Source organism: Ambystoma mexicanum, chromosome 3q, assembly GCF_040938575.1.
Source record: "Ambystoma mexicanum isolate Mex_15411 chromosome 3q, UKY_AmexF1_1, whole genome shotgun sequence".
NCBI lineage: Eukaryota > Metazoa > Chordata > Amphibia > Caudata > Ambystomatidae > Ambystoma > Ambystoma mexicanum.
In genome coordinates, this window is record NC_090926.1 from 296,314,881 (window position 1) to 296,802,467 (window position 487,587).

General features: G+C 46.2%; 1 protein-coding gene across 13 annotated transcripts; it reads left to right on the forward strand.

Moving 5' to 3' along the window:
- Window positions 1-36,056: 36,056 nt before the first annotated feature.
- LOC138582484 (uncharacterized) lies at window positions 36,057-487,285 on the forward strand. Of its 13 annotated transcripts, XM_069653811.1 has the most exons (33): window positions 36,057-36,751; window positions 69,468-69,528; window positions 69,675-69,770; window positions 77,398-77,559; window positions 83,259-83,372; window positions 89,146-89,366; window positions 90,080-90,129; window positions 132,044-132,097; window positions 182,477-182,548; window positions 189,801-189,872; window positions 211,385-211,447; window positions 219,547-219,618; window positions 241,509-241,592; window positions 244,426-244,470; window positions 267,274-267,345; window positions 273,496-273,567; window positions 287,823-287,885; window positions 295,981-296,052; window positions 316,449-316,493; window positions 331,207-331,269; window positions 352,423-352,482; window positions 367,249-367,320; window positions 380,835-380,885; window positions 385,591-385,662; window positions 400,288-400,338; window positions 414,627-414,698; window positions 436,009-436,059; window positions 442,419-442,469; window positions 444,523-444,573; window positions 444,958-444,996; window positions 466,751-466,822; window positions 479,385-479,440; window positions 484,387-487,285. In XM_069653811.1, exons 1-33 carry the CDS (start codon window positions 36,219-36,221, stop codon window positions 484,405-484,407), a joined length of 2,805 nt encoding a protein of 934 aa, XP_069509912.1. In that variant the 5' UTR covers window positions 36,057-36,218; the 3' UTR covers window positions 484,408-487,285. The 13 variants fall into 13 exon arrangements, with proteins under 13 accessions (XP_069509912.1, XP_069509916.1, XP_069509920.1 ...); XM_069653815.1 differs by lacking the exon at window positions 295,981-296,052 and having other exon boundaries at window positions 36,061-36,751; XM_069653812.1 differs by lacking the exon at window positions 380,835-380,885 and having other exon boundaries at window positions 36,079-36,751; window positions 484,387-484,542.
- Window positions 487,286-487,587: the final 302 nt, after the last annotated feature.

Sequence of the window (487,587 nt, forward strand, 5' to 3'; positions counted from 1 at the left end):
GGGGACAAATGTAAAGAGAAGGAATTGTAAAATCAAAGTGGTCCTGCAACTGGTCAAGCTAAATCCTGTGCACATTCGAAAGTCTTTGATACTTGATTGAAATTGGTCCGAGCCTGGCTGAGGGAGACTAATTGTGTTTAAAAGGGGATCTGAGCCCAGCTGAGGGGGATCCGGGGTGAACCATGAGTCACCCGAAAGAATATCCTGCGAACATTGTGCTAAAGAGATCTGAGCCCGACTGAGGGGGATCAAAAGGGAACAAACATTGTACTAAAGAGATCTGAGCATGACTGAGGGGGATCAAAAGGGAACGAACATTGTACTAAAGAGATCTGAGCATGACTGAGGGGGATCAAAAGGGAACGAACATTGTACTAAAGATACCTGAGCCTGACTGAGGGGGATCTGGGTGAATAATGAATCACCTAAAGGGAATACTTGTAGAAATCCAAAGAGGGCAATAACTAATCGTTTTTGTTTGGTTGCATCAGTCCCTCTAAATTAAGAGACTTTATGGAGTAAAGACACTTACATACAGAAGGTCCCGATGTTATGATTGAACTGTATCCTTGTGCTAAAGATGCAAGGGACTATGCTACGCTCGAGTGAACCGCCTTGTCCAGTGCTAAAAATGTGGGGAAGGGAGGCCAACGCCCTGAACATCCTGACATATCGTTTTGAACACATATTTCTTTTTGTGACATTATCTCCCATGCTGTTTGTATTTAGCGGTAAGGATAGGCAATACTTTCTTTTTAGTATAGGCCCTTTTATTTTTATAAGACACCACTAGGACTGTGTTATTATTATTTGATGGTCGTAGCTTGCTCCGTTCTGTAGATTTAGTATTAGATAGGCGGTTATCATACACTTGTTGAAGTTCAATAAGCACCGTTGAACTGTGGTCACTTGTGTTTGTCTTACTGTTGATACCATGCCTTTCTTACAATGAACAAAGAATAGCTATTGGCCAGAGATTGAGGATGTCACAGCTACTGACGGGTGCAACTCAGCGAGGATAAGCAATGTATGTAGGACATATCTGTCTTAGATTACGTAAATGGGCAAATATTTGTGAATGCCAAGTATTGATGATTAAAGATACAGAAAAGCATGTGTGAGACGGAACAACCAAGTCTCCAGAGGCCGAAGAAGGTAATGAGACCCAGGATAATTGAATCAAATAGCACTAAATAAATGGAGAAATGAACACAATCATGGTCGCTTCACAGGTGGTGCAAGACCAGAAAACAAGGCCTATACATGAACTTCAGATGAAGATAACAATGTACCTTAACTCACCTTAGCGTTCCAGAGAAGAGAACATCCACCAAGGTCAGGTAAAAAGGAGAAGCCTTGTCGGAAGGCTTGGCCGATGAGAGATGGTAGACTAATTGGGCATGTGGGCAGAAGTCTGATGTTGTTCTCTGCCCATGGGTTTCAATTTGCTTAGGTGCTGCTAACGAGTCGAGTGTCCAAGGTTGGGAGAGCATACCAGCATATCAAAGGGCCTATGCAATAGTGAGCATACATTTTTGCAAAATCCAATTTGATGCTGTTATGCTGCAATCATTTGTATTATACGTACTTAGAGGGAGGTATGATGCTTGCCTGCCAGATATGGGGCAGCCAATAATGTTACTGACATCTAAATAAGCTATAGGTACATATGTTCCCCTAACAAATCCCTCCTGCTGATAGGTTTTATTATTTGCCACATAGTGTGACATCATAGCTGACACACATCATAGCTGAAACACTTTGAAGTAGAAAGCCTTTCTATAACCAAATTATTGGTGTGAGTGTATGGACTTGTCACGACCCTTAACCAAAACCCCCACTAGCATGTCCACATGCCAGGTACGGTCAGGGTTCGGGGTTCCATTAGGGCCTCAGAGGCCTTGCACCATCTTCCAAGACTCTCTTGGAGTCAGTCCTTGCGCCTTTGGCGCCAGGCTCATTTTCAGTATGAGGAACATCTTTGAAGGGGACTACTTTTCCTGGGGCCTGCAGTCAACATGGAGGCACTCACACAGTCTCGTTCCCTAGAACTAGACTATGCGGTATAGTGTTTTGGGTGTGGTAGCCTGGGATTACTTTACCTTGACTACTTTGCTGGGAGGCTAGTTAATCCACACCCAAGCACCAGTACATGCTTCACGTTTTTCTGCAGCCTGCAGTGTAACGCTCAACCTGTCCAGTCCAGTGTCCTTGATACCGGCAATCATCGAAGCAACGAGCCTGCAGAGGAGAAAAAGAACATCATTAATAGACTCTTACCTGTGAATTCCATCCTGTGTCCGCCCGACGCTCGTCCATGATTCAGCTTACTCGCGGTTGCCCATCCAGCGCTCTACATCTTCTGGACACCCCATCCCCATCGGAATTAAATAACCTGAAAGGAGAGGGAGAAAGACAACGTTAGAAAAGGTTACTTACGGCGCACACCTCAAACATCACGATAACCTCACCTGGCTGGCCACCTCTTAGCCGGCATCGTTCCGGAATACCACACTCATCGGAAAAGACCAAGGAACGAAGAAACACAGGTTAGCAAGTACAAGGCATAGCAGCGCCGCGCATAGCGTGTTACTTACCGAATCATAGTGTGCTTCTTGCACCATTCATTACTGGCAGGTGCTCAATCCAACCAGCACGACTTGCCGAATCTCCCGCTCACCTAGGGGGAAAAGAAAAGACATTAGCCACAAAGAAAGGAAGGCAAGAACAGTAACATACAAAGACTGCTGCAATAAGACCTACCTTAAAGAGACTTGAATGGGCTCGCACGAGTGAAGTAACTAGGTCGCCCAAGCCCACTAAAGATTACGCACCCCTTCACAGAAGGCAGGACGGAGAGCATGCCAAACATTACAATAAGGTGAGGAGAGGGCCTAAGGGGCGAACCCAGGGGAGGTGGGAGAAGACGTTCCGTGGTCTTGAATCCAGTCCTCCTGTGCTTTCAGGCCCAACTTCCATCAAAGGCACCACCAGGGATCGGGAAGGGGGCTCCAGGCGCAAATCGATCAACCAGGGCTGAGTGGCGTCCCCGTGGATACCAGGCGAGCGTAACAGGACTATGAATCATTGTTCATCAGATTGCCCTACTTTATTGAACTGATAATAAAGTATTACTTTGCCATATTCTTTGACTCTGTCGGGGTATTTGGGTCCAAGATTATTTGTTATGGTAATTACCTTCTGTGCATAGGCACACCCAAAAAGTGCTACTGCACAAAGGTCTCGGCCCAACCAGGTTTTATTATTGAAGTGTTAGATATCCTCACTGCTTTCACATTGCTGGTGGAGGCTGGCCCATCCTGGAAACTATTTATCCACAGGGCTGACATGCTAGCCCCAGTGTCTGCTAGACACATTATTGATATTTCCTCTACACAGCATTGTACATATGGGCGGCCTTGGTCAATCTGGATTAATGGGCACATTGGAAACTCACCATCCCGATGGAGTCAGACCGGTCGCTCTGGGGGATGAGAGGAGGTCCGGGGGAAAATATCCAGAGCATTTAGATTCAGGAAGGGAGTTGGGTCTCCCTGGTTTTCATCAGGAAATTGGGCAGACTTCTCTGTGGGGGCTGAACATTATTCTACCCCTGACAGCTCGGGAAATGTGGTCTCTGAGGTCTAACGTGCACTACTTCTTCCAGTGCCCCACCTGTTTACAGTAATTAAAAACAAACCTGTTTGCCGGTGATCCCTAGGGTGCTTAAGGTCCCTGTGGACCCCATTGACCATGTGGTCCCTGTGGACCCCATTGTCTCTGCTGTCCTTATTTCCCATTGTTTAGCCTAGCCCTGCTGGCATGGGTAGCCTCTGCTTGCCCTCTTAATCCTGTTTGTCCTGGGGGCAGACCTCCTCTGCCACTATTCTGTGGTCTGCCTCCTCTCTGGGCAGTGTTCTATGAATTTTGTATCGATCCATGCACCTGTCCCTGCAGGTTTTGCACCTAGCTGGTCATTAAAGGTCTGTTTTTTTCTGTTCTTGACATGCTACACAGTGATTCTCAACTACAACTGGCTCCACTCTGGGTTTAGCTTGCCCCCCAATGCACATGTTCTTTAGCTCTGCTTGCACCTTGGGCTGTAGTCTGGCTACAAAGGAGTTTGCTATAGCCTCCTGTGAGCTTGCATCAGGATTGATAATACCTGAATACTGGGCAAACACTACTTTTAGCTGGTCTAAATAGTCTAAATAGTCTGCTGGTGATTCACCTGCGTTCTGCTTGCAGTTTCCTGTCTTGGCCCAATCAGTCTTTTGCGGCAGATCTCAGGGATGGCGGTAATGTCTGTCCTTAGCCTGGACAAGGGCAACCCTGTACCAATATTGGTATGTAGCCAGGTGGCCCACTAAATAAGTCGATGTCTCACTTCGGCTGGCATTATCACCCCCATGAGCTGCTTCAAGTCTGCCCAAGTTAGATTATAGCACTGAAAGACAGTTCGTAGTTCCTCTATGAATCGCTGCAGCTCCTCCCTAATATTTTGGAATTCTTAAGCCAGGCTCAACGGGTCGCACAGTGTCCATGGAACATCTACTATAACGAGGTTGGACTGTTGCTTTCCCCATCCTCATTCCCTGCCAGCATTTATTTTTGAGGTTCCTGGAGGTGATGCAAGTCCAACCCATATAATAGCTAAGAGGGAGGTGCATCAGGGAACAGTGGCCGACCCTCTCAGATTGATAGGTTCAGGCAGCACAGGTGTGGAGGGTTTAGTGTGTTTAGGTTGTAGCCAGCCCTACAGATAAGGTGTGTTTTACCCGCACAGCTTCATGGATATGTTAGAACCAGTAATGCATGTAGTACCACAGGAAGAAACTACTATTTTAACTGCCTGATTGGAAGAAAGAAACATGTATCTTTTAATGTGCATGAATAACTAGGTGCAAATAAATAAATATTAAAAAAACATTTCAATTAAAATATTTTACTCACTTAGAAAATACTCTGATTGGGAATTGGACTTACATTTTTACTCTCTAAAAAATCATTTAACTCACAACTTAAAAACATAGGGAGTAAAATACTCTCCCTTCCAAATCTTATCTAGAGCACTGGTTGTAGCGCCACGTCAGGCTGGAGAGCTCCAGGTACCTGCACTCATGGCCTTGCTTTTTGCTGGTCTGCTCTCACTGTAGTGTGCAGACTTGTAAAAAAAATGTTATGATCTCAGGCGGTCTGACTGTCCTGGTCATCCTGTTCGAAGTACGTCTTTCCCTTCACTATCTTAGGCCACTGGTTTGTTGATTTCTCTGATGGCTCCCAGGCCCTTTCGAAATTGTACCTGTCTTCACAACCTGTCATTAACCTCTCACAGTCCCCTAATGCTGCTGTCACTCGCTGTCACTTCTTCTAACCAAGTAGCAAACACCCACCACTGTTTGGGTGTTATCTTACTCTTTTTGTCTTTTTTTAATGCTCGTGTGAACGCTCCTAACTTGTCCAAATTAAAAGTCCCATCTGCAGAGAACTGAGTGTGTTTGTTAAGTCTTATCAGGTAATGCCAAGAGTCTAATAAATCACAAGTAGTACTGTTAAAGTTAGTAGACATGAAGGAGCTCATTGTATAAGTCCCATCAGTGTAAATGGAGGCGCTAACTACAGGCATAATTCACGCTACGGGGGATTTTCATTGTCTTTTTTTAAGGGAAAGGGCAGGGGGCAGAGCAGGAGTTACGTTTTCACCTCCCGTTTGCCCTACACCTTCAAAAACAACTTGGTTCCACGCCAGATTGAGATTTTCATGCTGGCATTAAACCAATTATTTCCTATGAAAACAGTGTGCTTTCTGCACCAACAAAATGCTAAATTCTGGGCCTCCCACACACATCACTCTTCGACTCTTCTCCATCACCATCAAATGAAGTGATTGATTCATATTCTTCCAGCTCACAGCCATTTTGTATATCCTACTTCCATTCCTTCCCTTCCAGATTTTTAAAACAAGAGGAGTTTCTGGCCCCATGGTGATCTACATTTTCCGCTGTCAGCATGGAGTTTTTCTTCTGGATGACTACCATAGAGTCAGCATCAAAATGCTGTTGTGAAAATGTGGAATGCGACCAATACTGTATCACCCACCTCTATGACTGACTCCTTCACATTCCTTCTAGCATCTCACTTCATTTTGTCTTTTTCTGTTCCATCTTTCTTTCTCATGCCCTCGTCTTCAGTGTAGATCTCCTTGGGCTTCATTACGTAGGGTATTAGGGTTTTTATGTTTTGTACGAACATCACTTCTGACAGACATTTCCCTTTGGTGCTATGGGGTGTGTTCCGGTAATCTCGCAGAAGTTGATATAATACCTGCCAAGTGGCTTGCTTGCAAGATGTTCAATTTGAAGCACTCTTTTTAAGTTACCTACGAACCTCTCCAGTCGTTCAATTTGCTTGCGTCCAAAGTGGTGTAACTTGGCAGTGCTTGAAACCCATGTATTCAGCAAAATCCATGAAGACTTGGCGGGTAAATGTGGGCCCTTTGTGTGACTTGACTGTTTGTCGGATGTGATTGGCTGATGTGGGCACCACTATCTTTACTTCTGGGAACCTTGAGTATTCATCCATGGCCACTAATAGATAAAAAACACCTTCCATCGGTCCAAAGAAGTCAACAGCCACCTCTTCCTAAATTCTAGCTGGTATTTGAGTCATCTGAAGAGACTCTTGGCGTGTTTGCGGTTTTATGATACATCAGGTGGGACCCTGTTTGAGAGTTTCTTCTAGCTATGCATCAAGTTGCGAAAACCAGACTTCCTGACTTTGTAATCATTTTGTTAACAGAATGCCCCAATGTTCTTTGTGTGCCACGTCCACCACCTGATGTCTCAGGACTACATGCACGACCAGCTTATTGCCTTTGAGTAATAGTCCATCTTTGGATAGGGCTAATTCTTTCTTGACCAATAGTAGGTTCTTGATGTCATTTTAAGTTGTTAGTGACTCTGCATCACCCAGTTTCTTGTCATGTTTCCAACTTCCTGTCTTAAGTTAGTGAATGTTGATGCAAAATCCCAGATCTTGTTCAACCTCATGCTGGACTAGTAACATGTCCACTCCTTTTGGTGTCCCCTGATGCAAATACGTAACTGATATTTCAGTCTGCAACGGATGTCTCAGGGTTTGCTTATTCCAGGGGATGTCTTGACAAAAAGTCAGCCAGATTCTCTACATTTCGGGGGTGATGGATTATGTTGAAGGCATGGACTTGTAGCCTTAGGCCCCACCTAGCCCTGGCTATTCTCTGAGGCATTCTTGCTTGTGGGTTCTCGTAGATGAGTAATGGCTGATGGTCCATTACAAGGGTGAAATGTTTTCCGTACAGAAAGAGGTGTAAGTGTTCGCATGCGCACACACCAACCACTAACACTTTATTTTCGGCTTGTGAATATGCTTGCTCCGTTGGGGATAGGCTCCTGCGGTGTACGATACTATGTGAGGCCTTTGTCGTGAGTTTGGGATAACTTGCTCAAAAATAGCTCCAAGAACTACTGGACTGGCGTCCACCGTCAGTTCCGTGCGAGATCAGCATCAAAATATGCCATGTTTTCTGGTGATGAGACTCTCTCACAGATGAGTGCAAATGCAGTCTGACATTCCTTGGACGACAGGAAAGTGACATGTTTTTTTCGTGAGAGCCCTCAAAGGAACACTGACCGTCACAAAATCTCTTATGTATCTATTGAAATAACTGGCAAGGCCTAGGAAAGATCATAGCTTTGAGACATTTGTGGGCTGAGGGGTCTTGTTCAGGGCAGCCACTTTATCCAGGTCGACAGTCGTTCTTTGGGTGGAAATAAATGTGAGCGAAGAACCTGAGTGTGAAATTCACATTTCTCTTGATTGAGCGTTACGTTGGCCGCTTCTAGAGCCATGCAGATTCTTGCTAATGTTGATGTGTTGTTCGGTATCAGTGCCCAACACCAGAATGTCATTACTGTAGTTCCAGCAGTTTGGTATGTGCTTGATGACATTGTGGATTTCTGTTTGAAAAATCTCAGCCGCAGGCGACGCCCCAGAGCTGAGACATTTGCATTGGTATAAGCCCAACTGTGTTACATAGGAAGGTGGTGATCGGCTGGGACCAGCTCCAGCTGATGATAGCCTTTGGCAGTGGTGTTTTGGTCCCATAAGGATATATATTTTTTTATTATTATTAAGTTGTTTTAATCAAGAAACTTGATTTTTCAACACATATCATAAATAATACTTTTAAAACAATTAGCAAAATACAAAATATTAAGATGAAGGAATAATTGAGAAATTGTAACAATAACTTACAAGAATTTCAGAATATTCACAAGGATATTAATAACAATAGGAAATGCAATAGTTGATGACATTTTTAGGAAGACATCATATCAGTAAGGATATATGTCAACCTCTGATGGTTGTAGAGAGGGAGCTTTTGGGATGCTCTTGTAAATCTCTTCACTGATCACATTGACTGTGGTCCCCATGTCTACCAGGAATTCTGCTTGTTAGTTGTTGACTTGCAGTAACAATTTTGGACTGTGATATATTGCTTGTTGATTCCCTAAAGCATGCAAGTAGCCCTTGCATCTCTGATCTTCCGGGAGGAGCTTGATTCGTTCACTGATGGTGATCACTCCTCCAAGTATCGGACATGTCTCCTCACCCTCCTGGATTGTCTTGTGTGGGATGGGTGTGACAGCCTCCATTTCAGTGGTTGTTGGTCCTCCAGGGACTTCTCTTCCTTCCTATAGCTATCTGCATGGCGTTCTCCCGCAGGCGAGAAGTAGAAGATGCTGTCGATCTCACTTTGATCCTCATGGGAGGTGGGCCTGGCATAGCTGCTTTCTGCAAGTTCCAGGCTGTGCAACACACTGCTTTAAAATGGTCCACATCTCCCCCTCACAGGCCGAGCACATTTGGCCAAGGGCAAGGCATGTCCCCTCCTGCGGGAACTTGTATCCGAATCTGAAGCAGAATTGCTCTGACTGGGCCTGTGAGGGTGGAAACGACCAAGATATCATTTACTGTGGCTGGGAGTGACGGGTGCATTTTTAGCTTGTTCATGGATTCCATTTGATGTTCGACCACCATTTCTGAGAGAACTACCATCAAGATTTCCTCAAGCGAACATGGTTTTTGCAATAACTTCTTCCTGGAGTTTGTTGATTCGCACCCTGCTATGGTTTGAGAGAGAAGGGCCTCCTCATTGGAGTAGTTTTGTTTCAGTCGTGCCTTTACGTGCATCACAAGTCTTGCCATTGTCTCACCTTTGTTTTGCGTCGTGGTGTGAAAGATGTGCCTTTCATAGTCAACATTCCTGTGGGGCATTAAGTAACCTGTGAGGGTTAGCTTTTGGCCCCTGAATGTGTTGACAGTGTGTTCGGGTAGGTCGTATGAAATGTCTTGCGTGGCTGATCCCACTGACAGGCTCAGAAGACATTTCTTTCTATGGTAAATGATAGGACCCAGCGTGTCAATGTAAACCTCAAAATCGTTTATCCACCTGGCCCATCTGGTTTCTGCCAGATCTAATGCTCCCGGGAGTTGTAAAGATAGTGGCTCTTGGATCCTCGCCCTGATTGTATTTGGTGGTGTCACTGCAACAGTGGCTGGTATGTCCTCAACTGACATGATGCGACCTGAGTGTGTTGGCCTAATTTAGATGGCCCTTTCTGCATCGTCGGCAGAAGGTGGTGTCACACGTACATCTTTTGGGCATCACTGCATGCTCCTTGCATAACCCATGCATCCGTCCATTTTGGACCCATCACATAACAATCACTCATTCCCCTTTTCCCCCCAGAAACGTGTAGAATGAGTCTTACTTAGTTTTTTGGCATAAAAAGGTTGCAGATTTATTTTCCACAATAGCATAAAAACCATACTGCACACATTAGTGGAAATAACTCAGAAGATAAGATGCAGCGACTGCTCCGTGTCCAAATAACCTGCTTCCCCCTTCTCTCGTAAAGAGTCCAGCATAGGCCCAACTCTCCCAACCCTTTGCGTCTGAGCCTCTCCTTCCCCTGAAGGTGTTCATCGGTGGGGAGAGTGCCGTTTCCTTGGGGGAAGCTGAACCCTTGTTATTCCACCAGATTCCCCTGCCGTTTAGGCTTCCAAGGGGCGCTGATCTGAGAAGAGAGAAGACCCTTCCAGCTTTCTCCTGGCTCATCCGGAGTCTGTCTCTTGTGTTTGGTTGCCCAAACACCGCCACACCTCCTGTCATCCTGCGACGTTGGCGACCAGGCCTCTTTGATTGTCCTGCTTGTAGGGTGGGTGGGTGGGAAAACCAAGTCCTCTTCTTGGATGGCAGGCAGACGTCCCACTGCCAAGGTTGGATGCTGCCGTCAGTGCGAAACCCGCCCGTTATAAAGGGGTAGCCCCTCCCCTTTCCATTGTTTCCTTTCACGGGCTTTCCTGACCTTTTGCCGCGCTTCCTTGCGGCCGCCTCCCTTCACCCGAAGAGGGGGAGGACAGGAGGAGGACACCGCCCGGGTTATCGGGGTGCCTCCTCCATTTTGTGGTTTGTCGTCATCACTGTCATAACCCGTGCATCCGTCCATTTTGGACCCATCACATAACAATCACTCATTCCCCTTTTCTCCTCAGAAATTTGTAGAATGTGCCTTGCTTTGTTTTTTGGCATAGAAAGGTTACAGATTTATTTTCCACAATATCATAAAAACCATACTGCACACATTAGTGGAAATAACTCAGAAGATAAGATGCGGCGACTGCTCCGTGTCCGAATAACCTGCTTCCCCCTTCTCTCGTAAAGAGTCCAGCATAGGCCCAACTCTCCCAACCCTTTGCGTCTGAGCATCTCCTGCCCCTGTGGGTATTCGTGGGTGGGGAGAGTGCCGTTTCCTTGGGGGAAGCTGAGCCCTTGTTGTTCCCCCCAGACGCCCCTGCCCTTTAGGCTCCCAAGAGGCGCTGGTCTGAGAAGAGCGAAGACCCTTCCAGCTTTCTCTCGGCTCATCCGGAGTCTGTCTCTTGTGTTTGATTGCCCAAACACCACCACGCCACAGGCGGGTTACTGCCCGCCGTGGCTCCCCCTTGCTTCCTTCCTTATATTTCTAGGATTTTTGAACAGAGATTCCAATAAAATATCTCCATCCCCTTCGGTGACAAATGTACCCCATCTTTGCGAAAATAATCTGGTGATTTTAAATTAACCAGGCCGTGCCTGATCTGGCCAAAGCCCCTGCAGAATTTTGCCATTGCACCATTTAGCTTTCGTCTGGACCTCTCCACGGCTGCGTGATTATCCGCGCCTTGGGATTATCTCTGACCATATGATTTCCATTTCTCCCAATTGACTTGCTAGCTCCTGTAATGAGCACATCATTTCCCGCATTAGAGCCCCCCTTCCCAGGCTTGTCAGGTCGTTACCTCCCAAGTGTATGACCAATACATCCGGCTTCTGCTGTTTCCCTAGCAATCTGCGTACCTGCCCCTGCAGCTGTGCCCACTTCATCCCTGGCACCCCGTGCCACCCAATTTGGAATTTGCCGTCTGTCAATTCCTCCTGTTCCGCTGTCCAGCTTGCCCCAGCACTCGACACAAATGAGTGTCCTACTACCCAGACCGATCTCTTTCTCCTCCGGGCTGCAGCTGGTGGGGAGAAAAGGTGGCATGTTAACTTTATACTTTTGCAGGCCTGGTATACCTCTTAAAACACCCAGACCTCCATCTACCAATCTGCTTGAGCATGGCTGCTGTTGACGTGGCTGCCCCAATCCGGAATGAGTGTGTCCTGAACACTCCCCTCGTCTCCCCAATTTTCTCTAGAGCCATTTCCATAACCCTTCTGAATTGGAAGCGGCTCAGTGCCGATCCATCGTGGTGGATGAGCAGCGGAGCCCTCCCTACTGATGGAGGTCTTAGCCTGAGGAAGCCTGACACGGCCCTGACCGGGCAGACTATGCTTCCCGTGATGGGTTGAAGGGCCACTGTGCACCCTTTGCCTTCTTGGTCCGTCTTCAATCTTTTTAACCACAATGCCACCTGTTCACCTGAACAATGCACATCTTGCAACTGTAAAAACCTTGTACCCTTGGCCCCCTTGTTCTCTGGTATAAGTTCACTCATCCTGAATGCCCCAAAGAATGGTAAAGTGAAAGCTGCCTTGAACAATGCTATTTCAAAACCCCTGTGGCAAACTTCCTCCAGGCATCCTACCAGCTTTTGAAGCTTGACTATGTCCATGGGCCTTCTCACGTCGCTCTTAGGTGTTCCTTGCTTAGCCCAGCCCTTCATGGCCATTACAATGTAGTGTTCCTTTGTAGGTTCACCATTCCCCTCTAGTTTGGAATAATGATCGATAGCGGCCAAGTGGTAGGCCCTCCATGACCTGGTTTTCCCCTCACGCCAACCCCAACCCACAAAAGCCCTCACCGGTAGTTCCTGCTGGCCCTCCTCCAGCACATCCTGCTTGAAAGGCAAGTATCGCTCCCAGCAAGCCTTGTACCTTGTAGATTTGGCAATGCCTGCCACGTGGCCCCTGGGCACCCCTTTGCTAATCATGTTATCCCCTGGGTCAACCGTCACTATACCATGTTACCCAGGCCACCACTCCCCAGCCCTAGTCACACCATTAATACCTTCTCTATTGACCTTGGCCCGCTGAAAGGCTGCGCCTACCTTGCTGACTTGCTTGATCAAACCCACTCCGGAAGCCAACCTCGAGCTCCCAAATGTCTTCCTTGCCACCCAATTTCAGTAAATGAGGCCCTTCTAGTACGGGTCTCGGACCGCAGTCGCTAGGTTTTGCAAGCCTGACACTTCACCACTGCACTATATAACCTGATGAAAATTACAAATAAGTGAAGATGAAATGTCCCATTTCGATACTGCGAGTTTCAGGGAAAACAATTGTATTGGTTCCTGGAGGTTACCAATGCACACCTTTTAATGTTTTCAAAAACACCATTAGCCGAAAATATCCTCTCTTGGTTCTGTGTGTGTGTGGATTTTATGAAGGCAAATGCCATTCGTCCCATTTAATTTGGGTGTTTATGTAAAGCCCATAAATGAAATGTACATATTCCACCTTGACATGCTACTTTCTGGCGATGTCCCATCCCATTGTCTTTGTTGACGAGTCCCCCCACTTTCATTATTGGAGCTCGACCCCGGCTGCAAATTGAACTGCTGTGTGCCCAGACTGGGCACAGCCACATCACCTTCACCACTGCTGTCTGCCCCCCTATTTTATGGAACGGAGCCGTTATACTTCAACTGGTTGTGATTCCACCCCTTCCGTGTAAGAGCGCCCCCACCATGGTTTTACCACTATGCTATCACCCCAACTCCCCCTAAAAACCAATGCCTCAAGGGGCCGTACTTGCATGTTCGACGGACCACATATTCAACATAGACCACGCCCCCTGCTGCTCTACTAGCCTTGTAGTGGCGCTGTTAAACTGAAACCCATAAGGAGTCCTTAATGCAGAGCCTGCCCCTGCGTCAAAACATAACCAGGGCCATGTCATGAACATATTGTGCTTCCGTCATTGCCAGGGACACTTCATCAAGTGGCAGCCCTGTACCACGCAAATCTAAAATCTTTGCACTGCACACAAGAAATTGACACCCATAAAAACACACAACCAACCAATCACTAAACCAGCCAAAACGAAAATTATGGATCCATGCGCTCTACCACTGAGCTCCAACCCCTGATCAACGGCCCGCCGGCATTCTCTGTTCCCGTACAGGCCCCATACATACAAAGTCTGTGACCATTAAACCCATTTCTTCCCAGTTGTAGGGGAAACTCTTTATATTCCCATCCTCAACCTCCTTTTCTTACCCAACAGTAAAATCAGGCCAACCCATCTCTTCCCAGGAGACCCGTTTCCAAGACGGGCACATTGTCATTCTGTCATACTACCCCATCATATCCAGGAACCCTGTTTGTCATTATTGGCACCTTGCAATGCAGCCCTGGCACAAAGGGTTCACACAAAACGGTTACCGTAACCTGTCCCAATCTTGACAAAACCTGGCGTTTCGGACGTGCTTGCGGTGCGAAACCGCATTCCCCTTCGGAAAGCCTAAAAAGTTGAACTTCGTGCTCTTTGCGCTTACACCCTTACCTTGCCGCTGGCGGGATACTTGCTAAATACTTCCTTGTGTCCCCAGTACAGAGCACATCTTTACATACCATATCACCCGTATTTACTCCGCAGATATATTTTCCGACAATTACCAAGACGAAAAGGGGACTAAACAAAGAATTGCCAAATACCTGTCAGGAAAGTACATGCTTGCTGCGGAGCGCTAAGAGTGCTTTGCTTTAACAAAGGAGTAGCCGATTTAATGGTAGCCTGCGTAGTAAACCCACTACACAGGTTTTTCGACCATGAGGGGCTGACAGACCTATTTTAGGCACAATGCCATCTCCAATACCAGGAGCACTCTTTCATGCTAATTGCTACCCTTAAATGAAACCTGCATAGTTCTTTTGCTGACAATTATCCGAAGACATATCTTCAATGTCACAGTGCTTGAAGGCTATGGCATTTAGCGCTATGTAAATAAATAAAATAAACAAAATCAACGTATTAACCCGCGTAGTAATGCCACTAAAGGGGTTTATTGACCATGACGGGCTGACCGAGACCTACCTGAATGAAATCAGCAACCGCAAATTGACCCTCCTTTGAGGGATGCAATTAGCTCAAAGAGCTATTTTCTGGCTGTACTGCTATAAGCCAAGCTATACCCTCTGCTCCATTGCTATGGAACTTGGTAATCAGCAAGTAATTCCTCGTTTGTTGACACAGCCCACCCTACCCTATTCTGCTGTGTTATTGTATGATTGTTGCCCTTAACATCGCTAAATTCCATCATCATTTGACTTCCATAACTAACATAACCACCTGTCTCCCAAACTTACATATTCATCTGTCTTCCAAAAATTACATATTCCATAAATTGAATACTACTCCATTGCACCACTAAAACTTAGAAAATGCAAGCCAAAAAAACACCTGAACTCCTTGCTCTCCCCGCACCTTAAAGCCCTTAGACTCGAGAAACACAAAAAGGAACAAGCCTGGAGACAATCTCCCACAGACAACAACAAGCTAATCCTCAATAAAATAACATCCACTTACAAAAAAGAAATTATAGCCGCCAAACAAGAATCCTACAACCAGAGAATAGCACAAGCCAATTCAAGTACCAAAGAATTATTCACTATCATTAAAGAATTGGAAACACCTGTTTTAATCACAGATACATGCGTAAAAAACAAACATGGTGCACGAGTGTCCAAAATGCCTTGTCTAACAAAGTAGCAGGCCTCCAAATCAGAATTAACAAAAAGAAGGAATCCATAACTAAATTGACAAACTCCTCGAACGCTGCCCAGTTGCCCACACCCCAACACCCCATGCCCAACCCACCTACCCGCTTCAGCTTTTCCAAAGTCTCCACCCTAGAAGTGGAAAAAATCATTCTCAGCCTCAAACCATCAAACTGCAAGGGTGATCCCTGCCCTTCACAAATCATTAAAGATGCGGCAAGAGACCTCTCACCATTCATTACAAAACTCATTAACGCTTCCTTTTCCTCAGGCACCATCCCCAGCAACCTGAAAGAGTCATGGGTCCTCCCTCTTCTCAAAAAACCCTCTCTTGACCCTTCAATATCCACCAACTACAGGCCTATTACCACCGTGCCTTTCCTGCTCAAAATATTAGACAAGACAGCATACCAACAAATACAGAAATACCTTGAACAAAACCATCTCTTGGGTATTCGGCAATCAGGCTTTAAACCCCCAACACGGGACAGAAACGGCACTTATCGATCTAAAGGCGCAAATTGACACCCTGAGAGATAATGGGAAGACTGCTCTACTGCTCCACTTAAACCTCTTTGCAGCATTTGATCTAGTAGATCACAAAATTCTATGCAACCACTTGGACTCAGCTGCCCACTTCTCCCAAGAGGCCATTGGTTGGATTGAGTCATTCCTAAGTAACAGATCTATGCGCGTCTTCTCCACCTCAGCCGCCGCCGACCCCATCCCAATCACCTGTGGTGTCCCTCAGGGATCTTGTGTCTCCCCCACACTGTACAAAGTGTTCACGAAGCCCCTGTTTGACGATCTCGACGGCCTGGGTATCACCTACACTAACTATGCCGATGATACCCAGATCCACATCCCGTTGACGGGAGATTACAACCATGATTTGGCCTTGGTGAACAGGGTGTACCTCATCATCCAGGCATGGATGGCGGCTTATACTCTATGCCTGAATGATGACAAGACCAAACTCATCATCCTCGGTTCCACCCCCAACGTCACCAAACTGTATCACAAATACACCAGTTTAATCATTGACGGGAACCCGATCAAGGTAGCCAAAGAAGTGAAAACATTATGAATATACATTGGCCCTCATTACGACCCTGGCGGAAATCGAAAAACGATGGCGGAAATGCAATACCGCCATCGAATAGCGCTCGGTGCGACTATGACCCGTCACCGCAAAGTACGAAGCCACTAGCGACACCGTAGCGAACGCCAACGCTAACTGCACCAAGCACGCGCGCGCGCGCCATGCCAAACCGCAAACACCACCATGGTGCAACGGTACGCCAATTCCGACCCTAGCGGACATGTACCTAACGCCATCAGGCATGGCGGAATGTACCATTCCGCCATGGCGAGAAGTACGGCATCGCGAATCAACCGTAAACGGCCCCACTGAGTGCCTGTACACCGCTCCCTGCCCACAAAGTACAACTCCCGGTAGGTGCAATGAAGTCACAACGCAACCATTGTAATGCACAAAGCACCCATGCATGCCAACGAACAAAAGCAACACAAGAGGGGCCAATGGGAGCTGCAGGTCACAGATGGCACGAATACAGAAGCCATCCCAATGGACATGACCACAGTCCCCCACCAAGAAACGCACGCAAACACAGGCACCTGTGACCAGCAACATTCCGAAAATCACATCATTCCACCAGTCCACCTGGCTGACCGGCATCTGTTACACAAAACCCAATCCCCCGCCCCTGAGCATGACAACATTCAAACTGTCATATAGGCAGCCCCCATCCCTGACCTCACGGGCTTAGCAGGCAAACGCGCCCAGTACAGTACCACGCAACTAAACCCCGAAGCTGGAACCCAATGCAGATCCCCTCACAATACATCGCCCCCCAAATAGGCATATGCCACATCACTTGCAAAGAAAAACGCTACACGGGCCAAATCAGAATAGCAATTTATGCACATCAAAGACACCAAGCCCATACAGCCATCAGGCCATGAACTCCAAAACACTAATCACCATTGTGGGCTGCATCCGCAAGAAATGACCAGCCACTACTTGTGTGTCGCCCTGTACCCCCATGGTACACAGAGCCACATTCACGTACGAAAAGGCAACATGGAAGCGCACAGAACCGCAGGGCTGTCCCAATGGGGAGGCACTAGTCCAGCTGAAAGGCCGAAATGTTGCTCCGAGACACCAGTACTGCGTAAGGGCATGTGGGCCATTGGCGATCGTCCCATAAGATCGTAATGCTGCTCCACCGATTAACACGAAGCAGCAGGTGTCGGGAGTAAAATCCATCTGCAGGAGTGGCATACAGATGGCAGTGGCAAAAGGGGAGGAGATACCTGTCAACCAAAAGAAAAGAAAAAGAACAGAATGGCCATCAGAACTACATTCGAACAACTCACTTCAATGATCACACGAAACCCACAGCCATATGCATGCTAGCCCACTCAAAAGGATCATCACCACCCCAAAACCACTTGCGACTCATAAACATCTATATCGAGGTGCAAACACCATCACAAACGAGTGTACCTGTGCATGCGTCTGTCAAAACAGAATCCATCAGATGGGAATGTCAACGTGCATGGACACAAGTGTCTGAGGGCGCCTCGAGACAGGGAGGGCTCAACAAGGCCAGATAGACGATGGTCCCACTATGGCAGGCCTGCATCACATAGCGTAGGGGAGGCGGATATATCCCAAGAAGCCCTGTACATGGCAAACTCTGTATCAAATCACCTGCCCATGCATCCATTCATCATTCCCTCATCCCGGGATCAAAACGCCTGAATAATTACTCACATGACATTAGAAACATCCATTGAGTCTGTGCGTTATGCAGCCTGCAATATCCACAGTGCCCCAGCCCGTAATTCCAGTGTTGTGAAGTAACATGTATTTGGGAACGTCCGGCCTCATCGCCCACGTCGCTAATGCGCATCCCAAACTATTCATATCAATCATTGCACCCTCGCCATGGGCCCTGTCTCAAGGACATTGAACAATAGAACGTTATATTTGCAGTCAGACCTGTGGGCATCTCCTCGCCGCCAGCTGATAACCGAAAGCGCCGCCCTTCGAATTCCTCATTTGCAACATCACGTCGAAAAGGCATCTGTGGCCGTTTGAAATCACTAATTATTCCATCGAGTCCGACTGTGTGTGAAAATGGCAACTGCCTTCACCCACGAATGGGACGCCCCGCCCGTCGTTGCAACTCGGTACAGTGATGCATGAGGGCCCACCGTTACTCGAGTACTACGTTCCACTGACCCTTCACAAGTCTGTTCGCGACTGCACAGATAGAATGGGAAACAATGGGACCATAGCCGAATGAACATAACAACCAATCCAACACGCCCATCGGGTACAAATACATGATAGCAATAGCAAGATACCATTCCCCGAATTGCAGCGTTGTGCGCGTGACGTGCTCGGCCAAAGGGGAGGGCAGTTTGCACAGGTGGAATGAATCACCACAGGTGGAGGCCATACAGCCTGAAAACACATGAATTGCACAGCCAGTCTCCTCCCACGACCACACCGAAATGCTACCGGCAGGACTCGCGATGTTGGCCCTGGGGGACCTGATAGCACTGCAAGTGCTCCAACTCCAAGAGGAAGACGAACACCAACTACAACCGGCCGCACGGAGGAGACGCAGGAGGAGGAGGAGGGCAAGGCAGGGCCAGCAAGGCCCACCAGCACAGCCACTACCACCACGCAGGCAGGCCGCAATCCCACGCCTCCGAGCACATCCGTTCAACCTCACTGCTGAGCAGATCCACACCCTCTACCGTTTGGACCGGGACACCATAGCCGCCATTGTGGACATGACACAGGCTGACCTTGTCAGCATGATAGATAGCCCAACCGCCATCCCACCCCTACTGAAGGTGGTGTTTGTACTACACTTCCTGGCCACAGGCACCTACCAGCACACAGTCGGACAGTTGCATGGCATTTCTCAGCCACTGTTCTCACGGACACTATTGCAAGTGCTCGATGCCCTCCTGCAGCACGCAGACGACTACATCTCCCTACCACGCTCGGAGCAGGAAATTACAAACACGAAAGTGGGATTCCATGCACTTGGCGGCATACCGGGTTGCATTGGTGCCATCGACTGCACCCATGTGGAGTTGGTCGTCCCACATGCCATGGAGGCCCAGTACCGCAACCGAAAACAATTTCATTCTCTGAATGTACAAATGGTGTGTGACTCCAACAGGATCATTACACATTGTTGTGCCCGATTCCCTGGATCAACCCATGATTCTATGGTCTTGAGGAACTCTACAATACCACGCTACATGGAGCGACACGCAGGGAACAGATCCTGGCTACTCGGTGAGTCTCATTACATGCATGATGATGTGGGGTATGTGAATTGGCAATGACCTGGCAGGAAGGGGGGGGGGTGTGCGTACGTATCAATGGCATTCCACATCATACGTTTCTCGTCCACATACAGGTGATGCTGGATATCCACTGAAGAGATGGCTCCTCACACCAGTCCGGAACCCACGGGACCAGCATGAGGAGGACTACAACCATGCCCACTCACGTACCCGTGTAGTCATAGAACAGGCATTCGGCCTACTGAAGGGCCGTTTCCGCTGCCTCAGCAGGTCTGGCGGGGCACTCCTGTACCGCCATGAGAAGGTTGCAAAGATGGTGATGGCATGTGTCATGCTCCACAACATGTGCGTACGTAGAAATGTGCCCATGCCCCCTGACGCAGAACTGCAAGCACCTGATGATGGTCATGATGAGGGTGGGGATGTGGCAGCACCTCATGGAGTCTGCGAGGCACCGGAGGCCCGTGACATTCGTCAGCATCTCATTGATGTATGCTTCTAGCACTCACGCCTGGTGGCTGATACATGGACACGGGACTCGTGGCACTGCGTGTGTCTGGGACATGCACAATATGGACTGTACGCCTATGATGGCCTAGTACACAAAGATCAATGTCCACACATCTAATTGGTTGATCGTGCACTTTTTATGGCATATGTGATGTCATGTTGAACACCCTATCGACCCGCCACCCAAGTGAGCCCAACACACCCCCTCCACCCCCCTACCTCCCCCCCGAACACCAGTGTCCAAAGATGCTCATTGTCAGTGGGCTGTCGCTATTGCAAGCCCCCTCTGCGGGTATCAGGGGCACCCCTGCCTGTGGAGCGCAGGTTCCTTCCAGATCTACGTTGGGGGCTGCCCTGGACGGAGCTTGCAACGGATGATGTGTCTGCCTGCTCACGTCCATGCATGTCCCTAAGGGTTTGCGAGAGCTCAGTGAGCACACGGCGCACTGCGGCAAGTTCGGCACATACGTCCTTGGCCGTCGCATGCAGTTCCCCCCTGAGGCTCTCGGTGCTTCTCTCCATTTGGACTCTCAGGCTCTCGGTGCTACTCTCGATTTGTGCCCTAAGTGTCTCAGTTGATGTTTCTATGTCTGCCTTAGTGCCCCCACATTCATCAGCATGGTCCTTGAGGAGCGTGGCCAGTTGCTGCTGTTGTTCGATCAACTGGTCGAGGGACTGTTGCCTCTGCTGGGCCAAGGCCATTTGCGGGGGTGTCACAGAGGGGCTGTTGACCTCATGTTGCCTTGCCACAGGGCTTGTGGGGGATGGCCAGTCGTCGTCTTGTGGGTGCCCCTGCGTGGTATCCTCATGTTGTACGGGATGGGACAGACAGGGGGATTGGGACAGGTCATGGATGGATCTGACTTCGGCATCCCCGTTTTCTGTGTCGGAGCATGCTGCCATCAATGGGGTGTCACCTATGGTGCTGCTGCCACCGGAGGCAGTGCCTTCTGTGGCATCCATTGGGGGGACCTGTGGTGGTGGTGTTGTGGGCATGCTGGCTGCTGGGGTGCCTGTTGATGTTCCCTCCTCTGTGCTGCCACCTGATTTGTGCTGCTGCCGTGTCTTGATGCGTGCAGCTGAGGTGGAGGGTCTCTGGCCGTTGTTCTTGGCCCTCTTTGCAGGTGTGCTGGTAGGGGTGTCCTGATGCTCGTCGTTTGGATCGGACCCTGTGGTGGAGTAAAGGAGGGCGAGGGTTATTAATGGGTCTGTGGGAATTGGAATGGCATTGTATCACATGCATTGGGGTGGTACCTGAGGGTGATTTGGGTCGGGGCCTTGGAGGTGCTTTGATTTGTGTGTGGAGTGAGGGTGCAGTTGTTTGGCAGCCTGCAGTTAGGGTGTGCCTGCTGCACGTGTAGTGCGTGTATTAGGGGTTTTTAATTATTTATGTATTTATTGTGGGTTTTAACGTGCGCTATCAGGCCGATGTGTGTGGACGTTCTCCTGGACATGTGTTTCTGTTGCACTATGTGGACGCATGGTACTTCACATGGATGGACTGTGTGGATTTGGCATTGTTTTTCCTGGCCCACCTACCTGTATCTTCGGATGTCTGCACTCCTTTCTCCATCCCTCCGACTCCCTCTATGCTCTCCATTCCGATGGTGGAGGCACAGATTTCTTCCCAGGGGGTCAACTTGATGGGTGATTCAGGACCTCCCCCGGTGGCTGTGGCAATGTTACGGTTGGCAGAGAGTATGCTGCGGACGCGTATCCGCAGGTCGTCCCATCGCTTGCGGCATTGCTGTGGGGTGCGGGGTGCGGTCCCCACCGCACTTACCCGCTGTGCCACCAGAGCCCATATGGCCTTCTTGTTTGCAAGTGCCGTCCTGGTCATTTGCGTGCAGAAGACGACGGCAGCATTCTCCTGGAGGGTCTCTGTTAGCACGGTGAGTTCCTCACGGGAGAAGTGGACCTGCCGCTTGCGGTCGCACGCTTTCTTCGCTGCTTTTCCCATTATTCTTGGTTTCGCTAGGGTGGTTGACGGGTTGGGGTGTGTTTCAGGGTAGTGATTTTAGTGGTTGTGTGGTTTTAGTGTATTTATAGGTGTACGCCGGGATGTTTCCCGTTCCGGCCCCATGTTTTAACTTCCGTTTCCGTATATTTCCGGCCACCGTACTTTCCGGTAGGCGCACACTGCGGTGACCGCTAAGAGGGGTGGCGGTATTGCACCTGGGGCGCCGTACGGCGGCGGTGTGGGCCGTTTTGGGGTCATTTCCGCCATCGCGGACTTTGCACTTCCGCCATGCCGTGGTGCTCGTGCCCGATGGGTCGGAATGGGCCGCACTTTGCTCCTTCGTGCAATGGCGGAAACGCTATTTACGCTGTGGCGCTCCGGTCAGTCGCTTTCCGCCAGGGTCGTAATGAGGGCCATTGACTCCTCGCTCTCCTTCCACAAACAGGTCAGCTCCATGGCATCATCCACAGGATACACATGTAAGCTTATAAGAGCAGCCAAACCCTACCTATCCTCACATAGCTGCAGCACTCTAGCCAGAGCCCTTGTATTATCAAAATTGGACTACTGCAATGCCCTTTACGTGGGAGCCAACAAACAGGTTACCAACAAAATCCAGTCGCTGCAAAATAATGCTCTCAGAGCAGCGCTCAGCATCCCTAAGAGAGAACATATCTCCAATATCAGGAGAGATCATAACTGGCTTACCATCTCAGACAAAATCATGTTAAAAGTATCCTCCCTAACCCATAAATGCCTCAACAATGCTGCCCCCCGCTACCTAGTCGACAGAATAAACAGATATACCCCTAACAGACCTACCAGGACCTCAAATGCTAATCTGCTCACAGTTCCAGGTTCAAACGAAACCAAAACAGGCGGCAACAGCTTTCAGGTGAAAGCAGCCCAACATTGGAACTCCCTACCGCCCCCCTAAGGACTCCTCAATCCTACACCCACTTTAGACATAACTACATCCAGCGGATAAAACATAATGACTGCTAATTTACTTCCCATAATCTACCATGCCACTGCAAACCTTGTAAATATGTATATATCTAAATTGTATATCTCTGCCTCTATTGTAAATGTTCTAACCAATGTACTTACTGTAACCACTGTACATCACTGTAACTAAGCTGAGAATAATCTTGTGTGCTCCTGCGCCCTCTTACCCTCGGGTCCAGCGTGCAATACAAATTAATAAACTAAACTAAACTAAACTACGCAGTAATACTGTTTTAGCCCCCCAGCGTCATAATGTCACACTCACCCCGCCACAGGGCATGCAGCTCAGTAAGCTATACCTATTCAGCAATCTGTAGTTCTACATTATCTCCCCACTAACAAACACACACCCCCATCGCTCCCTGGAACACATTTGGGGCAAGTTGGCCGCCTCTCAACACATGGCGCTCTTTCCGACCTCGACTATGAATACCTAGCGTTTACCGCAGTAGGCACAGGAGAATGCAGTTGGGCAAACGATAAGTTAAAATCATACGTCCAGGCAGCCTGTACCCACGTACATTACGCCATTTGCAAACTCCTTTCAAAACCGTTAGACGCCAATGCGGGTGTTAACCCAGCTGCCTCCATACTGCGGCCGTTCAATAGTTACATTGTGTGCTGCTTCCATCAACCCAGGGCTTTCTTTACATTCTGCTGCCCCAAATCTCAACGCCCGTTCCCTATCGCACCTTATACCAACATCCTACGTGCATAACTCAGGGCGAACCGCCCTCATTCATGCCGCTGTACAAACCCCACTTACCACTCTGAGGCTTGGTGTGCTCCCACAGCCCCCCATGCCTTGGTCGGCTTTTGCATTTTTCGCGCACCTTTAACTGTGACCCCCGACCTTACACAGTATTTAAACTGAAGAACCTTGAGCCAATCCCCCCAAAAGGAGACCAGTGTACAGCCTGTGCGCAAAATCAACCTTGACAGTGAAACGATATTCCGTACTAATGCTAACTAAGCCATGTGCCCTTGATCATCAGCAAGCAGCAAGGCGGCCGCACTCTCCGCTGGATGTTCTGGCCGCCGAAACTGCCCATCATGGCAAATACGTTCCGACCTCAATGCACTATTGCATGCGTATGCTTTACAACAAATTCCAGCACGTTATTATTTGCCCCCGCATGCCGTTCCGGCCAACTGCAAACCCATGACTACCCTTGTGACCCAACAATTTACTGCACGTTACTATTTGCCCCCACCTGCCTGCCGTCCTGGGAAATGACAAACCATGCGTACCCCTGTCGCCCAACCATTCCTGATATGTCAATATTCAGCCCGACATGTCGTCCTGACCAGCAGCAACAAACCCATGGCTACCTTTCTTTCGCCCCACCATTTTCAGCACGTAATTATTCGGCCCCACAGGCCGTCTTGACAAGCGACAAACACATTCCACCCTTCGTCGCCACAACAATTTCCAGCATGTTACTATTCGAGGGACAGTCACGTATCTAACCTTAATGTACCCCCTGTTAATACTCGGCCCAAAACACGTGTGTACCCTTCCCGTACCCCACGTTAATACTAGCCTCCACAGGCCGAATTACCCACCCCTCTCACTAGCGGGGTCAGGTATGCAGTACCGCTTTATCTAGCAAGGCACCCTCCGCCAAACTCTCCTACTGCTGGCTGCCAGCGGGAAACACTGAAAATACCTGCTCACAAATGCTGCTCACCGGCCCGCTTAACCTCCGTAGCATTACCCCGCTCCTTACCCGACACCCCCTCCTTGCTGCCACATATCCCTGCTTCGCTAGAACACCAGTGCACCGGAACCCTTCCTCACTGGCTGGAACACTCTCTTCCTCCGGTTCTGGAACCGCAACACGGACGAACCACCAACAAAACGAAGTCCTCTTCTTGGATGGCAGGCGGGCGTCCCACTGCCAAAGCTGGATGCTGCCTTCAGTGCGAAACCCGCCCGTTATAAAGGGGTAGCCCCTCCCCTTTCCATGGTTTCCTTTTGCAGGCTTTCCTGACCTTTTTGCCGCGCTTCCTTGCGGCCGCCTCCCCTTCCCCCGATGAGGGGAGGACAAGAGGAGGACACCGCCTGGGTTATCGGGGTGCCTCCTCCATTTTGTGGTTTGTCGTTGTCACTGTCACATCCAGCTGCTCCGTCTACATCACTGCCATTCGTGGCGGAAGACTGTGAGGGCCAATCACCAATCTTAAATCCTCAGCAGGACCTCTGCTAAGCAAGCTTCCTGCACGGCGCCTTCACATAAAAGAATACGCGGACACAAGATGGGCAGGAACACGTCTTTATTCCTGCGTGTTGTCCCCGTACTAACTTCCCTTCCCACTCCCACTCCCTGCGTCACAGCCTGTTTCTCCCTTCCTTGACCACTATCTAAACTATGGCGCACTTCCCTTATCAGAAGCCATGCAACTAGCTTTGAGTTCCTATCGAGACGTGGACACTCTGACAGACGGTCTATCAACTCGCTGTGTTTGAGTTCACAACACGACGCTTGCATTGAAACACACGCACAGCGGCGACGGGGAAGGGAAGGCAATTCGAGGACGTGCAGCCACAGATGCCACTTCCCCAGACTACAGCATCAGATACTTGATTTGGCTACATGCTGCATTTGGTGTACTACACTTTGGAAACATACAGCCAGTCAGCACTACAGTGCTACCTCGTTTGGCTTTGGGCTGAGATACCAACATTTGGCCCTATTCACAATCCTAATGCAGGGGCTTATTTCTTGCATATCTGACCTTCGGTCCTGAGGAAGGCGTGTTCTGTTTTAGTTCCATACGCCGAAACGTATCTGACCACGCCTGGTTGACATTTTCAGCACCAAGGAGTGGCCCTTGTGCCTATATCTGGAAGGCCAGGACGCATACGTAGACCCCAGCAGAATTGTAAGAAACAATGGGCTAGTGCTTATACATGGATTAATTTACACAAGCAATCTACCTCCAATCTCCACAAAGAATAACAATTGAACACCTCTCTGGCACAGTTGGAGATTATATATGGTTTGGACTTTCATAATTTGAAGTTGAGTGTAAACTGAGCCATTTAACAACACCCCCCAATGGAGGAGAGTAATTGAACTCTTGTGATACTTGGTGAAATTGTTATGCATTGGGAAGTCTTTTTCTCTTCCCTTATTTATTCATCATTACTTTTGCTTTTTCTGATTTCACAGATTTTCCTGTTTTGTTTGTTGACATCCAATCGTTATATTGATTTATGATTTATGATTTATTCAAATGTTGGTAGTTTTTTGTGATATGCAATATACTTGAAGTTGAGCCTACTTTAAAAGAATATTGTTAATTGCCCTGTAAGGTGCTGTTGAGGCTCATGTACAAAAGACTATTTTATGTTTTATATTAAATGAAGAAATGTATTTTTGAAGTCTCTAGTTATAATTTATGTTCAGTTGAGTGAAAAAACTGAATGATATGTTCTTGTTAATGGCATCGAGTGTGCCACCATTTACATACAAAATGTTATTTTGAACACATAAAAAAAAATTCTGGACACCACCTGGAATTACGAATTAGCCCACCCAGAAAGTAGTGATCCTTCACTTTGGCATTCTCCTTGGTTTAATATCATGTGGTTGTTCATTTATTTGCTTTTTTGTGCAGTGAAAAGGTAATTTAAATACCCTATCAAACCTGTGGGGACATTTTTTGTTGGCTTTTGCGTTTCTCCCCGAAGGCCTGCCTTTTCTATAACGATGTGAATGACCTCACACCATTACGCTGTGAGTACTCTGCTTGGCACCCTAGTTTTGCATTATCCATCTCCATTATGGGAATGGCTGATAAAGCTCTCTCTGTCTCTCTGGCCTGGGATTGTTGAAGTGCACTGGAACTCTAAACGCCCCCTGAAAAGGAAGCTTCGTTTTTCAGCTCCCTCGTTGGCAGTCGTCTCGTGATTAGTCCATCTGTGTCACAAGGAGCTAATGTAGAGAAAAAAGATACCACAGAGACAAGAGGTGACCCCCCAAGGGCTGCAACAAAGGCAGCTTGTAATGTGCGCGTTGCAAAGCACACTTTTAAAGTCCTGAATGAAAGCTGTGACATACAACTTCTGCTGACGGCCAACATTGGGGCATATGTTGCCCCCCAACCCCCAGAGGTCTGAAGCCCCTTTAAGCTGAAATGATTGAAAGGCTCTGAAACCGTCCCGATAGCACTCCACAGTGGATTTGTCATGCTTCTAAGCGCTGAAATTACAGGTGTGATCAATTTAATGTGAATCAATCTATCAACCATGGAAGAAGGAATGAATCGGACCTGCCAGGACTTGAACTTGTTAAGTAGAGGCTGTCACGGGTGAAAGATAAGCACTTAACTTGCTGAGCTATCTTCACGGAATACAGAATGACGTTTGATCCAACATGCTGTGAGGAAGTGACAATGCTTATGGTGCCTACCCTTAACCCTCACCTGTCCCCTTGAGGCCGTTATCAACAAAAAACAATCATAAATATTAATTTCATGTCTTTTTTATTAAGTGGTCCTCGCAGTATTCCTAATACTCCTAAACACTGTGATAATGGGTATTTTATAAATAAGAAATTCAACTCCGGAGATCCAGGCGTTATAAAAGTCTGTGGGTTTGCACATTATTAAGGAGACCTGCTTACATTTTAGCAGCAATAATTCAGAGCAAAGGCTCAGACGAATGGCAAAGTCTTAAATGAGTGCCTCTTTAAGTGTAACTGCTGTGACTCTTAGTCAACTTCTGACATGCCTGTATACACATGGTATCCCAATCAGTCTGTTTGCTTCCTGGAGCTATGCGCAAGCTTGGTTTTTATTTTGGCATGTTATGATCATACAGGAGACTGGGTGGCAGTAGCAGGGAGAAAGCTGCATGTCTACTTGATGGGATTGCACACTGTACTTTTTGCTGTTTTTTTGGACTTTATTTTTCCTCCCTGTCGGATTTAATCTGAAGCCCAGTTGAGAACATGGCTGTGTTTTTATATGCTCTGTTTTAAGAGTCCTTATGACTGCTAAGGCCGGGGTACCCCAAAGCTATCCCATAGTGTCCCAGAGAGGACAGACTCTCTCTGTTAGTCATGTGACTAGGTTGGTGGTAGCCATTTTGCTTTTGTAAAATGGCTTCACTAGGTGGAAACCATTTTATCTCGCTGTGTCCTTTTTGGCCACCCCCCTCCATTTCACAAAAATGCAAACTGTCTTTGTTTGCCCTGAAGACCAGAGGGGTGGGGGCGGTCACATGACTATCCCTTTTCTGGGGGCTGTAATTAGCTTGAAACCAGTTCGGGCTGGTATATGCACAGCCATTTCTGGGATAATGTCGATTCCCTTCCTTAATGTAGGAGAGCACCTCCTGAGTGCTTGGGTCTGCTTGATCTGGACCACCCGTCTGTTTGAATAATGCTTGGTGTGTGATTGAGTGCTGTGTGCCCTCACTGCCCCCCAAAGGGGATAAAAGGCGACCCCCTTTATCTACTCACCTTGCCTACTGCTGGAATTCTGTTCCTGCACTCAGGGAAGGGCCCAAGCTCTGCACCAACATCCTTTAATGCCTCACTGAAGCTGAGGCAAAGCTCTGCCTTTCCAGGAAGGCCGGTGGTGCTGGGCTGGAAGATGGCGTGTGTCCCGGAAACGACCACTGCATTGTGAGCAGTATCTCCCATCATCACCTTTAACCTTATTTCCACCCAGACGGATCATAAAAGTCACGTACAAAAATGTACAACAAATAATTATCATTTTAGATGAATACAGAGTAACACAAGGAGGGTTAAAAACAGACTCACATTTAAAAAATGTAAAATACGGGGTTACGAGTTCGGAGCCAGTGAACCTTTCACCGCTGAGGTTAAGAATTTAGATCTCTTTTTCCAGGCCTGCAGCAAAAAATTCCCCATGCAATGAAGTGCCAATTCACAATCTCCCGCCAAACAGAGGCGCAGGGCCACTTTAACCGTTCTGACATAACATTCCACTAATAGCAGTATCTCCTGATATAACCGTATGCTGGACAAAACTAAATAAAGTGCGCAGTCCTTTCTTCTTCGTTAGGACAGACGGGACAAACTGCAGGATTACTCGCGTTCCAGTTGTGCTTTACGCTGGCTAAAGATCAGATACCAAAGCGCAACTTCATAAATAGAACCTACATTAACTTTCCCTGCATTCCATCTAGATAACATTCAAAGCCAGGGGCAACTTTCCTAGGAAGCTGGGGGACTACACTGGCTGAGCACACAAGTGTCGCTCGAGATTCTGGCTCCCCCCTACCTGCGCATATCTTGCAAGCAGCCTGCAGCATTTCATCCAGGGGGTGGAGGGTCTTTTAGGAATCATGTTCCAACAAGGTTTTATTATTTATTTACTCACATTTGCAGAGCGCGCAACAGCCCAAAGGCATTGTGACGCTTGTTCCAGACATAATGCATAGTTACATGTACGATACATTTTATGCATCATAGGAAAACAAGAATGAGGTGCAATGGAAGGTTGAACTAATGAGGGAGTGGGAGGGGGGCAAGTAAGGGAGAGAGGGGAGGAGATTAGTGGGAGAATGTTAGTTAAAGAGAGAAGTTTTTAGCAGTTTCCGGAATGCGGGGAGGGAGGTCTCAGCTCTGAGAGCTGTAGGTAGCTATGTATGGGAATCCAATCCCGCCTGCTTTGGCCCTGTTGATGTGGGGAATGTAAAGTTGGTTGGGGTAGCAGGTTCTTACGGGGCGAGTAGAGGTGGATCTTGTGATAGTCTCCAATAGATATGAGGGAGCTGTGAGATTTAAGAATTTGTGAGTGACTGTGAGAATTTTAAAGGTAATGCGGTCCCTAACGGGTAGCCAATGTGCTGCCTGCCTGGCTTGGGTAATGTGGTCCCTTTTAGGAATGCTCAATGCTGCTCTTACAACACTATTTTGTGTGATTTGGAGTCTATTTAAGTTTTTCTCTGATATTCCGGCTAGAAGGGCGTTGCAGTAGTCAAGTTGGGCCCCAATATTGGCTCTGGCTATTGACAGTTTGGCTTGGAGGTTTGACAGCATGGAGGAGCTTGGTGGTATGAGCGGAGGCCGAGGTGATGGCGCTAACCTGCCTCGTCATGGACAGTGTAGAGTCTATATATGCCCCTAAGGTCTTTACTGAGGAAGATACGTGAATGATGGAGTTGTCAATGCTGAAATTAGAGTATTGTTTGTCAAGTCTGGCTAGCCTAGCTTTTTGACCACTTGCATAAAACATGGAACATGCATTTTACAATAATGCTGCCGTTGTCCACAGTGATAGAACCAACTTTGAAAACGCGGGAACCAAGCCAGTCCGCGATAACTGCTTCAAGTTTTGCGCAAACGTCTGTTACCTTGTGTGACATCTGGTCCTAGCTTTGCAAGCAGGGCAATGCATGTCCGCGTTGGGTGTTGGAAGAGTTCTGTGGTAAGCTGGAGGACCCATGATTGCAGCTTTTCGTCAGCACGTGGCATCATGGCTCAGCAAAGTAGGCCATTCAGTGTAGCACCCACGTGCTTAGCCTCGTTGAATCAGTTAGTGCAACAGTCAATGGGCATGCCTCCAAGCATAGGCTCCAACAGAATTATTTGCCAATACATGCAATACGCACACAAGCTGGCCCTGCCACTCTGCACGCATTTCAATGGAAGCTTGGAAGGAGCGTGCGGAAATAAGAGACTCAACAACACTCCAAGCTGTCCCCCAAATGCTTATCCCCAAAAGTGGGCGTACGTTTAGACAATTTTCTATTGGTTTCGCAAACTTCGCCCACCCCTAGTCTCTTCCAGCATGGTACCTCTTCGTCTCCCCGGCCATCAGCCATCACAAAAACGGTATCCAGTCGTTTAACTGGAATTCTGCCAAAGTACTTTACTCCGACAGAATTCTGCTGAAAAAAATGCATCGCATTATATAGGGGCGGGTTTAAGGGGTTAAAACGAGTAGGGTGCCTGTAGTAGGGGGAATAGTTTAGGGAAAGGGGGAATTTTAGGGGGCCCCTCCAAATATATATCTTTTTTAATAGGTATGTTTTACCGGCAGAATTCAGGTGAAGTAAAGTACTTCGGCAGAATTCCTGTTGAAAAAGTAACCTTGAGGCCCCTTGCGCAGCAAATGCAGCTGCTTGTCGTGACGTCGACTGCTTTCTCACCTGCTTTGCACAGGCTTCGTACTTGCTCGGGCGCACTTCTTTTCCGTGGAGGCCGTCTTGCACACAGAGCATTGTGGGTATTTGCTGGGATGGGCAATCGCTTGCACCAGGACATTCCCTTTATCAATTAGCCCCATAAAGTGCCCAAATGAGCGGACTGACTGCTTCGTGACTCTTGCAAAGCTTCCTCTACCCCAGAGAGGGCTCCCCCCCGCAACACCAGCCCCTTCACCTCTGCACAGATGAATAACCAGGTACTAGTTCAATGGAGGTCATGTGAAGTAATGTCCCCTGCGTAATAAGGCAGAACTTCCCGCAACCATCTTAACTTCCAGAGTCATATCATACTTTGCTAGTGTGGTTTGTACTGTGCCCCATTGCCCTTTGCATGGGCTCCAGCGGTTCTGGCTGATTTGTAGAGAGCTGGAAGGGTTAGCTTAGTGTGGAGGGAGGGCAAACTCAAGATGCTTTGCTGCTGAGCCGGTGAGCCGGTGCGTGCAGGCCGGAAGTACTCAGGTACCGTGTGTAGTCTGGGAGTGGTCCATGCCAAGGGCATCAAGGCATTTACTTTACTTTAGTTTCCTTTAAAAATGTATACTGCGCAACCTACGGACCCGTAGGCTTATGCGTGCAACACACATAAAATATAACCTATGAGATACAGGGGCGAAAGATACCCCCGGACTAAACAATACTTTGTGACTAATGTGCATCCAGATGGGAGCCTCGTATGCCTATGGTGCTAAAGTGCATTGGCCGAGCCAGTGGTATGTACCTTGGTTGCGGAGGTGTCGAGTTCTGCCGTGGGATGTCTGCAGGGAGGGATTTTTAGTTGCTGAGTGGAAGTGGCTTTGATGGTCTGTGTATGATTGTTTTGGTGTGAAGATCATAAAACAGACAGCTTGAAGTCAAGGTCTGAGACTACTCCGAGGACCAGCCGATTTGCTTCTGCCCTTTCTTGATTTTGACTGATTTGCTTTTGAGTCTTTATATCATCCTCGTAACGGACTAAACCATATACCGGTGCAGCTGGAAATTGGAAGTTAACCAAGCAGACTGTAGCGAGAAACAAATTTGAAGCAGGAATTATCATCACATGATGAGATTCAGTTATATAAACAGGAACGTTTTTAGTGCCCTACGGAATTGATGAAGGGTCTTCAAGTCCGTGATCTCTCTAGGAATATTATTCCACAGTTTTGGGACAAAACCAGCCAATCTTCCACATCCCTTCACACGAAGCAGCTGGTCTTTTGATCGTAAACACCTTGGAGGTTGGTAGCGGCTAATCACACCTTGGAGGTTGGTAGCGGCTAATCTTATGCCTCAGGTAGACTGGTGCCGATCCCTTTAAACATTTGAAGATGAGACATGCCACTTTGAACTTGATACGCTCTTCCACTGCCAGCCCATGAAGTGCTCTGAGGGATGGAGATATGTGAGCTGATTTACTGAGCCTGCAGACCAATCTAACAGCCGCATTGTGGACCTTTTGAAGTCAATAAAGTTGTTTAGGCTGGAATGCCCATCAGCAGGGTAGCAATAGTCCAGATGGGATTTAGTTAGGACCCCCACCACTATTGCATGTTGTTCATCTAGAATATATGGCAAAACCTGTCGTAGTAGTCTTAATAAGTAGAAAATTGCCTGTACCTTGGCTCCTAACTGGCCTTTGCTACCCAGATTGTCTTGCCAAATACATCCCAGATTATTTACCTCAGAGACAAAGCCTAACTTTACACCCAAATGATTGGGAACTGATAGTTCTTTGAAGGCTGTGAGTAGATGTCTAGGTCCGAACAGGACAAACTCTGTTTAAACGCATTCAATTGAAGCTGGTTAGTAGGCATCCACTCACTGACCTCTTCCAGGCAATGTTTGACCCTAATAAAGGTTTCCTCAAAGTCACCAATTTTGATGAAGATCTGGGTATCGTCAGCATAGGAATGATAACTCATCCCATGACGCCTCAAGATCTGCATCAACAGTTGAAGATATACATTAAAGAGTAGTGGCGGCAGTGAGGACCCCACATCCTACAGTAGTAGGATCTGAGATAAAACCACCAAGTTTAACAAGATGTTGACGATTCGACAGGAATGATTGAAACCATTTAATGGCATGCTCTGAGACTCTGCCAACCATCTTCAGCCGATCAAGTAAGATGGTGTGGTTGACCGTGTCGAAGGTGGTGGACAGGTCTAACATTACTAACAGCGTCTTGGTGGCACAAGCCTTGGAAATTGCAATGATCCCGAATGCCATCACTTGTCCTGGTGACCCTTGTACTTTGTAAATACTGGTAGACCATGCTAAAGAACTAGTCCGTTTTGTAAGAGTTCTGTGGAATACCGAATGCAGTATTTACCACCATATTATGGAGCCCAATACCTCTTATTTTAGCACCCAGATACATCACCACTCAAAAGGGGAAAATAAGCATTTTAAAAAGTTTCCAGAAGTGTTGTTAAACTTTTTTTTACTGTACCTCGGGGAAGCACAAGCATTCCATTTTGCTGCAGTAAAATGTTTTTGCATGAGGAAAATCTAGGGGTTTCAAAAGTGGGCTTCGGTGATGCCCATCTTCTCACCACCTTTGCCACGTAATGCACAAAAGGACCAGAAGTGACCATTGTGTGCATTTCAAATAATTGGACAGTAGCAGTATGCACCGGAGCTGGAGAAAATCCATTATCCATCCTCAAAAATGAGGGTGCAAATGGATGAAAATACGGAAACCGATGCATGCATATTTCCAGGAATACTGAATGCGCTATTTCTGGAAATCCACCTCTGTTCGCACCAATGTGGCGGATTTTTCTGAATTCGGTGTATTTCTAGAATGATAATGCTGTGTTTTTTATATAGTGCTTTCTCCAAAGCACTTTACAGAGAACATTATTTACATACAATATCACCCAACCGAAGTTGGTACTTATTTATCAATCTCGGAAGGATGAACAGATGAGGTGGCCTTGCCAGGATTCAAACCTGCAACCTGCAGATTACACACAGATTGCAGCTGCAAGCGCTCAACACACTGAACTATCTTTCTGCACCGTTTTAGATAGACCAAATGTGGTAATTGTAATTACCGCATGCAGTATTTCCATTCAGGAACCCACTACACTTATTGTGAGGGCCCTAGAGTCATCTTTGACTGCACCTAGTCTATGAAGGCCATGATTAGCTTTGCAAACGCCTATTGCATGCCACGGTGCCAAGAAATGATGCCACCATTTCGGGCGCCATCATTGGGGCTAAAATAGGTTATTGTGATTGACTTCAATTAAGTGCATCCCAACAAGTCCTCCAGCTTTTTTTAAGCCGCTCTCAATGCTGCCGCCATTGTGGCCACCTACACATCGAGATATACGAACGGAACTCTTCGGAGTACAATGGTTGCCTAAATCGAGGAGGTAGCTTTTAAAGCACCTCTGCTGGCTTGCAAGTTCCTTTGTATTTGCAACAGAAGACCAAGGGTACAGGACCACCAGGGTCACCAGATCCATGCGCTCTATCCTGAGGTAAAACGTGCTAAAGCAATGGGACGACTTCCGGCCTTCCCAGAATCAGGTTATGGAACTCCCTTCCGGCTCATCTTCTCTTACGCGCTTGGCTTTCAGAACATGCTGCCCTCTTTTGCTGCCTGTTGGGCTCCCATCACTTATGCAAATAAATGTGCACTGCACAGGGAAACATGAAGGCAGAAGTGTGAGAACACACTCACTTGTCTAGGCCTCCATTCCAGAGCACTGCTGCTCACGATCAGGAGTGTTGCCAGGTCTGGAAAAGATCCGAGGCTACGCTAATTTCCTGACTGCCGGGCGGGACTCGGGTTTAGCTAGCATTTCGGTTTTAGCCCCTGAGCTTCTATACGGGGCAACAACCAAGCTCCCAGCCTCCCCTAGCAGCGCCTCTGCTCACCCCTCTAGGCCAAAGCTCTGCGGCTGCCTCTGCCACCCTAGTGCAGTGCCATCGCTGCAAACCCAACCATCGCCACGCCCCAGTGGTCTGTTGCAGGCCTCTCCAAAGCTGCTGGGCTCCCGAGCCCTTCCTCTCATTGCAGGACCAGTGCTCCCTTCATCCCAGTACACTGCTGCCTTCTCCGATCCCAACCTCCCAGTACACTGCTGCCTTCTCCGATCCCAACCTCCCAGTACACTGCTGCCTTCTCCGATCCCAACCTCCCAGTACACTGCTGCCTTCTCCGATTCCAACCTCCCAGTACACTGCCGCCTTCTCCGATCCCAACCTCCCAGTACTCTGCTGCTTCTCTCTCCAGCCCAGTGCACTTCTGATTCACTCTCTGCTTCTACCTTGTCCCTCCCTCTGTCTCTGCATCGCTGCTAACCTTCCATTTCTCTTCGTCAAGGCCCTGCGGCCGCCATGTTATGCTATCTTGTACCATGACACAGTTGTGCTTGCACGTCCATTTTGGGCTATGTCACTGACGGTGATCACGGTGCCTGCCTTCCTATAGAGATATTCTCATCACCTTTCCACCAGCCGTGTGCTTAGCCGCACATAGCATATTGATGAGTACTAGGTATACCCCCTAGAACTCTGCTGGGTGGGTCTGCCTTAGGCAAAAGGAACAAGGATGCTGATACGAAAGAAAAGGGTTCACTGCCTGAGGCGCTGGGTGGAGTGCCTGCCTCCCCCGTCATGCGCGAGGTAGGGCTAGGAAAACATGTGTCATGTTTTTTTTTTTTCTCGTGTCTGCACGAAGCTGAACGCCAGACTGTATAAAGATGCAGCTTTCTCTAAAGAGAAGCTGACACTTCTCATTCTCGCGCGACACACTGTTATCCTACTCTAATAAGCAAAGCTGCCTGGGCCATAAACATCCTGTCTCTGAGTATCTCCTTGTATTGCAACTGGTTGGAGGAGTCGACGCTCCTTGTCATTTGACAGCCCTGAGACTTGACCCCCAAAGTAATATGTCCTATCATCAGTCGGTCTCTTCGTCCCTTCGGTCAAGTTCGCTGCCCTCTCAGCACGTGATTGGACCTGCCATCACCAGTAGCACCATGAGCCACATTGTGAGTCGTAGACCCTCGGCCCGCTCCTTCTACGAAAACTTTGGGTCATCCTGGAAGCTTCCGGAAAGCATGTCACAGATCAATTTCTCCTCTGCGTCAACCGGCTCAACCAATGCTTCCACATCACTGTTGTCGTCCTACGAAGATGTGGACGTCGCCGGCGAGAACTGGAAGTTCCTAACCAGGCGCTCCAACGAGAAGGTTGAGCTGCAGAAGCTCAATGATCGTTTTGCCAGCTTCATTGATAAAATGCGCTGCCTGGAGCAGCACAACGCCAAGCTCAAGATGGAGCTCATTCAGATGAATTCCACCATGTCTCAGGGGGTCGTCAACTTATACCAACAGGAGATCCAAAAGCTGCGGGAAAGTCTGGACGAGCTGACCAAGGACCACAACTCCATGCTAGTGGAGAGAGACCACCTGCAGACGAGGTGAGTGAATGGGAAATCATGGTGTGCAAGGGATATCGAGCTTGTCAGAGGAGAGTCGAGGGGAAGGGGAGCTGACCAGGGGACCAAGAATGTGAGACCCCATGAGCTGAGTAAGCAACCCTCTAGAGGATCTCCGTCTCCTCTGAGAGTACCAGCATTGTCAGGGAATCTGGAGGGGTGGGAGACATGTGATCCAAGGGTGACAAGAAGAGCAACATCCTTAGGCCAGAGGGGACCCAGAGATGAGAGGAGGCAGACCTAGGCAGGATGGCAGGAGGCTCCGCAGAGGCCAGACAGGGAAACCTCCTACCAGGAAGACCTGGACATTCTCTAGAAGTGATGGGCGTCAAGATGGGATGAGGGAGCAAGAAGGTATCCTACAAAATGCTAGATGGTGTCCGATATCATTAGAACGAGCGGCTCAAGTAAAAACATGCTTTGATAAGAAGGCAGAAAGAACCAGTAGAGGAGCACAAGCTGGAGAAGAACAGGGCTCTGGATGCTCTTACCTCCAACAGAAAGATTGGTTTCAATTGTGCTGTAATTGCTCGAGAAAGGGGCCTATATGGCCTTCCAAGTTAGTAACCAAAAAAGAGTGAGAATGGTAAAAGTATCAGCTCTTTCCTCATACTTGCCCCATTCTTAATCAGAGCCACCAGGATATTGGAGCAATTTTTATTTTATTTTTATTTTATTAAGCATTTGTAAGGCGCTTCATACAGCAGAATTGTGTTTCAAAGAGCCACAAGGCTAAATGGGAAGGGAACTGGGGAAATAAAAACAATGGCAAACAGTAATATACAGTTGTTGTCCTACTAGGCCTTGTGGCATTCGGCTGTGCAAGTGCATTGAGGAGAAGTGCTGGGGAAGTGGGTGGAACTGGGAACAGAGGAGTGGAAAAGTGCTGGAAGAGGGCCCAGAAGAGAAGTGCCAAGGGGAGCCGAGAAGTAGAAGCTCAGGCTAAGTGCTGGTGCAGGTGACTCTCAAGGTGGGATGTGGCGCCACCAAGAGGGGCCCTCCAGGCAGTGCAGTGGGGGAAGGGGTGCTGGTATTGACTGGGAGGAAGGGTCTGGGATCCTGGAAGATCATAAGGATCCGGCCACCAGTGGCAGTGGCAGTGGGGTGATTAGCGGGGAAGGGAAAGAGGGAAAGAGGTAGAGAAGAGCAGAGTTTTGATTAGTTTCTGGAACTTATGGAGGTCCGGCTCAAGAGAGAGAATTGATTTCAACATTTTGTGGCAAAAAATTGAAATAATGCTGCATGCATTTTGTTGCATTTTGTAGCTAGAAAACATACAGAATTGTATTTCTATTGTCCTTACTCCACCTCTGGATTGAAAACAATTTCCTTCATATAAATGCTGTATGAAGCTTTGTCCACTGGTGCTCTAGGCACTGGATATAAGAAACTTATGGGGATTTGTCAACTAATTACAAAAAGTGATGATGGGTGGTATACTATAATTTGCAGCTTTCTATATGCATTAAACACACATTTCGTGGCAAATTTTAAAATACATTTTGCGCATTTTTTGTTGCAATCGCAAAATCTCTATAAGCTTCATGGTCTACTTACAAGTGATTATTTGGCTACTGCGCATGTTCAGAGACTGTTCAGCCGATCGGTACAGAGGCAAGTGTACCTCCCACAGGACATTGGCATTGCAGTAAGAAAAGTGACCCTCCCTGCGGGACTGAGGCAAGTGCACCTTAAACAGGATAGGATGTCGCTCCTGCGATAATGAAAGCTGAACATCACTGCATGAGTGAAGCAAATGCACTCCCACTGGGAAGGGCAGGGCACTACTTCTGCAATACTGAAGGGTGACCCCCAACAGAAGCGTAGACAGGATAGGGCCTGAGCAGGCAATGCCCACCCAAAATCTATAAATGTCCACTCAGAAGCGCTGTGTGGGCATTTACAGATGCTAATGCCACTGCGGTGGGCACAACTACATTAGCTTCAGGCCCCACTTGTTAGACAATCCTGGCTACGCCTCTGCCTCAGTATGGACAGAGGCAAGGGTAATACTCACAGGACATTGGAATTGCATTAAGAAAAGTGACCCTCCATGTGAGGCTGAGATAAGTGCATCTTACATAGGATAGGATGTCGCTACTGCGATAATGAAAGCTGCACTTCACTGCATGAGTGAAGCAAATGCACTCCCACTGGGAAGGGCACTACTACTGCAATACTGAAGGGTGACCCCTGTGTGGGACAGAGGCAAGTGTACCACCTACAGGACATTGGCATTGCAGTAAGAAAAGTGACCTTCACTGCAGAACTGACGCCAAGTGCATCTTACACGTGATAGAATCATGTCGCTACTGTGAAAATGAAAGCCACAGAACATTGGCACTGCATTAAGAAAAGTGACCCTTACTACGGTACTGAAACCCGGATGCCAAAGCTGCCTCACTGAAAGGATAACCTCACTGCAGGATTGATATAAGAGAGCACCTTGCCAAGGACAGGGAAACGACACTGGGAAATTGAAAGGGGCTCTTACTGTAGGACTGACATATTTTATTTTTATTTTATTGTTTGCTTGTTAGGCACTTATACAGCAAGTAAAATACTGTTTCAAAGCACCCGCACAGGGCAAGGGGAGGGAACACGGGAATTAAATAAATTACAAAACACAAAATCTAATAAGAGCAGTGGAGGGAAAAAGGACTATGCCTTGTGAGTATTCAGAATGTGCAAGTGCAGCAAGGAAGAGGGCAGAGGGGGTACGTGCTAGGGAGTCTGAGATCAAGGGTGAGCCACAGATGAAATGCTTGGGTGGATGAGTGCTACACGGCCTGTAGCCACGTTAGGTGTACCTACGAACCTCTAGGGCAGAGGGTGTGCCAAGGCAAGTGCTGAGGGTAGGCAGGAGATGGGCCGATTGGGTGTGGAAGGTCAGGGGCCCGAGGATGCATAAGGGCCCCAGACACCAATCACAGCAACTGTGGGCTTAGCAGAGGAGAGAAGAAGAGTAGCAGGAGGTAAAGAGGAATGTCTTGAGGTGCTTCCGGAATTTAAGAAGGTCCTGCTCAAGGCACATATGGGGGGGAGGCTGTTCCATAGGAGGGAGCCATCTGAGGAAAGGGATCAACCACCAGTGGTCGAAGTGGGTGGGAGCGCTTGGGAGAGGTGCCCCTCTACTTTTTTAAATTAGGTTTCCCAGTTCCTATACTTTTATTTTAAAAAAGAAACCATTCCGGAATGGTTTCATTTTAAAATAAAAGTGTAGGAAGCAGTTGAAACCTGCAATTCATTGCACTGCACTGAACATCCCTTAAACAGCTGGCCTGTGTGTTTGGGGGTTTGTATTGCGCTATGGAGGGTGTGCGGCTATGGGGTTTGTGGGGAGTGGGGCAGGGCGGCAAGGAACATAGCTCCACTACTTCTTTTCATGCACTTCGACCACTGTCGACCACCTACCCTCTGTTTTGCGAAACGCTTTACACACAAAGGCCCTTATTACAACCCCGGCATTAACCAATGGTGCTATTAGCGCCATAGTTAACGCTGGTAACTTACCAATTCCGCCATGGTGAAATGGGGAATTACCACCCCATTCCAAGGTTGGCGGGGCGGTAATTCCCCATTTACCATTGGCCCTTCCCCATTTCCATTTTTGCCCCATAGGGCTCAATGGGAAAGGGGAAGGCGGTAATTAGGGTACCGCAAATTGCGGTACCGTAATTACGTTCAAGGACCCTTTGCGGGTCCCTACCTTAACGGCTGGTCCAGACCAGCCGTTAAAGTCGGGAGCCGCAAAGGGACCTCGTAGTAAGGCATTAAGGGGTTAACGGCGCCGCAACATTTTACGGCGCCGTTAACCCCTTAACGCCTGGGTCGTAATGATCCCCAAAGAGTTGGTGTCCGAGGAACATAGTGGTCTAGAGGGAGAGTATTTAGTGTGATAAAGTTGAAAATAGTGTGGTCCCTGGGTCCAGACAGCCTTGTGGATGATGCAGAGGGATTTGAATTTAATCCGTGTAGCAACCGGGAGCCAGTGAAGACTTTTTAGGGCAGGAGAGATGCGGTCCCTGGGCTTGAGGCCAAGGATAAGTCTCGCTGCCCGATTTTGGATTAGCTGGAGGGGTTCGCAGAGTGGAAGAAGATAGATTCACGAGGAGGCTATTGCAATAGTGAAGCCTAGAGGGAACCAGAGCTCGGGTAACATTGAGCCTCTGGAGGAAAGTGAGAAAAGGGAGAATTCCGTTGAGAAGGAAGAGCTGAAAGTGGGACTTCTTGGCAATGTCCTGAGTGTGAGGGAGGAAGGAGAGAGAGGAGTCAAAGATTTCTGACTTCAGAAGAAGGATCAGGGGGAGAACCCAATGAGGAAGGCCAGAGTGAAGGGAAGAAGGAGGGAGCAGGGGGCCCAATGGGAAGGATCTCGGTTTTACAGGCATTGAGGCAGAGATCATTGGAGGTGCACCAGGACTGGATGGCAGAAAGGCAGTCAGGGATGATGGAGGGTGCAAGAGGGTCAGCAGGAAATTTGAAAAAGAGCTGTGTGTCCTCTGCGTAACCCTGGGAGTTGGAGGAGAAGGAGGAGATGAGGCGTGGAGCTGGGCAAGGTAGATGTTAAAGAGCCAAGGGGAGAGGATAGAATCCTGGGGGACACCACAGATATGGAGAAGGAAGTAGGAGAGAAGAAGGTGCCCATGATGACTTGGGAAGAGCGGTCAGTTAGGAAGGATGTCAGCCAGTGCAGTGCACGTTCCGAGATACCATGGGTATCATAGAGCCTTTATATAAGGATGGAATGGTTGACTGTATCAAAGGCAGAAGAGAGATTGAGAAGGATGAGGAGAGTTGGGCAGTTGAAGTCCAAGGATGCAAGCAGTTCTTCACAGGTGTTCAGGAGAGCAGTTTCCGTGCCTCTGGATGCTCGGAGTCCAGATTGATGGTTGTGGAGACCACCAACAAGTTCAGTGTGTGAGTCAAGTTGGGGCAATGCCAGATTCTCCAGCAGCTTCCACAGGAAAGGGGTGATGGAGAAAGGGCGGTATGGCAGGGGAGCTAGGGCCTGCTGAAGGTTTTTTCAGGAGTGGGCACACAAGGGAGTGCTTAAGGGAGGAGGGGAAAGAACCAGTGACAAAAGAGTGATTGCAGAAATCAGCGAGTGCAGGGGCAAGATAGCCAATGTTATGATTGATGGTCCTGGATGAGCAAGGGGAAACCTGTTTAGAAGAGACCTTCAAGGAGCTGACAACTCTGGTAACTTCTTCAGGTGTGACAGGGGAGAAGGAGGCGAAGGAGGAAGGGAGGAGGAGGGGCCAAGGGAGCAAAGGGGGTGTCGGATGGGTTGGGAGGGTGGGTAACCAGGGTGTTCAGGATGTCCTGAGATTTGGTGTTGAAGTGTGTGGCCAGTGTGTTACAGAGGGCATGGGAAGGAGAAGGGGAGGCGGGGACTGCAGAAGGGTTGGCTAGTTCCCTGCAGATCTTGAAAAGTTCAGCCATGTTGTTGGATTTACCGGAAACCCGTGCCTGTATATGGGCTCTTTTTTTGGCATGGATGGAGAGTCTCTATTGCCTTTGGAGCAGACAGCAGGCCAGTTTGTCAGAGGATGAGCATGAGGTTTGCCACTTCCGTTCTGCCACTCTGCACTTTCGTTGAGCTTAAGCTGAGCTCATGTTCTGTAGGCAATCTATCCTTCAATACTGAAAGGAGACACTGCAGTGCTGGTGCACATGTACCCCAGACAGGACAACACCACTGCATCACCAAAAGCAGATTCTTAGCACATGACAGACACACGTGCACCGTGCAAAGGACAGCATGACTGCAGTGTTTAAAGGCGAACCTTGCTCCAGGTCTCCAGCGAGCAGACATCACATTGCTGAAAGCGGAGCCTCACTGCAGGGCCGAAACAAGTGCACTTCCCACAGGACAGGACGCCAATACGAGAGGGCATCCTCACTTTAGGGCTGAAATATTTTCACCCTCACCGAAGGACTAAAACAAGTGCACCTTAGCCGGACACCTTCATTGCTCTGTCAGTGAATATATGTTTTTTGCCAGCCTCCAGTCCCTCAAGCACCCTTGAGCCTCATATGTACATGTGCACGAGCCACTGGTATATTTCTACAATGCGCACCAGATATGAGGTGGTTCGAGAACCCGTTAACTATGAACAATGCTTGCCACATGTCTGTTTATTACACTTTTTACCCTCTGTTTGTCAGAGTGAGTGCCTTTGGCAGAGCACTTTGCTTCTCCGGGGTACAGGCCTTGCTTCCATCCCAGAACTGTTCATCTTTATGAAATGCCTGTGTGTGAAAGCATATTAAAGTACCTGTGCCGGGGATGTCAATAGCGGACAGCAGGTGTGAATCCCTGGACAAACAATGGCAATTCCTTGAAAGTGGGGGCTGGGCCTGTGCATTTGGTGCCCCCACCTGACCAATGAAGTAACTCGGGTAAGTGGTAGTGTTAATAGCCTGCAGAGTATCTTAACCGCTCGCATATGAGGTCAGTATCAGGCATATGCTGTGAATAGTGGGGCTCTTGCTGGCAATTCCTGCAAAATCGTGCCAGTACCTTGGCAAATGATGGCAATATCTGGTAAATCATGTGAGTACTCGGGTATTTGCTGGCAATACCTATGAAATGGTGTGAGGACCTTGTCAAATGATGTCAGTGGGCCTCATTATGAGGTGGGCGATAACGGTTAACGGGCACTGGTAAGGAGACCGGTGCCGGTAAACGCTTACCACCCTATTCTGAGGTCCCTTTGCTGGTCCCGCTATGGGCGCCTGGTTTTAGCAGGCGCCCTTAGCGGGAACCGCTAAGGGACCAGGGAGCTAATAACGGGCCCGCTATTAGCCGGCCCGTTATTAGCTCCATCCCCATTCCCATTGAGCCCTTTGGGGGCTCGAATGGGAATGGGGAATGGTTCTCGGAATGGGGATTTACCGGGTCCTCCAAGGTTGGAATGACCCGGTAAGTCCCTATTTTGACAACCCGGACCCGGAATGCGCTAAGGGGGTAGCCATGGTGCTAATAGCGCCATGGCTACCGCCTACCTCGTAATGAGGCCCAGTATCTGGGATATGGTGTGACTAGTTGGACATTTGCTAGCAATAAATGGGAAATGGCATGAGTACTTTGGAATATGATGGCAATATCAGGTAAATGATGTGAGTACCTTGGCAAATGATGGCAATAGCTGGTAAATCATGTGAGTACTTGGGCATGAATTGTGAAATCTGCCATGTGGATGAGTCGTTGGGATTATGTTGGCAAAACCTGCCATGTGATGTGAGTAGCTACACATTTAACAGCAGAACATGGCCTATGGTGTCAGTTTCTAGGCATATGAATGCAACGCCTTATCATATGATCAACCAGCATATGATATTGGTGCCTGTCAAATCCGAAGGGGATGTAATGGCAACACCTGGCATAATATGTCAGTGCCAAGCCTAGGAAACGGTGGGAATACCCTTTATGTCACCAGCATGTTTTAAGTGCACGTTCACCCACATGGGTACCTCGGTGACAAACCCAGTTGCCGAATGACAGGGACCAGGATTGAAAATGTCTGTGGAACCTCGGATGGTGGCAATGCCAAGCATGCCTGCTAGTCGCGCAGCACCGTCTTGCTCGCGATCCTTCAGGCTTAAGAAGAGTCAAAGCTTGCAGCTGGCTGGAGCACATGTGATGAGCGGGAACATCATTGATGAACAATAAAAAAAAAGGAAGCTCGGGCCAAAGCCATAGATTGCTCCTTGATCCGGGTCCAGTGCTTCACACTGGACCCGTTTGGCCACAGGCATTCAGAGCCACGCCCACAATACTGATGCGATATGGCCATGACGCTTCATGCTACCAAGCAGCCGAGCACCAACATTCGGGACAGGGAGATTTCATCGACGTCTTTTTAGATCCATGTTTTAATATCCCCGCAAAAATGTTGCCATGCAAAAATGGCGCCATTTTTTTCCCAGCGATATTAACATATGTAACCTGCGCGGGACACCCCTGCAAACCACATCTTTTTTTTAAGGGAGTGGGTTACACCCCGCAACCCCTGCTCCCATTTACCCCATAAATTATCCCCATAAATGATGTCGCCGATGCCATTTCCTGGCAACTATAGGTATGGCGACATTATGTATGGGGATAATATTACCTGATACCGTCTTTTGAATGTATTTTCACCAAAATATATGTGGGGGGTGGGTTTAGGAGAATAACTAATGTAAGGGAATTAAGGGGGTGGGGCTCTAGAAGGATTTCTCCCGCATATATTTGCAGCAAAATCTAGGAGTAAAAAAAGATGAAATGTTTCCGAGCAGATCACATAGAAGTGCAGCATTCCTTAACCCCCTGAGGTTTCATCGTGCCTGCTCTAGGTAGGCCGAGCCGAACACCATCGCCGGAGTCCACCTGGAAGCGACAACGTTTGTTGCGTGGGAAAGAAAGAGATAAGAAACGTCTCCGCTTCTGTGATCTGCATCTGCAAGTCCACCTAGATTTCATCCTTGCTTCACCAAATCTGGATGCAGGAAAAGCGTGCCAGCCATAGGATTAGGCAGGGTTCCATCCATGTCTGTTGTGGCCCTTCCAAGCCCCTGGAGACATCCTGCAATTGGTGAATCTTCTTGCTAAATACTCCAAACGCCCATCCATCCAGAAGATCTGAGGGCATTCCACATACATGAAAAAGAGCACGCCAGACAGATGAATTATGCTGGCCGGAGAGCTCATGCACACATTAGAGATAACACTGACAGGGCAGAGCACTAAACTACTCCCGAAAGGTAATGATAATGATTTGTTATTCATATAGCGCTTTCACCAAAGCGCTATACATAGCACATATTTACATACATTTATTTCCCAACCAAAGTTGGTACACATTTATCGACCTTTGATGTATGAATAGCTCAGTTGGCCTTGCCTGGAATTAGAAACTGTGACCTGCAGATTACACACAGAGCACAGCAGCAAGCACTCAACCCGCTGAGCTTTCTTACTGACAAGTGGTAATCCATAAAAAATCGAATGTCGACTAATTGGTTATGCCTTAATGCTAGTATAACTAAGCTCATGGTATACGGGTCCAAGCATTCCCGAGAGAGTTTAGGACAGGAATTTCCGAGTTTCTATATTGATGAAGGTCCTGTTCCGGTAGCCGGAAAGGTTAAAACTCTCAGCATCTTTATTGAGGTCACGCTTAACACGGATGCCCATGTGGACTACATAGGAACTCTAATTACTATCTTACAGTCCTGGGATTGCTTGGCCCTATGACCACGAGGGATAATCGTGCTAAACTGGTACGAGATATTATCTTACTGCCGCTCGATTATTGCAACTCCCTGTTAGGGGGAGCCAGTAAGGATTATATTCATAAACCGCAGAAACTACAAAATGAAGCAGTACACATAATCTATAACATTGCACGTAGAGAGTCTGTAACAGCGTCCGTAGAGAGCTTCATTGGTTTCCTGTTGCAGCCAGAATTCTCTTTAAATTGTTGGCATTGGGACACAAGTGTCTCTTTGGGTCCGCGCCTCAATACCTAAAAGAGAAACTGGAGATTTACAGACCCAGTACAACCCTACGGTCAACAGAGGCCTGTACCCTAAAGGTCAACCGATTCAAAAGAGTATGGGGGAATGGCCGCTCCTTCCCTGTTCGGATGGCGCAGGCCTGGAATGAGCTCCCTGAATCACTCAGGAAGGAAGAAAATCATTACACTTTCAGGAAACCCCTCAAGACCAGGCTGTTCGCCTAAGACGGATCCCAGAGTGTTTCTTTTGCAGACAGACAGACAGACGGACAGACAGATAGACAGAATACCCAGCCTGGACATCCTCTAGCTTACCAGCATTCTCCAGGGAGGCCGGGATCTGTTCTGTCGCTGCCTTCTCTAGAGCCTTCCCTTGCCATGGACGCTGCAAGATGGGGCAATAGTTTCCAGGGTACGGCACATCGAACTTCCGATTTTATAATAGGGGGAGGAATGTCGTTGTTTGAAGTCCTCCGGTACCAATACAGATTCTAATGAAGAAATAAATGGCAATCATTTCTGGAATGGAAATGTGAGAGGGCTTTTACCATACGGGGTGGACAAGAGCCTCTAGGAAAACCCAGGGGTCTGTGTTTTGACAACGCTTCTTCAGGTCGTTCTTGGTTCAGAGGTTTGAAGGATTCTAACAAAATATGGGAAGCGAATCTGCAAAGTTGGAGTGTGCCAAAAGGACAGTCTTGCCTAATGCAGGTGAGACAGCGGCTACGCTAGACCCAATTGGGCCAACCTCACCATAAACAAGTTATAAGTAGGTCATTGCACAGTTGTTCTGAATCATGGCGCTAGGTGGGTCAAATTCTCATGCACAGCTGTAATCGGATCAGAGTGAAGTCTTTCGAAAAGAAAGAGATGCTTGATCTGGAAATTCCTGCTTTTATAATGTCTCGTCTATGAAGAAGCTTGGCATGCGAAGAGTGATATAGACGCTACTTGCGTGCCAACTGGCAAAATGTCTTATTAAGAGATCTCAGACCTGAGGTAAACCTTTTCTGGGATAGCGTGTTGAGGGAAAAATCATTTTACTTTTCAGCAGGTCCACTTGTTGGATTGCTAAGGATAGTATATATTAATAAATCTCCTTCAATTCCATGGACACTCACACATAGCTCCCACTACCCAGACTCTTTGCCCAGCACCTACGACACTAGAATGCAGCTATCCCCCAGGATAAATTCAGCATAGCTGCATGGATGATTATATACCACCTGCACTCCGCTACAACCTTTCGAATGCAGCTATCCCCCAAGATAAATTCAGCATAGCTGCATGGATAATTATATACCACCTGCACTCTGCAACAACCTTTAGAATGCAGCTATCCCCCAGGATAAATTCAGCATAGCTGCATGGATGATTATATACCACCTGCACTCCGCTACAACCTTTCGAATGCAGCTATCCCCCAAGATAAATTTGGCCTAGCTGCATGGATAATTATATACCACCTGCACTCTGCAACAACCTTTAGAATGCAGCTATCCCCCAAGATAACTTTGGCCTAGCTGCATGGATAATTATATACCACCTGCACTCTGCAACAACCTTTAGAATGCAGCTATCCCCTAAGATAACTTTGGCCTAGCTGCATGGATAATTATATACCACCTGCACTCTGCAACAACCTTTAGAATGCAGCTATCCCCTAAGATAACTTTGGCCTAGCTGCATGGATAATTATATACCACCTGCACTCTGCAACAACCTTTAGAATGCAGCTATCCCCCAAGATAACTTTGGCCTAGCTGCATGGATAATTATATACCACCTGCACTCTGCAACAACCTTTAGAATGCAGCTACCCCCCATGATTAATTCAGCCTAGCTGCACACATAATCACACATACCTCCAACACACGGCACAGCACCACCTCCAATGGAATGCAGCTGTCCCCAACGGAAGATTCGGTCTAGCTGTACACAGAGAGTGTGCACACACTCACTATTTACTTCTCGGACTATCTCCACTCACCAGGACTGCGGTCCCCGAGGGCCTTCAACCTACAGCGCGTTGAGACCATACCAATGGTGAAAGCTCTATACAACTGTCCATTAACATAATATAACATAACATAATGAATGAATGCATTGGAAATAGGGCTGGGTGCGATGATGAAAGGTGGAACATGGTGGCATTTCTTGGGCGTATGATGGCAATTCTTAGTAAATGGTGGCAATGCCTGGTTATTATTACAGTATTCATTGAGTGCAGACCTAACTTCCAGGATCAACGATGTCAAGTCATAGGGCAGGGGGAGTGCAAAGTGGGGGAAGCAGATCACAAGAGATTAGTGCAAGGGAGCCAGCAGCTAATACCAGGGAAAGGTGGACAATTTGGCAGCAAGGGATCTACAGGGCAATCGCCCAGTCTCAGGTTTGGTGGGGCGAGGAGGTGGTGTGGACCTGCTCCTATTATGCCAATCACTGAAAGATGGCATGAGAAGCAAAGCCTACGAAAGCAACACCTGGCAAGTGGTACAAGTACCCAGGAATATAATACCAATACCTGGACCAACATGCGGTTACCTGGATAAACGATGACAATAAGAGGAAAGTGGCATACATGCCAGGGCATAGGATGTCAAGCCTGGCAAATCGTGAGTGCACCTGACGTTGCATGTGATGTTCACAATGGCGGATGCTATGAGCACATGTTTCCATGATGCCTAAACCTGGCAAATGACGAATGTACCGGGGCACGTGATAGCAAGACCGACTCAAAGGTTATTGGCGGCCTGACAGGTAATGGACCCCTTGCCATGACCACCACTCAACTACGCTCAGATATATGCCATGACTGGGATTCAGTGGTCACCCAAGTTCGTCAGCGCTGCAAGTCCCATGCAACATACCATGCAACATACCACATACACAATGTTTGCGGATAAAGCCCTTATACCTGGGTTATTGCAAGTACAAATCGGTGAAAAATCTACACATTAGCACAACTAGCTAACAGAAGATCCACCCCAAAGATACGCGAATTCTAAGTACATCAGAAAGCAACACTGAAACTTCTTAAAACAATATTTAAAAAAACAAAACATGTAAAAATATAAACATTGGCATCACTGGCCCAATTAGAAAATGTGCCTCTAAAACAGACCTCAAACGATTAACATTGAATTAAATATGAAGGGAAATAAAAGCTGCAGAGATAACGATTAGAATATTAGGTGTTTATATCGAATTTTTTTAAATAGAATGAACATTTATTGAATATTTTATATTAAAACATTTTATAGTGAATGCATTTAGGGTGGGGTAAAGGGTAAATATTTTTTGGAAACGGGATGGGTCTTTAGGGGTGTGTGTGAAACGGGGGTTTTGGTGGGGGTGACAAAAAGTACAAAAAAAGTGCATTCACTATACAATGTTTCAATATAAAATATTCTCTATATGTGCATTTTTTATAAATTGCTTCGGTATAAAGACAAGTAACGTATTTAAAGGCCAACAAAAAGCCATTCGTTGTACACTTGGTAAAGAAAAGGTCAAGGATGCAATGCAAGTGAGGTTAACGAGTGTCAGAAGTCAAGTTACTTGAAGGAACTTTCCCATGAGCGTCCCCACAGGTTTTCTTCAATGCATCATTCCATGTGGAAAAAACAGAAGATAGTCTGCTTACCCCACTTTGCCTAATATTTCAAGCAAAAAATTGCGACAAACAAAATATTGCATTGGGAAAGCCCAAAATGGCCAATTTCGCTCTGGGATGAAATGGAGAAGCTGGCGAATTTGCACAGAATTCAGCAATTTCTCTGCTGAGCATATTTCGGCCATTTCGCCGGCCCACCCATAGTTATAGGCTCCATTCGCACTGGTACAATTCTAGTAAAATGATTAAGGAGATTAATGTGTCTGCTGCATAAAGCCATGTTGTTACTGCAAGTTGCAATCCTTACAAAATACATAAGGGCCGATTCATGGAGTTATTTCCGCAGAAAATAGGGAACTTTCATGCCAAACTGCGTGTGTTATACCTTATGTCGATCCATGGAATCGAATGCGCAGGATTTTCCTTGGACTTGTGTGGGTTTCGCGGCAGCCTGGCATGCCCCTGCGAGCGGCCAAATGCATTGTGCGAGACATCACGCAGAGCGTAGGTGTAGCTTGAGCAGAGGGCGGGGAAGGAGGCGGAATACCAAAAATGGGGAAGAACATGCGAAAAAGTGAGTGTTACGAGGCATGGCCGGCAGGCAGACCATAGCATGCCCACTATTGCGCAAAACAATACTTATTCAGGGATCCGACCGCGCAACATCCCGGCAGGGAAATGGCCAAGCAAGCCCTCATACTATCTGCCGGGCGAACAGACACTTGCGCATAGGAATCATCCCGCAAGGTAAGACTGGGTTTCAGATTTAGGGGTGTGTGCACACAGCTGGGGTTCTTATCTAACTTAGGGGTGCAGTGCAGCGGGATACAGGAACGGTACGGGGGTTTGCATGCAGATTTGTCTGAGTTTTACGCATGTGGTTGGGGCGCTGGTAACAGATACAGGGGACACTGTGCAGGGTCCCCGAGATGCAGGCCTGCTTGCGGGGGACCCCACACACTGTTCTGAGGATGCATGTATTCGCCCCCATGGAGCATGCAAAGGTGGCTGTTTCTGGCTGTTTTTGATTTGCGTGGGGCGCATTGTGGCTGTTCCGGACGCGACTTGTGTGTATGGTTACTTTGCACAAACAATTCCATGAATATGCAGAGCACCCAGAAAAACATCTGCACGCCTGCTCATGCAGTGACGTAATCAGCGCATGGGTGTTGCAGGATTTCTGCGCACTTTTCCATGAATCGGGCTCATAGGCTGTAATAGGCCTACAGCAGAGCTCTGTAAGGCAACATTTCCAACCGAGTAACACAGCATAAGGGGACAGAGCACCTGATGCAGAGAGGTGCATCCACCTGATAAAGGTTCCAATGCATGCAAGCCCTCCTCAAACTTTCTCCCTTTTTATGTTCACCAAATGGCTAGCGTAAGCATTTAAAAAAAACAAGTGTTATCATTACATTTCATTAAAATACCCTGCCAACAGCAGATAAGGGCATCCCCACAAATTAGATAGTGAAGAAGAGGGACATTTGGGAAGTAAAGACCAGAAGTTTCCAGTTAACTATTTAAATGCATTGGTGTGAATGGAGTTAGCAGTTTCATATGCGTATCAGACGTCTGAAAATCAGGACAGTCGCTCCCCAAAAGGAGGCCCTGAGAAGTAAAAACAAAATACACGATGGGTGGTATAACTACTTCCTTCCGTTCTTCCGCCCGCCCTACCAATAAGGCCTAAGGGTCTCGCGCATTAAGAGCTTGGCGAAAATTCCATTGGAATCCACACCAAACCAATTAAATCTTTCCACCCCTCGGCCCTGAGAATTTACTGCAGGGTTACGCGTGGCTGTAAGGTGGTGCTAATCCTCATATATGGACTCTGGAGAGCTCCATGGGGATGTCGGTTCACCGTCACAGTCTGAATTCAGCGGCACAGGGATATTGGCAGCCTCCCCTCTCCCAATCACTGGGGAAAAACATAATGTGTGTGTGTGTGAGAGAGACCCTCTAACTAGCTATTCAAAAAATCATACAATATAGTAAAAGGCCAGATGTATGTTTGTCCAATGCAGTCATGCGCAGTAGAGACTGCCCACTTTGCCTGTTGTCTCCTCTAGAGGGAGCTGTTGCCTCAGAAATGACATAACACTCTGACCTGTTTACATAGACTTTCACACTATTAAAGAAATAAAATCCCCTTCCCAGCTCAGTACCACAGGTAGGGAGACAGCAGTATTTTAGCATCACAAAAGACTGTATTCAGTAGCACTTAAGCAGACACTCGAGTGCAAATTTCTGTCATCAAAACCGGTATGTTTTAGGGCCCTGCAGCAGTCAGATGTCAAAATATGGGGAGGGCCAAAAGGAACATTGGAAAATATGAACAGGGGTGTCTCTAGTCTGACAGGAGTGGAGTGTTAGTGGTATAACTATGGAAAAAGTCTTCAATGGAAGAACCTTCAAGATTCATGAAGGTTCTTCCACTACTGACATTTTTAAAACCGGGGTTGAAATTGTGCATTTTGCAGCACAAAATGCTGAAGTATTGGTTAAAAAGCCATAATAATAAAAAGTCTTCAATGGAAGGACCTTCAAGATTCATGAAGGTTCTTCCACTACTGACATTTTTAAAACCGGGGTTGAAATTGTGCATTTTGCAGCACAAAATGCTGAAGTATTGGTTAAAAAGCCATAATAATTACATTCACCGGTATAGGTGAATTATTAATTATAATTGTTTTTTTTTACAACACGCTCAAAACCGAGAGTGGTTTCTAAGCACGGAATCAGGATTCAAACCTGTGTTGAGCTGGGTTGTTTTGCTTCCAAGACAAACGGTTTGCCCCGATCTAACCTTCCTCCTCGATGCCTCGTTTCCTCCATTAGATGGCAGGTCACCAACAATTCACAAGATTATTTTGCAAACGGTTTTGATGTATGCTGCGCCCCAAAATAAGTCATGGCTCAATGATATGATATATGCCAGCATTTCCCTGAGTCCAAGCTATTTTTGCCCATTATTACGCCTATCAACACAGTATGCCAGCACTGCCACCCCTTTCATTCTGGATGTGCTCAAAGAAAGTTGTGAGGCTTGCCTCAACAGTATATGCCTGCATAGCAACGTATGCCAGCATAGCAACTGCAAAAGGGCATCTTCATGTTGCTTGTGCCCAGGGAAGTTCCTGGGGCCTGTCAACACAACAGATCCCATCACAAAAGCCCATCGGCTAGCAGTGCATTCATAAAGGCGTCATTCATACTGAGAAATGGCATAATGTCACAACACTGTATGTAGCCCGCTCAATTGATAAAGGTTCTCCGGAGCTCTGCTTCGCATTGTAGCATTCAGGAATTCACGAGCATCTGTACCGGCAGGCACAAGGAGGCATGTCATGCAGAGTGCCCCGATGCCAGGTTTACTGATGGAGAAACCTCTACATGGCAAACTGTGGCATGTGCATAGTGGAGGGGCACCACTCCAAATCCATTCAGGAACAGAGTCTGCCACTGGTCTAGAGGATACAGGGTGCAGTGCTGGAAATGGACATGATCTGTGGGATCCCACCAGCATGTGTGGCTTTAGGTGAGGGGTCGGATTAATTATTAACACCTGCAAAATTACCCTACAGAAGAGGAGTGTTTCCTATAATGTTGCAAGCAAAGTATAAAAGGTGCACACCTTTTAAATCTACAAAGCTGTACTCCAATAGTTTCATGCAGGATATAATCCTAACAGGCATACTCCCAGATATCCTGACCAGGTGTTCACATTGTTTTGTGTTTAAGTCTCTCAACCTTGGTCTTGTTAACATGAGTTTGAATCCCAGCCTCCCGCATAAAAGCAGATTAAACACATGAAAACCCTTGAAGGGTGTGGATTACCCGGATCCGAGAACCGTGGAGAATTTTTTTGCCGGAAGCCAGCTATGGGAAAATTAGACTGAATGACCAGCGCTGACTGGGTGCAAATGAGTAAATCTCACTGCAAAACAGTGATTGCTACTGGCTTCACGGCATTGTAAGTAACTGATGTTAGTATTAGCCCATTAAATGGTACTCATTTTATCAACAGAATAAGGATGAAAGGCAGAACAGCCCTATCAGAATCCTAACACGTGCATACGGGTTGCACAAAGGCTTTGGTTGAGTACCACACATATATCCACATATATATGTACCTGTCCCCTTAGGAGGAACCTTCTTAATTGATAGATGTATATGTTTTCACCAATGAACATACAAAGTAACAATTCAATCTTATCATAAAAAAACCTAATCTAACAATGCAGACAAACCACTGCACACCTTTCTCACCTAACATCATTAGTTCCGCCACATTCTGGTACCTTAAAAATATTTGGAAACAGAGCAGACATCATTTTCTGTAAATCCTGCTGTTTTTAGTCCATGCCGTTTTGCATTCCTGTGCGCATGCACTCTAAATTACGAGTACCAGAATGCACTATGACAGGAGCCTTAGAACCACACAATGGTTGACTCCTTCAGCCCCTCCAAGGGGCATTGTGAGATCTCTGGAAACTGTCCTATAGGTCTTACTAAGTGTCATTTTTTAGTTCTCCTCTGAAAAGACTTTGGGGCTCATTATGGTAATATCACAGAGAAACCCCCAAACAGTATTACTGTTACCGCCACTTGGTCCGGTGGTATTACCACTAGCAGTATTACCTCTGATGGTAATACTGCCAGATTACAATGGTGGTTTGGTGGTGTAAATCCCCATTTAATCGAGTCCATAGGATTCCATTGGGGATTTCTGGTGAAATTAGCCCCAGTGGAATTACTGGGCAGTAATACAACCGGTTTTTGGAGCTAAAGTGGAGGATCTACGTCCAGCATGAAGATGGACTTTCGGAGGCAAAGTTGAGGATCTCCTCCGGCATTACCACCCGGTAATTCCATCGTTGGTAATAATGGAATTACCTCCACTTTTTTGCTGCACCGCCAAACTCGTAATGAGGCCTTTGTGTCTTTAGATGTTATTTGACAAAGACATGCCTCTTGGTGTTATGCATAATTTTCACAACATTGGCAAATTAAACAGTCATGAAAAACAGATAACGGGAGTGGCGCTGTTGTATAGCCTGCAAGATGGCTGCATTTTAACTAAGCTCTGTGTCTTGGTGCGCCACCAGCGACATCACAGGCGTAATAGGAGCAATAACCGAGTCCTTATAATAAGGGGAGCGCCAGCTGTGGCGAACAACAGGATTGCTGTGCCGGGGAACGGCACCATACATCAGACTCCTGAAAAGCACATCGCCTGGGGGTGGCCCTGTGGTGCTGGACAGCGACTTGAGCCTTGATGGTGCTGTGCAGGGGAGTTGCTAGGTCAGGAAAAGACCCGGGGCTAAGCTGATGTCGGAACTGTTGGGACTGGGGGCTAGCTAATCTTTTGGCTGTAGCTCCTGAGATTCTATCCGGGGCTACAGCCAAAAGATCAGGGGCTATAGCCCCCTTAGCCCCCCCCTAGCAACGCCCCTGGTGCTGTGTAATCGAGGGCGGCCGCCGTGTCCCTCCTCCTCCAGGTGCGATGTGCACTGTACCGCTGTCTCTCGGGGTGGCCGTTGCAGTTGGGCTACTGCTGGGTCGGCACCTGTGCCAAGACGGGGCAGATGTCTGCTCCAGGTCCCTATTGACGGCCCCCATCGCAGGCTGATTGGCACCATCTTGGATAAGGCTGTGTGTTCTAGGGCCCCTCACTACACCGAATCACATATCGGTGCTATAAAGCATACTCTCAATAAGGGGGGGCGTTGCCACCATACACTCCAGTCCTTTGGTGCTCTTTGAGTCGTGACACATAAATACCACCATTACCAATCTCCACCTTCCCCTGATGACTAAAGACAACCATAATAGCAATAACTGTTGCACCCATATGCATGCATTGTATTGGCCGACCCCATACCCTCACCCAGAATAATTTGGCTCACACAATGTTTGTCAAGTGTTGGCAATAAAAGGCCGTAGATTTTTATTGTACAGATATGGTTATGGAGATAACAATATTCACATATCATAATATTAACATACTTTTGGGCACCGAGCTCTGAGGTTACCCCCTCTGGCCCGTGCCACCTTCTCATGTCCCACGACTTGTTGTGGGCACCGTACAGTGCCCTGTACTTCTTTCCCTTTGTTCTTCTCCCTTATTTTGTAGGGTGGGAGGTTTCTGTGGTAAAGAAGCAAAGATTGGAAGACACTGAGTAAACAGTGAACCTCCTGTTTGTTTGGGTCCCCGTTCAGGGTCCACAAACAGATTGTGTTTTCTCAGAGTATGCAGCTCTTATTTATAAAACCCAGGGAGCCCTGGGTCTTTGATGTGTATGTAGTAGTGGGGGCTGGGTTTCAGACCCCGGCCGGATATCCGACTGTCTGGCCCCCTGGGGGGGGAGGTCTTTAAACCTGGGCCCTGCCTGACTGTTGGTTTCCTTGGTGCTTAGCACCTTGCTGTTTGGAGGAAGGGTGGGGTGATTGTTCACACCTCACCCTTCCTCAGCTTTGTGTGGCAGAGACTGCGTGTCTCTGCAGTTAGAGGGAGGAGAGGAGCAGACGGGGGGTTGGGCTGCCCCTCTCCTGGCCTGCTGATGGTAACACCAGTTACCCTGCCTCGCCTTGGGCGGCCCTGCGGCATTGCCCATAACTGTTGCACCCATATGCATGCATTGTATTGGCCTACCCCTTACCCTCACCCAGAATAATTTGGCTCACACAATGTTTGTCAAGTGTTGGCATAAGGCTGTAGGTTTTTATTGTACAGATATGTTTATGGAGATAACAATAATCACATATCATAATAGTAACATACTTTTGGGCACCGGGTCCTGAGGTTACCCCCTCTGTCCCGTGCCACCCCACGCGGGCAGGTTGACGGCTGGCTGCATTCCCCGAAAGTATCTCCTAGTGACAACCCCTGGAGGCTAGGGTTGCAGTGATTTCTCGAAAGAAATGTTCCATGCCCTGATTTGATAAATGAGTGCCGTCTTTGAGAAAAAGGTCCGGGTCACCCAGTGTAATGGCCGGGTGCTTTATGAAGCCCAGTCCTCTTGTTGTACAGAATTTCTCTAGCCCCCTGTTCAGTTTTCTTCTAGAGATGTCTACTGATTTGCAGCAGTTGGCCCCTTGCCATTTCTTTCTGGGAAGGATGGCCGAGAAATATATTTCTGTTCCCCTCCAGTTGTGAGAAATGCCTGCTAGGGAGGAGCAAATGTCCTCGAATAAGGTTCTCCTTCCAATGGAAACCAGGTCATTGCCCCCAGGTGTATAATCAGAAATTCTGGCGGGTCTCTCTATGCGACCAGTTCTGCTAGTGTTTCGTGGATATCGGCCCATTTTAGGCCTCTGTATCCCCACCATGATGCAATGGTGTTTCTGAAGGGTGGCCTTTCTTTGGTCTCTTTAGCCCATCGGCCCGTCCTGAAGATAAATGAGTGGCTGACTATCCATGCTGATCGGAGTGGGGTCCTCCCTTCGCCTGTCGTTTCTGCAGGGTGGGGGGGGAGAAAAAGAGAAAAAATGAGGGATGGTGGCTATATTAGCTGAGGTCTGATGTATCTTTTGTAGCAATCTGACTTCCATCCCCCTATATTTTTTAGCTGTTGAGGAGCTAAGCCTTCTTGCCATGCTGAGGTGGCAGCACCTATCCTGAAGGAGTGGGTGCCAAAACCCTTTGAGACCCACCCTGCTTTGCTGATTGCTTTCATCAGCACCCCTTTAAATTGGTAGCGGCTTAGTGCCGAGGCGTCCTTGTGTATTAGGAACCCCCCCCCCCCACTGTGGGCCTTTGTGCCTAATAAAGATTGGTGATACATACTGGGCAGTTTGTTGTCTCATCAATATAACAAATATTGATGGTTCTTTTGGCCCCAGTTTTTGACTGTTGGATTTCTATGCTGACACTCTCCTGTCTGACCATGACCTCCATGACACCCAATCCGTTAGTGGCCTTGGTGCTGGAGGCGATGAGTTCTCCTACCCGGAAAGCACCGAAATATGCCAGAAAAAAGGCTGTTTTGAATAATATGATCTCGTATGGATGCCAGCATATGGCTTCCAGCTGGCTTGCCATTTGAACCAGCTTGTTGAAGTCAAGAGGGCGGCGGGTGTCCACCTGGGGGCCCTCTATTCTGCTCCATCCTTTCATTGCGTGGGCAATGAGGGAGTTCTGGGTGGGGTCTGAATCGCCCCGTATTTTTGAGAAATATGAGATTGCAAATAGGTGTCTTTTTGCCCAGTCCCTCTTAAAGCCCTGTTCATGCACCCATTTTAAAAATATTTCTATGTCTTTAATAGTTATTACCTCTACATGGTTTGAACCTGTGACTCTAAATACTGTTTGTAGGCACTTACTGTACTGTGCTGCGGTGGTGCTTGCCAGCGCTTTTTCTGCCATCTCTGTTAGGAAACCTGGGTTGTTGGCACCCGTTTCTGAGGTGCCTGGTTCTTGTTGGGCATCCAAGCCTGGGCTCTCTAGCACTGGCGTTGATGCCGTTATATTGTTGGCACCCGTTTTTGAGATGCCTGGTTCATGTTGGGCATCCCGGCCTGGGCTCTTTGGCGCTGGCGTTGATGCCGTTATTTTTGATTTCCCATTATTGCCCAGCATTCCCCTGGTATTGGCGTCATCTGCTCCTGGGCGTGTGGTGCTAGCTCCCAGAATCTTGGCCACTGAAAGCAAGATAAAGCATCTGCAATGTTATTATCTGCCCCCGAGATGTGCTTTGCTTTGACTACAATGTTTTCTTGTAGTCTGACTGCTGTGATGGCTCGCAGAACTTTCAGTACTAGAGAGCATTTGGTAGACCTTCTGTTTAAAGAGCCCACTACAGCCAAGTTGTCGCACTAGACCAAAAGTTCAGTGTTAGCTAGTTGCCTGCCCCAGATGTGTAAGGTAAGCCAAATGAGAAATATTTCTAAGAGGGTGATATTTTTGGTCCACCCTGCCAGTTGCCATGGGTTGGGCCAGTGTCCTGCCACCCATTCTGAGTCTAGTATGGCTCCAAACCCCTTGTTCCTGGCTGCATCGGTGTAAAGGACCCTTTTTGTCCATGTGTTCAATGGCGTTCGCCAAAGTGAGGTCCCGTTGAAGTTTTTAAGGAAATTCCTCCGAATTTCCAGATCTTGCTTCACCTCTATGCCTAAGCGGATGTGTAGGTGGGGTTTGGTGTGTGATTTGATTTTCAGCTCCAGACTTCTGGAAAATTCCCTCCCCTGATGAATTATTCTGGCTGCGATGTTGAGGCTGCCTGCTAATAACTGAATTTCTTTTACTGTGCCCTTGTCTTTTGATGTCAGGGTTTGTATTTCGATACCCAGGAAAATTATGTTGGTGGCCGGTTTGGCTGTTTTTCCCTTTGCTAGGGGTATGCCCCACTGTGAGGCCATTACTTCTAGGGTCGCCAGGGCCCTGCTGCATTCATCAGAATTTGCTGGTCCCATTACCATGAAATCATCGAGGTAATGTAGTATTTTGGTCCTTGGTGTCTCTGTTTTTGGCAAGCCCATTGAAAAAAGGAGCTGAATTGCTCAAACAGGGTGCAGGACACTGCGCACCCCATGGGGAGGCATCTGCCCACATAGAATTTGTTATTAAAAGTAAAGCCTAGCCATTGCTGGGAATCTCGGTGGACTGGAAATAGTCTGAAAGCAGATTTGATGTCTAGTTTGTCCATCAGGGTGTTCCTGCCACATTCCTGTATGACTCTTACCGCCTCTTGGAAGTGTGTGTAGGATACCGCGGATTCCGTGTGTGGAATGCCGTTGTTTAGTGATTAGCCTTTGGCATAGGATAGATGATGGATTAACCTCATTTTCCCGGGTTCCTTTTTGGGGACTAGACCTAGCGAGTGATATTAAGTAGTCTTTGAGGGGCATGTGGTCCCAGGGTCCTGCAATCCTGCCTAGTAGTAGTTCCTTCTTGATTTTGCTCTCCACCATCAGGGGGTTGTCCTTGGCTGATTTCAGGTTCATCAGGACGTTCTGTGACCCTGTGCCCTTGAAGGAGATGATGAAACCTTTGGTGAAACCCTGCCATATTGTTTCGCTGATTTCCCTGTCCAGATAATTTCTGAGTGCTTCTCTAAATTTGTTCAGGTTGATGGGAGTTTTGCCTGGTACTAACAAAGTGGTTGGTGGGGAGGGGGGGGATGTTAATCTTTTATATTTTTGGCTGGTAGTCTGGTGCAGTTATTTGCTGCGTGGTCACTGTTGCAGTTTGTGCACGTGTGTTTGTACCAGCATTCCTTCCCGCAAGTGCACTGGTTTTTCCCAAAATTCCTGCATGGAATGTTGGCTTTGGAGAGTGGTTTTTGTTCTGCTTGTAGGCATTAGACTTAGCTGCCCATGGCTGGTTTTTCCAAAAGGGCTGTTCCCCTTTTTTGTGTTTTTCGTTGTCATTATTTCTGGGACCCTGTGCATTTTTGTTATTTTTGGAGTTTGTTTGTGTGGCCTCTTCCACTGATGGAGGCTCAGCGTTTAGCATGTATATGTATAAGTCATTCTGGACCTCGTCCCATTCTATGGCTGGCCTCTCTGACATGCTTCTCCTAAATCTAATATCATAAACTAGCCAGGTTTTCCCTTTCTGGGCAATTTTTACTTCTCTTATTTTATCCATGTATGCCCATAGTTTTCTGCCATCATTCGGGAATTTTTCCTCATATATCGTCGCCAATATGGCAAAGGCCTGCAACCAGTTGTCCCAGTTCTGTTCTACCTGGGCGTTTCTGCCTATGGCTTTCTCTTCTATCTTTTTGGGATCCCTAAATGCATCTTTTCCTTTGCTTCTATAAGTGAGAAGATTTCAATGAACTCTTTGGCCCATATGGCCTCTTTGATTGTGGTGTCAATGTTCCATGCTAGGCATCTTTTGTATCTATTCAGTATTTCCATCTGGAAGGATTTCAATTTTAAATCTAGCTGGGCATTGCAGATCACTGCTATGTCTGTTGCGTTGTTGTTGCTTGCCCCTGTCTGCCCCAGAGTGTCTGTAATGGGGTTTGCCCATGCTTTTAAAGCACCTGTTGGGTCTGTTGTTGCTGCTGCTGGCGCAATTGTGCTGGCTGCTGTTGGTGTTGGTGGCACCTGTGGCAGTGGTATTAATGGGGCTGTTGTTGTTATGATTGTTGCTGGTGGGGGGGGTGACCGTTATGGCGCATTCTAGAGGAATGCTGGGTTTATGGGCCCAGTGACCTCTGCTTGGGGTAGTTGTTTTTCCCTGATTTCGAGCAATAATTGTTGCAACTCAGACATGTTTTCACATAATTTTGCCAGTTTTTTGTTACCTTTTCTTGCACCTTCTGTTACCTTCCTTCTCTTTGATGGTGTTGTGTTGTCATCTTGGCTGGGTGGTGTGGGTGTCCCCTCCCTTGGTAGGCCATACATGTTTTCTCTGACCCATGCCCATCCATAGTGTTATGCCGCCTCGATGACTGCTAGGAGATGAGGTGATTTGGGCTTTTGGGCCGGTGTTGGGGGTTCCTGCATTTTTCATTTGGGACCCATGTTTCCCTAGAACCTGTTTGTCATAAAAGGAGAAAATGTTACTTAAATGACTGTAGGAGCATGAAGGTTGTTGTATTTGTGATACTTGTGGGTTTGATTATGTTGTTGCCCGTTTTGGTTAACTGGGAAATGTTGCCCAGACAAATAAATTGCTTATGCTTAATCAAATGCCTTCACCCCTTAGCGCTGGCCTGATTCCAAGCCTCTGTGTTGTTGCCCCTGCTGCCGCCCAGGTTTGTTGTCATCAGGATATTGTTGACTCGATCACCTTTTTCTGTGCCTGGGTTCCAAATCAGGGTACTAAGATATGCTCTGGTGTTCTTTGTTCCTTAGTTGCATATAAAATTATCAGAATCACAGTTTAGGTGTCTGAGCGCTGCTTAGTATTGCTTAAAACTTAATAAGAAAGAGGGGAGGAGTGCCTCAATTTGTAAGTTTGCACATACAAAAGATACGCAAATTGATAATTATGCCAGTTGTTGGCCTGGCACTAGAATTGTATTTGCATAATGCTGTAATGATAAATTACTGTGTGCCGCTTATTATTGCCTAGGTTTATAAAGAAAAGCTTCCCAACGCCTAGGATTCAACCTGCAACATTCTTTCTGTAATTGACGCAAAGCGTGTGGTTTATAAAGCAAAGTTTTTCCCAGCGGCCTGCGATTCAGCCTTGCAACATTCTTTTCTGTAATTGACCAAAAGAGCATGGATTTTCGGTCCCCCAGTGGATCTGCCTTTTGTCGGCTCCCCACGGATGTATATTATTGCACGCGTTGAAACAGTAGCAGTTATTTTTCTTTCACAATCCTGGCATGGCGGCTCACCTGAAAGCGACAGCTGCAATTGACACCGTCTGCGCCGCGCTGCTCTTTTGCCATCTTCTTCCTTCATTCGTGCTGGGCTGGGTTCCTGCTTCCACATGGCATGTCCCTGGGGACTTTCTTCTGTTTCTCCAGTGCTCGCTGATCACTTCCCCAGCTCAGATGATCTGAACAGTAACAATGTTCAAAGGGGAAAAAAGACGCTGCGAGTAAAGCCACTGAGTAAACAGTGAACCTCCTGTTTGTTTGGGTCCCCATTCAGGGTCCACAAACAGATTGTGTTTTCTCAGAGCATGCTGCTCTTATTTATAAGACCCAGGGGATCCCTGGGTCTTTGATGTGTATATAGTAGTGGGGGCTGGGTTTCAGCCCCCGGCCGGATAGACGACTGTCTGGCCCCGTGGTGGGGGGCAGGTCTTTGAACCTGGGCCCTGCCTGACTGTTGGTTTCCTTGGTGCTTAGCACCTTGCTGTTTGGAGGAAGGGTGGGGTGATTGTTCACACCTCACCCTTCCTCAGCTTTGCGTGGCAGAGACTGTGTGTCTCTGCAGTTAGAGGGAGGAGAGGAGCAGACAGGGGGGGTTGGGCTGCCCCTCTCCTGGCCTGCTGATGGTAACACCAGTTACCCTGCCTCGCCTTGGGTAGCTCTGCGGCATTGCCCAAAAGTATGGGAAAATGGGCGCTTTCACGAGACAGGCCCCTAAAGCCAAACCGCAGACTGCCATATTGCTGATGACGTGGAGCAATGGACAGAGAAGGAAATAATTAATGTGCAAGTCCTGTTGAACAGTATGCAAACCGCTTTGCTTCTGTGAAAAACAAACCGGATGATATCCCTCCGAGCATCCAAACTGGATAAAGAAGCAACGAGAATCACTGAGGCGGAGGGCAGAATCAGCACGGCGGAAGACGACTTGACCACTACAAAGGCAGGACTTACCACAATATTCACTGAACTAAAGCACACAACGGCGAAATGCAATATCTTGGAATACCGGCCCAACCGCAACAACATCCGCATAATTGGCGTCCCCGAAAATACTGTAAATTGCAAATGGAGAACTTTGTCGAAAAGCTGAAACTGGAATTACTGGGAGACGCAACCCTCTCACCGCATTTTGAGGTTGAACAAGAACCTAGAGCCCTTGCAAGCAAACAAAAGCGCAGCTTGCTGCTGTGACCAATAGTGGAGTGAATCTTAAACTACAGGGACTGCGACAAGATATTGCAACACGCCAGGGAGAAAGGCAAAGTGAGGTACGAATCCAGCAGGTTCTACATTTATCTGGACTTCTTAGCATCTGTACAGGACAAACGGAAAATGTTTGTTGGTGTCAACAAGCTCCTGCATGACATCGCTATCACATATAGGAGGCTCTTTTCGGCAAAATAAAGATTTCAACATAAAGGAAAAACCTTTATCTTCACAATCCCGGAAGAAGCAACTAACATCATTGAATCTAACATCCGCCTGCCTAGAAGTGGTGACCACGGCTGTGTCAGCATGAATACTGACACTATTGAACAAGGATGAATGGCGACTAGACTCGATCACACTCATAAATGACCCACTTTCGTTTCACGACTCTTGTGCCTTAGAACTGCACCCCTCATGGTCAATTCTGGGGATCAGAAAGCTGTAACACCAACAAAAAGTCATAGGCGGTAACACCAGGCCCAAGCAACCAAAGCTACCCGCATGCAAGATTGCCGGTGTGCTTATAGTTTGTTATTGTTGTTGGGTATGTTCTGGGCAGACGCTACTGAGTTTGGGTTGCTGGTGAGGGTGAGTTGGATGGTGGCACTACAGAAGGTAACTTTTAACATTACTTGGCGGTTTAGTACAACATTGCTTATTCCAAGGGATAGGTCCTTATGATGATGTTATGTTATTAGTACTTATACAGCACACGTACGCCCAAGGGCATCTTGGTGCTAAACCGGCAAACAGAACTGATTCAGGACCTAGAACAGACTGGTTTTGAGGGAACGACGAAAAGCCAAGTGATCAGAGGTAGCTTGCATGGAAAGGGGAAGAGCATTCCACGCCTTTGCAGCCGAGACTGAAAAGGCACACCAACCTACACGAGACAGACGAAATCGAGGAACAGAAATCATAAAGGCAGACTGAGAGCAGAGAGAATGAGCTGGAACATACAAAGGAAGTTTATCCTGAAGGTATTCTGCCCCAACTTTATAGAAATCACGATGAACGATGCAAAGGGATTTAAAAAGAACACGCTTCTCGACTGAGAGCCAGTGAAGCTGTTGAAGCAAAAGGGTCATATGGGCCCCCAAAGGAGGATGGAGACTAGATCTGGCTGCAGCAATCTGATGAAGATGAAGTCGGTTCATCAAATAGCGCGGTTGACCCAGATAGAGCGAATTGCAGTAGTCAACCGCACTGAGCACAAGAGCAGCTACAACTGGCGCGGCTGAAATTTTGCTGGAATAAACAGAAGTACTTTTCCCAAGATTTTAAGCATAAAAGTGGCCAGCACTACAGACAGCTGCAACCTGATTCTCCATAGACAGAGATGCAGAGATTTTTACCCCTAGATTTCTTATTAAGGAAGGGGGCCCAGGAAACTAGACCAGAATTTGGCCGTGCAGAAAGAAAGAAGATCGGAGGTCCCAACCGCCAGAACCTCTGTCTCCATTCAGTTTAAGCAAGTTCTCTGCCATCCAGGAACCTAGGTCATCAAGGCAACCCGTAAGCCAAGCTGCAGTATCATGCCGAGAGAGATCAAGATGGACCAGAATCTGCGTATCGTCGGCGTAGGAGTAAAACTTGAAGCCATGGGACTGAATAAGGTGGATATGTGGCCTAATATAGATGTTGAATAGAATTGCCGACAGCACAGAGCCCTGTTGTACACCACAGAATAGCATGACAGGTTCGGAACAAAAAGGGGAAGAGACACTGACTGGGAGCTGCTGGTTAGAAAGGCAGAGAACCAGGCCAAAACCTGGCCAGATAGACCAGCTGTCGATAGCCGGATGACCATGGTGGGATTGGTTAACACTTGTTTATATTGGCATAATCAAGGAAGAAAACATTTCTGAACACACAGTGATGCACCCTGATGTAGTAGTGTTAAGGTGAAATATAGAAGGCTTAAGTAACCCGATAAAGGCCAGTAAGGTCCTTGCGCACATAGAACGCCACAGCGGAAATATTATTTTTTTGCAAGAAACGCATGCAGGGACACCAAGTAATCAACCCCTTTGCTAACTTATGGGGGTGCTACACTTCTTTACTTCATATTTGACACAATTGAGGGGCTTCCTGACCATTATCCACAAATACATGCATTTCGCCCTGATTGACTCCAAAGTAGACCCGATGGGCTGCTGCGTGATACTACATGCAATGTCCTTAAACAGGTAGATGCTATTGATAAACTCGTATAGCCCCGACATCAATGATCCTGACTGTCTCAGAGACATCATCAGCATATGCCATGCACACCCAGATGGGTCAAATATTTGGGCCAGCGACATGAACACAATCCTAGACCTAGAACTGGACGGCACAAGGGTAATACAGCTAGAGTGATAACTAAGGCAGACAGCGCTATAATAGCCGATAGAGCTCACTGACATATGCAGAGCATTACACCCAGCAACTCACGCCTACTCATACTACTCGACTGTACATAGCATGTTATTAAAAATGACCCACAGGTAGTCTCAGTCGCGATTCCTCTATAAAGTATTGTCGATAGACATCCCACTCCCTGATGATCCTTAAAATGGCCCTTGCGGTGAGGGATCCTTCACACCGTTGCTTGATATTTAAGCCTCTTACATTGCAGGACCTGATATTCCACTCCTCTCTGCGTGATCGTGTGCAGTTATAGTCAATGAGTTAATGAGTTGTCTGTTGAGGGAGCCTGCGCTGACCTTGCACATGCTGTACATGTTCCAGGCTATGAGAGAATCTTGCACCGATACTGTAATGTAAATGTACCAATTTGAGTGAATTTTGCACAGGCCTTTGTATTCAGTTGCTCTGCCAATGCAGTACTTGTGCATATTTGTGAGGGTGCTTACACTGGCCCTGGAATGCTTTGCCAGCACCTGTTTGCACGGGACATACACTGATCCTACCCATGTTGCATCTGTTTTTAAGGGACGCTTGCCTGGCTCTATTCTTGAAGACCATGTACCCACTTGTGAGGCAAACATGCACTGGCCTATCCACTCTATACCTGTATTTTTAGTGAGGGACGCTTGCATTGACTTTTTTTGTGAGTCAACTTCCACTTGACCATGTCAAGCCCTTGGTTGTACATATAAATGCTGTATCTGTTTGAGATGCAATCTTGCACTAGTCCAATACATGCTGCATGAATACTGGTTTGTTAGTGAAGCTTGGAATGCCCCTATGAATGCTTTACCTGTATGGTCGCCTTGCCCATGCAGTTCCTGATGTATTATGAGGACAGCTTGCATGGTGTATGTTGCACCTGCTTGTTCTGTTTGTGAGGGAATCCTGTGTTGCTTTTACGCACATAGCAACTGTATATGTTGTGTTTGTGAGGAAAGTTTGTATCTCTGGAAACTTTGCAGCACTGCCTCTGGCTAATGGGTGCAGGTAAGGGAATTTGGACCTGTTGCCTCCTATGCTGTACCTGTTTGTTGGGTGATGATAGCTTGCAGTGTTGCTGGTCATGATGTATCTGCCCACAGATTTGAGCTTTCAATGCTGCCCCTGTGTGGTTCCTCTTCTTTGTGTGAGGGGAACTTGCTCTGATACCCATATTGTACCTTTGCTGTATGTCAGTGTTGTTTCCACTTCTGCTGCTTGTGTTGTCTTGTCTTTTCTGTGTGTGAATAAAGTGTGCACTGTTTGTGCCAGTACTGTACCTGTTTAGTGAGTTAAGGAAGCTGTGTGGCACACATTCATAAAACAAAATTAATATCTTTACACCGCGAACAGAGTACTACCGGGAGAGGGGGGCTTTTCTGTCAGTGTTTGAGAAATGGGACACTTCAAAAAAGATTGGGCAAGTAAAATTGATTAAAACTCACAGCTGCACAATAAAGACCCAAAATTGAAAATCTCCACTCATTTTGTGGCGGCCTGGAGGACTGGAGGCAGAGTCGCTGCCCCATTTTCATATGTGACCTTACTGGCAGCCCATTGGCGCTAATCAGCGTTGTCAACAGATTTTTACCAGGTGAATTCCCTACAGCATCAGATTGTGCTTTGGATCGTGTATCAGGGTGGGGATAGGGCTGGCAGGGGCTGCACCACTCCTGGGACTCCCAGGACCCCCCTTGTTAATTTGCATATTCAAGTAACTTTGGGTCTCACCCTAAGTTACTAGGGGAATCCAGACATGGACCCCTTGCTCACTACTCTTAGAGAGGCAAAGCTCCTCCCTACTGATGAGGTCCAACCAGACCGAAACACATGTCTGGGGATGCTGTTGGTACTCTTCTTCAGAGGAGAATTGCCTAGCATTTCGGTGCTGGACTGCCCCAGGGCAGGACAAAGACTGATATGTTTGGGATATTTCTTCTCTGTGAAAGATAGTGAGCTAAAGACTCTGGGCAAGTCTCTCGTAACCAGGACTAATGTCTGGCAGAGGGACTCCCAGGACCCCCCTTGTTAATTAGCATATTCAAGTAACTTTGGGTCTCACCCTAAGTTACTAGGGGAATCCAGGTGTGGTCCCCTTGCTCACTACTCTTAGAGAGGCACAGCTCCTCCCTACTGATGAGGTCCAACCAGACCGAAACACGTGTCTGGGGATGCTGTTGGTACTCTTGTTCAGAGGAGAATTGCCTAGCATTTCGGTGCTGCACTGCCCCAGGGCAGGACAAAGACTGATATGTTTGGGATATTTCTTCTCTGTGAAAGATAGTGAGCTAAAGACTTTGGGCAAGTCTCTCGTAACCAGGACTAATGTCTGGCAGAGGGACTCCCAGGACCCCCCTTGTTAAACTGCCTCAGTGAGGGCAGAGGGTAGGGTGGAGTAAGGGTCTGTTTGTCAGATATTATTATGAACTAGCTGTCTCCGGCCACGTGTTGTTGTGGCTCAGTTTGGTTAAATGGAAAAGAAAGAAAAGAGGAAGCGCGTGTTTCTAATATGTTTCATTTCACAATGTGTGTGGGTAGTTTTTAAGGGCTCTGGCGGTTCTCCAAGTTGAGGCAGTTTAATTTTCCCAGTGGCTCAACACATTCCTTTAGTCTCTCCATTAAATTTCAGAGCCTTGCAATAAGGACACACTTCAGTGATGGTGCCGATGAGAACATGCCGGCTCAAACTATAATCATCAGCTGGGTTGTACTGGAATGCAAGGCGATTGTAATTGCGTGATTGCTAAACATGGAGTCGTGTTTGATGCTGACCTGCTGTTTCTCATTGACATCTTTCAGCCACTCTGAGTCTGTTGCGTTCGAAGCAGATCTGAAGCTGCACAATGCGATCGCCGGACTCGCAACCATGCTGCATGTCGCTTTGCTGCTTCCTCAGCACGTATTTGAGCCAGTGTGTGTTGCTTTTACATCCAACAGATGCCGCTGTTTTTCAGAAAAAGCATGTTTTTACCTGTCACAGGTGTGACATCTATGTATTGTTGGTATATAAAAACATGCGCTTATTCGAATGCAACGCTGTGTCCAAATTTCAAAGCAATCAATGAAGAACTTTCGCAGATTTAAGATTCTGAACAAACGAACATGTACATTTTTATTTATATAGATTCTATTGATATCATAGATCTTCATGATTCTGCCTATTTGGATTGCTAATCCTTCCTGATCTGGTCATAGTTTCCAATCCAGTCTGTATATTCGATATTGTGGGTGTAAGCGAAAGTGATTTACTTTTACATTGTTATGAAAAGGTCTAAAACATGATGGAGAACCTGCAGCTTTTGAACGTGGCGGGCAAAACATGCATGTTAAGTGGTAGGGACACATCTAGGATGAAAGCATTATATGGTCAGGACACAAGGGGTTGTTAGTGGGGGGAAGCAAAACTATTCTTTGCTTGGGGTGTCAACAATCCTTGCACCAGCACCGTGTGCATGCAGAAAGCCACTAGTGCAAAGAAGTGGGTCCGATGCACTAAGAGTGCAAAGTCACTGTGCACACTCACTCCCGTAGCTAACATACTTCTTGTCCCAAAAGCCCATCTTCCACCGGTGACGGTTTGGTGGTTGTGGAAGAAAACAGATCCCATTTATGTCGGGACAGTACGTGCACCTGATGTGACCAAGGATAATGTCTGCGCTTTTGTCCTCTCTCTATCTTGCCAGGTTGGAGAAGGAAATTTACAAGCAGAAGGAAGCCAAAAACTGTTTTGTCATGTTGCAGAAGGTGAGCCCCCCAATCCAGGAACGCCTTCCTTGAGCTCTGTGTCTCTCCACCAGTTTCCCTCTCTCTTCTGCCCTTCTCCATCTCCTCTTGGTACCTTGGTAACATGTCTCTCTTCTTGTTCTCTTTTTCTCCCTACATCAATGCAGGACTTGGACAGTAAGAACCTGTACTGCCTGGAGCTGGAGTGGAAGGTTGACTCTCTCAAACAAGAGATAGACACCATGAACAAATTGCACAAGCAGGTATGGGTGCTACACATTAGGACTCCCGTGTGCTGTTTGGCGCCACCCTGCCAAGTGTGTCCAGGTGATCCCATGTCCCAGGGCCTGAACATTTCCAGTCCTGGGTCTTCACTTCATTTATAAATGCACTTAATTTATAAAAGAAATTCAGGATGTTGAAGCCATATTTAACTTCAGATTCACACTTGATGCAAATGATTTGTAAAAGAAAAGGCCAGAATTGAAAAGTGGCATGGTTCATGTGATCATCCTGCCTCTTCTTCCACCCACTACCCCACTCCACTGTCTTTCACCAGCAGCTCAGGTGCCATGCACAGGGCAAGGCATTGCTAAAACCATGGAAGGTCCATCGCCACACTGTGCCGCACTTGCACACACTCTCAACAAACCCTGGTTCTTTGGGATGTCTTCCTGGTCTAGCGTCTCGTGGATGGTCTTGCATTGTCAGTGACCTTCGCCATGGTTTTCCTCAGGGGTGCCACTGCACATACATCTTCACAGTCGCTACTTTCTGTGCCATGGTACAAATGATGCAGGGGGCATGCCTGAAACACCATGCACTCTATTATTTGGCCTGTATTGGGTTGAGCATGTACTTTGCTCAGTGTATCATACTGTGCACACTGGAGTATCTGACTGTGATGATGGACATGCTTGCGTGCCTGTCTATGATATCAATGTAACGCAGTGGGAATGTCTAGTGCTCCTGCATCCGCTTCCCCTTCATGAAGACTCCTTCTCTGCACTGCAGGGAGGGAGGTGGGGGCTTTTTTGCACACTGCAATATGATTACTTTATTACTTTAAAAAGTAAGTTTGGGTACACGAACAGCACCATGCCCACACTCCACTCACATGTCCCTTTCCTCCACTCAAGGAGAATGAACGCTTTGGGTAAAGTCACACAGGTACTGCTGATGAAAATCTTTTGTTTCAACACACCCTGGGTTTCCTCTTGTGCGTCAGAGTACCAGCTATAAGAGATTCCAGAGGACCATGTTTACAAGTTGCCAGATGACCAGCTTCAGGATTTGCCAGATGATCAGCTTTGCGAGTTGCCAGATAATCAGCTTGAAGAGATGATAGGCCTAAAGCAGCCAGCTTCACAATGCTTATCCGCCCAATCAACTCTTTCAGTGACTTTGAGCTCTACTTTCCTGTCCTGATTTTGCACCTTGCAATTCTCTTTTCAGTGAAGGTGTTGATGATGAGGTTTTTTCCAATGTACTGATGTTTTCAGTGCTATCGTCCTCAGACTTTCTGTGGCTTTGTTGAGTGGAAGCAGGAGGGTGAGAGACCCTGTTTAGGCCAACTTCTTGGTCCCTGAAAAGCCTTTCTAATCAAAGTTGTACACACAGAGTCAAGAGATGTCTAATTCCGACTCCTACTGTACTGCATGTACATGTCTAGTACTGGAGCATGCCCATAGGTTACAAATAAGGCATAACACTACAGTCCTTTCTGAGGTGCCCTCATAACTATACACCAGGAGTTCACTCAAGGTGTCCCACTTATGAACTCAGTGGTCCAGCCCCCAGTGCGCCCAAAGCTTAAGTCCACAGTTGGTTATGGTTCTGAAAATGTGTGACATCAGTGTAAGCCACACAGAATTCACAAGGCCGAGCCATTTGGAGCAGAAGTTCCCAAGAACTGGTACCAAAGTTCCAGACATCTCACAGATGTGTACCATGGATTCTGCACGATTGAGTCCAATCATCTAAGCACCAAGTCTATATCAGAGCTTTTTAATTGATCAGATTGTGGACCTGTCAATTATCCAATCACGCAAGGTTTGGAAACTAGATTCTGTGAAGGCATCATGAAGCAAGAAAGAGACAACAGACTTAAAGTTCAAACAAAGGATATTTATTAAATTAAATGGTGCATTGGTTGTAGGCCCAACTTGCCCTATGCTAAGGTGGGATTTCCCTATCTGAATGGAACTAAGGAAAGTCTTGAGTCAAAGAGTTCAACTTAACAGTCCGTCTGTGTCCAAAACCTATTCTTGCTCTCACAACTTGAACAAACAAATGTGTAGCAACATCAAAGTCAAAATAAACAGTGTTCGCCCTAAAGTTCTGAGCTTCCTCCAGTTCACAGCTTTCTCTCAGCCCCTCTTCCCCAAGCACAAGTAAGTTTAATGAAAAAGAGTCTTGAAGTATACCTTTCTCTAGTTCAAAATAAATGTAATTCAAAGTTACTGCTGGGGTTTCCTTCCCCAAGTTTCAAACACAACAATCCAAACAACAGATGGGTCTTATAATCTCAATCCCAAGACAACAACAATATGATTCAGAGTCACTCCTGGGTTTCCGTTCTCCAAGGTTCAAACATAACAATCCAAAGACAAGAAGGAGGCTTGAGATTCTAATCCCAAGACAACATAGATAAACTTGCCAGGCCTCAGGATTCCCTTCCCCAAGGATTCAATGTCTCACACAGGTTCATTGACACTTAGTCCTCTGTGTAAAATTACTTCCCTTTGCCTCCCTTTATTGTTTCTGGGGTAAGTGTGTGCTCTTTGAGCTTTTCCGGTTTCTCTTTAGCTGCCCTGTGGCTCTGTCAACATGTGTCATACACCCCTTTCCAAATGGCAGAATATTCAGTTGCAGTTCATATTTTTAATGCAGTCTTTTAATGTATTTTTATGCTGCTTAGTTCTATTCAGTTTCAAGATTTTGGATCTGTTCTTTTTGCAACACACATTGAGCATTTGTCGCTGCACTTGTTTGTTTCACAGTTAAATTTCATTTTTCAGTACAATATTCAATTATGATTTCACTTCTTAGTTTCATATGTAACAGGCATTCAGCCTTCAGCGTCTTACTGTTGTTTTTAATCCTAAAGTTCTTTTTGAATTCGGTATTCAATAGGCAATCAATTCCTTCATATTTCCTTCTAGTTCGGTATTCAATAGGCGTTGGTTTCTGCACTTTTATTCTATTGCTGAACACTTTTGAAAGCGTTCCTGCAAGGCTTGCAACCACTTCAGCAAACTTTAATTGATTCACAAAGGAAGAATTCACAACGTTCTGAGGCTTTAAAATACGTGCTTGTTCCTTTAACAGGGCACGCGATCACTCTGCTACATTCTATCAGTTTCAGCTTCATAGACAATAGCACTTCCTTTGCGTTTACAGTACCACCGGGTTTCTCGTTCTGAAAAACTCACCAGCTCTATTTGAAGTCTTCTTTTGCATTGTTTAGGCCACAAACTGGACGGCTTCAGCACGGGGGATTCACTGTGCCCGTCAGACACTACGGTGCTTTTGCAGCACCACGGGAAAACGAGCAGAGTCCTTCTTGGAACGAAGGACGACCCCATATCTGGTCTTCTTCCCTTTCCTCACCTCTGCGCCACGGAGCTCCTGCTCCCACTTCACATTCACCCAGACTTTCAGCTGCTCCAGTCCTCAGGATGTTTCTACGACTGCAGCACGGCTTCCATCTACTCCCATCAACGTCTCTCTTTCCTCTCCTGCACACACCCCTTTTATACACCTGAGCTTTGTAAAGGGATTGCAGGTGTGTGTTCTTTTTATTAATTGCCTTTTTATTAATTGCCTGACCATAGCTTGTTAGCAAGACATGCCTGATCTTTACAATGGTACTCTTCTGAGGCCTTCTTCCTCTTCTTAGTACCAAAGTGGTGCGTGTTGGTGTGCATAGCTCCTAGCTGCCTCTTCCTCGTCCCAGTACTGTCAAAAATCATATGTGGCAAAATGTGAGGGGCTGATTTAGAATAGGCCATAAAGGTCAGGTGAGGGTTGGATTTAGGAACTATGGGAAAAGGGGAATACCATGTCTTGCCCAAGGGGTCCCCAGTCCCAATCCTCAAGGACCCTCCACCCAAGTGATCCTCCCTCGCTTCTCCGCCCCCACGTCAGGATCCAAAAGCGATTGCCTTTCCCTGGTCACCTGCACATAGGATCCAGGGGAAGAAAGATACCCTTGGGTTTCTCAAAATTCCCTGTCTTGGGGTAAGACATAACACTCTCATCAATTTTTGAAGATAAATGATCCTGTAGTTCGCCGTTCATATTTGCTTATCGCTTGATGAGCTTTGCACCCTGAAATCAACTGCACTGAGAATGGGTGTGTGTGGCTGGCTAACATACCCCGCAACAGACATTGGGAGGAGGCGAGAGTTGGTGTGCAGCTGCATACTGGGACCTTCAGTTCTCTCCTCCCACCTGTCGCCTCACCCTGGCATGGTGCAGTTCATTGTGGTGTTTCTTGGAAACTGTGCAGCCTAGGGCCTTGAAACATGGTTTTCGATAGGGACCTCGAGTTTTGTTCCTCATGTCGAGACCAGTCATTCTACGACCACATTGATGTTTTGCCGATTTCAGCCAACCGTCTTGTGTGTCAAGGTGCTGAAATCCGGAGAAAGGGCTGGGGTGTCCAAATGTCATGTAGCCAGTAATGCCCTCGTGTTCCTAATAGGTAACTATGCAAAATGTGGTGCCGGTTGGTGAAACGGTGTGGAATTGTATAAGGAACAATGCTTTGCCAAGCCACAAACCCACAAATTTTTACTTGCACTGAAATCTGGGGAAAGGGTGGAGAAGTCCAAATGTCATGTAGCCAGTAATGTTGTGAGGGTCCTAACAGGTAACTATGCAATATTTATCACAGACAGGTAAAATGGTGTGCAATTGTATAAGGAACAATGCTTCACCAAGCCACAAACAAATTTTGACTTGTGTTGAAATCTGGGGAGCATGGTGGGGTGTCCAAATGTCATGTAGCCAGTATTGTCCAAAGGGTTTTAAAAGGTAACTCCTTTCTGCCTTCGAATGGCGCCCATACTAACAAATGGATCTCAGACTATAGCACACAGAAGTTCCCTAATGAGGGTGAAAAGGGTATGTGCTTCTGTCATCATCCGTGAGAGCTGTCTGTCTTGGGTTAATAAAGTTACGTGTAAAATAGCATAGGTGTGGGAGCCCTATACTGAGAACGAACATTGGTTAAATACCCTGTTCTATGGAATTTATTCTACTCAGGAAGGTCTAAAACCACGTTTTAGATTACTGCACCCTTCATGGAGGAGAAATATCTGTTTGCATATCTGTCTGGTCCCACCCACAAGAGCAGTCCAGCACCCAAATCCCATAGATCATCTAAGAAAAAAAGTCTGATGGTGCGACTGGTTTGTGCAACGCCACTGAATAACGTCGGCGACTTGGGCGAATGCCAACAATATTCCTGATTTTGTTGCTAGTAGACAGTACCTAGGGTGGTTATTTCAGGACATCATTCGGGTTCTAGAATTCCAGGAATGATGAATATCAGGGGGGATATTCTCGTCTTTGCACATTCCACTCAGTGGTCAAGAAGTAGTAGAACTATATTCCCTGCTGGCCTGCCCCATGCTCCCCACAAACCTCACAGCCACGCCCCTCCCACGCACAATACAAACCCACAAGTAAATGCATCTGCTGTTTAAGGGAACGTTCAGTGCAGTGAACTGAAGTGCAAGTTTCAATTGCTTCCTACACGGTTTCTTTTTCAAATAAAAGTATAGGAACAGTAAAACTTAATTTAAAAAAGTAGAGGAGCAGCGTTCCCAACCACTCCCGCCCACTTTGACCACTGGTTCAACCTCAATACACCACGCGCACCTGCCATGAATATTCAGGTGATTACAAGTACAAAGCCTCACTGAACCTGAAGAAGAGTGTATTTTACAAGAAGCAGTTCATGTTTTTTCAAGGCACTCCACAGAGCCGTGTATCCAACATAAATTCTGCTACTCTGCTGCACAATCAAGCCACAGGGGCCTCCTCGGCCACCCATCCTCCACATTTGTCGTCTTGGTGGCTGGGTTATGGCACAGCAACATCTTCCTTAAATCGGGACATTACACGTGCGCTGTGCAGAGCGCAAGTTACAGGCTGTCGTCGCTCGTAGGGGCATTCAGTCATCTCAGCCTTTTCCAATGGTCAGAAACAGTCTTTTCAATTTGTTGCCTTTTTTACAAAAAGCAGGTGGATTCCATAGGAAATCATTGTAAACTCTGCCTGCCATGCGTTCATGGCAGGCAGCGTTTACTCTATTTGCCCTGCAGAGTGCAAAAAAGAGGTGTAGAGAGACTTCTGGTTTCTCTTTACACTTTACATTTGCGCTCCGAAGTGTAAATGATGAAAAATGCCCAGATGGGACATGTTTACATGCAAACATCATAAGTAGTCCCCTCGTGTTTCAGCTCTTCCGTAGCTGCCTGTCCCACCTTAGACTATTTGTCCCTGCTGCAGTCAGCCGGGCCCCCCAAACATGTTGAAATGGGCCCTGACATATCTTCAGCAGGCCCTGCCCTAGCTGCATTGTTCTTGGCTGCAGCAGTCCGCATTTCCTCCCTCGTGGCAAGCCGCCATCACAGCCTGCAACAGGGACAGGAAACTGGTGTGCGGTGAAAGGCGCAAGCAGCACCGTGCCCGCAGCCATCTCCGCACTCCTCAAGCTCCACTGTCCTCCTTCCAGCATCTCAAGCAGCACAACATATATATTGCCTCAATCCGCCAAAGCACATATAGGTGATTTAGTTTGCATTTTGTACCACGAAAAAACCTACTAAGTCCCACCCCCTTAAAAGGGAAAGCTATTTTCTTTAAGACCTTTGCCAGTGTAAAAAATATTTGTATTTTGTATTGTATTTGGGATTTATATAGCGCCTTAAGCCAAAGAGCTGTACATAGAATCATAAAAACAGTACAATAAAATGAGAAGTGCAAGTAACAATATAAGAGCAACCAGCACGGTGTGTCAGATTGGAGAAAATAGCTCTTCAATGAAACATAAAATGCAGAATATGAAGAAATAGAGCGGAGAGAAAGTGGGAGAGTATTCCAATGCAAAGGCGCCACCAAGGTAAAAGCGCAAAAACGAGACAGAGCACAAGTTGGATGAGGAACTGAAAGAAGAACTTGACAATGGGTGCGGCGAGATCGAGAGGTAGTATAGAACGATACAAGAGAAGAAAGATAGACAGGCGCAAGGCCGTAAAGAGCTTTAAAGACAAGACAGAGGACATTACATTTAAGTGGAGAATGAAATGAGAGCCAGCCAAGGGCAGAGAGAGAGAGGAAGTGATAGAAGATAGAGAAGTCGAATGGAGGCATGGAAAACAGACTTCAACGGTGCGCGCCAATAAACAGGAAGGCCAAACAAAGAAACAGAGCAATAAACGAGCTGTGAAAAGATGAATGAAGACATTAATTACTATTGCTTAGAAAACTTTATGCAGTGTCCGTGCTACTGCAAGAGTGCATGTGTATATTAATGCATGATAGTATATTTATCGACTTTCTGGTTTGCAAATTGCCCATCGCGTATTGTACCTACAGACATGCATGTCAGTGCTTTGCATTTGTTGACTTCCACATTGCTGCTGGTGAGAATTCTGGTGTACCAGTCTGTGATGTGTATACTTGCTGGTTCACACATCGCTGATTGTGCGTTGGTGTTGGCTATGTGTGTCTCTGGAAATGTACTTCCGGATGTTTATATTTCTGATTGTGTTTTTCCTTCAATCACTTTGCATCCTATTTTTGCCATGACGGGATCTGCATTGGTATATATGATCTATTATCTGGTCTCTCCCTTCTCCCACCACCGATGCGCAGGAGCTGTATGATGTGCAGATGTCCATTTGCAGCCAGCGGTTTGATTCTAATGTTGGGTCTACAGCACAGCTGGATCTGGCTTCCTCACTTCGGGAGATCCGCAGTCAGTTTGAGCTCATCGGGGAGAAGATCCAACAGGAAACCAAAGAGTGGCACACTAAGGTACCGGCTGGCCCGAGCGAGGGCGGGGGGAGTGGGGCGCAGAAGTGGCTAGAGGCCTGGAGTGGAGGGTGCTGCTCAGAGAAGCACTGATGTGCTTGGGTGGAGAGTCAGGAACGGGAAGGGCTGAGGGGACTATGGCTACTAGGTGAGGCACTGGTGGGGTTCTGTGACATAAACACCTGATCCGTGGAGACACATGCCAAAGATGGTATCATTCACCCAGAGGGGGAGTCGGATAGTGTCAGCATTATCCATCAGTATTGGCTGAAGCAGGTGTTTATTAGATTTCTGAAGCACAGAAGGTGCAATATAAGGGCTCATATTTGCCGAATTGATGATCAATACTAAACACCATCAATCATGTTGGTGACCTAGACCGAACAACTCGTGCACAAAATAGTGCTCGTGAGCGGTGTTCCATGGATGGTCAACTGTAGGCAAAGGCCCAGGCATGAAATCCCTGGAACTATCCTTCTTCTTCCATGTATCACACTCACACCTTACCAATGACTGGAAAGCGTGTCCAACATAGTGGAAAAAGCCTAAATCCATCACCCCTTCTACTGAGTGTAGCCTTGATACTCAACATTAGCAAGCATTTTATAGAAGAAGAGGTTCCCTTAGGTCCGTTGATGCTGGCAAGATAGTGAACATCCCCAAAACCTGCAGGACCTACTTCAAGAAGTGTGGCAAGCACAAGACACATGGATGCGTTGTATGCACTCGGAAAGAGACAATATGATCGTGAGCAGGCAGACCAAACCAATTCTTCGACATCTTTTATTGTGAGCTGCAATAAAATAGTTAAACAAAAACCAACTTAAAACAAATTAGCAAGCTTTTTATAGAAGAAGAAGTCCTCTTAGGTCTGATGATGCTGGCAAAATGGTGAACGTCCCCAAAACTCGCAGGACCTCCCACAGGAACTGTGGCAAGCACCAGACACACAAAGTAACTCAGCACAAGAAGGAAAGGATTATTTGTATGCACAGGAAAAGAGATGATATGATCTTTTTTCAATTTGTTTTTATTTTCACAACAGCAAATAATAACAAAATATGGTATTAATCGTTAAATCATGCTCCTACTCAATCAACGTCAAAACATACTAAGCAGTTAATCATAAACTACCACTAAATACCCTATACAAGAGAAAGAATAGAAGTGTAAGAAGGGGAGAGAAGAAGAAGAAGAAAAGGAGGAAAGGAAAAAGAAAGAAAACATCGAAGCCAGAGACAGAAAAATCACAAATGTTATAACCATGCAGCAGATACGATCGTAAGCAGAGTGGTTATGGCGGCTAGACTACACAAATTGTTCACAAGAGGGTGAAGACCACAAAAAAGATTGTGCTAAAATTAGAGTGTGTCAAGTCAAACCTCAGGTCCAAGAGGATGTTGGCAAACAAAAGATGCAAACAATTTGAATTGGGAGGAGATATGAAGAGAAAGGGCTGGGTCAACCATTTCTAAGTCATCTTTTATTGTGAGCTCCAGTAAAATAGTTAAACAAAATAAAAATATACAAAAATTAGCAAGCAATGACACAGAATAAAGTCATGGTTTGAATAATCATTGTGTCCAGGCACTGCAATCAGTTGATAGGAATGTCAACGTTATGCTCCACTACTCACATTATAGAGCAGCTGCTGCTCTCGGAAATCAGATATTGCCATTGAAAGCCTTTGGCCATTGCCCAGTACTGCAATCAAACCACTGCAGACTCACAGCTCGAACACCATTGCCAGTACTGCCATAATCTGCCCAGGTACTTACATGATTGGCCAGATCACTGCCATCCAGTGCCCAGGTGCTCACATGATTGGCCAGGTACTACCATCAAAGGCACCAGCATTCACTCCATGCCATTGCCATACCATGGCCATTCCGAATGTATGTGCTCCGCCATAATGGGGTCACAAGAAGAGTGTGGGGCGTGGATAATAGATGGAAAAGGGGAAACACATCGTGCATTTGCAATCTAACTTCAAAGGAGGTTGTTGACATCCAGCACCATGCACAGCCTGAAATAAAAAATAAATCAGTGTGAGAAGTCTCTTTGAAAAATTGTACATGTTAACGCACGTTTGGCAGAACAATATAGGAATTAAATAACACGTTACGCAGGGATTTGGGGAATGTTTTTGACATGTATTGATTGACAAATGGTGCATTTTAAAGCACACTGAGCCAATATTATAGCTACAACTAAATAGAATTGAAACAACTTTGCAATAAGTATGCAGTGTTTTAACTGAATGGGCAACTTATTCTTCTTTCAATAATGTCATTTGGGATGGGCGGGGGCGCAGTGATTTGCATTATATTGCCCTGACCTGTATAACAGTGGTAATTATTAAAACCACACTGCAGAACTGAAAATCCCTGACGCACTTAGGTAATTTGTCATTAAATAGTAAATGGCAGCTGTGGGATGAAACTGTACGGGGTAGGGGCTTAATGATGATGCATGGAAGGGTGGACAATGAAAGCACCAATAAGAGAGAGAGCAGAATAGCATTGTATTGGCTCAGTGGAAGTCAATCAAGAAAGCAACTGCATTATCTGGACACAGAAGAAGGGCAGGCTAAGGGGTCATTGAATTACCAATGTAAGTTTTGCATTTGTTAAAATTGGGTTATCAGAGCGACTTCATTTTCAATGTTGATTATTTAATGGACTGGTGGGCCCAGAAGAAACCTTACGCTATTGAGCCTGGTGCAGTAAGCAACCTCACAATCTATAAATGATTCTTTTACCATGTTATAAATATAACAAGAAATTAGCACAATGTTATAGGTAATGGATAAAAAAACATTGAGCAAAGGCCACAAGTGGCCAATGGATATAAACGTAAAGTTTTCTTTCAGCAAAAGATATGAGGATATTTTGGTTAAAGATTTCAAATATTTCATCTACACATTCAATCAGACGGTAGAGGAGAAAAGTATTGAATCAAATTTCCAAAATGTAAATCTAAATGTCAAATTGGAGAATAAACAGAAAATGGCAGCCCTGGGAGGGGTCCTTTGATTATTAAGGTTGTCCTGAATACAGTGAAAGCATGAGGTGATTCCCGAGCGTCGGGCTAGCGAACACCCTTCTGAAATCTAGTCCCACGGAATAGGGTCATATATTAATTACACTATTTGGTGGGGAGATCAGAATCGCGAGAAGGCTACCCACAATTTGGTCAAGTGCTATCCTTATACCAATCTCAAAAACGGGATATTTATGACCCCCGTAATTATCGCATCATTGCTCTCCTTGATGTAACTAGTAAAATATTTGTGACATCTATTCTAAGAGAGTTATAGCTCTGGACAGTGAATAAGGAAATTCAGAAAAGGGCAAGGTACTTTAAATAAAGGCCTGATTATAACACATCTAAAAAAAAATGCCATTCAAGGAAATGAGCCCCCACTGTGTGCAGAATTGAATGATGTTAGTGCTGCATTCAGCACAGTGGATATGACTAAACTGTGGTTTCAATTAGGGTTGCGGTGGATCAACCAGGCTTAATTCATTTAATTATCCTATTCTATACAAACACAAGGGTTAGAATTTTATTAGATGGGCAGGGACGTCTTTCGGAACAGGTTTCAACAAACTGCAGACTCAAACAGGGATGTGTCCCAGCGCCCTGCCTGTTTAAAGTAATTTATATATTGCAGACATGGGACTTGTACTTGATTCAGGTTGGAACGTAAGACCAAAGATACATAACACCCATAGCAAATGGTTAGCTTTTGATGATGGCTTTGTCCTCCTGGATCAATCGCAAGTGGATCTTCAGAAAAGCTTAACAGCAGTAGAAGGCTAAGTGAAGGCTAAACATTTGTTTATAAACAATAATAAAACTAAAAAAATGACCTTTACATGGACAAAAATATTAAATACATATAGCAATTAAGGAGGAAGTGAAAGAATATCCAGACTTAGGGTTTACCCCCACGAAGTCAAGTGCAGAAAAGCCTCTAAATGAAATGGTAAACTAGTGTATAATGACCCCAGGTGTTCCTAGTTTAAGAGGTTTCGACCGAAAACATGGTAGCCATTCAAAGGTTCCTCTCAGGCTGGCCCACCAGCAAAAGCTGTGCCCTGTTATATTATATGGCATATAATTATAACATTTACCAATTAAATCTGTGCTGGAACTAAGTAAAGTAGTTAATTTAATAAAGTAAAATTTGGAACACTTTTGAAAATTGTCCTCCTTCTTTTCCATCATGGTTTTATTGGCTAAGTGAACCTTAGATGCTTTGGGCCTGAGTCACAGAAGCTTTTTATACTGGCGCAATTCCATAGGAAAATGTTCTGGGAATCAGGCCCTTGATGTTTTATGGCCTTGATCAGAAAGGCAGTATCACATTTTCAAATGCTGCAGGCAGATCCTGGTAAGATATTATACATACTACGAAAAGAGATAAAGGGCACCAGAGAGGTTTATTTTATTACTAAATTTGCTGAAGGGTATGGACAGTTCTATGTAGATATTAACTCAAAGGGACTACTTGCAAATCACTAGCTATGCAACTAGAGAGCTTAAAAAACGTCTTCCTTTTGGAAAGATGTGTTCTTTTGATAACTTAAAAACAAAGAAGACGGTTGCATATAGTGAGATCTGGCTCACTTATAGTACTACCCCAGCATACATAAGGATTTCCGTAACAGATCATTAAGTCGATTTTGTATGCGCCTTCATTTTATTCATCTCAAAACACAAAAGAGAAATGGATCACAGCTGGAGAAAAGAGGAAGAAAGAATGTGTTGTTTATGTGGAAATGTGGGGATCACTGGAAACATGGAACACTTGTTTATCAATTGTACTGTTTTATGTAACTTAAGAACAGATAATTTAAATGTTATGTAAACGCTCCTGATGATCTAGTGGGTCATTTTTGTTTCAAACATGTATGTTTATGTTCATGGAACTAAACTACGAAGGACGATTGTACTGTGTATATTCATTTTGTGAAATTGTGTCTTGTATTGAATAATGGGTAGCGGTTAGTTGAAAAATAATACACTAAAATAAGAACTTTTACACTGGGTTCTCCTGCAGGTTTCTTTGGGGGTCTATAGTGGACAATGGGCCTTTCTAATGCGAATACCAACCACAGGCTGTGTGCCCCCTCTCAGTGACCAGCTCCCTCCTACCATCACTTCCGATTGCAATCGTTTTGGCTTATCAGCAGCACTTGTAGTGCCACCAAATTGTGAAAACTAAAAATATGGCAGCCATACTGCGTAGAGCTCTCCCCGTGAATGTATATTCGCTCTGTCAAGAAGCATCTGTAGCTGCGTACACTTCCTGGCAGTGAGCATTATACCTTCTTAGGATACTAAATGGGGTGTTGAGACATTACCATTCAAGCACTTACTGGGGTTACCTTCAGGTTCAGAACCCCCAGGGACGCGTTCACACTCACTCTTTAACGACTATACATGCAGTGCATGTTAATGCTGCAAATGCAGCCACTTTTGACTATCAGGAAAAGAGCGAGACCTTGAATGGCTCAAGGTTTATTTTATGTGACCTACATGAAAGTGAAGGAGCGGCAGTACCGGGTATATGAGCAGAGACGTGGCGGGTGCCTGAGGAGCTACTTCCTGTTGAGAATGGGGCACGTTAGCGCGCGGCCCTTCTGTGGTTTCCTGGTCTCGCTGCAGTTGCTTCTCTTCCTTTTGTTTTGCAGTACGCCGCTGCAGAGCCCAACCGGGAGGCCCTCCTGCAGATCATGCAGGACAACAACGAGAAGCAGCGCCAAATCCAGAGCTTGACTCGAGAGATTGACACGTTGGTGGCAACGGTAAGTGCAAGGCCCAGACCAGGCAAACTACCAATCACAAGACTCACGTACACGCTGCATTCTCTCTTGGTGCTTTAAGAATGTCCCAGGGTGCTTTTCCACAACAGCCTCTTGATCAAAATTGTATTCTGTGAAGTGGTGATGTACTTTCAAGCCGTAAGAAATGATCGGATCCACCTTTGATTCATAAAACAAAACTATTGGTTTAATAGAAAATGTGCCAAAGCGAAGATGTAGACCTTTCATTTGGCACAGCATATGTTTAGTTTTGGTAATAACATGATCAGTCAGAAACGGTATCTGGACTTTCCATCGAAAATGTATGAACATTTTTTTTTTACATTTATGAATACATATCCATTGAAACTTGCCCATTCCTATATTTGATGGATATGTACCTTTAATGTGAAAGATACAATTTCGATGCATTTATTTTCGATGCATTTCAATCGATGGATTGTCTTTTCGATGCATTATTTGCAATGAAACAACCATAAACCATCAGAGACGATTTCCCCTTTACTCTACGGATATTAAATGCCAAATATTTTACATCTCGGACCTCATACATTGTTTGGGAACCCCTTGTCTAACTCATACAGACTTTCCTGCGGTCAGCATGAAACACCATCATTTTTGATTTTGTGGTGTTAAAGATCAAAGCACTGTTCATTACATAATGGCCAAAAGCCTTCAAGAGGCGTTGGATGGCGACCTTGGAATGATCCAAAAGCAGGATCTCATCCGCATAAGTGAGCCAAAATAATTTTCACCCAAACACGGAGGGAGAAAATAACACTGCATCAGCAAGTTCCACTCAAATATCCAACATGTAGATGTTAAATAATAAAGGCGCCAGGACACAGCCCTGGGGCAACCCATTAGAAGTTCGAATGACTGTAGATAAGTTACCCCTTTGACTCAGTTTCACTCTGTCGTGTCTGAGTGCAATTCAATCAAGATCCCCAAGAGGTTATTGGGAATACCCCATTTCCTTAGTTTAGACGAAATCACGTCAAATGCAATTGACAGATCGATGGAAGCAACGTGGATCTGTGAAAGGTGCTTTTGCCAAACTTCCTGCTGCAAGTGATTGATGATGAAGCCCTCAGTGGTAGTCTCAACCCCCTATCGGAAACCGATTTGGGTAGATTTAAGGATGCCCGCATGTACTGCTCACGAGGATAGCTCAGCCAAACATTTTAGAGTCAATGGGCCTCATTAGAAGTTTGGCGGTAGCCTTGCTGGTAAAACCAGCAGGGTGCCGCCAAACTTCCAAAAATATCCAGCACCCGCCAATGGGCAAAGAACCGCAGTATTCCAGCCCCGCCAGACCCGGTAATTGCCCTTTCGCAGGTGCCAGAATCTGGTGTTCCCCATTCCCATTTGAGCCCCATAGGGCTCAAATGGGAATGGGGATGCCTGTAGCACCGGCACGGTTCATTACTGTTCCGGTGCTACAGGCATGCTGTGCTCGCGGGTGCCTTTCATTCCACCAGGTCGGACCTGGCAGAATGAAAGGCACCCGAGAGCACAACTCAGAGTCTGCCGGAAGGATACAACGGTACCGGCAAGCTTACCGGTACAGTTGTATCCGGACCGGCAGGCTTGTAATGACCCCCAATGTCTAAGAGAGCTATTGGCCTGTAGTTAAGGGGGCTATATTTACCCCTTTTTTAACATAAGGACGATTATGGCAATATGCTAGGAATCTGGGAACCTTTGATGAAAAAGAACAGATTTGCAGAGTAGGGAGGCCCAGAATGTGGGGTCTGTCTTTAAGACCCCTTTACTTAGTGTCCGTTGGGACCCGGAGCTCTAGAGTGACTAAGGTTCTGGATCAATAATTCAAAAGAACCATGAACCCAGCCCACAGACAGGTGAGCAGGTAGGGAATCCTGATTGATACATGCCAGTAAAGTAAGCAACCCATGCTTCTTCCAAAACGGGCCTTTTCTGGAGTCTTATTTGGGGTATTTCATTTATGATGTGCCAGAAGGGCTTGTCCCATTTCTTCCTAAACACAATACTCTCCTCCCTTCGCAGGCTTTCAGTGTATTGCTGTGCTTCTCTGGCATTATTATAAATGAGGCAAACACATGCCCTAATCACCAAGGATACCATTCTGGCATCAACACAAACAACATGCACCACCGGGAATACCATTACATCCTCAGCCGTGTAGACATTATGTGGCATGCCGTGGGCATGAGGAACATCCTCTTTGCCCACCGTGGTTCATGTAACCCAAGACGGGGAGTTCAGAGCCTAACTGCCTACACTGTGCTGTACTGCAGCGGTGTGTCACAATGCCCGCAATTTCAAGGTCACGCATGTATGCCGCGGGCATACCTGTGCGCCGCTGCTGTCACCAATAGGCCAGGCAGTACTTCACTGCTCATCGATCAGCCAATAAATCCCCTCAACTTGTTGAAGGGGGCATCTGTTGGCTCATACGTTCGCATGGGTCCTGCATCTGAGAACCTTGTGAGCTCCAGTTGGAGAGCGGCCATTCTACCGTTAACGGCTTCTGCTACAGGCGTACCTCATGGCTGTCTGCCCACTCCTCATATAATTTATAAGCTCATAAATGTAATAAGAGTAACGACTTACTTTGCTTCACACTCGCACTTTATTTAACACAACAGCATCTGACCTGGAAAGTCACTAGCTAGCCCTCAAACTTTACCCTACCTCTGCTTTTATGGCAAGTTCACAAGCTACCAAGTGTTGGATACGCAGGGCTTTACCTTTGATAGCAGGACAGCCGGCGCAATGTTACAAGGCACGCAGTGTACATGGGCCCCCCTTGATCGTGTAGGCATCCCTGGGGGGTAGCACTTCCAATGGGGAGGTGGGCAGTGGGTCCCTTCTTGCGCTCCCATGTCTGTCTTCTGACCCCTGCCTGGGCCACTTGTTGCCAAACTGTAGTATGCAGGTGCACAGGATTCAAGTAGGTAAATCTTCAAGGTAAGATCCTTTTACTTATGTTTAAGTAACAGGTACACTATAAGTACGCCTTGAGAAAGACCCTAGGTCAAAACACGTGTTGGCAGTTCTTGACATGCAATTGGCATAACCAATATGCAACTGTATGCAAGTTTGTCTGCCGAAACTGGGCAGTCACTGTGACCTTACCAACACAACATTGAAATTCGATCATTCTTAACATCCAACTGTGTCCAGCAGTTTTTGGATAGTCAAACAAGGGTACTACTAAACCTTTGGGAACAGCCATATCCAGCGCCATCGTAACAGAGGTTCCAAACCCAACTCTCAAATCTCCCTGTAACTTGGTTGAATATCTTCTGCCACATTTCACCAGCACAAGAACTCTTCCTACATCAGCCCCTTTTCCTAAGAAGAAGGCTTGTGACTTTTGGGCACAAGGCCCCAGACATGTTAGGGATTGGATCTATAAAGTTAGGGCATCATTCTTGTGAACTGGCTTAATTCTACTACATCACTGCTTACCTTCTATTAGTTGTCTAAGTTATTGGATGCATTTCCAGAACCAAAGGTGACTGTACATATGTTTGATAATTGAGCACTGTGTGATATTATCACCTGCTTGTTTAATTTCCTAGTGTGTGTTTTTGGGCCTAGAATACATTTAGCATTTTTGTACTTACCTGTCTAAATTGAATTATTGTGTGCTTCACTGTGTGGACTGACTGTGGACCCCTGACATCACTCGCACTCTCCTGAGAATAGGCTTAGCCACTCTCCATGCTTACCTTGATTGGGTTTGGGTAACCTCAGAGTTCCTGTTCACTGCAACTAGGGTGGCCTCCTAAAGTCTGTTTTCCAGGCCAGATTCCTGAATTCTATTTTAACAGCGAGGCAGTGCACTGCTGCATATTTGTTTGGGTCCCGAGCCCTAGAGCCCATTAAGCTTTTGTATCATTTGTATCAGATGTCACATGCATTGCTATTCAGCTTTGCACAGTGGAGACAGCTTTGGAACTGTCAGTGGAAGGCTGGGGCCTACTTCGGCATATCCTCAAACTGGAGGACTAAGGAAGTGCTTCTCCCCCGTCCAGACTCTCATTTTCACCCTGTGTATGCCTCTGATCGTGGTGTAAGTGATTATTGTTGAACAGAATAGTGCAAGTGAGGGAATGGATGTGTACAGCGAATCAGAATATCAGGGGCGGGGGCTGGGGGGGCTCTCCATAATATGTTAACGACTTTGACGCGGAAGAGCAGTACGTGTAATCTTCCTATTTCCCCAGGCAGTTGGCATCCCCCCGGCCCCCTCTCTTCTATGTTCATTTCATGGTCGGGTCATGCATCGCTGTGAAGGGATTGCCCGTGAGCAATGGAGTGCCTGTAGTTAATATGCAGCTGCAACTTCCCCAAATGCTCCTTTTGTCCTGTCATGTGCAGTAATATGTGGGGGATTCAGTTTGTCAGATTCAGCAGAAAGAAGGACTGGGCATGGCCTGGTCCAGGCTCCAGTCCTCGGTGCACGCAGGGGTAGAGGAACTGTAGGGGCCAGGAGACCCAGCATACCATTATTCAGACAGTGGCGTCTCTTCCAGAATAAAACTCAGTCTCCATTCAAATAATTCTTGTAGTGTTGGGTTACTTGGGGAAAAGGTGTTGTCTAGTGGCTATGCTGCTCACCGTTGGATATGCTGGCTAAGGCTGATGGGATTTGTAGTCCAAAACTTCTGGCGAGCAAAAGTTTGCAGATCCCTTTTCTAGAGGTTTGAGTCCTAGCGTTGGCACATAACCATACAGATTGTGTGATTCTGGCCAAATCACGTTATCTCTGTGTGCTAAATGATGAGTATGGATAATATCAATCTTAAAAGCAACTGTACAGTGTGTTCTTCATAACAACCCCAATTAAATTTTTGCACCCCCAGCCCATATCATATCCTGATTTCAGTAATCTGTTCTCTCTCCATTCCTGTTTGCTGTTTACAGCTCCTTTGCCACCCTTTCTGGTTTAAAGCACCGAGGCGTGAGACTGCTCCAGCCATTAATATGCCCTTTGTAAATTGCTTCTTATCAAAACACTTTTTATTTTAAATATATGATATGATATGGCATTTATAACGCGCCTATACACAAGTGTTTCAAGGCGTGATGAGGCAAGGGAGGGGGAACAGAGGGAAGACAGAGACAACGATCCTACTAGGCCACGTGCCACTCAGATCACGCAAGTGCATGGAGAGAGGGAAGGCAGAAAGTGTGGTGGGGGGACATTGCAGTACATGGGATAAAAGAATAAATAACAGTAAGTACAAGTACAGCCAGCTGGTGGCAAGTGCAAGGGTAAGTGCAGATGTCAGGTTTCAAGTGCTGGTAGTGGGACTGTAGGGATACAGAAACAGTCCTCAACAAATATGCAAATTGACCCTACTACAAAATAAAGTGTCTGTATGGTGCTTGAGGGCTTCTTATAACTAAAAATTCAGATGGGAATATGCACATACATTCACTAACTTTATATTTGCCAACACAAAAGAGCTGTGCACTAGCATAACAGTCATAGAAAGAGAAGATGTACTTGGTTGGTCTTAAGAAGAGGTATGATAGATGCAGGGTGGAGTCCTAGACGCACAGCTGGCAGTAGCAGCAGAGGACATAAATACTGCTTTGGGAGCCTTATGAAGCAGCGGGAGGGCTCTATGAACACATTCTTTCTAAGTGTGTGAAGAAGAGAGGGAGCGCTTCTAAGATGGGCGTGACTCCTGTCCGGGACACCTGTGCGATACTTACAAGTTACCTGGCCTTATTCTTGCTACCCCCCTTTTTCCAGAATGAGCTGCTCCGGCGCCAGAATAAGCAGATAGAAGATGAGAGCTGTGCCAAGTACAAGACCTACCAGGAAACCATTGACCGCCAGGAGCTAGAGGTTCGGCTCTTGAAAGAGGAAATGGCTTTGCGCCTCCACAAGTACCAGGAACTGCTCAACCTCAAGCTGGCTCTGGACATTGAAATTGCAACCTACCGCAAACTTCTAGAAGATGGCGAGATCAGGTTTGTAGCTGTGGGGACCCTTAGGGAGGGTGGCAGGAGAATGAATGTTGGTGCTCGATCAACGGGGCAATCAGTTGAGTCATGCGGTGTCATGGCAGAGTGCTGACTTCTAGTCAACAGGGTGACCCAGCTTTTGCTTAATCCAGCTGATTATAAGAACACCTACATTGTACTACTCCACACATGCACTTTTTTCCTTCATGATTTTTAATTTAAAAGAAAAAGGAACAGAACACAGCAACACTGGACATTAGAACTCCTCATAGTTCACAAGGTGTACCCCCACAAATATGCACTGCAAAACTTCAGAATAAATAGGGCGGGGTGTCCCAGCAGATGATATTGGCCACATGTAACCGTTGGCAGTTGGGTTCATAGATTTTAATACTGTGCCAAATCACCACTGCAGACGTTTCAGAGCACTTAGACTTGTCCGTTGAGAGTGTGCTGTGGCACCGCTGGTGGTATCAAGATCTTAGTCGGTTATGAGTCCAAGGTCAGATGGCAGCAGGTTGTGAAAAAGTGGCTGTGAGTGTGAGACCAGTTGGGTGTCAGTGGCTGAAGAGATGTAATTGATGAGTGGGTAAAAGGCTGCAGTAAAGGAGTATGAGGTGAAGTGAGTTCCGATTTCCTCCACTCTTCATTGAGTGTGCTGTATACATATTTTCCCTCAATTGCCCTCTCACTAAATGCCTGCACATTCTTCCCTGCAGATTTTTCAACTCTATCCCGTCCTCTGGCTCCATTGACATCAAGTTCACGGGTGAGTCTGCCCTCTGAGAAATACAATATATGTTTTACTAGCTGGGGTACCCAGGGTTGCCAGTGTCCTGATTGAGTGGTGTATCATGTGCCCTGGAGGATGTTGCTCGTGTCCTCATGTCAGCAAGTCTTGCTTCAGTTTGCTCTGGCATCTCATTTGCCCTGGAGAAAGTTGCTCTTGTCCTCTGGTTGGCAAGTCATGCTGCTGTTTGTTGTTGTGTTTCAGAAGCTCTTGATATTGATTTTCAGTATTGCATCAGATGGAGCTTTTCCAAGTGATGTTCGTTTTTTGTGTGGCATGTTTGCCACTTAATGGCTTCAGCACATTTGACAAAATAATGTCCAAGAAAGACTGATTGATTGTGCTCTCTTGTTGTGAATGAACTTAAGTAAACAGCAACCTTGCCATTTCCCATATTTGGAGTGGCGTGATGTTTTAATTCCCTTTAAAAATGCTTTAATAAACACGTTTGAACTGTATACAGTAGTAATACATTCCAAAGGAATAACCAACACATCGAACATTTTGCTTCAGACACTTTTCCAAATTTTGCCTCCTTCTAGTACCTACTGTAATGAATCGGGGTGAGCATCAGTAAATTATTATATCTATGGAGTGAATTTATTGCATCCAAATATAAACTACAATCTTGCCCCAGACAAATGAGGAATCCATGCAACATTTGGTTGCAGTGGGTACAGCGGTGTGGATTTGCATAGCCGGACAAACATACACACATACATAAATACATTCAGCTTAATATATGAAGATTTGCTCTTTCAGAATTATGGATTGTCACTGGCCTACAGCGAGACAGGGCCACTTTTGCATAGCATAATTGATAGGCAATTGGAAGCCTAGGTACATGTGCCACTTTCTACAAGCCCAGGACCAGCCCCATATCGAGGATGGCTCGATTCCTTAGGGCAGTTCTCGGAGTGACAAGTTAGGGCGCGATTCTTACATAGATAGTTGAAGGCTCTGCTCATGCTTTTTTCCTGTGGCCTCTGCGGGAAGTTTGCTTGAGGGATGTTTCACTCTTCAGAGAGATCCTTTGGGGGCTCCCTCTGGGGCCAAGCAACAACAACTTTTAAGGAATATTGGATACACCCCTAGAAGCTTATTGTCGAATTATGCTTGGAGCGCGTGCGGCCTAACCACGCCATTGACACATGTCTGAGTTATGACTATGTATGTCCACCCGGTCTCTCAAACATATGCCGTGCCTGTAGTGGTCTGATACTTTTGGTAACGATCGAAGACTTCATTGTGAAGAAGAAGCCCTTCTAGGCATGAATCCGTCCTTCGCGGGATGTGTGTTATCACATCTTCCTGCACAATCCTCTGCCATATCCTCTGTTCTAAGGCAAGAGGCAGCAATCCCTCCGCGTTGTCTTCACCCCTTTCAACAAATAAGGAAAGTGCGTGTCCTCCGTTTGTAAGAGGCATGCAAAAACATTTTCCTTAGGGAGCAACGACATTTCAAAGAACATAAGGAAAACAATTCAGAAAGTCTGCTCATGCAATTTTATTGGGGCATGGGGGCTGGCAAATAGTGGGGGTTGTGTTAGGGTGCAGGACAGTGGTACCATAAATGGACTAGGTAGGCTTTTTGCCAAATCTTCCATATTGAGTTATTTTGGTCAAATGCATTATTCGGTCCAGCCCACTTTTGCCGACCTACACTTTCGCCGAATGCATTTTTGATGATTTTTCCCCTTTTATTTTGATTTCAGCTATTGGCGTATGTTACTTATTCAAAAGCTACATAAAAACATGCTCTCTTCAAGCCCGTTATCTCAGTAAAGAATGCTCTCTGGGTGTGATTTTAACATGTGGAGGGGAAGGACTAAAAGAATATGTGGCAAGTGTTGGCCAGCCTAGGCAGACCTCCATGTTAAGGCATTGCTTTGACCTTGTTGAAATGGACATGGTGTCAGTAGGGAGGACCTTGGGAGTGTCGGGCTTCTGAGGCCCAAGAGAAAGTAAGTGTGCTTTCCTTCAATACTCAGGTCATTTCACTGCAAAGCTAGGCTGCTGAAGCAAATTCTATATCTATTGCTTGGTAAGCCTGTACATCAAAACAATAAGGATCACAAATTCCCCCCGGGTCCTGTGCATGGGTGTAATTTTAGGGGGGGACAGGGGTATTTGTCCCCCCCAACTTTCATGGCACACCATTTTGTCTGCATTAATTTGGCTGGGGCACCTTTCCAAATGTCATGCCACCCCCCCCCCAACATTTTCAGCAAAGTTACCCCACTGGTCCTGTGGCTTCACAGATCACCAGGCATAGCAAGTGAGGTCCATGAAAGGCCAGAATGGGGTTTATTTTGCCTTGTGATCCTTCGTAGGATCTGAAGGAAATGCTGGCGAGATCGAATGAGACGTGTTTGGCGGGCAATACCAAGACTGCGCATACACTAGTAACAGCTTACTGGTCCTTAAGGCCATCGTCACTATTCCCAAAGCCATACCATTGACCACAGCAGCTCGTCTGCAGTACTATGTTACCTTCTGACTGCGTTCGCTTATCAAATCAAATTCTACCCAACTGCCTAAAGGCTAATGCAGATGCTGTAGCCGGGTGGTTGACCACAACATTTCAGCAGCTAATGGTCCACATCGATCAGTTTCTGCCTACGCCAAGTCACTATACCTCACTGTTTAGCACACTAGCTTTCTCGAACTAGCCTGTAGAGCAATAGGCCCACGGCAGAACCAAAAACATGAAATGCTGGTGTGGGCCAGTTTCTTTGGTCAAAGTGGGCCACGCTTTAGGCCAATGTGGGCCAGTTTGAGGAGTTAATTCACTCTGCGGCTAGTAGGTTTGACCAGTGTTGCTGAATAAATAATCTTCATAATGCACAATTAGCACCACACGTTATCAATAAACTCCACCTTAGTTACTATTCAAACAGTGTCACAAAAGGAATGAGTAGCCATTTGCAACTGTGGGGCACTTTTTCGTTGGTGCCCGAGATAATTTGAAGGCCCAGTCTGACCCTACACACTAGAGCTTCACAAATGGCAGTCTCGAAAATAGCCCAGGTGCATATCGGTTTACTTTTTCCATTGGGTCTGATGAGATCATCATCCAACTTCAACCCTTTTGGAACTTCCTCAGGAGTTCGCACTCAGCAACTAGTCCTTCCTGGGGTCACACAGGAGCTTTGGCAGCAGGCCCTGACGGTGCAGCATGCAGCCATGATGCAGGAGTCTTCTTCAAAACACATGTCAGAGAGGACATGCATCAGCCAGGAATTCTTATGGACATTGAATCTTTCATGTTATAATGGCTCCACGTGTGAATATCGTGACAGGCATTACAGGAAAGCACCGCTGCATCCTTGCACCTGGGCAACAGGTCCTGGGAATGCTGCTATGTTGTATGTACACTGCCAGCTGAGGGCCATATTTATCTGATGGTAGTTGCCCCCCTCAAAAGTGGCGCAAGTTCTGCATGAGGCAGAGAACTCCTGTGGGAAAACCTTGGATCTTAGAGGATCATGTATTCTTTCTTCTTTGGATTGCAAGTAACTGCAACTGTTTCTTTTCAAATTGTTTTTTAAAATGTTTTTTTCTTTATATTTATTTATTTATTTTTAATCCCCGAGAACTGTGTTGGCTCTGGTAGAACAATAGCAAGGATTTCAGAATGTCAATCACTGAAACAATCGAAATAGAATCTCCCCAAGAATAAGGGAACATGTCACAGACACATGGCAAGGCAGTGTACATCAACGGAAAAGGAGGACAAGAGAGGAGACCAAAAACACACACAAAAAATCACGCATTGGTGTACGTCTTCCAGCCCTGTCGGGTCCTTACACTGCTACCTTCTGGCACGTTTCCTCCTCCTCCCATCACCTCCTCCCATCACCAGCCCATGTCAGACTGCTTCTCCAGTGAACGGGGAAGGAAGCTAGAGTCTTCTTTTCTGTGTGTGCTTCAGGATTAGCGGTGTCCTTCTACAGAAAGGCCGGCCACTCCTCCAGGAAAGAAGACATTCGTTACCGTGCCTGTCTATGTCAATTTCGCTAACATGTAGGTGTTGCATACTTTCTGCAGCTGATCTCACGTTTCCACTTTTGAACGAATGCCTTCCAGAGGGAAACACCAACCAAAGAGGACTAAAAGATGGCCCAACAGTAAGCTCTCCCTCGAGATATCTTTGGTGCACCTCAAGACTTCAGTCCATCTCAGGATGTCCAGGCACCCCAAACATATATGAAAATAGTCTCCCACTTGCAAACACCCGCCAGTGTATTTATTCAACACTGCAACATGCATTTGAAAAAAAGTTTTGCTTTGGAATCCATGTGTCCTCTTCCAGAGTTTTTCTGGAATTTGCCTATATAGATCCCTTTCCCAGTCCCTGTTGCATTTCTCCTCCCACTGGCCGTCGAGACCTTATCAAGCTTGGAGAACATCCATTTTGTGGTGGTAGTTAAGTTGAACACAGTGTCTAATGGTGTGACGTTTCCAGTCACCTTTCATAGATGATCTTGCATCGTTCCCTTCATTCCAAGGCAGATAAAGACGTCCAGAGCTTTCCCCCTAGTAGACACGGGTACAACTGAGATACCTTGCATTGCACCCCACTGATCCATCGACCCACTCTCATTACACCCATCTCGACCGCCTCGGAGACGCCTAACTTCCCCAGGCCACAAGGGGGATTTCCTGATCGAAAAGCCCTAGTTTGCCTTATGCCTACCCCAGATCTGTAGAACCTCCAGGTTGCTCTGTGGCCGAGAGCTGCACAACCATCAGAAATGAGGTCTCTGATTTCACACAATCTGTGCAGTAGATCACTATGTTCTAAAACCCTGCATCATGTGTGGCACGGGAACTCTTAGATGGACTGCTTCACGCTTGTTAAAATAGTTTAAGGGGCTAACAGTCCCTTCTCCAGGCAAGTGCAGGGATCACTTATCAGTCCCCTGCCTGCCTTCTCTTACACATATGAAGTTGATAATGTCATGATTAATCCCCCAAAAGAAGGAATCTGGAATGGGGCGCTCAATGGAAGTATTATGACCAAGAAAAGGAGCCAGAGCAACACATTGATGTTGATCTCTGGCTGCAGCGAAACATTCACCTCTGGCTTTGACAGCATAGCCCTGGACAATACAAGTTTGAGATCCAAACTGAACATCTGCAGGAAAGGGAGGCAATGAAATTCATGCAGCTTGCTCAGGTCAGCAGAGGGTGTGGACTCCCAGCTATTCCATGGTTGACTTTTCTAAACTCATTAAAATCATCCCATGAGTAGTTTCTACCTATTGTAAGCAGGACATACCTAGTGTGCTTAACCAGCCAGGGAGCTGAACAGATCAGACTCATCATGGTCTCATCCAGAGAGGTAGAGAAGTCTGTATGGTGTAAAGGATGCCAACAGCACAAAATGACGCCTTAAATTCAGCTTCTCCACATCTGATTCCCTTGGATGTTGTGGGTGTTCCTTCTGGCAGAGGCCAGAGATTCCACTGTAAACGATAAAGGAGATAAGAGCAGCAGAGGATAACAGTTATACCAGTCACACTAGACAGGGCAGGAAATGCTCCCTGGAGACCTTTTGGACCTTTCATCGCCACCAGAAATACGGTATGGAAGATCCCTCAGATCCCTTGCCCCCAAAACCCCTCTTTCGTCCCACAGAATAGAACATAAAGAAATGTCTGCTGTAAAAATCCCAGCTTCTTACTACCTGCTCATGGGACTATACAAACCAGGTATTTTCTGGAACAGTGAGACAATACTAGTGGAAAATAGAGCTGCAAACTCAGTTTGCTGAACATAACGCAAAAGGGTCTTGTGTGTATGTATGAAGGTATGCAGTGATAAAATCGTGGCAAAAAGGAGTACCCCATTACACCATTTAAGGAGAGCAGGGTTTGTGGGGGTGTCCCCTGCACCCCTTAAATGGTATAATGGGTCCGGGGGTTGCAGCGATATTTTGTGTCCACTGCTATTTTTGCTGCGATTTTAACACATGTAACCTGTATGAATGGGACTCATAAAGCACGAACCTATATAGTAAGCAACGGAGCGCTGTACAAATGGGATGCACCCCGGAGTCTTGTGTTGGTAATGGGGAGTTTGCAGTCCATGAAGGGAACACACATACAGTGAGGTCCAACAGCAATGCCTACCAGCAGCGCCATCATGGAGTCTGGTGGCCACCGAGATAGCAATGCCTGACTTCAAGATGGCAGACCACTCTTTTAAGCTCGCAGGCCAAACAGCCACCTGTGGTCCAAATAATTGCACCTGAAGAATTTGTGATCCAGTTTGGGACATCCCATTCACAAGGCCTGATTCTAATTGCTGAAAAGTGCCACTGATTGATCTTCCCTGCAAGACCCCAATTTCAGTCCGTGTGAGATAAATGGGGGCATGAGTGAGGAAGTAAGGAGGTAAACTGTGAACATGGAGAGAGGTGAGATGAGAGAAAATCAAAGGAAAGAGGAGGAAGAGGACGGAGTGGTGTTAAGAAGAGAAAGAGGAGAGGAGGAAGAACATTGAGAGAGAGAGAGAGAGAGAGAGAGAGAGAGAGAGAAAGAAAGAGAGAGGGTGAGAGAGCGGAGAAGAGGAGGACAGGCAAGAGGAGGAAGGGGAGCGCAAGATGGAGGAAAGGAGGAAAGTAAACACCAGGGGTAATTGAGGGAGAAAAGGTTTGTGGAAGGGCTGGGCTGGAAAGGTGCACTGATGCTGGTGGCTGTGGAGGCAGTCCTAGGGCCAAATGGAGGAGAGCCTAGAAGACTAGTGAGGCCCACCCATAGCCGAGCCCAAGTCTAGGCAGAGACCAAAACACCCAGGAGGGGAAGGATGGAGTAACTTGGGGTCCAAATGTTCCTTGAAGAGTCGAACCAAAGCGTCATCCCGATGAATCCAGTATCAACTAAGAAAGACCGCAAGCTAAGAAAGAAGTGTTTGGGAGCACTACAATAACCCCGAGACCATGAGTGACTCTTTGATTTACACAGGATGACAACCATGACCAGAATGATAGCGGAACACTCAACACTCTGGCCCTAAAGAGAGAGGGCTAAGTCAAAACCTGTGCCACTTGTAATAGTGATTCAAAACCAGCCACAGTGTTAGTGATCTTTAACCAATGGATAAAAGAATAAAGAACTCTCAGAACTGTGAACTCGTTCTGAGTCCTCTGTTGATCCCTCTGCCATTACACACACACACACACACATAAGGTAGCAGTGAGCGTGAGGTGTGAGCCAGTCTGCAGCATCAGTCCACATCGTTGTGTGGAAGCGCCAGGAAGTGCCTATTTTTGCTGTGAGACACCGTGGAGCGGTGAGCGGAGCTGTGAGCCTGAGGTGTGAGCCAGTCTGCAGCAGTCCGCTGCAGACGCGAAGCCAAAGCCGAATGGAGCCAGAGGTACGTCCCCCGAAAGCTTTGAAAAGTCCTAAAACTTTCCCTAAAACATCACACTCGGGAGGGAAACCAAGCCCGGGAAAAAGGAGGAGTAAGTCCGACTCGGCTCCCAGACTGAGGACCACCCTGATGGCGTCCCCCTCTATCCTAGAGTTGTTACAAACGGCTCAGTTATCCCCCAAATAGGCCACAAGCTTGGCTGCGACAAATATTCAAGCACTGGGGGAGGAGCCTCCGACGAACATCAAACCAGGAAACGCTAACGTACCTGACTCGTGAGGGAAAGCGGAGGAGCCCGGAGAGGCGGCGGCAGCCCAGTCGGCGTCGCTGTCGGGGAAGACCGGGGCAGAAAAAGCGGAGGAGCAGCTCCTGAAAGCGCAAGTGCCCGAGCCGGCACCTGGGTCCGTCCCCGTTTGGAGGCGATCGGACCGCGGCGGTGAGAAAGGCATGGAACCCGACATGGAACCAGAACCCGAACAACCCGATCGGGATCGCCTTGGAGAGTTCTCCCCACCCATACGAGACCCTGTTACAGAGGAGACGCAGACAGAAGCCAGAAGTCCCACTGCTGGCCACATAGATGCAAGTGGAAGTGGGGGAACGGTGACAGGGTTTGAAGAACTTACAACGGACAAACCCAAAAAAAAAGAAACCCAAACAAAGCGAAATACTTCTGAGGGGGAGAGAAAAGCCCCCATAGTGGAAGGAAAAAGGGCGGCCAATCTGCTAGCTGGAACAGTAAGAACCGACCCCATGCCTAATGCGATATCCATTCAAGCTATGATGCACGAGACGGATCGTGACAGCGAGAAAACCGCGCAAGGCTGGGGTAACAATAGGGCAAGGTTACCCAACCTTGCTAGAGAAGTCAGAGACACTGTGATAATCGTCGATCCAGATAAAGACATAGATTCGGTTGAAGAGGACTCGGACAGTGAAAAACAAACGGAGGGTGAAACAGAAGATTCTAATAAAGAAACGGACAGTGAACAACTGAAAACCGGAGCTGGTCCTAAAAGAAAAAAAAGAGGTACATCGAATACCCCAGCAACAACCAGACCGCAATCAGGAAAAAAAAAACGGCAAATACAAGATTGCCAAAAAACACCATGCTGGGGGATCAAAAATTAAGAAAACTTAACAAAAAAGGACTGCCAAATCCTCTGCTATCACGCCCATTAAAAGCTTTATTTACACAGCAACATAAAAGAAAACAAAGCATTGATACGGAAGTATCAGACGCAGAGATGCTGGAAACAGCAATGCAATCCCAGCCCGCCCAAAAACAGAGGAAAACTGATCCTTCCAAAGTGGCGATAGACAAACAAGCCCGGTCAAACGGTTTTCAGCAGGAAAAAGCCACAATACCCATAAATGATCCACATACTGACAGTGGAAAAGCAAAGGGACCAGAGACTCCGAAACCGGTCCCCTCGAGCACAATTGACAACCAGAGAGGGAGGAGCGGAACTCCCCAAACTCAAAATGCCCTTAATCCCCAAACTATAGAGGAGATCCTTGTCTCGGATGATGACCAGGAAGAAGAGGACTCAAAGGGGGCACAATCCGATGGGGGATTCAAGCGTACGGACCGGGCCCAACAAGACAGAGAGGATCGTTTGGCCTGGACAAAGCCACATCTGTCCAGGAGGTTATCCTCGGTATCACCCCTGTCATCGATGAAATTTGGATCAACAAGATACCCCACAAACACTGATAGAAATCCAAGATTCACAGGGGAAGGTCCGAACATAAACTCATCAGTAAATCTGAAAAAAACGGATAACACCCAAGTCTCACCGAAAAAGAGACGACTTAGTGAAATTGCAGTGGCTCTACAAAATGAATCGCCAAATAAGAAACCAGAAATGATTGCCATCATGTAGGCCATGACCATTGTTCTAGCTCCCTTCTGCAAGCTGTACGAAACAATTAAAGAAAATGTGCAAGACAATACAGCAATTCTTTCCAACATAATGGCAAAATTAGCCCAGATGGATTCCCGCCTACCAACAAACGCTGAAAATCCATTCAATCAGAAACCTCACTGGGAAAGGAAAATTGCAGCGCTTGAGAAAAAGATGGAGAACATGGAAAACCCGATCGGATTTAACCCAGTAAGACCGATAGAGGGACCACAGATTTTGCCAAATCGGAAAACAATGTGGGAAACCAAAATTGAAGCGCTTGAAAAAAAGATCGAGAGCTTGGAACTCTTGAATAAAAGGTCCTTAACAAGCCCATTGGCCTCCGAAGACGGGGGAGATGAGCCTGTGACACAGACAAATGAAAAAAAGAAAACTGTGCTGATATTGACTCAAGAAAAAACAGAAGGGAGGCCACTGGCCAAAGCACAAAAAACGCAGCCACCGAAAAGTGATTTGATTGTAAAGAAAGTAAATCCAAAAAAGGATGTCAGCACGTCGGTCAAAGAAGACCTGAGGGTGCAGGGTTTTGGCGAATCCCTAGCGTGTAAAAATCGACAAGATTCGAGATCTAACGCAGAGGAGACCGGCCCCACGAGATCTCCAAGAACAATAGAGGAATTTCTAGGTTGTACCGACCTAATGAACATCTCTACTCACTCAGAAAAGGAGCTACTCGAACAAAAGGAATCCACCACAGTAGTGGGGGTGAAAAACCCCTCAGATCGATCAGAAGGTCACACAATCAAGCCCAAAAGGGACAGGGAGCGACCAAGCCAGAGGGAAAAGAGCGTACCAAGCCTGCCAGCTTCACAAGGAGCAGGCAATCAAGCAACTCCGGAAAACGAGAAGCTTCAGACCTACGCGCCAAGAATAAGAAGAAGCTCTCCTCAGTCGAGAGATCACCGTGAAAGAGTGGATACTCAAAGAAGCCCGCGTAAGTATCGACCAGAAAAAAATGAATTGGAAAGTAGAAAGGAATCCAAAGAAGAGATAAGAGTTTTTAAGCTGGAACAAAAGGGAGTGGAGAAAAACTTCTGCATTCTAAATAGACCAACAATACTTCAAATAACAAAGAGAAGGAGAACCTTGAAAAAGATCAGAACGGAGGACCTCCTGCTTGTTGAACCCTATCATAGGGAAAAGAAGGTGAAAGCATATCTACATTTAAAAGCAGCTGCCATCAAACATATCGACGAGTCAGTCTACGAAGAATTCGACCAACTGGGCTATTCCCTGATGGAACATAAAAGCAATACGGACAGTCAAGCCCCTCAAGAGGGAAAGACGGAAAAGCCTAAACGCCAATACCACTATATATCTAAAACAGAGGACCTATACCAGCAAATCTGAGGGTTTAAACCTCAGGAAAGGCAGGAGACGTATTGACGTCCATACCATCAAAGCAGAAACATAAAAGGGCCCAGGGACCGGACGGAGAGAGATCACACAAATCAAAGGCATTACCAACGCACTAAAGATCAGTCCAACTGTACGGGGAATTCGACAAGCTACAACAAAGAAGAACAGAGACACGTCGGAGCCCACACCAGGTCAGAGCGTGACCGTTCAGAAGACACGACAAATAGAGAGGTCCCGCATCAGGAAAAAATGGCAGAAGAAAGACATCCGAAAGGCCCATGGAAGTGGCTAATGACAAACTGGTTGAAAAAGGACGGTAAATAGCAACGACCAGGGTTAGCTTGCCTCAGCGACTCGAGTGAAAATTTCTGTGATAAAAGCAGCGAGAAACCCGTAAAGGAATCCTATATTTTGGGCTCATGGAACACAAGAGGATGCATCTCACGACACCCGGAGACGTCGATCTGGGTTCTTACGACATCCTGTGCCTACAAGAAACCTGGCTCGTCTACCAACCAATTCTCGATGGGTTCTCGGTGATGATCTCCCCCGCAGCCAAAGGCCTTTTAGGTAGACCGTCATCGGGTCTTCTAACTGCCATAAAAACAGGTACGGGACTGAGCGAACCAAAAAAGTGGAAACAGTCCTACGAAATGCTAGTCATCTTGACCTCGCAAATCCAGGCAAAAGCCAAAAGGGAAAATGGCTTTCAGAAGACAGTGGCCATAATAAACTGTTACTGGAATCCCCAGAGAATGTCAACCAAAACTTTCTGCGATAACATCTCTGAAACGATAGACCAGCTCTACGCAGAATTCGACTGAATAGAGCTCATCACATGCGGAGATCTGAACGCTGAATGTACTGAGGCTCTGGGTGACAAACAATGCGCTGCCGCGCAGCGGGGATGTCTCGATCCAACCATTGAAAGAGGCAAAGCCTGGAATGAAGCAATCAGCCAAAGAAATGTGCAAAATGTTGCCGCTTTGTTCCCCAATCAAACGAACAGTCCGACATGGGAACGCAACGGATCCAAAGCAACGTTGGATTACATCTTCATTTCCAATGGCCTCATTCACGGGCTGATTAACAAGGGGGGTCCTGGGAGTCCCTCTGCCAGACATTAGTCCTGGTTGCGAGAGACTTACCCAGAGTCTTTAGCTCACTATCTTTCACAGAGAAGAAATATCCTAAACATATCAGTCTTTGTCCTGCCCTGGGGCAGTCCAGCACCGAAATGCTAGGCAATTCTCCTCTGAACAAGAGTACCAACAGCATCCCCAGACACGTGTTTCGGTCTGGTTGAACCTCATCAGTAGGGAGGAGCTGTGTCTCTCTAAGAATAGTAAGCAAGGGGTCCACGTCTGGATTCCCCTAGTAATTTAGGGTGAGACCCAAAGTTACTTGCATATGCAGATTAACAAGGGGGGTCCTGGGAGTCCCTCTGCCAGACATTAGTCCTGGTTGCGAGAGACTTACCCAGAGTCTTTAGCTCACTATCTTTCACAGAGAAGAAATATCCTAAACATATCAGTCTTTGTCCTGCCCTGGGGCAGTCCAGCACCGAAATGCTAGGCAATTCTCCTCTGAACAAGAGTACCAACAGCATCCCCAGACACGTGTTTCGGTCTGGTTGAACCTCATCAGTAGGGAGGAGCTGTGTCTCTCTAAGAATAGTAAGCAAGGGGTCCACGTCTGGATTCCCCTAGTAACTTAGGGTGAGACCCAAAGTTACTTGCATATGCAGATTAACAAGGGGGGTCCTGGGAGTCCCTCTGCCAGACATTAGTCCTGGTTGCGAGAGACTTACCCAGAGTCTTTAGCTCACTATCTTTCACAGAGAAGAAATATCCTAAACATATCAGTCTTTGTCCTGCCCTGGGGCAGTCCAGCACCGAAATGCTAGGCAATTCTCCTCTGAACAAGAGTACCAACAGCATCCCCAGACACGTGTTTCGGTCTGGTTGAACCTCATCAGTAGGGAGGAGCTGTGTCTCTCTAAGAATAGTAAGCAAGGGGTCCACGTCTGGATTCCCCTAGTAACTTAGGGTGAGACCCAAAGTTACTTGCATATGCAGATTAACAAGGGGGGTCCTGGGAGTCCCTCTGCCAGACATTAGTCCTGGTTGCGAGAGACTTACCCAGAGTCTTTAGCTCACTATCTTTCACAGAGAAGAAATATCCTAAACATATCAGTCTTTGTCCTGCCCTGGGGCAGTCCAGCACCGAAATGCTAGGCAATTCTCCTCTGAACAAGAGTACCAACAGCATCCCCAGACACGTGTTTCGGTCTGGTTGAACCTCATCAGTAGGGAGGAGCTGTGTCTCTCTAAGAATAGTAAGCAAGGGGTCCACGCTGACAGGCTTCAAGGTCCAAAAGACCATCCATAGTGACCACAATGTACTCCACTGTAGCTGGCATACTACAATCATGAGATTGAAAATGTATGACTGGCCGATCGAGACAAACCTGCAACAGACCCGCCTTTGTCTAACGGAACAAGACATTGGGAAAATCAATCAGAGCTGGGAGAAGAGAGTCAGCGATCATGCCCGGAATGACAGGAAAGAAAGACCGAACTACTTACCCTTACTTCTTTCCTTCCAGGTGAAAGGCTCAAAGAAATCGAAAAATCGCCTAGACAACAAACATACATATGAAAAAGCCTTAGTGGAAAAAAGAAAGGTCGGCCGTCGACTGCTAAGAATAGCAAAGAAATCTAACGCTGAGTGTGATTGGAAGAATTGGCGCATGGAAAACAAAAGCTATAATAACTGGCGTAAACAACACAGAGCCATACAATATCAAAACGACGCCGAAGCAATGATACAGAAATTACAAACCAAAAAATCGAGTGAATTCTGGAGGTTGATAAAAGAGATGGACAAAACCCAGTCCGCCTCTATGTCTAACGCATTAGCAGAAGAAAATTGGATCCAATACTTTACTGCGGAATTTGAAGGTCCGACCACCGACACACTAACGACACAGCAGAACTCGGAGACATCGTGGGTCGACTTGTCAAATATTGAAGACATAGAGGCATCGATACGGAAGTTGAAAACATCTAGAGCCCCGGGTCCGGATGGACTAATGAATATGGACTTAAAAATGTTTCCAGAAAAATGGGCGGAAATGATCAGCAAAATCTTCTCGGAATGTGGCAGAACGAACATGGTGCCAGAATCATGGCAAAAAGCGGTGATAGTCCCGATTTATAAAAAGGGTCCGAGACAAGAACCGACGAGTTATAGACCTATCGCCCTCCTGGACATTCTAGGCAAACTTTACGCTACCCGCCTCCTTGTTCATTTTCGAACATGGGAAAAAGATAGTCAGGCTACAGATCGACTCCAAACAGGCTTTCAAAAGAATGGTTGCACCTCCATCAATCTCATGCAACTCAGCATCATGAAAGCAAAAGTCAAAGAGGGAGCGCCCAAGGTATACCTAGCTTTCGTGGACCTCTCTAAGGCGTTTGACAAGATTGACAGACAAACTCTTTGGGCTAAGCTTCAAGGTTGGAACTGTCCTGCAAGTATACTGGACCCCATAAAAGCCCTCCATTCGAACACGAAAATAAGAGTCAAACTAAACCAACAGGGCGCGCTCTCAGAGGAGATAAATGTGAACCGAGGAGTTAAGCAGGGGTGCCTTCTGGCGCCGGCTCTGTTTACGGCATTCTTAGGCGATTACCAACTCTCCGAAGAAGAAATTAGATCTTTTCCCCCTAAAATCGGGAAAACTGAGATCCCTCGGCTGCTTTACACAGATGATATTATTGTGATCGATCAGACGAAAGTGGACCTTCAAAGAAAACTTTCCAATCTGGAGTCCTATATTGTGGAAAACAACCCTGAACTCAACAAAGCGAAGACTAAAGTTATGGTGTTTGAGAAAGTCCCCAGAAAAAATACGAAGAATCTAAAGATCTACATGGATAAGACCAAAATTGAAATTGTAACGAGTTTCAAATACTTGGGGATACAAATGGACAGCTCCGGAGTAGAAAAGAGCCTCTTAAACCAACTATGGGAAAAAGCGAAAAGGTTAACGACCCAAATAAGAGCAGTGGACCGCAAATACGGAAAATTTTCCTTGATTCCGGCCATAACATTCTATAACGCAAAAGTGGTCCCAGCGTTGACGTACGGAACAGAGGCGGCCTTATACCTCCGGTGGAATACTTGGAACAAATTAGAAGGCGACCTGTGGAAAGCGCTCTTAGGTCTACCTAAATCCACTGCTATGCCGACGATAAGGAGGGACTTGGGCCTCATATCATTAGTGTCAATGGTCGATCAAAGCGCTATGCGCTTGTACAGACGAATAATCATGTCAGACACATTACCGATATACAACATCATTCGAGAAGAAACTGAATTAGGTAAATGTGAGGCCCTGAACAAATGGGTGAATGCCAGAAAGAATGACCTGGATAAAATCGAATGTACGGGGGAAGATCTGAAAGAAAATCCGGACCGAATTAAAAGAAAAATTGAAAACATGGACTGGATTTTGACAACAGAGAAAGCGGTGGGGAATAAACTTTTAAAACATCTACCCCCGACTTTCAACAAGGGAAAAAAACCCTTGCAATACTGTGCAAAGTTCCCAAACAAGAAGCTGAGAAACTCGATTATGCGAGCCAGACTTAATCTCCTACCTACGAGAGAGATTATAACAATCAGAGGAGATGGTGTCGAGAAGCGCTGTCGATTATGTAAAGACGATTTAGTCATCGAGACTTTGAAGCACCTGGTGATAGAGTGCCACAGCACGACAGAAAGTAGAAAGCTATACCTCCCCTCATTGGCTGAAAACCTGTGGATTTTTCAAACAGATGAACTATGGAACAGACTAATCTCTGGTGAGAACACAAGATGGAGCCAAGCCCTGGCCAAACTGATCGAACTCGTGTTTGATCAGATAAACAGTCTACAGCCTGACGGTGGCTCGGTCTTGTATTCTGATCCAGCGGAAAGATGACCTAACTCCGCCATGTCAGCGGTTGCTCTCCTGGAACTGAGGCCTGGCCAGCCCCCCCTGGGGAGGTTTTTGCATGACCCTCCTTTTCTTGTTGCTACTAGCGGAACCAAGAAGGTTTTGACAAAACTTAGTGATAACTGAGTAAAGTTCAAATAAATAAAAAAAATAATAATAATTTAAAAAAAATAAGGTAGCACCTACCAAAAAAACACATACACACACACCACCAACAACTATTGATGACAGGACATGTAGACACCACACAAACCACGATGGATGGAAGCACACACACACACACACACAGAAAAAACAACCACCAATGGCAGCATACACACCACAGAAACAACGGTTGGCAGCACACACAAACACAATGCACATACAGACACACAGAGGATGGCAGCACACGCACAACTGATGACTTCACACACACACCAGAGGGCAGCTTATATAAATGCCACCAATACAAGAATGGATAACAGCATGCCCACAACATGACAATGCATGACAGCACACACACACCACAGCGGATAGCAGCACACACAAAAACAGAAATGGATGGCAGCACACATACAAAAAAAACCAACAACATAGCATAGCAGCACACGTGTACAATAGCAAAGAATGGCAGCACACCCACAGCAATGATGCATAGAAGCACACACACACACATATTTACCACAACAACAATGGATTTCTGCACACTTAAGTCATGAGAATCGAGACCAGCACACATTCACCCACCACAATAGCAATGGATGGCAGAGCACCTACCCACACACCTATATATACCCACACACAGATGTGTGGCCCGGTGGTTGAGGGAGTGGTGAAGGAAAGTTCCAGGTTGCCCTGTGGCATAACCAGGGTGACGAGTGTAAAGGCGGGTAAGTCCCAGGCTGCTCCGTCAGGAAGCCCAGGTGAAGAAAAGTCCCAGGATACTGTTTTTGAGCAGCCCAAGTGAAGCCGGGAGCTCTGGCATGCTGGCCACAGCTAACTGAAGATCTGTGGCCTGCCCCCTGCAGCACTGCAACGTAATGCAGAAGGAGCAGGTTTGACGCGGCGCTGCGAGCGCGACAGTGAGGATGGCAGCCTCCACATGGAAAAGGGGTACATCAACTGAAGTTAAAGATGCTGCCAGGGTACAGCAGTTTTCCTGGGCAGGCCCCCCACAGCATGGTGTCGCCCAGAAGATAATAACAACGCTGCAGGTGCCGAGGTGATATTGGGCAGTACCCGGAAAAGGTGGCCGCCGCAAAGCACAAGAAGTGCTGCAGGCAGGGATTTAACTGGGCCAGGGCCTGCCAGGGCTGGGCCCCGGCAGGCTCCGAAATCTCGTTTTGAGGCGGGGCCCTGCCGGGGCCCACTAATCTCCCCTGGCAGCCCCGGCCACTACACGAAAAGGCATTTTTTTCTACAGCCTGAAGCTCATGCTCGTGTGCGAGAGCTTCAGGCTTCGGAAAAAAATGACTTTCAGCCATAATGGTGGCACCGCACCTGCGAGGCATCCTTTTAAGCAAGAGATGCCTTTTCAGCCTTAATGGTGACGCTGCCCCTCCCCAGCTGGCGAGGGGCAGCGCCACCATTAAGGCTGAATAGGCGAGGTGCTTTCCCCTGCCAGGCAAGCCTATACAAAATAAATGCAGAGATCAGCACCCTCTCCTCAAAGGGGGGAGGGTGCTGATCTCTGCAAAAGGCTGCCTGGCAGGGGTGCCAGTAGCCCATTGAGCCGGGGCTCGTCGGTGGGCGTGGCCTACTGGGCCAGCAGGACCCCCGGCTCATTTTGTAGTGCCACTTAAGGCACTGGCTGCAGGTCACGGCGGTGATCACGGTAGAGCTCCCACCTGAGCATGCAGCCACCTATGGACATATTTGAAGTGCAGGGGACACGTGGTGAGCTTGAGCGGATTCATGTGGAGTACGGGGCCACCCTGAAGAATGCAAAATCTGTGGGAACAAGACCCTAATTTCATCCAGGGGCAGATCCCATATCCATCCACCAGGGCAGCCCCCAATAAGGTGACTGCAGCAGCCAACCCTATGCTATATAATGTACATGTCTGATGGGGTGTCTGCCACAAATAACCACTCGAGGTGTAAGTCCAAGGGTGCTTATTGACCTTTAATAGAGAGACTGGATGCCTAATTTGTGTATTCTCTGGGGTTTGGGTGCTTGGGATTTTCCCTCTCAGGCTCGACTTCTCCGGCCTCTGCATCTTCCCTAGCCCAGAAGCCTGTATCAGGGATGTTAGCTCTATTGGTTGGTAACACCTGTCTGCATGGTCTTCTGACTGGGACTAATTACATTTCCCTATTATAATGGCTACCTGCCTCCCTAGGGGGCTTCTAGGCTTTCCCTCCCCTAGGCCGCTTAGTATGCTCAGGGAGTTAGGGATGGTGTCTCCTTCCCCCCGTACCACCTGTTCACCAAGCATGCACATGCTAACTTGTTCTTCTCCTGCATCCCAATGTTATTCTCCACCCACCCATCTGCTGTCCCTCGGCTCTCACACTCCGCCCTCCTACCTTCACCCTTTGATCGTACTCCTCTTCTTTCTCCTTTAATTCCTCCAGTCACTACTATCACTAGCGCCTACTCTCTCCAGTGTTGCATCTCCTCCATTTGTTCTCTCCAACACCTCCTTGCACTTACTACTACTTCGCTTCTACTACCACCTTCCTATTTCCACTCCAATAATACTTTCCACCACTACCACCTCTCTACCACCAATGCTACCTCCTTTCCTACTACTACTCCCCATCTCCTCTCACTACCACTCTCTACTACTACCACCACCTACCCCTACCACCTCTAATTCTGTTCTCTAATCTACTCCTACTCGACTCACTAATTTCTTCCACGCACAATTGCTCTACGGACCCCTCTCTCCAGTAGATTCAGCACTCCAGTCGCACTCTCCTCCTCTGTTTGCTCGGATGTCCTCCTCTGCCTCCTGTCCTTGCCCAACTAACCCATACTGAACAATATTCACTCACTGGCGTAACAGGGGCCCCCGCAGCCCCCACGGTGCGGGGGGCCCCGCCAGCACATGTCCTAGGAGGGGGCCCCACTGGAGAAAAAAAATAATAATATTTTCAACAAAAAAAAAATGTTTTTCTTTTTGAATTCAGTCTTCATTCATAAAGAAATAATTTCTGTAACAGAAATAATTTCTTTATGAAGGCAGAGTGACTACAAAAAGAAATGTTCTTTTTGAAGTCCGAGGGCTCTGCCCTCCCCATGGCATGGAAGACGCTAGGCTCGAGGCCTCCATGTCATGGGGTGGAGGCAGCCCTATGGCTTCAAAAATAAATAGTTTCTTTTTGAAGTCAGTCTGTATTCCTATTGGACTCTATGGTAATGGGGACCATGGAAGCACTGGCACTGTTAATAACGGTGCCAGTGCTTCCATGAAAACTCTGTGGGTGGGTACCATTCTGCCTGGCAGGTCTGACCTGCTGGGTGGGACGTCAACCGCCGGCAGAGCTGTAATATGCCGGTCCGGAAACAACAGTGCCGGTAAGCTTAACAGCACCGTTGTTTCGAGACTGGCATATTTGTAATGAGGCCCAATTTCATTTTGAAGTATTAGGGCTCCCCTTAACCCCATGATATTTGCGTGTGTGAGTGTATGGTGAACGGGTGCACACTTAAAAGTATAGGTAGCTGCTTGTGTGAGTGTATGGTGAAAGGGTGCACACTTAAGTGTATGGGTGGGTGCCTGGGTGTGTGTGCCTGTATGGTGAAAGGGTGCACACTTAAATGTATGGGTGGCTGCCTGGGTGTGAATGTATGGTGAAAGGGTGCACACTTAAATGTATGGATGGCTGCCTGGGTGTGCCTGTATGGTGAAAGAATTCACACTTAAATGTATGGATGGCTGGGTGTGCGTGTGTGTATATGGTGATTGGTGTGTGTGCTTGCGTTCAGGGGCGCAACAAAACCTACATTTCGGGGGCTAACCCTTCAAATGTTGGGAGAGGCGCTAACTTCATTGGCGGTGGGGGAGGGGCAAACTTATTTGTTTGGGGGGATCTAATTTCTTTACTCATTTTAATGAGACTATTCTAGTGTAGCTTCAATGTTACAAGCAGTTAACTCTCTCCTTTAAGGTTGAAAGCACCCACTTATGGACTGCTGTGCGAATGAGGGGTCTCCTATTCCCTCTCTACCCTTCCAATCACTCCCCTGACATGCAAGTATTAAACCCACATCGCGATTTCAATTGCATAAAACATTTGGCATTTGAAACCAGGTACTAACAGTGAAATGCTTCATGTTAGTATTAGCTGGGCTCTTGTTAACAGCAAAACCCAGGTGCCATTTAACATCTCTGCCCTGTTCTGTCTGGCAACTGCTCTAAAGGTCAGCCAGGTCGAATCAACAAACATAGCCCAAAGTTTCAGGTGGCGTGCTGAATCCCAGTCAACTCAATGGTGTTGCACCAATACTTGTGTTTAATGCCTTGATTGCCATTACTCCTAGCCCTATTCTTCCTTGTCCCAGTGTGTATGAGAAAGTACTTGTGTATAAGGCACTCTGCCTCAGACACAAGTACTGGGATGAGGTAGAGGTACATGGAGGTAATGCCTGACTTAGCTACCTGTACTCTTCATTACTCCTAGTCCCACTCTTCCTCATCCCAGTACTTACCTATGAGGCAAAGAGCCTCATACGTTAGCTCTGGGACAAGGAAGAGTTACATGGAGGTAATTCTGGGCCAAGGAGCTGATTTTGGAGGTTGGGGTAGGGGTGGTAGAGAGAGTGGATGTGTGGGGGTGGGGGACAGGATTGTGCAACAAATCATAATGCTGTCCATGTCCGGGTTAAGCAGGCATGATATGTAGTATTAGTGGCTAGAGAGGCATTTTGGTGCAGCCAGTCTAGTCATTCCTCAGTTTGATATGACTTTTTTTTAACTGGGCATGTCTGATAAAGCAGTCCTGCTAAGTGAATTACCTGGCTAGACTGCCATTTGGGTGCTGCCAGTCTAGCCGTTTCTTACTGCGGCATTGTATATTTTTCTGGGCATCTGTGATCAAATGATATGATATAAGTCATTTACGCGACAGTACACAAATGTTTCTAGGCGCGACAAGAAAAGGGAGGGAAGATAGAGGGAGGACAAGACAAATGATCTTACTAAGCCTTGTGTCATTCAGATCATGCAAGTGCGAGAACGAGAAGTGCGAAGGGAAAGTGAGGGGGGAAGCGCAAGGGAGAGGGGAGGGAAAAACAGGGCAGCAATGCTTGGATTAAGTACAGCCAGGGCAGCGTGGCTCTGGGTATTGCAAGGCGAACAAGGGACTGTAGGGTTACAGTTACAGCCCTTAAGTGCTTGGTAGGCCCAGAGGCAGTGCAAGGGTGACTGATCAAGAAAGAGTCTGGACTCAGTGAGACTCTGAGGGTAGCCAAGCAACCAGTCAGTACAGTGAACAGGTAGGTCTGGTAGGTCAGGTAGGCCAGCAGGGGAGGGAGAGAGAGAAAGCAGAGGAGAAGAGGAAGGTTTTGAGCTGCTTCTGGAACTTCAGGTGGTCCAGCTCAAGTTTGAGAGGGAAGGGAGGCTATTCCAGAGGGAGGCACCTGAAGAGGAGAGAGATCTACCCCCACTCTCTGCCTGGAGAAGTGGTCTAACCCTTAGAGAGTTGTAGGTAGCTGAGCGAAGGGCTTGAGAAGGAAGATATGTTGGAAGAGAACGTTGGATGTAGTGTGGGCCCCAGGCCCAGAAAGCCTTGTGGACAATGCAAAGGGTGTTGAACTTGATCCTTGCAGCAACTGTGAGCCAGTGGAGAGATTTCAGGGCTGGAGAGATAAGATCCCTGGGCTTGAGGCCAAGGATAAGTCTTGAAGTCCTGTTCTGGATTAGTTGCAGAGGGTGGAGAGTAGAGAAAGGCAGATTGAGAAAGAGGCTGTTGCAGTAGTCCAGCCTAGAGAGAACCAGGGCTCTGGAGGCCATGAGCTTCTGGGAGAAAGTGAGAAAGGGAAGAGTTCCTTTTAGGAGGAGCAGCTGGTAGTGTGACTTCTTGGCGACGTCCGAGATTTGACGAGAGAAAGAGAAAGAGAGAGTGGATTCAAAGATGACACCAAGGTTGTTTGCCTCACAGGAATGGCCCACGGCAGGCAGCCAGAGTGAGAGAGGGAAATCAGGGGCAGGAGTCCAAATGAGAAGGATCGCCATTTTACTGACATTAAGGCAGAGATAGTTGGAGGCACACCAATCCTGAATCGCGGATAGACAGTCAGGAATGAGCGAGAGAGTAGAGGAGTGTGAGGGGAGGCTGAAGGAAGCAGAGTGTCAGCCACATAACACTGAAAGTTAGAGGAGAAGGTAGAGTTCAGGTGGGCCAAAGGTGCCAAGTAGAGGTTGAAAAAGCATGGTAAGAGGATGGAGCGGATAGAAAGGGACCAAGTTGGTCCTGGGAGGGGCTGTCCAAGAGGAAGGAGGTCAGCCACTCAAGGGCCTGATCCGTGATACCCAGGTTCTCATGGAGTCGATTGATCAGGATTGATCAGGATGGCGTGGTTGACCGCGTCGAAAGCAGAGGAAATATCAAGGAGGATGAGGACAGGAGGAATGCTGGAATCAAAGTTAGAGAGCAAATCTTTACAGGTGTTCAGGAGAGCAGTTTCCGCGCCTCTGGCAGCTTTGAAGCCAGACTGAAGGTCATGGAGACAACCAACAGATTATGTGTAGAGAGTAAGCTGGGAGATGGCCAGCTTTTCCAACAGTTTGCCCAGGAAAGGGGTGATGGAGATTGGGCGATAGTTTGCTGGCCAGGCAGGATTGGCAGATGGCTTCTTGAGGAGTGGGTGCATAAGGGTGTGGTTAAGGGGAGAGGGGAACATTCCAGTGGCAAAAGAGTGATTACAGAAATCGGCCGAGGCTAGAGCAAGGGTGTCAATATGGTCCTTGATGGTTTTGGAGGAGCAAGGGAGCACCTGTTTGGATGACACTTTCATAGATCGGACTTATCTAGAAACCTTGTCAGGTGTTTCAGAGAGAAAGAGGAGAAAGGAGGAAGAGAGGTAGAGATGGCCAAAGTGGGCGGGGGGCGAGAGAGGAAGAGGGAGAGGAAGAAGAGATGAAGGACGGGAGTTTTAGCAGAGAAGTGAGATGACCATACAGAGGGCCTGGGAAGGAACAGGAGAGGTAAAGACCGCAACAGGATTGACCAGTTCCTTGCAGATTTTGAAGAGTTTGGCCGTGTTGTTAGAGGCCACAGGCTTGAATGTGTGTTCTTTTCTTGATGAGTGTTAATGCTTCCACTGACATTTTGGCACAACCAGTCTAGGTATGTCTAAATGTGGCCTTGCATGCTTTACTGTAACAATATTACATGTCTACACTGGTCTACATTGTGTAGCCAGTTGGACATGTTTTCATTGTGGCATGGCATTTTTAGTAGCAAAGTATTAATGTTCCTGTGCTCTGTTGGTGACTTGTATCTATTGGATTGGTGTTACCCAACAAAACAATTGCAAACAATCTGGCTTTTTAGGCATTTTTTCTCAGAATGTGTGCTGTATATTGCATTAAAACACATATGTATATCTTTCTCCTAGTGCAGTGTGTGGCATATCCCTGCAGCAGCACGTGCATGCGTATTTCGCAAGCGTGATAATCTATGCCGGCCCAGAGTTTGGCGCGACCAGTGATTTGTTGCCGAGTTGGGGGGGCCCCCTCAGCATTGCTCGCAGGGGGGCCCCCACATTTTGTGTTACGCCACTGCTCCTAGTGTGTGTTGCCCCGCAGCCAGGAACTTTCTGATAACATCTATGATACCAAAGGAAGAAAGGGATTGCGCTTTTCCTGCCCCTGCCAGCGGCAGTCATCATGGGAACCCACTACCCCTAACCCCAGGTCAGCTGGATAGGGAGGGGCACTGAACCTGCAAAATAAAATCGCTGTTAACAAGAGATGGGCTACACCCTGAGTTCTTACCTTATACATTGGTAGGATACAGACACTCTATCTATCTAATCCCCCCTCTAATGTCCCCTGACGTGAGTTCATTCTAAAGGGATCTGCCCCGTTAGGCCACCCTTCCTCAGTAGGGTCACAGGGAGTCCCATTGTGTGGCACTGATGAAGCAGACTCCTGTCCAACACCTGGCATCGCACACGGTAACGAGGGCCAGGGAATGGCAATTCTGGGTGGTTCCACCGCCCCCATGCGACCTTTGGCAGGCCACCCTTTCTTCCGCTACCTCACACCAGGTTTCACAGCCCCTTTCCTTCTACTTAGCACTACAAACATTTCCCTTAATTATTCTCCCTAATTAATATTTCCCTTACTTACCTGTTAACATACACTTAAATATACATTTATATGAATACACAACAAACAACAACATAAAAAGCATATGAGACAAGGCCTGCCGACAGGCTTTGTTGGGGGAGGGTCGGAGCGCCACCCTAACCAGTGCTGGAGTGAGTGTGGGACCAGCTCCCTGCCCTATCTTACCTGGAATTGCTAGCTATAGGGCCTCTGCAGTTCACGCCGCAACCATAAAAACAATGGTGCCGCCGGCCAGTCCACCCAGTGTTACGGAAGATCAAGATCAGAGGACACCGGGCCGCTTCAGCCGACCCAGCACAGAAACCTCCTGCAGGATGCAGCGGGATGCGGCGGCTGGCACTACACCGGCCAAGGGGTGGAGCTAGCTTTGCGGTAAATCTGCAAAAGCAGCTAGGGGCAATGCAGACCCCCAGCAGACACCATCTGCTGGAGCCTGCACTCCAATAGTAACATCACCACTAGCCCGCCAAAGGCCTGCAGGAAGACCAATATATCTAAGTACCACTAACCCACCAGAGGCTATATTATTATTTAAGGAAGGCCTACAGGAGGGACAGTAGTCCCGTGGGAATAGATAGGCTCTACTTGCCCGAATTGCAAATAGCCACCTAGTAAGAAGGGGCGGGGCTCCCCAGCCCTTGTGAAGCCTCATTCCAGCCCTACCACTGTCACACCCCCTGGAGACAGGTAAGCTATTGGATATGGTAAGTGGACCAGTCCTGGGAGGGGTGGGGTGTTTAAGTGAGTGAGCTAGCACCCCATTGAAGATCCTTGCCAGTTTAGGCCCTAAAATACCTCTTTAGTTTCTGTAATATTTCATCTGGGTCTGTTTGGCCCTTGCAACTACCATATCTCCCCAGGCAAGATGTTTTATGTACACAACTGTTTTTTTCCTGTCTATCTTCTTGCTCTTTGTGAAATGCCAGGCTATCAAGCACATTGCTCAGATAGTCTCCAATCTCTTCCAAGCCTCTACGGATGAGTAGAGAATTCCTGAGCGTTTCCATTCTGTTTCCTAACCATCCCTCCTTCGCAAGTCAGGAGTTTATGCATCTTTGTGTCTCGCTGCGCATTCTCCCCACCTCACAATACCTCTGATTGGTGATGTACATCTTTCTTTCCACATCCTTTATCAAGAGTACCTTGGGTTCCAGGCAGGCCTGATTCATGTATCCCCCACCCCCAAATTCCCTGCTTATCTTTTCACTCTCCATCTTTCTTTCCAGAGATTCCAATTTGCGTATTGGCCTCTATTTCATCAATCCTCGTTCCCCGTTCCTCCCGGTTCTTTGTCATCAGCCTGCTTCTCATTGCTTCACAAGCCTTCCATATTCTCCGAAGTCTCTGATGTCTCTTTATTGCCATTTGGCTCAAAATAGTTTATCAGCTCCTCCCTTCATTAGTTCTGCTTTCCCACTGTTGTTTTTGAATGGGGCATCAATAGAAAGCAACTTCATCTTTCATGGTTCGGCCACTACTAATTTTGCCTACTTGGGTCCAGGGAGTAGGACTTAACCAACAAGTATTTGTCCCTGGCTGGTGTATGAATCCGTCTGCAAATCAAATACTGGTTGCTATGTTTTGAACCTCTCAAATCTTTACATTTTGGGGGTCATCACGAGTTGGGCAGAGCAGGAAAATCTGGCGGTAATGCTATTACTGCCACATTTACCGCTGCCCAATGCCGTGTTCCGGGCATTCACCTCCAGCTTTCAGCTGGAGGTGAAAGCGCCAGCTTTAAGGCCATTTTTGGTGCTATTACTGCCGGTGGTAATAGGGCCCCTCAACCACATTGGGTCGAATAGGCCCAATGGGAATGTGAACCTGAGCCGCCCCTCCCCCTGCAACTCATGATCCGGTGCAAATTGTGCGGGACCGAGTTGAGGTAATGCTAATTGCATTGGGCGGTATCCTGGTGCAATAAGTGCTGGGATACCACCCAACTCATGATAGAGCCCTTAGACACTTAAGCATCTGCCACCACAATGTGCGTGACGTCATACATCACATGATCAAGGCCTTGTCACAACCATTTGCATTGCTTCCTCAGTCTTGCCCAAAGGACAACCTCTTTCCTCCATGTGTGACCTTAGTGGGGTGCTGCCTTCATCTCTCAGTATAAGCTCTTCCGAAGTTGCCCTTTGATAACAAGGAAGGGACACAAGCTCCAACTCGCACACCTTTCTACTCTGCTGAATGGTCCAGCGCGAGGGATGGCTTCTGACTCATCCAGCCCATGCGTGCCCTGAATTTCACCATTAACTCCTCAAAGCAGGCCCACTCAAAAAGTCTGTGTTGGGGGCACTGGCAGGGGTTAATGTTCTCCCTTCTCGCTCATTCTATATAGACAAATATTCAACAGCCCAGCACCCTCATTAAGACAGGGAGGGATCCTATTAATTCACCACACTGTTTCCATTCTGCCGAGGTTCCGCCCAAAGCGTTGCGCGGCCCCCGCTCTCCGCTCTGCTTCTGGCTATCCGGAAAGCTGTGGCCGTCTTCGGTTCTTTCTCGGCACCAGACTAATCTGAGTGCCCTCTCAGGTCGGTGGCAACACCTTGCTCTGCATCATCTTTCTGAAATTATAAAGGAGATCAGGCTGAGAAGCTGCACATCCCGGAAATGACGTTCATGAGCCGCTGCTGCCCTTCCATCGAGTGTAATCTTGGAATGTGGACCATGGTTTGCCCACTCTGTCTTGCGAGTCAGCCTCCATTGTGCTTCCCTGTCTGATTTCTAAATTGGAAATAGATTGACGATATTTGCTGAAAGCGTTTCCCCCGAGATTCGTCTTACTACTAATTTTAGAGAACCGTTATTATCATAGCAGAAGAGTGATACTCAGTAATAGCCTCTTTCATTCATGTTTTTTTCCTTGTTAATTAAATGTAAAACAGGTGTTAGCTCCGAGCCTGGCCGCTGGTTGTGTGCTCATGGTTTGATTGCCGTAGCAGGCGTGTTTCTCTCTCAGGAACATTGTCCTTTAATGGCGCACCTGTAGAAAGGGCACATCATACAATGAGCCCTGTACAGCAATACCGCACTGACGTCAGCATTCAATCATTTTAGCTATGCTGAACAGTCTGCCATCCAGGATAACGCCCCCTGCGGCCACCACTTGAACAGCAAGCATCCAGTGAGTTCCCTTCGGTCAGTCCGTGTGTAGATTTCAGGAGAATCATGTTTCTAGCTGTTGATGGTTTCCTTGTTGGTTCCAGTTAAGTTATATCCTAAGAAGACTTTGTTAGTCTCTTCTGCAAGTTGTGATTCTGTTTTTCGCTGAATGCATCCATTAAATAATGTGTATAGTTTTCTTTCACGACATGTATTTCCTTCATAATTGCATATCACCTCTGTTATGGGTATCCAGTGATAAAGTCGTCGTGAGAATGGCCGGCAGGTGGCGATATTTTCTTAAAAATGCACCCTCCAGACAACCCAACGTTTTCTCTAAGTATTCTAGGATTGGAAGTAATACTATATAATGATAGCTCTCCTACAATATTGGGGGAAAGAATTTTGGAGGGCGGAAAATCAAGTCGCCTAACTTGCAACTTTTTCATGGCAACATAATCACACCCTGTTATGACTATATTACATAAGCATAGCCACTGAACAGGTTACAAATATTTGCCACAAGTGCAAACCTTCAACAAAATAACATGTAGCAGCAAAATCATTCTTTAGGGGATTAGCTTTTCACTGAATAAACTCTTTGGATTATTCATATTCGAGCCTTTACTCCGGCTAAGGTCCCATGACCTAACACAAGACTCAATAGGCGCGTGAGAGGACACACACACACCACGTGGTCTGCTGGGTGTTTACCGCCCTCTGGGTGACAGTCATGAAGGGGCTCGATTGCTGCCTGACCCTGACTGCAGAATTCACAATATATTCCTGCCTTGCACTGTACCCCTGGCAGGGCTGTCATATCCGTTTGCATCTATAATCAGCGCGCAGTGGCAGTCACACTTTCCATTTCGAAAGCCATCGCGCGCAGCATTTGACAGTTGGAGATGTTTATACGATTCCTGGTTCCTCAGCCTTCATGATTGTTGGGGTCTTTTGGGTCTTTAAACGGTGTGTGGCCTCTTTATAACAACATTTTAAGTGGCGACGAGGCGGGAGAGGACCCAGAAGACCCGAACACACAGCAGCCCCCCGGGGAGGGAGGATATTTTTCTATACGTTTCTATAGTCTTGGCGGAGAGCGGAGGAGCCGTTCTAGGCTGTGTGGGGGCTGAGGTCGGGAAGTGCATGTCTGTCCGGCCGGGACAGCATCAGTGAGTGGCCTGGGCCTGGGGGGTTGTCTTCACCCCTGTCCCCTATCAGGGCCTGTCTCAGGGCTCGGGAGGCAGGTCGGGATCTCACTGCTGCCACCTTACAGCACTGGGCACACTGTGAAGGCAGGCTGCTAGGAGGCTAAACTCTCGGCGGGAGCCCGCTGATCCTCCCTGTGGACGGATGTGGGAGGAATATGTATCTTGCTGGTGGAAACTGCAACGTTAAGAGAAGTGCACTGTGAGAAAGGTGGGACATTTCGTTTATCACAAACATTTTCTGGTATTTGGTGAAGATGTGGCACCATCTCCTGGCCAAAGTTGGAAGTGATCCTTATTGAAGAAAGTTTTTGTTTTTATTTCTTCATCGAGGATATTGGCTGTGGTACTGGGAGATAGTGGGGGGCTTTGGAGGACATTCCTGCACCCCATGTCTGTTGTGGTTATCAGAGTTTCCTGACTACAATTTTACACAAAGATAAATAAGGACATGTAAGCGTGGTGGTCGTGGGAGGTCGCTCCTAACTTCATTCTAAGTACTGCACAAGAGTCTAGGCTGGGGAAGTGTGGGGGTAGTGGGAGGTCGCTCCTATCCTCACTAGTGACTGCAGTACTTTGGCATTTATAGTTTGTTTTACCCATCTCATTTTATTTTCATTTCTTGGTAGAATTGCTTTGTTTATTTATTATAATGCTATTCATTTTATTAATATTATATATGGACCCTCCCCCAAAATGTTTGGCAACACCAGAAGATCCACCCATTCCATGGGAGGACCGGAAAGACCTGTTCAAATGTTATTTTGTTGCATTAGCCTTTGAAAGATTTTCCGATGAACAGAGGTTTTCAACTCTGATGTGTTGCCTTGTGCCTGAGGCAGTCAGAATAATAAAAAAATTGCCTGATGCGCAAGGTGTTGATGGGGAAGCGGGTGGTGGTGGGCATGGTGATGGGTTATATTGCAACACCTTGAGGAAATTGGAAGCTTAATATGGCAAACAGGTAAATGTGGTTTTGGAAAGATTCAGATGTTTTCTCAAGGAAGCACGGCGTTGGGGAGAAAGTGGACTCATTTGTTGCGGATCTAAGAGGTTCAATTGCATCATGCAAATGTACAGAGAGGGAGGAGGAATACATAAGGGATCAGCTTATGATGCATACATATAATTGCAAAATACAGGAAATACTATGTCAAGGAAAACACCCTCCTTTACAGGATGCTTTAGCAATAGCCAGGAGCATGGAATTAACCTGCAAGTATTTGTTGGAGGTGAATGTTAATAATGTGAAGGTCAAAATTCAAGCCGCGAAAGAGAGGGGTGATGAAGGGGAAGTGGATAAGCATGCACCCAAGATTAGTGCCGTGAAAAGATTTAACAAACCAAGTTGGAGCAATTTGAAACCCCAACAGGGTGTAGGCAAGGGCCATTGTCCAATATGTCGGTTTGAAAAACGTGCTCTTAATCCCACCGAATGTCCGGCAATGAGAGGTAAATGCAGGAAATGTGAGATTATGGGCCATTTTGCCAGATTTAGCAAAACCAATGCTAGCGCATCAGCGGGGGAGGTGGGTGTCAAATGCGTTGTGGAAGAGAAACAGGAGTGGTAAGCTCATTCATATTGTTGGGGAGGATGATGATGATGATGATGGGGAGTACAATCCGTCTGAAGTGGAGTATGTCATGGCTGGGTGTGCCATTTTTTTTTTTATTTTTTTTATTATTGAATATAGTTGAAATTACATCAACTTTTTCAATTTATAAGAAATAGCAAAATCCATAAACATCAAATCCAAGTAGCAAAAAGATTCATAAAAGTTTACAAAATGCTAAAATATCATCATACACATTTTTCAGAAAGAGATAAAAAAAGAACTCTTAATTTCATTCCATATTCAAGGCTTTTAAAAAATTGATGGTTGCGATTCTTATGCTCATGCATTCGGTGGCTGCCATGGCAATCCATCTATTTCTAGGATCAATTTGTGCAAAATACGCAAAGTGGTTAACAAAGTGCAATTTTCTTAAAGTGGATAGTGCAGGACAGTTCAATAATAAGTGTTGTAAAGTTTCGACAATCGTTATATTTTTGCAGAACCTACACCAGTTAAGGTCAGAGGGGATTTGCTTTCTTCTTGTTTTAACCTCACGGGTGGGCCAGATGTTAAACCGCAACCGAAGAATGGCCGTTCTTATAGCAGCAGATGGTGCCAAACGTAAATAAGCAGCTGTGTCTTTATAACGCTTGGGTCCAAAGATTGTAGAGTCAAAGTCTTTGTAGGTTAAACACTGAGTTCTAGTGTCAATCCAGTACATCATATGCACCTTCTTTTTGGCTTGCTCCGGATGAAGTACAAGAAGCTCAAGTGATATGTCAGCGTTCACCATAATTGATAAGATTTTTGAAGACCAATGTCTCGGAAATTTTTCTGCAGAGCTAAGCAAATAGCTAGAGATGGAAGCCAGTGTGGAATCATCACATGAGGATAACAAGCATTTGCGAAATAGGGCACATAGACGCCACTTGTATAAGGCAGTTAGAGAGGTTAATCCCAATTCATAGCGTATCAGCACACCAGGAATACACTGTGGAAGATGTAAAGTTACACGCCAAAACTTAGCTTCTAATAAATTGAGAAAACCTGGGGGAACAATTAACGTTTCTAAACCATAAAGGATAGTTGCTACAACATTCTGGTTCCAATATGTGATGGCAGCTTTGATAGAGAATTTGCCATATTTAGAAACAATTACTCGAGTTTGACAGATTGCCGTGACTAGCTTATGTTTGATTTTGTTCAGGTGCGAGTCTAGCGTTGGACAACCATCGAAAATTAGGCCCAAGTAAACGTAATTTGGTACCATCTTTATGGGTATTCCCTCAATTTGCCATTCTAACAAGTGTTTACGTAAACCTTTCGGAACATACGTGACAATTTGTGTTTTCCCAGTGTTTACTACTAGTTCATTTTCTTTAAAATAGGAGCATAGTGCTGACAAAAGATTACGTAAACCACTGGGAGTTTTAGACACTAAAACAAGATCATCCGCATACCACAAGGCACACATTTTTACACCGTTCAGTTTGGGAGCATCAGTTGTTATTTTGCTAAAGATCCAGCGTACATCATTAATAAAAAAATTGAACAGGGCGGATGCTAAAATGCACCCCTGTTTCAACCCTCTAAATGTTGGAACTGGGGATGAGAGAAGACCCTCAGAATTCAATCTCACATAGACCTTAGTGTGTGAATGGAGGGCAGAAATAATATCAATAAGGGTGTGCCATTAAAGCTCTTGCAGATTCGGGTTCTCCATATACCATTATACCTGAGGAGAAATACAGAGAAATTTGGGGTGACAAAAAACACACGTTGCATAACACGGATATGCGACCCAAGGCATATGGTGAGAGTAGGATTGATATATATGTGATGCAATGTTGATTATGGTGAAAGAAATATACATGCCAAAGTTTACGCAGCTGCCAAAGGAGATTGCTTATTGGGTTGGAAACATCAGGGTAAACTAGGGATGGAATTACATCCCGGGAAGGACTTACAAGTGCGTTCAGTGGGAAAAGACAAATCTGAGGGGTTTGCTGAGGAAGTAGGCAAAGGTTTCTGTAAGGTGTTTCACAAAGGTATTGGTAGATTACGGGGATACATTCATAAAATTCACTTGATTGAAGATGCCAAATCCAAAGTGCATAAGGTGAGAAATCTACCATTGCGTATTAGAGAAAAGGTAAGAATAGAATTGTGCAATCTTTGTGATCAGGGTGTCATTGAACCAGTTGAAAGCAGTGCATGGCTTTCCCCTATTGAGGTCAGGCTACGTCCTGAATGGAGGATCAGGTTGTGTGTAGATTTGTGTGATCTAAACAGGAACATTTTAGTAAATGGACAAATCCAATTCCCATGGCTAACAAGATGCTCAGAAATAATGAAGAGGCGATGTGCTATTCCACTTTGGACTTATTATCTGCTTACCACCAGGTGGATCTCCATCCATCATCTAGAGTGCTCCCAGCATTTGTTACACCCATGGGGTATATCAACTTAAAAGATGACAATTTGGCGTAGAATCTGCATCCTCAGTGTTTCAGAAGATCATGCAGGATTTATTAAAGGATATTCCGGGTGTTTGCTGCCTTCAGGATGACATCCTGGTGGCAGCTAAGCAGGAAGGAGAGCATGACAAAAGGGTGAAGGAAGTCTTACGAAGGTTGGAGGCGGCAGGTTTAACTGTAAAGAGGGAGAAGTGTCGATTCAAAGTTCACCAAGTGTCTTTTTTGGGACATAGACTAACGGGTAATGCAGTGGAGACACACTCGAGATGGTGGATGCCATCCTCATTATCAAATCTCCTTCTAACAGGGATGAGTTGAGATCATTTTTGGGTATGGTAGATTTTTATGCTAAGTTTGTCGAGAATTTCGCAGCTAACTGTGCTGTTTTCTGAGATCTTTTGTAGGGAAGAGTAGAATTTATGTGGAGTCAACGGAAGAGGAAGTCTTCAGAAAGATAAAGCAAGAGTTAGCTAATGCTCCCACTCTGCATAAGTTTGATCCGTGTGAAGTGACCATTATTACTGTTGGTGCTTGCTCTAGGGGTGTAGGTGCAGTTTTGTCCCAATGCAAGAATGCTCTAGAGGTTGCAGTGGCATTCACGTCATGTTCTTTGTCTTCTTCGAAGTCAAGGTATTCCACCATCGAGAGGGAGAGTTTGGCATGCTACTGGACTTCAAATGCCTTTAAGACAAATGCTTGTGGAATACCTTATGTTATTAGAAGTGACCACAAATCCTTGGCACATTTATTCACCACCAGGGGTTTGAACCTGGCGACTCCTAGAATTGCCAGATCTTTAGCAGCATTACAAAGTTTAATTTTTGTTGTGGAATTTTTGCCGGGGTGCTGCAACCCTGTTCTTGACTGTTTATTGAGATCCCCTTGGAAAATGGATGTTGAGGAGGAAGGGATTTGTGATGAGTGGATTATCCACATTGGGAATACTGTACAGGCAGCATTTCCCAAAGATATTTGGTTGGCAGTGATTGAGGAGGACATGGACTTGAAGGAGGCTATCACCAGAACAGAAAAGGGATGGTGTTTGGGGGAAGATATGAGCTCACCATTTTACAAAGTTAAAGATGAATTAAGTAGTTCTGTGTGGGGTTTGAATAGAGGGGGAAGGTTAGTCCCTCCGATGTCTCTTCATAGGGAGTTCATCAAGCAGGCACATGAGGTCCACCTGGGTAAGAGTTAAACAAAACTCAAATTAAGGTCTACATTTTGGTGGCCTGTCTGTCATGGACAGTATGGTAGATGAAGAGATGGGATATTGTATTCCATGCAATGCTAGTGACAAGTGTTTGAAGACCCAGAGGAGTGAGATGGGTAGTGTGGAAATCCCAGAGAAAGCATGGGAGAAAGTAGCAATTGACTTTATAGGGCCTATAAGCATTTTGGGCCCAGATCATAGATTTACTATAGTCCTGGTATATTATGCCTCAAGATGGTTTGACATGGAGTTTGTAGCATCCATATACACTAAATGGGCCATTCATTTAATGGAAAGACTGTTTTCGATAGAGGGTTATCCCAAAATGATTATCTCAGACAATGGGGTGCAGCTAGTGTCAGCGGAAATGTGTGAGTACATGTAAGCTCACTTTATAGAAAGTCATTGTACAGCACTTTACAACCCCAAGGCCAACGGGTTGGTTGAGCGTATGAATGGAATTATTAAAGAGACACTATAGTTACCGTTTGCCAGTGGCCTTGATTGGAGAGATTCCATTCATGGGATGGGAAAGGCTTATAGGGCCACCTCATATGTGCTTACGGGCATGTCATCTTTTGAGAAAATGAGGGGCAGGAAAATGTGTTCACAACTTTTTCCCTAATGGTTGGAGATTGACAAGAGGTATGCCTGTGAGATGAGCCCTGCTTCTGTTGTGGTTTGGAGATGTTGTCAGGAATAAAAAAACATTCTGAGTAGCAAAGGGATGTTCACGTTGTTTTGATCCATTCAAAGTGGTGAAAGTAGGAAAGAAACACGTGGTGACCAGCGACGGTAGGTGTTATAGTATGGACCGTGTTGCCATTATACCGTATCCAGGAGTTATTAATGATGAGAATCTGGGGAGTGATCATGTAGGCAAGAAGGGAGTGGTTGAATGGTATACTGGGCATCATAATGTGGCTGTACATGTATCTCCTGAGGGGACAGAAAGTCTCAGTTTGCAGGAAAAAATTACAGAAGGTGCTGTGGGTGGTAATGATGTCATTAAAGGGAACATTGAGAGTGGTGAGAATAGATGTTCAAGCTCATTATTTGGTAGAACATGAAAACCACCTGTAAAATTCTGTGATTATGAAATGTCATATGTACATTAAGGTTAGTTACAGTCAGTAGTGCTAAAGTGTAAGAGGAAGCATATGTCATATCCATTTACATGTATTAGCGCACACTGGCATTCACACTTTCCATTTCGAATGCCATTGCACGCAGCATTTGACATTTATTGTATTAGCCCACAATGGAATTCACATGTTCCATTTTCGAATGCCATTGCACGCAACATTTGACAGTTGGAGATGTTGTCATATGATTACTAGTTCCTCAGCCTACATGAATATTGGGGTCTTTCTGGCCCATAAACCTCTTTATTTATTAATGCAAAGGTGTGCAGCCTCTTTATTACAACAAGTGTTTATGGCAATCTTTGTATGATGGGTATGTGTCCCGTTTAGGCAGGTTTATGCCACTGGAAACTGCTAGAGAGGCTCCAGTCAAGCTTAGGCTCCAAGAGCGCCACAGGCAAGCACCAGTGTTGGCATTGCTGGCACCTCTGGGTGAACTATAGTAAAACAAAAGGGGTGATGGCTGGATGGTTTCGAATTGATCCTAACCTCTGGGCGTTGCTCTGGGCAACCCTCCAGACCATCGTTCTTCACTTGTCAAGCCATTCTAAAAGGGAAAAGACCATATGCAAATCAGGAGTGCCCCCCACACCTCACCAAAAGGGGCAGTCCAGCCCTAACTGCTTGGTCACATCCCTTCTGCATGAGGCCAAAAGCATCCCCAAACATGTTTCGCCTCATTAGTGAGGGGTAGTTTGGGTCTCTAGGCCCAGCAGTCACGGGACCCACATCTGGGCATACCCGTCCTACTCAGAGTGACTATAGAAGAACAAAAGAGGTGAGGGCTGGAAGGTTTGGAATTAATCTTAACCTCATGGTGAACTCCAGTGCTCAGGGGCATCATCAACGTGCAGCACGCCCGGTATGTTGTGAGGGTGGGAGTATGCTGTTTCTTCAAATTGGAGTCAACGTAAAAGAGCAAAAAACTCCTGCAAATCAAAAAAATGAATTACTACATGTGTCAGGGGGAAGGCTTAGTGGGTCAGAATGGAATGAGATCTACAGAAGGTTATTGAGAGCGCAATGCCCCCCTTGATAAAAACAAGTGATGAGGTAGGTAGAGGAAGACGCAGATTCAAAACTGGAGTGGTAGATGAAACCCTAATTCAAAGAAGAAGCATATATCTGTTAGTATGGTACCACAAGGAATTCCTGATGTTCATTATAGTTGCTGCAGGAGATTTCTGTTATATTTAGATGCACCTTTGAGTATAGCCTCTGTGATATACTCAGCTGCATTTCTGAGTACATCCACTGGGTCATATTTCGCTGCATTGTTCAGTTTAGCCACTGTGTTATACTTAGCTGCATTTTTTAGTATATCCACTGGGTTATATTTAGCTGCATTCCTGAGTATAGGCACAGAGTTTCATTCAGCCGCAGTTTGAATATAGCCATTGTTTAGAATGTAGCATGCGCTTTGAATTTGTCCCCTTCTAAAGTCAGTTGCATATACGAAACCAAGAAAGCAGCCAGGGCACACAGGTACGTATCACACTCTATGCTTATGGAAGCTTGCCGAAGGCACGGTAACCCTCCCACGTGCATCTGCTATCATATACTATCCTACACTACCCTAACACACATTGCACAACACCTCTGCCTTAAAATTGCAGCTATCCCCCACGAAAAAAATCCAGTCCAGCTGTACACATAATGATTCTCCTGCTCTTGCATACTCGCCAGACTATCTCACAGCACCCATCCACATGCCAGCTTGACATGAGTAGCTAGCTGGGCCTTGGCTACCCCTTCCTATCTTCCTATTGGCAAAAATGCACACATGCATTCTAAACTCCTCTGCTGAATTTCCCATATATGGTCCTCCGAGGGTGTTCACCTTCAGCGCTTTGAGATCATACAAATGGGAAAAGGCGCTATACAAATGACAATTACATTACATCGCATTGCATAGATGCTGCCTGAGATGTTCCCCGCTGTAGTGTTTACCAATGCAGAACACTCTGTCAGAGAATCCTTTCCTTGATGAATAGGTCTATCCAGGCTTAGGCAAATATGTGTCTTGTGACAAATTGTCAATATCCCCAGAAAATAAAATGGTAAATTATCTAGAAACTGGTGGTTCATCAACATTCTCAGCTCAGTTGTGTGACTTCCACAAAAAAAGACACACCTGGTTATATCACCTGTCCATCCCCTGTCACGTGACGGGTGCCAGAAAGGATAGAATGATGGGAAAAGAGACCGAGCTAAACCGGCGGATCCAATGAAATTCAAAGGATATGAGAGGGAAACTCCCTTCCTAGCAGGGCTCAGGAGAGGAGGTGTATAATAAGAGCAGGATTGCTGGAAGGCAGTCTGCCGTCATCTGGAACTGGAAGAGGACGCATTGAGGAGATGGAGACACCCTCTGAATGCCAGTAAATGGGTGCTAGGTGGAGGAGCTGTTGCTTGAAGAACCTTCTGAGACCCTAAAAGTGCTTTACATTTGAGCAGTTCTTAGGAACCTAAAAAGGCACTTGAGACCTCACCTCATGCGCATTGAAAACTCTGTAGAGCACCTTGAACCTGAGCTGTGTTGATACCCCTAAAAAGTGGCTAGAAGCTGAAAGCAGTCTTGTAGATTTAGAACATCCATAGCGGTTGAGAGGGGCTCTGATATGCCAGACATAACACCTAGAACCTCACATGGGTGCTGAGACTTCTCTAAAAGACTCCAAGGATTGAGAGAGGTGTTGAGAAGTCGCAGCAAAGTGCCTTAAACCAGAGAGCAGCGCTACATATTCTGAAAGAGGTCTGAAACCTAGGAAGGACACTATGAAGTCTGAAAGATGCCTAGCACTTACGAGGGGCATTTTGAAGCTTTAGAAAGCACCTAGGACCAGAAAGTGGCACTGGGAATTTTGAACAGTGCCTTGCGCCAGAGCAGAGCATTGAGAAGCTTTGGAAGACTCCTAGAGCCTCAGGTCTTGGTCATCGTTAAGTCTTCTTTACCCTCCTGTAAGAGGTGTCCCGGGTAGCTTAGAAAGTGCCCAGCGCTTGAGCATGGTGATAAGTCTGGCAGTTGCCCAGAACCAGAGAGGGGTGTCGAGAATTATTAGAAAGGGACTAAAACCTGAAAGGGGTGGTAGGATACTGGAAAAGCTCTTAAAACATAGAGGAGGTGAGAAGTTTTGAAAGTGCCTAGAGCCTGAGAGGGGCACTAAAACCCCTGGAAGATATTCAGAACCCCAAGAGAAGTGTTGAGAAATGTTCACAGGTGTCTAGAGAATGAGAGTGCTGCCTTGAGGTGTGTAAGACACCTTTCACCTGAGAGAGGCATTCAGAAATGAAAGAAGAGCCTGAGAGAAGAGCTAGGGAATCTGAGGATCGACGCAGAAATTGTCGTAAACTTGTGAAGAAGTTGAGTAACCAAGTAGAGGCCGGCGATCTCGAGAAATGTGTACAGCGTGTTGTATCTGAATAAAGGGATGCAACCCCTTTAAGAGACACACACACACACCAGGGCAGGAAGAGGGCGGAAGGGGAGGGACAAAGGGAGGGGGAGGCAGTTGAGTTATGTAAGGTATTAAAGAAGGTTGGAATGATCAATGGCTCCGAGTGTTATTAATGAGGACTTGAATGATTGAGCGAGGGATCTTACCCCCAACACAGCGGTGGAAAATCTGACTCTTGGAGTCATTCTCAGAGATTGAGGAGAAACGTAACTATCTACGAACAGCTTGGACTTACATAATGACAAAGAATGACATTTTGAGACTAAGGCCTGATTCATGGAAGCGTTTTATAATGGGGCACTCCCATTGAAAAACTCTATGGGCCTCATTCTGAGTATGGAGGTAATCATGGCGCTATTAGCGCCATGACTACCTCCAATACCGGTACCGAGTTCGCCCTCGCTCAATGGGGACTTACCGGTCTATTCCGACCTCTGCGGGACGGATAACTCCCCATTGAAAAAGCAATTTCCCATTCCCATTTGAGCCCCCACAGAGCTCAATGGGAAGGCGTTAATAATGGTACCGCAAATTGCGGTACCGTTATTAGCTCTAAAGTCCCTTGACGGGTCCCATCCTTAACGCCTGATAAAACCAGGCGTTAAGGAAGGGACCCACTAAGGGAACTCAGAATAGGGCGCAAAGGGATCCCTTTGCGCCCAACTCGTAATGAGGCCCTATGTGAATCAGGCCCTAAGCACCTTTTGGAAATAGGAATTTATTTTCCAGTTACGTATCTGGAGAAATTGCTGAAACAGCAAAATAAGAGAAAACTTTAGAAAAGTGACAAAGCAACTGCACTTTTTTGTCCCCATCTTATTTTACAGGAACGTAAATGAAGAACGTAAGCAAATAGGATAGAGCGCTTTACTTGTTTTCAATTCACTTTCTTATGAAAATAGAATGGGGGAAAAATGCAGATAAACCTTTGCAGTTGATTTCTCGGATCTGCGTGATTTTTCCTTCACAGAAAAGTCAGTGACGGAAAGGTTTGAATGAGAATTGTACACACCTCAAAAGGTTCGTACATTTCCCATGCGAACATACACTGCAAACCCCTACATACCCACACCCCCACCCACACCCACAACACACCCACGACACCCCCCACCCACACCCTCAACACACCCCCACCCACACCCCCAACATAACCAAACCCTATTTACCTTTTCTTCACGTTGTGTCCCTGCGGCGGCAGTTCCTTTTCACTTCCGTGATTGGGGACCGGCGCCGCAGGGTCTTTTTCTTTTTTTTTTACGGGCAGCTGCAGGGGTTTCCCCCGCAATCCCCACTTACTATACTTTCAAGTATAGTGAGCGGGATGTAGCAGGGGACACCCCTGCAGCCCTTGTTTTTTTTTTAATCTGGTGTGCTGTGGGGGTGTCCCCTGCAGCACCCTGCTCACTATACTTCACAGTATAGTGAGCGGGGTGTTGCTGGGGACACCCCGCAGCCATCGTTTTTTGTTTTTTTCCCTTTGTTGGGTGTGCAGCGGGGGTGTGCCCCCCTAACCCCCGCTCACTATACTGTATAGTATGGTGAGCAGGGTGTTGCGGGGGTCACCCCCGCAGCCGCCCTAGTCTTTTTTTACTTACCTTAAATGCATGCGACCAAAGGTTTGTACTTTTGGTGTTCGAACCTTTGGTTGTATGCATTTTTCGGACTTTTTGTAGAGTCAGACCTTCTGAGCAAATCTCCAGCAACAATATCATTGCTGACTTTTCTTCAACAATTTTCTGGTTTTTGATAACTAGAAAATCTATTTCCAAGCACTTTATTTACTGTAAAACTTTTAATTAGTAATACATTTTTACAAATTGCGTGTACAAGTTCCTCAAAAGCAAATTGCAGTATTTTGCACATCCTTATTATTGACACCCTTGAGGGTGATTATTCCTGTACGTGTTTTGCATGTTTCTATAAAGATTTCATATATATTGCCAGGTTATTTGTGATGTGGTTCAGCACTTTAGATGTCATGTCTCTGTAATCCACTGTACTAGTTTAGCTGTTCAATGCGAACTATGAAGACAACATTGCACGTTGGATGTAAAACTAAAGATGGGGCTGGCTATGATGGGGTTTACTGGTTACATTGTAAAATGGCGAACCAGGAAAGCAGACCTCAAACCCCAGCTTGCACACATGGCCCTATCATTTGTGCCTGGGTAAATCACGTCTTCTCGCTGTGCCTTAATGTCCTTTGCTGCCACGATCCTATTCTCTATTCTGTGATTCGATTGAGATTGTTCAATATAAAGACGGTCACTCACACCTGAGGTTTTAATGGACCGCAGTCTTGCGGTTCTATGTCATATCATTGACAGTCGTACTTTCGAAAAAAATGTGCCGAAAATAGTCATCAACATTTTACACTTTTTATATTGGGGGTCCTGCCCTCCAAACTCTCCTCAACTCCCCCCCCACCGACCCCACCTATTTTTTTACTGTTCTCGACCCCCAACCCTTTATCTGCCCTTTCCCACTACCCCCACAAATTTCGAGGAGTTTTTTCCACAAAGTGTTTTCATAAAAACACCCGTCGAAAAAACGACTGTCGAAACAACATCGTACCGGCCGTGCTGCGTGTGTAGGGCCCTGAAGACACCTCTGGCATATGTTGCACTTTAGGAACGGGTCGAAGAAACCATAGTAACAAAAGGAATCCTTTATATAGGGCACGCTACCATCATAATGGCCTTTTATCCCACTCATGGCAATGGCAATTGTGAGCCACGATTTTCTCTTCACAGAAAAAACAAATAAAGAATATGTTTTGCCTAAAGGTGCAAGCATTGTAAGTCTGTGTTCACGTATCAATACTCCACACTTCGGCAGTAGTGCTCCACAGCTGTGTTTGTGTGCTTCATCGCACCCTAACAATGGGGTCAGGGTATTTCAACCCCCAAACCCCCACACCCGCCCAAATCTGAAAGTGTGATCTTGGAGGTGAAATGTGACATTTTATGTTTTTGCAAGATTGTTTCAACTCCTTGCTGAAATGTAATTCATTTAATAATGAAAAGAAACAGACGGCTCACTCAGCCAGTCACGTCGTTACTCACCAGTGCATGCCATATCAAGTAAGTCGCTGCTGTTTTAATAGTCCTGGGTCAGCTGGCCAATAATTAGGAACCCTGAATCCTATCTATATGTGTTATTTGCAGGGCTGATGGCGCAGCTATATATAGTTACATTTTCAAAAAAGACTGGGTTGAATCCAAGGGGGTAGAATGCCTAACACTCGATTTTAATAGCAGTTAAAAAAGGCAAACAGACTGAAGGATTTTATTCGAAAATGAACAAGTATTGCATTCAAGACCATCCCAATCTCTGCCCATTCAAAGTCGCGCCCACTCTCTTGCCTAACCCCCGCCCTCCTTTACATCCTGCCCAGCTGGGTCCCTTGCCTTGTGGCCCTTTGCCTTGAATCGCCACTGCCTGCGCCACAAGCGGGGCCCTAGGGGTGAGTGTGAACAACCAGTCAGGCAGGAGAGAAGTAGTCAAAGGCAATGGTGGCCCCAGTATTAATGGTTCCAATGAAGGAAAGTGCCTAGCACCCAGGGAAGCTGTGGTGTGTGTTCCCAGGGTGTGTTGGGAAGTGGGCCTGCATCTGGGAATCTAAAGCTGCTTTCCTGTTTGCCCGTTCCCTCCCCATCCTGGCACAGTACCAAAGTACCTCTTTTCTCTCAAGGTAAGTGGTCGGAAATAGGGATATAGCCACTTCACTAACATGCTTTCCTTTCGTTTTCATTCTTTTTATTACAGATGAGACCATTGACATCTCCACAAATGAAGCTAAGGACAACAAGGCTGGAGCAGGTGTGTGTTTGTGTACTTCCACTACCTCTGAGCAATTTTGTCGACATATATGTTATGTTATGTTATGTTATGTTATGTTATGTTATGTTATGTTATCAGAACTTGTAAATTTCAGCGGCCACCCAAAGGCATCATGGCGCTAGGAACCAAGGGAACAAACAGAAGCAGCAAACACATAAGAGGTAATACAGGATGGTCTTCAGGGCATGACGGAAGGACAGATGATTCTGTGTAACCCGCAGGGCGAGAGGACGGGAATTCCAAGCCTTTGCCACAGCCACCGATAAAGCATGCCCGCCAACTTGATTACATTATACCTACAATCAGGGTGCCATATTTCCTATTTTATTGTTTATAGCGCGAACCTGGCCCGTAGGCAGCAGAGCGCTTTACAGAGTTCGGGAGAAATGTGAGAAACCTGAAGGTGTCTCACCCGCTTCGTCCCTGGGGATCTGTCATCTAGGTGGCCAGGACACGGCCATCGCTTTTTGATCCAGTTCCTGGGGGTGGACTAGTGCGGGAGGATCACCTGGTGAGGGGTCTTTGGGGAGTGGAAGTAGGACATCAGATGGCCAGATGTGGTATCCCCTTCCCTGTAACACCTTTATCCCATTCTACCAAGTAGGATACTTAGGAACTGAATCCCCTCTTCCTACTTTCCCAACACAAACATTTTCTCACGGACAGCTCTCTACAAGAGAAAATGGACTAACAATCGAGCCGAATACCTGACATATCCCAATACAGTGGTCTGGCAATTACTGCTGATTATTACACAGACCTGACTTGCATTGCACCTCCCCACATGGATAAAAGGCAGCGCACAAAAGCACACTCTGAGCAAGGCAAAGCTGACGAGGAAGCAGCAGTTCCAAGATGACAGTTTAATACAAGCCGAAAGAGGCAAAACCGAAGAGGATTGCAAGGAGGGAAGTGCCCTTGACCTTTTCAACAAAAGACCGTTACCTTCATGAACCTTCGAGAATAGGAAATGTAAGACCAGGAATCAAGGCTGAAGAATCCTTCATTGTGTGTCGGAGGTACCTGGGCCTCTCCCTCATCGATAGTCAAGGTGGGGAGAATCGTTTACTGCCATGGTACTGTCCTTGTCTCCTACAACAAAGCAGTGCCAGTGAAGTCAGCACAGCCGGTGAGTTGGAGAGACTGATACAAGAGAACGGTGTATGAAGCATATGTGGCAAGCAACGCGAACACAATTAAACAGCAGATGAGTGATTGAAATTTGAAGCCAAGATACAATACCGTAGACAGACTGGTCTGACACCACATGGGTGCTCATTCGAAAGTCGCTGTTAGGTATCCAGCTGAAAGGTGACAAATGTGAAGAGTGATAAAGAATTGTGAAAACAAAGTGGTCCTGCAACAGGTCAAGCAAAACCCTGTGCACATTCGAAAGTCTTCGATAGTTGATGAAAAAGTATATGAAGTTGGTCCCAGCCCAGCGGAGGGAGATCAGCTAAAAGCTTTTGGTTAAAGCAAGTTTGTGTAAAGTTATATTGGAAATAATCCAAGCCCGGCGGAGGGAGACTAATTGAACATTGTGTTAAAAGGGATCTGAGCCCGATTGAGGGGGATCCAAAATCTGTGCCGACTAAGGTGGATCCGAGATCTGAGCACGACTAAGGGGGATCCGGGGTGAACTGTAAGTCACCCGAGAAAGAATATCCTATGAGAAATTGGATGCATGAATAATTTACAAACATTGTGTTGAGAGGATCTGAGCCCGGCTGAGGGAGATCCGAGGTGAATAGTGAATCGCTTAGGAAATGGAGTACTTGTGAAAATCTGAAAGAGGAAAGAACTTATCGTTTGTTTGTCGCATCAGACCCTCTGAATGAAGAGACTTTCAAAACGTGGGGAAGGGAGGCCAACAGCCTGAACATCCTGACATATCATTTTGTGAACACTTTCTTTTTTGTAACATTGTTTGCCATACTATTTGTATTTAGAGGTAAGGATTGGCAATAGGTTTATTAGTATAGGCCCTTTTATTTTGACAAGACACTACTAGGACTGTATTATTATTATTTGATGGTCGTAGCTTGCTCTCATCTGTAGATTTAGGATTAGACAGGCATTTTTCAAACCCTTTTTTAAAGTTTAATAAACACCCTTGAACTGTTGTCACTTGTGTCTGTCTTACTGTTGATACCATGACTTCCTTACAGAACCCAGAGGTTAGCGTTGCGCTAGCATTTTTAACTGTAATGTAGTATTGTGGGGGAATGTCAGGGTTTCAGTCCTAGGGGAGGACTCAAAAGAGCCATGTCTTCACGATTTTGTGGAGCTGCCTGATGGAAGGGGCAGTATGAGCTTCAGGGGGAGTGAGTTCCAGATGGATGTGGCATAGCAGAAGAAGGACTGCTTTCTGGTCCTTTTCTTACGGGAAATCGTGACTCTAAGATTTTGATGACTGAGCTAAAGGAGGTGCAGGAACCTCCTGAGATACAGAGTTTGGCTGCCAGGTAAAATGGGTTTCCCTTGGAGACTGTGTTGTATGTGATGCATGCGGTTTTAAAGAGAATCCTTGCAGCCAGGGGGAGCCAGTGGAGATCACGTAGGATGGGAGTGATGTGGTCTAATCTACAGACACCCACAATAAGACATGCTGCACCGTGGTGGGTAGCTTTGAGGGGAGCCAGGTACATGTTTGGTAGCCTGGTGAGGAGGGCGTTACCCCGTCAACGTGTGAGATGACCAGTTCCTAAACTACTGTATGGAAGTTAGCGGGTGGGATGAAGGGTTTGATTTCCTAAGTGTGGAGATTTGAAGCCAGGCAGTGTGGGTTTTCTTGGCCACATGCCTTTGGAGGGAGAGACTGCTATCGACAATGAATCCTAGGGGGTGAATCCATCTAGGTTCATGTGTAGAACTAGTTTATGGTGATCTGTTGTTTGAGAGGGCCTATAAGGACAAACTCAGGTTTAGTGGGGTTGAGTTTTAGGTAGGCAGATGACATCCAGGTCTGGATGGTGTCCAAGCAGCGGTTGAGATGAGAGGGCCAGTAACCTTAAGGCATAGCTGCGTGTCATCAGTGTACTGGTGGATGGAGATGCTGGGGTCGTTTAAGAAGTTTCCCAGGGGCTCCATATAAAGTTTGAAGATTACGTGTGAGAGAATGGAGCCCTGCGGCACGCTGCAAGATACTGGTAGGCGTTTGGACCTGAACTGCCCCATTTTGACAGCTTGGAATCTGTTGGCGAGGTATGAGAAGAACCAGTCAAGGATTTTTCCTGTGAGGCCCATTCTGGTTGTGAGGAGCGAGATGAGCGTGGGGTTGAGGAGGACGAGGAGGCAAGAGTCACCTCTGTCTGAAAGATGTAGTGCGTAGTCTTTCACCTGAATTGTGGCAGTTTCTGTGCTACATTTGGGGCAGAACCCTTATTGGAACTTGCTGTGAAGGCTGAGTTGATCGATTTTGGACAGCAATTGATTGGCTATGGCTTTTCAATGAGTTTCCCTATGAAAGGGAGGCTTGTGACGGGTCTGTAGTTTGCTAGGTCATCAGGATCGAGTGAGGGATTTTTCAAGAGGGGGCGAATTAGCTCTGTTTTTGGAGAGTCTGGGAAAGAGCCTTTAGCGAGCGAGGCAAAGACGATATTAAGGAGTGTGTTGAGGGTGCAGCCTTGGAGCTGTTTGATGATGGAGGATGGGAGGAGATCGTCTCAGTAGGCTTTGGGTTTGAGGGATGTAAGGGTGTCAAAGAGATCTTTAATGGAGAGAGGGGTGAAGTCTGACCAACGGGGGAGTTCCCGGTACAGGGTGGGGGCTGGCTCCTTGGAGGCCTTTGCAGAGTCGACAGAGTCCTTGATTTTGGCAATATTATCAAGGAAGAAGCTGTTAATGCTATTGCATTTCTCCTGCGAAGCTGAGACCTCAGTGTCCGGAGTGTCTGACAATGTCAAAGAGGCTTCTGTTCCTGTTAGGAGAACCCTCAATTGCGATGGCCTAATATGCTGATTTGGCATCAGTAATCAGCTTTTTACGTAAGATTTGCAGGGTTTTGCGTGAGGAAAGATCCTCCGGGTGGCAGTGTTTACGCCACCCTTTTTCCACCAGTCTGATTGCCCTTTTGTTGGCCCGAGGTCAGGAGTGTACCAGGGGGCAGATGGTCTGGACTTGATCTGTGTAGTTTTTATCGGGTGTGGGTCAGTGGCGTTAAAAGAGAAGACTTTGAGGAGGTCCTGTGGAGGGGACAGTGGCCAGAGCTAGCTCAAGGTGGTCCACAGGGAAGAGTTTGAAGGAGTAGCAGATGATTTCAGGGCATGCAGCCTGTCCCTTATGGGGATGTTCATGGTGTTGTAGGGTCAGAGGGATTGCCAGGTGGTCAGATCAGTCCGAGGGGATGGGGTTGGCACAGGAAAGGAGTGCAGAAGGTGTGTAGATGAGGTTGAGATTGTGCCCTCCTGTGTGCGTTGGAGAGAAGATGATTTGGTGGAGGTTGCACGAATTGGCTAGTGCATAGAGTGGGTCACATAGGTGTTCAGAGGGTGGGGTCTCTGGGGTGTTGAAGTCCCTGAGGAGGATGTTGCTGGAGTGTGTGATTGATGCTGATGAGATGAGGTTGGTGAGGTCCTCTATGAACAACCCGTTCCCTTGGGGGGTTATATGAGATGGATTGTGATTGGGTCCTTGTGGGACAGGGGGAATCAACATGACAGGGATTCAAATGAGGGTGAGGGTGCGGATAGCAGGACTGTGCAGGCTAAGTCTGTATGTACTAGGAGGAGGGGGTGAACCATGTTTCTGTGTTGAAGACAGCGTCAACAGTACTCTCGGTGATTAGATCAGCAATGTAAACAGCGTGGGCTATGGCCAGCCAGGCGTTTACCAGCATAATGGGCCGGGAGCACATAATGTAAGGGTGTTGTTGTGGGTAGCACGGTACGGTGATAAGGTTGGATATGATAGCCATTCATGGCAGCCTAGGGAGCACTGGTGCGTGGCCCTTGGAGATTGTGGGGTTAGGCTGTGGATGGATGAGACACATGGTGATGTCTAGATGTCTATTGGAGGATTTGAGGGGAGGCGTGGTTGACCCTGGACCCTGCCATGAACTAACAGGCAAAAACAGGGAGTGTCCTTGTCCTCGTACGTCCTTATCCGAGGACGGCCTGCGCCGAGTTTCTGTGATGAAGATCGCGTCAACAGTACTCTCAGTGATTAGATCAGCAATGTCGACAGCGTGGGCTATGGCCGGCCAGGCGTTTACCAGCATAATGGGCCGGGAGCACATAATGTAAGGGTGTTGTTGTGGGTAGCGGGGTACAGTCATAAGGTTGGATATGATAGCCATTCGTGGCAGCCTAGGGAGCACTGGTGCGTGGCCCTTGGAGATTTTGGGGTTAGGCTGTGGATGGATGAGACACATGGTAATGTCTAGATGTCTATTGGAGGATTTGAGGGGAGGCGTGGTTGACCCTGGACCCTGCCATGCACTAACAGGCAAAAAAAGGGAGTGTCCTTGTCCTCGTACGTCCTTATCCGAGGACGCCATGCGCCGAGGACACCTAGGTGAAATCGAGGCTTAAGTAAAAAAGCTGGAAAAAGAGCGGCAAAACCAGAAGCTTACCAGTGATTGACAGGTGGGAGGCCATACATGCCTAACTTCTGCAGACCACTAAAACAGCCATTTTGGTGTCATATTTCCATGTTCCAAATACCATGATTATTTTTGTTAAAAAAAAAAAATAAGAAAAGTCCTAATTTATTTACTCCCTACCACTGTTTACTTAGCTCAGTTTATTATGTGATACAACATTGTAGAGAAACCTGATCCTACAAATAATGGAGCCCTCCAAGGTCCTTCTCTCACCAGAATTCTTTAAAATCTATTTGTGCCTGCATAGATAATCCGAAGCTGGACTTCACATCTGTGCTGATTGTTTTCAACTCGTTGTGTGTGTATGTGTGTGTATGTGTGTGTGTAGTTGTAACATTCACAATTCTTCCAGCAATATCACCTTGGAAATGTTTGCCAATAGTCCATCCAGCAGACCATGATTCCACCACAAAATGTACTAATTTAAGGCTTTCCTTGAACCTAGCACCAACACTAGCACCTGGTGAAGCCCCTCCTCTTCCTGTGGGGTTAAAAGATTAAGAACCATATCACAGTAAACCTGATGGCTCAATACTGGTTACCCCTCCAGGTGCACATTATCTACAAGACCTGTTGATTCACACGTAATGTAGCGATGCCAATGTCAACACGTTACCTGGCAGACAGGCTCAACGCCTCAGGAAGGCACAGCATGGCAGGGCCAAGCTTCAAATTCATAGCGGCAAAAAAGAGAAGGCTACAAGATACGCCTTCTTTTGCTATGCCCTAGATCGAAACAATATGCAGTCAGACACCTAGTTGTCGACCAGAAAGAACAACTTGTTCCCCATTAGCCATTGCCACATCTCTCCCAACCCCTGATAAAACCCTTGTTTTGTATATCAGCTGGAATTGCTCCCTCAGATGTCCCTTCCCACGAACTAGCTCATTATCCTATGATCCAGCCTGAAAAATGCTCAATTTCCCCCCAGCTAGGATCATGGATACCATATGCCAAATACACATTTTTGTCGACCCATCAGCATCCATGGATTGTTCTTCATGGCTCTGTGTCTGCATTAGGACCTAGCAGTCTCTGCATCCTTGGACTGGTCACCTTGCAGGGATACCTCAGTGTTCATTCATTATCTCCTAGTTGCCTGAACAAACACCTGCTTGCAAGTGGCCCTCTCCATGTAGCTGCACAGCTGTTGTGAACTATTTCCTCCATCCACACCCTGCATACATACACACTCTGCCTCATTGCCATCTGGGCGAGCCCCTGCATCCACGTGTTGCTTTGCTTGTGGGGCGATAATCGTGTTCACCTGAACGAACTATGCTCCTATTGATCATAAATTAGTTTCCATAAAAGTCGCATCATCCATTGATTCATAGCTCCTTTTAGGGACAGCTCTGGTCACAAACTAGTGCTTTCCTCTCTCTACAGACAATGGCTGGGGTGGGGCAAAGTGGAGCACACTTACCCGATACCCTGCTGCATGTGGTGGCTATGGACCCATCATGCGCTTATGAGGCAGTCACACCAGTACTCCAAACCTTGTCTTGCAGCCACAATCCTTGACACCAGCCCCAGCTGGGTCCTAAACACATGTGGTGAGAGTGAACCATGGTACGAGAAAGCAAGGCCTGTGCCACCCATCCTCATTGCAAAAACATATTAAGCACCACTGTTCACCATGCTAAGGATGAGCCGCCTGCATGCTACAACTAGCAAGGGTTACCCCAAAAGGATGTAAAATAATGCTGTCCAAGCTGATGTCGCATGAAGTGCAGCAATATCTAGGAGAGCATGGGATAAAGAATTGTAGAGCAGCATTGAACAATCCGAGAGCTAATGGGTTGGTAGAACGAGTAAACTAAATCATTAAAGAGTGCATACAGTTAGCACATGCAAATGAGATGAGTGGAGGAGGACGTGTGTGAAATGATGATAGCATGCAGAGATACCCCACATGTGGCAACAGAGTTGAGAGAATGAGAGGGCGACCAAGGAGATGCAAAGTGTACCTGCACTGGATGCATGAACAAAAATATGGTGTGAAGAATAAGAGAACTATCAGAGAAAGTATCAAACTATACCAGAGCAAATATGAGAGAGGAGGCAACCAAGAAAAGGTTAAGAGGGGCAGAGCAGTACGTGTGGGTGACATTGTGATGGTGAGGAAACCATACAGAGACCAAAAAGGATACTCAAAATATTATGAACCCAATGTCTTCATGACACTAACATCTCCTATTTCCAATCCTGTCCTGTAAAATAAGGGTTGAGATGTGTCGTTGCAAACTAAAACATTTCTTTCATTAGGAGCTGTTGAGCTTGTCAGAGAAACCCCAAAAGGCCAGAATTTATTCTTTATTTAATAGCCCTCAAGTAATGAGTGGAAATAGTCTTGATCTCTCAGATCTATGCTAAGTTCACTAAATTGAGGCACTTTAAATGGTTTACTGCTGCTAGATTTATGTCTTTTGAAACTGGGGGACTATATGTTCTACTGATGTTCAGGATGATTCCATGTAAATCAGGATCACGGGACGTACCTAAGACTTACGTTTTATTTTTAATTGCAAACCAGCCACAAAGGTGTGAGAGCACTATGCAGATATCATGTCAACATAAAGAGCAGAATTACAAAAAGTGATAGTGTTCATTCTTTCAAAACACATCAACATAAATGGCCTGATTCATGGAATTATTTGTGCAGAAAATAGAGAACTTGCATGACAAACTGCGTGTGTAATCCTGTTTGTCGATCCAAGTCATCGAATGCACAGGATTTGCCTTGGATTTGCATGGATTTCGCGGCAGCCCGGCACGCCCCTGTGAACAGACAAGTGCCTGGCACGAGACACCATGCAGAGTGTGGGCGTGGCATGCGCAGAGGGCAGTAAAGGGGGCGGAACACAGCAAATGGGGAAGAACATACAAAAAAGTGGGCATTACAAGGGACGGCCCGCAGGTACTCCATTGCACACACACTATTTTGCAGAACAATACGTATTCAGGGATCTGACCGTGCAACCTCCCTGCAGGGAAATGGCCACGCAAAGCCCTCATACTATCCCCCACCGAAAGCAGGCATACAGACACTTGCGCATAGGAATCACCATGCAGAGGTAAGATCAGGTCGGATTTAGGGGTGCTTGCATGCAGCCGGGGTTCCGATCTAACTTAGGGGTGCTCGTACATAGTGTAGCAGGTGCAGGAACGGTTTACTGGGGTTCATATGCAGATTTTCAGAATTTTACCAGAGTTACAATAAATTGTACCCATGTTGTCGGGGCGCAGGGTCCCTGAGATGCAGGCCTGCTCACTGTTCTGACGGTGAATGTATTCACTCCCGGGGAGCATGCAAAGGTGGCTGTTTCTGGCTTTTTCTGATTAGCGAGGGGGCATGTTGGACGCATTTCAGCCCCGACTTGCATATATTGTTACTTTGCGCAAACAACTCCATGAAAATGCAGAGCATGCAGAAAAGCTTCTGCGTGCAGGTTCGCGCAGTGACGTTCTCGGCACGCAGGCATTGCAGGACTTCTGTGCACTTTTCCATGAATTGGGCCATAAACCTATAAAAAGAACTGGTACAATAAGAGAACAGATTGGTCCATTGTTCATTTGAGGAAAACAAAGGGTTCCTGTGAAAAAGTGTCCAGGATCTGTAAACATGTATACATTGATGGATGCAACATGGAAGAAGTGTGAGTAGCACTGACCTAAAGAACATGTATCCAAATTAAATGAGGGTGGAGAGAAAACTATGCCATTCAAGCATTGCTTAAATGAAATCTGTACAACATAGTATGGGGATAAAGAAACTCAGTGTCCAAAGCTGCATGGTGCAGAAGTACGTAAAAGGAATTGGTATGGTTAATGGCAGTGGGCTCAGTGAGGGTCTGCAATGACCTTGATGGAGGGTTTTGCTATAGATAAGCTTGGATGATGTTGATGTTGATATTAAAGGTATTTGTACCACGCACTGTCACCAATGACAGTTGGTCCCCAGGCGCTCAGGCGGATCTGCAAGTGAGAAGGAGGGGTGGGTTACTTGGGTGAAGAGGGAGTAGGATAGTGAGAGAAGTGGTGTTCTGTTGGCAGCTTCATTTCGGTTTTCACTGTGCGCTAAGCGTGGGTGTGAGTATCAGATCGATGTCAGTCCTGGTGTGCTGTTGGGGCGGCTTATGTATTTTTTGTTTGGTGTTGTGGTGTGGTGAAGTGTGTGCAGTTTGCTGTGCGGGAGGTGGTTGTTTGGGTTTTTGTGTGAGTTAAGTATGCATAATTTTGAGCTTTTAGGTTAGTGGGTTATATGTCTCTCAACTAACATTCACAATTTGGCTCAATACCTAGATTTGAGAGTCCTGTATAGTGGGAGAGAGGCATAGTTTTCACAATACAGTAGGTTTTCATAATGTAATACAGTAGGTTTCTGTAATATAGCAGACATAGATGGTTTGTTACACCTAGATTTGAGAGTACTATAAAGTGGGAGGTTGTTAAAATTGACAATTCCCTAAGGGAGCGATGCAGTTTAACATTCAAGGTTTTATCTTAATAATCACAGTTCCATCCCAATGTGGCACTATCTAGATGTGGCACAAGGTAAATGAACAGTTCCCCAAGAGTGTGAGGCAGGCTAGTGTTCACGGCACTGTCCTAGTGTAGCTTGGTTAATAATTCAACAATCTTCACCCATTGTGGAGCTTGTTAGTAATAGAAGCCTATCCAATCCAGCCTATTCTGAGGTAAGGTACAGTGGTCGGGCTTTCTGGAGTAGAGTGATTGCCCAACTCCCCACCCATGCCACACTTACCTTGGTAGTTGCTTCTGGTTGATGGCTGGCCACTGGCTTCCCCTGCTGACACCTGCAGACACAATCTGGAGCCGCCTCTGTAGGAGCCGCCCTTTGCCTTGAGGCCCTTAGCCGTAGGGGCTGCGCCAATCAGGTTGCAGGGGAGGTCTGGGAGGCGGGATATGACCGGAGGTGGAAGCGGCCTGAGGCTATTAACCCTGCCACGCTCCACATGCTTTTCCCAATTTAAAGGCTCACAAAAATCATGTGATAGAGAAGAAGCAAGGGAGGAGCAAGAATGGCTGCTTATTAGTGTTTGCCTGCCAGGCAATATCCTGAAAATGAATGTTTTCAATTCATAATGGTATGTCATTATGTATGGAGTAGGAGGGGAAGGGTTTCGAATTCTAGGCACACTTCCCCAAACAGCTTTCTTCAATGTTTGGCTTTTCATGAAGTTTGGGATTTCCGTAGGTAATTCCAGTTTGCTGGGTAGTACTTGGGAACCTCCTGAAAATGTATAATTTGCCCACCAGGTATTTTGTGGAGTATAAGATCTTGAATTAAGATATGGATTCTATTGGGGGTCTGGGGTCAGCAGGGAAGTAAGACTAGGGCCCTGGTGATATGATTCTATCACTGCGTCCCTGAGAGGGATATTGCGGCAGCCTAGAAAGCCATGATGATATTTTTAGGAAGGCCTAGTAACAGAGTATTGATGTCATATTAAGTTTTAGCCTGTCATTTGATGATGAATTCCGGACTACAATCTTCTTCATGGGGGGGCTGGGAGGGGTGTCCCTTCCAGCGACTTTCTCCTCAAAATATCTATCAACCGATTTTCGGGAGCATTTTTGGAGAGTCATCGCCATGGCTTATAAACTCACAAGATATTGCACATCAATCTCCTAGAACTGAAGGTATTTTTTTCCAGAGCTCAAATCCTTTCGATTCACCAGGAAAGATTGTTAGGTCCCCACAGACACAACGTGAATGTTTAACATCTAAAAAGAGGACAACACTCTCCCCTCAACTCTTTGCTGGCTGCCAAGGGAAACATGCGTAGGCGCCGTAACGCAAAGCGTTTTCTGATGGATTCCTTGCAAGAGTTTGGGAGGCCGCCACCCCCAGTATGCTGCTCCTCACAAGGCTGAACTCTCCTCGCGCACTCTGCTTGCATGGATATTCCTTGTGGGCCCACCCCAGACTCGGCAGCTTCTCTCTCAGCAGAAGGCATTCACTTGCTGCCTCTCGCGGATTTCCCAAGGCTGGAATATTTGGCGAGCGGTTGACGGATGGATTCTCCCTTTGACTTTTCTGAACAAAATATTAGGATTAGGCATGCGCCCAGGAAAGACACTAGTGATGAACAGTATAAAAGCAAGTGGTTGAAATATTGCTGCTGAGCGTTCAAACGAAGACCAACGCCTGCCCTTCACATCTTGCCGGAAGTGACCTGAAACCGGATTCTTGGAATCAATATTTATCAGCCAACGATGAACGCAACTTGCTGCAGAAGGCTCGATCCCATATTTAAAGTAAAGGAAAGACATCGGGTCTCATTACAAGTTTGCCGGTCCAGTAACAATGGTACCGGTAAGCTTGCTGGTACTGCTCTTACCGGACCGGCAAACTACGAGTTCTGCTCGCGGGTGCCTTTTCTCCCACCAGTGCTGACCTGAGAGGCGGACCGGCACCTGCGAACAGACCATGTCGGATGCACCGGCACCATTCGTGAATGGTGCCGGTGCATCTGGCCTCCCCATTCCCATTCGAGCCCTATGGGGCTATAGGGCTATGGGGCTCGAATGGGAATGGGGAGCATTTTCTTCCGTTACACAGGAATGGGCAATTACCGGGTCCGGCGGGGCCGTAATGACCCAGTAATTGCCCATTCCCGGGCGCCGGAAAAAAAATTATACCAGCGGCAGCCGTGCAGGTTTTACCGGCAAAGCTACCTCCATTCTCATAATGAGGCCCAATTTGACGGAGTATTGCATTTATACTTTCGCATAAGGACTCCACCTGCTAAATGCACTCAAACATGGTTCTGGAGTGCATCCTTTTCTTTTGCGTTGTCATATTTGGAACTGTAATCAGTATTTGTATGTCATTGAATTTATACAGAGCTTTCGCCAAACCATTTAACAAATAGAATCAACAGCATAAATTAATAAAAGAAAATGACAAGTCATGAACCAGACAAGAGACATCTGATCGGCAACCCCTAACTTTCTTTTTGGACTCTTTTCTACCGGACTTGGTTTGTCTTATCTGTAACAAGCACCTGGATGCCTGTGGGTTTAGTGCGCTTAATAAATGAATAAAATTATAGTAAATAAATACATTAAGCATTATAGAGACGAGGAGAGACGAGGCAGGATTCTGGAAGACACGAAGGGGAGTAGTAGTGCTTATATGAAGTAGCAAGGGGTTCGTTCCAGGCTTTAGGGGCCAGTAAAGTACAAGATAAAAATGGGAAGCAGCAAAAGGGGTTTTAGGGACAGAGAGAAGATAGAGGGATTGGGAGTGAAGGGAACAGGGAAGGGAGTAAAAGGAGACTAGAGAAGAGAGATAGGGAGGAGCAAGGCCATGAAGACAATCAAAAACAATGCAAGGAAAGTGAAAAAAAAGGTAGAAATCAAAAGAAAGTAAAAAAGCAGAGAGAAGAGAAGGAGTGATAGAGGACCGGGGGAGTTCAAAGAGATAACACATAGCAGATTCAAAGACAGAATGCAGAGGGGCCAGACCAGTCAAAGGGAAACCAAGCAATAAGGCAGAGCAACAGTTAAGACGAGGAAAGATAGGAGAGACGATGAGAAGCTTATTAGCATGGATTGAGAGAAAAGGACGCCCCTGGCGAAGATGATGGAAGTGAAAACAGGCAATGAGGACAGTGTTTACGATGAGAGATAAAAAGAACAGAACACAGTTAACAGTGTCACGAAGATTGCAAGTGGAAGAATAAAAAGAAAGAAAAGTGGATGGAAGCAAAGACAAGTAGGAGAGCAGGAAGGCGAAAGAGATGAAGAAGGGAACTAAAGAACTTCTTTTTTGTTTTTGTTTAAGATGGGATAAGCGAGAGGCCATCCAGGACTGGATTGCTGAGAGACAGGATGAAAAAGAGGAGTGGAGAGAGATAGAGAAGGTGGCAAAGGAGAAAAAGAGTTGGTTGTCATCAGCGTGAAAGTGGCAGAAGAGATTGAAGGAACGTATGAGATCGGAAAGTGGAATAGTGTAGAGAGGGGACAGTAAAGCACCAAGAACCTAAGATTGGGGGGACACCCTGAAGCAGGGGACAAGAGGAATAAAGTTTATCGGCCCATGAAATAAAATACAGTTGATTGGAGAGATAAGACTGAACACCAGAACCAGAGAAACCTTTTAAGATACCATTGGTAGAAGCGATTACATCTTGCTATGAAGAAGTGAGCTTCACTCTTCCTTCTAAAGAGCCATTGACTGGTTTCCATAACGATGAGATGATGCTTTGCACTGTGCCCTCCTTCATTCCTAGGGTCATATTTGACTTTTTAAATTAATCATTCACTTTCTAAACTGGGGAGCTCAGCTGCAGCTACTTCTAAATTAGGCACATCCTCTTAAACTCAAGAAGAAATATCAATGTCCATCTTCAAAGGACAAAATCCTTTGGAGCATCCAAACCTATTTGATACCCATGACAGTGCTTCGGTGGCAGAGCTTGCATACCTATTATTGCATAAAGGATGGTTTCCTGCACTTGTCGATGCCTAGAAATTCATATAATCCAAATCTGGCTCATTCCACCACCTGCTAGACATCATTAGTGGCCTTCCAGAGCTAAGCTTTGCCATTTGCAGGGCAGTAAGGTGGGCTTCCTGCAATTTTCAGACATTACCCCCTGATTGCTTCCTCCAGGCATGATGCTTCATTATGCGAGGAAGTCATTCACAATCTTTTTACTCTTAGATCCTTGATCCCTGTAGGTTGTTTCAACCTCACATGTATTTCTCTATGAAAATGGCCTCAACCAAGTTGGGAAAGGGACAAATCAGATTCTAGAATATGGCTTTCACCCCCACTGTGGGGGACGGAGATGGCCTTTAAAGCCTGCCAGCCCGAGACCAGGTAGGCCAGAGCAAAACCACAGTCCCTTTTCCATTTCTATGGCGGTGGCAGGGAGACTGGAGGAGCACCAGTGCCGGAACACAAAGCTACGGACCAGCAGGTAAGTGGGGAGAGAGGAAGGGTGTGGGGAAGGGGTAGGGATTTTTGGGGGAGGGGTGGGGAGGCAACAGGGAGACAGTTCAAGGAGAGCGTCCTCTGGGGACACTGCCTCTTTGTCTCTGGGTTTGTGAAGCCATCTATTGAAGTCACTCACCAACATGGTAGAGCAGTTCGGACCGGGAGTGGTTTTTAAGGTCTGTAGCAAGTCCTCATTAAAGATCCCCATTTCATGTGACCGACGGTACACCACGATACGAATGAAACTGGTACGGGGGTCTCATCCTGGATAAGTCCCTAATGCAGGGCCTGCTTTGTGAATGAGGTACTAGTCGCCAGCTTCCAGAGATATCTGATTTCCTGTCCTAACCTGGATAGGTTCATATATCAGGGCCTGCTGTGAGAATGAGGTACTAGTTTCCAGCTTCCACAGATATCTGAACCCCTCTCCTATCCTGGATAAGTCCCTATATCAGGGCCTGCTGCGTGATTGAGTTACTAGTCTCCATCTTCCAGAGATATCTGATTAGGTGTCCTATCCTGAATAAGTCCCTATATTAGGGTCTGATGTGTGCATGAGGTACTAGTTGCCAGCTTCCAGAGATATCTTGTTTCCTGTCCTATCCTGGATAGGCTCATACATCAAGGCCTGCTGTGTGAATGAGGTACTAGTCACCAGCTTCCAGAGATATCTGATTTCCTGTCCTAACCTGGATAGGTTCATATATCAGGGCCTGCTGTGTGAAGGAGGTACTAGTTGCCAGCTCCCAGGGATATCTGCCCTATTCTGGATATGTCCCTATATCAGGGCCTGCTGTGTGAAGGAGGTACTAGTTGCCTGCTCCCAGGGATATCTGCCCTATTCTGGGTAAGTCCCTATATAAGGGCCTGCTGTGTGAAGGAGGTACTAGTTGCCAGCTCCCAGGGATATCTGCCCTATTCTGGATAAGTCCCTATATCAGGGCCTGCTGTGTGAAGGAGGTACGAGTTGCCAGCTTCCATTGTCTTCATCTTCTCTTCATTATTTGTCTTCATCTTCTCTTCTTTCTGCTTTTTCTTCAGAATCCAAATCTTTGTGACCCCCCCAGGTGACCTGCATTCTTTATATGTTCATCCACACTCCAGGTAACGTGACAGCACTCTCCAGATAGTGGACAGAATATCCAACATTCTACATATCTTTTATGATCCTTGTGATTATATAACGGACGTGCAAGGGGACTTTTCTTTATATTTTCTAAGGTACTTCCCTCATGCTGCATCTGCTCATCAGTTTCAGAGTCTATATCAATCATGATCATCATCCGAATAGCTTTTTTGGCTGTCTTAGGGCATTGTCCCTAGATGACCCTTATGAGACAGAATCCTAGCAACACCAACACTAGTATTGCTCCAAGTATTTTAAAAGCATTTACCAGCCAGGTTGGAATCCACGACAATAAGGATGAAAACCAATCATCTCCTGCTGTCTCATCAGCTCCATCCTCCATTTTCATATGCAGAGTCATCAGCATAGTTATTGCCTCTGTCAGGGTTTCATGTCCTCAATCATGAGATGGTGTGAACGTACAGCAAGATGGCCCAATCTTGGCGCACACGCCTCCTTCCATTGCTGTAATCAGGTCTAGGACATATCTGTTCTGGAGGGTCATCAGTCTGATGGCTCTCAATTCTTCTCTGATAGTAGTACATCATTTTATTGTTGCATTGATCATTTGCAGTAGCTCCCATCTTGTAATCTGCACCCAATTAGCATTTACTGCAGCTTGAAGTCCTGGCAAAAACATAGCTATAATTATCATTACCATCTTGCTGAACAGTTTATGCTCATCTGGAATATTTTCATAGGCCTCCATTTTTTTGCTGAGAACTAATTCTCTCTCTTCAGCCAGCGGAGTTTGGATGATCTCTTTTTCCTCTGGTGTTCATACATTTTTGGAAATTCATCAATATGGACGTCACTTTGGGGAATCACCAATGCTGGAACCTGTAGCATTAGTATAGAACATAGTGCTCCCGAATTCTTAGGCAACTGCATGTAAGACCTGGATCCACAGGCCCAATATCCATTAACACTACAGTTCCTCAATTCATTCCTGGGACTTCAATTATCTGTCTATATCCTTTGTAGTTCAGGTTCAGGCCATCATTCTTGAAGCATGTTGGGGCATTCCTTAGTGGTATAATGGATACTGGGCCTGCTTCGTTGTCGACCTATGTAAGTAACTTCGAGTGCTTAGCCCATGATTCCAGGCATTTGTGACCTACTATTTGCACTATGCTTGCAGATTCTTACTTCAATAAGTGTACAGAGCAAGCCAATAGTCCTTCTTTCCATCCAGTACTAGTGAAAACACGTCCATATATCACTAGCTCAGGTCTCTCTCCGCATCTTGGCTCTCCTGGTTTTTCAGTTATGTCTGACCAATTCATCTTCTCCATCTGGACAACTTGTATTTGTTCTCCAATCTGGGATAGATACATGCATTTCTTGCTTGTCCATCCTAGACCATTTTCCATCCTTCTCGTTTTCACATTGGTGTCTTCAGATGGGAATGCTAATTTTGATGGGTATCGTAACATAGCCCATTTTCCTTGAAATTGTCCTCTGGTTGTTCATGCTGCTGGATGACTGAGGCATTTTATATCATGTGCAGACATTTCTCTTGCAATAAATGTTCTTGTCCCATTCATGTCATGCAGTATCAGGGAACAAACATAACAGCTTAAGTCTGATGTTCTTTCTCCCACCTCTTTCATATGCTGATACCATAGATTATTCTTTAAATGAACTGAATTGTCATGATACTTATTTATATCTTCATGGTTGTCCCCAACACCCCTTTTAAATCAAAATAGACACCTAGTCATATTGTAAAACAGGCTCTCTGTACCTTTAGTGGGGATAATAATAGATGTTTCATGAACATCCTCCATATATGTATCACTTTTTTTTATAACACATTGAAATGTCATAATAACAAAGAGAAAAACACATATCATAATACCAAATGATATCACCATCTATATTCCATGAAAACTATTGACTTTCTGGATGGTAGTGAATCTCTGAAATTTCGAAACCTCTTCTCCATTTTGTGTTACTTTCGTATGAACATTTGCTATCTCCTTTTGAATCACTTGTATATCAGAAACTGTAATATAATTGGAATTATCTCTCTCCAAACTATACAAATATTCTTGGGAACTCTGAAAAACATAGTGATGTTTACTCCTCTTCATATCAGTGCTGGATAAAACTGTAATATGTAGGAACAAATATCATACAAGAGTGTGTGTATTTTCACTATGATAGGTAGCATACACGATGAGCAATACTCTTTTTTTTCTCTTCAAACTCTGGATTCTTCTCTCATTGTCTCTTTTATCTTATCTAAAAAGGTTCCAGGATAGCTGCAGGTCTATTTTCTCCTTATCGAATTTGGAATACATTAATCCCTAATCTAAAGAACTGATATGCTCGTTATTCTCTTTATCCTTGCTGCTGGCCATTGTATGAGTCAGCATGCGCGGAACTCCTTCTCTTGCTTCACTGCAGGCAGCTGCAGGAGTTGCCAGTGTTTCACCTTTATAGGGTTTGATATCGTGTAGATGCAGTCACACTCTTTGTCCCCTTAAATTCACAGCTGTGGGGATAACTTCTTCCACTTCATGTAGCCCCTCAAAGCGGGGCGTACTCCAGGTGCATACGAATTTGCGCACTAGCACCTGGTCACCTATACACAAACATGGGGGCTTTAGCAATTTTTCTGTTTCAACAGGTTGATTATCTTTATCACTTCTTTTTGATCCCTCCTTTCAGTTCTTGATCTATTGAGACATGAAAGAAATGCCTGCAGTCGTTGTTAGATAATCATGCATCTCATCACCTAATGCCCTTGCTACACTGTGGGCATCAGTTCTTACCCTAGTTGGAGGAATAAGTGGGGTTCTCATACAACATCCAGCCACCAACTCATGAGTAGTTAGATGGTGATATGAGCCAGGCTGATTTCTCAGGGCATATAGGACAAGTGGCAGGCAATGTAGTCATCCCTTTTTAAAAGTTATTTTGTGCTTCACTATCCGTTCCTTTAATAATCAATGTTTTCCCTCACAGACACCATTTGCCTGTGGGTGATAAGCAGAAGAAAATCTATGTTTTATTCTGAATAGGGGAACTATCTGTTCAAAGTGTAGAGGAGGAGCCAAGTATAACTACTCCAACCGGGCCGCTCATATTACCTGTCTGTTGGAAACCAGAGTATGAAACATATATGGAGCAGTTGAACAGACAAATAGCTGAGTATGGACTCTGTGCAGTACCAGTGAAAGTACCAATACCTAAGAACATTTGGGAGGCAAGGTACCCATTGAGAAAGCTGTACCTGCATACAAGAAAATATGATGGCCATTTCAATGAGATTTCTGAAGAAGCAGGGCAGATAAATGGCAAAGATGAATGGTGACGTCACACAGAATCGAGCTGACGTCTGTAGAAGAGATGCAGAGACCAGAGAATGGACATATTCTATAAGGCATCAAGAAAGTATCCAGGATAAGTGACATCTTGGGATCAAGGTGAAGAAGCTTATGCCATAGAAACAGATGAAGATATTAAGCTAGCATAAACGTGAACAGATGCAAGAGAAACGCAAGCAGATGAAGTAATCTTGAGGCTGGCTTTATAGTGAATAGATTGCAGCAACCACCAATATATATATACTCATATGGACTTGTAAAGGATGGATGTTTCCACTACGCATTATGAGCAATGCTGGACATTAGCAAGAAGGCCTCATTTCAGTGTGTCACAGTTAAAAAGCAAATTGAATTACAAAATGAATCCCAGCAGAAGTAGTTGGATGAGTCAAAGAAGCCCAGGTCTTATCAAACTGAAATGAACTGCCATTGGATACAATTCGTGTGAAAGAACAGAAACTCTTGTTCAGAAGGCTTGATCAAAACAAAGGACGTCAGAGGACTATTAGAAAATAATATTAAATACACGAAAAGGCTTGATTCCATGGTCTCCAGTCACGTGGAAGGAAGAAGTTGGAAGAACGAGGTGGCCACACCTACGCACTAGGGCAGCATGTGCCCACACTCCTTAAAATTTCTCAGAGCACAGTATAAACTCAATGCCAGGCTTCAAAGCACTAATTGACACTAGACCATTGAGGTGATGATGGATTGATTTGCTAATTGGTGGGAAGCTAATGTTAAGATGGTTCCACGTGTTAAAATTGCGGCAAAAATGGACGCTTACACAAACAATCGCAGCAAAAAGGCAGTGGTTTTGCCACCGCAATCCATGTAAAGGATGCGGGGGACACCCCTGCAACCCACAGACCCATTATACTATTTAAGGGGAGTGGGGGTGACACCCCCGCAACCCCTGCTCCCCTTAAATGGTATAATGGGGTACACCTTTACCGGGTCAAACCACAGCATTTTTGCCGTGATTATTTGTATAGGCGACAAATGTACCGTGATTTTATTACTGCATACCATTAAGATGAGCTCACCCGCACCTGGATGTTCAGTCTGCAAGCTGCTAGATGTAGGTGGAAAAGTACTGACTGGGGTTAGAAGCCAACCAATTGTAGAAGACCGCGTAATCAAGGGTCCTATAGTTTGTGCAGCCAATGGGATGTTGTGTATGTAGTGACGTTCATAGTGGCCATTTTAAGGGGAGGGCTTAGTTGCCCCACCTGATGTTCAGTACCCTATCACTTTCCTTCACTGTTCTATACTGATATGGAACTTATACTTAGATATTCACTTAGAGCCTATCACTTCCCTCAATAGGTTTTTATAGTTTGCCATGTAGGATGAAGTTGGTAGTGACGCCTGTCAACACGTCACTCATGACGATTTTGCTTAATAAAACATTAGTTTTTTGTATGATTCGTTGAGTAAGAGGATCGAGCGAGTGCTGATGTTCGTTACACTCCCTGTTTTAGATACTTGACATTAATACAGATTTCCTTTTGCCAAATTACCTGAGTCATTTTTATTATTGATGTATGAATAAAATCTGCATCCCCATGCATCTCAAGGGTAATTGCTACTCATCAAAGGGGCTGGGATATCCAGTTCAAAACAACTCATTCACAAAATGAGTTCCATTGTCAGACTGCAAAACCTTGCACACCTCACACCTGGGGAACACCTCGCGTACAAGGAACTTGGTGGCACATAATGCATCAGGGTGCATGCATGGATCTGCCTCAATCCCTCTAGAAAAAGGACATACTACGAACAGCAAATATCTGTAGCCATTGCATGTCTGTAACATATTCACCTAATCTATATGTAGATGCTGAAATGGGCCATTGGGTCTTGGAATTACTCCCCTCACTGATCACAAATTGTGCCCTGCAGTACATTTCTGTAACACAATGCAATTTATAATGAACTGTACCACATGCTCTAATAGATTGGGCGAGAACCATTCTTCTGCAATTTTACCAGCAAGACTCTATCGAGTCATGTGTGCTGTGTAGTGAAGCTGCTCCAGCGCTACTCTCAATAATGCTAGAGGCATAACTGGCTTTCCAGTGCTATGCTGTCTCCACATTGCCTCATTGGGGGATAAAGAACCCCCTTGCTTTCTCCATAAATCCTGTTCTTCTTGTGGGGATCAACCTTGCATCTCAATTAATGGGCTGCATGTTGCACTGGAGTGCCGTCTGCACGGAGGAAGCCCCTCCTTTTCCACCATGACAAACCTTCATGTACAGTTGATGTCACATAGCAGCGTCAGAGTACACCGTCACTTCCTCATCCTCAAATCTCTGCAGTGCTTCAATGGGCGCCAGTCATTTTACAGCCTGTGCTGAATAATTTGAAGACAATCTCATACTTGTCACTACCTCAAATTCACCTTCTCGATTCAGCTTTATTACCACTGATCCAGTATTTCTCTCCCCAGTTTTCTGGTCAATTCTTGAAGAACCATCAATAAAAACAACTTCCCCCACCCAGTGGCATTTTCGCTAGCTTGGGGAATATCATTATAACATTCAGTATACGTTGTGCAATCATGGACATAATCATCCATTTCTACTAGTTCTGCTATGGATGTTGCAGTATTTACTGTCTCACATCTAACAATTTTGATTGCAGGGTTGGAAATAATCTACTCATACCTAGATGCTCTTTTTGTGGTCAATGTACTTTTGGGCTTCTCTGAAATCACCAATAATGCATGTTATACAAATAACATTATTTGGGCACCCCATTGTTGTGCTTGAAGCCTTTTCAATTACGAATGCAGCAGCAGCTAAAGATTGCTCACAGGGATAATGTCCCTTCATAATTGGATCAGAAATCCCTCTATAATAGGCCAATGGTTTGTAGCCATGTCCTAATGTCGTCTTCTGTGTGAAGACTGTGGTCATAACTTCTCCATTTGAATAGGAAAACAAATACAATTCTTCATTATAATCTGGGATCCCCAACACAGGGGTTGTACTGATTGCCTTTTTTAATTCTTCAAATCCTTCAGTCATCTCATGTGTCCATGTTATTGGGCTTTTGTCCACCTGTGCTTCTTTAAGTCCTTTTTAAAAGTGGTTGAATATATATGTACTGTAATTGAAAACCCAGGACCTGCAATAGTTACATAAGCCTAGAAACTGTTGCATTTCCCTCACTGTTTTAGGTGCTACGGTTTTCGTGATTGCTTCTGCTCTTTCAGGTGTCACTTTTCTTCCTTCATGAGAGATCAACTGTCCCATGTACAAGACCTCTTCCTGACAGTATTGTAACTTATCTTTATTTACCTTGTATCCTTTCTCTGAGAGTATAGTCATGAGTTTAAGCAAGTCGTCTCTTCATCTTTCTTCTGTCCCACTGCACACCAAAATGTCATCCACGTACTGGATTATTGCACTTTTAAATTGGACATTACCCAGGTCAATCTGGAGTACTCTGTTAAATATTGAAGAGGACTCACATAGTACTCCTTGGACAAACAAGTATGTTTCAGATGGGTATTTCTATAGGAAAAGCAAATCAAATCGTTTGAGTCTTCATGAAGTGGAATCAAAAAGAATGCATTTTCAGATCTATAACTGTGAAATATTTAGCCTTAGATGGCATGTTACACAATATTGTTGCAACTCAGCTTCGACTATATTTTTTAGGGGGCGATGGTCCTGTATAAATCTCCATGACCGGGGGCGCTGTTACGCACAGAGCGGATGGCTGCCTGAAGTAGAGAGCTCGACCCCAACAACATCCTTGCTGATATAAATCCCTCCAGGGGTCACCCTACCACCAGAAACATCGTGGAGCTGATGCCGGAAGGTTTATAGATAAGAAATCTAAAAAAGCGGTGGAAATCTGTTGAGTATTTGCTGAGATATCCAGCCCAACCTTATCAGCGGGAGCGCATTGTGGAGGGAGCCGCGCGGGAGCTCTGCATGAAAACTACATCGGAGCGGAGGCAGAGCCTGGTGGAAGGCCAAGTGCGGGAAGGGCTGTGACAGTGCCATACCACCATCGTGCAAAATATATCGTGGCTGTAACTGTTGCGGACATATTGCCATATATCCTTTGAGGGGACGGTGAGCATTGGTCCCCACGGACGAGCCAACCTACCCTACGCAACACCGTTGGGTAATTGGAACTAAGGGCGAAAGCTTTGCACCAGCCTCCGGTGGGCCGACAACACTGCGGATCCATGAGCAGGTCTGAGGTACTCTCCTGATAACACACGAAGACCCCTGTTTCTTGGTCAACCGAAGGCGGGCTTAGACCCAGAGGTGAGCGGGAGCCCGAGGACACATATGGGGTACTGAAGGCAAGTGCGATCAGTACGCCGGTGAGGGTGTGGACCACCGCAGGGTTGGGGACATCATTGCCGCCTCGCCCCCTCCCTGTGCCATCCACGGGGCGCAGTGCGCCGGAGCGAGGAGCTGCTGCGGGTCGCTGCGGTTCGGTTGGAGCCGTTCACGTTGTACATCACGGGACAGCTGCACTGAAGGCTACCTCTGCCTGGGGGAATGCCGGGCAGAGACGCACGGCTGCATCTGGCCAGCGTATGAACATTCCAGTTTGACCTCCTCGCAAACAGTGGGAGGGTGATCTGAGGACGGGGACACAATAAACAGAGCAGGAACCGTCCTCACACACGCATCCCCCTTCTGGTGGCTGCCCACACTCGGTGGGATCACGAGGACACCCCGGGGGCCTCCTACACTCCAATCACCGACCACACTGGTGGAGCGGAAGCTTCAACACGGGCCAATCAGTTATAGGAGAGGCTGACAACGGTGTGACTATACACAGTATAGAGAATCGCTCTCGCTCTCATTAACATTGCCCTCATGAGGAAGGTTGGGCCTTTGCCAGGTTATACACGCAAGGCCACTGCAAATGTATTACACCTTGCAGGCCTTACAACAGTAAATACTCCTATAGAAGGACGAAACCTCAGGTCTACAGCGACTGGGAATATATGCAAGAAGTGAAAACATGGTCGAGAAGACGCCATTGCCCGGACAATAAGCTGGGAACAAGTGGTGTAAATCATACAACTGCTACATACTCATTCAATCTGTACATAGACAACATCAGGCTGTGCTTTGCAATATTTGAAACCTCAGCATCGACTGAAGCTGCGGGACCCCCAAACCTACCACTGCCCTACGTTAACCTTCCCATGTGGGAATGCCAGAAATGTGGGAATCTGTTAGCCGACTCATTTCATATGTACTGGAGTTGTCCACTCATCCTTGAATTTTGGAGGGAGGTGGCCGAGATAATAGAGGAGATAACTCAGATACCAGTTTGGGGATATAGGGAAAACAGCAGAAGTAACCAGAAGACTGTTCTATGTGACCTGTGTTGTGGCTAAAAAGTGTGTACTACAGTACCGGAAAAGCCTGTACGCACCACGCATAGCCCACTTCCCCAAAGAACTTACGTATGTTAACGAATGTGAGGAACAATACGTGATGACATTACCTAGAATGAATCGTCCCAAAGATATATGGACTCCATTTAGGATATATCTATGCAATATGGTTTCAGATGAGGAACGCCCCTCGAGGCCCTGATACATGTTTGATGCTGTAAAATGTATGATGTACCATATGATTAAGATACTCATCTCTGTTGAACTTGATTGCATTTTTGTTTTAAAGTGTCGCTGCAATGTCGTGAACCACAATTAATAAATAAAGTTTAAAAAAAAAATCTCCATGACCCCCCCCTTTAATTTCCACACGGAGTACACAGACGTGCTACATTATGAATTTGATGGCACTAATATGCCTTGCTTCATTAAAGTGAAAATGGTCTCAAATATACCTTCATTTGCCTCTCTCGACATGGAATATTGCTTCACTCATGGTAAAAGGGCTCTGGGTTTTAGTTTAATTTTAACTGCACCTATCCCTCTTAATAGACCCACATCATATGGGCTTGGAGTCCATAACATCTTTGGCACTTTCTCTTCCCGAAAGAATGATGGTCTTCTTTTTATCAACGCCATTCTCTGCGGTATTTCTATATTGACTACTTTAATCCGATAAGTGAGACTTATAAAAAACACAAATTCATCGCCAGAGTAGTCATCTCCAAACAGTTGTTCATCTGTCAAATCTGTCAGCCTGTTTCCTTCACCGAGGGCTATCACTGTTCTCCATCGTCTTCCTTCATCATCTGTCCCATGAAGCATCACCCTTTATTCTCTGATCAATGCTGCTTCTAACTCTAAGGGGATAATCTTCCCTTCCTCTTCGTCCATGGGGATCTCTGGTCTAAACAAGAATTCATTAGGTATTCTCAATATGTTATCTACCAATCTGAGTAACCATGATAATAAGATAGTCACTTCATATAAAAATACCTCTAGAAATAAAATAACTCTTCGTAATGCCTTCTGGCCTGTAAAGGCTAATATAAACTCTTCCACATTCATATAGTGTATCCCTGGAGTAGAACACACTATTCCTTTGTTTGTAAAAGGTATCATTATGTTAAGCTTTGCCATCAGGTCACGCCCTAATATGTTAACTGGCATCTGTAGAATATAATAATGACATTGACATATCGTGTTCTCCTATAGAGATTGGCAATTCATCTATGAAAGGAACTAAACTCACCACTCCAGAGAATCCCTGAGCATTCATGGCTGTACCTGACATTGGGTATTTTCCCTAATGGACACAGGAACAAGTGGCTCCAGTGTCTACGAGAAATGAAAATGTCTTGCCTCCTATCGTTACCCTGACATTTGGTTCCTCTTGGGGGGTCTGGTGTCACCAATAGTACTGAACACATCAGGTTGCTCTGTGGGCTGTCCTATTGTGGTTACAAATGCATTCCTGTACCTGTGAAAGGATTTCCTACTATCACAGTCACACCTGTTGCGATGCTCGTTGAGCTCCTTAGGTCATGTTCCATTGTGGTACCATATCCTGCTGTGTCTGTACTTGTTGCGGTTGTACCTGTTGGGCTTGCATGGGTACTTGCATTTGCAGTGGTACAGGCTGCATTTGTTGGGGTTGCGGCGCATATGTCCGACCATGCGTGTGATCTAGGACATAATGTTCCTGTGGTTCTATATTATATTGTGGAGCATAACCCATCCCCTCTCTTGTAACTTGACAATTCTGTTGCATGCCTCCTCTGCTTCTGCATGTCCCAGCTATGTGCACTATTCTTCCACAATTCCAGCATTGTTGTGCCTGTCTGCCATTAAATCCTCCTCTTCCTTCAGGGTTTTGAAATCCACCTCTTTCTTCTCCTCTAGGCCCATTCCATCTTCCCTTTGGCCAAAAGTTGCACCCACTGTGGTCTGTGGGATATCCAGTGTTATTTTGCTGCCCTGACTGCATCTCCTGTGTCACCCTTTCTTCGTTACTCATCAATGCTGCTCACTCTATGGCTATTTTTGATAACCTCTTCTGGAGTAACTTTGCTTCCTCCTTCTTTTTATTCTCAGCTTTCTTTTTACTATTCACCTTCATTGATCATCAGTGATGCACGATTGTTAATTGTATTTCTGGCCATTGCTTCGCTTCCATTCCCACCTGTTTCTTCAATTGCCATTGCACTCGCTTGGGCTGCCCCTAACACAAAATGTGATAAAATAATGCTACCATTATAGCCCATGGTTCACGAGTCTCCTGACACCATCTATCTTGAATATACGCAACAGGATCTTCATCTGCCCTAATTTTCCTAGTCATAATCATACCCATTTCTGATGCACTATCCTACATAATAATTAGGCATTTATATAGCGCTACGAACCCTCAGGTATCTGAGCGCTGCTTATTATTACCCACGGTGTGTGGTGCTCATTTATCGACCTCGGAAGGATGAAAGGCTGAGTTTGGCCCTACATATACCTTTGTCGATGCTATCCCCGCCGCCCCCCCCCCCGCTGGGCCCTATTCTGCCTGCCTCCTGCTAAACCATAGAGTGTACACCTGTACCTACCAAACAAACATACAGCCTCGTATGGGACACTGCAACTGGGCCCCATCCCTCCAGCCTCACATCTTCTACCAACCGCCCTGCGGTCTGCAAGGCCCATGACACATGGCCCACTGTCCCCTACAACATCATGGGCCCCCCAGCCAAACCATTTCTCCCCACACTATTCAAGCTGCTTCTTACCAGAAATTAAACATACTTTCCCCCGCAATTAAAGAATGCCCATTTGGCTATTGACGTACAGGCATCCAATGCCTCCATCATCACTATGGCGCACCATGCGGCAAGCCGGCTCCCTAGTACTTCTCAAAACCTGGCCCTTTGGACATCAGCTCCTCCTCCCACCACCTATGCTAGGAGAGTCAGTAGCTCTCTGCCCAAACAGCCCTCGCAGAGCTCACTAAAGCTACTTGTGCCAAAAGTGGCCAAAAGTCTAGCAAAAGTATCTTACACCTTGATAGATCAGACTACCCGCCTGGCTACATGGTCCACTGCCCCCCTTTTGGTGCTTTGTCACCATTTTAGAGGACACGAAACACCAATCTCCTATGCAGCACCAGCCCTGGCCATGCACCATCCCAGGATGCATGTCCCACCGACCCCAACACACCGCCTTGTAACGCCCCACCTGGAAAGCCTCTGCTGCCCCCAAACAACCACTTACCTCTCCCTTCCAGTGCACCCTCCTGAACACCAGATTCATGACATCCCATCCCAACGAGATCCTTGTCCTCATCACAGCTGAAAATCTTGATCTCCTTGCTCTAACAGAAACCTGGCTAACTGCTGCATCCGGACCACTCCTATCTATAGCCATCCCAGCCAGCTACACCATGATACTCTGTGACAGATTACCCCAAAAATGCAGGGGAGTAGCCCCTTACCTATAACAACTCACTCCCACTGCACGTCATCAAATATCCCCCACCAAACTGTGAACTACTCTCAGCTAAACTGAAATGCTCTTACAGCACCACAACCACTATCCACCTCATTTACCAGCCACCAGGCCCCAATCACACCTTTGAGGATGACCTTATCCAACTCATCTCATCAAACCTCAAACCAACTACACAACTCCTACTCTTAGGTGACCTCAATCTGGGTTTCAGCGACCCTACCGAATCAGAGGGCATCACCCTATCCAACTCACTGGAAGCCTTGGGCTGCACCCAACTCATCACCCAACCCACGCACTCCCATGGTCGCATCCTAGACTGGCTTGTCGACCACAATAGTGACATTTCTATCCTTTTCAACCACCCATGCCCTTGGTCTGACCACCATACTATCTCCTTCTCCATACCCATAATTCCTACCAAGCCTGTGGTCAGCTCTGCCTCCATCATGGCCCACAGCTCACAGAACTTAACAAGTGATCGGATGATCCCTCTCCTCAACCTACCCATCCCCCCTATGTTGGTCACTACCTCTCTAGTGGAGCATTGCAACACCTTGCTACTTACAACTATTGATCGCCTAGCCCCCCAAAAAGCTAAGAAAACCAAAAACACAACACACCTCAACTTTTGGTTTACCCCTAGCCTTTGGTCCATTAGAGCAGGAGAAGCCACCTGGTTTAAAGAGCCCAGCACTGCCAATTAAGCTATCCTATCTAACACCTCCCTCCAATAAAAGCAATCCATTCTGGCTGTAAAAACGGTCATCTACAATGAGAACATTTCCAAAGCTGCCTCCAGCTTCCCAGAACTCTTCTGCACCATCAAGAAATCTTCTGTTTCCTGCCCATCAGCCCATGCTGATCTCGGCCTTCCTAGCAGCTCCCTATGGGGCTGTTGTGACCCTCTCTCTTCCTCCAATCGTTCTTGTGCATCAATTGGCAATATGCTCCTATGACATAAATATTGTATCTCATCATCTTTTAGTCCCCTACTCCTGTTCATTTCTTCTTCTCTTCTGCTCTCCTCATCTCCCTCAATTCATCTTCCTCTCACCTTCTTTGCAACCTATGTACTTTCATTCTTTGGGCTTCTATCTTCTTGTTTCTTCTCTTCTAATCTCTCATTTTCTTTTCTTGCCTCATATCTTCTTTGTTCTCCCCTTTGCTTGCAATCCTTATCCCCTTCTTATTTGTATGCTCTTTCCTCTTCCTTTTCTTTCTTTTCCCGCTCTTCTCTTTCCTCTCTTTCTCAAACTCCCTCAATGCCCTTATCGTCTAGCTTAAGTAATATTTGTTCTCCCACCCATTCCTTCTGCACTATCATTATTCTCTTCACTTCATCCTTTATTTCTTTGTTTCTTTGCGTCTTCCTCTATCTCCATGTTTCTGTCTTGCCTGTCCTTTCTCTCATCACACTGTGTACTTTCATTGCGTGTTGATATATCTTTGTGTTTTCTGCTTTTGCTCTCTTGCACATTATCCTCGCTGCTCTAAGTGGGGGTGCATACGTTGAGTTACCATACCGCACTGCTGCTTTTAATTCCTTTAAATGGGAAAAACCCTTCTCCTCTGTATTTATGCTCATATATTCATGTTGGGTAAGGGGAGCCAAAGGCGTTTTATCCTCCCCTTTATGCGATTGAGCATCCACTCCCTCTTTGTCGGATATTCTTTCTCACTCTGATACATCTTCCATAATTCGAAAATGTCAGCCTTTTCTGCAACTTGTTTCCCTTATATGTGGCATGTAAATAAGTTGTCATATGCGGCAATATGATTTTTGACAGCAAACCCTCCTGAGGCCACGGCAGAAGTGTCTTATTAGTCATTCCTCTGAGCCCTTCCAAATAATATTTCCTTATCTTCATTGTGGATCACAGCGCTGTCCTACAAAGATGTAAAAGAGGCATGTCCCCCATGATGATGAGTCAGATTCGATCGTCAATACCTACCCGTTCTTTTATCCAATTCTTTATTTCATTAAATATACCACACCGATCAATTAGTGCAGGCATCATCAATCACTGTTTATATGTCACAAGTCTCTCCCCTTCACACCTGTCTTTCCTGTTTGCTTGCAACCTTCTTTTGTGACTTCCTCCGCACGGTCCGGGATTTGTATAAGCCCGCGCGTGGGTCTTCGGATTCCAGCGTGCTTCGTTCAGATTGTCCAGGACAGAACCAGGAAGGAACAATGTCGGTAAGTTTGAGGGATGAAAGGAAAGGAGGAATCAAGGAACCGGGAATAGAGAGAGATCAGGAAAATAGCCCCGAGCGAACTCCAGCAGCACACATCCAGCTACGGCGAGCAGTAGCGTTGAGCCGCGCAGAGCTGCGGGAGCATGTCTGTTTTGTAGAACGTAGAGCGTGTAGCGCAGAGACTGGCAAGCAGCGTTCCGCATCAAGTGGCCATGTTGGAAGGATTACTGAGTTCAATCCCCTATGTGTCAGGGACCACGAAGTCCAGAAGGGACGCAGACGGCGGTTCATGACAGTATGCCTCCTCTGAAGCCCAGCTCCTCTGGGTTTGCCCGGATGTATAAGATGGTATCTTCGAATCAGCCTGGGAGCATTCATGTTTGACACAGGTTCCCAAGTGCGCTCACTGGGAGGGTATCCTTTCCATTCGACCAAATATTCTAGTTGACCACGTCGGTATCTAGAGTCACAGATGCTGGAAACCTCATATTCGAGTTGGTCATTGATAATCACTTGGTTAGATTTTGGAGCAGTTCGAGAGGGCTGAACATATGGTTTCAACAGAGAAGTGTGGAAACTGGATCCTTTTCCATGAATCTGGTAGCCGAAGTCGAAAGGCCACTGGATTGTCGATTTCTTTTATAGAAAAGGGCCCGCAATACCTGGGAGCCAGTTTATTTGGTCGCAGACGTCGAGGAAGGAGTTTTGAGGATAACCAGACTTTATCACCTCCTGAGTAAGAAGCCCAGGTCTTCTTTTAGAGTCGGCATGATGTTTAACGTCTTTTCGGGCCTTTTCTAAGTGTTCCTTTGCTTCTTTGTGTACATTAATAAGGGTTTCAATCCAGGAATCAACCCTAGGAACTGGGGTAGGGTGTGGGAGAGTGGAAGGTAAAACTGAAGGATGAAATCCTTGACTGCAGAAGAAAGGACTGGTGTTAATAGCTGAATGATCCGAATTGTTGAAAGCGAATTCGGCCACAGGTATTAAGAGTGACCAATCATCCTGGACCTTGGTGGCAAAGCAACGAAGATACTGTTCCAGAGTTTGGTTTACACATTCAGTGGCTCCATTGATCTGTGGGTGATAACCTGAGGACAAGGCATGTTGGATTCCCAGTATTCTACATAATTGTTTCCAGAACTGGGATATGTATTGGGGTCCTCGGGCAGAAATGATCTTGGAGGGTAGCCCATGAAGTCGGAATATGTGTTCCAGGAAGATTCCGGCAAGTTCAGATGAGGATGGCAGTTTGTATAAAGGTGTAAAATGAGCCATATGAGTGAACAAATCTATGGTAACCATGATTGTTGTGTATCCCCTGGAAGATGGTAGTTCCACGATAAAATCCATGGTGATGAATTCCCAGGGTCTTGTTGGTATTGCTGGTTGAAGCAGTAGACCTGCCGGTTTCTTATTATCATGTTTGTTCTAATTGCAGACTGCACATGCCTGGATATGGATCCGGACATCCTCTTTCATCCTCGGCCACCAAAATTGTCTTTGTATTAAACAAAGGGTGTTGGTGATGCCACAGTGTCCTGAATGAAAGGTATCATGACATAGGCTTGTGATCTTTTGCCGCAGTCCAGGAGTGGGGATGACCAAGCGTTTGTCCTTGAACAGATATCTGTCCCTTGTCTTGAGTTTCCATCGATTGTTTCTCTTAAACTCCTTCCAGGTTTCAGAGGACTGAGTTGGAATTCGAATATCCTCCAGGAGGATGATTGCTTGGGCAACAAATATTGTGTGGGGAAACATCTTAGGAAAAGTCCGATCTTCAAGGGTTTCTTAATCAGGACGTCTGGATAAGGCATCGGCTATTATGTTGTGTGTTCCAGGGACATGATGGATTTGAAACTGATATTGAGCAAAAAAGAAGGCCCAACAGGCTTGACAAATGTTTCCACATTCTAGGGATTGCCGGACTTGAAGACTCAGATGGTTTGTGCGGACCTGTACCGGCTGTTTGGCTCCCAGGAGAAGATGACGCCAATCAGTGAAGGCTTGGCGGATGGCTAGCAGTTCCTTTTCCAGGACGGAATAATGAGTTTCACTGGGAGTCAAGGTGCAAGAAAGATAGGCGATGGGGTGTTCTAACTTATCATCAAGTTCCTGTTTTAGGACTGCCCCGATGGCATAGTTGGAGGCATCAGTTTCCACAAGAAAAGGGCGATCAATGTCGGGTTGAGCTAGGATGGGAGCTTGTGTAAACTCCGACTTCAACAGTTGGAAAGCCGTATCTTGGCCTGAGGTCCACTGAAAGGGGGTATCCTTCTTTAGTAATGTAACAATAGGATGTACAATCTCCGAAAAGGCTGGTATAAATTTCCGATAGAAGTTAGCAAGCCCAGGAAGGATTGGATTTGTTTTACAGTAGTTGGAACGGGCCATGATAGAATGGAATCTACCTTTGAGGGGTCCATTCCAATCCCCTTAGGGCTAAGAACGAATCTGAGATAGTGAACAGATGATACATGGAAAAGACACTTCTCGGGTTTAGCCAGGAGCTTATGTTCACATAGACGTTGTAAAACTGCCTTTACGTGTTCTTCATGTTTCAGATGGTCCTTGTAGCATATCAGTATGTCATCCAGATATACAATGATGAAGAGGAACAGCATGTCAGAAAACACCTGCTCCATAAAACGTTGGAAGACCGCTGGGGCATTAGCAAGTCCGAAGGGCATTACCAGGTATTCAAAATGGCCAAAAAGTGTTCTAAAGGCTGTTTTCCATTCATCACCTTCCTTTATACGGATTAGATGGTAGGCACCCCTGAGATCTACTTCTGTGAATACTACTGCACCTCTTACTGCTTCCAGGATATCCAAGATGAGAGGCAATGGGTAGTGGTCCTTGAGAGTACAATGGTTAAGGCCACTGTAATCTAGACATGGTCTAAGCTCCTTGGTATCTTTCTTGGGAATGAAAAATAATGAAGCGCCCGCCGGGGACTTGTATGGTCGTATGGTGCCATTTTCAAAGTTAGTATCCAGGTGTTCCCGGAGGGCCCTCTTTTCAGGTTGTGATAAAATAAACATTCTCCCAAAATGGATCACTGCTGAAGGTTCAGTATCAATGGCACAATCCTCAGGTCTGTGAGGAGGAAGAGCTTGAACTATGGCAGTCAAAAATACATCTGTGTAATCCTGATAGGCCCTGGGAATTCGGATGATGTTAGAGACAGTGACTGGATTTTGTTGGATTTCTTGCGGGTTTTCAGAGGACTTTGGTAAGGAATCTAGGAATAAGCAGTGGGACATACAGTGTTCAGAACCAAGAAACAAGGAGCCTGCTGCCCAATTGATGTAGGGGTTATGCTTCTATAACCAGGGCATGCCTAGGACCATTGGATAGTGGGCAGATCTTATGATGTCAAATTTGATCCTCTCTTGATGGTGATTTATAGCGAGTAGGATCTCTTTAGTTTGAAGGGTTATAGGTCCTGAAGATAGGGGTCTTCCATCAATTGCCTCTACAGGTTGCATCGTCTCTCGAGTTTCATGTGGAATGTTGTGAGTAGTGACCCAATCATGATCTATGAATATACCCATGGCTCCGCAATCCACTAATGCTAGAATGGGGTAAGATTCTTTCTTGGAAGGTGATAGAAAGGCCTGAAGAATCACAAGCGTATTTGGTCCAGGAGAGTTCAAGGAAAGAATTGATGTGGAGCAGACATCATTCTCCCGAAACTGTGCCCCATATAGGATCCGGAGCTGGCATTTCCCGAACGCCATGGAGGAGCAATAGGGCACTCTCTGACAAGATGTTTATCGGAGGCGCAATACATGCAAAGACCAGTGTGAATACGGCGCATCCTTTCTTGTGGGGTAATGGGTCCACGGAATGCCCCCAGTTGCATGGGTTCTGGATCTGAGGTCAGAGAAACTGCAGGTTCTGGGCTAGAAGGGTGGTCTATGACAGCCTTTTGGAAGGATGATTTCGACTTCTTTTTCTCCGCTTTTCTTTGCTGGATTCGAAAATCAATTTGCAAGGAAAGGTCCAAGAGGGCCTGGAAGCAATTAGGGCGAGCTACCCTGGCTAGCTCGTCCTTTATTTCTTCATTCAAGCCTCTGCGAAAGAGAGTGAAGCTAGCCTCTTGGGACCAACCAGCTTCCTTCATAAGTTGTTTGAAACGGGTGACATAGGTAAGCATATCCTGGGATCCTTGTCAGAAATCAAGTTGAGCGCTGTAAACCTGCTCAGGACGATCAAACATGGCCTTTAGGACTTCCACGAATCCATTGTAATCATCCAGGGGGGCGTCGCCCGAATTGACTAGGGGAGTTGCCCAGGTTAATGCGTTGCCAGTGAGGTGTGATATCATAAACCCCACCTTTGCTCTAGGGGTGGAAAAGTAGTAGGGCTTGAAGGTGAAATGCACCAAGCATGAATCAAGGAAGGCATGAAGGGTCTTTGGAGAGCCATCATATTTGTGCACCACTCCTCCCAATAACACACTTTCCTTGGTAGCAGAATCACGAGACAATACCAGCTGCTTTAAGGCAGCGTTCTCAGCTTTAAGGTTTTGAACTTCTGTGGTGAGTTCCTGCATGCCTCTCATGAGGTCTTGAACCGCAGCTTCCATCCCTGTATCCGTATCGATTTTTAGGCTTCTCAATCTGTCACAAGTCTCTCCCCTTCTCACCTGTCTTCCCTGTTTGCTTGCGACCTTCTTTTGTGACTTCCTCTGCATGGTCTGGGATTTTTATAAGCCCACGCGTAGGTCTTCAGATTCCAGCGTGCTTCGTTCAGATTGTCCAGGACGGAACCAGGAAGGAACAAAGTCTGCGTGCGGAGGCATGGAAACCGTGACCCGAGCGCGGGCAAAAATCCAGGAAAGTTCAGTAAGTTTGAGGGATGAAAGGAAAGGAGGAATCAAGGAACCGGGAATAGAGAGATCAGGAAAATAGCCCTGAGCGAACTCCGGTAGCACACGTCCAGCTACGGCGAGCAGTAGCGCTGAGACGCGCAGAGCCGCGGGGCATGTCTGTTTTGTACAACGTAGAGTGTGTAGCACAGAGACTGGCAAGCAGCGTTCCGCATCAAGCGGCCATGTTGGAAGGATTACTGAATTCAATCCCCTATGTGTCAGGGACCACGAAGTCCAGAAGGGACGCAGACGGCAGTTTTTTATTTAAATCTATGCAACGATATTCTGTTTACTCCTTCATTTACACTTTCTATCAAGTTTTATCTCGTTCTTCTATTATTAGTATTTTAAGAGTCTCTTCTTTATTTATATATTCATTTCCTTTCATTTTTACCCTCCTGATTGACGTCAATCTCTTGGTCAAAACGTTTATTAATCTCCTTAATTTTTTACTATTGTTTTATATTTATTAGTCTAAACACAACAAAAACTTTATATTGACATTTTCATAACCCCACACGTGCACTTTTTTAATTTTACTGCGTACGCCTTTCTTTACTATTTTAGTGAATGTATCTCTTCACTCCATTTTGGAGTTTGATACACACTCTTCTGCGGGCCTTGCCTTAGGAATCCTTAACACCCCTATTTGGAGTTTTTACTTAGTGCATAACCATCTGCTCCCCCTTGGAATCAGGAATCGAGATATCTACTTCTTCTCTTTATAATTTCCACCAAAAATCCTGTTACTTTTTATACGTATTATTTACAACACAAACCCTCCCCCTATTTTTGCCACCTTCGTTGTTCTACATACACCCGTAACTCAGCTCGAGTCCTTCGGCATCGACTCTCCCTCAACCGACCAGTTCGCCTTCTGTCCACAGGGCACCTGCAGGGACCAGACAGGAATTTCATCAAAGGGGCACCTGCGACTGAATCTTCTTACATGTCACTCTGCGCGCTGATCTCTGCAGAAAGCTCTGCGGTCTTTTGGTAAATGGCGGGATCAGCCAAGCGTCCGGGGGTCTGGATCTGGCCTAGGTTGATTAGACTGTAACCATCCGCACCCCTACGAAAATGTGCTCTAGCACCTTGAAACGTCTTTTGTGCTAGATGGAATTACAAATAATGATCATAGACCAAATAATCGGACAGGCTCAAGGAATATGGCAAAGTGCTAATTTAATCTCATTTAATAAAGCAGGGAGAAATGACAGGCATCGGACTGATCCATGCACACTCACACATTTTCTTGATTACATATAGGTCTTATACCCCAATAAGTATCATCTATGACATCATTGTACGTGGCAAATTATAAAACCTATCGTATGAAGGGATTGATTAAGGGAACATATCTGTGTATAGAACATATACGAATGACTACTTCATTGGCTGCCCCTTGTCTGTAGGACACGCCTTGAACTACCTCTACGTATAGACTGATTATAGCAGACAAAATAGCAGTGGATTGGTCTGTGCAACATTGTATGTTAGGTTACCCCTTATACCCACTGATTAGTTGGCATGCTATCCCAACTTTGGACTTTCGGCTTTTCAGCAGCACATATGTGAAGCGAAACTTAGGTGTTTGAATCCCGTTAGACTACTCCCTGTTTTCCCAATTAGTCCATCATCTCTTATCAGTCGGTTATAAGTCGGTCTTCTGTCTGTAGTTGACAGCCTGCGCAATGTCCTAGAACATTCGAGGGAGTGTGAGCATGCCAATATCTTCGTCTGAGGCTGTAATGAATAGCCCTTGTCTTCAACTTCTGAGTCACATGTGAAGAGACCACGAATTTGTCAATATTGACCTTCTATTTACTGCTATTTGATTCATTTATGCAGGGTGCTGTTACTCCTCTTGGCTTCTAAAGACTTGCTCACTCTATCTTGCATAGACTTCATGCACATTTAATTGTCCAATACTTTGGCCGTTGCAGATGTTTTCTTCTTCTTTAATCTAAGAGAAATGTGCACTTCATTCATAGCTTATCCTGGTTAACCCCCTTGTGCCTTTCTTGATGCTGTATAGGGACAAGACATGGTGTCCCACATATAGCCCTTCTCCTGCTGTTTCCAGTATGACAGCGGCGAGAGGGCGGGAGCTAGGGCAAATGCATCCACCTGCTCCTCTACAAGCTTGCTGATGGGACCACAGCAAGTTCTGTTTGCAGCATCCTGTGTATAGCTTTTATGCACAGGATTATACAAGGCTGTAAGTTGCATCTGTGACTTCAGAAGATGCATTCAGGAATCACTGGAAGGGTTTGTGGATACTCAAAGCTTTCATTTGCTTCTCTCCTGCTCCTCAACTATATCCTTGATCATGCTATGAGTATATTTAATGTTTAATATGAAAGGGCATTGCGATTGTAGTTACACAAAATGAGTTCTTGTAGATTGCATTGTTTGGGACTAATGCAGCTCTTGTCAACGGAAAAGCCTGTTCTAAACAATCTTTGTCCAAGTAGATCAAAACAGGGATTGAGCTACGTCACCAAAAAGCATATGGATAATTTCTCTTCCAACAAGGCTTGAAGAGGGTACCGTAACATTCGTGGGGATAATGCACTTGCTGAGATTACTAAAGCTGTTACAGGGGAATCAGTGGATACTTTGTGTCAACATCACAGCCCTAATTCATATGCCATATCTGACACATGGGGTGGGAAAGGTGGTCTTTCAAGAATTCTCCTTACATAAATGTGCCCCTAAACATCGTCCACATTTTGTGTAACTGCTTTATACTCTGTCCTGAAACATACCACTCTGCAGCGCAACACTTACAGGATATTTGAGGCTTCATTATCTATAATGTTACCTGTCTAGTATAGGTATCCTTCACAGATTCACATACTACTCACCAAGCCGCTGCGGTGGTGACACAGTTGGCGCATTGTAACCCACGGCGATCCAAGATCAGAACAATAGTAGTTAGGTGCTATATAAATGTCACATACTCCTACTTCTTGGGAGTTGCAAGGCTCTCTTAAAGAGTCAGAGACAATCTTCCACATTAGGATGCATTTCTATGTATGTAATGTCAATAGTTTTAATACTGTGATAGTCAAAAGAGCATCAAGGCCTGGCTTGGGAGCAATCTGTTTTTCGGCACCAGCCATGCCCAGACCCTGATCAATGAGAGAGCAGAAAAGAGCAGCAGAGGAGGAGTAAAGCAGAAAGGGGAGAAGTGTTAAATGCACATGAAAGAAAAGGAATTCCTTTAAGAAAAGGAATGAGGGGAAGGAATGGAGCCTGTGATAGTTTGCCTGCCTTCAGCATCAAAGTAGAAAGATCAAAGGATATTGCCGATCAGGACAATGCAAATGGTTAATGCTTCTGCAAACAAGTACATAGCTGATAGTTATAGGGAAATATAGAAATTATTCTTTGAGTGTTTACATGATGGGCTTGAGGTATGCTCAAGCATTCCCTTGAAGAGTAGAGGACTGAATGTTTGTCCATTAGTTAGGGGTGGCTCGTCCATAATGGGCGAGGAGTGTTGGCCCACCGGAACTTGTTCTCCTCTCACCCATTATGGAGGAGCCAGCCCAGTAAAATACGAACACTACCTCAGCTGTTTGTGAGCATAAATGTGATTTTTCAGAAGTTGGCCATCGTGTGCTGTTGTGCTAGGCTATGTGTGGTTTGTTTTGTTGTTGTAGTGTTGCCACCCAACTTTACCACTCCCCCCACCCCAGGAATCGCTCCAGGTGAGTCCACCCAGTTTTTTCTTTGTGTATTGTTTGGTTTATAGGCGGATGTCGTTGCAGGATCTCAGGGTTCTGGTTGGTTTGTAGACGTAGAGTTTCTTTTTATATGAATTCCACTCCCTGGCGGCTTATTTATCTGTGCGATATACACATTGTTTTGAAAATGATTATTTTTTTGACTGGGAGCCAATGTAACATCCTAAGAGCTGGTGTGATGTGATCTCTTCTGTTGAGTTTAAGGAGAAGTCTGGCTGCCACATTTTGTATTTGTTGCAGTTTCCTTAGTAGTTAGTCTGGCATTCCAAGGTACATGCTGTTAGGATAATCTATCCTGGACACGATGAGGGATATGATGGCCAGTGTTTTGTGTGTGAATGAGAGGAATGGTAGGATGTTTGTAATTGTCTGGTGGTGTAAACAGCAATTCTTGGATTACCGTATGTTTTGGGGTTCTAGTGTTAACACTTCGTCCATGATTTTTTTCTTTGATTTCTTTTAATTATTTATCTGTATATGGTGCCGAAAGCCCACAGGCATCAGGGTGCCAGGTAACATTAACACAAAAAAACATCAAAAGACAAGACTATCAGCAGGGAAGTTAAGTCAGATCACGGATAACATTACTTGAAAAGAAAGGTTTTTAGCTCTCGTCAGAATCGTGTGGACTTTTGTTCTTCTCTCAGGGCCCAGGGAAGAGAGTTCCAAAGTTTGACTCAAAGGACTGGGAAAGATGTTCCCATTGTGTTAGCTCGCTTGAACCTTGAGTAATTAATCAATGCTAGAGTAGATGAGCGAAGAGTATAGAAGTACAGCTGGGATTAGAAAGGAAGGGACAGATTTTTTCAACAGTCGGAGGTAGTAGGTGCAGTTTTTAACCATTTGGTTGACGTGGGTTTCAGAACTAACTGAACACTCGAGGTGAATGCCTAATGTTTTCACCTTCTCGGATACCAGGATGTCACAGTTTTGGATTGAAAAAGATAGGTATCTGGGTTCAAGTTTAAGCCTCGCCTGAGATGACCCAAAAATCAACAGTTCGATCTTGTTCCAGTTTAGACACATCCAGTTCAAATTCATCCAGGTTTCAATATGGGAGTAGGTGTGTTCCAAGTTCCTGGTGTCGAGTTCATAATTCATAGAGAGTTGCAGGACTAACTGGGTGTCATCCGCGTAGTGGGTAAAAATAAACACCATTCCCATGCACAGAGGCTACACAGAGTTCTGATGTACAAATTAAAGAGAAATGGGGACAAACATGCTGCCTGAGGAATGGTACAATTAATAGGGGCTGGGATTGATGATTCCAAGGTTTTCTTACAGCTGCAGATGGTATTGGTGGGTTTCCCAGTTCTATGGGCCATGAGATCCGCTGATTGTTTCCTCTGTCTTCAGGTGTAATCATGATTTCAGTTTTGTATGGGTTAATCTTGAGGTTGCTGACATTCATGCATTGGTAGACCTCCTTGAAACACTCTATTAGGGGTGCATTCTCTTCTTGTATGTCACTGTATTTGAAGATTATTTGTGTAGCATGTTAGTTTGTGTTTTTTGATGAGGTTGATTAGCGGTGTCATGTAAATGTTGAAGCGTAGCGGTGATAATGATGAGCCTTGGGGTACTCTGCAAGTGGTGTCTTGTGGTCGGATTTGAAAGGTTTTACCCAAACTGTTTCTGTTCTTTCTGAGAGGAAAGATTTGATCCAGAGCAGCGCTGTGTCGGTGAGCCCTATTTCTTCCAGTCTTTTTATTAGGATGTTGTGGTTGACTGTGTCAAAGGCAGCTGAGGGATCCAGTAATATCAGTTATGATTTGGTGTCGGAGTCCGCGTTCATCTTTAGATTGTCCCACATTGAGACAAGTGCTGTCCACATTCTTCTCAAGGGTCTGAAGCCTACTTGTGCCTGGTCCAGTAGATGGTTATTTTCAATGTTCTCCAGTAGTTATTCATAGATGTAGGTTTCTAATAGCTTTGGATATGGGATATGTGAGATTGGTCTGTAGTTTGAAAGGTCTTCCACATCGCCCGTTTTGTCCTTGAAAAGAGGTTTGATGCAGGCCGTTTTGAATTCTCTTGGTACTCTACCTGTTGTAAGTGATAGATTGAAGAGGTTTAGGTATTATTCCAATGGTGTATCCCTGCTACTCCCATCCTTTCTTTCCCTTCCCCTGTATCCCTGCTACTCCCATCCTTTCTTTCCCTTCCCCTGTATCCCTGCTACTCCCATCCTGTCTTTCCCTTCCCCTGTATCCCTGCTACTCCTTCCTTTCTTTCCCTTCCCCTGTATCCCTACCACTCCCATCCTTTCTTTCCCTTCCCCTGTATCCTTGCTACTCCCATCCTTTCTTTCCCTTCCCCTGTATCCCTGCTACTCCATCCTTTCTTTCCCTTCCCCTGTATCCCTGCCACTCCCATCCTTTCTTTCCCTTCCACTGTATCCCTGCTACTCCCATCCTGTCTTTCCCTTCCCCTGTATCCCTGCTACTCCCATCCTTTCTTTCCCTTCCCCTGTATCCCTGCTACTCCCATCCTTTCTTTCCCTTCCCCTGTATCCCTGCTACTCCCATCCTTCCTTTCCCTTCCCCTTCAGCTTGTTAAACTGGTCGGCCTCAGGACACTTGAACAGTTTGACAAACTCACCTTAGCAGTGCAAATTGATCTCCCAATTGATTTCCTTAAAGGCAGAAAATAGCATCTTGAAATTAAAAAGTAAACATCTGCTGCTTGGTTGGGGGCAAATGTGGCATTTGGGATGTGTGCGTGGGTGCGTGGGCTGGATTGGGGAAAGGAAGGAGGACATTCAAACCACTGTCTTTCTCCTTCCACCAAATACACAGAAAACTGCACCCCCGGCTTTCTATGGAAACACTTACTTTAACGACAACGGACCCTAACCTCAGTAAAGGCTGGGGAGCAAGGCAGGACAGTGTGGTGATGTGGGGAAGAGGCTGATGATGCCATAATGTGGACAGGTCGCCAGAATCCAGTGATCTGGGAGTAGTGGCACCCCCAAAGTTGAAAAGAAGGATCCAGCAGTATGATGGGTGGCAAGGGCCGACTCTCCATGCAGACCTGGATTCACACCACTTGGGACCTGTGTGTCGGGGGACCATGGCAGGGCGTCCTAGTGGAAAGGTGCAGAGGCACCAGCCGTCTGCGGTGCAATGAAACTAGAAAAGAAGAGGGCTGTCTGACTGTTATCCTGGCCCAGTCTGCATTGGGAGGATGCTCCAGTGATCAGGGAGAGGCAGCTGAACAGCAAGGTAACAGTGCAGGGATCTGGAGAGCTTTGGACGTATGCAGTCTGAGACATACTCTGGTGACGCTGGGCAGATGTCAAGGTTTTGGGATCTTCTTAAAACACTCCACTCTTGACCTTATGCAGATTTATTCATGCGGCCCCGCCGCCATGCTGTGCCCTCTTTCTCCACATAGGCCAAACTTTCATAGCACCGCTCAATTATCGCCGATCACTCCTTAAGCCCCCCCCTTGCAGCGCAATGTCCACCGCGCTTTACTGCATCTAACTCAACCCACTGCTGGGAAGCAACTCCCCTCTTTCCCTTTGTGCAGTACCCTGATTAAGTGCTGCATGGGTGACACACCTGTGACCCCCCCACATTTGACCTCTATGTTCTGCACCGGGGTCCCCCTAGGGGTCCTGTTTAGTCTTATATTGTTCCCATTTATTTCCCTATTCTGCCTTGGCCCTCTGCCCCACTTGTATCTCTGGTAACCTGGTCAGTGAGACAGTTCCTTACGGCTTCACCCACTCCCAGATGTGAAAGCCAAGGAATGTAGTAGCACCGCAGCCTCCGAAGTACATGGCGGCCTCTAGCACTCTGGTGGCCCTTAGATCAAGATGTGATTTCTTCCAATTGACCAGCAGGCCTAGGTCCCCCAACAAGGTAGACACCACCCGTAGCTACTCTTTCAGCAACTGATGCCTGCAAAGCCCTCAGGAGCCAATCTTGTAATGAGGTGGTTTTCCGCTGGCACTGACCTATAGCGATCACTCAGTCTGGGCTGGGGAGCTACTGTGGGAAAAATGCAGGTTCAGGGCAGGTGGGCAGCTCAGGAGACCAACAAATCACCCCACTGGAGGGAGCTTCAGATAGTATCAAGAACCCTACATTGGTTCTTGCCTTATGTCCAGAACTGGCAGGTCCAAGTTAAAATGCACAACAGTATGGCGGTGGCATACATAAATAGCCAGGGCGGGGCTCGGTCAACATCCCTAAACTGCTTGGCAGAGGAGATCATGTTATGGGCAGAGAACAATCTTGGTTACCTTCGGGCAACCCACATCAGGATGTGGACAATGTCGGGGTGGAGAAACTTAGCCAAGTCTTTCCATCGGATTCTTGGGAGCTGGACCGAAGAGTTTTCAAAGGGACTTGTTGCCAGTTCAGGACCCTGGGCAGATATGTTTGTCCCCCCAAAAAATGCCAAACTTCAACAGTTCTTCTCAAGAGGTCTGATGCAGGGATCAGCGGGGGGTGAATGCAACGATAGCTTTCACTGGTCGGAGGGGTTAGTCTATGCCTAACTTCCCTTGGCCCTGTTACTCAAGTTCCTGTTCAAGATCAGTGACTCAGGGACGCAGGTGGTTTTGGTGGTGCCGGTATGGCGGAGGAGATGTTGGTTTCCACTTCTGTTGGAACTGGCGATGGAACTGATGTTTCCCTTGCAGGAGAAAATGGATCAGGTGGTGATGGGTGCGTCCCTTAGGACAGATGTTCACATACGATGGGGTGCCTGTAGGTTAAAAGGAAAGAATGCCGGAGAAAAGGGCTAACCTCTCCACTGGCTGCAGCATTGCAGTATGCCAGGAGGCCTGTGCCGCGGAGAGCTTTTGCTAGAAGATTGCCCTTCCCTTCCTGATTGGTGTTTTTGGCATGATTCTGATCTTCTGCAATGTCGAGTTATCTTACATTTTCTAAAAGAAGGCTTTGATTTGGGGTTGACAGTATCCTCACGCAGAGCACAGTGGGCAGCCGTTATTGTAGTGAGGGAGCTGTAGTGTCAGGAAGTGGAAGATGAAGGCCTGGTTCAAAACATGTTTAAAGGCCTCTCTCAGACACAGCCTATGGCTCAGGCAGGAGTCCCATCCTGGGACTTGCGTCTGGAGTTGAGAGCACTGCAGGAGTCATTGCCTCTGGAGTTGAGAGCACTGCAGGAGTCATCCTGGGACTTGCCTCTGGAGTTGAGAGCACTGCAGGAGTCTGTCTCCCTTCGAGTCCCTGGATTCTGAGGATAGTCAATGTTTGCCCTTGAAGGATGTTTTCTTAGTGCCATGCCACGGCGAGTCGAGATCTTTGCAGTATACTGCTTTCTTAAGGGTCATGCCAGGGGCGTTGATTTTGCCATGTGACCCTCGGTTCATTCCTACATTCACTTCGAAGTTTTATCAGGCACCAGAGGTGGTTTTACTGGTGTTTTGTCCTCTCCCTTCCTCTCCAGAAGAGAAAGGTTGGCACCTGCTGGACGTGAAAAGGGCAGTGTTGTTGTATTTGGACAGACCACAGGGAATTGCTTGTCAGGCACCTTGTTCATAACCTTTAGGGGTCAGGAGAGCCTCAGTGGCCTTGATCATCTGATGGATTAAGCACAGCATGGAGGAAGCTTACAAGGCCCAAGGGGTTCCCTTGCTTGGGAAACTGCAGGGATGGTGCTCCCGACGGATCGCAGCTTCCTGGGCTGAGATCAGGGGGCTCCTCATCCAGGACATTTGTCAGGGATCAACGTGAGGTGACCCTCACATACATTTTAGAAATGGCCATCTAAATATTCCCTCACATGTTGCCACAGTTGTTGGTACTGCTGTGCTGGAGGCAGTTGCTAAGCACCGAATGCAGTCATTAAATAAAGGTGATGGGGCTGCAACTTTGTGGGACGTCCTTTGCGGGTCACCACCGCACCTGCAACCCCCGATATCTTCCTTGCTACCCCTGTGGTCTCCCTTGCTACCCCATAAAAGAAAAACTAAAACAAAACGTGTTTTTAAAAAAATGTTAAATGGAAGCTTTTGGGCTGTGGTCAGTGCAACGTGGCTCTTTGTTTCTGGAGTGGTTGGCTTTCTTTTTCAGTCCTCTTAAAAAACAGGGGGTTCCACAAGTGTGACACTTTGAGCAGCGACCCTAAATAAGAAAGAATAGGAATAAAAAATAATTTGTCTTTCTGGTCTGTACAAATATTGCTAGACTCATTAAAGGTTTATTTCAGGCTCACTTCAGAGGGTGAGACACTGATTTAGTCTGTTCTCAAACACCTTTAAGTCACAATGCAGACAAAAACCTCCAAAAGGCATTTAGAGTAGAATAAGCATCCATTTCGTACTGTGTATTTTGTTTTTCGCAAGTTGCAGTTATAGCATGTTTTTTGCTGCCGTTGTCTCTGTTACGATCATCACAAGACATTCCATCTCGGTGTCCTCCGTCACTTGACAAAATCCTTGTGCCTAAAAGCTTTTGTACAGTGTAGAAATGCTTGACCATAGCACAGAAAGTGGCCCTTGATTTCATTGTGCCACAATGAATGCCTTGTTGTAATATCATTCCTATCTCCATAGCATGCTGTTCAGGATGTTTGCATGTATGGTGTAACGAGCGCCCAAAGTACGGGATGCTGTGTGTGTGTGCGATGTTTTCCCTGCGCTGCTCTGAATTCTTTAATGCACAGTTATGAACCCTCCCAATGGTATGTATTTTGCCAACCTCTGAAGCCTGAAAAGTAGATCCACGCAGGCTTGACATGCGGCCAACTTTGCACCAGACCTGCAGATGAACTGGCCTGCTGTTAAATCTCAGTTACCAGTTTAATGCTATCCACTACAGAGTGTAATTTGCTTTCTGACTTTGAGAACATTCAGACATTTAATTGCTCATTTTACACTAGCCAGTAAGACAGCTATAGCTGTAAGATAGGTCAGTGGGTTGAGCACTCACTGCTGCAATGTGTGCGTGATCGAGTTGCAGATTTGAATCCCCCCAAGGCCAACTCAGTCTTTCATCCTTCTGAGGTTGATAAATGAGTACCAACAGAGGTTGGGTGATAGTGTGCGCATATTTGTTCTATATAGAGTGCTTAAGCCTAAGTGCTATATAATAACACATCATTTGGCCTTGGACGTCTGCTTGCATCCACAGTAATTTGGTAATATGGGACTATACACACTTATATGAACAATACATATGGTGATCCATTCTTGTATGAATTGTATATCACATTACAGTGAAATTGTAACCATATTTTTCGTAGTGTACTCAGAAACAATGCTATGTGTTGCCACTTCCTGTTTTGTCAAGGGGTGAAAGGTCATGTTGTATAGCTTCCCGTGATGTCACTTCAGGGTGCGGTAAAATGACACCACTTCCTATGATGTCATCAGATGGTCGCGTGATGTCCCTGCTGCTACCGCTGGCATTTTGCTGCAACTTGCGGTCTGAGTGGTTATTGGCCCAGACATCTTTTTGCGTAGGCATGCCTCAGCAAGTAAGGGGACAAGGAAGACGGACTGTGAGGTAATTTGGGAATTAATTGCCAATAGTCTTCATTACTCCTAGTCCTGTTATTTCTTATCACATTACTTTCAACCAACCTCCACGATATGATATAATATGGCATTTTTAATGCGCCTGTCCACAAGTGTTTCAACATGCCAAACCTCCTGATTTAGGAGTCAGACTCCTGATTTGGGAACGTTCAACTCTCCCACTTTTGGTGACAAAATCTCCCTCCCCGGTGCTGCAAAATGCTGGCATGTATGCACCACACCCACTCTAACGTGGCTATCTAGGTCCATAACTGACTTGGCATGGACCTGGAGGGGCAGGGCCAAGTAGGGTGTTATACCCTATGTAGTAAAAGGAGTGGGGTGTGAGAGAAATGGAAATAAAAATGGGCCCTGAACGGAGGTGAGAGGCATCAAAAGAAAGTAATGGGACAGGGAAGGACAGGACTAGGAGTAATGAAGATTACTGGTAAGCAATCCCCACATTCCCCACCATTTGGCTTCATCAACCGCTCATTCCCCACTCACCTGTGCGCGGCCCTCAACAATCCCATGTTGGCTGGTCTTTAGGGAAATAGAAATAGTTAAAGGACACTATCCTGTTACAATTCCTCCCATCCGTCACTTGGTTTCTTTTTTTGTCTAATGGCAATCTGACGCACGCGATACGAGTGAAACGTGTCTTCTAAAAACAATTTGAAAAATACAGTATATTAGCTGCCTGGACAAAATCGCAGGGTACAAGTAGCGTTAATTGCGGCTTTGGTGGGCGGGGTGGCTCATTATTGGCTCTGAGCCATCGCCAAGGCCCTCACCCTGCTTGGGCCTTCTAGTACTCTGTCTGGCAAGCGGTTAATGGCTAAGCCCACCTCCAAAGCAGTAATTAACACTGCGGGACCACTACCTCTTCAATCCTTCCAGGTTCATATGCCAGGCACCAGCTTCCACCAAGGTGAGTCTCTTATGGCAGTGCACTCTGATACCCCTGATTCTCTGATGCTTCAAAGGCTCTGTTCTCAAGCGAAAAACAGTGGCCATTCGGCACACACAATCTATGTCTAAGCAGTGGCGTGTCCAGACTCTTTTGATTGGGGTGGCCCAAGTGGGGCACTGACTTATGCAGGGGTGGCATGAAGTACGAGTGTCCGCGTGCACGTACACACACTGGGGCGACAACTGGGGCTACCAATCAGATTCCAGGGGTAGCACATGCCCCCACAGGCCACTCCTGGGCATGCCTATGATGTAGGCCTTGAATGGCATTTCTTTTATGTCTGTCCAATTTTCCCGATCTATTGTTCCTTTTTATTACCCTTTCATCAGCAGGTGCTCCTTACTCATTCTTCCACTGAATCCTGCAAAGCCACCATAGACAAGGACTGCCTCCACCTTCTGTAATGTTTCAGTGTGCACGTCATCTATGGTCGAAATTACATGCTTACTTTCAATACATTGAAATGCACATTTCTAATTGTGTAAGAAGTTAACCACAAATGGGCTCAATAAATGGCCCCTCCCTGATCTCCACAGTAAGCAGAATTCTAAAAAGGTGGGACTCCTGGACTCTTGGGCCACTGATCAGAGGGTGTTGCCAGAGATGTCTTTATGGGAGGGCAAAAGGGGCACAGGCCCTGGGCCCTAACCCTGGAGGGGGGCTCCACATGGCTGCCTGATTGAAATCAGTCAGGGCCCATTTGTTCTACAAAACTAAAATATCACATACCATATTTGATTGTGCGTTGCTGAGGTACCACTGCAGCCAGGCTGTTGCTGACCAGTGCATTTGGCTTGGATCAATCAATTCTATAATGCTTTTTGTATTCACTGTAGTACACACAGTTTATTCAGTCATGATTGCACAACTCCTGAAGTATTCTCACACGTCTGCGGGTTATATATAGATCGTGCGCCATACCGAAAATGAAATGCATATTGATACATTTGAGTGCCATGTTTGCTTAGAAGATAGCTCAGTTTGTTAGGTACTGGTTACAGTGATTTGTGTTCATATTCCAAATTGCAGTACTGAGTTCCTTACGGGTGGCGTTGTTTAGCCTAGTGCTTGATATTTCTTTTCATGTAGGTCATTTAAGTGGAAGGGGTTCTAGGCAGAAGAGAGCCAACCAAATGTCACAGACCTCTGACAACCATATTTTCTAGTCTGCTCATTTGGCAAAAAATAGTCTGCTTTATTATACAATTTGAAAGGTACTTCTGCACATACTAAACAACAGTCCCTAATTTTGTCTTTCGAGTGTATGTAAAGCTTTAAAATACAATTGAAAATCCCAGATGAAGACATTAAAGCTCACATCAATTAATAATGTGGTGCTAGTATACTTGCCTTGGTGAAAATTAAGCTAGAATAATTGTCCTTTTGCAAAAAATACTTCTATATAATTTTGTTTTTTAATGTTATATTGGATTATTATGTGAATTGTGTGCATTCCAAGTCAGTTCTTAAAACAATAAGGCATTATTTTAGTTCAAGAAAATGAAATAATCACAGATAATTGCACCTTGCTCTATGATAAGAACTCGGAAACAATGTGGTCATGTGCAGAAATTGTAAATTGGTCTCAAATCTCAGCTTCACCTCTTAACCAAAATGTGTGATCTTGGGCAATTTATTTAATCTTGCTTTGCCTAACATGTCCACATTTCCAGTCTGTAAAGGTTTGAAAATTCTCAGGGCTCGATTTTGTTCAAGGTGCAGTGAGCGTGGTAAACACTATGCTTCATTGTGCCTTGTCTTAATGCCCAGATAGTCTCCTCATTCTCAGGGGGTCCTAGGCGTTGATGCAGAGGACGATACTGCTGTGTCACAAACTGCCTGCATTTTGCCTATTTAATAGGTGGATTCCAAGTTTTTGGCAGCAGTTTCGTATGGTTGCACACCATTTGCAATTTAACAAACGCGCTGCCAAAACACCCTTTTTGAATTCCATTTATTTCTAAGCTTTCTGCTGCACTGTGGAACAGTCCTCACAAGCCCTCCCTCCAACACCCCACAAGACAATAATCAGGTCATTAATGCAGAGTTAATTTCAATTATGTGCAATATATCTACATAAACCAACACAATTATGATCCGGCGTACTTGTGAGATTTCTTTTTTTTGTTGAGAAGCAGTAAATCTGTCAATGTTCTCTTAGTGCAAAGGCACGTGTCCTTGCCTCGGTTCTCTGGTCACGCTGCGCCACAATAGTGAAAGTGCAATAAGCGGACCACCACCAAAAGAGGTAGTGTATGTATCAGACAGACATTTTTAGACTGTTACTACTGTGGAGCAGTGACACCAGAATCCACATGCAAACGACCCTGTTACGGAACTGGTGATTGCCAGGTTGGTTTCCAGTCAATGGTGGCAACAGGCGCACAGGTTGCTGAACTGGCGCATTTTGTGCATCCAAGACCATCAGAATAGGTGTTAATTTCCGAACATGTTGGTAAACTATAATCCAAAATTATTTCAGCAATTTACACCTAGTCGACAATCAGCCCCTCTGTCTCTAAGAATCATTTAATTCTAAAGGTATACTCTTCAAAAAAAGTCTCACTATTGGTTTTACTGATTACAGTGTTGAATTGTATATAATAATCATGATCATTGATATATTGCACGCCACCAAGCCATTTGTGACTAATGGCAAAACCACTTGAAAACCATAGCTTCTAATTTATATCCACAATCCACGCAATCGTTGTTTATTAGTCCAATTCCATCTAGTCTGCAGAGGGTAAGGAGGACTGGTAGGGAGTAGCATGCATATTTTCATTACTGCAGGACAAAATATTAAGCTGTGGGTTGTGATCGGGATGTGGGGGTGGCGACTAGGGATTTTGTATCCCGTAATTTCTTTGATACATGGGGGCCCAAAGGAGTCCCTGCCCTGGGCCCCAAGATTCCTTCAGATGCCCCTGGGTGTTGCCCAACTCCCATGGGAAGGAAAGATTGTACGTTTGTAGGTAGCCATTCTTTTCGGCTGCTTGATTCGTTTTCTTACAAGTATGTTTTAAGTACAGAATGTGTTTCCTGCTCTGTCTTCCACTGATGACTCTGCATGCTATCATATGTGTTCTGTGCATTGATGAGATTAACATATGTTCACCATCTTTATTCCTTTGAGCAAAGATGATAGATGTGAAGTACTCGGCACTGAAGTAATAGAGGAAATTTGTGACCTGACACTCGAGGATGCACAGGGTGTGTCCTTCTTTACTCTTAGCCCCTCTTATAATGATACTTAGATTTGTAGTACCTTGCATGCAAAGTTGGTTGCACAAGTAAAATTGGTCTCCCCGCAGTTCAGCCGAGTAGACCAATAATGCAGACAGTTTAGCAATACATGATCTCAAATCTACCTGCTGAAGCAACATCTCTGCAGCCCTGCAATACACGATCTCAGGTATCCTAGACAATTCTACCTGCTGAAGCAGCATCTCTGCAGCCCTGCAATATATGATCTCAGGTATACTCGACAAATCTACCTGTCGAAGCAACATCTCTGCAGCCCTGCAATACATGATCGAAGGTATCCTGGACAATTCTACCTGACGAAGCAACATCTCTGCAGCCCTGCAATACATGATCGGAGGTATCCTGGACAATTCTACCTGACGAAGCAACATCTCTGCAGCCCTGCAATACATGATCTCAGGTATCCTTGACACATCTACCTGCTGAAGCAACATCTCTGCAGCCCTGCAATACAGGATCTCAGGTAGCCTTGACAACTCAACCTGCTGAAGCAACATCTCTGCAGCCCTGCACTACATGATCCCAGGTATCCTTGACAATTCTACCTGCTGAAGCAACATCTCTGCAGCCCTGCAATAAATGATCTCAGGTGCAGCCCTGCAATACATGATCTCAGGTATCTTTGGCAAATTTAACTGCTGAAGCAACATCTCTGCAGCCCTGCACTACATGATCCCAGGTATCCTTGACAATTCTACCTGCTGAAGCAACATCTCTGCAGCCCTGCAATACATGATCTCAGGTGCAGCCCTGCAATACATGATCTCAGGGATCCTTGACAATTCTACTTGCTGAAGCAACATCTCTGCAGCCCTGCAATACATGATCTCAGGTATCTTTGGCAAATTTACCTGCTGAAGCAACATCTCTGCAGCCCTGCAATACATTATCTCAGGTGCAGCCCTGCAATACATGATCTCAGGTATCTTTGGCAAATTTACCTGCTGAAGCAACATCTCTGCAGCCCTGCACTACATGATCCCAGGTATACTTGACAATTCTACTTGCTGAAGCAACATCTCTGCAGCCCTGCAATACATGATCTCAGGTGCATCCCTGCAATACATGATCTCAGGTATCCTTGACAAATCTATCTGCTGAAGCGACATCTCTGTAGCCAAATAATAAATAATCTCAGAAATGCTTGCCCAATCGACCCGCTTGCAAGCAAAGATTATCTTTTTGCTGCTTTACTCCCATATACATTCTTTCTTTTTGCATTGTTTGGATTCCAGACCTGACTTTTTTTGGAGGTAAGTAAACCCTTCTGCTTTACTTCCATTGCTTTGTCCTAATTTTTATAGGTAAACTGATCTGTCCATAAGACTACCAGTACTGAGAGACAATGTCTCTCTTCATGGATGTATTGTATTTTTAAAGCTGCACACATCACCTTACAGTAAAGTGTGGTTAGATTAGTTTGTATTGTTGTAACGTTTTCTTTTGTAACTTTGTGGTTATAAATATGATGTGTCTAGGATGGGCTAGTGACAGTGACTATTCTTTCCACCATGTTTTGAACTTTTTACTTGTGCACTTGTGCAATTATCACAAATGGCTACTAAGAGTGGTTAGCACTGCAAAATGGATGTGCTACGAGATTTTCACCTCTCCTTTCGCCATATCATTCTTTGGCCTCCTTCCTGCCATCTTGTGTCTGGAGTTGCCATATTTGGGAAGCCATTTCCCAATGAAATCTTCTACTTTCTCAGGCAAAGTTGCAGTGTGTTTGTTACCCTGAATGTGGGTGTGGCACTGTCTGGTGCCAGTCCACATCCAGGTGCCCGAATGTCTTTTGTTGGGCAGAGTGTGTGGCCGGTGGCTATCCATGATTGGAGGGCAACTCCCAGTTTGAATGGTGCAGATCCTTACCATTGATGGACCTGGTCAAGATTCCAGTCTAAAACTTGGAGAAAAGATGGATTCCTGCAACCATTTAATTGATCATCTTTGGAGCCACTATGAAGACGTGCAGCCTGCTGTTGACCCGAGGATGACGGTTGCAACAGACCAGCATTGCCTTCAACTAAGCCCAAGTCCTGCTGATGCCATGCTCCTCTGACCTGATCTCAAGAAGAGCCTCATCGGTGCTTGGGCAACTGGACAGGTGGGGACAGCCAGTCCCAATGCCCTGCTTGAGGATAAATTCCTGCTGAGCCTTTGGAAGTGCCCCTGGATCAACTGGTAGACTGCCCGGCTCTCTTCTGGGCAATCTCAGTGCAGCCATTGCATCCTTGGAACTTGGAGGATCTTCAGCTCGTTCTACAGGACGCCTGCTCATGCATTTTCATAAACACAAAAGGAAGGTTATCCCTACTCAAACAGGAACTGGGCAATAGATCAAGTACAACAAGGGTTCTTCCTGGTGGAAACATATGGTTATGGTCTTAGTTATTAAGCTTCCAAATGAATCCAGAAGACACTCTAAACTGGGTATCAAAGTGCAAATAGTGGTTTATTGCACTCTTATATAATGTGCTTTATACAGTATTTTACATTGTTTAGAAAGACAAAAATTAATTTACATCAGTTTGGAAGATTTTTCTTCAAGCATTGTATCATGGCAATAAGTCTATTGACATCATTATGTGCACAGAAAGAGGGAGTATCCAGTGTCTCCCACTGTTTAGAGAAGAGAGGTCGGGTAATTGTGCAGAAAAGGTGTTTTAGGTGCGATAAATTATAGCAGCCTAAAAAAGTCATTAAGGCTCAAAAAGCCATACATAAACAACCAGGGTCGATGCTAAAAAAGTGAAGAACAACTTGAAGCACATATGGGGTAGATATACTTCAACAGAGCATTTCAGTGAAGTAGGAGGATCACCTTCATCAGGACCAAAATTATGCTGTGCCATAAATGGATGCAGTATATAATACAGTGAGGCTCCCAGCAGCTTTACCAATGGAGTTTGAATTCCAGGGTTTGGAGGCTTATTAAAAAATCTTAGTAGAGAGTTCAGTAAATCATGGTGGATGAATCATGATGGTGGATTACGAGGGGTCTCAGTCTTGAAAAAGCATAAATCCGCTGTGCCGGAAAAGTCTGTCAGAGTTTAGCAGAGTGCGAACATCATGTGCACCTATGCATAGTAATGAAAAGGGCTGAGAGATCAGGGGCTTCCCGCTGCTAGCAGCGGCTTGCATCGGACCTGGGAAGCTCCAGATCTTTCAGCCCCTTCCCTTACTACGCATAGGTGCAGATGACGTTCGCACTCAGCCAAATCCTTTGAGCAACTCCCTAAGCCACATACCATAGCAGCATATATGGGATTATCTGCTGCGAAGACTAATGCGACCTTCGCATAATTGGCTGAAAGCAATGCTTACATAAATCAGTAGGAAAAAGTGAAAAGAAGATGTCTCTTTATGAAGAGAAATGTACTTAACTGAGACGAGTGGAGTACTATAGAGCAGGAGAGAGTATCGTACACAGGGGGAGCCCCCTGACTTGATCATGTCTGCTAGAGGTGGATCTGCTACGAGCCATGGTGTCGCCAACTTTCGAGAAGGTATAGACACCAGTCCAATACGTTGGAGTCCCGGCGCAATCAGCAATGGAGAAACCGTTTTGTAGCAGGTGGTGGCAGAACCATGTCCATATCGTGTTGGGAAGCACACTCAATGAACCATGCTGAGACCATCAGAGAAGGGAGTGTGAATCGCTTCCTAACGCCAGCACCTGTATACGGCAGCAGTCACAAGGGAAGGCAGGAATCGGAGATTGGCAACCGAGAAGACAAATCCCAAAGAGGAACAACCAAGTGAATGACAGGCTCTGCAATGTTCCCCTTCATACATAGAGGTAACAGGGAGAACGAGAGTAGCGGGAGGCTGCCGGGGCAACAATAATGGAGAGAGAATATGGTCCCAGTAATAATAACGAGATACTAAATATAAAACTGTTTAACAGGAACTGTGCAAAGCAGGTGAAGAGAACAAAGACTAACCCTGTGTTGGAAGTAAAGACTGAGAACAAAGACCAGTGAAAGAAGGGAAAATACCCTATGAATATAAAGGTGAAGAGTGGAGAAGGTATGTCATAACTCCTATAATAAAGAGTGAAGAAAAGACTATCATGTGAACAAGATATTTAAAGAGAGAGAACCCAGGAGAGGGGAGATACCAAATTGGATGAAACCACATCCAAGCTGAGAAAGCCTGGATTAACATACTGTGTTAGGGCTACACATCCAGACACAAGTGTGACAAAGTATCACAAGAAAAGGTGTCAGAGGCACATCACTAAAGATAGTAGAACAGCCAAGAATGTTGTAGAAGTGCTACAAGAATTAATCAAGGAGATATCCAGAGACTATTATAGAATACTGTGTAGGAAACAAACACAAGAAAGAGAGACATTGAGACAAAGAGACTATAAAAAGATGACAGAATACCAGGGGAATTAGGCCATTCTCCAGAGCTCATTTAAGGTGCTTGTATTAGTGGTAGGGTCAGGTAGAATTAGGTTTGGATGGAGGACATTCTTTCTTTGGGACTTCCAGACCACAAGCACCTTTATTTCCTTTAGATAGGCAGGGAAACCTCTCTAGCAGTAAAGAAAGATAGGCCTTCTTTTAAGCTTATGAAAAGCAAGTCAGAAGGTCCTTAATGTGTCTGACTCCTCCTTCCGACCCGCCACAGATTACACTTAGTTACTTAATAGCAATTTCTCAGAAAAGTAGGTCCTTTCTTCGAAAGCCAAGGTGGAGAGAAAGGTGCAGAATGTTGAGTCTGGGGAATCTTAAGGCAGTTTAGATCGCTGTAGGCATTCTATAACTGCCTTTCATTGTTTGGAGATCAAAAGGCAGGTCCTTTCTTCGTTGGCATCGGGTTTCTGGGCCTAGTCACCGGTAATAAAGCAGTACACTTTCAGAATTGATCTCTGAAGCTCCATGGGACAATTTCTGGAGCGCAGCATTTCATACACAAACATGAGCGAGTCTTTTCAGAAGTTCACTGGTACACATTTCTTTTCAAAACACATTTTCCCCGCTGTGTACTCAGTCATCATCCTTCTGAAGAGCAGTGGGCCATCCACAGAGCAATGGTCCTAATCATTAGTCTTTCCCTCAGGACAAAGCAGTGGTAGTCTCACAGAATTGATCTTATTGGGCTAGTGATTTCACTGCATCACAGACCAGTTCCTTAGTATCCAGAATTTATTTTCATCCAATCAGCCAGTCCTGCACTGAGCAGTTCTGTTTTTCAATGAAAGGAGTCATCATATGGGACTCTCTATAAAAGATAAAAATGAATTCTCTTTAAGACTATTCAAGTTTTAAAACTTAGAATTATAATTCAGAGTGATTTGTTCTCCAAATACGTACCGTGGGTTGGACTTTTAGGCACTGTGTATATAATCCACTAGCAAATGAATTATGTATTCAATGCATCAAGGTTGTCTGGCTAGGAGTGCAGGGTGGTAGCAGGGATAGTTAGGGACCGCTTATTTAGAGCAGAGTGTTTTGGGCCTGAGCAAGGTTTTAGGTAGAAGTGATGCTAGGAACGATTGTGCATTTAGATAGGCAATATATGTATGCAGTTCAGCAATTTTGGAAATCCTCTGTTCCTCCTCTCTTCAAGTTAAAGTATCACTGAAGGAGGTGACTATAGGAAATTCCAGCAACAGGTTTCCAAGTTCAAAGGTTCATCTATGTAAGAACACATTTGGGTATTAAATGAGAAGAAATTACGAATTTATGGTCTTGGGCATTCGGAAGACTAAGACTGAGGTACAAGCTAGAAATAGCTTGCGGCCTCATTACGAGTTCATCTGCAACCGGCCGGTGCTACCGGTGGGTTGCAGCCGAACTCCTAACGCCGTTTCTACCGCCTGATATCCCGGTGCCACCGGCAAGTCCCGGCAGCCCGGGATATCAGCCGGCAGAAAGTATAAGTCCCCATTCCCATGGAGTCCTATAGGACTCCATGGGAATGAGGACACGGAAGCACCTGCACTGTTGCTAATGGTGCCGGTGCTTCCGTGACAGCTCCGCCTACCAGGGCTGTTGCACCCATCTGGTCACACCTGCGGGGCGCAATGGCCCAGGAAGGCTGAGTTGGAGTGTGGCGGTCCATAAAGGATGCCGTTACAGTGCAACTGACACCCTTATTTCCAGACTGCCACACTCAGAATTGTCTTTTCTTTTCCTTTGTATGTAGAACTCGGACAATGATGAAAGGAGAATTGTTTTTAATGCTATCAGCAGAGCCTGCAGAATTCAGCCAGTGAGGGCATGCCAAAATGACATCAACTCTATTTCCTCATTGATGTGAAAGGCCGTCACGACCTAAGGAGCAAAGGAACGATGTTTCTTAAGCACAACTTTGTCTCAGTGGAACACTGTGTAGGGTGTCCTAGAAGCACTAGTAACCTGGTGATATGTCCTACTGAGTTATGATCCACCAAAAAAAAAAGTTTTCCATGTCAGTAGCATCATATCAGCAGTGGCCATGAACTCATGAATGTTACGTGACAAAGCAGAGAGCGCAGCATTCAAATCTCAAGTGGGATGAGACCTCCTAACAGGAGGAAACAATTGCAGAACCCGCTGGAGATGCTTCTTAACTTGATTGTTTAAGGGACAACATTTGCCAAATGACTTTCTAAATGTCTTGATCGCTCACAGATAAGTCCTGCAGGACTTCACACAAACATCCAAACAGGTCAGGTATGAAATGAAAGAAAAGTGATCCAGTGAGCTCTGTCTTGGATCCACCTTCTCCTGCAGTGTCTCCAGTGACAGGAACATACCTTGTTCTTATGTGGGCATCTCATGAACCACCTCTCAGGCCATGTAAATGATGTCAAGATTTAGAGAGACTCAGATGGCGCAGGGTTGCTTCCTCAGGAACTAGACGGTGAAACTTATTGATTGAGGGGAGGTATGGAGATAATTACCCCCACTCTTCTTTGCAGGCTCGGGAGATATGTATTCCCGGGTGACCTGAACCTTACCCGCTTTGACAGCTCCAGCAGGTCAAGAACCATACCTGATGGGGCCAGAGTGACACAACCAGAATCATAGAGCATGTTAGTGTCTGTATGAGCTACAAGTAAATCTAAAACGCTAATATGATATCTGTCAATTTGCTTCACTTTAAAAGCAGGGTTACTCAATGATTAAGTTAGGTTATATATAAATAAGTAATATCCAGATAGACTTTTTCACTATTGTGATGTATCTTCTTTTCAAAGGTGAAAGGACAGATGGCTACAACATTGAGCTATCGCAGAGCAATTCCGAGGTGATTATCACAGAAGTTGTCGGTACGTTATTTTGTACTTTTATTGATCCTGTAATGTTTTACAGTAATTGATGTTGACCACAATATATTTTTTTCTAATACTAAATATTTTGCTTGTGCAAGCCTTCATCAATCGCAGCCGATTGGCTCTCCATTCCACAAACTCAGGAGCTTTGGAACAGGCTCAAAGTTCTTTGAACAGAAAAAGTCAAAAAGATCAAAGAGGTTATTGACCACTCCCACAATTCCTGCATACTACAATATAACCCTCTTTCCATCCTATACTGGCCCCACTTCCTTCTTCTTCAGTCTGACATAGGTGAATTCATTTCCCCTTTTTGAAAGCAGTAAAAACAGATAAGCTGTGAGGGGACACCTGTCACTAGTACTTTATATGAAGAGATTCTGGCGGGACCTGTGATAGCTCAAGCCATTGCCAAGATGAGTCTTTTGAAATATTGCATGAGTGAAAGCTGTCTTACATCATAGTCTCTTGGCTTCAGTAACCTGTGAACTGGTGCTGCTGAGCCACTGTCTCTTACTCTTGGTACTAAGTCAACTGTAGATGCTCTTAGGACCGTGGGTACGACTGGATTACATTAGTGGAGTGCCCGGGCCACAAGTCACAACATACATGTCCTATTGTAGCTTAATAGCCTTTAACAGTGCTCTTGCACCAAACTGGGAAAGTGTTTGAATCTCAACTCTCAGTAAAGTTCTCTATTGTACTCGACTTCTTTTGTCCACACGCCTGGGCTATATTGCTGGAGCAGTTAGATTTCCACTTCCCCTAGGCTGTACTTCTCTGATCAACTGGAATTTAGTAGTGCATCTGCGTTTCAGCAGGCGATCTACACTGCAACACCCAAAAGGCAATTCTTCTCTACTTTGTTTGACTTTAATAGTACTTGTGTACTTGGTTCACTTTCGTTTTCTAAGAGCATCACTCAGCTTTCTTTGATCTTCTTTACATGGTCCTCTTATGTGTTATCGCTCTTATACGTCACTCATTTTGCTTTGTAAGCTCTTGGCTACTTGGCCCACTTGATTCTTATTAGTGCTCCTGCACTTGATTTACTTGGCTTGCTTGACTTGTCTAAATTTGGTTCACTTCTGTATGTTAGGGCCTCCATGCCTATTGGAGCAATTGAACCACAGTTGCCATAATATGGCCCTTACTTGGTTTGCCTGCGCCACTGCACATTTCAGAGTGTTTCAACCAGAACTTCCATAGAGCAATTTTCCCTGGTTCACTTGGTTTGGTAGCACCACAGGGCTCCTTGAATTGACTGAACCACAGCTCCCACAAAGCATTTCTTCACCGGTTTCCTTCATTACTCAGTGCCACCGCACGCCTTGGAGGGTTTGAGCCAAACTCACATAACACATCTCTTCCTCTTCGTGTCATCTATGGGTTACTTGTATTCTCTGTGTGGATTGTGACCTACATTGGCCATATATCCCACCTCCTTAGCCCCGCTTGAGACTGACTTAGTTTCTATGTTCTTTCTAGACATCTATCGCCGGTGGGGTATTTAGGGCTTCCTCCAGCACGTGCTCCCTCCGTATTGAAGCTATTCAGACCCTGACTACTCTACTTTGCTCCCCTCTCTTCGCTTTTACCCCCGCATGAGCTTGTTTGTGAGCTCATGCTGGTCTCTCTGCTGCTCCTGGTTTGTCTTGCTTCTCAGGACAGCTATGTGGACTTGCTTTCTTACTTTTCTTGGTGCTCAGCTGTGCCTCTGTGGCATGCCATTCACTTGATGCCCTTGACAATGCCACACAGCTACTGCCTCTCCACCAGCACCCTCCAACGGCTTTTAGAATTGTTCTGTCCTTTGTGCGTTCTTGACCTACTGTAACCGCCTCCTCCCCAGTCTCTGGCCTGCTCGTTCTCTTCCTCCTCACTCTGACTCTCTTAAATTCTGTTATGTGCCCTTTAATTCTTTGAACAGTAGCTACTCTCGCGTGGTGAGGTGTTGACCAACATAAGAGGAAGCCTCTTCTCTTCCTGTTCTCCTTGCGACAAACAGGGGAACCTCATCACCCTCGATTATGATTTAGTTTGAACTTGATATGCCACATGTAGAATTGGCTCTCTACACACCAATGTGGCAGTGATGCACGATGCAGAAACTTTGTCAATTAATAACCTCATATAGTCAGGAAATGACTGCTTGCAAGAACACTATCTTTGAAACTGTGGGGTCTGCATGTTGGTTGTGGTGCTCAGCCCTTGCTGGTCTCTTATGCCAGGTATAAGTTATCTGTTTGAATTCAGTATTGTTTGCAGGCCACTTCTAATAAGGGCTTCTCTTCTGTAAGGGGGAGGAAGTAAGACTCTGACACGGAGGGGTCATTGTGATTGATAATGACGTTTATTCAAGTGGAGACATTAAAAGAAAGCCCTGACCTGCCCTATCTCTAAGAGGGGATTCCCTGCCTCAACGGAAATACTAATGTCACAGTCAGGATGTCAAAAGCAAAGGTCCACATTCTTGTGTCAGAATACTATCTCTGTCCCTCACATTTGATGCTAACCTAAATCAAATCGATATCTCCCTGGTCTAGAGGAATGGCTGCCTTCGCCTGGACAACAGACAGTTCTTGGTTTGAAAGTTCTCAAAGTTCAGTTTCCACTGGTGGGGGAATGTCTCGCTTGCCCAGCCTTCCTCAGGCTTATTACACAGTTCACCAATTGATGGGGCAATGTCTCCTTCCGCAACCTTCGTAGGTTTCCCTTCTGTCTTTGTGGGTCCCAGACCCGAGTGGCAAACCTGGTTCCTTTTGCTACCAGGTCAGGTACTCCAATGAGGAAGAATGGTTTTGATGCTCCTCCAGACTGTGGTGGGTCCCTGCCACCTGTTGGCAGACCTGGCTCTCTTCTCAACCAGGCACTGCGATAAGGAAGAGTGCTTTGGATGATTCTCCAAACCGTGGTGGGTGTCTGACCTTGGTTGGCAGACCTGGTTCTCTTCTCTGCCAGGCATTGCAAATATGTCTCAGGAGGATAGCTCAGGGGCAACATGCTCGCCTTGGAAGCAAGGCGACACAGAGCACCACAGGTTCGATCCCAGATTTTGCGCTTAGAAACCTCTGGGTATTAAGCGCATTATAAATAACATATCATATCATAATGAAGAAGAGTGGGTTGGATGCTTCTCCAAACCGTGGTGGGTCCTGACCCTGTTTGGCAGACCTCGTTCACCTCTCTTCCAGGCACTCCGACAAAGAAGAGTAGTATGGTTGCTTCTCCAAACTGTGGCAGGTGCCTGCCCTTAGTTGGCAGACCTGTTTCTCTACATTTCCAGGCACTGCAATGAAGAAGAGTAGTTTGCATGCTTCTCCAAACTGTGATGGGTCCATGACCCTGGTTGGCACACCTGGTTCTCTTCTCTGCCAGGCACGGCGACAAAGAAGAGTAGTTTGGATGCTTCTCCAAACTGTGGTGGGTCCCTGACTCTGTTTGGAAGACCTAGTTCTCTTCTCTGTCAGGCACTGCAACAAAGAAGAGTAGTTTGGATGCTTCTCCAAACTGTGGGGGGTCCCTGCCCTAGTTGGCAGAACTGGTTCTCTACTTTTCCAGGAACTGTGACGAAGAAGAGTAGTTTTCATGCTTCTCCAAACTGTGGCAGGTCCCTGCCCCTAGATGGTAGACCAGGTTCTCTACTTTTCCAGGCACTGCGATGAAGAAGAGTAGTTCGTATCCTTCTCCAAACTGTGGTGGGTCCATGACCCTGGTTAGATAACCTAGTTCTCTTCTCTGCCAGGCACAGCGACAAAGAAGAGTAGTTTGGATGTTTCTCCAAACTGTGGTGGGTCCTTGACCCTGGTTGTCAGACCTGGTTCTCTTCTTTGCTAGGTACTGTGATGAATAAGAGTAGTTTGGATAGTTCTCCAAACTGTGGTGGGTCCCTGACTCTGTTCTGCAGATCTGGTACACTTCTCAGCCAGGCACTGCGATGATGAAAAATGGTTTGGATGCTTCTGGATACTGTGGTGGGTCCCTGGCCCTGGTTGGCAGACCTGATTCTCTTCTCTGCCAGGCACGCCACGTCTCGTAGGGGTTATCCTCCTTCCCCCCACTTTACATGCACTGTTGTCTTTAGGGTTCCTTGTACCCTCTAGGGACCCTCTAACCATAGGCTCAGCCACCCGAATACCTATAGGGTCTTGGCTGCAGCTTTCCGGTCAGTCGTGGGCTTCCCTGTGTCTCTCTCTGGCTCACCTGCACTCTGGGGCTCTTTCCAGCTTGCTGCAGCGGCTTCACAGCTTCCGATGCTTTTCAGCATGTCTCCCTCTGTCAGACCACATGGTCCTGTAGTGCTGCGCTGCTGGCACTCTCCCCAGCCTGCCTATCAGTTCTCCATCTTTTCACGTGTCCCCTGGACACTTGCTTCTTGCCTTCCGGCATTCCAGTATCCACCTGTGAGTCTGCGGTGAAAGTCAGCCATGTTCTCGGTTCCTCCAGGGAACATCTGCCTGCCGGGCAAGTCCGTTGTCAGATTTTATGTGGGTATCCAGTAAGGTCTGTGTTTGGAAACTAGACAGTTCATGCAAGTTCCTTTGATTGATCCCTCTGGTACTGAATTGATTGAATTGAATTGAATTGATTGTTTATTTGTATAGCGCCTATACACAATGTGTTTCAAAGCGCGTCAAGGAGGGAGGGAACATGGGAGAATACAATTACATTCTTACAAGTCCTTGAAACAAATGTGAGAAATAACTATCATAATTTGCCAGGCAACATTGCAGATAGTGCAAGTGCAAGGAACAATCAGGGAGAAGAAGGGAAGGGAAAATGAGACAAACCAGCAGTAACATTACTATGTTTGACGACAATTGATGTAGTGCATGAGTATACCAGAGAAGGGGGATGGGGTGGTGGGTTTTGGGTGGAGTGAGGGAGAAGCAGAGGAACAAAAAAAAGCAACTATAATGATAGGTCAGAATGACGTTTCAGAGTAGTGCTGGAGGGGTGAGTGGGAGGAAGACAGGAGGGAAGGGGGAGACAGACAAGCTTCTATCAAGGGTCACAGGACAAATGATAGGAGTAAGTGCTGAAGACATAAAAGGGGAGGTGGAGATGGAGAGGCCGGGTGGAAAGGAAGACAGGCGGCTACGATTACTATGCCTGATGAAAATTGGGTTTGTGCTAGTCTTAACAGGGAAGAGGAGGGGTTAGGGGTGGGGAGAGGGAAGCACCTCTGCACCTCTTCCTCGTCACAGTTTCGTGGCTTGGATCTTCATGATAACTACCTTCATTCTTCCTCGGCTCAGTCCTTTCTACTTCTTGCATTTTATAGAAGTATATATAGGATAGAAGGGTAGGAGTGGAGAGAGTGGCGGTGAAGGAGAGGTCTAGGTGTTAGGCGGATACCGTTAACCCCACTTGGTCCAGTGGGTTTACCACAGGATTACAAGTGCTGGTAGAGCAGTGTTAGTCCCCATTTATGGATTCTGTAGGAGTCCATTGAGGATGTTCAGCAAAGAATTCCCATGAGCGGAATTATCGAGTCATATTTCCGTTGATTTGTGGAGGAAAAGTGGACAATTTACTTCCAGCATTTTGCTCGATAGTTCCGCAGGAGTAAATTCCGCCAGAATTTGTAATTTGGTAATGCAGTAAAAAATTGAGGTCATTCCGATACTGCAAAAAAAGTGGTGGTTACCACCACTTTTTTCACGCACCGCCAAACTCGGAATTAGGTCATTTGTGTCCTTATCTGTCATCTTCCATCCTATTACTCTCCATGCTTATAGTGTAAGATTATACTGGGATATAAGAAACTTTTTTCATTATAGTTAATATTCCCTACAGGGCACTTCATATGTATGTTTTATGCAGAGGGATTTAGCATGCTACTTCGGAGAACAGTACCGCTTGTCGCGGATGGTTCAAAGAATACGCCAATGCTCTGACACTGTTCAAAGGTTTTTATTGAGATTTCAATGGGCTGTTTTGCCGTCCTCACTCTCATGTTTCGAAAAAGTACATGCTCTCTAACCCAGGTGCCCCTAACCCATGGTTGGTAGATACTGAATGTTTACCCCTACTTTCTAGGTTCTGACTTGTGCTGGAAGTGAAGACCTAAAGACAGAATGCCTTCTCTATCTAACCTCCGTGAGGTACTTCCCAAACTATCCCTACTCTATCCAGTTGTTAGTAATCTGAAGGGGTATGGGATATTGCCTTACAGACACTCGGCCCAACTCAGTCGTCTTTTTCTCACTCCCACAGATTCCTTTCCCACTCATTGTGTAGTGGCCTCATCTCACTACCCTCCTTCTTCAACTCCGCCCACCTCAGCTTTATCTAACCTCCTCTGTCTCTTCGATGTCTCTCTGTCCTGCTAAGCCTCGCCTCAACCCTTCAATTTTCCTACTTTTTCCACAACCTTGGGAAACCCTCTTGGGGCAAAAAACCCACTAGGCAGAGAAGTGGCTGGAAAGACAGCCGAGGATTCTGGAACAATTTCAGTAAGGTTCAGCACGAAGTCCAGGTGCCAGGGAATAGGATCTGATGGAGGCACCGTAGACTGCAACAGTAGTCAAGGGTATCCAAATGGTGATTGCAACTTAGTGGAGAAGAATTGGGTCGAGGCCAAGGAAGAGAGAATGATTGGCCAGCCGCAATTAGGAGGAATCTCAGCGGTTCCCGACAGAGGTGGAATCGCCGTAGGAAAGGAAGGTAAGAACAATAGGCAAGCTGCAGGAGAAGGCACGGCTAAAGGCACCGGGACCCTTGGAGCCGAGCCCCGTGAAAGAAACAAGGCCACCACGGGGAGGAGCTGGGCAGCAGCTGACAGGGAGAGGCAGCCATGGAGGGGAAGGCACGGCAGCGGAGGGGAGGACTGGGCTGCTACGGACAAGAAGGAGAGGCGGTCGCTGAAGGAAAAGTAAGGTGCCGACCGCTAAAAGCGAAAGGAAAACAGGTGAGAAACAAAGGCTGTGGATAAATAGAATTAGGAAAAAAGGAATGAAAGAATAAAAAGGAACAGGGAAACAATAGCAAAAGGAACGGAGGAAAGGCAAGGAACACCGGAATAAAGCAGAACTAAGAAGGGCAAAAACTGCAAACACAGAGGAAGGCAGGTAACGCAATGCTAAGCCAGTAATGGGCGGTGTTGCAACGCAGTTACCTGTTCTCCTCCGATGCAATTATAGGAGTGAAAGGAACAGAGGAGCCAGGCTCTGCCACCTTGGAAAGAAGACTAGACCTATTGCCACAGTTCTCTGTGAGGAAACCAAGTAGCCGCCATCTTGGTTTACACTTGGTATAGTGTGGGTGATGTAACTTCCACTGCTTCCAGAAGGACCGGAAGGTTCTTCTAACACCCTCCTTCACACGACTACTCCCTCCTCCGCACTACACTACTACCTCCTCCACTCTACTACTACCACTCCGCCCCACCTCTTACTCAGATATCCTCCTTTCACTCACACAACCATTTCACATTCACTTCCTACACTTCCTCTCCAAGCCATGCACATTCGCTCTCACACACACTCACAACAAAGTACGACTTGCACTCACTAATCCATACCTCATCGGCTCCAGAAATTGTCTCCACGAGCATCAGGGGACACTGCAGGGTTAATCTCAATCAGCCAATTCTGGTCTCCGGTGTCTTAACTCGTGTGAGCCAGAGAAACGGGTTGGAACTGTCTGGTCCCACTCCACAGTCCCAGCCCACATTCTCTGGTGTCCAAAAGTCTGTTGCAGGGTCGATGTGATGATAAGTCGACGTCCCCTGAGCTGTTTCAATGTTTCAGAAACATCCATACCATTGGTGGGCTTGGGCCAGCTCCCAGCCTGAATCTTGGAGAAAAGGAGGGCTCCTGCAGCTATTCAACAGATCATTGTTGGAACCAAGAAGAGCAGCCTGCTGACGACTCAAGGATGACTCCCGAAGATGACCAGCATTAACTCCAGTAATTGGCCTGGTGATGCCCTGCTCCTCTGCCTGATCTCAAAAGACCCCTCTGGGTGCTTCGACCCTTAGGCCAGTGGGAAGTACCGACCCCTGCTCGAGGATCTGTGACTTCAAAGCCTTCATAAGTGTCCTTGGACCACCCGGTGAACTGTCCAGCTCCCTTTTTGGGCTACTTCACTGCAGCCTTTGTCATTCTGAGCCTTGGGACTCATCACATCTTCAGCTTATGCCACAAGTCGCCTGTCCTCGCAATTTCATCTATTTCACCACAAGAGAAAATGTGCTGTGGCTCCTTCTGTGTTCACCAATAGATGATTGCCTGTCGTCACCGGACTGCAGTGATCTTCACTGGAACAATCTTTCGGCACTCCTGTGAGGTGTTCTGAAGGGTATGCACTGCCAAATTCTTCACCTTTTATTTATTTGGGTGTCTTTGTTTTAAAGCTGACTGGAACTGTCTGGTGAGAACTGCAACCATCTCCCAACCCAAAAAGTGACCTCTGCACCCACGCCCCTTGGGCTTCCCTCACCCGAACCAAAGACAGAAGATTGGGCCTCATTACAAGTTTGGTGGTATCTATGCGGTAAATCCACTAAAATAGCACCAAATGGAGTTACTGTTACCGCCACTTGATCCAGCAGAATTACCGCCAGATTACAAGTAGCGGTATGGCGGTGTTAGTGCCCATTGATGGAGTCCCCATAGAGTCCATAGGACTCCATGGGGATTTTGGCAGAATTACTGCTGGCGGTAAATTCGCTGGTGGTAATTCTGCTCAAATGGCCTTTTTTTGGCTTGAATGTGGCAGAATTATCTCCAGCATTTTGCTGGATGTTTTTCCTCCAGCAAGCAATGTGGCAGTACTGCTAAATTACCACCGTTTTGACCCACTCCGCTCAACTCATAATGAGGCCTTATTGCCGCAGCAAATTCCAGAAGACCTGCAGTGTCACCTGGAAGAATTGGAGTCAGGGGGTAAGTTAACATGCCTGTTTCTTTCCCACCTGTCCTCCATAGGGTAAGATTGGCTGTAAAGATCTAGTCCCTAACTCCCTCTTTCCTGGCCGCTGAGTGTCAAACCTGGGCTAAGGATCCTTTCGTAGGGCTAACCTTGGGAACAGGATAGAGTGGATACTTACCTGTTTGGGGTAAATACTTACCTTATTTCAAAGACCTTTCGAAAGCACCACCACAGCCTACTGGGTCATTTCTGAAATACCTTCCCTGGAAAATACATAGTTTGAAACTTGTGACTTTTGGGCACAAGGTCCCGTATATTTAAGAGCTGAACGTCATAAAATAGAGGGAACTGGGTCTGTGCTTAGTCTGACTATTCAATTCAATTTGTCTTGCATGTGACTACTCACCTGTTGAACACTTATTTACATTCATATACTTCTTTATTCTCTTAAGTGGTGAATGTGTATATTTGTCATATTACTCATCTGGAAATCCTAGCAGCACTTATGTACCTTCGCCATAACACAGTTGATTCATTGCCTTCCTCCACCAGGTATACACTACGCTAAGAGGCCAAGATATTCATCTGCAATTATCTGGACCGACTGTGCTAGACTCGTAACCCAAGCACTATTAGCACTTACGTACCAATGCGATGGCTGAGCTTGATCATTACTCCCTCCAGACATGCACTAGGCTATCAGTCCATCAGTCCAGGAGATACCCATCCATGCAGATCTTACTCATCTGGGAAGCCTTGAGCAAAACGTCATACTGAGGGCCTACTAGACCTTATATCTGTGCTAATCCTACCTATCTGGAAATGCAACCAGCAGAACTACCAACCAAGGGTCTCTCCAGCACCTATATTGAACTATTTGGGCCATATCTGGCTGTCATCATCCAACAGACAACGCTAATAAGCAATTTCAGACCCAAATAGACACAGGGAGGACCAAGTCTATTAGCCGATCCCAAAGGAAGATACCATCCCCTCAACAAGTACTGCAAACTCATCAGGAACAGGGTTGCCCTCAAATCCACACAAACACTCAAACACAACAATATGTTAACTCTTCCCTCTGCACCAACAAACGATAGAATCCAGCTTTACTCCTCGATTAATTTGGCCCAGCTGCATGCATACTTGTACACTTCCATGATCACCTCAACAATTTTAGAATGCAGCTATACCCCATGAAAATAGGCATGGCTTCATACAAAATCCCATTCACAAATGCCACAGCTGCCAGAATGCAGGTATTCAAGTCCAACCGGCCTTGCTGCAGACATCCTACTGATCTCACACAACCACTGCCCTACGCCTAGCACTAGAATGCAGCTAAACCACTTAATCCACCCTGGCCGCACACCGAGCAAGTGTACCCAAGGACTTAACTACACTACTCTCTCCACTGACCTGGACTACGGTTCCTGAGGGCATTCAGCCCACAACCCTTTGGAATCGTACCAAAGGTAAAAGGTGCTATACAAATACCCAATAACATAACATATATGGATTTTCATTTACATTACTTGGTTCATAGTAATAATTTCGACAACAAAAATGTCGAAAGTGAAAATTTCGAAAAAAAAAGTCGAAAAAAAAAATGTCGACTTTTTTTTTCAATGCATTTTTTTTTCGAAATGGGGGGGATCCCCCCCCAAACCCCCTTTTTACATTTTTTTTTTAATTTTTCCCTTTTTTTTACTCCCGAACCCCTAAAATAAATATACAATTAAAAAAAACGAAAGTCGACATTTTTTTTTTCGACATTGTTTTGTCGACATTTTTGTCTGTCGACATTTTTTTTTCGAAATTATGACTGCCCACCACATTACTTACCTGTGGTTTTTATATGCTTGGTGGGTTCCTAAATGACTAGTAAATAATTGTATTTTAATATGCTCACTGACTTACTTGAATTATTGGTGTTGTTCTGTGTGGACTCATTGTAGCCCTTAGCCACTATCACACTTTTCTTGAGACACCTTGACTGCTCACTCACCTACTTGATTGGGCTTTGACTAACCTCTCAGTGTCTTTCCTGTCCACCATAAATAGGTTGGCCTCCCAAAATACTTCCACAAAAGGCAGATTTTTTAAATATATCTTTGTCTGAATGCCAGCAAGACGGAGATCCTCCTCCTCGGCTCACCTTCACCATCCTTTCTCCCCACTCACTGGCCGGCCTTCCTTGGCCCTCCTCCTACCCCCACCTGCTAGGGTAAGAACCTCTGGGTCATCTGTGACTCCACACTTTCATTCTCTGCCCACATCTCCGATGTCTCCAAAAAGTCAAACTTCTTACTTTACATCCTCAGAGGTACTCTCCCTTTCCTCTCCTTCCCCCAGAAGCTCACTGTCTCCCAAGCTCTGGATCTCTCTAGGTTGGATTACTGTAACAGCCTCTTTCTAAATCTACCTGCCCCGACTCTCCGCCCTCTGCAACTAATCCAGAACAGGACTGTAAGACTTGTCCTTGGCCTCAAGACCTGGGATCGTATCTCTCCTGCTCTGAAATGACTCCATTGGCTCTCAGTGGATGCAAGGATTAAATTCAAAACCCTTTGTATTGTTCACAAGGCTTTCTGGGGCCTGGGTCCAAAATATCTTCAGCTATCCCTCCGCAAATACCTCCCCTCCCGTGCTCTTAGCTCCTCCACCTCTAACTCCTCGGGATTAGTCATTTTTCAAAGAAACAAGCTGGTGGTAGATTCCGATCCTCGGCTGGGGCCTCCCTCTGGAACAGCCTCCCTGCCACTCTAAAACTTGAGAAGAACCATCTCCGGTTCCAGAAGCACCTTAAGACCTTTCTCTTTGCTTCTGCCTTCTTCACCCCTCTCCCCTGCTAATGTGTTCTCTCTTGGCACCTTGCACCTGGCCACGCTCTGTCCTCCTGGCCCAGGTACCTGTTCACCATGCCACTCTTCTGCACTGTCTCCGGGACACCCCTTGCACTGGGTTCTGGATCTGTACCCATACAGTCCCTCCCTTCCTCCCTGCACTTATCAGACCTACCGTGTCTGCTGCCTTAAACACAGCACTTGCCACTTGCTAGCTGCACCACCACTATTATTTATTTATTATTATTTTTATTTTATTATTTTTTTATTTTCTCTTTTGCACTCTCTACTTCCCCCTTCCATGCACTTTTCCCCTCTCCCTCTCCTATGCACTTGCGTGTTCTCAATGTCACTGGGCCGAGTAAGATCGTTGCTATTGTTTCTCCCCTGTTCCCCTCCCTTTCCTTGTCACACTCAATTGTGTATGAGCGCGATAGAAATAAAATATCAGATCATATCATATCATAACAACAGTCAAGTCATTTCAGTGCATGGGATGCATTGAAGATGCACTCATCTGTTCCCAAACTGCATAATTATAAGAAATCACCATCCAGTTGCCAGTTATAATTTTAAAATCTAAGTCATCCCTTAGTTGAGGTATTGTGGCTGGTATTTCTCATAATTATTAAAGCCTCGTCAAATTAGTGTCGTACCTGTGTCAGCTTTGTGAGCCCATCACAGCCATGAACAGGCTATGTGTATTCTTCCTAGAGTGTCTGTCTTGCTGCCTCCAGCAAGACAGGAGCCAGTGGGGACTGCCTCTTGTTTTGATTCTTTGTGAAGTCGTGTAACACCTTTCTCCAGCAAGACAGCTCCTCAGCAGGAGCAGTCCTGGGAAACTGCAATCAAGGGGCACAGCCTCTAAAAAGGGGCTAACCTCAAAATAGGGTGCTGCATTCCAAAGGGACTTTGATGCTATGGGTCTGAGAAGGGGGTGGGTTGGTGTAGCCAGAGAGAGCTCAGTACAAGTGGGGAAGGGCTGGACCATCTTATTTCTCTCTGTACCTCTCCTTCCTTCCTGTCTCCTACACTTCCTTTAGCACAAAGCACTTGGGTTTGATGCAAGCAGGCAAAAGCTACATCTCAGAAGAACATATATTGGACCCTTTTAACCAGGTTTGCTTGTAGCCAATCACCTGTGGACCTTTGCCTATAAAAGAGGGGTGTCTCTCACTCCTTCTCGGGTTCACTTTCGGACCAGTCTGGACATAAGGAAGAATTAATTTGGACCTCTTTTGGGAGAGATGACATTTCCAACGTCCCTGCCATTGAGGTGAAGAAGGAGGATTTGAAGGCATAGAAAAGCTCTGCTCCCTACCCACCTTCATGGCACATTGGGGGTGACTCTTGCTGAGGATCAAGATTTGCTACTCTGCACCCAACCTCCCTCGTCTGGGAGAGCAGAATCAGAAAGGACTCACCCTGTCCTAGAGCCCATGGAGTGGAACGCACAGCATTTGGAGGGTCAGATCAGCAAGGATTCCTGTTCTATCAGGTCAAAATGCATTTGAATTGGGTTTACCGTACTGGAACCAGAGGGACCCGCTGGTGCTCCTTTTAGCAGTTCACCAAACCTTCGAATGGCTATTGCTTTGCATCAACCAAACCAGTTCCGCACTGCATAATGCCAAGAGGAACACATCACCTGTGCGGCTCGAACAACCGACTGTGGACCAACTGTTATGGCTGCCTCTTTGAACCCTGCACCGGTTCATCAAGGTCACTGTGTCGAACCAACGGACCTTGACTCAATCCGCTGGGGCATCACGTCACATGCCGACCTGAACCAGGTGTTACCAATGTCCCAAATCAATTTGACTCTCAATCCTGGAGAACCATCTGAATTGTATGACCTAAATGCCGCACTCAAACCGCATCCAGCTCCAGATTCAAACCGACTAGGCACCAACTCACTGCTTGCCCAAGCATGACTCACTGCACGCAAACCTGGTTCAACCCACACCATAGTACTGTTCAAAGCATGGTTTGATTCTATCGAACTGCCTAACAACAGCAGAAAGGTACTATTGACACAGATCTGCCCCCTGTGGGCCCTAAAGACTGGTGATGTCACTTATCCACCATTTTTCACTGAAATACATATCCTTTTAAGGTCACTGTGGTTGGCCACTTGTACCCCAGTTTCAATCCACAGAGTGCTACTTCTTTCTATCTTTTGCATATAGGGTGTTCTCTTTACAGGTGTGGGATATTAGTGTTTTGAATAGTTATTTGCACAGTAGTGTGTTTAATTAACATGTATATATTTTTATAGAACCCTGATTGAACATTCCTGTTATTTTTGAACTGTTGTACTTTGCTGTTTGGGTTGCTACTGAAACACATTCACACCCCCTTTGAGAGGTGGTCCTTCCCTCGGCCCACGTTACCACAAAGGAGATATATCTCATAGCTGTGCCTGTTTTACCTTTATGATTGGGACCATTGCTGTTTTAGTAGCAGTGTGAGGTTGAGTCTGTGTTTTAGACATTACTCATACTTATACTCCTGCCGAGCAGAAGTCATTTTGTCACAGGTCTTTTCATAAACAGTGCTTTCCCTCTTCCAGGACTCCTAATGCACAGGCCACTACAAGATGGAGTTCGACCCTCTCCACTCCTGTTACCTTCATTAACTGCATTCAAATACTGTTTTGTAATTAAAACTCTCAAGAGAAGATACTCTCATCAATTGTTGAGTGAAGAGCACGTTGTGTGTTTTGTCCCACTGTCTTCCAACCTGGTTACCTTTGTGCAGTCTGAGGTTTATTTACTTATTTATTTTCCCATTTATAAAGAGCACTAAACCTGAGGGCATCATTGCACTGTTACAAAACAGCTTGATGTGTCAATAGCAGTTAAGTACGATCTAGCTGCAACTCTGCCAAAACCTTTTTCTGAACATACAAAGAATGTAATCTGTATATATAAAAGTCAGAAATTGTTTGTGGGTTTGTGACTTGGAGAAGCGTTGGCATATGGGAGGCAAAGGCATTAAAGAGGTGAAAGGGTGAAGGCGTATGGGAGGCAAATGCGTGGCAAATGGACCTGAGAGGTGAAGGTGAAGGCAGGTAGCATTCCAGAAAATTCAAAATTGTTGCTATATAAAGAGGCGTGACAGGCATTTCTATTGCTCATTATTCTCTTACAAATAGTGCTAGCTGCCCAATATAATTGAAGAGACAGTGTTGACCGGGAAGGTAAAAGGAAAAGATGTATTCATCCTCCACATTCCATTCATTCCGACAGACATGCTGTTCAGTTTCAAGCACCTGCAGTTTCTGGTCAGGCCAGCATTCAATATCACGATCGACAAGGCACAGGGCCAGTCAATCAAGTGAACTGTTGTCAACTTGCAATCTCCATGTTTCTCCCATGGGCAGTTATATGTTGCATCAATTTATTATCTCAGATTGTGTAATTAATACAAACCTGTGGGTGAAAACACTTGGCGTCTGACATATTAAGTCTGCGTAAGCATATACCACCAAACATATAAAACAGCTTAAGCCATATTTGTCTGATACGAATGTTGCTGCCCTGGCCACAGCTGTTGTTAATTAGAAAATTGACTATTGCAACAGCCTTTTGGCAGGTACTTCTAAAACTAATGTTAGGACATACCAGGTTGCTCAAAATAATGCAGTCCGGGCTGTATGCAGACTTGCGAGAACAGAACATATAACTCAGGCCTGCAGATCCTTGGATTGGCTACCAGTTAAACATTGTATCACACATGACATTTGATCTCTAACCTATAAATGTCTGTCTAATCAAGCCCCCTGTTATATGATGAGGAGAATTACGGTGGCTCTGTTTACTAGAGCCCTACGCTCTAATGGCCTTGACAAACTTTCACAGCTATGCTTTAAATTACAGAATTTTGGTGGTTCCATTTTTGATGCTCATCCCCCTCTTGTCTGGAAGTCAATTTCACTAGACCTTAAAAATACCCCTGACCTTGGCCACTTTAAGAAAGCTATCAAACTTTTATTTTTAATTCTAAGAACTATTCTTATTAGTTTCTCTTAAGTATATATCTCGGTTTGACCTTTAATTTCTCCCGTGATGAACCTTATTTTTTCCGCGCACTGAGGCCTTTGGCGCGTTGCACCTTACAAAAAATTCATAATAATAATAATGTTCTAGAGTGGGTCCCCCGAATCAGTTGTATATCTTTGCTCCAACTGGAAAAGCAAAACATGTTGTTTATTAACATGCCTTACAATGAACATGTACTTTGGTAATATTAAACTTTAGGTCCATAGCTCTTGGCACCGTCGGCATCATGTCACCCATCATGCTGCTCAGGAATCTCCATGTTGTTCTCACGTACAGTTATACGTTTCAGAATGAGTTTTTAAGAAGAACAAAAAATTGTGTTGTGTATTCTTTATAGAATACGAATATGAAATAATCGAAAAATGGAGTGAATTCCTCTGTTCACCTTTCTTATGGAGCCTTTCCGAAAAGCATAAAGCTACCTTAAGGTATTTCTAATAAATAGTAGCTATGAGAAAATGAAATCCCGGGCAACGCTGGGTATATAAGCTAGTTATTAATCAATATAATTAATGGTTATGCTAATGAGTCCCAATATTGTGTTAGTATCCATCACGCTATTCGTAATACTCAAAATAGCAATTATTTCAAATGAATAAAACATTTATTTTCAAATCATAGGCTAAACCAAATTGTCTAAAACAGAATACAATCATTTACATTGCAATTAATGACTGGCAAATGGTGTAGAGCTGTCAATGCTTCTTTCTTTTTCTTGAGTAGGGCCACAAAACACCTATCCCCAACGTCCACATGTTTTCACACAAAAAAATGGTGGGTTACCCTTTAGAGGAGTGTCACTTCAATTGACATTATTCAATTATCAACCTACCAAAATGATTGCTTCTCTTTTCGTACACTGAATTAATTTGTGACTGACGCCAGTGTCTTTTATATAAAATCTGCGATTTAGCAAATAGTACATTCTTTTAATTCGATGCTCTTCCAACCTTAATTATAAATATGTCTGTGATGGGTCAGCCCATTCTGCACAAGATAAAGGGTGCTCCTGAGCTTGCAGAATCTTTTGTTGTAGTGTGCTTTACAAGAGTAGAAGAACACAAATCTGCAGAGAACCACTCTGGACATCATTCTCAGTGGGGAAGATCTGGAATAAAAATCCTTTGACACCCCCCACCGTTTCTGGCCCATTCACATTATGGTTTCCCTGAATAGTGTCTAGAAGAGGAAATGTTGGCCCTGATGATGTTCATAAGTGGTTATATGTAGGTGTTGAAGAGTAAGGTCATATGCAAGTACCCATGTGGGGCACCACCAGTGACTGCATTGGGGGAGCCAGGCAGCTTAGCAGAATGCTCTAGTCTTTTGTGTCCAATGCTGGTTGGTTCATCCATAGGATGTGCATGAGGGGTCTGCCATGGTCAGCAAATTCTAGCAGATTGGCCCATACTTTGTCTAGGTCCGTTTCCATTCTGATGCAGTAATGGAGGTGGAGTGGTGAGGGCTAAGGGAAAACCACATGAGAATTATTCAAGCTTGAAGTTGTTTAGTCCCTTCCTTTCCATAACTGTGAACACTTAGACCATAGCGATTGGGCCGCAGTTGGTCAGGTCTTGAAAGGGGACCTTTTGGAAAGGTGGGATGACCTGGTACTCCTGGGGCTTATGACCAGTACCCGGGCAGAGAACGCTGGAGAAAAGATCTGTCACCGGGCTGGCCAGGAAAATGTTGTCTGCAAAAGGGATGTTCTGAGTGCTGTCAGTACAGGGTGGATGAAGGACTCATCGGAGAGTGTAGTTGAGGGTCAAATGTGTATTGCTGAGGTCATGAAGAAGTGGGGAGCGGTTCGGGGAATTTCCAGTCATCTTTTTGAGCTTTTCAACCTTCTGTGCAATGAAAGCTAAAATACTGGAGGACAGTTCCTGAATTTGTTGAATGGATGAAGTAGTGCAGGTGGGTGGACAAATCTCTGAGCTATCTGGAATAGATGTTAGGCCTGGTTGTGTGTCTCAGCCACTATGGATGAGTACGTTATGTTCATTTTTAGTTCAGAGAAATAGCTTATTTTATTTATTTTTGTTTTGTAAGGCTTCTTTGCTGGTGGGGTCACTAGCCTTGTGCCTGGCAGATTCCATTTTGTTGCCTTCTTTTTTGTGAGCATTAGGTAGTCGGTAAACAGATTTTTTATGGCTTGGTCTTAGTTTCATTTTGGGTCATGGCTGTTAACGGCGCAATTGGTAGTGGTGAGTGTTGGGGAAGTACTAGAATGATGGTTTGAAAGCCTGTGATGGGCTGTTCCTTAAAGTCAGAGGAGAAGAGTTTTATTTATCAGCGGAGAAATAAGTGGTGGGTGAAGAGGAGGAAAGGGGCTTTGAGATGAGTGTTAAGTGTATTGGGATCGGTGGTGGATTAACTAGATTAATCGGATTAAGGATTTCTCTGAGTAGTTACTATAGAAGGGACCTTGATGTCAAATCTGCCCCACTGGGATAGGAATTATCTAGTGAATTGGATGCTACTGACCACAAGGTAGAAGTTGAAGTCTCTGGCCAATTACAGTGGTTGGAGCTCGGCTGTGTGCATAGCATGGAGAAATCCTGTGTAATGTTTTTTGTGTAGACCTTGAGTGTGGCAGGAACATATTTAAGTAATATCACTGTAATGTCACGAAAGGCTTTGGTACTTACCACTTCTTTTCTTCAAAAACAGTTAAGCCTCCCTTCTCAATCTTCCTCTAGAAAGCAGAATCCTAACACAGATGAATTCCCATGTTTTAGAACTAAACACCATGGAACCTTGCATTCTGCTGGCAGTCTTAATCTAACGTTGGCCTTTACTTGTGTTTCTCTTAGATGTTCAATTAATTTTACTTATTGCTGGTCTGCACCAGTTCTCCCACTTTCCTGGCCCAATGCCACCTCCCTTGCGGGAGCCCTGAGGTTTACTCCTATCTATGAAAGGAAATCCAACGATGAAATAGTTCATTCAGCACCTGCCTGACACAATAACCAGTACTCTTTACTTCCATGATTTGGGCCTTGGCCCTTGGGCAGATTGAACTGACTCCATTGCACTCCCAGCAACATCATGGGTGAGGTGCTACCAGCTCTGTAGACTACACTTTTACATTTATTGAAAGCGTGCAGACTGATTCCTAATGTCAGGGTGAGGGACACAGAATCTAGTAACATAACTTTCTGAACATATGCGTTATGAGATCAGTTCATTGTGGTTTACAGATGTTGTGTTGCACTTCCAGAGTAAACGTGGACCGCAGCAGTGTATTCAACATGGCTCCTTCCTCACCTACCTTGATTGGGCGTTGACTAACCTCTCTGTGTCTTTCCTGTCCACCATAAATAGGTTGGCCTCCCAAAATCTTTCCACAAAAGGCAGATTTTTTAAATCCATCCATCGATCTTTGTCTGAATGCCAGCAAGACGGAGATCCTCCTCATCAGCTCACCTTCACCATCCTTTCACCTCACTCTCTGGCTGGCCTTCCTTTGCCCTCCTCCTACCCCCACCTGCTAGGGTAAGAAACTCTGGGTCATCTTAAGATAGAAATAAGTGATTTAGCCATGATGAGTTGCGGCTGAGGGGAAACTAGCAATATCGATTTGCTTCCTTGAAAAGAAGGAAACACATAGACAAAAATCTTCCAACTGATTATCGTCTAATCAGAACTCTCAAACAACGGCATTCTTCTATAACTGGATGCCTGCTTCCACCTGGTGCTCGTAGATCACTCAAACATGATCATAGAACAAATGTAAGGATCCAAAATGTTCTGTGCGGATCCCAGCCTTCTAATGAAACCTAAAAGTATTCTTAAAAATTGCCAACATTGGAGTTAATGTTCTTGCACTTGAATGGATCTGTAGTGAAGTAGGTTGAGCGTTGGTTGTCTCAGTGCAGAAATTATGTCTTCACCACAGCAACCTTTGTTTGTGACACTAAGCGAACACATGTTTTGCAACACTGTTTTTGCATGCCTTGGGCAATTTATAATTTTATATTTGGTTATTTATAATGCGCTTAATCCCCAGAGGTTTCTTAGCAGGACACGGGGATCGAACCTGTGTTGTTTGGCATCATCTTTCTTCCAAGGTGAGCGCGTTGCCCCTGAGCTATCCTCCCGAGTTAATACTTTTTGTTATGAAAATCTCTAAACTTGCAGTATTGCTACTTGTCTCTTTAGCTATAGGTGCATAGCATAGACTGCCAGACTTTTAAATGTCAGCCAATTTCACAGTCAACTGAATTCCAATAAATATTTTCCGCAAGTTAGACGCGCCATTAACCAGACCAATGGCATTCTTGTCCGCTCACTATCCTCATCACATCCATATGCACCTTGATGTGACTTGTTGTATCTCTCTGGCTGTAATTATCACTGAAACGAAATCAGCAAGATATTTACGATTTATGCACCAAAATATTTTGTATCCGAACGACAGAGGTATCTAGGCTCTTGGGGCCATAACTTAAACGAGGGGGTGACCCGTATTTAGAGATTATATACACATTGCATTTCATACACATTTGAAAAATGATGCAAGGCAAAGGTAGCATCCAGACCCTCTGGAATCTTTATGCAATTAGTTAACTAAGTTGTAAAACAAATGTGTACACTTTGTACACTTCATAAATCGACTATGGTAGCGCCCTCTACCTTGGAACCAGCCAAGAGAATCTGAACAAATTACAAATCGTCCAGAACAACGCCATCAGAGCGGCTCTAAACATCCCGCGAAACCACCACATCTCGGAATCCAGATCAAATCTACACTGGCTACCTGTCAAACAAAGAATATCACTGAAAGCCTTAGGCCTTACCCACAAATGCCTAGCCAACCAAGCCCCCCTGTATCTCTGCAGCCGGCTATCGCCCCACGCACCTACCCGCCCTCAAAGAACCGCCCAGACCCACTGCTTAGCTATCCCTAGGTTCAAATTACAAAAAGCGGGTGGATCAAGCTTCCAAGTCCTAGCCTCCAAGCTTTGGAATGCACTCCCCCTCACCATTAGATCAGAAGAATGTTTTAGTGCCTTCAAGGCCAAAACGAAAGCCTGGCTCTTCAATCAGCCTTGAAACTCAGATCGCTTATGTACCTGGTAGCCCTACCCTAGTAAAGCATCAGATCTAATTTCTACTTTGTAAATGATGTATATTGCTGTATGCTCTGAATATTTTGCACTGTATCTATAGTTTGAATTTATGTATGCCCTTATGTAACCATGTATAAGTTGCGCCCTGATGCCTCCAGGCCGGACGGTGCGTGTTACAAATAAAACAAATACAAATACAAAAATAAGCCGTACTGTATTTGGCATTGAGCAGTTTGTGAAGAGTTAACTGTTGTGGAGGCATGTTTTATCCAATAATATGGTAAATTATATGTGTCCAATGCTGTCCAGTTAAAGCATCCAATGAAAAAGGATTGAATGCAAAAGGATTGACACAATAGGGCCGAAAACAAAAGGATTGAATGTTTTTATTTGTTGGTTTTCGTATAGGTAAAAAAAAATGTTTTTTACCATAAAAACAGGGTTTGGGGGGGTATCCCCCCAAAAAAAAAGAAAAATGTTAAATACATTTTTTTTTCAATCCTTTTGTTTTCGGTACTTTTGAGTCGATCCTTTGACCATTCGACCCTTTTTTTTCCATCCTTTAACCTATAACCGTGTGCAATAATATAAGAGAATGTTGACATTTGGCTATAATTTCTTACACCAATTTTGTTGGAAATCCAAAATAGGTGCCAGCTCAGATCTGGAGGTGGGAGGCGGCGCTTCTGGGTCCATCGTCCTAGTGGTAGAAGGTACATTTTCCTTTTATTACAGTGCCTGTCTTTTGGAATCTTCCTTAAATTTGTGGTAGTGTCCATGTACAATGGATACCTAATCTGAGGAGGAGCCTTCTGCTCTACTGCGGTAATTTGGGCATTAAATAACGCGAGATATCCATGGGAAATATGCCCTGCAAACGTCTCGTACAGTCTCTACCACCCAACTATGGCAGCCATTCTCCTGTAAGTGAAATATATGATGTGGCTTTGCTGTGAATACTGTGAATACTGTGAATACTGTGAACACTGTGAATACTGTGAACACTGTGCCCAGGCTCATGTACTTCTTTACTTGTTCTACATCAATACTTTGCTCAATGACTCCTTATTGGGGGGTTTCTTTTCAAAACTCAGGATGTGATAAATTAATCCATTCGAAAATAGGTTCTATTCCACAGTGATGTTGTTAGTAATTGTGTATCTCTATTGTTAATGCTCAAAGTCCCCAATGCACTATACATAGTCCTTCATTCCAACATTCCTTTGTCATAAGCAGAGCCCGCAGCAATCTTCCTAAACTCTGCTTTTTACAGATAGACTCGGTGGGCTGCTTGGATGTATTTCTGAAAGAATAACAGGCAATTCTGGGAATTTGGCTGCAATGGTAAAAACAGGTGGTATCTGGAATGCCGCTTGTTTTGACAGACTTCCTGATCATGAGTTGAATGTCCCATGCAGAATAAGAGAAAATCTGCATGTAGTGTCTGATGGATCATGCATAGGTTAAATACTGAATGCGGAATTCTTGCAAACAAAATATGTTGTATTTGATGCCAGATTAATAGTATGGGAAATGCATGAAAAATTCCCCAAATACATCCAAAATGTGCCTTGGACAAAAAGTGGAGGCAATGACTGGCCAGTGGGCTCCAAAGACACGGGTGTAACCAACCACCTGCAAAGGATTACACATGGGTCATACATCATTTAGCTGAGATTGGAGATACATGTCAGCTGTTGGCAAATTCTGTCTGCATGTCAATATGCTGACGATGGAGTAGGAGAGAGAACTTCTGCTCTGGAGATAGGAGGAGCGGAGCCGGAGGAGGACCGGGTCTTTGCACCATTGGTCATCTCCCGGTCTGCTCTGCACTGGCCAGCCCCTCCCCCTGTACAGGCTGGAAAGGCAGATTCTCGCCTCCACCCTCTAGCTCTTACAGAGGGGAGTGTGAGAGCAGCATCCAAAACTAGAACCGCTCTACAAGGTGTTGAGAGTGTTGCATTATTATGCCTCTGGCAGCTTGCAGCATAGCCCATGGAATATTACAACCAACATTCTTAGTTGCCCTCACAGTGTTTGTGTATGCCCGCTTGACTCCTACCCATCAATAAATGTTCCTCCCGAACAACCAGCAGCCAATCAATGATGCTTTTCTGCAATTGCTTTCTGGCTCTACTTTCTGGGGGATTTGAACTGTATTCACGGTGCACACTGCTCCCCAACTCCCTCCAGGCAAGGGAGCAGGTGTTTCATAACAAGAAGCAGCACACTCGCAATGTCCAGGTGATGTGTGATGCCATCCTGTGCATCACACACTGGTGTTCTTAATGTCCGGCCTGACTTCATGATCACGTGGAGCAACGCCCTGACGCAATACATGTAGTCACTCCACACAACTCCAAGCCGGCTGCTAGGTGTGTAGCAGGAGCACACTCCCTCACCTCCTGTTTCCTTGCATACTAAATCGCTGACCCGTGGCGTGAAGTAGTCACACAGTATGGCACTAGTGCATAGGAAGGAAGGATGAACGCAAGGGAGTATCCACAGTCGCGGCATGTACAAAGTACTTGTCACCATGTACCACATTACAATAATATAGAGTGGATTTTGTCAGGTAACCCAGCATATCCACTTTCTCCATGGCTCCTTACACTAACCTGGAAACAATCTGGAGTTAGGTTCACGTGTCTGATATGGAGCACGAGAAACCTGATCGTGACCTGGAAGCAGAAGAAGTAGCAGCAGGGTCGTCATGAAGCGCTACTTTCTGCTACAAGGCGATGGACTTTTTTTAAAACATTTTTTAGGACAAGTTGGGCAATGTCCAGACCTAAATAGACGCCCTGTTTCACATACTTCAGTACAATCAATGGACACCAGCATTTTCGTGTGCCCAAACATACTTATTGCCCTGCCATAATTATATATCTCAACGCCCCAATGTCAACAAGACACCTGCACACTTCCCGGCGATGAAGGCACATCGTAACCCCTCCTTTACTATGATAGTACTCCAGCACACATCCCAATCATGCAAGCACATCCTCTCCCCTCACCAGAACCAAGCGGATCTGAGCATACCCTATCCATGAAGGCCTGTCATGCCTCCTTAGTTACCTCAACATGTCTGCAGCATACATCCTGGGCCTGAGGGTACATCCTACCTTCTCCCTAAACCCAAGATGCCAACAACCCACCAAACCATGACCCTACAGCTCCCTGTATGTTCTGAGGCCATGCGTGTCATGCCCTGGTGTAGTGGGTGGGCGAGGCAGCCGTCTGTCCAGACTCTGCAGTGGGATTCATCTGTAGGTTGTCAAAGGTTGAGGAACTGGTTGGGTTCAGCGGTCACCATCCCTCCCTGTTCCATTGACATTGTGGCCCTTGCTTAAAGTCCAAAGCTTTGGGGCATAGCTTACCTGCCCTCTTCTATCATTTGCACCCAGCTGGAACCTGCAATTGCCCCCTGCACACAGCATCCCTGGCACGGTTTGCTACGGTTTGCTGTGTTTCGCCGAGGACAGTGGCGTAGTAATTCTCTGACCCTCTTTGGGCCCTGGATGCACACGCTACGTTGACTTACCGATCGAGCGAGTCTGAGTTACTACTGCCCCCTGACCACGGGCATACTCATTCACGGTTATTGTTTTGGCCTTGCCCTCAAACCTTTTTTACGTGGGTACAGCTTTCACTGCTGACCTTACACCTTTACCCTCCATCTGGCAATCACTGTCCCACTTATAGTTTAACCCCTTTGTCAGCAACATTCTCCTTCTCACTGACCTCTGGGCAAAATTTGAAATAAACACAGTGTAACAATCCATGATGTAGGTTATGTTGTTATTGATTTTATAAAACGCAACATTCATCCAAGGGCATCTTGGCGCTGCGAACAACCGGACAGGACAACCCAGGGCGAAGGATCTAGAAAAGAAACGTTTTTTTAATGCCCTATGAAATAGCAAATGATTATCAATGACTCGTAGAGTTAGGGGGCGAGAATTCCACAATTTCACTGCGGCCACAGAAAAAGCACGTCCTCCCACCCGGGAAAGCTTACAAGTGCGTACCTGGATGAGAGCGGCTTTTTGCGGACGCAGGGGTTGGGCTGAAACATAAGGACGAAATATATGTTGTAGATATTCTGCACCAACGCCTTAAACACTTGAGGCACAATACATAAAGAATTAAACTGGGCCAGTTAGCCAGTGTATAGACCGCAGGACTGGAGAAATATGAGCCATAAAGGAAGAACCTATAGCAAGTCGGCCCATGAGTTCTGCAAGATTTGTAAGGCGGCTGATCAGAAAACCAGGCTGGGCTGGGTACAGAAAATTACAATAATCCACAATACCAAGCACCAGCGCAGCCACCACTGGAGCCCATAGATGCAATGGAAGAAAACAAATTACCTTCCGCAAAATCATCAACTGAAAGTGGCCAGACCGGCAGACTGCACTCACTTGGGGGTCCAGAGGACAAAGATGAAGATAGCTTCACACCCAAGTCCTTGACCACGGAAACAGGGGCAGACAAGAGGTTGATAGCAGAAGGTCAAAGACCATAGGGCAGATGCAGATGGAGGGCCGACAGCCATCACCTCTGTCTTATCCCCATTCAGCTTGAGCCAATTGACGCCCATCAAGCCACCCACCGCTTTCGGGCAACCCCTTGGCTGAGGCACAGTATCCTGATTAGCAAGATTGACTTGGACAATCATTTGTGTGTCATCAGCATAGGAGTAGCAACAAAAGCTGTGGGAGTGAATAAGGGTGACAAGTGGCAGAATATAGATGTTAAATAGAACAGGGGTTAGAGCCGACCCCTGAGGAACTCCGCAGGTCAAGGGGACAGATCCTGAATGAAAAGGCACCAAAGAGAGAAACTGAGTGAGATCAGTGCGAAAAGACCAAAACCAGGACAAAACGGACCCGCCAAGACCATCTGCTGAGAGAGGGTCATGCAGGGTGGTGTGGTCGATCATATCAAATGCCACTGGTAGATCTAACAAAATCAGCGCACCCACACTACGCTGACCGGAGAGACGAACCAGTGAACAAGCACACTCTCTGTCGCCCGCCCAGGACAAAAGCCATACTGAAAGGGGTCGAAGAAATGAATCTCTTCTAGAAATGCTAAGCAGAGGAGAAACCAATGACTCAAGGAGCTTCATCAGGAAGGGAAGGAGGGATATGGGATGAAAATTAGCAAGAGCAGAGGAGTTGAGTGACGCTTTCTTCAAAAGGGGGATAGCAAGAGCGTGTTTCAAACTAGGGGGAAACGTCACCCGTAGAGCAGGAGTGATTTACAGCATGGGCCACTTCAGTGGCAATAGCTGGCATGATCTCCTTAAAGATTGCCAAGGTAATGGTGTCAATAAGGATAAGCTGACTTCATTTTGTTGGTAGCAGCCTGTATTTACGTAGCTGAGAATGTGGGAAAACAGGCCCAAGAATAGTTAGAAAAGGGAGTAGTGATATCTATCACATACTTACTGGTTTTCAGACCTGACTGTGAGAGCTTGTCCCTAATAGCAATTTTTTGGATAAAGAAATTTGCCAAAGATTCACATAACATCTGAGATGGAGGTACAGATTTTTGTTGAGCAGACTTAAAGGACAATACAGTGATTCAGGCTGATTCAGTGCCATTTCAATATGATGTGACTAAAAAGTGTGTTTAGCCTCGGAAATGTCTTTATGATAAGACCCTGTGGCTTGGAGCAATAACCCCTTATCAGACATGCAATAGGACATGCGACATTTACACTCCACCTGACAGCTTTTGAGCTGCAGTGACCTTGGATCTTCACTGTAACAGGACTCGGAAGGTCTACCCCAAACATTACAGGCTTCAACGGGGCACTAGTATCAGACTTAGATGTAACTATTTTAGATGGAGCAGCAAGATCAAGAGTGTGCAATGAACAACAAGATAGAATAAGCAATTGCTGACGACTCAGTAGAATGCCTAATCCGCTTGATAACATTATGGCTATGTATTTTGGGTTGATCACAAACACAAGTCATGTTAAGTGGAACGACAAAGAGATCAGACCAGGTTATCTGGAATGCAGGAAAAATAGACCTAATAGTATCCTGAGAGAAAATTAAGTCCAAAGTATTACCAAATTGGTGCGTAGAATCAATCAACAGCTGGAGAAGATTCAAATCCATCATAGCGGAAGTACATTGGGGAGCTACCCGATCTTCCATGATCCCAAACAAAGATCTTACCTAAGCATCGCTCGTAGGCGCTGATATTCTAAGCACAATGGGACTCATCACGAGTCTGGCAGTAACCCTTAAATGCGGCGTTAGCGCTATTACCACCACATTTAAGGGTCCGCCAGACCATGGGCTTGGCAGATTTGCCCCAGCTCTGAGCTGGGGGTAAACCTGCCGAGATTTTGCCGATTTTTGGCGCTATTACTGCCGGCGCTAATACCGCTGGCGGTAATAGTGCGAAAATTCCCCATTGGGCCCAATGGCGAATGGGGAATTCCCGAATGGGCCTAATGGGGAATGGGAACCAACCGTTCTGCCAAACTCGTGATCCAGCACTAATAGCACCAGGGCGTTTGGCAGTAGGGCTAATAGCCCCAGCAAAATAATATTGTTTTTCCAATACGCAGCCGTGAGGAGACCTCAGCTCCAGATAGTACCAGGCACAGGTATTATCCCAATAATGAACGATTGTACAGGAATATATATATGGCAACCTCTAAGATTCTTTATCTTGACAACACTTGGGTTAATGTCCGGGTTTGAAAAAGGCCAGGGGCCGAAACATGTGTAACCAAAGGACATACCAATGAATAAAACAACTTTATCTAGTGCAATCTGCGTGGTGGCAATTTATTTTGTCGCAATTTACAAGAGAGTAGTGCATCTACTCTAACCCTGCACACAATGGGACAGGTATTTCGATTATGAACATAGGTACAGAATAACCAACTGATTCCAAGTCACAGAGAGATCCGCCTGATCTAAACCCACACCAGTTTGAGCAAAAACAGGGTTAGGCATCTTACCAAAGAACACTCATCACCTTGTTGAAACTCAAATGAAGATAAAGACACAGAAAGGAGTGTTTATTCGAAAGAGGACGCCTCACCTCACCCGACCAAGTCCAGGCCTAAACTGGTTCCTGAAAGTGAGTGCACAAGACATTGCAGAATATACAGCATTCAAAAGATGCAGGCAGGAAAGCTGGAATAATGTCGAGCCATTGTGAACAGTGGGCCAGCAGAGGGCCTTAACCACGGTTGCTTGATGTGTCTTCCCTACCATTCCGCCTCAGTTCTCTGTGTCTGCCCTCGCCAACATCCCACTAGTGCAATGCTCACTCGCGGCAAGGTTCCCAGCAGCTCCTCCAACGCTTTTCCTATCTGTTTTTAACCTGTTTTATGAGTTATCCATATTATAACGTCATTACATCCCTGGAGGAGAGAGATGTTCCAGCATTTATCATACTGGATCCTTAATGTGTGCCCTCGGCTTCAATCTCGGGTCTACAATTCTGGTGTGGGACGAGGACACCAGCTACAGGCCACTTGCTAGACTAAAATGCCTCAATACATTATACTTTCCAAATGGGGATGCGATTCATAAGGCCCCACCTGGTGAAACAGGGAGTGCAATGTATTCTGAACCCTCATTTTATTCAGGAATCGCCAGGTTCTCTTTCAATCAAGGCGCAGTGCCCATTTTGCACTTGCAAATGTGTTTTTTTTAAATTCATGTAAACAGTTATTGGGCATAAATATACCCTCTGCGAACGCCCCCTCCTTCCCAGCAACCCCCCTCCACGCAGTATCTGTGGCATATGCATAGAAATGTATCTGGGTAATTGAACAACTGGTGGAATGAGACTTCACCTCTTTGAAATAGTATTTCTGTACTCCTTAGTTTTAGTAAAAGTGCATTCTATTTTATTGGGATCTTAAAAGTGAAAAATGAAGGCAGATTCTATAGAAGGACATATGCATATACTACCAAATATACGCTTTGCCCTGTGCAAGCAATTGCACTGCTTCCTGTATCTGAATCCACTCGAGGCTTAGCAATTAGATGTGCTTGTGGCCAGTGCACTAACCACCTTGAAGTGGCCAGTGGTTTGGGGACAGTTCAAGGTTCCAGATGTGTTTGACTATGATTCCAGAAATCTTTTCCAGATGAAGTGGAAGGAGTCTTCCTGGTTTTAAATGTAGGGGTCTAGAATCTGTGGCACTCCAGACGTTTTGGATCACATCCCCCATGATAGCACACTTTTGATTGTGCTGGCTAAGCCTGCTGGGTATTGTAGTCTAACATTGTAAGCGCCAAACGTTGCAGAACCCTGTAGTATGCTAGTCTGTTCAGACTTGCTAAGTTTGGCATTTCTGCCAGCCATGATGGGAATTGCAAGCATGATTCATCCTTCAATGTTGCAACGCTTTTTTCTTTGTGATCAGTATGCTTTTATTGGTCCATCATTTCATTTGTTTGCCCTGACCTCTGTGTTTTGACATGATATTCACCAATATGATTTCCTTAGTAAGTATCATTGCTGGGCGTTGCTGATTTCTGTACCATGGCTCTGTGTTTTTTACAATACATTCTTTAAGTAAAGATTGTGTTGTGTCCAACTTTGTCGTTCAGCGCATGAGACCCTGTGCATATTATATCTGATGTTTACATTGGATACAATTCGGGTGTTTGTTGTTGGTGAAAACGTGCTCTATATTTAGAATATGCTGCACTATAATATGTTATCCTTGATCAAGAAAGAATTTAGATAGTTAGAAACCAGTAACCCCATCTCCTGGTTCTCCCCCCTGATTGCCGTTCCCTTTATTCTTTTCTCACAGGTGAAAGAGACAGCGGCTACAACACTGAGGTCACGGAGACCAGTTCTGAGCTGATTGTCACAGAGTCAGTGGGTATGTAATGCCTTACTTCCAGTACCTCTTATAATATTGTGTGAATTTAAAACATGCCACATGCAAAGCTGGCTCCACATACTGCCGGCCCTTTAGAGAAGTACAGCAGAGACGCTGGCCATTCCTAATCAGAGGTCATATTTGTGCCTATATCAGCCATAGTAAAAATAAAAGCAACTTCACCGTGCCCATTACAAAAGGTTTCAATGAAGCAAATAAGCTAATGACCAACGTTTCGCTGGCCCCTGCATGCTTGACAAACATGAAGGAAGGATTTACATCAAAAGTGTCAGTGCAAGGAAATAAAAGTACATTACCCACAAGTTAGACCACAAATGTGTAGTTTTACCAAACAAACCGAGGAAAGGGCACAGATTAATATAACTATATATATATATATATATATATATATATATATATATATACATATATATATATATATAATTTCAATGAAAACACTTAGTTAAGGGGACGTTATGGTTAAGTTGCACCAATAAAAACCCATGAAATTCAATGGAAAAACATTGTTACAGGAACGTTATGGTTACAGGTATAACCGTAAAACCCCTGAAATTCACCAGTTATGGTAAGCTAAGGAACCATAACTCGCGCCACTAACGTGCACTGCTAAGACTAACACCTAGGTCCTCAAAGATGACATCACAAATGTCATTGATGGCATCACTGATGACATCACATGTGAAATTAATTTTGATGAAAAGTCCCTACAAGAGGTTGTGTTTATAATGTTGATAACAAGATGTCAGGGGTGATTGTGGAATGTTAAACATGTAATAACTAGCTAACAATTCAGGACTTGCTACACACTTGTGCTAGTACAAACAATACATATGAAGACCCACAATGCATACAAATCAGAGGCACATACAGGGAAACTAAAGTAAGGAAGAAAGAAACAGCATCCTCAGTAAATGTTAATATTATTAAAGTTTATCTTGATGTATACAAATGAATTATGTGTTTGAGGCCTGCTATTGCCCGTTGTATATGCACCATGAGCTGAGACCAAACACTAAGTAAAGTACTCTAAGAACATATGACAAGGTTAATGTCTAGATATACAGCACCTTTTGAATTTTAATATTCTGAATGTCAGTGAACAAAACCACCTGACCTACATATTTCAGTGAACAAAAATAAGTGAGCCAGATATGTGATGTCATCAGTGATGAGTAGGACGATTTTGTCCGGGCACTTGCCATGTTATTTTGTCTCGAGCGATTTATCCCCAAGACTCTGCATTATCTAAGACTAGGTTGTCCTTAATACTATGGATAAGCACAACATCTAACTGTGGACATTTTGGAAATTATTGTGATCTGATCACTGAATACTTCGTTTGGATCATACTAGGGATTCAGACAACAGTGGACAATGTCAGTTCTTTGGAACAGTGCATTTACACAATATTACTGGATTTGAGACTGATTTACCACACTAAAGGAATTTCCTGTTCATCGAGATAAGGAGCTCTTGCCTTATCCACATTTGCCTTGAAAACAACCAGGTGGTCAAAAAATGTGTCGGCTGTACATCGACAAAAAATCTATTTTGATTTCACATTGTTTTCCTTGTCATAGTGATATATATTAACAATCTCATTCAATTCTATATATATCAGTGGTTGGAGCGCGAGTGGAAAGACCACAAAATGAGGCTTACTACAAAGAAATGGAAATAGCCAGTCACAAGGTCAACATCAGTATTTATTACAGTCCAGACTGGGGTCTCAGCGCCCCACGATGAATGCGTACAGACACCGTGGCGGGAGAGAGCCCCGAACAGACAAAGTGTCAGGCATATATACATTCAGGAATAACATATGATGCACTCATGTAATAGGGTGCATAGGGTTCATGACCTTTCCACGTAGGTGATATTACTGAGACAATGTTTGAGCATTCTTCCCCGTCCTCCTATTGACAATTTACTGTCTGGGAGCAGGGCAAAGTTCTGCGTGGGGGCATATCGTGTTCCCTGGTACAAGGTAACATTTGCTGTACAGTTTATCTATGTTGCTCTTGAAGCATGAGGTTAGTCTGCACAAAAGCTTGGAAAACAGAACTTTCTCCAGAGGAGCACGTTGCAGCTGCATATTTATTACAATTAATGGTTCAATGGAGAAACATGGTCGAGACAGGTGGGCACCTAATTTACAGATTAGCCATGCTACGGCAAGGACTTCAAGGTTCTACATTGTAGGACAAACAACATGCTCAGCAGAATGTGCATTCCTGTCTTGTAAATAACAGAAAGTTCATGCTGCGGTCTTCTACCGCATTTAGAGTGAGAAAGGCAAAATGAGCAAGGAACTGTACTGAACATTACATCCAAGATGGTGAATAAAACAAAATGGCAGCGTGACTACCATTATTGTGGCAATATGTTTGTAGCGTGGTGCAAATGTGCTTACGCCAATATGCATAACTATAGGACGCTAAATTAAATATATTTTCACAAACTCTCCTTTTGGCCTAAGGCAAGAGCATCACCCAAACATGGCATCCTCAGATGACCAGGCTGCAGAGTCATCACCAGAACACCCTGAGTTATCAGTATCATAAACCCTGATGGCCATAAACTCTTTAATAGCAACATCTTGCATGACCAGTGCATTGGTGACGTGTACAGGAAAGTGTGGGTTTGGGTTCAATTTGACTAATGATCGTGCACAACAATCCCTTATCATGGAACCTAGGACAGGTAAACATTGGATGCAGCAGCAACAACATAAAACTATACCAAGGATTATAGCCAGAACAGAAAATATCTTCCAACCCCAAGTCCATAGTAGACTCCCAAACCATATACTAAGATCCCAATCACCTCGGGGAACGTGTACTTCTGAACCCAGAATGTGTAGCCTTTTTATTGCTTGGAAAATGGTGGGGGCGGAGTCAGGTACGTAAACGCAACACACGGTCCCAACCAATTTGCATAGACCAACACACTCTGCCAGGATGACGTCTAACACCATCCTGTTCTGAAGAGCCACTAGTCTAATGGCCTTTCGTTACAGTGTCATATTGAACATGATATTGGTAGTTTCATTGATAGTTTTCTCCAGAATCCTAGCTAGTTTCCTAATATCTTGGGAGTCAATTATCTGTCCCCAGAATGGAATCATGGACTTGGCAATGCCCCCCAATACTTAGGGAGTGTCACCTACTATTTCCCTTCTACGGCAGTTTTCAAGATATCAGCGGTGGAAGTGATATATACTCTGGGTAAAAGTATCCCTAAATAACATGTACCTTGCCAATCTTTAGGACACCAAGGAAAAGCTTCACTTCCACAGATGAAATAGATTGAACCCCCTATATACAGAGACCTATACTCTTTCACTAAAACAGCTGTGTTCATGCATTTATCAAATGAGCCCATAGGTCGGGAACCCTCTTTTCGCAAACAGAATGGGACAGAGTCAGGGTCATGGTTGATGGTGTATGATGGAGGAGTGACCTCCTTGTTCCCTACCGGAGTCATTTTAAAATAAATCATTGATTGGTAAGGTCTGGAATATTTGTCAGAATGTTTGGTAGTAGCAGTATTGAGGGTGCTTTTGTTTGCGAACACTGAACATCCTAGCTGCAACAATACTAGTCTATCAAATTCATTAACATTTGTACCATCAAAGTTACCGATGGCACTGTCGTTCCATCGTCCAAAGAATAGTGCCCTGAATGAGGCATAACACGCAGTAGACAGAGGGAGAGGATGAATATACCAACCTATTCCCTTCTCACCATGTTGTGGCAGATGTGAACAAACCCAGCAATTTGTTTTATTCATAATAGCATGCATTGCATTCATAATCATCAGGAGGGTGTTATTACGATAACCCCCTCTATGACTGAGGTCACGTGGACAAAGATTTTGTGCGTACACATGTAAGGGAGACATTGTAGATTCACTGACAGTTGGCAACAGAGTATCGAGTGGATGTGCACTTTCTAAATACCATAGCACAGGTATCAATGTGACCATAATGCAGGTTGTTACTGTAAGTATTATCCATTTTGTCCTTGGGGACCAGAGCCCTTGATATAGAGGCCCATCAATCTGAAAATGTACCATGTCCTCATTTAAGTGAGCAGCCCTAAACGCGGGCATAGTCCTTCAGCGTCTGTTAGGAACCTCACTGATAGCCTTTATAAATTCATCCATTGGTGGCACCTGACCACGTGGCCAACCTTGCTTGTAGTCTTCTTTGCCACTCCCTGCCCCTTAGCTTGTCCGGATGGGAATGACGAGGAATGGCACAACGTTGGTTTCTTCGTTGGTGCAGTAGTCCTACCACACTTTCCTATTCTATTACAAAACGTAATATCAATCCCTGAACTCAATCCAATTTTGTGGTCGAAGGTTGTACCTTAAAGCTCAAGATACTGAATGGTTGATGAACAAAGGATCGTCGATCTCCGAAGGAACAATGTCAGACGATGCAGGAGGAGGAGAAAGAACTTTTTCCCTGAACCCCACGGACTCAGGAAGCAATTTCGTATCACTCTTGATGTCGATCAGAACAGGCACATGATGATCGATCTCCTTCTTATCACACTCATCGAGAGGCAAAGGCAGTGGCACTCATTTCACATGCATTGCGTGTATCCAATGTTTCTTGCCGGTCACATGTACTGCTGTCTGCGTAGCCAATAACACTTGGTAAGACCCCTTCCAGTGTGGTACAAGGCACATTTTCCTCTTGAAATTCTTCAACAGCACAAATTCCCCAGGCAGAATTTGATTTGAGTCAACTGGTCACAGTAGTCAGACAGTAATGGGTCCTCTATCCCAGCCAACTTTTTAGGTCTCGGTGCATCCCATACATTTGCAGGCCTTCCCATAACGATCTCAAATTGCTGTGTGCACACACCTTCACTAGTTTATTCTTCAAAATACAGTTGTGGCATTCCACCAAACCAGCACTCTGAGGATGTCTTGCTGAATGAAAACATTTATTGATACGTAATCCCGCACAGATTTGCAGAATGACATCAGCGATAAAGTGTGATCCATTGTCAGACAAATAACTCTCAGCAGGCCAAACCGAGGAAAATATTCCTTTAACATGGTTTTGGCCATCGGCAGCGCAGTGTTGTCTTTCAGGGAGAAAGCTTCAATCCATCTGCTAAAGGCACAAATCACAACTAACACGTATCTATAGTTTTGGCAGCGTTCCATCTCGATAAAGTCAAAATGAATCACTTCAAATGGCATGGGGCGAGGCCCAAAGCTACCCTTCGGTGTTGGTCTGCCCTTCCCAATGTTGTGTTGTAAACGTATCATACAATTCGGAACTAGATGTTGGCAATTTTCAGGATATTGACATTATACCAAATGTGATCTAAATGCTGGCATATCATTTTCGTATATATGAGCGCTGGACCATGAGCTATAGTGACTACAGCAGTGACATAAGGATTGGCAGCATCCATCTTTGCTTCTCATTGTCTACCCAACAACCCTCAACATTTAACCCAGCCAGACCATCACTCCATTGTTTAATCTCTTCGGCTGTTGCTTCAGCCTGAATTTCCTTCACACTATTGACCCCTTCTTCCATTGAATTAGTGTCAATAACCCATTTAGCCGAATCCAACACATACATCCCTGAGTACGGATCAGTAGCAGTCTGTTTGGCAATTCTATCAGCAAAAGTGTTTCCTTTTCCTACATTGTCCGTCACCTTTTGATGTGCAGCGCATTTCATTATTCCTAACCGTGTGGGAAGCACCAGTGCTGATAACAATTGTACTATCAGAGTACCATGTTGAATTTTGGTGCCATGTGATGTCAAGAATCCCCTGCCCATAATTGTCCAAAATTGTGAACCACTCCAAAGGCGTACTAGCTATCAGTATAGAGCTTTACACTAAGTCCCTCAGAGAGTTTGCATGCTCTAGTCAATGCAACAATCTCTGCTGCCTGTGCGGTATTATGTGGTATCTTTCTGCTCTCAACGATAGTGTCTAACGTGGTTATTGCATAGGTGGCAGTGGAAGTACCATCAGGCAGCTTAAAACAGGAACCATCACAAAATAGTTCCCCATCTGGCGATTTCAAAGGTGTATTACTCAAATCAATTCTGCCATTTGTTTCTTGTTCTGTAGCATAGAGGCAATCATGGGGCATGTCATTAACGTGGTCTCACTCTTGTTTAGACAGGAAAAGTTTAGCCGGATTTAACGTCCAGCACCTCTTAATTTGGATATGCGATGCAAATTGAATCAACTCATATCTCGTAAATCGAGCAGACGTGAGATGCTGAGTCTGAGTGAGGTACCATCACGGTTAAAGAGTGACCTAAACTCATGCCCTCACTTTTATTTTACTGATGCAGCAGCCGCAGCTCTAAAACATTTCGGCAAAGCACATGCAACAGGGTCTAATGTGGAGGAAAATTAGCCGCATGGTCTGCTCTTTCCCCCATGTTCCTGTGTCAATACAGCCAAAGCGCAACACTCTCGCTCATGCGCATACAAAAAAAAAATTCTTCTCATAATTTGGTGAACACAACGCAACCTTAAGCAGATCGAAAGTGTTCTGGCAATCCATGTCCCATGGCAAAGGCAAAGGAACATCCTTCTTTTTTAATGCCAACATAGGTTTGATCAAAAAGTGAAACATTCGGGATCCACTGTCTACAGTAAGAAGCCATGCCAATCAGAGGTACAAAACTCTCTCACTCACCTACAAATCCCTTAATAACGCTGCACCTTCTTACCTGGTCAACAGATTCCATAGACAGATTTCCTTGAGACCCTCTAGAACAGCCTATAAAGATTGCCTCTCTATCCCTAATTTCAACCACTCCACCATCGGCGGCAACAGTTTCCCTGTGAAAGCAGCCAAACTGTGGAATTCCCTACCTCTCACATTGAGATCTGACCTCCCATACCAAAAATTTAGGACCAACACCATCCTATGGCTGAAAGGGAAAGCCCATCAAATATAGAAGCGGTTGTAAGCAACGCTCACCCAAATGCAACTAGCATTCAGGACCTTCCACAAGGAGACATAACCTCCCCTCCCTTTCTGCATACCTCCACACGCCTACCTCACTACCACCTTTACCTGTATATTCTGCGAGTGAAAGTAAGTTGTATGCTTCTCCTGTATTTTTTACTACTGCACCGCCATCCTTATATGTTCTATCTGTATATACCCTTTTGTATAAACCTGATCCTTCTGTATATACCTTTATGTATATAATATTCGTATGTAAATATTAATCTTGTGTAACTAAGCTTCGCATATTCTTGTATCTGCTGCGCCCTGTTACCTTAGGGTATGTCGGGCATTACAAATAATAAAACATACAACAAACAGAGCTCTGATTTCCTTCTGTGTATTTGGAACAGACATATCAGAGATGCTTTGTATATGTTCAGGTGTCAGACACCTTCCCTCCTTTGACAGGAGATAGCCTAGATAGGCGACCTCCTGTCGACAATACTGACATTTCTTCAACGAGGCCTTGTGTCCATGTGTAGCTAAATGAATAAGCAGTAGAATAGTACCCTCTTTGCAAGCGTCCTCAGAATCTGCGGCAATAAGCAGGTCATCAATGTACTGCAGCAACGTGCAGTTTGATGGCAGCTCAAGCATATCAAGCTTTTCTTTCAATGCCCTGCTTTATATGCTTGGACTTTCAGTATAACCCTGAGGAACACGTGTGAATGTGAAAGAGCATCCTCCTAAAGTGAACGAAAACAAGTATCTACTATCCGTGTGGACAGGAATGCTAAAGAAGGCATTCTTCAAATCAATAACACTAATATGCGTGGCTAGAGCCGGAATCATGGTCAGAATGGTTGTAACATCAGGAACAATAGGAAACTGTGGCGCAACAATCCTGTTAATTGTGCGCAAATCAATTATAAAACAGTAGGGTAAGACATTATCCCCTTTCTTATACACGAAGAATCGGGCTATCACACACACTCCCAGAAATCTCTTCAATCAGACCTCGGTGTATTAAGTCTAAAACAATTCTCTTCAATGCACGTTCACCTTCTACTGATATTTTGTGCTGTGGAATACGTGGCAGTGTAATACCTGCTTTCAGAATTATTCAGACTGGCTCAACGTTAAGAATCCCCACATCATTATCATTCACCGCCCATAAATGTGTGGGCACTTCAATTAACTCACTCGACAAAGGCATAGACAAGAATTGTGAAGCAGAATTTTGTTGGGGAGAGATTGTCAAATACACTCCATCTGGAGAACAGTAAATCACAGCATTCAATTTCTTCAACAGATTTAATCCCAACAGGTTCTCGCCGCAATTCGTTGTCAACAAGAATGGATATGAATCAGTAAACGGTCCCAATGCAATCGGTACCGGCCAAGAGACAGGACTAACTACTGGTGTACCGGAGAACCCTACAGAAACATCGCTCTGCCCTGACAGTGGGGTATCTGGAAACCGCATATGATCAATGGAGAATTTCTGTACTCCGGAATCCACTAGAAAGATAGGCTCCCTAGTCCCCACCTTCGTTTCGATGTAGGGCCCCATTTGATCAACGGGAATAGGTATCGGCTCCAGACTCTGCTTCAGACTGTCATAGCGAAACAGTACATCGTCAGATGTGAAATCTTCAGTAAAATATGTGTGAGTAGGATTATCAAAAACATTCCCACTACTTGCATTCTGTGGCTGTGCTCCTCCCTGATTACCCACATTCATATCATGTGGTTGGCTCTGCTGATTCTGTGCGAATTGGTATCTACCAGTACCCGGAATGCCGGGGCGACCTCTTGACCACCTTCTGATCATGCCGTATGGGTTACTAGCTCGTTGTTGGAGGGACGGACATTGTGTCCTCCAATGGCCTTCCTGTCTACAATACGCACACTGATTCATGTGCGGAGGAACGATTTGTGCTCTCATTTGTGGCACAAACTGACCCCTTGGTTGAGTGTTCCCGCCCCTCGAGCCCCATGATATCTGCTTCAAAAGTGCTCTAGTCTTCAAATCACCTTTTTTCTTCTCCACCACCTCCTTCTCTGTATTCATATAATACTGGGCCATGTGTAGCACTTCAGATTGTGATTTTGCTTGCCATGCAATCTCAGATGTCATGATCTGAGTTTGAATGTCAGGCAACAATCCTCGTACAAATTTATCAACAATCTCTTTCCCAGTTCCGTACTCAAATCTTGCCCACTATAATCCGAAAACACTTGTTCAAATCTGTTAAAGAATTCAGTCGCACCCTCGGTCTTTCCTTGCATGCATGCTGTCAATTTATCCCATATGATTTTCTTTTCGGGCACTATACTTTTCAGTTTAGTCACTATATTATTCGGCAACATTAATATAACCTGAGCTGGTATCTCGCCTGCTATCGTAGCCCCACCCAGCTTGTGTGAAGGCATCCCAAGTATCGCCCATCCCTGCTTGATCATCTACGTTCCTAATTTGTTTCCATAAATCTGTAGGTAGGATCACAGGAAATAATAAGTCAATATCCCCTAAGGTGAAAACTGACAAATTCAAAACTGATTCTTTACTGATACTATCTCTTTATAGAACCCTGTAGGATTCTTCCTAATGTCTGGAATGGACTGCTTAATCATATTCACTTCCTGTCTCAAAAACGGGGCATGAACAAACTGTGAAATATAATGTGCTGGAATAGTAGAAGCAGGTGTCTGTCCTACAGCTGGAATCTCTACTTTCAGGACTAGTGTCGCAGGAACCTCTCTCATAGGCAATTGTACAATAGGGAGTTCTGTCTGAACGCTTGTTGAGCAATAGGGCCAAATCGAGTGACAAAGAGGTTAACGTGGTGCCAGGTGAAAATTCTCCTTTGTAAATCACCATCATGTCTGCAGGACAACACAAATTTCTTTTCATCCATTTGTCTTGTAAATACTCAACCATCACTTGTAACACCTTCCGTTGCATAGCTGGTGCATACTGACTAAATGTATCATGCACTTCAATAGGGGGAAATGGAAGCATCTGAAATCCATCTAAGCGCGTCCCTTGTGCAAATACTCATTCCTTCACTAACGGGTTTCAATGGAGGCAAAAATCGCTTCTGTACGTATAATGTGTGTTATCCCTATTCAATTCATTCTTATGTAAGAGATCAAGTTCTCTCTTACATACAAACAAATTCACATGTTCGCGTATTTCTGTTGCAGTATCCTGTGATCGAGACAAAAAATTATAATCCTGCAGTTATTGTGAAATAGCTGAACCAGTTAAATCATTCCATACTTTGGCAAAATATACACCCATGTGTTCTATCAATACCTTCTCCTCACGAATACCCTAATGGTCAGACATTGCACTCATGGCTGTCGTTTCATCACCCCCCCATGTACGTCTCAGCCCATTCACGTAATTCCTTCTTTGTCTCAGCAGTTATCATACAACGTGTCACTATTCTTGAATCAGTGTCAATCACATCATGTACCAGAAGGGGAATGGAAGTGGAGGCAGCAGGCAAATAAATTAAATAAAAAATCATGCATGCTCGGCAGTGGAGGAAATGTCAGTGCAGTTGGAACAACTGGTGTAGCAGCAGCTGTTCAATTGGACTGGGCACAGATGCAGAGGGAGGTACATAAGGAGGTGGTGCAGTTGAATCTGTTCCTGAATCAGATCTCCATTCATTCAGTAACTTATTCAACAATTCATCTGATACATGGAAATCTTGTGACAGATATGTTTTCTGCACGTCTAATTGAAAGGCCTTATCCATGCTCCTAATTGCCTCGCTCTGTTTCTGTTGATCATGTACTAAAGCCTTCTCTGCATTTGTCATATGTCTACGTACATGCTTCCCTCTACTTTTGAGTCACTTATTCGCTTCCTTCTTCCAATCTCTAACAGCGTCAAATGCAGCTGGTCTGGCTTTCTGACTCAATAATACAGATTCCAAATATTTTATTATCGCTAACTCAAAACTTCCCAGCACTGGCCACTGATGGTCTGGAGCATGTCTGGTTTGTTGATGCCAAATATCATTGAATACAATTGCGCCTAGGCCATGCGACACATTCATGTTATACGCCGCCGACCCCTCGGGTGGTGCGGATTGACTATGTTTCAAATTACTAGATTGTCTTCCTCGGCAACAAAACATTCCAAAACAGGATGACAACTTACCAGGCATACTAAAATCTCAGTCTTACCTGGCTAAAATATTACTACTACAAATCAAATTACCAGGCCGTTTCCTTTCTGAAACATGCTCACCTGATTTCCAATCAAGTCCAACAGACAATCGTCGTAGCTGGTGATTCCCCCAAACAGGCAGAACAAGCCTTGATTCCGGAACCCTCACTGCGACGTCCTCTAGGCGTTGCGATCGGTCAGAGATGAGGCATAGCAGTCTGCAAGGAAACACGTCTCTTGTGTAGGGGCCCCTTTTACTCACTGATCTCTATCCGACAGCCTCGTCTTCGTCCAACACGAATGGAACATCAACGGGAGGGTCCCTCTACAGGCACCATCTGAAAGACCACAAAATGAGGCTTACTACAAAGAAATGGAAATAGCCAGTCACAATGTCAACATCAGTATTTATCACAGTCCAGACTGGGGTCTCAGTGCATCACGATGCATGCGTACAGACACTGTGGCGGGAGAGAGCCCCAAACAGCCAAAGTGTCATGCATATATACATTCAGGAATAACATACGATACACTTGTCCAGCCCCCTCATGTAATAGGGTCCATAGGGTTCATGACCTTTCCACATAGGTGATATTACTGAGACAATATTTGCGCATTCTTCCCTGTCCTCCTATTGACAATTTACTGTCTGGGAGTGGGGCAAAGTTGTGTGTGGGGGCATATCGTGTTCCCTGATAAAAGGTAACATTTGCTGTACAGTTTATCAATGTTGCTCTTGAAGCCTGAGGTCTGTCTGCACAAAAGCTTGGAAAACAGAACTTTCACCAGAGGAGCATGTTGCAGCTGCACATTTATTCCAATTAATGGTTCAATGGAGAAACATGGTCGAGATAGGCGGGCATCTAATTTACGGATTAGCTATGCTTCTGCATGGACTTCAAGGTTCTACAGTGTAGGACAAACAATGTGCTCAGCCGAATGTGCATTCCTGTCTCGTAAATACCAGAAAGTTCATGCTGTGGTCTTCTACTGCGCTTAGAGTGAGAAAAGTAAAATGAGCATGGAACTGTACTGAACATTGCATCCAAGATGGCGAATAAAACAAAATGGCCACCATTATTGTGGCAATAGGTTCGTAGCGTGATTTGAATGTGCTTAGGCCAGTATGCATACCTATAGGACGCTAAATGAAATATATTTTTACAGACTCACCTTCCCTGAATCATTATCCAACTTGTCTGAATTTTACAAACCCTGTGGGTGGTTTGTGGTAAATGTGTGGTCGCTGACACCAAACCCTTTTTGGACTATACATTTTTTGGAGTTTGCTAATAGGGAGTGGTCATTAGCACGCAGAAGGCAGATCGAACCCACATATCTTGATTGTTCACATCATCAGTGATGTCTTCCATGACATTTATGATGTCATCTTTGATGTCCTCAGTGTTAGTCTTAGCAGTGCACGGTGGTGGTGCGAGTTATGGTTGCTTAGTTTACCATAACTGGCGAATTTCTGAGGTTTTTCGGTTTTACCTGTAACCATAACGTCCCTGCAACAATGTTTTTCCATTGAATTTCATAGGTTTTTATTAGTGCAACTAAACCATAACGTCCCCTTAACTACATTTTTTCATTGAATTTCATAGGTTTTCACTAGTGCAACTTAACCATAGTGTCCCTGTAACAAAGTGTTTTCATTGAATTGTATAGGTTTTTATTGGTGCAATGTAACCATAACATCTCTTTAAGAAAGTTTTTTTCAGAGAATTCCATGGGCTTTTACCAGCGCATGCTATTTTCATACAACTTACTAATATCATGCTTATGCCAATATAGCAACATTTGTGTCTAATTTACAACATTTCACCTTAAAACCCTCCCATTTCCCACCTTCTAGCATCCTTTTTAACACTTCTATACTTGTTCCACTGTTTTTTCTTCCTTCGATGTACGTGAAAGTCTGAAGTCACTGTGGACCTTCCGGACAGTGCCACGTGACCATACATAGACTCAATACATTTTTCCAACATTTCCATTAGGATTTTGTGTTATGCTAATGGGAATAATGTGGTATTCATCCCCCATTCCAGGGACTGGAACGGGGGATAACGGCCTAGCAGCCAAAGTTATCGATCCAAGTGATGTGTGTCTGTGTGCGCCCTGATGTCTGCGGGCTTTGGTGTGTTATAAATAAATAAATTAATAACGAGGGCTCTGGACCTTTATCCTCCATTGCAGCCCCTGCAATGGTGGAAAAAGGCCATTAGCACCCCTGGTTCCCAAAGCGAGACCCCGGGGTGCTGAAAAATAGATTTTTCTTCCTACAGCGCGATGCCTGCAGCGTCCCGCTGTAGGAAGGAAAATCCTTTTCCAAGATGGCCACCATGGAAAGAGAAGGTGGGGCTCCATACAGAGCCCCACCCCCCTTTCCATGGCAGCCTGCAGAGGCGAAATCAGAACCCTATGACCATATTACCACAAGCACATTTTTTTTCTCTTTCAAACCTATCCTACCTTCAAACAACTTTATCAAATAGCCGGTCCCAGGTGGACATGGCCACTTTAACACCATTTTTCATCCCTTGCGGTCAAGGCCACTAGCCAGATTGTCCGGGTCATGACCTTACACAAATGACCTGGATGATCTGAGCACTGCCCATGGTTACAGGCTATACCTCAGTCACCAAAGGTATATCACAATTTTTTGTACCTACATTATGACACTTGGCAAACAATAAAACACAGGCACGTTTGTGAAACCATGCTTTCAGGTCAGGGACATCATTTAGGGGTCGCCAGAGGTCGCACCTGCGACCTCTGAGGTCTCCCTTGCGACCTCTAAGAAAAAAAGAAAAAAGAAAACGTTTTTTTTTTTGGGGTAATTCAAGCTCCTGGGCCGTGGGCAGCACCATGTGACTCTTTACTTCTGGAGTGGTTGTCTTTCTTGTTCAGGCCCCTTAAAGAAAATAAGAAAAATAAGAACAGGAGTCCCACACGTCTAACACTTTCAGCACTGACCCTAAATAAGAAAGAATAGGAATCCCAAATAATGTATCTTTCTGGAATTCTATACAATAATTGCTAGACCCATTAACGGTTTATTTCAGGCACACTTCAGGGGGTGAGTCACTGATTTAGTCTGTTCTTAAACACCTCAACTCAGCCTTTCATCCTTCTGAGGTCGATAACTGAGTAGCAACATAGGTTGGGTGATATTGGGTGCATATTTTTTCTATACAAAGCGCTTAAGCTTAAGTGCTATATAATAACACATCATTATCATTTGGTCATGGACGTCTGCTTGCATTCACAGTAATTTTGGTAATATGGGCCTATACACACTGATCTTAATGATACATATGGCAATCCATTCTTGTATGAAATGTACATCACATTATAGTGATATCGTAACCATATTTTTCATAGTGTACAATGCTATGTGATGCCACTTCCTGTTTTGTCAACGGGTCAAAGGTCATGTTCCATCGCTTCCCACGATATCACTTCGGGGTGGGGTCAAGTGACAACACTTCCTGGGATGTCATCAGGAGGCAAGGGTCGTGTGATGTCACTTCCGCTACCCCTGGCATTTTGGTGAAATGACGTCCCTGTTTCAGGTCCTTGGCAATGCTCCTTACACGAGTTTGCTTGATATCCGCCAATGTTTTTTTTCCCAAAAGTCATATAACTTAGCCCTCAACTTGACAAAATCCATTCAGACTTTACACAAACATTTAAGGTTGGGTCTATAATCTTTCTGAAAACCTTTGTCCACATTCGTCAAACGGCAACAAAGTTATAAGCCTTCTAGAAATGCTTTGACCCTCTCTAATTTAGCCCCCTCCTGAGAAAATCCCACCAAACTTTACAGAAACATTTATATCTAGATTTAAAATCGTTTTGCAAACGTTTGTGCAGTTTCGTCAAATGGCAACCACATTTATAAGCCTGTACAATATTTTGGGACTCCCCTCTAATTTTGCCTCCTCTTTACAGAATCCCATCAAAATGTGCAAGAACATCTATATCTAGATTTAAAATCTTTACAAATCCTTTCAGTGCCCTAGAATTCCAAAATTTCATGCAGTTTCATTGAGTGGTGCCAAAATTATGAGCCATCCAAGAACTGCCCCTGAACATCTGAAGTGTGCCCGATCTTCACAGGACAGTTCGTGGACCTTTGCGGTAAAAACACCTGTTTTTTTGCTTCTTGTGTCCATATCCCATCCCATCCACATCACCCCTCACCTCCCCAGAGATTGTTTGGTAAGTTTGACAAGTGTAATGTTGTGTTTTTTAATATGTTTTTACCGTGATGTCCGCGGACATCTGCCGAAGTCTGCGAATCCAACATGGTGGGCGTTTCCGAAATCTGATGCACTTCACACTTTTCACCATCCAATCAGTGGATGCGTCTGATGTCCGCGGACGTCACGTCGCCCGATGGGACAATCAGATCACTGTCCGCAGACCGAACAGAGAAATGTGTCCGCAGAGCCAGATATCACACATATTTTTGGACCTACATTTTACCTGTTTTAAAAAGTACTGGATGGATGTTCACCAAATTTACAAAAGCACGCTTTTGGGACCAAGCCACTGCTCCTGCCGCAAATTTGGTAAACATCCGTTCAGTGGTTTGGGCTATAGGCGTGAGCAAATTTTTTTCCATTCAGTCTATGGAGAAAAAAAGGAATTTGGGAACCCCCTATAACTTTGCCCCCGTTGACGAAACCTCACCAATAGAATTCAGAGCTGGCCATATACTTGTTTTGTAAAGTTTGGTGAGGATTCGTCCGGGGGGGAGCAAAGTTATAAGCCGCCGAAAAAGTGGTTTTCCTATGGGTTTAGCAATTTAACCATAACTACACGGCCGCTACCACCAGCCATGTAATTGTCGGGAAGAGGTTGTAGTTAAGATGAAACCTAATATCCATTGACTTTGTAAAAATTCTATTGCTAATAACTTTTGACTCATTTGACGTACATACATAACACTTTCCAGAGATGTTTTCTGGCTTCGGCCACCCACCCGCCTAACGCCACCTAATCCCCAAATCGCAATTTTGGTGTAAATTCAGGCCACAGTTTAAAAGTTATAAACCATTCAGAAAAGGTGTGTTCTTTACTTTTTGCATCAGTTTTGCCAATGGAAAATGTGCATTAATGGAACAGGTGCTCCATTCCAGTCCTAAAGCACTGGAATGGATTTCCTTCAAATCTGAACCAGGTTTGGCACAAAATGCTGCAGGTGTCTTTTTGGTGGTTTGGTGTAAATCAGAGCATAATTTTCTTTTTGTTAATTGTTGTAGAACAGAGTGCCCCGGCACCAAAATCTTTTTAAAATCTCCCATAGTGCATTGCAGCAAGTAACGTTTTGCAGAAATGAAGAGCCGCCTGTTTTTTTGGTACTGATGCAAGGCGTTCTCGTGAATATTCTCGCTAAACGAGAAATTAAAACATTCTCAAAACGATATCAGGACGGGGGGATGGGGATGTTTGCCTTCAGGGTTGACAGGGAGAGGCTGGAACACCAGCGAGTGGGATGCTTGAGAGTTTGTGGTCGTCTAGAGATAGTATTTATTTGTATTCTTTTCGTTTTTCTGAGAGAATGGCGCTGTTCTTGCAATAACATGGGCTGCTTATTCACATGCGTCTCTGGGGTAGGACTGTCTTGTCTACAGGTGGAGTGACGTTTTTTGCATTCTCGTGCGGATTTTCAATAACTGTTCCCAGTGAATGTTCACTGTAAAATCTCACTTAAGCACAGAGGGTTTCACGAGGTTTGCTAAAACACTGAACATGGCATGCATTCTCGGCTCAATGAAAAAACGTTGGCTACGAGAGTGAAGTTGAAACCTCAAATCCCTTCACATTCAGTGAAAAAACTTAAGTTGAAGTGACATTAAAGTGTTAGTTAAACCAACAAAACCCTTGAAATGTAGCAAGTTGTGGAAGCAGCATCACCTTACCTCTTGCCCCCCCCCATTGCACTCCCTTGAGCGCTTGTGACATCACTGATGACACCACTGATGACATCAGAGATTACATTATCAATGGCATGTGGTTAGAATGCAGGTGGTAGAGCACTAATAAGCCACGTGCTTTCACCCTTCCACCAACCATACAGCGTTACTGTTAAAAAAACGCCAAGCCTAAAGCTGGCTTCCACATGCATTATAAAGCATAAAATAAAGAATAAATGACGGTCACCATTCAACAAATAGTCCTTTTCCTACCCATTTTATTTTCCCTTGACAAAGTTCCAGTGTGGGACGGAAGGCGGTGTGTAAACATGGAGCTCCCAGGAGTATGCTCTTTCTGTTCCAATGATCCTCCATTACTATGCAATAAAGTTGCTATCAACACTCATGTCAGATTGCGTACAGGAGTCTATCCTGTTTGCCGCTTTATGGGGGACTGCTTTGAGCAGATTAAAAGTGGGCAAACCCATGCCGCCATCTCCAGTCACCAACTCATTAATGTAGAGTTTGAGCAATGTTATGGGTTACCCTCTATTGCTAGAAGTTGAGCAATGCTACGGTAACCCTCTATTGCTATAGGTTGAGCAATGCTACGGGTAACCTTCTATTGCTAGAGGTTGAGCAATGCTACGTGTAGCCCTCTATTGCTAAAGGTTGAGCAATGCTACGGGTAACCGTCTATTGCTAGAGGTTGAGCAGTGCTATGGGTAACCCTCTATTGGTAGAGGTTCAGCAATGCTACGGGTAACCCTCGATTGCTAGAGGTTGTGCAATTCTACGGGTAACCCTCGATTGCTAGAGGTTGTGCAGTTCTACGGGTAACCCTTGATTGCTCGAGGTTGTGCAATTCTACGGGTAACCCTCCATTGCTAGAGGTTGAGCAATGCTACGGGTAACCCTCTATTGCTAGAGGTTGAGTAATGCTATGGGTAACCCTCTATTGCTAGAGGTTGAGCAATGCTACAGGTAACCCTCTATTGCTTCACATTGATGTCCTAAGCAGCAGACACCTCCCCAGTCCCTCACATTACTTCTTGAGACTGTGAGGTTTGTTGGTCGAGTAGCAATGTAGCCCACAGCGTGAGATGGAACAGGAGGACATGAGTGATGGCAGTACTTCATTCATTCCAACCACTCTAGCCTACGGTATCACAATGCTGCCCTACATAGGCCGGAACATAAGTGTCATAATTGTTGCATCTACAGCCAATGAATGCGGAATTCATGATCAACTTTGAGAAAGGTTCACGCCTTTTCTGAAGGCTCACCTCTGAGCCCACCACCAGGAGGATCTCTGAGCAATTAGTGCAGACACACAAACAACAAAAAGGCATGGAATTTGTGTAAGGAAACTACCTGAAAGTCAGTGTATACTTTCTACAAACATTACTGCTTGAAATACTACCACCAGCGGAGTGCCATCTCAACCGGTCCGCGGCTCATCATTGCCCAGCCCATGTCCTTCTTGTCTAGTGTTCTCCATCCAAGAAACCAGGCTGCTCAGTACATGGGCTGAGCACCCAACCGACCGAGCAGTGATGTGAGACACTTTTTACCTTGGATAAAAGGGCAGAAGTGCTCTGAATTTTCCGAAATACAGTATATAAAGCACTTCACAAGAGCGTTAGACAAATATTGGATGATTCAAATTTAAGACGTGATGCATTGGAAGGACAGGCGTCTCTATCAACTCTGTTCAGATAGAAATACCCCAAAGTCACGTGCCAAGTTCTTGCCACTACTTGTTAGTTTGTTTGAAAGCATATGAATCTGGGGACGAGTCCTTGCTCGAAAAGAAATTGTTCATTTCATGTAAGAACTTTCCCCGCACAGGCTTTGTATGTGACGCGCCTAGCTTTCCCTCTGCGGAAGCAGGGGTGCACCAGTTTCTGGTAGAAATCCTTCTCAGGAGCACAAAGGCACTTTTTGCAAACAAGAGGCCATGTCCACCTATAGCAAGGAAGTGTATTTCTTCGAATGTAATAGTGTTTTAAACAAACATGTATTGTAAAATGGAGCATGTAAAAATATATACATCGCAAAAAGTGCTGGGAATCCCGCTTCCATTTGCACCCCGACAGCTCCATGTGTAGAGTGAATCCTTCCTGCACATCCTGTCTTTTCCCACTCTTGACAGTCCCCACTGCAGTGGTATTTCGAGGCCGAATTCTTGGCCGATCAGATGGGCATTTTCAATGCAGCTACCTGCAGGCGGTGTAGGCGACCTAGGGCCCTATTCTCATCCAGGTGTTAAGTACCGAAAAGGTCGTTAAAAGGCTTAAAGACCTATTCTGAAGGTAGCTGCATTCTTACAAAGTCGGAAGAAATGCGCCACTTTCGGAGTACATGTGGCGGTTGCTAGGATGGGTTGGAAACCAACCTAGCAAACGCCACATTCGTAAACTGGCTTTTTGGAAGCCTATTCTTGTGGCACTCCTCCAGTTTAATATATGCCCTAAACTAGCGCACATTTACGGTACCCTTTTGGTGCCGTTAAACTGGAGGAGTGCCACAAGAAGCGTTGTTTGGTGTAAATGGAAGTGTCCATACACTCGTGTTGTATATGGACACTTTCATGTACACCAAAGCAAGCAGCTTCAACGTTGCTGCAACGATGAAGCTGCTTGCTTTGGTGTACATGAAAGTGTTCATATACAGCACACGGATGTATATGAACAATTTCATTTACACCAAACCGAGCAGCTTCAACGTTGCATTCTACAACGTTGAAGCTGCTCGCTTTGGTGTATAGGAAAGTGTTCATATACACCCGTGCGGTGTATTTGAACACTTTCATTTACACCAAAGCCAGCAGCTTCAACGTTGTAGAATGCAACGTTGAAGCTGCTCGCATTGGTTTAAATAAAAGTGTTCCTATACACCCGTGCGGTGTATATAAACACTTTCATTTAAAGCGAGCAGTTGCATCCTGCAATGTTAAGCTGCTCACTTTGGTGTATAGGAACAATGTTCTCAGCAGCATTTTTGTAAAATAACGAATATGTCGTTATTTTACAAAAAATGCTGCCGAGATTGGATTGCGCCCGTAACACCTTAGAACAGGCTCAATCCACACAGAGCACTGACGTGACGGGTGTCCCCTTTTTTACGCAGTGAATCATGCTATTTGGCACCTTCACTGCGCCAAGTTGAGAATAGGCCCCCTAGAGTGGAGGCAAGTTCATATCTAAGAACAACCGGACTGTGGTGGTAGAACTATGGGTCTAGTGGCAGGCAACAGAGACTAATGAGGAAACCGGACGCCAGGGGAGTGCGAAAGTGTGATTATGCGAAAGGTGCAATACAGGTGCAAGGTGTCTGATGTAATCAGACGAATGTGAAGGGAGGCAGTGAGGCAGTGCTATGAGTGGAGAATGGACCCAAGATGTGCTCAGGTGTTCCCTATTAGTGTCTGGGCCTACGAGGCGATGTTGGGCCATTCACGTTCTCCCAGAGAGGCAGTGTAGGTTCTCCCAGGCCAGCTTTTTAAAGGTGATAATGCCAAGAGTTGGGTGTGATAAGGGCAAACGTGGGTAAATAGAAGCAGTGTGGTGAGAGGGAGGAGGGTGTTCATTAAGCTTCAGGACCAGTAGAGTCTCATGGAACGAGGACGATGCTGGAGGTAAGTCGCAGATGTGTGATCCTTGACGTACGCTGCGATATTAGGTAAGGGAAGTGGGGGATGTGGAAGATCCGGATACCTCCCATTAGTAGACTAATCAAGATTATTGGCAAGTGGGGCAAGAGTGCATAAGTAAAATAAGATGAGCAATCGTCAAAGGAATACGAGGGAAGCATAAGTATGGGCGCAGATGTTTTAATGGCAAATAGAGCATATAGTACGAACATGGTCAAAGAACCAATCACGAATAAATCAAAAGCAGTGGAAGAAAAACGCAAAAGACCCAGGACAGGGATAAAACATGTGCGCTCGCCACTTGTCATTGGCTAGTGTAATTAACTCTTGGCGAGTATGAAATTGTGTGCTGTCTATATGTGTAGAATTGAGGTGGCAAGTGACTTTTTATGGCTGGCTAGTAGCTTGCAATTTGAAAAATGTCCCCAGGATTACACAGGAATTTGACCATTTCGATGGAGTTGTATTGTATAATCAGGCTACTCATGGAAGGAGACGTTGTCTGCTTGAGGCATTCTTCAATTCTTTGATTAGCAGTAATGCAAGGGATTACAGAGGTAGACGCACCCCACACTCAGTGCATAATCCTCTGCACTGAATCCCCGCCCCCTCATTGTAAACAGTGTATATTTTGGTGCACTGATGAACTACCCGATTACCTGCATATATTGGTTGAAATCTGACCACTGAACATATTGCCCAAAAGCTCTGATTTGCCATCTTCACCCCCAGCATATGTCTCTACCCACCCTCAAAAACTGTATTACACCCTGCCTGTGTACCAAACATTCCTTATGTGGTTCTACTGTCCCTGCTGTCATTCTCATGTGAAGTGCTTGTCTTTGAAGCGCCTACCTTTGCTTCAATACAGCTCAATAAATTTAATTTTTAATGTATATTATTTAAGTGGAGAATGTGTTGTGTCCCACTCTGTCTTCTCGCCCCGGAACCTCTGTGGTTCTTATATATGCCTTTTACATGGTCTTTCAATACCAGTGCTTATTGGTTTTGTACTTTCCCTCAAGAGCTGCCACATTGTGCACTTTCATTTCATGTTCACTCAAAGGGTAGTGCATGCTGTTATACAATAGACACATCCAGCTGCTCTCTTTCACCCGCGTGATATCACTTTGTATTTTTTCAGTCTTGATAAAAGAGGAAGGAAGTGGCGGCTGCAACATTGATATAACAACAAACGATTCTGACCTGATAGTCGCAGAAGCAGCAGGTATGTTACGGTGCACTTTCAGTATATTTTTTATGATGCTTTTGATATTTGCATGTCACATGTAAAATTGATTCCCCATTTGGCTGCCCCTTAAAACAATACAGCAGGATCCTTTGCAATTAATAATCTCTTAATAATTAATAAATGCAAGATCCTCCCATCAAAGTAAAATCCCTTCAACTGAACGGTCAATATCATGTATATTTCCCATGGATTTTCTCAGATCTTATCCCAATGAATACCTTTTAATTCAATATCTCCAGGGGCCACTTCTGGTTAGAGTTTCTCTTTAGTTGATCAGTCATTTAAAACATATGCCGACGCTTTATTGGTATCACTACATATTATCCCCACCAAAAATATCGCCATATATATGGTCGTCTGGAACAGCCATGGGTGATATTTTAGGGGGGGATAATTTCTGGGGTTTTTGGGAGCAGGGGTTGCGGGGGTGTCTCCCGCTCCTTTAAAAATAATGCAGGGGTTGCGGGGGTGTCCCCCGCAGGTTCCATGCCTGAATATTGCCGCAAAAATATGGCGATATTTTGCATGTCGATATTTTTTGCTGGGATATTAACACATGGAACCATTTTATCCCTATTACTGTTGTGCTGATAGTGTCTTACCGCCATTGGTAATGTAGTTGGTCACCTTATAGCTTTTAAAAGTTTATTGTTTCCAACACTGCATTAAGATATTTTCTCAGGACATGATTTACAGTCTTTGTTTTTCACAGGTAAAAATATACTATGTTGGTTGTTCTAATTTCTTTCTTAGTAAAAGGTGGCCCTAGAGCTTTCTGCCTTTTTCTCGAAAAGTGGCTGCACAATTGGTCGCATGATGTATCTTTTATGATGTAAGTAGCAAAGCCACAGACCAAAAGGTGCGTCACTGGCCATTGCCAAACCAAGCTCCAGACATGTGTACAAATTGAATATGAAAACAGTATTCAGCACCTAAGAGTATGGTATGTGACCTGCTTGAGATATCTGTTTTAGGATATTCTTTTGTTGACTTAATATATGTATGATTTTTATGTGAGGAACATTGTGTGTCCTAATCTGTTTTGAATCCCAGTGTTCTCTGCAATCCTTGTATGGGATTGCAATTAATGTAAAGATTGCTATTGATTGTTAATCTACCTGTACAGCGTCATCTACATGGCACTTCAGAAGTACGTTTTATAATTTTCATAATTAGGATAACTGTAAGACTCTGTAATGTAGAAACTGTTGGTCATAGGCCCTGTTAAAACCTGTGTAAGAGAGGGCCGTCCTGAAGACTAAGGCAACTTTTAGTGCATCGTACTGAGGGTGTTAAATTGCTTTTTTTCAAAGCATAAAGTAGTTTAATTTCCTATTCATAGTTACACACATGTTACAACAGATAGACTAGAAGAGAGTATGGACGGAAAGAGGTTTTGTCTAAATGCAGGGAGCAGAAGAAATGCAGTCCTAGAGAATCCGCAGTAAGTACATTGTACTTGCCCCCTTCCTGCTGATGAACGGGAACGTTGCCAAACGTGTAAAATCTGTAATGTGGAAGCTGTCTATCAAAATGTGAGTCTGAAGGTTTCGCCCAGGAACCACTTACCGACCAGACTGAGCATCACTCTAGAGCGGATTTCCAATGCATACAACTTACAGAATGTGTGAGGGGTTATTCCCCTGCCTGCCATGCAGCTTCCATCAAGTGGTGCATGACTTTGAAAGACACTGAGGTTAGCTTTCCCGTGATTTCATGTGAATGAATATCATGTAGGGGATGAATAACCTAAACTGTGCAACACTCCAGAATACAGGCAATAGCCCTTTGAGTCTTGGACTCCTTGGAAAAAGATGGGCTGTGATTGGGGACGTTCTGTCAGATTTTGTTCTGTTCCAGCAAAGCAAAATCTGAAGGCCCCCAGTAATGCCCAGATTCTGCAGCATTTTCACTGAATTGGAAACTTGACTCAGTAAGAATGTCGAAAGGTAGATTTTCCGGCTTATATGATCATTTGATATTCAAGTGAAAGAGGACAAGCTTGGTGCACTGGCCTATGAGCAACCATGCAGGGTTTGTCAGAGGGTCGGGCTCGCGTATCCTCCTTCCTAGCCTATCTGAGATTTGCAACATGGCCTTGCATGGTACCAGTTTAACGTGATGGCATGTCATGCGCTAAAACTTCTCATGAGCTGGAATATATAAAAAGGATGGTCCCCCGAACGTGGTTCTGTAGTGAGACACACTGCTTGTTTTAATGCCCAGCATTCTCTGCTTTGCCCTACCTTCCTGACGTCAATTGGATACATGAATTGGCCGGAAGAAGGCAAATGACAACATAACTTGGAAGGAACATGGTTCATAGGTCATGGCCATTTTTCTTTCTATGGAAATACAGTTTGGCGTGCAAATGTGCTATTAAATGGAACATATAAAAAGTGTGTGCTGCTTTAGGAAAGTGTCTTAAGATTCCACACCGTCCCGTCCCATCTCCTGAGAGTAGGTAAGTATTCTAAAATATATGTACTTTTTCTGACTCATGAGCCACATATCAGAAGTGATAGGTCAGCCCTTGGCATTTCGCACTCAATGTACGCTTGTAAATTCACTCCCATGTAAGGCGATTTGTCTGTTGCAGGTAGTGCACCTACTTCCATTTATTCACGTGATGATAAGTATACTCACTGAGTGAAGAATGTCATTGGCCCCACTGTGTCTTCGAAGCCATGTCCTGCTCGGCATTGTTGGTACATTTATAATCAATATAAAATGTATTCTGTTAGGAAGATAGCCAGCTAGTTTCTTTCACCAAGGTGACATCATTTTGTTTTATCTTTTTTGATCAAAGGTGAAATAAGTGCCACCTGCAGCTCTGATGTGGCAGCTGCGGCAGGTATGTCTTCCTGTTATTTTACTTTGGTTTTCTGGTTGTTTTTGCATTTGTAGTATGTCACGTGTACAACTGGCTCCTCGCCAATCACATAGAGAAACACCAGAGAGAAGTTGGCAAAATAATCAGAAATCCATGCAATGTTCACATTCTAATAAACATTTATGCAAGCCGCAGTCAAATATCTCATGTTAGTTTTCCAAGCGGTGTCTAGGACCCTTTCCCAGGAATATATGTGGCCTTGTCTAAACCAGTTCAGCAAATTCCAAGGACCATTTTTTATTACCCCTTTCAACTCCTCGAGTGATTTAAGCAATACCATCAGGGTAATTCATAGAATTTCGCAGAAAAGTGTCGCAAGCGGCTGGCGCAGAGTGTCCGCGTGCGATTGTCTGCGCCAGGCACGTGCGCTAAAACCGATTTCCGCGCACAGCGTATTCATGGATTTTAGGCTCCCAAACCAGCCGTGGCGCAGAGTATCGCAGCGACCCTGCAGCAGCGCCAGTAACGCCCCCAAGAACGCCCTCGCGCAAGGAAAAGCCATCAAAATCGCTAAATCATCGCAAAGGGCTGTGCTAACCCTGGACCAGTTTACGGGGCTGCCAAACAAGGAACGCAAAGCGGGTAACGTGCATATCAGGGGTAGGCGTGAAGTAATACACGCGATTAGGCAGGGTACGTGTATTACAGGGGTACGCGGGAAGTTTAACACGCGATTGGCCAGGGTACGTGTATTACAGGGGTAGGCGTGAAGTTTTACACGCGATTAGCCAGGGCACGTGTATCACAGGGGTACGCGGGAATGATCACACGGGATTTGGCTGGGTACGTGTATTACAGGGGTACACGGGAAGTTTTACACGCGATTTGGCTGTGTACGTGTATTACAGGGGTGCGTGGGAATCATCACACGCGATTTGGCTGGGTACGTGTATTACAGGGGTGCTGGGAATCATCACACGCGATTTGGCTGGGTACGTGTATTACAGGGGTGCGTGGGAATCATCACACGCGATTTGGCTGGGTACGTGTATTACAGGGGTGTGTGGGAAGTCACACACGCGATTAGGCTGGGTGGGTCCTCACAGGTGTTCCCTGTACACCCTCCACGGCCCCTGCAGGCAGCCTACAAAACAGGGGACTACCCTGCACACCTGCTCATGTCCCCCTGTACCCCCACCCCCCAGCAGTGCAGGGGCAGCCTCCACCAGGCCCCCACTCATGTCCCCAATCACCCCCACCCCCCAGCAGTGCAGGGGCACCCTCCACCAAGCCCCCACCCATGTCTCCCACCACCCCCACCCTCCCGCCACCAGGGGTACCCTCCACCAGGCCCCCACCCATGTCTCCCACCACCCCCACCCCCCAGCAGTGCAGGGGCACCCACTACCAGGCCCCCACCCATGTCTCCCACCACCCCCACCCTCCCGCCACCAGGGGCAGCCTCCACCAGGCCCCCACTCATGTCCCCAATCACCCCCACCCCCCAGCAGTGCAGGGGCAGCCTCCACCAGGCCCCCACCCATGTCTCCCACGACCCCCACCCCCCCGCCACCAGGGGCAGCCTCCACCAGGCCCCCACCCATGTCTCCCACCACCCCCACCCCCCAGCAGTGCAGGGGCACCCACTACCAGGCCCCCACCCATGTCTCCCACCACCCCCACCCTCCCGCCACCAGGGGCAGCCTCCACCAGGCCCCCACTCATGTCCCCAATCACCCCCACCCCCCAGCAGTGCAGGGGCAGCCTCCACCAGGCCCCCACCCATGTCTCCCACCACCCCCAACCCCCAGCACTGTGGGGAACCTGCCAGCAGGCCCCCACCCATGTCCAACCCATGTCTCCCACCACCCCCACCCCCCAGCAGTGCAGGGGCAGCCTCCACCAGGCCCCCACTCATGTCCCCAATCACCCCCACCCCCCAGCAGTGCAGGGGCAGCCTCCACCAGGCCCCCACTCATGTCCCCAATCACCCCCACCCCCCAGCAGTGCAGGGGCACCCTCCACCAGGCCCCCACCCATGTCTCCCACCACCCCCACCCCCCAGCAGTGCAGGGGCACCCACTACCAGGCCCCCACCCATGTCTCCCACCACCCCCACCCCCCAGCAGTGCAGGGGCAGCCTCCACAAGGCCCCCACTCATGTCTCCCACCACCCCCACCCCCCCCGGCCACCAGGGGCAGCCTCCACCAGGCCCCCACCCATGTCTCCCACCACCCCCACCCTCCCGCCACCAGGGGCAGCCTCCACCAGGCCCCCACCCATGTCTCCCACCACCCCCACCCTCCCGCCACCAGGGGCAGCCTCCACCAGGCCCCCACTCATGTCCCCAATCACCCCCACCCCCCAGCAGTGCAGGGGCAGCCTCCACCAGGCCCCCACTCATGTCCCCAATCACCCCCACCCCCCAGCAGTGCAGGGGCAGCCTCCACCAGGCCCCCACTCATGTCCCCAATCACCCCCACCCCCCAGCAGTGCAGGGGCACCCTCCACCAGGCCCCCACCCATGTCTCCCACCACCCAAACCCCCCAGCAGTGCAGGGGCACCCACTACCAGGCCCCCACCCATGTCTCCCACCACCCCCACCCCCCAGCAGTGCAGGGGCAGCCTCCACCAGGCCCCCACTCATGTCTCCCACCACCCCCACCCCTCCCGCCACCAGGGGCAGCCTCCACCAGGCCCCCACCCATGTCTCCCACCACCCCCACCCTCCCGCCACCAGGGGCAGCCTCCACCAGGCCCCCACCCATGTCTCCCACCACCCCCACCCTCCCGCCACCAGGGGCAGCCTCCACCAGGCTCCCACTCATGTCCCCAATCACCCCCACCCCCCAGCAGTGCAGGGGCAGCCTCCACCAGGCCCCCACCCATGTCTCCCACCACCCCGACCCCCCCACCACCAGGGGCAGCCTTCACCAGGCCCCCACCCATGTCTCCCACCACCCCCACCCTCCCGCCACCAGGGGCAGCCTCCACCAGGCCCCCACTCATGTCCCCAATCACCCCCACCCCCCAGCAGTGCAGGGGCAGCCTCCACCAGGCCCCCACCCATGTCTCCCACCACCCCAAACCCCCAGCACTGTGGGGAACCTGCCAGCAGGCCCCCACCCATGTCCAACCCATGTCTCCCACCACCCCCACCCCCCAGCAGTGCAGGGGCAGCCTCCACCAGGCCCCCACTCATGTCCCCAATCACCCCCACCCCCCAGCAGTGCAGGGGCAGCCTCCACCAGGCCCCCACTCATGTCCCCAATCACCCCCACCCCCCAGCAGTGCAGGGGCACCCTCCACCAGGCCCCCACCCATGTCTCCCACCACCCCCACCCCCCAGCAGTGCAGGGGCACCCACTACCAGGCCCCCACCCATGTCTCCCACCACCCCCACCCCCCAGCAGTGCAGGGGCAGCCTCCACCAGGCCCCCACTCATGTCTCCCACCACCCCCACCCCCCCGCCACCAGGGGAAGCCTCCACCAGGCCCCCACCCATGTCTCCCACCACCCCCACCCTCCCGCCACCAGGGGCAGCCTCCACCAGGCCCCCACCCATGTCTCCCACCACCCCCACCCTCCCGCCACCAGGGGCAGCCTCCACCAGGCCCCCACTCATGTCCCCTATCACCCCCACCCCCCAGCAGTGCAGGGGCACCCTCCACCAGGCCCCCACCCATGTCTCCCACTACCCCCACCCCCCCGCCACCAGGGGCAGCCTCCACCAGGCGCCCACCCATGTCTCCCACCACCCCCACCCTCCCGCCACCAGGGGCAGCCTCCACCAGGCCCCCACTCATGTCCCCAATCACCCCCACCCCCCAGCAGTGCAGGGGCACCCTCCACCAGGCCCCCACCCATGTCTCCCACCACCCCCACCCCCCAGCAGTGCAGGGGCACCCACTACCAGGCCCCCACCCATGTCTCCCACCACCCCCACCCCCCAGCAGTGCAGGGGCAGCCTCCACCAGGCCCCCACTCATGTCTCCCACCACCCCCACCCCCCCGCCACCAGGGGCAGCCTCCACCAGGCCCCAACCCATGTCTACCACCACCCCCACCCTCCCGCCACCAGGGGCAGCCTCCACCAGGCCCCCACCCATGTCTCCCACCACCCCCACCCTCCCGCCACCAGGGGCAGCCTCCACCAGGCCCCCACTCATGTCTCCTATCACCCCCACCCCCCAGCAGTGCAGGGGCACCCTCCACCAGGCCCCCACCCATGTCTCCCACCACCCCCACCCCCCCGCCACCAGGGGCAGCCTCCACCAGGCCCCCACCCATGTCTCCCACCACCCCCACCCTCCCGCCACCAGGGGCAGCCTCCACCAGGCCCCCACTCATGTCCCCAATCACCCCCACCCCCCAGCAGTGCAGGGGCACCCTCCACCAGGCCCCCACCCATGTCTCCCACCACCCCCACCCCCCAGCAGTGCAGGGACACCCACTACCAGGCCCCCACCCATGTCTCCCACCACCCCCACCCCCCAGCAGTGCAGGGGCAGCCTCCACCAGGCCCCCACTCATGTCTCCCACCACCCCCACCCCCCCGCCACCAGGGGCAGCCTCCACCAGGCCCCCACCCATGTCTCCCACCACCCCCACCATCCCGCCACCAGGGGCAGCCTCCACCAGGCCCCCACTCATGTCCCCTATCACCCCCACGCCCCAGCAGTGCAGGGGCACCCTCCACCAGGACCCCACCCATGTCTCCCACCACCCCCACCCCCCCGCCACCAGGGGCAGCCTCCACCAGGCCCCCACCCATGTCTCCCACCACCCCCACCCTCCCGCCACCAGGGGCAGCCTCCACCAGGCCCCCACTCATGTCCCCAATCACCCCCACCCCCCAGCAGTGCAGGGGCACCCTCCACCAGGCCCCCACCCATGTCTCCCACCACCCCCACCCCCCAGCAGTGCAGGAGCACCCACTACCAGGCCCCCACCCATGTCTCCCACCACCCCCACCCCCCGGCAGTGCAGGGGCAGCCTCCACCAGGCCCCCACTCATGTCTCCCACCACCCCCACCCCCCCGCCACCAGGGGCAGCCTCCACCAGGCCCCCACCCATGTCTCCCACCACCCCCACCCTCCCGCCACCAGGGGCAGCCTCCACCACGCCCCCACCCATGTCTCCCACCACCCCCACCCTCCCGCCACCAGGGGCAGCCTCCACCAGGCCCCCACTCATGTCCCCTATCACCCCCACCCCCCAGCAGTGCAGGGGCACCCTCCACCAGGCCCCCACCCATGTCTCCCACCACCCCCACCCCCCCGCCACCAGGGGCAGCCTCCACCAGGCCCCCACCCATGTCTCCCACCACCCCCACCCTCCCGCCACCAGGGGCAGCCTCCACCAGGCCCCCACTCATGTCCCCAATCACCCCCACCCCCCAGCAGTGCAGGGGCACCCTCCACCAGGCCCCCACCCATGTCTCCCACCACCCCCACCCTCCCGCCACCAGGGGCAGCCTCCACCAGGCCCCCACCCATGTCTCCCACCACCCCCACCCTCCCGCCACCAGGGGCAGCCTCCACCAGGCCCCCACTCATGTCTCCCACCACCCCCACCCACCAGCACTGTGGGGCACGTGGCCAGCAGGCAGTCAGGCAGCCGCAGATGGCAGGTGGGAGCGTGCTCAGGGCTCTGGGGGGCAGTAATTTGGCCTCCTGTCCAGGAGCGTGGTCTTTCGTGTGTGAACGCGTGGACAGCCTGATAGGGAGTGATTCTGCACGTGAAAATCCCACACGTCAGCGTGTGAATCGAGGAAAGGCCCTTAGCGCGTAAACCCGTCACCAGCATATGCGCGCCTATAGTCACCTGCACGTGCAGGAAAATGTTGCGTGACACGTCCCAGTGTCAAAGCGTGTGATTGGTGAAAATGGATCTACACGCAGAAGTGACAAAGCGTGTGATTGGAGAAAATGGATCTACACGCAGAAGTGACAAAGCGTGTGATTGGAGAAAATGGATCTACACGCAGAAGTGACAAAGCGTGTGATTGGTGAACGTACACACCGCGTAAGTGACGCTGTACGTGTGGGCCTGTATATAAGGTACGTGTAGAACACCATTTCCTTGTACGTGCTTTTCGTGGAGAGCGAGTGGGTGAATTCTGTACTTCTTGTCGTTTCACACGCGATTTACTTCACGGCGTTTCCAGTTCGTACTCCCTGTTACCTCTGACAGCTTTTTCTCTTTTTTCTCTTGTACTGGTTTACCTGGGCCTGTTCCCTCAAACAGTGTCCCCTTCTACTGTTGTCCTGTCTTCTCAGACAGCGTACACATCTTCTTTTGGCGGGGGTATTGCCAACCAAACGCGCTCATTTTTCACGCTCTTTTACCTGGCAGACGGTGAGTCACGCACGTATCTAACTTCTGTGCTTGCCCCGTGTGTAGCCTACCCCTTCAGAGGTCATTCTAGGCTGCGTGTGACACGCATACGTTCATTCTTGTGTTACTGGGTGCCACAGCGTAGTGCAGGTTTTTATTTCTGCACACGTGGTCTAGGAGGGGTTGCGTGCACGTCATCTCCCTTTTTTGGGCCTCCTGTGCGTGGCGTGACCCGTCATCTTTCCCCAGGGGTTACAATCAGCCGTGCTAGAGCACTAGGGTACAATTACCATCTGGTACCCAACCCCTTTGACCCCCAATTGCCCAGGACAATTGTCTACAGCCACTCCCATACGCACATTAATGTCAGTGCCATGGCTGGGAGGCGAGGATTCCGTAAGGGTGGCAAAGGTGGAAGAGCCACAAGTGGTGGCCGTGGTGGATCCGGTAGGGGCCGTGGTCGTAACTTGCAGGGTGAGCCTGTCCCCACATGTGTGGAGGACCAGTCAAGGGCACCCATCATCCCCCTCCTCCCCCCCTCCCGTTGAGGCTGAAGTGGCTGACACCATCCATGCTCAGCCCTTGTTGGACCAGCCCATTGTGGCACCAGACCTGGCTGACTCCATGGCTGACTTCCAGGTCAGCAGGGCTACGACACGTGCGCTGGTGCACGTTGATGCTATCATGCCACGTGGATCTGGGGCAGCAAGGTCATCTGCTGCCCCAAGTAGGCAGGGCGGAGAGGCTGCAGGGGCAGCTGCGGCTCCATCCACCCCAGCTCTCACACACCCAGCCAGGACAGTGTCCGTCCTAGTCCATTCTGCTGACATTCCCCATGACACCATTACACTTGAGCCAATGCCTGCACCAACTCCCATGCTGAGTGTGCAATCCCACACACCTGATACAGAGCCCACCAGGGCTCCTGCCCCTAGTGTCCAGAGCGGCGCAGGACACTCAGGATCACCACCACCTTCCAAGCGGAAGAGGAAGAGTGCTCGTCCGGCACAGGCTGATGCCCCAGACACGGCTACACAGTCCGGTCCGTCGAGGAAGCCCAGCTTCACGGATGACGAACTGAATGCACTTGTCCAGTATGTGTCCGGACATGATAACGAGATGGTCATTGTTGCAGGATCCAAGACCACACCTGCACAACGCCAGGCACACTGGCAGACCGTTGCGGACATCGTAAGTGCCCTTGGAATCGTGAGGCGCACAGCCAATGATTGCTACAAGCGCTGGAATGACCTAAAGCGCAGGGCAAAGAAGAAGCTGGCCTCAAGTCATGCCGCAACTCTAGTGACTGGAGGTGGGTCTCCAGTAGAAGACATGGAACTCACTCCACATGAGTCAGTCGCTGGGACCTACGTCACGGAGGAACAGATCCAAGGCGTGGGAGATCTGCCTGATTACGAGGCATTGTCCGGTGAGTGCACATGCATGTGTGTGTCATCCATGTGCATGGTGTGTGTGTGAGGGCATCTGTTTGTGTGCCAGGTGAGAGTGTGTGCGCCTGAGTCGAATGGGTCAGCCATGTGCTTCATGCAATACATCCTGCGCAGCTGCATTTTGCCATTGCAGTATCCCTTCTGCCAACAGTAGACATCTAGGCCAACAGCACCCAAGTTGGCCTTGAAGTGTCACCTTGCCACAACATTGTTGCTTATTTTCCTATGTTCAATCAGACAGATTGTATGCATTCCACCACTTATACTAGGCATTCCTCAGTCCTCTAGTCACATGTATGGCATGGCCATGGTAAAGTGGAGTTACTTTGTTACCTGGATATCATATGTTCACACATGTCCCTGTGCAATTGGACCATATTGGACTGCCAGCTTCAGGTGATAAAGCAGACCTGTTTGAATTAGAAAAGCTATTGCATGTGGGAACTGGACAGAATGAATAAGTGCTGCCCTCCTCTCCATCTACACTCAATAGCAATGGCACATGCCATCTGTGTGATGGCATGTGTGTGTCACCTGGCAATCACAGGGCAATGTGTGATGCCACTGCCAGGCAGCATGCATGAAATGTGTTCAACTTCCATCTTTGTGTAATGAGTGTGTGCCATTTGCCTGCCCTTCATACGCAGTGTGGGTGCATGCATGGGAGGGTCTTAGTCATGTGGGACATGTGTCAATCAAGTACTGGTTCTTCTTGCTTCTCAGCCCTCATTGTGTGCCATGGTGCTAATGCGGGTTTCCATTTCTTTGTCATTATGTCATTGCAGGGGAAGACGCACCTGATACTGCTGGGGTTGTGGAGATGGTGCAGACCCAGGAGGGTTCCGAGGGCCGACCAACCACCAGTGAGGGACGTGGTGTGCTGGTGGGTGAAAACCCACAAGTGCTGCAGGTCGTGCTCTCAAGGGGTGTCTCTGGCTGCACCTCCCCCGAGCTGTACTCAGCTGTTGACTCGGATGATGAGACCTACGTGCCGTCGCAGGTGAGTGTTCCAGGGAGGGAATCTGTTCTGTCCCACCCACCTGCACCAGGGTCAGAACCCGCAATGGGGATGTCAGTGTTGGCAGCTAGGCCTTTGGTGGTTACGGATGCAGGGTCACACTCCGCGACATCTGATCCTGTTCCTGGGCCAGCAGATCAGAGGGGGAATGCAGTCCTGCAGCCTCAGGCAGTGCCGGCACAGCAAGGCGCAGTCCGCCTTGCCCCAGACAGGTGTGGTGCCCGCCGACGTGGTGGCCGTACGCCACCTGGCAATACCGCATGGGAGCAATCCATTTACGGTATGGCTACCCAACAGGCAGCATCATCCGAGATGATGGCTCAGGCCATGGATAGGGTGGCCACTTCCATTGTCCCCCCTGAAAGGCTGATGGAGCGACTAGAGCAGGCAACCGACTCCATCTGCCAGTCACACAGGGAGGACATGTTGGCGTCCAACAGGGACAGGCGGGCGGCACTGGCGACTCTGCAGGAGGCCATCTCCATAGAGTCCCAGGGCCACAGGGAAGCCCTGAGGCAGGAGCTACATCAACTCAGGACGACTCTTGTTGAGCTAGAGGCTTCAACACACCAAAGGACAGAACAGCAGCTGGAGCGTCTCACCCGTACGCTCTCAGCTGAGATGCAAGCAACGAGGGCGGAGGTCCGGGCATCCCGTGAGTTGTTGCATGGGGACCTCCGCACACTCATCCTCCAGAACGAGACCTACCACACCCGCATGCTTGCAGCCATGGAGGAACAGAGTAGGGCCTTGCGTGGGCTGCCTCCCATAGTGCAACCACCTCCGGATGCAGCTGCACAGGGTGACAATAGCGACAGCAGTGATACTCCCACAATAGGGTAGCCGTGTGGGCCATGAGCCCATGGAGGTGTTTTTTTTTCCCAGGATCCACACAGGTGGTTTCTGGTGTGCACCCTGACCTCGGACCTCCTGGGTGGCCTCCCCAACCCCCCCGGGCCCTTTAATGGCCATTTTTTATTTTTTTTATTTTTTTTTTTAATTTTAATTTTTATATTTTTCCCAAAATTTTTTGGGACAATTTGTTGGCTTCCGTGGTTCCTGTGGGCATACGCTGCATTGTGGCTGGGCACATGCAGGCTTGTCATGTATTAGGTTCAGATGCCTGGGTTTGAGTCACACACACCCCTCCTGCTTCCCGTTTCCATGGGCTTGCAAAGGGTGTGCCCAAGTGACATTGAAGTACATGGTGACATTGGACTCCCACTACATGTGTGGGTAGTCTAGTCAATACTGTGTATACATTCCTAGTGCATATTGCTGTTGTGTTGTACACTGCATGTTGCATTGATGTGTAACTCATCATCTGTGTCTGCCTCCCAATTTGCAGGTCCCTTCCTCATGTCTACACAAGGCCCTCTAGTCTGGAGATGGGGTCCTTGTTGGCAGCAGTGCACCTACAACTCTACATGGCACCAACACTGTTCAGTTGGAAGTGGTGGGAGTGCAGGCATATCCAGGTGGTGAGACAACTGATCTATTACATTACTGAAGTCATGTTAATGGTAGTACGTGCTCAAGTTTGTTGTTTGTCCTGCATTACAGTGAGCATTTCAGGTGTAGGAAGTTTCAATTGGGGACACTGTACATCGCAACACTTGTCATGTTGTGGGGATTACTTTGTTTACCTGCACATAGCATGACATGGCACGGTGTGTTGTGTGGCGGTGCTGGGGATGGGTTGGGTGACATGGCACTGTCCTCTTGTTGCATTTAGCCAGTGGGTATTCATTTTGGCTGCTTGAATGTGTTTCTTCACAAAACTGCATTGGTGTTGTGTGTGGGTAGGGATGCACACATTGTAACACTTCCAGGTGAACAATCTCAGGCTGATATGCTTTTCACGGTTGAATCTCCAGACATCCAGGATCAGTGTCAGTTTGAGTCATCATTGATTGTCAGATGGAATGTGCCAGGCCAGTGTGCACTCCACAGGGGAGTGTATACTATGTGAAGTAATTAGCCACTAGCTGTGTACGGGTTGCCTCCCCTCGTGCCCTTTCCCCTCCCATGCGCAGCGGCTGTGCATGTGGTTGGGGATGTGGGGCCACCACCATGTCCACGGGCAGGACCCGGCGTGTTGCAACGTTGTGCAGGACACATGCTGCCACTATGATCCTGCACACTACTGGGGGAGCGTATAACAGCTGCCCGCCAGAACGGTCAAGGGAGCGAAAGCGTGACTTTAGCACTCCGAATGTGCGCTCCACTATGCCCCGGGTTGTAATGTGGGCTGTGTTATATCTTACCTCGGGTGGCGTGGTGGGGTTCCGAATTGGCGTCATCATGTGGGGGCTGAGAGGGTAGGCACTGTCCCCTGTGGAGGTGGTGATTGGTATCATTGGTGGGGTTGTGACCTTGCTCAGTATCCAACATGCATGCATGTGCAGTGGCATACATACTCACCAAGAAGCCATGTATCGCCATGCCGCCCAGCATCTATGTCCCGGCATAGGGTGGACATTCGGTAAATGAAGCTGTCGTGGGTGGACCCGGGATAGTTGGCATATACTGAGGTGATGATTCCCTTGGCATTACATACTACCTGCACAGTGCTTGCGGTTCCTATAGATGTGCTCAGATGCCCTGGGGGGACGTAGAGCCACATGGGTGCAGTCGATGGCACCTAGCACTTTGGGGAATCGTGCCACACCGTAAAAATCCAGGGCGGCAGCATGCCTTTCAGCAGGTGTTCTGGGCAGGTATATGTGCCTGCGGACTGATGGGCGTGCAGTGATGATGTCCAAGACCTGGTGTAGGCAGCGTGACTGGGTGGCCTGTGACACCCCACCCACTATGGCACTTGTCCGCTGAAATGATCCAGTGGCTAAGAAGTGCAGTACATTGAGGACCTTCTCCAGGGGGCTGAGTGCTTGGGAGCACAGGGTGGGTGATGTGAGGTCATCCTCCCACTCACTCACCAGGTCCAGTATTATGTGTGGTGGAAACCTGTACCTTCCATACACCTGGTCATCAGGCATCCCGAAAAGGCTGGTTCTGGGTGTGAATATTCTGGCCCTGACTCTCCTCCTCCTCCTCCTTTGGTAGCCCACTGCCACTGCTGCTAGGAACGGTATGTTCATCCTGGCATCTGGCTTGTTATTTGAAAAGTGCGCAAATTAATGCTTTGCGCGTGTTCTAGGCGAGCGTGTGACCCGCGCACCCCTGGAATCTAGTTCCCAGTCCAATAGCGTGTGGAAATTCCCACGCAGCACGGGATCAAGTGCGCTGACGTACTTGCGTGTGTAAGTGCCCGCGCACCCCTGAAATACACGTACATAGGCCAATCGCGTGTACGCGTACTTTTGTCCAATTACACGCGATGACGCACCCCTGAAATACACGTACATAGGCCAATCGCGTGTACGCGCACTTTTGTCCAATTACACGTGATGACACTCTGACGTGCAGTATTTCCACGTGTGCTCCGTCATCACGTGCTGAGTGGGGAACACCCGTGCGGGTCACGTCAGACGCGCTTACGCGCTGAGGGACTCTGGTCCAATAGAATCGCGTATGCGTGCTGACGCGCTTACGCGCTAAGGGCCTTTCCTCGGATTTCACGCTGACGTGCAGGAATTTCACGTGCCAAATCACTCCGTATCAAGCTAGCCACCCGAAAACACACGGAAGACCACGCTCCTGCCCAGAAGGCCGAGTTACTGCCCCCCAGTGCCCCGAGCAGCCTCCCACGTGCCATCTGCTGCTGCCTGCCTGCCTGCCTGCTGCCACCGTGCCCTGCCATTTGGTGCCTGCACATCAGCCATCTGCAGGGGTCCAGTTGCTGTGTCCACCCCTGCTGGAACTGAAGACTCCCGACTGGGATTACATCGCTCCACAGCCCAGCCCCAGGACCCAGTTGCCCACCCACACCTGCCTCTGGGGTTGCCATGTCGGGCACTTCCACATCTGGCACCAGTGGCAACCCCAGGCCAGAGGGGCAGAGGGGCACCAGCTTCACTGCCACCGAAGTTGGTGTCCTGGTGGAGCATGTCCTGGGGCAGTATGATGCCCTCTTTGGATCGTCCCGCGCCAGCAAGGAAGGACGGGAGAGGATCTGGGGCGACTGTGTGGTTGCCATCAACGCGGAGGGGGTGGCAACCCGCAACGTCCAGAAGATCAAGAAGCGCTGGGAGGACTTGAGGTCCAGGACCCTTGTGAAGGCCCGGCGCCTCGTGGAGGGGGGCCGGGGCCGCATGAGTTCCATCCAGAAGAGGGTCCTGGAACGCGTACGCCCAGTGCTCCACGCCCAGGTCCTTGAGAGGGAGGCCCGTCTGGAGTTGTGCGGTAAGTGTCCAAGCATTACTGTGTGAGACAGGGCATGTTGCGGTGTGCTGGTTCTATGATACTTGCCTGTATGTGTGCCATGGGCCATGTATGCATGTATGTGTGCAGGGACATCATGGTAATGCATGTGCGACCAGTGATGTGTGACCCACATGGTTGTTGCATGTGTTGAAATGCGGCATGGGGAGCCCTATGCAGATTTTGGACATGAGAGCATGCCAGTCTCTGTACCTGGACATGGATGGGGGTGAAGGATGGGTGCTGATGCCAGGTACATATATGGTAGCCATGTCTGTGTGCCTGACCTGTGTGTCTGTGACTTGTGCATGCCATGGATGCATGACACATGTGTGTGACAATGCACAGATTCAGTGACGCACCCAACTTACCCTTGTTTCCCCTGTGTTTGGTGTGTTTGGGGCCAGATGGATGTGACTGAGGTGAAGTGTGTGCATGTGATATGCATGAGCCATGATGCATGTGAGTTACATATCATTGAATGTTTCAATAGTCCATTGGACATGCATGGAAATGTCCATGGCATGCACCATGCCTGTTACTGTGTGTGTTTTGCCCGGACTGACCCATGTGTTGTGGAGGGACATGATGGAAGTGTACTTTGACAGTGGTGCTCATCTGCTATTGCTTCCTGTCTAGGGGACCATTGTACAGTAGCCTGATGCTTGTGTCCTTTGTCTCCCTCTACGCAGCGGCTAGTGAAGAAGAGGGCGGAGACGGCGCTGTGGAGCAAGGCGGCGGGGATACCCCCACGGCTGCAGCGGAAGGTGTGGGTGAGCCCCCACAGGGGCCTGCTACGGCGGGAGACGGTGAGGAGCCATCCAGGTTGGTGGTTTGCACAGAGGAGGAGGAGGCCGACACTGGTGCACACATGGGGCCTGGTGGGAGCATCCCTGCTGGTGCAAGTGTTGCAGTCCAGGGCCAGGAGGCAGCACAGGTCACCGTGGAGGGGCCTGTGCATGTCGCTGTCCCTGACCCTGTGAGTGCACCACCATGCACCAGCAGGGATGCCCCGTCCCAGGCCCGTCCGCAGGTAGAGGGGATGTCCATGTCACCTGACTCCCCTCCACCTGCGGACGTGGGAACCCCTGGCCGCGTGGAGAAGGTCCTGATTGGGGTCGCGATGCGCACGGCTGTGATTCGTGATGCCGTGCGTGCTTCCCGGGAGGAGCACGCACGTCATCACGAAGTGCACCGTGCCGACGTGGCCCAATTGGGATCGGCCATGTTCGGGGGTTTCCTGCATGTGTTGGCCAATCTGACGGCCCTCTCCTCCTCTGTGCAGGCTATCCACCGGTCGTTCTCCTTGCCGTCTTCCGGCCCAGATGCCACCAGGGCCCCCTGTGGACCTGCCCCGACCAATGCAGCCAGCTCGGTGAGGATCCCATCCCTGCCACAGTTGGGAGTCGGAGGTCCAGCAGGGGTGGACAACACAGCAAGTGGACCCCAGCAGATGGAAGATGTGACGGCATCATCGGGCAGGGCACGTGCACGACGGCGTCGGTGGTTTCCATCAGCCTGGATGCCGTCGTGCTGGCAGAGGCAGTGGCGTCGGAGGCAGCAACGGGCTCGACGTGGGAGGCATCATGGCTCGGGGCCATCAAGAGCAGAGGGGCAGGCATCGGCCGGAGGGCAGGGCAACCCTGGGATGGTGGTGTCTTCCGTGTGGGAGGAGTTTGGCCAGCGGATAGGTGCGGAGCGGCAGCGGGCGGAAGAGGAGCGGCTCGCCATGGTCAGGGCGGAGTTCTCCATGCGTCGGGCATTGAGGCGGGCTGAGTGCCTCGAGGAAGCTCGCAGGGAGTTTGAGGTGGACATGGGGTTGTCCCTGCGAGACCTCAGGGCCAGGACAGAATCCCGCCTCCAGGACATCGACATGGAGTTCGATGATGCCCTGGCCAGCAACATCACCAAGTGAGCCGCAGGACTTGCCCGCTGCCTTTGTATATAGTTATTTAGTTAGTTAGTGCTAGGTTTCCTTTATTTTTTTTTATTATTTTGGACCGCTCGGACAATGGCCACTTTTTTGTACATATATTTTTCATTAGTTAGTAGTAGGTTTCATTTATGGTGTTGGGCTCATGGACCCTGGTACATTCCTGTATATAGTTTGTTTTTTTGGGAGATACATTTTTTAAATTTCTTATTGTTTTCACCATGATGTAATGGTTTTTCATTAATTTCCTACTACATGATATTGCTTTGGACAATTATTTATTTTTTTTCATTCCTTTGTTTTCTTGTTTATCACTTTTGTTCTCGGACATGGACCATTTCTTTACTTAGCCAGATAGTTGTATGTTTGAAAAGTTAACTTATTTTTGTTATTTAATACATTTTTTATATTTTCTTACACTTGTGTTATTTTCTCATTGGTTTCTTACATGTCATGATATGGGTTTTGACATTCACTTGCACCCTTTGTGTATGTGTGTGTGACGGACATGTGTTCTTTTGCATACTTGCCATTGGGGTTGTGTCATGTGATTGCATTCACTATGTGGGTGGATGCAATCCTTGCCTGGGTGTTTGTGCTGGGTATGCTGGCCATTACTGCCATGATTGTGTATCGTCAGGACCTGGGGCCAGGGGGACATGTGTGGGGGCCTGCTGGCAGGTTCCCCACAGTGCTGGGGGTTGGGGGTGGTGGGAGACATGGGTGGGGGCCTGGTGGAGGCTGCCCCTGGTGGCGGGAGGGTGGGGGTGGTGGGAGACATGGGTGGGGGCCTGGTAGTGGGTGCCCCTGCACTGCTGGGGGGTGGGGGTGGTGGGAGACATGGGTGGGGGCCTGGTGGAGGCTGCCCCTGGTGGCGGGGGGGTGGGGGTGGTGGGAGACATGGGTGGGGGCCTGGTGGAGGCTGCCCCTGGTGGCGGGGGGGTGGGGGTGGTGGGAGACATGAGTGGGGGCCTGGTGGAGGCTGCCCCTGCACTGCTGGGGGGTGGGGGTGATAGGGGACATGAGTGGGGGCCTGGTGGAGGCTGCCCCTGCACTGCTGAGGGGTGGGGGTGGTGGGAGACATGGGTTGGACATGGGTGGGGGCCTGCTGGCAGGTTCCCCACAGTGCTGGGGGTTGGGGGTGGTGGGAGACATGGGTGGGGGCCTGGTGGAGGCTGCCCCTGCACTGCTGGGGGGTGGGGGTGGTGGGAGACATGGGTGGGGGCCTGGTGGAGGGTACCCCTGGTGGCGGGAGGGTGGGGTGGTGGGAGACATGGGTGGGGGCCTGGCAGTGGGTGCCCCTGCACTGCTGGGGGGTGGGGGTGGTGGGAGACATGGGTGGGGGCCTGGTGGAGGCTGCCCCTGGTGGCGGGGGGGTGGGGGTGGTGGGAGACATGAGTGGGGGCCTGGTGGAGGGTGCCCCTGCACTGCTAGGGGGTGGGGGTGGTGGGAGACATGGGTGGGGGCCTGGTGGAGGGTACCCCTGGTGGCGGGAGGGTGGGGGTGGTGGGAGACATGGGTGGGGGCCTGGTGGAGGGTGCCCCTGCACTGCTGGGGGGTGGGGGTGGTGGGAGACATGAGTGGGGGCCTGGTGGAGGCTGCCCCTGCACTGCTGGGGGGGGTGGGGGTGATTGGGGACATGAGTGGGGGCCTGGTGGAGGGTGCCCCTGCACTGCTGGGGGGTGGGGGTGGTGGGAGACATGAGTGGGGGCCTGGTGGAGGCTGCCCCTGCACTGCTGGGGGGTGGGGGTGATTGGGGACATGAGTGGGGGCCTGGTGGAGGCTGCCCCTGGTGGCGGGGGGGTGGGGGTGGTGGGAGACATGGGTTGGACATGGGTGGGGGCCTGCTGGCAGGTTCCCCACAGTGCTGGGGGTTGGGGGTGGTGGGAGACATGGGTGGGGGCCTGGTGGAGGCTGCCCCTGGTGGCGGGAGGGTGGGGGTGGTGGGAGACATGGGTGGGGGCCTGGTGGAGGGTGCCCCTGCACTGCTGGGGGGTGGGGGTGGTGGGAGACATGGGTGGGGGCCTGGTGGAGGCTGCCCCTGGTGGCGGGGGGGTGGGGGTGGTGGGAGACATGGGTGGGGGCCTGGTAGTGGGTGCCCCTGCACTGCTGGGGGGTGGGGGTGGTGGGAGACATGGGTGGGGGCCTGGTGGAGGGTACCCCTGGTGGCGGGAGGGTGGGGGTGGTGGGAGACATGGGTGGGGGCCTGGTGGAGGGTGCACCTGCACTGCTGGGGGGTGGGGGTGGTGGGAGACATGGGTGGGGGCCTGGTGGAGGGTACCCCTGGTGGCGGGAGGGTGGGGGTGGTGGGAGACATGGGTGGGGGCCTGGTAGTGGGTGCCCCTGCACTGCTGGGGGGTGGGGGTGGTGGGAGACATGGGTGGGGGCCTGGTGGAGGCTGCCCCTGGTGGCGGGGGGGTGGGGGTGGTGGGAGACATGAGTGGGGGCCTGGTGGAGGGTGCCCCTGCACTGCTGGGGGGTGGGGGTGGTGGGAGACATGGGTGGGGGCCTGGTGGAGGGTACCCCTGGTGGCGGGAGGGTGGGGGTGGTGGGAGACATGGGTGGGGGCCTGGTGGAGGGTGCCCCTGCACTGCTGGGGGGTGGGGGTGGTGGGAGACATGAGCAGGTGTGCAGGGTGGTCCCCTGTGGTGTGTGCTGCCTGCAGGGGCCGTGGAGGGTGTACAGGTAATGCCTGGGAGCACACAGCCAAATCGCGTGTGGAACTTCCCGCGCACCCCTGCAATCCACGTACCCTGACTAATCGCGTGTGGAACTTCCCGCGCACCCCTGATATCCACGTACCCGGCCATATCGCGTGTGCAAATTCCCGCGCACCCCTGAAATCCACGTACCCGGCCATATCGCGTGTGGAACTTCCCACGCACCCCTGCAATCCACGTACCCTGACTAATCGCGTGTGGAACTTCCCGCGCACCCCTGATATCCACGTACCCGGCCATATCGCGTGTGGAACTTCCCGCGCAACCCTGAAATCCACGTACCCGGCCATACCGCATGTGGAACTTCCCGCGCAACCCTGAAATTCACGTACACGGCCATATCGCGTGTGGAACTTCCCGCGCACCCCTGAAATCCACGTACCCGGCCATATCGCGTGTGGAACTTCCCGCGCAACCCTGAAATCCACGTACACGGCCATATCGCGTGTGGAACTTCCCGCGCACCCCTGAAATCCACGTACCCTGCCTAATCGCGTGTGGAACTTCCCGCGCACCCCTGAAATCCACGTACCCTGCCTAATCGCGTGTGGAACTTCCCGCGCACCCCCGAAATCCACGTACCCTGCCTAATCGCGTGTGGAACTTCCCGCGCACCCCTGAAATCCACGTACCCTGCCTAATCGCGTGTGGAACTTCCCGCGCACCCCTGAAATCCACGTACACTGCCTAATCGCGTGTGGAACTTCCCGCGCACCCCTGAAATCCACGTACACGGCCATGTCGCGTGTGGAACTTCCCGCGCACCCCAGAAATCCACGTACACGGCCATATCGCGTGTGGAACTTCCCGCGCAACCCTGCAATCCACGTACCCTGCCTAATCGCGTGTGGGACTTCCCGCGCACCCTTGAAATCCACGTACCCTGACTAATCGCGTGTGGTACTTCCCGCGCACCCCTGAAATCCACGTACCCAGCCATATCGCGTGTGGAACTTCCCGCGCAACCCTGCAATCCACGTACCCTGCCTAATCGCGTGTGGGACTTCCCGCGCACCCCTGAAATCCACGTACCCTGACTAATCGCGTGTGGTACTTCCCGCGCACCCCTGAAATCCACGTACCCGGCCGTATCGCGTGTGGAACTTCCCGCGCACCCCCGAAATCCACGTACCCGGCCATATCGCGTGTGCAACTTCCCGCGCACCGCGGTATACACGCACACGTTTATTTTTTCTCTCAGCGCGTGTCTGTGTTTGTGGGTACCCCTTTGTACGTCATTTATCCTGGAGGGCCACAGTATTGGACATTCATCATGGCTGTATATAGGTGCTATTTGTTGGCGCACCTTTTAGCGCACATTTCTTCCAGGCGCAGAGACGCTACCGCCTGCTTTCTTGTGGCGGTCGTGTTTGTGCCTGTGCGCTGGTTTGAGCGTGCGCTTTTTTGCCCTATTCTATTCCATGAATACGTGTTGTAGGCGAGCGTGTGGGCGTTCCGCGCACTTTTACCCTGTGCTTCCCCCGTGACGCCCACATTTTGGCAAGTTGTTCCCCATTCCGAGTGTTACGCCCCGTGTTCCGCCTACTTTTGTTGCGTGCGCCGCGCTATGTGCGATTTTCGCTGTGGACTGTGCGATTTTTCGCTGTGGCCTGGCGCACGCCGTTAGATGGCCTGTGCGCCAACGTGCGCCGCGCACTTTCTTATCGCACGTCCGATGGTTTTCTCGCGCACGGCCTTCCATGAATCGATGTGCGCTGCTTTTCGTGCGATTTTCGCTATTCCACTGCGATTTTCGCTATTCCACTGCGATTCGCACGTTTTTGGCCACTTGCGCCGCGCTAATTATTCCATGAATCGGCTTGCATGTTTTTAAGTGAAAAAAGATTGCATGTCGTCATTGTGGAACATGATCCTTGATGCTTTAGTCTTTCTGGGATGTACAATCTAGAAGCATAGCTTTCCAACCACAGGCATGACATGGTCAGTTTATGTTGATTTAAAACCCTTCTATCCTCCTTCCAGACTTCTCACAGGTGGTGTTATCAGCCTAGGACAATCAGGTGGTTCCCTGCTGACGTTTGTGTCCAGTGGGAACCTGGTGATGGCCCTGTGCTTCCTTTCAGCATGGATTAAGCCTGTGAGAATAAATCAATTCTTCCCTTTAATGCTATGGGTGTACTCTTCAAAGCCACAGATTATAGGGCAAGTTTTGGTCCTCTGCTTTCTGTGCGAAGAGCCTAGCTTTTATCCACGTGTTTCCCTTAGGCTTTGTTATTAAATGGCATTTTTCATTCAAATTTGAAATGTGTACATTTGATCATGGATTCCATGTCCTTTGTTTATCACACTTAACATGCACCTGGCATACATGTTGATGTGATGAAACATGGTTTTACGTGCCGTGTGCAATGTTTTTTTAAGTTGAAACTTTCAAGGTTTACAGTGTTAAACAATGTGTCTATAAATATCTTTTCATGGAAATTGTATACCAAAATATGGTTTAAATGAATGTAACAACATTTTGGAAAATCTAAGCAAAACAAAATAAAGCCACATTTAAGTCAATTTCTGATTAACTTTACTTAAATTAATATTACTTAATTAAATATGGCTGTTTAATATTTTGACTATTTTCCAAAAAGTTGTTATCCTAATCGAAAACATTGTTGTACATTCATAAGAAACACTCAATACAAGTATTTTATAGACTTTCAGGAGTTCTCTTTGTGTATTGAATTATTTCTGAAATTATTATAAGCTTTACTATAACTTGTTTTTGACAAGAAAGTAGACTTCCGAATTGCTCAGCTACTAAATTAGTATTTGCTCTATCAGGCATCAGTTTAAGTATGTTATAAAATACACAGCGTTTATGCCATTGAGTGTGTTACTAACCTTGCAGAGTTTTCTGTAAAACAATATTTTATATTCGTTTTTGGTGGAGCCCAGTGCTGGGTTTCCATTGGTGCCTGCACCAATAATTTAGTTTACTTGCCTTAAGAACTGAAGATTAGCTACTAATAGCATTATAAAGGCCATTGGTAACTTGGACTCCCAGATGCAGTCTAACTGACTATGTTTCTATTTTGTTCTCTAAATTCTAGTTAGGTTCGTTAATACCACATTTAAGGGCCTGGTACCAATTGCTTCCCCTCAAGGCTTTCAAGGATGCAGCGTGTTCCTTAATCCTACAACAGCCAGTCACACCCTCACACCCTCATGAACAATTTGTTCCAGGACATGTCTTCAAAATATATCTCAAACTTCAAGTTACATGCAATGTGGCAAGGCCCAGTTGTGAATTGATACCATCCTCACTCAAAGTTTGAAGAGCCCAGTACAAACTTACTCAAAATTGCAAATCTTCTAGAGAGCTAGGGAACGTCCCTGATACTCAGCCCCCTGATATAGGCAGCTGGCCTCAGCAGAAGCTGTTGCTGAGCAGGTGTGTGTGAGGTGTGGGATTGGGAAGAGAAAAACGCCCAAAATGGCCACCAAGAGTTTCTCGAGTCTCTTGAGATATCCTAAGTGCCACAACATTTCATACGAGCTTGTGAGAGATTAATATGATGCCTGAGCCTGATTCAAGAACATGTTACTTGTCTGTATTGCATCCGAGGCTCACGTAACTCGCATTTCCAGTGCTCTGTACCGGTGCCTCACTACAGCCTCAATTCTTTCCCATGTGCATACCCTGCGTCATGGCAAGACGCATGTTCGCATGAAGGCTGATTTCAGAAGCCTAACCTGAGCAGATGCATTCAGGATCAGGAAAGAGGGTGTGTTTGAGGTCAAACCTCTCGCTCTCTCTCTCCCTCCCGCTCTGTCCTCCCCCACATCTATGTGCTTGCCTGGTTGCCAAGCCCTGCATACAGTAGATGTGAAAGGGCTTTACTATTTATAATTATGCAAAGAAACTCTACTAGATCGTCTAAGCAATCTATTGTCCTACTAAAGGAGTAACACTTTTGTATACAATATATCATTAGGTGTAATATTGCATATATTAAATGATGCTACAAAACCAGGCATTACCTGATTGCTTTATAACCCATTCTGAATGACCTAGAGTGGCTTTGACGGTACTCCTATGCAAGGTGCGGTTTCTGTAACCATTACTACCTTGAAACACTGCCAAAGGAGAGCAACCATCTCAGCCTAGTCCCTTTTCATCTGCCCTCAGTTCACATCCTGTCTGTCCACTCGTTCCGGTCGAAGCACTTCAGGGTGGTTTGAACGTGCAACACACAATCCACTGAAGGGTGGTCTCTGAGCCACCGCCCTATAACCTACAGGCCGAAGTGCTCTTAAGTGGCCAACAATATGACATGTTGGACCCAAATGCCAGGTGTGATGCAAAGTAGGTCAGGCATAGATATACAGATAGAAACACGAGAAAGCCGCGTGCCACGTCTCTGTAGCTGCCAAGTAGACTCCCCAAAAGCATGGAAAACTGGGGAGGATCCTTCGATAGAGAAAACATTACTTATCTGTAACAGTAGCTCTCCAGCAATAGGAGCCTTTGCAGATTATAGGGGAATCTTACAGTACTGGGGGAGCACTGCATATTGCTTCTCATGAGTTCCAAAGTTCAGGGGGCATTGCATATTTGACACACACACACATGTATGGTTATGTGTTCTAATGGAGGTTACATCACTGGGGGAAGCACCGCAGTGAAGCATCTTGAATGTTTGATTTCCTGATCCACAGCCCAGATGGTCTCTCAGCCGCCCCCACTGTTTCTCACTCGGGGCAGCGGTGACCATCGCATTTAGATAGTCCTGAAATTCAACCTTTGCAACCCGATGATGTCTGTGTGAGGTATGTGTCACCAATCAATGAATTCACGTTAATAAATGTATATTGTTGGAGTGAAAACGTGCTGTTTCCCACTCAGTTTATTATCACATGTTCTTCTCAAGTCATATGTGTACATTGCACCAAAGATGAATAGGTAATGAATGGTAAAATGTCCTCAATAATTGACATAGTCTGGACTGTGCGCTCTTCTCAAACACCAGCATTCTGCACCTGCATGATTTCCGCTCTCTCTCATCTCTTTTTGATCCAAGCTGAAGGAAGTGCCGGCTACGACATTGAAGTGATAGAGTACAGTTCTGACCTGACAGCTGCAGATGCAGTGGGTATGTTATTCTGAACCTGCATTGGATCTTTTATAATGGTCTTTGAATTTGCAATAGGTCTCAAGTACAATCACCTCATCCTGATCGAGCAATACTGCAGCAGGGCCGGCAAACACATGGGGCCTCGTTATGAGTTTAGCAGCAATTACCACAAAACTCATTTAACCTTACTGCCACTTGTAGTCATGCAAAATCGGCCTGATAACAAGTGACAGGATGGCAGTGTTAGTCCCCATTTTCAGCATCCACAGGACTCCCTAGAGATTTTGGAGGAATGACTGTGAGTGGCAATTTTGCCAGGTTCATTCCTCCAGCTTTTGGCAATAATAAAGCAATAGAACACAGAAAGGATAGTATTAAGGGTCTGGTAATGCCTCCGGGGCAATAGTTACAAGCCCGAGCAAAGCGAGAGCTTTAACGTAGGCCTCAGGCATTACCAGAATGGTAATGCACCCCCTCCGAAAGGTTCTATTGCTATTAGTACTCCGGTACGTCATACCGGGCTAGTAATAGCATTTTGTCTCGAGGTGAGAAACAGCGTTGAAACCGTTTCTCAACTCGAGAAAAAAAAAAGCAAAAACCAATGGCCGCCAGGGATCGGGGAGAAGGGACTACATGTAGTCCCTTCACCCTTTCCAAGGCTGCCATTGAAAAAAAGTAAACAAACAGAATGGCCGCCATGGAACGGGGAGGAGGGACTACATGTAGTCCCTTCTCCCTCTCCATGGTGGCCTGCAGAAGAAAGAGATGGAACTCTGAGGGACACAGAGGTCGGACCCACAGAAGGTGAGTCTTTGTCAGCCGGGTAACGGCCTTGGGAGGGGCCCGAGTACTAATGTGGAGGGAAATACCTCCAGTTATGAGCTGGAGGTAGCTCCTCCACATTGAGTTTCGTGGTGAAACAAAAAGGGACAGTCATTACTTTACTGCCCATTTTACAGCGCACCACCAAACTCATAATAGGGCCCATAATCTCTGGAGCAATACAATCTCTGCAAACAAGGAGTCAGTGTCAAGTGTGTGGTGTTCAATGTTTACTAGTATGCTATTCCTAGGTATTATTACTCATTCCAGTTCACTTCTAGTTCTATTGCTAAAAGTTATTGTTTTGATTTAGTTGAACAAATGCATTAGAACATGTCCTGGTCTTTCATTTCCTACCCATGTTGTAGTTATTGCTTTAATCCATTGTTACTGTAGCTGATCACCTGATAATTCTCTTTTTATGAATTTCTGTGAACTAAGATGCGAAGGCTTATTTCATAGACAAGTGGCCTTGGACATTTCTTTCTTGGCTACAAAAAACTGGCTAAATATCATCAAGTGGTGCTTCAGCCATATTGCATTCTTAAACCACAGCCATTCTTCAAAGGGGGTTTCACTCACCAATAACTTGCAAGCTCCTGACACCCTTATACATTGAAATTAAAATCTTATTAAACAAATAAAGTAGCATATTTCACCTGCTTAATATATTTTTCATGACCTTGTTGTCCATCTCTGGGCATAATGACTGTGGCGAGGAAGCCCTTCTGAAGGCAGGTGCCTTTCACTTCGAGACTCCAGGAGTTCCCATTATGGAACCCCAAAGGTGCATGTGCGTTGATGTACCATTTTAAAATCAAGCTTGTAAGCTTGAAGGAGCTGAAAGCCCCTAATAGCCAGATCAACATGCAGGATCCAGAAAAGATACTTGTTTTGTGGTACACGAACGCCATGGAAAAAATATATCAAGCCAAACATTGACATTGTTACTCCACAGCTCTTGACATATTTAAGTCAATTTCTGGATAACTTCACTTAAATTAAAATTACTTAAGTAAATATGGCTGTTTGATATTTTGACTGTTTTCCAAAATGTTGTTATCCTAATCAAAAACATGTTTTGTTGTACATTCATAAGAAACACGCGATACAAGTATTGTATAGACTGTCAGGAGTTCTCTTTGTGTATTGAATTATTTCTGAAATTATTATAAGCTTTACTGTAACATTTGTTTACAAGAAAGTAGAGTTCCGACTTGCTCACATACTAAATTAGTATTTGCTTTGTCAGGCATCAGTTGATGTTTGCTCTAAAATACACAGCCTTTGTCCCGTTGAGTGTGTGACACTAACCTTGCAGAGTTTTCTGTACGACTAAACTTTATATTCGTTTTTGGTGGAACCCAGTGCTGGGTTTCCATGGTGCCCCTACCAACAATTTAGTTTACTTATCTTAAGAGCTGAAGATTAGCTACTAATAACATTAGGAAACCCATTGGTAACTTGGACTCCCAGAAGCAGTCTACCTGATTATGTTTCTATTTTATTCTCTAAATTCTCCTTTGCTTCGTTAACACCACATGTAGGTGTCTGGTTGAAATTGCACCCACCCAAGGCTTTCATGGATTCAGCGTGTTCCTTAATCCTAAAACAGCCAGTCACACCCTCAGACCCTCATGAACAATTTGTTCCAGGACATGTGTTCAAAATATATCTCAAACTTCCAGTTACATGTAATGTGGCAAGTCCCAGTTGTGAATTGATACCATCGCCACTCAAACTTAGAAAAGCCTAGAATACACTTCCTCAATATCGCAAGTCTTCTAGAGAGCTAGGGAACGTCCCGATACTCAGCCTCCTGCTATGGGCAGCTGGCCTCAGCAAAAGCTGTGCAATGCACGCGTGTGTGTGAAACAGGAGACAGGGTTATATGCAGAAAACACCCAAAATGGCCACCAAGAGTTTCTCGAGTCTCTTGGGATATCCTAAATTGCACAAAATTTCATAAAAGTTTGTAAGACATGAATATGATGTCTCGGCCTGATTCAAGAACATGTTACTTGTCTGTATTGCATCCCAGGCTCATGTAACTCACATTTCGAGTGCTTTGTACTGGTACCCCACTGCTGCCTCATTTCCTTCCCATGGTATACACACCCTGTGTCATGGCAAGACGCAGGGTTTGCATGAAGGTAGATTCCAGCAGCCTAACCTGAGCAGATGCATTCAGGACCTGGACAGATGGTGTGTTCGAGTTCCCATCTCTCCCTCTCTCTATCCCTCCCTCTCTCTCCTACTCCACATCTATGTGCTTGCCAGATTGCCATGCCCTGCATACAGTAGATGTGAATGGGATTTACTATTATATAATTATGCAAACAAACTCTACTAGATCATCTAAGCAATATATTGTCCTATTCAAAAAGTAACATTTTTGTAAACAATCTATCATTAGGTGGAATATTGTGTTGGGAGGGACTCCCAGGTATGCCAGAGTATGGATGGGCGCCCGCCGACTTAGAGGGCCCAATACCCTCCACAGAACAAACAGAGGACTCAGCCAACAGCAAGTAATACTGCGTTTTTTGCAAATAAAACCAACAGGGACCAATACAAGAAAACGAGAATTCTGTGGTACATCTCAGCTCTTCATGGCGTGCGGCATAGTTTTGTGCGACTATGTCGTCATCACTTGGGCCCTTCCTCAAAAAACCTATGAGCACAAGGGATTGGGTATTGAGAGCACTACTACCTATAGAGAACCCTATAGAGGTTATTCTACTGGTCCACACATGTCAGGTGGCTGGCCTGTTCCATCCACAAGAAACAATCTATTGTATTGTTACAGAGTGGTGGGCTTACCATTGGTTCATGCCCCTTGCCATTTACCCCTGAGTTTCTAGGCTGTGATTGGTTACAGCTGATCTTCCCAGGCCTGGGACTCGATCGAGTTCTCAGCTCGCTGTGCACCTCTTCAAGGTGATGTGAACGATTATGTGTCTGCATTGTAACTTGTGTGTACCACCTTTGCCTATGAGACTGTGCTCCTCACGTTGCAACACTTGCTGCAGTCTGCGTCTGGTTTGCGGGGATCGGCTGTGCTTTCCCACCACGGATGACTATCCATTGTCTCGTTTGGCTGTACCATGTGTTTAGCGACCACAAAATCGAGCTATTCAGCTTGCAATTATGAGGATTTATTCAGTTTCTCTATAGCTAGTCCCCTTGTCGTCTGAGATTGGAATGTGTCCGCGTATCTCTGACCTTGGCTGTGAGTTTGCTTCTTGCTCCATGCAGCCCATGTTAGCTTTCCTCGTCTCAGGTCCTGTGGCTCTTGGGCCTTCTGTAACTTTCCATAGATGTATAATATGGTTTCTATATGTTCACGTTATCCTAGGTACTCTATACTTTAGTCACACAGGGTAGTACCAGGTTCCACATGTACCCCTGCAGTCCCATAGGGTTGTTTGCGTTAGGAATCTGCAAGCTTGCTCAGGATCTCTTGTGCCTTGCGGTTCTGCGTTACTGCATTTGGCTAATTAAAAAATATTGAAAGTATTGACAGTATGTATATGTATCTGGCCTCTAGCTATAGAACTGCGCATGCATGTTCTTCGTGTATACAAGTGTGTCTGCGTGATGCAGTACAGGACTGCGAGTGTGCTTCATGTCTAACGCTGCTATCTCGTGATGTCACTATTGACGTCAGCACTGTGGTTTCTTGTTGCTTAGTTGAGGCTGTCCATATAGGTGTCTGCATCCACGATCTCCGGTTCTTCTCCTATACCTGTGAAGATTTGCATTGTATTCGAACTGTATGGCTGCCTGAGAGGATACCTTTTAGTGTACTTGTCAAGCATGGGTGCACTCGGTATTCGTCCAAAATAAGATGGGTGGCTGCGAGTATTTCTGGCTCTTCGTCTCGACATGAATCTGGGGGTGAGGAGGGGCATCCTCGGGACCCTCTCTTCAATTGCATGTATTAAAATGTATTAAATGATGCTACAAAAGCAGACGGGCCATTGCCTGATTGCGTTATACCCCATTCTGCATGACCTAGATTGGCTTTGACGGTACTTGTAGGGAATGTACGGTTGCTCAGATGTGTGTACTTTCTGTAACCATTACTACCTTGAAACACTGCCACAGGCGAGCCATCATCTCAGCCTAGACCCTTTTCATCAGCCCTCAAATCACATCCTGCCTGTCCAGTCGTTCCCGTGGAAGCAAGTCAGGGTGGTCTGAACGTGGAACATACAACCCACTGAAGGGAGGTGACACGTTTTATCCAAATGCCAGGTGGGATGCACCAGTGGGGCAGGCATCCATATACAGCGAGAAATACTGGAAAGCCGCGTGCCACGTCTCCGTAGCTGCTTAGTAGATGTGAGGTATGTACTCCACTTGTAGACACCACACGTTGTCAGATAAGGGTCCTTTATTAGTTGACATCTTCTTAGAGGCCCTCCTTCCTGCACACCCCTCTCAGCAGTCTGAGGGGGGCTGACAGAGCTCTATTAGAAACACACAGATTAGAACATAGAGCAAAGGAACATTCATTTGAGGATACACATGTGAGCAGCCCCAGGCAAGCACAGCGCATGCACACACAGGTGTCAGATAAAGATAAACAGATACTTGGATGAAAACAACTCTGTTGCACATATTTAAATATATACATAACTGAATCACAACAACGCTCTTGAACATATTAACACATGTACAACTGCATCTATATAACAGTAGACTTCACAAAAGCATAGAAAACTGGGGAGGATCCTTCGATAGAGAAAACATTACTTACCTGTAACAGTAGCTCTCCAGCAATAGGAGCCTTTGCAGATTGTGGTGGAATCTTACAGTTCTGGGGGAGCACTGCATATTGCTTCTCAGGAGTTCCAAAGCTCAGGGGGCATTACACATTTGACACACACACACATGTATGGTTATGTGTGCTAATGGAGGTTAAATCACTGGGGAAAGCAGCGCAGTGAAGCATCTGTTTGATTTCCTGATCCACAGCCCAGATGGTCTCTCAGCCGCCTCCACTGTTTCTCACTCGGGGCAGCGGTGACCATCGCATTTAGATAGTCCTGTAATTCAACCTTTGCAACCTGAGGATGTCTGTGTGAGGTATGCTTCACCAATCAATTAATTCACGTTAATAAATGTATATGGTTTGAGTGAAAAACAAGCTGTTTCCCACTCAGTTTATTATCACATGTTCTTCTCAAGTCATATGTGTACGATGCACCAAAGATGAATAGGTAATGAATGGTAAAATGTCCCCAATAATTGACATATTCTGGACTGTGCGCTGTTCTCAAACACCAGCATTCTGCACTGGCATGATTTCCGCTCTCTCTCATCTCTTTTTGATCCAAGCTGAAGGAAGTGGCGGCTACGACATTGAAGTGATAGAGTACAGTTCTGACCTGACAGCTGCAGATGCAGTGGGTATGTTATTCTGAACCTGCATTGGATCTTTTATAATGGTCTTTGAATTCGCTATACGTCTCAATTACAATCACCTCATCCTGATCGAGCCATACTGCAGCAGCGTTGGCAAACACATGGGACCTCGTTATGAGTTTAGCAGCAATTACCACAAAACTAATTTAATCCTACTGCCACTTGTAATCAGGCAAAATCGTCCCGATAGCGAGTGGAAGGATGGCAGTGTTGGTCCCCAGAGGACTCCCTAGGGATTTTGGAGGAATTACTGTGAGTGGTAATTCTGGCAGGGTAATTCCTTCCGTTTTTTATACTAATTTGGAGGAAATACAGCTGGAGGTAGCTCCTCCACATTGAGATTGGCAGTGCAATAAAAGTGGCAGACATTACGTTATTGCCCCTTTTATACCGCACCACCAATACTCATAATATGCTCTGGAGGAAGTTAATCTCTGCAAACGAGGATTCAAGGGTGTGGTGTCCAAGGTTTACTAGTATCCTATTCCTAGGTATTATTGTTATGTTATGTTATGTTATGTTATGTTATGTTATGTTATTTGGCATTTATATAGCGCTCAATATATCATTGGTATGACCTCAAATTGCTTGTGGGTTGAACGCCCTTGGGGACCGAAGTCCAGGTCAGTCGAGAGAGTAGGGTATCATAGGGTGCTTGAGTGCACTCATTCTGTGTGCAGCTGATGCGATTGCTTGATGGTAGCTGCATCCTAGCATTACGTGGGGTGGTATTCAGATCAGTAGAATGTATGCAGTCTCGAGGTTGGACTCCGAGACTGGGTTCTGGCTGCATTAGGCCTGTGTAGGACGCTTATGTGTGCAGCTAAGCCGATTTTTCATGAGGTATAGCTGCGTTCTAGCAGGGTGGTGAGGTGTTCATGAAGAATTGTTTGTATGTGAGCAGCTTGGCCGAAATTGATCGAGGGGAGTAGCTGCGCTCTACTGTGTGCTGATGTAGCGAGTGAGCATAGTGGTAGGAGTGGTGAGTGTCTGGGCGCAGGTTTTATTTTTATGATCCCGAAGTTCTGGATTTCATTTGCACATATTATTATTACTATTACTTATTCCAGTCCAGTTCTCGTTTTTAGGAGCACTTCCAATAACCATTTCTATTCCTAAAAGGTATTGTTTTGATTTAGTTGAAAAATGCATTAGAACATGTCCTGTTCTTTTAGGTCCTACTCCTGTGGTAATTTTTGCTTTAATACATTTTTGCTGTGGCTGATCACCTTATAGCAGATAAATAGCGCTCGTTTCGTGAATTTCTGTGAGCTAAGATGTGAAGCCCTAATTCATAGACTTTGCTTTTTTCAGATATGATCTTTTTCAAGGAAAAGTGGCCTTAGGCAATTCTTTCTTGGCCACAAAAACTGGATACAAATTAATAAGTGGGGTTCAGTCAGCTTGGAAAATTGAACCACAGCCATACATCAAAGGGGGTATTACTGACCATTACCTTGTCAAGCTCCTGACACCTACATTCAATGGTATTAAAATATGTTATTAAATAAGTAAAGTAGAATATTTCACCTGCTTAAGGTATTTGTTATAAGCTTGTTCTCCATCTCTGGGCATAATGACCGTGGAGAGGAAGCCCTTCTGAAGGCAGGTGCGTTTCACTTTGGGATTCCAGGTGTTCCCATTAGGGAACCCCAAAGGTACATGTGTGAGGAGGTACCTTTTACAAAGAAGCTCGTAAGTTTGAAGGAGCTGCAAGCTCCTAATAGCCATACCAACAAGAAGGATGCAGAAAAGATACTTGTTTTGCGTTACATGAGCGGCAAGGAAACCATGTATCAAGCAAAACTTTGTGCCTCATTCTGAGTAGGGCGCAAAGGGATACCGGGCACCGTTAAGGACATTGGTGCCGGTAATCCCTTTGCGCCCTACTACGAGGTCCCTTAGCGGGTCCCGCAATGGGCACCTGGTTTTACCAGGCGCCCTTAGCGGGAGCCGCTAATGGACCAGAGAGCTAATAACGGCACCGCAAATTGCGGTACCGTTATTAGCTACTTCCCCATTCCCATTGAGCCCTATGGGGGCACAAATGGGAATGGGGAATGGATTTTTCAATGGGGTTTTACTGGTCCCTCCAGGGTCGGAATGGACCGGTAAGTCCCCATTGAACCAGGTCGGACCCGGAACCGGTATGGGAGGTAGTCAAGGCGCAAATAGCGCCATGACTACCTCCATACTCGGAATGAGGCCCTTTGTCTTTGTTACTTTGTTTCCTCCAACAGCAATGCCAGGGGAAGCAAAATTACCAGTTAGTGGGACCCGGCCTGGGTGTAGATTTCAGCTAATACACTGTGTCAGTGTTCTCCCTAATGCAAAACCTAAATGTACTACACCGTCTTCTCCCGCTCCAACAGGAGTCACAGGGGGTAGAATATTGCAAGTTCACTGATACAATCATCCGTCAAATAGATGCAGTGTATCCCCTTGCTCCTTAGATTTACCAGAGGGTTTCAGTAAGAGGAAAACACATCCTCAGCTCATGCAAGAACACAGAACTAAGCACGTAGGCTCGAGAGGAGAGTGAGAGACCATACACTGCCCAACTCTATGAAGAATTCAAAATGGCTGATGGGCCTTATATTGCCTGACGCCAGTTCCCTGAGAGACCGTATGACCATGAACACATGACCCACATGACTAAGGAAACAGCATAATCACTATAACATAGATGCAGTCTGTTGCCCAAAAGCACACCCGAGACTAGGGGCAACAAACCTTTACATTCCATCCAGCCCAACTAAAGAGTGTCAGTCCTGGGAACAGCTTAGAGTAAGTCCTGTGAGACCCCAAGTGCTGACACTTGGCAGCAGACAAGAAGACCTGGGAGCAGCAGTGTAGGTCCTGGACCAAGGATGGCCTCCAAGTTGAGAGAAATACCAAGACAGAGTGATGGAAGGAGCAGGCCCTGGTCTATAGTGAGTTCATAGAGGTGTGGATGAGTGAGAAGAGATGTATCCTGTTGAAAGGGAGGTAGAAAGTATAGCAGGGTGTACTGGACACATGAAGTAGATGGGTACCACTGGAGGAAGAGGGGCAGGAAGTAACATCTGGGAAGAGAGAGAAGGTGAAACAAGAGGAAACATTAGAAGGTACAGTACAAGGGCACCATCTTTCTAAGTAAGGCAAGAGGTACCACCAGGGCCTAAATGAGACTGTGAATCTGGAGGAAGAGGGGCAGGAAGTAACATCTGGGAAGAGAGAGAAGGTGAAACAAGAGGAAACATTAGAAGGTACAGTACAAGGGCACCATCTTTCTAAGTAAGGCAAGAGGTACCACCAGGGCCTAAAAGAGACTGTGAATCAGGGGAGAACTGTGTGGTGCTTAGTGAGAAAGGAAGAGATGGTTTGGCAAGAGAGTGAGACCGGTACCAGCCTGGAGAGGTGAGTGAGAAGCACAATCGGGGAAACAGAGGACACGGTAATAGGCCAGAGAACGAGATGACCCTGGAAGCGAGTGATAGCGGGAAGGTGAGAAACGGACAGCGTGAAGGGGAAGAATTATGAGACAGAGGAGAGAGAAATTACTGAACAGATTTGTAGTGAAAGAGACCATACAGAGGAGATGAATTGTGGGTCAGAAGCGAGAGAAAAATGACTAAAGAGACTTGCCGAGAGTGGGTCTATTATTATTTGGGAATTTACGGAGCGCAGTGCTGGCTCCGGGAAGCAACGGAGCACTTTACAAGTCATTGGTGGAGGTACTATGTTCAAAATACTATCCCTGTACGTATACCTTACTTATACTAATTTGGTAATATCCAGGTACTGCAGCAGAGTCCCAGGAAGTGGCAACTCGTGTCTGCGTGTTCTTTTGGGCTTGTTTGCCGTGTGACCACGGCCTTGTGTCGCAGCCTCCACCGGGTGCCCCCAGTGACGAGGTTGCTACGGGCTGGGTGTCCCCAGCAGCTGTCTGCCTGTCTGGTGATCTGGACCTTGCAGTGTGCTCACTGCTACTGGTGTGCTGCGTGCCTGGTGTGCGGGCCTCTGAAAGGCTTGTGGTGCTGGCCAGAATGCGTCAGTGACTGCGTGTGCAGAGGAGGAGGCGGAAGGGCCGCAAAACAAAAGAGCCGCGTCACGGAGGCGGCCTGGCCCAAGGGGATCCTGAAATAAGGTACGGATACCAGGTAAGTGTAGAACGGTTTATTCTGGACCCCAAAGGAGCAGGCCGCCGCTGGGAAAACATAAAACAACCAACCGGCCTGTGTGGAATGTTGACCCATAAACATGGAACAACATTCCACACGCGCCTACCGCAGAATACAACATATCTCCTTCCCTTATCATGCAATAACATACAATATAATTGAAGTCTGGAAGAAATGAAATATATAAACAACAAAATAACATCACCAAGAAAGCACAAGAAAGTTCAAGATGAACACAGTTATGAACACAAAATTACATATACATAGGAACATCATTAACCTGTATTCCTTTGATGTGACAATAAAAGATGATGTACGTTAACGCACAAAGTCTCTGAGTCTAATAGGAGGTCCACACCTTCTCAAAGGCCTCCCAAACTCTACCACTCCTCCTCTCGACACAGTATCATCCACAGACCTGCTCATACCCTCTTCATCCACCCCAGGATCTGAAAACTGACTTCCTATGACACACCCTGGAGCACTAGAACGCCTCTCTCCAGGTACATAATCAAACAAATCACATCCATCACCATCCATACTATCACTGTCCCCTACAGTCACAGAATTGGTTCTGGAACCATTAACCAACACCACCCTCCTCTTCCTCCATGCTGAACCATCCTCCAACCGCACATAACCTTTACCACTCTTGACAACTTTCTTAGCAGGAAAAAACACACTACCACCTTTCTGGACAAATCTGGGATTGTTTATATATACAAGATCTCCATCCTCAACTTGTAACTCCTTCCGATCCCTCTGAGATAACCTCACAGCTTCCTGACACTCCAGGATCCTCTGCTGAACATTGTCCAAATTCAATTCACACGGGCCACCACCCCCCAGCGCCATGGATCTCAAAGTGGTTCCAGGTTTCCTTTCCCTCATCAACTCGAAGGGTGTCCTCCCCGTGCTAATACAAGGGGTTCTGCGATAAGCTGATAAAAACTCTGACACCACACCTTGCCACTCAAGCCCACTTGTCAAGGCTAACTGAATGGCATTCTTAATCATACCATTGACTCTCTCCACCATGCCGTTGGCACTTGGGTTGTATAAAGCGGTGCAATTATGTTCTATACCATACTGCACCAAAAATTCCTTCATGACTTTAGAGGTAAACTGCACACCGTTGTCCGTAAACCAAATTTGCAGGAATTCCTTCCCTATCAAATATCTTCTTAAGAAAGGCTACCACACAATCCGTAGTTACCCTGCCAAATGCAGCCACCTCAACCCATTTAGATATGTAATCCACCAAAACCAAGAGGAACCTGGACTCCGGTTCCAAACATTCAAAAGGGCCCATGATGTCTAAAGCCAACTTAGACCACACTTCCCTGGTAATATCAACAGGGTGAGTAGGTTGAGGGCGAACTACCTTGCTTTTGTCACTCATGGCACAGGCGTGACACTCCTTCACCACCAACTCCACGTCACGGTCCATGGCGGGCCACCAGTATTCCTCCCTAAGTCTTCTTTTTGTCAAAGAATGACCCAAATGCCCCTCATGGGCCAACGCAACAATTTTCTCCCTCAAGCTGACGGGTGGGATCAACTTAGGTCCTCTCGATACACCCCAAGGACCCACGGCTAGTTCTTCCAAAACCTGGGAATAACCTTTGCTCTCTTGTCTATCCTTAACTGCCTCCCAACCCTTGCTAAGGCCCTCCTTGATCCAACACAGCTCAGCATCATTTTCGCTCTCTATGGTCCAAATGGATTTATCAATGGCAGGGATGACACATGAAACTTGGCACTCCTCCTCCTCTTCCATACCATTGCCCTGTGAATTCACCAATCCTGCCGTCGGCAACTGTGATAGACAATCCGCCACAACATTTCGTCTACCAGCCACATTCTCTGTGTTGAAGTTATACTCCTGCAAATACACAGACCATCTAGCTATCCTGGGAGACACTGCCCCAACTCCCTTAGTGGAGAACACATGCACAAGGGGCTTGTGGTCGGTCCTAACCACGTATGGAATACCCCAAAGAAACGTCCTAAAATGTTTGGATGCCCAGGTCACCGCCAAAGCTTCACGCTCAATCACTGAATACCTTTGCTCAGCCCCTCTCAAGGTTCTAGACGCAAAAAAACAACGGTTTTGCACTCTCCTTCACACATTTGTTCCAAAACTGCACCTAATCCCAATTCGCTGGCGTCCACCGTGAGAATTGTTTTGGATTTAGGGTCAAACGACCTTAAACATGGGGCAAGATCCACACTACTCTTCACAGCCTCAAACTCCTCACCACACTTGTCGGGCCATTCAAACCTAACATTTTTCTTTAACATTGCTCTCATGGACACAGTTTTGTCAGAATAGTTTGGAATAAACTTCACGTAGTACTCAGCTAACCCAAGAAATGTCTTAAGCTGATCCTTACTGGTGGTCACTGGAGTATCCTTCAACACTTGCACAAGTTCTACTTTGGGACTGATTCCTTGGGAACTAAGGGTATGGCCCAAATATGTCACTTTGTCCACCCCCACATGACATTTCGCCAATTTTACCTTCAAACCCCTCACTTTCAAAATTTTCATCACACCACACACCCTACTGTCATGTTCCTCCCTACTAGCATCCCACACCAAAATATCATCCTAGAAATAACATACCCCAGCAACCCGCCAAACAGTTCTTGCATCAAATGCTGAAATACAGCCGATGCCGACGCCAAGCCGAAAGGCATGCGGCAAAAACGATACGCACCAAATAGGGTCACAAAAGATGTAAGGCGCCTAGAATCAACATGTAGATCAATTTGATGGTATGCCGCAGATAAATCAAACGTAGAAAAACATTTGGCTTCACCTAGTGTGAGCAGCAATTCGTTAATGTTTGGCAAGGGATGACAGTCAACCCAAATACTTGAATTAAGCTCACGGAAATCTACACACATCCTAATGTTGCCATCACCTTTTTTGACCAACACCACAGGAAACAACTGTTTCAAGGATTCAATAGGTTCAATGACCTCTGCCTCCATCAGTTTATCCAGTTCTAATCTGAGACCATCCCTTGCTAACACAGGGATACCCCTCACCTTGTGTACCTTAGGCACTGCACCCCTTTTTAGGATGATGCAATGTGAAAATCCTTTGAGTTTCCCCAACTGATCAGAAAACACTTCAGGAAACTCAACTCCGAGTGACTCGGATGTCAGAGGCTCCCTCACCTCCTCACCCTTGTGAATGCTCAACACAGGCACCTCCTTCCCCAGGTGAATTTCCATGCCCAAAGCAGCTTGTTCGTCCCATCCCAAGACACTCGTACCCTTAAGCGCTACAGACAACTCACCCACAGTTTGTCGACCCCGAAATTCAATGCAAGATCGATCATAGCCTAACACACAGATGGGATTTTGTCCATAAGCACTGGAATTGATATCTGAAGGACACAAGTTCGACATCTCCTTACCCAGTTTTTCTGTGTATGTTTCTGGGGACACAATGGTATAAGGTGAGTCTGAATCTACCAACATGTCCAAGGATTGCCCATCCACCATCACAGAGACCCACAGACCTTTCTGTGAAACTCCTCCCACGTGTAGAATCACACCTTGTTCTACTTTAATCACAGACTCAACCTCTTGATCAGACACACCTCCATCCGATACCACTCCAACCATACCATTAAATTTGCACATGCGGGCATAGTGTCCTTTACATTTGCATTTTCTGCACACATCATTTACTGCATGACACTCCTTATAGCCAGTAAAGTGACTCGGCCAGCCACACCCTGACTGTCACTGATATTGAGTTTCTTTTTATTATCTCCACCGCTTCCTCTTCCACGTGGTACAATAGCCTGAACGGCATCTCTGGCACCCTCTCGTTCCGTGACTATCTGCACGCTCGCTCTGGAAGCTTCAATGGCCCTGGCGATCTCCACAACCTTCTCCAATGGCGGATCATTTTCTATCCAAAGTCTTTCCCTGATCTTCTGGTTGCTTGTTTTCATCATTATTTGATCCCTGATATACTCATCCAGAATCCCTGAGAACTTGCACGTGGCCATAAGAGTCTGCAATGCTGTTACATAAGCATCTAAGGACTCACCTGGACCTTGTGCCCTCGAGAAGAATTTATAACGCTCCAAAACTACATTTATTCTCTTACCAAAACAATCCTCCAATTTTATCAGAGCAGTCTCATACGCGCTCACCACTCTTTCTCCATCACCACTGCCAGGCACAGTCACCTCCTCCCCAGGCAGATGACGGAAGACACGCAGCCCTTCAGTACCTATGCAGTTAAGCAGTGCTGCTTCTTTCTCATCATCGGAAAACTTTGCCCCTCCAGCCTCCCGCAAATATATTGCAAAGGAGTCAATCCATTGGTCCCACGGGGCAACCGGCTCACCTGGGGTTGGCAAAAATGCAGGGGGGGTCTAGCTGCAGTGTGCCACATGTTCTCTGCACCAAGCTCAACAGATGTGAAGCAAAGCACTGTCCAAAGAGGGTTTATGCCTTTACAAGCAGGATTCCAGGTGTCTCACAACACGAAACAAACCTTGAGATAGCAAATCCGGGTGTCTCACCACACGAAACAATCCCCACTGTACTTTGGAAAGGAGAGTGCCCACTGTATGCACTGTAACATACGAATATCGTGCCACAGACACTGGTATGAATGCTGCTGACCAACCACCCACACAGCGCTCACAGTACCTTTAGGCAGAGACCTCAATGCCGGTGACAAATTTTGCAGATCAATCACCCGCTCAGTGCTTGCAGTACCTTTGGGCAGAGACCTCCTCTGTACTGCCAGCAACGGGAGTCACTGGCACATGCACCTTGTTGGGCTCTCCAACATATTGTGCACAGCTGAGCCCAAACCAGGACCACGCCTTTCACGTCTCCGGACGTGATCCTAAAATGGAGACTGCTTGTTGGCACAGCCCAACAACTTCCAGGACGCTGCAACGGCGAAGCAGGCTCAATGGATTTGCGTCGCTGTCCAGGCACGCACGGCTCCCCACAGTTGGGAGTAGCCGCGGAGCACACACACACAGCTGCTACCTCCAATCAGCAGTCGCGGAGCCAACGTGCACAGCCGCCCCCTCCTGGGAGCAGCCCCGGGGCCTCGCAGGGATGGCCTCTTTCCTCCTGCCGCGACCGCACAAGGGGCGAAGAGTCAGCCATAACGGGGCAGAGAGGCACCGGAATTACAGCGGTCCCCCACCTGAGACTGCTTCAGATCAAGAGACAGGCAGCAGCAGAGCGGGGCACGCTGCACTCCATCAAAATAGGGGTGCAGTAACAACAGTCACGCTCCTAGGCTGGACACATCCAGATGGGGCTACACAGTGCCAGCAGAGCCACCGCCAGCCACAACAGGCTGGTCACAGAAGACGGCGTTGGTCCCCCAGGGCGAACAGTTACGTTTTCTGCGGTCACTGCTCCTGCAAAATCAACCGGATGACAGGAAACAGCCTTGCACGCGTGGGAGTGAGGGGTCCAGATTCCTCGTCGCCAATGAAGTAATTTTCGGACACCAGGTAAGTGTAGAACGGTTTATTCTGGACCCCAAAGGAGCAGGCCGCCGCTGGGAAAACATAAAACAACCAACCGGTCCGTGTGGAATGTTGACCCATAACCATGGAACAACATTCCACACGCGCCTACAGCAGAATTCCACAGATCCCGGGCCTGCAGCAGTGATACTTTCTATATTATTTAACGAAAAAACTCGTGATTCAGATTTATTTGAAGGAATAGATTTGCTAATGTCCTACAATTGAATTGTGAACAGCAGTTTAGTCGTAATTTTTTTAAGTGGGCTGTTAATGTGACACCAATCACACAGGCACAGTACACATTACGGACGTTCTTCGTTTTGAAATCTTCCATGATGCAACATGTCAGAGCCTGATTCTTCCAGATTTGCCACACTTCTGACACGTGTAAATAGAATGCGCGGTCCTTCTGATTTAGGAGAATAGTGGCCTTAGCCACAGTCTTCTTAGTGCGTATTTGCAAGAGGTGTTTCGCATGCAGCGGTCCTCGGAAGCCAGATCCCCGGTGATGAACCCGCCCTCCTCACTCCTGTCACTTGCCTTAAGTACATCCACGTGGAGTCTGGTGATGGAACTCCGCAGCAGGGGGTGTACTCTGTCTCTGTTAGCTTCTGCGCATGATTGGTGTGCCAGCACAGACCCTCCTGCATCCCGCTCTCTGCCAATGAGGGACCCCTGGAACACTCAAAAGGGTCTTTATTCTGCATCGACATTGGGCCTCGGCCAAGATCTTTGTCTGAACATTCGAGGAACGGTATGATAAAAATAAATAATTATTGATTGCCCTCATTCATATCAAGTCCTGTGCCGCGATGTTGTTATGTGGATACCCATCACACTATCAGTAAAAACAGCCAATAAACTCCTATTTCAAACTAATAAAGCATTTCTTTCCAGAGGCAAAGACTAAATGAAAGCACGTTCAACGTAATGAAATAGGTTCAGCTGGACTAAGCAACATCTCCAAATTAGGGCGTTGTTTGTTCTGAACTATGCATTTTTTCGGTGCCTTGTCACTTAATTTCACGCCCTTTCTTTTGTCTTTGCCTGTATTGAATTGTTTCATGTCCGCTGGGCTTTTTTTCTGGGGTTTGATTGAAATGTGAGTGCGCTGCAGTAGAGGGCTGTCACGGGTCCTGCCATGGTCTCGGTGCGTGCTGCTGGAATGGCAGCTAACCTGGGTGCTTTCAACAAGTAGAGAATGAAGACCCCCACCCCTACCCCTGGCAGGGTGAAGAGGCATAAGAAGGGGGTGGGTAAAGCTGGTCGTTCTAGCAAATTGCAGTAGTTTGCAATGATTATTTGATCTTTTAGACTTCCTCTGCAAGAAAGTATTGCAATGTCGATCCCGCTCCAGAATTTGTTGGATGGGGTAGGCCAGTCAGGTGCACTGTTTTCAAAACCTCTCAGGGCTGGTTGGCTGCTTTGGTTGGGCTGTAGTCTTGTTGCTCTGAAAGTGGCTTTGCGGTTTGTGGTTTTGGATTGCCGTAAGCTGTTGTGAAAGCTCTCTATAGCAGATTGGGACTGTCCCATAGGTGTAGGGTTTCTCTGAGCGTGGGATACCACTATCTGCAGACACACGGTGAGGTCTGCAGGCTCCAGAAGGTGTTTGGAGATCAGTAATAGCTGCGTGAGTTTGGTGGAGTGGTGCAGCAAGCTTTATGGTGGTCTACGTGGGTGGCATCAGCTGAAAAGTATCATATACGCAGCTGTGATTTTACTCAGAAGATTGCTTCACAAATGTTTTTTTTTTGCTCAAGCCTCACTTTCGAATTTTCAAGATGGCTGAATACTGATGCAATTTCATTCCCATATTTTGAAACTAAAAATCAGCCTATCCAGGAATCCGTTGGTGGCTGTGGTACAATTTGAGGTTTGGTCCAGCTCTCTTGCTGTTCAGCTTTACCTTACTTAGTAATGGAGCGTTGGTCTCATTGCTTTTTCCAAAGGACTCGCCAACTGTTAAATATTTAATTAGTGTTGGTTTCTTCCAGGATGTGCACCGTGGAACATGCTACTGAATGCTATAGTCAGAATTGGAGGCAGGATCCAGGAACACAGCTGTGCAGCCACATGTGTGACATGATCAGTCACTCATGATTTGGGGATATGATGTCCTTCCAGATGGAAAGCCTCACCAGCAGGAACATGGCTTCTGTCGCCCACCTTTAGTTGTACATGACGGTGTTTGTCAGGATGTGCTTAGGCCAATGGGGACCTTGCTTAATCTATTTGTTTCACTTGAAATTGGCTCATGCATAGAACCATAATACAACTTTTCATGGACACCATTTTAAAGGTGTGCACTTAATAGGTTCACTTTTGTTCAAAATCGGCACATTCTGTATACCTTTACGTGTATGTGTGGGCAGGGGATTGAGGGGGCGGAGGAGCGGGTTAGGGTGGCATGGGTGGGCCCTCATTAGATGGCAAACTGGTCGAATTCATTTCGACAAAACGAGCACAAACAAGGTGCACGCATTTAAAAAGTTTTCCAGTAAAACACGAGAAAAAACACCTTTTTTAAATTAAAATTCCTACTTCAATTCTTGGACTTTTCCACCTGATTAAACTAAATTGTTCGACAACTATAAGCCTCCAGCCTTTTTTGAGGGATACCCAGGTTTACCTAGTGGATTTCTCACACAGCCACATGCAGCAATGCCAATACACTTGGACTAGAGGTGGTCTATAGGGCCCTGTTGCCAATACAAAGGATTTGTTATAAAATTCAGGAATATTCTTAAAAACGTACAAAAACATGGATGTAACATTCTTAATATTTTCTTCATCAAATACAAAGATGATTCTTTTTTTTAATCAGTTGTTTCAATACAGAAATGTGTAACTTTGAAACCGGATTCTTTGTCATCTGTTTCCCGCACTCAGTTAGGACATGACTTGGACCATGGTGAGATATTACACATTTCTGAAATGCGACGTAGAACATCTTTGGGGCAAACATTCCAAAAGGATAGTGTTATGAGCCGAAAACATGTTTGGGTGTGACTTTAAGATCTGGTCAAGATGTGAAGGCTATTTTTGGAAGAAAGTACTGCAGATACCATAAAGCACTCCAACTGCCTGTGTCCTATATGAAATCGGGATCTCCACACTAAATGCCAGAATAACTTGGAATAGACTAGCTTTATTCCAAAAGACTAATGAAGATGCAGCTGGCGCCTTTCAATATACTAATTGACAAAAAACTAGCAGGTAAAACAGCTCTGGTGGAATGGAGACACCAAAGTAAGGTCATCCTAAATCAATTAAATACAGACGAACATACATTATAGAATAATCCAGATGCAGTCAAGAAGAAGTTGCTGGAGCTTGACTGGATAGAAATTGGCGAGCGAAGATCTGCACATAAATCTATGAGAAACTCACCAACCGAAGCTAGAAGTGTTAATACGCTTTCAAAATATCTGACCATAGATCCATTCAAACGTCTAAGAAAACTGTATCTACAATTCCGCCTTAACATATTTGCAACTAAAGAAATCTTGAAAAATCGGAGGATGATCTCCCCAAGCAACACAATCTGCAGATTCTGTTCAAATGGAGACGAAAATTTAAAACATCTATTCCTTTCCTGTAGCAAACTGAGCGAACAACGAGAGAAATACTTAAGGAAGGAGATGGACAAATACTTGACCTACTGTGAAGAAGATTGGTGGTGCCAACTACACATAGGCGAGAGCAAATCCTTGATGCTAGCAATAACAAAATGTTTAGATGAATTGCAATTGCTATTGGAGACGGTGCCCCCAAGTATGATCAGTGTTTGAGATCTGATGGTTAGAATATAAATCCGAGAGACGATGGTCTCCATTTTCCACTTAGAGACTCTTTCTTTGTTTTACTATTGTTTTTAAGAATATATGATAAATGTAATTTAGTGTAGGGTTTTTGTGAGAACGGTGTTAAGTTTGTATTTCAAACGTTTGTATAAACTACGTGAAATACATTTTTTTTTTAAAAGATAGTGTTTTCACTTGTGTCTGTAGATATTCATGGAGAAGATCAACCATTTTTAAAATGAAAGGAACTATTACGGTCTCTATGGGAACATAACATATCATAACGTATCAAAACGGTTTTAGGATTGAGGAAGGCAATACAAGTTAATGATGTAGGAGAGAACAGTGGCACTATGAAGGGGCGAGGTAGAGGAGGCTGGAGACAACAAAACAAATATTGATACAAGACTTTTGAGACCACCAACTGTGAGCAAGTATGGCGGCCCAGCTTCCATGCAGGTCAGACAAGGAAGCCTTCAGCCCCTGCAGAATCTCCCAGCAAATCCATGACCATTCTTCTAAATTACGTTTTACTGCCAAAATATACTGACAGATATTTACCCTTGATGAAAGATTGATGGTAATTGGCTTTATTACCTCAAGGGTTTTCCTATTGACACTTAGTAAGCATCTTTTATCGAAGAATAATTAACATTGTGTAGAGAAAAATTACGTGATTACTGCTTCTTTCACTTTTATAATTTCCCTTTGTTGCAATGTTCTTATTCAAACACAAAACAGGTGCCAGCTCAGAAGCTGAGGTCGCAAGCTGCACTATTGAATCGGTTGTCATATCAGCGTCAGGTAAGTTGTTCAGTACTTTAAGTTCTTTTCTTGTTTTGCTTGAACTTATAATAGGACAGAAGAAAGAACGGAACCTAAAATGAGATTTGATTTGAAAGTTGAACATTAAACTTAGAAAGAGACGTGTAAAATTAAAGTTTGAAAAAACAATCAGGTATTCAACAATTACAATTAAAACATTTTTAAAGTTTGAACTACTGAGCCTAAAAAATGTAAAAAAGAATTTAAGATGGATTATGGGGTCACAAGGAGTTATAGTGGGAGGTAATGGCTGGATATCCCCAGTTTTAAAATCAGAATTAAATATTTTTGGTGGATTTAGGAAACTTAGATTTTGGACTTTTTCTAACGCCCACATTCCTGTTGCACTCAAACACCCTTCTTGAGAATAATTCTTCTGGAAAAGCCTACACTAGACCCTTTGGTACTTTCTAATTTTCAGCCTTCGCCAATGAGAAGTATTTTGGAAGGCATTCATTTTGTGTTGTGGTAATTAATCCTCGTTTTTGGGCTACCGGTTTATCTATTGCTGGGAATGCCAGAATGAAAGCACCTTGCCTATGGTGTCAAATCATGGTCATGGATGGCAGTCACGGAACGTTTCATAGACATGGAACTTCCTTGTCTAGGATTCACAGCTGATCGCCACCATTCTGCAAGTCGCATGTCCTGTACAAGGTCCAATGATTTCCAGGCAAACAAAAAGGCAGAGAGGGTTGCTCTCTTTTTAAAATGTTCTACTTTTAATGCATTTTTGGGGAGTTTGAAGACTAGTTTTTGGAAATTAGATGGGGATGGGTCTGGTGTTGGCGGCAGAAAGGAATAAGGGGGGAAAGCTTTATTTTTCAAAGCTGCTCCATTTCAAATTCAAATTAATTCGAAACCTATATCTATGAATTCAAGGTTCCTGTATTGAACACTGTTTCTTTGGCTGCAATGTTGAAATTTTATTTTTGATATAAAATTTCCATGATTTGGTTCTTTCAAATGTTTAGTTCCAAACTATTGCACATATTCTACAGCCTGGGCAGAGGTCCCAGAAACCCTGCTTGGTGAAATAGCATCATCTTCAATACCACCCAAACCCTGGACCCAGTCTTTGTTGGTCCAAATTTTTAAGAAGGGCAATTGTGAGACCTGACGTCTGAAGGCTTATTGTTTTATTACTATGGTGTGTGTCCCTCCTATTAAAGAAAATGATTATCTCGACAGAGGCATATAATTTTGAAATATCCAACAGGTCTTCGGAAACATATGGGGACAAATGTCAATATACCTATAATTAATTTAGTGGAATCCTAGGTCACTTCAAAGGGAAATGTTCCATTATTTTCAGATTTCTTGGATTTTACTGCTCCTTTTGACTTGGAGGATAGGCAGTCTTATGGTCAAAACTAGATGCCTGTAGACTGAACAAGGTCTGTTGAAAATAATTATTCATTCTGAGACAATCGTGAGAGTAAGGCTGCATATTGGAGGACTGTTTTCTAAGGGGATTACAACCAATTATGGCCTAAAGCTAGTGTGTGTGATGGCCATCTGCTTCTAATTTATATGTGGCAGATCTGAACTTGACCCTTTGAAAGACATCTAATTTTCCACCTTAACTGGGTTCTCAGCACATTCATTGGTCCTGAGTGAAGAAGTCATTTTCAATAGAATGACATAAAAAACAATTTAGAAAGACCGTTCCGTGACTGCACGGAGCGGTCTTTCTAAATGGAACTGTCGCAAACGAGTGCTCACAGGGGCTGACAGGCTCAGTGGGAGGCAGAGGAGAATGAGTAAGTGTGTGTTGGTGTGTGTATTTGTATTTATTTACTTGTAAAGCGCAACCAAGCCCTGAGGCAGATGGGCGCTAATCTTACAAGTTACACAAGTATAGGATATACAGGAACAATTAGAAATGACAGGTGTCATGCATAGAGGACTATGCAGATATATACAAGAGATCACGCTGCGTGGACATGAAATTACAGGTATCCCCTGAGGGGGTGCATTGTTAACAATGTTTACAGTCAGAGTTTTACATGATAAGCATACATGAGTAAATATACATGAATGAGCAATCAGTGCAGTGAGTAATCATTGCATGCGAGAGGATATGCTGTCAGTGTAAACGAGGAATAAGTCTACGAGACAGAGGCAGATATTTACAATGCTGATAGGATGAGTAAGAACGTTAGGTAAGTTAATTTGGCTGATCAGGCGGGTTGGTGTCTTGTAGATGGAACCTGCTTTTTATCTTGAAGCAAAATATGAAGGTTCTTCTCTAATGTGGATGGGGAGATTATTCCTATTCTTAGAAGCAAGGACTGGGAAGCTGACTCCGCTTGCCCATTGGTTAAAACGACAGTTTCGGTAGGTGGCAGAGGGTTGTGGCGTGAAAAAGTGTCCACTAGGTAGGTTGGTGCTTGGTCGTAGAGACACTTATGTGTGAGTGAGAGTGACTTCTGATCTATTGTTTGCTTAATATTGAGCCACTTTATAGCTTGTCTGGTGGATGTGATGTGATGCTTTCTAGGAATGTTACAGGCCGCTATGACGGCATTATTTTGCATGATTTGCATTTTGTTAATATTCTGCTGCGATGTGCCCAAGTATAGTGCATTACAGTAGTCAAGTTTTGATAAGACTAATGCTCTTGCTACTGAGGTGCAGTTTGTCGGTGTCAGGTAGGGTCGACAGGCTCTGATGAGCTTGCAGGTCAATGCTGTGGATGAGGCTAAGGCATTGGTTTGTCTAGTAAATGTAAGGGCAGAGTCAATGTAAATTCCTAAAGTTTTTACATCCTTTGCTACTTTTGTGTTGTGTGTTTTTATGTGTTTTGGTTGAGGGGACTGTTGGGTGGGGAGGGTTGGGGTGGTGGCTAAGAGAGGGAGGTTCTGGGGGCAAAACCCCCAATTACGAGTTGCTACCATGGGAGAGTGTGGGGTTTGGGAGGTGAGTGGGGGGAAGAGGACCGGGGTTTGGGGGCTGAGAACCCCTGTAAATGTAAAAAAAAGGGTGAACAAATAAAGGCAGCCTTCAATGCCGATGTTCGACCAAAGGAAAAACAGTAAAATAAAATCGTCTTTTTTCATGTGAAACCATCATAAAAAGGTCCTTTCACATAGAACCCATTATTGGTTGACCTTTGTAGATGACACTGTTTAAAAAAAAAATGCACATGACCCACATAGGTCTCCACTATAGGGGAAATGACATTCAGGAATTTCCTCTATTAAACCTTTTAGAAATCAACATTGGAAAATCTAAAATAATTAGTTTTTCAACAAAAATAAATACAATCTCATTGGGCTTCATGACAAGTTTGCTGGTCCGGAAATAAGGATGCCGGTAAGCTCACCGGCACCCTTGCTTCCAGACCGGCAAACTATGGGTTTGCCTGCTGTAGCTGTGCTGCCCAACAGGTCTGACTCTGCCGGGCGCAGTGGTCACAGTAAGGACTCTATGGGAATAAGAATTAACAAAATTACCGGCGCCTGACTTCCCGACCGCCAGACTTGTAATAGCCCGGTGGCACCGGGAAGTCAGGCGCCAGAAAATGAGGATTCGAGGCCCATGGGCTTTCTGTATTAGGGAGTATGGCTGTCATCGTCAAACTCAAAAGCTCGGTCTAAGGATACAAATAAAAGCAAGCCCTTAAGTGTCATGGCCTCATCGAGGGGATTTTACAAGAGACATGTCAGATCATTCTTGAAGCTCTTACTTGGAACTGGTCGCAACTGAATAAATACCTAGGAGTGGTGTCTATGGAGACCGGCGTGGAGTCTCTCTGCATGGGTCCCTCTTCAGTGGATTTGAGATCAGATGGGACTGTCGTTATGCAAAACAACAGCAAGCGTGATCTTGGGGGCAGAAAAACATTTCTATAACACAGGAGATGCACAATGGGATGGGGGTAACCTTGTTTTGGGACACTATACAGCAAGTTGCATCAATGTTTGAATACACTTTTTAGGTTAAGTGATGATGGCCACCAAGTGTCTGTAATGGAACAAATGAAAATGGGACCATGCAAGGAATAATCCACATCTTCAGTATAAAGTCTGCACAAAAGAGAACATCATTGTCCACTCCATGTTGTAAAAGACGCAGACCTACTTGCTAAGGTGCAAAGGTTCCCAGATAGAGAGATTAGGCGCCAATGTATGAAACTTTTAGCCAATTACCTGGATACCCTGCATGATCCAAGCTGCTCTGTGTCTGCGGTGGAAGGGATTTGACAATGTAAACTCTATAAGGGAGTAAGATCTTGGGAAACCCTTCATTATTTGTTAATCAAAGCAGAAGTACAAAGTTTGTTTCATTTGGGATCTCAAATTCCTGTCTTCTGAGACAGTTTGGATTTGTTTCTTAAATGGTTATCAGATAGTATTGATTTTAACTTTTGGCATACAATTCATGGGTTTTTACTAACTGTATGTTAATTTAAATTTGATTTTGATTTACAATCTTTTCCTTTTTTTTATTTTTTGTATGTTAAGTATACTACTATTTGGTATTGTGCAAAGCTTATTTTAAACTAAAACATAAAAATAAAATAAAAAAGCAATCCCCTTGATTCTGCTACGTCCTCTCAGCTCAGTTTTGAGTACAAGACCGCAGCCTCCCCCTCACTTAGGTTTTGCCCATCATTTGCTTCTTGCCTCTCACTCTGCTCACTGGTCTAGCTCCTCATGTCATGGCTTCCTCTGCAAATTTGCTCACTCTAGCACTTTTGGTCTCTCGCTCATAGTCCTCTCTTGCAAGCCTTCAACATTACTTTGGTTGCGTCATGTTTGGCAAGGGATCTTTCCTCTTTCTCTTCATCGCTGGCCAGCCCCTTTTCAGATATACAGCAGACCCTTCAGTCTGTGCCCTATTCATTAGATCCTCCAGGGGTTCTGCAGTAGCAGGATAGAGCCATTCATACTTTCATTGTTTCCGTCAATGATGTAGCTGGTGCAGCTGCAGTGCGCAACTACTCCATCAAAGTAAAACTACACCCTCATAACTTCTGGTGGCTTTCATCCTGTTGGGGCCTGGTCACCTTACTTGGAAAAGGGGGAAAAAGAGTTATGTGGTCTTTCTAACTCGTAAATGCTAGTTGATCACACAACCCCACAGTGCTTCTGCCAGTCCACCTCTGTTTCCCAGTCATGAGCCAGCTAAAGTTGCAGATTTGCTTTCATGCTTCTCCTTGCATGTTCTACATGTAAGAATCAGGCCTGAAGTTTCTCTTTAGACGATATCAAGGAGTCATTGCTCTTCTACATCAGCTTATTCTGGGTAGTTTGGCTCTTTTTCCCACAGCTGAACCCCCCTATCTTCTCACTCTGCTCCTGTATTCGAGTGCTCTTCTCAGACACCCCGTGTGTCCCTCCTTCTCCTGGAATATGTGTTAGAATGTGTTCATCCTCACTCGTTTTTTTTCATGGTAATTGAGACAATGCTGGGCAGCAGCAGGCAGCTGCCATTGTGTTTGTGCCAAGAACACTTGCAACTTATAAATAAACAGATCTATGTGTTCTGCCTCCTTGCTGACCTTCATATGAATCTTGGGGTTATGCTCTTGGATTGCTTTCGTGCAGAATTCAATAACATCTGCAGACATTTGACCTTGTAGAGGTTGTTGCCATTGCAGGGGTAGGTACTCTTGACCTACGTCTTACAGCATGGATGGATGCAGGAGTAGTAACAGGCTGATAAACACAGGTGATTGCTAGGTAGACATGGAAGGTGGTTGTATTTCCTGAAATGATTTGCTGTGTTTCAGGGTGGCAGGCTGTAGAAGTCTGTGGGCTCTCCCTATCACCTTCCTTTGGACTGTCACTGGCTTCATACCTCTCGCCCTGCTCTCTCGGCTGGCTCCACACGTCTTGGCTTACTTTGCAGGCTTTGGTCAGCCCCAGCATCTTTCACTTGTATTCCACTCTCCCCAGTGGTTAGCATTGCTCTGGTTGCTTCCTGTTCATCAGGGGTTCTTTCCTTGTCCTCCTCCTTCTTCAACTCCTCCTCCTTCAGCTCCTCCTCATCTTCATTGCTCTTCGACTTCATGACCAAGAAATTCCTGTCCCTCTAGGATAAGACTCTTTTGATGGATCTTCTATGATTACTACAACAGAAGGACAGCATTGCTCATCTTTTAAACAAACCCAGCAATCTGTAGTGAAATGTTCCTTGGTAAACAAAATCCAAATATGGGACATGTGCTTGTGGTCCTTTGGGTAAGCATGTACACTTGGAACATGACAACCTGAGTAAACTCCTGGTAGCCAAATACTTCCTCATTCAAAGTTGGTATCATGGAAATATACTCAGTGTTCATGAACCTTTGTACAATATTGGAGTCTAAGGATCATCTGACTGCCACTAGTTCCTGTAAAATATGTATCTTCAGGAGATGTTGTTTAAGCGATGGCAAGTGATGACAATGTCATTTTGATATGGACATTTTGTGATGTGGTTCAGCTTTTGTTGTCATTGTGATTGTGGCTCTGGTGTAAACATGGTTATTAAATTACAGTTATTGGATGTTGTAATGATGTAGTTGAGAGCGTCCGCAGAGCTCTAAGAAGAGTGAAGTTTTGCAGTATTTTACTCTGGTCGTGGATCAGGCCGTGAAAAAAAACAGACCGTTTCCTGTATTTGGGTGGTGTATTTGCCTACTTCCTCTAACTGCATATATTCTCCTGCAGAGCAGACTGCTCTGAACAGTGCAGTTTTGCAGTTTTGCGGGTAAAGGAGAATATTTGGTCTGTTTGCTTCTCAGGCCTTCGCTTGAAGCCATCATCTATTCTACACACTGACTGCCATGCTAACATGCCGGCTAAACAAAAAGCATATCAGTTACGGAACCTGGCCCGACACTTGCATACACAAGGGAATCAAGCTGGCTTGACCAGTGATATTTCATAGGCCACCAGCCATTCTGAAATCGAAAAAACCTATTCAGGCCGCAGTACATCGAGAGGCGTAGACAGGGTAGGGCCTGAGCGGGCAAGGCCCACCCAAAATCTGTAAATGCCCACTCAGGAGCGATGTGTGGCAATTTACACTGCTGTGGGCCCAACCACATTAGCTTCAGGCCCTGCCAGCCAGACAATCCCGGCTACGCCTCTGAATACATCCTCTCAAGGAAAATCATTGTCTTTTTTCAGCCTCTTCCTGAGGTTCATTCAAATAGTGAAAACATGAATGAAGCTCGTGCTACGTCGCCTTCGCAGACTGAGAACTCTTTATTGCCACCAATTGGCAATAATTCTTTAGTTAATGTAATACTTTACAATGAGAGTCTTTGGGTTACCCGCGTCCCAGCTCACCCATCTCACACACGGTAGACCATGGTAATATAATTGGCACCAATATATCCAATTCTCCTGATTTTACAACAATTGCTCACGAAGCTCAGCCGTGGTCTGATGGTACTATTATTCCGATGGTCGTCAGGGCTGAGAGGATAGCTCGCCGGCAATGCTTCCGTCTTGGATGCAAGTAAATGTAGGGCAAAAACATAGGGCAACACCGAGGAAGGGGGACCCCGATACATGCATCCGGATTTAATTTTAGGAGTGGGAAGGCTGTTGGCCAAGGCCTTTTACTGTTGTTATAATCCACAGTGCTACTCTTGTGTATTTTTCTTTTGTATATATATTGGTCTACTTATGTTTTATGTGTAATACTTTAATAAAGAGTGTATATATATATATTTTTACTTGGACTATGTAGTGACTTCTTTTGTGTAATTTGTTGGGCCTAACTGTGCCAAGCTGCTGGCACATCCCATCCTAAGAGTAAAGCCTGACCTCTCTGCTACATTACCCATTGAGGGGGCTTTGGTCCAACTTGGCTAGATATCTTCAAGTCCCTCTTCAGAAGGTTGTGGGAAAATATCCCTAATGTGTCTCAATATGTCTCCATTCCAGAAAACGGGGTGCTTCTTATATCTGAGGTTTACATTGTATAAAAGAAAGATTGGTATTGGTTGTGCAGGTTTACTCAAGATGTATTATTGTGCACTTGAAATAATTTTCTCTGTTAGAAAACTGTATCGTCTGCCTATGTGATTTAGTTTAGTTTTATTTTAGTTTTAGTTTTTTTTGTAACAAAGGTGAACAAAGCGGTGGATATAACATTGAAGTAGTGGAGAACAATTCTGATCTGATTGTCACAGAAACAGTGGGTATGTAACTACATATATATATATATATATATATATATATATATATATATATATATATATATATATATATATATATATATATATAAAATATTTTATGATTTTGTTTACATTTGTAATATGGCACATGTACAATATATTCCCATGACTCAGGCCCATATTGAATTACAACAAAACATTGGAAAAAAAGTAAACCCAGCTCTCCATGAAAATTATATTTGCTAAAGTAAAATCTGTGCAGCCTAGCCGTCTAAATTGCATGTGTGGTGGCCAAGATTTGCAAATACGCTATCACCAGACAAACTTACGTTTTGTAATGCAATATGGTTAAGGACCATTTCTAACTGGGGTTCTTCTTTCGGAAACTATTATTTTGGTGTAGTTGCATGTACACATTGCAATACTTACCGCTTATTCATTTTTTTCAGCTGTTGTATTGATTGTTGCTTAACTCCATTGTTAATGCAAAGTAGCAAGTGACTTTTTAGAGCATAAACATTCCCAGGGCTCGCGAAATCTATTAGCCCACTCGCTCTGGCGAAGAGATTTTTTGAATGGCGAGTGCCATTTGCATGGTACTCAACTTTGCTAGTGAGTATTGGGATGTGTGAAACTTTTATTTGCCATTTACTGAAAATAAAGTAAATGGCAAATAAAAGTTCAACTGTGCATGGCTGACCTTTGGGTGGAGCCACTGCACCAAATTTCAAGTGTGACATGCACCATTTTTGAAACAGAACGTTTGGGCATAGCTCGTTTGACGTCTGCCATTATGGTGCAGCGCCTTGGGCGCTCATCCCCTGCCAGCGCGCCCTGTTGGCCGCGGCTACCATGCACAGGGACCTCTTGGCGCTGGCATGGTTTGCCGCCAAAGAAAGTACAATTGTGCACATGCTGACACCATGTGGATACATTTGGAAGTTCCACACCAGTCAGGCATATACATTCCAACAGTTATGTACAACCCCCGATGTCTGACAACAGGAGGTTCTATCCTCTCCCATACAAAATCTGGATATATCTGCTGCTCATATTGAGAGTCACAGCCCGACACAATCACAGTACCCGGCGAGACGATTTGGTGTTCTGACCGGGTGATAACGAATTCTCACTGCTTATCGAGAAAACAAGGAACCCTAATTGAACATTGTTGAAACTAATGCACGTCCTGCCCTGAAGATGGATTATGATTAATCCAAAACGCGTTGGCACTTATTACCCCTTAGGAGTGTCTTTAGGAAGTTCTTACCCACACATGAATTCCGTTACTATGTTTGTATGAATGTACTGTACTCTATACATGCTTTTGTGTAAACTACGGTTTATTTGAGCCCCTTGTTCAGCTCAATGGGATTACTGTTTTTGCTTTTGAATTGTATAAATACATGTTTAAATTGAATCGGCATCCCACACTGTGATGTAACAGTGTGGTGGAAATTGAATTTTGTTACGATACAGATAAAGATACTTGTTCTGTCTTACACTGTCTTCTCCCAGCCTTGTGGTTCTTGACTGTAGACATACAGATTGACAGATCCTTCTGTATAGTGGCTATTAATTGAAGATTAGTCAAGTAATGTGAAACGAACAACTTTGAAAATTAATAATTTGATTTAACCAACCCTCGCATATCAAACACTTCCAGTTGGGAGCTGTTTGAGTCCACGAGGTTAAAATAGTGCTTGGGATTAGTTCCCGTTATGAGTGCAGCATAGGGCTACCGGCTGGCAACGGTCGGTGTGTGTTTTGTGCTTTTGTTTTCTGAATCTCGAGTGGCCTCGTGATTCTCCCTGCTGCACCTGAAGTTGTACTTACCCGATTCAAACACACTTTTAAAGACCCTTTGGCAAAATTGCCCCTAATGAAATTTACAAATTTTACGATTACTTCATAGTGCCCCACAACCCATTCTTTTTCAACCCCCGATGTCTCCCATCACCCTCATTATCTGTAGGCATTAAATTAATGGATGTTATTATTACCCAAAGCACTATTTCTTATATTACCATCTTCGGGAAGGATGAAAGGCCTAATCCGCTCTGCCAAAATGTGGAATTGCGGTTGCAAGGCGGGATCTCTGGACGGGTGTGCAGCTGACGGAGGTATGTTTCAAAAGGTCAGCTTGAAGAATACCTCAAAAGAGAAGGCGCGATAGACATAAGCGGCTGAGAGACACTGATAAAACAGCACACGGATAAGGAATTGAATTTGCACGGTTTAGGTACATCGATGGAAAACTAGAAACAAATGAGGGATGTCACTCAGTGAAATCACTAGAAATCAGTATTGGGGGGCAAACCAGGGGATGCAAATACAACAAAGGGGGTGGGATTGTGACACATCAAATAAGGGGCAACGGGACAATACCTATATCTTACCGATCTGGTTAAAAAGAAGTGGCCTTAACCATGTTCAGCGAAGGTTTAAGACAATAAAGTTAATATAAATCCTAAAATGTTAACTCATGTGCAAACGTTGCAAAAAGGCCATATGCACTCAGCAAGAGACTGCATTCTTTTAACTCAAGCATACATCACTCCCGGGCTGCACCAACATTCCAGTCTAGCTACATAATAACACTTATCATGCTTGCTTATCAAAGATGCCCCACACAAAATGGCATTCTACAATAAGAAATGGCTGGACTGGCTGCCACAAAATGCGAGTCTAGCCACGTAAACACACTTATCATCCTTGCTTTATCAAAAATGCCCAATAGAAAATGTCATGCCACAATAATAAATGGCTAGACTATCTGCATTAATATGCAAGTCTAACTACATAACGAGACTTATCATGCTTGCTTTATCATAGATGCCCAGTCAAAATTGCTGTGCCTGCCCCCGGGCCACTCAGTGCCTCGCACAGACACAATGTGATTGTGTGAGCATGTGAGGTGCAGGGGGCGGCCCAATGAGCAGGCATGGTATTTTGTACTAGACATCTATCATAGATACCCAGTAAATAAATACCATGTCTCCCCCCTGCTTCCCCCAGAGCCTCGCACATGGAGCTGATTTTGGCTGGTGGGTAAGGGGATTGTGCTGGTTCACATTCAGGGAGACGACGAATTTTACTTTATAGTTTGACCCGAAGTGTTATTTAAGAAAATGTTTTTAACACACATGAACACTTCTTGGAGTCCACTTTTTCAGCGTGGAGACTGATTGTTTTTCAGGTACCATTTAATGGGTGGCCTCAATGAACAATTTTCACAGGAGACCCCTCATAATATATGTGGGGTTCTGTCCTTCGGAGTAGGGTGTACGGATCTGCTGCCCATTAAGGGGCTTGTATTTCAGAGGAGCTTGGGTCCAGATTTCAGAGAGGAACTGTTTGCATGGGTCATTTGACCTTTTTTCTTTTATTGACCTTCGTAGGAAGTGTGTGGTCCCCAAGTCATAAATCACTTGGTGGTTTTTAAAAAGAAAGAATTTTAAAACAAGGAACTTCTTCCACAACAAAATGTTGTATGGTCTAGTCCGCAGGGTATCCCTGGTTAATTTCTTGGGATATCCTTGGTTAAAAGGTGGTCGACCGGTTTCGATGATTATGAGTTATCATCTTCTTCAGGACCGTGACTTTTGTGCTTGTCTCGATGAGATCAAGGGTGGGATCAGGATCGGGGAGGGCGTCATCCCATCTACCTAAGAGAAAGAAAACCAAAATGGGTTTTAATTCTTGAGGTCACTTATTAGTCATTTAGTCTATCTTGTTAATGAGTGGTTTCTAGTTATTTTTAAAACAGATCAATCAAAATTACGAATAGCATCTGAAAAATCTTTTTGGCAATTGGAGACTTTTATGGCAGGCAGTGCTGGTCATTACCTTGTTACAGCTCTGTGATTCAGATGCTGTCAGCCGGATTTCTGTTCTGTGCGGTTATGGTAGTGCGTCTATGGGATCCTGAAAGACACCAAGGGAAGCTCTGTCAGGACTTCCTCGTACTGGCTGGTCGGAGCTCATAGCTATATTATATTGCATTCAAGTGGCGCTAGGAAATTAGGCCATGTGGTGCGCGTGTGCCGAGGGGAGTTTTTTATTTAGCACCGCGCACGGTCGTGCACACTCTGCTGTGTTTTTAATAATAGCAGCCGTTCAAAGGGTCGCCGGCGGTCGGAGCACAGATGTGTGCCCGACTGCCCATCCTGTCACTGGTTGGTTAATGCCGGTTGGCCCAGATGACACGTAACACAAGCAATCGCGAGGGCGGCAGCCCGAAGGACTTGCAGCAGCTCCCGATCGTGCGTGGGGTAGAAAGCAGCATCTTGTTCCAGTCGCGTGATTAATTCCAAAGTACAGTTGCAGTGGGAGCGCCACTCACCGGGTATCTTGAGCGGCCTCTGCTTTCATCTTAGCCGTGGGACGCCAGGGCTGTCGCTCTATGTTTCTAGCAACGGTTGCCCAGCAACACGGATGCTTTTAAGCAGTCCATTGTTGATGTTAGTGGCCCTTGTTTTTTGGCGGCCATTTTTGAGTGGCCTTGTTCCCATACAATTACCATGGGCGCCACAAGGTGTGCTGTTAAACTGTGGCTACTAGATATAATTCGAGAAGGGGTTGTTGAAGGGGCATAGCCGATCATACCAATCGGTCCAGTTGTGGTACTCCATACATACAGTTTGGTGATCTCTTTTTAACAAAGTATACAGGCCTAGTTGCCGTGTCGTATGATCATGTCAATACATAAAATCATTACTATACACTTGTATGAGCCTTCTCCCCTCGCGATTGGTGGTGCACTGGTATCAATTGGATGTGAAATATTTCATTTGATTAGGATGATAACGCCAGACTAGTATTTTGTATATATTGGGGCTTTTTGTATTGCGCTAGCACCCATTGACACCGGGGAGGAGGTTCCACATGTGTAAGGCATGCACATTGTCCCTCTTAAGATGTTCCTACAGGCTTCATCCCTAATGAACAATATTTCAACATTTTTGGTGTTCATCATGCAATGTCGCTTAGCATCATTGTTGTGTATTCATTTCATTAAGGCCAGATTATTCCATTGGATTTCCTCGTTCAGGCCATTTTTGACTGTATTAAGTCTGAAAATCCAAAGTTGTTCTCGTTTGAGGAGCATTTGTCCAAAATCCCCGCCTCTTCTTGGTGGGGTTAATCCCTCAAGGATAGTCCACGTGAAGTCATCCTGTGTATGTCCATTTCCGACAAAGTGGTTCACAAGGGGAGCCGGTCAGTTTTTTGGTTTGAATGCATGACTTATGCTCAATGAGTCTTTTTTTCACCTCCCTCGTTGTCATACCCACATACCGGAGGGTACATGGGCATATGATGAGGTAGACAACCCTTTTAGATTTGCAATTGGTGAAACTTCTTTGTTGCCACGGTGTGTCTTGCTTCTTGAGGTTTGTGCACACACGGAGCATCCCCCACACGGAGTGTGTCCCATTGGTTTATTTGCTCCCCAGATGGTGTTCTCCACCTCATTGTCACCTTGTTCCTTCAAAGTGTGTACCAGGCTATCTCTTAAGTTTCTGCGTCTTTTAATTGCAAAAGATGGTTGGGCCAAAGAACTAGAGCCCGTGTTCAGGATGGGCCAGAGTTTTTTTATTTCTTTTTTGATGGCATTGAACATGGGGGAGTAGCACATTACCGCCGTTATTTCTTTTCTTTTTTGGTCTTTCTTGTGTTGCTGGAGCGTGAATTCCCTTGGTATATTTCTTGCCCGTTTGCATGTATCATTGATGATTCTTTTTGGGTAACCTCTTTTTTTCAGTTGTTTCTTGAGTGCCCCGGATTGTTCTTTAAAGTCTTCTAGTCTCGTGCACGTCCTGCGGTCCCGGAGAAATTGGCCAAAAGGGAGATTGTCCCTCAGGGCTTTTGGATGGTAGCTGTTATATTGCAGTAATGAATTTCTATCGGTGTCTTTTTTATAGACCCGGGCCAGTAATTCATTTCCTTGATTTATAATCTGGAGATCTAAGAAGTGTTTCTCTGTCCTATTGGCCTCAATGGTAAATTTTAAATGGCCATTGCAGTTGTTCAGCCACTGATGGAATACTGTCAGTTCTTCATTTGTCCCCTGATATATCATAAGGATGTCGTCAATGTATCTTTTCCACACCTTTATCTTGTCTCGGTAGGTGTTTGTGTTTGCATATATAAATTCGTTTTCAAAATGTTCAACGTAGAGATTTGCTAGGCTGGGCGCAAATGACTTTCATTCAAATGCTTATTAGTCATTTTCTACCAAGAACGTCATCCAACCTTGTCAGCATCCTCCTATGTTGTCTTCTCAGGTATTCTCAGGTATCTCATCACCTGGCATCTATCATTTTCCTCAAATCTCATCTCCTGATCTACTTGTCCTGTATTACCATGGACACAACCTCTGTAAAGTGGAATTCCTCACCTCTGCTGTCATGGGCATCCAGCTTGTCATCAGCCTCACTCCTGCTGATCCCCGTTGTGGACCTCAGGATCACCTTCTTAAACAAACTGGAGTTTTGGGTAAACCTTTTGCCTACTCTTCTGACCATGACCATGGACCCTTTCATCCGAGTGATTGTCCACAGAGCCATTTCATGAGGCAGATCCAACTTCTGAGTGATATGCCTGTTCTGCAGCAATGCAGTATCCCCCATTTGGACCAGAGATGGCGCCAGGTGCCTACATCTGGATTATCTGTCATTGTTCTCTCACTGTTTCTCTTATTCCACTCACATCCAGCTTTCCTGCTACTCAGGACCAATATTCTGGAATCGGTGACCCGACCTTACGCTGGGGAAATATCTGTGGATGTGTGAGGCGTCATCCTATACGCCTTCATAAACGTAGTCCACACCTTTTCAAGAGGTCTTCCTTCGTCCTTCGCAATCCTGAACATCTTGTTGAGCGTGCGCATAAACCGCTCCACATCACCATTGGCCCGGGGCCAACATGGTGTAATGCGCTTATGCTTCACATCCAGGAATTCCTTAAACACTATTTCCTGGAATGGTGCACCATTGTCTATCCTCAATGACCGTGGCAGTGCATGTGCCACAAAGATGTCCTTAATGACGGGAATCACCACATCTACCGATCTCGAGCTAACAAATTACACCAACGTATACCTTGAAAACTCATTGATCACCACCAGGAAATGACTGTTCTCTAGAATGGTTCCAAAATCCATACTCAGGGCCTGCCATAGTTCCTCAGCTCTTTCATGTGTTTGTGTAGGCGGTGGTTTAGGAAGACTCCCAGCAACCTGGACCGTTTGCATTGCACAATTATCAAATCTACGGGGGCCTGTAGATCAGGGAACCAAACCTTCTCCTGGAGGTGTACCTTGGCCTTGCCCGCTCCATGGTGACCTGTGCATGTCCTTTCCAGGACTGCCGGAATCAGTGCTGTGGGAATTACTATCCTTGTGTCTCATAGCAGCATCCCTTCAGCTCCCACGGAGAGTTCAGCTCTCACTCTTCATTGTCCATTCATAAACGCCTGGGTGTCTGGCTTGCATTGGCCCACATCAGCCAGCAGCATCTTCCATGGTCCTCCATGTAGTTGGTCTACCACTAGCTGCATTCCTCCATGAGTGTTTGTTGCGATCCCCTCAAGTGGCATTGAGCTGAACACTGCGGCCCCGGTAACCATGTTAACCTGCTCCTCGGTCTTCAATGTCTGGACATTGTCTTCAGGATCCATGACCAGCGGATGCCTTGAAAGTCCATCAGCAGGATTTGACGCCCCTGCCTCAAAACATAGCGTCACTCCATTATCCTACAGTTGCAGCATCCACCTCTTCAATCTCACTTACGGGTGCAGGGCGGAGCCATTCAGTACAGGCAGCAATGGTTTGTGGTCCATGACCATGGTGATGGGCCCACCAAAGACATACATATGAAAATGCTGCCAGCCCCAAAGCACGAACAGTGCCTCATGCTCAATCTGTGAGTATCTTCACTCTGTAGTCGTGAGCGCCTTACTGGCAAATGCAACGGATCTTTGAACACCTTCACCATCCACTTGTGTCAGCAATACCCCCAGTCCCTCTGGACTTTCATTGACCAAAATGACTGATTGGCAATGGGGGGGTTGAAGAATGTCATTGTTGTGTCCTTCTCAGGGGCTGTTTTGGCCTTCCCAAATGCTGTCTGAGCAGTTACTTTCCACTCCCACACTATATCAATACGGATAGAATTCCTCAAAGGTTTTGTGATTGTATACACATTGGGAATGAACACCATGCCACCCGGCACATGCTTGCATAGTGGTTCATCTTGCCACATCGTTCCCATTGCTGGACACTGGGGATGTGGGAGTTGTCCACCACACTGGTCAAACAATCATTTTGCTGGATCTTGACGCCCATGTTGCGGCGGACGGGCTTTCGCCTTCCCCTTTCTCTTGCTCGGCTTAGGGGACAAAGACTTGATCATATGTGCCTGTTGGATTTTCATACCCTTCATTGCATCTTCCATGTGTGATGCCCTTGTGTGCAGCAGCACTTGGTCCCCAGCTCCAGAATATGTATTAGAGGTAGGCGAGGCGCCTTCGAAATTTGCTTCCTCAGTTGTGACAGGTGGCACTTCTAGATTATTTGGCCTCTAATCTCTCCCTCTTCGTCCTGGAATGCACTTGTGGAAGCCAGATGACGCAACCTGGTACCAAAGGCGTCCAACGATTCTGTCAGCTCCTTTTGCGCCTCTCTCAACTGGAACCTTTCATAGTCCATATTGATCATTGGTATAACATAGTAAAGAAAGGCCACTTTGTTGTCTGCATATGCCCCATTACCCTGTGGCAATGTTTTGCCACCAATTAGGGGGGACAAAGCAGCAATAATAATGCTGAAAATGGGTCGGATTTTCCACGATTCCTGGCAAACATCTACATCAATCAGGGACAATAAGATTCCACTCTGTGCTCCCCAACAACCTCCAATTATGCTGGGCCGCCCTAGCATTCCAAGGGGGAGAATTCGTTTTTCGTTTTGTTTTTTTAATTTACACCACATCCATAAACATACTCAATTCAACCATAAACGCCACACCTGGTAGTTACCCGCGACTCATGCATGCGGCCCCAGCTCATTCGGATTGCACTTATGTGCTTTGCACATGTGTTCACTGCATGTCCCATGTTGCCTGCTGGACCAGAGTCCATCTCACAGGTAGTTACCCATAATGCTGCAGCCATTTTACCGCAACATGTTGGGAGAAGGTTGCGTTTTCTAAGCCAATGCGCACCTGGTTCCATAGCTCGCTGAACTATGTTGTGGGTACCTCTTTGCTACACTTTATTTTGATTGCCCGCATGGAACATAAAGCAGCAACATCCATGCATTGCCCGCATGGAACATAAAGCAGCAACATCCATGCATTGCCCGCATGGAACATAAAGCAGCAACATCCATGCATTGCCCGCATGGAACATAAAGCAGCAACATCCATGCATTGCCCGCATGGAACATAAAGCAGCAACATCCATGCATTGCCCGCATGGAACATAAAGCAGCAACATCCATGCATTGCCCGCATGGAACATAAAGCAGCAACATCCATGCATTGCCCGCATGGAACATAAAGCAGCAACATCCATGCATTGCCCGCATGGAACATAAAGCAGCAACATCCATGCATTGCCCGCATGGAACATAAAGCAGCAACATCCATGCATTGCCCGCATGGAACATAAAGCAGCAACATCCATGCATTGCCCGCATGGAACATAAAGCAGCAACATCCATGCATTGCCCGCATGGAACATAAAGCAGCAACATCCATGCATTGCCCGCATGGAACATAAAGCAGCAACATCCATGCATTGCCCGCATGGAACATAAAGCAGCAACATCCATGCATTGCCCGCATGGAACATAAAGCAGCAACATCCATGCATTGCCCGCATGGAACATAAAGCAGCAACATCCATGCATTGCCCGCATGGAACATAAAGCAGCAACATCCATGCATTGCCCGCATGGAACATAAAGCAGCAACATCCATGCATTGCCCGCATGGAACATAAAGCAGCAACATCCATGCATTGCCCGCATGGAACATAAAGCAGCAACATCCATGCATTGCCCGCATGGAACATAAAGCAGCAACATCCATGCATTGCCCGCATGGAACATAAAGCAGCAACATCCATGCATTGCCCGCATGGAACATAAAGCAGCAACATCCATGCATTGCCCGCATGGAACATAAAGCAGCAACATCCATGCATTGCCCGCATGGAACATAAAGCAGCAACATCCATGCATTGCCCGCATGGAACATAAAGCAGCAACATCCATGCATTGCCCGCATGGAACATAAAGCAGCAACATCCATGCATTGCCCGCATGGAACATAAAGCAGCAACATCCATGCATTGCCCGCATGGAACATAAAGCAGCAACATCCATGCATTGCCCGCATGGAACATAAAGCAGCAACATCCATGCATTGCCCGCATGGAACATAAAGCAGCAACATCCATGCATTGCCCGCATGGAACATAAAGCAGCAACATCCATGCATTGCCCGCATGGAACATAAAGCAGCAACATCCATGCATTGCCCGCATGGAACATAAAGCAGCAACATCCATGCATTGCCCGCATGGAACATAAAGCAGCAACATCCATGCATTGCCCGCATGGAACATAAAGCAGCAACATCCATGCATTGCCCGCATGGAACATAAAGCAGCAACATCCATGCATTGCCCGCATGGAACATAAAGCAGCAACATCCATGCATTGCCCGCATGGAACATAAAGCAGCAACATCCATGCATTGCCCGCATGGAACATAAAGCAGCAACATCCATGCATTGCCCGCATGGAACATAAAGCAGCAACATCCATGCATTGCCCGCATGGAACATAAAGCAGCAACATCCATGCATTGCCCGCATGGAACATAAAGCAGCAACATCCATGCATTGCCCGCATGGAACATAAAGCAGCAACATCCATGCATTGCCCGCATGGAACATAAAGCAGCAACATCCATGCATTGCCCGCATGGAACATAAAGCAGCAACATCCATGCATTGCCCGCATGGAACATAAAGCAGCAACATCCATGCATTGCCCGCATGGAACATAAAGCAGCAACATCCATGCATTGCCCGCATGGAACATAAAGCAGCAACATCCATGCATTGCCCGCATGGAACATAAAGCAGCAACATCCATGCATTGCCCGCATGGAACATAAAGCAGCAACATCCATGCATTGCCCGCATGGAACATAAAGCAGCAACATCCATGCATTGCCCGCATGGAACATAAAGCAGCAACATCCATGCATTGCCCGCATGGAACATAAAGCAGCAACATCCATGCATTGCCCGCATGGAACATAAAGCAGCAACATCCATGCATTGCCCGCATGGAACATAAAGCAGCAACATCCATGCATTGCCCGCATGGAACATAAAGCAGCAACATCCATGCATTGCCCGCATGGAACATAAAGCAGCAACATCCATGCATTGCCCGCATGGAACATAAAGCAGCAACATCCATGCATTGCCCGCATGGAACATAAAGCAGCAACATCCATGCATTGCCCGCATGGAACATAAAGCAGCAACATCCATGCATTGCCCGCATGGAACATAAAGCAGCAACATCCATGCATTGCCCGCATGGAACATAAAGCAGCAACATCCATGCATTGCCCGCATGGAACATAAAGCAGCAACATCCATGCATTGCCCGCATGGAACATAAAGCAGCAACATCCATGCATTGCCCGCATGGAACATAAAGCAGCAACATCCATGCATTGCCCGCATGGAACATAAAGCAGCAACATCCATGCATTGCCCGCATGGAACATAAAGCAGCAACATCCATGCATTGCCCGCATGGAACATAAAGCAGCAACATCCATGCATTGCCCGCATGGAACATAAAGCAGCAACATCCATGCATTGCCCGCATGGAACATAAAGCAGCAACATCCATGCATTGCCCGCATGGAACATAAAGCAGCAACATCCATGCATTGCCCGCATGGAACATAAAGCAGCAACATCCATGCATTGCCCGCATGGAACATAAAGCAGCAACATCCATGCATTGCCCGCATGGAACATAAAGCAGCAACATCCATGCATTGCCCGCATGGAACATAAAGCAGCAACATCCATGCATTGCCCGCATGGAACATAAAGCAGCAACATCCATGCATTGCCCGCATGGAACATAAAGCAGCAACATCCATGCATTGCCCGCATGGAACATAAAGCAGCAACATCCATGCATTGCCCGCATGGAACATAAAGCAGCAACATCCATGCATTGCCCGCATGGAACATAAAGCAGCAACATCCATGCATTGCCCGCATGGAACATAAAGCAGCAACATCCATGCATTGCCCGCATGGAACATAAAGCAGCAACATCCATGCATTGCCCGCATGGAACATAAAGCAGCAACATCCATGCATTGCCCGCATGGAACATAAAGCAGCAACATCCATGCATTGCCCGCATGGAACATAAAGCAGCAACATCCATGCATTGCCCGCATGGAACATAAAGCAGCAACATCCATGCATTCTCATTGTTTTGCAGAATCGCTTGACACAAAATGACATGGCAGTGAGGAATATAAAGTTGAAAAGTGGGGTAGTAGTAGTGGGGGACCCCATCCCGTGCTACCCACCATCTCTACTCCTATCAGGGTTCCTCCCACCCCACATTGACCCCAGTGCTCACTACCATAGGCAGTTAATGCATGACCGGCTACCCCATTGTCCTAGTGCTCTGCAGCGATTCCTCTCACCTGACCACCTCGCCCCATACTCCTCTCCCCCTGCACAGTTCAGTTCTAGAAGTGAAGCTTTGCATTTATTTTTAATTTTTGTATTTGTATTGGTGTTGGCAATAAAGCCTTTAACAAACAGAAGAACAAATAATTTCATTTAAATTTATGAAATCACAAAAGAACAATTATACAGTTGCCTGCAGGGGATAAGAACACGGTTCAAAGGTAATGTGAAGCAGAGGAGAAGAAGACACATCATTCATTATCATTAAACAAACCTACTACATTATTACACTATTACTGCTGGGCATGCAATCTAGATCTCTCCCCATGAGCTGAGGGCTTCTTACACACTTCCTAAAACACACCTAAAAAAGCGGTTGAACAACATCAGCCAGAATCTCATTCAACTCCGAGTTTTTGATGAACCCCACAACCGCAAGGACTATAGAAGTAGTTCATCATGCAAGACACTCCGACCATAAATCAACGCTCCCATGTCCATGCCCTCTGTGCAATTTTGTTTGAAAGTGCAATAGCCCCTTTGTTGTAAATGCAGGGAAGACATAGGGCCTGATTCATGGAAGTGTTTTATAATGGTGCAATCCCATAGGAAAACGTTGCATGAATCAGGCCCATAATCAGATGTCCAAGGTCTTCCACTAATTCATCATTGCTGCAGAATCGGCATTTTGTGATACTTTTTCGCACTGGCCATATCGCACCAGGATCTCTTTGGTGTAAAAAGGTTCAGTCTGAACAGTAAGGAGGACCTCCTCGCCGAGCGTTGAGGGTAGATTAGCACACGTGGTTATGCTCTCTACTCATTTATGCTGTCAACTGCTTCTGGCCCAACAGATCCCCTTGATCGCTTTGTCACATAATGTCATTTTGTTTCGTTTTTCCATCTCTTGTAGGTGATTTAATAATAGCACACTCACTCTTGCAGAGTGCCTAGAAGGTGTTCAGTTTGAATTGCTGTGCTATGACAAGTCTGCACGCCAGCAGCACTTCACAGCCCATCCTGCAGTGCAGGGATTGGGAGCTCGTAGGTGGATTTACACTGAAGCGTTTCTGCTCCACAAGTTACGCTGTCTTCCTGGCCCCGTAGAAGATGTACTTTTTAAGTATGGTTCAGAGGGAAGACAGCCTGCACAGCCTCTGATTGGTCCAGCCAGTAGAGTGTTGATTTATTTATGCAACTGTCCGGGTACATCACCTGCAAAAAAAGCAGACTGTAACGTTTGTGGTGCAGAAAATATTTCAAAGGTGCAGGATCTGAAAATCGGAGTATAATTATAATCTGTGCTAGGGCTTGTTCCTCCCAAGCGCCCCCTCTGTGCTCTTCTGAAATGCAAGGGTTGCCAAGCACTTAATGCTGGGGGAAGCCATTGGTGGATTACAATTCAGCCAGTGTTCCCTTCTACTTTCTGAATTCTAGGCAAGTATACATAAATCTAAACACCCTTTAAGAGGGCAACCCCTACCCAAATAATGCAGGCACTCTACGGAAGATAGAAAAAATCAACTTTAGGGTAGAAAGTTGACCTTCCATCCAAGCAAAGGAATATTCAAGCATTGCTCAAGAGCCCTTTGTTATACATGTTTCTGCAAAACACTGGCTTTCGGCTAGATCACCACCAATGGAAACTTCGCGCTTTTATGTCAGAACCATGATACCATTGTATTAAAAAAAGCCGAATGTTGCTGGTAATTATGTGTCTATCATTTGCCGCCGCGGCAATTCAAAAGTAGGCTGCAATGCCAGCTGCTTAATGCCGACATCTAGCAGCTGCCTCTAAATTGCCCTTGCGCCAGACTCGCTGTCGCGCCACTGTGGCCGCGCTGTAAGGGGCTTTGCAGCCACAGTGGTGCGCCAAAGCATCCTGCGCCAAAATGTTTGCGGTGAAACAAGGCACACCGCACTATTTTACAGGAAGCACTGGTAAATATTGTCCCCCATCACCATGAGAAGGGATAAGTGCATTTATCTAAACTAAGGAATTTACCCTGAAGGCCTAGTGGGATTTTTAAGAATTTGCAAGGCCTGATTCATTTCTTTGGAAAAAAAACTCACTGAAATGGGGAGGAGGGGTTCAACGTTAAAAGAAGTGGTGAGTGGGTTGGATGAGAAAAAATAGCATAGAGAGCGGGGGAGGATTGGGGCTGGGCCCAGCAATGAGATTCATTTTTTCGAAGTACTTTCTGCGTCGAAAATTACTTAGAGAAAATGATTGTCGGCAGATGGACATGGAACCATTTAAACTGTGTGGGTTCTAATAGGTTTCAGAATGAAACTTGGCCTTCAGGCTTTGTCTTACTCATTTTCTGAAAGGTGGGGAGATATGAAGAGCTGTTTCAGGTCTTCTTTAGTCTTTCGCTTCCGTCACAGGCAGAAAATCTCCTGGCACCTCTGCTAGTTGCATTTGAAAGGAGCCCAGTTATTAAACCCCCCAAAAAAATATTTTTCATTCGTTTGAGGTATTTGCTTCATTAAATGTACAGTGGTACAACCTTTAAGTGAATTACATTTAAGGGGCCATTTTCCATGTCCCCGGAGAATGAAAGCAAGGCACAGACCCCAGTTGTGCGCAGTTTACACTTCGTGTTACGCTCTGGAGGATTTTCAGAAGCAGGTAGGTTGGGGACGCGGAGCGGGAGCATCCTTTCCGACTGCCTTTTACACCCTGTTTGCAAAACCACCTGGTTTTACGTAAGCATGATGTTTTCATGCTGGTTCAAACCCAATGGAGGACGTCTATGAAATCCGCCTGTTTTGTGCACCTGGTAAATGCATAGGCATCCAGTGTAAATGCTGCCTGCCATAAATAAATGACAGACAGCATTTACACTTTTAGCAAAACGTAATGTTAAAAAGTGTTAGGGCGATTTTGCCTGTGCTTTAACACCTTTTCAAGTGGAAAATTGCGTGGGGGAACCCAACTGCCCGTAAGTGCCAACATTGGTGGCCCACTCCATGCAGTTGCACTTTCCAAATGCCGCCGTGTATTGGCCTCATCTCTATGCAGAGCTTTGGAAAGCATTATTGACCTGGGGAAGAGACTTCGGTATAGAAGAAGTTGTTTTAGTTGAAAAGTAATTTGTATCTTACTGTACCCCCCTTCGGATAGAAATATCCCAAAGCTGTGTCCCAAGTCCCTGTAACTGTTTAGTAGTCGGCTTAAATACATTTGAAATCTGTGAGGACTTCTCTCTGGAGAAGAAATCATCATTCACCTCTACTCTGGTTTCTTTCCTTCTCTAAAAAGCTCCCGGTTAAAGCAACAAACACAACCTATTTTTACCAGCGATTGATTATTTTATTTCTATAAATAGGTTTCGAAACAAGTATATTCTTCAAACTGAAAAATTAAAAAAAAAAGCATTGGGAAAGTGTTTTAGGATTCCCCACCCTTCTTCTCCTGACTATAAGGAACAATTATAAAAACATACACATCTCTCATATCCTCCTGAGAACCGGGTCAGGGGGTTTACTCAAAGGTACTCATCTACTTCCCCTTCCCCAACTAACCAATGGACACGTTGTCCTACCAGCCCCCTTACACTTCACACACAGAGCTGCCCACACGCCTGCGTTATGCCTGCTAGCACCACCTGCACCACTGAGAACCCTCCGCAGTGCTTGCTGCATCCTTAGCTCTATCGCGCCACCCCTGCTCCTACAGACCGGCTGCTTTCCTGGTGTCCCTGAGCGGTTGCTAACAATAGATCTTGGGTTTTCCCCTTCGGATGAGACACGGGTTCTGTTGCTATGCTTTCATACCGCTCCCACCCAATGCTTTATCGCACACCACCAAGTGTAGATGCAGTCCATGTCTCTGCCATGTAAATGGCTACTAGTGTTATCAGCACCTATGCATCGGCTGCATAGTTCTCCAGCGCCGCATATCTGCCTTTTGGTTCTAGAGGTTGCGCTGTTGAGAATTAGTCGTGTACTATTAATTTCTTAACAAGCATCTCTAGCTTATATTTGTTAAGTGACTGTTTCTAAAAGTTATCTCGCCCGCTTATGCCTCTGGTGTTGCTGTTCTGATCTTTTCATTTGTTGACTTTGTGATTTAAGGTTATTGTTATGTTATTACATTTCTGAAGCGCACATTCACCAGAGGCATCCTGGCACTAGTTATCTCATTAAAGAAGCGATTCAAGGAGGACACTAGAATAAAGAGTTTTTAACACACGCATGAATGAAAGATGGGGTTTCAAGACTCGGCGGCCGCTACTGAGAAAGCACGCCCTCCAGTTCTGACAAGTTTATACCGTGGAACAACAAGGAGAAAGCCATCCTGCGAGCCACGAGCCCTGGTAGGGACATAAACCTTAAATTTGGCTCGAAGAAATTCCGCTCCTTGGACATATACAGCCCGATGAACCACACAGAGAGATTTAAACTATAAATGCGTTTCCTGACAGGGAGCCAATGAGCGTAATATGCGTACCATAAGGAGACGCTGCCAAATCTTTAAGTCACTGTAGACGTTGAAAACAATACAAGGGCTGCGCCAGATGCAATGAGTTGCAATAATCAACGTGACTCACAACCAGTGAGACAACCACTGGGGCATGAAAATACTTAGGAAGAAAAGGAAGGAACTGCTGCAATAATTTCAACTGAAAATAACTTGCCTTACAGGTAGTTCCAATTAGAGCCGCCATTGAAAGGGAGGAGGACACCTTCACTCTAAGGTCCATGAAAACAGAAACAGGTGTAGGAAAGGGTCGAAGTGTAGAAGGCCAGAAAGGGGAGGGGGGTGCACAGGTCAGTGGCAGACGGAGGGTCAGCCACATGGACCTCTGTTTTGTCTCCATTCAATTGAAGCCAATTCGAAGTCACCCAGCACCCCACGGCCTCCAGCCAATTCCTGAACTGAGATGACACATCAGTATGCAACAGATTCAGTTGGACTAGAATCTGTGTGTTATCTGCATATGCATAGCATCGGAAGCCGTAGCAGTGGATGGGTCGCAGTAATGGTTGCATGTAATCATTGAATAGAAAGGGAGACAGAGCCAAGCCCTGTGGGACCCCACAAGAAAGAGGAACAGTGACTGAGCGAAAAGGAAAAAGGGAGAGTATTTGCGTCCTATCAGACAAAATGTAGACAACCATGCCAGTACCGAGCCAGCAATGCCAGCTTGGGCGAGGCGGTCCAATAGAATGGGGTGGCCAACAGTGTTGAATGCTGCCAGCGCATCTAATAGGACCAACGCCCCACTACACCCTGGTCGGACAGCCACACCAGATCATCCAGGTCCGAGACAAGGATACTCTCTGTACCCCAGCCTGGACAAACGCCAGACAGAAGCAGGCTAATAAAAACAGTATCTTCCAGGAACTGGCTGAGTAAAGGAGAGATGAAAGACTCAAGAAGTTTCATAGGAAAGAATAGAAGAGAGATAGGTCGGAAATTAGCAGGGTTGGCAGAATCCAAAGAGGGTTTTTTAAGAAGGAGAACCGCCAGTGTCTGATTCAACTCCACAGGCATCAAACCGGAAGTACATGAACAATTTATCACCTTAGTGACCCAAGCAACAAGCATAGGCATGATTTATTTCCAGATGTTCAAAGAGAGAGGGTCCAAAGGAGATGCTGATTTAAGTTTCATAGTGGCTTGGAGAATATCTTCATCGAAAAAGACAGGAAAGGCAGACCAGAAGTGAGTAGCTATTTCCTGATTAGACATATTCCCAATGAGCACAGAGGCAGATATACTTGCCCGAATAACAGTTATTTTCTGGACAAAAAAAGAAGACAGTGAATCACAGAGAGCCCTAGAGGGAACCACAGTAGAAGAAGAATTAGCAGAGGGAAAAAGGGGGCGCACGGGAGAGAATAATTCCTTGGGTTGATTTAAAGAACGTGCAACCCTCTCTTGATAAAAGGTACATTTGCCCTACCGGATAGCTCTATGGTAAGCAGAAGGTGCAGTGTGAAATGTCATCCTATCACCTGATAGAAATCCAACGTGCCACTGATGCTCAGCCTGTCTGCACTTTAACCGTAAAGTCATGAGATCATCCAAGAACCAGGGTTGTGGCTGATGTTTTCAGGATTTAGCCAAACGAATCGGGGAAACCTCATCAGCACATATGGCGGCTACTTGTATAAGTGCAGACAGGTCAGCTCTAAAGGCAGAGTCACCCTTAGCCATAAACTGTGCAGCCAGCTGGTCCTTATTCACTGCACGCCAGTTACGTCCAGGAATTTCCACTCAGATGGATACTGGTCGAGCCACATGTGCTTGAATAGTAAAAGGGACTGCATGGTGGTCTAACCAGATAATGGGAAATATACGATAGTTCACCACTAGTGAGGGATTTCACAGATCATTTTAAACGATATGAAACCTAGATCATAGTAGGTCTATACCTGTTCTTTCAATTGAACTTGTTTCAAAATACTATAAATGTACTTTAAAATTCAATTTGTGCTAAGGATTAGGGCAATTGTCACGCCGCCGTGATTCTCGCCCGTAATGCCTCAGAACAGACCGGAATAGGAGAATTAACACATTTCTCCAAATGTAGTTGTAATCATTCCACCAACATTGGACATTCTATAATTAGATTATATAATGTTTCTACGCAATTCAGACCACAAGCTCTATTATGTTCCTCTCACAATATTTTTAGTCTAGGGCCTAGTACCTCCATTGTATGCAACGCATTAGGACGGAATCGTAAGAGCCATGATCTTGATTCCGAAGAGGGAATTTTTTTTCCACATTGGTCGTTGGAGATTGTAAACTTGGAAGGGCCCCTCTGTATGGCTTATAAAGTTTGAGATTAGATAATTTTTCAAGGTTGCTTATGTTGTCTAGGTCCTTCAATTTCTTGATCATAACAGGAGGATTTTCTATCAATGCTTATTTCTTAACATTCATGCTTAACAACAATTTGTCACATTTCTCTGTAAATTGCAAAACAGAGGGATCTCCTCCTCCTATCAATACTTTGTTTAATAATTGACAGAGTGTGTTAGATTCCCCCATTAAAATCTTGCCAAAAACGTTCAGTCTATTTCTTAAGACTGTGAATCCCCAAGATTGCATGGCGGCTTCATGTCTGATCAATGAGATCGGGACTGAGGAATGTAGATTCAGTACCGCCTGCCTTAGCAAACCTTGCTGAACATTTAACCAGTTCAAAAAAGTGTCATTTAATAGCTCCAGGCCATATGTTATTCTTCGAATAACCTTTAGTTTCACAAATTCAATCAGAAGAAGAGCAATATTTTGCTCGAATTTTCTTCATTTGGGACTGAAAAGATCTGAATTTTAGCTTTAGTCTATCTTTAATAGCTATTACCTTATCTTTGTTAGTGATAGCAACTTCAAGATATATCAAATTATCCACCTTTTCCATCTTTATGTTGTCAATTGACCATGTGAAATTACGCTTCTTCCGGTTCCCTATGAAAGAGATTTACTTCACCATGTGTACATTCTCTATGAGACTACAGTGTTGCATCTTACTCTATCGTCCAAGTCAGGACTCTCTCGGCTTCATCTAGTTGATGTTGACATTGGGTGAAAGCTGAACAATTACTTTTTGTGTGCATGTCTTTAAGATTAAAGCTTCTTATGCTGTTAGAAAAGCAGTAATACTCTTTCACCAGAGTGATGTAACTTTGTTTTCTTTTTTTCAAAGAGGAAATAAGTGCCACCTACAGCTCTGATGTGGCAGCTGCAGCAGGTATGTCTTCCTGTACTTTTGCTTTTCTGATTTTGTTTTAATTTGTCGAATGTCACATGTATAACTGGTACCTCACATGTCAATCCCATTGGCACAAACCAGGATGGACTTTGGCAATAAATAAACTAAAATATCTATGAAAGAAATCTCTCTACAGCCCAGCAGTGAGACATGTATGGTGCCCAAAATATGTTTAGAAGTCTTTCTCTAGCTGTTCTTACTTACTTATTGCAATAAATCATCCTCTAGGTATCAGTTGTATACATGTTATCTGTTCCCAAAAACTATAATTGTGAATTAAAAGAATAAATGCATCTGTGCGTTCTCTGCATTTGCATTGCATCCAACTCCTTTGACAGTCATTGTCTGACTGGAGTTTTAATGTGACAGCTAAATACACTGCCTCGCTATAGAAACTTTCTCATTGCAAAATCATGCATCAGACAACATAGCTGGGTGGGTCGGTTACATTCTTTTTCCGCGATTGACTACCTGGGTCCAAAAGGTCTCCATATATAGTTGGCGAAGTAAGTGTATCAATGTTTATTTTGTACATTCTGAAGTTTAAATGTGTGTTGATGTCCTGTAGATCAATTCACAATTAGGCCAAGGAAGTCAAAGAGTCAACACTTTCTCCTGTCTTCTTTACCATTTACCTAAGACCACAGATCCATCTTATCTTTGCCTTTGGGTTTGAATTCTTCAATCATTCAAACAGCAGGAAAATAATCAATAGTGCAGGTAAAATACCCTGACTACAGACTTGTATCGAATTTCTATATTGCCTGCTGCCACTCAATGTGTGGATGGGTCATAACTATTTAACTATTTAAAATGTAACTTAAAAAAACAAGGTGTTATTGGTAGGCAAGGATTCTCCCAGACTATCCAGTCGATTTGGCCTGCACCTTTCACCTCTTGCCTGCAGCTTTCAGAGGTGGTTAGAAACATAACCTTAATGTATCACTCGATTTGGATGTCTTGGATTTGGTCCTGCCAGGACTTTACCCTCTTAAGACCATTACATTGATTTTCCTATTTGTAACTTCTACAATGTATTTTCTTTATTATTGTTGATTTGCAAGGCACCCATTGTGAGCTATCTGCTTTGTGGTACCGGAAGGGGATGGGGAGAGGGGATTTGATCATTGCCCATCCTTGGTGCATTCCGTATCAGAGAAATGTGAAGTGGTAGGTAGTGAGAGAAGAGCAGTTTAGCCAGAATTTAAGTGGATGCTTGGGTGCTGAAGCAAGCAACCTGTCTGGCTGCAGCGGAACCTGGATGGTCAAGCTGGCCCTGGTCAGTGCAAGACCCAGGCAAGAGGTCAAGGAGCAAGAGCTCCAGATGTTGCACATGAGGCTGATGGTGGGACTGGGACATGGAGAGATCTATGGAGGACCAACTAATCCTTGAAGTGCAGGAGTCATTTCTATTTGTTTTTTAATTTTTGTTAGTGTCACATGGCCTAAATAAGTAGACCTTAACACAAGACAGTACATCACAACAGTTAATTACAGAACATTAAATACAATAATGCAACTTCCATCATTCAAATAAATCACTCAATCTAGCAAGCAAAAACATTTATCTTCAAGCTTCAATTTCCTAAATTCATTATAACAATTGGCAAAAGTTAAAAAAGCTAAAAAAAAATAATAATAATTCAGTAGAATCAATTGATGCCTTATGACCCAAAGTCCTTTTATTTTGTTCTTATAGTCCATCTTTTACTTTCTAATACGGATGATGAAAACCGGACCATAGAGTTTAGTTTGTTTGAGCTTTCTTATGTTCCTTTGCATCTCTCTCTTAATTTCCTGAATCTCAGGCAGGTTATTACTCCGCCTTTGAGTTGCACTAATCCCCGAGGTTTTAAAGCTTAAAATAGTATTCTGCAATGTTTCTGAAAATAAGGCATACAAAATAATAAGATGTATCTTCGTAGGTCTAATGTTGGACTAAGGTCGGACTCTGGATTGGATCACAGATATCAATTGCATCTTCTGCATAACTACCACTGAACCCGGTCTATGGACAGATCACTACTTGATCTCGTTCACCATTCAAGACAGCCCACAAACTAACTCAGCAAAGCCTATGGCCCAACCAGCCCTAAGTAGATGTAAAAAGAACATAACAGTCGCTAACCTCCTACCTTTGATTCAACCCATAACGAATCATATGTACCTACCTTCCGACCCAACAGACCTGGTTGATTTATTTAACAACACAATCAACTCAGCTATGAACACCATTACACCGCTGAAACTTAGCAACGAAAAACCTCTAGCTCACCTGAACTCTTGGTTCATCCCCAGCCTGAAAGCCAATCGTAACGAGAAAAGACGTGCTGAAAGCAGCTGGAAAAATAACCCCTCTGAGCAGAACAAGAACCTTCTCACCTCTCTTGCTGATAGGTACAAAAAAGAAATTATTGAAACCAGAAAAGAGACATTGGCCTCATTCCGAGGCTGGCGCAAAGGAGTACCGGCACTGGGAAGGACACCGACACCGGTAATCCCTTTGCGCCCTATTCCGAGGTCCCTTTGCGGGTCCCGCTAAGGCTGCCTGGTTTTAGCCACAAAGGGTCCAGGGAGCAAATTACGGTACCGCAAATTGCGGTACTGTTATTTGCACCTTCCCCATTCCCATTGAGCCCTATGGGGGCTCAAACAGGAATGGGGAATGGTATTTTCAATGGGGACTTACCAGTCCCGCAAAGGGCCGAATAGACCGGTAAGTCCCCATTGAATGAGGGCAGACTAGGTACCGTTATTGGAGGCAGCCATGGTGCTATTAGCACCATGGCTGCCTCCAATCTCGGAATGAGGCCCATTCAATGATAGAATCAAAAAAGCCACCTCAAGTACCAGGGAAATCTTCTCCATACTAAGAGAACTAGAATCCCTGGTCACAACCATTGACTCATGCATCAAAAACAAAACTTGGTGTACCGATATCCAAGATGCCCTCTGCAACAAAATGTCCATGTTCCAAGATAAAATTATAGCCAAAAAATCCACTCTACATAAGATTGCGTTAGCAACACAAGAAGCCATCCTGCAAGAAATCACTAGCAAACAAATTAAACCATGTAACCAGTCCAAATTCAACTCCATTTCTACAAGTGAGGTTGAAAATATCATCTCATCCCTCAAACCCTCCCGGTGCCTTGGGGACACTTGGCCAGCTCCAATCATTAAAGAAGCTGTGAAGGACCTAGCTCCTTTCATTGCCGCCTTCATCAACTCCTCCTTCAGATCCTGCTTCCCACCAACCTTAAAGACGTATGGGTACTACCCTTATTAAAAAAAAAGAAACTTGGACCACAGCATCCCCACCAACTATAGGCCAATCACCACAGTACCTTTTCTCCTTAAAATCCTTCACAGAGCTGCTTATCTCCAGATTCAATCTTACCTGGAGTTAAACAACTTGTTAGGCACCTGCCAATCAGGCTTCAGGCCAAGACACGGGACCGAGATGGCCCTTCTTGACCTGAAGAATCAACTGGACGATCGGAAAGACAAAGGAGAAGCTTCCATTCTTCTCCTCTTGGACTTATCCACCGCATTCGACCTGGTTGACAACAAAGTTCTGTGCAACTTCCTAAAATTAGTCGCCCACTTTTCTAAGGACCCTACCACATGGATAAAGTCCTTTTTAGTTAACAGATCCATAAGTGTCTTCTCACCCTCCTCACATGCAGAATACCACAGGGATCCTGTGCCTTCCCTACTCTTTATAATATATTTACCAAGCCCCTCTTCGATATACTTGACAATATGAGTGTCCCATACACCAACTATGCTGACGACACCCAGATTCTCGTCTCTATCCAAGGAGACTATGACAAAGATGTAGAGTGGATAAATAAAATGTACTTAATTATACAGACCTGGATGGCCACCCACAGATTATGTCTCAATGACAAAAAGACTGATCTCCTCATCGTTGGGTCCACTAATAAACTAAATAAACTCTCCCCTCATTATAACTCCGTCACTATTGATGGTATCAAGATCAAAGTCGCTATGGAAGTAAAAACCCTAGGTTGCTACTTGGACTCTGCACTCAACCTCTATAAACAAGTAAATGCCACAGCATCTGCCACCAGCTACATCTGTAAATTGATCCACACATGCAAACCATTCCTGACTACGATAGCACGTGCATTAATATTATCCAAGCTGGATTACTGCAATGCACTTTATCTGGGTACTAGCAAACATAACACCAACAAACTCCAGACAATTCCAAATAATGCCTTAAGATCTGCCTTAGGCATCCGAAAATCGCAACATATCTCCCAAGAGAGACGCTCATCAACTGGCTCGCAATACATGACAGAATTAAGCTCAAATCACTAAACATTACCCACAAATGCCTTACCAAACACACGTCAGAACGACCCATCAGAAAGGCACAATCTAATAGCCTTCGAATGTCCAACTTCAAACTAAAAAAAACAGGAGGCTTTATCTGGAACTCTATCCCTGACACCTTAAGAGCCCAACCCTCTTTCCACTCCTTTAAGATTAATGTTAAGGGATGGCTGCACTCTCGTGACCGGTGATGGTATCTGATTTACGAACCCAAGATGATCTAGAACACTATCACATGATTCTGTATAATGTACTCTATGTATGTATAATACTGTATATATTCTGCAACAAGTTATATAAGTATGTAAATGTCTTTGTAAATATTTTTTGCTGTCCCTATCACCTGTAACCCTGTAACTTGTAAAGCGTCCAGATGCCGGAGGGCCCGGGGCGCTCTATAAATAAATAAACAATACAATACAATACAATAATCATTTTAGGCCATGCCCCCTCAAAAACAACTCATAATCCTAGACATGGTCCTATCATTCCATGCTAGCCTGTCTTTTTTGTTATTCACTTTCACACCAGGAACCTTACAGTAAAGAACTACAGAAAAAGGGACATAAACTTCCCCAACAGCAAAGAATGATCACTAGGTTCTCCATTCATTTCACTAAATCGGTCACATCGTTAAAACAGTCCTGCTGACACAAAGATGATCAAATGTGCCCTCTAAATCACCCACCACATTTCCATTTAGGGGTGCAAGGTTCCATTGTCTGAAGAAAACAGCCCATTTTGGTCTCCTCTCACCATCTGGGTTGTTCATTTGTGGGTTTCGTTCCTCTGAAGGATGATTTATAAGGCAGTCCATATTGAAATCACCAACAATTATATGATTCATTTCACTGGTACTTTCAAACTGTGTCACAATCATTTCCAAACACTCAATCAACCCATCCTGGCTCATTCCTTGGTAGTGACAATATAGATGTACAACCAACAATGAACCTAAGTCACAATTGGTCTCAACTCATACAAACAGAATGCATGGCGGCTGACAAAATAGAGACACAATTATTTTGGCCTACTCTTGCTTTGCTGCAAGCAACAGTACTCCCCCGAGGCCTACCTTTGGAATTTTTCAATGCCATTTGCTGACACACTAGGTAATGTGATGAATCCTTCAGAGTCATCACTGATCCGCAGCCTAAAGTCTCCTCCCATGTGGCCAGGTGGAGGCAGCCGCTACCTGATCCTGACCATAGGGATGATGTTCTGAGGGTGCATTACATGGGAGGAGATGGCTGTAAGGGGAGAGTGGTGACTCCACAAGGAGAGAAGCAATAAACCTCTCTTCATTATGAAGAAGGTCCATTAATTCCACAGTCTTCGATGGCTTGCAGCCATTATTGAAAACCATCTTATTTTAAAGCCCTGAGAAATACTCTGTTTAAATAAAAGCCCATTCCGTTTTCATGTAGATATGTTGAAAGTTAATCATGTGAAACATCTGATGTGTATGGTAATTGTAAAGCTATTACAACTGTTCAACCATACAATGTAAAATCCATTGAAACTTCCTTGGACTAAAAGTCCCAGAAATCCTCAAGTACTGTGACAAGGAAGAGGAGCAAGGATTTCATGTGACGAGGACCGTGAGAACACTGTGCAGTCTAGTTGCCACAAATCTAATCAGCTGCATGGGACGTTTAAATGCACAAATCACTTGCAGCTGGGGGAACGTGGATGGAGAGAGAAGGCAGGTTGCAGAGTGTGTGGAGCGGGAAGAGTGACCGGTGGCCGAGGAAATCCTACGAAGGACTGTAGGAAGAGAAGTGCACCAGAGGTCAGCTGGCAGCATTCGGGAACAGAGGAGAGGAACTCTGGGCAAGAGAAAGCTGATGGTGTGCAGCAGACCCAGCGGAACTCTGCCACCAAAGGGAAGCCGACCCCTCACAAGCATTTTGCAACCACTACATGAAGAGCAGGTGTGTCAGCCTTATAGTGAATGGGGCCTGGTACGTGTGAATATGCTGAAAAGCATCTTAAAAGTACTTTTGAACAACGACCTAATAGAACTAAATGGAAAAGGAGAACGTGGTGCAATTCTCCTGACATGAGATGTCAGTTGGGGGAAACCTGGAACAAACATTGCCAAGAGTCAAGAGTAATTGTTGAAAGAGAAAGCTTGGACAAACCCTCAGAGGTTGGATGTCGGTTTGGGGGAAATTAGTTCAAGTAACAGTTGAAGTCAACCAAAGTGTGCCAGTTGTTTGATACTTAAGGAGGGTATCAGGTAATATTGTCCCTGTATGTTATGTTGTCATACATATAGTCGCCGGAAAACGGCATAGGTGACATTATATATGGGGACAATATATGGGGTGAATGGGAGCAGGGCTTGTAGGGGTCTCCCCCGCTCCCTTTAAAAAAAATGTCAGTGGTTGCAGGGGTGTCCCCTGAATGTTCCTTATGATGATTTCTCCACAAAAACAAACATTTTTGTGGGGACATTATCACATGGAACCTTAAGGAGAAAGGGAGTGTGCAGAGAAGCCTGATAAGGATATCAGGTAGTGAAACCTTTTTGGACAACGATACCTAGCAGGAGAGTACACCAGGTGATCTAAGTGAACCAAAATGGGGATATTCCTGGCAGGAGAGTAAACCAGGATATCAAGAGTTTTCATTTGATGAGTTTCCTGGCAGGAGAATGTACCAGGAAACTCACTTTCAATTGGTATGTTGAGAAAAAGATTTGGGGGGTCATTATGAGGTGGGTGGTAAGGGATTACCGGTAATCCCTTACCGCCCTACTACGAGGTCCCTTAGCGGGTCCCTTCCTTAACGCCTGGTTTTACCAGGCGTTATGGAAGGGACTCGTTAAGGGACTTCAGAGCCAATAGCGGGCCCGTTATTAGCTCCATCCCCATTCCCATTGAGCCCTATTGGGGCTCAAATGGGAATGGGGAATGGTTCCCGGAATGGGGACTTACCCGGTCCTCCAAGGTCGTAATGACCCGGTAAATCCCTATTCCGGGAACCCGGACCCGGAATGCGGTAAGGGGGTAGCCATGGCGCTAATAGCGCCATGGCTACCTCCAACCTCGTAATGACCCCCTTGGTCAATTAAGTTCTTTTTTCCTTTGAACATTCTGTCAACCAGAAACTTTGAAAATACTTGCCTTTTGCCTTACGTGAATCTCTGTTGTAAAAAAGACATTTGTTTTGCCATCCTGAAAAGTAGTAAAGACTTTCCTTTACCTTTTTCAAGCCAGCACTGTGGAAAAGATACTTTGTTTAACCATTCTGAAAGACTAGAAGATACTTTTTCTTTTCCAAATCAGCGTCATGGAAGTAACATTTGGTGTGTCATCTTGATGACAGTATTGGGTAAAATAGATAGTTGTAGTGCCTTTAAGTTACTGATTATGACACAGAACATTGTGAATAGTTTGCCTTAAATAATCCAGGGGAAGGGGGCCAACCCTTGGATACAAGAAGAGTTTTTGTTGATGTTATATGTTTGAGCATTTCACTTTTCTGTTGAGTTGAACTTTGAAACATTTACCTTGCACATTTTGATTGTATGTATTAGTGTGATGGTCAGATTGAGTTTGGACACATCGTGCTTAGGTTTTAGTTTCATAGGGAGAGACACTCTTGCTAGGACAGGAAAATGTAGGCTTTTATCCAAACCCCTTTCTATTAATAAAATGGCTAATGTTGAGAACGATACCTTTTTGTGCCCACCTCTCATTTCTGACCCCTCACAGCAACCATCTAATGATACTTTGTCAATGAGAAGGATTCCTGAATTAGAATTAATTCTACTTCTCCAATCTTAGAAATGGTATTGTCTTCAGAGGTTAAATGTGAAAAGCCTCAGGACTTCCAACATACAGTACTAAAAGCCCAGCATCCTCGAACGAGCCCTGTCTTACTATCAGCCTGTGTCTAAGAGGCGCCCATGTCCAGTTACCAGAAACTGCAGGACTCAGCGGGTGTTACTGAATGTTACTTTCCAGTTCAAGGAGTTTCTCCCAGCACGTAGAGACGAAACAGAGGTTCTAGAAGTCATTTCAGTTTCTCTAAAAGGCAGTGGTCGAAGTCAGCGGGAGCGGTGCGCCTCTACTTTTTCTTTTTAATTTTTACTGTTCCTATACTTTCATTTAAAAAAGAAACCGTTCTGGAATGGTTTCAATTTAATATAAAAGTTTAGGCAGAAGTTGAAGCTTGGACTTCAGTGATCTGCACAGAACATTCCCTTAAACAGCAGATGTGTTTGTTTGCGGGTTTGGATTGCACGTGGGAGTGGGTGCAGCAATAGGGTTTGTGGGGAGCAGGAGCGGGGCAGGCCAGCAGGGAACATAGCTCCACTGCTTCTTTTTGTACACTTCGACCACTGCTAAAAAGGTCTCACATCTATCCCTCTTTTCTGCAAATGATCTCTATGGGCTAACAGATTATTTTGCACCAGATAAGAGGAAATATCGATAACAGCAATATCGAGTCTATTATCCAAAATTAACTCCACTCTTAAGATGTCCTTGGTGGTAATAATTCTCAACACTGGAATGTCAAACAGCAAGGGCAGGATGCCGCTGCTATTCATTATGAAATCATCTTCTCCCGGAAAGAACTTTCCATAACAAATCGAGCACACCTCCATGAGGAGCTCCCTGCACTGTCACCCTCTAGGGATTTCTCCACACGGGCAGAGTTAGCACTGTTTCCCTTAGCATTACTGCTAGTTCCAATGTTTCTTCTTAAGAGTGCCTCCAGGAGATCACCACACTGAGTCGACATGCTCTTCTGAGAGTACAGGGATACAGTAGCCCTACCTCGCAATTCCACAGTTGACATAACAACTACTGGTGGCTCTTTTGATGTCACGGAAGTGCTAGTTGGAACACATTTTTCTAGATTAGTAGTAGAAGTGGAACTATACACATGCTGCTCAATACTAGCTAACATAGGCTCAGTTTGGTAAGCTATTCCAATTCTTCAGGCAATCGATCACAATTGATGTTATCACAGGCTGAAGCAGCTGTGATTACTTAGCCTTCTTCTTGAAGACTGGAGCCATAGTCAATTGTTTCAAGGACTGTCCAACTGGCTCACTAGGAACCGCACAGTATGCTTCCCTATCCTCAGCTCTCGGTAATGACAGGGCAGGCAAACATTTAAAATTTGAGCTGGTCTTGGTTTTACGCCCTTTCATATTATTTGTTTTCTGCACCTGTGGTTCCCATTCACATTAAGAACAACAAAGTAACAGGGGGACTATTTTTCTCTCCCGACCCTTCTTTTTCTTCTTTTTCGATATTAACGGTATATTCACAGGTTCAATCGGAGAGCCATTCTCATCAGATTGACAAGGAAGATGGACCAGCTGGGAGAACTCCTCCAAAATAGACTGTGACAGTGGCGTGTCATCCATAGCATTATAATCGTTGTCTTTGTTGCAGCTATTGTTTCTGGACCCTTCAGTAGTAGCCACAGTTCAATTTATCGGAGGAGCCAATTTAACAGATCAAATTTGCAATTTCACCTCAGCCTTCAAATTTGTTCGAAGATTCAAATGATATAGCAAGTCTGCTTTAATCCATTCTAACTCCCCAAAGACATTATTCAATACCTCCCTAAGGGCCACTATGGACGAATCGCAGCTTCCCAGTTCCTTCTTTCTTCATTTCCAATAATATTCCAGACTGTGCATGTACTTCGCCCTTTAACAGTTCAAACATTTTCACCAGGGAATTAAGAACAAAATGTAACACCATACAAGTAGACTCACTAGTGTCTTCCTTAGTCAGCGAGTGCTCGAAAGGGACATGATGGTTTACTAAATAATTGGCTCCCGGTTCTTTCACTGCAGGTTTTGGGAATGTATTTGGGAATGTGTTGTTGCTGTTTCTATGCTCACTGAAATCGAGCTCATAGTGATATCACTCCCAGGATCTGTAGATAGCATTTGACTGGTCAATGGTGTAGAAACTCAATGAAAAGCACATACAATTTCTGCCTCAAAATATATCAGGCACGTTAGCAGTGCCTCAGCAGCAGGTAAGTCTCCCAAGCTTATGCTGAGCCCTTAAAAAAGAAGTCTGTTATTTTCCATGGTATTGATGTTGAGGATAGTGTGAAGTCGTTCAAAGCAGGTGATACACTTCTGGTATTCACGAGCCAACTACAGGGATAGAAACTAGGTTAGATGTAATGCCTCGAGGATGCACAGGAGTGGTAGGTTGGTTAAAGAGTGGAACAGATCCCCCCACATGTTGCACTGGGCTGACAGTTCGCTTCCTTGCATTAACAACATGATCAACATTATCAATTTCGATTGCCCTTGGATCATCGCGTAGGCCTGCACTGCGCAAATTATATATTTTGGGAAACACCAAAAGTGATTCATTAATTCTCACTGCCTCATTGTTCAGTATTCAACCTGCTGGGACATCACTCCAAACTTGTCATGCCCCTACATCACTTTCAGGTTTGTGGCAAACTCAAAAATGCAGAAATTAAATCTGGCCGTGCCACCTCACCACTGACACTTGCCTCAACACTTCATGTGCGCTTCGGGCAGCCTAAGTGGTTTTCAAGGAGGCAGGGGCGTATCCTGATGGTAAGGAAATATCTGCAGGTATTCACAAGCTGAAAAAGCACAGCGTCCTGGCCAAAAACGAGAAATCAGAGGGATCGGCTCCCAATAGATTGTGTAATTTCTGCACAGCAGCACCTCAGCGACTCGCCTCCAGCACTGACACTTGAAGTTGAGCCTTACAGGACGTTGTGAAGGTTACCAGGGTACCCAGCAGTGAGGGGCAAGACGAGATTGGGCAATTACTGAAAATCTTGTTTGAAAAGGTGCATTTTGGTTATCATCTCAACATAAGGTGTTTCTTTTCGCTTCTCCGGGTGAGAGGCGGTTTGTTCCAGAGGACATTGAGTACATATGGTTACAGCTCTCATTTTCTCTAGAATGTACTCAATTTGAGAACCTCTAAGTGCAGTCTGAAAATACTGCAGTTAACCCTTAACTGTCTGCCTGTCAACTAGCAATGTCCCTTTAAGACAACGTGCCTTAGCAACAGAACCTTAAATACCCCAATTCACACAAGAGAATTTGGCCCAGATAATTCCTAGAAGATAGGTTTGGTCAGCAAATATGGTCAAAATAAAAGTAGACAAATCTGGGGCAGGAGTGATACCTCTATGCTTTCAATTCTTGCCTGAAACATATCAGATTATACTTCAGAAACAGTTAGACCCAGCTGTTCACCCAGTACGCTGACATAAAAATAGAAGAAGCCCAGATATCACACAGAATGCAAATCTGGTTCCAAGAAGCCACCTGTAGCCAATTTGTTTGCTACACATTAAGAACAACAAAGTGACAGGGGTCCTATAACACAGCCATACATCAGATGATGTTCCCCTAGTCCTCCCTTACTCCTGTCAACCATGTCTACATGAGCTGGCTTGCAATGAGCCTTCCATTAGGCTTTTTGTAGAAATACTCTATAAATGAAGAGCACCTTGTACCCCACTCCGGCTGCCAGTCTGGTGCCCTCTGAGAAGTCTGTTGTGTCACAGTCTAGTAAGAGTCTTTTCAATCTCTGCCACAATCTTTTTCTGAAGAAAATGTTCTTGTTAGTATCAGCAATTAATGTTTATTCTAATGAGTGTCCTGCCAAGTTTGAAGCCATCACAATATTATGCAAAGGCGCACTACTCTATGTTAATAAAGTCACCACATGCCTCCTTTTTAAAATGTATAAAGCATATATTTGTAAAACCTAGAATAACTCAAACCTCACAGGAAATAGAATACTTTGAACTGCAATTAGAAAGTTGGCAATCTTTAAGTATCTGTTTTTCCCTGGCGATCGAACCCCATTCAGTTACTTCTCAGCCTCCTCAACGTACACAGATTTGCGTTTGGTAAAAAACAGGGCCTCCAGTCACTGGCTTATCGCTTCATTAGACAGCTTTCAGTCATCAACCTGTGTACATCATTCCTTTTTTCTGCCCATATTGAATTAATTAGTAACAACCGTGATTTGTATTCAACTGCTTGAAGTTGGAGAAGGAACCAACTTTATTGAGTATACATCAAATTGGGCTGCAGCTTTCCCTTCCCCTGATCAGTGCTGAACTGCCTGATATTCTTACAGTAACATTCTACCACAGAGATTCTTAATGATGTCGTAACAGCTGCTTCCATGTGTTGAGCATCATAAGCATGCTATAAGAACTATGTGCACTGCAGGTGTTGTAAGAACTGTGTACACTACATAACAATTTTCTTCGTAAAAGTGCTGAAAATTGAATTGCAGCTAAAATATAATCCATCCCTTTCAGTCCCTACTTATATCCTTGTTTATTTTGTTCTTATTGTAAATGCTTAACATTGCTTTTGAGTTTTCCTTATAAAAATGCAGTAGTCCCAAAATCTCAGGAAAGAACTCCTGAAATTATTTAAAGAATGAATTGCGAGTCTTTGGAGCCACGTATGAACAGTTTATTTTCAAAAACCCATGTCAAATCTATATAACCATACAGTTAACTAAACCTACCCAAGAGTAAACATCACCAGTGTTAGTGATGTTAAAAGAAAAAGGACAAATGTAACACGTTATGTGTGCCCGTTTACTGTTGCTCCTAATAATTGTTCCCAAATGTTTTCTCCAGCAAATGTCAGCCCTCAGTTCTACATCTTCTAAAAAAAAATGAACATATCTGACATAGGATCTAGCCTAACATTGGAGTTTAGGTGCTTCTCTCAGATTTTCACATCATTGTACTTAGTCAGAACTAGTCCTTCCAGTTACTTGATCCAGTGATTCGTCTCCTGCTGGTGCCCTGAGGTTCATTAGAGGTGTCAAGACTGGCTAACCATGCAATAGTTAAACTAACGTGTGAACTAATTAAATTTAAATCTAACTTTGCAATTTGATTGTTGAAATAGTTATGGGGCCTCATTACACGGAAGGCGGTAAGGGTTAACGGTCACCGGTAAGGGTAATGGGGAAGGGCCATGGAGAAAGGGGGAATTACCACCTCACCAACCTTGGAATGGGGGGTAATTCCCCTTTCCTCCATGGTGGTACCGGTATGGTACCGGCGGCAACCATGGTGCTGATAGCACCATGGTTTACCGCACTCCGTGTAATGAGGCCCATGGTGTAGAAAATGTGGCACATTATTCTAAATACTTAAAGGTAGTCCAGGAGTGGAGTAGGGCCGTACACTATCATTCCACCCATACATGTAACTAGATCTGTTTATTTTTACCTACTGGTCTTTTGTGCTCATTCAACTGGGAGACTCAGCATCATGTAGAATGGTCCCGGTCACCTCTCCATTCTAGCTAGAATTGATGACGGTAGCTAGGAAAGGTTTTCGACAATAAGAATTAATCTATGGGCATCATTACGGCCATGGCACTCCCGTAATGAAGGGTGCCGGTACGGGTACTAGTCCCTTTCGGCTGGTCGAACACGGAAGACCTGTATCCCGTACACTTCTCCACACAGGTATGGACCGCGGAGATCCGTTCCCGCTCACAAACCCGTGGAAGTCTTTAGGGTTGCGATGGCTGCCTCCCTACACCTACTAATTTAAGTAGAGAGCTCCCACTGGCACCACCATAGGTACTACGAGGCTCGAATTAATTTGTGTACCACCCCATTGGTAAAATAGGCTATACTGTTTAATACTTACCTCCTGATGAATGTTCCACACTTTGTCCTACGGAACAGAAACATGTCGAGACACATCTCTGGACTTTAAACAGGGATTATATTATATGACATATTGATCCATATGTGGATGGGTACCACACTTTATGCTAGACGAGTACCCACAGTGGTCATATTTTTCTGGTAACATTTCTGTAAAATGGCCATATAAGCCTGTTACGTATTCCCTATTGTTGTTTGTACACTGGAAGTTATATATATGTACTGTCATGGACCAATTTATTTAATTGGATGTTTTATACCTGTCGATCTCTTCGTTATTATTAAAATTTGATACTATTTTTTAATTACATCTGGTCCCTCCTATTGTTTTGCTTAAAGCGTAAATGCAAGGCATCTCTAGTACCTGATTTTGAACTTTGTCTCCCTATACATTGACTATTATCCTCCCGGATATAGACAAAGCATACACTGCTAGTTTTGTATTAATCAGTAGTATACCGGGTTTCCTCCCCTTGTAAGTTGTTTACCAGCTATACCTCAGTGTATATATTGTACTTGTGATTTCACAGGCACATTTTCGCTAGGAATGTTTTTTTGTTCTTAAGTGAACAGTAACATTCACCCAAGTGATTTGGCTTTGTCTCTGTTTTTATTCCAATACAAAATAGGCGCCATCTCAGATCTTGAGCTAACGGGCAGCACTTCCGGTTCGATGGTCATAGCTGTGGAAGGTAGGCTCTTCTGTATATTTAAAGTCACTTAGGAGTATTGCGTGAATTTGTAATATGGGACACGTTAAACTGATATTGGATTTAATATCATCATTGTATAGAACCATGATCCGTGTAATGCTCTTTGGTGAAACTGACATTGAAATGACAGATTATTTTTATTATTGCCTTATAGAGTGAGGGAGGGGTCACTATCTTGGGATAATGACCTGCTCCCAAGTTATAGCCCGAGGCAAAGCTAAAAGCTATAAGTTGGGAAAGGGCTATTAGAACATAGTGCTTGTAGCGACAATGCTTTTGGAGTCGTGGTGGTGAAGTAAAATATGTTATTTTAATAGAAAGTAAAGTATACGAAACGTGTTAGTAAATTAAATGTGCTTTCATTTAGTGATATTTAAATAACTTGGTTGTCTGTGTATATGGTAAGCATTTTATTTGTTAACTTGGTTAAACTAAAACAGCTTTAGCGTGAGGTTGGTTAATGTGCAATGTTAAAGTGAACAGTTTTTATTTGCAAAAGTGAAAGCATTATTCCATGTTTTGTTGCATTGAATTATGTTCAAATGTCCTGTTGAAAGAAATGTTGTGGGGAAATTGTATTCTTGTATCTTGACTGCAGAGGAATGTCATGTGTCATTCTCCTGGTAGCTCCTGAAGTCAGAATGCCTGGAGTGCAGCTATTGCCAGTAGTTATTGCATTCAGGGCATTCTGATTGGCTGAGAAGTCAATAATGTCTTCAGTGTGGTAATATTAAGTAATCTGAGATAGCTTTCGGAAATATGCCCTTGAAACGTAACATAGAATGTGTAGCCCAACAATGGCAACCATTATCCTGTTGGCCAAATATCTTATGTGGCAAACAATGACACATGCGTTAGGTGTCCTATACCCAGATATACATACGTCATTACTTGCTCCACTTGGAAGCTTCAAAGAGGCTTCCTCTAATGGCCTTATTCTTCCCTAAAATCATGGTGTTGTTTTAACTAAATCAATACATTTAAAATGGTTTACTGCACTGAATTGTTTCAGTTATTATAGCTTAGTTCAATGTGTAAGATACTCCGCCTCTGTGTAGATGCTAAGCAGTCCTTGTTCGGAAAATAGCCAAGGCGCCAAGAGATTAACTATATCGTCTGCTCTGTTTAATGTACATAAATAGTCTAAGCTGTATGTTTACATTTCTTTCTAAATTCATGATGGCATTGGTCATTTGTGTCTTAATTTCTGGATCTTACATGCATGCATACTTCTTAAACAATACAAGGTGTTTCTGTCAAATCCAATTGCTTCCTTACAATTCATTTCATGCCGCACTCCAGCTCTAAGTGCTGGACCAAGTGTCGAACCCATGTAGCTCTGCGGAATCTTGTTTCCAAGAAAAGCGCTTTGCCCCTGAGCTATCTCCCATTCATTATTTTCATTAAATGCCTCAGAGGAGGCAGTGTCGTCTGTCTAAGATATTCCTTGATACTTCATTTATTGTACATAGCTGTAATCTATACGTTAAGTTACTGCGCCAAGTCACTGCCCTAGTAGTACTTAGGCTATAAACATAGGGTGCCCGTACTGTTTTCCAGACTGTTACTCTGTGCCTCTTGTTGATGATTGTTATGGTAGAGGAAAGATTGTTACATTATATTATGGTCCATCTGTATGGAGCACATATGCCACTGGTGGGTTTTTGGCTCTAGCAGCAGAATAGACACTACAACCAAAAGCCAGACAGCGTCTTGGCCAGAAACAGACAGATTTTAATCCATCTCAAAGGAGGAATGGTCCTTTAATCGACAGATTCACAATGGCAGTGAATTCTACCAAGGCTCTGCCTCACAAAATATAGAGGGAAGGAGAATGCGGGCCTGGAAAGTGCCCAGGTTCCTACTAGGACTGTAATGGGCGAATATGTGACTGATTCCTGCGGGACTTGGTTGTCGGGTGGTAATTGTAGAGTGCACTCTGCCTTAAATGTAATATATTGCAGGCCCGAAGATACTTATGCTTGATCCCTGAATGTTATTTTTTCCCTCAGGGATTAACCTGCTCCTCACTTTAGAGGTGGGCCTTTCTGAGAATCACATAACGATAGAAAACGTTGTCCATAGTAGAACTGAACTGGCAGTGAACATTTTTTACTCCTGTTCTTAAAGGCACTCTTAATCCAGACTAATGCACATTTTAACCAGTCTCAGAGCAGGCGGGAACACACATTGCCCTGCATACCAGGAAGGCAACTTCATGCAGGTTGTGAGATTGCTCTCTATCCAAACTAATGTTGAGCAAAGACATACAGATAGACAGACAGACGTACTTGGAACTTTCGAGGAGGACCTGCACAGCCTTCTGTCCAACAATACCAAAACTACCTCCCAATTGCTGGTATAGGGGACTTTAACTTTGGCTTCAATGACCAAGCAGATGCCCATGCATCTATTATTGCCAATACCCTTAACACCTTAGGATTTACCCAAAAAGTTAGCACCCCGACCCATGCAAAGGGTAGAATACTTGACTGGATCGCTGATTCCAGCTGCTCAGCCACAGTATTCTCTATTACGCCCCTCTCCTGGACAGACCACTCCCTGGTGTCCTTTAATCTACTAACCATCAAACCACCCAGTCCTGTCCTACAGGCAGCTCCACCATGCCTTACAAGAAACAAAAAGAATATTACAGCGGATAATATTATTCCCCTGATCCTCCCTACTTTAAATGCACTGCCAGACAACCTCGACCCTAGTTCATTGGTCAACGAATTCAACAATGTCATGCGTACCACTATGGACAAAGTCGCCCCTCTCAAAATGCGTACAAGCAAACCTAAGGCACATTTAAACAAGTGGTTCACGCCAGAACTTAAGGCCTTGCGCCTAAACAAAAGAAAATGTGAATCCGACTGGAAACTATGTCCAACCAAAGAGAATAAAGCTAACTTAACTAACATCTCTCGGCATTACAAAAATGAAATCTGTCTAGCGAAACGTAATTCCTACAATGATCGTATTGCCAATGCCAACTCAAGTATGAAGAAACTCTTTTCCATCTTGAAAGAACTTGAGTCTCCCATTGCCACACCAGATACCTGCATCAAAGACCAGACCTGGTTCACAGATATCCAAACAGCCCTAGCAAATAAAATGACCACACTGCAAAACAAAATCCAACTAAAAAAAGATTCCCTAAACCTCCCAAACAAGCCGCCACTTAACAACACCATTAACGACCCCACCAACAAATTCTCCTTCACTAAAACCACCATCTTAGAGGTAGAGAAAACCATCCTTTCCCTCAAACCGTCGAACTGCAAAGGTGACATCTGCCCAGCACAACTAATAAAAGACGCTGCCAGAGACCTTTCACCGTTCATTTAAAAACTGATCAACGCCTCCTTCACCACAGGTAATATCCCGGCGAACCTAAAACAATCATGGGTGCTCCCACTTCTTAAGGAGCAGACCCTCGACCCCCTCAGCCCTACCAATTATCGGCCCATCACTACCGTACCTTTCTTATTGAAGATACTAGACAAGGTTGCCTATACACAAATTCAAAGACACCTTGAATTAAACAACCTACTGGGAGCCAGACAATCTGGTTTCCGTCCACTCCATGGTACGGAAACTGCACTCATTGATCTAAAGACCCAAATAGACGAACTGAGAGATCAAGGTAAGATGGCACTCCTCCTTCTACTTGATCTCTCAGCTGCTTTCCATCTAGTGGACCACAAGGTCCTCTGCAAACACTCAGACACCGCTGCACACTTCTCCACGCATACCACCAAATGGATTGAATCCTTCTTGAGTGAGAGAACAATGAGAGTCTTCTCCCCCTCGGCAGCAGCCAACCTTCTACCAATCACGTGCAGCGTCCCTCAAGGTTCCTGTGTTTCACCAACCCTTTACAACATATTCACTAAACCCCTCTTCAATGATCTGTACCTTCTAGGTATCACATACACTAAATATGCAGATGATACACAGATTCTCCTCCCGCTTTCTGGGGATCACAGCAAGGACAGGGAGTTGGTGAATAGGGTGTATCTCATTATTCAGGCATGGATGGCATCACATGGCCTCTGCCTGAATGACGATAAGACGGAGTTGATCATTCTGGGCACGCAGGCCAATATCAACAAGTTAGGCAAGGACTACTCCATGTTCAACATAGATGGCAACAGCATCAAGGTTTCGAGTGAAGTAAAAACACTAGGTTTCTATCTCGATTCCACCATGTCTTTCACCAAACAAGTTAACTCCTTAGCTCCCACTACAGCTGATACCTGTAAACTAATAAGAGCAGGTAAACCTTTTTTATTTAACAATAGTTGCATGATCCTAGCGAGAGCCTTAATACTATCACGACTTGATTATTGCAATGGCCTCTACAGCGGTGCTAACAAAACTATCACCAAAAGGCTACAAATTCTACAAAACAATGCCCTCAGAGCCGCCTTAGGCATAAACAAAAGGGAACATATCTCTTCCACTAGACAACAATACAAATGGCTCTCCACCGATAATAAAATCCACCTTAAAATGCTCTCCTTGACGCACAAAGCCCTCAATAACGCTGCTCCCAGTTATCTGATGGACAAAATAAAAATAAAAATCTCTAGCAGGCCTACAAGAACTCCCAATTCCAACTGTTTGGTAATGCCAAGATTTAAACTTGCTAAAATTGGTGGCACAAGCTTCCCTGTGCTAGCCGCTAAATGGTGGAATGCCCTGCCACATAACTTGAGATCAGACCTACCTTTCCCATACTTTAGAACGAATCTTATCAAACACCTCATTGACAACAACTTGTAAGGTATTGAAAGACATTTAATTTGTGTTATGTTATTTATCTGAATGTATATATGTAACATCAACGATATATCACTACTGTAAATTCTTGCATATAACCGACCGACTCGCTCCTTAGCATTTCCTCAACCGTCCTTCAGATGTGTCACTAAATCTGTATATACTGTAACATTGTAATCTTATGTAACATTGTAATTCGTTGTAACACTGTAATTCCATGTAACATTGTAAGCCTCATATATTCTTTTCACTGCGCCCGGTTACCTTTGGGTCTGGCGCGCAATACAAATAAACAAACAAACAGACATACAGACATACAGACATACAGACATACAGACAGACAGACAGACAGACAGACAGACAGACAGACATACAAACAGAAGACAGACATGCAGACAGACAGACCTACAGAAAGACAGACAGGCATAAAGACAGACCTACAGAAAGACAGACAGGCATACAGAGAGGCATACAGCCAGACAGACAGACATACAAACATACAAACAGAAGACAGACAGGCAGACAGACAGACAGAGACATACAGACAGACATACAGACATGCAGAAAGACAGACAGGCATACAGAAAGACAGACAGGCATACATACATACATACAGACAGACAGACAGACAGACATACAAACAGAAGACAGACATGCAGACAGACAGACCTACAGAAAGACCTACAGAAAGACAGACAGGCATAAAGACAGACATACAGAAAGACAGACAGGCATACAGAGAGGCATACAGCCAGACAGACAGACATACAAACATACAAACAGAAGACAGACAGGCAGACAGACAGACAGACAGACAGACGTACAGACAGACAGACACACAGAAAGACATACAGGCATACAGACACACAGACAGACATACAGAAAGACAAACAGGCATACAGACATACAGACAAGCAGACAGACAAACAGACAAGCAGACAGACAGACAGGCAGACAGACAGGCAGACAGACAGGCAGACAGACATACAGAAGACAGACAGACAGATGTACAGACAGACATACAGACAGGCATACAGACAGACAGACGGGCAGGCAGAAAGACAGGCATACAGACAGACAGACAAACAAAAGACAGACAAACAGAAGACTGACATACAAAAAGAAGACAGACAGGCAAACAGACAGACAGACAGACAGACGTACAGACAGACATACAGACAGACATACAGAAAGACAGACAGGCATACATATAGACAGACATACAGAAAGACAAACAGTCATTCAGACATACAGACAGACAGACAAACAGAAGACAGACAGACAGGCAGACAGACAGACAGACAGGCAGGCAGAAAGACAAACAGGCATACAGACATACAGACACACATACAAGCAGACAGACAGACAGGCAAACAGACAGGCAGGCAGACATACAGAAGACAGACAGACAGGCAGGCAGACAGATAGACAGACAGACATAAAGACAGACATACAGACATACAGAAAGACAGACAGGCATACAGACATACAGCAGACAGACAGACATACAAACATACAAAGAGAAGACAGACAGACAGACAGACAGACAGACAGAGACATACAGACAGACATACAGACATGCAGAAAGACAGACAGGCATACAGAAAGACAGACAGGCATACAGAGAGGCATACAGCCAGACAGACAGACATACAAACATACAAACAGAAGACAGACAGACAGACAGACAGACAGAGACATACAGACAGACATACAGACATGCAGAAAGACAGACAGGCATACAGAAAGACAGACAGGCATACATACATACATACAGACAGACAGACAGACAGACAGACATACAAACAGAAGACAGACATGCAGACAGACAGACCTACAGAAAGACAGACAGGCATAAAGACAGACATACAGAAAGACAGACAGGCATACAGAGAGGCATACAGCCAGACAGACAGACATACAAACATACAAACAGAAGACAGACAGGCAGACAGACAGACAGACAGACAGACGTACAGACAGACAGACACACAGAAAGACATACAGGCATACAGACACACAGACAGACATACAGAAAGACAAACAGGCATACAGACATACAGACAAACAGACAAGCAGACAGACAAACAGACAAGCAGACAGACAGACAGGCAGACAGACAGGCAGACAGACATACAGAAGACAGACAGACAGATGTACAGACAGACATACAGACAGGCATACAGACAGACAGACGGGCAGGCAGAAAGACAGGCATACAGACAGACAGACAAACAAAAGACAGACAAACAGAAGACTGACATACAAAAAGAAGACAGACAGGCAAACAGACAGGCAGACAGACAGACAGACAGACAGACAGACAGACGTACAGACAGACATACAGACAGACATACAGAAAGACAGACAGGCATACATATAGACAGACATACAGAAAGACAAACAGTCATTCAGACATACAGACAGACAGACAAACAGAAGACAGACAGACAGGCAGACAGACAGACAGACAGGCAGGCAGAAAGACAAACAGGCATACAGACATACAGACACACATACAAGCAGACAGACAGACAGGCAAACAGACAGGCAGGCAGACATACAGAAGACAGACAGACAGACAGGCAGGCAGACAGACAGACATACAGACAGACATACAGAAAGACAGACAGGCATACAGACAGATAGGCAGGCAGAAAGACAAACAGGCATACAGACAGACAGACAGACATACAAACAGAAGACAGACAGACATGCAGACAGACAGACATACAGAAAGACAGACAGACATAAAGACAGACATACAGACATACAGAAAGACAGACAGGCATACAGACATACAGCAGACAGACAGACATACAAACATACAAAGAGAAGACAGACAGGCAGAGAGACAGGCAGACAGAGAGACGTACAGACAGACATACAGACAGACACACAGAAAGACATACAGGCATACAGACAGACAGACATACATAAAGACAAACAGGCATACAGACATAGAGACAAACAGACAAGCAGACATGCAGACAGACAGGCAGACAGACATACAGAAGACAGACAGACAGACGTACAGACAGACATACAGACAGACATACAGAAAGACAGACAGACATACAGACAGACATACAGACAGACAGACAGACAGGCAGGCAGAAAGACAAAAAGGCATACAGACAGACAGACAAACAGAAGACAGACAAACAGAAGATTGACAGACAAACATAAGACAGGCAGACAGGCAGGCAGGCAGACAGACAGGCAGACAGACAGGCAGGCAGACAGGCAGGCGGACAGACAGACAGACAGACAGACAGACAGACAGACGTACAGACGTACAGACGTACAGACAGACATACAGACAGACATACAGAAAGACAGACGGGCATACAGACAGACAGACAGGCAGGCAGGCAGAAAGACAAACAGGCATACAGACAGACAGACAAACAGAAGACAGACAAACAGAAGACTGACAGACAAACAGAAGACAGACAGGCAGACAGACAGGCAGACAGACAGGCAGACAGGCAGGCAGACAGACAGGCAGGCAGGCAGACAGGCAGACAGACAGACAGACGTACAGACAGAAATACAGACAGACATACAGAAAGACAGACAGGCATACATACAGACAGACATACAGAAAGACAAACAGGCATACAGACATACAGACAGACAGACAAACAGAAGACAGGCAGACAGACAGACAGGCAGACAGGCAGACAGACATACAGACAGACAGACAGACTAGAAGGCAGAGAGGCCAGCTGGGGTCTCTTATGAAGGGGAGAACAATGATGAGCCAAAACTGAACAACTTCTATTTATTGCTGATCCCAGCCCTACAATTGGAGACAAACGGGACGATTATCAAATATAGAAAACAACAAATAAGGAGGGTGGTTTTTATCGATGAAGTAGCCTGAAAGTGGATCCGAAGTCAGGGAAGCATGAACTGATTGAACTAGAAATTAATGAACAACGACCCTGAAGTGGAAATCCAATATATAGTTCTTCCAAAAGACATGAGGCCTAGTATCAATGGCTGCTGTCAAGATCCCATCCTGTGAAATGGACTATCAAATCACAACTCTGCGGGGATGAATGCCACAAACCTTTTCAAGCTCCTGAATATGGCACCTCAACCCTGCAGCAGCGAAACTCATAGAAGACCTGCTGCCTTGGTTGGGGACAGCTTGACAGACAAAAGGCCTTTTTAAAGTTCTGACCGTTTTTATCTCAGTTGGCTAAACCCCAAATACCCCCTCAATGTCCGGATTGTGGAGATGTCTTATCAGAAACGGAAAATTGATTCTGGAAGAATGTCGAAAGGAGGTTTTCTTGATTGATATGGGCCTTTGTAAAAAATCAAAAGAGGCAAGAGATCAAAGACTTTCTTTATGTAAATTGGTGTAGAGTGTGTCAGAGAACAACTGTTGTAGCTAGCTTATTGTACTTGATATCGTAACTGTCATCAGGATGTCATGCTTACAACTTGTGTCACCGGGTGCCACAGGGTCAAGTTAGACATACACAAGAACAGCTGCACATATTCTACATATTAAGGAGGTGGTTCATCTCCACATGGTTTTAGTGAGAAGCAGTCCTTGTCTGAATGTATGCCAGATCTGCCAGGTGGGACCTTTGCCACACCACCGTGACCTGGACACAAAGGGCAATGAAGGGACAAAGGATAATGAGACCGGGTTCATCTTTCTCCTTAGGACCAAGTAGCTGAATCTTGGCTCTTTGCTCTTGTGTTTGAAACAGGCATCTCTTTTCCTGGCAACATCAAAATATCAACAGCCAAGATGAATTTAGGCTAGCACTTAAATGAACTAGGTGGCCAACCTCACCAATGCGGGGCCAATATGGAGAAAAAGACAATGGTTGGCTGTGTTAACCCTTCCTTTGAGATAGAAGATATGCTTTCACTAGTGCGGTGAAGGAGTCCTGAGTGTAAGAATCTGTGGCCTTACCTGAGATTCCCAGACGTAATCTCTTAACTAAAGGTCAGAAAGTATCTACGCCAGAGTAATCATCTTGATGGACTCCTTAAGAATAAAGGTAGTAATGTGTTGCTTGCAAGAATATCACCTCCTGCTTATTCCTCCTTGTAGGACCAGCTCTGTGACTCTCCCATTCCAGATGCCTCTTCATTTAATCAGGAGCTTGGTAGAGAATGGATGGAGTCCTGAGGCAGAAACAGGCAGAATTAGTATATATACAAACACTCAGAGAACCCACTCAGCATTAGTGATCTTCAGGAACAGGAAGCAGATCCCTGTAAGAGTAGAATGTGATCTGGTAGTGATCAGGCGGATCTGCTTCTTATGTTTGTTTATGCAGATGAGGCAAAGTAATGCCCGAAAGACCTCTGTTTTTATACTTCCTCCTTACCCTCTTCTGGATGACTGGCCTCTCCGGAACAAAATTGATGAAGCCACAAGCACATTCACGAATATAGTCACTACAGCGAAGGCCCTGAGGCCTGTGAGGACTTCTGGGGAGTTTCGTTCTGGATGATAAAGAGGGATGTTGCCTTTACTACCCTCACCTTGCATTATGTCAAGACCTAGCCAATAGTGTTGAAAAAGGGATTTGCCAACAAATAGGAGAGGCACCACCTTCTCCTGCGCTTCTGATACCAGGTAGGTGGGGCACTCGCAGGCCAACTGGCAATCTGCAAACTGTAAAATCCCTGGACACGCCCCATTGTTATAAAAACAGATGCATCCCTTGCCTGTGCCGCGAGAATAGCCAGCTTCTATTATAATGTTGTGCCATGGTCATGCATGGACTTGAACAGAACCTCCATACATTTTGACCACTGAACGACTGAGCCGGCTTGCGGTTTGGAGTGCACTTCCTCTTCAATCTCTGCAACAAGCCAAGAATCACACCTTCTTGGGAGAAGGAAACTGGAGAAGGAGATGTTATTTATGCAGTAAATGCAAGCAAGTGATTTCTCTTATAAGGACATTTTTTATAGCCATTTTAACTTGTTGTAAAAGCAAAGCTGCTATCACTTTTATTATCCACCCAACTCTTCTGGCCTCCCTCTCATGATCTGCATGCCGTCCGCGTATATATTCAAATCTCCATATTGTAGGAGCTCAGGTGCCAGACTGCCAAGTGGAGAGATGATGGGCTATGGTGTAAAACTGTGCATGTGTTCTTAACCAAAGGTCTGGTCAGGGTAAAGGCTTGACATGCTGAACACTGGGTAGATATAGGCTGTCTGGAATCCAGACTTCCCTCTCACCAGAGCCCAGTTATCATTGTGGGAGAGAAATTATAAAATTCCATTTGTTTGGAAATCAAAATACGTGCAAGCAAAAGGTTATGGGAGTCTATTATTTCCATGGGGAAAAAATGTAAGCAATTGTTCCGTCTTAGGTAAGAAGACTGGTGAAATTCTCCTGTCGTCTCTTTTTGTAGTCTGAGAACAAATGGCTAGAGTAACAATTGGACATGTAAAACCCCAATCGGGCCATAGACAGTGGAGGGAGGGACTCTGCTGCGATATATTCAAGGAAAATAGAAAATAGCCTGAGCATGTTTAACAATACTTCTGAGGCTCGACAAATGAAAATCCTCCTTTAAAGACAATGCAATCTTTAGAAGACGTTGGGCCTAATTTAGAACAGGGTTTTCAATTGGATTGTGCCTGCGATACCATGGCTCCCATTTTTGGACATTCTGTTTTCTTTCACTCTCTGGTTTAAAAACTTCCAAAGTGGCAGGGACTAAACTGAAGCACCTCCTGTAACAGATCAGAATGATTGGGACTGTAGATTAATAACTCTTGAGGAACATGTGCCACTTTCCATTCATCAATTGAATCAGTGGAAAATCATGTGTCTAAAACCATATGTTTGAGAACTCTTCGATATATCCCACCATTCCTTGATCAGTTGTTGTACGAGAACGATCTTTAATGGGGGAGAGTGTTGTGTCACACTCCATCTGCCAATCCAGTCCCTTCTGTGCAACTTCCATCAGTGTGACTTTGAATTGACGGAATATGGTCGCTTCCTGTGAAGATTTACTAAACTTTTAATGCACTTTGGACTTTAGAATCAAATAAGTGTTTTATTAAGGAATTCACACTGATTGGAAGCACAGTAGAATGAAGTTAGCCTCTTTAACCAACAAGCTTTCTTTTTTTGTATTTTGGTCTAAGGTAATGGAGGTTGCAGCTATAGTTATGAGATAACAGAGTACAGTTCTGGCGAGACCCTACGTTTTTCTATATACTTAGTGTCTCTTTGAAGAGTTTATTTTTGCAATTATTTGTATTCAATGTTTACCCTACATTTGGCTGTTCAGTCACAATGACGAATTCAAATTGACAGATTTGTATTTTTACTTGGGTGGTATGGTGCCTCCTATAATTGTGCATTAGTTACACTGACGACAAAAGACTCACTTAAAAGAAATGGAAAACACTGCACATGGACAAAAACGCTGTGTGAAGGTGAACACAGAACACGTGACTCTCGGGTAGCAGTAGGCTTCCAATGGAATGCAATCAACAGGCTCTGATCATCTTTAACGGGCACAGTCAAACGTTGAAAATTCAGTGGGAGGACAGTGAGGGGTGGGAGTAGCTTGACGTAGTGCATCCTATACTTTTAGAGATGGTCTTAATGGGGATATTATTTTACAATTAATAAGAATTTGATTAAAATGTACCATCGGTTTCAGTATTTTTTTGGTTGATTTCGATTTCAAGGCATTTATAAAGATGCTTTAGGGTCAAGACTGCAAACATATTGATTGCATTTCTGTGATCTTAGCATTCCCTGAAAAAGTGTGACAGGAAGAAACATGGTTAAGTATAACGTCAGCAATGCAACGTCACTTTCCCGCAGTGCAAATTCAATTTGAAACGGGCAAATATTCCATGAATCGGGCCCTAGATTTATCTTGTTTCTTAAAGGAAGCATTTGGAATCAGGTAACTATTTGTTAAAGGAAGCATTTATTAAAGAAATTGCCAGTTTGAAACATAGACTGTGTTTGTCTAAAGAGAACATTAATTTCAAATACTAGTTATATGCGATATGTAGAGAAATAAAGCCACAAGTTTGAAAGAGTATACCAACCTCTAACTGAAACGTATTAGGCTGTGATGGCTGTGCAGTCAGATCTAGGAATGTCTGCCTGCTTTCTAATTGGGTAAGGCTAGAGGGCATTGCCTCTTACCTAGAACGGGCCCACCAACTACAGGACATAGCAGGGCTGCGCGCAGCAAGCAATGGCCGCCTGGTTTTGCACTTGTTGTGATTTATATATAAAAAAAAGCTCCTCTTAAATCATGAAATACAATCCCTGCAATACTGCAAGTAGGCTTTACTCGCCCCCCGCCCACCTGCAGCACACCAATGTGAGTAAGTATTTCACAGTTACTTAGTATCGGGAATACAGAACATCACAAAAATGGGTGCAGGGGATTCTTTCATCAGAGAGCACCGAGAGCATTTATAAATGAGCGGGCACATCCCGTAGAAGAGGCTTTTCCCGCCCTGTCTGTGCTCAGTAGTGGAGCTCTAACACTACAGACTAATATTACACAGGAGCTCCAGTCTAGTTCTACGCAAAACCATCTACAAGGCATGTGTTTTACTACTTGGTCTCTTGTGGATAAACTGCATTTCCACCCGACAGGAGCAGATTCCAGCTACTTCCTAGTCAGAAAGAGAGCAGGGGTGGAGGGGCAATGTCCATTTTACACCAGGAGCCTGTAAACAAGCAGTTAGGGAAGGGCACCTGTATGATGTAGATGGCACAAAGCATGACTGCAGTCAATAAGCAGGTTTGGTGCCCAGATACTTTCACACCTCCTTACATTGCAACTACGCAATAGGCCTGGCTCCTGGGCGGGGAGGCGGCCTTGCCATTTCAGGGCCTTTGTGCTTCAGATCAGATCCAGGGCTATTCATTCAATGTCATGTCCCTGTGTCAGGTGAGAATAGATGTATAACCCTATAAAGACTCCTGCACCCCCAAACAAGCCTTTGAACGACAGCCGTTTTGAACATGTGTTTAGAAAACATGGCTTTTCAGAGGATTTCAATAAACAAACACATGTGTTTCAGTCATCAGAAATGCCTTTTTTAGGATTGTGATTCAATGGAGTGCAAGAGTTTGGGGAAACTCTCAAAAGACAAGGTTGTGCCACTGCAATACTGGGACAGCGTCCAGGATCATAACTATGCCCACGGTTAGTCAACAGAAGACTGTTCGCAAAGGTCTCTTTTTCCCTAAGGTATGCAATAGAAGCCATCCATTGTCACCTCCTCTCCCCTCTAGCCACCACACCCCATTCACTATTCTGGTCTCCATGTCTCCAACTTCTCACTTGCACATTTCTCCAAATCATGGGCCCTTTCTACGACTCAGCAGGTTTACCTGCTACAACTGTGATAGTGTATAAAACTTCAACTTGGATTCTGTCGCAGGATAGACCTCTGGTTGGGTAACTCGCTGAAAGACTACAAAACCAAACTCCCAGCTGTCTGTCTCCAACTGCTTGCTGTGTCTGCTACAACTTGGATCCACAGTCTGCAGTTTCAAGGTGGGCGGCCACTAACGCAGATGCATGACTTTAGCGACCGGGGCCACTGCTTTGAGATTTCATCTGTGATTATAGATGGTTGAGATTTCACATCCTTGCATTGGACTTCCATCCGCATACTCCCATGCTGCGGGCTTGTGGGCAATGGAGCAGGGAGGCACAGGAAGTGAATCAGACCTTTAAATCTGCAGTATTGTGCCTGGGGACGCTAAACAAGGGTCCCATGGGCAGATGTAGTTGGGCAAGCGCCTTGCCTTTCAAAAGAGTTCCACCTCATGTCAAAGCCAGTACTCACTGGTTGGGGTCCATGCCTAAAGGTTTTTGCCAGTAGACGATCAGGGTTTAAATTAAAGTTATAATTATCTCTTCGAGCTTTGGCCTCAGAAATTGCTTAGCTACGAATAGGGGTATTAATTAACCTTGCAGGGTGGCCCCCCTAGGTGCAAGATTCTTTAATCACCAGGAGCTCATTGCATGAGGGCCATGGGTTTTCACTTTACCTTTCCCCATGTAGCAAGGGAGCTCTATTAGGGACTGTGTATATGAACGAGGGCATGATTCCTCCCTAACATTACTTCCGAGTAGCTGGCTTTTCATTATCTCCATCGTCCCGTAAGCTGAGGGTACCTTAGGAACTGTGCATCTTGGAATTCTTCAAGGGTTATGAATCTAACAGGACCTGTGTCTTTAGGGTTCCTGTAATCAGGGTTCAGGCTGAGGCTGGTGAGGGACTGGGGAGCCTGAAGATACTCCATGTGTAGGTCCTGTAGGCAGTAGCCTGCAGATCTGACATCATGGATTGCATGGTGGCGCGCAGCCTCTGGGTCCCATCACCCTGTCTGTAACCTGGAAGTTCAACGCAGGCCACAGTGGCATTTTAACAGGGGAGGTCACTTGATAACACCACATCAATAGATTAAAAGTTTGAATTGAATTAGTAATATTGAAAATGATGGCAGCAGGCTCCTCTACAATATATCCATTGTTAAGAAAAAAGGGATGCTTGGCTATTTCCAAGCCTTTTATGAATTTTTTTTTTATTAGTTTAGAAAGTTCCTTATCCATCAGCACTCCTGGATCTCTGCTCTAACACACTATTTTTCATGCACACACCTATTCCAGGGATGTCATTGTAGTGAATATATCAAACCTTAAACAACTGCAACATATGTGTATGTACTGGAAGTCCATGTTTACCATTGTGTAGAGAGGCAGATGTATAAATCATCTACAGTGCCCGCCCCCTGACCTCTGTCATATTGGAAGAACAAGAAGAGGACACTGTGCATGACACCAGGTATCATCCCAATACTGCATCGAAGATTTGAGAGACGTTATGCGCTCAGACACACCGTATCCAACATACCCTCGAACTGCTGAGGTAGAAGGAAATCTGCAGACACCGTTGAACATAGAAGAGCTATAAGTGAAATCTGAAGAGTGTAAAGTGAAGTCATAAAGAGAAAACACAAGGACACACTGAAACGATATGCAAATACTTAAAGAATGAAGATGTGACTGCAGTAACAAAGGGAACATTTATGTGAATACGAAGAAATTATATACACTGAGAAGATAAGTGAGAAGAGATGCAGAAACGCAAGGTAGATGAGACAAAAAGAAGCCTTGCACAGTAGAAAATGTAAAACAGGTAAAGCAGCCATGATGAGAATAGGGACGTCGACTCTGTATACATAGTAAGCAAGAAGCATGAAGGAGAGAGACAGGGGATGCAGAGCTGACAGGCGCTGGAATACAGCTCTGTGCAAGAACAAAGAGCATTTGCCTGGCTTAGGATCAAGGATGCACAGCAAGAACCAACTGCAAGGCACAAAAGGAGTTGAAGAGGATAATCTCCATGCGCACAACATATTTCTCTTAGATTTGGTAAAGGAGTGGACATTTGCAAGTGCCAAGTATTGAACAATTAAAGAAGCAGAAAGAATATGCAAGACGGAGCAACCAAGTCTCCAGAGGCCAAGAGGAGTAATAGCACCAAGTATAATTAAATCATATATCCCTAAATAGAAGGTCAGAATGGAAAGAATCGTGGTCTCCTCACACGTGGTGCAAGACCAGGGAACAAGGCCTATTCATAAAGCACCAGACAAAGATAGCAATGTACCTTCACTCCATTTAAAGTTCTGAGGAAGAGAACAGTAAGCAAGATCAACTACAAAGAAGAAGCCTTAGCTTAGGACCTAACCGATGAAAGATGGTGGGCTAATGGGCCACGTTGGCAGTTGTCTGACGTTGTTCCCCACACCTGGGTTTCATTTTGCTTATATGCTGCTAACAAGCCGAATGTCGAAGGTTGGGAGAGAATGCAAACCAACCATGAGGGCTTATGTAATGATGGATTATACATTGTTGCAGAAGACAATCTTCTGCTATTATCTGTATTGTACGCAGTTAAAGGAAGTTCAAGGTGTGCTTACTTGATAAGGGGCAACCAATGATGATATTAACACTTAATTAAGCTATAGGTATATATGTTCCCTTAACCAATCCCTGTGTTCGATAGGTTTTTACTGTTTGCCACATAGGATGACATCATAGCTGACGTACATTGAGGTATACAGCCTTTTGTATAATTGAAATGCTTCGAGAGTGTGTGAGTTACAATCTGTTTGCTCACCAGATTTCCGACTTTATTGAACTGATAATAAAGTAGTATTTCGCCATTTTCTTTGAGTCTGTCTGGTTATTTGGGCCTAAGATAATGTATTGGAAATCCCATCTGACACTTGAAACGCTCCAGCTGCTACTGCACACTTGCAATAACTTCAGCTAGACAAAGTGGTTGGCTTCATCCAATCTCTACAGACAAGCACTTCACAGTTTCTATGGGCTATAAATTGAAGGACACATCCCAGGTTTATTCTGCATGTAACATTGTAAATCCCATTAATAAGACTATATTCTTGTCAGTATTGTTTTTGAAAAACAAAAAGTATTGGTTGAGAAAACGCGACACACCATAGGCTTAAATACTATAACAACTCTATATATTTTTGTATAAAATTCACATTTAAGACCCTTAAAATCAGTTGTTCGTTGCCTTAGGTTTTCAGGTCATATGTTTTTATGCCTAGCCAAAAAGATAATTAACCTGTATGAAGTTGTTTTACTTAAGGTTGAATAGGTCATTTTTACAAAGTGTGGCCATCCATTCTACAGCAGTTAAAGCAACTCGGGCAGCTCTGTATGGAAATACTTCACAACAGGAAATTTGCAGGGCAGCATCATGCATCAGTTTCCCGGTGTGATGAGGTCACTTACAGGAAGAGCAGTGTGAGGGACTGGGGGTCTCTGGGCATCAGTGTAAGCCACCAACTAGGTGAGGCGATCACTGGATGTCTTATATGGGTGGTTCCCAGTGGCTACCCAGTATCCCATCTCCACTCTTGTGGCCAACCCCACAACCACCCCACCAAGTCTGCCTAATGTAACCCACCATAAGATGTATTATGGAGAAGGAAGGGCATGGTCCCCATAATGGAGTATCAAGGATGGAGTGGTATCAAGAAGAAGAGACTCATGAGCAAGGAGACATTTATGAGTGTTACAGCAAAAGCTGCAACCATGCTGCCCTGCTTGGACTCAAAGCTTGAGCTCCGCCAGTCATGGAGTGGAGAGTGGATGGGAGTCCAAAGGAGAGCGGATACTCGTGGACATGGGCGATGAACAGGTTATATGCACTGAGCACAGTAAAGATTTTAGCAAGAGAAACTATCACAGACGGTACACAGAGCCAGAATGTATGACCACTTGGCCGCCATGGTAGGTCTGGCTGATTCAAAGATGGAGGTCCAGTATTTCGAAACCCTCTCACAAATAACTACCCAAAGTACTGGAGAACTTCCCTATTAAGAAATCTGCAACACATGATTCCAGCCAAGAGTGAGAGGTCAAACAATTGGGGAGGAGCTAGAAGCACAAAGCCCAGACTAATCTCTAGACCTGTGCTAAAGGGGAAACGGACCCAGTAATCAGAGAGCCTATTATGAAAATGAGAGCCAGGACACAGTATAAAAAGAGGCACAACCCACCACACTTGGTGGGAGTTAGGGCAGCCTACCAAAGAGTTGGTGTGTTAGTGGGGAGAGTAGGCAGATGAGAGAATAGCATGTAGCTAAGTCAATACCATGAGATCCAGGTAAAGGGTTAGACTTTGGGAAGAGATTGGTGCTAAGGGAAAAAGGTGGGCTATAACCCAAAACCTAGGAAATGCCAGAGACCATTGAGAGGGAGCAGAGAACCTGTGGGGGTTTATAGCCAAGCCCTAAGACTACTAGAGTTGGGAAAGATAGAAGGTGTGTTACACTGCTGGGCCTGGATACTGGCAGGTACCAGAGACTTGGTATATCAGCAGAATAGCATGCTCAAAGAGTCCCCTTGGAAAGGGATCTGCAACATTTTGCTCCCCAGATGTTTTGGACTGATACTCCCATGAGCCCAGTCAGGAGAGTCAATGATGAGAGATCGTGGGAGTTGTAGTCCAAAACCTCTGCAGAACCACACGTTACAAACCCCAGAGCTAGGATAAGGGGGTAACACTCAGAGTCTTGCCTGTATAGGAGTGTGTCAAGACTAGAGTTACAGATTCCAGGAGAGCAACTTATTTCCTGGTGCAATAATCAAGGCCAAGACAGTAGCATGCTGAGATACTTTACATACCCTTTGACTGTGTAGGTAAACTGAAGGATACTTCCAGGGTGTGCGGCAAGGAATAGGGAGGGTTTGCTGCAGGAGTATTCATTGAATTTGGTGTTATTAAATTATTTTCAACACATTTTGTCCCATATATATGTGGGGGGTGAGTTTAGGGTATTAACTAATGGGGAAGTTATAGAGGGACTGCGGGGGGTCTTCCACCTGCATGTATTGTGGCAGAATCTACCCAAAAAATGAATCAAATTCGATGAATTATTTTCGAGCAGAACACATAGAACTGTGTGGCAGCCCTGAGATCTTGTTGCAATAGGTGGAGTTTCTCACCCTGCCCTTGAGCCTCAGTCTCTGGGTAAAGTGAACTCCAGGGATAGGAGGTAGGAATCCTGCAACAGACAGATGAAGAAGGAGGCATCCTTGTCTGTTGTGTTTACCTCCCTTTTTAAACCCACACCACCTCTGCTGTTTAATAAGAATATGTGGCCATGACTGCTCAAAGAAACACCTTACAATCTGTAAAAGAGGCAGGTGAGAGGGTGCAGGTGGAATCAAAGCAGGAGGGAATAGTCTGTCTAGAGGATTTTGAGAAGACCTCCAGAATCTTAAAACCGTGCGGGTCAGATTTGCTACCCATCTTCTTCTTCTCAGTAAGCAATGAGCGATCGGCCACATGGGTGCCTTGTGTTGAGATTTGATGTTGGGCTGCATTGCCGCTGTGGACGCTCTCCTGGTGCTGGTAACAGTTCGCACCTTAAGGATACCTGCAGTCGGGTGGTGTTGTGGTCCCTATATATCCACAAAGAGAGGCTCCACGGACCTTCCACAGTACCGCTCGGCCAAAACGACTTGAAGTCCATGGCTAAGGGATAGGGAGAAAAGTAAGAGGAATATTGTTAGGATCTCCCGTAGAGTTAGAAAGGGAACAGAAACAAGTCGTTGGAACAGGTCAGCGATCAGTAAGCAGTAGGAATGACTGGTAAGGCAATACGATAAGTACCTGAACAGACGTAGAAGAATGCGCAATCTGAACATCCAGGGAACAGGGCAGGTCCACGACTTAAAGCATCCAATAGGCGGGGGTCTCCAACCTGTGGCTCTCCAGATGTTTAACATCTTGAGAGCCAAAGCTTGCAGACCCCTGCGATAGAGCATACAGAGAGCTCAGAACCCGATGGCATGAAGACGAATACAGATGGGAGATCATCACCAGCGACACGTGGATGGGAAAGTCAGGAAGGGACCTGAGACACAACCAGGATGCTGGAAGAATGTGGTCCAGCGGCAGAGAAGCATACAGGTAGAGTGCAATCAGGTTCACAGAAAGACAGTTCACTGGAAAAAAGAATAAAGGAGACGAGGGGGTAGAGCGCAAGCTCAAGAGGCCCGAAGGTGGAATCAAGAGAAGAGATCTGGAGTACGAGTGATAAGGAGTGGGCTACCAATAGAAAACGCAAGGCAATCTAGGAGTCTGTGCAAGGTGTGTGAATGGGAAGACGTGAATATAGAAGAGGTAAGTAAAGGGGGAACACCAATCAGTGCTGCAGTTCTGAGCTCTCGGATGCCCGCCCCCTGCAGCCACTGTTGTGAATAGGACAATGTTCACTGACATACAGGATAGCTTCATTTTACATTAGCTACATTGTAAATGTAGGCACAGAGAAATACAGCGAATTGTGCAGAACCATCAATCTTGTTTAGATTGAGTTCCAGAGCTGGGGTTACAATCCAATTCTAGCTCAGCAATTTAGCCACTAGACAACTGCATCTCCCGCTGAGCCTAAAATATGGAAACCTGAAGCAAAATGGGGACATCAAGAGCTAGTCGGCAGGCAAACACTGTGCAGATGCACAAGTTGCCCACAAAGGCCATGCAAGAAATACCTTGTCCTCCCTAGCAGAAAAAAGGACAATGCTCCGGGGTATCCAAGTAGTGTTTTCAGGAGCAGGACCAGGACAGACCTGTTCTTGCATTTCGGAATTTCATAGTTGCTCACTTTTAGTCCAGCCCTGTTTCATACTGGGGAGGATAAGACATTAGTCTGGGAGCATAAGGGCTGGGATATGGGAATAAAGTCTCTTTCACACATGTGGCTTCATTTTGTTGTACATTTTCTTTTTATCCAAGATAACACCGGCGGCGGCTATGAACTTGAAGCAGAGGGATGCGTTCTGATAGCTGGAGCAGGTAGGCCTCTCTCTGCTTTTAGTATCTGTATTTAGAATTCAGTTTGAATTAAATAGGTCAACTCTGTAATGTAATGAAAGTGTTCTAGTATAGTGCCTGTCTGGCACTATTGCTGGCCTCACTCAGCTTGGTTATTTAGGAGAAAAGGGGGTTGGGATTTATTAGTGGGCAGTGGATAGATCCGAAACCTGCGGTGTTCATGGGTGCAGGTTGGAAGTATGCGGTTCGTGAGTTCCCATTGGCTTTCTATGAGTTTGGCAGCAGAAACCTGGGAGTATGTTACCCATAGGGAAGTGTGCAAAATCTGATAGATTACAGTATTCTGGGTCTGTTTAGCCGCTGATTTGGGAGAGCCAGTCGTGGCTCTGTTAGTGTTGATGTGCTAATGGCTAGGCCTGTGGTGGCTGTATATCGGGATATTGCTTGATCAGGAGCCGACGGCAGGCCAAGAGTCCTCACACATCCACCAAATGTTAAAGCTTCTCTGTAAGGTCTCTTGTCTTGAACTCTAAGGGAGCCTTCTTGGCTGAGACCCTGTGGGAGCTTTTTTGGCTCTGACGATCAACAAGCCCACCTGGGTCAGGTGGTCCATAATCAAGCCTTGTTGACAGTGCCACCAGAATCTGTATTATGGCTCTCAGCTGGCCTGTGTCTCTCTTCCACTTTTTATCCCTCTGGTTTACTCTCTATCAGTAAGTCTTGTTGCTTAACCTGGGTGGGCTTGCCAGACCCAATAGAATCTTGATTATGGCTCACTACTAGCCCTACTCTCTATTTCTGTCTCTCTTTCTCTCGCTCACTTACTTCTAGGGTCCCTTTTTGTTTGGCCCTGCCAAACTCTGGGCACAAGGCAGCAAGGCCCTCGGCTTCTCTAACACTTGCACTTGAGCTTTCCCCATACTCTGGCCCCACCGGTGTCAAAACCCCCTGCTTCCTCTCTATATCTCTGCAAATCTCCAGGTTCCTTAACTCTTCACCTATTTCCCGCATTGCGCTCCTCCAAATATGTCCTGTCCTCTCTGTGGTCTCTCTTACTTCCTCCTCTATTCTGGTTCTTTCTTTCCCCAGCTCGCTACTCTCTTTGGACTTCCCTCCTTTCTCCTCCTTTCTGGTCTAGCCTACTTCTGGATTTGCCCTCCTCCAACTCTGTCCTTGCCTTGATATTTCCTACTTTCTCTTTCCTGCTATTGCCCTCGGTGGTCGGTCAAAATGTCGAAAATAAAATGTAGAATGACAATAATGTCGAAAAAAAAATGTAGAAAAAAAAATGTTGAATTCCTTTTTTTTAAATTATATATTTATTTTGGGGTCCGGGAATAAAAAAAAATGGGTAAAACAAAAAAAACAAAAAAAACAAAAAAAAAAGGGGGTTGGGGGGAACCCCCCCTTTTCTAATAAAAAACATCATAAAATAAAATTCGACATTTCTTTTCGACATTTTTCTTTCGACATTTTGACTTTCTACATTTTGCCTTCCTACATTTTCACTATAAACCATTGCCCTCTCATCCTCCAGTCTCTCCCTGCTCCTCCCTACCTGCCTTCATCCTGCACTTACTCCCTTGGCTTGTATCTGTCACTGGCTCCATTTATATGATGGCTTAATAGGGAATTGGGGCAATGAGAGTCTTACTGGGGACTCAGCCCAGTGTCTCTGTTGGTGGTGTACCTCTATTAATGGCTGATGGCTGGCTATCCATCTTGACCAGCTGCATCACAATAGTCTGATTTCTTGTTGGTCGGGAGCTCTGTGGGCATCAGCTTTACCAGAGGAACCCCCTGTCTTGGAATCAGATGGTCCTGTCATGGCAGTCAATGCGTGAGCGGCTTATTCTGCCTGTGCCTTGGTCTCCCAGCTCCACTTACACCACAGTGTCCCCAGTCTCCAGCGCTGCAGTGAAAGGCTGATAAAAATGCATCACATCTAGGCTCTGACTCCCAGACTGCGCTCGCGCTGGACCTTTCTCTCCACCACTCTGTGTTACTCCTGAAGAACAGTATTGTTGTTTGCGAGTTTCAATACCCAATATTGAAACAGAGTCTGTTATGTGGGTCTGGTGAGTTGGGATGTCTGGATCAATAGAAACAGTGTCATGGAGACTGTGGGTGGGGTGAGACACAAGGCTGCCAAAAGTGCTGTGGGATCCTCCAGATACCACCACCACGGTCACCTTCACTGAGCTGATCCCTTCCCCTGACCTTGTATCCCGGGTATCTCCCACTGCTGACCGCTGCCTCTCTCTGTGTTTGCCACAGAAGGAAACCTTGAACCTAGCGAGACCTCCAATGGAAAGAGATGCAACTACCTTTCAATGATCCATTATGTTCACCCCCTGAGCTATCACATGCTTATTGAATATTCACCAATATCCAAGTGGGAATGCCCTGGGTAAGAAATAAACCTCTTCACAAAACAACCCATTCTTGTCTGCATCACTATTCGTCCTTCAATGGGGCTCACGTTCCATGAGGGTGTAACATTCGTGGAAAGCCTAAAAGCCTTGAGTTAAGCTTTTACACGTTCCATTGATGTTACACCGCCATTTCCAATCATTTGTATGCCGGAGAGGAGGGGTGGAACGCAACGTGCGTTTCCACCCTCCCTTCCTCTCTGCCATACAAATGCTCCAGCATCTGCGCCGGCATGCATTTTCATGCTGGCGCAAATGCTTGCCATCCCTATGAAGTCTGCCTGCTTTATGCACCAGCATGCGTGCATGGCAGGGAGCGTGTACAATTACAACGAAACAATCCCCGACAGGTCCTCATGTCGGGGATGGTTTAATTTCATTGGTGAGTGGTGCCTGGCATGCGAGCATGGCAAGCGGTGCTCACAAACAAACGTAAACGCGTTTACTCACTTTGCACTGCGGGGTGAAATGTGAAGGGCAAAAGGCTGCGTACACGCTTGTACAGCGACTTTTGCAATTTATATTTGCCCCCCGCAGTGCAAGTGACAAAAATGTGGCTGCAGGGAACCGTTTACGTTGCTGTGCAAACGTAACGTCTCCCCGCCGTCAAATTACTCAGTTACTGAAAATGGGCCCCATTAAGGTCTATTTTCTAAGGCGATCAGGGCATTTTTAACCCAACAGCTACCAGTCTGGCTGACCTACTACCTCCACTCCTAACACCTCACACACCGTATTCAAAGTACTTGAGATCAATAAGAATGACAAGTGGGTCATATGTGAATCTGTGAGCAGTAACAATGCTTGAGAACTATGCCTAGTGGTAGGCAACTTTTCTCCATCACTGGATCTTTAGTAGATGGACATGCATTTCAAGTATACACAGGCTAGCCAGCAGTAAATACCTGGGAGGCAGGTCCAGAGGTTGGCATTACTTGAAGAGTTTCTTCAGAATGGCCTTGCCCACTCATCTGATGTGGCACCCATGTCCAAACAGGAATGCTTGCTGAGCTCTGCAGATATCTCTTTACAGAAGATGTTAAGGGAAGCTTTGCGACCTGGTTCTCTAGTTTCCTTGCCTCTTTGTCTAGAGGTGATAATGTAACCATCCCTGGGTTTAGGCAACCTTCTTCTAGCTGCTTCCAATAAGGAATCTGTCAAAGTTAGCCCATGTCAACACATGGCAGCATCCTGCCTAGCCTTGTACCTTTTCTCTAACCTAAGAGGGGAAGCAAAGTTAGAGCAGGTATTGTAAAAGGAAGTATGCAAACCCCTCTCCCACACATTTGGAACAATAGGGTAGCCAAAGCACATTTGTCTTTCCCAATTTTCCAATTCAAAGAGGTATACCATTTCCATTTGCTGTTCCAACTGCAATCTGAATGCCTGTGTGACTCTCTGCACAAGTGTGATATATGCCACAGAAACCCCAAAGGAAATATGAATGCCTCGGTGACTCTGAGCACAAGTGTGATATATGCCACAGAATTCCCCTAAGGAAATCCCTGTTACATCTCGAGAATGGAAACATCCATCGGTACTATGTGGTCCTTCCAGGGATCTTTTTTCCTGAATGGGGTTGGATCCTCTTCATCCAGGATCCTCTTCATCCAGGATATACTCATCCAGAGCTGCCCAGAATGAATGAGCAGTCTAGTCTGCATGCTGCAGGCTGACGGTGATCTGATTGGCCACATTGCACATTACTCCAGCCAATCTGTAAGCCGGCAGGTGAACGCCGGCCCCCCACCAAAGGCACCACTCCTAAGGCTCCTGTCTATTTCTGGCTGGGCGTTGTGGGCCCCAATACTCTACAAACCCTCAATATGCAACTGGATGCTGATCTTCCTATACAGTCACTCTTTGACTTCATGATCGCACCCTTAGACATTACGTAAGTGTAGTCTATAGCTTGGTCCCCACATTATCCTCTGGAGTCTGTGCCTCTCCCGACAATCTCTATAAGCTATCCTCAGAAGGCCTTGACTGTTCTCTCTTCTATCTGCAATCGCCAAACCTTAACACGCTTTCCTTCCCGGACTTTCACCTCCACTGCCACACCCCAGTACTATTTTGCGTCTTACCTGTTAGGCCTTGAAAGAAAATCGTTTTTAGCTGTGTGCACATCCAGATTCTTGCTGCTGTTTAAAAATCGTTTTTTAGCTGTATGTACATCCAGATTCTTGCTGCTGTTTAAAAATCGTTTTTAGATGTGTGCACATCCAGATTCTTTAACTGGGTGCACACCCACTTTTCATGAGAATGTGTTGTCCAGTCCACCCCTCTGTTCTCTGTCTAGTCTTCTATTTGTCCCCTCACCCTCGTCATCTCCGGTTGTGCTCACATTGTTCATTATTGTGATACTGTGATTGGTTACCCCCCCATGCCCTCTGCTCTGGTTTGTTCCTGCTCCCTCACCCCCGCCCCTCATTTCCCATTGTCTCTCCGTGCTGTTATTCCCTTCAACCCTACACCCGCTATACCCTTTCCTCTGCGTGTTCACTGTTGTCTGTGCATATTACTACCCCCACTTCCTCCCCGCCTACTACGCTCCCTACGCCTCTGTGGCCTCAACCTGATTAAGTGTACCTCACTCTATGCAACTTTCTATGGTATTCTTTATCTCTCCTTTCTTCTCAAACTGCTTCTCTATCTTGTATGCTTCACCCCTTACTAAGTCGGACAGGAAGAAACTCAAGAAGGACATTCTGGGCTCTAACTCAGGCCTTCCTATTGCAGACACCTACGTCACTGCCTCTGCCAGAGAGACTCACACCGACCTCCTCTTTGTAGTTGCCTCACACGACCTATGGACTCTCCACATAATTGCTCTTCTCTCTCCTTTCTCTTCCTCACCCATTAATGGTGGCAACTGCTGGGAGGTCCTTCTTGCCCTCTTTCCACCTCCAGTGTCATCATCAATGTCTACCGCAATGGTACCATCATGCCTGGCCTGGCCTCTCTCCTTTCCCCCTCCTCTCAACTTCTCCTACTGGGTGATCTCAACATCCATCTTGACTCACTTGATTCCTCAGGACCTTTCCACAATCTTTGCGACTCTCTCTCTCTTACCATTTTACCCTCTGTCCCTACACACACCGATGGCCACACCTTGGATGCTCTCATCTCAACTGACATTTATATATCTATCCCTCTCACTACCTCTCTCTCCTGAACCAATCACGCTCTCCTCTCATCTCACTCAAAGCTCTCATCTCCTCTTGCATCAGTAAGCCTGGCACTGCCTTTTGTCTACAAGGTCATCCTATCCATGCCAAGAGTGTCAGTAGCTGCCTTTGCCTCTACCTACTCTGCTCCTTCTACTCCTGCGGCTGACTCCCACCCTGACGCAGCCCTCTCTAACTTTAACCACTCCATTTCCAACACTCTTGATAGTCTTGCCCCTGTCATGAGGGTACGACTGAAGCCTACCAAAAGTGCAACTCGTGGTCCGACTCCGAACTGGCTGCCCTTAAACGCAAGTGCAGGGCAGCCGAACGGAAATGGGATTCCTTGGACGCACCCTCTGACAAACTGGTCTGCCGCCTCCTTCAAAGACAGTATAGACTCTGCATCCGCTCCAGGAAAAGAGTCTTTATTCAAGCCTGCATCTCCTTGGCATCCAATAACACAGCCAAACTCTTCAAAGTCTGCAAGGAATTAGCCAATCCCACCGCAGCCTCCTCTGCCACTGCACTCACCAAGGCCCTCTGCTCGGCACTGGTTTCACACTTCACCTCAAAAACACAGGATATCCTATCCTCTCTCTCTCTCTTCCTTACCACCTCATGCACCAATATCTCGTGTACCACCCTTGGCCACCCCCTCCTGTCCCCTCCCCTGCTTCTCTCCTCTCTCCTCTGTCACACCTGGGGAGGTCACTAGACAAGTCCGGTCTGTAAAAGCCTCCTCCAAACAGGTGAGCCGCGTACCTTCAAAACCATCAAGGACACCATTGACTCTCTCATCCCAGCCTTGGCCGACCTCTGCAACCTCTCCTTCACCAATGGATCTTTCCCCACTGCTCTCAAGCACTCCCTTGTGCACCCTCTCCTCAAAAAACCTTCTGTTGACCCTTCCATTCTGGAAAACTATCGCCCGATCTCTATCACTCCTTTCCTGCGCAAACTCATGGAAAAGTTGGCTTTTTCTCAGCTTACCCTCCACACTGAATCTGTTGGTTGCTTCCATGACCACCAGTCTGGCTTTAAAGCATGCAGAGGCATGGAAACCGCTCTTTTGAACACCTGTGACGATCTGCTCTCAAATCTTGATTCTATCTCTCCCTCTGTCCTCATTCTACTCAACCTCTCCTCTGCCTTCAATACAGTGAACCACAACACCCTGATCGCATGTCTCTGTGATACCCTAGGAATCACTGATCAGGCCCTGGTGTGGCTAACCTCCTTCCTCTCTGACCGCCCATCCCAGGTGGAATTGGCCACCTTCACCTCAAGCTTTCAGTGTTACGCGGATGACATGCAGCTCTCGTTCAGGATACCCTCTGCCTCTTCCTCACTCATACCTGACTGTCTGTCTGCAATTCAGTCTTGGTGTTCTGCAAACAAACTCTGCCTCAATGCCAGTAAGACAGAGATTGTCCTCATCTGGACCCCTGCTCCTGCCTTACCTCCTTCTCTCTGGTCGGCCTCCCTGGGCCCTGCGCCTCCACCTACCAATGAGGCAAAAGATCTGGCGGTCATCTTCGACTCCACTCTCTCCTTCTCATCTCACATCATGGACATCTCGAAAAAAAAGTCCCACTACCAAGTGCACCTTCTCAGGGGTATTCTACCTTTTCTCACTTTCCCCCAGAGGCTCACCGTCTCCAGAGCCCTGGTCCTGTCTAGGCTCGACTAGTGCAACAGCCTGTTTCTCAACTCTTCAACTCCTCCAGAACAGAACCACAAGACTTATCCTTTGCCTCAAGCCCAGGGACTGCATCTCTCAGAGACTGAAATCCCTTCACTGGCGCCCTGTGGCTGCAAGGATTAAGTTCAAGACCCTTTGCATTATCTACAAGGCTTTCTGGGGCCAGGGCCCGCTCTATCTGCAACGCTCTATTCCTAAATACTCTCCTTCCCGAGCCCTCCACTCGTCTTCTTCCAACTCTCTGCTGGTGAGCCGCTTCTCTTGGGGGAAAATCGTTATCCACTGCAGGTGCCTCCATCTGGAATAGCCTCCCTGCCTCTCTCCGTATTGAGCAGGATCACCTTAAGTTCCGGAAACTCCTCAAGACTCATCTTTGCCTCCTCCTTCTCTCTCTCCCTCTTCCCTGCTAACCACCTCTTTCTGCTCTGTAACTCTATCTCCTCTACTTCTTCTCAGTTTCGCTGACTGGCTGCCTGGTGTACCTTCAGAGGCTCACAGGTCCCAAGCTTTCCTCGCCAGTCTCCTGCACTTGCCCCCATGCCTTGCACTTGCCGCTGCACTTCTGCACTTAGGTTACGTCCCATGAGAGTGTTATCCCTCTGCACTTAACCCATGTTATGATGGGACTGGGCGCTCTTGGTCCCTATTGCCCACCCCCCCACGCACTTTCTTTTCTGCGATCTAAATGTTCCATGCCTAATAAGTTTGCTTGTCTTGTCTTCATCATGTCTTCCCCTCCCATGCATGGTTGCACTTTGAAACACATGTGTATAAGCACATAATAAATATAATAAACTATCAATCAAAAAACCCATTTCCATCTGATAAAACGATATCATTCAATTTCCCCATCACCCAATTCAGCTTCTTCCTTACCCTCATTCCATAGTGAAACTTCTCCTTCTTTTAAATCCATTTCCTGCTAAGGAACTGCCTGAACATCCAATGGTCTACTAGCTCCGGCCACTAAGGCCTTCATAGAAGATAAGGTCTCCTCAAAAAACAAGGCCTAGGGATCTTTCCTCTGTTTTTCTTTCATGGCTGCCTTTCCATCTCTTTTTTGTGTAAAGGTCCATATCAGTATTCTTTTCGTCTTCCTTTCTTTTTCCTGTCACCTATCCTTTTCCTCTAGTTGATGTTCTAGATCATTCAATTTTTTCACAATGTTCTTAAGCCACTCCTATCCCCTCTAGCATCTTATCATTTCGTGTTGAATTAACCCCTGATGGAAAGGGTCTTTATGGAAACGTATCTTCAACTGCTGGGGGTGTCATTACTAACAACGTGCTTGATGTCAGAACCACCAATGTCAGACCCATTTAGGTTACAGCTGACATTGATGTAACTGTAGCTTACGTTGGGACCACCAACATCATAACCTTAGACACCACAAGCACAAGGATGAGCATTTCGGGACTGAAGCAACAGGCTTTTTGACTTGGTCAGCAACGGCTTAAGTTAAAAGAGTTGACGGCGAAGGGCGCAGTGTCGGGTGAGCTAAGGATGGCACTGAATTGGAGATGCTAATACCTAATGTTATGTTACCTGATTCTTCTTCAGTGCAACTGTCAAAGCATTCGATCCTCGATGTCATGGATGTCTGACGCCGAATCTCACCTTCCGGTGTTGAGGCAGATATGGTGTCTGCAGCACTTTCCGACTTGCTCCATTTAATCTCAGTCATCTTACTCTTTTTTCCTTGGCCTCGCTGAGCCCTCATGTACAGACCCTCCATATTGCACTGTTATTGTCCTCTCATTTCTTGTTCTAGATGAGAACGTTTGCCAGATTTTACAGTTTGGCATGGATTGTTCCGGGGAGAGACAGTAGACGCACTCCATTTGAGACATTTCTTTGCCCGCATTTTGACATAGTTCTTAAGGGGGTTTTTGCCCTTTTCTCAATCATGGTTTTCTAGAAATAACCCCCTTCCCCTTACCGTGTAAGTGAAAAAGGTGCTTTAAAACCAAATGTTTCCTCTTAGAAATAACTTTAAGAGCGCCTGCACCTACTTGCGTGGTTAGAACACTAGGTGTGTAGCGATAGGGGTGGCGTTAGTAGTTCAGTAGGAATTGTGGTTCAAATAGGCCCCACCAGCCTTAGAAAAAAGACTTTAATGCAGAACTTCTAAATGATGTATGTAGTTCATATGTATTGCTGTGGGGACAGGAAATGTAACACACCCAGATGGATTGTTTAGGGCTGATGAGTCCATCACACGTGGATGGGCTATTGGAGACGAGAAAGGTATGGCACCTGAATAGAGTGTCGAGTGAGGGAAGTGTGTCTCGATTGGACGAATAGTTAGGGGACGGAGATATGTCGCACTAAAATGAACTTCCGGGGGTGAGAAATGAGTGGCAGTGAGAGGGAGGGGTAGGTGATGAGGCAGTTATGGTGTCTGCAGCACTTTTTGACTCTTTGTCATCAAGCTCTATCCCTGTGACAGATTAGGGATGGGATAGTCTTGCTGCTAGAGCTGGTTGTTGCTCCACTTCATCTCACTCATCTTACCCTTTTTTCCTCGGCCTCGCTGAGCCCGTCATGTTCAGACCCTCCATGTTGCACTGTTATTGTGCTTTCATTTCTTGTTCTAGATGAGAACGTTTGCCAGATTTTACAGTTTGGCATAGATTAGTCCGGGGAGAGACAGTAGACGCACTCCATGTGAGACCTTTTTGCCCGTATTCGACACAGTTCTTAAGGAGCTTTTTGCCCTTCTCTCAATCATGGTTTTCTAGAAAAAGCCCGTCCCCCCTTACCATGTAAGTGAAAAAGGCATTCTAAAACCAAATGTTTTCTCTTAGAAGTAACTTTAAGAGCACCTGCACCTACTTGCGTGGTTAGAATACGAGGTGTGCAGCGAAAGGGGTGGAGTAAGTAGTTCAGCAGGACTTTTGGGTCCAAACAGGCCCTACAAGTCTTAGAAAAAAGACTTTATTGCAGAACTTCTAAATAATGTATGTAGTATATATGTATTGCTGTGGGGACACGAACTGTAACACATCCAGGTGGCTTGTTTAAGGAGTGTGTCACACACTGATGGGATGTTGGAGACGAGAAGGGTATGGCACCTGAATGGAGTGTCAAGGGTGGGAAGTGTGTCTCGATTGAACAAATAGTTAGGGGAAGGAGATGTGTCACACTTAGATGGACTGCTGGGGTGGGAAATGAGAGACACTATGAGGGATTAGTAGGGGGCAGAACCCGTGCTGCACTAGGATTGAATGCTGGTGACAGGGAATGTGTATCACCTGGATGAATTGCTAGAGGAGGTAAATGCATTGCACTGGAATGCACGGCTGGAGGTGGGAAATGTATCACATTCAGACGGGATTTCAGATGTAGGAAAGGTATTGCCACTAACTAACCGTACTAAAAAATAACCTTTCTGCATACGCACCCTGAAACTCGGAACTAAACACAACCATACCTCCACCACACCACAAACCACAAGCACTTCACAACACCCAGCATCAAAACAAACCATACACAATCACACCTCAACATCACATGACGGATACCAACTGAAAACGCACCAATGCTCAGTGACCAGTGTCTCTGAACTGAAGCTGCCAACAGCACATAAAAGCTTTCTTGCTCTTCTCCCTCTCAACCCACTAACAGAGCCGCAACCCTCCTTCCATTGCAGATCAGTCAGAGCACCAAGCGACCATGCAAGTGGCAACAGTGCTCGGTACAAGACCCATTAACATTAACATTAACAAATATGTTTGTTTCTAACCCGGGTGCTGCAATCTGGATATCTGGGAATATTCAATAAGCAGGTGACTCTAGGAAAGCAGGAGAACCAGTGTTAACTACTACTTTCCCTAAATGTCTTCCTGGACATTTGAATCACAGAATGTGTTTGCTGGCCCTTGCCACGGCCGACCCCTGTATTCACTACAGTCAGGCATAGTCATGTGACTGAACATTGAAGGGATGGAGACTAAACGCTACACACTACCCCTCTATCCCATCCTTGATTCCTTTTCTGGGCCTTTTCTATTAGAGTTTAACATTGTATGAATGCATGTGGCTGTTTCCTTTGAAAACTGCAGCTTACATCCAAGGAAGTGTTTCATCAAGGTATATTTATGCTGAATGGAAACACAGTAGGATTCACATGGTCTCTTTAAGCAACAAGCTTTCTTAGAGGTTAACACCGGTAGTGTAGCTTACAATAGCACAGTGTGGGAGGCTCTAAAGGTGGTAACTAGGGGAGATGTAATTGCAAAGGCGGGAGGTATCAAGAAGCTGCTCAGGAAAGAACTAGACCTAGTGGAACGACAGATTGAGCGACTTGAGGCTACCCCCGTAGACACCCAACAGAGGGAAGAGGAGCTTGTGAAACTTAGAGAGCGGAACATAACTGCGTGGAACAGGCTGGAAAGGTTCGACTATACTGCCAGAACAAATAGAGCGCATGTTGAGGCCGACAGACCGGGCAGACTACTCGCCTGGCTCTGCTGTAAAGAGCACCCCAAACACCCCACCACCTCACTACAAGATGAGGATGGAAACAAACACTGTACGCAGCAGGAGATAAATGACACTTTCACTCGCTTTTACACCCATCTGTATTCACATGAGGTCCCCCATGAACGGTTGATAGAAACACTAGAAGAGATAGGGCTCCCCAGGCTGTCCCCTGAGCAAGCCGACTCCCTAGAAGCAGAAATCACGCCCGAAGACATTACCGATGCAATCAGATCCCTCGCCACAGGCAAAGCACCGGGAACAGACGGGTTGCCCACAGAGTTTTTTAAAATGTATGAGTCCTCCCTGACCCCCCCTATTACACGCAGTATACCAGGAGGCATACGAAGAAGGGATACTACCCGAAGGTATGAGGGAGACGCTTGTGATCCCGATCCTCAAGCCCAATAAACCGGCAGACCAATGTGACTCATATCGCCCGATTGCAATATTAAATTATGACGTTAAAATCCTGACTACGATCTTAGCGAAGCGGCTGTCTAGAATAATAGGAGACATAGTTCACCCAGATCAGTGCGGCTTCGTGCCGGGCCGAAATACATCCATGAACCTACGCAGGCTGCAATACATTATAGCGCAAACCGAAAAAGACAAGGACTCATACGCGCTGCTGTCCCTAGACACAGTCAAAGCGTTTGACTCCATTTACTGGGAATGGCTTGTGGCAGTGCTTAGGGAGTTTGGCTTTGGTCCCGGGTTTATCAGGTGGATTAACATCTTGTATGCTAAACCTAAGGCAAGGGTGAAATCTGGGAAGTATGTGTCAGAGGCCTGGGATATATGCAGGGGGACTAGACAGGGTTGTCCACTATCCCCAATGCTTTACATACTGGGACTAGATCCCATAGCTGTCTACTTTAGAAAGCAATTCTTCGATGCAGGCATTAGACTGGGAGACGTGGATCACCTCATCTCGCTCTACGCGGATGACGTTCTCATATATGTGAGGGACCCACACCTCAACGTACCAACCATGTTAGAAGTGCTGCACAATTATTCCAAGGTCTCTGGGATAAGTTTTAGCAGGTCAAAGTCTTGTATGTTCCCCCTCGCGGTCCTGAAAACAGAGAGTTTAGAAGCACTCCCTGAAGTTGGGATCCAGTGGCAGAATACGTCATTCCGCTACCTTGGAGTGCACATTATGCATACCCCTGAGCTAATGCACGAACGAAACACAAAAGCAGCACTCCCCACCCTGCGCAAATCAATGGCGTTCTGGGCGAAACTTCCCCTCTCGATGATGGGCAGGGCTTCGATAACTAAAATGATCGTTCTCCCATGTTTCCTTTATGGGTTTCAAAATGTACACTACTATATATACAAGCCCTTCTTCCGACTGCTTGAGGCCATACTGCAATAGTTCCTATGGGGGAAAGGCAGGCATAGAATAGCGTTGAAATTGCTAACCCTACCATATAGCCAAGGCGGTATTCAACTTCCAAACCTAGAAAAATATTATATAGCAGCACAGCTTAGTTTTGTGACCAAATGGGTAGATGATGAACCCACTTCTGAAACACCATTGCTACAGGCCATGTTGCCCCAATTCCATCTGAAAAAACTGGTCTGGGCACCGTCCAAACTGCTGGGGACTCTACCCTTTTTGGCTGACCTGGGAAGGAAAATTTGGCACAGGGCGAAAATGCTCACTAACTCATGGAACCCCTATACCCCAGAGGTCCCCCTGATTGCAGACCTATGCACAACACATTTGGATTTGAAACGTATCAGGCTCTGGGAGAGGGAAGGGGTCTACACCTGGGGAGATCTGTATGATGAAGGCACTTTCAGGGAGTTCACCTCGCTGCAGGAGACAGAAGGCATACATACCGGCCAGTTTCTGTGGTACCAAAGAACTCGTGCTGTGGCCCAACGCAAATGGGACTCGTGGCCGATGGAACCAGATACAGACCCACTCCTCACCTTGATGTACAACTTGGGAGAGGGCGGTAAACCTGTTTCGCAAATATATGGCCACTTGATCGACATGCCAAATCCTCGGAGCATGGAAATGAAAAGCAAATGGGAGGAGGATATAAGCCGGGAAATGACTGAAGAGGAGTGGAACAGAGCTCTCACATTCCCCAAAACGGTGTCCAGATACCATAGATTTAGGCAGATTCAGTTGAACATACTACACAGAACTTACCTGACCCCGTGCCGCATAGCCACCCTCAATCCCCAAGCACAACCGACCTGCAACTGGTGCAAGGGGGAAAAAGCGGATCTGATCCACATGTTATGGGAATGCCCCAGGACAAGGGCTCTGTGGGACAGGGTCCAACAAACTTGCGAAAAAGCAGGCCTGAGTAAATATAATTGGACACCCGGTGAGTGCCTCTTAGTAACCTACCCCAGCCCAGCCAAACTCAAGCATGCAACAAGGCTCATGAACATATCGTGCATACTGGCCAAAAGAAAGAACTATAGCAATGGTCTGGAAGAAACCCCTGGGCCCTCAGTTCAAACTATGGCACAAAGAGACTGAACGGTGGGTGCTGGCCGAGACCGTGGCATGGGAGGACTGTGTGGCCAGATCCACAGATGACTCTAGTATGTCACTCGAGGTATGGAAGGAACTCACCGGACACATGTTCCACCCCTCGGATGATAAACCCCCCTGAATCGGAACTTAATCCAGGCCCATGTGGGACCTGTCATAAAGCCAGCAGCAGCGGAAGTACTGCAGAGGATAGAGACCTTGCGGAAGCCTTTCCCCTATTGTAATTGCCGGCTCCCCTTCGCTCCCACCCTCCCCTAGAAACAGTTAACGATATATGAAACGGACAGAATATGGAGACAGTTATGATGGTTTTGTTTTGTATTTGTCATTTTTTGAAGTTAAGTTAAATATATGTTTATAACTATTTGAGATTGGCTCCATTGTACACAACTTGTTTGATATTATTGAAAAAAGCCAATGAACAAATTTGAAAATAAATTAAGCAACAAGCTTTCAACTTCGTACCTTTGGTCATAGATAATGCTGGTGGCAGCTATACCTATGAGATAACGGAGTGCACTTCTGGCGAGACTCTGCAAGCTGCAGCAGGTACGTTTTGGGGTATTTTGTGCATGTTTCCAGAGTTTATTTTTCCAATGATTTGTGTTACGACGCTCGTACATGTGCTACCTTATATTTCTCTACACATGCACAATGCTTTAAAGTGAGAAACATGTACTTTGATGAAGGTGGTGACCCCTGTGATGGTGAATTGGTTATAACGATGGTATTGTAAAGCTAGGCCACGCGTCATGATTCTTGCCCAAGCAAAGGATGCAGTTGGCTGGGCTTAGTCATAGTAGAGCAACTAGCAGCAGAGAGAATAGTGGGATTGGAGGACGGTGTATTAGGAGTGCATTTCCCATAGATCACCAGGAGGAACACGGTTGCTTAGTATTAAACATCTTGTAAGGGGGATCCTAGGATTAGAAAGTCAAATGGAGGGTGTTGTGGGGGTGGGGAGAACCCAGCCTTAGTATTAGAAAGTCAAATGGAGGGAGTTGTGGGGGTGGGGATAACCCGGCCTTAGGAAGATGGGGGGGGGGGCAAACCCACCAAAAGTAAATGACAAAGGACGCAGAGAGGGATTCTGTGGACTCCCCTGGCAAAACCTCTACACAAAAGATCACAGCATCACTTTAAACAGGTGGCAAAAAGGGTTTGAAGACAGGAAATCATAGTACACGTGTATGAAAAGAAAGGATTGTCATGTGTTTAATTAATTTCTACTTTTATAACACGCTTAATACCGGAGACCAGTCTCTAAGCACATGTTTTTCTATATCAAATCACTCTTTCGGTTGGTTAAAAGGGCTTTTCATCAACACAACACACAAATGATATATTTCAGCCACATAGATCTGACTAAAGCAGATAATGTAGCACAGAAAAGAACTGTGATCGAGACTACTAGTGCTAAACAGAAATCAACACTCAATAAATGACATCTCTTTACCCATTTGTTGTCACAATGAATATGTCTTACAATTTATTTACTTAAAACCATTTTTCATACAGATATTTACATGTGTTACATATAGTTCAATGGACGCTCAACATTATCTTTCTGAATACATGTTTATTCCTGAATTAATACTTTTATTTTTTTTTATTTACACTTTTGTTCCCTAGTGTACAATTCACCTGGAAGTCTGGAGAATAAAATCCTTATTAAAATCAGTAACTTTTAGGACAGGTTCACTGCGAAGTATATGTTTTAGCATATTGAAGCTATCCAGATCTTTTTTTTCCCTTTTTAATTTCTGAAGTTCTGCGTTTTTAAGTTCATCCGTGGGACAGGCAGTGATGATAGAATATCTCAGGATAAACCAGCAGTAATATCCAACAAGCCCCAAAAAACGCTACAAGTTCCCTTTTTGTTTTGGGAGGAGATGGCTCTAACCTTTTCTAGTTGGGGCAGTACCATGCCATTCCATATTAAAAAAACAGTTACTTAATGGTGGACTGCGCAATTTGCAGTCAGTCCTGCACTTGTCACGCTCACCTGGTCTCCACGGGGGCATGCTCATGTGTGAAGGATGATGTCTGCACTGGCGTTGTTCTGCTTAATGAGGGCCTGCTTGCATCGTCCCTTCTGTCTTGCCTCAGGAGATGTTTGTCTGCAAGTTGAAACAAGATATTAGCCAACTGTGTGGAGCTGGTTTTGGTTTTCACCTCCTTCCATGTTATCCTTCTCTTTCCCTGGCTCACCTTGTCTATTATATGGGTGAGCTCTCCGTCCTGCACACTCTCTGGCAGGGGCGCGGTTACTCTGTAGTTCATGGATCGAGTTACTTCACTGATCCGATGGAGGTTGCTGAAGTGGATGGATCGAAGTAAGCAGGTAAGTCTCTATTCCAATAACTCCTTGACATAGCTGCCTTAAGTCCTTGCATGCAAGATATCTAATGTTCATTTTTTGTCTTTCAGGTGCGGCACAAAAGCAGTTTTCGGATGATGGATGACTCACCTGACAATGATGTGCAGGATTCTTGCCGGTGAGTAGAGCGCTGTGCGAGATGCGCTAATAGTTCGCTTTATTTTAGCCTTCTTGTTTTGTGCGACTAACCTGCTTTGTCTTTTCTGTTCGGCAGGTGCATCTCAGAGCCAAATAAATGGACCATGTATTTAACACTTACCATGAGCCTGGCGCCAGCGGTGCCAGGACTGAGCCCAGGTGAGCCTAGCTGGGGCCTGAGAAGTCCCAAAGGAAGCCAGAATTTGGGCTGGGCTTGCGGGTTTCAGGGTTTTGGGGGCATGCACCCTGACAGCACTCCCCCCAAATGCCCCCCTAATGGTAGACTCACCCATTGGTCCTGGTTTGTTTGGGTGATTGCGGTGGAACCTTTTTAATAACCGTGGAGCATGCACATTCTCGTTAGGTTCCCATGATCTTTCATGTGGTCCGTATCCTTTCCAGTCTATCAAGTAAAATAGTTTTGACTTAGTGATTTTTGAGTCAAGAATTTCTTTCACCTCAAACTCAGGTTCCCCGTTTACAGTGACTGGTTTCGGTGGTTTCACAACTCGTGTTCCAGGTTGCACTGGTTTCAATAGTGAGACGTGGAACACAGGATGAATATTCATGTGCGGAGGTAAGTCCAACTTCATAGCCACTGGATTGATGATGGCTTTAATGGTATATGGACCTAAATATCTGGGGTTGAAGGTATGAGGTCCCTTCACTGGTATGTGCTTGGACGCCAACCAGACTTCATTTCCAACTTGATATTTTGGAGCTTCACTTCTATGCACATCGGCTGATTTCTTGTACCTTTCCTTAGCTTGTTTTAGATGATCCGTCGCTTTTGAAGGCTTGGGAGATGGTAGAGTGCAAACTTTTCACAGCTGGCATTTCCAGAAGTTGCGGTGGGTCAAGATTGGAAGTACGCGGATGTAACCCGTTGATTGTATAGAAGGGACTTTGACCTGCACTGGAGTGCAGGGAGTTGTTATAGGCATACTCGGTGATCCATAAAACATCCTTCAAGCTTCCTTCAGTTTGATGTAACATGCACCTGAGATATTGCTCTAAGGTCTGATTTGTTCTCTCTGTCTGACCATCAGTTTGGCGATGGTGATTGGTGGAAAGCCTTACGTCGATTTGAGATAACTCGCAACATTTCTTCCAGAAGCGTGAAATAAACTGGCTTCCACGGCCTGAGATTAGGATGGAAGGAAATCCGTGAATTCGAACAATCTGCTCCAGAAATTCTTAAACCAGAATTGAAGCTGAGGGCAATCCTTTTAGTGGGATGAAATGGGCCATTTTCAGAAATAAATCCACCACTACTAGAATTGTGTTGAACCCGTCACAAGGAGGAAGGTCCGTTATAAAATCAAGAGATAGGGTATGCCAAGGTGTAGGTGGGATGTCTAATGGCTGAAGCAGGCCTGGTGATTTCTTTTTCTGGACTTTGTTTTGAGCACAAACTCCACAGGATAGTACAAACTGCTTGATGTCTTTACGCCATGTCGGCCACCAAAAATGCTGCTTCGTCTTGGCCTCAGTTTTTGCAATTCCGGGATGACCTTCTACTAATGAGTCATGGTAATGTGAGACAACCTTTTCCTTAAGTTCTTTGCTGGGTAGGTAAAGACGTCCTCGAAAATAGGGTAATTGGTTAGTGACTGAATGGTGAGGACTTTTGGTCGGCCAATTCTTTAGGGCGTTGGAATCCATGAGATGAGGGATTTCTTCTTGAATGTCTTCTAGCGTTAGAGATGTAGTAATTCCAAGAATCTTTTCACCAGGAATGATGGGCACAGGGTCGGGATTGGCGTATTCCTCGTCTACTCCTATACGGGACATGTGCATCTGCCTTGCCATTTCGACAGCCAGGTCAGTAAGTAATTACAAAGTTAAACTCTGCAAAAAATAATGCCCATCGGAGTTGACGCGTTGATTGAGCTTTTGCCACCTTCAGGTACTGTAGATTGCAATGGTCTGTAATTACTGTGATGGTATGCCTACCTCCTAAGAGGTAATGCCAGGCTTTGAAGGCCGCCTTGATGGCTAACAGTTCCTTATCCGTAATAGCATAATTCAACTTAGGAGCCGTAAACTTCCGTGACCAAAAGGCTACTGGGTGTAGTTGACCAGTTTCAGGCTCCCGTTGGGAAAGGACCGCTCCCATTGTCGGACTGGAAGCCTCTGTTTCAACCATGTATGGAAGATCTGGATGAGGGTGTTTCAGGATCGGGGCTGAGATGAATCTTTGTTTTAGCTCCTGGAAGGCTTTCTCAGCCTATTCGGACCATTGAAATCGCTTGTGTTTGCGCAGCAGAATGGTGAATGGGTGCACTAGTTGCAAAAATCCTGGAATGAAACGACGATAGAAGTTTGCAAATCCGAGCATGCTCTGAACTCCTTTAATCGAAGTTGGAGATGGCCAGTTGAGAATGGCTTCAACCTTCGTGAATCCATGCACACACCAAGAGGGGTTAATACAAATCCAAGGAACTCTACCTCAGTGACATGGAAAAAACATTTTTCCAGCTTTGCAAACAGTTTGTGTTGTCGAAGTTTGTCCAAAACGGCCCGGACAAGTTTCACGTGTTCTTGCTCTGAACGAGAGTATACCAGAATGTCGTCGATGTATACTACGACACACACATCAATCATTTCTCGCAAAACATCATTCATGAAATACTGGAACGCCGCTGGGGCATTGCAAAGGCCAAAAGGCATCACCTGGTATTCAAATAGCCTGTATTTGGTGCGGAAAGCGGTCTTCCATTCGTCCCCTTTCCTGATCCGTACCAGGTGATATGCTCCGCGAAGGTCTAACTTGGTGTAAATTCGGGCATCTTTAACTTGATCCAATAGGTCAGGAATCAAAGGCAAAGGGTAACGGTTTTTAACAGTGACCTGAATCAATGCGCGGTAGTCGATGCATGAAGAACAAGGGTGATGCCGCCGGGGACTTGGATGGGCGAATGAAACCGTTAGCCAGGTACTGGTCTAAATATTTTCTCAAATGCAGGATTTCGGGCTCTGTGACAGCATAGATTCAACCGCACGGGATCTGTGCTCCTGGTACAAGGTCGATCTGGCAGTCATACGACCTATGAGGGGGCAGTGTGTTGGCTTGATCCTTTTGGAATACGTCCTGGTAGTCTTGATATACCAGAGGGAGGGAATTGGTTAGTTTCATGATCGTCGTCGCTCCAGTGACCAAAGGTCCTTTAGTTGGATAACAAGTTTGAGCACAGTCGACTGAGAAGGTCAACCTCTTGGCACACCAGTCTATGCAAGGATTATGTGATACTAACTATGGCATTCCCAGAATTATTTGAAATTGTGGATCCTTGATTATATCAAACACTATGGTTTCCCAATGACCGTCTTGGCACAAAAGAGTCAACTCTGTCGTAGAATGCGTTACTGGACCCGAAGCGATTTCAGTTCTGTCGACTGTGGTGACTAAGTCTGTTGTTGCCTTTTCGCAAAGGGAAAGGTTCATCCTCGAAGCCAACTCTTGATCCATATAATTTCCAATGGCTCCACTGTCAATGTATGCTCTGACTGCATGCATTTGAGATGGCTGTTGGTGATTTATAAGGACCATAGGCAAAACTAGGTGCAAGGTCTGGGAGTCCTTCTGTTCGCTCGGCAAGCGGACCTCTACGCCTGCCAGGCAGAGATGTTTTTGGCTTAGACTCTGTTTCAACCTTACCAGCAACTCCCACTGCCTTTTTAGGTAGCTTTACTGGCCACTCTCGAAGGAAATGGCTGGCTGACCCACAATACAAACACAGTTGTTGTTATCTTCTCCTATCTCTTTCAGCCTTGGATAATGGCCCACGCACTCCTCCGATTTGCATGGGTTCTGACACATCGGTGGTCTTGGAGGTGTTTTCCTTGGGGCGTACAAATACCCTTGAATCGATTCTAGCACGATCAACCTTACGGTTCTGCAGTCTGTAATCAAGCTGGACCATCAAGTCTATGTACTCAGTACAGTCTCTGGGCGGGTTAACCACTTGAGCTAAAACGTCCTTTAACTCCCTTCTCAGGCCGCGGTAAAACAGCGTTGTTCATTTGTAGTCCGGCCAATCAGTTTCCACAACCAGTCTGTTGAAGGTCGCAATGTAAATTAGCAGATCCTGGTGGCCTTGACGGAAAGACAAAAGCGCATTGTCCAATGTCTGACCTTGGCAGCGCCGGGCAACCAGCTTCTCCATATCCAATTGGAATCTTTGGAAGTCTCTCAAGATGGGATCATCCCGACTGACCAGCGGTACCAACCAGTCAGCAGCACTGCCACTAAGATATGAAAGTACAAAGGCCATTTTGGACTGGTCGTTTGGAAAGGCTCCGGGCCTGCATAGGAAGTGTAGACGGCACTGATTCATAAAAACCGCATACCTTTTTGGGTCTCCAGCGAATCATTCTGGGGGGGCCAAAGGTACAGCTCCTGGGAGGACCACCTGAACTGGGTTGCTTGATGCAGTGGGTACCGTTGACCCCACTCCAGGTAGCAGCGTTTGCCCAGCCTGTGACTGGAGCAATTGTCTGGCGAGATCATCAGTGCGGTCCTTTGCTACAATCAGTTCCCTTCAAAAGGCATTGGTTTCCTGTCTAGCCGAATGTACCCCGGCCCTGAGTTCCCCCAAAAGCTGAGCTAGCTGATCCGTTTCCGAAGTTTCCATGGCGCCCAGGTAGAGAATTTGTGTAAGGCTTCGCGTTCTGTCACGCTCACCTGGTCTCCATGGGGGCGTGCTTGTGTGCCAAGGATGATGTCTGCACTGGTGTTGTTCTGCTTAATGAGGGCCTGCTTGCGTCTTCCCTTCTGTCTTGCCTCAGGAGATGTTCGTCTGCAAGTTAAAGCAAGATATTAGCCAACTGTGTGGAGCTGGTTTTGGTTTTCACCTCCTTCCGTGTTATCCTTCTCTTTCCCTGGCTCACCTTGTCTATTATATGGGTGAGCTCTCCGTCCTTCACACTCTCTGGCAGGGGCGCGGTTACTCTGTAGTTCATGGATCGAGTTACTTCACTGATCCGATGGAGGTTGCTGAAGTGGATGGACCGAAGTAAGCTGGTAAGTCTCTATTCCAATAACTCCTTGGAATAGCTGCCTTAAATCCTTGCATGCAAGATATCTAATGTTTGTTTTTTGTCTTTCAGGTGCGGCACAAAAGCAGTTTTCGGATGATGGATGACTCTCCTGACAATGATGTGCAGGATTCTTGCCGGTGAGTAGAACGCTGTGCGAGGTGCGCTAATAGTTCGCTTTATTTTAGCCTTCTTTTTTTGTGCGACTAACCTGCTTTGTCTGTTCTGTTCGGCAGGTGCAGCGCTTTTCCAGGAAGAAGATGGAAGGTCCGACTGACGGTGTCGAGATGCGGCGCGATGCAGAATGCTGGAGAACTGCTCGCTGGAGTTCCTGGAGGAGGCCGAGTCAGGTGCATCGCTACCCGAGAGGGTACCTTCTGTTCCGATCTTCTACAGATGCGGCGGCCTTGGATAAGCATAAAGGCGAGGTCCGGATGTTCTGCAGGTAAGGCTTTCAATGCGTGAATAACTCTTGTTCTTCTATTTTCACAGGTGCCGATGGATAGAAGACTCTGGACGGGCATGGCAGAAAGGAAGCAAGAACTGACACGGTGAGCGTTACGCTGCAGGAGTGCAGATTAACGCGAAGCGTGTTCAGTTTGCAGGGTGCGGTTTAAATAGCCTTGCAAGTAGTTCCAGGAAAATAGTCCCCTTCATCGTATCCTGTCTCTCTGGTAAAGAAGTCCCAAGCCACACCCTGTACTGAATGGCTCAGCATCTCAGAGCCAAATAAATGGACCATGTATTTAACACTTACCATGAGCCTGGCACCAGGACTGAGCCTAGGTGTGCCTAGCTGGGGCCTGGGAAGTCCCAAAGGAAGCCAGAATTTGGGCTGGGCCCGCGGGTTTCAGGGTTTTGGGGGCATGCACCATGACAGCACTCCTTAGGGTGTTTAATATTTCATTTAGATGGAAGAGATGTTCCTTCCAAGTTTAACTGTGGATAATGATATCAATTATGCACTGCAAAAATGAGAAAAGGGTTGCAGCACTTTATCCATCAGTCTTTGAAAGGTCACCAGGGCCCCATGAAGTCCAGAAGGAAGGACTCTAAATTGGAACAATCCTTGAGGAGTATAAAAGGCCATCTTTTCCTTGTCGGATGAGTTCAAAGGGACTTGCCAATAGCCTTTAATTATCTCGATCGTGGAGATGTATTTAGCTGGTCCTAGTCTATGAATTAGTTAATCAATCCTAGGCCTAGGATAATTGTCAAACTGGGACATGGCATTCAAGTTACGAAAATCAATACAAAACCTCCATGCCCCATACAGTTTGCAACCAGGACTATTGGCGAACACCAAGGCCTTCCGGACAGCTTGATAGCATCCGCCTCCAACATATTCTCTATCTCCTGGAGGATTGTTTCCCTACTGATCTCGGGAAAATGTTAGGGTTTTAAATGTAACACTTTTCCGGGTGGGGTTCCAATGTGGTGGAAAACCCCTTTTAGTCTCCCAGGTTTCTCATTAAAAATATGGGAACTGGGATAACAAATCCTTAATATTTGTCTGATGTTGTGGTGTTAAATCAGGCAAGACTAAGGTTGACTCTGATCTTTTATCTACAAGTAGTGTGGCCATAGTTATGGAAGTGTTCCCTATCGGATCTATTCTCCACTCCTTTAGGAGATTTATGATGGAAGATTTGTGGTTTTAATTTCTGATCAGTCTGCAACATAAGATAATTGCATAGCCCATTTCTTTCCAATACCTCATATGGCCCGAACCACCTTAAAAGCATTTTCTGCTCAGAAGTTGGTAATACAACTAGGACCATCTGTCCTACAGAAAAGGAATGGTGGGCGGCCTTCTGGTCATAGTGGGCATTTTGTTTCTCTTTCACCTGTGCCAGATGTTTCCTAACTATCTGACAGACGATAGTCATATGTTCCTTGAAACGCTGAGCTGTCTGTGACATAGGGAGAATTGCTTCCTCTCTGTCCTCCCAAGTCTCACAGAGCATATCTAAAACGCCCCTTGCTTCTTGCCCATGCAGAAGTCCAAAAGGGGAAAACCCTAGAGGCCTCAGGGCACTTGGTTATGGCAAACAACATCGAGGGGATCACGATGTCCCAGTTGCATCAGTCTGCCTCCACCAGTTTTATAATATTATTGAGAGTTTGGTTCAACCTCGTCACAAGGCCATCTGTTTGTGGATGATATACAGAAGTACGCTTGGATGATGTACAGAAGTATGCAAGTTCTTAATTTGCAAAACATTTTTTTGTCTCAGCCATTAATTTCGACATGAAGGTACTACCATGATCTCTTCGAATTCCACAGGGGAACAACTCTAGAAAAGAAAGGAATCAGATGTTTTGTGATCTGTTGGGTAGTGTTATTTCTGAGGTGAAAGGCTCCTGGATATCTAGTCGCATAATCGAGTAAAACTAGGACATACTTGTTCCCTAACTTCGACGGTTCAAGGGTACCTATTATGTCCATCCTGAATCACGGGAAGGGTACCTCAATAATAGGCAATAGTTGCAATGGGACAGAAGGGACCATAGTGGGACTAGTGTGTTGGCAACGGGCACATGTGGCTACAGAATTCTTCACATCTGCATGGATTCCTGCCAGTAGAACTCTGGGTTTACCTGCACCTAAGTTTTCGCAACCCTTAGATGTCCTGTCGTAAAATGAGAGTGGGCCATTTGCAAAACCTCTCTCCTATTGCTGAGTGGAATAACCAACTGAGTTCTGGTTATTCCCTCTGGAGTTAAATCCCATTGGTGCAGGAGCCTACGTTTAAAGAAAAAGATGGGGCCTTCTTGTATCTTACCTTCAACCTCCAGGATAACTTTCAGGAAAGCTTCTGCAAGAACCCGGGTCATTATGTTGGGCTAACGCGAGGTCTGGCATAAGCTCCATTTCTTCAGAGGGAGGTTTCACTTTTTCTGTACTCACTAGGTCTGCTTCTGCAAAACCTTTATCACCTCTTGTGGTAAGATCATGCTCTTGAACTTCTACTGGTAAGGGAAAAAATATGTCCTCTAGAACCCCTGAGCAATCTTCTCCCATACCTTAATTTGGTAGGTTTCTTTCCAAAGATTATGCAATAACACATTGATGTCACCCCAGTAATATGGGTCTATTACTACGGCCATGTTTCCATGCTAGTCCAGATTTGGAAACAAGGATATAGGTGCCTTCTGGATGGGACAATACCAGGCCGGTAGGAACAAGTTCTCGCTCACCAACCACAATAGGGATCTCCCTACTGCTACATAGGTCGAATCCAATGTGGCAACTACTGGATCTGGGGTATTAGCATTATTCTAACTGAATGTAAGGTGCCCCAGATGTTTATGAGTTGGGCCTTATCCCATAGCGGGCACCACATATGGTCCACTGGAAGAAGGAGTCGGACCAAGAGATTGTATTTTGGCTACAAATTTGTATTAAATAAGGATAGAAAATCTAACTGTCCTTATTCTAAAAAAAATTCCCCTACCTAACTAAGGAAACTTGGGTGCTCATCGTCAGGATGATTGCCCAACACAAAATACCCATCTTGTTTCCCAAATTCTCCTCTACTGTAGCCCAATCACTAAAATATATCCAAAAATTGTTATCCAGTAGGATGGCTCCCTCCTCCTGGTTTTTTATAGGGATCAATCAGAGTTTTTACGAACCAAATGGTTAAATTCAAAGTGGACCAGCAGATTGACTCCCTTCTCCTGATATCACCAGCCTTCAGAAATTTTGACAGTTCCAGATAACCAAATAATGATGCCTTCTTTTCAGGTTTACCCCATTGGGCTGAGGAAATAGAGTCTGATTTACCAACCAGGAGAATGGCTGGCTTCTCCTGGTATCATGAGCACTTTACACAGTTCTTGTGACTTTTCCTAAGAGTTCCTGCAACTCCATCAAAGCTCTCCTGAATTACAAACCTAACAGTCACTAAAGCCAGCCAGAATGCTCCCAAGACTTCCCACACTTTTATAAGTTCTCTCTTGGTCAGTCTTGCTTTTCTTGCAACCACTGAAATGAGGGAGATTACTCCTGATGCACTCTTCCTTGTAAAGACTGTGACAAGGCAGATTACGCCTGATGCACTCTTCCTTGTAAATACTGTGATGAGGGAGATGAATCCTGATGCACTCTTTCTTGTGAATACTGTGATGAGGGAGATTACTCCCGATGCACTCTTCTGTGTAAATACTGCGATGAGGGAGAGACTAGAGAGATTAGTCCTGATGCACTCTTCAGGATCAGTAGGCTTATGGTGGCTACTGTGATGAGGGAGACTACTCCCCATACACTCTTCAGAGTCAGTAGCTTTAGGGTGGCTACTGTGACGAGGGAGATTACTCCTGATGCACTCTTTAATACTTCCAAAGCCCCTACCGGGTCTACCATGGCCCCTGTTACCTTATTATTTGCACAAACACATTGCTGGTTTTTCCTGGAGTCTTGGATTTAGTCACTCTGCTTGGCCATTCCTTCTTCTCTGTACTGCGTTCCCCACCACTCTGCACTGGCCCTGCGAGATACTTGACCATTCGGTTTCAGCGCAGTTGTCAGACCGGGAGGTCCACCACAGTGAGGTTGTGCCACAGACAACTTTCTTGCTGCTGGTTGACTCAACACTCCTGCATTCCCCTGTGCGCCCCTCCAAGCTGGACTAAGTGTCCTCTATGACGAGGACCAATCTCTGCCACTTTTCTCTCCACTCCCAGGTTTGAACTTACCAGGGCTTCCAGCATCCATGCCAGCTTCTCTTCTTTCATGGTCCTTCATCTCTCTTTATATTTTAAAGCTCCCCCCCACCCCCAGCGGACTGTCAAAGTCTTTCTCTGGTTTCCAAGGAATGATCATCATGTCCCCTCAGAGCCTCCTCTTCTCAATACTTTCTAGCTTTGACGAAGGAGTAATCAGCATCACTCCTTCGATCTTCTTCTAAGTACTTGAGGAAAAGGTATGCAAATAGCCTTGTTTTAGCCTGGTCATATTTTGGTCAGTGTCTCTATGAGTACAGGAGGGAGTATTACAATACATGACAGCAGTACTCTAAGGTTGGGTAACTGGAGTTTGTGGAGATCTTATAGCCTAAAGGGCAAACAGGTTAGGGAGTTCCATCATAGAATGGGAGTCAACATCCTCATGAGGGAAACCCCTCCTTTTGAGATCCTCCGGCTTTTTACCACCGCTGGGGTGGAATCTCGGATAGCAGTCTCACCTTCCTAGCCTCACAGGGAAGGGTTCCCCTGTGGCAAAAAGTGACGGGATCCCATGATTCATCAGAGGGGTCCACCCGCAGTCATCCCCGCTCTGTTCCCGCTGCCATCTTTACATCTTCTGGGCAACCCAGTCTTTGGGGATGCTGCCGCAAACACTGCCGTGCCCTGGGGCCATGTTGATATCAGGCAGTGACCCCATGGCAACAGCGATGCCGCCAACGTTCACCACTGCACACCTGCAACATGCCTGTCTCCGTAGCCGACCTTACCCCCCCCCCCTCTTCAATGCATCGTGAGATGCAGGTGGTGGGCCGCTAGCCTTCAACTGGGCTGCTCATTGGGGCAGCCCAGGACTTCACCTGGACTAGCCGGCGAGCCAGCCGCAGACTTTAATTTACAACTGCGTGCTCCTGGGTAGAGTGGACTTTCCGCTCTTCACCTCCCAGGCCGTGCCTGACATACATGGGAGGACTTTTAGAAGGGACCCGCCTCGTGGCCGACTGGTTGTACCCTTCACTCGGACCACACTGGGCTGTTCTTCTTTGGGCCAGACAGCCCCACACGTGCTTTCTGGGCCCTTTATGATACATGGGCCTATCCGTCTGGCCCCAGGTTGGCCGACACCTTCACGGCCTGCTAGGTGACCGAGCTGCTCCTGCCAAGCAGCTCGTGTCCCTGGCTAGCTCCCTGGGGGCTCCCCCATGTGCCACCTGGTGCTTCACTGTATCTCTGTGCCTTGGGGGCCGCTTGAGGCAATGTCCACCCCCAGCGGGGTTATTTCTGTTTTCCTTCTCCCCCTCTGGTCTCTGCTTCCTCTTTCTCTCTTGCTGTCTTCTTTCTAACTATCTTTTCCTAACTGTCACTTTTCTTTTCAATGCTCTAAGGATTCCTTTTCCCCTGCCCAGTCCATTCTTAGGCAGGGGAGTTCTGTCTTTGTTCTTTCCTTTTGTCTTCTATCTTTATAATTCCAGGCTGGATGAGTTAGTTCTTATCAAACACACACACATACATAGAGAAATAAACCAAGTATAACAAAGGCACCAGAGTGCAGTGGTGCAACTGCAGCCCCAGTGCAAAACCCCTCTGCCCCCTCTCGAGTAAAAGAGACTCCACTGTGGTTAGGCCTGCGGGGAGGTTTGCGGAGAGGGCTGGGTGCAGGCCGCCACTGTACGTGCAGGTGGAATTGCAAAGCTGCTCGCCTTTCATGCGGCCCCATGTCATACAGGGAAGGCAGGGGGCGGGAAAGTAATTATAACATCTCTTTCACCAATGACAATGACGCTTTATTTGACCTTTTATTATCAAATAAAAACAGGTGGCGGCTACGAACTTGAGGGAGAGGGCTGCGTTCTCATCGCTGGGACAGGTATGCTTTCCTGTACTTTCATTGGCTGGATTTAGAATTGTGTTTGAATCTGTAATAACTACCCTGCAGGCATCCCCCCCCACACCCATTGCATGCCTTCGACCCGCTCCCCATAAAATATATCGTCAACCAGAGCTACCCCAACTTTTTGCAGGAAACAATATGCGTAAAAAAATTGGTGAAAGTTCTGCAGTGAAACCACTGGATGCCGACTGTGTGATTGACTGAAGCCCGATAGTTACTGCACCATCATCCTTTCAAGCCCCCCCCCCCATGAATGGGGTGGTGGAGTACAAGGACGTTAGTGGCTTCATTCACCTTTCCTGAGAAGGCAAGTAAATCCCCCTGGCTCAAAGGAGCTGTTCAGCAAAGAGAAGAACGCAGTAGCCAGGGATATCACGTGACGGCAGCAGGACCTGGAGAAACTTGCTCTGAGGAGGCTCCCATTTTGGACACTATTCTGGTAACTTCTCTCAGGGAGAGCGGATTGAATGTAGAGGATGCAGGTTTAGTTTCAAATGACAATCTAGACAGGGAAGAAGATCTACCATGCATACGCCATGTGGCGTCCTCTCAGCAGGGCCAGCCATATCTGCAGCAGTGCCCTGGGCGAATTGCCGCCCCCCCCCCTCCCAGCGTGGCCCTGGTCAAGGTGGGGGGCAGGAGGCGCCACATTTTCTTTTTACCTCCTCGCTCCGGCGCCTCGCAGCAAGTTAATCCCTGGAATAGGACGTTCATGCTAATGCATGAGCGGCCTATTCCAATGCAAACCGCCTCGCTCCCGCATCGGAGCGGGGAGGTAATCATGTGAATAGGGTGCTGATGCTCTGCATCAGCACCCTATTGTTATTAAATGCGCCCCACCACTGTGACTCCCAGGGCATCCTGGGGGGGCAAGGCGCCCCGGGCGCTCGCTCGGCCCGCCTTGTCCTATGGCCGACCCTGCCTCTGAGCCCGTTGTTATCTGCAAGGATCCGAACGAGCGAGAGGGGAAGATTTCCAGAATATCAGACAGGCCGTCTGTTCTTTTCCCTGCACAGATCAGATAATCTCTATACATGTTAATGTTAATGTTAAAGGACATTTGTACTGCGCACTATCACCACCGAAGTGGTCCCCTGGCGCTCTGGCGGCTCTGAAAAAGGGGAGGAGAGGGAGTGGGTTAGTGGGAATAAGCTGGAAAAGTGCAAGAGAGCAGTGATGTGCTGTTGGCAGCCTCAGCCCGGTGGGTCCGTTGGCTGGGCTTGGGGTGTTTTACGGTCGATAGTCGTCATGTGCTGTTGTGCAAGTCTATGTGTGGTTTGTTTTGTTGTTGCATTGTTGTGAAGTTTGTGCTGATTGCTGCGTTTAAGGCTTGCGGTTGTCTTTGGTTAGAGCTTGAGAGGTGTATGCAGAGGGATGGAATTGTTAGTTGGTTGGTTAGTTGGCATTGCTGTCCTTGCAATTGTGGGATTCCATCTGGGTGCGGTACATGCTGACATTCACATTTCTATCTAGATGCGACGCAAGCTAGGGTTCAGAATTCTAAGTGTGGTGCATGTTAAGAATAGAATTTCTATCTAGATGAAGCAGAACATCTGTTAGTTTGTTCCTTATACAATTCCACGCTGTCCTACCAATTTGCACTAAATTGTGTATAGTTACCTGCTACGAGCCTCCGAAAAGTACTTGCTGCATGTCATTTGGACACCCCAACCATTTGGCTGGATTTCAGCCCCTTCTCACATGAGGCAGTTGCCTGAAATCACCAAAACTTCAATGTGGTCGTAGAAGGGACTGGACAAAGATAATTTTAAGCAGCATTTCCGAGATATTTGCACTGCAACACACATCACTGCGCCAGGGTGAGACGACAGGTGGGCAGAGCGCACAGAAGGCCCCTTTATGCTGCAGCATGCCAACTCTCGCCTCCCCTCCACGTCAGCTCCTGGGTATATCAGCCAGCCACACGCACCTATTCTCAGAGCAGTTTACTTTAGAGTGTAAAGCACATCAAGTGGTAAGCGACTTGGAACAGCCACCTAAAGGATCATTGATCTTCAACAATTGATGAGTGTTAACATGTCCGTCTACAGAACCCCTGCGGAGCACAGGTACTTTGTGCTACTAGGTAATAAAAGAGCCAGATCGTCAGTCCAGAAAGAGAAACTGATATCGGTATGGCCAATCGGGATTGGCCAGACACAGACGAAAGTGCTCCATCAATCAGAGGCAGCCAGAAAAACGAGATTAAAAGCAGAACGGAAGGAGAGCAGAGATGTGCCACGGGAAGCCACTGGAGGATCGCTGAAGGGGTGGAGCAGGTGCGGTGAGTAGCTAACACGACACTGCCTGGAAACTTCAGAAAAAGCAAGAAGGTGGCAAGCAGTGCTCTCCACCCTTGATGAGAGAAAGCGTGCCAGAGTCTCGCCTCCAGGAAGTGTGTATTGACTCTGATCAGACCAGGAGGTGAAAGAAGACACTTTGAAACGTTTGCCCCTACGCTGAAGAAAAATAGGAGGTGAGGGAAACCACTGTTAAGTGTTTTCTGATAGTGCGAGAGCCACGAGGCGAAGGAAGTCTCTGTAAAATGCTTGCTGAGATACCAAGCCTCTGTGAAACATGTGCTGATGCCTGTGAAGCCCGCAGGGCATAGAGCCTCTGTGAGAAAGACAGGAGGAGATGGACGACTTTGTTAAATGTGGAACTAGAGGAGCAGACCCACTGTGAAGCTGAGGGGGGACAAAACGCTCAGGGAACACTTAATTATGACACACACCGGACCTTAACCAGACAGGCAGTGAAAGCATGAATCTGCAGGGCAAAGACACTTTGAGAATATATGCATATGTGACAAGTGAAACCTGAAGCCAAAGGGGCGAAACAGTTTGCTAATTCATGATCACCGGTCAGGCTCTGGCGTGGCTGACTCCTTTCTGACTGACCCTCCCAGGTTCAACTTGGGTCCTTCCTCTCCTCTATCTCTATCTCTACCTGTGGTATTCCCCAGGGGTCTAACCTCTCTCCCTGGCTGTACAACTAATACCTGGCAATTCTTGCCCACAGCATTGCCGCGCTCTGCCCCAACTTCTAGTGCTATGCGGATGACACTCAACTCATTTTCAGGCTACCCTCAGCCACCTCTTCTCCTTCTCTCATCTCTGTCTGTCTGCTATCCAGCAGTGGTGTGCCGCCAATGATCTCTGCCTTAATGCCAGTAAGACCGAGATTCTCCACATCGGCACACCCGCTCCCTCCTTTCCTGTCACTCTCTGGCTGGCCTCTCTTGGCCCTCTTCCTGCTCCCACCTGTGAGGCTAAAACCCTGGGGGTCATCTTCGACTCCACACTCTCCTTCTCTCCTCACATCTCTGACGTCTCTACGAAGTCACACCACCAGCTGCACCTCCTCAGAGGTATTCTTCCTTTCCTTTCCTTTCCTTCCCCAGAAGCTCACTGTCTCCAGTGCTCTGGTTCTCTCTAGGCTAGACTACTGCAACAGCCTCTTTCTAAATCTGCCCGTTTCTACTCTCCACCCTCTGCAACTCGTCCAGAACAGGACTGTGAGACTTGTCCTTGGCCTCAAGCCCAGTGATCGTATCTCTACAGGACTGAAATCTCTGCACTGGCTCCCAGTGGCTGCAAGGATTAAGTTCAAAACCCTCTGCATTGTCCACAAGGCCTTCTGGGGCTGGGGTTTCAATACCTTCAACTCTCTCTTCCTAAATATCTTCCTTCTCTGACCCCCTCAGGATCAGTTGCTTCTCCAAGCAAAAAGTTGGTGGTAGATCTCTTTCTTTGACTGGGGCCTCGCTCTGGAACAGCTCCCTGCCTCCATGAAACTTCAGGAGAATCATCTCCAGTTCCGGAAGCACCTCAAAACATTTTCTATTTGCTTCTGCTTTTTCTCCTCCTGACCGCCTGGCTGAAACTGAAACTGCACTGGCTACCTGGCCAACCTCTGATCTCGGGCCCAAGTCCCTCCTCCCGCCAGTCACACACACCTGCACTGCCTTCCTGGCAACCCCCACACTTGGAGACTGTTTTCTGTATCCCTACAGTCCCCTTACCAGCACTCGACACCTGATGTCTGCACTTACCCTTGCACTTGCCACTTGCTGGCCATACTTTACTTATTGTTATTTATTCTATTATCTCATGTACTGCACTGTTCCCTCCCCTCCCCCTGCACTTTCCCCCTTCCCCCTTCCCGTGCACTTGCGTGATATGAATCACACCTGGCCTAGTAGGATCGCTGTCTTCCCTCTGTTCCCCCTCCCTTGCTGCGTCGCGCCTTGAAACACTTATGTATAGGCACGTTATAAATGCCATATCATGACTTGGGCTCCAAATACTAATGCTGGAGAATTACTGTAGCATGTAAGTTACTTTCCCTTGCTCTCTTCCTGGACATTTGATTCACAGTCACAGATCAAAGAATGTTTTTGGTGTCACTTCCCGCTGCTGACACGTGTATTACATTCAGGCAGGGTCTTGTGATTAAGACACCTATGGGGTGGAGATCTAGATCTATCACATATGAATGCTCTGTTCCTTGGGTACTTTTTATGCGGGATGATCTGTAACAGGAGGTTCTGCCCCATGGCCCTTTCAGACCCACTCCGGTCTGTGTATCTTCTATTCAAGTTTAACATTGTATTAACATATGTAATTAAGCATGTAGTCTCTTAAACCAAAAGCTTTCAACTTTGTGTTTTTGGTCGTAGACAACGCAGGTGGCAGCTATACCTATGAGATTACAGAGTGCAGTTCTGACGCGACTCAGCAAGCTGCAGCAGGTACAGTTGTCTGTAATGTTGGTGGGGTTTACTAGCTATGACCGTGTATCATACGCCAATGCTGTGCCCTCTCCCTCTCTCTCTCTCTCTCTCTCTCTCTCTCTCTCTCTCTCTCTCTGTATCTTTCCCCACATGCACACTCTCTCGACCCACTCTTTCTACCTCTCTCTGTCTCTTTCTATGTGAGTGAGAGTAGCGTAGCCCGGTGCATGTTTTCTAAAGCCATCCCAGTCGTTGCTAACAGTTGTTCAGACGTTGAAAAAAGCAAATATCGTCAGAGAGGGGACTGATTTCTTTTCAACAAAAGCAGCTATTAAAAGAAGGAAATTATTTAATTGGACTAACATGTCAAAGAGGCATGTTTTAAATGTACGGTGTTCATTTCTAAACGGTGACTTCTATTATATATTGTAGTCATGATAAGAACGTTACATTTGTCTTAATGAGAAAAAAACATTACCAATACCGTATATTCGGATAGATAGCAGGTTATATTTCAAGATGGACAGTTGGGGACACCTCCTGTAGAACGCTTTCAAACTATTCCTATGAGAAAGGTAAATGGGCAAATAGCACCAGTGAGGGTTGCAGCCTGCTTTCCATAAACTTAAATAGCTTTTTGGGAACATAAGAATGACTACAGAGGTTTATATTTGACAGTTATGTCTGTCATAAAAGGGTTGTGCTTGATGCATTAAATACATCATGCACAGTGGGCTTGCTGCTCATATTACTTTTCAGAACACTCACCCTACCATTACATATATGGGGGTGTACATTTTTGAGACTACGTCACAACCTTTTGCTTTTTAGGGAGGAGGTAATGGGTACTCAAAAGAAGATTCCAAGACATCTCAGAATCTGTAGATCTGGCAAAGAACCTAGCGCTGTAGAGACATTGGAGCATATGTCTATCGTTTGCCCAAAACTGTAGACTGCACATTGTTTGTCTCTTTTACCAATATATGTATAACTGTGATATGCTTTCGTCTAGCCATTTTTGGCTGCAGATTTTAAGTGGGAAAAATACTTCTGTAACTATCAGAGCACTGAGATTTGCCCTTCTCCTCTGGAAAATTGTTATTTGTATACCATGTGGGGGTTTTTGTCAGAGTTTTGTATGAACTTTTAGCATAAAACAAATTTCTTTTAGCACACAAAATCCTTTTTGATGGACTGATTTTAAAAGTATGTACACTTTCTTACAAATATTCTTTGTTGTTTGTGTATGTATTTTCTTGTCTGTTTTCCTTTTATGTCCCTGTGAAAGGTTATTTTACTAACATTTTACTTAGTAACAAACATAACTAACTAACATAAAATAAGAAATAAAAATACATGTTTATAACCTTGAACCATATACACTCATTCGGAGACAGTCAGTATTTAGATATTAGAATAACAAAGCTTGGTGGGTTTCAGAGTAAGGATGACTTTGCACATGTCAGAGGCGTGCTAAGAGAATAATATTTGTGGGATCCTTTCAGGTATTTGTAGTGATACACTCAGAAATATGTTACCCTTTATATCCCTGCTCAGACATAATGATGAATTTCAGTGGAAGCATCAGTACGATGAAAGTGGGGCTGTTATAATATAAATAACAGACTGCTCACAATGAGGAAAGAATAACTGATGATTATGATTAATGATTAACAGACATACAAAACATTATACATTTTGAAAACCTATTTCCAGGGTGCATGCTTCTTGTCTGACCACAGAACAAAGTCAGCCCGGCTGCACGGTGTCATTCAGTGGTGTAATACCTAGAGGAGAGGTTGGTGGAAGTTCAGGGTGGTGGGTTAGCAGCGGGTTCCCAATGGACCTCAATGAGCAAGTCGATTGGAGGGGAGCGTGGGGACCTTTGCAGAAAAAGTAACATAGTCACCCAAAATCCATTAAAAACAATTACAAAGAAGGTGATTCCGGGTATGATATGATATGGCATTTGTAACGCGCCTATACACAATGTTTCAAGGCGCGACAAGGCAGGGCGGGGGAAACAAGGGGAGACAGTCAACAATCCTACTAGGCCAGGTGTCATTCAGATTGCGCAAGTGCAAGGGTAGAGGGGAAGGGAAAAGTTCATGGGGGAAAGGGAGAGGGGAAAGTGCAGTACAGGGTTATTAGAATACAGCATACAGGATAAATAACAAGGGCCGCTAGTGGCAAGTGCGATGTAAGTGCAGACAAGTGCTGGGATGGGGGGCTGTAGGAATACAGACACAGTCCCGCAGTGCAGGGGTTGCCGGGGAGGCAGTACAGGGGAGAGTGGCTGGGCCAAGGACCGAGAGCGGTGAGTGGCCCAGTTGCAGATTCAGTGCAGTTTCAGTAAGTTTAGCAGGGGAGAGGGGGAGAGGAGGCGGGGGCAAAGAGGAAGGTTTTGAGGTGCTTCCGGAACCGGAGATGGTTCTCCTCGAGTTTCAGGGAGGCTGTTCCAGAGGGAGGCCCCTGCAGCGGAGAGAGATCTGCCCCCAACTCGTTGTTTGGAGAAGCGGTTGACCCTGAGGGAGTTGGAGGTGGATGAGCGAAGAGCTCGAGAAGGAAGATATTTAGGAAATAGGATATTTAGGATATTTATCCTCCTGGAAAAGAAACCTGGGGTAAATGATCAAGGTATCTTTTAAACAGGGTGCAGGAATTGCTTTATTACTTGGTCATTATGGATTACTCTCTCTGTGTGAAATGTAACTAACAGTCATATACTGCCTCGTTCTATGCAAATAATATCTTTTTAAATGTTCTCAGTAGTCAACACAATATATTATCTACAGTAATTTGCTTGTGTTCAAGTTTGATCATATCTTCAGTTTCTTATACAAAACATTGCCTTCTTATATGTCCATTATGAGAATGCTCATAAACTACTCTCTAAACCAAAGGACATATTAACTAATATGATCAAGGAAATGCTACATCAGAATGTAATCCCAATAAGGTTTAATAATGAATTACAATACAATATATTTCAAGCCAACATGTGTTTCAAGTCTTTTGACTCTTCTTCAGTGCTACACCACTTATTGCAATGTTAATTCAATCCATTTAGAATATGCAGCATTGGTATCCTCATAACAACAACATCTATGCAAATCTACTTCACACACCTCTTGAGGTTTGGCCATTTCTTATTTTTATTTTAACAGCCTTGCTCTTCTTTTGCTAAAATATCTCCTTTGATTTTTCACTTTGTTTTTTGGTGATCCATTTTAAACGGAATTATCTATGAGATTAATTGCCTGCTCAGTAGCTTATTCTGCCGCCATTAAAGCTGCTGAAACATTATACTATGCCACTAAAATCGAGTCCTCACTATGTCAGCCCAGGGCCCTCTTCTCAGCAGTTAAGTCTCTCTCTCTCTTCTTCAGAGAAACGGACTCCTAATGTCATACCCACCCAGGTGCTGTGTGATGCTTTATCGAAATATTTTATTATGAAGATTAAAACTATTTGCCAGAATATTTCTATGGCTGTAACCACTGCGCCTCACTGCGTGAATAACTTCACTCACTCTGTGGCTTCTACTATACTGAAGATCTGGTCAGTCTTTCCTAGGTTTTCTGAGGAGACAGTATTAGCCGCCATCCAAAAAATGAAATCCGGCTCCCCTTCTGACGCCGTCCCCCTGACGGGTTATGAAGATCTCCTCGGTCCTCCTCACAGAGATCATGGTGGCTATTAATGACTCATGTCAGTCAGGGCTGGTTCCGCAGGAATTGAAGGCGGCCAGGGTGATCCCCCTTTTGGACACTGCTGTTCTGTCTAATTTCCGTCCCATTTCCCTTCTTCCTTTTCTTTCGAAGCTTCTGGAGTCACTAGTGTTACCCTTGCTTTCTACGTTTCTCAAATCCTTTCAACTTCTGGAACCTGCTAAGTCTGGTTTTAGACCTGGTAGAGGCACAAAGAGCGTACTGGTCACTGTCCAGGATGACATGGCCAGGCTGGTGGACGCAGGTGGAGTGGGTGCCCTGATTTTGTTAGACCTATCATGGTCGACCACTGCATTCTGCTGTCCCTTCTGGGCAGGTACTGACCTGGTTCACCTCATTCCTGGCAGATCGTACCCAGACCCACTCTATGCCCCCTTTTCTTTCTGCTCTGTGTCACCTCAGTTGTGGAGTGCCACAAGGCTCCTCTCTGTCTCCGATCCTATTTAATATCAGCCGGCCCTCAGCAGCCTAAGGCCCGTGAGCCAAAGGCCCCTCCTGTCTGCCCCTCAGCCCACTATCCTCATGGGCAGGAGCCCTGCTGCATCCACCCAGAGGCAGCTCCGTGTGCCCACACTGTATCAGGCTGCAGGAGAAGCTGATCGCGAGGCGCATCAAGCAGCCCGCCCACCCTACATTACTGAATCGGCATCCGCCGCATCATCCAGGAGCCATCCAGCCCCTACCATGACAGGGCCTGCTCCCCTGTGCCCGCACCTTGCCCACGCCACCCCGCAAGGAAACCCGACGAGCAACGCTGCGGCAAGATGGCTGCCGTCGCGAACGCACCAGGAGCGTTCCCCTCGGTTGCCTAGCAACCAGATCTGCATAATCACCGGTGCAGAGGACCGGAGGCGGAAGCCGGCCCTCAGCAGCCTAAGGCCCGTGAGCCAAAGGCCCCTCCTGTCTGCCCCTCAGCCCACTATCCTCATGGGCAGGAGCCCTGCTGCATCCACCCAGAGGCAGCTCTGTGTGCCCACGCTGTATCAGGCTGCAGGAGCAGATGATCGCGAGGCTCATCAAGCAGCCCGCCCGCCCGCCCTACATTACTGAATCGGCATCCGCCGCATCATCCAGGAGCCATCCAGCCCCTACCACGACAGGGCCTGCTCCCCTGTGCCGCACCTTGCCCACGCCACCCCGCAAGGAAACCCGACGAGCGACACTGCGGCAAGATGGCCGCCATCGCGAACGCACCAGGAGCGTTCCCCTCGGTTGCCTAGCAACCAGATCTGCATAATCACCGGTGCAGAGGACCGGAGGTGGAAGCCGGCCCTCAGCAGCCTAAGGCCCGTGAGCCAAAGGCCCCTCCTGTCTGCACCTGTCCGCCACTGCGCTATGGCGCGAGACGCTGCCCTGCCACCTATCGCCTCTCTCCCTCCAAACCCGGCACATATCCCCTCGTTATCACTGTGGAATCCCTGATCCCTCTTGCAGTCCTGCTCTCCCCTAACGAAGGCACTCATCTATAAACTCTGGCACCTGAGCCAATGAATATGGACTACAATGCGCACAGTCTTACTACACAGAAGGCAGAGCAATCGTAAGTCACCACCGCTTGCCTGCAAATGTTAATGCATAGTGTTTCCCTAGCCAGCATTGTGATAGCCTGCCAGCATTGTGTTAGCCTGCCAGCATTGTGACAGCCTGCCAGCATTGTGATAGCCTGCTAGCATTGTGATAGTTTGCCCCGTGTATCTAACTCACGCTCAGCATGTTCTCCTCGCTCCTCCACACCTGTCTATTGTGTGCGCTACTAACCCTCACAATCACACTACTCAGCAACAACAGAGAGCACCACTCTCACGACCAACACTCACAGAGACACCCAACTATAATGGACCGTATACGTACGTCCACACCACGACTACAACTCACGGCACTGACACCAGACACAAAACTCAGATTAGTCAGACTCAGAGCCCGCACAGCTCCCTCCCTACACCAGGCCAATACTGCACACATAACACTCAGAAACTACAGACGTAGCTCATGTACCACAAAAGTTAGTACACCACACTATCAAAGGAACACTACCTCATACCACAGTAGTAAGTCTACAGTCAATATACCCAGCAGTAATCCCTGCGCCCCAATTAACGCTACCGCTACACCTAATCCTCTCACCCTAGGACCACAGAACTCCGGACATACTCCATACAAGTGCGCTCTCCTCAATGTTAGATCCCTCAATGCCCACGCCATAGAAGTACATGACCTACTAACCTCCATTGACTTAGACATACTAGCCATTACCGAGACATGGCTTCACCAAGCGTCTGGCCCTGCCATCGCTCTAGCCCTACCTCCAGGGTTTGCCATCATCAGACAAGACAGAATGACCAAAACAGGAGGGGGGGTTGCCCTTATACACAAAGAAACCCTACCCATTAGAACCATACCACTCCAAGAGGAGGGAAATGTTGACATTCTATCTATCAAACTAGCACCATCGCCTAACTGTACTATTAATATTCATACTATCTACCGTCCACCTGGCCCCTCCACCAATTTCCAAGGCCAAATTAACCACCTCGTAGGAAACAACATTAAAGAATCCTCGAAATCACTCCTCTTAGGAGACTTAAACTTAGGACTCAACGACCTCAGGGACAAAGCTGCCTTATCTCTAGCCAAGGACCTCCACAACCTAGGATTGTCTCAAAGAATCGTAGCGCCCACACACACTAAAGGACGCACCCTAGATTGGATCTCTGACCACAACTGCAACATAGCAATCACCGCCAACACCAGCCTCCCGTGGACAGACCATAACCATAACCTCATCCTATTCGATATCCCCAGCACTATGAGCAGTAGAGTGCCCACCAAAGCTGCGGCTACTATAGCTAGAAGTGCCAAAAAACTCACAGCAGCCAATATCAGCGCACTACTCGACGTGCCCTGTCTAAAGCCTCCGTTCTCATCAGACCCTAATACACTCGCTGAAATATTTAAAGACTCTATCACAAGGGCAGTCAACACTGCCGCCCCCCTAGAAAGCAAAAAAGAGAAAAAATCCTTCCACTCCAACTCCTGGTTCTCAGAGGATCTCCAATCAATGCGCACAGACAAACACCAAGCGCTTAAGAATTGGCAACGTAATCCCTGCGACAACACAAAAGATATATTCAAAACCATAGCCAAAAAATACAAAGAGGCCATCTTCCTAGCTAAATCCGAAGCCTACAACCAACGCATCACCGCGGCTAACTCTCAATCTACAGAGCTATTCTGTATCTTCAAAGAACTAACCATACCTCCCACTTGCCCAGACGAGATCATCAAGGATGAGGCCTGGTGCACAGGCATACAAACAGCCATGCTAGAAAAAATAAACCTCCTCCAAAAAAAGATATCACACCACTACAACTCCTTACCCAAGCAAAGTTCACACGCACATATGAAACATAGTGTCAAAGCCAACAACATACCCAAGTTCACTTTCACCGAAATCTCCAAAACTGAGGTCATCAACATCTTTAAACATCTCAAACCCTCACTTTGTAAGGGTGACATATGCCCCCCAAAAATCATCAAAGAATGTGCTGAGCACCTCTCCTCACTGCGTTCATTAACGCATCATTTAGGTCAGGCATAGTCCCAGACACCCTCAAAGAGGCCTGGGTGCGCCCCCTCCTAAAAAAACCTACACTTGACCCCGCGAACCCCAACAACTATCGTCCCATAACCACAGTTCCATTCCTCCTAAAATTACTTGACAAAGCCGCCCATATAGAGATCCAACACTACCTGGAATCTAATGCAATCCTAGGTAAAAGGCAATATGGATTCCGTAAGGGACACAGAACTGAAACCGCCCTTCTAGACCTAAAAAACGAAATCACCAACATCAGCAGCATTTGACCTAGTAGATCACAACACTCTCACCAACCATCTAACACATGCAGCATACTTTTCCAAAGACGCTGCCTCATGGGTAACCTCCTTCCTACAAGGCAGAGCCATGAAAGTCTTCTCCAACCAACACAGCTCATGCAGCGCCATCCATCATCCACTGCGGGGTTCCTCAAGGCTCCTGCACGGCCCCAACGCTCTACAACCTCTTTACCAAGCCCCTATTCGACAAACTGGACGCTATGGGGATCACCTACACGAATTACGCCGACGACCCGCAGATACTTCTGCCCTTGTCTGGTAACTATCATCGAGACTCCACCGCCCTTCAACTAATCTACTCCACCATACAAGCCTGGATGGCCACTAACGCCTCTGCTTGAATGGGGACAAAACTGAAATCCTCATCTTAGGCCAGAAGACTAGCCTTGCCAACCTCAACCCACTTTACATTAACTTTAACATAGACAACTGCATTATCTCAGTCCTATCATCAGTCAAAACACTAGGAGTTCACATAGATGCCACCCTATCTATGGATAAACAAGTAAGCGCAATAGTCTCGGCCTCGACATTGAGCACTAAACTCATCAATGCAATAAAACCATTCCTAACAAAAGATAACTGCCTGTCCATCGCAAGAGCCACCATCGGAGCTAAATTGGATTACTGCAACGCGCTCCTAGCCGGCACATCCAAGAACAACCTAGCAAGGCTGCAAACCACCCAAAATAAAGCTCTCAGAGCAGCGCTCAGCATACCAAAAAGAGAGCACATCACCCTAGCCAGGAAAGCTGTCCACTGGCTCCCAGTCAAGGATAGGATTGCTTTCAAAATCCTCACCACGACGCATAAATGCATCAACCACACAGCACCATCCTACCTATCCGACACCCTGACTAGATCCCAGTCCACAAGACCAACCAGATCTACATACACCAACCATCTCACCATACCACGCATCAATAGATCCAAGGCAGGAGGTATAGGCTTCCCCTACCTGGCACCAAAGCTCTGGAACGCACTGCCCACCAACCTCAGAGCAGAAACATCCCTCCTCTCCTTCCGGAAACAACTCAAAATTGCTCTCTTCAACTAACTTGTGCACCTGACCACTCTCGTGTTCTCTATGTACACGTACTGAAGCATAACCACTGCCCAATGTAACCATGGGTACAACTGTCTGTAACTAAGTTAAGAAACACTATAACCAGCGCCACGATGCCTTTGGTCTGATGTGCAATTAACAAATGCGAATAAATAAATACATACATACATACATACATACATACATACATACATACATACATACATACATATTTGGGCCCTTGTGTGTCTGATCCGCTCCTTCAGCGTCAGATGCTGCTCGTACGCCGACGACACTCAGACTCTGATCTGATTACATCTCGATCGGACTGAGATGTTGTCGTGCCTGCAGGAGTCTCTTGCGGCTGTGGGAGAGAGGATGAACCGCAACTGGCTCAAATTGAACAGAGACAAAAGTGAGGTGATGGTGGTGGGCTGTCCTCCTGATCCTACACTCTGGGTGTCCACCTTTTGGCCTTCATCTTTGGGTCATCTCCCTGTGCTGGTGGGCAAGGTGAAAAACATGGGTGTAATCTTGTCTGCGTCGCTATCCATGGACAAGCAAGTTACTGCTGTATGCCAATCCGGCCACTTTCAGCTTAAAGTACTAAAGAAAGTGCTTCCCATGATTCCAGCCCCTCTGCGGCCTCCAGTGGTGGCAGCCATGGAGATATCTCAGTTGGATTACTGCAACTCTCTTTATTTGGCACAACTGAAGGGCTTGATCCAATGGTTACTATGACTGCAGAATTTGGCTGTGCATGTGGCAACAGGACATATATGGAGCTCATATATCTCTGGTGCTTCGAGGCCTGCATTGGCTCCCGGTGGCCCAACGTGTCGACTTCAAAGCACTGTGCATAGTTCATCGTGCCCTCCATGATCAGGGTGCCGGATACCTTCAGGCTAAGTTTTCCCGTTTACTGTGCTCCGCCTTGGCTGACCGGCTGGTGGCTCCTACCTATCAGCGGGTACGGGTTAGAGGTCAAGCTTTTTCCATAGCAGCTGCAGTGCTGTGGAACGAACTCCCATTGGCCATTAAGAAAATACATAACTGCTTAGCCTTTAGAAAGGTTGTTAAAACATACGTATTTTAGAGTCCTTGCTCTGGTCCTGGTTGCGGTCCCTTTCCTCCAGCGCCAAGATACCTCAGGGTGACCGTGCGCTCTAGAAGTTGACTTAACATAACATTACATAACATAACATTGTCTCTGTGGGTGTGCTCATGGCTTGTGTCCGAAGAGAGCAGCAGTCTTGCAGCGCTGATTATATCTCATACAAGAACTCTGTACACCAAAGGTGGAGATACCCCACAGAGAAGTGCGGATAGGAGTCCAAAGGTGCACGGGTACTCACAGTCATGGGGACATGGACAGGTCATATGTACATAGCGCAATAAAGATATTAATGAGAGAATACGATCACCCACGGCCTAGGCAGCCAGAATGTGGCACCTCAAGGCCACTATAATACTTCTACCTGATTCGAAGATGGCAGCCAGAGTTTTGAGCCCTTGGCCCATGAGACATGATTGCCTTTAGTAGTAGGGACCCCGGACCGTTAAGAAATAATGACAACATGATTCTAATGAGAGAGGGAGGAGGTGCAACACCAAAGCCCAGACCAATCCCAAGACCCAGGGCTAATGGGGAATCGAACCCAAAAGCAAAGAGCTTGTTGAAGCAATTAGAGCCAGGTCCACGGTATTAAGAGGTAAAAAAACATCACACTTGCTGGAAGTTAGGATAGCAGAGAGTTGGTGTGTTAATAGGGAGAGCAGCCAGACGAAAGAGCAGCGGGTGGCTAAGTGTAATCCCTGAGAGCCTGAAAGACCCTGAGAGAGGTTAGACTTCAAGGCCAGATTGGTGCAAGGAGTCTACTGGGGGCTATAGCGCAAAAGCTGAAAGGGGTCAGAGAGGACTAAGAAGGAACCAAGTGCTGGGGGCTATAGCCCAGGATCTGCTGGCAGCCCTAAGACCACCGGAGCTGGAGCCGGGCAGACACTAGAGACTTGGATAACCGGAAAAGAGCCTGTGAAAGGCACAAGCCTAGAAGGGCAGCCATTGACTGGGGGTAATAACTACTGCAGACTGAAAAGCCCCCAGTGAGCGGGACAGAAGTCCCCTCGGACATAGGAGGAGTCGCATGATTTGTCCTTGGTAGGAGGCAGTCAAGACTACAGCTAAAGATCCCAGAAGGATGACCTATTTCCTGGAGCAATAATCAAAGCTAAGAAAGAAGTGTGTTGGGGTGCTTTAAATACCCTGATACTGTGAGTGAACTGAAGGGCCTTTCAGGATGTGACAATCCTGATATATGACTGGCTTCAGTAGGGAAATGACCATTGAATCTGGACATTAGATCTGCTTACATTAGAACCTTGTACTAAGTGTATTTACACCTCCAACTTGACAGTGTTAAACATAGTTTGCTCCTCTTTATTTGCTAGCTGGCACACCCAGACCCTCTATGAGCTTCTCTCATTCTGAACCTGGACCTCATTCTCTTGGCTGAAGTCAACACTTTTTGATCCTACTAGAAACAGGTGGTCGAGGCCCACATGAATTCCTATCTCAGTGAGAGAGAAAGTGGCAACCTGTATAATTTTGTTTATGATTCAGGAAACGACGGAAGGATGGCTCAGGGGCAATGTGCATGTCTTGGGAGCAAGCCAACGCCCCAGAGCAAATGTTCGAGTCTCGGTCCTGCACTTAGAGACTGGACTCCAGCATGTAGCCAAGCTTGTCCGAGACACTGGCCCGGTCGAAATGGCTGAAGATCCAGAGAGAGGACAAGAGGAAGCGAGAGACAGAGAGGAAAATAGAGGCTAGTGGAGAACCATAGTTCAGACCCTGGTGAGACTGCGAAGCACACCAAGAAAAGAAAAGTTCTTAATTGAGAATCTGAGGCAGGAGGGCTCATTGAGACCCTGTAGTGGGAAGGTTCCCTGAGAACCCGAGTCTGGGAGGCTCATTACCAAGTCAGACGTGTGCTTTGAGAAGTCTGTGCCTGTGGCGTGCTGTTCAACTGACGAAGCTGGCAGGTGGCTTCAAACCTGGCACACCGTCATTTCCTAGGGGGGGCGGGGGCTGCTGGGTAATAATGACTTCAGCCTGAAAATCCACCTACGATAGACTGGGAAGAAATCAGCTGTCAACTCCAGCCATCAGCAGCCCCTATGGAAAGGTCCTAAGGCCTGGGAACCTAAAGGTACTGTGAATGAGGTATGATTCCTTCAGTGCACCCTTACGCTGAGCACTAACTGTTGTGGACTGAGTCCATGGTCCTACGGTAGATTAGGGTATCCAAATACTGCTCTCACCTGTTCACAATTACATGGAGCACTGTGCAAGTCGTTTGGGACGAACAGAGGTCGGTGGCTGGGCAGGTTGGAGCAGCTTGGCTATCCCCTGCTAGAGGTGTGATATATACCTAGGAATAACAGGTCCTAAGTGACCCCTAGGTATTCCCTGAAGAGCAAGGTTCCCCTAAACTGCGGGAGTGCTGGAGCGGGCTTGATTGCAAATGGGGTTCCAGTATGCTCTGGCAACAAGAGAAGGCCTGTTTCCTTGTTACATTTGTTTTCTAGTTTAGTCTTGAGCATCGCAATAGCCCTTCTCCTAGAGGAACATGCCTAACCTGACCCCATGAGCTTTAGGGATAGAGAGGCTGGCATTTGGGCAATTTTGGTCGATATCCCTGTACCAACCCGTGTTTTGGTGTCATATAAGAATAAAACTGTTCCCAGCGGACACGTGGGTCGCTCATTCTATTCCTTCTCCCTTGTGACACCAGGAACCGCATTCTATAAATGAGAGCCTCAGCGGTTATGGCACCTGGCCATTGGGAGCAGTGCTGCAGCTCAGCCAATCCACAGAGGAAACAAATTGTGGTCAGTCACTACCACCAGCGAATCAGGCCGAGCAGGGGAACCGCCAAAGGTTTAGGCCTCCATTGGTCTGCCCTGCCCAGAGCCCTTCAGGCCACAGCCAATAGGCAGCCCCCCTGTCAGCACTGCAGATGGCAAGCATGGGATGTCAGGGGTGCTGCTTTCCTCTGCCAGCATCTTCCAGTGATATACAACATAGCTTCAGTATTACTGAGTCAGCAAAATGGCATTTCCAGATGTTGGGCTGCGTGAAAGTGCAAGTCTAATGTAACCATTTTAGAATGTGGTCATGCCCGGCCTCTCAGGGGCATCACGGGTTCTGGACATGACTGCTGTAAAGAACACCAAGAAAGCTGATAAAGAGGCTGACAAGAGGGTGCGAGTGGCATCATGGCAGCAGGGAGTTGTTGGGTTGTGTCATTTAGCAGAGACCCCCCCAGAAACCCAAATCCTTGTGGGGTCTAATTTCCCAAATATCTTCTCTCTCAAGGAGGAGTCAATGGTAGGTCTCATGGGTGCTTTGGGATGAGCCTTGGTGTGAGGTTGCAAGGGCACCTTGGAGGGTCACCTGGTGCTGGGCAAAAATGGCACGGTGTGTGCATACCTGCAGTGAGGTAGCTGATTGTGAGGATTGCTCTCAGAATACGGAAGTCCTTCGCTATATGGGTCACTGCCCTGAAAGAGAATCTGACATCGTTTGGGCATTCAGGATAACCGAAATGTGCTCTTGTCTTTTGCTTCAGAGCAACACACTCTGTAAACTCCCAAAACATCGTAGACCAGAAGATAATTAGCAACATTTGTAACCGATTTTTCAAAGTCAATTCTCCAAAACACTTGCGCTTGAAGCAGATATGCATGGGGTGCTGAGCTCCTGACACTGCGGAAACAACTGACATGGTCAGGTTCGGAGAACTGGGAGCAGCATTTATGTTCAGTATTTGCTATAGTGAAATGTGCTTAATCAGGGAGATTTGTTGCAGCACAAGCCTCTTCCGATGTTAATAGAACACTTTAAAGTATCCTATTGAAACCAAGATGTGATGGGAGAGTTTTGGGAACATGTGCATGGGACCGGAGGTGGAAGTGGAACATAAATCATTGGTACGCCGTACCACTAGGTCGTTTGCTTTTTACAGAGCGTACCTTTAGTTCAAAGGCTCAAGGAAAGCGTCCTGGACGCCAAATACAGAATCAGCTGGGCCCGGACATTCAAAAACTGCCGATTTCCCACACACGCCCACATAGACACACACAGCGTACGTCCATGGCTCCACAGCCTTGGCACCTCAATACAGCTTGCAATTTTTTATCAGCAGCAGAGACTTTCACCCGCATGGCGCAACATGTCCAGCTGAAAGGCCTCTGAAAGCGCCAGTTACCTGCAACATGAACAGAACATTGCAAACCAAAGGTCAGCCCCGACCTGCCCCGGACTGTGCCTCCCCAACAATCCCACCCCCCCCTCCCCCCACCCATCTGTCCCGCCATCTCACTGCCACCTTTTGGGAAGCAGCTAGAGTACCACCAGTTCCTTGTTTCCACCACTGCATAGGACACTACTCAACGCGCGCAGTATCGCTGATGTTTACATCACACATATTGATCGTTTAGGCACAAGACAGTGATTTGTCTCGCATCACACACCTTGAGTGCTTCGGTGCAGAAGCTGGTATTAGAACACATGCCCGGCTCTAATGTTCGCAATTTAGCCAGTAGACTGCATCTCCCACTGATCCTTGAATATGGAGACCTGGAGCCGACTTGAGGGATCAGGAACCAGTGCTGGCGGCCAGGAGATAACTGAAAAGTAAAGTGCCACAGAATGGCCATCGTGCCAGCAGATGAAGCGCAAAAAGGGGGAATGCTCCGTGGAAGTCAGGGGTGAGTTTGGGATAGGACCAGGGCCGGCCTGCTCCTGCATGCGGGATAACAAAGGTGCTCACTGTTCAGCCTGTCCTGCCATACTGGGGAGGATAACCCGTTAGTCTTGGAGCAGCAGGGCTGTGAGATAGGGAGGGATACATTCACCTTAACCAATATGGCTTCACCTTTGTTTCCCATTTTCTTTTTTTATCGAAGGTGGCGGCTACGAGCTGGAGGCGGAGGGCTGCGTTCTGATAGCCGGAGCAGGTAGGCCTCTCTGGACTTTTTGTATCTGCATTTCGCGTTCTGTTTGAATTTGTATTGGGTCGCATGAGGAACTGATATCTCATACCCAAGCCCTCAAGGCATGGAGAGAACCTGCCATATCCCTGTTATGTGTATTACTAGACAGTCCTGGAAAGCCTGTGAAAGCCAGCAATGAGAATGAAAATCCGAGGATGAAATATCCTACGTGTGCTGCCCAAGACAGGCCCGCTAGGGCCTCATTACGAGTTGGGGGTATTCCGGCAGTAAATATGCCGGAATACTGCCCAATGGAATTACATTACCGCCACTTGAATCTGGTGATTTACCACCAGATTACAGTTGTTAGTGGTGGTTTTAGTCCCCAATAATTTGGAGTCCACAGGACTCAATTGGGGATTTTGGCAGAACTACTGCCAGCGGAAATACTGCTGCGGTAATTCCACCGTGTTTGCCTATTTTTCAGCAGAGAGTGGGAGGATTTACCTCCAGCATCATGCTGGAGGTAAATCCCCCACGCCAGGGCCATACTCGTAATATGGCAGAGCGGGAAAAGAGGTGGTAATTGTGATGTTGCTACAGGTATGAAGATCATTGGTTGGTAGGTGGGTAAATTGGTGACCCTGAGTGGCATGAGTTAAGGGGGAGGGACGGGGGGGGCAGGACAATTTAGAGAATGTTGTTGTGATTCTGTTTTAACATAATTCCTGATGCTTTTCATATAAAAAAATTCTAATCAATGATTGAAATGCAAACATTGGAAATGTTCTCCTTCGGCAGCACCAAGACATGTTGAAGGGACCCTAGGACCTTTGGGGAAGAACATAGGTCACGAAGGGGACCCTTCTTCAAGCAAGCAAAGAGGATTATAACTCTGATATTTCTTGGGATGAAGCTGACTTTCAGAACCTGCAGGATTCTGCAAACCAGCAAGGTTGATGCTTGGGAAGATGTCTATACATTTGGACCATCTGCTAAGTACAATTCTTCCTAAACTCCCACCCCAGCTGTGTTTGTACCAGATGCCTTGGTCTCATTAAAGAACAGTGTGCGTTGGGCAGCACACAAATGTGATCTATCTTTACCAAAGGTGTTAAAATGAATGTCCAAAATCAAACCTGGGGGTGGATTTTGGGAGGCCAATTTAATACAGTGAACAGGAAAGACACTAGCCAACCCAATCAAGGTAGGTAGCAAGGTGGTAAGGCTTGGACCTATAGGGAGTGGAGGTTGAGAGTTGTCTAGGGCTACAATGAGTCCACACAGAGCAACACCAATAATTTATTTGCACACAAATATACAAAGAGTTATTAGGCCTTCAAAATACAGACTAAGCAGTGAAACATCTAGGCAAATATTGTTACACACTTACTATAAAATATATATATATATATATATATATATATATATACATTAACCCTTAGGAGAAGATAGAAAAGCATATGATTCAAGGCCAGTGGAATACAGGTAAGTACTCAGATGCATACAATTCAGTAGAAACCCTTTAGAGCAACACTAGAATAATTCCCTAGCACTTAGTAAGTACAGCGCTAAAATGGATTTGGCCTACTACCCTGAAATCATCAGTTTCATAGTTATATTTTTAGGTAGCTTCACTATGGGATTAATGATGCCAGTGGCATCAGAGTTCCAAAAAGTAAAAATAAAAGCTCAAGTAAGCTACTCTATCAATCCCACTACACTTTGATTGACCTAGGAAAGGATCCTTGACCAGATCACCACCGATCTAAGTCATGAAAGAGCGAGATATGGACAGGACTTTAGGCCCATGTAACCCAATGGAGTATAGGGCTGTGGAAACAGGTGTGCTAACTTGCACCCCTTTCTATGATTTCTCCAGAGACCATTGCTGAGGCTCTTGATTCCCTTGGTGGCAAATTCTTCTGTGCTTGGTCCAGTCGAGGAGGCTCAGGGATCGCGGGTGCAGAGGTCAGCTTCATACGCAGGATTTAATTTCCGATGGTCGCAGTGCTCGAACCTCGGTTCCAAGCACCTTCCAGATGAAGACCCTTAGGACGAAATGAAGAAGACTTCTGCAGAGCAGCTGACCTCAGGACAACTCCAGGCAGAGAAGAAGATGGATTGCAATGGGAGTCACCACGATCAGGCGCCGACAGAGAATCTTCAATTGTCGAACAAAGGAGCATGTCCTGTAGGGCTTTCATTGATGCTAAAAAGGCTGAAAATACAGGAGCAGGCATCTTCTAGTACAAACTGAAGATCTTCCAAGTCACAAGGATACACTCAGAATGGCATTGGCTGCAGGGAGGTAGCCCAGGAGAGAGCTGGTCAGTCCTGGGACACTTTTAAAGTCTCAAAAAACATGGATCCTCGATCAGGCGTCAAGACTGGTTTTTCCCACTGGTCCAGGGGTCAAAGCACCTACAAGGGTCTTTTTGAGACCAGGCAGAGGAGCAGGGCTTCACCAGGACCTCACTGGAGTTGGTGCTAGTCAGCTGCGAAGATCGTCCTTGGGCCATCAGCGGCTGCATTTCTTTGTAAAGGTATTGGCCTCATCAGTGATCTGTGAAATGGCTGCAGGAGTCCTCCTTTTATCCAGGAGTTGGACTGGAAGCTCCCAGGTCCACCAATAATAATGATCTGCACCATTCAAACTGGCAGTGGCTAGCCATTCATGAATAGTCAGACCACATAGTCTGGCCAGGAACAGATGTTCAGGCACTAGGATGTGGCCTGGGAACAGACAGTCCCATCCCCCACATCCGACCACACTCACAGCAGCAGCAGCTTTCCTTTGGAAAGGGAATTCTGTACAGGGCAAATCCGGCAAAGAGAGGGCAATAAGTAGACAAAAGAACCATCTGATGCCGCAACAATCTTAGAGTGCTAGCCACATAGTTGCCATTTGCAGGAAGTGCAAATGTGCATGAGCAAAAAGATTAAAACACAGTAGGAAAATATTTGCTGCTACCAGCCTATTCTGGACACATTGGGCCTCATTGCGAGGTTGGAGGTAGCCATTGCGCTATTAGCGCTATGGCTGCCTGCAAACTCGTTCCGACTCTGCCCTGGTGAATGGAGCAATTACCGGTCCATTCCAAGGTTGGCGGGACCAGTAATTCCCCATTCACCAGGGCCATTCCCCATTCCCATTTGAGCCCCCATAGGGCTCAATGAGAATGGGAAGGCGCTAATAACGGTACCGCAAATTGTGGTACCGTTGTTAGCTCTAGAGTCCCTTTGCGGGTCCCGTCCTTAACGCCTGAAAAAAACAGGCGTTAAGGAAGGACCCGCAAAGGGAACTCGTAGTAGGGCGGTAAGGGATTACCGGCACCGGTGCCGGTAATAATCCCTTACCGCCCACCTCGTAATGAGGCCCATTATATTTTTACCCCAAAACTTACGAAAGAAAGAGTAATAAGGATGCAAAGTATCCTAACCACACTTCAGGCTGTGTAGGGTGATGTGTACAGTTGTAAAAACCGAGGAAATCCATCAAGAGAGATGCTGTCTCTCAGCACTGATAGTCTTATGGACTGCTCAGTCTCCCCATAAAAATGAGAGCAAAGCAAGGGAAGTAAATCAGAAGGCTTAACTTACCTCTAAAAAGTAAGGTCAGGAGTCAAATATAAGCAAATATAATAGGTTTACCTTAGACTTTTATGGGAGGAAAGCAGCAAAACGAACATCTTTCCTAACAGAATGCAATGAGAACACATGCTTTTTCTTCACTGTCCCAATCCTGGGCCACAAGGGGGAATCAGGCAGACCACTAACACATCCACTCCTCTCTACTCCAGCTTTGAACTCTAACCCTGAGAAGGGGTGGAAGGTCCTGATAACTCCCCCATGCTTGAGGGGAAGTCCTCCAGCAGCATGTCTCTTCTATCCTTCCTCAGAGGGAACTGGCAGAGCTGCATGTCCCTGGCAAGCATTGGCTGGCCATAGTGATGCCTTTGAATTCAGCAAAAATCCTTTCAAATGAGATGGTAAGATGTGTGACAAAATGGGTTGTATTTTACGGTATTTACCACAGGACAATCTGACTAAAGGCAGGGAAGTGCTTTTGGGGAAACAAATCCTGCACCCAAAGCCATTGTGGAAGCCTTTATTTGTTGAGGAATGGCCTAAAGTGCTTCTTGCAGCTTCCCAGGGTATTCAGTGTGCTTTGGAGATAGGTTGTAGGATGAGGGAAATACTGATATGGAGAGGATCAGTAGCTTGCTCCATTGATAGTATGGAGCCACTTATGCTCCTTTTCAGGCTCAGGGTTGGGGCTCCCAGTTTCAGGGGCCAAGCTCTCCAAGAAACTTCAACAAATCAAACAGGAGACAGCAACAACGTTACTGCCTGCCAGAAAGTGCTGTCCTGGAATGTAAGTAGCCAGATCTGTGTTTAGGGGCCTCTTATAAAGAGACCAACACAATTATTTCTTTGGCCTGTCGAATTATTAGGACACAGCAACAAAGCACCAATATGTAATACTAGCGGTACCACCCGGCGTCGAACGGGTCTGTAGCTGACATGCTCGTGGGCGTCTGCTTTCTATTTTTGAAAAATCGCTAAATCGGCAACCCCCTTCCTTTTCAGATCAGCTTGGGCAGCTGGAGACCATGAGAATGGCAGCAGTGCGTGGTAGAAATCACAATAACGATATGGGGAGAAGGGCTGCAAGGTGGTACAGCCAAGGCATGGGTAAGGCTATACCTGGCAGGATATGGGGAGATGGGCTGCAGGGGTGTACAGCCAAGGCATGGGTAAGGCTATACCTGGCAGGATATGGGGAGAAGGGCTGCAGGGTGGTACAGCCAAGGCATGGGTAAGGCTATACCTGGCAGGATATGGGGAGAAGGGCTGCAGGGTGGTACAGCCAAGGCATGGGTAAGGCTATACCTGGCAGGATATGGGGAGAAGGGCTGCAGGGTGGTACAGCCAAGGCATGGGTAAGGCTATACCTGGCAGGATATGGGGAGAAGGGCTGCAGGGTGGTACAGCCAAGGCATGGGTAAGGCTATACCTGGCAGGATATGGGGAGATGGGCTGCAGGGTGGTACAGCCAAGGCATGGGTAAGGCTATACCTGGCAGGATATGGGGAGAAGGGCTGCAGGGTGTACAGCCAAGGCATGGGTAAGGCTATACCTGGCAGGATATGGGGAGATGGGCTGCAGGGGTGTACAGCCAAGGCATGGGTAAGGCTATACCTGGCAGGATATGGGGAGAAGGGCTGCAGGGTGGTACAGCCAAGGCATGGGTAAGGCTATACCTGGCAGGATATGGGGAGAAGGGCTGCAGGGTGGTACAGCCAAGGCAGCTGCAGGGTGGTACAGCCAAGGCATGGGTAAGGCTATACCTGGCAGGATATGGGGAGAAGGGCTGCAAGGTGGTACAGCCAAGGCATGGGTAAGGCTATACCTGGCAGGATATGGGGAGAAGGGCTGCAGGGGTGTACAGCCAAGGCATGGGTAAGGCTATACCTGGCAGGATATGGGGAGAAGGGCTGCAGGGGTGTACAGCCAAGGCATGGGTAAGGCCAAGGCATGGGTAAGGCTATACCTGGCAGGATATGGGGAGAAGGGCTGCAGGGTGGTACAGCCAAGGCATGGGTAAGGCTATACCTGGCAGGATATGGGGAGATGGGCTGCAGGGGTGTACAGCCAAGGCATGGGTAAGGCTATACCTGGCAGGATATGGGGAGAAGGGCTGCAGGGGTGTACAGCCAAGGCATGGGTAAGGCTGTACCTGGCAGGATATGGGGAGAAGGGCTGCAGGGTGGTACAGCCAAGGCATGGGTAAGGCTATACCTGGCAGGATATGGGGAGAAGGGCTGCAGGGGTGTACAGCCAAGGCATGGGTAAGGCTATACCTGGCAGGATATGGGGAGAAGGGCTGCAGGGTGGTACAGCCAAGGCATGGGTAAGGCTATACCTGGCAGGATATGGGGAGAAGGGCTGCAGGGTGGTACAGCCAAGGCATGGGTAAGGCTATACCTGGCAGGATATGGGGAGATGGGCTGCAGGGGTGTACAGCCAAGGCATGGGTAAGGCTATACCTGGCAGGATATGGGGAGAAGGGCTGCAGGGGTGTACAGCCAAGGCATGGGTAAGGCTATACTTGGCAGGATATGGGGAGAAGGGCTGCAGCTGCAGGGGTGTACAGCCAAGGCATGGGTAAGGCTATACTTGGCAGGATATGGGGAGAAGGGCTGCAGCTGCAGGGGTGTACAGCCAAGGCATGGGTAAGGCTATACTTGGCAGGATATGGGGAGAAGGGCTGCAGGGGTGTAGGGGTGTACAGCCAAGGCATGGATAAGGCTATACCTGGCAGATGGCATGGGTAAGGCTATACTTGGCAGGATATGGGAGAAGGGCTGCAGGGGTGTACAGCCAAGGCATGGATAAGGCTATACCTGGCAGAATATGGGGAGAAGTACTGCAGGGGGATACAGCCAAGGCTTGGATACATATCAAGGAGAGATATGAAGCTGTATTTCTGTCTGTTTCCAAAGTGCAACCTCCCTGAGTCCATGGATCTGCATCAGCCAGCACATCCCTGGCCGGCTTCAGTCCTGAGATTGGAAGCAAACGTGTTCCCACTTAATCGCACAAGAAGACCCCAAGGAGTCACTAAAGGGTTCCTCCCACATCACTGCCTTTTTCTGAGCAAGTGTTTACCAACTTTAGAAAGTCAGCAGTTCATATTTTTCTTAGGATTTCTGTGCAGGATTCCACATTTCTCATTACATTAATGTATTTTTTAAAAAAATATTTAGTTGGATATAACCAGTTCAAGCATGTCCAAACAAAGGAGCCCTTTCTGGACTTAGACATGTCTTAATTGGAGAAATGCTGAAAACCTTCCTTCGGATTACCCCAATGCCTCATAGCTGACATAATACCCATTGACCCTGCTCTCTAACTGTCCCAAGGGACAGGATGGCCCGCAATGTCTGTTACCTCTGACCTGCACCCCAGACGTGGCTGTGAAACGTGTCACTGAAACTCCAAAGAGCGCAGCACCTTAATCTCTTCAATGAAAGGAGGCCATGTGTGTAGGCATGTGTGGCCTGCAGGGATCAAGTCTTAGTTTCCTGATCATAAAATGGCTGCCGCAGTCTGCAGCTTAAAGAGCTGCCATCAGCCACAGAGTCAGACAAGGAGCCAAGCAGGGCGACCTGCTCTGGGGACCAGACTAGACAGTGTGTTTGGGACACCCTAGCACGAAAGTCTTTGTTACATTTCCAGTGAGCACCTGGATGAGACTTCACAAGGAAAAGGAAAATGAGTTTAGTGAAGCATGAGGGAAAATGCGAGGGACAGTTCAGGACTTTCATCCTAACAGTCTCTCCAGCAGGAATCCCTTCTTGAGGACTTTCCAAAGGCAAATATGGACAATGATATTCTCGCATAATGTGATGGATTGAAGGGCATTGTGTTTGCCCCGCCAGTCTTCTTGCTGTATTAGCAGGATGAAGGCTCTCTTAGGGACTGCACAGATGTGTTGTCGAGTGTTGGCATCCTTGATCCTCCCAAGGGATGCTCAAGAACGATGGAATGGCCATAGCATGACTTTCTGATTCAGCTGTGAGATTAAATCAAAGTCTGTATGATTTAGCAGTCAACGTGAAGAGTGCAGATGGAAGTTGCACTGAGAGATGCGTGAACCTGCTCCTCTAAAAGATGCTGCCACTTAAAGAATGTCTGTGCCATCCTCCAAGTGCGGGTATCCTTCCATACTCCAAGGCCCCGCCCTCGCCCATGCACCACCATTCTGTTTTTTCTGCTGTCATGACTTCGAGAACACACCAACTCTTGAAGATGGTTCAAGGATTTTTATTAGAAGTTTGAGTAGGATACCATTAATGGCTGTCTTTCTCTCTCTTTCTCTCTTTCTCCCTCCCTCTCTCTCACTGTCTGTCTCTCCTCTACTACTCTACTCCTTTCGCCTAACCTCCACTCTCCTCTTCCACATCACCCCATTCTCTCCTCCCAAGACTCTCTTTTCATGCTAGCCTCCACTATTCTCCCCTCTCACTGCTCTCCACTCTCCCTCTACAATTCTTCCCTCTCACTACAGTCTGCTACTCTCCACTCTCCTCCCACAACTTTCTACTCCCAGACTACACTACACCCGAACCCTCCTTCTCTCACAGTCGTCTTCTTTCACTCCCTCATTCCCCCGCTTCACTCACTCACATACATTCCCTACTCTTACACTTAAGCCCAGTCGCTCTCTTCACTCACCATATAGTTTCTCTTAAGTTTTAAATAAAAGAATATTAATTCCCATGTATTTTAGTGTTTTATTTAAACACTCTGCAGCAGCACTTATGTGTGCGTCAGTGTCAACATGTCTAGGCGTGTTCCATCTCCCCAAGTTCACACTCTTGATTTAGACCAGATGTCACACAGTGGGTTCGGGGACTTTTTATTAGTAATGTACAATCCTGCCACATGAGAGCTTGTCCCTTGGTTGCTCTAGTTTACAGGTTCATGGACACTAATACTAACTAGCAGATATACCCAGCGTTGCCCGGGCTACAAAGTTGCCAAGCTTTTCATATGGTTTTTCACTGCTGCCCTGGCTGCTTCTTTACGGCGAGCATCAGACGACTGCATCAGCCGGTTGTGTGACTTGCCTCTGTTCTGGCATGTCTTGCTGTCTCAGTGCTGCCTGTCTGCTTGCTTGTGCTTGCAGTCTTTGATGCCGTTGTTCAACTGTCTCTGCTGCCCTGGTCGCCTCTTTATGCCGAGCCTGAAACGATTTTCCAAAAGTTGATCGTCTCTTGGGTGGCATGAGGATTGAATTGCATGTTTTGTGCCACTGGGGATGTGTACTTCCAATGTATCATTATGACTAATTTGCTGGATTTGCTTGTATTAATTTTCGCAGATGGTTTGTACTAATGTTTGGTGCATATATAGCTTTTATTATGGACGTTTGTTAGGCAGATTTTTTGCTTTTGTTATGGTTGTCTGTTAAGCAAAATCGCTGTGGTTGTCCATTAAGAAAAATAAGTATTAGTTCTAATTTCATACACCGAGGGGCCAGCTCAGCATCTTTAAATTGAGCAAAATAAGCATTTGTTTTCATTTTCTCCACCAGAGCTGCCACTTTAGCAACTTTCAACCACACCATTAGATTCCTCTTGAAGTGGCACAGCGAGTAGAGCGCTCGCTTTGACATCAGGTTCGAATCCCGGCGGGGCGAAACTCAGCCTTTCATCCTTCTGAGGTCGATAAATGAGCACCACACACCGTGGGTAATAATAAGCAGCGCTCAGATACCTGAGGGTTCGTAGCGCTATATAAGTGCCAAATTATTATTATTATTAAAAGTTACCCCTATTAAGCACTTTTGGAGTTTTCTAGATAGTTCCCCCTTCATTTCAATATCAGAAAAACAGACACATTTTAAAAGATATATTAGAAGATGTGCAGTCCTACCACTTGATAGCTTGTCCCTAGGATGCTCTAGTTTACTAGTCCACTGACTTTATTACTACTAATGTACAATCCTACAACTTGATGGACCCTAGGTGGCTTTAGTTTACTGGTAGGTTCAGGGATGTTGTTATTACCAATGTGCAATACTGCCACTTGAGAGCTTGTCCCTAGGTTGCTCTAGTGTACAGGTTCATGGACGTTGTTCCTACTAATGTACAATCCTGTCACGTGATAGCTTGTCCCTTAGTGGCATTTGGTTTACTGGTAGGTTCAAGGATTTGGTTATTGCTAATGTACAACCCGGACACTTGAGAGCTTTTCCCTCGGTGGCTCTATATTACAGGTTCAGGGACTTTGTTATAACTAACGTATAATCACTTTATTTGATAGCTTGTCTCTAGGTTGTGTGAAGGCATCATGAAGTAAGATACAGACAACAGACTTAAAATTCAAGCAAAAGATATTTATTAACTTAAATGTCACGATGGTTAAATACCGAGCTTGTCATATGCTAAGGTGGGATTTCCCTACCTGATGAAAAGCAGTCCTAACATGGTTATGTGCAACTTCTAAAGACTCTTTGTTTGTCCTTAACCTAAGTCAAACAATCACATATTCTTCAATTTTCAATTTTCAAATGCATTCATAAAGATACAGGTTCATCTTTCTGACTGTTCAGAATGATGAACCTGCTTTTACTGCATAAAGACGTGTTTGTACTATCATGCGTATTTACACATTAGATGGTTATCATTTGCACTTTTTCTAACTCTTGCAAACTTTGCACACTACCTGATGCATTGTTATGAAATTAGTTGTTTTTATGGTGTGTAATTGTTTTAGAATTTGTGAATAAAATACCCTTCTTTTTTTGTAAAAACAGGCGAATTAAGGAATAATATGTATACAATTGCCTGTCTATATCCATGATTACTTTTTCTAATCCCTTGTGAATAATTAAATAGAAAACTGCATCCATTGGCCCTCGCGAGGCACCAATTCTTTGATTTGATACTGTTTACACTTGCTTCAGTTTTCTTCAAAAGTCTTAACAAAAGAACACTGTGTCGACCTGACCCTCCTCTGGCTTACCTCGCCAGTTCCTTTGCAGTGGTTCTATTGGGCTGTCTCACCTTTAACCATTCAGGGCTCTCTGGTCTAAGCACACTTGACAGACCACACGGTCAACCCATCACAGTTCACGCAACCAGGATCCCTGGCCTCCTTAGCCCACATAGGTTCCTTGGCACTTGCTCCTGTGCACCAAGTCACCCTAACTTGGTTCTTTATATAGGCCTCTTGTCTTAGTGTGTAATTCTGCAGTCCTCTGGTTTCTCTTTGATAGCCTCGTGGCTTTGCTACCACGTGTCACACACCCCTTGCCAAACATTGGCCTTGCCACACTGCATTCACTCAAAAAAGGTAACTGTTTGGCTTTCTTCAGCCCTCAATGTACTTGACTTCAAGGTTGGAGTTAAATTGTTGTGCAACGTATATTCAAAATTGCTTACTTTCAGTTCAGTGTTCAATAGCCACTTATGTTAATTAATTATGTTCAGTAATCCATATGCACTTATTGGCTTCAATGTTAAAGTTTCATTTAGTTCAATATGCATTTGTTCGATTCAATATTAAGTTTCCATGTAGTTCGGTATTCAATATGCATTTGTTTGTTTTAATATTACATTTCCATTTGGTTCGGTATTCAATATGCATTTGTTTGCTTCAATATTAAATTTCCATTTAATTTGATATTCAATATGCATTTGTTTGCTTTAATACTAATTTTTCATTGAGTTTGGTATTCATTATGCATTTGTTTGCTCCCTTTTACGGACCGTTATTTACTTGCGTTCCTTGTGGAGTGCCCCAGTGCTTGAGTTCCTGCCCCTCACGCACCAGCCTTCTAGGTTTCTTTCCGGTTTCACGCAACTTCGTCCCAGCTTCCGAAGCCGGGAAAACCACTAGCGTGAGTCCTGCTTGCTCGCTGTGTGTTTTCTTCCACACTCCGGCATCGCCAATGTTTCTTCCTGGACGTGGACGGTGTCCTCTGATCTCCTGGGCTCCTCAGCAGCTGCTGCTACTCCTCGCACTGAATAACAGAGGCTCCCAGGCTTGTGGGTAGTGCACAGCCCACTCTCCTCGGGTCCCACAAGTCCACTGGGGTTGGTGCCGGCGTCCTAGCTTAATCTCCAGTCCCACCACGGCTGTCTCCTCTCAAGCGTCTCCTGCTGTCCTCCCTGTTGCGCCCTTTCATGCTGGGCTGGTCTCCTTGTATACACCTCCAGCCCCTTTACAGGCTTCAGGTGCGGATGTCCAATTAGCCCTGCCTGACCCCAATGAAAGAGACATACCTGACCCTGACAACTCTTAGCAGGCATCTTCCTCGTCCCTGTACCAGAGTGGTGAAAGAGTGTAGCCTTCATTACTCTTAGTCATTTCTTCCTCGTCCCAGTACTGTCAAGGGTTACACGTGGGGAAATGTGGAGAACTGGCTTATAATAGCCCATAAAGGTTGGGGGAGGGTTAGGTTGGTCATCAATAGGGAAAGGGGATACCATGTCTCGCTCAAGGGCACCCCACTCCCATGCCTCAAGGACCTTCCACCCAGCTGATCCTCCCTTGCTTCACCACCCCTAAGGTCAGGATGCAAGAGCAATGGCCTTTCCCTGGCCACCTGCACAGATGATCCAAGGGGATAAGGAGGGAGAATACCCTCAGGTTTCTCACAGTTGCTCTAGTTTACAGGTTCATGGACTTTGTTACAACTAACGTACAATCCTGACGCTTGATAGCTTGCCCCTAGGTAGCTTTACTTTACTGGTAGGTTTAGGGATTTTGTTAATACTAATGTATAATCTCTTCACTTGATAGCTTGTCCCTAGGTTGCTCTTGTTTACAAAGGTAAGATTGGAAGGCTAATTCAAGATGGTCAGGAGGCCATCTATGAAGTGTCAAATCCTTGAAGGAAACATGTCCTTGCCCTGGGTGTTTGCACAATAACATTGCCTCATGTTTCACATCTAGGGCAGCCCTTTTGTGTTGTTCTTTGATTGGAGCTGTCTATCAGCCATCACAATGTACATGACCCTTTAATAATGCTTTTCTTCGAAGGCCTACATGACATGTCATGATTACGCCACTTAAAGGAGAATGTTTCTGCACTTAGCAAGCCAGCTCCTATGTAGAAGCATAATTGGCAGATGGGAGCGTTGTTAGGGTGGCAAGAAGTCTTTCTATTTGTGGTTATGTTCCCTTGTGGTAACTCTTTTTTTTCAGAAGGTTACACTGATTATCGTTAATGTGGCACAGAATACCTTTTTTGTATTGTCATTCATTGATGCAAAGTGTCTGGAAAATCAAACTCCTTTTTCTTCCTAAAGTACGACTTTTGGCTATTGTACTGAGATCATATGTTTAACAGTGGGAGTCTTTTCCCTATTTAAATGTGGTTACAACAACTTGGCTAGGTGATCCTCAGCCTGATTCTCCAGTGTATTTCCTAATTGCTTTGAGAGAAACTGTTGGGTTATCTAGGTAACCTCTGTCCTCTAGGCCTACAGTGGAAAAAGCGGTGTATTTCTTTCATGAAGTACCTCCCATATTGTTCTTCCTCCAGTATATGGGCATGCTGTGGGAAAGCTGTATGCTTCTTTTAAGCTACGGTTATCTTGGATCCACAAGGTCTTTTAACTTCAAAATAGTCTAGGTTGTCCAACTCCGGGCTCCGAGGGTCGGAATCCTGATGGGTTTCCTGGATATCCCTCAGTAATATTAATGAGGAAAAATATGCATACATTTAGAATCATTATATGAAAATGTATCTCATGAATATTAATGAGGGGTATCCTGAAAAACCAGCATGAATCCGGCCCTCGAGGCCTGGAATTGGACAACCCTTTGAGAGCCTGGTTTAACAAAGCATGAAAGTTGGGTTAGTCCTCCACTTATTGGAGACATTCAATGCACTAAACACCTTACGCCTTACACTCCCACAACAGCTGATAATCAAGGGTTTCAGCATCTTTTTAAAATTATTTTTATATTTGTTTTCCTGCTTATTTCTCACTTCAGCCTATAAGGTCACTGCATTGGAGATTAAGTAAATTGCAGTAGGATCCCTTTCTGAAGAAGGAAGCATTGCATCCATGCACCAGTAGTCTTCCAGCGAGCGTTCCCTCCCAGAATCCAATAGCTATGCTCCCTTTTTCCTCATTTATCAGAGGATGGGGTCGTCCATTGGAGCGTGAAAACAAGCTGAGATGGTGCAGCGCTTTCTGGAAACCCTCCAGGCTAATGGCCCACTCTCTGATATCCTCTATTTTTTAAAGGTTCAGTAAACAGCTGCTTCGTTAGGAAGAGAAAAGGGAAGGAATCCAAAATCCTTGACTTGGGCGTTGAAAAACTCATGCTGGAGAATTACTTGGACATGGAAGTTACTTTTCCTTAATGTCCTCCTGGGCATTTGAATTGCAGTCATATACCGCAGAAGTGTTTTGTACATCCTTCATCCTGCTGATACCTGTAGTCTTGGGACTGAACACCAAAGGGATGGGGACTACAATCTACCAGATATTCCTCTATTGTTTGATTACTTTGTATACAAGAATTATCTTTAATGAGGATATTGTGTCCCACTCCATCTGCCAATCCAATCCCTGCTGTTCTTCTCCCAGCAGAGTTCAACACTGTATAAAAGGCCCTTTTTTTTTCCCTTTAAAAAGTCCTAAGGTTTTAATATAGTTTTTAGTTTAGAAACAAGAAGTCATTGTATCAAGGGATAATTTACACTGATTGGAAACACAGTAGCATTCATCTAGTCTCTCTAACAAACAAGATTTCAACTTCGTGTTTTTTCCTCATAGGAAATGCAGGTGGCAGCTATACCTATGAGATAACGGAGTACAGTTCTGACGCAAGTCAGCAAGCTGCAGCAGGTACGGTTTTCTATACTCTTATGAGTTCATGCTGTTCAGATACGATGACGAATTGAAAGTGAAAAGTGTTTACTTTGGCAAAAGTGAAGACTCGTATAATATGGCGTTCCAAGGGCTGGAACGGGTGATAATGGCCTGGCGGCCCAAGTGAAAAGCCTGAGCGAAGCAAGTGCTTTTAACGAAGGCCCTGGGCCGTTACCACCCATTACAGCCCTTAGAACGGGTGCTTAATGCCATTATCACCCGTCCCATGGGATGGGACTGGGCTAATTGAAAGTATTTTCGTTCCATCAATGGGTCGCCTCGCAGCGTCCCTTTAACGGAACGAAAAGACAGTGGAAAGATGGCTGCCACCTTCTTCCCTTTCTATGACGGCCTCACGCATGAGGAAAGGGAGAACGATACAGCAGCGGCTGTGAGTGCCACAGCAATGAAGTAAGTGTGGAGGGGAATTCTTTAAAAAAGGGTCCAGGGAGGTGGCCATCAAGTGGCTTGGAACATGGGCTAACATTGGGATATCCAGCCTGCGTTTCAAGCCTCCTGATTGGCTGGCTCCACCGCCCAGGGTGCTAATGATGATTTGCCCACAATGATGCTACCCAGACTTTCTTGACTTGGCCATCTGCCCACCACAACGCCTTCCTTGGAGGGTGGACTTGCTATCCTAGTCTAAGTGTCAGGTGCTCCACCCAAACCTAGAGACTTGATGTGTGGCAGTGGGGAGGGGGAGGTATGATGGCTTATATTTGAATGACACAGTCATCTCAGCGGGACCTGAACAAGGTCCATTTATGCGTGCAGATGGATAAAGTTTGAGGAATGGTGCAGGGTCAGGGGTAATGACCCCATGTTGTGCCCTACTTCAGTGAATCTGGAGTGTTTGCTGTCCCTGTCTAGGCAAGGGCTGCAGGTAGGCAAAGTGAAGCGTTAGCTGGGTGACATTTACATTTTCAAAAGGTTCCCAGAGCAAAGTTCATTATTTTTTATTGCATTGGTCACCTAGTTCTTAAAAACCTTAACAAACATATTCCCACCAACAAAATTTGTGGTTCCTCCATGGGACCTCAATCCGGTCCTTTAAGTCCTGATGGCCGCTACCTTTGAGCCTTTACATTGATGGCCCTCGTGGCTCTTCACTTTGAAAACAGTTTTTTGGGTTACAATTGCATCTGCCAGATGTGTTAAAGAGATGCAGGCCCTGCCATGCAAAGACCCCCTTCTTCATTCTTTCGAAAGTCTGGCCCTCTTTTTTTGCCTAAAGTTGTCACTGAGTTTCATATAAATCCAAAAACGGTGTTCTTTCCTCCCCCCACAATACTTCCAAGCAGGAGGAAAGGTTGCACAGACTAGAAGCAATTGAGCTTTTTCATAGCCAGAAAATCTCTGTTTCCCAGGGGTGATAAGATCTTCATTTAATCCTGCAAGTCAACGTTGGGGTGGGCAGTGTTCATGCATACCCTGTCCCACTGGATAATGCTCTTTATTTAAGTGCTATGATAAGGTGGCCCGGGTTGCCGGCCACTCCCCAGAGGAGTAGCAGCTTGGTCGACATAACAGACGGGTGTCATTGAAAGAAATTTGGCGGGCTTTAATGTGGTCTTCGTTGCATGTCGTTTGTAGGCAATACTTCCTGAATCTGTTTGCTGGTTGGGATGCCTATTTCTGTTGAGCGGTCTTACAGAATTATCTCTTATAGGATTTGCTCACAATTCTCCTTGTATTGCTGATTATTGCTTTGGACATCTAGGCAGATGAGGGGAGTTCTTAAATGGTTCTGATGGGTCCTGTGGGTTTTTTCTTCTTTGCTCATTGTTTGATGTTTTTGGCAGCTCGTTGCTGTCCTAAACATTCCCTATAGTAAGGTTCCCTTAGGTGCTGAGCATGGGGGGACATCGGAGCACTGAGGTAACTGGGCACAGTGTGTGCTATTTATACAGCAGCCACGTCGTGTCTGGTGTCAAAGAAGTCGACCGTTGGAGAGGATTGTCATCTATCTGCACTACACCTTGCGGTGAAGGTAAAGCAGCCAGTGCTGGGGGATATCTATCCAGATGAGGAATCAGTGGGAGTTCAATCCATAGAAAGATCATTGCCAGTAAGTAAGGTTTCTTTCAAGGTGTAGACCCAATTCCTCATTAAGTCAGCCATGTCCCTCCAGAAAGTGCCAATCTTGCGGCACTCTCACAGCAAGTTCCCCAGGATAGCAGTCCAGTGGCTGCATCCCCAGACAGCCTCAGAGTTGCATGTCATACCTGTGCATTATTTCTGGCATTCAAAGCACTCTTGTCCAGTTGCTTCATTTGTCTTGTCTGTTTACCCCAATTCAAGGATCTCTTTTTCATATTTCTGTATATTTCTGTCCAGGTTGCTGGGTCAACCACTTTTCCTAATGCCTGCAACCATTCTGCAAGCAATCATATATCTGGTGACTCTAAGCCCTGCAAAAGACCATACATTGCCAAAGCCGACCATTGCTGCACCCCCAACTCTATTATATATGGTATCAGTATGTTTTCTATAGACTCCCTCTCTTTCCTGATTGAGTGTACAGTATTTGCACCCTTCCATGTCTCTAGTTTCTCACAGTGCCCAGGACAAGATCCATCATCCATCATTCATAATTTTTCAAACACACTTGACTCTGCTCAAATACCAAGCCAGCCAGAAAATAGTTTTTTTCATCACCTCTCTCCAGTATTGCCCCAGGAAGTCTGTTGTTTATCTTAGTTGTCAATAGTGTCTGGACTCCAGTGTGTAACGGATTTTATGGCACGGCACACTCCAGCCAGATACTTCTTCTACTGACACTGGAGATGGCGCACAATAAAACAAACCTTTTTATTTTTATTTGAACCCTGGATTCTTTCTTGAAGAGGCACCCAACCCGTCTCACACCCACCTTCACAAACACCCCGTGTCACAATGGACCATGAACCAGGCCGGTGTGTAACAAAGAAATATTTAATTATTTTTAAAATTCAAATGTAAATCACAGTAAAACAAAATTTAGGGCAGCAATCACCAGTGTGGTGACAATATGATGCGAAATGTTATAATACAATTAATTCAACTTTCTGGCCCTATTGGAGGAGATCCGCAGGTTCAGAGCAGACATTGGCAGAAGGCTCGACTCCCTAGACAAGAAGGTTGATCCGTTTGAGGACCGAGTGCAGGCCTTTGGAGGCCAATCAGACCTCAGCTGATCTCTTTGAAACCCAGTTTGATCTACGTTTGGCAGATTGGAAAGGCGAGAGGAGAAGGTTGCTCTTAAGCTAGATGACTTGGAGAATAGGGAACGGCACTCCAACCTAAGGTTTTTGGGCATTCCGGAAGGGGAAGGGGAATCCCCGACGGACATTGTGAGAGGGGTCAAGGCAATCATAAGGAAGCTGTTTGATGGAGGAAACACTGGCGAGCCGACGATTGATAGAGCCCATAGGGCGGGAGGACGTGCAGGTGGGCCGAGATCGGTCCTTGTTAAATTTCATTACTATGCTGAAAGGCTAAGAATCTGTTGTTAGCACGCAAAAAGGGCCCCATTGATTGGGAGGATGCTAAAATAACTATTTACCAGGATCTTTCGGTGCTCACCCTGTCACGTCGGAGATTATGTGGGTCCCTGACTAAGTGGTTCAGTCAAAAGGGGTGCGATACAGGTGGGGTCATCCGTTCTCACTCTCGTTTGAGGTGGACGGCTATAAATATTCCCTTGTATCGGAGTCTGAGATCCAGAGCGTGACCAGTGAACTGTTGGGGGACTCTTCCTCGAGTCCTGTAAGGGATGGTGAGCAGTGTGGCAGCGGTGGTCCCAGAGAAGCCTCAGAGTTTGTGGGGAGGCGTTGCATCCAAGGCCATAGGAAGTATAGAAAGGTGGCCCCCCCCTCCCCGGGGCACCCCGCAACCTAGCTTTGAGTGGGACGCCTGTGTTTTAATGGCTTGTTTTTTTAGGGTGTTTAGGGGCTATGGGGCTGCCCCGAAGGGCTGGCGACGGCATTGATTATGTTGCTTCTGATGAGGCGGGGGGAGTTTAAGTTGGGGGAGTTGAGTAATCTGTTGTCATAGGGCTTAGTTTTGCTGGTGGGGGGCTCAGAAGGTTAGAGTTTTTTTTCTCTGAGGTACTCGCCCTGGTGGAGGCGATCCTTGGTGGCCTGGATGTGTGGCGGTTTAATGTCGCAGCTCTACCAGGCGCTCGGGGAGAGGGAGGGTAGGAGGTTGGAGGGGGTCGCTTGGTTGGGGGGTGTTCAGGTGGGTGGGCGAAAGGGAAAGGGGGTTCTTCTTGTTGTTGGGATGGGGTTCTTTAGGCAGCCAGGGTTTTCGGTCAAAAGGAGGTTCATTTGGTGTCTGTGGGTTTTCATCTGCAGGCAGAGGCGGGGGGGGCGGGCACGGATGACCTCCGAGGGGAGTCTGTGTATTGTTTTGGATCTTCAAATGGGTGACTCTCTTCAGTTCTCATCGGTGGGGTCCCACAATGTGCGGGGGTTAAATTCCCCTACCTAGAGATCATTAGTGGTGAGGGAATTTTCCAAGCTAAAGCTTCACTTTCTCTTTTTACAGGAATCCCATTGGGTCAGGGGAAAGGAGCCAGCCCTTCGGTCTAGGGCCCTCCAGCATGTGTTTAGGTCCTCTTATTCGGGGAAGAAGCGGGGGGTTGCCCTCTTGGTTTCTCCAAATGCTCACTTTTCCCCTAGAGCTCATAGGTCGGACCGGGAAGGGCGTTTTATTATGGTCAAGGGGGTAGTAAGGGGCAGATTGTTTACGCTGGTGAGAGTGTACGCTCCGAATGAAGCACAGGATGTCTTTTTGGGTGGAGATGGGGGAAAAGATCAGAGATTTTGCGGAGGGCTCTCTAATTGTAGGAGGAGATTTTAATATGTTTCTTTGCCCGGAAAGGGATAGGAAGTCCTCTAAGCCCTGCCTCGATCTAAGGGCCCAAATGAAAATGGTGGGTGTGTTCCGTCGAGTTAACGAGGAACTAGGCCTGACTGACGCGCATTCCGCTGAGTGCGACCGCAAACCTTTCTTCAACTTTTTTTCCAAGGTGCACTATATTTTGGTAGATTCCTCGATTCGGGACTGCATCTCTTAGTCCGGGGTAGAAATTATCCCGTGGACTGACCACGACCCGGTCAAAGTCAACCTGGGTGTGCCCCCTCCGGCACCAGCAAGGGCCCGGTGGATCTGCAATGACTCCATGTTGCACGATAGGGAGTTGAAGCAGTCTCTTCTTACTGCCATCAAGGAATAATCTGCCCTCAACGATACAGGGGAGGTAGATGTTAGGGGAACCTGGGACGGCTTTAAGGCCACGATTAGGGGCTCCCTGATGGAGATGGGCTCAAGGAGGAAGAGGGAGAGGGGACGGGAAGAGTCAAAGCTTAGAGAACAAATAGCAGCTATTTAGCCTTGGGGGAAGTTGAAATCGCAGATGGGCCCGGGCAAGTGGGAGGAACTCCAAGGGCTAAGGGCGAAATTGGCGGCCTTGCTGGTGGGGCAGACGGAGAGAAAACTAGCTTTTTTAAAACAGCAGTATATGAAGAAGTGGGAGAAGGCGGACAAGATTCTGGCATGGAGGCTTAGGGAGCTTCGGAACAGTAGGAGAGTGAGTTTTATTTCCGGCCAGGCAGGGGAAAAATTCTTCCAGGATGACTTGATTGCAGATCAGTTTAAACAATATTATCAATCCCTTTGTGCGTCAGAATATCTGGGAGATGGGACCGATGTAGACAGTTTTTTGGAATTACTTCCCATTCCGTGTCTCTCCCCTGAAAAGTCAGACTTGTTGGAGCTCCCGGTCTCGCCGCAGGAAATTGTGGATGCCATTTCATCATTGAGGAGCGGTACCGCTCCGGGTGATGATGGGTTCATGGTCACCTTCTATAAAACTTTCCGGTCCACGTTAGCTCCCTTTCTGGCTAAGCTGTTTAATTCAGCCCTAGAAACAGGCTCACTCCCCCATTCCATGATGTCGGCATTTATTGTGGTTATCCCGAAAGAAGGGAAAGACCCTTCGCTCTGTCAGTCCTATAGGCCCATCTCCCTTCTCAACATAGATGTTAAAATCTTGGCTAATCTTTTGGCTAACAGACTGTCCAAATTCCTCCCTTCATTGGTTCATGGGGACCAGGTTGGTTTCATTCCTGGTCGCCAGGGGTCGGATAGCATGAGGAAGACTCTTGACCTTAAGCATGAGGTGGTGAGACGAGACATAGGGCCCTATCTCTTGTCTTTGGATGCAGAATAGGCCTTTGACCGGGTCGAATGGCCCTATATGGGAAAAGTGCTCCATAAGATGGGTCTGGGGAGCAGATTTTGCAGGTGGATTTCAACCTTGTACAACGGCCCCTCTGCAAGGGTGTTGGTTAACGGCTGTACGTCTGCATGTCTTTCGGTCTCCAGGGGTACGCGTCAAGGGTGCCTTCTGTCCCCCCTTTTGTACGCCCTGGCAATGGAGCCCTTCGCTATTGCAGCCAGGGCTGATGGTGCAATCTCGGGTGTGCCATGTGGAGAGTGTTATTTCAAGCTTTCCCTCTTCGCAGACGATATCTTGATGTGCCTTATTAACCTTCAGGTATCCCTCGCACGCTTATTGGACTCAATTCGCCACTTTGGCTCCTTTTTTCGGGGCTAAAGGTCAATGTCACCAAGTCTTGCCTGATGCCAATGGGTAAATTGGACCGTGAGGTCCGAGATAGAGCAGTCATGTTAGGCAAGCGGGTCGAGCGAGAATCTACCAGATACCTGGGCACCTGCATTCCCAGAGATCTAGAGAAGGTGTTTGAGGTAAACTTCCCCACACTTTGGGTGAAGATCCAAAGTGTTCCCCTGCATTGGGCCCCCCTTACCCTCTCATGGCTGGGCAGAATGGTAACGATTAAAATGAATGTTCTTCCACGGCTTCTGTATCTTTTTTCATCTATCCCCTGCTTAATTCCTGACTCTTTGTTTGACTTTCTGCAGTCTAGCCTTCTCGTTTTATATGGAAGGGCAAAAGGGCGAGGGTGAAATACTCTACCTTGACCTTGCCTACATCTTTTGGAGGTTTCGGTCTCCCGGACTTTAGGTTGTATTACAAGGCATCTCAGATGCATGTGATGTTGGAACACCTTAGGGACGTCCTTAGGATGTATTGGTCATACATGGAAGATGTTCAGGTACACCCGAAGAAGGTCAGGTACTATTTATGGGCCCCCCCCCCCGAGGTCTCTTCCTTCGGAAGTTAGGTCGCACCCAGTCCTGGCTGCGCTATGGGCATCCTGGAAGCCAAGTAAGGAAAACATGTTCTTCCTGGCCCCCTCCCCTCCCTTCTCTGTGGGGCCCTCCTCTGGATCTGGGTGCTAGAGGGTTCAGAGAAACGCAGTTGTGGTCGGACCAGGGGCTGGAGAGGGTGGCCCAACTCTTCCGTCATGGTGTTTTTATTGAGTATGATCAGTTGCGGGAGGTGTTGAGGGATAAACCTTTCTCTATTTTTGAGTATTTGCGGCTTAGGGGGATTATCACTCAAAATAAATGGGTGGCTGATCTGGCACGACCACTGTCTTCCATCAAAAGGATCATTGTGGAGGCCAAAATTAGGCAGGGCATTCTTTCTAAGATCTACAGTGTGTTGGTCACTGCTAACCTCGAGGGCAGACAGCGTTCAAGCAGATCTAGGAGGAGAGACTGGGCCTTGTCCTTTATGAACATACGTGGGAGTTGGTCTTTAAGTCGATCTTTTCGGGACGGTTGTATACGGCTGCAATGGAACACAACTTCAAGATTCTCCATTCCTGGCACCGTCCCCCCGTCACCCTATCTAAGATGTTTGCTAGGGTGTCTCCGATGTGTCCCAGACTGTGTTCGGGCCACGGCACCTGGTTCCATATGTGGTGGGAGTGTCCGGTCATCCGGGTCTATTGGGCAGAGCTGCTCAGCTGGATTAAGGACTTGATGGGTACGAGCCCCGCCCTTCTCCCCCTGGAAGTTTTGCTGGGCACACCTATGCCTGATAGTGTATCCTTACCTTTTTCCAAGGTGACGGGGCCACGCTGAGGGCGAGGAGATTGGCCCTGGCCCAAAAGTGGAAGAGTCCCTCTGCCCCCACTAAGGCAGAGTGGTTTAATAAACTGATTGCTATTTTCACTTATGAGAAACTGGCAGCAATCGCTATTTACACCACGTCTTCTTTTCTGGCGGATTGGACTGTGGTTATTCTTAGTACAGACTGTGAGGCTTTGAAGCTTTGATCTATTTGGGGTGGCATTGTTTTCAGGTGACGCATGGTTGTGGCTGTTGCCCTACCAAGATGAGACTGCTCACCACGTCTCATGGATCCTCACTTTATTTTGGGTCGCTCTGTAAGGTTTGCTTTTGTGTCCTGCTCTAACTTCTTGCCTCATGTGATTATTGTGTTGGGAAACCTGGTATGCCTTTGTTGGGAAGGGGGGGTGGGGTGGAGTGGGGTTAGGGTTGGGGGGAAATTGGGTATGTTCCGTTTTTCTACATGTTGTTATTGTTTGGAAATGTCGGGGTTGCCTGATGATGATTTGTTGTATAATGAAAAGCTTAATAAAAATATAGTGGAAAAAAAACAGTCATAATATCACATTTCGGCTTATTCATATTGCGAGGAAAAATGTCTTAAAGTATAAATGTCCTGCATTGTCAATGAGGTGGATTTGACAAAGATGTGGACGGTGCTGCCAACCCCACAATCCAAATTGTCTCCCCTGGGTCTGCTTGCACAAGGGTTTCCATGACTCTCTGTTGAAGTCCTCCAGTTTGAATGTAGAGGATCGCTGCCGGGGCAAAACTCAGGGCTTCACCCCATCCATTGTCTTTGGGAGCAGTTCTGCCTGGCAGTCTGAGAGAACTTATAATTATCACACTTGTCAGGTCCATAAGAACAGGGTCCCTGCCCTTGCAGTGTCAGTTCACGGGGAGGTGCGACATTAGCCTTGCTGCCAAACTGATTTGACAGAAATTCCTGGGCCTCAGTCAGGATGATTTGTCTTTTGGGGGGCAACAGAGCACAATACATATCTTTGCAGCTCCTCTCCCCAAATGTACAATTGTGTTTCTGTGTGAGCTACAGTATTATTATTCAGCTTTCCCAATGTCATTTTCTGCTTTGCAAAAACAGATTCACCCATGTTCTTTTTCTCTCATGTTTATTTCACAAAACATGTTTTTTTCCCACACACAACTTCCTTTGCATTTACTTTCTGAAAGGCTTTTTATAGGTCTGGTCAGTTTCTGGAAACAGAGATATGCTTGGTAATTGACACAAGGCAAGAGAAAGCATCTTTTCTTTGAAGTACTTTGCTTGTTTTGGTTTATTTCAAAAAGTAAATCCCAGCGGTGCGAACTTGAGGCAGAATTCTTTTGCTTTTCATGGACTTTACTGATGAAACAATGCCGTTCTGGGAGGGATGGCCATATTTGATGGTGTTCAAAACGAAATACACGGACCGGGCTGTGTTTTAATAGAACAAAACTGTATGATGTTTGAAAATGAAAGTAGGACCAGTGCGATGCCGTTTTAATTGTAGGTCATTTTCCTGTGCAGCCTTGAATGTTCAAATGACAGAACAGCAATGCACAGCCATTCTGAATTTGAGTTGTTTTCTTTGGATTCCCGTGAATGAAAACAAAATGTAGCTATTCTTGGGGCGGCTGTGTTCAACTCTCACCCCATATGTGCTCAGCAGACCAAAGCACAGCCATTTTTGGGTGACTGCTGAATGCAGTTTTTGTTGTAGGGGGGTTCTGCCTTATGGCCTTAAATGTACCCTACAAGTGGTCCTCTTCTAGTTAGCCCTGCTCCCACCAAGGCATCACTTTCTGGCAGAGCATTGAGTATGGGCCTCATGGTAAATGGCAAGTGATTCCTAGAGAAATTTAGTACATTCATTCCCACTTCGTTCTGGCGGAGATGGAGCTTCCTTAAAGCCTGTATAGGGTGTTCATCATAGAAGATGAGTGATTGCGTCGCCCCGTCTATCTACCTAAAAAGATATTTTTCATCCTCCAGTGATATCATGGATTGGATGCAATTTATCATCGTATTTAACAACAACTTTAGGGCTTTCACTTCACCCCAAAAACACATCTCCAGGGCTGCTCAGCTGTCAAGCTCAGTTCTTAGGCCAGACATGGCAGCATCTATATTGCATTAGATCATCTGCCTAATGTTGAGACACAGAGGTGTCACTGGGGGGGGGGGGGTGAAGGGGCTATAGCCCCAGGTTTTTTGGATGTAGTCCCGGATAGGAGCTCAGGGGTACAACCAAAAGGCTAGCCAGCCCCAAGTCCCAACAGTCCCGACATTAGCATAGCCCCAGATCTTTTCCAGACCTAGCAACAGCCCTGGTTGATGGCAAGACAGACACCCTCCCATTAAAGCTTTGGTGGCACCGTTGGAAGCCCCGTCTGTGATGTTTCTCTTCTGGCACGATAGTGATACTGAAATTGACTCAGACTTGGGTCCACTCTTGTAGCCTGATACTTCACCACACTGCTTCACCTTTTCTATTAATGCTGGGATTGATCTCTGCAAGTTTTACAGCACCACCATTAGATCGTCAGTGCAAAATCAAGCTTCTGATTTGTCCCAACGTATCTCATTCCTTTGATTTGTTGGTCCGTTCTTATCCGAATTGTGAGTGGCTCAAAAAAGAGAACGAAGAGAATGAAGAGCATCAGCGAGAGCCGTCAGCCCTGTCTTTTACCCAGCCTCAGGGGGAAGGAGGTTGAGCATTGTCCATTGGTGATGATAGATGCAGAAGGATAGCTGTATAACAACTTCAAACAGGCTAGCAAGCTGCATCCAAACTCCATCCCTTCCAGAAAGTGACAATCCAGCTTCTACCCTTCCACTAAAATAACAATCACATTTTTCATGTTTACAGCTCCATGTCATGTCTTGACAAAGCGTGCTTTGTTTCTTTTAATTTGTCAAGTCAACATCATCTCCAGTCTTCTTGCTAGTGCATTTGTCAATATGTTTCTGTCGGTTTTGTTGTGACTCACTGGCCGCAAGGTTCTGGGGATCATTGCTGGTCAATCCATTTTCAAGAGGATCAAAATGCTTGCATGGCGTCAGCCTCCTTGAGCAGTTGCTCTTTCCTTGCCAATGTCATTTACATTTGCAGCTAAAGGTCCAACATGTCTCTCAGTATGATTTTGTTGAATTCTCTCTGCGCGTCTGGTCCCGGGCACTTGCTGGAGTCAAAGTCGTTAACCGCCTCCATCAATTCCTCTATCGTCAATTTCTTTTGCAAAATCTCCATCCCACTCACTGTCAGTTTTGGCAGTTCCATTTACACAAATCATCTCAGGCATTCCCTCTGGCACTTATAGATTCTCAAAGAATTTAGCAAACTGCCTATTGATCTCCAAAAAATCGCATGCACGCTCTTCATGTACATCTGGATCACACATATGAATCATTGACTGTGTGCCAAGTGCAAACGGTGAGCTTGCATTTAAATACACTGGTATTCCTCTTTGTAGAATGTGTTCCTCTTCCTACACAGTGTGTATTCAACCCTCTCAGACATCACTTGCTCAGTTCATAGTTTTCCTTCAGTAGCTCTTTCTTTACTTCATCTGTTTGGGAGCAAGCGTGCGTCGTTTCCGTATAGTTGGTTTCCCTTTCCAATCTCTGAAATGCTTGGGACTTTCTGTATTTACTCGACAGACTCACTAGCATGCCATGTATGATGCATTTAAATGCTTTCCGGAGCACAGGCTCCTACACGCAGCCAGTTCAGGTTGAGGCCAGAAGCAGCTCTTTTTCTTTCATGACACAGTCCCTGACCTCTTAACTCTCCAGTCATAAATCATTGATTTTACAAGTAGCCAATTTCCTCAGCATATAATTAAAGACCACTGATGTCATAATGTGCATGTGATCTGCGATTTTGATGCCACATGCTTCAGGCAGTCCTGTCACTCGCCTTGATGGCAATAATAGACCAATCAGGAGTTTGCGTTATGCACCGCTGAATGGAAGCTGTACTCACAGGCTCTGCGGCACTGTTGGCTCCATTCATCGAGGTAACTGAATTCTTTCACCAACACAATGAACTCCTTGTAGCCCTTTCTATTCACATCACATTTCTGTTGCAAGCCAACATGGAGGCTATTACTGAATTAAAATCTCCACCCATCGGGATCGTATCTCCTGGTTGATCCTGAAGATGTTGTGCCAGATTATGGAAAAATGGTGAGTCTTCATCTGTCAGAGAATAGATATTACCCGACATCATTAACATGACTTGAACTCTCAGTAGCACTGTTATCATGCATCTTTCTTAATATCCCTTGTTGATATGACCTTAATGAAAATGTTTTGGCATGCCAAGACTTCCACTCGCTTTGACTTTGAGTTGTATGATGAGAAAAGGACTTAATCTACCCACCCCTTCATAATGTATGCAGTTCTATTTTATTCAGGTGGGTGTCTTGGCTTAAGGCCAGATCACTTCCAAGTGTATTTAGTTAACACATTCTTCTTCTTGATTCTTGAACGGGTCATTAACGCCAGGTGATGTTGGAGTAGAAGAGGGAAGTGCATCAGGCACAGGAGGAGGAAAGAAGAAGCAGCTGAGAGGACAGAGGCAGGAAAGGAAATGGCCAATAAGTAGAAAGAAGGACGTTGTGAAGGAAAAACAGACAGAAGTCTTTGGAAGAGAAGGCAAGAAGGAAAGCCTCGGCAGGTGGTGACAGAAAGCGATTGTACCCAAGATAAGCAGAGGTGGGATGAGGTACAGAAATTTGGTAAAGCAAATAGGAGGGAGGTAGGCGTTAGAGTGAGGACAGAGTGAGTAGTAATATAAGGAGATAGAGAAGAAGGACTGAAGAACGAGGGAGTTACTGAGGTTTATGATATGATATGATATGATTTGGCATATCATAAACCTCAGTAACTCCCTCGTTCTCCCTCGTTTGAGGATGACAGCCAGAGGGGTTGTTGTGGATTGGGGCTGGTCTGGGAATTCCATAGCCAACGAGAGCATCCCCTTCCTCTGAGGCTACAGACAATCAGCCCAGGGCTGCACATAGGTATTGGGGACCACAATTGGAGACATTTGCTCTCCTTCCAGTGGTCACACACGTTTGGACAGTGGTCGTGTGAGACCCCTGCACCAAGACCTTGTAGAGTCAATGAAGAGGATGACGATAACCACCATACTCGAAAGGCGTCTGAGGGTCCTTTATAAAACACTGACATGGATTGCCTGGTGGGGGACCAGGACTTGGACTCTGTTAAGTCCGAAATGGACTTTACTGCACCTGAGGAGAAGTTGTCCTGCTATTTGGTTCACCTCTTGTTTGCCTTCTTGTTTCAGCCCGAGTAGAAGCCATTCTGTTAGTTGTATGTCATTTGTTACAACCTGAGAAGCCATTCCATTATTTCCTTGAGTCGAATCGCTTTTGCTGTTTTCTCCAAATAAACCCCTTTAAACTGACACTTTGCTATGTGTGTCTCACTAATCCCCTCTCGGCTTTGTGACAGTACTCCCCATCCTTCTATAAATGCAATTAAACTCCAATGAAACTTAACTAACTTATAATCAACCCTATGTTTATAGCTAACTAACTTACATTTTAACCCCACCTAGCTATGTCATATCCTACACATATACTACACAGCATCCAATCTCTCTACTAACATTATGCCTAAATGGTTTAGCCCCTAAAGGTCAGGTGCCATCCAAGTGTCTGACTATTCCCAAAATGACCCGACCCCCAACCACCAGTCATTCTACTGCTTCCACCCCTGAGCCTTGTTCATCTCAGGCTAGATTAGCAATGCATGCCCTGACCATGGACCCTTAGTAATGTGATCTTGATACCAGGACCATGACCTACAAAGTAGGCATTGCTTCTCATAGAACAACCACTCGCATGAAGCAGTCACACCAGTAGAGAAGGGCCCAAGCCCATGCCCCTATGATTGTTTTTATTAATCTCAAATATAGAACCTGCCTACTGAGCTGCATGATTACAATACAGACATCACAACCTTGTCATGTGGTATTAGCGTACTATCTATCCAAGCTCAAGAGGGCATAAGGAGTCAGTCAAGTGCCCAGTTTGCATGTCTTGGAGAGAGCTCTCGTGACATACACCAGGACCTTCTTGTGCTGAACCACTCAAATGATGTCATACTTCTAGCCACCTGTGCACTTGCTGGACTTCCTCTGTGTACTCGCTCTTCTTCCCTTGCAATAGCCCAATTGTTCATTGCAACTGCTGATGGAGATGCAGACTCCAGTATCCCCTCTGCACAGGAAGCAAATCTGATTCCAAAACAGTCCAGGGGGCTACATCTAGTATGTGTAGCCTAAGCATATAGCCCACACCCAATCCAAGCAGAGCCTGTAGTGGGCTACCCACTAATGAGCTAAGAGGGCATATTGCCTTCATTATGGAAGCCGGACATAAAGCATGTTCAATGTGGCTAAAACAAAGACTTTAATATTGCTTTGTACTTGAGGGACCCGCAGGTCTGCCTGTCCCCAGCTACTCCACTCCTCTCAGAAGGACTGCAAATACATAGGCAGACTCCCCTACGCCATTCCAACATCCTCTATTCAGGCTCTTCTTTCTTGCTGCATCGATGTCATCAGGTTTCCCGTGCTGCAGTCCCAGTGAGAAGGACCTTCTTCCAGGTGTGTCCGAACCATTGCGTGCACTTGGCACTTCACACAGGTTGAGGCGCTGCCATAGGGGAGAGGATGGATGCATGCAAGTGACCCAATTACTGCCAGCGGCCAGCATCCCCATGTATTTTAAGGCAGTTGATGTAAAATTAGCATCATATGACCAAATCCAAAGCAATTCGGAAAGGACAACGTTAATAAAATCAGAGGTAGACGGTGAGGGTACCGGCTGTCTCACTTGGCCATCTGAACACCACAAGGGGACATTCTCCCTGTCCAGGCCTTACACAGCCAATGCCTCCATAGCCAGAACCTGAGTGGAGTGAGCAGTGATCTTTACACTATATGGTACAAAGATCTTTAACTTTCCGGTCTTTGTAAACTTAGTTTGTGATGGTTATTTCCCTCTTTATTGCATTTGCATCCACAAATGCTTTCCTTTCCTCCAGTACCTGCTTAGGAACATTAGGGAAGATGAAGATGGTATGACACTCCTACACATCTCAACGTTCCCATCTCTGCCTCACATGTCAGCATGTTTTCTTTGGTAGTGATTCCTGTTAAAGTCTTAATATAAATCTGACACAGCCTCTCTGTTATAGCTTCCAAGCTGGGTAGAGACAGACTGGGTCAGAGAGGGTGATGATTCCCCAAGGCCTCAGAGAGCATGTGCACACTGAAGGGAGTTAGGCGCATACGCAGGTTGTAGGATCTGCCTTTGTCTCCAAATCAGTATTGTGTTTTTTTCCGTTTGGACACATTCTGTGTCCACGAGTTGTGTGCTCTAAAACTCCCAGATATCTCATCTGTTTTCCTCTCCACTGTAGACACTTTTCCCTCCAGGTGCGATACTTTACTCGACAGTTCGATTAGGCCTATCTTCATTCTTGACATCTTGCCAGACGGTCAAGACGAGAGAGTAGATGACCCTTGAGGTGGGGGTGCTTCAGGTCCAGGTAGTTCCACTTGTGTTGCTTTCATAGGAGTAGGATTTATGGAATCGTACCAAAATGTCGCCCTCACAATTACGACGGCCAAAAATGCTGTTTTATTTTTTTTTAAGACCTCCCCTTAAACCACATGTATATGTGGGGGGGGTTAGAATATAATTTCAATATGGGGGCTGCACAAATATGTGGTGTAAAGGGGTCTAAAAAAAAAGGTCTGCATTTTCGGCCGCCGCAATTGTGAGAGTCGCAGTAATCACATAGATCCGGATTTATTACCAAATGGTCTACTTTTTTGGGGGGGGTCACATCAATCATTGTATCTATTCATCAGCGCATGTCTTGGAGATAGCAGAAGATTTCAGATCAAGCTGTTGCCCTATTGGTTGACATTCTGGAATCAATCAAGAGATACCAGGAACACTATCTGCTTTTTAAGCCTCCTTAGACTGTAGAAATAGTAATCAGACAAGCTGCAATTCCTGGTTGAAGCATCTTTTCAACATTGTGCTTTCTCTACCATAGGTACATTTCCCCCAAAACAGTGATGCCTCTGTTAATGCTTGGAATCTTAAAAGCTTTGGGACTGTTATGGGGGGGGGGTCGCCTGATAAGATCACATGAATCAATTATATGTTTCCCTTGAATTAATAACCCTGAAAATGATGGCAGCAGGGCCTAGTGTTGATGCTTCATTATTAAAGTAATATGGGGTTACGTTGATGAAACGGTCCAGAATCCCTCCTGTAGAGGGTTTCCAAACATTGCCATACCCCTGATATTAGGCCATGCATTGCTTACAGCTCCCCTCTACAAGAGTTCCAATGTTTGTGATTAAAGAGTACAGAAGAAATTGGTGGATGCTTTACTGTTTCAGAAACCATATATAAAAAGATTTTTCAGCAGTTGGAGAGTTGCTTCACCCAAAGCGCTCCCAAAACCTTGTCCTACCACCTTTTGCAGACACTTCCCATGCCTGGCCTGTCAATGTAGAGATTTGAGATTGAAGAATGTATATTTCAAGCCTTGCTTAAGTACAACGTTATTTATGTATTTAATTATGTTTTATTTATTTATGTTATTTGTAAAGCGATAAGACTTGGACGGTAGGCATAGGAGCGCCGACAAGACCAACAACACATAACAAAAAAAGAGCATCAGATCAGGAAAGAAAGTAGCATGGGAGGACGATTAGGTGATGCAAGAAAGTTATGAAACTAGAACCGGTTTCAGTCCACGCTAAAACAATCAAACGAGGCACAGCCCCTTAGGTACATGCAGCAGTGCAAAATCATTTATAATCTACTACCAATGTTAAATTGGATAACACCTGACTCACCTTTTTACAAGTGCTCAGAAAGAGAGGATTTGCACAGGAGGTCCTTTACGGCATATTTTGTTTAATTCTTACATACTTGCTGCTGGGTTCACTGCTGTTACAAGGTGTATACATCTTCCCATTTCTAGCATGCTTTTAAGTCTCCCATGTATGTAGAGGAAAGGGGACGGGACTTAGGAGTAAGTTAAAGTTACACCTCATAGTGACTAATGTACTCATAGATCTTAGTCACCATTCCTACATACAGAACTCCCAACTGCCCCTGCTAATAGCCCACATGAGGGTGCAAATAGAAGGACTGGTGGTTGGGTCGGGCAGCATGTGCAAGGGAGGTCCTGCAGATCCAGGACAGTATATGCCCCCTCGACAATGTAAAGAAGTCATGGTGGCAACAGTATAGACAGACACAGGTGATCACGGTTCAAGAGAATTTATTGAACTTTATAATTGGTGAGATAAACGCCTAATCTAAACCTAAATCTAAGATGGGAGCAAGCTACGACCATCAAATAATAATAAGGCAGTCCAACTGGCGTCTTGTCAAATAAAAAAGGGCTTATTCTAAAAAACCTATTGCCAATCCTTACTAGTAAGTTACAAAAAAAGTGTGGGATAATGTTCAGCAGAAAGGAAAGAAGTGTTCACAAAATGCTGAGTCAGGATGGTATGGCTGGGTCTCCCTTCCCCACGTTTTTAGCACGGGACAAGGCAGGACTCATGGACCACTCCTGCACAAGGTTTACAATTCCAGTTCAACGATACCAGAACCTTCAAGGGCCAAGACTCTTCTCTGCAAAGTCTCTTGCCTTAGAAGGCCCAATGGATCGAAACAACAAACAAAATTTCCTTCGGTATTTTTGCACTTTTGGGCAACTGCTCCTTGCCCCTATGACCTCCCTCCATCGGGCTCGGATCCTTTTTGCAAAATGGGCTTCCCTCCATCAGGCTCACTATGGCCTCTTAAATATCGCTCGTAACCTTCAGGAGCTTTAATGTCGTTTTAAACAAACAACACTGTGGACAACCCTCAACCGGGTTCACTGTCATCGATGCACTCTTCCTGGGTGTATTATTCTTCACCCCTACTCGTAAACAGCAAACAAACAGACAGAAGTTCTTTTGGTAACCTTGTACCTTGGGTGATTACTTGCCCCTTGGATCTCCCTCTGCCGGGCTCGGATTATTCTTGCAAAATTGGCCTCCCTCCATTGGGTTCACTGTGGCCTTTCAAATGCAGCTTGCAATATTCAAGAACCTTAAACACACCTATGATTTCCTATTACAGTTTGTGATTTGCTTTGTCTCAACAGAAAGTGTGGATTCCCTTTTCCTAGCTTTCTTTCGGCATCCCACTGTTGGGTTCACACTTGCCAAATATACAGTACACTTTATTTTCTCAGGATGCAGGATGCAGGATTCACTTTCCTTAGCTTTGTCTTGGCAATGGGTCAGAGACTTTCGAATGTACAAGGGATTTTACGTGACCCTTGTAGGACCACTCGGACACCTCCTAGGGCTTTCTGGTACTTGCAGTTTCAACGCTTTACAGTCCTTCTAATGAGCACCCCTGTGGCACCTGACAAATCTGCAGCTGGCCCTTCTCACGGCTTCCCCCAAAAGTTCAAGCACACACGACTTTTTTGTTATCAAGTTCTTGCGTTCATCTAATGTTGACGCTTGCAACCTTGGGCTCAATACTATTCGCTTCGTTATTAGCTTCCTCTGACTCACCGATTCTTTCAGGTCCACTGGCTTGGCTTGCGTCTGGAGTCAAGGACGGTACCTCGGTAGCCAGCGTGCCTCCCCGTCTGTGTTATCAATGCGGGAGGCCCCCGTGCACCATTGACATCGGTCACTCCACACGTCAGCTGCACTTCTCAGTCTTTTAATTCCCTTTTCGGAGGCTTCACAAGTCTGAGTTGTAAAGGGGAAGAGTAGTTCCCCCTTCATCGTCCTTTCAGGTCGCACCGCATTTCTCCTCTGTTTGAACTGCCGGTTTGGTGTAGCTGTCTCCTCGTGCATTCGGCCTTGCTCGAAGTGTGCTCTCGTGCTCTGCTTTTTATACCTGTGGCGCAGGTAAAGGGCCGTCTGGTGTGCGTGGCTATTGTTAATTACCTGACTCTGCCTGACCCCTCTGTTGGGATATGTCTGGGTAAATAAATGGCTCTGTTGTCAGTCCGTTGTCTATTACGGTGTAAGAAAGTGTTCATGTCAGAAAAGGGAGAAGGGGTAGAACTTCAAAATATCCTTCAGGGTAGAATGGGGAAAAGGTGTTAGAAGGAAGGGGATACTGCATCTCCCCCGTCAGTGTGCCACTCCCACTCTCTGAGGACCCCCCATATAGGTGATCCTCCTGCACTGGTCCACCCCCAGGAACTGGATCCAACAGTGATGGCTATGTCCTGGCCACCTGGCTGACATATCACCGGGGACTAGTAACTGAGACGCCTTCAGGTTTCTCACAGCACCTATTTTTGTTTTTCTTATGAATGATTCTGCTTCACATCATGCTGTGGATCTGTCCTCAACGGGCTAAATATTCCATAAGCACAGATGAAAGGAGAGTATGGAATAGAAGTATGGAATAGGAGACAATTTTTTGATAGGGTGCTAAAGCAAGGGTCAAATCCAAGGTCTGCTTCTAATGTTAGCAACTAAACCACTAGATTGCATCTCCTGCTGTTGTTTGAATCCAAAGACATGTAAGAAACTTGGAATATTCAAAACAAGAGCTAGTGGACAGAACATAACTTTTTTCTGAAAAATTGACTGTGGTGATGAGGAATAACTATAATGCATGCAGGTGTGATGCAAAGCACATTCAAGCGGAATAGGACAATGCTCTAGGGAAGCCAGTGGATCGGTTGGGGAGCAGGAAAAAAGATAGCCATTTCAAAGTTGGTTATTTTTAGGCTGTCCCTGGCACGTTGGGGAGAATGTTCCATATGTCTGGAAGCAGGGGGGGTTACAGGTATAAAGTCCCATCTCTGTCCTTCCTTTTCTGTCCAAAATTCTGGAACAGGTTGTCTATTCCCAGGTTTCTTCCTATCTTCATCAATACTCTCTTTTACCACCACACCAATCGGGTTTTCATCCTCTTTGTTCCACAGAAATTGTTCTCCCCAGTGTTTTCTAACTTTCTGCTCACCACTTGTCACTCTAAACTATCTTCAATGCTTATTCTCTTTGACCTCTAAGCAGCATTCAACAGTGTTGACCATACTCCCCTCCTCTCTACCATTTCCTCGCTTGACTTTTCTAGTTCTATTTTGTCTCATCAATCCTTCTCTATCTCTTGAGCTGTTGAGCACTCTTCCAGATTCCTTCTTCAAGGATTGGTCCTAGACCCCCTTTCTCTTCTCTCGACACTTCCGCTCTCTCATCTTTTGTTTCGGCATGTGGTCTCTCTTCTCACTTCTATGCTGATGGCTCCCAGATGTTTGTCTCATTTGCATCTTTTTCAGATTCTCTCTATACTACACATTTCTGCATGGCTTCTTACATGCAGTCCTGGATGATTGCTCACTTTCTCCGACTCAACACGTCTAAAACTGATATTCTCCTCTTTCCTACTTCTTCCTTACCGTATCCATTTCCTCCTCTTCCCCATTTCTGTTCTACATCTTCCTTCTTCCTCACACAATTTAGGTGTAATCTTTAACCCCTCCTGCTTGTTTTCTGAACACAACTCTAACATTACTCATTCCACTTGTCACTAACTAACAGTTGTAAAGCTCACCCTGTTCTCTCTTTTCAGGCTACTAAGCTTCTTTTTATTCACTCTTGCCATCTCTCACCTTGCTATTGCTCTGCACTACTTACTGGGCTTACTGCCTATCCACTTGTGCCTTTACATTCTATATTTAACTTTTTATTCCCACTCTCTTTTTCCTTTCTCCTCATACTTACATTTCCTCTTCACTCAATTTTCAGACTCGCCTTCCAATCTTGGATACTCTTTCACTTCGTATGTATTGCTTTTAAATGTATACGTAGCCTTGCCCCCAACCCACAACATATTGCTTCTCATTACTGAATCTCTGTCACCTCTCGATCTTTCCACTCAAGTTCAATTTCTCCTTGTTATCCCTCTACAACTTTGTGTCCAATCTCGCAACAATTGGAATTCTCTACTCTTTCATATTAGATCTTCATCTACTCTCCCACTTTTTCACTCATCTCTCAAGAACTGTCTTCATTATTCCTCTTCATAAGACTTTTTACATTCAATTTGTTTGAACCATAACTATGTACCATTTTTTAGGGCACAACCCTCTGGTGAAAGAACTTAATCACTTAATAAATGAAATACAATAAAGTCCATCTCAACAAAGGCATCACTTTGTTTACTTTCTTTCACCCTTTTCTTATCACAGGTGGCAGTTATGAAGTTGAGGGAGAGGGCTGTGTTATGATCGCTGGAACAGGTATACCTGTCTGACCTTTCAGTTAATGTTTTGACATTTTGTTTGTAATTTGTATTATTTCATATTCAGAATTTTTACCCGTCACAAAGAAGTCATAAATCAAACATCAGTCAGACAACATTTTACATTGTTTTGTTTTGTCTTTTTGTTTGGGGGTTCATTAGAACCATTGGACAAAATAATGAAGCAAGGTGAGAAAGTGTATAGCAAAGAATAATCTGGATAACAACACCCCTTCAATTCAGTGTTTCTTCCAGGTTTTTTTCGTATTATCATATTATGAAGTAACATTTAAGTGTCCCTTGCATCTCCTTCCACACCATCTTGTATTCAATATTTCATCCTTCTGTTTTCTGTCACTATCCCAATGATTGCTTTGCATGTGCTTGCACCATCTCCCATCCACACTTGTCCATCAGACATATTGTGTTTCTGGAGTCCCCTCCCTCTCTGGCTCAGATTTCCCAGCCACTCTCCTTCTCCCGATGGTCCCGCTACCACCTCCTCTGTCTTCTCTCCCTCCTGACATCTCTCAGCCTTCTCCACTTTCCAAGTGACCACACTTCCTCTGGGCTCCTCGCCACCTCCTCATGTTCCCTTGACACCTCCTGTTTATGATCTTTCAACACCTCCTCTTTCTGAAGTCTTTTCTACCCTGCCACCAACTCTAGTTGTCTCCCTACCCACTCCTCTAGGTCTCTCAGCACTACCTCCTGGACCTGTACCACCTCCCCCTGTTCTCTATATCCCTCCTCGTTTGTTCCCACCACCTGCTCCTTTAGATGTCTCACTACCTCCTTGTGTTTTCTCACAAAACCATCCTGGCTTTTTGCTGCCTCCGCCTCTAGGTCTTTCTCCACCTTCACCTTGACTTTCACTGTCTCTCCTTCATTTATTTCCACCTTTTTACCTGCCCTTTTCCGCCTCCTCATCTCTCTTCCCAAATCACTCTTTGCTCTACTTCAAGTCAAGTTCTCCTCCTCTGTGCCAGTTATCGCCTGTCCTCCAACCTCGTCAAAGCTAGCCTTTTTGCACCAGCTTCTCTCTTCTCCAAAACTCTCCTTCTACTCACATCCACTCTCTCCAGATTCCTAATCCTTTTGACAAAACCTGCTGCCTTCTAAGGTGCTTGGCCTTTACCCTTGGACCTTCCTTCTTCAATCTCTATCCTGTATGCTGAATAATATGAGTAATGCTGCTCCACATCATGCCCCAGTCCCGTCCCCGAAGGACAGAAGATCTCATAAGTATGGAGGGAAGTGGACTATGGACTAGGAGAACAGTAGTCACTACTGTCAGTAGTTAACTGTTTGGTGGAGTGTTGAAGCTAGGATTAGAATTCAGGACTGGTTCTAATATCAGCAATTTAGTCCGTAGACCGCATCCCCCACTGTTGTTTGAATCTGTAGACATACAGCAAAATTGGGAGATCAAGAACAAGTATTTGATTTGATTTTGATTTGATATGGCGCAAATCCATATAGAACCAAACAGAGACCTGCATCTAGGCGCAGATGTTCAATTCAAAGAGCAACAATTTATGAAATTAGCCAACTTGATCGAAAAGAAATTGATGGAATGGTTCATTTGAACGATTTCAGCCAGTACCATTCGATCGATTTTTCAAAAATGCCCAACACAGAGAGCAGGGGTTGCAGGGATGTCCCCCGCTTCCTATTTTTGGTATTTTAGGGTTTTGGGGGTGCTGATGTGTTCCTGCTTCCTCAATATTGGAGGCGGGGGATTAAAAAAAAAGGCGACCCTGATGCGTCGGATCCGACCCACGTTAGAGGGGCAGAAGTGATGCTACAGGGTACAGGAAAGGCGGTGGAGAGAGAAAAGGTAAGTAGGGTGGTGGGGATGTACTGGGAAATTCAGGGGACATGGGTTTGGTTTGTTTGGCTTCAGTAAAATCATATTTGCAGTAAAATTGACTACAGTCAATCCCGCCACTAACATTTCTACCATGGTCAAATAACCCAAATCCACAATTTACAGCTTTGAGAAAAAAGATACTATTGAAACAGGTGAATGTTTTACTTTTTGTGAAGCAGAGTCAAGGAAGATATCTTCCGAATTCCTGCCGGCAGTGCGTTCCAAAGATGAGGACCTCCAAATGAAAAGCATTGGTTACCCCAGAACACAAAATGGGAGGGCGGAACAATCAACAAATTTTGCCCAGTCGATTGAGGAGAGCATGAAGGATGATATAAACTGACTTTAGAAACCAGGTAACTAGGCGCCATGCCATAAATGCATTTGAATATTAGGCAAAGAGTCCTAAACTCAATTCGTTGTTGGACCGGCAACCAATGTAACTTCCTGCGATGTAGTTCTAGGAAGGCTATGTATAAGTCTAACTTCTGTATTCTATGCAACTTGGAGTCAATGTAACAGACTCATTGGGGCCCCTAAAAGAAGAGTGCCGTAGTGATCAAGTCTAGAAGTCTATTGACTATTGTCCCCACAACTAGAGGATGATTAGATTCGGCAATCAGTGACAGGACAGGTCTTACAGATCTGATCACTTCAGAAAACATGAGCATTACAACTCAAAGATGCCTGCCATATACAACCTACATTTTTACCTTAAAAAAAAGGAGGTTGGAACATCAAAACATGGCAGGATATGAGGTCATAGAGTGAAACTGAGTTTATGGATTTATTTGGACTGAATACAATAACCTTGTTTTTGAGGGGTTAAATTGGAACCTATTATAAAGCATCCAACTTTTTATTGCATTAGCACAGGCCGATATACGATTGATATCTTTGGCCTGAGATTTTAATCTGACATAGATTTGTGTATCATCCGCATAGGAATTATAATTCAAATGAAATCTAGCAAAGATATCCATCAACAGTGGAATGTAAATGTTCAACAAAATAGGGGAAATGAACATCCCCTGAGGCATCCCACATAGAATGGCAATGTTGTCAGAATAAAAAGTTCCCAATTTGACACCCTGGACCCAGTCTGATAGAAAAGATGAAAACCACCTCAGTGCGTCCTGCGAGACCCGAGCACCCTCAGTAAGTGTAGACAGAAGCTGCCTGAAATCCACCGTATCAAAGGCCACTGACAGATCAAGCATGACTAGCATGCTCATATTTCCATCGTCAGCGGCTCTGAGAACGTCGTTCCAAACAGCCACTAAGGCTGTCTTGGTACCATGTCCTCTGAGGTCATTGCCGAAGTGGTAGTCCTGAAGTCGGTGTGTCCCGAGTGTCCAGCTGTCCAGAATCCAGAGCCTGGTACGACAAAGCACAGAACCATGAGCTAGCTGGAACCAAGAAACCGACACCTGATGTGTCCTCTGCACCTGTGACCCCTTGGATTCCTCCCAGTGGAACAAATGCATGAATCCAGAAGGCCCAGTGGTTTCAGGAACTCCTCAGGTGGCCCCTGAGTGAATCGGAGTGCAGGGAATAAGTAAACATGCCTGTTTCACATCCCCCACCCACTCTGTCTCCTTAGGGTTCTTTGTACATAAAGTCCTAACTTTAAACGCTGTTGTTCTGGCTTGATATCCTCCCCTAGGTCTTCCCTGGTTGGATTGGGAAAGAGTCTTTCAAAGACGTTCCTTTTGTTTTTAGTGAACTTTGAAACAATTACAACTACTCAAGCCAACTCTTCTGCAACTTTCCTAAGAGACTCCTAGCCTCCTGAAAATACTTTTATTGACACCTGTGACTCTAAGCACACAAGACCCCTTCTTTTCTAGCTAGGCATGGACTTTATAAGGTTTATTTATTTATTTAGTTTTTCATTTATAAAGCGCACTAAGCCCAAGGGCATAGAGACACTGTTACAAAATCACTTACTCACAGTGTAAAAAAAGTAAATAAAAGTCAGTACATTAAGGAAGTTCCAGGCTCAATGTTTAGGCAAACAGCCAAGTTTAGAAATGTGATTCTAAGGTTTTGTTTGGTGTTTGCTAAATTCTTTCTTCTCAACCTATTGGTTTTCAATGGGCCTCATTACGAGTTTGCCGATCCAAATACAACGGTACCGGTAAGCTTGCCGGTACCGTTGTATCCGGACGGGCAAACTCTGAGTTGTGCTATGGGGCTTAAATGGGAATGGGGATATACCGGCTCCGGCACCCGCGAAAGGGCACCCCGGAATACCCCGGTAATTGCCCATTCGCGGGTGCAGGACTTTCTTGCAAGTTTGGAGGTAGCCTTGCTGGTTTTACTGGCAAGGCTACCTCCAACCTTGTAATGAGGCCCAATGTCTTGATTACTTACCTGGTTCTATTTCTTATTCACTTGTGCTGCTACACTTACACTTACGGTACATTCAAAGTGACTAACGTTTTTAAAAATGAAGTGTTAGTACTCTTGGCAGACCACATCAAAGTAAATGGGCCTCATTACAAGTTTGGAGATAGCCATGCCCTTGCTAAGGGCATGGCTACCCCCAAACTCGGGTCCGGGTCCCGCGAAAGGGGAATTACTGGGCCATTCCGACCTCTGCGGGCCCGGTAATTTCCCTTTCGCGGGACCCGGAACGCCCTCATTCCCATTTGGGCCCCAGGGCTCAATGGGAATGGGGAGGATGGTAGCACCTGTACCATTCATAATGGTACCGTTGCTACCATCCTATTCTGCTTGCGGGTGCCACTCTCCACGCCTGGTCTGACCAGGCGTGCAGAGCTGCCCCCGCGAGCAGAACTCGTAATGTGGCGGCATGGCAACAACAGCACCGGTAGCACTACCGGCACCATTGTTGCCTTACTGCCACTGTTGTAATGAGGCCCAATGTGTCTATATTAGTACAGAATGTTTTAATGTGTTACTTACCTGTAGTTTCTTTAACTGATAAGTGTTATCTAAGGCCTAAATAAGTCACTGTATTTTTATATATTCTGCCTAACTTGTATTATTAAGAGTGCTCTGTGTGTGCTTAACTGAACCCTTCACCACGCTCACATCCTCCGGAGTCGAAGCCTCAAGCCTGGCATTTTTGTCACACTACCCAGATAGAGTTTGGCTAGACATGTTTGTCTCTGTTCATTAGAATTGGGTGGCCTCTCAGGATCTGTCCGCAGGGCACATTTTGGAAATTCATCTCAACAAGGACATTGGCAGGCCTGCACTTGATTGTAACGTTTCAAGGCTGCTTTATATTTTAGGCTGCTCACGTCATTCTTGGATAGGTTGATAGGTGTCCACTAGAGCTCGCAATAAATTAGTTACCAGTAGAAGTCCAAGAAGGAGCGCACACAGGCAAGAAGTAACGCAATTTATTACAGCTGGGCAAGCACAAATGAAACATCACAGTGGAACAGAACTGGTTGATGAGAGCTGACAAACTGGCTCACAGCAGACCATACTTTTTATACCTCTAATTCAATATGTATACAGTTAGAAACAGTTTCACTTCGAACTTCACGTCTTCTTGGTTCTCATGGCGCTGACTGGTTAAATTACGTCATACCCTTATATTTAGACATACGTTAGATATGATTAGAGTAAACAGCCCTGCCCTCTCCGGGCTCATCCCATCCCCTTGTGGTGCCACATTGCTTCCTGCTCCTCCCCGCAAACAGTTTGCAATTAGTAATACCATAATGTGCTAAACTTGGGGTCTTTATTCGTCTGGTAATGGCCAGCACCAGAAGGAAAGGAACACGAGACACCCTGAACTAGTGGGAAGGGAGACATTCACACGGCACCTTCCAGATGTTAACCTTCGCAAACACTATTGTGGACATTCTGTGCGCTTGTTACTTTACAGGGACACCAAGACATACTGTCTGGTTGGCTCTTCTTTGAGAGTTCCTCCATTCTGCATCCTTGTTCCCATACCCACTGGCTAAGGGGTGATTTGAAACTGCCCTGGAGCCATGCAGAGCCTCTGGGGATTTGGTCGGTCTCCCCAGCTCCCACGAGTAGTCCTGGGACTGACTCGCCGACCTTGATTACATCACCTGGTGCTGTTCCCAGCAGCTGCGGTCTGCTGGAGACAAGCAGCCTGAATTCTGCTTCCCCCTCCCTCAGCCATGGTGCATGGGCCGTGTGTTCAAATCTGGCCCACGAGTTGAGGCCCACCTGTGATGCCCCCATAAAGTGTGCTTACCTGCAGTCTCGCCTCTCTCGCCTTTACGTCGCAGGTTCCCATGTGCCCCTATTGGTCTGTATACAGAGTGTCCACCCTTGTTCCCTCCCAGAGGTGTGTTCCGGCCCACCCCCCTTATTTCTGCAATTGGTAGGTGTGCCCCCCTGTCTTGGGCTGAATCAGCACCTTCATTGCAAGGTCATCCCAAGAGACTGGAAGCAGGGTGGCTGGGATGTAGGCATAAAGTCCCTTTCACCAACGTTGCTTCATTTTGTTTTGCCTTTTCAATCTCCAGGTGGCAGCTATGAACTTGAGGGCGAGGGCTGCGTTGTAATCGCTGAAACAGGTATGCCTTTCTGACATTTCAGTGCCTGTTTTGACATTGTGTTTGAAATTGTTATATATAGTTTTTCAGATGGGATTGTTCTGTTGGAATTTGCGGGCAATGCTCTGTTTGTGCAGTGGGTGTCACTCTTTCCTCAGTACATACATGAAGCAGTCCAATATCACAGGCTGGCACCAGGGGTGTTGCTCGGTCTGGAAAAGACCCGGGGCTACGCTAATGTCGGAACTGTCAGGACTGGAGGCTAGCTAGCCTTTTGGTTGTAGCTCCTGAGATTGTATCCAGGGTTACAACCAAAAGACCAGGGGCTATGGCCCCCTTACCCCCCCCCTAGCAACGCCTCTGGCTGGCACCATATTGATTGGGGAACTCACACATGTGCGCTGTCCGTGCTGCAGAGCAATGCGCTTTGTGGGTTGTTTGTGAAGTGGGTCCTGGTCATCGTGAGCTAGTTGGTTCTCGCTGAGACTTGCAAACCTCACGGGGTATGTGTGTGACTGAATGTTTCCTCCCTGTGGGTGTAATCTACGCAGTCTTTCTCCACAAACGTCTTGAGGCACAAGCTTGCTCGGAGAGGTCCCATATCCCCCTATTCAGTCCTTCTCTATGGAGTACACAAGGCCTGGACATTTCCCGGCTCCAGGGAAGGACCTCATTTGCCAACTAAAGTCCTCAGATTGTCGCAGCTGAGATTTCTCCAAGGTCGGGTTCTTCCTTAGGGGGTCGCTGGGTTTGCTGGGAGTGAGGTCTTTGGTTCAGCAGAGTGTGTGGCTGGCTGGAAGGACCCACCCTGGCGACCCTTCTCTACCTCATGGGTTTCCCCGACACCACAGCTGATTCTGCCCTACTTGTTGCCTCGTCTCATACGCGCACCTCCACCCGCAGTGGCTCCTCCACCAACTAATCACCTTCCATCTCCAAGATGGATAGTCACCATCTTTCTCCTTTTCTAACAGCCCTCAAACTGTGCTTGGAGCTGCTTTTATAGTGTCCTGACCCCTCCTATGGCCTGGTTTGCAAACCAGTGGGCTACAGCTGTAGCTCTTGGCTGGGGATTCACTGTGATTGGCTCTGGCCACTTCCTTCCGGTGCAGTGTAGGGGTTGGGCTCAGTGAGGCAGAGCTATTGAAAGGGTGGGGTGGCCATCTTGGTTTTCAATAGTATTCCATGCCTCTCTCTGTTCTGCCAGCAGCTCTCTCACATTCTTTGCTGCTGCAAGGTGTTTTTCGCTGATGTTGGGTTTCGACTTTTCTTGCGCAGGTCAATCTGAGTATAAGAACCTCCTTGACAGGGATGGAGAGGGTGAACTGTCACCCTCTTGTTGGCAAAGGGTGTGGGTACTCCTATGTTATCCTCCCTGCTCTGGGATAGCCCACTCTCCGTCCCCCACTCCTCCCATTCCTTTAACCATGAGTGTGGTTTTCCAGTTTAGGATTTCGTATTGCCAACCAAGGGTACTATGGGAGATGTAGTCCTCCCCTTCCTGCTCTAAGGAAACACCCTGGGTTGGGAATGTTTGCTGCGGTTTCGATTGGCTTTCTGGGGCTTTGTACCCCGTGGCTGTCTCTCTCTTTGGTAACCATTCTTTTCCTGCCTGGACTCAGGTCAGAATTTGATGTTGGCCCAGTAGGGAGTACTGAGAGTGGCAGTGTTCTCTGCTAATCTCCCCCCTAATGGCCTCGTGCTTGAGGGTGGGGTGCTCCAATGTGGAGCGGTTCTTATTAGGTAACATGCGAGTGTCCCCTCCTATGAGGACGGAGATGCTGCGGAGCTCACTGCGAACATTTTGGGGTCACCCAGCTATGTCCCCCTAAATTCCTGCAGAGGACCGCTTCACAATAAGAATAACCTTTAAGTGAGGAAAATGTTATGTCCCACTCCGACTTCCAATCCAGTCTCATCTGTGCCTCTCGTATTAGATTTGAGCAGTGCAACATACAAGATATATTTTTTTATGTGAGATTAAAACATGGTCTGCACTTTGGAGAAATGTTTTATGAAGGAATACATTAGGTTCATTGGAATAACAGCGGGATATGTGTTTTTTTGGTCAAAGACAATGCAGGTGGCGGCTATACCTATGAGGTGACGGAGATTGCGGCAGGAGGTACGTGTTGTGGGGCTTTTTTAGGGGGTTATTTTTCAGCTATTTATATAAGCATAGTAGCATAACTCTCCGCCACGTTGGGCTATATTGGACCAACATTGTCATTGAATTATCTCAGCTATTGATGCAAACTCTACTCTTTAAATTTGATGCAAAATCGTGTTAATCCAGTTACAGGAACTGTGTTGTTTTCCATCCGGTATCCTGCCGCCCGTGGCAGGGGTGCAGGCATAATAGCGCACTGTGCAGGCATACTCTTTGAAGTATGCCTTTTAGAAGCAGGTTTGATCGTAGTACTCGTTTACCTGTTGGGGGAAGAGTAACAGTCACGTGGCCTCTTCCACCATCCTGGTTTCACTTGGCTTATTTTTTTAATCAAATCAGGTGCCAGCTCGGATTTTGAGGTAACAGGATTCACTGAAGGTATGTATGATATGATATGATATGATTGTTTATTTATATAGCGCCTATACACAATGTGTTTCAAAGCGCTTCAAGGCAAGGGAGGGAACAAGGGAAAATACAACCACAGTCTTACAGGCCATGAACAGTAAGGATGTGAAATTAACTATTGCACTCGGCCTGACGACATTTCAGATAGTGCAAGAGCTAAGACATAGATAAGGAAGGGAGGGGGAGAGTGGGAAGGAAATGGAAACGACTACCGTACTAGGCCTGATGACATTTCTGGTAGAGCCGGAGAAAAACAAAAGGTGAGGGAGAGGGGTGCAGAAAGGGAGAGAAGGAACAAAACAAGCGACTATCATACTAGGCCTGGTGACATTTCAGATAGTGCTGGAGGGAGTGGGGGGGAGGAAAAAAACAATAATGGGAGGGTGGAGGAAACAGACGAGGTTGCTATCATATTAAGTCCAGGGACAATTCTGATAGAGTAAGTGCATAGAAGAAAGTAAGGGGAGGAGATAGGAAAAGGGAGAAGGGAAAGGAGGAGAAAAAAAAGAGAGTAAGCAGTCAAAAAGAGTGGAGAAGCAAGAGTGGAGAGCGAATACAATTGCAGAAGTTAGTAGTAACACATAATGTTGCAAGCCAGAATGCAAGATGAAGATGGGAACAGCATGATGTGTGTCTGTACTTTCTGTGACTCTTCTCAGTGTTTTGTTTGAGTTTGTAATATAGTACCAGCGTCACTGGCATTCGGTGTGGCTGCGAGTGCACGCTCCCCACTTGACCTTTGAGATTGTTATTTTATGAAACTGACACTGCTAGAGTTTTATCTACACTGTACTTTGGTCCTTCTGTATTTTTTGAAATTCTGTGTATGGAGCGCGACTATTCTTTCTGGAAATGTTAACAACAGGAATCACGTCTCCCTTTCTTTGACTTATGAAATCAAGTGTGTATGTGCTGTTCTTTATTTTCATGAATGTTCATGTATGTGTTGCCTGTTAGGGCATTGTGTGTCAAATAAAGATTGATTGATTGATCATTGGTAACCCTACCGCTGCAATTTTGGCAATAAATAATCTGAAATTGCCAAAAAAAGGCTGCCCTCCAAGCACACAATATAACGAATGCATTCCAATAATTAGATACACTTTTCTATTATTGGAATATATTATTTGCCACCAAGTATGGATCAATTGGCAATGCTGACTGCTTGTCTAAATGAACCCTTATGAGTAGGTATGTTGGTTGTTTGCACTAGCACGAGTTTGCTTGGGTAGCAACAAATCGCTGTACAAGAGGGGAGGGTTACAAAAGTCAGACTCCCTGGCTGTCCCAGGAGGATAGCTCAGGGGCAACGTGCTCGCATTGGAAGCAAGACGACACAGAGCACCACAGGTTCGGTCCGCGCTTAGAAACCTCTGCTCGTTATAAATAACCTATGGCATTCATTTCTCATTCCCCTGGGGAATTGTAACACACTTTTCAGGAGCAAGTTAAGAGCTGAGCTAGTGCACCTCATCACTTTTGCCCAAAAAGTTTTAAATATCTGCCCTCTAGGTCTAAAGAAGGAGGGGCAGATTCTCACACGTTTTTGGTGCAATTCTGAGATGTGCAAGAAAGGTGCAACAAGGGGCAGATTCTCACACGTTTTTGGTGCAATTCTGAGATGTGCAAGAAAGGTGCAACAAGGGGCAGATCCTCACACGTTTTTGGTGCAATTCTGAGATGTGCAAGAAAGGTGCAACAAGGGGCAGATTCTCACACGTTTTTGGTGCAATTCTGAGATGTGCAAGAAAGGTGCAACAAGGGTCAGATTCTCACACGTTTCTGGTGCAATTCTGAGAGTGGAACAAGGGGCAGATTCTCACACGTTTTTTGGTGCAATTCTGAGATGTGCAAGAAAGGTGCAACAAGGGGCAGGTTCTCAAATCATTTTTGGACGTAAGTGATGAGATGCGCGGGCTCATCCCATCACTTGAGCCAAACACAGGTGCAATAAATCCACGAAGGGCCTCAGAAAGCCTGCATTTCAGATAGCAAGGTTATGATGCTGTTTTCACCCTTGGGCATTTCCTCAAATCAGAGGACCTCTGTGTATTTTAAAGTGCTTCCCGAATTCACAAAGGGGGTGCATTTAAAATGTGCAGAAAACAAACAAAAAAAATCCCTCCTGCGCCTGTTCAGAACATTCGCATGGTGGAGGGCATACCATGACATGGTCTGTCCTGACCTTGTCTTGGATTTTTTATTTAATTATAACAGTAGCTATATAAACCCCTGCTGTCCCACTTGAATTTCTATCCTTCAAACAGGGATGTATCTTTTTTGTATGTTGACATTTCACAGTGAGAGGTCCTCCCTATGAAATATACCTCCAGCACCGACGAGGGCAGTGGGAGTCTGAAACACATTAGTGTTGGGGTGCGCTTCCAACATTAATCATTCAATGCATTCAAGGGGTCTCGCCAGCACTTCATTTTTGCTGCAGCACAGCCCCTGGAAAGGCACAGGGCACCTTTGAAAATAAGGTGATCTCCACATTTCCAAAAATGGGCATCTGAAAACAGTGCTTTCTCTGGGCTATTTTTAGAAACCCCATTTTTTGTGAATTGGCCCCTAAATGTGCAAAAATCACATGCGCCTGATTCTAAGAAATGTGTATTTCAGAGATGCGCCACATCACAAAAGAAGCGCAAAATGAGGCATATTCTCAAAACCTTTTGGGGTGTTTGCGCATCTCAGCACTTGTGCCCAAAAATGATGTGCCCTATTCTCATAGGACTAAAACCAAAAAAGTGATGGGTGGAAGGTTTCGAATTAATCTGAACAACTGGCATTGCTCTGGGCAACCTTCAACATCACTGTTTTTTAGCCCATCTGCACCATTGCAAAAGGGGTCCAGCAATATGCAAATCAGTCAGGTACTGCCACCAATGGGAGCAGCCGTGCCGGAACCGCTACGCCAGGTCCCCTCTACGAAAAACATGAGCAACCCCAGACATGTTCCGGCCTTGTTGAGCCTCCTCAGTGAGGTGCACCTTGGTTCCCTATGGCGCCGCGAGCAAGGGATCCACGTCTGGGCATACCCTCTCTCACACAGGGAGACAAACTAAAACTAATTCCAATGCGCTAGTTAGGAACAGGTGCAGGGTGATGAGCAAAGCGTTCTGACTCTCTCATGCATTTTTCTGTAAGTGTGAAAGCAGCAGTTTAAACCGCTGCTATTACACTTCCATTTCTTTCACCCAAACCGAGACCGAAACGCCTTTATTTATTGCAAGTTTACATTGCACAGTGCCAGGAGTCTTAAGGATGCTGGGAGCCTGTCCTATATTTGAGTCGGGAGCGCACTTCAGACAGTGGTGTATTCAGGTTGGCGGGCTGGTGCATCTTTTGCGCTGCTGCACAGCCCCCAAGACATGTGCAGGTCACCTTTGTGAATAAGGTGACCTGTGCATTTCCTAAAGTGGTGCAAGTAAAAAAGCCATTACACTGGACCTTTTTTTACTTGCACCACTTTATGAGATTCTGTCCCAATTAGCGCTCAAGATGAGCAAAGGGGGGGAAACAGCAACCACGAGTGCAAGAGGGGAATGTCCAACAATAGAGTGCAGAAATGCACCAAATAAAACTTGGGCCTCTGACTTGCACCAAAAGTGGTGTAACACAAATACCCTCAAAATGTGAGAAAATGCAGTGGGCATCCACATGAGTGATGCTGCCATTTCTTACAAAGCACCCAAACATCTTACATAAGGCCCGCCCATCGGGGCAGAGTCTCAACAAGATTCTGACATAATAATCGACAATGACTGATGCAGTAGGCATCATACAGCAAACAGCATGCAACAGGAATAGGAAGAACTTTCCCTAATACTACAATGAGAGTGTTCATTGTGGGTTGTGGGTCAACTGGTCGAATCTAAATGGTCGACAGGACAAATGGTCGACACCAAAAGGTCGACAGGTCAAATGGTCGAAATTTCTTTTTTTTTCACATTTTTTTTTTTTTTGCGGGGGTTCCCCTCCAAACCCCTTTTTTTTCTAAAAAAAACTTTGTTTTCCCTAAACGAAAACCTAAAAAAATATATATAACTAAAAAAAAAATGTGATCATTTGTTGTGTCGACCATTTGTCTGTCGACCATTTGACTAGACACCTTCATATTGTGGACTAAAAGGCACCTACTTTGGGATAGTTATTCCCATGCGTTTCTCACGTGGTATGGTGAAGCAGTTCACGTCGGACTTTTTCTTTCTCTCCTTCCTAGTCCTGTTGGATAGGTGGCGCAGCAGCACAATCTAGGGCGAGAATACCCTGGAGGGACAGAGTGTTCTTCTGGCCAGACTGTGTGCATCATGCCAGCCACTGCCTCCTCCAGTAGGGCAGCTGTATCTTCTCTGGGCAGTCCGCCACCTGTGCTCCTGGCATGGGCGCACGTGTCTGCCAGTTTATTCTCGGTTCTGCACCTCACGTCCCCTTAGTGCTTCTTGATCTCTCATCGACCTATGGGTGACACCCAGGACATTCACATTGGTCGTCAGTTCAGCCCAGAAAGCTGTACTCACTGCAGGGTTTGGCCTTTGGCCATCTGTGCTGTAGACACTGTCCTCACAGCCCACCATGAAGTTCAGGTTTACCATGACCTCCACTTCTTCACAAAAATGTCTGGCATCACGCCTTTTTCGCCTTCATTCACAGGGTTTTTTGTCTGGGGGCCATTTTCTGCTGAGGGGTGTTCCTGGTTACAAAGATGAGGCCTCCCGATGTTCTCAGCAGTATGTTCTGAGAACTCCCTGCTTAGCAGCACCGGCTTTTATTAGACAACATCTAAAGCGCTCTTTGTTTGTGGTGCATCTTCATGCGTCCAACATCATTTGTCTGGAAATGTGCAACATCTGACACGATACGCCACAACCATGTGCTGTGAGTCTGATGCTCCATTACGTGCACCTTTATTTGTACTTTTTTTTTAACAAACACATGCACTCACTTGCACAACGAGCATTATTTTGATTTGTTTCCTGGACTAGGGGGCCCCAATGAGATGTTCAATGGTACAAGTGCATCTTTACCCAAATTCACATCTCAATGGAATGCATCTTTTTTTGAAAATCTGCCCCAAAGTCTCTGGATCCAAACAAAATGTCTCTGGGTTTTGTAATCCTCCATCGAGAAATCCTTTCTTGAGGTACAGCCCCCCTTCTCCATCCTCCTCCTTTATTTGCTTCTCTGTGTCTAGGTTTTAGGCCCCACTGTGTGGGGCAGTGGCAAATGCTTGGGCTGGGTGAGGTGACATTCAATCCAAGAACTTCCTCTACGAGTCTGGCCACCTGTGCTTCTCTACACATATGGCCAGGGAGCCTTCTTCACCGCCCTATCTTGAGGTCCTGACTCTAGTTCCCACCACACCCATCATCATCTACCTACTTGACGAGTCGTGAGGGGACCTTTTCTGTAGCTCCTGTTTTCTCTCCCCTTTGCCCCCTTCTTGTTAGGAAAGATGTTCTTTTTGGCACTTTCCTCCCATATACTTCAATGGGACGCCCAATATTTTTGCTATTGTCTGCTTCCTCATCTGACTTTCTGGAGGTAAGTAAAGCCTGCAGCTTTATTTTACTTGCGTTCTGCTCATTTCTATGTAGAAAATGATCAGTACACAGGACTATCACTACTTGGAGACCCTGGGCCTCATTACAAGTATGGCGGTAAGGCAACAACGGCGCTGATATCACTACTGGCACCATTGCAACCATACCGCCATAGTACGAGTTCTGCTCGCGGGTGCCCTTGCAGCCACATGGTCTGACCTGGTGGCCGTACCGGCACCCGCGAGCAGAACATGATGGTAGCACCGGTACTGTTATTAACAGTAACGGTGCTACCACCCTCCCCATTCCCATTGAACCCTAGGGGGATCAAATGGGAATGGGGATGTAACGGGCCCGGCACCCGCAAAAGCGCAATTAACGGGTCCGGCTGGGCCGGAAAAGCACGGTAATTGCCCATTCACGGGTACCGGACCCAGATGCGAGTTTGGTTTTACCGACAAGGCTAACCCCAACCTCGTAATGAGGCCCACTCTCTCCCTTCGAGGAAATCAGGTTAGTGTTACACTGCACATCACCTTAAACTGAAGTGTGGTTTGTATACTTTGTATCCTTATACCTTTGTCTTTGCAACTTTGTTGTTGCAGTCACAATGTGTCAGGATGGGCTGGTGGTAGCAGGATGGGCTGGTGGTAGCAGATATTTTCTACCGTGTTTATTACCTTTTACTCATGCACGTTGGCATTTTGCTGCATAATGCCATTTAGAGTACAATACACTCTAAAATGACTGTGTTACAATATTTTCGCCTGTCATTTGGCCATTTTGTGCCTTGGCCTGTATATGGATAGCCCTTTATTGGGCAAACTCTCTGCTTTCCCGGGCAAAGTGGTGGTCTGTGTGTGCGGCCTCATATGGGGGCCGGGTCTAGCTGAACCCAGTACACATAAAAGCCACAGTGTGTCTGTTTCTGGGAAGATTTGTTGGCAAGAGGTTGTTTCTGATTGGACAGCCCCTCGCAGGTTGAAAAGATCAGATCCTTACTATTGGTGGGCTAGGTGGCACTCCAGTCCACAACCTGAATATAAGGAGAACGCCCCGATGAAGAAGTGCAGCCCAATGATGACCACTGCAGCTGACCAGCATTGGCACCAGCCATGTCCCATTGAAGCCCTGCTCCTCTCTCCAGAAGGACTTTGTCGGTGCTCCGACTCCTAGACTGATGGGAACAACCTCCCTGACCTCTGCTCAATGATCCGTGCCTGCTGCGCATTTGGAAGTGTCCCTGGACCACCCAGTGGACTGACCAGCTCTCTCCTGGACTACTGTGCTGGAGAAGTCACTGATCCGAGTTCATCCTTGGAACTCAGAATATCTTCAACATGTGTAACAAGACACTTGCTCCTGCAGTTGCAGCCTACCTGACTGAAGAGAAGTTGTGCAGGGCTTGCTCCTTTGTTCACACCACGAGGATAGCTTGTCAACGCCTGACTGTGGTGACTCCCGCTGAATCCCACCTTCCTCATGTCCTGGAGGTCTCCCGAGGTTGCCAGTTGCATGGAGGTCTTCCTCTTCTAGTGCCAAGGGTGTTCAACTGTCCAGTTTCCAGAACCATCTTGCAAGATCCCAGAACTGCCGACTAGCCGGGCCCAATCCTGACACTGAAAGTGAACTCTGTACCCACAGCCCCTGGATCTACCACGACCGGGCAAAGCCTATAAGTAAGCGGGCCCAGCGGATTCAGGAACCTTGAAGTGGTTGCTGAAGAAATCTGAGTAAGGGGAGTGAGTTTGCGTACATATTCCTACCCCCCTGGCATAGGTTTATGTGGGCCTAGAGGCATAACTCTATCTCTCGCTTGACTGACTAGGATCACTGGTGGTCTGGTCAGGAATCCCCCCCCTGATACTCCCCTAGAGTGGTGGGATTGGGAGAGAAACTTGTAAGAACTTTTCTTACCTTTTATTCAACTTCTGAAATACTTATAACCGTTGGCTTTGGCAACTCTTGTTCGCAAATCACACAGAAAAACCTCCTGCAAGGTACACATTGTGAAAATAGTAACTTTCTTTGCAGGAAGACCCATTTCCTAGCAGGGCTGGGCTTATTAGATCTAGGAACCTTAATTTAGGTTTACTTGTGGGTGTTCTATTTCCTATCAATTTACTTGCCTTTCTCCAACTGATTCTAAAGTGCTATTTGCTCTGTTTTCACTTGCTTTACACACAGTGGCCTACAATGTTGCTCTTAAAATCGCTTAACTATTGTCTAACTGGTTTGAAGGTAATGTGTTGGAGTTCTGTTAGAAGAACCTTCCAATAGTGAATGTACATATTCTATAGTGTTAATTGTGTGACAAAACTTACCTGAGGTTTTCCTTGCTTAGAGGCCTAATAAAGAATAGTATTTTTGAACATCTTCTGTCTAACTTGAATTATTGGAGTGCTCTGAGTGTGTGTCATTGTAGCCCTAGACCAATCTCATCCCTCCTGAGTCTAGGCCTTACAGCTCTGCTACGCTGCCTTGATTGTGTTTGGCTAGACATTAGTGTCTTTTATTTTTCACCATAGGAGGGCGGGCTCTCAGAATCCAACCATCAGGTTCGATTCTGAAAATGCATCTGAACACTCCTCAGTGCTTCACCACATGCTCATTCCTCCACCCAACATCCTGTCACATCCCTTTGGCACAGGGTACAATTCCCACTTTCTGCTTTCTCTCAGTTCTCCAACGTCCACCTGTCCTTTTCACTTTCCTTTGAAGGTCCTTCACACTGCCTTACCCTAATTTCCTTCACCCTCCTTCTCCTCCTTACTCCTGTGGTTCCTCCTTAACGCCTCCTCTTGACTTCTATAACTTCCCTCCACTTCACCTCTGTTGTCACTCCAACCTCTTCCTGAACACACTCGTCCATCTCTTCTCTCAATATATGTCTGCCAGTCTCTTTTTCATTCCTGTTACCATTACCCTCTCAACACCTGATGTTCGACCTCTTCTCCTCACCACTCATTTCACCCTCCTTCTCTTCTTTATTGGTCTTTCACCTCCTTTCCTCACAACTATTTTCACGCTCCTCCTCTTTTACTGGTTCCATGTAATAATGTCCCCACAAAAATGTCTCCTGACAAAATTGTTGCCGTTTTTTGCAGAGATATTATCACATTGAACATGCGGGGACACCCCCGTAACCCCTGTTTTTTTTTTTTACAAGGGTTGCAAGGGACATCCCTGCAACCCATCCCCATACATTATGTCACCATATATAATGTCACCAATGGCTTTTCCTGGCGACATTATGTATGGGGACATTATTACCCAATAGCCTCTTACTGACCACCATCCTTACCAACTCCGTATTCTTCACTACTTACAAACTATCCTACTCTCTGGCCACCTCACTTCAGCCATCTTCCTCCTGCTTGACCGCAATCTGCTGTTGCCTTCATCTCTCTGCAGTGTTCCTGCTCTGTCTGCAAATTCTCATTTATTAGAGGTAGAAGTAAATGGATCCGCCCCGATTGGCTGGAGGGTTCAGGTGCTTCATCTGAGCATGCTTAGTCGCTGGGATGCCCTGTAGTTCTAAGGACTGGAGGAAGCTTTTAAATAGTACTATCTTGAATCCCATTCCAGAAATATTTTCCTACTGGCAGGACTGCAAGTGCTGTTCCCTCACCCTCGATGCGTGTTGTTGTTGGAAGACTTGCCTAAGTCATGTATTCTGCAGGTCATAGGGTGTGCTGAATTTTCCCCTCAAGTCCAGTCCACGTTTTCTTCTGTGGAGAGGAGAGGGATTAGGGGTCATATAGTCCTTCTCTCCTAGATTAATTGTCAGAGTCTGGTTAATGTGGGTTCGAGACTTGTTCTCTGATGTCCCTCTTGAATTTGGAATCTGGTTAATTCCCAATGATCTTCCTTCTCCCGAATCCAAAGTTGACTTTCCCAGGATCAGTCCAGGGTTTTATCCTGATGAAGAGGGAGGGCATAGCAGGGGAAGGCTTGTTTTCTTGTTTTTCTTTCTTGCAGTTCTTGTATTCAAGTCTTATTATGTTCAGGCTTATTTTGGCATCTGGAGATGATGGGGGGTTCAGCTAGCTTGATGGTCTTTGTGTTGCCACTGTTTTCCTGAAATGGAGATTATCTTCAATGGGAATCTGGCCTGGCGATGTAGCCAGTACAGTTTCTTCAGGATGGTCATGTTGTGGTCAAGTTTCATATCTCCTGTAATGAGACCAGTTGCCACATGCTGAGTGGCTTTCAACAGGGGATTTCAAAAGGAGCTAGGAGGACGCCAGCACACCTGCCAGGATTGCTGCGTCAACTTGTAGGTGGGAAAGGAGGAGTGATTGTACGCTCATCCCAAGGTTTGTTGGTGGAACGAAGGGCTTTACCTTGAGCAGATGAGTGAGCTGGTACCAGACTGTTTGACATTTCTTGGACATATGAGCCTTATAGGTGAGGTTGACATTTGTGGTGCAGCCATATTTCTTGGCATAGGAGTAGAATTTGTCCGTTCTCATTTCCATCAGCGTATTTTCAGCTTGGGGGTGCCTTGATGAGCTAGTGAGAAGGATGGATTTAGTGTTTTTAAGTTTCAACTTGAGGTAGGTACTAGATGCCCAGGCCTGTATGAGGATGAGGTATACTTTCAGATGGTGGATGACATCAACACACTTGACCTTCATATAGCTGTGTGTCATTGACATATTGCTGTTGCTTGAATTCATGGCTGGCAAGGAGCTCCCACAGTGGCCTCATGCACTGATTAGAATTGTTGAGGAGGGGTCTTGGTGGGACTCTGCAGGTTTTGAGCCATCAGTGGGGTCTTTGACTTCCTTTTGGGTGAGCCGGTGTCTGGTTGCTAGTGTAGATGCATAGGAGGAGAGATTTGTTGAAGATACTGCATAATGCAAGGATATCAAGGAGTGTTGTTTGGTCGACAATGTGAAAGTCTAGCAGAATCAGAAGGCAGGAGTCTACTCCATTGAAGATCTGCAGAGTGCCCCAGATGATCTTGATAACAACAGTTGCTGTGTTGCATAGGGCTTGGAAAGTGTGGATTGATATTCCTGAAGGAGGTTGTTTTCTGTGATCCTCTCAATTAGCTGAAGGTGTAGAGTTTTATCTAAGCCTTTGACAATGAACGGGAGATGTGTGTTAGGAAGATAGTTAACCAGTTCTTCTGGGTTAAGTGTGGGCTTCTTCAATAGTGGAAGAATGTGGTGCGTCTTCAAGGCACCAGGAAAGAAGGAACATTGATGATGTGTAAGAAAGGTGAGAGGTCTTCCCATGTAACAGCTTTCATCATATAGTCTGGTAGTGTGTCGTTTTCGTAGAAGGTTGCTTTAATGGCAGAGTGGATATTGCTCAGGACTTCCATAGTGATGGTTTTGAACTTGTTCCACTGGGGTTGCTACGTGGAGGTGTGGGCGGAGCATCAGAGGAGCAGTGGCGGCTCCATTTCTTTTGTTTTTACTTTGTCCTTGAAGGACTCATTTATGGCTGGATGGTGGACAGTGGGTTCAGGAAGAGGGTCAATACAGTGCTTGAAGGTTTTAAAGGGTTATATGCTTTTGTGGAACTATGGCAGAGGAATAAAAACTAGTTTTGGCTGCAGAGTTGAGTTTCTTATGAGCTGGCCGTATTCATTTCAGGGAAATGACATCTGATTTTGTGTGAAATGCAAATGTTTTCTTGCTAATGGATGGAGAGTTTATAGTCGGTATATTCTTCTGCATCGCATGGGGCAACGGTGTTAGGTCTGATGAAGCAGGGTTTGGTGATTCAAAGGAGTTGAAAGTGTCTGTCAATGTGTTCAGTTTGATGAGCGGGTCTTTCACATTTATTCAGGGGACAAGGGTTACTGCCAGAGAGGTGGGGTTGTTTCCGTGTGTTTGTAGAGAGCTATAGAGTGATGTTCTTGAATGAGCTGTGCAGTATCTTGAATGGTCTGGATTTGGGGTGGGGTGGTGAAGCTGAATAGGTAAGCAGACAATTCTAAGGTTAGGAGTAGTGGGCAGTGCATGTCAGGAAAAAGGGTGAGTCCCAGGTTATGTGTGGTGCCTTTGTTGTGGGTAGGTTAGGTAATTCATAGCTTTATGTTCACAGTTTCTGTTACATGTTCCCAATCCATACCTCACTCTTCTAATTCGGATTTGTCTTCCAGAAAGGTGAGATTAATTTTCTAGGTCAATTAATACTCTACAAATGACTGAAGGTTTATTCCCAATACCTGTTGTAGGAACAACAGTTTGGGGCTGTAACTAATTATTCCAGAAACCTCTTCAAGCTGGTGTTGTTGACACCTCTTACTCCCTCCTCCCCCGATTGCTCCTTCGGTGCAACACAGTGTAAAAGGTCATATGTTTTTGTAAGAAAATCCTTAACAAAAGAAGCAACCTTGGTGTGACTTCTAACTGCCCCAGCCCATCCTAATTTTCATGAGTATCAGGCAAGTAGTTGGGGCAAGCTGGGTGGAGGCTTGGCAGGCCTGGCATAGGCACACAAAGAACCCATAACAAATCCCTCCTTTCATTCCTTCCTAGTGTTTGTAATAACTTCCTGGTTACCACTTCCCTTTGCCAAACAGGAAGTGCATGATAACTCATGAGCTCTCTAGTGTTTGGGTGTGGCTGGCTATATAAGCCACACCCAAGATTCTTCCAGTGCTTCGTGTTGCTTACTGTGAGCTCTATCAGCAACACACGTGCCATGCTCTGGATCAGCCAGCATCTGCTTACCTGCTCCGGATCATCCTGTTTCTGCTTACCTGTTCTGGATCATCCTGCTTCTGCTTACCTGCTCCGGATCATCCTGCTTCTGCTGACCCGCTCTGGATCATTCAGCTTCAGCTTACCTGTTTCTTACTCCACGCCGCAGCTATCTCCAGTCAAGAGGGGACTTCTACACTGGCACCTGTAAGAACAAAGAAGAACAGCGTTAACACGTGAACATCAGTTACGCTGCGCATACTCACCGAATCTTCCCGCGACGCTGGAATCCAGGTTAGTTGCACGAGCGCACAAACCCCTGTAAGAAAGAAGAGACATTATTCATTGTGCTCGCTCTAATAACGCGGACACTTATTTCACTGCGCTCTCTCTATGCGGTGCATACTTACCAAAAGCCTCCGTGCAAACTTACCTAACCACCAAGTCTCCAGTAGCGCTGAACCCGGACTCGAGGCGCTAATACGACATAATTTCTCCTGCAAGGGAAAGGGAGAGACATTACCAGGCGCGCTCGAATTGAAGGTGCTGCGCAAACCTACCAGCTTCTACATGCAGTGCTACTCATCCACAAAAATACCGGCAAACAAAGACAATACGGACAATTTTGAACACTCAACATTCTCTGCGCAACGTTCACTTGTGGGAAGGACTTTCTAGCCAGTGAAGAAACTGGCGCATTGAACTCTCAGCCTCGTTGTGAAGGCATAAAACAGCGTTTGGCATCTGAACTCAGACTACAGACATTGGCACCAATCACATGAGTGAATCGCACCCCTGCAAATGCAGGATGGAGTGCACACCCTACTAAAGATCAAGGTATTCCTCCGGGTGAAACAGGGGAAGTGAAGACTCGGGGTCAATGGAGGCTCGTCCATCGCTCCTGCATAGACACAGGTGAGTGTGACACTAATCTCTCCCTGGGGTTAAAAGAAATAATTCAGAGGTTCCTGTTAACGTTGAAATTGGTAGACTCAACTAACCTTAACAATTTGATATTGATGCTCTAACCCATACAATCGTCTGCGGACTGAAGCCTAGAATCGCATTTTCAACGTTCTTTCTATTTTCTTGCAATGCAGAGGAAATTACATTTTTGATCAACTTCATTGTAGGGTTCCTGACCACCCTCCTCATCCCCTACTTATGGCTGTTTTCATTTTATCTGAGCTCAAAATGGATAGTTGACAGTACTGGTCTGAGGAACTTTACATTGATTACCAAGTTAGCATCTGTGTTCAAACTCATGGAAATACAGGCTTTTTTCTACATCTTAGCCAGTGTAATTTCCTGTGAAGTCAGGGCAGAAGCCCAAACATGAGACCGAAAGCACTCTCCAGTGACAGTAACCTTGAGAGAGCTTTCTAATCTCAAGAAACATGAGAGTTCTCAGAACGCGGGGCATGTGGTATGGGTTCTCTGAAGGAGGTCCATGACCCTGATGCAAGGAGATCACAGGATTGTTGAGTTTGGCTAACCACATCGAGTTAGACAGCTCTGCTCTCACCTACCTGATTTCAGAATGTCGACGCTAAATACCCTCTAGAGTACTGCAAGACAGCACTGAGCTACTCCTCCATTCTAAACCTTTTGAACTTTCCTTGAATTGCAAGCATCTAAAATCCAAAGTAGTCTTGCTAGGGATATTCTGAACTCTGCTTCTGTGATGCCCTTTCTGTTTCAAGATAAGAAATGTCGGGTTCGATAGGGATTCCACAACCAACACCCATGTTTTGGCAAGTGCCCAACAATGCCTTTAGGGTCAGGGGGTACTATAAACATCAATCCATCCATAAAACATTGATTCATTCCAGAAGCAATGTGACACTGAATGATGGAGCCACCCAGTAGATTAGATACTAGTGCATAACCTCTCCGCATAGCTGTTGCTTTAAATCCATATAAGTGCATAACTTATCAACATAGCTGTTGCCTTAGATGCATATAAATAGGATGTGCACACATTTTGAATTCCTTTCTGAATAATGAGTGGCATACTTCTTTTCTATCTTAGTGACCAAAAGTGCCCACATATTAATGAAAACGGTGTCAGGCCTTCCTGGACACCTTAACCACAGATAATAGGGTACTCTATAGGCCCCTCCCACACTTGCAATTGAGCCCCTCAGTGAATGAGGTGCAATTTCCGAGATATTTCTCTTTTGCACAAAGATAATCTCTCAATGAAGAACAGGGCATGTCGTGTTTCACACATTTTGTCCCACTCTTTTTTTATCCCGGTTCCCTCTGTGCGTCTGATATTCACAATAAATAAAAAAGTGCATGAGTATTTCTTATGCACAGCCACTCATAATGCAACAGAGAGCAGTTTCAGCAGTCAGAAAGTACACACATTGTGGTGATAAACTTCCTAAACTGAACCTCTAGCGATAAACCCGGCATCCGTCCATTTGTATCCAACACATACCCATAGCTCATTCCCCTTTTCCCCCCAGAAAAGTGTAGAATGAGTCCTGTTTGTTTTTTTGGCATAAAAAGGCCCCATATTTGTGGACAATTGCTCATAAGCATAAGATGCGGCGACTGCTCCGTGTCCAAAAGAACCTGCTTCCCCCTTTCCTTCCCCAAGAGTCCAGAATAGGCCCAACTCTCCCAGCCTTTGCATCCAAGCCTCTCCTGCCCCTGCAGGCGCTCCTGGGCAGGGAGCGTGCCGTTTCCTTGGGGGAAGCTGAGCCCTAGTTGTTCCTCCAGACGCCCCTGCCGCTTAGGCTTCCAAGGGGCGCTGGGTCTGAGAAGAGCGAAGACCCTTCCTGCTTTCTCCTGGCTCATCCGGAGTCTGTCTCATGTGTTTGTCCGGCCAAACACCGCCACACCGCCTCGTCGTCCTGCGACATCGACGACCAGGTATTCCTGCTTGTTCCGTTCGTACGGTTGGTGGGCGGGAAAACGAAACCTCCTTCTGTTGTGTAATGGGCGGGTGTCCCTTTGCAGCGGCTGGATGCTGCTTTCCGTGCGGGCCCCGCTCGTTATAAAGGGGAAGCCCCTCCCCTTCCTTTTGTTTGCCCTTCACGGGCTTTCCCAAATTCTGCCGCGCTCTTCCTTTTCGCAGGCTTTCTTTCCCTTTTGCAGCGTTACAAACGGCACCTCCCCTTCTTCCCAGTGGGGGAGGCCAGGAGGAGGACACTGCCCGGGTAATCGGGGATGCCTCCTCCGTTTTGCTGTGCCTTTGTGTTTGTCGTCACTTGCATAACCCCGGCATCCGTCCATTTGTATCCAACACATACCCATAGCTCATTCCCCTTTTCCCCCCAGAAAAGTGTAGAATGAGTCCTGTTTGTTTTTTTGGCATAAAAAGGCAGCAGATTTATTCCACAATAACACAAAACCAAACTGCACATATTTGTGGACAATTGCTCATAAGATGCGGCGACTGCTCCGTGTCCAAAAGAACCTGCTTCCCCCTTTCCTTCCCCAAGAGTCCAGAATAGGCCCAACTCTCCCAACCTTTGCGTCTGAGCCTCTCCTGCCCCTGCAGGTGCTCCTGGGCGGGGAGAGTGCCGTTTCCTTGGGGGAAGCGGAGCCCTAGTTGTTCCTCCCAGACGCCCTTGCCGCTTAGGCTCCCAAGGGGTGCTGGGTCTGAGAAGAGCGAAGACCTTTCCTGCTTTCTCCTGGCTCATCCAGAGTCTGTCTCATGGCTTTGTCCCGCCAAACACCGCCACGCCACGCGTGTGTTACCGCCCACCGTGGCTCCCCCCTTGCGCCTCCTCTTATATATCCAAGATGTTTGTGCAGACATTCCAGAAAAACAGATCCATACCTAATGGCGATAGGTGCACCCCATCTTTGAGGAAGTATTCTGGAGATTTCAAATTAATCAGGCCGTGCCTGATCTGCTCAAAGCCTCTGCCCCTGCAGAACTTTGCCATTGCGCAGTTTAGCTTGCGCCTGGACTTCTCCACTGCTGCGTGCTTATCCGCACGTCTCTATTCCGGCCTCGGGATGATCTCCGACCAAACTATCTCTGTTTCCCCCAGTTGTCCTGCCAGTTCCTGCAATGAGAACATCATCTCCCGCATCAGAGCCCCCCTCCCCAAACTTGTCAAATCGTTCCCCCCCAGGTGAATGACCAAAATGTCTGGTTTTTGCTTAATGCTCAGTAGTTTGCGCACCTGCCCCTGTAGTTGCATCCATTTCATACCTGGCACCCCGTGCCACCCAATCCTGAACTCGCCCGCTGTCAGCTTTTCCTGTTCCGCCATCCAGCTTGCCCCTGCCCTAGGCACAAATGAGTGTCCTATTACCCATACGGATCTCCTCCTCCTTCGGGCTGGTGCTGATGGGGAAAGAAGGAGGCATGTCAATCTTACAGTTTTTCAGGCCTAATATATCTCTTGAAACACCAGATTTCCATCTTCCGATCTGTCTGATTGACACCTCCCCCATACCCACAGCTGCGGCCGATGTAGCGCCCCCGATCACGAATGAGTGTGTTCCAAATACCCCTTCCGTCTCCCCAATTCCTTCTAGTGTCAACTCCATCACTCTCCTAAACTGGAAGCGACTTAGTGCAGAACCACCCTGGTGAATGAGTAGCGGAGCCTCCTTTACTGAAGGAGGTCTTTATTTGAGGAACCCTGCCACTGCCTTGACTGAGCATACCGTGCTTCCTGTGATGGGCTGAAGGGACACTGTGCACCCTTTGCCTTCCTGGTCTGTTTTCAATCTTCTTAGCCATAATGTCACCTGTACGTCTGAACAGTGCACATCTTGTATTTGTAGAAACCTTGTCCCCTTTGCACCTCTGTTCTCTGGTACCAGCTCGCTCACCCTGAATGCCCCGAAGAATGCTAACTTAAAGGCCGCTTTGAACAATGCTACTTCGAATCCCCCATGGCAGACCTGCTCCAGGCAAGCCACCACCTTCTGAAGCTTGACCACATCTATGGGCTGCCTTTCATCTCCTCTAGGCTTCACTTGTTTGGCCCAACCCTTCATGGCCATGCAAATATAATGCTCCTTAGTAGGGTCACTCTTTCCTCCTAGTTTAGAAAAATGGGCGATAGCTGCCAGGTGATGTGCCATCCATGACCTGGTTTTCCCTTCATGCCATCCCCAACCCACGAAGGCTCTCACTGGCATCTCCTGTTCGTTTTCTCCCAATACCTCTTGTTGGAACTTCAGGTACTGTTCCCAGCATGCCTGATACCTCTTTGTCGTGCCTGGTGCCAGTGCCATCTGAATCAGGGTACTCAGATTACCCCAATCATGTCCCTCCACTATGTTTCGAATGGGGACATCACTTTCTCTGCTCCAAGGCAACTCTCTCGAAATTTCTCCCACTGCAAACGAGAGAGAGCATCAGCTGCCATGTTCTGAACCCCCGGAATGTGTCTAGCTCGTACCTCGATGTTCCCTTCTAGCATGCATCTATGAAGCTCCCTTAGCAGCCGCAAAACCTTTGTGCCACTGGCAGAACCTTGATTAATGATTTGGACCACTGCTAGGTTGTCTGACCAGAGCATGACTTTGCTGTTCCTCAGCTGCTCCCCCCAAAGTTTAAATGCTACCACGATGGGAAAGAGTTCCAACAGCGTGATATCCCTGGTGACCCCTTGGCAATGCCATTCCTTCGGCTATGCCATGCCGCACCACTTGTTGTCAAGGATTGCCCCAAACCCCAGAGCCCCTGATGAATCTGTGAACAACTTGTGCCTGTCCTTGCTGTTACTTTCGCTTCTCCACATTAGCACCCCGTTGAAGTTGTCTAGGAATGTGTCCCACATGGTCAAATCCTCCCGTACCTCAGAACCCAACCTGACATGTTGACCTGCATGCTGCAGCCCTACTGTTTTCAGTTCAATACTCCTTGCAAATGCTTTACCTACCGGGATGACTTTCCCTGCAAAATTGAGGTTGCCTGCCAGGACCTGGAGCTCTCTCAGGGTTGCCTTCTTCTTACACCTTAAACCCTTGATGACCTCCTTCAGTTTTGCTACCTTGTCCTGCGGCAGCCTGAATTGCCCTTTCACAGAGTCAATTTCAATCCCCAGAAAGGTCAGACAAGTCACTGGGCCTACAGTTTTCTCCCCGGCTAGTGGGACACCCATTACCTTCATCAACCTCTGAAAAGTACACATGATTTCCTCACACTCTGCAGACCCTTTTTTCCTGATAAACAGAAAATCCTCCAGGTAATGTACCACTCTCCCTTCCTGGCATTCCTGTTTTACTGCGAACTGTAAAAAGGTGCTAAATGCTTCAAAATAGGTACATCAAATGGCGCACCCCATCGGTAAACATTTGTCATAATAATTTAGCTCTTATACCTTAAAACCCAACAAATGCTGACTTTCTTTATGACTGGGTGACAACCGGAATGCCGACTCAATGTTCCGCCTTCCCCATGAGAGCTCCTCTCCCGGCCGCTCTCACCACTTCCACCGCATCCTCAAAGGATGAATTATGCACTCTGCACCTTTCTTCGCTAATCCCATCATTGACTGACTCTCCTTCTGGAAAAGATAGGTGGTGTATCAGCCGTTATTGCCCTTCCTCTTTTTTAGGGACCAGCCCTAGTGGCGATACTACCAGGTTAGGCATTGGGGGTTGCGTGAAAGGACCCGCACCTGTTGCGTTTGTTTTTTCCCAATCTGGCTCACTGACCTCACTCAGCTTCCGAATTCCCTCTTTAATCCTGGAGTCTTCATGCTTACTTGGTCAAACAATGACAATTGAGGTTTGAGGATATGAGCCCCAAAGTAAAGACAATGCCTAACTGATCTGAAGGCAAAGTTGTACCAGTTCTACCACTGTCTACAGACACTAGGCATCACAACCACCCACAGGAGACCAGATAGGCACAATTGGGTCACATGCCTCCTTGAGAAAGTCTTGCTACTTCTCACTGAGTGAGAACAAAATGAAAAGGTGGGAGCACGGGTCCACTGGATCTTTGATACCTGACTGAACCTGAGGTTTTTCAGTACAAAAGCATAAGCAACTTCAAAATAACTATTGGGTTCTGGAAAGACCGGAAGTGCTGTTGCTTGATTCCAATTCCACTTTCTGCTAACAGGAACAGCAACTTCTGCTTTCAGACAAGCTGCACTGCTCCCAGCAGTTCAACTTCTCTTTCAACCAGCACCTTTTCTATTGACTCTTCCCCAAAGAAAGTTTGTCCGGTCTTCATCTTCATTGCCACGGAAACCATCGCTGCACCACCGGGAACCAGTACCGTGCATTCCAACCCTGCATATCCCTGAAATGGTGATAGCTAGAGGCCATAACCTTACAAAACCTTCCAACTGTGAGGTTTCCCTTCATTCAAAGCCCACCAGGGAGGTATCTGATAAATACTGAATCATGGACCGATCTTTCACATTGAGCCTAGACTTAACATTTTGGGTATCACAACATTAGGACAAGTATCTCACTCAGCCAATCAGATGCCAGTTTGTCTCTCCCATTGATTTCTATGAGGAGCTAGCTCCCAGATGGGCAGATGCAAGACCCAAGTGCATCTGAGGAGTAAAGTAAGGCTCCAAATCAAGCAGACATGGTTGTGGCTTGCAAGCCCCCATTTGTGAGGTGGCTGAGCCCCCACAAGCCGCAGTTCACAGTAGATGTGAAGAGAGTACTACAATCGGTCATCTGTAGAAATAGAATGCTGTTTTGAGAATAAACCACAAAGGTACTCCCACTAGCTTATGGAGACTTGCGATCAGACATCAGAACAGGAAAACACAGTGGTGAAACCCTACATTACAGTACACCAGCAGTGCTGTATTGGAGTTGGACAGATGGAGGAACACCATTTTTGCCCTCCGGCAGCATATCCTTGGCCTGCCACAAATTTCAAACATGCACACATGGACAGTTTGTAGTTTAACTGGGCCCAAGCCAATCACATGGCCCATTCTCTCCTCCACACAGGTGATCCCAACTCAAAGTCAAGACCCCAGTCAAGGAGTATATAAAGAGGCCAGAAAGGCAGGCGATTTTAGGACAGTGGAGGCGGATGGCAAGCATGAGAGAGAAGGAGAGAGACATGGTGCAAAGAAACATGAAAAAGGAGGGGTCGGGGGGGTGGAGGGTGAGAGAGAGAAGACATAGAAGGAGAGAGAAAGATGACAAGATTCCTGAGCAATGAGGGAAAGATGACAGACCGAGAGAGACACACACACAACACCAAGAGAAAAACATCTCCTTGAGCAAGGGTGGAGACAAGAGATTGGAAGGGTGGTGAGGTGGAAAGAGAATCATTGGAAAGCAGGTGGAGACAGCAAGGCCTCCAGTGAGAACAATACACTTTGCTGATCTCAAGAAGGAAAAACTGACAGAGAGCAAGCCTAGCTAGGAGCAACCAGAGTGGTGTGTCACCCAAGCACACTAAACATGCTTGCCCGGTGGTCTGGCATTAGCAACTGCGGACCACAGGACCAGAAGACATTCCCTGAGGTTGTGCTTGGTGCAGACTACCAGAAAAGAAGTCCAGCCGGTTTGTGTCCTTTTAGGCGGGGGGCTATAATCCACTCAGATCCAAGAAATGTACAGTCACCTGGCACTCAACTGTGACGCTCCTCGCAATCAGAGTAGAGAGCCAACCCAGGAAACTTTGTGCTTTTGACTTTAGAGTTTTGCTACAAACACTTGGTGAACTTTGATGAACACTGGTTGAACTTTGTGAAAAGAGAAAGTCCCTTTTAATGCCTTGTAAACATTTCTCTACATATGTTGTTATAGTACTCTCATCACTCTTGTGGGGATGCATCCATCTTTGGTTCTCACTTGTGCTCCTCTTCATTTGTTTGTATATCATAAACCTTGTTTGGTAGCTTACGCCTGTGTCTTCAGTCCTGTGTTAACCCCCTTCCTGGTTACAAGTACTAGCAGCCTGTTTCACCATGGATATTGCCATTGAGCCTAAACTCTGAGGGATCATTGCAACAGGTCTACCTACCTTTAACCTGCACATCATTCTACTTACCTTCACAGTATCAACATACATGGGTTGACATTCACTGTGGAACACTACGCGTGCCGAGGCAGGCATGGAGATGTAATGTGCACTTTATGAATTAATTCAATGGTGGAGCAATTTTGAGACAAAATTGGACGCCACTTTAGGATTATGAACATTTGGAATATCTGCATCAGTGGCTGCAACTTCCACAAATGACACCTATTGCCACGAATGACATGTGACAGAAATACATGTAACTTAGTAATCGTGTAAAGTTGGATTCTGAATCATATAGTCGGGTTCTAATAGAGATAAACTGCAGTAATGACGTTGATAATCACTGTGTTTCGTCCCACTGTCTTCCAATACAGCCCCATCTCTGTTTCTTGTATCCTATTTTAGCCTTACAACAAAGATGTATGGTTGTTTACCGTGAACATGTTCTCCAGCTTTAACATGCTTGACAGTTTAGAACCATGTTTTATCAAAGAAGTTAGGCCAATTGAAAAAATAGTAGAGTTCATATTGTTGCTATAACCAGCAAAGTTTCAATGTTGTGTTTTTGATCTAAGGCAATGTAGGTGGCGGCTACACCTATGAGGTGACGGAGTACAGTTCAGGCCCGATTCAGATCATTGACGCAGGTACGTTTTACCTACTTTTACATATTATTTTTGGATTAATTGTGTTTGTGATACCCTGTATTTAAGATCCAAGGAACAATACTGGAGCACCGTTGCTATTATATCATTCTATATTGATGACCACTCCGGATTCCAAATATAAGATACAATCTCTGAAAACCAGTTGTGGGAACTATTATTCCGTTAATCAAGCACTGTTTGAGTGGAACCCAAGGTAGATTTGCACATGATATCATTCAAGCATTAATCACCCCTTTTCCCCCGCATCCCCACAGGCCACGGCCGCTCAAGCCAGGTCCTGGCGCCATTACTGGCCTGTGAAGACCACAGGGGTTGGGGGGAGAATTATTACTATTTGAACCCTCGGTGTAAAAAAAGGCCCATTCTTTGAACCAAATACTCACCCCACATGGCCGACATGGAAATGGAAGGCGTGTCTTCATTTGGAACCCCTCATCCATTTCCATGGCAGCCTGGGAGCATCTGATGAGTGGTGCAGTGGAACCCAAAACCAGCTGGTGAGTGGGAGGGGAGAAGGAGTGGAAGACAGGCTGTGAGGATAGGGGAGAAGACTGAGGATGGTGGGGAGTAGATTGGAAGATGGCAGGCGGGTGTGAGCAGAATGTAGCTTGCTCCTGACCAGGGCTAAGGTCATTAGATTCACACCTGCGCCGGGCATACGGCCTAAATTGAACAGTTAAAAACAAGTCACTGACGTGACCTTGCCCAGACGCCATGTACATGAAAAAAGCTAATAAGGCAAACACTTCCGGGGACAGATGACATCACAGAAACCAATAGAAGGGTTGAAAGCTTATTTGCCAGGGTTAGCAAAAAGCATTTGAGATTCTGAAAGATTGTGTCCCAAAAAGGTGAACGCTGAAGGTTCTCGTAATACCCAAATGGTGGCGGGTGCTCTGCTCTCATTGTGAAAAAAGTGATTTGGTAGAAGGTCGAAAGGAAAACGTTTGCTAACATTACCATCCACACAGAAGTAAAGAAAAGCTCACATTGAATTCAAACCACTTCTTCTGTGTTCCAATGAAAAACTGTTTACGCTTAATCATAGGGCCAGAATGGCGGTTTGCTTATCCTGCTAGCTGACTTATCTGAGTTTAAGAACGCAATCTTTCTACGCCAGCAATTTAAAATCCCTTAGTACCCTTAGTTCAAATGACTTATGAAGCAGAATAGAGAAATTACATTGAAATGACCGGATGGGGCAACATAACAAAGGGGGTACAAATGAAGCACCCTAGCAAATGAGGATTCGGTTCTCTAAAGGGAACCTTTCACTGTTTAAAACTCAATCATATACACGTCTATCGCAGGTCTAAATGATCTGCTTGATTCCATGTGGTTGCTCTCTTTGCCAGATTGTGAGCAAAAGACATCACATGTAGGGTCCATACACATGTGTCTCTTTAAGACTCAGTGACAGAACCAGAGGCCCCTGCTCATTCATTAGACCTTAGTGTTTTTTGTTCTGACCGCTTTGGTAAGGCTGAGCAATGACACGCGTGACTTCTGGTGCTTGAAAATAATGGCTTTATTAGCAGCTTCAAGGGGAGTATGGATCGGATAAACACCTATACGTTCTAGGAAACGAACTACAAACAATAGGGATTTCGCTAAAGTAAGCAGTGCACAGGGCGTGTCAACACTAAGTAGGGCTTAGCTGCAGGCGTCTGAACTTGGCTTTATCAGGATTCACAGCAGGTCTCCGAGACCTTGCCAGTAGCCCTTTCCTACTTTCTTCCTGTAGGGATTTTCCGCTGTGTCAAGAAAGGGCGAGAAGGCAAGTTGGCATCCACCGGGCTTCTCTGATCACCCTCATTTTTCCAGCCTTAGGGTTTCAACCTTGAGTGTCTGCAGGATTCTTTCCATGCATGTTCCTGCGCAAGGCCATCAGTTATTGGTAGTCTATCAATCATCTTGGAGTTTGTTAGGAAAACATTTCTTTTTGGCAGCTTTCCCATCAACTTCAATGGGCCCCCCAGCACATCTGCAAAATATAACAACCTTGAGCCAAAATTAAAAATGTAAGCTCACATGGAAGTCTGAGCGTGAAAGGTACTCCTCTTGTTATTGACGGCATTATGTACAGCCTCCATGCCAGAGCAGGTTTGCATATCGTAGCTTCCTATTTTACCAATTCAAAATGCCTGGAATTAAAAGTATCTTGAAGGAGGAACCAGAGTAGGTTTTATGTATGCAATAACAGCATGCAAGTAAACGCTGACGGAAGGGTGTTATAAGCCCCCTTGAGCTCTTTGTAAAATATGGTGCTTTGGCTGCCTCCTGGCATGCAAGAGGAGTGGGTCTTTTTGCTTAGACAGTTGCAATGTCCAGTGATCCCCACAAAAGCGTAACACTAGAAGTAAGGCGAATAAACGATTTATTTGGGGCATATATGAGGATGGGGCAAATAAACACAGAGCGCAAATAGTCAGAATGGCAAAGTCTTCCTTAGGTTTGGTCAATGTCTTTCAAACACGATTTGTAGATGCCTTTGCACCTCTCCCCGGCCCTCACAGTCTCAAACTGTCCATGGTTTCATGCCCCTTGGGTCTGTGGCATTGGACTTTCATTGGCGTGAATCGTGGTGTGAAGGTCCGGCGTGGCTGATGGGTCACTGTTGTGGCTCGCCTCGACACTGTTGCAGCTGGCCACAGCGAGACATCCTGGCAGGGTCCACGAATCCTGTCATCCCTCCAGCAGCAATAAAGTGAGTATTTTGAGATTGGCAACAGTAGCAACCTTTATTTGCAGTACTTTGAAGCAGAAAAACGGCTATAGCAAGGACAATATTGACATCCAAGTTATTATTCATAACTACACGTCTTGTCACGCACATTCATAAATAAGGAGGATTGCACATAATTGATTTCTGGAGGATTTACCTGTAGTGTTCTAAGTATGTTCAATGTTGGGGCAGATTTGGTGTCGCATACAGTAGCATTGACCAAGAAAAGTAGCTTGCAAGGGCTATATGGGGCAGAGTACAGTATTTTGTATGTGTTATTCTATACAGGGGCTTGCCTCCGTCCCCCTTAATTTTCCTTCATTCGATCATTGTCTTAAAAAGGTATGAGCGTGATGGGGTGATCCGCGAGGCAGCTGCTTAAGTTATGCCCCATGTGTTCTCTAAAGACCAGGCATCAGACAAAAGGGTATATACTGCTTATGCTTGGGTTGTGCAACACATGCTTAACATCCTCTTTGGCTGAAATGTTCGATTAACTGAGCACTTCTTTTAAGATTACTATGGTTGAGAGTATGTACTCATGAGTGAACCAAATGTGCTGGAGTGCACAAATTGAGTGCAAGAATTGCTAGCTCTTAGCCTCCAGAACTTCACAATTCAGGAATCATTGTAGTAGCAGACGAGATAAGCAGAGAATGTGTTTCACAGCGTTTAAGCAGCAACACCCACTTGTTCCTGTAGAACCCTCTTATTCCAAACATTCAGAGTTTCAAATCTGTGCTGGCCCTCAGGTTGCCAGTTTCATGAAGATAAGGATAACTTGCTGAATTTACAGGTCTTGGGGCTGACCACGACATGCACACAAGCTCATTTTGGCCTGGCCTTTCTGAAAAATGACTTACAACGCCTAACCACTGGTTGGATCGCTTTTTCTTAAAGAGTTCCAGCACTTTTCCCTTGGAACCAGAAGGTGAGATTCTATTTTTACAAGACAAGGAAGATACATTTATATCAAAACACTAATTCAATGGATTGCATTCTCCAACAGATTCTCCCACTGATTCCTTATCTGATAACCCTTCCAGGGTCAGCTGTTAGGAAGCTTTTTGACAGGGAGCGTACTGCAGTTCGACGTTGACCGTATCTTGACTCAGGCGCGCAACTCCTCAACTCTGGATGTGACACGTCCGCGGTATATACATATTGCATCACTACGCCCCGTACCTCAGTTCCTTTTTCCCGCATGGTCAGCATGCTGTTTTCAGAACGATTCTCTTAGGCGAAAATTCTTTTTTCATACAAGGACATTATGTCGCACTGTCAGGACTGCGGGTCAAAGATGTCCATCACGGACCCACACGGCATCTGTCTGTGGTGTCTCAAGAAGGAACATGATGTGGAAGAGTGCTGTTCATGTCAGCAAATGAATCTGAAGGCCATCAGGGAACAGTCGACGAAATTGGCACTTGGGCAGCCTCTGGCGAAGTCACCTGAGCGATCGACTGTAAGGTTGTTGGACCCTGACACCAAAAGCTCCACGCCCGAAAAGGAGGATAGGCACCGGAAGAAGGCGCAAAAGCATTTGCATTCTCAAAGTGGGTTGCACCATTCATCCTCCTCGTCCTCCCACAAGTAAAAAAGACGACACTGGCGTAGACATGACTCCGGTTCATCAGAGGAATAGGTAAAGTCTTTTTCCACTACGGGTGCCCCGAAAGAAGAGCGGGAGGCATTTAAAGACCAAATGATGCAACCCTTCAAAAAAGCTGCAGCAGGTACAGCTCTGGCCTTGAAGCCAGAAGCTGTTCAGGCACCCATTGCACACAGAGGATCACAAAGCCGATATCAGCATCGAAGACCCTCGCGTCATCGCTGAGAGGGTTCATTGACACAGGTATGCCAAGGTCAGCACCGAAGGTCGACTGTCCATTTGACCTGGAGTCGAGATCAGAGTTTTTCCACTCTATGACCTCAATTTTATATGAAGAAGGGCATCCAGTCCCGTTTGGCATGGAACCAATGTGTGGGGGAGCAGGAGTGGCAGACTTTTTCACTGATCAGGCTAAATTGTTTTCCATGGCAGAAGGCCTACAGGGATCAAGTGGGCTTGACACCACACCTCACCTGACCTTGTCCTACAGCAGGCATCCTCCAATGGGCACCCTAACTCGCAGAACAGAAGAACTGTGGAAAAGGTAGTCCTCGCTTTTGGTCTAGGTACACCAACCAAACCACTTGTGTTCTATGACCGTACGGACAATCTAGATAAAGGCCTGCAGACAGATAGGACTTTACCCTTTAATGTGACCATATTTGTACCAATTTGTACATTGTGGCAGAAGCCCTGTTTCATGCCAGCTGTAGACCCAGAGCTAATGAAAAAGTAGAAACCAGCCAGGGCGGACTTTCCTTTCCTTTAGGCGCATCCTACTCCTGAGGGGTTGGTGGTTAAAGCCGCTACAGGGAGCTCAGATCCAGCCACATCCACCTCAAACCTGCCCACAGACAGAGTCTTAAGAGAATGATGCCCTAGCCAAGGTGTTTTTGCATCAGGTAGCATGGCTCTTAAAGCAATCTACACCAGCTGTGCTGTCGCAAACTACTCACACATACTTTGGAGGAAAACTCCAAAGGCTGCTGAGCATATCCTTGCAGGTAAAACGAGGGATGGCTTTTCGGTCATAGTGAACAATGGCAAGGAAGGGCCTGCCAGGCTCTGCAGGTGCGTGTTGACACTGCAGACTGCATAGGACGGGCCATGGAAACATCCACAGTGCTGAGGAGGACAGTGTACCTCCACAGTCTGGGTTTCCATCGAATGTGCAAGCCAAACTCTTAGATATGGCTTTTGAGGGCAAACATCTGTTGGGGCTGAAGGCAGATGATTTGCTGGAGAAGTTTAAGGAATTAAAACTCTCTGATAAGTCTCTGTGTCTAGTGGTGCAGCAGCCTGCCAAGCAGTCCTTCATTTTTGCATCAAGAGGCAGGGACTACAGGTGGTACATTCCATTCAGAAGGAAAACTCAGTTGCCGCAGCCCAAGCAGGACCAGATGCGTTTTTAATGCAGGATGGGCCAGACAGGCTTCTGAAGGCCAACAGACTGCAGCAGCAGCGGCAGGTATGGCGTCACCCATTAAACCACTTTGAGTTCTCCTCACACGTTGCACCAGTTGGAGGGAGGATCTCCGAGCATGAGGTCAGTTGGAAGTCAGTAACATCAGACACCTTGCCCTTGCAGCTTGTCAGATGGGATTGCTGCCTGTCTTTCTTTAAAAGCCTCCAGACAGGCCAAGCCCCTCCTGTCCAGCAGCCAGTGAAGGAGCTCACCGGAAGCCCAAGCGGTCACGGATGCATCCCTGAAGGGATGGGGCGCTCACTGTGCAGATTTGCACATGAATGGTGTTTGGTCCCCAGTGGAACGCCAGTGGCACGTCAACAGGCTGGAGTTGGAGCTATTAGGCTAGCCCTGATGGCTTTTGCGCATTTCCTCAAGGGTAAACATGTCCTCATTCTGACAGACAACACATACCTCAACAAGCAAGGATGTGTGCGGTCCCTGCCTTTAGGCATTGCAACTGTGGTCCTGGTTACTGGAAAACTACATTTTCACTTCAGCAGCCCATCTGGCAGGAGTGGGGAACAGGCTGGGCGACGCTCTGAGAAAGCAAAGCAGGGTCTCACACAAGAGTGCCAGGAAGTTGTGGAAGAGATCTTAGCTCTGTGGGGTACCCTAACAGTAGGTCTGTTTGCCATGAGGCCCAACATGAAATTCAGGCAGTTCTGCTCAAGGGAATTCCCAGTGAGGGGTGCACTAGAAGACCCATTTCGGGTGGAGTCGGTCTCCGACCTCCATTATTCATCCTGTGGGTTCTCAGGAGATCGAGGAGGCTCTGAGCCACTATGATCTTGATCGCCACGACTGGGCGAGGAGAACATGGTACGAGCTCCTGGAAATGGCCATCTTCCCACCTCTCTGGCATCCTCTGAGGCCAGATCTCCTATGTCAGTCGGAAGGTCAGGTATTCAACCCAAACCCAGAGTCCCTCAGGCTACATGCGTGGCTCTCGAGAGGATGAGGTTTGATAACTGGAACATCTTAGAAGCTGTACTTGAGGTGTTTCCGGCTGCATGCAAACCTTCTATTAGATCATTGTATGCGTGCAGGTGGAGAACATTTGAGGCATGGTTTAAGGAGCGCAGGATAGACCCCATCACATACACTACTACCACAGTGGTGAATTCCTTATTCATTGCGCCTTCGGATAGCACAGTGAAGGGATACTTGCCAGCTTTGTGTTCAAGAGGTCTCTGGATCAAATATCCTTTTTAACTATTCTGGTAATGACCCAATTTCTGAAGGGCCTTGTAGATAGGTTTCCACCTACAGCATTTCTTGTTCCGGATTGGGACCTCAATTTGGTGCTGAACTTTTTGATGGTGGCTCCGTTGTAGCCGATGCATCCTTGTTCTGTTAGGTTACTCACCCTTAAGACCGCTTTTCTGGTGGCACTCACCTCAGCAAGGTGTGTGAGCGAGCTTCAGTGTCTATCTTGCAGGCCACACTTCTTATGTTTTTTCATGATAGGCTTGCCATCTATTGACGTATTCCCTACTTGTCACTAAGGGCTCAAACGGGCAGAACTTTCAACCTCTAGCCACCCCAGGCTAGGGCTGTAAGAATCACCGGAACCACTACTGACTTATCGCCCGCTTGTCATTCATTACAAATAGCACCGAGAAAGCAGTGACCAAACAATTGCAAGAAGAATGCAGCCACCACAACTGTGTAGACGACTATGAATCTGGCTTGAAACTAAGATACAGCACCAAGGCAGCAACCATCTAAGTCTTTGGCAACACCCTCCACATCACAGCCAGGTCACCTACGACCATCACCTGTCAGTCCTACCCAATCTCTCAGCAGCCTTCTCACTGATGACCAACAAACCTTGATCGATCCTGTCCATGCGCAAGGGGAAAACATAACATAGTTTTGTAAATGTTCATCTTCCCTATCAACTAACATAAACATATCCAAATGGGCGCTCACAGAGTCCAATGGTGGTAAGTGGCTGCAGGAGCATGCCAGGGAGCCAGTTCTTTCCCAGTCATATTAAACCTGCACATGGAGCCAATTAAAGGACTCTTTTGCCAACCATGAAATGATGATTCTTCATTGTACCCACAGCATGCAGCGTTTATGTGAGGATCCCCCCAATTAATGGCATGTATTGTGTCTGACCTCCTCTCGCTCATCCATGCTTGGATGTCTAGTTCCTGCTTAAACCTAAATACAATAAAAACAGAATGTATTCTTCATATAGCGCTAGGCAAAGCTAAATCCAGAACTGGCTATACGACGTGCAGCCTGACAGATTTACACCCCAAATTACCCCAAACTCAGTATTGTAAAATGTAATCTCTTGATGTAATCAGACTTGAAAAGGTTTGCAAAGAAATATTTGGCTTCCTCGTAGAGAGAATGGGCTAGTTGAAGGGAGGACACCAAAACAATAGACATTATTGTGCTTCTTCTTGCAACAATGCTGACAAGGCCCCCCGGACATTGGCAAGCATGGCCCAGCTCAGAGGAACAGGAAAATGGGTGGTCTCCAGCCTCCTTCATGCAGGTGATCCCCAAATCCTGAGGCTTGGTGATGCTGGAAAAGGTTATCTTGATCAGCTCCACCAAACCTCACCCAAGCACTCCGAGGGTCAAAGTGGTTCTTTTTGAGTAGACATGGCTGGCGTTTCATATGGATTTCGTGTGTTTTAAAATAGTCTCTTTCAAATGAACAGAACAGCTAGCCGAACTATCTGAATTCGTCCATGGGCTTGCCCCATTGCGTCCACACAACAAAGGATACAGCCACGACAACCACATTTTGAAGATTAGAAACCCCCTCAACCTGGTGAGGGGTGTAATAGGAAATTGGCCCTGTTCCCTCTGGCTTGGAGGAACACTGCATGATCCCTGGGACCTCTAGTTTGCCAGACAAGAAGCAGGATTCCCTTCGCTGCCTGATTCTTCCTCTTCTCCCTCATGTTTTCACCCGGTTTCCTCTCGAGCTGCTGCCGAAGGTCCGGCAGCTTCGGAATCTGAATCCATAGAGCTGGCACAGCAAAGAGAGATCCATGAAGGCTTCCATTCTTGCTTCTTTTTGGCCCACAAGAGAAGGCAGAAGTCTGTGCATCCTTCTGCACCATTGCAGGAGTATACTTAGGGTCTAGCAGTCTATTTAGCATGCTCATCCAATGTGTCCACAGCAGTGTCTCGGTTGGGCGCCACTTGGTTAGTGTTTCCCAAATCTTGTTCGCTTTTCAAATGGACGAGTGACTCGACACTAACCACCTCAAATGTATATGTATGTCCACAAACTCAACTGGAAAAATACAGGAGGCCTCATTCGTTTGTGTCCGGTAGGGTACATTTCTGGTATACTGTGCTCCTTGTAGGCACACCTCTTTGCACCTCCACTCTAAACAATTTCCATGACAACGTTGGTCACCTCCATAAATGATAAGCTAGTAAGGACCCCTCTTCATAGCAAGCCATCCCCTCCCGGCTCTTATTTATGGGACAAGAGGATTGACACAGAAAAGTGGACTTGAGGATATGTGACACGGATGGACCTGCAGGAGGAGCCTGTGAGGGCGGCGGGGCTAGTGTGCTTCGGGCTTTCAAACAGGTGTTTGCTGTTTATTCCAAAGTGGTCCATGTCACTTCAATACTGAGGGGCTGTTCAATCAGTCTGGAGAAATGGGGGACTGTCTTAATACTTGGGCTGTCACTCATGTGTGGTACGTTTACTAGTCGGAAAACATCTGATGAACCGGACAGACCAAATATGAGGCAGTACACTACAGAGCGAGGGCAGGTTTTGAGCACTTGCATAGCTATGTTATGTTATTGCAAAACAAAAAGTGCACAAAGGCAGACAAGGTCTGTGATACCCTGTGCCCCTATGAATGTGTAAGGTCTACAGGCATTCTGTAAAGGCCTTGTGCTGTTTCCCGTAAGCACTACTCCATTCAATGAGGCATTCACAGTTGCTCTGATCTGCATTAAAATCTTATCATGCGACAGGCCAGTGCTGCCTAAAAGCCAGAGAACTGAAGCGCTCCCAGTCACAAATCAGATGCTGCCCTATCACTGGCTCTCCTTCAGCCTGGCTGTAATTCCTAAGCGTCACCTTTTCAGAAACCCTTCTTCGATGTCAACTCTCCATATTTAGGAGGGGTATTTGTTTGTTATGAAAGGTGTGAGATTTCTGAATCATTCGTTTTTATCTGTTACAATGAGGGCTCAAGTCAAGGGAACATGTGGCTGGACGTAGCCCCCCACTTTTTCAGGAGTCCCCCAATGTTTTCAGAGGGTACCTTGACCACGAGACCCTATGAAAACAACTCAAGAACTCTGCCCATTTCTCCCTTGAAGCTACATCATGGATCTCATCCTTTTTGAAAGGGAGAATCATGAGAGTATTTTCGAAGCATGTATCCGCCGCTACTACGACAATCCACTGTGGTGTCCCTCAAGGCTTGTGTACCGCACCTACACTCTATCATTCATTCACCATACCTCTCTTCTACGACCTGGATGATCGCAGCATAGCCTACACAAACTATGTCAACGATACTCAAGTCCTACTCCCTCTCACGGGCTCCTATGCACATGATGCAGCTGCACTTTCAAACATCTATGCAACCATCCAGGCATGGATGGCAGCTAATGGACTATGCCTCAACGGAGATAAAACAGAGATCCTCCTGGTAGGCACCAAGGATACTCTCAACAAATTGGACCCTCAATACAGTAAATTTAACATTGAGAACACCACCATCACTGTGCCACCTGCAGTCAAAACTCTTGAGGTCTTCATTGACTCCACTCTTTCCATGACTCAGCAAGTTAGTGCCATTGCGTCTTCGACAGCTCTCACCTCCAAAATCATCAATGCCGTTAAACCTTACCTGTTGACCAAAAACTGTCTCACACTAGCCAGGGAAACCATTGGGGCCAAATTGGACTATTGCAACGCCCTATTCATAGGTACATCAGCCAAAAATCTCAAAAGGTTACAAGTCACCCAAAACAATTCCCTCAGAGCTGCACTGAGTATTTCTAGAAGGGAACATCTTTCACAAGCAAGAAGGGATGCCCACTGGCTCCAAGTTAAGGGGCAAATTCTATTTAAAACCTTTTTTATCACACATAAATGCATGACCCGTACAGCCCCCCATACCATCTGATAAAATAATTCCTGTCACCTCCACCAGACCCATTTGTGACCACCATTCCAACCTGATCTATGTCCCTACCTTCAAAAGAGTCAAAGCGGGAGGCTCCATCTTCCAATATCTAGCACCCAAAAACTGGAAGGCGCTGCCCACGTCATTCAGAAATGAAGTCTCATATGCTGTCTTCCGTAAAGCTCTAAAAACAAAACTCTTTAACTAAGACAGTTGTAGTAGGTCAGTAGCCCCAGCCCCTTTGAGTCTCACCCTTCACCATAGTATCCATCTGTTTCCAGTATTTGCCCCTTTACATCTGCTCTGGTTCCACTGTAACCATGGAACCATTAGGCCATATATCTTGTTAGTGTCCCTGTAACTCAATGTATTGACTGGTCCTTACTGTCTATTATGTGCTCTCCCCCCTGCTCGACCTCAACCATAGCATTGTTTTTGTACAGTAATTGCCTCTGCTCATCGGTTGAGGTTCCGCTGTAACCATGGAACCACTATTCCAAACATCTTGCTGTTTCCCTATAACTTAAATGTCTTTGCCTGTACTCACTGTCCTTGTGTTCTCCCCTTGCAATTAAGTTATCCTTACTGTATAAGTGCCATGATCTGGTTCGCCTGTAACCATTGAACTAGCTGGCCAATGCCACCATGTCAGTTTCTCTATGTAGTATTAGCTATGATTGTTTTTCAGCTCTGCCCATATGTTGATTTCTTCCCGTAAATAAGTAAGCCCTACTGTAACAGTTCCACGATGCCTACAGGCCGTTTTGTGCGCTTTATAAATAGAAATTAAAAAATAAATAAATAAACATATGATAATTTCTGGTGACGTCACACTCAATTGGTATAATTGGCATGTTAATGCGTCCTCCCACTTTTCTTTTTAGGACTTGACCCCTGGTTACAATGCAGGGTCACAACCTAATGTGAGAAGGACATTCTTACACCTGGTGGTGCACAGTCTCCCTCTTGTGTGTTCCCAAATGCTGGCATCCGTGTCGCCAGCCTGGCGGGAAATCAGGAGAATTTCCTGTTTCCCGCCTGCCTTCGTCATTGGTGCCCTCTTCTCCAGTGAGTCTGTTGTGAGGTGGAGGAATCCTCTCCACGGTATTGGTGGGGGCAGAGAAAGGGTGACAAAGGACGAGTAGAGGACCAGAAAAGAGAATGCACGAGGTGCTTACTGCTACAGTGCACGTGTCCCTTATTCTCAATCATAATTGTTCAACTCCAGCCTCACATGTTGCCTTTCATCTCTTAGAACCTCCCCCTTTTATTGGCCTCCTATTGACATTGATATGTTTATTCACCGTCATTGTTCCCACTCTCTGGAACACTCTCACGACATCTATCCAAGAAGAACCCTCCTAAAAGTAAAAACTGCTCTGCTCAACAAATATGCCTGCAACTTTTGCCCACAATGTGTATATCCTGTAACCTAAACGATACTGTGTAACCTTGTACCTGTCACTATGCACAGAATGTGTTGTGTTCTTCACTGGTGCCGTTATACCGCCGGGTTCTGGGTGCTAACAACAGATAAAATAAATACAGGTATATTCGACACTCCATGTTCCATACCTTCTTTCTCTTTGTCTCGGCCATAGGTGTCGATCTGAGCTCCAAGACCTTCATTGAACTCGATTCCGCTCAAGGTGGCCAGGTAAGGGGAGGGACCTTTTAATTCCTTGGTGGTAGGTGACATGGGGCGGCAGCTAAAGATGAACCACCTTTTGGTTGGTAGGAAGAAGGTGTTTGGAGACGAGAAGGGTAACCCCATGTGCATGCAGAGGGGTTCCAGGAAAGCCAGAGATGTAGAAATATCCATGCCACTATTGAGGGGAAGCCAGGGGGTCCTGTGTGAAAATATATGTTTTGCAAAAACATCTTTAATGATACCGTCTGAATCTTACCTTTTGTAAATTGATCGACTTTGTAGTAAATGCATTGATTTCCCAATATAGTCGTGTCAACAAGGCCATTGCGTTTTTGTCCTTTTTTTATTTCCCATCTCTCGCTCTTTCTTGGAGACCACGCAATTGCTCTACCCCGACACAGTATCTCCCTGCAGCACCCTCCCCGCATTCTCCCCTTCCACAAATGAATTGCTTCTAATATTACTTTCAAAGAGAGTCTGTTTTAATTCACTGCGTCACGAACGAGCTGGTATTGACGTGTGAGTGGGCATTTTTTAAAAGGTGTCTTTGGAAGTGATTTTGTGTGAGAGGCGCTTATTCTGAAGGATGGCGGTTTAGGGATGGGGGTTGCTCTGTGTGCCATTGCTTATGCCTCCTGACATGATGGCGAGATGCCCTATACATGTCACGTCCATGGACTAGAGTGGCAGCAAAGATGGCATACTCTACCCTCTGGCAGCTGGCGATTTGTTTAAATGCTGAGGCACACATATTTCCCACGATTGTATGCGAGCAGCCGAGAGTAGCGAGGCTGCCCCAAGTAACAAATGGAGGCTTGGCAAATGGCGGGGTCCTCCCATCGAGACATTTTTTTTATATAATGGGTTCAAATGGTGCATAGTACACCGCACTTTCTGTGGGTAAAAAGCCACGCAGTTTACAATCAGGTTTTTGTCTAACACGTGAAAAACATGCAATCGATTCCATTCCAGGTCACCAAGTTTGCATAGGTTCCTTTTCCAACATTTCCATGATGCCTTTGCCCATAATATGTGCCAGTATTCTGCCACTGTAAAACACAGATTCATGTACATTCAGGCACGCACCCATACAACGCAACCAGCACACTGCACTCGCATTCTCACGCTCACAAATGCACCCACACAATACAACATACGCATTGCACTCTCATTTGCTCATTCACGTACACACCCATATGCTACAACATACACACTGCGCCATGAGCGTAATTGTAGGGGGGACAGGGGTGTTTGCCCCCCCCCAACTTTCATGGTACATCATGTTGTCCCCATTCATTTGGCTGGGGCACCTTTTCATCAGATGTCATATCCCCCCAACATTTTCAGCAAAGTTACTCCACTGCACTGCGCTCTCATTCACACATGCAACCATATGCTACAACATATACAGTGCACTCGCATTCATACGCACACTTACACAGACAAAACCCTTCGCACGCATATACACATACATACATTTAAACACCGTTTTGTATCCGAAGCTGCACGATGCCTCAGCTCCAGCTTGGGGGTCCATGCCATCGACATGCTGCTGCAGATGGCCCTCTGGCACACACATCTCACAAACATTAACTAGGAAGAAGGGGTGGTGCTAACATCTCTCCCTTCCCAGTTTCTGACATGTGCTGTTAAGCCAGAGTGCCTGCTACGTTCTATGTCATGTTTCCACTTTCTAAAGGTCGCACATAAAGAAGACCGATTTTGGTGCGGGCCTTAGAAAGCAGAAAAGGGTCATGACCTTTTTTTTAAATTGTTTTACTTCCGGGGGTTTCACCCTCCAGAACTCCCCTTCACTCTTTTCTGCCCGCTCCCCGAACCCTCACCACATAGACACACAAACCCACATTCATGTTCATTTCCCAATATCTTAAACGCACACACACACACTACAACACACACTGCACTCACACACACTCACCTGACACTCGTGCGACTCATCCTCTGTCTCGCCTTGCCAGCACCTGTACGCACTCGTGTGCGTCGCAGGGGCTGACAGTTTGATTTAGAAAGACTGCCCTGCGCGGTCAAAGAGCTGTCTTTTCAACATTTTTTGGAAAATATCTTTATAAAAAGATCTTTTAAAAAGGTCTTTTCACTTAGTACCCCTTCAACAGACTGCCCCAGGCCCCTATGCACCTTTTTGTCTGAAGTACACCAGCGTGCATGCCCAGTGGGCCATGCAAAGCTGGGAAGTAAAACACACCCGCCTTGTGTGGACCAATGAGCATGTGTGTTGAATTCTAGAACACAAGTGATCCATAGTCAAGGCGCTGTATTCTGCAGCTGTGTCATTTCCAATGGCATGGACATGCCCTCTCTTTCGATCTCCACTAGATGAGGATGAGTGTGAATCACGTCGATGTCGTGGGGGTTCTACCAAATATCTAATTTTGTGTCGCGGGGGCCGTCTTTGCGAATATTGTTTGCTCCTGTAGAGACTGAAGTAGCGACTGGAGTAGTCCCTCCTGTCTTCACGCCGTCTGTCTTTGCGTGATGCCTCTCGTGATCTGCTGTGGGAGCTGTGTCTGCTGGTGGTGGGGGATCACCACGTTGGTTACGGGCTTTCCCGCCTTAAGTGACGGCCATCTTGTTGGCTGGTTTCTCTGCTAGTTTCCGCTGATTGAAAGAATTTAATGTTCTTGCAGGGAGATTGGAAATGTTTCTCGCCCCCACATTTATCGCGTGATGACCTATAGCTGAGCACGGGCCGACACGTGGGAACTTGTACCCACGTCTGTAGCACTTTTCCTGCTCTGCTGAACTTTCCGGCGTGCAAATGGGGCACACAGTTGCTGATGATGCAGACTGCGTAATTTTAATATTGCCAAGTGATTATGTTTGTAATGATAGAGTCTGCTCTCGCTAGCTGGAGGTTTTCGTCCAAGCTTCTGCTCTTTTGCAGCAGTTTCTTTCGGAATTCAGGAGACTCACAGCCTGCGACTTGAGTGCTTCTTCTGTCGAGTATCGGTCCAAGTCACAGTATTTAGCACGTTTTCTTAGACTCATCACAAAACTATCCATATTTTCGCCTTTATTTTGGGTGGTTGTGTGGAAGATATATCTCTCATAATCTACATTTCTCAGATGTGCGAAATAATACTTCAGTGAGTCAATTACGCCTTTAAATGTGTCACTATTATTTTCTGCCATTTCGAATACAACCACCGGGCCAAGCGAGTGCATTAGAATTCCCCTTAGACAGCGTTCCTCTCGGACCCCTGTCGCATCAATGTACATGTGCAACTCTTTGAGCCACCTGGCCCATCTGGGAGCCAAGCGACTGGTGACCAAGATGTCATAGTGTTGCATGGCCTGCAATTGTAATGAGTTGGTTTCACTATCTTCCCTTAGTGGGGGAGTGCGGAGAGTGAAACTGGATTGAGGGCTTTGGGAGCTGCTATCTGCCTCTTTCCTGACATGTTGGCGAGGTCCCAATGACTATTAGTCACTCACCTTGTGCTGTGGAAGCAATGTGTCTCAGGAGGATTCCTTGTTCTGAGCCTCTGCAGTGTATAGGCCACTGTGCATCGGTGTTGCTGTGAAAATGCGCAGGTGGTGGCTTGTGTGGCCTGTCGAGGTTTCTAGTCATATAGCAGGAGGTTGAGGCTCTTGAAACATGGTCTGAGGGCCTGTGGAGGTGGTAGTCCCTTGAACTGCTTGTTTGTCAGCACTTGCATGCGTTTGCACGTGTGAAAATCTTCATGAGCGTATATCCGCTGTTGTCGGATGGTCATGTGGTTTTCTCTGTGGCAGAGCAATAATCTTGAATCATACATGCCGAGCGCATGTGTCTTTAACCGTGCTTTTCGCACCGAGCGCGTGAGGCAGCAAAATATACATTTACTGTTTGTTTCCTCCGTGGCAGTGTGTTTTGTCTAGCTGCAGCATGGCGGCTTCGTCGTCTGTGAGGTGAGGCGCACTGCGACTCTGAAGCAAGAGCCGCAGTGAGGCGTGAGGGAGGTGTGCACCTCACGCAGAGGTTCGGGCATCCAGAGGTTTCACTTTCTCCTAAAGTGAAGATGTAGCGCTCGAACGACTCCCATCGTTTACATAATCCTCGTCGATATTGTTGAATTCTAACACATTGAAATCACACAGTAGTAATGGAGATCAGAGGCAAGGAGATGCGGCAGCCAATATTGTCAGTGTCAACTCTTTACTAATCCAGTGCGAACTGGCGTACGGGCGGAAGCTCCACCTACATCAACACGTGGGTTGCAACCCACAAATAATAACAATAGGAAGGAGACACGTCTCCTTGTCAGAGGATGATAGAAACAGGACATCACAATGTGCTGGATAGACCAATGTGTATGACACCAATGAACATATGATGAGTTGGATATGTGTTGGTCCTGGATTTCATTGTCCATGTCTTGACAATGCCAGCCCTACCTATGAAGAAAACGGAACAATTAGGTACATGTGTGTGTTTGAGCCACCAGGATGATTGGGTCACAGTGAGCATTCTTTTGTCAAAGGGCCTCTAGGATTTGTATTTTGCATTTGTTAGGTTTATACAGCACTTTAATCCAAAGTGCTTTACAATATAACAACAGGATACAAGAATAATGAAAGAAGCATATTTACAATCATGAAACACACCAGCAAAACAATATGTAGAACAATTTACCTAGATGGAAGAAGGTGAGGGAAGGGGTGAGGACTAACGGAAAGGAGGAGGTAGTCAGTTGAAAGATGAAGTTTCAAGGGGAGTAGGAGGAGGGATAAGGGAACGGGGAGGGTAGGGAGGTGGGGAGGTGCGTAGGGGGGGTGAGCGCATCATATACATTAAGGCTAAGAGTGAATGCAGGCGGAGTAAAGGCAGAGGGAGGTTCTGTTTGTGGGTCTGCCCGGGCACTTGAGTGCTTGGAGTGCTCTTTGACGCTGCACATTGAGTGTCTGATTCTCTGTCTCATTCTCGCTCACAGATCTACGTTGTGGAAGAATAGACCTCATGGATGGAGCAGAATGCCACACACGTGAAAGCGAAGAAGCACACTAATCAAGACTGGCCTGGCCACTTACTTGTCTCCTCTTCCATCGAGTAACAGCGCTCACCTCTGCTCCCATCTAAGAGACAATACTCGCCTCACTTTAATTCAGGAAAAGGCACTTGCATTCACTCACATCCATACCCATTGCAAAGACAGCACTCGGCTCCATTCACAGAGACAGTATGCAGCCCTCTCCTCTCCTCCCTTCACTTCTATCGAGCAGTCATTCCTCACCTCCACTGCCTTGAAGAAACTCCTTTGGTAGTCAAAAAGTGTGCACCATTGGGTAATGGCTTAAGAACTTTGAAGGAGTTCAAAGCTGCCTTTTTGTATGCAATATTGGGGGCTGCAGCTAAATGTTGCCTACAGGACCCCTATTCCCATTCACTGAATACAATCTCAGCCACACACACACCACTGCCACCTCCCTTCTCCCTCATCCAAAAGAATGTCAGGCTACAACCTAAGCTCTCACTCATCCAATTACCACTCAGCCGAGGACCCAGTATGTGGACAATGGAAGCAATGCATCAGAGCCCTCCTATTAGCTTTGTCCACTCTAACCCAGTCCATAAAAAGCAGTTGGAGCACAGGCTTAGTCCCCCTGCTCCCATTTCCTCGAAGTTCAGTTTGGAACATAGCCTACTCCCACTCAGCTCAGGGGAGCTCGTTCAGTGACCCCCTTGTCACACATTCCCAATGAAATCTTAGCATGGAACCCTTCCCTGCATCTGATATCAGCCTTGGACACCGATCCCCACTAACCTGGCAAAGGCTCCCTTGCTAATAATCACCCAACACAAGCTCTGCCTGAGGAGCCTTACTTTCACTCAACTGATGGAACCCTATACTACTCCCCCAAAAGAAGTTCAACCGAAGGTCTGAAATAGTCCACCAATGCAAGCTCATCCTCTGACCCCATAGTCCTACTCACAAAAAATAGAAGACTAGAAAACGACCTCTTATTTCCAGTCATCCATTAGAAGCTTGACCTTGCCCCCACCCCCACATCCACAAGTAAAGCTTGACCCGGGACACGTGCTCCCCATCATCCAGCCAAATCCCTGCCTTGGCTCAATCCTTTACCCTCACTCGCCTAATGTGAGCCTATCTTCAGACAAATGCTACTCATTGGAAGCTCGTCCTGGGATATCTCCTAGTCTCATTATGGAGAACAAGTATTAGACCCCTACTCCCACTCACTCAATGAAAGCTCAGCCAGGGAACTCTATTCCAACTCAATCAGATGAAGTGTTTCCTTGGAACAATATGTCCTACCACTCAATCCAAGTTCATTATAGAACCCCCTACAAGTCACGTAATGGAAGCTCAGCTGCCAACCTGCACATGTAGATGCACTCAGTGAAAGTTTAGCCTGGCGCTCTGTTACTGATCACCCAATGGTGGCTCAGCTTCTGACCATCTAGAACCACCACCACACATCACTTCTTGGAATCCTTATAAGGCCTCCTCATGGTCTATTCAAAGATGAAGGGGTTCGGTTGTACTGCAATTGAGCTAATTCTCAGTTTCACTTAAAACTAAAATGTGACTTTAAAAAGTATGGCATTCAACATACCTCAATAATGACCACAAATAAAAACGGATGAAATACTTGCTGGCTTAGTCTTAACAGCTCGAAAATGAAACTTGCCATGATTGACCCACCTAATAGTATTAACTTTCTTCACCAAAGTCCACCAACCTTCATTGGTGAAGGAGTTGACGCTCAGATCTTGATGACTGTTTCCGTTGATGCTTTGGCCAGATCCATTACTTACTTGACCTCTGAGGCTTCAGGTTAGGCTACTGAACATGCCTTACGTCTGCTGCTCCTAAGAAGTGAATCACCCGGACACAGGACCTGCAAAATAGAATTGCCAAGATCACTACAGGAGCCCCGCCAGGGGACCAGGCCATCCCTAGGTTCATCATGGCTCCCAGTTGATACGAGAATAAAGTTCCAAATAATATCTTCCACACAAGCCTTTGCAAACATACTCCAAACAGTTTGAGTGAATTATTTTCAGGAAACACCTCCTGTGAAGATCTGGGATCGGCATTGGCATTCACAGTGATTGTTCCAATGCTGTGAAAAGCCTTCTTCAGAGACTTAACATGATCTGCAGTGTCAGAGCAGGATAGTTTTGTTACATACACTCTTTAAACATTAGGGGGGGAATGACTGTCGATAACTGCCTCCCTAGCTTGAAATACCCTATAACTAGAGCTTAAAATAAAACATAATCCCCTGAAATTACAGAACAAACTTAAAACCCTGCTTTTCCTATTTCCTGTATAACTAATGCTCTGAATGTGTATCTATTATTCGAAGTCCTTGAATGCGATGTATGTTTTAGCAATGCAAAACAAAAAAACATAATAGTACTTACTAAGTGAAAGCACAGCCAGGGATGTTCTACTGCTCACCTATTGGCGGTTCAGCCAGAGGCCCTGCTCCCCTACCAAAGGGACGTTTTACCTAAACTCCTTCTGTCAGTGCACCCAGGGGATTTTAGCCTGGGATCCCCTTCGCTTCACTCACCCAATGGGAGGCCATCCTTGGGCACCCTACCACACCCATTCAATGGTAGCTCAACATGGGGTCCTCCCCTCTCTAGTCTTGACGCGTCATCTTTGCCCCTATTCCTCCACCTCCAGCTCACTGAGTAAGTGGCGTTCTGAGGATACTCTGCAGTGTGGTTACACATGTCACCATTGCCTGCTTTCACATGCCAAAAGCTGCAGTAGCAGACATTGCTCCTGGACACCATGCTTCAATGTATTATGCCTTGTCTCTACTTAATGACCAAATAAATAAAATATCAGTTCATCTTGGGGTCTGTCATTTATGTGCCTGCGCCTGGTGTGATATATCACAGTGGGGCTCATTAGGAGTTTGGTGGTATCTCTGTGGTAAATCGGCCACAATCCCACCCCCTGGAATACTGTTACCATCACCTGGTCTGGCAGTATTACCCCTGGATTATAAGTGGTGATGGCGGTGTTAGTCCCCATTTATTTGGAGCCCCTAGGACTGCATGGGGGATATTGGCAGAATTACCACAGCGGTTATTCCGCCAGCAGTGATTCTGTCATTTGGCAGAAAGTTGGCAGATTTACCTCCAGCTCATA

Bases quoted from the DNA above. Each gene is read 5' to 3' on its own strand.
- LOC138582484 (XM_069653811.1), top strand. From the start codon at position 36,219: ATGTCCTATCATCAGTCGGTCTCTTCGTCCCTTCGGTCAAGTTCGCTG. The intron at 442,470-444,522 runs GTATGCCTTTCT...TTTTGGTCAAAG, and splicing joins CGTTGTAATCGCTGAAACAG to ACAATGCAGGTGGCGGCTAT. The intron at 466,823-479,384 runs GTACGTTTTACC...TCTCGGCCATAG, and splicing joins GATTCAGATCATTGACGCAG to GTGTCGATCTGAGCTCCAAG.